General features: G+C 38.2%; 2 protein-coding genes, 1 long non-coding RNA gene and 1 pseudogene across 41 annotated transcripts, besides 12 other annotated features; 3 read left to right on the top strand and 1 right to left on the bottom strand.

Moving 5' to 3' along the window:
- On the top strand, positions 4530-4625 carry RNU6-98P (RNA, U6 small nuclear 98, pseudogene; annotated as a pseudogene).
- Positions 91722-92921: an enhancer, noted in NCBI's record as "CDK7 strongly-dependent group 2 enhancer chrX:131625860-131627059 (GRCh37/hg19 assembly coordinates)". NCBI's record gives its function as "activates an origin of replication core promoter dependent on BRD2, BRD4, P300/CBP, MED14 and CDK7 cofactors, with strong dependence on CDK7, by STARR-seq in HCT116 cells {active_cell/tissue: HCT116}" and the evidence as "EXISTENCE:reporter gene assay evidence [ECO:0000049][PMID:35650434]".
- MBNL3 (muscleblind like splicing regulator 3) lies at positions 94718-215433 on the top strand. Of its 31 annotated transcripts, none has more exons than NM_001386892.1 (10): positions 94718-94939; positions 144439-145318; positions 178361-178525; positions 192419-192610; positions 193670-193906; positions 197942-198092; positions 200055-200090; positions 202481-202575; positions 203321-203394; positions 205076-215433. In NM_001386892.1, the coding sequence occupies exons 2-9, from the start codon at positions 145142-145144 to the stop codon at positions 203375-203377; spliced, it is 1110 nt and encodes a 369-aa protein (NP_001373821.1). In that variant the 5' UTR covers positions 94718-94939; positions 144439-145141; the 3' UTR covers positions 203378-203394; positions 205076-215433. The 31 variants fall into 31 exon arrangements, with proteins under 31 accessions (NP_001373821.1, NP_001373830.1, NP_001164175.1 ...); NM_001386891.1 differs by lacking the exon at positions 94718-94939 and adding an exon at positions 95715-95902; NM_001386896.1 differs by lacking the exons at positions 94718-94939; positions 203321-203394 and adding exons at positions 95715-95902; positions 143211-143350.
- Positions 94867-95436: a silencer, noted in NCBI's record as "silent region_21007". NCBI's record gives its function as "represses an Ori minimal core promoter by ATAC-STARR-seq in GM12878 lymphoblastoid cells {active_cell/tissue: GM12878}" and the evidence as "EXISTENCE:reporter gene assay evidence [ECO:0000049][PMID:35858748]".
- RAP2C-AS1 (RAP2C antisense RNA 1) lies at positions 151942-366246 on the bottom strand. The gene is made up of 3 exons (NR_110410.1): positions 365916-366246; positions 345042-345133; positions 151942-154940 (listed from the first exon to the last, which is right to left on the bottom strand). It is a non-coding gene; the product is annotated as an RAP2C antisense RNA 1 (long non-coding RNA).
- Positions 172241-172949: an enhancer, noted in NCBI's record as "OCT4-NANOG-H3K27ac hESC enhancer chrX:131545832-131546540 (GRCh37/hg19 assembly coordinates)". NCBI's record gives its function as "activates a minimal SCP1, AML or CMV promoter by ChIP-STARR-seq in primed H9 embryonic stem cells {active_cell/tissue: H9 hESC(primed)}" and the evidence as "EXISTENCE:reporter gene assay evidence [ECO:0000049][PMID:30033119]".
- Positions 293841-295040: an enhancer, noted in NCBI's record as "BRD4-independent group 4 enhancer chrX:131423741-131424940 (GRCh37/hg19 assembly coordinates)". NCBI's record gives its function as "activates an origin of replication core promoter dependent on BRD2, P300/CBP, MED14 and CDK7 cofactors, and independent of BRD4, by STARR-seq in HCT116 cells {active_cell/tissue: HCT116}" and the evidence as "EXISTENCE:reporter gene assay evidence [ECO:0000049][PMID:35650434]".
- Positions 347258-347552: a silencer, noted in NCBI's record as "tiled region #7036; HepG2 Repressive non-DNase unmatched - State 24:Quies". NCBI's record gives its function as "represses a minimal TATA promoter and a strong SV40 promoter by Sharpr-MPRA in HepG2 cells {active_cell/tissue: HepG2}" and the evidence as "EXISTENCE:reporter gene assay evidence [ECO:0000049][PMID:27701403]".
- Positions 360471-361000: an enhancer, noted in NCBI's record as "NANOG hESC enhancer chrX:131357781-131358310 (GRCh37/hg19 assembly coordinates)". NCBI's record gives its function as "activates a minimal SCP1, AML or CMV promoter by ChIP-STARR-seq in naive H9 embryonic stem cells {active_cell/tissue: H9 hESC(naive)}" and the evidence as "EXISTENCE:reporter gene assay evidence [ECO:0000049][PMID:30033119]".
- Positions 364935-364984: an enhancer, noted in NCBI's record as "active region_29972". NCBI's record gives its function as "activates an Ori minimal core promoter by ATAC-STARR-seq in GM12878 lymphoblastoid cells {active_cell/tissue: GM12878}" and the evidence as "EXISTENCE:reporter gene assay evidence [ECO:0000049][PMID:35858748]".
- On the top strand, positions 365306-381728 carry RAP2C (RAP2C, member of RAS oncogene family). 9 transcript variants are annotated; one of them, NR_073150.2, is made up of 7 exons: positions 365306-365383; positions 366420-366521; positions 367386-367475; positions 367597-367757; positions 370178-370218; positions 370307-370619; positions 379166-381728. NR_073150.2 is itself a non-coding variant. In XM_006724775.3 (7 exons), the coding sequence occupies exons 5-6, from the start codon at positions 367683-367685 to the stop codon at positions 370583-370585; spliced, it is 354 nt and encodes a 117-aa protein (XP_006724838.1). In that variant the 5' UTR covers positions 365306-365383; positions 366412-366606; positions 366741-366837; positions 366947-367475; positions 367597-367682; the 3' UTR covers positions 370586-370619; positions 379166-381728. The 9 variants fall into 9 exon arrangements, 7 of the variants coding, with proteins under 7 accessions (XP_006724838.1, NP_001258116.1, XP_011529678.1 ...); XM_006724775.3 differs by lacking the exon at positions 370178-370218 and adding an exon at positions 366741-366837 and having other exon boundaries at positions 366412-366606; positions 366947-367475; NM_001271187.2 differs by lacking the exon at positions 370178-370218.
- Positions 365315-365384: an enhancer, noted in NCBI's record as "active region_29971". NCBI's record gives its function as "activates an Ori minimal core promoter by ATAC-STARR-seq in GM12878 lymphoblastoid cells {active_cell/tissue: GM12878}" and the evidence as "EXISTENCE:reporter gene assay evidence [ECO:0000049][PMID:35858748]".
- Positions 366817-366866: a silencer, noted in NCBI's record as "silent region_21006". NCBI's record gives its function as "represses an Ori minimal core promoter by ATAC-STARR-seq in GM12878 lymphoblastoid cells {active_cell/tissue: GM12878}" and the evidence as "EXISTENCE:reporter gene assay evidence [ECO:0000049][PMID:35858748]".
- Positions 366877-367316: a silencer, noted in NCBI's record as "silent region_21005". NCBI's record gives its function as "represses an Ori minimal core promoter by ATAC-STARR-seq in GM12878 lymphoblastoid cells {active_cell/tissue: GM12878}" and the evidence as "EXISTENCE:reporter gene assay evidence [ECO:0000049][PMID:35858748]".
- Positions 422320-422876: an enhancer, noted in NCBI's record as "NANOG-H3K27ac-H3K4me1 hESC enhancer chrX:131295905-131296461 (GRCh37/hg19 assembly coordinates)". NCBI's record gives its function as "activates a minimal SCP1, AML or CMV promoter by ChIP-STARR-seq in naive H9 embryonic stem cells {active_cell/tissue: H9 hESC(naive)}" and the evidence as "EXISTENCE:reporter gene assay evidence [ECO:0000049][PMID:30033119]".
- Positions 422877-423435: an enhancer, noted in NCBI's record as "NANOG-H3K27ac-H3K4me1 hESC enhancer chrX:131295346-131295904 (GRCh37/hg19 assembly coordinates)". NCBI's record gives its function as "activates a minimal SCP1, AML or CMV promoter by ChIP-STARR-seq in naive H9 embryonic stem cells {active_cell/tissue: H9 hESC(naive)}" and the evidence as "EXISTENCE:reporter gene assay evidence [ECO:0000049][PMID:30033119]".

Genomic DNA, 452341 nt, shown 5'->3' with positions numbered 1-452341 from the left:
ACACATAAACTAATAATTATGGTGCACTTATTACAGGGCAGGCCCTTTATAAATATCAAATTATTTAGTCCCAAAAACAAACCTTGGAGTTAGGTAGCAATATGTCCATGTGGATAGATGAAGGAATTAAAGCACAGATAACTCAGCTAGTATGTAGGAGTGCTAGAATTCAAACCCAAGCTTCAGTGGCTCCAATGTCTGGCTCTGTCCACATGCCCTTACTCTCTGCTACCATAGAAAACTGACTCTGGATTTTAAACCCCTGTTATCTGTGTCTATATATCATGGGAATGGCCCCCAAGTTCAAACATTTCCATGTACAAGTTGCATCCCTCACTTGTCACACTCAGAAGCAGCACACAAGACCTCTGTCATACAGCTTACCTGATTTTTATTTGATATTTTGGTGAATGTGGTCACAGAAGCTTGGGTAGAAGTCAAGTTCTGGTTCTTTTTAAAATTTAAATTAAATTAAAAAAATTTTTGAGACAGGGTCGCACTCTGTCACCCAGGCTGGAGTGCAGTGGTGAAATTTAGCTCATTGTAACCTTGAACTTCTGGGCTCAAGGGATCCTCCTGCCTCAGCCTCCGGAGTATATTTGGGACTACAGGCATGCATCACCATGCCAGGCTAATTTTTTTTCAGCTTGTTTTAGAGTCTTGCTATGTTGTCCAGCTGGTCTTGAGCTCCTGGGCTCAAGTGATCCTCCTGTCTAAGCCTCCCAAAGCACTGAGATTACAGGCATAAACTATCATGCTCGGCCAAGACCTGATTCTTTATGAAGCTCTTTTATTGTATGCTTATTATTCTGCTTGCCTTTGAATAGTGGTCACCTCACTATGCACATAGTGGTTACCTCACTATGCATGTCAAAGGCAAGCAGAAATGACTCTCTACAACCTAACAGTGTGGAAAACAAGGTTTAAGGACCTTAGCAAAACATAGCAAGAGGGAGTCAAGGGTGATAAAACATTTACTGTCAACATTTTGAGAGGAGTAGTTTTAAAGAATTTTATTTTTTTTAATTCACACAGATTTTAATTGCATCACCCAGTGAGAGCTGCTGGAAAGGCCCAGAGGCTTTTAGAAGTCCTTGTGAATGCATAGATATAAAATCTCTTACACTCCCTTTCTGATGCCACTGAACATCTTTGATTCTATCAAGCAGTAATGGAACTGGTTTGTGATCTCTGAAGTAGTACTGGATACCACCAAATTGGTTCTAAATAGTTTGCTTTGACGTAGGTCGTTGCGCTCACTCAGCACAAACCTCATTCTTTTCCTATCTAAACAAGAAATCATCTCAGGCCACCTCCATTATTATAGGCCATGAAACTGTGCTCCTGTAAGTCACTAAGAGGCACCTTTTTTTGTTCTTCCTCAGAATGTGCTCAAGGTAAAAGCCTAAATGGCAAAGCCAGAATTAAATGCCTCGTCCAGCCCTGACACTCATGTTCTTTCTAGTCCATTAAGCTGCCTTCCAAGTTCAAATCTGCAGCTCTCACAAGGCCATGGAAATGTCTCCTAAATTTTAACATTTCAGTGTCTAAACCATTTCTTCCTTCTTGCTTCTTGGTTCCCAGAAGCAAAAGGAAATATCTTACATGCTTTTCTTTACCAGAAAGATTTTGTTATATTATTCAGAAAAAGGTTTATTCTGCTAACCATGGCTGTAGATATTTACATTAATCATCTAAAGTTTTCTTGAAGACTCTTCTAAAAAACTTACACAGCATACTTCATCTAGCTTGTGATAAAGTACATAGAAGACTTCCTGAGCAACTATCCATTTACCTTTATCTCAGGAAAGGAATGCTAGCACCTTATTCCATTCTTCAAACATTTGCCACTGCATTGTGTCATCATTCCTGATATTCTGGTTTTATCTATCATTGGCTGTATTTTCTAACACTGGAGCAGAGTTCATTTTCTTTTGATTTTTAATCTATATGTAATCTTCTGTTCACTACGTGGAATCAGACATGTCTGTTTTTGCATAAAGAGCTTTAAGTTACAGGTGTAGCACGAGGGTGGTTGTTGAGGAAAAAGGAGGGGGAATTTCCACATTCTGATCTCCCAAATGATGAGGAAAATGATGTGATGCTTGGAAACATCACAGAAGTGTCAAAAGTACACGAAACCAGTGACATAATATGTAGTACATTAATTTGCTCAATAAATATTTATTAAATGTCTATTATATGGCAAGCATATAGATGATGCAAAGAAAAGACAATAGAGGCAGAGACCACTTCCTTTCACCACATGAACTTTTACACCAACCTACATTTAGGCCTTGTGAAACTACCACTCCATAATGGAACTGTTGCTAACCAGTCAATCTAGGAGTTTGTCAGTGAACTGAAGGAAATGTAATACTGTACTGAGAGGGCAGGATTGATATCCTTTAGATATAAGGAAAGGCCTTAGAAGATGGGCATAGGTATTGAGGGGATAGGTTAAAAAACTCATGTTGCATTGCTGCTATCTTCTTAGGAACAGAGAAGGACAAGTAAGTGAATGAGAGAGCTTAGTGGGCGGAACATGTGAGACATGAGTTGCATGGAAAAGATTAGAAATAGCAATTAAAGAGTGTGTGGACAAGAGTCAACAAGAGAAAGAATAAGAAGGAACAGGGAAGGAAGTCACATTCATAGTGTCTCAAATATGTGTCAGGCACCATACTAGTGACTTGTTAGACAGGTAACAGTCGTTATTCTTCGGAAGGAATAATTGGTCCAAATTAGAATGCATTCATGCTTTCTTACAACCAATCATAATGTGCCTCCAGGAAACAGGAGTAGTAGACAGAGAGCAATGGGGTTAATTTGGGAAAAGAGTCAAGCACAGCAGAATAGTAAGGAATAGCAAAGAACTAAAATGGTAATTAATGGAGTCCAGGCTACATAGAATTAATTATAAGCAGAAGAATGTTATGGGACTTTGTGAACAGAAAAAAAGACAAAGTAAGTAGAAGGTGAAAGGCCAGTCTAGTGTGGTTGGGAAATGGGGGTTAGAGGCAGGAATGGAAGTTGTGCTTAATGGAGGAAAACTAAGTGCAACATCTTACCAGAGGAGCATTTCTTCATGGAGTTGGGATTCAGAGAGGGAGCAGTGTGGTGGGTGGTTAAGGTAGCATGGATTTGGGGCTTAGTGGAGCTGAGGATAGGATACCAGTGCCAAAGTCATCAAATATATACTGGAGGAAGAGAGGAAAGAGGAGAAAAACATAAGCCAGTTACCAAAATAATTGAGGAAGATAACCCTCAGAGCCCTTGTGGTGAAAATTTTGCTAATATAATTTAAAGAAACAAAATTATCTACTTTCAGAAATTGGAAGAAGACAAGAAAACTAAACCCCAATCAAGAGGAAAGAAGAAAAAAATAAAGATGAGTATAAATAAATGAAAACAGAAAATAGAAAAACAATAGATAAAAATCAACAAAATCAAAAGTTGGTTCTTTGAACAGATAAACAAAATTGGAAAATGTTTAGCTAGACTGACACGGTGAAAAAAAGACTCACATTATTAAAGCCAGAAATGAAAGATGGGTCATTCTTACCTATTATTACAGAAATAAAAGGGATAAAATGGGATACTATGAAAAATTGCATGTCAACAAGTTAGATAATCTAGATGAAAAAGACAAATTCCTAGGGAGACACAAATAAGCACAATTGACTCATAAGGAAATAGAAAATCTGAAGAGGGCTATAATAAGTAAAAAGGTTGGATTCATAATAAAATAGAAGCCCGGACCCAGATGGCTTCACTGGTCAATCCTACATAATGTTAAAAAAAAAAAAACACTAAATGTTTACAAATGCTTCCAAACAATAAAAGTGGAGGGAACACTTACCAATCATTCAATGAGGCCATTACAACCCTGACACCACAATCATACAAAAACATCACAAGAAAAGAAACTAAAAATCACTATCTTATATCAATATAAATACAAAAATCCCCAACAAAATATTGGTAAAATGAATCTAGCAGCATATACCAAGGATTATATACCATGGCTAAAAGGGATTTATCCAAGGAATGCAGTTACTTCTACATACAGAAATCAGTGTAACACACCATATTAAGAGAACAAAAGATAAAAATCACATGATCAACTCAATATATACAGAAAAAGTTTAGACAAAACTGTATTTTCTCATGATAAAAATACTTAACAAACTAGGAATAGAAAGAAAGCAGAAGGGGGATGATTTTCTTTTAAGAAACGAGGGACTAACCAGTGGCTCTTTACTGCCAGTTTGGAGGGCTTAGTTAATATTGAGAGTTGTATATTGGGTGCTTTGTGGAATCTTTTGAGTTCTGTATGAATATCGTATATTAATGCTTTCTTGTTGAATTGGCAGAATTTAGTAGTGAAAATCTCCCCTGTCCTTCTTCTCTCCAACTAAAGTTTTTCAAGCTTCTTCTGAAAAATGTCAGATATGCCAAAAAAGCAAGAAATCATTTTTTTAAAAAAGAAAAGAATTAGTGAACAAATCTACATGAGAAATGTAGGAGTGCTCGCTTCGGCAGCACATATACTAAAATTGGAATGATACAGAGAAGATTAGCATGGCCCCTGCGCAAGGATGACACGCAAATTCGAGAAATGTAGGAATTTTCCATTCCTCAACTTCAAAAAACAATTAATATATAGTTACATAACTCAAGTTGTAGAAAATGGAAACTTTCCTCCAGGGATGTATTATGACCACGCCAATGAAATCTCATGGTTGGGATATGCCAACATGAGGAAACCACAAGTGACAAATTATATCATTTCCAGAGATGGAGGCTGCTTTTGCCTGTTACTAAACAGAAAGCTTCAAGGTAGAATGTGTGTGGGTGTATTTTCATACGCAAACTAAATGAAAATTAAATCAATTATCAGAATGATTCAAGCCCCAATTCCCCAAGGTTTCCTTCAATTAGATAATTGATGCAATTAGGTGAAAGGTTCTGGGGTAGACTTTTCTGGTCTGAATTATCTCAAATTACTCTAATTCTCCACTTCACTTTGATTATGTAGACCCAGCTCATGCTCGAGTGTAAGTGAATTTAAGTAAGAGCTATGCTGCTAGTTCAGATAATTCCTTGCTACATGGGTATATTTTTTTCTTCCCATAAAATGTGATCTGCAGACTATGTTTATAAGCCAGTTTCAAGTACAAAACTACAGCTTTACATAATAAACCTGTAGGACTTGCTATTTAATATATAATAGGAAACAATTACTGGAAAGGAATAGTTTAATAAAAGTCTGTTCTGGAGCGAGAACTGCTGCTTCCAATATTTCCCTCTTTTTGTTGGAGAGGCTAGGCTTGGGGACAAAACTGACTCAAGAAAAATAATACAAATTTTATGTAGATTTGGCCTTAACTGAAATTAGTTTACATAAATAAGAATCTATCGCATTGTGGTGGAAACACCTGATTATCTTCAGATCAGATTCTTAGCAATCTCAACCAGGTATCAAGTAAAAAGTCAGTGTAGAAGGACTCTGAGAAGTGATGTGCAACACTGAAGAAAAAGTGGCCTCAGGTCAGATTCTATTGACTTAGAATTGGATATAAATCATGACTTAGTAAGTTTGGATATCTTGTTTTTTTTCCTTGGTTCTTGCAATATGATATTAGATTTTCCAAGTGTGGCAGGGGAAAAAAGAAAAGAGAGGGATGTTGCATTCCATACACTAGAAAGGATAGTGCCAGGAATGGAATACAGAATCTGGGGACACTGAGTGTGGGAACAAATAGCCTAGAAAAACTTATCACAATACTTGAATCTTCATCCAGAAAAGCAATAATTATTAAGTGATATTAAGTATCATCTGTTTAAGAAGTCAGAGGAATATGTGGTACATTTTACAGATGTGTTTTAGCCTAAGTAGCTAAAAAGTATTTGGTATCAAGGTATGCTTTAGGTATCTGGAAATTTTATTTACAAAGAACTACTAATTATCTGATGATAGCATTTAAATGTTGTCATCACATCTCAGATGTAGACATTTAGAGCTGTCTGCCTATTTAATCTTGTCTGAAAAGTAGACTTAGCAAAATAGAAAATGTGCATGTCATTCGACTCTTCAATCCCAGTCTAGAAATTTACCCAGGGATATTACCACCTGAAGGGAAAAAGATGCATTTATGTTCATTGATCTCAATTTTTCATCATAATGGGAAATTGGAATCACCACCAATGTTTAACCATAGGGGATTGGTTATGAAAATATTACGCGGCCATTAAACATGATGTTGTGGAGGAATATTTAGTGTTGCTTTTATAATATATTTTAAGTAAACATTTAAAAAATATTCAGAACAACAGAATATGTAAAGTGTGACCTCATTACCTCATTCCTTTTTTTTTTTTTTTTTTTTTGAGACAGGATCTTGCTCTGTCACCCAGGCTGGAGTACTGTGGTGATCTGATCATAGCTCACTGCAGCCTTGAACTCCAGGGCTCCAGAAATCCTTCTGCTTCAGCCTCCCAAGTGGCTGGGACTACAGGCACATGCCACCACACCTGGCTAATTTTTTAAATTTTTGTAGAAACGAAGTCTTGCTATGTTGCTCAGGCTGGTCTTGAACTCCTGGCCTCAAGCAATCCACCTGCCTTGGCCTCCCAAAGTGCTGGGATTACAGGTGTGAGCCACTGCACTGACCCTCATTTCTTTTTTATTGTATATATTTAAGGTGTACAATTTGATGACTTGGTGTATATATATATATATATATATATATATATATATATATATATATATCCTACATAAATATGTATACACACATTATGAAATAATTACTACCATCAAGCTGGTTAATATATCTACCTCCTCACATAGTTACCTTTTATATTTTGGGGATGAGAACACTTAGTATCTACCCTCTTAGCAAATTTCAACAGTGCGGTACGATATTATTACCTATAGCCACCATGCTATACCTTAGATCTTCAGAACTTATTGATCTTGCATAACTGAAACTTTGTACCCCTAGAACAACATCTCTCCATTTCCCCCATCCTCCATCCCTGGTAACCAGCATTCTACTTTCTGCTTCTATGTGTTTTACAGAATTATAGATTCCACATACAAGTGAGGACATGCAATATTTGTCCTGTGTCTGGCTTATTTCACTTAGCCTAACATCCTCTAGGTCCATCTAAATTGTCACAAATGGCAAGATTACCTTCTTTAAGTGTGAATGATATTCCATTATGCATATATATGTTATCTCATTCCTGTGAGAGCTAAACAAATTTGTATGTGTTTAGCTCTAGAAGGATGTTTAGGAAGAAGCCTCCACTGCATTTAAAATATCGTGGTTTTAATTATTGAATTGGAATGGTGAATGTACGAGTGTTCATGGTACTATTCTTTCAACCTTTCTGTATGTTTGAAAAATCTTATAATAAAAAAGTTGAACAAAAAAAATCATAGACTAAGGTCACTAAGATGTTTCAAATTACAGGGTTTGCTGATTTCTGAGGAAACTGATTACCTTCAAACTGTGTTTAAGTGTCAGGTATTATTGTGGAATGATTAATGTCAGCCTGTCCAAATATAACACCAGCGGGAGTAGTTTCACAATTTCATGCCAGCTCTTCATTCCCTAATGTACACATCACTCCATGGGCATGCACAGTGCACATTAGCTGAAGGCCCAGACTTTGAAAATATCTCCTACTCAGCTATACACAACATCACAGAACTCAGAGGGAATAGAGAATTTGCCTGGCAAAAATAAACACAGCTTTTGATTTGCTTAACACTCAACAGTGGGCTTCCGTGAATCTGGTAACTCGTTGTTTTTGGAAAATAAAATGACAGTGATGACATCTATGGGAATAGGATCCAAATAATATACTCACTTTCCAAACACAGGCATTTCAAAATAAAAACCAAACTATCATTGCTATCTGATAGGCCCCCCCAAAGCCCATTTTTCACCCTAAGTCTTTAATTATTAGTAAATTTGACTGGCTTTTTGTGTACTGGACTGAAAATTTTGGTATCTTTGGTAAATTGTTATTTATGTTGTTTCCCTACTTCAGATATTCACTTGTCACTGATATGTTAGTGCTCTTTGTGTGTTATACATAATAACCCTTTTTAATGTGTGACAATGTTTTCTCCAGTTTGAAATTTACCTTTACCATGGTGTTTTCACTATCTATAAGTGTTTTTCGTACTTATATATTCACACCTATCAATAGCGTCTGCCTTTTATGTTGTCTTTGGAAAAGCATCCTCCACTCCAAGATTTTAAAAACAAAATACTCACCGTTAAGTTCTTATAGTACTTTTAGTTTTTTTCTTTTCTTTTTTTATATTTAAATCTTTAAATAATCTGGAGTTTATTTTGCTTTAAGTCATCAAATAGAATCTAACTCAATTTTCCCTCCAAATGACTTGCCATTTGTTCAGTATCATTTATTGAATAATTCTTCCTCTACCTCCCTCCCAATACTTTCTCTGCATGCCAGTGAAAAGAAAAAGGTTACTTATTTTAATTTAAAGAAGTGGCTGGGTGTGGTGGCTCACGCCTGTAATCCCAGCACTTTGGGAGGCCGAGGTGGGAGGATCACCTGAGGTCAGGAGTTTGAGACCAGCTTGGCCAACATGGTGAAACCCCATCTCTACTAAAAACACAAAAAATTAGCCAGACGCGGTGGCACGCACCTGTAATCCCAGCTACTCAGGAGGCTAAGGCATGAGAATCACTTGAACCTGGGAGGCAGATGTTGCAGTGAGCCGAGATCGCGCCACTGGACTCCAGCCTGGGCAACAGAAGGAGACGCCATCTCAAAAAAAAAAAAAAGTGCTCTATGATTTACAAAACTCTCCTGATCCTGAGAATCATAACCAAACTGGTAGTTCCCCCACAAAAATGATCAGAGACATTTCTAATCTATCTTCAAGTCCTTTATTGACACTTTTGAGGTTGTTTCTTGGCAAATGTACCTTAACAATGCTACTTTTTATTCATGTGGAATGAGATATATCCGTGGAATCATAATATTTCTGTGAAATGTTGCTGGATATAAAGATCTTTTGTCTTTTATTGGCTTTCAATATTGTGCCATGACTTGGCCAATTTACAAAGCCTACGTTTAAGAATGAGCACCGGCCTGGGAGGATGCTTGGGTCCTAGTTTGAGTCTACTTCTTTCTGGCTTGTTCTGTGTCCATAGGCAAGTCAGTCCCATATTTGAGTCTTATTCTCTTCATTCTCAACAAAATGAAGCGATTGTTTCTCTGGAATCTGAACATTTCAGATTTCTTTCCATTTTAGCAGTCTACATTTTAAGTTCTTTGACACAGTTGCAAAAGTTTATGTCTTTGTACAAACTGCCTACAGAGAGAATCTGGCAGGTTTTGTCATTCAGGAGCAAATGGAGCAAGCACACACAGATATAGACCTTGTACTTTCATGTCCAAACGTGACTTTATGGGTGGTACACAATTTTCCCTATCAATTAAGGTATAATTGATTGATTGCTACAGAGTGCGACAACCCCACACAAAGCAAACCAAGGATGTTCCCAAAGGCTTGACTCTCCTTTTACTTTAAAAGTGCACAAAGTACAGGCTGCACCCTATGCCACCGGGCACATGTCCGATTGACTTTTGAAAAGCCATAACATGATTTTTAGATAGAATCTAGGCGGTAATATTAAATCAGATAAACCCGATCTTTAAATAAAATGCTTAACTTTTTTCATGCTTAATTTCAACATGCTGAAATATATTTTACAGATGAAGAGCTATACATTAGTATAAGAATCTGAGAATCTCTGGTTCCTATTAAAATGAACAAAAATAGGATGAGAGTATTGACTCACTTGGTTATTTACTTCATATGGAAAGGACTGTGGATGGTAGGCTTGAGGAATGACCAAGGACCAAACAGGGCTGCAAAAGTGAAATTGCCTGGCTCTGTCTCCACCACTTTTCCAATTCTTTCATATTGTATTTACTGCTTCACACAATACCTCAAGATGAAATGTCCGTAATTAATTTACAAAGCAAAGAGCAATTCTAGGATATTACAAATAATATTAGATCATTAGCATTATAAATAGCAGACTTACACATTAAACTTTAATTAGATTCTTTCTTATAAATCCAAGTAGCAATTTCGTGACTCCCAAATACGTGGCTTTTTATTTATTTATTTATTTTTGAGAGAGAGTCTTGCTCTGTCACCCAGGCTGGAGTACACTGGCGCAGTCTCAGCTCACTGCAACTTCTGCTTCCTGGGTTCAAACGATCCTCCCACCTCAGCCACCTCAGTAGCTGGGATTATGGGCACCCTCCACTATGCCCGGCTAATTTGTTTATTTTTAGTAGAGACGGGGTTTCACCATGTTGGCCAGTCTGGTCTCGAACTTCTGACCGCAGATGATCCGCCCGCCTTGGCCTCCCGAAGTGCTGGGATAACAGGAGTGAGCCACCATGCCCAGCCCCAAATATGTTACTTTCCACAGAATAATCTCACTAAACAACTCTGGGCTACAGAATTTGAGTCAGATGTCATTTTCTCATCTGCTGTTGTCCAGTACATTGAGAACATTGCCTTTTTTTGTAGGGTCAAACATAGGGCAGTGAGGCTGTCTCTAGCAAAGCCTGCATCTCTCTCTATCTTCAGGAGAGAGAATGAGAACTCTAGCCATTTGCCAGCTAAATCAGGCCAACATGTACCTGTCCCTGACTATGCAGAAATGAAAAAACAAAATGAATTTGGATTTGATGTTTCAGAATCTCAGGAAACAGCCTTGCTTCTTAATTTGTTAGTACTCACTTAGACAGCTGGTAACAGGATGGACCTATACAATTAGCATTTTTCTCTGTCATATCTAGAGCAAAGACCATACTTTTCCTGTTTAGTCTCCATAATACCTCTACTTGGTATGTATTATTATTCCTATTTTACAGATGCAAAAGCTGAAATCCAGTCAGGTTACATGGCTTGCTCAGAATTATCAATTAGGGACGTAAGACAGCCAGAATTTGTAACCCAGACCTGTCAAACTCCTGCCCTGCACTGGAGGACTGGATATTTAGTTATGGTGAAAACATTAAAAATATTCCTTTAAAGAGACCTGCAGAATCTCTCCTCAATGGGAAGAAAATGTATGTATCAATGTAATTGCAATAGCTCACTGTAATACTCAGAAATATGGGTCAACTGAGGAGCAGGAGAGGCAACTCAGATACATGGGAACCTTCATCTTAAACAAAGTTTGTGAAACAACAAAACTTTGTCACTTTGATTTAGGCATTTGAATGTGACTCTTCACCTAGTACATTCATATTAATATTTCAACGATAAATAAAATGCACTTACTACAAAAAGTTGTTTTAGTCCAGTAAAACCTAAACTTTCAACCAGGGCTGATGATAATGGCTGACATTAATTGAGCACTTGCTACAAGCCAGGCGCTATTCTAAGGATGTTTTCCTGCATTACCTCATTATCTTACTATGTATAGTCGGCACTATTATTATAATCATGTCACAGATGAGACAACTGAGATTCAAACATTTGGAGTGGCTTGTCAAAGGTCTGACAGCTGCAAAGTTGCAGAGCTGAGATTCCAATCTAGGTCTTACCTTAAAAATGTACTGTCAGTATAACTACTTTTTAGGAAAGCTAGAACAATCCAAATCCATCCACAATGTTCTTTTCAAAGAATATAAGGCAGTAGGCATTTGCAGGATTCATTCATTTAACAAAGAAGCTAGTTGTTAAATAACTATTGCTACCTTTCTTAATTAACAGATGTGTCTAGATAACACTGGTTATCTTTGCTCTCACTTTGACTTTCCTCATAGTCACAAAACCACTCCACATGGGCAACTCTTTCACTGTGTGCTTCCCTGGTAATGAAGCACGCTGGCCAAGTCCTGAGATACTTGGCATGGTACAAAAATCACATGTCTTGCAGTCTATGAAACGAAACACCCAAAATTTGATGGGTCTCTTTGCCAGCCAAAGGAAATGCTAATGCCTTAGCACAGAGTTCAAGAGTCTCCACGGTCTTTTCTGGATATGTCTGTGAAGGTGTTTCTGGAAGAGATTAACATTGGGATTGGTAGACTAAGTAAAGCAGATTGCCCTCCCCAGTGTGAATGAGCCTCATCCAGTTTGATGTTGTTGAAGGCCTGAATATAACAAAAAGGCGGAGAAAAGGTGAAGTAACTCTGCCTGACTGCTTGAGCTGAAAAATCTATCTTCTCCTACCCTTGGTTGCTCCTGATTCACAGGGCTTCAGTCCTGGGCTGAAATCAACATCATCAGATCTCCATATCTCAGGCTTTCAAGGTACTTGTAGATGGCTGTGATGGTTAATATTGAGTGCCAACTTGATTAGAATGAAGGATGCAAAGTATTGTTCTTGGGTGTGTCTGTGAGGGTGTTGCCAAAGGCAATTAACATTTGAGTCACTGGACTGGGAGGGGCAGACCCACCCTCAATCCGGGTGGGCACCATCTAATCAGCTGCTAGCGAGGCTAGGATAAAAGCAGGCAGAGGAACGTGGAATGGTTAGACTGGCTTAGTCTTCTGGCCTTCATCTTTCTCTCATGCTCTATGCTTCCTGCCCGCGAGCATTGGACTCCAAGTTCTTCAGCTTTGGAATTCTTGGACCTTCGACCCCAGACTGAAGCTTTTGGCTTCCCTACTTCCAAGGTTTTGGGACTTGGAATGGCTTCCTTGCTCCTCACCTTGCAGATGGCCTCTTATGGAACTTCACCTTGTGATCATATGACCCAATACTCCTTAATAAACTCCCCTATATATAAATATAGGGTTCTCTAGAGGGACAGAACTAATAGGATAGATGAATATATATATTATATATATATATATATAATATATATATATATACACATCTCCTATATATATGTGTGTGTGTGTATATATGTATATATATATATATATATACACATACATACTCTGTCTTTAATAAGCTCCCATATAGTATTTATTAAGTTTATTAAGAACTTATTAAGGACAGAGGATGCATATATATATATGCATTTTTTTCTTTTTTTTGTGTATATATATACATATATACACACACATACACACACACACATACTGGAGGAGAGATGTATATATACATCTACCCTATTAGTTCTGTCCCTCTAGAGAACCCTAACACACACGATGGCAGATTGTGGGACTTTTAAGCCTTCATAATTGTAAGAGCCAATAACTTATAATCCCTCTCTCCCTCTCTCTCTCTCTCTTCAATTACATGTGTGTGTGTATATATATATATATATATATATATATATATATATATATATATATATAAACACACACGTATATATACACATACATATATATACAAGAGTATATATATATATACACACACATACATATATATACAAGAGTATATATATATATATGTACATATATGTATGCATATAATTGGTTCTGTTTCTCTGAAGAACCCTGACCAATACACTCTCCCACCTCCTTGCGTTATAATGCATCCTTTGCTTAGAATATCCCAACACTCATTTCTCTACTAGTTTCCACGCTATCCTATTTTCAAGGCTCATCTCAATGGGCACCTACTTGATGACACCTGTTTTGATAATCCTAGATATTAATCTCTCCTTCCTCGGAACACCCAAATTACTCTGTATCTTTCTTAGAATTTACCTTTCTTTACCTTGCATTATGGTTATTTTTGTATGTCTTAAACTCTTATTACATTTCAGGTTTCCTATTTGCATATTTTTTTCCAAACAAATATAAAGGAGGTATTTGGTAAATGCACCTTAAATTGAAATTGAGGGTCTGAGCATCTGATGCCATTGTACTGCTTGTGGTGTATATGCTATTACTATACAATCTTTGGTGCTTAGTTCAACTTTGGCAACTCTTGACTGTAATCAATTCTGGTCGTGTCTCTGCCTTGCTTAAAATCCATCATAGACAGTGTTCTTTTTTTGTAAACAGAAATTCTCAAAGTGTATCTGGTGGACAGACCCCTAGACATCCCCAAGACCCTTACAGGGTGTCAACAAGTTCAAATCTATATTCATAATAATACTAAGACATTATAGCCTTTTTCTTTACTGACGGTGCAAAAATAACAGAGAGTAAAACTGCTGGTGCCTTGGCACAAATCAAGGCAGTAGCACCAAACTGTACTAGGTAGTAATTGTATTCTTCAACATCACACACTCAGAGTTTAAAAAAATACACAAAGCCATTTGCACATAATACTGTCCTTGATAAATCAGTAAATATTATTATTTTTATTAGATCTTAACCTGTGGGTACATCTTTTTAATATTCTATGTTATAAAGATGGAAACTATGCATAATCCATTTCTATCATATACTGAAGAAAGATGGTTGCCTTGAGGAGACACATCTGCATAATTGAGTTGTAAGCTGTACTAGCCACTTTTTTACATGAAACACCATTTTCACATGAAAGAGCTACTGGCAAAAATATATGGTTATGCAGCCTTGTGTATTTTGCAGACATTTTCTTGAAAACGAAATAAGTGAGCTTGTCAATTATAGGAAAACAACTGATGATATTTTACCAATGATACAATTTTTGCCTTCAAGTGAAAATCAGAATTCTGAAACACTTCCATCTGCAACTGTGAACCTGATAAATTTCCAGTACAAAAGACTTTTCTGATGAGATTGGAAATGATATTGATGAATGTGATTTATGATATTGTATAACGTAATGTGTCAACATTTGGAAGATCTGTATAACTCACTGTATCAGTATTTTTCAGACAACCAAGGCATGATGTTACAAAATCATGCTTGGGTAAAAGATTCACTCAAAATGCAAGATAGATCAATGGATTTTAAAGTATGAGTGTAAAATTTTGTTGATATGGTTGCAGATTGTATATTGCAGCTAATTCTTTAGAAATGATCACTCATTGAAGTTTGCTGTAGCATTAAAGAAGAATATCCACAATTGTCTGAGATGGCTACTAAATTACCTCATCCCTTTCCAACGATATATCTTTGCGAAGCTGGATTTTTTTCCATATCCCTATACCAAAACAACACATCACAACACACTGAATGCAGAAGGGGAGATGAGAACCCAGCTTTCTTCTATTTAGCCAGACATTAAAGAGATGTGCAAAATGTAAAACGATGTCACTTTTCTTACTATTTTTGCTTTGTTTTGGAAAACACGGCTAGTTTAATAAAAATGTTAACGTGTAATGGGTTTATTATTGTTTATAAATTATTTAACAAGAAAATATTCTTAAAATCTTAGCCTTAAATTCCAATAAAGCAAATATTGATAGGTATCATTCATATAAATAAAATCTTTGGAGGGCTGTCAATAATTTTTAAGAGCATAAAGGGATTTTGAGGCCAAAAATTTGCGACTCGCCACTGTTTTCATAAAAAATGTTTTACCATGACTCCAAAGGTCCTCATGACCTGGCTTCTGCCTCTCTCTCTCCAAGATCATATTGTGCTAATGTCTCTGTCTCTCATCACGATCCAGTCCTCACACTTCTATGTTTTCTCCTGCCCAGGACCTGTGCATGTGCTAACCCATTTGCCTATAACTGTCTTTTCCACCCCTCTACCTTCCAGATTCAGCCTTCAGATTTCAAATCTGTATAACTTTTCTATTGCAGTGTACAATTTACCACCAACTCAGTAGCTTAAAACAACACGTATTGGCCGGGCACAGCGGCTTACACTTGTAACCCCAGGACTTTGGGAGGCCAAGGCGGCCGGATCACTTAAGCTCAGGAGTTCAAAACCAGCCTCGGCAACATGGCAAAACCCGCCTCGGCAACATGGCAAAACCCCATCTCTACTAAAAATACAAAAATTAGCCAGACATGGTGGCACACGCCTGTAGTCCCAGCTATTTGGGAGACTGAGGCATGAGAATCGCTTGTACTTGGGAGGTGGAGGTTGCACTAAGCTGAGATTGGGCCACTGCACTCCAGCCTAGGCACCAAAGCGAGACGTGTCTCAAAAAAAGAAAAAAAACTCCACATGTTTATTGTCTCACATATATATAAATTAGAAATCCATGTGTGCTCAATTGGTTTCACTGCTTCAGGTTTCACAAGGCCCAAATTAAGGTGGCATCAGGGCTGTGCACCTTTCTGGAGGTTCTAGGGAGAATCCATTTCCAGGCTCATTCACGTTGCTGGCAGAATTCATTTCCTAGTGGTTGTAGCACTAAGGGTCGTGTTTCCTTGCTGGCAGCTAGCCAGACAGAGGCCACTCACATTTCTTGCCATGTGGCCTGCTCCATCTCCAAACCAGCAATGGTGTGTCAAGTCCCTCTCATGTTTCAAATCTCTCTGCCTTCTCCTTCTATCACATCTCTTCTCCCTCCAGTCAGAGAAAGTTCTCTACTTTTAATAAGGTGCATATGATTAGATTGGGCCTGCCTGCATAATCCAGGATAATCTGCTCATGTTTAGATCAGTCACGTTAAATATGTCTACAAAGGCTCTTTTGCCATATGTGACTCATTTACAAATTCTGGTTATTAGAGCAGGGATGTCTTTGATGGACACCTTTGTTACCAAAACTCTAAAGCTTTCCAGATCTCCCTACTATCTGAGGTTTCCGTCAGCTCCTATAATTTTCCATCATGACATGTGTGGCACTAAGCTAGTGGCATCTCCAAATATTTTCTTCTCTTTTTTCTGGGCACATAGTTGCCTTGTCAGAGACCACCTTTCCCAATTTCCCTCACAGCCAGGTGTGGTCATGTGACTAAATTCTGTCCAGTTGAGTGTGAGCAGAAATGATATGTGCAACTTCTGCCTCACTTGCTTAAACAGAAGTTGCTTATGTAAATAAATGACTTCCTCTCTTCTCCTCTTCCTGGGAGCCAGAATGCAAATGTCAGTGACCTAGCTTCAACCATGCTGATAAGAGTAATGTCTTGGGAGATGGTAGAATAACAATATGGAAGAAATGTGTTTCTCTAAATGATGTCCCTCATAAGCAGAGCTATCCTACAAAACTGAACTTCTCCCTGTAAGATTTTTAGATGAGAATGAAGTAAGTGTATGTTATAGAAGCTACACTATTTTAAGGTGTTTTCGTTAGGGCAGCATCATCTTTGCAAAACTAAAAAAGCACATACTACCATCTGGAATTACATATTTATGCATTTGTTTAATTGAAATTATCTCCTCAACTAGAGTAGAAACTCCTTAAGAACAAGGCATTTGTCTTACTTATTTACTGCTGTATCTTCAGCATCTAGCACAATGCCAGTCACACAGTAGTTGCTCAGTAAGTATTTGTTTGAAGGAATAAAAGTAATATGTACGTTGACCTAGTGATTCACTTTTAGACACTACAACGTTGGTAGCTGCCAGAAAATGAATGAAATTATCTACTGTGGGTGGACACCACTCAATCATAGGTAAGTGCCAGAATCTGCTTTTAACCACTATTTTCTCATTGCCTATCCCCAACCCACCTGCCTCTGCAGCTACTTCTTCATTTGGACTAGTTCATCCTCAAAGTCTGTTGGTTAGAAGGCTACATACTCTGTCTAAAACCAATTTTCAATCTAGTTATGAGGTAGTTTCTTTATTAACACTAATTTTGAAAAATAGTTATACTGCTTTCCTTGTTCATATGATATGTTTAATCAACTTTTGCTCTCTCTATCTCCCTCTCTTTCTCTTATAAAAACATTAAGACCACAGGTTCTTGGTTTTCCATTTCAATTCCACTATTTCTTATTGTTTTTTCCTTTTCCAAAACTAAGAATGTCAGTATGTACTTTGAATATCTTTCTATCGAACTCATTCTTCTCTTTGCACCAGGTATTCATTTTTTATTTTTTAAACTTTTAAAATTCTTATTTTTTGTGAGTACAGATAGTCTTCCTAATGTGAAGAATTCTGATATTGAGTCACAGGCATGACTTTTTCTTCTTTTCCCTTAATGTGCCTGATCCAATGATTTAATTAAATTACTGAATATTCAAAAAATTGCTGTGATTTTAACATATATATTTTTATTGTAAAAGGAATAACATTCAAAAATGTTTACAAACTTTTTTTTTTTCAAATATAGTGCCCCGGAAACCAATACAGCCCTCACAAAGTCCTGGGAGATCTGTTCATTTAAAAGAAAAAACTAAAAAAGAAAGAAAGGAAAAAAGAAAGAAAACTTGAAGAACACATAACTCATATTACTGTAAATCTCAAACCTCCTACTTCAGCTACCAGAGCAAATGGGAACTACTGTTAGACCGGATTCATAGTTGTCCATTTATTTCAACTAGTTTAGGACAATAATCTAAATTTACTGGGTGCTAGGATAGGTTTAATTCTTTCATTCCTTCATTAATTCTCCAACTATTTACTGATTGATTTCTCTACACACAATACCATGCAAGATGCTATGGTGAATACAAGGACATTTAATGCAAGTTTAATTTCTGGTAATGTTCTAAGATATAATTAAGTATCCTTGTGGAAACAAGAGACATGTGAATTTAATTAAAGTTTGTTAGGCTTAGGGTGATTTATGTTTCAGAGGATCTTGTTCTCTGAAGTCCAGATTATATGATACTCTTATGAAACATGAGTTGTTGAAACACACACACACACGCTACACAAGTGTCAGACGAGTGCAAAATGGAAATGGCACTTGTAGAATTCACTGTATCCTCACTCCAAAAAACCCACTACTTTGGATTGGAAGGTTATGCTTTGGCCACTCATCAAATATTTGATTTATTTTTGTTGAATGTCACTTAAATTTCCAAACAGTTCACTATATTCATTTATCCACTCATCAAACAAATTTTTATTGAGTGCTTTCCACGTGCCAGACATTGTCCTTGGTGTTGGAGGTACAGCAGTGAACAAAAGCAGAAAAAAATTCCTGTTATCCTGGAGCTTACCTTCTAGCAGGGGGAGAGAAACAACAAATCAAATAAATAAATCAACAAGGAAAATATCAGATAGGGATGTGCTATGCAGTTACAAGCAAAATTGTCATGTTCCTTCACAGGCTAGGGGAGGAAATAGGTAATATATCGACCTCACAAATTCACTATTTTTGTCCCACCACTGTAGAGAAACGGGGAGTAGAACTAACAATTGGTTCCTTTTTCTCACTTTGCTCTACATCTTTACCATTAACAGATGCCATCCCCAATACCCAATCCCTTCATTTGAGGGATGTTTTTATGGATTTGAAGGTTCATATAAACGTAGGCTGTTTTCCCCAGATTCCACTAACCAGATTGTACTGAGATTGCATCATCAGTATCCAAAGCTTGCTGTCTCTGCCAGACCCCACCTATTTCTTTTCTATACAACCAATAAAGGAAACTTACAGCTGGTATAGCCAATATAGCCAATACAAGATTTGAGATACCTTGAATTTTTCTGAGAATTCCAATGGGTGCTGACAGTTGCTGAAAAATTCGTCCTGTTTATCAGTGACCACTTCAATTAGCAGAGCTTAGAATCCACAGATGCAGGCCCCAAAGAAATCCACCAAGGTCTCTGAAACTGAAACTGTGTTTCAATCACAATTGTCACTATGGCCCTCTAGATATTGGTGGGGTTGAAAATCTACTATGCTTGCTCTTGATGATGCTGAAATACAATGTGACATCCTGATGCTGGAGATCCATATCACTGTTCTTGCAGAAAGGGAGAGTAGAACTAACAATTGGTTCCTTTTTCTCACTTTGCTCTACATCTAGTCTAGCCTGGGTAATGTAGTGAGATTCCTGCCTCTACAAAAAAAAAAAAATTAAACAATTAGCTGGCTGTGGTGGCACATGCTTGTAGTCACAGCTACTCAGGAGGCTGAAATGAGAGGATTGCTTGAGCCCAGAAATTCAAGGTTACAGTGAGCTATGATCATGCCACTGCATTCCAACTTTGGCGACAGAGTGAGACTGTCTTTAAGCAAGGAGAAACAGTCAACACATCTCTCATCCCATGGCTATTTGAAATAAGACATTGGCTGCCCTATGGTTGTTCAGAGACCTTTTATAAACATTGTACCACAACCAAACTAAGGTCTTATCTAACCTGAAGATGCTCTGATGACTGAACTCCTCGATTTCCATTGATAACAATACTTTTTATTTTGTTCACAGCATATGATGAGGACTTAATATGTTAAAAGAGCAGTTTTGGGCATTGCTTATGATTCGAAGTTTAGGAAGTATAAGATAAATTTAAGAACACTCATTTAAGTTAAAATAGTGAGTCAGCCTCTAGACTTTCTTATAAGAGAAAGGAAGCTGGGGTGTAGAGAAAAATCCATTAAATATAGAATATTGTTTGTGAACATGTTCAGTTTCAACCGGCATCTTCTGATTACAAAGCCCCATGTGACATTTCCTTCACAGCCTAAACAAGCATATGGAAGACGGTGTTTCAGTAAATGTTAGTGTCCCAGGGCCTCTGGAATTGTTGGCAACACAGCAACAGGATGTGGGAGAGCCAGAGGATTAGGTATGAAGGAGACCAGGAAAGCAAGGAGAGGGTTAGCAACTCTCCCAGATGTTGCTGCATAGGAAGTCCCATGACCAAACCCACCAGAACTCTTTTTTTTTTTTTTCTGACAAGGAAACCCTTAGTCTTCCTACAGCTCCAAAGCATTATGTGGTCAGGAGGCGCCAAATCCCTCCCTGCAAAGAGAAGTAATGACTGTATTCCATGGCAGGGGAGGCAAGGACATTTTTCTGCCATTGCTCAGGAAGTGGGGTGAAGGCAGGAGTTTAATAAAGAAACAAGCTTCCCAACAGGGAATGCAGCAGAATTTGTCCTGGATTCCTGCTGGTTCCTCATCCTGCCATCCTTGTCAGTGCCCAGCCCTGACTACAGACATTAAGGGTAGGGAACTTTTTCTTATGGCTGTTGACCCACAGGGGAAAAAAATCCAAGATCATCTAAGTAAAAAAGGATCTCTTTCTCTCTCAAGAGGAACAAATATAGGATTTTCTAGTCCTCTTGTTTTTAAATTAAAAGGCTACATTACACTTGCATATTGTCTTTTTAAAAACCTTGTTCTATGTTGTAACCAATTAATGGAGGGTGGACAAAGAAAGATGGAGGAAACAGAGAAGATGATATTGGAATATAGATTGGCTGAAAAGGAAAAAGAGGCAGATATTCTCATGGTAACAAAGGCATAAGGAAAAAAGACAGAGATGGAGACTGCTGGGGAAGACGTTGAAGGGACTCCTCTGAATGGTTTGGTGTGGTCACCGGCCTTTGAAAAGTTGATGAGCATTTTAGTGGTTTCAAAAAATCTGGCAAATGTAAACTCTCTTTTTTGCATTATAAGATCACATTTCTCCCTTCATTTTCAAATTTTAAAATAGGTTTTGAAAAGAAGCTTATATTTTCTCAAGGATCAGAAAAGTTTTGCATGTGTGAAAAAGAATAAGTTGCCTGTTTCCTTTGGAATCTTAGAAGTGGTTTACATTTACTAACTAGGCCTCCAAAATCTTGTTCTTGTGAAAATAAATTACTTGGTTACCTTAATAACCTTTTTTCCTGTTTTTATTTACTTACTTGCTTCTTAGGTCTTGTTTTCTCCCCAGTTGGATTCTCATGAAGATATAGTGAGACACCTAGATGAACTAAAACTTGGTGTAATTACATTTAAGACTGCATAAGCATTTCTCATGACTGGATTCCATGAATTGAAAATCTCGTTCTGATCAGACCCAGCTGGATTGGGTGACATTTATGGAACACTCAACAGTCTAGAGAGTGGTTAGTGTCTTCTTGGTACCACATCTATCATTAAGGTCACTGCCTCATTAGTGGCACCTGTCAGTGTAGCATATATCTCTGTAATTTGGCATTCCTCAGGGTTACAGAATTGAGAAGCAGATTAGAAAGTTGCAATCTAATCAAAGATTGCTCCTTTTCTTTGTCTTTTTAAACCATCTACAAACACAATTGGCTATCATATTTAGAAGATGATTACATATAAAAACATAATAAAAAACATGAATTTTAAGAAACAAAATAGGCCAGGGGCGGTGGCTCATGCCTGTGATCCCAGCACTTTGGGAGGCTGAGGCGGGCAGATCACCTGAGGTCAGGAGTTCGAGGCCAGCCTGGTCAACATGGTGAAATCCCGTCTCTATTAAAAACACAAAAAGTTAGCCGGGTGTGGTGGCAGGCGCCTGTAGTCCCAGCTACTTGGGAGGCTGAGGCAGGAGAATCACTTGAACACCAGGAGGCAGAGGCTGCAGTGAGCCGAGATTGCAGCACTGCACTCCAACCTGGGCGGCAAGGTGATACTCCATCTCAAAATAATAATAATAATAATAATAATAATAATAATAATAATAATAATAAATAGGTAAAAATGGATGCCTTTTCTTAAGTCTCAGATGTTGAATGAATTCTACCCTGGATTCCCTTCCCTGGCTTAGCAACAGCCTCCTTAAAACTTACCTTGATCTTGAACTCAGTATAACTTCAGAGTGCTGCCACTGCTAATCTAATCTCTAGTGTTCCTATTTACACAGAGAAGCCAGCTTCCTTGTTTTTTCCTCCTCATAGAACATCAAAGCCTTGTAAATATCCACTTCATCTCACTTAGGATGTCATCCCTTCAATTGCGAGCTAGCTCTATTCTTTCTGTTGATCTACCATGTACCCATTTAGGGCTCTTTGCTTTTATGCTGCCATCATATTTCCTCTTAACTCTTCTTAGTCTCCAAAGAGTCACAGGAATTTTTAGAGAAAGGCCTAGTTTACTGTTCTGCACTACATAAAAATTCAAAAGTTATCTCTGTTACCAAAAAAATGAGAATCTTTAAGAAGCTTACCCTTTTTATTTTGTTTATAAAGCTTTTAAATTATTCGCACACACCAAAATACTTTAAAACATTGTTTCTGCTTAATATCTTTACAAGGACATATTCTGCTTATTAGGACTTGCCCCACTTAAAACATGGATTTAATGTTTATCATGTAATTTTTGCTAATTCGTTCTTCCCTTCAATCCTTTATCTTTATTCTGCTGCTGCTTAACAACACACATTGCGCAACTTCGATGACCTCTCTAAGGAGTCAGAATAAACATTAACAATAATCTATCTTTTGATCCTCTGCACTGATGAATATGTGCAGACAGGAACTCTTTCCCAATATTAATATCAGTTTCTACTCAGAAGAGAGTCAATGTTTGCAGAGATCATATATTTTATTCCACCTAAAACTTAATGTAAGCATCATAAATGCCTTTGCTTCAAATAAAACTTCTAAGTCTGGGGGTAAGGACATTTTCACTTCAATTGCATACATGAAGGGGAATCCCCTGTCTGGTCTTCTATCTCAAACCCATCCTTCCCAACCCCATCTCATTTACTTAACAAGGTGTACATCCCCGCAAAATTTGCTACCCTCCAAATCTTCATCTTTGTTAAGAAGAAATAAGGACCAATTAGTCCCTTTTTAAGTTGCTGTTGTTGTTATTAAATAGACATGTAACTGCCTATATTGCATACATTTTTGAGTTGCAATTACTTTGAAACAGAATATACATTTTTTATTGCTTTTTAATTGGACTTGGAAAGCCATATCTCAAGGTGCTGATGGTTTTCTTTTCATGAAATCTTTTCAAAACTTAGTTGTCAAAAAAAGAATGATGAGAAGGAGAAGTAGTCGGAAGAAGAAAAAGATAAGGAACAGAATGAGGTGGAAGGAGCAGGAGAAGATATCTATCTATCTATCTATCATCTATCTATCTATCAATTATCTATCCATTTATCCATCGACATCCAGGAAAATGGTTGTCACTTTTTTTGATGCTCAGTTTTGGTGTGTGTGTGGTTTTTGTAAATCATTTTTTAATTTTTGTCTTCAAATTTCTGAAAAAATGACTCTAACAAAAAACAGTGTTATTTGCACTACTAACTGTGTAGTAAAGAGTGAGGAGTGGGACTTAGGACAGGAAAAGCATGGAGCCTTCATGTATTGAGATATAATTGATATACAATAAACTGCACATAATCAAAGTGTATAATCTGATAAGTTTTGGCATATGCATATGCCCATCACGATAATCAAGATAATATTTATTATCTTTCACCCCCAAAAGTTTCTTCATGAGCCTTTGTAATCCCTCCTCCTGCTCTGCCTCAGGCAATCATTCTGCTTGCTGTCACTTTTGATTAGCTTGCATTTTCAGGAATTTTATATGAATGAAACCATGCAGTGGTTCATTAAACAAATTTACAAGAAAAAAACAAACATTTGCATTAAAACGTGGGCAAATGACATGAGCAGACACTTTTCAAAAGAAGACATACATGCCAGCAAGCATATGAAAAAAAGCTCAATATCACTAATCATTAGAGAAATGAAAATCAAAATCACAATGAGATACTATCTCTCACCAGTCAGAATGGCTATTATTAAAAAGTAAAAATATAGCAGATGCTGACAAGATTGCAGAGAAAAGAGAATGCTTATACACTGTTGGTGGGAAGGTAAATTAGCTCCATCATTTTGGAAAGCAGTGTGGCAATTCCTCAAAGATCTAAAAACAGAACTACCATTTGACCCAGAAATCCCACTACTGGGTATATGCCCAGAGGAATATAAATCATTTTACCAAAAAGACACATGCATGTGTATGTTCATTGCAGCACTATTCACAATAGCAAAGACATGGAATCAACCTAAATGCCCATCAAAGACAGATTAGATAAAGAAAATGTGGTACGTAGACACCATGAAATATTATGCAACCATCAAAAAAGAATGAGATCACGTCTTTTGCAGGAACATGGATGGAGCTGGAGGTCATTATCCTTAGCAAACTAATGCAAGAACAGAAAACCAAATACTGCATGTTCTCACTTATAAGTGGGAGCTAAGTGATGAGAACTCATGGACACAAAGAAGGGAAGAACAGACACTGTGGCCTACTTGAGGGTGGCGGGTGGGAGGATGGAGAAGAGCATAAAAAATTACTGGGTACTAGGCTTAGTACCTGGGTGACAAAATAATCTGTACAACAAACACTCATGACACAAATTTACCTATATAGCAAACTGCACATGTACCCTTGAACCTAAAATAAAAGTAAAAAAAGAATTTTATATAAATTGAACCATGCAGTGTGTACGTTCATTTGTCTACTTCTTTCACTTGGCATACATTTTTATTTGAGATTATCTAAATTGCAGCATGTATCAATAGCTACTTCTTTTTGTTGCTGAGTAATCTTCCACTAAACTTGTTTATCCATTTACTCACGGTGGAGGTTTGGGTTGTTTCTTGATTTTGGATATAAAAATAAAGCTGCTATGAACATTCTTTTTTTTTTTTTGAGATAAGGTCTTGCTTTGTCGCACAGGCTGGAGTACAGTGGCATGATCATGACTCACAGCAGCCTTGAACTCCTGGGCTCAAAGGATCCTCCCACCTTGACCTCTTGAGTAGCTAGGACTGCAGGCACATGCCACCATGCTTGGCTGATTTTATTTTTCAAATTAAAAAAAAATTGTAGAGATGGAGTCTAGCCATATTGCCCAGAGTGGTGAACATTCTTGTAGAAGGGTTTGTGTGGAAATGTGCTTTGACTTCTCTTGGGTAAATACCTAGAAGTGTAATGATTAAGTCATATGATAAGTGCAGATTTGACTTTAAAAGTAACTGTCAAAACATTTTCCAAAATAGTGGTACCTTTTTAAATCCCAACTGACAGTACATAAGAGTTCCAGTTCTCCCACATTCTCATCAACAATTGATATGGTCAGTCTTTTAATTTGAACCGTCCCAGTAGGTTTGAATTGATATCTTATTGTGGTTTTAATTTGCATTGTCCTAATGACCAATGAGATTGGTCATTTTTCATGTGCTTATTTTCCGAGTATATACCTTTTTTGGTGACATAGCTCGTTCAAATACTTTCGCCATTTTTATTGTTTCTTTTTGTTTTATTATTTAGTTTTATGAGTTCTTTATATATTCTGGATATAAGTCTTTTATTTGGATGCAAGTGTTTTAGATGACTTGCAAATGTTTTTCCCCTAGCCTAGCGCTTGTCTTTTCATTCTCTTCACAGTGTCTTTCAAAAGCAGTTTTTATGTTCGATGAAGTCCAATTTATCAATATGTTATGGATTGTGCTTTTGGCATTGTAGCAAAGAAATATCTTACTCCTTAAAGTTTTTTACCTTTTTATTTGGAAACCATTAAAAATGTGCAGAAATGTTGCAAAAATAAGAATAGTGTAAGGTACACCTGTATAACCTTTACCTAGCCTCACTTCTTGCTATCATTTAATTCATTTGCTTCATCAGTTACTTCTCTCCCATCCATCTCTCTTTCATCTCCTCTTTTTCTGAACTACTTGAGAACTGTTTTTCTGAATTATTTTATTTATTTTTAGAAACAAGGTCTCCCTCTGTCATCCAGGGTGAAGTGCAGTTGCACGATCATGGCTCACTGCAGCCTGGAACTCCTGGGCTCGAGGGATCCTCCTGCCTCAGTGTCCAGAGTAGCTAGGACTAGAGCATTTTTCTGAACCCTTTTTCTGAACTATTTGAGGTAAATTGCATATATCATGTGTCTTTACCTGTAAATACTTCAGGTGTACACTTTGTAAGAATAACTTCTTTGTGGAAGTTATCAACTTCATAAGTTTACATTGATATACTAGTTTTTTCTAATCTACTGTCTGTATATTCATATCATACCTTTTATAGTTGGCCTAATAATGTCCTTTGTGGCATTTTTCCCTCCAGTACAGAATTTAGCCTGGGGTCAAGTATTACATTTAGTTGTCATGTTTTTTTAACCTCTTTTATTCTGAAACATTCCATAAAGTTTCTTCTTTTTCATGATGTTGATATTTTCAATGTCCCTTTTGGGGGGTTTATCTGATATTTCTTCGTGATTAGATACAAGCTGTGCTTTCTCAGGGTAGGTTATACGGTATTGATCTTCTCAAGGAATCACATCTGAAGACACATGCGGTGTATGTGCTCCTCATTCGTGATGCTAATTTTGATCGCCTGGTCAAATAATTGTCCAAATTCTCCATTGCATAAGTACTGTCTTTCCACTTGCAACTAATAAGCAGCCTGTGAGATTGCTTTAATTCCATCTAAACATCCTCTTCATCAACATTTCTACTTAGATTTAATATCTACTGATTTTTATTTTATCCAATCTTTATTTTGATGCTTACAAAATACTGACTTTTTAACTATAGCACTTCCTCCACACTTACTAGTCAGCATTCAGCATTTTACTATAAGCAAGCACTTCTCCACGGTTATTTATTTTTTATTGATATGAGCTTATGATTTTCTACATTTTTCTAAATGTATTTATAATTATTACTTTATTATTTTAATACTGAAATTGTCTGAGATTTGGCCAATGGGAGCTCCTCCAAACTGGTTCTTCTGTCCTTGTGACATGCCCCCACTATTTTTTTTGAGCAGTTCATGGCTTTCTGATATAATAAGATACTCTAGGCTTATCTTGTACCTTCCCTGGCCTTGCCCTGAAATCAGCCAGTTATCTGTGTTGCCCTAGTTTCTTTAGGTGGAGAATGGTGTAGGCTACCAAGGTCTAGGCACAGCCTTTTAAAATTTTCCAGTATTCATTATTTTGAAAATCATTTGATTATAGATGCTAAGTCTAACATACCTACTTGTAGAGTTACTAGTCTAATGTTATTATATAGTTTTTAATCACATATTATATGTTATACTGTTCATAGGTTTTCTAAAGTAATGCTATCAGTAAAAACAGACACATAGACCAATGGAATGAAAGAGAGCCCAGAAATAAACCCACACATTTACAACCAACTGATTTTCAACAAAAGCACTAAGAACACGTAATAGGGAAAGGGAAACTCTTCAATAAATGGTTCTAGGAAAACTGGATATCCATATGCAAAAGAATGAATCTAGACCGCTATCTCTCACCATATACAAAAATCAATAATTGATTAAATACTTAAATGTAAGACCCCAAACTATGAAATTACTAGAAGAAAACATAGGGAATATGCTCCATGAAATTAGATTGGGCAAGGATTTTTTTAATTTGACTTCAAAAGTGCAGGTAACCAAGGCAAAAACGGACAATTGGGATTACATCAAATAAAAAACCTCCGCACAGCAAAGGAAACAATCAATAAAGTGAAGAGACAACCTACAGAATGGGAGAAAATATTTACAAACTACACATCTGACAAGGGATTAAAAAGGGATTAATAACCAGAATATATAAGGAGCTCAAACCACTCAATAGGAAAACCCCAAATAATCTGATATAAAAATGGGCCAAAGACCTGAGTAGGCATTTATCAAAAGAAGATATACAAATGGCCAACAGATATATTTAAAAATGTTCAACATCACTCTGATGATCATCAGTCATCATAGAAATGCAAATCAAAACCATAATGAGATAACACCTCGCCGCAATTAGAATGGGTAGTATAAAAATGATTAAAAATCACATTCTGGTGAAAATGGGAAATTTTATACACTGCTGATGGGAATGTAAACTAGTACAGCTACTGGGGAAAACAGACGGAAGTTCCTCAAAAAAGTAAAAATAGGACTACCATAGGATTCAGCAATCCCACTGCTGGGTATATATCTGAAAGAAATGAAACGAGTATGTTGAAGAGACATCTGCACACCCATGTTTGTGGCAGCACTATTCACAATAGCCAAGATATGGAATCAACATAAATGCCAGTCTACAGATGAATAAAGAAAATGTGATGTGTATATATATATAAAATGGAATAGTCTCTCTCTCTCTTTCTTTCTCTCTCTCTGTATATATGTGTATATATATATGGAACACTATTATATATTATATATACTATTATATATGGAATAAATATATAATAATGTGTGTATATATATATATAGAATACTATTCAGCCATAAAACAGTATGAAATCCTATCATTGCAACAACATGGATCAGCCTGAAGGACATTACGTTAAGTAAAATAAACCAAGCACAGAACAACAAACACTGCATGATCTCACTCATATGTGGAATCTAAAAAAGTTAATCTCATAAAAGTAGACAGTAGGATAGTGGTTATCAGTGGTTGGGAAGAATAAGGGGTTGGGGGTGGGGCACCGGGAAGGTTAGTCAATGGGTACAAAGTTACCTTTAGACAGGAGGAATAAGTTTTGATGTTCTATTACAGAACAGGGTGACTATAACAATGCAGGTAAATTTCAAGATAGCTAGAAGAGAAGATTTTGAATGTTGTCAACACAAAGAAATAAAGTTTAAAGTGATGGATATGGTAATTACTCTGATTTGGTCATTATACCATGGGCATATGCATCGAAACATCACATTGCATGCAATAAATATACACAATTATTATGTGATAATCATAAATAAAATAAAAATAATTCCATCAGCCTCAATTGACTGCAACGTGATCTGCACACAATCTTGGAAAGAGAGCTGGAAGAACCCTTTATGATTAGCCACTCAATCACCTCACTTTACACATGACAAGACTGAAGCCCAGACAAGGTGAGATTGTTATTTAAGATAATAAAATCAGCCAATGACAGATGTCATTTGATTTCTGTCTAGTACTCTACAGGAAAATGCTACCTGCTACATTTTCCTCCATGAACAAAGTCATAACAATACAGTATTTTTATTTTATTTTTATTATTTTTTTTTGAGATGGAGTCTCGCTCTGTCTCCCAGGCTGGAGTGCAGTAGTACAAACTTGGCTCACTGTAACATCCACCTCCTGGGTTCAAGCAATTCTCCTGTGTCAGCATCCCCAGTAGTTGGGATTACAGGTGCCAGTCACCATGCCCGGCTAATTTTTGTATTTTTAGTAGAGATGGGGCTTCACCATATTGATCAGGCTGGTCTCGAACTCCTGACCTCAGATGATCGCCAGCCTTGGCCTCCCTAAGTGCTGGGATTACAAGCGTGAGCCACCTCATCCGGCCTAATACAGTATTTTTTAAATCAGAATACTTGAATAAAGAAAAATCCCTATGAATTCTAAAGCACCTCAAGGGCCATGAGAGTAATTAATAGCTACACACTTTATTTCTCATCTGGGTATAGCTGTCCACCAAGGGGTCAGTATTGAGCACAATTTCTTTAATAGCTTTATTAATGATCCTGAAGAGAAGGAGGGCAGCAATTTGTCAGCTTTGCAGCCTTTAGAAAACATAAGTCCAGAGCCGGAAGTTTAATTAGCTAAGCCCCACAGTGGTCTGTCAACTACTTTTGCCTCCATTTACCAAACAAGGTTACAGAACGGAGTGTAAGCAACTTGTTCGAGATCAACATGTGAAATAACAATAAATAGCATTTGATGTGAGCCTTGGTGTCTCTAAATCCTCATCCCTTGAACTGGCTCCCTGCTGTTCACCTCTGCAACATGAGGCTGGGTGGCATAGGCCATCTTTGAAAGGACTGTACATATTGGCTTGAGGAGGAGGAGCAGTAGAATGAAAAACGGAGTCACTGCCTTTGACTGACACAGATGTTTCAGGCTGGCAGGGAGCCTGAAATGAAGGAGTTAGTTATTAAGTGCTGCAACATTAGCTTGTGGAATGGGAAGCACAAGCCTGTGGAATCTCCTTTGCTGGAGCTGTTTAGGATAGGTTAAAAAACCCTCTCTCTGGAGTGACTTAAGTGAAATTTACTTGGAATCAAGGGTTGGTTCTCCTAAACAGCGGATTGTAGAGCTCTTTGAGGGTGGGAGGGTGGCTGGAGGTTAGAGAAGTTGCCTAGAATTATATGCCTAATAAATATTGTCTGTTGATTGAATAAATAATGCATCCCTCACACATGTGTACTCTTACTTTTTAAGTGTGTCTAGATGTTGTGATTGATACAACAATTGTTACTGAATTCACGGTAATTTTGTGTCATTTGTGCATTTTCTCATTCAATGCATAGCAAAAGTCTAAAATGTTGTTATGGAGTGTCCAAGCATTTCTTATACTTATACTCTATAAGGCCAGTGTTGTCTGGACGATATAATCACCAAAGTTTTCTTAGGCAAAAGAAGATTCTCTAACTCAGAAATTATGTTATTTGGGGGCTCTTCAAGACCAGAAAGACAAAACAAATTAGAGAGAGTTCTGAAAAGTGTAATGGCATGATTAAATAAGAGATGGATTACAAAGACTTCTTCTAAAGAAAATGGAAATAGACATGAGTTTGTATAAGCACTAGCGGGGAAATAAACAGAGAGCACATGACAGAAAGCATCATGATTACCTGGGAGATGTAAATGCCATGAATACAAAAATATTACTTTGCTGTATATGAACTTTGAGTAGGCTATCTCGGGTTAAAGTAAGGAAGAATAGGAAGTTTGCATTTCCCACAAGTGCTTCCTATCTCATGGTGATCATGACACAATGAAATCCAGAATAGAAAAGCAAAGAAATAAATCTATTGTGCACTCAATATTTGGAAAGGAGGGCCATGGAAAAACTGTGGACATAGAAAAGCTAAAAAGTTTATATTTTCAATAATTTACAGGATTTCTGAAAACTGTTTTAAAACAACTTATTGGAAGCCCAGTACAAATGTATGCAACCGCTCAAAATTATCACATGCTTGAAAAAGAAAGTCCTATATGGCTTGATGGTTTGTAAGAGACTGCCAAGTTTTTTTTGATTATAATAAAATATACGTAACATAAAATTTACCATCTCAACTATTTTTAGGTGTATTCAGTAGTTTTAAACATATTCCCATTGTTGTGAAACAAACCTCCAGAAATTTTTCATCTTGCAAATCTGAAACTGTACTTATTAAAACAACAATTCCCCTTTTTCTCCTTCCCCCACCTCCTGATAACCACCATTTAACTTTCTGTTTCTATGAATTTGACTACTTTAAATAGTCGTATAAGTGGAATCATACAGCATTTGGCTTTTTGTAATTGGCTTATTTCACCTAGCATAATGTCCTCAAGGTTCATCCACGTAGTAGCATGTGACAGGATTTCCTCCCTTTTAAAGTCTGAATAATATTCCACTGTATATAAATACCACATTTTGTTTTTCCATTCACCCCTCGATAGACATTTGGGTTACTTCCTCCTCTTGGCTATTGTGAATCGTGCCTCCTAGTGGTTTTTTTAACTATATTTTTAATCTGAGACATAATTCATTTATATAAACTCATATATTGTTTGCTGTTCCTTCCAAATTCAAGGTGTAGAGGATCGACTGTTTAAACCTGGTCTTTTCCCCTCTCAAGCAAACAAGCCAGAAAAAGTGTCTCACCACCAACAGATAAACCAAACATATGCAGAAAGAACCTTGAATACTTGAGCATTTTATCACCAAACAGCAGTAGATCCACTGGTCATTTGTTAAGCTATATGGTTTTATGGTAATATTAAAACCCCTTGCCTTATAAAGAGAGAGGGGCTGATGCTCAAATATGACACATTTAAAAATGCATATTTTCTTCAAATTCTTTATTATACAACTTTTTTTTCTCTAAACAATAGGATAATATAGCCTAGATGGAATTCGGGTCATTTGGCAATTGCTTTCTCGTAAAACAGTGGTTGCCAAGCTTGGTCAAGAATCAGAATCTGCTAAACACCCTAAGAATCTGTATTCTTGATTCCTATTCATGGCTACTAAAATCAGAAACTTCAGGGTTTGTGTGCTAGTCCGTTTTGCATTGCTATAAAGAAATACCTGAGATTGGGTAATTTAATTCTTTTCATTAAAAGAAGTTTATTTTGGCTCACAGATCTGCAAGCTGTACAAACATGGCACCAGTATCTGCTTGGCTTCTAGTGAGACCTCAGGAAGCTTACAATGGTGGTGGAAGGCAAAGGCAGAGCTGGCATGTCACATGGCAAGAGGGAGCAAGAGAAGGAGGAGGAGATGCTGGCTCCTTTCAACAACCAGCTCTCGTGTGAGTGAGAACTCACTCATTACTATGAGGAGGGCACCAAGCCATTAACAAGGCATAAGTCCTCATGACCCAGTCACCTCCTACTGAGCCCCACCTTCAACATTGAGGATCACATTCCCACACGAGATGTGGAGGGGACAAATATCCAGACCCGTAACAATTGGGAACCACTGCTTCAATTTCATCAACGAGCTCTGACTAGAATGTAGAATGTATCATGCAATTCATCAACCTATCTGCTTCTGTTATCTAGGACTCTAAAGCCTTTCCTCGAAGCCTCTAACTTCTTCTTTATTAGCCATGGATATAGCTATTCTATTTCACCATGGCTTGAATGTGTTTCTGTCAGCACTCCACTCCACTCATAAAAGCCTTCTAAACCCGCTGCCCATTGCTCTCCATAGCCATCAGTGACTTATGTTACTATCTCCAATGAGATATCCTCTGTTTCCTTCTCTGAATCAGAGCCTGTGGGATTCTCAAAGTGACAATTAATCAAACTGTTAAATTACTCATTGAGATGTACTAACATGTCACCCCTCAGCTCCTAAGAGGCATGTTCTTTTTGTCAGAGGCTTCCAATGACCATGTCATTGCCTTTAGAATTCCTTCCCTTTGCTCTCAAAACCTGTACCATTTTTGTTGCCTCATCTGGGAAATATATGCTAGCATCGATTAAAAAGAGGCAGGAAGAAAAAGATTTAATATTGTTCTCATTATGCTTTAAATAAGCAAATCCCTGACCTATACTCATCCATACCCAGCTACAGATGTTCTCTAAATTGTCACATGTTTTTCCTTTCTCCGCCCCATTCCCTAAATGTTCCCAAACTAACAGGACATTAAATGAGAAAATGCTTCTCCATAGAATTTGCTTAATTTACTATTTGTCTCCCTCCACATAGCATCCTTCTCATCATCTGTAATGTGCAATCAATCGCATACCCCTGGGAATGTTGTTCATTGGTCATTTACATGATTAAAGAATGGAGAAAATGAGACACTTAAAAGAATAGAGGTGTTTTAATAACTTCCAATTTGAATCTCTTCTCACTACCTACCCTCTACTGACATAATATAGCAAATGTCACCACTTTCACCCTCTCTCTAAAAGGAGGTTTCAGATTTACCCTTATGCAATGCAGTATTTTATTTATTAAGGATGCCAAAAATATGCCAGGCTTTTAAGCCCTATGGGAAACCTTATTCTGGCTGCAACAGGAAGATTACTATGGATACATCTCTGCTCCACTGGATGATCAGCAACAGCTGTGGAGCCAAGCTTGAGAGCCCTCTCAGTCTGCTTATCACACAAATTATATCAGGTGAAACCATAAACGCCACATCGCTTAGTGACATTAGAATCGGATATCTTCCGGTAGTTTTACCTGAAAGCAAAAAGTAGTCAACAGTTTCCAGGATCTCTCATCCTTATTTGAAATTTCCTGATCTTTAGTGACTACTTTTACTATCAAGTAGATGAACGGAATTCCTCTGTAATTGACCTCCACCCACAAATTTACCCCAAACCCTGAGTTTAGCAGGTGGGGGAGAACAAGAAGTTGGGAGGAACCATTTTCAGAGGGCAGCTTGGAGTTCTTGCTTCCTTGATATTATGTGATGCAAATATAGTGGTCCTCCTTATCCATGAGAAGTACATTCCAAGACCCCCAGAGGATGGTGGAAACTCTGGATGATACCAAATCATATATATATATATCTCAAGACTTTCACCTTTTTAGATAAAAGAAGCACTTCATGGCTGCTTTGGCACATTCAAATTCTCAGCTTAACTGCTTTTACGCTTTGGGGCCATTCCTAAGTAAAATAAGGTTCTTTGAACCCAAGCATTGCAATACCATGACTGTCAATCTGATAACTGAGAGGGCTACTAAGTGACTACCAGGCAGGTAGTGTAGACAGCATGCATATACTAGACAAAGGGATGATTCCTGTCCCAGGTGTGACAGGGCAGAACGGGCAAGATTTCATCATGCTACTCAGAACAGTGAGCAATTTAAAACTTATGAATTGTTTATTTCTGGAATTTTCCACTTAATATTTTCAGACCATGGTGGACCACAGGTAACTTAAACTGCAGAAAGCAGAACTTCGGATAAGGTGGGTGGGGACTATTGTATACATTGAGCTTTGCGAGAGTGCCTGACTTGGTCTACAATTGTTGTGACCCACTTGCTTTCTAAAAGAATAGTGGGCCTTACAGAGGCTGAAGTGAGCTGACAGCCAGAAAAGAAGCAAGAGATCTTGCATGCCCTATAAGAGTTTAGTAGGCAATCAATTATGGCTACATAACATGCACAGAGAGTGCCAACCTCACCATTTCTGCTGTGCTTTGAGCAGCCTGAGCTCTACTCCAAGCGAAAGTTTCTTCCCTTGATAAGGAGAAAAGTGGCACTGGGAAGCAAAAAGTAATGGAGTTCATTTCAGAAATGCCAAATGAGTAAGACCCTACCGCAGAGTCAAAATGAACTCTTACTGCCTACAGAGTCTGGTCTCAGGCTTGATGCAAAAGCGGAGTCTGGATACTTTGCTATGAAGTCAAAAAAGGGAAAAAAATTACCGTTTTCTTGTAGTAGTGTCTCCATGGAAGGTGTTCCTTCATAACATCATTGGATAATTTCAGTTGCCTTAAAACAAGTCTTCCAGATAACGCTTTACATGTGTAGCTTTGTACCATGCACTTCTTTAAATAAGACCAATGTTTTTTAAAGTTTCAGTGATATTGAGATACATGATTGAGCAGTGTTTGTGTAGATAGCCCAAAGAATAGAAAAGTAATGCATAAAATGAAATTCTAAACAAACAAATCTGTAAAGGTTAATGAAGAAAAACATTAGTAGTAAAATCAAGAACACTCAAATTTTTTTTCTACAATTCAATCAAAGTCTTCTCCACGTAAATATACCAATGCTGACAAACCTGTGAATATCAAGAGCTCCTAATGAGAGAATTAACACAATCTGAAAAAGGGCAATCTGTTATATGAAAAATTTAGCAGATCCTCAATCCAATTACTGGATAATTGCTGAAAATCAGCTCAAAGCTTTGGACTGTAACAACCAGAGTAAATAAAGCTACGAATGAAGATAAGATTGGCTTGAAAAGAAGTTCCTAGGTTAAGAGTTTGAGAAGTAGCTCTAAAACTTGAGTTTTAAAAACCACAATCATAAATGAAATAAAGGTCCCATATATTTCTTGATTAGGAGAACAAACAGAAAAAAAAATATGCATTCTAATATCAAAGTGGGTAGCACAAATCTAGCAATTAGGAGGAAGAGAAGCCCCAATGAGAGTAAACACCTACTGCACGGTGGCTTTGTCATCAAAGCTCAATGCACACCCAAGGGATATTTTGACAAGATTTCCCAATACAATGATCAAAGACAAAATCTGAAAGGAAGCACAGCCTTAGAAGATTCTTACAATATCAAAATATTCCTCTATTTCAAGATATAGCATAAGAGACATTAAAAAAAGGACAGGAGATAAAAGAGATAAAAGTCTTGATCACTGGAAAATACTGAACACCATCAGACTGTGGACTCAACAGAAAGCTGTTATATTATCTATGAAGTTTTCGATATTGGGATTCTATAAAGCTAGAATCAGGGCTGGTTTTACGGGCGTGTGACCTGTGCAGTTACTCAGGGCCCCATACATAGAAGGATCCTGCACTTAGTTTAAAGTTCTGCTGTTGCCATCTTGAAATTTTTAATAATTTTAGAACAAAAACCCCACATTTTCATTTTTCACTGAGCTCCCCAAATTATGTAGCCAGTCCTGGCTAAAAGGCTCATACTCAAGGAAGTTTTGAGAATAGAGAAAAAGGAGCAAATGAGAAAAACATGGTCTGATTAAAACAGAGGCAAACTAGAAGTTGCCGTTATTTCTATGTTCTAATTTTGTAATACTTCTTGCAGCTACTAGCCCATGCATTAGAAAAATCAACCCACATTAAGGATGTTACTTGGAGATTTCCCCATTCCTTCACCATTAGGAGATTATTTTTCCTAAGGTGAATTTTCTTTTTTTTTTTAATGATTCACATTTCAAAATCCAGTTTCTAATATTTTTGGTATTGAAAATATATTTACAACCAAAGGCCTGTGAAATCTTTTATTAACTGATATTTGAGGATCTAAAATCCACACCAGGAATGGACATGATGGAAGCTATTCTATGACAATTGAAGAATATCTAAAGGAAGAACCTAATGTGGTTGTGTTACAAGAAATACATAGAAATTTGTCCTTTCAGCCACTACTGAATTAAAAATAGTTTAAGCATCAACTTATTGCTTCGGGGATCTCAAAAGCAAGAGAGATCCCACTCTTGCTTTTGAGTGGCAAGAGTGCTGCCACTCTAATTGCTTAAAAATTCCCATTTGATGTCCAAGGGCTTGAAACAGAGCCTGACGGGTAATTTTATCTTAGCTAAAGGCAATCAGCTAAACAAATCATTAACAAAATATTAACTTTAAGTGCTGTGTGCCCACAAAGGGCATTTTATAGCTCAATTCTTTGAAAAATTACATAAAAATAGGTGCAGAGAGATGGATAACTAGCAGACTCTTTAATGCTCTATTGAAAGCAAAGATGGATCCAACTTCCTTCTCTGTGTCTACTATGGAAGCAAGCCACCAGGGATTCAGATGTTGCAGTCTCAGCTGCAGAGTGTACAGGAGAGTATACGTTTTAAATTTGACCAGCAAAATAAAATTACTCAAGATTGTATTATAACTTTCTCAGTGTTAGCATGTTTGTGTTAAGTGAGGTAGGAACAATAATTCTGGTCAATATTGACTGGGTCTCTTACAAGCTTTCTGGAAACAAAAACATGGAAGGGCTTAGAATGCAAGTATCACAACTTCCTTTTGTGAAGTGACACAGTAGTAGTCAAGCTATCAGCAACTATTACTTCCTATCTTCACCCTAATTCTTCACATGAATTACCATGTGGTATTAAGATGTATTTAATGTAACAGCTGAAATGATCTGCACTATTGTTACCTCCAAGCTTGTAGAGCTCTGAGAAAAGAAAATCTTTTTTTTCTTTTTTTTTTTTTCTGGCTGAGGAGCAGGTACTACCTGAAGAGAGAGAATCCCAGCAGGACTTCCCTTTAATTCTCAATAATAGCAGTAATGTTGGCTGACATGTATTAGTGATTAACCTATATCAAATACTTTGTATTTACTATCTATTTTAATCTTTGAGACCTGACTTTACAGATGAGGAAACTAAGACTCACTGAAGACACACCAAGAATAAGTGGCAGAGCCAGATTTGAGAGCAAGTCTCTTTGACTCCTGAGCCAGTCTTTTCCATTACCAGACTGTTTAAACACTCTGTTCCATTGTCTCTCAGCAAATGACTAGAGATACTGTGAGCAGAAAGATAGAGGTATATTTCATATTTTGCAGCTAGGATCCAACATAATTAAGTTTGGAATGTTCACTTAAAATGTCTATGGATTTTGTCACTTCTCTGCTCAAAACTTTTAATTGTCCAGCATAACAAATTTCTTACCTGGAATTCAAAGCCTGATACGATCTAGCCCCACTCACACTTCTACACTTAACTTCTTCCTACCTATTTCACACATTTACTGATTCAAACATTCATTGAACAAAAGAAAAGCAATAGGATCTTGTATCAGTCAGCTCAGGGTGCCATAACAAAATACCATAGACTGGGTGGTTTAAACAGGAATTTATTTCTCACAGTTCTGTAGGCTGGTAATTCCAAGACCAAGGTGCCAGCCAATTCTGTTCCCTGGTGAGGGCCCTCTTTCTGGTTTACAGACAGCTACCTTGTTGCTGTGTCCTCACATGGTGAAGAGGGGGAGACAGAATGAGGAAGTAAGCTCTCTGGTGTCTCTTCTTACAAGGGCACTAATCCCATCAGTCCAGAACCTCACACTCATGACCTCATCTGATCCTAATTACCTCCCAAAGGCCACACTTCCAAATACCAACACATTAAGAATTACGGCTTTAACATAAGAATTTTGCTGGGCGCGGTGGCTCACGCCTGCAATCCTAACACTTTGAGAGGCCGAGGCAGGAGGATTGCTTCAGTCCAGGATTTCAAGACCAGTCTAGGTAACATAGTGAGACCCCTGTATCTACAAAAATATTTAGAAATTAGCCAGATATGGTGGTGTGCGCCTGCAGTCCCAGCTACTTGGGAGGCTGAGGTGGAAGGACTGCTTGAGCTCAGGAGGTTGAGGCTGCAGTGATTTGAGATCACACCACTGCACTCCAGCCTTGGTGACAGAGTGAGGCCCTGTCTCAAAAAAACACTACATATATATATAATTTCTAGTTTATATATACATTTATATATGTATATATATAAATTTATATATTTATATGTGTGTGTATATATACACAATCTATATATAAGTATATGTATTTATAAATTTTGCAGGGACATATTCAGTTCGTGGCGGGGCCCCACTAGTTAGTCCCTCAGCCGTAGAAAGTGACACACCTCCTTTTTCTTTCTTTCTTTCTTGCCCAATTACTAGTGCGTTTAAGCAGTTTAGGATCATCACCCATTTGCCTCCTCAGACTTTACCACTAAGGATCTTTGAGAACTATTCTAATTAAGTTGGTATCACAGAAAGAAACACATAAATACACACAACTGGAGGAATTATTTCATTCAACAAATATTTAGTGGGACTGGGCTGGGTCTTGATAATACAAGACACACACAACCCCTGCCCTCCTGGAGTCTTCTGTCTAGAATATCACGATCCCCTCTAGCTGCTGCCCTGATGTCATCACCTTTGTAGTTGCACTTCTTGAAAACTTTATATTCATTTTGTACACTGCCTTATGTTCAATCCACTCCATAAGCCACCGTAATATACCATTTCCCTCAGAGCAAAATGCTTCTTACCAAATCACCAACTATCTCCTCCACCCTTCAATTTTATTATAAATCCAGTACACTTATTTAGTCTTATTTAACTTGACATTTGTGGAATATTTGGCATTATTGACCTCACTTGACCACTTGAAATTCCCTCTTCCCTTCTTTTCTGTGGAATAGTGCTCTCCTGGTTTTCCCCTCTACCCTTTCCTACCTGATCGTCCATATGAGTTCCTCTTAAATAACGATGTGACGCAAGGTTTTGCTCTTAGCTCTCTTCTAGTCTTAGTCTAGACCATTATTTTTCAGTGTGGTCCTTGGAACACTTGTGTCACCATGACTTAAGGTGCTTGGTAAAAAATACAAATTTCCTTGCCCCTTAGTCAATTTCATAACCTCACAGCACTCTAGAATCTATTTTAATCCAGCATCGTAGGTGATCCATATAGACTCTAAATAAATCACTGTTCTATACACACAGTACGTCCTGGACAATGTTAATCTTCCCTATGGCTTCAGTTACTGGCTATATACTGGATGTGGAGGCTGGTAAGTTTGTAGTTGACATACAAGGAAGTTAAGAAATGGCTTAACTTGAGATGGCTACTATTTTCTCCATGAATCAGGAGTTGAGATCATACAGTGAGAATGAGAGCATAGGGTTGGAGTGGAAAAGAGAAAAGCAGAAGATAAGGGAAATACAGATGGTTTGCTGAATAATGTGGAAGCCCTAGTTGACATTGAACACCAGGTGGGTATTTAGTCATTCATTTTTGTGGTGAGGAGATTTCTTTCCCCCAGCAACCTTGGTATAGATATAAAGAAGGCAAAAAATTATAGTTCAAATATCTGAGGATACTAATAAGAATATAGAATTATGGAGAATAGGATTTAGGCTTCATAGAAAAGGAAGTAATGAGAGGGGACTAATAAAGGTCTTGATGCTGTCCATGTACAGGTGTAATAAAAACAATGGAATGAAAGAACTGGAAAAATGGACGGCTATTGATAAAGTGGAAAAATTTAAGATTTCAAAGATGAAGCAGCTTTTGGTAATGACAAAGTCCAGAGTGTTGCTCTGGAAGTGGGTAGTTGAAGTGGAGAGTTGATGATCATTAAGAAATAGAGAGGCCAGAGTATTTGAAAGATTGTCCATTTTGGACATTGGAGTCACCAAAGATGATGGTGGCAGGGCTTGGAATGGAGAGGAAGATTGTCAGCCAAGGTCTCCAGTGAATGACAGAGAGTGGTCAAGAGGTTGATAGATTACACCAGAAGGGATCAAGTATCTTGTCTATTAAAAAACATTTAATTTCTGGAAATATCAAATTTCCTATTGTTATGTCCAAGATTTTTCAAATTCTGGTCTCAACCTAAATTGTTAGCCTGACTGCAATCTATTTACCTTCATACAATTTCCATCACAACCTCAATGGGCTATTGCCATTCCCTGAACAGATGCCATATGCTCCATTATGCATTTCCTAATCCTTCCTCTGAAGTTCCATAGTATTTTACTAGAGCCACACCTGGAGCTTAGGGCTTTTATTACAGTTATTTATACACATATCTTCTCCCCTACCAGTGTGTTTGACCCTGGGATTGATGTCATATACATTTTTGTAACACCCATAGTGCCTTTCAAGTAGCAAGCAATTGATGGATATTTAAATATTTGTTGAATATTTATAAGGCTTTAAAATCACAACTAGAATATGTTTGAACCAATTGTAGAACCCATGTAAGTTAAACAAAGATACGTGTTTATTCATTCATCTTCAGGAAGGAATTTATTTTTTTAATGGCTGCAAAATTCTGCAAATTATACAATGACGTAGGAACCTATTCACAAAGTCTGGTTTATTAAGATATAGGAGTTTTTCAGTGAGAGCATATGGACACAGGGAGGGGAACATCACACACCGGGGCCTTTCGGGGAGTAGGGGGTAAGGGGAGGGATAGCATTAGGAGAAATACCTAATGTAGATGACAGGTTGATGGGTGCAGCAAACCACCATGGCACATGTATACCTATGTAACAAGCTGCACGTTCTGCACATGTATCCCAGAACTTAAAGTATAATAAAAAAAGAAAAAAAGATACAGGAGTTTTTGTATATGAAGCAAACAGTCATAACATATTAAAACATTCTTACAACTCCAGATACAATGGTGATTTCCTAGAATGTTGGCTTTTCCTTTACAAAATGCCATTGACAAGAGTATTTGAAAGGAATCTATATCTTATGAGAACACCAAAGAATAATGTAAACAAGATGTGATGACATAAAATAAAATGAGACATAAATATCCTCTGTATTATGTTTACTGCACATCATGATGCCTAATACTACTGGAATTGTGAAGGCATATTAAGGAGCCTGGAATTTGGTATTTTTATGTTGTAAATCATACATACATGTATATGTGTATGTATATGTATATATATACTTTTTAATAAAAATATCAGGGTCTTTGGTTACTTTAGCATAAAAATACTTTTACTGGAAATCTAAATTTGTGAAAGAAAACAGTTATATTGCCCGTTAGGATTTTTCCTTTCATCCTAGAGAAATCTAGTAATTTATTCAGGAACACTCTTCTTTCTCTCAGAGCAGTCCTAAAATATACAAATCAAAATCAAATATAGTGAAATCAGAGGGCCTAGCTTTTTTATTGTCCACTGTTGCTTGGAATAAGTAAGCTATAAGCTAGAACTTTCAAAACTCTTTGTTATACTTGTGGCAATTTCCTAACCTATGATGGTACCTTCCACACATGCAGTCAGAGTCCATCTATTAATGTTTTATTGAAAATACACTTAGAGTACTGTCTTGGGAATGTTCTATTTAAAGGAGTCCTAAAATCATCCCACAACTAACTCCTTTGCACAGCTAAGGAAACAATCAACAAAGTGAAGAGACAATCCACAGAACGGGATTGTCTTCATTACTACAATGAGATATAATCTCACCGCAGTAAAAATGAATTATATCCAAAAGACAGGCAACAACAAATGCTGGTGAAGATGTGGAGAAAAGAGAACCCTCGTACACTGTTGGTGGGAAGGTAAATTAGTACAGCCACTGAGGTAAACAGTTTGGAGCTTCCAAAAAACTAAAAATAGCATTACCATCTGATCCAGCAATCCTACTTCTAGGTATATACCCTGAATAAAGGTAATTAGTATATCAAAGAGATATCTGCACTCCCATTTATTGCAAAACTATTCACAATAGCCAAGATTTGGAAGCAATCTAAGTGTCCATCAACGTACAAATGAATAAAGAAAACAGGTCACTTATACACAATGGAATACTATTCAGTCATAAAAAATAATGAGATTATGTCATTTGCAAGAACATGGATGGAACTGGAGATCATTATGTTAAGTGAAACAAGCCAGGTATGGAAAGACAAACTTCACGTGTTCTCACTTATTTGTGGGAGCTAAAAGTTTGAACAATTGAACTCATGGATAGTAGAAGGATAGTTATCAGAGGCCAGGAAGGGTGGTGGGGTGGGGAGGATGTTAGGATGGTTAATGGGTACAAAAATAGAAAGAATGAATAAAACCTACTATTTGATAGCCAAACAGGGTGTCTATAGTCAATAATAATTTAATTGTATATTTTAAAATAACTGGAAGAATATAATTTGATTTTTTGTAACACAAAGGATAAATGCTTGAGGTGACGGATACCCCATTTATGCTGAAGTGATTATTATCCATTGCATGCCTGTATGAAAATATCTCACATACCCCATAAACATATATACCTACTGTATACTCACAAAAATTATTTTAAAAAATTTTAAATATATATTATGTTGTACCTGCGAAATTCAGGATAATTAACTGAAATGCTGTCAGAAACAATAAAATGGGGAGCAAAACCCAAAACCAAAATAATCTGCTTTATAATTAAGACCAAAACACATTTCAGTTCCTGCCTTGCCTAAATAAACACCATAGGTCTTACTCATTAGTTCTTTGGCCACCCAGCTATCTCTCCAATAAGTTAAGAGTGAATGTTATATGTAACTCAGAGCTTTTGTAGAGGATCATTATATTTCATTCCTTCAGCTAGCATCGTATGATTATTTACTACATACCAGTCCTAGGCCTTTTTTGTAATACAATGATGAATAAGCTGCACTTTCTCTTCTCCAGGGTCTTACAGTCTAGAAAAGGAGTTAAGACATACATGCAAACAGGTGAAATGCAAGATAGAAAATAAGTTTCAAACAGAGTTTTGTGGTAGGCAGAAAGGCCCCTCCAATGATCCTGTGAATATGTTGTCTTACATAGCAAAAAAGTACCTTGCAGATATAAATAAGATCCTGGACATTAAAATAGGAGAAAATCTTGAAATATCTGGGTGGAACCAATTAAATCACATAAGCCCTTAAAAGCAGAGAACTTTGGCTGGCAGAAGAGAGATACAGTAGAATGGAAAGTCAGAGAGATCTCATGCATGATAAGGATTCGATATGTCATTTGTTTGCTCTGTGATATAGTGGCCCATGCGCAAGAAATGAAGAGGCTTTGATGAGCTAAGGAGACCCTCAGATGACAGCCAGAAAGAAATGGGAACCTTAGTCGTAAAACCATAAGGAACTGAATGCCACCAATAACTTGAATTATCTTGGAAGAGAATTCTCCAATTAAGAGTCTAGCTGGCAAACATCTTCATTTCAACCTTGTGAATCTTGGAGCAGCAAAACCATCCTAGCCTACTTGGACTTCTGACCTACAGAACTGTAAGGGAATAAGTTTGTATTGTTTAAAGCTACTAAATTTGTGGTAATTTGTTATGGAACCAACAGAAAACTAACAAAGGTGCTACAGAAATTCAGAGGAAGAAAAGATGGCCTCAGACAAATATAATTTGGGAACACTTCCTGGGAAAAGTGACATTTGAGGTGGGCATTATGATTGGGTAGTAGTGATGATGAGTTAGTTCATTTAGAGAGAAAAATATGAACAAAGCAACATGGAAAATCACAGGGCACATGAGGGGACTATTTAGCTAATACAGTTTAGTCAAGTGAGCATGACTTGTGGGAAGTAAGGCTGGAAAGCTGAGCTGGTGCCAGATCTCAAGAGCCTCAAATTCTTGAAGCAAAATTAATTCAAGCTTTATTTCAGAGGCACTGGGATATCACAGAAGTTTTCTGAGCAAAGAAATGATGGGATTAGATCGAACTTTAGACCCCTGACCTAGAACCATTATGAAACTTCTATTTGTATATTTTGAAGACATTGCCCATTTTGTTATCTTATGTTTCTCTTACAGGTGAACTACTATACACTGAATGTTTGTGTCTTCCCAGAATTCATGTGCCGCAACCTAACCCACAACGTGAGGGTATTTGAAAGTGGTGCTTTTGGGAGGTGATTAGGTCATGAGGGCAGAGCTCTCATAATAGAATTTGTGCTCTGATAAAAGGGACGAGCTCCCTTGATCCCTTCCACCATGTTAGGACACAGCAAGAAGACCCATCTGTAAGCCAGGAAGCAGGCCCTCACCAGACACTAATTCTGTGGGTAACTTGACCCCAGCTTCCAGAACTATAGGAAATAATTTTCTATCGTTTTTAAGATACCAAGTCTATGGTCTTTTTGCTGTAGCAGCCCAAATGGACTACAATGAGGACTTTGGTATAAATTATTCTTTGAATTCAAAACAGAAATTTGGAACTATTTTGAACTGAAAGAAAATAAAAACACTACATATCAAAATTTGTGGGATGCCACTAAAACGTACATAAGGGGATGTTTATTCCACATTAGAAAAGAGGGAAGGTGTCAAGTCAATGCCCTTAGGTTCCAGCTTAAGAAACTAGAAAAAAGAACAAATTAAAACAAAGTAGATAGAAAAAAGGAAATAATAAAGACACAAGTTTCAACCAATAAAATATAAAACGGAAAAACAGTGGGGAAAATAGTGGATGCAACCTAAACCTGGTTCTGTGAGAATATAAAATTGACAAATCTCTAGCCAGACTGATTAGGAAAAAAAGAAACAAGGCAAAAATTATTAATATAGAGAATGAGATGATATCACCACATATAATAGTAGCATAAGAAGAAAATATTATGAACAATTTTATTTCAATAAATTTGACAGGTAAGATGAAGTAAACAAGTCCCTTGAAATCCACAAAGTACCAAAAGCTCATTCAAGGATAAATGGATACTCTCAATAGCCCTATAGCTATAAAATAAATTGAACTTTTAGTTAAAAAATCTTCCCACAAATAAAACCCTCCGGAACCCCCCAGAAAAAGACCTTGTGAATTTTACCAAACATTTAAAGAGGAAATAATACCAATTATACATAAACTCCCCATAAAATTGAAGAAAGGAAACACTTCTTAAGTAATTATAAGAGACCATTGTTGCCCTAATATCAAAATCAGACAAAGGCATTACAAAAAAATGTACAGGTCGGTATCTCTCATGAACATAAATATAAACATATAAAATATTAGCAAATTAAATCCAATAATATGTTTACTTTTAAAAGGACATTACATCATGACCAAGTGGAATTTATCCCAGAAATGCAAGGTTAGTTTAAAATTTAAAAATTAAGGCTGGGGGCAGTGGCTCACACTTGTAATCCCAGCACTTTGGGAGGCTGATACAGGCTGATCGCCTTAGGTCAGGAGTTCAAGACCAGCAGGGCCAACATGGTGAAACACTGTCTCTATAAAAATACAAAAATTAGCTGGGCATTATGGCGGGTGCCTGTAATCCCAGCTACTCAGGAGGCTGAGGTGGGAGAATCGCTTGAACCCAGCAGGTGGAGGTTGCACAGTGAGCCAAGATCGCACCATTGCACTCCAGCCTGGGTGACAGAGTGAGACTCCCTCTCAAAATAATAATAATAATAATAATAATAATAATTGATGTAATTCACCCTATTAAAAATGAAATATCATATGATCATTTCAAAATATTCAGTAAAAGCTTTTGCCAAAATCCAACATCCATTCTTCATTGAAACAATGAGCAAACTAAGAATAGAAAGGAACTTCCTCAACCTGAAAAAGAGCATACATCAAAAACCTACAGCTAACATCATAATTGATGGTGAGAGACTGAATATTTATTCTTATGACCAGGAAGAATGCAAAATATGTACACTTATCACTTCTATTCAATATTGCACTGGAAGTTCTCTTCAGTGCAATAAGCAAGAAAAGGACATAAAATGTGTACATATTAGAAAGAAGGAAGGAAACTGTCTTTATTTTCAGATGACATAATCATTTATGTAGAAAATGTGATGGAATCTACAAAAGCTACTGGAGCTGATAAGTGAGATTGTTAAGGATTCAGAATACAAAATCAATATACAAAATAAGTGGCTTTCTATATATTAGTAGCAAATAATATGAGATTAAAATTTTAAAATGCCACATATGTCAGCATCAAAAATACAAAATATTTAGGGGTAATATAACACTGAACCCAATAACCCTCCTTTCTTCCCCCACCAACTCCATAGTTAGAAAGAATGAATAAGACCTAGTATTTGGTAACACAACAGGGTGACTACAGTAAAAAAAATTAATTGTACATTGTCAAATCACAAAGAGTATAATTGGACTGTTTATAACACAAAGGATAAATGCTTGAGGGGATGGATACCCCATTCTCCATGATGTAATTATTATGCATTGCATGCCTGTATCAAAACATCTCATGTAACCCACAAATACATACACCTACTACATACCCACAAATTTTTTTTAAAATCTCACACTGAAACTGAAAATATTGCTGAGCAAAATTAAAGAAGATCTAGATACGTGGGGAGATATATTCATGAATTAGAAGACTCTATTTTGTTAAGATGTCAAATATCTCAAAATTTGTCTGTGGATTTAGTGTGATCCCAGTCAAAATCCCAGCAGACTTTGTGTAGTGTTTGACAAGCTGCTTTACAATACACATGACATTGCACAGGACCTAGAATATTCAAAATAACTTTTAAAAAGAAGAACGAAGTTGGAGTGTTAACACTACCTATTTTAAAGTTTTAATGTAAACCTACCATGAGCTAAAAAGTGTGGTACTGCCATAAAGACAGACAAATAAACCAATAGAACATAACAGAATGTCCAGAAATAGACTTACACATATGCTCAACTGATTATTGACAGAGTTGCAAAGGCAATTCACTGGAGAAATAATAGACTTTTCCATAAATGGAGCTGGAACAATTGGATATCTATATGCAAAAAATGAACTTTTATCATACCTTGCACCATATACAAAAAATAACTCGAAATAGCTCATTGACATGATTGTGAAACCTAAAACTATAAAACTTTCATCAGGAAATATAGGAGAAATTCATTGAGACCTTGGTTAGGCAAAGATTTCCAGGTACAACACCAAAAAGCATAAGTCATAAAATAACAAGTTACATAAATCAGACTTCGCAAAAATCTAAAACTTCTGCTTTTCTTTTCTTTTTTTCTTTCCTTTTCTTTTTTTTCTTTTTTTTTTTTTTTTTTTGAAACGGGGTCTTGCTCTGTCACCCAGGCTGGAGTGCAGTGGCATGATCTCGGCTCACTGCAAGCTCTGCCTCCCAGGTTCACACCATTCTCCTGCCTCAGCCTCCCGAGTAGCTGGGACTACAGGCACCCACCACCACGCCCGGCTAATTTTTTTGTATTTTTAGTAGAGATGGGGTTTCACCGTGTTAGCCAGGACAGTCTTGATCTCCTGACCTCGTGATCCACCCGCCTCAGCCTCCCAAAGTGCTGGGATTACAGGCGTGAGCCACCGCCCGGCCTACTTCTGCTTTTAAAAATAAACTTTTTATTTTATTTTATTTTATTTTATTTTATTTTATTTTATTTTATTTTATTTTATTTTATTTTATTTTATTTTATTTTTGAGGCAGAGTCTCACTCTGTCACCCAGGCTGGAGTGCAGTGGCACGATCTCGGATCACTACAACCTCCACCTGCTGGGTTCAAGCGATTCTTGTGACTCAGCCTCCCGAGTAGCTGGGATTATAGGCGTGTGCTACCATGCTGGGCTAATTTTTGTATTTTTAGTAGAGACGGGGTTTTACCATGTAGGCCAGGCTTATCTTGAATTCCTGGCCTCAAGTGATCCGTCCGCCTTGGCCACCCAAAGTGTTGGGATTACTGGAGTGAGCCACTATGCCCCACCCTAAAATAAGCTGTTAAGAGAATGAAAATGAAATCCACAGATGATAAGGAAATAATTGTAAATGAAATAATTTGCCAAGGGACTTATATCCATAATATCTATCTATCTATATATCTCAAGCTCCATCAAAAGAAAACAAACAACCCAATCAAAAGATGGGCAAACAGGATAAAAGGATGGCAAATAAGCCATGAAAATATGTTCAGCATTGTTACCCACTAGAAAAACGCAAATTCAATTTTGTCATGACAATAAGGGAAAACTCAAAATGAAAAGTCAAGGGAAAAGAAGAAAATCAAGAGGACAAAACAGGACAGTAGAGAAAAGGGGAAGAAAGGAAAGAGAAGAGGAGAAGGAGGCATAGGGACATAAAGAATAGGATGCAGGCAGTGGAAGCAAGAGAACAGAAACAAGGTCATTTTTGGTCCTGGCAACACAGAGCTGAGTGAAAGTGGGCTCTTTCTCCTCCTTTGTAGGGCAGGAGTTGCAACAGCTCCTTTACTCCTTTTTTACACCCGTTGGGATTCCACTGCAGGCCGATGAGCCAAAATCTTTTTTGAGATTCTCAACAGCTATGATCTTAAGAGTTAGCAGACTCTAGGGTATGGTATCAATCAATCCATTTTAAGCAGTCATTTGCACCTGTTAGTTTGTAAGAGGAAATCAATTTGAATATAGACAAGGTATCAAATGCCTTCATTCGACTAGAGAAAAAGCTGGATAAGTCCCCTGATTGAATTAACAACTGAGAATAACATCTTAGATATGTGTAACTCTAGCTTATTACACATTTTTTTCTCCCTTTCTCTTAAATGCATAAGATATCGTATCCTCTTAGGAAAGATGCTCCCCATTGCAGAGACAAAAGAACAAAGGTCTCCTATGAGGCTGAGGATAGAGGTAGAAAATACCTCTTCTTAAATTGTTTTAGTACAATTACTGATTATTGAATTTAGGATAGATTTTCTGAGTATCTTTTGTTCTCCAGCCCTCCTGCAGTAGGGAAAATGTCAGACAACATCTCTCATTGAGAGATGATGCAAAGCATCATAATGTGCCTATGTTGATGCTGAGTTCTGTGGTTAATCATTTGTTTAGTTATTCATTTCAGGGGCCTACATTACATCAAAGAAATACTTTGAGAAGTAACAAATGAGCGACTAGCCTTGGGAATAGATTCAACACAAAGAGAATGCATCCTATGCTTACAGACCCATTCATATAGGTGCTATGGTTTGACTGTGTCCCCCAAAAGCTCATATATTGGAATCTTAATTGCCATTGTAACACTACTAAGAGGCAGGGCCTTTAAAAAGTGATTAGGCATGAAGGCTTTGCCCTCACCAGTGGATTAATGCTGTTATTGTGGGAGTGGTCTCCTGAAAAAAAATAAGTTCGACCACTATTTTTTCTCTGTCTCCTACATTTGCTTTCACCTTCTGATCTTCTGCCATGGGGTGACCCTTGCCAGATGCCAGCATCACACTCTTGGACTTCTCACCCTCCAAGCCCAAGAGCCAATTAAACTTTTGTTCTTTATAAGTTACCCTGTCTGTGGTATTCTGTTATAGCAGAGAAAATAGACTAAGATAATAGACAACACCTAATGCTGTTAGCAGCCATATTTTGTGTTTGAAGCCACCTGGCATATGAATTCTCCCTAAGGTACAGTTCAGATGGAAATGTTGTTGAAGCATCTCACTTTCATGGTTACATTTTTCCAGATTCTAGTAAGAGAGCCAGCTGCTCTCACACTTACGGCCTTAGAACAGTCCCGCTGGGCCCTGGTGATATTCTTTCTCTGCTCCCTTCCTCATGGATGTCACTGCAGTGTTGCACTGGGAAGCTTCTAAGATAGCAGCCTCTGCTCCTTGCCTTGAAATATCCATGTGCAATCTCCCAGAGATCTCTCAAGAATCAAATGCAACTTCTCTATCAACAACCCTTCACAATGGCGTCTCTGCTGATCTCTGGAGCTGATGAGAGGCCCTAGAGCCAGACCTACATATTCTCCTGCTGAGGTGGAGAGCAGAACCCTCCCAGCACTGACTGGGAGACATTCTGTTGAGCCAGACTGCCACCATCAGTGACAAGGCTTGAGAAGAGCAGTACACTCTGCTGTTTCCTCACAGGGAAGCCTCTGCTGAGGCTACTTAGCTGAAAAATATGGCTTTAAGGGTAATGAAAGCCGTTTGAATGCTTCTTACCCCACATCATTATGTAAGAGGCAGCATAGTAATTGGCAGTATCAAATTTGAAGCTGGCCCATTTTAGTTTGTATGCCAACCCTGTTTGATCATGGGCAAGTCATTTAACTTTCCTATGCCTCAGTATCCTCATCTGTAAAATGTGAATAATAATCATAACTACCTTACAGAGATGTTGTCAGCATTCAGTGAATTAATTAATATATGAAGCACTTAGAATAGGCCCTCAACATTATAAGCACAACATAATGTTTTACCATTATGATCTTTGGTGACTCATCATGACCTTTCTACGAACTTCCAAGGCCACATTTAGTCCCCTCCTCCCAAAGCAAACATACACACATGCACATATCCTTTATTCACTCTAAGCAGACTCTAAGGCACATACCAATTTCATGAACAAATTCTGAGGTTGGAAAGCAAAATGTCAGCTTACAACCAAACAACCACTTTGTCAATCCATATGGACATTAACCAGTGCACCTTGGCTGCAACATAGAGTTCTGCATTTCTCTTTTAGTGGAATGAGGTTAATCCATCCCAATCATAACACACTTACACTGGATAGATTTACTGGATTGCTTACGTTTCGGAGGATAAGCTTTTAAAACACTTACATAAAACAATTGCCCTTTGAACTCCAGACTACTAATTTAGTGAATTCTTCACTATTTCTAGATGCTCTGATAACAGAGGTTAAGGGGACAGTCACAAAAACAGGCAAGAAACTGGATGAAAGTAGAAACCCTAAATTCACAAACTAGGACAAAAATGACCTGATATCTAGACTCTATCTACCTCCAAGGCAGTTCTGCTCTTTTAATATTATGTAAAGTACTAAATTTAACATTAGGTAAAGCACTATATTATGTAAAGTATGAAGGATGTGCATCAATTGAACAACATTACATCTAAGAGATATCATCAGGGAACAAGAAAGTAAGCAACAATCTGCAAAAAAAAAAAAAAAAAAAAAAAAAAGCAATAAGTGAAACCTAGTAACCAACTTCTCTCTAACAGCAATGGCACAGAGATGAGAAGAAGCTGCTAACAAACTGAATCCCTGTTCCGTGCCAGATTCTATACCCACCTAACTACACTGACTCCTTACAACACCCTGCCAAGTTTTATTATGCCCATTTTGCAGATTCAGAAATTGAGACTAATACAGATTGTCTAACATGCCCTGAGAACACCAAACTAGGAAGTGGTCAAGTTATAATCTGAAACTAAGTTTGATGTCAAAGTCTGGATTCTATTTCCTGCACCAGCCCACCTGTTCAAAGTGTGATAAGCCAATATTCACCAAACAGCCTCAAAGTTATGTGTGCTTTCTCAGTAAAATAATTGTTCTGGAAATTTCACCACTCCCCAAGGACCCCCTATAGTATATGTAAGGGTTGGGAGAGAGATAAACTGGGGAAAATGAGGATCAGTGAAGCACAAAAGTAAAAGCATCAAGGACACAGTAAGGTCAGTTGACAACACATTGATTTAGTGAATCAATTTTGAACTTGAATTATTGGATCTATCCATAATTTTAACCCTTCACTTGGCTCGCATCTACTCAGCTACGACACAAGCAGAAATGTAAACCAGTGACCATTTTACTTGAAGCACCTGGAATAATGGAAAAGAATATTGGATTTGGGTTTTGGTCACAGCCTCTTTAATGATATAGGCAATTCATAATTTCTCTGGGCTTCAGTTTCTCCCCCTAATAAAAAAATGAAGGTAGAGAGAACTTCTGAAATGATGGGATAAGCAGCTCAACAGATGCTCTTTCTAGCAAAACAATCATTGAGCTGCTGAAAATTATATAAAACAATCATTTAACATGAATATTGTCCTAAGGGCATACAGCAAATGGAGAAATATTCATTCAAGTAAATTTACTAAATTTTGGTGAGAACAATGAAAGTCTTATCTACCCCTCCCAGCTTCATGTTATGGAAGCTCCCTGTCTGGGGCTATGATTTCACACCAAGAGGTGTCAGGATGCTGATGTTTCTTATTACCCCAGCACCACGTTGCAGAAGGTCTATTCTAGGCAGGGATGGCCAAGATAACTGGGTCTCCGACCGAGCCCCCTTGCCTTGCAGGATGGAAGATCTACCCCAGGTGTGGCAAACCAAGAATCCTGACCTGAATTATCTCTGCCCCAGGTTGCTCTTAGGGCGGACAGTCCACACCAGGAGGGGAAAGCTAAGAAGACCAGGGGTTTCCACCCTCCCTCCTGTACCAATCTCATAGAGTGTGTTTGTCACTCCAAAAAACCTTGGTCCCTGGCCCTAGTTCTAGGCCAGTGTCATAGGGATTCGTCCCAGGGAGAAAGTCAGGCCATAAGGGTGAAGAGCTCCACAGACTAAATATGAAACAGAGTATGAAGAACTCCATGCCTAAGAGTGTTATAGAAAACAGTGGCAATCTTGGTGGAGACCAGTTAAGAAGAAGTTGGTACCTCTATGACATGAGCAAAATAGCAGAGCATCTGGAAGTTTAATAGAGAGAATCAGAGAAAGAGATAGTTAAGAAGAGCCCTCCTAGCATCACAGTCAAATCTGTTGGGCTGGGAAAGCTGTGAGCATGTGATAGGTTTTACTCACTCAGGAGCAATCAGAACAGAACATGATGAAGACCTGAAAGCATTCCCCAAGCCACACACAGATCTCTCAACATAGAGTGGAACCCTCACTTGGCATAAGGTGCTTAAACACACCTCTGACCAAATGCTAAACAATAAGCTGCTCTGACCCAAGAGCAACTCCCAAGAAACCAGGCCTAAAAATAATATCACAGTCATCCCTAGAAATCTATAAGACTAGGGGCATACCCAAGGCTGTGCTGTCTTAGGAATTGAGTGGAAACTTCTAAACTACTAGTTCCTGGCTGAATGTGCAGCCAAAAAATATAAACTTCCTGACAGATCACCAAGACAGAAAGTCAACAAAGAAACAACGGACTTAAACTACACTCTAGAACAAAAGGACCTAAAAGATATTTATAGAACATTCTACCCAAGAAATGCAGAATATACATTCTATTCATCAGTACATGGAATACTTTCCAAGATTGACCATATGATAGGCCGCAAAACAAGTCTCAATAAATTTAAGAAAATCAAAATATTATCAAGTATCTTCTCAGACCACAATGGAATAAAACTAGAAATTACTCCAAAATGAACCCCCAAAACTATATAAATACAAGGAAATTAAACAATCTACTCCTGAATGATTTTTGGGTTATCAATGATACCAAGATGGAAATTAAATATTTCTTTAAAATGAATGACAATAGTGACACAAGTTATTAAAACCGCTGAGATACAGCAAAAGCAGTGCTAAGATGAAAGTTTATAGTGCTAAATGCCTACATCAAAAGATCTGAAAGATTACAAATCTACAATCTAATGTCACACCTCAAGGAACTAGAGAAACAAGAACAAACTAAACCTGAATTTTAGCAGAACAAAAGAAATAACAAATATCAGAGCAGAACTAAATGAAATTGAAACAAGCAAACAAAAAATACAAAAGATCAATGAAACAAAAAGCTTGTTCTTTGAAAACATAAACAAAATTGGTATACCATTAGGTAGATTTACCAAGATAAGAAAAGAGAAGATTCGAATAGGCTCAATTAGAAATGAAACTGGAGACATTACAACCTACACAACAGGGCTTGTTTGAGACTGCTATGAACACCTCTATGTACATAAACTAGAAAACCTAGAGGAAATGGATAAATTCCTGGAAATACACAACCCTCCTATATGAAATCAGGAAGAAACAGAAATTCTGAACACACCAATAACAAGCAGTGAGATTGAATGGGTAATAATAATTTTTTAAAAAAGCCAAGGGCCAGATGGTTTCACAGCTGAAGTCTACCAGACGTTCAAAGAAGAGTTGAAACCAATTCTACTGAAATTATTCCAAAACGTTGAGAAAAAGGGATTGCTCCCTAAATCATTCTATGAAGTCAGTATCACCCTGATACCAAAACCAGGAAAGGACATAACAAAAAAGAAAGCTACAGATCAATATCCTTGATGAACATAGATGCAAAAATTCTCAACAAAATGCTAGCTAGCTGGATCCAATAGCATATGAAAAAGATAATATGCCATTTTCAATTTTTTTTCATCCCAGGGATGCAGGGATGGTTTAACATACACAAGTCAAAAAATGTGATGCATCATATAAACAGAATTAAAAACAAAAACCATACAATCATCTCAATACATGCAGAAAAAGCATTTACTAAAATCCAGCATCCCTTTATGACAAAACAAACTAGGCATAGAAAGGACTTACCTCAAGTTAAGAAAAGCCATATATGACAAACCCACAGCCAACATCAAACTGAATGGGGACAAGTTGAAAGCATTCCCCTTGAGAAACGGAACAATACAAGAATGCCCACTTTCATCATTTCTATTCAACATAATACTGGAAGTTCTAGCCAGAGCAATCATGCAAGAGAAAGAAATAAAGGGGCATCCAAATCGGAAAAAAAGGAAGTCAAACTATCACTGTTCACTGATGATATGATCGTATACCTAGAAAACCATAAAGACTCTTCCAAAAGACTCCCGGATTTGATAAATAAATTCAATAAACTCTCGGGTTACAAAATCAAGGTAAACAAATCGATAGCACCGTTATACAGCACCAATGATCAAGCTGAGAATCAAATAAAGAACTCAATCTCTTTTACAACTGCAAAACAAATAAAATATCTAGGAATATACTTAACCAAGGAGATGAAAGTTCTATAGAAGAGGAACTACAAAACACTGCTGAAAAAAAACATACATGATACAAACAAATGGAAACACATCCTATGCTGATGGATTGCAATAATCAATATTGTGAAAATGACCATACTCCCCAAAGCAATCTACAGATTCAATGCAATTCTGTTCAAAATACCAACATTGTTTTTCACAGAATTAGAAAAAAAAATCCTAAAATTCATATGGAACCAAAAAAGAGCCCAAATTGCCAAATCAATCTTAAGCACAAAGAATAAATCTAGACGCAGCACTTTATTGGACATCAAGTTATACTACAAGGTTATAGTTACCAAAACAGCATGGTTCTGGTGGGGAAAAAAAGTAGGCACATAGATCAATAGAACAGAATAGAGAACCCCAAAATAAAGCCAAATACTTACAACTAACTGATCTTTGACAAAGCATACAGAAGCGTAAATTGAGGAAAATACACTCTATTTAATAAATGGTACTGGGAAAACTGGCTAGCCACAAGTAGAAGAATGAAACTCGATATCTATCTCTCACCTTATAGAAAAGTTAACTCAAGGTGGATCAAAGACTTAAATCTAAGACATGAAACCATAAAAACACTAGAAGATAACATTGTAAAAACTCTTCTGGACGTTGGCTTAAGCAAAGAATTCATGACTGACACCCGCAAAGCACATGCAACAGAAACAAAAATAAATAAATGGGACCGGATTAAATTAAATAGTTTCTGCACAGCAAGAGAAATAATCATCAGAGTAAACAGACAATCCACAGAATGGGAGAAAATATTTTCAAACTATGCATCTGAAAAAGGACTAGTATCCAGAATCTACAAGGAACTGAAACAAATCAGCAAGGAAAAAACAAAAAAACAAAAAAACTAATAATCCCATCAAAAGTGGGCAAAGGACATGAACAGACTTTTCTCAAAAGGAGATATTCAAGTGGACAGCAAACATATGAAAAATGCTTAACATCACTAATCATCAGGAAAATGCAAATTAAACCACAATGATATACCACCTTATTCCTGCAAAAAATCCCATTATTAAAAAGTCAGAACACAATAGATGTTGGCATGGATATGGTGAAAGAGGAATACTTATACACTGCTGGTGGGAATGTAAGTTACTACAACCTCTATGGAAAACAGTATGGAAATTTCTTAAAGAACTAAAAGTAGATCTACCATTCAATTCAGCAATCTCACTACTGGTTGTCTACCCAAAGGAAAATAAGTCATTATATCAAAGAGACACATGCACATGTATGTTTCTTGCAGCACAATTCACAATTGCAAAGATATAGAACCAACCATTAAGTGCCCATTAACCAAAATGGATGAAGAAAATGTGGTATATATACATCATGTAATAGTACTCAGTCATAAAAAGGACTGTAATAATGTCTTTTGCAGCAACTGGGATGAAACTCGAGGCCATTATTCAGAGTGAAGTAACTCAGGAATGGAAAACCAAATACTGTATGCTTCCATTTATAAGTGGAAGCTAAGCTGTGAGTATGCAAGGCATATATACAGAGTGATATAATGGACTTTGGAGACTCATAATGGGGAGGTTGGGAAGGGGTATGTGGGATTAAAAAAAAATACATATTGGGTACAACGTACACTACTCAGGTGATAGGTGCACTAAAATCTCAGAATTTGCCCCTATATAATTCACCCTTGCAACCAAAAGCCACTTGTACACCAAAAGCTATTGAAATAACAAAATACTAAAAACAGAAGTTAAAAAAGAAAAGTATAATTCAAATTTTAAAAAATCACCAGAGGAATTCAACAGTAGGTTTGAGGTGGAGAAAAAAGAATCATTAAACTTGAACATAGATCAATAGTGCTTATGCAACTGAAGAACAGAGGAAAAAAATGATGAAAAACAGATACTCAGAGAAATGTGAGACATCATTTCAGCCCACCAAACTGCTGTTATGTGTTTGTGTTTGTCTGTGTTTTAACCATTTTCTTGCTGCTTTTGTCTTATTCTGGTTATTCCTTTAAAACTTATGATGAAAATATAGTTACATTTCCTAATTTTCTAAAAGAGAAATGGTTAAAACACTAGTGCTTTTTAACAGGCTTAGAAGAGAAAGTATCGATACCTTTGTTACTTATAGCCATGATTGCCTCATATATTTGCCAATTTGTCAACTAAAGGAGGAATCCACTGTGAGAAGACCTAAACTGTAGATTTCTGAAGCTAGCATTTGACGGAAAATTTGCCAAAATTTAGTTCATATTTTAAAATTTTAGGTAAGTCAGAAACTTAATTTTCACAGTATTTCTTATAAATTGCAATAGTTATTATGTATCTATTGGCACCTTTCCAGAAGTTATTTATCAATTATTTACCACTGAGAAAATAATAATAATCTAGACTTAACTGAAGAAAACAAAAAGAAAAGCATAACAGAAGCAAATTATTTCTAGACTCCCCCTAAATCACTGCAGAGTCCTATTTTAATAGTGTGTGAGAGTACCAGTTGTGTTAAAGGCAGGCTGCCTAACAGCTCAGCCTCTCAAATTACTGACCAATGGATGGTCATTTTCAGAAATGGGACTGGAAACAAAATGGAAAACATTATGCTCCATTTCTTGTGTATAATCATTATCCAGTGTTACACGTGGACCGCTATGTCCAGGTCTGGGGACGATTCAGAAAAAGAAGAAATATCAGAGGGCGTCTTCATAATTTTACGTAAGGGAAGTAGCAGAATGATATACGAAAGAGAAAAGTCTCCTTCAATGTGAGAAGAAAAGAGAAGGTATAAACATTTATATAAACCCAAGAAAGGCACTATGTTAAGTTGTATAGAGAGGGCTACCATTAAATTGTCACCAAATCCTGGAATATTCTAGGATCCTGGTCTAATGACTCCTCTTGAATCCTGGAGAAGGTGTTAGAATACATAAATTAAGATGTAGTAGCCAAAGAAATGACAATCTGCATAGCATAGTGGTTAAGAATACAAACTCTAGAGTCAGATTGTCTGAGCTAAAAGCCTGGATTTACCACAAACTAGTTATACGATGTTGGGCAAGTTACCCTTCCTGAACTTCAGATGCCTTGTCTATAAAATGGGGACAGTAATAGTACCTACCTCAATAGGGTTGCTACAAAGATTAAATGAGTTAATATTGCTGCACAATAAGAACTATAAAAGTGCTCGTAGAATTTTTAAAAATTTATATGAATGGTGATTTCACTTTTTCAGAGAACTTTAGGGCTCACATGTCACTTTTATAAGCATTAGCTCATTCAATCCTCCCACACACCCAGTGTGTGTGCATAATTAACCCAATTTTAGAGATGAATAAACTGATTTCTAAGTGTTAATAATGATAACAATAGCTAAGGTGTATTAGGCATCTATATTGTATCAAACATTGTGCTAAGACCTTACACAATTTTCTTTTTTTTTTTGTTAAGTTTCATATTTTAGTTAATAGTGCTCATCAAACTGAATATTGATAAGCAGAGTGATGAGATATATAAGGCAGATGGGAAGAAAACATGGAATTAGAGTTTTTAAATCCACAGGATATCATGATAAAGGGTTTTAAGCAGATACTTCATAACTAGTGCCATACTAATTTAGTTAGAAATTAAATCATGTTTTGGAATTGAAAGCCAAAGGCAAAAAGAGCTCTCCTGTGCTGAATGGCACTGCCCGAGTACAGGAATGGAAGGAGCATTCACTGCAGGAGGCCTCAGCACATCACTCGGTGGTGATGAAGCCACTCAGCCAGTCAGGTATGGAGGAGGGCCCCCCCACTCTGCCAGCATCAGGACCAGACCTCTGGGCGTGGCTGATCCCAGCTCTGGAATCTGAAGGGATGACAGGGACATTCACCTCTGCTGGTTTGAAGTCTCTAACAATTTTCTTTTTAATATGATATATAATATCTCTGTGAAGTAAGGACTTTCTTGCATACGTATATGTAACATATAATACAGATATATTATTACATATATACATATTAACATAAATGCTATTCATTTGCATATTATTATACAGATCGAACATCTGGAATTTGGAAATCTGAAATCCAACATACTCTGAAATCCAAAACTTTTTGAGAACCAACACGATATTCAAAGGAAATGCTCATTGGAGCATGCTGGATTTTGGTTATTTTTATTTAAGACTCCGAACCTGTATAACTCAAATATTACAAAATCAAATTATAAATCTGAAGCACTTCTGGTCTCAAGCTTTTCAGATAAGGGATACTTAATCTGTATCTATCTTGGGGGACTACTTGAGAATAAATCATAGACATGATGCCCTTTTATCCCTAAATACTTTTGTGTGTATTTTCTGTAAACAAAGAAATTATCTGACATAACCACAGTCCAATGATCAAAACTGATAAATTACCATTGGTGCAATATTATTTATCTACTCTACAGACTTCATTCAGATTTTTCTAATTGTCCCAGTAATGTCTTATACAGCAAATGAAATACAGAAACATGTGGTACATTCAATTGTCATATTTAGTTAGTCTCCCTTAACCTAAAATACAGTCTTTGTGTTTCAAGACACTGAAATTTCTGACGGTATCAACTAGTTGTAGCATATCCCTCAGTTTTAGTTTGTCTGAGGCTTACTCATGATTATATTCAGGTTATACATTTTTTGTCAAGAATAACCCTCAAGTGACATTGGGTTCTTTGAGCATCGTATCAGGAGGCACATGATGTCCATCGGTGCCACTACTGGTGATGTTAATTTTGATCCTTGTTTAAAGTGATATCTATCAGGGTTTTCTCATTGTGAAGTAGCTATTTTTCCCCTTTGTAATTAATAAGCTTCTTATGGGGGGGATATTTTGAAACTATATAAATATTCTGCTATTCCTCAAAATTCTACACACTAGATTTAGTAGATTCTTGCCAGAAACAATTATTACTATAATAGTTGCCAAATGATAAATTTCTAATTTCATAATTTCTTCTACATTTATTAGCTGGCTTTCTATTCCAAGAAGGACCTTCCCCTTCTCCTTTTATTCCTTATTCATTACATCAGTGTGGACTCATGGATTTTTATTTTATTTTATGAGATAAAGTCCTTTACTATCATTTATTTAGAAGCTTAATTTGTTGCTGGGCATGGTGGCTCATGTCTGCAATCCCAGCGACTTGGGAGGCTAAAGTAGGAGGATTCTTGAGGCCAGGAGTTTGAGACAAGCCTCAGCAACATAGCAAGACCATGCCTCTAAAAATATAAAAATAAAAAATTAGCCTGGCATAATGGTATTCACCTGTAGTCCCAGTGCTATTCAGGAGGTTGATTTGAGAGGATGGCTTGGGCCCAGGAATTCAAGGTTGCAGTGAGCTATGATTGTGCTACTGCACTCCAGCCAGTTTAAAAAAAAAGAAAAAGAAAAAGAAAAAAAGAAAAGAAAAGAACAAAAAGAAGCTCAAATTGTCCCTGATTTGGCCAAGTGTGTGCCCCTTAAAGCTGCCTCCTGCTTCATTTTGACATGCCCCCATCAAGCTTTGAACAGTTTCTTACTTTCTGGCATAGCAGGATATTCCAGATTCATCTCGTTCTTTTCCTGCCGCAGCCTTGCATTCATCCATTTCTCCAAGGAGCCTTGATTCCTTTGAGTTTTTAGAAACCAAGATCTGAGTGCTAGGTGTGCCCATTGTTTCTTGAGAGTCATTGCTTTTAGACCCTCTCAGCTAGCAAAGAAAAAATAATATATATATATAATATCCATATACGCCAATATTTATTTACATATCTATCTCTAGGCTATATTTAAATCCATGATTTCACACTAATACCTCCAAGTTCAGTCCAACACTACAGGATTTATTCTATTTTTTTTCATCTTCCATATTTATAACTCCCTTCTCTGACAATAAGAAACCTAGCTTCCTTTATCCACAGTATATTTACTTATTTGGTCAATCCTAGGATACACAAAAAGTAATTTCAGTATCGCTCACCCACCCCTCTGAGAAATAAAAGCCTACAAAGTAGAGGTCAATATTGTTTTAGAGTTCTTTTTGTCTTTAGCCCCAACGTCGTATTGTCCAAATGCTATGTTCAAAGGTTATTTGAGGGCGAGAAGAGTGACAGCCCAGCAGCCCAGCTTTGCAAAGTCTCTAGACGCAAAGGAAGAGCCCAAGAGGAGATGTGAGGTTCTCAGTTAAGCCTGCCCCTGCAAAAGTTGAAACAAAGCCCAAAAATAAATAAATAAATAAATAAAAAGCAGCAGGAAAGGATAAATCCTCAGAAAAAAAGTGCAAACAAAAGGGAAAAGGGGAACAAAGGGCAAACAGGCTGCATAGGCTAACCGAGAAACTAAAGATTTACCTGCAGAAAACCGAGAGCTAAAATGGAGGAGCATCTAGCCTCTGATGACGTAGGAAAGAAAGACACCAAGTCTGATTAATGTGGAATAATTTTTATCAACTATTTTGAAGATGCAAGCTTTTTAGTAGCTCTAGACACATTTTTAAGAAGACAGGAATGCTACTTCATTCATTTGCTAAGAGTAAATGGTTTTAAGAGGTGAAACCATTTGCTGGTAATTATTATTATTGTTATTATTATTAGGTACAATGAGAAAATAGTGAGACATTGAATTGTAGGAGGCATTCACTGCCTTGGGTACCAATTTCATATCCCATAGACTGGAGGGAGGCAGTTTTTGTATCCTGTAATACAAAGCATACTAAATGGCAACTTGGAGTCACAGTCATACATTTAATATGTCTTAAACACTTAAAATTACTTCTATTCTCATGTTGTTTTTCAGTAGGATTGTTTCTTAAAGAAAACCTCTCCCTGACCTTGGCTCTCCCTGTCAGAATTGTGCGCACTCGGTAATATATTTGGTTGTGGTAGTTTAGATTTCCTAATTACTTTCTTATGTGCTGTGAAAGGTTGAAAATCTGTTTATGCTGGGCGCGGTGGCTCACGCCTGTAATCCCAGCACTTTGGGAGGCCGAGACGGCGGATCACGAGGTCAGGAGATCGAGACCATTCTGGCTAACACGGTGAAACCCAGTCTCTACTAAAAATACAAAAAAATTAGCCGGGCATGGTGGCAGGCACCTGTAGTCCCAGCTACTCGGGAGGCTGAGGCAGGAGAATGGCATGAACCTGGGAGGCGGAGCTTGCAGTGAGCTGAGATCACGCCACTGCACTCCAGCCTGGGCGACAGAGCGAGACTCCATCTTAAAAAAAAAAAAAAAAAAGAAAGAAAGAAAGAAAGAAAAAAAGGAAAATCTGTCTATATAGTAGGTATTATATTGAATTGTGAATTAGTGGGACTTACAATGTAATACGTTTTTAAGCATTTGAAGTTATTGATAGTTGATAACCTCTTAGGAAAAATTGGCCTCTAAATGTTGAACTTGGAAATCATTGAAAAAACTATTTAGCCTCTAAATTTTAAACTGGAAAGTCACTGAAATAACTATTTAGGACAGAATTACAACTACCTAGCTTTTTAGATTTCAGTACATACATTGAAATTTGAAAAAAATTGTTCATAATGTCTGTATACTAATCTTGAAAACAACCAATAAAATCTCAAGTATGAAAGAAAAAGTTATTTAAATTAGTTCTCTTTTTTCACTTTTCACTGTATTTATGTTATCCATTTTAAGGTAAAGTTTAGTTCATTTGTTCTGTTTGTGTTCCATTTTAGTGTTTTCCCAACCTTTGTTGATTTTATTGATTTTCTTTTTTTGAGTATGTGAAACATTACCACAGTTCCAAAAGTTAGAAACGTTTAAAAAGTAATACTCAGAGAAATTTCAGATCCTCTACATTCTTGTCTATCTTTTCCACCCTGTTCCAGCTCACATCTATAGGAAACAGATCTCATTAGTATCTAGTTTATACTTCTTGCATGTTTTATTTTTGCACAAATAAATAGATGCATGAAATTTTCTCATTTGCCCTTCTTAAACAAAATGTAGCACACTGCCTATGCAGTTTTGCACTTTGCTTTTGTTTCACCCAACATTATAACCTGGAAATCACTCCACATCAGTTCATAGAGATCTTCCACATTCTTTTTTTAACAATTATTTTTCATAACTGTATGCACATACTGTAGTTTATTAAACCAGTACAATATTTTGCAATTACAAAGAATACTGCAATGAATAACCTTGTGCATATCTATTTTTGTCTTGGTGGAGGTGAATCTTCAGGGTAAAGTGGGATTACTACATCAAAAAGTAAATGCATGTGTAAGGTTTGTTTAGTATTGCCAAATTTCCCTTCATACAAGTTGTACAAATTTGTGTTCCAACCAGCAATGCATGAAAGTGACTGTTTACCTATAGCTTCACCAACCGATTTGTTTATTGTACTTTTTAGTCTTTACCAGTCTGGTACACGAGAAATGGGCTCTCAGTGTACTTTTACTTTTATCCTGATCATGAGGAAAATTAAATGTCCCTTAATATATTTGAGGGCCATTTAAATTTTCGTGAATTGTTTATTAGTGTCATTTACCTGTTTTGTATCAGGTTTTGGTCTTTTCTCTCAATTCTTAAGAGTTCTTTATATGTTAGCGATATCAGCCCTTTATTTATGATATATGTTGCAACTATTTTCTCCTAATTGTTTTTAATCTTGTTATGGTGTTACTTTTTTACATACATAATTTTTTTTAATGTAGTCAAATGTATCAGTCTTTTCTTTTATTGCCTTTGCATTTTGGACCATAGTTAGAAATCTTCTCCCTATGCCCCAGTTAAGGATGAATTCATGTTTTTTTTCTAGGACTTGTTTGCCTGCTTTTTTTACATTGAGATTCCTTATACACATATAATTTATCCTTATGCACAGTATAAAAATTGATCTCATTTTATCTTTTTCCAAATGGTTAACTAATTTTCTCAGAATCATTTATTAAAATTTTCATTTTTGTTGATAAGAAGTCTCTTGAACTTCATTACATTGATGAAGATACTGAGGCTTAGAAAAGTTAAGAAATTTACCCAATGCCACATGGCTGATGGAGTAAGAGATGGCCCTCTCTGAGGAAGTGACATTCAAACTAGAACCTGAAAGGTGGGAAGGCTACTGCTATGTGAATATTTGAGGGAAAGAACAGCCCAAGCAGGGGTGACAGCAAGTGCCAAGACTCTAAGGCAAGAACAAAATTGGCCAATACAGAAGAATAGTGTAGCTGAAAAGTGGTGAGTATGGGGAGAGGGTAGGAAATGATGAAGAGGTAGGGGAGATATACGCCATAAAAAGCCTTGGTGAGGATTTTGGTTTTACTGTAAGTGCCATGAGGAATTTCTAGAAGTAGTGAGCTCTAATTTATGTGTTTAAATTATTAGTGTTGGCAGCCATTTGAAGAATGGATTAAGAGTATATGACTTCTTGGCTCCTTAATGACAATTTAGAGCTAATAGCATGGTGAAAGCCTTAGAATTTCTAAGATTGGCTGGGTGCAGTGGCTCATGCATGTAATCCCAGCACTTTGGGAAGCCAAGGTGGGTGGATTGCCTGAGCTCAGGAGTTCGAGACCAGCCTGGCCAACACAGTGAAACCCCGTCTCTACTAAAAATACAAAAATTAGCCGGGCATGGTGGCACATGCCTGTAATCCCAGCTACTCAGGAGGCTGAGGCAGGAGAGTCGCTTGAACCTGAGAGTCGGATGTTGCAGTGAACCGAGATCGTGCCATTGCACTCCAGCCTGGGCGACAGAACAAGACTCCATCTCAAAAAACAAAAAAAAAGTACATGACTGATAACGGAGATCAATTATGAGCCTGCTGCAGAAGTCTAGGAGAGAGTTGGTGTCGTTTGCACTAGTATGGTGGCAGTAGAGGCAGAGAGAAATGGACAGATTTAGTAATCATCTAATGTAGTAAAATTGGGGCAATAGAGAGCTTTGCCTTGGCAAATAGTGCATTATGCCCCACCATTTCTTCTAGCTGCAGTGGAACTGAATCCTAGAGTTATAGGAAGACAATTAAACTGAAGACACTAGAACTATAAGAAACTTATTTTAGCTTCAAGTAGAAAATGGTAAATCCATACAATCATGTTCATCTTTGACACTTCATAATTTATGAAAATAAAATATGCTGAGCTTTCATTTAAGCAACATGAATATTGATTCACAGAATATAAGAAATATGAGGCTGGGGAAGCACTAGGATTCAACCAATAGCAAGTATCTCCAATAGTGATGTCAAGAGACAATTTTAAGGAGAAAGCAGCAGTATCTTTTCATGATACTGTATCAGAAGATTACGACTTGCCCCCAGACATTCCAGATTTCTCCATTTGCTGTTCTGGATGGAATGCTCATGAATATATCACTCCAGCCTGGATTTCTCTGAGCTCCAAACTCATATGTCTAACTGACTTCTTGGTGTCTTCACTTATATATCAAGGAGGCACCTTAAAACTACTATGATCACAATTGACATTATCTCTCCTTTCACACTTTGACCCTCTCAATCTTTTTTTCTCCCTCATTTGTACCTCCACCCATCCACCCATCAAGTAAAGCCAGAAACGTGGATATCATCTTTGATTCCTCTCTTTCCTTCAGCACCACCCCATCCAATCCTTCAGTAAATCCTCTAGTCTCTACCTTTAAAGTACAACTTGAACCTTTCACTTTTCTCTGCTACTACTGCCATGATCCTAGGCAATTCCATAATCATCTTTGGCCTGGACTTCTACAAAAGTCTCTTAATCTGCCTATATCCAGCCGTCTCTCTCCACCATCAATTCTATGCATTGACATAAGACATAAAATATATAAGACATAAATCTGAAAATATATTTAAGATTGGACCACTCACCTACTTAAAATCCTTCAAAAGTTTCCTATTACAGTTAGAACAGGGTTTCTCACCTCAGCAATACTGGTATTTCTTTGTTGTGGGTAGGAGGGGCTATCCTGTGCCCTATAAGATGCTTAGCAGCATCTCTGGCCTTTACCCACTACAGTAGCAGCCCACCCCGAGTTGTGACTATCAGAAACGTTTCTAGGCATTGCCAAATGTCCCTTTGGGGAGGGGGGAAGAAAAATTACTACTGATTCATAACCACTAAATTAGAATCAACCCCAATATCTTACCATGGGCTATACAACCTTTCAAGAGCTGAACTCTGCTCACCTCTCTGATTTTAGTGTATATCGTACCTCACTACGCTCACTATATTCCAGCCACAGTAACCATCTTTTTGTTCTGGGAATGTGCTCTAGCCTCAGGGTTTTTTCCTTTGCTTGGGCTAATCCCTCTTTTTGGAATGCTCTCCACAAACATGTCCCTGCCTCATACCACATTTGCTTATTTGACATTTGTTCACTATTCAGATTTTAACTCAGTGAAATATTACTTGATTTCCTAGACCACTGAAGTTCCCTATATGTACAATCTCAGGTACTGGTACACTTCCTACCCAGGGCCATGTCAATGATGGATCACAATTGTATTTCCAGCACACAATCTAGGGTTGGGTTCCTAGGTTCTAAATCCAGCCCCACTACATATTAGCTATGTGACTTTGGAAAAGTCACTTGATTTATTGAAGACTTATTTTCCTCTTCTATGAAAAAGGGGCCTTACTTCATTGGAAGGGGCCTTACTTCATTATTACTCAAAATATTGAGGAATAAATGAATTACCTAATGGAAATTTTTTTACCAGCATACATACCTACCACATAATAACTCAATAAATGCTAGTTACTACTACTGCTGCTGTTGCTGCTGCTACTACTACTACTACTACCACTACTGCTACTAGTACTACTACTACTACTACTATTACCAATTATTGTTATATTTGCATCAAGACAATGTGACCTTAGGTGGAAATTCAGCCATAGCTTTCCAATTATTTCCTTTTTGGCCCAAGAGGAGCAGCACTTTTCCCTTTAAAATATATGAACAGATTGTTCTTTTTGCTGATTTGATTTTTTTTCACCTTTAAGTGGTTATTTGAATATTCTACTGTGAAGAGCAAAATAATAATATTCAGCCAATTCTGCATGGTCCTTTCTTGGTAAATAAATTGGTTTCTGCATTTGTCCATTTTCATGCTGCTGACAGATATACCTGAGACTGGGCAATTAACAAAAGAAAGAAGTTTAATGGAGTTACAGTTCCATGTGGCTGGGAAGGCCTCACAATCATGGCAGAAGGTGAAAGGCACATCTCACGTGGCAGAAGACAAGAGAAGAGAGCTTGTGCAGGGAAATTCCAGTTTTTAAAACAATCAGATCTTGTGAGACTCATTCACTATCACCAGAACAGTGCAGATAAGACCCAACCCCATAATTCAATCACCTCCTACCAGGTTCCTCCCATGACATGTGGGAATTGTGGGAGTTACAATTCAAGATGAGATTCGTGTGCGGCCAAACCATATCAATTTCTTAGGTGTAACTTCTGATACTTGATGACTTTTCTCAGTGCTTGCCTACCTGCTGAACAGAATAAAACAATTATATAATGCTCACATAATCTCCTATTGCTTTTTAAACTCTCATTTTAAGTCATTTTAAACTGTCATTTTAATTATTATTATTTTAATCTTATAAAGAAGACGGTCTGTAGTAGACAGAATAAACACCCCCCTCCTCAAATATCTCCATGTCCTAATCCTGAGAACCTATGAGTATGTTGCCTTCCATGGCCAAAAAAAAAAAAAAAAAAAAAAGACTTTGAAGATATGATTCAGTTGAGGATCTTGAGATGGGGAAATTATCCTGAATTATCCAGGTAGGTGCAACCACAGGGGTCCTTTTAAAGAGGGAAGGCAGTGTGAATACAGAAGGGGAGAGAGAGATTTGAAGCTACTCCACTGATTTTGAAGATGAATAAGGGGACCAGGAGGCAAGGAATTTAGGTGGTCTCTAGAAGCTGGAAAAGGCAGGAAACAGATTTCTTCCCTAGAGCTCCCACAAGGAACCAGTCCCAAGATGAAAGCCAAGAATGAGGGGGAAAAAACAAGATTTCCTTGTTAACTCACTATTTTTACTTCCTTGTATGTATTGATATATAATTCACATACAATAAAATTCACCATTTTGAAGTGTACAGTTCAGTGGTTTTTACTATCTTAAGATTCCACAATCATTACTGTTATGTAATTCTAGAACATTTTCATCACCCCAAAAAGAAACCCCATATTCACTAGCAGTCACAAACCATTTTCCCTCCTCCTACCCCTGGCAACCACTAATTTTTCTGTTTCCTAGGATTTGCTTATCATTCACATTTCATATTATTAGACTTATACAAAATGTGGTCTTTTGTGTCTGATTCTTTCACTTATAATTTCATAAGTTTAATCCATGTAACATGTATCAGTACTTCATTCATTTTATGGCTGAATAATATTCCATTGTATGGATAGTCCACATTTTTTTTCTCCATCACCAGTTAAAGAGTGTTTGGGTTATTTCCACTTTGGGATATTTTTATGAATAATGCTGCTGTGAATATTGTGTGGGTAGAAGTTTTCCTTTCTCTTGAGTATATGCTATATACCTAGGAGTGGAATTAAGTCATGTGGTAACTCTGTGTTTAACTTTTTCAGGAACTACTAGATTGTATTCCAAAGTAGCTGCACCATTTTATTCCCACTAGCTGTATATGAGGGTTTCAGTTTCTCCACATTCTAATGAACACTTGCTATTGTCTGTCTTTTTTATTGTACCCATCCTAATGAGTATGAAGTGATATTTTAATTGTGGCTTACATTTTCCTTATGGCCAATGATGCTGAACAACTTTTCATGACTATTTGTATATGTTCTTCGGAGAAATGTCTCCAAATGTCTGTAGCCAATTTTTAACTGAATTATTTGCCTTTTTGTTGTTAAGAGGTTTTAATTCTTTATATAGTCTAGATATTAGACCCTTATTAGCTGTATGATTTCCATATTATTAGATATTTGCATATTATTAGATATATGATTTGCTATATGATTATGATTAGATATATGAATTGCATCACATAGATATATGATATCTCTCATATATGCATATATGATATCTCTCATCTATGCATATATGATATCTCTCATATATGCATATGTGATTTGCATATTATTAGATATATGATTTGCAAACATTTTCTTCCATTCTGTAGGTTGTCTTTTTACTTTCATGACAGTGTCTTAAGAAGCGCAAAAGCTTCTAATTTTGATAAGGTAAAATTTTGCTATTTTTTCCTTGGGTGCTCGTGCTTTAGGTGTCATATCTAAGAAACCATCGCTCAACCAAATTTCACCAAGATTTACACTTATGTTTTCTTCTAAGAGTTTTGTAACTTTAGCCATTAAATACAGACCTTCGATCCATTTTGTGTTTTTAGTTAATTCTTGTATATGGTGAGAGGTAAGGGCTCAACTTCATTTATGTGTGGATTTCTAGCTGTCTCATAAAGGTTACTTAAAAAGATTATTAATTCTCCCATTGAATTGAGTTAGCATCCTCATCAAAAGACAATTTACCATTAATGTATAAGTTTACTTCTGAATACTCAATTCTATTCCATTGATCTATTTTTATGCCAGTACAAGATAGCCTTGATTACTGTAGCTATCCATGTACTAATTTCTGAAATAGGAAGGTGTGAGACCTTCAACTTTAATCTTATGTTTCAGGATTGATCTGTCTTTTCTGTCACTCTTGTATTTCCATAGGACTTTTAGGATAAACTTGTCAATTTCTGCAATAAAAGGAAGCTGGGATTTTGTTAAACATCACATTGAATCTATAGATCTATTTGGGGAGTGTTGCCATTTAACAATATTAAGTCGTTCTGTCTGTGAAAATGGCAGGGTCTTTCCATTTTTTTATTTAGGTTTTCTTCCATTCCTTTCAATGATTTTTTTTCTTTAATTTTCAAGGTATACATTTTGCTTTTGTTAAATGTATTATTAGTGTAATTTCTTTTGAATCTATTTTCAATTGAATTGCTTTCTTAATATCACTTTCAGATTGTACATTGACAATATATATAAATACAAGTGGTTATTTTTCCAATACAATACTATGTATTTAAGTGATACCAAGGGAGCTATCTTTCCTCACACTATATATGTTCTATTACAGACTTCAAGGTAAGCCCTACTTCATGAGTATCTTTGGCCTTGGATAACATCTATGACATATTACCAAGTTATATTGTTCATAAATGTATTAATTGAATGACAAATAAGTGCCATGTACTGAGACTGGATACATATATAGAAAAACTCATGGTGTCTACCCTCCAGGAGTAACATAAAGAGACTAGAAACACACAATGTGATACATTTTATGAGAAATTTGTCAAGACAATATAAAATATTGATTCATTACATATTACAATTAACTTTTGCATATTAATCTTGTATCTTACAAACGTGGTGAGCTCATTTACAAGTTCTAATAGTTTTCTTCTGAATTCCACAGTATTTTCTTATATAAGATCATACCATCTGCAAATATGGTTTTACTTCTTCCTTTCCAGTCTGGATGCATTTTACATCATTTTCTTACCTAATTGCTCTTGCTGGCACCTCCAGTACAATGTTGAATAGAAGCAGTGAGAAGCATCCTTATCTTGTGCCTGATATTAGGGGGAAAGCTTTAAGTATTTCACCATTCAATATGATACTAACTGTGAGTTTCTCATAGCTGCCCTTTATCAGCATGAGCAGATTCCTTTCTATTCCTAGTTTATTGAGTATGTTTACATGAAAGAACATTGAATTTCATCAAATGCTTTTTCTGAATATATTGAGAGGATCATGTAATTTTTCCCTTTATTCTATTAATATGGTATCTTACATTAATTGATTCTTGCATGTTGAAGCAACCTTGCATTACTGGAATAAGTCTTACTTAGTCATAGAATATAACATTTTTACGTGCTGCTGTATTCTGTTTGCTAGTATTTCATTGAGGACATTTACATCTATATTGAGAAGAGATATTACTCTATAGTTTGTTTCTTGTGATGCCTTTGTCCGACTTTGTTATTCGGGTAATACTGGCTTCATAGAATGAACTGATAAGTACATTCTCCCCTTTGAGGTTTTGGAAGTTTGTGAAGTATTGGTGTTAATTCTTTTTTTTTTCAGATGACTTGCATTTTACTGCTACACAATAATTATACATATTTATGGGGTACATGTGATATTTTGATAGATGCATGCAATTTGTAATAATCAAATCAGGGCAATTGAGACATTAATCACCTCAAACATTTTTTTTGTGTGTGTGAGTCCATTCCAAGTATTCTTTTCCAGGTACTTTAAAATATACAATAAATTATTGATAACTATAGTCTTTCTACTATGCTACTGAAAACTAGAACTTATTCTTTCTATCTAATTGCATTTTGTACCCATCAATGAACCTCTCTTCATCTTTCTCCCAACTCTAACTTCTGGTGAATACCATTCTGTTCTCCATGTCTATGAGATCAACGTTTTTAGCTTCCACATATGAGGGAGAACATGTGATATTTGTCTGTCTGCATCTGGCTTATTTCAGTTACATACCCTCCAGGCTCATCCGTGTCTTGCAAATGAAGGATTTTATTATTTTTATGGCTGAATATTATTTCATTTTGTATATATACCACATTTTAAAAATCCATTTATCCATTGATGGACACTTAGGTTGATTTCATATCTTGGTTATTGTGTATAGTGCTGTGATAAACATGGGAGTGCAGATATATTCAATATACTGATTGCCTTTCTTTTGGATATATACCCAGCAGTGCAATTGCTGAATTATACGGTAGCTCTACCTTTAGTTTTTCTTAGGAACCTCCATACTATTTTTCATAATGACCATGCTAATTTACATTTCCACCAACAGTGTATGAGAGTTTCTCTTTCTCAACATCCTCGCCAGCATCTGCTATTTTTTGTCTTTTTGATAATGGCCATTTTAACTGAAGTGAAATGCTATCTCATTGTGGTATTGATTAGCATTTCACTGATGATTAGTGGTGTTGAGCATTTTTCATATACCTGTTGACCTTTTCTATTTCTTCTTTTGAGAAATGTCTGTTCACATCATTTGCCCATTTTAAAATTGGATTATTTTTTCTTTTTGCTGTTGAATTGCTTGAGTTCCTTATATATTGTGGTTATTAATCCCTTGTTAGGTAGCCTGAAAATATTTTTTCCCATTCTGTGGGTTGTCTCTTCAATTTGTTGTTTCCATGGCTGTGCAAAAGTGTTTTAGCTTGATGTGTTCCCATTTGTCCATTTCTGTTTCTGTTGCCTCTGCTTTTAAAGTCTTACACCCAAAATCTTTGCCTACACCAATGTCCTGAAAAATTTTCCAATGTTTTCTTTTAGTTTCATAGTTTCAGGTCTTACATTGGTCTTTAATCCACTTTGATTTGATTTTTATATATGGTAAGAGATAGGAATCTAGTTTCATTCTTCTATGTATGGATATCCAGTTTTTCCAGCACCATTTATTGAAGACAGTCCTTTCCCCAATGTATGTTCTTGGTGCCCTTGTCAAAAATGAGTTGGCTGTAAATGAGTGGATTTATTTCTGGGTTCTCTATCATGTTCCATTGGTATGTGTGTCTTGTTTTTATGTATCATGCTGTTTTTGTTATTATGGCTTTTTCTTTTTAGGCACTCAATGAAGATTCTTTTTATTAATATCAACAATAACGTGGATGCTTTATTCATTAAGTATCTATTATTTATGTGCCAGGGGCTGTGTTGGCTTCTACATAAATTGCTGGGATTCCACACATATCTTTTCGAGTCTAGAAGTCATGGAAAACTCCTTTACAAATAACTGCTTAATTAGGGTTTTGTGAATGAATGTGGATTACTGCTCTCATTTAATAGAGAGCAGAGACTTGCTCTGTGTCTGGGACAGGTCTTGTACATGTGAGGGTGCCAGGGAAGAGTCAACCAGTGGCCCTAATTTGGTGATAGTTTCTATTTCCTTCTTCCCTCAATAAAACTCAGTTTCTTGAGTTTTCTCTGCTTTTTTGATACTTCATCTGTTGGCACTGTCAGGGAACATCTGGTATCTCGGAACTATAAGCATCGTATGTACCCCTCACGTATATAAAACTCTTATGTTTTAATTGTTTTGAGTAAAACAATTAAAATGTAAAAAATCCTTAGCATTCTCCCTCTCTCTGAATCATACTAACTTTGAGACTAATAGTAGGTTTTTTTTTTTAATTTTTTTTTACTTTTAATTTTGTGGGTACATAGTAGATGTATGTATTTATGGGATACATGAAATGTTTTGATACAGTCATGCAATGTGACATAATCACATCATGGAGAATGGGGTATCCATCCCCTCAAGCATTTATCCCTTGTTTTACAAACAATCCAATTACACTGTTTAGTTATTTTGAAATGTAAAATTAAGTTATTATTGACTGCAGTCACCCTGTTGTGCTATCAAAATATAGCTTCAATGTATATTTTAAAACAAGATAGTATGGTGCATCCAACTTTGTTTTTTTATTCAGAGTTGCTTTGGCTATTTGGGGTCTTTTGTGATTTCTAGGTATTTTGTTGTAGCTATTGTAAGTGGGATTGCTTTCTCGACTTCTTCTTTAAGATTGTTCACTCTTGGCATATAGAAATGCTACTGATTTTTGTATGTTTATTTTGTGTGAGATTGATATTAATTATTCCTTAAACATGGGAGATTTCACCAGTGAGCCATTTGGGGCTGGGCTTCTCTTTGTGGTATTTTTTTATTACTAATTTGATTTATTTACTTGATAAAATAATGTGTATTCATATTCTCTATTTTATCTTGAGTCAGTTTCTGTAGTTTGTGTCTTTTATGTATTTTTCTATTTCATCTATATTACGTAAATTGTTTGCATACAATTTTTCATTGTATCCCCTTATAATCCTTTTTATTTCTTTAAAGTTAGTAGTAATATCCAGCTTTTAATGCTGATTTCAGTAATATGAGTCTTCGGTTTTTCTTCTTGGACAGTCTAGCTAAAGGTCTGTAAATTTTCTTTGTAATTCCAAAGAACCAATTTTGGGTTTTGTTGGTTTTTTATATTATTTTCCTATTATCCATTGTATTAATTTCTGCTCTAATTTTTAATATATTATTCCATCCGTGTGCTTTGGGTTTAGTTTGCTCTTCCTTTTTAGTTTCTTAAGTCGAAAGGTTAGGTTACTTACTTTAGGTCTCTCTTTTTAAAAATAAAGATGTTTATGCTACAAATTTCCCTTTAAGCTCAGCTTTTGCTGCGTTCCATAACTTTTTGTTTGTTGTACTTTCATTTACATTCATCTCAGGATACTTTTTCTTATGATTTCTTCATTCACTCATTATTCATTTAGTAATATGCTGTTAATTTTTCATATATGTAGTTTTCCCAAATTTCCTTCTGTTATTGATTTCTATGTTCATTCCATTCCATTGTGGTCAGAGAACATACTTGCATCATTTCAACCATTTTTAATTTATCGAGTATTGTTTTATATTTTAGTATATGGTTTGTCCTGGAGAATGTTCCATGTGTGCTCGAGAAGATGTTCCATGTATTAGGCTGGTGCAAATCACTTTTGCACCAACCTATATTTTGCTGTTGTTGAGTGGCATGTTCTGTAGATGTCTTTCAAGTCTAGTTTGTTTACAGTGCTGTTAAAGTCTTCTATTTCATTGTTGACTATCCATTATTATTCTGTTGCTCTAACATAGTTATTCTATCCATTATGCCAGTGGGGTATTGAAAGCTCCTGCTGTTACTACTGAACTACCCATTTCTCACTTTAATTCCCTCAGTTTTGTTTTATGCATTTTTGGCTTTATTGCTAGGTGCACATATGTTTATAATTGTCATATCTTCTTGAGGAATTGATCCATTTATCATTATGAAATGTCCCTTTTTTTCTTAGAAACAATTTTTTTTCTTAAAGGCTATTTTGTCTGATTTTAGTGTAGTCATTTCAGCTCTTGTTTTGTTATCATTTGTGTGGTATATCTTTTTCCAGAACTCTGGAAATTATCCAAAGTTTTGTAGCAGTCCGGAGCTTTAAAAAAGTTAATCCTGAGAAATATTGTCAGTTTTTAAAATTGATTTTAAGAATAAAATTTCAGAGGTCTACTCTGCAATTTTTACTGATTTCATTGTTTGACTCATTCTTTTAGGACATTTAAGAGTTTTCCTAAGTATCTGGTTTTGAGAGACTTTTGTTACTGAGTTTTGATATGATTGCATTGTGATGAGAACATACTCAATCTGAATAAATTTATTTTGTTAATTGATGGAAGTTTTTATTTTAACTTGGAATTTTAGAATTAGAATAAACTATAATTAACTGAAGTTTAAATAAATGGCCTTTTAAATTTCATTCCTTGCTGAAAATATTTCATATATATATGAAATATATAAATATATATAAATATTTCATATATATATATAAATCAATTTTCATGGGCCACTCAGGACATAGACACTAATGGATGCAAGAGAACATTTCTGTACTTGCTGAGGATTTTTGCAGTGTTTAAGGGCCATCATTCAAATACAGGCTTTGGTGTCAAACTGGTCTGGATCCAAATACCAGTCCCATTACCACCATGTGACCTTGGACAAGTGACTTAACTTCATGTCCTTGGACAATTTAACATCACTAATCTTCCATTTTGTCATCTATAGAATTAAAATATATTACAACTTTTACATGATTGTTGTCAGGATTAAACAAAATGACAGATATCTAGAATGGCTGGAATGGAAGACATATGAAGGAATAGGGTGTAAAACATTAGCTGGGGCCCGATCAAAAAGAGATGGACATGTGGAAAGTGCCTCATAAATCTTTATTCTTTTCCCTATTTCTTTATATAGCTATCACAGGAAAATTGCAGAAAACTGGGCTTATTGGGAAACTAAGACACACCAAATTGGCTGACTTTCACGCATTTTGTTTTTGGTTTTGTTTGTTTGTTTGTTTTTAGTAGAGACGGGGTTTTGGCCAGGCTGGTCTCAAACTCCTGACCTCAAATGATCCGCCCACCTTGCCTCCCAAAGTGCTGCGATTACAGGCGTGAGCTACCGTGCCCCGCCACTTTATTGTTATTTTCTTCTCTCTGAAGGGTAATGACAACAACATTCCAGTAAGATGAGACTTCTAGTTGGTTGAGTTCCAATTAATTGAGGTTTTTATCTATTATCAATAACTGGGAGTTGACTTTAAATGAGAAAAAACCTTGTGACTCTCTAAGTATGTAATTTTGAATGGAAAAGTGTTAAGACTAATCACTTACTCAGGGTCTGTGAGAAATTCTGTATTTAGCTTTTTATTTTGAGGGTCTTGAGTGGCATCAAGTATTACATTTCTAAAAAGAAATCCATCCAGTAAAATTTTGTTCAAGTGAACTCAAATTAAGCTTCCCAATTAATTCACTTAGCTTTCCTTTGATAAGTGTGTTTTGTGTTGAAATACCGGTATAAAAAGAATAACAAATATTAAGTTAATTTAGAGTAATTAGAAAAATGGTTCTTCCTTTGTTGGGTTTAAATGTGGTCCAATCTTTGAGGGTTTAACCTTTTCTAGTAGGATCATTTGGTATTAAGATAGGGAAAAGTGAAACATTAGTAAAATTCAAGCCACTACATTCTGCTTTTAAATCTGTGTTCACCTTTCTACTCTTGTAATCTAAGCTCAACTGTTCATTCCTTTTATCTCCATCCTCTTCAAATCTTCTTCATGTTTTCCTTATAGATTAAAAGATGGGAATTTAAAGCACTAGTTTTATGTAGTGTGTAGATGTGTACAAATTCCTATATTTGTTTACGTACATACACATACACCTTATTCTTGAATGTGCACCTCGGGGTCTACAAAAGATATCCACATATCTCGACTGTTTATCACAACAGCCTTTCGAAGTCAGAGTTTGTAATCCCCATTGTTAGAAATGGGGAAGCCTAGATTTTTTAATCCACTTTAAACTAAATTTTCTCCCCCCATACACACAATATTTAAATAACATTTCATAATTTAAATATAAATTAGTGCTGTCCCTTTTAGGGCTATACACTTACTTCAGTTTGGTTAACGACCCTCCTCTTTGGAAACTATCTTCTGAGCCCATTCTTATGACTCTCAGTGGTGCAAAAGTTCAGTCTCCTGAGAGTGGGTTTAATTTTTGGAAAGGACACCTTCCCTGGAAGCGAAGTCTAATGCAGTAGGGGGGCGACATTGGATCAAACTGAACAATGCTGTTTGTGTTCACTGACTAGGTGTGGATCTGAAGAAATGACTGTGCTTTTCTTTTACGACTCAGATACTGGCTCTAAAGACATTTCCCCAAGAGGAGTTCCAAAATGTGAAGTACTGGCAGTGAAAAGTCTACTTTTGAAAGACAAAGGTCACTTGGATGTTTCAAGTGTTGAGAGTTTCCTTCAAAGTAGTCTCATTGCATTTTAGGCAGGCAGTGGTCATTACACAGTAGATCAGCTTGTTCCCTAATGATTTAAGTATAACTTCACTTTCACTGACCTCACCTTCTGTAAAACAAAGCCTTGAAGCACTTAGCAGGAGTCACTTATTTTAAAAAACCCTAGGCCTCGCTTAAATCACACTTGTTCCCTTCAGGCCCTCAGTAGGCATCACCCTAGAATCAAAGTGAAGAATGATTTGGGTGTCCTGCTGATGTAGGAACCATCTTAGTGAAGAGAATTGCCTCTGTTGATTGGATTGAGGAATCCTAAAATCTAGATAACTTATTCCAAATCTTTCAAATGTAAAGAGCTTGGATGCATGTGGGTTTTACTGCTCTGAAAGGAACTGTGACTCAGGTTAGGATTGAGAAACAAATGTAATCAGTGGCATTCAACATCCTTTTAATTCTGGGAGGTCACAATGTTAAAGGGACTTAAGACAAGGATCCCATAACTGAAGCATGCTGAAAAATACATAATAGGATTCAGGAGAAATCATCCTCAGGAGTGTTAAGAAATAATCACAGTTCTGTGGTGCCTTTCTTCTTTGCCACTGAAATGCAGCCAACTCTTGGTGGCAGAGCATGCAGCCCACTTCCACACAGCACACTGCATAGCACAAGTGGAAAGAAGAGTAGGAAAACTTTCATTGCCTTCCCAATGTTTAGCCAAATTTTTATACTCCTGTGAAAAGACCCTGATGCTTCTCATTGTAATGCTTTGTCTGGAAAGAGCAAGTATCTGGTAATTGACCTTGGTTAGGATTCTTGGAAGCTACAAACACAGGGCTGCCAGCTTTGAATTTTTCCATTGCATTGTGCAATGGCACAGCCAGGGGGTTCTGTCCTTGGACCATTATGCAGTAGAGGAGCACACAAGTAATTCTTTAAGAATGTTCACTTGTGAATAGAGTTTGCTGCTGTGGCATATGCTTCCTTTAGAGACAGGGAGCACCGGCAGAGGAATGGTGCTGGCTACAGAGGGCGACACTTAATGCATATTTTGACTTTTGATTTTTACAGCCAAGGCTGGACTGTTCCTTTTGGACTTTGATCTAAGCCTTATCATTCATTACACATTGTTATGAACCATCGGTTTTAATTACACTGCCTTTCTTTATACTCTCCTCCTTGGTCTGCCTTCCTAGGTCCATTAGAAACATTGTTTCATAGAAGCACTATTGAGAGAAAACAACAGTGCTTCCATATTTCCATATTTCCCTTCTTATGTGCCCCTTATCTCTCTCTCTCTTTCTCTCTCTCACTCTCCCTCCCCTTTCCTATTTAGTGAAGCACCTGCATTATTCATATGTGAATGTTGGCCCTTTTATATTTCACAGAATAGCAGAAAGAAAAAACAATGACAATTTTGAAAAATGTACTACTTAAGTACACTCCATTTTTTAAAGTTGCTTTTTTCTCTGACCTATGTAAAATGTAAGGGTCTAAGCAGTATTATAGTCACACTCCCATTTAACTGTCACTCAGGCAATCAGAACCTTCAAGCAACTGGCAGAAGTTGCAACTGCATGTGCAATCTGGGGAATCCTACACTGACAAGAAGGCCTGCACTCCAAAGCTGCCTGCCTAAGTCTTCAGACACATGGGGAAAGATGCTGAAGTTGCCTAGCAGTACTTCACATATGCTAATTGCAGCCATCAATGATTGTGGAAAGAGGGGACTCTGTGGCTAAGACTGGCTGGTCATGGCATACAATCAATTTGAGTGCATCTGAGGGAAAGGATGCAGGTTTGTATAAAAAGGGTTGTATTTACCAAGGAAATACCGTATCATATATGAGCTGTTTTTAATGAGCTGAAAAGAATTATTTTTATAATAAACAGTGACACAGGCTGGTGGAGAAATGCAAATGTCAATTTTTTTTTTTTTTTTTTTGCCTTAGAAAAGAGGAAAATAGGTCTCATCATAGGATGAAGAAGACAAAGATGAGTAAAAATTGGGGGAGGGAGTGTACAAAATACAAGACATTTAAACCACTCGTCTATAATTTCTCCAGTTCTTCTGAATCATTCTGTTATCTGTGCCTGAACCTATACAAACTGTGATTTGAATTGGGATGGAAAAGTACTGCTCCAGCCTGTAGTTTAGAAGTCTCAGAAGATATCTAGTCCAACTCATTTCACTCGTGTATTCATTTATGCCTTCCTTCCTTCATTTATTCATCAAACATGTTTGAGTGCTCACTGCATTCGAGGTGATAGTAATACAAATATAAGTAAGATATAGTCCATGCTCTGAAAGAGTTCAAGGCCTATTGGAATAGTGCATTAGCAGACAGACTGGAAAGTGGAGAGGCTGAATTGTGTTCAACACATAGCGGGAGCACAAAGGGGAGGATGATCACTTTTGCCAAAGTAAGTTAAAAAAAAATCATAATAGGGCTGGGTGCGGTGACTCACGCCTGTAATCCCAGCACTTTGGGAGGCTGGGGCAGGTGGATCACCTGAGGTTAGGAGTTCGAGACCAGCCTGGCCAACATGGTGAAACCCCCATCTCTACTAAAAATACAAAAATCAGCCGGGTGTGGTGGCGCACACCTGTAGTCCCAGCTACTCAGAAGGCTGACGTAGGAGAATCACTTGAACCCAGAGGCAGAGGTTGCAGTGAGCCGAGATCATGCCACTGCATTCCAACCTGGGCAACAAAGTGAGACCCTGTCTCAAAAAAAAATCATAATAATTCACAGACCAGGTATCATTACTGATGAAGACAATGAGGCCTGCAGAGGGAAAGTGAGCTGCCTAAAGTCTGTGTGGGAGGCAGAATTGCATACCACCTTGCCATTGCTATAAAGGCCTTAGTATCACACCTCAGTACAGCAATAACAGGCCAGTCTTGCCCCCATAAATGGCAAAGGAAGCCTGAACCATTTACTTAAAGAATTCCACAGAAACAAAATTACATTCTCCTATGGGACAAGGGAGGTTAGAGAGAATGATTAGAAAGATTTAGTGTTCCCTTCCTTTCCCTCCTCCTCTGGCTTATTCTGCTCAGCCAGAACCACCCAAAACAGCCTGGACTTTGGGTCCTCATGAGACTTTTTCCTAGTGGGTTGTTACCAGGACTGATGCTTTGTCTACAAGAGTGACGTCTTGGGGTTGGTAAAAGGCTGTATTTCTAATCATCCGTAACTAAGAGGTTAGATCAGTTAGCACATGTGTTATCCTCATTCAGGAGTGAAGGGAAGTCCACACTGCTGGGGCAGCCTCGCCAGTGAGCAGTTTTATTGCATAAAGAAAGAAGAATCTCCCCTTCTCCCCCATTAATCTGAATCTCATTTTCTAATGAGTCCACCTTCTGGAAATGTTACTGCAGTTACTTACATGACCACCTTCAAGGGACTTCTTTATTAAGTCGTAATCAGAGGGTTTTATTTGATAAGATTTGAACATGAAGAGAAACAGTAACAACAGACCAAATCTGGCAATCTGTCTTTATTATTATTTGTTAACAGTAAAGACAAGGGTAAGGAATTATGATCTCACCTCTTTCCTTGATCATTTTAAGTATATTTGTGATAGAGGCCTATAACCCTTTTTGAGTTAAGATATGTATATCAGAGGGAGTAAGATGATGGATGAGTTATCTAAGAATATGCAATAAATTGGTAATGCTAGAGGCAATGATACTGACTCTCAAGCTAGGATTTAACTTCTTTTGGGTCCCATTACAATCAGAAAGTAAATGTGTGCTATGTGTAAAATATGCAAAGGAATATTGTACTACAAAATTTTTACATGCTGTCATTTAAATGGGAATGTTAGCTACACAAAATGAAAGATTATAATAATGTTAATAGACTTTTTTCTTCTTAGGCTTTATTCATTTATTTGGAAAACATATAGTGTTACACTGTTCTAAAACTTATAAAAGTTCTAAATTCATTCATCTTCATAACTACCTTTTGAGGTAGATACCATTATTTTCCCCAATGTACATACAGATGTTAAACTGGTTTATTTTAAATTTGAATTTGTTAATAAAGGGAAGAAGCGGTTTACACATTTACTTCCCATTATTATACAAATTGAGTAGACCCATTTTTTTTTTCTTCAAAAGAAAATGATTAAGGCAAATTGTCAATTTCCATTTTTTCAGAGAAATCAATGTTTACGGTATGCCCGTTATCCTGCCTTATCCTCAACCTCACCCTTCTCTTCATCAATGAAAATGTACTATTACTGGCTTTTGGAAGAACATAGTAACTAAGGTATAATTACACGCTATCTCTCAGGAGCAAAGCAGACTTGGGGTCTGAATGTTATTTACAGCCCCATGTTTTCCTTCCCAAGACTTCTGCTGTCTTCTAGCTAATTTTAGCTGTGTGAAGGAGGAAGACTGATGGATCCAATTGCCAAAGCAGACAGAGTGTGGACATGCAGTGCCAGGTTCATGCCGTAACTGGTGATGACACCTCAGTAGAACCTTGCAACAGTTCTTGTAATCCCAGCTGGACCTCCCCTGAGCAGAGACAGCAATTATGTGTAGTGGCTTTCAGATGTAAACAAATGTTCATGGGGAACTGACTTATAATCAGCCAAGTCATTTCATTTATGGCTTACATCAAATTGGAATGAAAGGCTCTGATCAGGGAAATTGAGCACATTCATTTACTATCTCAGCAAGTGTTTTTAGAACTTATGTACAATTCTTTCCCTTTAAAGATATGACTGTTCAGTGTATTTAAGGCTTGAAAGCATTTTAGAAATAGAGTGTATCTTAAAAATAACTCTATATCTCCTTTTGTACTTAGCTCCAGTATACCAATGTATATTTGGCCATTTTCCATTACTGTTATTTATTATGACTCAGTGCCATATGCCTGGGAAGGGATAACATAGAAAATTATGTTTTTATGGGAACGTTGGTGGTGCCATGTTATTTCTCTGTTTCTCAGTCTCTGTCTTTGTTTCTCTTTCTTTTATTAACTGTGCTTCAGCAAATGCTTTAAAACGATGGTAGCTGACACCATCACTGGCCATCAGAGAAATGCAAATCAAAACCACAATGAGATACCATCTCACACCAGTTAGAATGGTGATCATTAAAAAGCCAGGAAACAACAGGTGCCGGAGAGGATGTGGAGAAATAGGAACACTTTTACACTGTTGGTGGGACTGTAAACTAGTTCAACCATTGTGGAAGTCAGTGTGGCGATTCCTCAGGGATCTAGAACTAGAAATACCATTTGACCCAGCCATCCCATTACTGGGTATATACCCAAAGGACTATAACTCATGCTGCTATAAAGACACATGCACACGTATGTTTATTGTGGCACTATTCACAATAGCAAAGACTCGGAATCAACCCAAATGTCCAACAATGATAGACTGGATTAAGAAAATGTGGCACATATACACCATGGAATACTATGCAGCCATAAAAAATGATGAGTTCATGTCCTTTGTAGGGACATGGATGAAATTGGAAATCATCATTCTCAGTAAACTATTGCAAGAACAAAAAACCAAACACCGCATGTTCTCACTCATAGGTGGGAATTGAACAATGAGAACACATGGACACAGGAAGGGGAACATCACACTCTGGTGACTGTTGTGGGGTGGGGGGAGGGGGGAGGGATAGCTTTAGGAGATATACCTAATGCTAAATGACGAGTTAATGGGTGCAGCGCACCAGCATGGCACATGTATACATATGTAACTAACCTGCACATTGTGCACATGTACCCTAAAACTTAAAGTATAATAATAATAAAATAAAAAAAAGATGGTAGCTGAGAGAATTGTTTAAAAAATACAAAAACCATACTAAAACTTTATATAGAATGAGTTAAAAACCAGAATGTCTATTTCTTTCAGCCATTGGTTAGGTATGAAACAAAAAACTGTTAAAATGCATGGGCAGATGTGGAAAATGTGAGTACATAAGACCAAATGATTCCAGAACTCTATGCCCTGCCATATACATTTCTTTCTTGAATACTATATGCTGCCTCTCTGCTCAGATCTACCCTTGCTTCTGCAGTGCCCATGACTATGCTCCAGCCATTTAGCAAGTACTCAAAACTTTAAGACCACTCAGTGTTTGAACTCAATACACAGAAGAAATGCTAGGTACTTTGGAAGGTGAAAATAAGCAAGTGAACTCCTCAAGAATAGGTGTATGAACTAGTTTGAAAAACAAGATAATGTGCAGGAAGAATTCAAATCATTAGGCAGGCAATCTGAAACTGGATATGAAGCAGGGAATCAAAGTAGGCGTGGACTGGGTAAGTTTCCTGGGGGATACAGGACTTCAACGAGTCCTTGAAGAGAAGTCAAACTTGAGGTTTATGGAGGAGGTAGGAATTGTGCTAGGACTGAAGCATTTGGACCTGGGCTCAAGTCCTGCCTCCTTCTCATAATGGCTGTATAACCTTGGGAAGATTATTTTATTTACCACACACTTATACAACACTCCATATGTGGCAGGCACTGTTCTAAGTGCTTTGTAAATAGTAACTCACTTAAGCTTTATAATAATTCTATAAAGCAGGTACTATTATTATCCTCATTTTCCTCTAAGAGGAAACTAAGGAACAGAGAGGTTAACTAACTTGCCCAGGATCACACAGCTAGTAAGTGACAGAGCAGGAGCCAAACCCAGGCAGCTAAGTCTACACTTAGCTACTATACTATGCTGCAAATTTCACAGCTTTTCTATTAGTTTTCCATTTATTGAACAAATAGAGGCAATAATTCATTTGGGTCCTGTTGTGAAGAGTACATGTGATAAGGTCAGTGAAAGTGCCTGGTACAACGAAGGCACTGGATAAAAAAGCTGTTTTTCCTCTTTCTTTTTTTTTTCCTTTCTCTTGAAAACTCAGCTTTCTCCTGGTTCTTGGAATCGGTCCTGTCTTGCTATTTTCTTGAATACTATATGCTGCCTCTCTGCTCAGATCTCCTATCCTTGCTTCTGTAGTGCCTATGACTATGCTCCAGCCATTTTGTGAGTACTTTGTTTTTTTTTCTTTTCTTTTATTTGTTAATTGACTTATAACAATTTTAACTATTTCTGGGGTACATAGTGATGTTTCAATACACATATTGTACAGGATCGGATCAGGGTAATTAGCATATTCATCATCTTGAACATTTATCATTTACTTGTGTTGGGGACATTCAATATCCTCCTTCTAGGTATTTGTGAGTGCTTTCTTAATACATGTTAAGTTCCCAGCCACAGGTGCCTACCTCACCCTATGGAGCGGGCCAACCTCTAAATTATAGCCCCTTCTAGTCAGTAGTTACTGAGCCAGACCTAGCTGTGTTCCACACAGGACATCCCTGTCCTGTCTTGGGGAGGGATGTGGAGGCATCTGTCTCTGTAGGCACTTATTCACTCAGTAGGTACTTAATACATATCTGTTGATTGTGTTTCTGGCCCTGTGTTAGGTGGTGTATGATACACATGAAAATAGGGAAATGAAAAACAATACAGGACAAAGGGAGTAGGGAAGACAGTAGGGCTGAGGAAGCTCTATGCTCCATCCAGAAGACCGTGCAGCCCCTGGCTTTGCCCAGCTTTAGTACCCAGTAGCCCTTAGGCTGCTTCCCAATGCTCTTTCCCTCTTATTTCCCTCCCAGCATCATTTAGCCATCCTTCATCTGCTGGTTTCAGGGTCCAACTTCCAGAAGCTAAGTAATCTGATAAAAGTAATCTCTGCTAAAGTGTTCATCCAGCTAACAGGTTGATGTGTTATTCTTCCCAGGTAATTTGTTCATTTTGAGAGGGGTTTTTTGAGGACATTAAGGCATGATGGCAGGAAATTTTAGGTCTCATTGCAACCTAGAGAGGAAGAGAGTGCCCCCGCATGACCCAGGCTTTCAGGATTAGCCTCGGTCTGGTTTCTATGGCCGTTTGCAAAATCTTTCTGGTGCCAAAGGCACTTCACTGTCTTATGGCTTTTACTATGCCTCAACCAAGTTTGGATCAAAGAGAAAACACATGATCCTCCTGTTTTTTTGTATTTGGAATGCGTTTTCTTGGACTCATGAAGAAAATTCTCCTGATCGCAAGAGAAGCTGAGGAATGGGCTATTTGTACCTGGATAAAAATAGGCAGTACTCATGATCTGGTAGCCAGCATTCTAAGTGCTTGACATATGTGATCTCATTTAATTCCCACTGCAAACGCCATGAAGCAAATACTATCATTATCTCACTTTTTGAACAAAGAACTGAGGCATAGAGAGCGTAAGTAAGTTGTTCAAGGTCACACTGCTACCAAGTGAACTCATGAAGTGTAGCTCCAGGATCTATGCCCTTAATCACTACCCTATCTCTATCAGTGTCTCAGGCTCAAGTCTCCTTTTCCTTCATAGAATCAGCAGATAGATCAGACACAATTGGCTCATAGAGACTCATCATTAAGGCACACACTGTAATCCCACAGTGGGGGTATTGCAGCCATGCCCCATGTTTGGCCGAGCAGAAACAGGCCACTGACCTGGCACTCTGACCTTGCTCATAGGAGCTTAAGCTACTCTGAGGTTGATATCACCCTCTTCCCTTCTATGCTGCACAAGGTTGACAAAGGACTGCCTCTCAAGCCCTCCTTCTCCCACTCCATTCTATCCCAAAAAAGGAAGGAATGCTCAGCCCTGGGGGTTGCTCTGTAACTTTGACAAAGAACAGCTGAAGTGTGACTAATCCTATTTTCTAAAAGTAAAAGGATGATTCTCCAAACTAACCTTCCAGTATGACTAGAGGTAAGCCAATCTCTTCTCAAGCTAACGTGCACACTATGCCTCCAAAGCTGCAATACCTTCCACATTCTCTCACTAATGGATCACTTACTGTGTGTTAGGTACTGTGTTAAATGCTTTCAAAACCTTGCCATATATTAATCCTACAATATATACTTCAAAAAGGTACTAGTATTATCTTCATTTTATTTGTGAGGAAGCTGAGAGAGAATAACTTGCCCAAGGTCACTGTACCACCAATAGCTATTTTTTAGCTTCTTGCCCGTTCTCTGCATTTGTGCATTGCCATTCAGTTTCATCTCAGGTTCCATGATTAAAGGCACCCATTCATACTGATACTACATTCACAATATCTTGAATGCAAAATACGAGATGATAATTATTGCATCAACATATCTCATGAGAGTTAAAAGCATGTTTTAGCATAATTAAGAGGTAGATAGTTGAAAACTCAAAAATTGGCATAGCAGAGTTTCCCGTACATACAAATATAAATCTTTCATGTTTGTGTTCATTGTTCTTCCTGTGATGATAAATCTAATGGAATTTTGATATGTAGTACTTTCCACTTGACATAGTTTAGGGCCTTGAAGAAGCTTTTGATTTGGCCTTGCCCATGCATAAATAATTAAAAGAGAATTCAATTTGAGTGCCCTTTATAACAGAATTTAAAAATAATGAATTCAGCTCATTCACTTTAAAAATGAACAAAAGCAATGTTTTATTCAACAGATAAAACAAATAAAATACATTCCTGTTCCACATTTTAACCATTCCAAGAACAGAGGCAGAAAAAAAAGCTAAGAAGGATAAAAGGGGGAAAAAAGGTGTAGAAAAAGAGGTGATAAAAGAAAAAAAGAAATACAGTTTGAATAGGGAGAAATGAAGAAAGAGACAAAGTGCCAGAAAAAATATTCATAGAGGGTAAAATAACAGATGTTGATAGATGCAGAGGAAGAGAAAAAGAAATGGCACGAGGTGAAATAAATAGAAATAGTTCATTTGAAATAGAGGTCTGATTCTCCCATTGAATTATTTATTTCTCCAATTCAGTAATGTTTTGTTAGACAGAATGCCAAAATAATAAAATAAATAAAATAATATCCCCTTTTAACTTTTTAAAAAAGCAAATGAATATGCCTGGATGCAATCAAAGTGAAAAATATAATTTTGCATTTTAATCTTTTACTAATATTATTTTATGCAATTTTCTGGGTTTTTTATTACAGAATTCAAATAATTTTATTGAATTAGTATATAGTAAATAGCTTAAGCATTCTATTATTTTTTAATATTTAGGTTATTTTAAGGATTATTTTTGTGTTCAAACTAAGGTTGCTTTTTTTCTTCATTTGAATTATTGGTTTAGGATAATTTGCAGGATTAGACTCCCTGGGTCCAAGACTGTGAACATTTTTATAATTCTTGACTCTTTTTGCAATGCTATTAGCAACTTGAATAAGTCTTTTCTTCCAGAGCCTGTATAGTATTGGGTTTTGTAAACTGTTAGTTTGGGCAATTGAATTAGTATCAAATGGTGCTTCCTACTTTGAACTATATATATTTCTTTTAGCGTGATGATGTTCTTTGACCATTTGTCCCTTGGGATCTTGGGGATCTTCTAGATTTGTAGTACTTCTGAATACACTTTAGATGATATTAATTTATCTCTGACCGTCCTAAGCATTTCCACCATTTAATCTCAGTTTTGATCCTGATTTTACATTGTTGTATTATGTTGTACTCTCTGACCAGTCTTCGTAATGTTTTCTATTATTTCAAAACTTAAAAAAATCCCCATAGTTGATTTAAACAGTCTAGTCTCATGGTTAGTCTGTTCCTTCTAGTTTTTAAATTTTTCTTTAAATATTTAAGTTTTTAGCTTATGTAGAAAGAATTGTTATATATGGTAAGAGATAAAAGCTTATGTTAATTCCTCACCATATCCATGACCAGTTACCTCACGTGAATTTATTAAATAATGAGTGTTTTCCCCATTGTTTAGTTATGCTTTGTACATCAAACATTCAATTCTTACATTTACTAGGGCTTTTCCCTGGTCTCAAGGTCCCATTTACTGATTTTTTTATTTGCATCAGAATTCTGCTATTTTAACTAGTGTTAGCTTATAATACATTCTAGCATTTGGTAATTGTTTTAGACTTTTGCTTTTCTAGGACTGTCATATACAATTGCTATTGTATCATTTTTGAGATAATGGATATCTTCATGTGAATTGTCTGCATTTATAAATCGACCTGTGAAGAAATGTCATGTTCATACTGTTGGTCATTACATTCAGAAACACAGTATGACTTTACATTTATTCAAATTTTTCTTTATTTCTGCCATTAAGGTTTTATATTATTTCTTTTTCTCACAACTCTTCTGTATATTGACTTATTTCCAAATATTTTAATGATTTTGCTTTTTATTTTTGTTTTGAGACAAGGTCTTGCTCTGTTACCCAGGCTGAAGTGCAGCGTTGCGATCATGGCTCACTGCAGCCTCGAGAACTCTAGTAATGTCTAATCTCTTTCAGTTAATTCTGTGGATTTTCTAGGTATACAGCAATATTGTCTAAACATTTTCTATCTTTGATTTTTAGAGTATTGAAAATAGTCTGTATGATATTATAATGGTAGATAATGTCATTATACGTTTGTCCAAACTCTTAGAATTTTTAACACCAACAGTGAATTCTAATGTAAACTGTTGGATGAATGATAATTTTGTGTCAATGTAGGGTCATCAATTGGATGTTAATAACTGGAGACGTTGTGCATGTTTTGGGGCCAGGCTATATGAGAAATCTCTTCACCTTTCAATTGGACTGTGGACCTAAAACTGATTTAAAAAAATAGTCTTGATTTAAAAATTTCCCATAGTTTCTTCCTTTCCAATATTTATTTCTAATCTATTTTTATATCTTATTGCCAAATCAAAGATTCCTCAGAAACACTAGACTTATAAATGATTAAAACACTTATTTTAGTCCAGCTTTTTGGAAAATAATGTTTTATCAATAGGTAGGTGGTTAGTTCTTTGTTTTTTGAGTACACATTTTTTATTATGTCAGAGACATAGTTCACTATTCCTGATGTTAACCATAAACAGGAGTTAGATTTTATTAAATGCCTTTGTTGGCATTTACTAGGATAATCATATATTTTTCAATATATTGATAGTTGTTGAAATTATCTTTACATTTCTTGGATAAACAATACTTGATCAAGACAAAGCTATTTTAATATATGTCTGTATTGTATTCGTAGAATTTTTGTTAAAACGCCCACATCAATGAGAGGCAGTGTGGCATACTAGATGGAGCAAGTGTTTGAGTTTAAATCCAACTGGACCTCATAGTAGCTTTACTCAGTACTGTGCAGTAGTTAAAACATGAGCCCTGTCATCAGAGAAAAATAGTGTAGAATCCTAGTTCTGCTACCTAATAACTTTTTTACTTTTAGCAAGCCTCAGTTTTCCTGTTTTTATGGGGACATAAAAATAATTACAAGGATTGTTATGAGAATTAAATGAGTTAATTTGTGAAAAATACTTAGTACAGTGCCTAGAGTAGTTCTACATTAAATGGTTACTGTTACAATTATCGTATTTCTAAGTGAGAATAGGGCTTACTTTTCTTTTTTATATCATGCTTCCATTTTTAAATTGTTCTTACCTTTTTGTATCATTTTATCTGTATCATTCTTAGCACATTTCCCTCTGAGGGCAATTTTAAGAAATATACTATACTTTTCAATAATCAAGGATAATTTGTATAATATGTTCTTAAAAGGCTTGGAAGAGAATTCACCTTGTAAATCCATCAGGCCCAGGTGTGCTTTGAAGGATTTTTTAAAAAAAATTTGTCCTGTTTTCTTCTGTATTTATTAGAATATGTCCAAATAATTCTGACAATTTTGTCCATGTGAAAAAAAAACACTGAGTTCCAGAAATTTTCTTTGCAACCTGAGAGTTATTGATCAATTTATTATCTATGCTTGCAATTTGTTTCTGCATTCAACTAGTTACTAAATTGCCTTATAGTTTCTTCTGTAAGAATACAGTCTGTAACATTTTACAGAGGGGTTACCTTGGAAGCCAACATTTACTTGATTGTTTAAACCCTTTTAACAACCAGATTCTGCTTTCTTCCTGTTTATTTAGTAGGAACCTCTGTGTTGAACCCCAAAGTCCAAATTCCCAACTCTGAATGAAAAAGACTCTTCAGGAATGAATGAATAATCAGTGTCTTTAGCTCTTGAACCACCCTTAAATGGCCAGAGGCTTCTGTATGGAATGACCACAAATACTGCTGTGGGGCTGGAGCCTGTGGAGCCATCGCTAGAACACAGCAGTAGCAAATAATACTCTTGTTGATAGGCTAGTGAGAATAATTCCACAAGTTCAAAACAGAAAAACATGTTTCACCTTTTGTCCATAGCACGGCCTTGCCTGAATGTCCAATAGCACACGTTGACTGTCTGTTTCAAAGAATAATAAATGAGTTATGTGGCTTAGCAGAGGAGTGAAAGGATAATTCTGATCGAATATGTTGAAAGTTCAAAAACTTCTCAAGACCCTGGTTCACTCATATATGCGTGAGTTTAACTTTTCACCTATGCGACATCTTTAAAAATACAGCAACATTTGTTTGGTGGTGGAGTACAATAATCGTTTCGTTATTAAACCATCACATAACTTTTAGAATTCTTTCCTACATCAAAGTTAATTATATTTATTGGAAGAACATGCTACTTGAGAGGTTACTACATCCTTACCCAGAATCCTAGCCTTACATTTGTGTAAGTGTCCATCTCAAGCGTTAAGACATAGAGCAGAAAAAGCATATCCCCTAGGTTTGTTGAAATGTTTGCTTACACACCTGCATTTGACTGAGTAGGAGAGAAGGACGGGACTTTCTTCTTCTTCTTCTCCTTCTCCTTCTTCCCTTCTTCTTCTTCTTCTTCTTCTTATTATTATTATTACTATTATTATTATTATTATTTGAGACAGAGTCTCACTCTGTTGCCCAAGCTGGAGTGCAGTGGCACGATCTCAGGCTCAAGTGATCCTCCTGCCTCAGCCTCCTGAGTAGCTGGGACTACAGGTGCGTGCCACCATGCCCAGCTAATTTTTGTATTTTTAGTAGAGACGGGGTTTCACCATGTTGGCGAGGCTGGTCTGGAACTCCTGACCTCAAGTGATCCACCTACCTTGGTCTCCCAAAGTGCTGGGATTACAGGTGTGAGCCACTCCACCCAGCCAGGGACTTAATTTTTCAATCCGAGTTGCAAGACACTGACTTTTGAAGATCCATCAGGATAGTGGTTGTCAGGTGATCTCAAAACGCAATGGGGGAACAGGCATATGTATTCTGAGACTATAATGTACATACATTATTGTAAGAATTCATCTTGCATATCAGTCAGTACACGACCCTATTTTTCCTGGGTCATGCCACCAATTATGCCTAAAGAGAAGAACAGAAGAGAAAATGTTGGCTAGCTCTAACTACTCTACTAAAATGGAAAGAAAGTAATTCCAAGGTAAGTCCACCCCAGAGAGCAAATGGGCCTTTTTAAAATGCTGAGGGGAGGGAATAGCAATTTCTTAGTGCCTTTGACAACATTCCCCAGTGGCCTGGTGGCATGGAAATTTGCCTAGCTTCATTTGTGGAGGTCATGCCACCCTGGATAAAAGGAAGGCAGTTTACCAGGCTAAACTTTGTTTATAAGGTTTCTTTCCCCTCCAGTGTGGGAAAGAGAGAATAATAAAGTCTCATTTGCAATTTTCACTGGCCAGAAATTAAAAGCAGGAGACAATGTTGAAGCTATAGTATCCCAAAAAATAGCAAATTGACCTATTTATGCCTTAAATTTAAGACAAAACAATTATTTCAGCAGTTCAATAAGATTGAGCCAGTTTTTGTGTTATTAGCAAAACCCCGAATGTCCCACAGATGTGGCTCGCAATGGTGGACAGAGGTAAGAGAGCTGGTGTTGACCCAAGCTATGTTTAATATAAAGACTCCTTTGTTGACTCACTGTGATAACAGTTCCTCATTTGTTAGAGCATTGGGTATAAAGTTATGTAACTCACCCATGCCCTTCTCTCTAGCTGACTGTGATAGCCAACACTGCCTACTTTTTGCTGTGGTAGATCTTGGGACTGCCAAAGCCACTTCCTGTATGTCAGACACATTTGACTTTTACAGCAGTTCAGGCAATTCGGCAAATTTGAAGGAAGGTGGGAAGAGGTGGTTAGGAATTAGAGTCTTTTCCCCCTTTTCTCAAATAACTAGCAACTCCTACTCTCTTGACTTATGCTATGTTTCTACCCAGTATAACAAAGTATCGGACACCATCCCTGCGCATTGTCCCAATGACTTTCACGATACTTGCCAAAACCATCGGGGGTTTTCTCAATTATTTGAAGGGCAGTTTGTACCCAGTCTTGTCCTCCCAGCCATTACCATCCTACTCTATTATCTTGCACTTAACAAACAGATTGATTTCTTGCCTAAAATTAGCTGGAGAATTCTATTTGGATCAGTCCATCAGAATTAAAAAGTATAATTAGCCTGAGAATTCACTCCACTTTTCAACCTAACTGCTGCTTAAATATCTCCTGCAATGTTTTGCACTTTGTGCAGAGCATGTAGAACTCTGTCTCTGGGTGAAGTAGCTGATTACAGGAAAGCAGCCATGAATTGCTATGAGCTTGTCACTGACGATCCTGCATATGTGTGCGTTATCAACTACAATTGTCTTCGTAAAATTAAATAAAAGCACGCATTTATTATTGTGGGGCTCCAATTAAGGGACAGCTGGTGCTCCTATTACACTTGCATTAAATCGAAACTTGTAATTTCCCTGTGCAGATGCACACTTTTTAATCAAGATATAAAATTGCATTTGCTTTGTCCATTTTCCAAAGTATCTGGAACCTTACCTCAGGGTTCCTCTTATCCTGCAAACTCCGTGGAAGAAGGGGAACAGATTGCACTGATCAGCATTTCCCTGTCTGAAATTCTTAGAGGGAAATAAACGATTGGGGCATTTATGAAAGATAAAACCCCCAAGAAGGCAGCTGGTGAGTATGAATGTATTTATTTAGCCTGTAGCGAGTGGACTTATTCATCGACTAAGATCAATTTTGAAAGGACCCATTTCGCCTCACCTGTCTGGGAAGTGTCTATGAGCGTCCCGCTGTGAACCACACTGCCTTTCTCACTGGCACTTCAGTTCCTGAAGAGCCAGAAACTTTGCACCCCTACCCCAACCCCGCCTCTGGGGATGTGTGCCTGCTTCGTTTGTTTTCGCTTTTGTAAAATCTGAGCGTTATGATTTGTCCCCCTTTCCCTTCCTAATGAAATGACAAAGGGTCTGTGCAGCGGGGGCTGGGCTGCTGGGTTTGGGGGCGAGGCGCCACACCCCCTGAGAATAAAGCCCGCGCTGCGCTCTCGGAGAACCAGGCACGAGTGAGCGAACCACACAAAGAATATATTTCGCGACGAAACAGCGCCCTACAGGAAGAAAGTGCCCGCACTCCGAGCGTGAGCCGCAGCGCGACTTTTTGGCGCTCTTTGGGAGCAGTGAGAGAGAGGCGGAGGCCAGAGAGTCCGGGGTGGGCGCGGGAGCCGGGGCGGCCCTTGGCCGCATTCCCGCCCGTCCCGCAGCGGCGCGCGGAGCCAGGTGAGGTTGGCGGCGGCGCCGCGCTACCTGGCCGGGCGGGGCGGGGCCGGGCGGCCGCGTGCGCCGCTTCCGAGTCCGGCGCTCCGGATGCCCGCCCGCGCTCCGCTGGCCCGCGGAGTTTCGCGGGAGTTTCCGTTTTGGCGCCTAAAGCCCCTCGCTGGCGCCGTTTCCCTCCGCGTGCCGCGTCTGTCCGGCGCGGGACGCACGGAGGCGCGGCCCCAGCCCGGGCTGCCTGGGGTCGGCGGGGCTGCGCGAGGGGACGTCTGGCGTCCGGCGGAGGGCACTGGCCCGGGAGGAGGGCACGCCTTTGGCAAAGGCCGGGCGGGGTTGGGACCGGGGTTGCTATGGTAGCTGCGAGCCCGGGCGGGAGCCCCACGCCCGGCCTCCGCGAGGGAGCTGGGGCGCTCCGAGGTGTGCTCCGAGTGGACTGAACCAAGAGCCTGGGAGGAGCGGGTAGGGCCGGCCCGTGGCCTTGTCCCCTCCTCCCACAGCCCGCCGGCCGGCCCCGGGAAGGGGCCTCGAGGAGCCCAGAAAAGAAAGTATTCTGGCCCCTGGAACCGAAAGGAGTCTTGCAAAAAGCACGAAGGGGTCAAGGGGGCCGAAGGGAGAGGGGGAACCGTCGCCTCCGTCCGAGAGTCAGCGTGCGCGTGTCTGTAGACTTGACATTTTATACCCCAGAGCGGCCGACTTGGAGCCGGGTTGCAAGTCCCAGCCCTGAAGTTCTGGAGGTGGGGCGGGCTTTAATTTGCTTATATCTAATGATTTCAGGAACCTCGCTTTAAAATGGCGGCATTCAGTATGCACCCCTGCTAAAGGCTCTCCCGGCACCGGGGCCACCTCGCGCAGCGCTGCTTTTGCTTCTGCCGCTAACAGATGGCATGTGCCGCTGTCGCTGCCGCTGCCCCTGCTGCTGCCGCTGAGAGCAGGGCCCCTTAGCCTCTGGGTTTGCGCTAGCAGCGTAAGGTAAGGCTGGAGATGAATTGGGATTTGTAAGAGAGGCTGCCTTCCTCGGACGCCGAGGAAATAATGCCTTTTAAACTTCATTTTACAAAATAGCAAATAGGAGGAAAAGTCATCCTGCAACTTTGTTGCGATTTTAGAGCTTTGATCATTTTCCTCCTCCTTTCCTCCTCCTCCTTTTTCTTCTTCCTTCTCTTCCTCCTCTTCTCTTCCTCCTCCCCTTCCTTCCTTCTTTCTTTTTTTCTACTTTCTTCTTTTTAATTTAAAGGAACTTCTTGCATGGCATATAATCAGCAAATGCTTTTTAACAACGAATTTCCCCATTTTCACGCGATATCGTGAGCAGTGCCACAGCTTCCTTGCAGAACCTTGTCTCTTCCTGCCCTGAGTCAACACGTTTGGGCAGCTCGCTTTTACTACTGGGGTTTGAAGGGCATGAGAGTAGATTTTAGGAGACTATTAAAAAGGGAACTTTAGTTTTTAACACTCACACAATAAGCTTTTATGGTAAGAAAACGAAATTAAACCCAGACGAGTAATGAAAGTTGACATTTAAGTGATTCTTTGTTGTGGTTTCATAATTAGGGTAATAGACCTACTGTGTGTTTTTCTGAGCACTCTTAGATAGCTAGCTAGCTAGCTAGCTAGCTAGATGATAGATAAAACAGATAAATTAATTGTGGCTCTAATTAAAGTAATATGTTTTAAAGGAGTTATTTTCTCCTAGATGTTCTTACATCGTTTGTAAATTGAGCTGGGATCCCCACAGCCTCTCCGTATTTGTGGGTAGACTTCATGGGAAAGAATCAATTAAAACAAAACTTGCAAGATTTAATTTTGAAGTGATTGGTACTTTTTTTATTAAGCGGACTCCCTGCTTTAGTGAATAAACGTTTGGGTGATTACTGATATAATGTTTGGAAAACAGATTGTTGGTATGTGGGAATGACTAAACATCCATGCTTGATACAATTTATCTGAATTTTGTTTTGTTTTGTTTCCCCCTCCAGTGAAAGGTAAATAGACAATGAGGCTTATCAGACACCTTGGATTTTTCCTGATTATATTTCCATCTTCTCCTTGGCCCATGAAAATCTAATCCTGAATGTTTAACTACTTTTTAAAATAATTTTTAACTTTTTTCTAATGTGCGATACTTTTGGGGGATGCTTTCATATTTACCAACACTTCTTCAAATATAGACTAAAATGGGCTTCTGCCCACAGCTCAGCTGATAATATTCTATCGCTGTTCACTCCTTCTCCCAAAGCAGTAGAAACTACTTGGTTGGCAGACGCTCTGCTACTAAATTTAGCAAGTGTGTGGAAAGGGAGAAAAATATTGTTTTGCCCTTATTAAAGCATGGTGCAGTTTTCTGCCCAGGTGCTGTAGTCTACCTAGAAACAAACAACCAAACTGTTTACAATGGAATTACTATACAACAAATTTTCAGCAGTTTTTCATATTATTCTTGAAAGAAGTATGTGGGGCAATTCATTGCTTCATGTCTAAAATGAGAGTTCCTGCAGGTAGAGCAATAAACACTTGCATTTTGGTAAAGGGAGGATGAGAAAAAGCAACTTCTCCCATTTTTAGTGATTATGGACTTAGATCCCAGTTCAGTACTGTTTGCTTCCGGATGTGCTACCTTGCTGCTAAAAGACTTCGGACCAAATGCATCCTTAAAAAAAAAGAAAAAAAGAAAGAAAGAAAAGTGAAAATACTAAACCTTGAGGCCAGAATAGACAAGCTAAACTGGTGTCAGAGAAATTAGGAAATTTTGCCAGTTAACATTCTGCTGCCTCATACAGTGATGAGATTGGAGACCTTATATGAAAACATAAGTGAAGGAGTTTGTAAAAAAAAAATGTTTTGAGAGATAATTGATATAGTGCTGGGCTAGAGGTGGTGACTGCATGTTTTGCTCTACTTCTAAGAGCTACTTCATTTCTCTAATTTCCTTTGCTACTTTAAGCAATCGTAATGACTCCCAGGACTATTATAAAGTACCTTTTTTTTCCTCAACTGTCCACTTCAGGCATTTCACAACAGCTGCTTTTTATGATTATGAGCTGGTAGCAAAGGACCTTTGGTATTCTCTTGCACCACCCTCTACCTAGATAATGCTTTGCACAAACTAGGTGCTTAATAAATGTTACATTAAAAAGAAGAATAGCTTATAAACTCACAGTGGAATAGATTTTGGGTACAGCTTTTAATTTAAACGGAAGGCATTTTTATGCACTCACAAGAACCTAAACATTCAAAGAAGAGTAGAATGTACATTCCCCTAGTTGTCTGCATTGTATTTGCTTCTAAAGGGTTCTCTTGCCTCTCATTGTACTTCCAGGCACTTGTATACTTCATGCTTTTGACCAGTAGGTGTATTATTATCTCTCCAGCTTCACTGTGATACTTCCCAGTATCACAGCAGCTTGGGAATAAAAAAGGTTTTGTCTTTTGAGTGATTGTATAGTACCACACATGCTGGAACAGTGACAGTCTCTTGACTGTTGTGCAGATGTTGACAGTATAGTTTAGTACAGTTTTGTTCTCCACCCAGCTGCCTTTATGTGTGAGGGACGAGGGGAGGGAATGGAGTGAGAAGCTCTAAAATGATGAAGATTTCTATTGATAACATTTTACTTTTATTCTGCTTATAGTACAATAAATTCAGGAAGGTGGCAGAATTTTTCTGTTTTCAAATAAATAATGTTGCCTGATAGGCTTACAAACAGGGATTGGGGCATAGCTGACAGTACATAAGTTATAGTACATTTTTGACAAGTAATTTCATCCTGTAATTAAAGTTAGATAATGGTCACTGCCATGTTAACATTATCAAGTGTCTGTAAGAGCATGAAGGCTACACTCACCTTTACTTCATCAAGGTTCTTCCATGCTGGTGAGTTTTCTTATGACATTGTCTACTAGGCAAAACAGATGGATTTTTCCTCATTCAAATGTATGTGATATCAAGAAAATAGAAATCAGAAGTTGTGTTTGTGGGATTTTTCTGCCTTTCTCTAGGTGTGATATAGCTCTCACTTCAAATATAGAAAGAAACCCGAGCCTCAGCTAAAATGAGATGGACACTTTTCCTGAAAGAGAAGAAACTGTGTCTGGGAGCAAGTTGTTTAATTGTCAATTAACCAACCAGCAAACAAACATAAATTATAACTGAAAGAAAGCAATTAGATCTTTCATAATGTGGGCTTTTAGGTCTTAAGGATACCAGATGGTTCCATGACATTCTGTTCTTCCTAAATGGTTATCTATTGCCTCAAGATAGCCAAATGACAGTGTTGGAAAGGCAACTTTGAGAATTAGGATAAATAAGGTATCAGTTGTCTTAATGGATGTTAATAACATCCACATGACCTGAAAGGGATAAGAAAATATTTTTTCAGATCATTGTAGTAAAAATGCATTATTAACTCATCATTTAGATCTGCTTGGTATTAGATTGAGTGACATTGTTTTTAAAAGATTGATGGAGAAAACAATACAATCTGGGAAGTAGGACCTTATCATTTTTATTTGAGAAATAATGGGACTTCCAAATTGCCTGGGCACACAAACACACACGTACATGAGTGTACAAATTAGTGGTCAATTCAAAACAATGTATACAGATGTGCATTGCTTTCTCACTGGAAGATTATAGGAAAATATTTTTACAGTATTCCTCCAATTCTAAGAATGAAATAAAAAAGTTCACTGTAAACTATTATAAATATTTGATATAGTGATGTCACTCTGAGGCTCAGGAAAAGAACCAGGGCTTTGAATGTTCAACTCCAGGCAGTTAACTTTCAGAAAAAAATAAAAAATAAAAAGATGCTTTGCTCAGAACTCAAGAGGAAGCAAGAATAAAAGGAGGCTTGATTTAAATGTGTGTGTGTGTGTGTGTGTGTGTGCGCGTGTGTATTCTCCCTTTGTATGTGTATGGTGATTTTCAGGAAGCCCAAGCATAGGACTCAGTTTGACATGCTTCCTAAAATATTATGTCAACTCTCAAGTTTTACTTGCATCAGTATTAAGTTGGCTCATGAGGAAAAGGAATTATTTGTTTTCTGATTTGAGGCAGGAGTTTGTTTTTTGCCCAGACAGTGAGTGAACTTGAAGGGCTTAGAAATAAAGGGCCTCCCATAGAGAAAAGGCAACCTGGACAGAAATGCAGGGGGTTGGCAGTAGAGACTAGAGGTCATTTGATCTCTTTAAGCCATGGGAGCATCCTGGAGTCTGATAGTTGGCTGGATTTTGTTTTCCATTTAGGATCACAAATTAGCTTAAAATTGTCCACATTGGATTCTTGAATCCTGAGCTTCTTGGCATTGCCTTCAACTGGTGTGGAAAATTGAGAAAGGTTTCCTCAGGCTTACTCAGGTTTCCTTGAATGTACCAGTAACTATTCATTAAGCAGAGGTTATTGGGTCTCTTTACCTCATATCCCTAATGCCTGGTAGATAGTAGGTTCTCAGTAAAAGTTTGTTAAATAAATGAAAGACTAGATTAATCTTTCTAACTTGTTTTTGCATGTTACGAACATTCTTCCTTGTAGCATTATTTCTGTTTTTTATTGACAAAAGAAAAATCAACACCAATAAGCAGACTGAACGCTAGATTGAATGACTGTTCTGCTAGAGGCCACAGTAGCAACTCAAGTCCAGGGAGATGCAAGCAGTGCCAGCTTTGGGGCTGAGACCTTGAGGACTGGCCTGAAAGCCAGCTGCTACTTTTCTTTCACCTGTAGTTGCATTTAGAATACCTCCCCCACATCCCAGGGATATCAGTCTTCATTACAAAGAAATGTTTACATAGAAACAGTTCTTTAACTGTTTCACCAGATTAAAAATTTAAAAAAAAAATCAGAAATACTGTGACTCTGATGCCTCCTGTCATGTATAGTTTAGGAAGTGATGAAGTTACAGACAAAATCCAAAAAGGACACTGGGAGCTGTCTCATTTTCAGTCAGATGTTGATTGCCCATTTAGAGGCTGGATTTGCATAGGTTTTTACTTACCAAGATACAGGTATGAATAGTGCCTCTTTTTATTGTGTACAGAAAGCAAAGTCCACACAGTAGAAGAGACAAGAGCTGTCATTTCAGATCCACCACAATCATCTTTTGTGCCCAGAGGATAATCAGTCTTTAGGTTTAGCGCTTGCAATTTCTCCTTATGTGGCAGTACAAAGTAACCAAACAAGAGGTTATGTTGGAGAGTGGCATGGGAGGGGTAGTCTATTAGCAAAATGAAAGAGTGAAAGAACCAGAGAGCTTACATTTCACCTTTTGTTTTGTAGTACTCAGCTTCTACGCAGGAAAGCAAAACAACACAAAACAAAAGCACCCTGTAGAATATTAACTGGACATGTATCTCGTGAAATAATTCCTTACTTAATTTACCAATGGGGAAAATGGGATTGTCACAATATATAATATTAAGGTGGTTGCTTTAAGGTTGGATTCATATACTATACACTGGTTTTTCTGAGTTCCATTTAAAATATGTAATGACAAATTCAACAAGACCCATGGCACAGAGGTGGGGATCACATTTAACCTCAGTACCCAAGTGAAGAGTTTGTATTCGTCCTCTGAAAAGTAGGCACTTGATAATGGCCCAGTTGGGGGTGCTGTTTTGTTAAAGGGTACATTGATATTTTAAAAATTGTTTGCTGTCTGTGATCCATGAGGATCCTGAAGAAAGGATGGGGGCATTTCTTTCAGAAGTGATTTTGAGAAAAAATTAAACTCCCAACTCCTTTATGTCAGCATTTTCCCCTAAGTAATTGGACAACATGAAGAGAAACCTTATTAGCTCACCCAGATATATGAAGTGAAACATAGTACATGTTATAGAGTTACATTTTATATTTAAGGACTTCCCAATAAAATCATTAGGGAGGGACTGGGGTACCATGCCTGTGTAATCTGATATGTTTCATGAATGCCTATAGCAGCGGCCTCAGCTGCAGACAGAGGCTGAGGCTGTGTCAATATGCACTCTGCTCGCTTTCTGAAGCCAGGGTCAAGGCCAGACTCAGATTGACAGGCTCGTCAAGGGAGGGCCTTTTTTGAGAAAGACCTTGGATTTTGGCGGGACTTTTTTGTGGTGTACTTTATATGTTTACATTTATTAAATTAACATTGTAATGCAAATGAAAATGTAGGGTCAAAATACATAACCTGATCTGGAGATAGTGTTAAACATCTGCATGTGAGGCAGTTTGTGAATTTGAGGCCTTAGGTAAATGGTCATCACGACATTTAGACATGACATCAGAACCAGGGAGGAGACCAGTATGAGCAGTGAAGGGCTCCATGTCTGCCTCTAAACTTAAGTTCAGGGTAGGTCCCGCTCGCCATAGAAGATGAGTTGAAAATCAGTGTTACCCATCTAAATGAGGAGGAAGGGCTAAAGCCTGTGGATTGACTAGAGGGAGGGTCTGGGAGTTCTTTTTATAAACTTATATGTATATTTTTAATTGACAATAATTGTAATATTTACGGGGTAGAATGTGATATTTCAATACATGCATACAATGTGTAATGATCAAATCAGGGTATTTAGCATATCCATCACCTCAAACATTTGTCATTTCTTTGTGTTGGGAACTTTCAAAATCCTCTCTTCTAGCTATTTGAAAACATAAACTAAATTGTTATTATCATCACCCAACGGTGCTGTAAAGCACTACAGTTTATTCCCACTATGTGGCTATAGTTTTGTGTCCATTAACCAGCCTTTGGCTATTCCCCAACCCCCACCCTTCCCAGGCTCTAGTTACCACTGTTTTACTCACTGCTTCTATGAGATCAACTCTTTCAGCTTCCACATATGAGTGAGAACATGCAGTATTTGTATTTCTGTGCCTGGTTTATTTCATGTAACACAATGTCCTCCAGGTTTATCCATGTTTTGGTGGGACTTTTGACTGACTCGCAAGTTGCCCCTCTACCCCATGTTTAATAACCTGGTTTTGCTGGGGAATTCATATAGATGCGCTGAGATTCAGTGCAGCAACAATACCAGGGCAGAATGCTTTTGCTTTCTAACTGAAACTCCCCCTCCAAAGCTCTTTTGTGATTGAAAAGTGGATAGGCTAGAAAGATGTGTCCTAGGGCTTGGCATTTCACAGTGCTGAAAAAAAGACAAGACTACCTCCATATTTTGTGAAGAGTGTGATCATCATCATCATCACATCATAAAAGGATCTAAAATGTGATTTGATTTAGAGAACTCTCATGCACATACTTTGAACTTGCACAAGTCATTTTGTGGGATGACAATGATGATGATGATGAGAGAAACTCTAAGAAGCTAGATTTCTGGGATATTGTAGTCTCCAGCTCTGTCATTTACTAATCAGGCACATGAAAATTGTGGTTCTGAATATATATTCTAAATTAACAGGAAACAGCTAGGCAACCTAAGATCTGATTTTAAATTCTTTTACAAATGTGGGCTTTTATTCCAATATTCATTAAAATGCAGTGGTTCAAGTGACTGAATCTGTAACCTGTGTTAAGTGAATGTTTTTTGGATAAAAGTTACATTTTTCACTTTCAAGCCTAGATCATATAATAGGCCTCCTTGTTGCCTTGTGTCTATCCCCAAAGAAATCTCTGTAATATTTTTAGCCATCTAAGAAAACAGTTCAGACAGAGGCACTCAGAAACGGTGACAAGCAATGACAGGAAATGCTGGTTGCACTGGGCTCCCTCATAACTTAGTGAGGCCACAGCTGGCTGATTTGCTTTTAACTTCCTGTTTGGCGGCTATTTGAGTCAAAAGTAGCTGTGTTTTCCATATAGAGTTTTTTTTTTCTTTATTCTGTAAGGCCACAATAAATCTGTCACTGGGCTGCATGTTTTGTATATTTTATGAACTGTATCATGTGGTTTGAGTTTAATTTGGAAGGCAGTGCTTTTACAATCAAGGTCCCTCCCCCACCACACGTGCAGCTTTGTGGTCTGGGATTGCATGGGCCTTCGAAAGTTTATGGCTTTATTTACACAATAGTGATTGCTGAGGAGGGCATTTCCTGCCAGCTAATGACTGGTTGGAAGGACCAACAGTCCAAATCCACGGAGAGAGGACCATTCATTAAATGCCAGGAAGCGACCAGGCTGCTTTTCTCATGAAGCAGTGGGGAGAAAGTGAAACCACATTCTGCCCTTTGAAGAGCCCAGAGCACCATGGGCAGAGCTGGGTATGGATGTGGTGCCTCCTCATCCATATGGACAATGGAGCTACTTTTCCTAACAGGGACAAACTACTTCTTTCTCATAGGTTGCCAAATCGGGCCTTTGATGGGAGGGCATTTCCTATAGGTCGATGGTCCAATAGAGACTGGCCAAATAAAGTTGAGGGCCCTGAATTTGCCATTAACGTCTGCCAGATAATTCTTAACTCAGAGGTGTTACAGCTACTTGAAAACCTTTAATATCACATGATTGAGTTTCCTAATTGGTTGAATAACTCATCATTAGTAAAGTGGACAAAAACTTGGAAAGGAATGGAAAGAATGGTTTGTTTTCAGGGTCAGTTTAGCAGGTTACAGATATTTTACTTTGATCTCGTAATATAATGAAGGTAAATAATATACATGAAGAGTGCTTTGCCTTTAGTGGAAGTACCATTGAGAGCTGTAATAGTAATCATTTAACCCATGACATTTCCAGGAAACAGTTTTGTCCTCAGTATAATTCTTGCCTGCTATAAAGCAGCTGAGGTGTGAACAGTTTGGCATTGATTTAGAGCAAAAACAGAATAAGATCGAGGCTGGGTTCACATCCAGGAATCCCTGACTTCCTGGCCTGCCCTTCACTCCCTTAGCTTCCTAAGCCTTCAATTTGCTAAAAAGTTAAATGTTTATAAAAGACAAACATCTGTTCTGAGTTCTTTGGTAGGTACCTCCATATAAAGGAGGCTATGTGACAGCGCCCCCCACCCCCAACTCCCCTGACTCCATGACTTGGCTTGGTCCTTTATCTTGAAATTTAAATTTCTTTCATATCTTCCAAATTTGGTGGGGGGATGGCAGGGGTGGGCTGAATCTCTGAAATAGAGGCAATCACTGATGGCCAGACACCTGCATTTCTTCATGGGATTGAGTAATCTGTTACATGCAGAACAAACCAAATATTAAGTTTCATTTTTGAGTCTGGCAAATGTCATTACATGCTTTTTAAATATTCAGTAATCCAGGGATTGCTGGTCATTACCAGTTCACAAAAGTGAAAGGGTTTTCTGAAGTTTAAAATGTTCCACAAATAAACCGTATACTCATTACTGTTGTTATTATTAGATGATGCCCAGAGCAGATTTATAAACAAAAAAGCGGCTGATGAACAAAAAAATATATATTTCAAAATATGATTTTAATTTTTGAACATTTTTGAGTTTGAATGTTAAGATACACTAAAATTTTGAAAGCTCAGATGAAAGACCGTATTCGATTTAGAAACTGGTTTGGACTAAGAACAAACAACGTTTTTTGTAAGTAGATTGGCCTGAATATTTACAAACATTTATAATTAGCAACACAGCTGTATGTATGTATGTATGGGTTTATTTATTTATTTTTATTTTTGGAGTTGAAGTCTCACTCTTTCGCCCAGGCTAGAGTGCAGTGGTACAATCTCAGCTCACTGCAACCTCTGCCTCCTAGGTTCAAGCGATTCTCCTGCCTCAGCCTCCCAAGTAGCTGGGATTATGGGCACCCACCACCATACCATGCTAATTTTTGTATTTTTAGTAGAGATGGGGTTTCACCATGTTGGCCAGGCTGGTCTTGAACTCCTGCCTCAGGTGATCTGCCTGCCTTGGCCTCCCAAAGTGCTGGGATTACAGGCGTGAGCCACCGTGCCGGGCCCGGACATTATTATTTTGTTTAGCAAAACCTTTCTTTATAGGTAATCTAAAATACATATTTCAAGCTGATTCAGGTTCAGTTATCACAATCTAAACTAGTGGTGTCAAAATTAATATAGGTTTACTCTACTGTATTTGGAGCCAACAGCATTACCTTGTGGTATTAGAAAAGCCTATTTATTCTATCATTGTAATTTTCAAGTGGTAGGCAACAACTCATTAGTGCATAATGAAATCCATTTAGTAGGTTGTGACTAGCATTTCTATTAAACAGAATTGCATTAAATAGACAGTAAGAAAATATCAACATGTGTCATGTAGTAAGATTAGATATATTGGGTGAGACTGTTATTTCAAATCCATGCACCTGTTACTGAGTTAGGATGTAAAGTGTGTTTCTTACTATTTGTTGCCGTCAGAAAGGTTTAAAAGTCAGTGTTTTAGTGGATGTTATTTCTGTGTCAGAAATATTTTTCCTCTCTTTTTTGAAGGGAAGATGGTCAAGGGATGCTGAAGGCTTTCATGATAACATACCTAGTGCTGTTGGTTCAGTACCCTGATAGTTATGTGTCTGCTTTTCAAACTGAACAGTAAGATATTGCTATAGATGTGCTATAAGATTTAATGTCCAAGGTATTTTGCAATCCTGAAGGCAGAAACTTTATATATTATGTATTTACTAAGTGCTATTGCTAGAACATTGGGACACTGAAAATAAAACTATCTGGGAACAAAAGCCAAAAACGGATGTTTAACAACGACAACAACAACAAAATGACAACTAAAAACCTTGGGACAATTGGGTGTGAGGTGCTTCGAATGGCAAAAGAATTATCCAAAAATTTTAAATGTTGGAAGAAAATCAAGCTCATTTTAATAAGTTAAATATAAGTTAAAGGGCTCAAAAATTGTTTTTGATTTTCATAAATCAAAAATGGTCATAGCAAGAGAATGTGTTTGCAAGAAGAAAACAAGCTGATTCATAAATATAAATGTTTATGCTGGGAAAAAAACCTGTGGGTGTCTATTTTTTCTGCGGTGAACAAAGGCACACTTTAAAATGAATTTTAAAATTGTAGATGAGGCATAAGCTGAAAGTCTGTTAAATATACCTAAAATATTAATGGGAAAGATTACAGAAATAAAGAAGAAAATAGCCACATAGTCTTTCCAATCACTTTTTTTGTGCTAATGAGTATTGAGCCTAGTAGTAGGAAAACATAAGATTCACTCACATGAACAGATAAGAGATTAACTACTGAATGCAACCCATTAGGAGAAGTCTGGCCTTAGAAGTCTGGCCAATTTGTGCATATTCCTTAGAATTAAATAATTGTCAGGGGGAGGAAAATATTGCCTTCCGGGGGTACTATTGCATCTCCAGTAGGATCATGAGGAGTTTGTCTTCACCCTCACCTCTCCTGCAGTTCCCTCCCATTGTCATTAAATCTCTTTCTGCCTGGGACATATTGAATTCTTTCCCAAAAGTCTCTTCCTGTGGACATCCTTCAGAGCCTTAAAGCACTGTTGCTTCCTCAACTTTGAGACTTGACATACAATAAGGCTTTATAGATATTTAAATGTTAAACTGAAGTTACTGCTCTGAAAATGTAATGTCAGCTTCTTATGAGTTAGTGACTAAACTCTGTCATTGTGAGTTTGTATCTCCCTCCTCAGATATAATACATTTAAAGATTAAGAATAGAAAAAGACTTACAGATCTACTGATTGTGTAATTAGCAATCAATTTATGAAATGAGATGTAAAACAAATTAAGGACCATAATAAAGGGTTACATCATCACCAACAAAACCCGTTATTCTGTTTATGACGATAAAAACTAAAAAATGTTGAAGGGTGAAATTGCATACATGCTCTGATCCTGAGAGCTAAAGGTTTTAATTCTTTCTTATTCTGATGTTAAAGCTTTTTAGAAAGCAGTAATACATATTTTGGGGGGTTATAGGATACCTTTGCCCATAAGCATCTGTTTCACTGTAAACATGTACAGAGTAGTATAGAGTCAGTTGAATAAGGTGTGGGGGGTTTGAGTGTGAGTTATTCAGGATTTTCAGCTGTAACAAGCATGTAGTTGACTGTTCTAGGCAAACAAAATTAGTCATTGTTTTGGGTGTCAGCTACCTTTTTCACGTTAGCCTTCTGGGATTTTTTTGTTATGGGATGCTTGACAAATTAATAGTGATAAGCAAAAGCTCTGTGAGAGGGAGTGCTCAAGCCAACTAAACACCAACTTATCATTCATTTCATGCAGCACTCTAACTTTCATCAGGCTGTCTGGGAAATATTGTGACGTTTTATATAATATTACATTTGAAACTTTAAGGTATACATGGAACTCAAGACCTTTGACAGGTGAGTTTGTTTTGTTTATTGTAAGTGGAAATTTCCTTCAGTAGGCAATGAGACTGTCAAGGCAAACTTTCTTGTAGAATGGAGGAGGAGAAAGGAAGGAGAGAAAGAGCTGCATGGTTTCCTAACATTTTGTTTGGAGAACTCCTTATACCGCATTCCTCATTTTCATGAAATCCAAAAGAAGGTTGAAATGCTGTATTGCTGTTAGCAGAGTTTTCCCTAAACTAGTAAGTGAGGGAAACCCCTTCTTCCCAAGAATTGCAACCATTAGCACTCTCAGGAAGCCTGCAATGATTTGGACATAAGGAAAACAAAATATATACACCTTCTATGTACTCACAACATTTTTTAAAAAATAAAAATAAATATAATCATGTTGAAAAAAAAACACTTGATCATCTCAGATCCAGGAGAGGAGCTCTGGCTCATATTATTCCTCATGTTGGATAATCATTAAAACAGAAGAAAATAAAACCCTCTTGAAATGGCAGGTTTTTTAAGTGAAAATAAGTAAGGTTTCCTTGGACCCCTATAAGGAGACTCTTGTGAAGCATGCATCCAGACTTCTGAGACTTTATACTTTTTGCTTTCTAGAGCAGGAAAGACTTAAGAAATAGGAAGTCAGAAAGTACAGTAAAAATCTATGGGTTCTGTGCTGTTAAGGGTCCCTTTCTGATTGGCTTGGTGTGAATAATGGTATAGAATTTAACCATGTAAGATGTTAGAGGCCTGAGACTTCCCTTGACATTTCCTTATGCTGGCAGGCCCAGGCAGTTTGACTTTGGCTCTTGTGGCACTTGGGTGGCAGGAGAAACAGTGTTTACAACCACCTTCACCTCCAGGAATGTATTATACTTTTAAATCAATCTTAGTATCTGTAGGCAGGAGTTTATATATAGGAATAAAATTTGAACCCCCATTTTCACACCCAATAAAAACGTCCTGTAATAGGTGTTTATTCAGAGTCAACTGACATTTATTGAACAATTACTGTGTGCCAGATGCTCTGCTAGGTACTTTCATTTTGTTATGACAGTTTTTTTAAGTTATGAAATACAGTTGGTTCTAGCTGGGCAAATACTCTCTTTGGCATCTAATAGATATCAGGCTAAAAATTGCATCCTCAAGTCCCTGCTCACTTTTTGTATAAAACACACCCCCCAACACACAATCATTTCTTCTCTGTCTTGCTTCATCATTTGGGAACCATCTAATGGCCCATGGCCTGCCTCTTCCATCCATGAAGATATTTATTTCATTATAAATCAAGCCAACACTAATCTGTTACCCATCTTGATGTAACAAAAGGCTGCTTTCACTGTTTGATGGATGGTGCTACAGTAGGATAGGAGAAACAGGAAGAGGCTTGAGAGGTGGATGAAGAGTGAGGGGTCAGGAGTGTGAAATGATGTGGAGTTAAGTGCTAGTGAAAGCCATGTAGAAAAATCTAGAACAAAATTGGATTAAACTTGTCCAGAATGCAGAGAAAATAACAAGGCAAGATGTTGGAAGTTAATCCCTCACCCCTAGGAGTGGCCAGGACAGCCCAAGTTGAGCAACACAGGAGGATTTTTTTTTGTTATAGAAGCAAAGGGCAAAGAAAGTCTCTAAAAGGAGGGAGCAATCAACAAATACCACAGGAATTATGTAAGTTGAGGCCACTGGTTTTGGCACTGAAAAGGTTGTTGGTGATTTTTGAGAGCCAAGAAGCTGGTTTCCAGTGGGTTGAGGAGTAAGTGAAAAGTTGGAAAGTGAAAGTGGTAATGATGACTTTTTTTCAGATATATGATGATGAAGGATGAGATATGTTGGAACTTAAAAAGGAAATTGCATCAAGGGAAGGAAGGGTTTTCTTATTAGGATAGAGATGACTTAGATGTGCTTACTGGCTGATGAGAAGGAAGCAGAAGAGAATATTGAAAATGTCTGTCAAGCATGGAATATGTTCTGAGTGGCTGCCCTACTTGCGCAACATCTCTGTTAATATGCACAGTATTAATTGTGCAGTCTGATCAAGTAATTCATACAGAACTCTGGTGAGCCTGAATTTTGGGTCCTCTTTATTCTTTTTGCCTTTAAGGTGGAGGATTAGGATTGTCATAAAAGAACTGGGATAGGTACAACCAAAAACAAAAAAGGAGGAGGGGGAAAGACAGTGGAATTCAGCTAAAATAACAGATAGGATTATTTTTAAATGGCTTCAGAGGCAAGACAGTGCTACTGAAATAGCGAAAATGTGACTGACATCTTTTTACAGCACATACTCAATGAAAATGAAAGAGAGGGTTGGGGAAAGCTATAAAAATGAGAATTCAAATGTAACTATAGAGGATATAGGTTTACTCTGATTTGCCTTTACACTAGGATTCAGTGTCTTTCATAAATTTGGAAATTTACCATAGACATTACTTCCCTTATGTTGCGTCTGACAACTTCAGTTTTTCATGGATTTTATATTTCAACTTGTAAAAATAAAAAAAATAACAAACCTCAGGTCTGGTTCAATTCCCCTCATTTTAATCACCATCCCCTTTCTCCCATCTAGAAGAATATATTTCCTCTTTTCTTAGAAGCTTATGATTATTGATAGAAAATATCTCTACCTTCTCTACCTTAAGCTTTGAATTTAATGTCTAGGTTGATTCTAGTCAAACAAAAGGTGATGCTGCTCTGAGGTTCTGCAAATTTCTTTTTACTCTGAAGCGGAAAACGATGCGAATTTTCAATGCAAATACATTGAAAAACTTAAATCTTTGAAGTTATATTGTAGAGATACTAATGATCTAAACCAGCGTTTTCAAAACTGTGTTTATTTTGCCACATGGTCTAGGATAAAAAAGATATACTAGGTGGAATGCCTGAGAATTGAGGTTGAAACAAATACCACATTCTGAGAATTAAATTGCATTAAGGCTACATTCCTAAAAATATATATAAACATATGTATACATATGGGTTTTTTTTGTGTGCGTGTGTGTGTGTGCGTGTGTTTATTCTTCTAAATTTCAGCTTTTAGCTTTTTATGCTGCATTTCAAGTTACTGTGCAAATATTACTTGTTGATAAGAATTTAAGAATACTCTATCAATAGGAATCAAAGTAGATTAACGGCATCTTCATGCCAAGAGAACAGATTGCACAAAATCAACAGGACTTTAGATTAAAATATTTCCCCAATGCTAGAGAAAAATGTTTCTTAAATGCATTTCTAAAATGAATACAGGAATTTTGCTTTTAATTTTTTGTTTATGGTTTCTAGTATAAATTCTTTATCATTTTATACTGGGGAAAATAGATTTTTATAGTATCCTATATAGAGAAGCAAATCAAATGGCTTTACATTTAGATTATGGAGGATATAGTTTTACTTTGTTGAAGTAAAAATATTCAGCAGGTTTAAATTCTGAAATAATAGCATGAATGAGCTTATTAAGCCCATGATCAACGATTTGCAACTGTTTGCTTGATAATTGGAAGGATTGCAAAGGAAGGCAAGTTTATATGGTTGGTTTAAATTAAGGCTATTGTTTTGAGGGAATCAGCCAGCCCTGTAATCAAGTTGTGAACTCAGTGCATCTCTGAACTAATTAATTTAGTGTGATATCCCCTCAAAGTCCGTGTTCTGTGTTACCAATTAGCTACACCTCATAGGAATCTTAGTCCCTCTTTCAGGATCTGCACTCTGGTTTAATATTATGATGATTATTTACTGGATTCAGTTAAGAAATTCAATTTGCAAACAGATCCTTTTTGGGTTTGGATAGTATCAATAATCAACATTCTCAGAATCCTTTTCCTCTGTAAAATAGTATTTTTAACAAGTTTTACACAATGAAATTAAGAGAATTAAAATGGGAAACCTATAGAAAAGATGTATTTTCCCCAAAAGTCTTTACTGCATTATCTTTTGGGGGGTATGTGTCTGTATGATTAATATTACAATAAATACCAAAGAAATGACGAGTTGTTTGTTGAGCTTAAAGTGGAAAAATTCCAGCAAGGAAGACACAAGTGAGTGATGAGAGAGTATTTCCAAACATATCCCTCTTAAAATGTCTTAAGATGGCTTTTCAGTAAAAAGCTTTTGCCTCCATCTCTGCCCAGCTGCATTTTAGTTGAGAGAGAGAAACATTTACTTTAGGATGCTAAGTACCTTGCCTTATTCAAAGATAGAGAAGCCTAGTGTGAAGGACTTGTGATCTTCGAGAGGTATTCACTTCTTCCAATTCAAATTCCAATCAATTTCTCTTGTGTCTGTACATCATCAGACCTCCCTTTTGTCTGAAAGTGCAAGCTCACATTTAGCCCTTTAGCCCCAGTTCCTGGTGCAGCATCAATGTTCCTAAATATCCACGTTGACATCCAAACTTTTGTATCCTCTTTTCTTGGCAGGAATTTGATTCTTCCAATACTCAAATTGAAAATTGTGCCCTTAACATGTGTAGAGCAGTTGGCACAAAGGGGAAGGGCGCTAATTTATCTGACTCTAGTCAATAAGCCTACACAATTTCACATGAAAAAAAGCAAATCTACAAAATACATGGAGAAAAGTTCAGTATACCAGTTGTGTGTGATGTCTGCAGTTAACCTTCTATAGCATATCAATGCTGGCATCCTCCCAAGGCAATCTTAGCCCAGGAAATCACTATACTTATAATCTTGGAAAATTGCTTCAGCAACAAAATATATTAGATAGCAAGTCTTCTTTTTGTTTGCAAAGTGTATTTACAGACTACGTATGTATTATGACTTTGTAACAGGGCATCCTAAGTGCTAAATATCTTCCCTTCCCCCCTGCAGCATGTACACACACAAATAAACATCGGAACATCTTTAACTTATATTTAAACCACAGTTATGTAGTATCTTGCAGTTACATTGTATTTTTATTTATTTTTATTTTATGAAAAGGGGGTCTCACTCTGTGGCCCAGGCTGCAGTGCCAGTGGCACGATCATAGCTCACTGTAGCCTCAAACTCCTGGGCTGAAGCAATCCTCCCACCTCAGCCTCCTGAGTAGCTAGCTGGCACCAGAGGCATGTGCCACCACGCTTGGCTAGTTAAAAAGAATTTTTTTTATAGACAGGGTCTGCTATGTTGCGCAGGCTGGTCTTGAACTCCTGGGCTCAAGCGATCCTTCTGCCTCAGCCTCCCAAAGTGTTGGGATTACAGGCGTGAGCCACTGCACCTGGCCCAGTTATATTATAGATGTGTAGCAGTTGTGAAAATTTTTCATTTGTGTTTTCCCTTGTAATAACTGACCTAAAATAAATCATTTAATCATATCTTTTTATTTTAATGTAATATTAATTGATAGCCAGTTTTTAGTTTCAGAGCGGGTCTAACTGTAGAACTATCCACTAGGGAGAAAAAAGGGAAAATAATTGATATCATATTAAGAAGTGGCGGGAAGAAGTGATGTAATTTTGTACTTTTTTCTAATAGTAACAGCTACTTACTCTGTGCTAGTCTCTGTGGTAAGCACTTTGCACATGTTATCTCATCTAATCCTCACAGCAACCCTGTGAATTTAGCGTTCTTATTTATCTCCTTTTTACAGATGGGGAACATGGGGCTCAGAGAGAGGAAGCAGCATGCCAAAAGACATTCTGCTAGTAAACAGTAGCATCAAAACTTGAACTTGATGCTCTAACATTGGTCTATGCCTATAATCCCCATGGTTATATTATGGAAATATAAAAAAAGGTTTGATTGGGAACTTGAGTTTGCTGCTTGTCACTTCCACAGTGTATTAGCCATCTAGGATTGGGCACTGGATAAAGATAGTGCTGCTTGAATGAAGTAAACATCTGGAACCACCAGACGCGACAGACATTACAATTCACTTCCAAATTATAGAATTATAAACTGTTAGAAGTGGAGGGGGGAAAGCATCATTTGATTAATAATACATTTGTACAGAATAAGACTGTTTGGCACAATATTGTCAGTAATAGCAACCCTAAATGTTTCAGACTTTTAAAAGTTGTATTATGGTGGGATTTACTATTATTTAGCAGAGCTAGTTCCTGATATTTTTCTAGGAATGTCTCATTTAGGAGACTTTAATGTAAACTGTTAAATGTCTAGAGGAACTATAGCATTTTTGAAATTACAGCTTGATTTTTCCCTGATATTTGGCTCCCTAGGACTTTCCTATTTCACTCTCCTTTTCATCCCCCTTTCAGTTTTTTTGTTTTGTGTTTTTTTTTGTTTTTGCATTTGTTATTCATTCAACGTACTTTATTGAGCACATACTATGAGTCAGCCATGTTTCTAGGTGCTGAGGATATAACTCTGATCATGTAAGTAATTAATTTTAGTGTTAATGTAAGTGAATTAGACATTTTTCTATAAATTGAGCCTCACAAAACACCATTACCTTTATTGCCTTAGATGTCCTTCTTTAGCCTAATCATGTTGTTTTAAAATTGTACTGATTTAGTCACAATAGCCAAAAAGTGGAAATAGCCCAAATGTCTGTCAACTAATGAACAGGTAAGCAAAATGTGGCATACCCATACAATGGAATAATATTCAGGAATAGAAAGGAATGGAATACATGCTACAACATGGACGAACCTTAAAAACATTGTATTAAATGAAAAAAGGCAGACACAAAAGGCTACCTACGATATGATTCAATTTATATGAAATGTCCAGAAAAGGCAAATTCAGGGACAAGAAAGCAGATTAGTGTTAGTGGCTGCTTAGGGAAGAAGGGGTGGGAGCACAGCCTAAGAGGAATGGGGTTTCTTTGGTGGGGGAGTAAAAGTGTTATAAAATTGACTGTAGTGATGGTTGCAGATATTATTAAATAATACTAAAAATCACTGAATTAATACTTTTTCAAAGGGTGAATTTTATGGTATGTGAATTATATTGCAATAAAGCTGTTATTAAGAATTGTACTGACTTAGATATGATATATGTTATATTATTCCCATTTTAGAATTACAAACTTAATCAATAGCTAAATTGAGGGGATTGTTGATCTATTTTTAAACAGAGGCAATGGATTGGAATAACTTTGGATTCCACTTATTCTTTGTTCTTTATGGGAACAGTTGATTTCTTACCTGAAGACCCACATCAACTATCTCTGTTCTTACAGATGCCTTCCTTTTTGGTCCCACTATTTACTGGGCACTTGGCCGTGCTGCCTTACATGTGGACCAAATCATTGCCTTCCCAACATCTAGCACAATGTCTTCCATATGACAGATGTGCACAACTTCCATTGGTTTAGCATGTACTTGTTGACAACTTATTTGTATGTAGTATTGAGCCAGACACTAGAGATGAAGATGTGTCCTCAAGGAGCTCACAGTCAGCCAGACAGCTAAGCAGGAGTTACACTACACTGTGACAAATGTTGAGGTGGAGATGGGCAGACATGTTTGATGGGGATGCTGAAACCCTGCGTATAGTTCTGTGTCTGGATCTAGTTCATTCACTTATCTGATATGGATACCCCATCCACGGTATTCTTCTCTATATTTGAACACATCCAGTAACAAGATGCTCACTTTTTACTAACACAGTGAAATTAAACTGCATTTTTCTAATCTACCAAATGCCCATGTATTTTGACATCAAATCCATATAGTACAATTACATAGTTTGTAAATAAAACTTAAATAGAGCTGTTAACATTCCTTGGCACCTCCAGAAATGATACTATATTGTAATAGAACTTTGAGTAATCTTTATTATTTTATAGAAAGTACTTGGATTTTTAATGTGCCAAAATCTCTGGTAACAAACATGTATAAATTTTAGATTATGTTTGTATACTTTTGTGCCCATTAGAGGCAGTACAGAGTGGTGATTGACAGTAAGCATTTTGGAACATGCCTGAATTTGATCCTAGCTCTTCCACTCATCTGCTGCATAATCTCGAACCAAGTTACTTAGCCTCTCTGTGTCTCAGTTTCCTCATCTGTGAAATGGGTACAGTAATGGAACCTGCCTTACAGGGTAGTTATGAGCAGTAAATGAATTAATATATACGAGTGTGCTAAAAACAGTGCCTTGCACATGGAAAACACATGCATATTTTCTGTTGTTATATTTTCAATTCAACTGAAATGCCATGTTTTATTAGTCTGTTCTTCATAAATCATACACACTCACCGTTAAATGACATTCAAGTCATTGGAAATTGAATGTTCCTTTTACAGGGACCTATAGTTTTTGAGTGTTCTCACACCAAAAGCCAGCTAGATTTTCTGGTATCTGTACTTGAAAATAAGAGGTCACGGTTGACATTCCTTTCTGCTCCTTTTGCGTGGTCACAGAGTTTTATAATGTCACATGCCTATCTCCTATCAGTTAGCTTGATAAAATCTCTATAGCTCACACATGATTTCATGCCAAAGGATCAGTGCTTTTAAAATGTTTGATGCATAGTTACAAATCCACAGGAAATAAAGCATAAACAGTGTTGGATTTACACTTTTTGACTGCATTGATGCCATTCTGTTTGCGAGTCTTGTGATTTACAAGGGCATTTTATTTTAGTCAGCCAGTAGCATCATTGGCCAGTATGCTGTCTAGGGACCACAATTCAGTGGTGACTTGCAGTCTGTCTTGCTGATAAATGTTTTTGGCAGTGTTTGGGAGTTCTGCTTGGTCAAAAATTGACACATACAAAGTAATTTAGAATAATAACAAATTAACATTGAGATTATTGCTTTTGCCTTAGTGCAGATGCAGGTTACTAATAACCTTTCATCTTTCAATATTGCTTCATATTTATTATTTCCAGTACAGTGATGATATATAGTCATTTTCAAGATTAAGCAGAAGTATAAACATTGAAAATGGCCTAAAAGAGCGATGGAGCTAGTTTGGCACAGAAAAACAGAAGCCTGTTGGGACAAGATGCTATACTATGTGCGACTTAGTCTGGGGTTTACAGGAGATTCACTTTTCACTTTTAACCTTTTGGGACCAAGTTGTTAACAATGTCTCATTGTACTTAGATCACAATTTTATCTTTGCCATTAAATGTAAATATATTGCTGTTAAATGTAAACATATGACTGTTGTATCCACAAGAAAGTTTCCTCAGCACCAATAAGAAAATGAGTTAATGATAGTTCTTATGTGTATTATCATTATTAATTTTTAATCAGAACTTCCCTTAAATAAAATGCACAAGCAGTTAAGTTGGGTTTACAAACTTACCAACAAATAGTCTTTATAACCTGCTGTAATTATCTCTAGAAATTTTAATGTGTTCAGTGACTAATTCTCCAGAGCTTTTACTAAGATAAATAAACAGAAACAGCAATAACCAGTTTCCTTGTATTTCTTAATTATTGGCGTGCCTTTTAGTCGTGTTTTAGACTTAAGGAGGGCTGTGTCTCTCTCTAGGCATGCAAACTATGCTTTCTCCTAGTTGGCTTCCTGGAAAATCTAATCCTCCCTCTTGCTCATTGACTCAAGTCCAACTAAGCTCTTGTATATCGCTTCATTTTGTGCATATAATGTCAAGGGATTTGAATGTGTGGTAGTAGTCTGATAGTATGCATGTGTATGGCCATATAGTATTGAATAGTATTGAATATTTATTGAAATACTTCCTTACTGGTTAGTAAATAGATACTGCCTATAGTACCCTTTCCAATGCTCACTCCCTGACAACCCCCCATGATTCAGCAACAAATATGGCAACACTTGGCAGAACACCATCAGTATTGATTTGCCTGTGACCATGCTATAAGAATTGTTTAACATTTTGAGTGTCATTCCTGGCTCATGGTTTACTATGAGGTCAGCCCCCTGCCTCACCGACCAGGCCATTGGTGCTCTGTGACATTCACAGCCTTTTGCTGAACAGTTTTTCCCAGATTGCTTCCTAAACATCAGCTAGACTTCTGAGAGAAGAGCTGTATCCCATAAAGAAATGGCATACTACTTCCAGACCTCAGCTTCTAACAGACACTGTAGATCTCATGAAGGCCAGGCCCTTAAGCATTTAAAACATACTCATAGGGAACCTCCCAAGGCCCTCTCTAAGATCACTCAAGAGCCCATGTCATTTATATTTTAAGACCCAAATCTTAAAGACTCTTGATTCAATACCTTACACAAAGCAATTGTTTGCTACACTTTATTTGATTGAATGTGACTTTGCAAACCACAGAAATTTAATCAGTGTGTTTGTGGGGGAATTAATAGAGGCAGAGGCATAGTGAAGTCATGGCCAATAAATAGCTGCCAGTGAGGAAGAAGATAGACAAACTGTAAAAAGTGGAAATGAAGACACCAAAAACACAGGCATTTGGGGCCGTTTAACAAAGTGCCCAATATATCCTTCAAGGCATTACTGAAGTTTCTTTCTAATGATAACCTAGAATTATCAGAAAAAGCATTACTTTTTTCACTGTCTTATGTCTAAGGGGGAACAACGTTTTACAAATCACTTCAGAAATATTTCCAAAGATTGATTAAAAGAGACAAATATCAATTTATAAGGGTTTTGTTTTTTGAAATTTTATTCTTATGGATCTCCTTGCCTGACATTTTTCCAATAAATGAAATGCTGTAATAAGAACTGTATGTGAACTTAGGGACTTTTGTAGTATATGATGGGCTTGCAATATTAATCAAAATTATTTGTCATAGAAATTATCACAGTGAGAAAATTATTTTGGGACCAGAGTCAGCATCATAAATAAGTATCTGCTCTCAGTGAAAATACTTCCAAACTCATAGAGTTTGTTTGTGAGGTAAAAGAACACATAATATTAATCTTCTTAGTCTCTTTTTTCAAAGAAATATGATTGAAGAATTATTAGATATCTCACTGATAACAGTCTAAGGGAGCCTGTTCAGGAAATGTCTAAAATGAACTGGTGTCACCATTGAATGTTTACATGTACACCTTTTACTTTTTTATAAATATGCATTTGTATTTGGAGGGAAAATTATTTTTCTGTCATCAATATCATATATGCTTCAAAATACTTGTGCATTATTTAAAAATAGAAATGTGGACTAAAAGAAGAACGAAGATGAAGAACACTAACTTTTTAAGGTTCGATTTACCAGTGTAACTTTTAAAAAATATCAATAATACTTTGCTTATCATATGAGGATTTTCAAGTGCTGTGTGAATGTGAATGCTCACAATACCCTGTGCTATAATACAGAGAAGATAATATTATACAGATATAAATGTTACTTGTGTGTGCCAACAACCACATGTATTGTTTCCAGAATCATAGCTTTTAAAGTTAAGTTTAGCTTTGTACCATTCATAGTGTAATGAGCAACAAATATTCCAATTTATTTAAAAGTATTACCACTACCATAACAAAATAAATACATAGTAGCTTACAGCTTACAAGATGTGCCCTAGAGTTTTCTATGTTCAAATATGCACACACACAGTAATTTACCAGAGGTAAGCTTTTTGATAGCCTGTATATTAGAATCCTATATATGCTAATATATTTTTGAAAACCTACTATGTGCTTAGCACCAAAAAGTCTGTTTTACTTCCCTTTTTAAAAAGTTTTTATTATTTATTTATTTACTTTGAGATGGAGTCCTGCTCTGTCACCCAAGCTGTAGTGCAATGGAGCAATCTCAGCTCACTGCAACCTCTGCCTCCCGGGTTCAAGCGATTCTCCTGCCTCAGCCTCCCAAGTAGCTGGGATAACACATGCATGCCACCACGCCCAGCTAATTTTTTATTTGTATTTTTAGTAGAGATGAGGGTTTAACCATGTTGGCCAGGCTGGTCTCGAACTCCTGATCTCAAGTGATCCGTGTGCCTTGGCCTCCCAAAGTGCAGGATTACAGGTGTGAGCCACCGCACCGGCCAGATGGTTTTTAAAACAAGCTCTTCTTACCTCTCCTTAGCATATAAAATGTATTTGGATAGTCAATACAATAAGACTTTTGTGTGGTTACATCTTTAGTTGATACAGCACCATTCCACTTACCACTAATGGTCTTGCTGATTTTTCTATTGGCCCGAATAAGCTCGTAAAGAAATGGCATATGGAATTAATGTTTTTTTGGTGTTTTAAGTTTCACTTCTGAGTTCCCACCTAGATGTGAAAACCAAGAGCCCCTTCATTCTTTACTGTTATTTTATCAACCTTTGCAATTGTGAGGAGAAGATATTCTTGATTTTAACTTAGCATCATATTTATTTACATTGTATGATCATATTATTTCTTTTCACTGAGGGCTACTGATACATTTTCTCAGGTGCATTGAAATATTAATTAAGTAGAACCCAACTGTCTGAAACCCACAGTCGACAGAAGTTTTATTTGTATTTGATTATTAGGAAAAATTTGAATTTACCAAGGATTCAGTGTTAAGAAAAGTATAACCACGTTCTTTAGTAATGAGAGAAAGTTTTAATTCCGTTTACGATATGCTGTTTACCAAGACAAAAACAAGGACTTGTATTTTGAAATGGTTTCTATCAAAAGTGGTTTTTAGTAACCATGATTAAAAAATTAATTCCGTATTTTCATTAAATGAATCTATTTCACATTTCTACTGATTTCCAACAATATTGTGCTTTATCTTTTCATAAAACAGAGGAAGAAAATCTATTTTTCTCATACATCCATTTTTTATGTTCATAATCTCATGCCACATTATTCTCCCCTAACCCCTTAAAAATTGCAGACAAATTTTTTAGGGACAGTGATGGCTTAACCTTTTTTAACTTTGGCACATATACAGATCATGTTTGTTTGATAGATTATAAATGAGAAATTTATTTATTTCTAAATCTTACACAGTGATAGGAATTGCTATGCAATTGATTGAGTTCTAATAATCTGTATATCTTAAATACCACAGAATGAGAAAAAGCAGTCATTGAAAAGGCGTGGTTTTAGTAATTTCTTAACATTTTATGGGATACTTTTTTTTAAAATTGTGTGCGAAACTCCTTATTTTTAACTAGCCACTATGCTTGCAATTCTGTTATCTGCCACTAGGTGGTGCGTGGTTATAAGTTGTAACCATCTGGGCTTGCCGTGTGTGGATAACAATGAGAATAGGTTTATAGTACACAACTGAATTCGATTTTTTAATGAAAATTAATGATTAAAATGGTCAATGTAAATATTCCTTTTGTTTGTTTGTTTTTTGAGACGGAGTTTCGCTCTGTCACCCAGGCTGGAGTGCAGTGGTGTGATCTCGGCTCACTGCAAGCTCTGCCCCGCCCGGGTTCAAGCGATTCTCCTGCCTCAGCCTCCGGAGTAGCTGGGACTACAGGCGTGAGCCACCATGCCCAACTAATTTTTGTATTTTTAGTAGAGACGGGGTTTCACCATGTTGGTCAGGCTGGTCTTGAACTCCTGACCTCAGGTGATCCACCCACCTCAGCCTCCCAAAGTGCTGAGATTACAGGCATGAGCCACGGCGCCCCGCCTCAATATAAATATTCAATCAGCTTCCAAGTATAGTCAGATTGGTATGCATTTTTAAATAAATGAGAGTGCGTAATTATGAGTACTTTTCTTTCACCAAACTTTAAATGTTTTAAATCACCTCATGTGCTTTCTTTAGTTTTTCTTTAAAGGAGAACTTGATTCTTTACGTTATTCAAAATTTTTTTGTTTATTAAAAAGCTCTGGGCCCTATGCTTATGGACAACTTCCCGTGGCTCTTTGCTTATAGCTTTCTCTTCTATTGCCCTAGTTAATTGTTTTGCTACTAGTTCTAAGTGCCCTAAATAACTAAAGTCTGGTTTAGTTGGGTTTCAGGTGAAGTGTTAAGCTCTAGCAATTTTATATAGGAAAGAACTGTGTCACGTATTGAATACAGTGTGTGAGTAGTTTTAGCTCCTTTTTGACCATTAGACATAAGATTCCACACCTATGTCCAAAAATAACAACACACACACACACACACATGCATGCACACACACACACATAGTGCAGGTGTACTCACCCCTCCACACACACTGGTTTCTAACAGTATAGTATACATATGTGGACATGTGGCTGTGTCTTTCTTTGGTCTCTGAAAATGTCCTGCAGTGGTCTCTCTTCCACCAACTAGCTTCCAGCTTGTCACTCATTCTAACTTATGCTTTCTTGTGGACTTTGATGCTTGGATTGGTATAAAAACTAATTTGCATCAAATAGTGAAATTACCTGTGAACTTCTCTAGCAGATTCCCAGCAGTTTTACAGTCTGCTTTGCAAAAGGAGGCCAATAGTCTATTTCTACTGAATTTTTGAAAACATTTATTTCAACTTCCCATTCAAAAAAATAGAATGGTTTTTAAGTAGAGACATAGTTGCTTTAGTTCTTTGACCACATGTATTATCATGCCATGAAAATTGGGAGTTTAACTGTAAAGAGAAACAGGAGAGAGAGGGAGGTAGAGGGAGAGAGAGATTGAGATTGGGAAAGAGATTGAGATTTAAACTTTCTCCAAAATGTAGAACAAAATATTCAACTCCAGTTATCAGAACTGAGCTCTTGTGTTGGCTCTGTCACCCTTTGTGACTGTGTCATTTATCCTCTATAGTCCTATTGTCTTCTCTGAAAAATGAGGGAGTTGGCCTGTAGATCATCACTGCCCACATTGTGAGTCTGTAACTCAGGCTTTCATATTAAAGCAAAAATGTGGGGGAATGCATAGTTTCAGGTCTGCTTGCATTCATGATTGAACTACTCAACTTCCTATAAAAAGCACAGATTCTTATGTATAATAGAAATATGTAGGTTCATTATTTTTATTTTTATTTCTTGCATTTTCTGAATCATCTGCTATCAATGTAGTGCTTTGCACTTGGGATATCTTGTTAGATATACCATATTCCCATTCATGCTAAAGGAAAATAGGAACCTTGCAATGATTATTTTTTTGTTTACATAGATACAGTCATTGTGATCTACAAGAAATACTGCCATTGGATAAGAGAGTGCATTCTAAGAGGGCAAAGCTTGTCATTTTATATTCTTTTTAAATAAAAAAGCAAGTGAAATTCAGAACTTAATCATATGCTGCCTCTGATACTTTTGGGGTGTGAGATTATCTCCCCAACTAGATTATAAGCTCATTGAGAGAAGAAACTATCTTGTATGCATTTTGTGTCACCCAAAAGCCAAATGCAGTGCTATGTACCTAGAATACAGGTTAGAAATGCACTTCCTCTCTGATACTATAATAATAAGTTATTGACTCATGGTATCTTAGCCTTGTGTGGTCGTTTGGGGGTTTCTAGCCCAACTTCCCAGCCAGTGTGACAGAAATCCAGTGAAGAGGAGTGTACCACCCAGAAAAGCATTTCAAAACACTTTCGGAAAGCTCAAGCTGTGAGAAGGCTCTTCACTGTGTTGAGCTAAAGTGTATCTCTCTGTACCTTTTACCTGTAGATCTTTCTGGAAAAACAGAAAGCAAATGAACCACTTGTCTTTATTTTTTTCTTGTTCATCCGTGTTCATCTCCAGAATTTATCATTTTGTAAGTATTTATATAAGGACCTTGATGGCTTCAGAGCAAATACATAACAAATCATTTTTTAAAAATTGAGTCATTGCAGCCATAAAAAGGAACAAAATAATGTCTTTTGAAGCAACTTGGATGGAGCTGGAGGCCATGATTCTAAGTGAAGTAACTCAAGAATGCAAAACCAAATACCGTATGTTCTTACTTGTAAGTGGGAGCTAAGCTATGAGGACGCAAAGACATACAGAGTGATATAATGGATTTTGGGGACTCATGGTGGGAGATTGAGAGGCGAGAGTGAGGGATAAAAGACTACATATTGGGCACATGGTACACTTCTCGGGTAATGGGTGCACCAAAATCTCAGAATTCACCACTATAGAATTCATCCATGTAACCAAAAACCACTTGTACCTCAAAGGTTGTTGAAATAAAAAGTAATAATAATTTAAAAAATTGAGCCACTATAAAGTAATGGAATAAGGTTTGTCAGATTTCTATTTCTACACTGAATGAGATAAGTTCAGGTGATTTATTTCAGAAGCACTTAATTAGTATTTACTCTGTGCCAGACAGTATTCTAAGTCCTTTACAAATATTAACTAATTTCAATCTACAAAACAACCCTAGGAGATAGATACTATTACTGCCACCATTTTATAGATGAGGAAACTGAAGTACAGATTATTTAGGTAACTTGCCCAGGGTTTTCAATTAGTCAGTAAGAAGTAGAATGATGATCAAGGCCTTCTGGCTCCAGAATCCTATTCTTAACCACTCTGCTATGCTGGGATAACTGTTACACGTTTCAAAAAATTCTAGGACATTTAATTTTGTTTCTCTTGTTCTCTTAAGTAAGAACCTAGTTGTTTAAAGTTTCCAATTTTTCATGAGAACTTATTTAAAAATTAATCTTAAAAGATCTGGAAAAGATATTGCTTTCATTTGTTCTGTTTGTGCCATCTTGAAGCACTCTACCTTTATTTATTTTGATTATATAAAACTTTTGCCTGTTTAATTAATTGACATTGCTACTGTCTGGGTAAGTTTTACTATAGTCTCTAAGGATGCTGTTACATCAGCTCTGTTTTCTATCCCTTGGGCAACTGTTAACTTTTTTCCGTCTAGGTCCCTTGCACTCTCCCACACTTTATTTAAAGCTTCACCTTGGCTGAAGTCAAACCTAAAACACCAAATAAATACTATAATTGGCTCATTTTTAACATTTTCTTTGAATTCCTAACAGCCCATTTACCATATCTGTCATTAACTGGGATCTTGGCTTTATTGAGTGCCTACCTCACACCAAGCATTTGCACATCTGTCATATGACTTATTCCTGCTAGGAAACTGAGATACTGAGTTTAAATATCTGGACAGAGGTTCAAATTCAGGTCTTTGTGATTCTAAACCTTATTCTGTAGTGTATACAACAACACACTTTCTTCACTTCTCTGGGTCTGGTCTTAGTTTCCTCACCTGCAAAAGGGAAAAAAATATATAAAAAGTAGACTGAGAGCCTATTAAGTGTTAGGCACCAGGCTAGGTTCTGCTCTGAAGGGGTTCACAGAAATAGACAACTTTAATTTAATGGGTTCATGGTGGTGATGTCTGTTTGAACAGTGTTTTGAGTACCCATTGATCCCTTTTACTTGGTGTAAATCAAAAGCTGGCTCTCGCAGAATAAGTAGGATTTCTCCCATTCTAAGGAAGCACATTCCATAATCCTATAAGACCTTTAAATATATTTTTAAAAATCAAATTTATGTTGTACTCTTCTTTCTATACACAGGTTTATTAAGTATGTGGCATGGAAATTATAGTTTGTTAGACTATTAAAGTTCATGAGAACAGGAACCATGTCCACTGCCTTGTACTAATACTTAATACATATTTGGAAAACAAATGAAAGAAAAAATAGTTTTAAATATGGAGACTCTTACACAACTGACAATTTGAAGTTTTAATGAGTAACTACTATATAGTGCACACTACCTTTATTATTTATACAAATTTCAACTCAACTAGTATTTATTGAGAATCTAGTATGCCAAGTACTGTACTAGGAGAGGTAATATTCAATTCAAATTAATGTTCTACTTGAATGCAGTCATTGACTCTAGGGGAGTTTTAATAGAATGATTGATAGAAGCCATATTGTAGTACATGCTGGAGTGATTAAGGGTGAAGAAGAGGAGGTATCAGGTAGAAGAAGATATTTCAACCATGAAGGCTTTGGAAGCCTTCCTCTAGAGGGAGGCTGAGTTGAAGTTTAGGAAAGTCACATGGATGTTTGTTGGGGAGACAAAATTACAGCTCAAGTGATAGTGGGAAGAGGCCTGAGAAACATGGTCAAGGGATAGATGGGTTCTGCTGTGGTTTGGATGTGGTTTGTCCCTGCCAAGACTCATCTTCAAATTTAATTGCCAATGTAATGGTATTGAGAGGCAGTGGGGCCTTTAAGAAGTGTTTATGTCATGGGAATTCCACCCTCACAAATAGATTAATGCAGTTCTAGTAAGACTGGGTTTGTTCTCATGAGAGAGTGTTGTTATAAAGTGGGCCAACCACTTTGTCCCCCTTTCTTTCGCATGTGTCTACTTGTTCTTCCACTTCCCACTATGAGTTGAAGCAGCACAAAGCCCACGCCAGAAGGACTGCCTAATCTTGGACTTTCCTACCTTCAGAACCATGAGCCAAAATAAATTTATTTTCTTTATAAATTACCCAGTCTCAGATATTCCTTTATAGCAACAGAAGATGGACCAGTTCCTAGTGATGATATGGTTTGGCCTATTCTTCAGTAACCTTGTGGGCCTACACATAAGTTTTTTTTTTTTTTAATGAAGGGTATATAACATCAGGATTCCTAAAATCATATCACTTATCCACTAAGACATTTTTTGAAATTTGTTTGAAATTTTGAAAATAAAATGTAAACATGAGGGACTGTGGCTTATCCATGTTTGTACCTTCAACATTTAGTTATGTGGCCCTGAGTTAGTTCTTACTGTGTGTTTAGTGAATAAATTTATAGAAGGTTAATTATGGATAACTGCTATTGATATACACTGAATAAATGGATATAAGCCATCTACCCTAAAAAAAGATTTAGAGGCCTACATTTACCTGCCTGAAGGTAATGAGCTAGACTTGATCTTTCAGAGTTATTTCCAGTTCTAGAATTCTCAAAATTCTTACCCTTTACTGAATGAATCTTATTTGACTTTTGACAAACCTGAAAACATGAGTTGTGTTGTTTCCGTAATTACTAATATGAAAGCTGCTTTGTTGTTTGAGGCTTGAGTATCTTCAGTGGAACAATTGTTTAGTAGTACATGTAATAGATAATACCATCCATATTAGACCCTGGGAATTTCAGCCTAGTTTTATGTCAGTGTGAGTTGAAGAAGTTTGTATTTGCTGAGAACCTTTATGATCTTTTGTAGGATTATACTGTTATTTTAAATAGAATGAAGGCATTTTGGTTCCCTTTCTGTATATGGAATTATATGGCTGTCAGATTTAATAGTTTAAGCCATTCAGTACCTAGTGACATAGATGATACCTACATCACATGATTCCTACCTACAGTATAGGAATCCATCAACTTTGATGGACTTTCTCTTCACTTCAGTATAAATGTAAATGCCCTCTTTAAATTACTATTTAAGCCATGACTCCTCCTCCTCCATCTCCTCCTTTTTCACCTCCTTCTTTTTTGCCTAGCCATTTAAGCTGAGTTGATTTTTGAGATGATTCTTAATCTATAGATATCTTCTTACTTTCCATATATGTTGGTACTTAACAACATATATGTACAGACTTGCTTGCTTGTTTGACTTCAGTATTTCCCTTGAGTTTTATTTTCAAATCCCTGTTTTATTTGTAGGCTCTTACTCAGATCTTGTCCTGAAAACCTCTTGTGGTGAAATCTTTTTTTAAAAAATTTTGCCTTCTTTTTATGACTTGCACACTCCAGATTTTGATATAGTAAATTTACAAGTTAGCAACAGAGTTGAATTTGTGAAGGTACTGACAATCTTGTTGTAGTATTATAGCTTCCTAGTTTTTTCATAATTTCCAAATCTTGGTTCAGAGATTTCACTTTGATTTGGATAGCCATTTTTTTGGTAGAAAAATTTTATTTTTAGAGCAAGGACCTACCGTGCCCAAGGGCTTTTATGCTTCCCTTCTGCCAGCTGGTTGCCAGATTTCTGGACCACATGTTCTTTTGAATGATGATTTTAAACCCACTATGTCAAGCAGTTTCTAACTTATTTGCCAGATATGTATGAAAACATATACCTTCCAAATTATAAGCAATTCAGGATGCTCTGGCTTCCATGGGTAGGGAGTAGTAAGCTTTCTTATTGTCATTTCAGGAATCTGGGGTGGGGGAAATGAGAACTTGGAGATTTTTTATTGGTGTTTATGACTCTTATGATTTCTGAGAAATTTAAATATTGAAAAACTCAATACAATGATTTGGTAACAAGTCTAGAATTAAAATTTGTGAAAGACTGATTTGGTTTTTAAATGAAATTTTAATGTTGCCCTTTAAAAGTATGTACCTCATAGGATATTGGGGATGATTAAATGAGAAAATGAATATAAAATGCCTAGCACAGTGTCTGGCACAGAATAAGAGCTCCATACATGTTAACTATTATTAATATCTATTACTTAATAATCAATAGATTGACCTTGGAAGATACAAATACCTATTAGTTAATAACAAAGATTGGCTTTAGAATGCGTCATATGATATGCTCAGCAAGGCAAATTTATCTTCCTCATTGTGTTCTAGTGGTTATTTGTGAATCCTAAACTCACTCTTAGAATTCTTACTTAATACAATTCCCAGTATCCCAGTTGATTAGAAATTAATATAGAAAATATTTTGTGTAGACACAGTTTATCCAGACCAGAGGATAACAGGAGAAATGGGCTCACAGAGGTAAACACAGGAAAAAGAGAGGACAAACCAAATTATTTGTTTAACAGAAGAAATGTGCCAGATCTCACGAGTTTTGGCTTGCAACAGACTGTGGCCAGGAGGGTCAGATGGTTACAAACAGGTAAACTAAATCTGATTCTAACAGGTTTTAGAAAGTAGAGAGGATCAGGTAGAGTATGATAGAAAAGCTGAATCCAAAGTTTGGACAACTTGTAGTAGAGAGGCAATTGAAACAAAACCATGTGTGCAAAGAAGATGTTGTTCTCTGAAACTGAACAAGGGTGTCACGGCAGTTGTGTTGAAATTAATGGAAGACACAGGCCCACAGAGGTCAATGAATCTTTATAACTCAGAAGCAAGCGATTGCCTTTCTCCAGGGATTTAAAGCTACAGAAGATGTCCTTCTGGTTTTCAGTAGTGTGAAAATGCCTCCATAGCCAGGAATTAAGTTCCAACATGAATATGAGCTGTCAATAAAACAAACTAAATGAACCGGGACAATTGGGTTAAACTTTTGGGACTCTGCCTACCCATTCTGATCACAGATTGCCAAGATATCAGATAAGATGAAATTACAGCGTGAGCTCTTCATGTGTACACTAAAAATTTTAGGTATTTTGTCCAAGTAAATGAATCCTTCTGGGCCTCTGTTCAAGGTTGAAGTAATCAGTAGGTTACTTTGTCCCTCACTGGCTTTGATAACTCTATTATGAGCCCATTTTATTTGGAATATTTTCATATTTGATGTATACTTGATTGTCCGTATCGCTTTTTGATATCCAAAACGTGGATTTAAATCGCATGCCTTGCAAAAGTCGACACAGAAGTTGCTTCCCCATTTATTGACGCAAATCAGAGTTGAAAATGATAGATTTCATAGCATTGTTTTTATTGAAGATGAGTATTAGATTATGTGGGTAAGGTGTTGCTTTCCAACCTCATGGTATAATTAAACCAATCTCCTTTCCAGCTCCCCTCTACTTTGGGGGTTCTATAATCTTTCTTTTGAGATTTGTTGAGATTGATCTTGGAAGATGGAAGAGAACTATTCTATCTGGGCCAAGAAGATGACTTTATAATGACTGTATTATATTTACACAACTTTCTTTAGTGTTAACAAGGACATTGACTACTTGGCCAACATTCAATTAAAAGATGTTTAAAAGCAAGCCTATGTTGCAGTTCCTCTAAATTTTTCCATAAAGAAAGGCCCACAATTTCCAGTGAAGCATAAATCACTTTGGAATATCAAGAGAAAAATGAAAATTTTTATTTTAGAAACTTTTAAAGAAGGATACCCTCAGGCCTGTGTAAAGATTGGGAAATGTAGAGCTTAAGACTGTATCCTGTCTGTGCTCCCAGCATTTCACTCATAACTTTTTACTAAAGCAGCCAACTTTCCAATGAACTCTAGGCAGTTGGTTTGTAGATATGTATTTCAGTCGTGTGTGATATGAATGTGAAATAATGCTTCTAGAAACAGTAAGTTGAGACACAAAGGGTTAGAGCTCTTGTGTATACTTTCCTAGAAAATTCACTTTCCCAGAAAACTCCCTTCAAGGCTACTGGAGGGTTTGGCATTGGTCTTTGAAATCAGGGTACATTTGGGACTCTCCCAACATTTTCAGCCACAGAGATTTTTTCTCTTATAAGTGCTCCTGATAAGGAGAAGGTACTTAGTATGGAGATTGAGAATCTGAATTTATTGGCTATAATGCCAGTGATGAACTCAGGTAAGGAAGCCCTCACAGGATGCCTATTAGGTATAGTAGTGAATCCCTTTACGACATTATATCACATGGATGCTACCTTAGTTTACCTCTCTGCCAAATAATTATCCTTACGTGACCCTCATGTTTGACTAGAGAATTACTTGAGCTGTTTATAATTAAAGGATGAATAAACATTTAGTGATAGCTTTTGATATGTGTGTGTGTGTGTATGTGTGTGTGTGTGTGTGTGTTGGTATGGGGAGGTGAACAGTGAATGTTCAACCAAATCTTATCAATGAATATCTTGGCCACCAAAATTTAATTTGATTCAATTCAATATGTACTTTGGGAGAACCATGAACACTTTCTTTTTTCTTTTTCTTTTTGAGACAGAATTTCCCTCTGTTGCCCAGGCTAGAGTGTAATGGCATGATCTCCATTCACTGCAACCTCTGCCTCCCAGGCTCAAGCGATTCTCGTGCTTCAGCCTCCTGAGTAGCTGGGATTACAGGCATGTGCCATCATGCCCAGATAATTTTTATATTTTTAGTGAAGACGGGGTTTCATCATGTTGGCCAGGCTGGTCTCGAACTCCTGGCCTCAAGTGATCCGCCCGCCTCAGTCTCCCAAAGTGCTAGGATGACAGGTGTGAGCCACCATGCCCGTCCACATGAACACTTTCAGACCACTGGTTTGAAAGGGGTGCTGCTTAAAGCCCTATAGCAGGAATTTACAGGATGCCATTATACCCAAAAATTTATTGTTCAAATTTAGTTCCTGGTATGAGCTTATTATTTAGCAAAATGTAACAAAAAAACCATCCTAGTTGAAAGTTCAACTACATTTTTAAAGGAATTTCTATTATAGAGATAAAGATTGAAAAGTATTTGAGTCAGTTCAGAAAATAGGAATGCTGCTATGTGTCCTTAATGACTGGGGTCATTGATAAATGATGGGTAGGTAGCAAAATGCAAAGAAGAAGCTATAATTTTCTGTTTCCCAACCTTTTTATGTTGGCCGGTCTTGAAATACTCTCTATCTTGTCCTCACGGAGCCTGTGAAGTAGAGAAAAACACTCTGACCTTTATCTACTTTCGCTTCACCTTTTGTTCTTCCACAGTACGTTGAGTGCATGAACTTTACTCTGACTCTGTGCTGTGGGCTCCTTAAGTAAACCAATTTTCCAGGAGCAGATCATTGTTAACATTCTACATTTATGGCCTGTAAGATTCTGCTCTGCTTCAAGTCTATGAGAGAGGCTCCTTCTTCTATAACAAATATATACTCCTTAGGTCACTTTCCAGGTTCTTCAGAAACCACCCACACATTATTTCTCTTCCCCAGTATAAACCTACCATCCTAACCAGCCCATGTATGCTCACCATCCTACACACGCCAGGTGCCCAGTCTGATCTTCCAGCCCTTATTCATGCTGCTTCCCTTTTCAGAAATACTATCTGCCTCTCTTGCCTTCATCTAGATCCTTCTCATTCTTTAAGGCCCAGCTCCCCTTTCTTCTTGAAAACTCCTTTAACTACTCCAGACTTTAGTGATGTTCTGTTCTCTGAACTGTCATCAGATTTGTTGTTAATGTTACCAAATTTTGTTCTTAATTGTCTGCATTGTTTGCAGACATATCATATATGTTGTTCTTACCTCCCCAACTAAATTAGGGGCTTCTTGAGTGCAGAGGCAGTTCCTTAAGGTTATACTAATTCCCAAGAAGCACGTGATACAGATCTGTGCAGGTAGTTGGTATACAAAACATGTTTGTTGATTGATTGGTATTTTCCTATATTAATATTTTTAAAGGTTTTACTTGCATTGATATTAAATATTTGTTGATTGGATAAAATGAATGATGGAATATATTTCTTTGTTTATTTTCTGCCCCTCTGGCCAGTCCTCACCTGCTACCACTCACTTGAATGTACAAGTCAAAGGACAGGGCTTTTGTGTTGTTCACCTTTGTTTCCCCAGGACCTAGATAAGGGCCTGGGCCATAGTGGATGCCTGATAAATGTCTGCTGAGTGAATTGTCAGCAAAATCACCCCACGTATATTAAATGGAATCAGTCTTGGAACCCATTTAGTATTTCATTCATCTCAAATGCTTGAGTATTATAGGATTGGAAGTGCCAAATGTGTCAAGCTTCCTGTTGTCTTCAAGTTGAAATCCAGTTTTTGGTGAAAGAAGACCTTTTAATGGCACTGGGATTTCTGTCACATGCACATACGCAAGCACTTAATGAGTGTGATTTAATAACAACTATGTTTAGGATCCAGGTTTTCAGCTGTTTTATATTAAATTGGGCTAGTTTAACATATTTAAGTGGTGGATTCTGGGTGTAGAGCAAGATGGTAGAATAGGAACAGCTTTGGACTGCAGCTCCCAGCGAGATCAACTTAGAAGACAGGTGATTTCTGCATTTCCAACTGAGGTACCCAGCTCATCTCACTGGGACTGGTTAGACAGTGCGTGCAGCCCATGGAGGGCAAGCTGAAGCAGGGTGGGGCGTTGTCTCACTCGGGAAGCACAAAGGGTCAGGGAACTCCCTCCCCTAGCCAAGGGAAGCTGTGAGGGACTGTGCTGTGAGGCACAGTGCATTCAGGCCCAGATACTATGCTTTTTCCACGGTCTTTGCAACCCACAGACCAGGAGATTCCCCTGGGTGCCTACCCCACCAGGGCCCTGGGTTTCAAGCACAAAACTGGGCAGCCGTTTGGGGAGACACTGAGCTAGCTGCAGGAGTTTTTTTCATACCCCAGTGGCACCTGGAATACCAGTGAGACAGAACTGTTCACTTCTCTGGAAAGGGGGCTGAAGCCAGGGAGCCAAGTGGTCTAGCTCAGCGGACCCCCACCCCCACAGAGCCCAGCAAGGTAATATACACTGGCCTGAAATTCTCGCTGCAGGCACAGCAGTCTGAAGTCGACCTGGGATGCTCCAGCTTTGTGAGGGGAGGGGTGTCCACCATTACTGAGGCTTGAGTAGGCAGTTTTTCCCCACAGCGTAAACAAAGCCACCTCAAAGTTCGAACTGTGTGGAGCCCACCATGGCTTAGCAAAGCCACTGTACCCAGGCTGCCTCTCTAGATTCCTCCTCTCTGGGCAGGGCATCTCTGAAAGAAAGGCAGCAGCCCCAGTCAGGGGCTTATAGATGAAACTCCCATCTCCCTGGGACAGAGCACCTGGCAGAAGGGGAGGCTATAGGCACAGCTTCAACAGACTTAAACGTTCCTGCCTGCTGGCTCTGAAGAGAGCGGCAGATCTCCCAGCACAGTGCTTGAGCTCTGCTAAGGGACAGACTGCCTCCTCAAGTGGGGCCCTGACCCCCATGCCTCCTGACTGGGAGAAACCTCCCAGCAGGGGTTGACAGACACCTCATACAAGAGAGCTCTGGCTGGCATCTGGTGGGTGTCACTCCGGGACAAAGCTTCCAGAGGAAGGAGTAGGCAGCAATCTTTGGTGTTCTGCAGTCTCTGCTGGTGATACCCAGGCAAACAGGGACTGAACTGGACCTCCAGTAAACTCCAACAGACATGCAGCAGAGAGGCCTGACTGTTAGAAGGAAAACTAACAAACAGAAAAAAATAGCATCAACATCAACAAAAAGGACATCCACACAAAAACTCCATCCAAAGGTCACCAGCATCAAACACCAAAGGTAGATAAATCCATGAAGATGAAGAAAAACCAGCACACAAAGGCTGAAAATTCCAAAAACTAGAATGCCTCTTCTCCTCCAAAGGATCACAACTCCTCGCCAGCAAGGAAACAAAACTGGACGAAGAATGAGTTTGATGAATTGACAGAAGTAGGCTTCAGAAGGTGGGTAATAACAAACTCCTCCAAGCTAACGGAGCATGTTCTAACCCAATGCAAGGAAGCTAAGAACCTTGAAAAAAGGTTAGAGGTATTGCTAACTAGAATAACCAGTTTAGAGAAGAACATAAATGATCTGATGGAGCTGAAAAACACAGCACGAGAACTTTGTGAAGCATACAAAAGTATCAATAGCTGAATTGATCAGGCAGAAGAAAGGATATCAGAGATTGAAGATCAACTTAATGAAATAAAGCGTGAAGACAAGATTAGAGAAAAAAGAATAAAAAGGAACGAACAAAGCCCCCAAAGAAATATGGGACTATGTGAAAAGACCAAACCTAAGTTTGATTTGTGTAACTGAAAGTGATGGGGAGAATGGAACCAAGCTGGAAAACACTGTTCAGGATATTATCCAGGAGAACTTCCTCAACCTAGCAAGACAGGCCAACATTCAAATTCAGGAAATACAGAGAACACCACAAAGATACTCCTTGAGAAGACTAACCCCAACACAAATAACCGTCAGATTCTCCAAGGTTGAAATGAAGGAAAAAATGTTAAGGGCAGCCAAAGAGAAAGGTCGGGTTACCCGCAAAGGGAAGCCCATCAGACTAACAGCAGATCTCTCTGCAGAAACCCTACAAGCCAGAAGTGGCGGGGGGGGGGGGGGGGCAATATTCAGCATTCTTAAAGAAAATAATTTACAACCAAGAATTTCATATCCAGCCAAACTAAGCTTCATAAATGAAGGAGAAATAAAATCCTTTACAGACAAGCAAATGCTGAGAGATTTTGTCACCACCTGGCCTCCCTTACAAGAGCTCCTGAAGGAAGCACTAAAATATGGAAAGGAAAAACCGGTACCAGCCACTGCAACAACATACCAAATTGTAAAGACCATCGACACTATGAAGAAACTACATCAACTAACGGGCAAAATAACCAGCTAGCATCATAATGATAGTATAAAATTCATACATAACAATATTAACCTTAAATGTAAATGGGCTAAATGCCCTAAACAAAAGACACAGACTGGCAAATTGGATAAAGAGTCAGGACCCATCAGTGTGCTGTATTCAGGAGACCCATCTCATGTGCAGAGACACACATAGGATCAAAATAAAGGAATGGAGGAATATTTACCAAGCAAATGGAAAGCAAAAAAAAAAAAAAAAAAAAAAAGCAGGGGTTGCAATCCTAGTCTCTGATAAAACAGATTTTAAACCAACAAAGATCAAAAGAGACAAAGAAGGGCATTACATACTGGTAAAGGGATCAATGCAACAAGAAGAGCTAACTATCCTAAATATATATAAACCCAATAAAGGAGCACCCAGATTCATAAAGCAAGTTCTTAGAGACCTACAAAGAGACTTAGACTCTGACACAATAATAGTGGGAGACTTTAACACCCCACTGTCAATATTAGACAGATCAATGAGACAGAAAATTAACAAGGATATTCAGGACTTGAACTCAGCTCTGGACCAAATGGACCTAATAAACATCTACAGAACTCTCCGTCCCAAACCAACAGAATATACATTCTTCTCAGAAACACATCGCACTTATTCTAAAATTGACCACATAATTGGAAGTAAAACACTCCTCAGCAAATGCAAAAGAAAGGAAATCATAACAGTCTCTCAGACCACAATGCAATCAAATGAGAACTCAGGATTAAGAAACTCACTCAAAACTGCACAACTACATGGAAACTGAGCAACCTCCTCCAGAATGACTACAGGATAAATAATGAAATTAAAGCAGACATAAATAAGTTCTTTGAAACCAATGAGAACAAAGACACAATGTGCCAGAATCTCTGGGACACAGCTAAAGCAGTGTTTAGAGGGAAATTTATAGCACTAAATGCCCACAGGAGAAAGCGGGAAAGATCTAAAATTGACACCCTAACATCACAATTACAAGAACGCGAGATGCAAGAGCAAACAAACTCAAAAGCTAGCAGAAGACAAGTAATAACTAAGATCAGAGCAGAACTAAAGGAGCTAGAGACACGAAAAACCCTTCAAAAAAATCAATGAATCTAGGAGCTGGATTTTGAAAAGATTAACAAAAGAGACCACTAGCCGGACTAATAAAGAAGAAAAGGGAGAAGAATCAAATACACACAATAAAAAATGATAAGGGGGATATCACCACTGATCCCACAGAAATGCAAACTACCATCAGAGAATACTATAAACACCGCTATGCAAATCAACTAGAAAATCTAGAAGAAATGGATAAATTCCTGGACACATGCACCCTCCCAAGACTAAACCAGGAAGAAGTCGAATCCCTGAATAGACCAATAACAAATTCTGAAAATGAGGCAGTAATTAATAGCCTGCCCACCCCGAAAAGCCCAGGACCAGATGAATTCACAGCCAATATTCTACCAGGGGTACAAAGAGGAGCTGGTCCCATTCCTTCTGAAACTATTCCAAACAAAAGAAAAAGAGGGACTAATATTCTCAGTAAAATACTGGCAAACCTAATCCAGCAGCACATCAAAAAGCTTATCCACCATGATCAAGTCGGCTTCATCCCTGGGATGCAAGGCTATTTCAACATACATAAATCAATAAACATAATCCATAACATAAACAGAACCAATGACAAAAACCACATGATTATCTCAATAGATGCAGAAAAGGCCTTTGATAAAATTCAACAGCACTTCATGCTAAAAACTCTCAATAACCTAGGTATTCATGGAACATATCTCAAAATAATAAGAGTTATTTATGAGAAACCCACAGCCAATATCATACTGAATGGTCAAAAACTGGAAGCATTCCTTTTGAAAACCAGCACAAGACAAGGATGCCCTCTCTCATCACTCCTATTCAACATAGTATTGGAAGTTCTGGCCAGGGCAATCAGGCAAGAGAAAGAAATAAATTGTATTCAGATAGGAAGAGAGGAAGTTAAATTGTCTCTTTGCAGATGACATGATTGTATATTTAGAAAATCCCATCGTCTCAGCCCAAAATCTCCTTAAGCTGATAAGCAACTTCAGCAGAGTCTCAGGATACAAAATCAATGTGCAAAAATCACAAGCATTCCTATCCATCAATAACAGACAAACAGAGGCAAATCATGAGTGAACTCCCATTCACAATTGCTACAAAGAGAATAAAATACCTAGGAATCGAACTCACAAGGGATGTGAAGGACCTCTTCAAGGAGAAGTACAAACCAATGCTCAAGGAAATAAGAGAGGACACAAACAAATGGAAAAACATTCCATGCCCATGGATGGGATGAATCAATATCGTGAAAATGGCCATACTGCCCAAAGTAATTTATAGATTCAATGCTATCCCCATCAAGCTACCACTGACTTTCTTCACAGAATTGGAAAAAACTACTTTAAATTTCATATGGAACCAAAAAAGAACCCGCATAGCCAAGACAATCCTCAACAAAAAGAACAAGGCTGGAGGCATCACGCTACCTGACTTCAAACTATACTACAAGGTTACAGTAACCAAAACAGCATGGTACTGGTACCAAAACAAATATATAGACCAATGGAACAGAACAGAACAGAGGCCTCAGAAATAACACCATACATCTACAAACATCTGATCTTTGACAAACCTGACAAAAACAAGCAATGGGGAAAGGATTCCCTATTTAATAAATGGTATTGAGAAAACTGGCTAGCCATATGCAGAAAACTGAAACTGGACCCCTTCCTTACACCTTATACAAAAAATAACTCAAGATGGATTAAAGACTTAAACATAAGACCTATAAAACCCCTAGAAGAAAACCTAGGCAATACCATTCAGGACATAGGCATGGGCAAAGACTTCATGACTAAAACACCAAAAGCAATGGTGACGAAAGCCAAAAATTGACAAATGGGATCTAATTAAACTAAAGAGCTTCTGCACAGCAAAAGAAACTCTCATCAGAGTGAACAGGCGACCTTCAGAATGGGAGAAAATTTTTGCAATTTATCCATCTGACAAAGGGCTAATATCCAGAATCTACAAGGAACTTAAACAAATTTACAAGAAAAAACAAACAACCCCATCAAAAGTGGGTGAAGGATATGAACAGACACTTCTCAAAAGAAGACATTTCTGTGATCAACAAACATATGAAAAAAAGCTCATCTTCACTGGTCATTAGACAAATGCAAATCGAAACCACAATGAGATACCATCTCCAGACACTGGAGAGGATGTGGAGAAATAGGAATGCTTTTTCACTGTTGGTGGATGTGTAAATTAGTTCAACCATTGTGGGAGACAGTGTGACGATTCCTCAAGGATCTAGAACCAGAAATACCATTTGACCCAGCAATCCCATTACTAGGTATATACCCAAAGTATTATAAATCTTTCTGCTATAAAGACACATGCACATGTATGTTTATTGTAGCACGATTCACAATAGCAAAGACTTGGAACCAACCCAAATGCTCATCAATGATAGATTGGATAAAGAAAATGTGGCACATATACACCATGGAATACTATGCAGCCATAAAAAAGGATGAGTTCACGTCCTTTGCAGGGACATGGATGAAGATGGAAACCATCATTCTCAGCAAACTAACACAGGAACAGAAAACTAAACACTGCATATTTTCACTCATAAGTGGGAGTTGAACAATGAGAACATATGGACACAGGGAGGGGAACATTACACACCACGGCCTGTTGGAGGGTGGGGAGCTAAGGGAGGGATAGCATTAGGAGAAATACCTAATGTAGATGATGGGTTGATGGGTGCAGCAAACCACCATGGCACGTGTATACCTATGTAACAAACCTGCACGTTCCGCACATGTATCCCAGAACTTAAAGTACAATTAAAAAATAATAATGATAATAAAACTTTAAATGGCATTTATTAGCAAGTTCTTGTACTATTTAAAAATGGACACATCTTTTTAAAAAAGATGTGCCAGTAACATTATTTTATCCATTGCTAAAGTGATTTTCAAAAGAGACACTGTTGCACCTATTTTTTCCTTTTATGATTATATGTATGAACTGAGTTGGGGTGTTTAATTGTTTTGCAAAATAGAATAAGTTGACTTACCTGCTTTTTGAAAAAAGACATATGGAATTTACTATCCCAGGAGTATTATGAAAAAATGCAGCAAAGCTTTAAAAAAAAGTTAATGAAAAAGTTCTGTAGGCAAAATATCCTTATTTTTTACGACAATTTTTTTTTTCTGGACAGAAGACTTGGTTTTCCATAGGATGCCTATGAAATCATGGTTTCCATCTGCTGTGCTGAGCACCTCTTATATTCCTTACAGAACGTGTGGTGGTGGACCACTAACGAAAACACGTGAGGGAAATAGAACTTGAAGCAAATTTGAAAACTTGAAGGCTTTTAAATCTTGTCAGCCATCCAATTCAAGCAGTGTATGGCAGGTGTGTCATATATTTGTAGAGCCAAAATAAATGACCACAAGAAATTCAGAAGTAATACAGATGTAAGGAAAGCTTAAAATGGAAACAAAGAAAACATTGTTTTCATTGTTTATTCAGGGGTTGATAAATGCATTTAAAGGAAGACCTCTTTAGTGATTGGTTTAGGTGCCAAATATCTTTGTGATCTTCTGGACCAGGCACTGGCAGTGTTCTTGTTATGTGCTGGTTTGTGGAGGGGAGGCAAAAGAAAGTAGGAGACAAGGAAAGTATAGGAAAACTGGGGCAAAAGTAGCTGATGGCAGTGGCCTTGCAAACAGCTCTAGGACAAGTTACTGTTTCCATTAGATTAGAAGAAAACATGTCTTTCTTCTCTTGTTTTACTTTCAAGATAACTTCCATGAGAATGTGAATTCTTAAAAATAATAAAATCTGCAGTTCTTTTTTTTCAAAGGTTGCACTTAATAGAGAATCTATTATGTATGTAATTTTAAAATATAAGTTTCTACATTTTCCTTATATTGTGTCTTGTCTAGGACTCTTATAGATGAGCATCAATTCAAAGTCAAAATTAACTATTTTATTTTCATGGAAGAATACTTATGAAAGGTTTCTTCCTGTGGATCAGAGAGAAATCTCCCCCACCCTTACTCCCACCACCAGTTCAGTTTCATCATACCTATTATTGAGCAAAAACATTCCAAAGATGAACATACTATCCAAAGACACAAACAGAAATCATCTGGGAATTTCATATTTTTATACGATCTTGTTGCTATCAAATGGACAGGAATAGGTCATTCTTTGTGGAGAATGAATGCACTGTATATGAAGAATCCTAGATATTGTCATCCCAATTTGAAGGCTAGGATTGTGAGAAAATATTCAACTTCACAGGTCCAATCGATTCAAAACTAACAGAGGTGGCCAAAGCTCAGCTAGCCTAGAGGATGCCCAACTGACAAAACTCTTTTCTAGTGTGATACAACAGAAGGGTTAATGTTAAATTACTATTTAATCTTTATAGTTTTCAAAACAAAAAACCTGGGGAATGCTACTGTAACCCCCAGTGACAAGATAGAGCCAGCAATGCTGAGCAAGACATGATCTCTATGCTCAAGCAGTTTAAATCTAATAAGGGAGAAAAGGTTAAGGGGCCCAGTCAGCAAGCATGAGGAAGAATATGATAGATGCCATAAGAGTAACACAGTATTGTGGTATGGTTAAGTAGGTGGGGGGGGGGGGGGGGGGCGGACTCTGGAGTCAGGCTGCTTGAGTTTGAACCATGGCTTGATGACCTGCTAGCTTCATGAAGTTGTGCAAGTTAAATTACTCAACCTTTCTCCACCCTCATTTCCCCATCTGTAAAATGAGAACAGTAGTTTCCCTCTCCAAGAGAAATATGGGGAGCAATAAGTCTCAATGTAATTCCAAGGTATTCCTCTTGATGACTTAACTTCTATGCAGTAGTGTTTGAGTGTGCGTTTAAGAGTATTCTTAAATCATAGTGCTTGGTGTATCATTCATGGTGAGTTAGAAGTTTGTACTGAAGTCAGAATTCCTAGTGTTTACTTCCAGCTCTTCATAAATTCTAATACTCATTTCATTTCCTTGTACATCAAGTTACTTCTCTATTTAAATGAGCATAGCATGTTCCACGGGAGCAAGGACCTTATCAAGTCTTGTTCAGTAACTAGAACAATGCCTGGCACATAGTAGATGCTAGATAAATGTTGGTTGAGCACAACTTACGGAGATTATGAAAATGTTGATACATCAGGCATGAATGTAATTCTGAGAATGAACCATAAGTACTCTACAAAAATGACAGGTTTCTCTTGTTTAAGATTCCCAGGAGAGATAAGCAATGCTATCTATGACATTTCTCAGCTAGAATCTGTGCATGAGATTTGGAGTCAGAAGATCTTGCCTGGAGTCATGGCTCTACCACCAGGCTTTGTAACTTCGAATAAGTAATTTAACCTCTATGAGCTTCATTTCAGTCATCAGTGTTTTGGGTTATCACTTATGCTTTAGAATATTTTTGAGAGATCGAAACATCAATGAAATACAAGCACTTGTAAACCTGCAAGTACAATAAAGTACAAATGCACTAAGAAATGGTAACTTTTCATGTTCTGCTTTAGAGGACTATAAATCTTAAGAAGCAGAACTGTATTCCTATTACTTAAGTCTAAGGAAGTGAAGATAAAGCTGTATTATCCCCAAAACAAAACTGATCTTAAGAATACAGAGACAACTGACACTTCTCCCTGTCTTTTATACATAGACAAACAGAGCTGCATGAGAGAACTTCTCCCCATCTTTGCGCCAGCTCCCTTGAGTGTTGCACTTAGTTTCTTCTGAGTCAGCCGCTAAAATAGTTCCAGTCTGAAGGAAGACATGTGGTGGCTAGAAATGCTTTGAAGAATTGGCCAGGGCTTCATCATAGGTTACAGGCCAAAATTTTTAAAAAGAAAAAGAAAAAAGAAAATTCCTTCTTCCCCTATCTCTGAATAAAATGCATGGCCAGAAGCCAATTCTTTTTTGCAGTTTTCATTTGTAAAAGTTCAGAATTCACATGTATCATTTATTATGTTTCTATACTTGATGGACCTCTGTAGAAAAAGTCTCCAGACCCTCACTGTTTATGTTTTGAGCAGATCTTGTATAGATAGATAGATCTTTTTTGTCATTTTCCTTCCAAATGTGTTCAGGCAGACTATATAATTGGGTTGTGGGATTAGGTTGGAATATCATACTCTTTCAGAGTACTTTTCATAATACATTAAGTCAGTTACAGTGTGGAAATGAATTTACTCTTGAAATTCAACTTAGTAACACTACTGAGAAAAATCTCTGGCTAAGGAGAAACTCAGAAAGCTTGGGATAGCTAATCCCATCACTAGTCAGGCTGTTTTTGATTGTCATGTCTCTTTAGACTTTTTAAAAAATACATAACAGCTTTATTGGGATGTAATTCACATATTACCCAATTCATCTATTTAAAGTGTACAATTCAGTGACTGGGTTATGGTATTTCAAAAATCATGCAATCATCACCACTATCTAATTCCAAAACATTTTCATCACCCCCTAAAGGAGACTCTGTACCCATTAAGCAGTCATTCGCCCTTATCCCCTCTTCCCATCCCCTGGCAACCACTAATCTACCTTCTGTCTCTGTAGATTTGGCTACTCTGAACGTTTCATATAAATGGAATCATACAATATGTGGCCTTTTGTGACAGAGTTCTTTCACTTAACATAATGTTTTCAAGGTTCAACCTTCTGGTAGCATGCATCAGTCCTTCATTCCTATTTGTGGCCAAATAACATTCCATTGTGTGGATATACCACATTTTGTTTATCCATTCATCTGGTAATGGACACTTAGGTTATTTCCACTTTTGGCTATTATGAATAGTGTTGCTATGAACATTCATGTAGGAGGATTTCTTTATCACTTGTTTTCAGATACTTTGGGTATATACTGAGTTGCGGAAGTGAGGAACTGTCAGACAGTTTGCCATAGCAACTGCAACATTTCATATTCCCAGCCACGATGTATGAGGGTTCAAATTTCTCCAATTTTTCTGTTTTTAAAATTATAGTTAGACTAATGAGAGTGGTCATCACATTGTGATTTTGTTTTGCATTTCTATCATCAGGTTATTTTTAAAATACTTTTCCTAGAAGTCATTTGCCTGCAACTTCAACGCTCTAGAACATGGTCCTGCATGTAACTTGATGCAGAAGGGCCTGCATAGAAGTAAGAGCAGTCATAGAACTTCTGCAAGAAAGCTCTGCATCTTGTTCCACAGGCCCCTCATTCAGTGGGTAACTAATTGTTATTCAACATTCATGACTGGCTATTAGGTTTTTTGGAAGAGAGCTGGAAAATTCACTGTGGTAGATATTGTGACAGAGAAGTGACAGTGGATATGACAACAGTCTGCCACTTAAAGAGGAGAACTATTATACTTCCTAATACATTAATGGTCCCAAGTCTTTAATTAGAGGCCAAATTATGTTTGATATTTTTTAAGAAGGCAAAGTTACACAGAATACATTTTAGAATGATTTCCATGAAGAATGACTCAGAGAAAAACATGTTTTGCTCTTGAGTAGATAAGCTTGCTTGAACTTTCTAGGTATTTAATTTCTCAATGATATTTGAAAAGTCAGGTGATACTTAATTGCATCTTGAATATGGAAAAGACAAAGAGAAGATTTAGATTTTGTAAAATTGTTGAAAATATTGTTGAAAAAATTAAATGAAATATTTTTAAGAACTTTAATCTCACTTTTTGATGAAGTTAACAGTTATTTGATTTTTCTAATACTCAGAGCTCACTTTTGCGTTAATGCTATTTCAGTATGTGTTTATGGCATATGCCAATAAATTAACCTTTCCTGTATCTTCTCAGCTGTTGCTAGAAATTGTAGCTGGTTCACACTGAGTTAAACTGCATACTTTAAAGCTGCATAATATTTAATCTATTTCATTAAACAGCACATTCTGTCTCACTTGTTTGTATATGCTGAAACCTTCTTCTGAGTTGCTCCAATTTCCCTTCATAGAGACTAAGGAGCCTACACAGAAAAAAAAAAATCTTTTCAGATGACTTTTTTCTTTATCTGAAGCACATTTTACGTTTCCATCCTCCACCCCACCTCATGTGAGGTTGTTGCCTAGTCTTGTACTACAACAGTAAATCTAAGCAGTTGCTTGCTTTTACTATACAGTTTTATACTGGGAAATGCCCTTTTTATTGACAATGGCTGACTGTACTATGTTGCACTGTCAGTATCTAGATGCTTCCTGTTTTAAATAGGATATAGTTACTTCTTTTCCAAATCTAGAGTTTGAAACGGAAGCATTGTATTATTTTAGCTAATTTTATTTATTTTTTTCTTGCAGGTTCTGAAAAGTGCCTTTTCTGAAAACTCTGCTGCTTGGATTCTACTCTAGAGCTGTCTCTTTATAAACCCCTCTCCCTACCATACCGTTCCCTGCCCTCTCCACCTCCCCGCCGAACCTGGTGTGCTTGTAGTTTACTGTCAGCAGCTGGTCCATTTCTTTTTTCTGTGATTCTCAATTTTCTTAGTCATTTTCCCTCCACTTGATTTTGCAACGAAACTTTTTTTGGGTTCTAACATCCTTCCCAATCTTGTTATTTAAAGCTAATAAATAGGGAGAAAAACTTTTCTCCCCCTGATCTGAGACCATTCCACAAATCGAAGGGCAGCCAGCAGCATATGTTTTTTGCAAGAATAATTGAAAACATCAACTGCAGAGCCCAGAATTCTTTTGAAAGTCTGCCGGTTATTTAACATAAATTCGGCAAAGGAACAAAATAAAGCATTCATTATCTTAACAGTTGGCTTCTTAAGAGTTGGTCTCTAATTTCATTTTTAGTTATTCTGATAGTTTTTATGATTGGCTTTTTGTTTGACTAGACCAGATTTGACTTTAATGAAAACCTAAGTGTTAACAAATAGACATTTCACCAAAGCAACCTGTTATCTCTTCGCACTTAGTTTGAATTCATTTTTAATCCTTTAATAGTCCACAGTAATATTGTCCTAAAGAGGGTACATTGGATTTTAATTTTGCTTTCAATATGACGGCTGTCAATGTTGCCCTGATTCGTGATACCAAGTGGCTGACTTTAGAAGTCTGTAGAGAATTTCAGAGAGGAACTTGCTCTCGAGCTGATGCAGATTGCAAGTTTGCCCATCCACCAAGAGTTTGCCATGTGGAAAATGGTCGTGTGGTGGCCTGTTTTGATTCTCTAAAGGTGAGTCCCATCTGAATGCACATAATTTAAATTTGTTGATTTCTATGTTTTTTGAAATATGATGTGCTTTGAAATGAGTAAAATTAATAATAGCATGAAAGTGATAAATTTTGTTTTTTTAACAAAAAAACAGAATGTCAAGATAGAAGGTCTTAAAGTCAGAATGTCTTAACGACAAAATGTCTTAAGTCTTTGTGTTTGTAGAGCTAAGCCAAGTCTAAAGCTCATTCCACCAAAGACCACTTACCACTTATCAAAACAGATATACTTAAAGAATAAAAATTGAAGAATTTTTGTAGGAGTGAGGGATTGTAGCCTTGCTATCGTTTACTTTTTTGTATATGATTTAGATGTTACAGTGATCATAATCCCCATGTAACCTAGAGAAGCCCTTCACTGAATTATAGCATATTATCCATAGTACCAAAATGCACTTAGGAGGGACTTGTCAGCTTTCAGAGGATAACTAAAGTCAGACTGAGGGAGTATAAGGGTTCCAGAAGGAAAATTATGGCATTTTGAAGCGTCTCAAAGTATATTTTGAACCTTTAACTTAAACGTATTGCTACAAAACTAGGTTCACTTAATTTTCCTCCTGGACAGATGATTGACCAATTTCAGATTTGTGAGTATATTTTGTAAGGAAAGTCCTATTACTAAGGTCATCAAGCCTGAGTATTACATACTAGATTATAAACAAAATATGAGGCCAGATGAGGTATTATATAGGACAGGATGTATATGATTGCAGAAAAAGAAAATGCACTGATTTTCATGTGTTATTCATAGTTATCCTTAAATTAAGGATAAAAAGTATAAATTAAAACATAGAAGCAATAAATTATAATGGATTTCTGGTTTAATTAAGATTTGCTACAATGCATCTGAGACTTTTTTCAAAATATGTCAAAATGAATTAAGCTTAACAAGAACTTTTTCAGTTTCTTGATATTGTTTTACCTTCATCATGACCAATTTTACCTCATTAACATTTTTATTTATGGCTGCATTGGCTAACAGAGATGTATCCCTTCGTGTGATGGTTTCCTCAGGAAACATTTTCTTAAGCGATATACAGGTTAAGTATCTCTTATCTGAAATGCTTGAGACTGAAAGTGTTTTCGATTTTTTGGATTTTAGAATATTTGCATATCCATAAAGAGATATCTTGGGGATGGGACTCCAGTCTAACCATGAAATTCATTTACATTTTATATACACTTTTTACACATAGCCTGAAGGTAATGTTATACAATATTTTAAATAATTTTGTGCATGAAACAAAGTTGTGTACATTCAGCTATCAGAAAACAAAAGCGTCATTATCTCAGCCACCCATGTGACATCATGTTGACACTTAAAAAGTTGAGGCTTTTGGAGCATTTTATACTTCAGGTTTTTGGATTAAAGATGCTTAACCTGTAGTACTTAAAGGGTTACTTTTACTTATTTCGTGATTACTAGTTTTTTGTTTTTTGTTTTTTTTTGCAGACCATTCCATTTTAAGAATAGAAACTTGTTATTGTAAAGATAAAGGTAATTCCTACCATTGAAAATCTCTGAATTGCTTTTATTTGTGGTAGACATTATGACTAAAGAACTTATTTTGTTTTCTTCATTTTGGTTTCATTTAAGTTTCATCTACAATTATTTTGTGTATTATTTAAATCTGCAGCTACAGGATTGGGCAGTGCCTTGAAGTGGAAAAGCATACTGAGTTAGTTGGGGGAAAAATGAGGTATCTTTCATCTGGTCCATATAGAGGGTCAGGAACTGCAGTAGAAACTTTGCATTGTTGTTTCAGGAGATCTGGGGTACAGTCCCAGCCTCACTACTGTATCTGACCTCGGGCAACTTAACCTCACAATCCTTGAGTAACTTCATCTGTAACAGATAGATAGTATCTTCTGTACCTAACTTCTGTGATTATTGTGGAGATTGCAGTAAGCTAGTACAAATGGAAAACCATATATCAATATAAAAGTGAATTAAATAAAAGGTTTTCTTCCTATCAACTAAATGTTTGTTGTAGGCATTCTTTAACAAAGTTCTATTTAGTTAGGGCTTATTATTTAAAATTACAAACTCATGTTCCAAATGTACATGACCAAATCTAGTTGCTGTGTGTTATTAGTTGTTCAAGCTAAGTATAACTGTTTTTATGGTTACTCTGATATAGAGTTCCTTGCAGGCTTTGTAAATTCTATCTTTCCAAACATCATAGAATGTGAAAGGAGACATGTGATCTTCCTAATCATTAATAAACTCAGGTCAGTAATTCCATTTAAAGGCAAAAGAGTGCCATAAACTAAACATTTTGAAGAAAAGTACTAGGGAAGGTGACTGTTTACAAAATGCGTGCTGCACTACAACTTTAGAGCTTGGAAGGTGTTTAATTCAGAGACAAAATAGATAATAGCCAATGAATATTAATAAGCCACTTAATTATTTAAATAAGTTGTCTACTCACTGTATCTAGTGTTTTTAAAGTAATGTTTGCATCATGTTAATATCCTGATGACCAGTCACACAGGGTAAAGATGATTTACATAATCCTTACATTCTCATATTTTAGTGAAAACCTTAATATTTCAAATATGTAAAGCCGTTCAAACAATTACTTAATTTGCCATTTAGATAGCACATTAAACAAAGTTCCATGTCTGCACAAGAGCTTTGTAGTTCTTATCCATGACATGCATGAAGGTTAAATTAAGTTGAGGGTAATTGACCTATGTGCATTGTGCTAGTATCATATCTATAATATACAAATAACATACCTCAGTGGTTACTGCAGCATTTCCTACTTCTCCTGAGTTTTTATAATTGAAACACTGTTGAACTTCATCTGTGTACTATTTCTTCTCTCATGAGTGATTAAATAACTGAAACAATCATTTGATGAGTTTTGGGCTGCTGCTTTTGTTTTTGTTTTGTTTTGTTGTTGTTGTGTAAGAATTCTATTAGTACTAGCTACTCTACCAGATGATGGTTATTGCCTTAATAACAGGTACAACAGATACAATGTTCTAACTCACCTCATAATGAGGGAATGTTATGAAAATAAGAAGGGCAAATTGGATGGCTGATTGTGTATTGTGCTGAAGTGCTGTGCCTATCAATCCATGAATGTTGAGTGCTCAGTGATGAAGGCAGCACCATCTTCAAATGGAAATCTAGTGTAGTCCATGGATTAATTTCCAGCTACATAGAATGGTCTCATATCATGTTGGTATGCAGCTGTTTTTGACTCTGTTGCCTTGTGGACTTGGCATAATCTGTCTCCAAAGTTTTCTTCAAAGTATCGCTTAATCCATTCTATGCCAATTTCTTGATATTACAGTTTGCCATTGATCTAGGTTGGTATTTTTAGTGAATGTTCCTTGGATTTAACGAAGGGTCATCATTTTTAAAACGAAATCAATCTTTGTGATTGTTTTCATAGCCAAGTTATTCTGCTTCAGCAATATCATGATGTCTTGAACCTTTCCCTTTATACTTGAAGCAATGTGTTATCAGTCACTTTTTATCCAGGAAGGATATAAATGTTGTCATTATTTCATTATGACAGATCAACACCCATCACAACTGTCCACCCCTCTTACCACTTTGGGTAGTTTTGTGCCAAGAATTTCCTGGTAAAGGCCATAGCAGCAGACATAGTTAGAGGATACTCAAGCTAACCTATATACATTCCTTAAAAAATGGGAACTGGGTAAGGAATGCACATAAAACAGTCACATGCCATGTCTTCAAAATCACATATGATCACGAGAAAAATAATATTTTGACAAGTGAAACCTTGTCAAATATTATAAGCATATCGATATGAATCTATCCTTGTAGGTCAAACTGGCCCAAGTTACCAGTATATTCTGCAATAGCAACACTAGTCACAGCAGTTTTCATTAGTTTAAAATTTGACTATTTTTGACTGAATACTTACTCATCCCTATTTGCCAAGGGAAAGTTTACCAGAAACTAGATGCCTAGCAACACAATCCCAAGGGTCACTGGATTATGCAAGACTTAGCACCATTTATCAGCTCCATCAGAGAGGTCTGTCTACACTATAAAGACACATAAGCAGCAGCTGTCATCTTGAGAGTCAAGGAAAATAACATTTTATTTAAGGATCTCTATTTTCTATGATGCTAACCTTTAAAGGGAAGTATCTTTGACTGGTAAAAGTCAATGCTATTTTGGACATTTCAAAAACCTCTTTTGAAAGGAAAATAGAATTACAATTATAGGTTGGTGCGGAAGTAATTGTGTTTTTTGCCATGAAAGCAATGGCAAAAACTGCAATTACTTCTGCACCGACCTAATGGTACCCAAACAAATACATATTGATAGTTCAGCCTCGCCTTTTAAACATTTTATTTTGAAATATTAATAATTTTAGGCTTACAGAAAAGTTACAAAAGTGATACAGGAAACTCCTGTATACTTTTTATCCAGATTCCCCTAATGTCAACAACTTACATGCCATGCATTGCACAGTTATCAAAACCAGGGAATTATCACTGGTACAAGATTCTTAAGTAAACTCAAGACCTTATTTGAATGTCACCAATTTTCTTCCTAATGTTATTTTTCTGTTCCAGGATCCAATCTGGGATCCCACATGGCATTTATTCCTTATATCTCCTTAGTCTCCTCCAACCTGTGACACTTTCCCAGTCTTTCCTTGTCTTTCATGACCATGACACTTAGGATGAATACTGGTCAGTTATTCTGTAAAATACATCTCACCTTGTGCTTGTTGAATGTTTTCTCATGATTAGACTGAGATCATGTGGTTTTGACAAATAAAAAAGAAACCCACACGCAGAAATGATGTGCATGACATCTGAGGGTATGGGATATTGATATATCTTATTCATTATGTTAACTTTAATTAGCTGGTTCAAGTGGCATCTACTGGATTTCTCCACTGTAACATGACCAGTTTTTCTTTTGTAAAAACTGATAACTATGTCCCCCATTTATTCATCATCCCCTACAATATGCCATTGATCGTAATGGGCATCCCAATGTCCTAGATGTTAAAAAGTGAACAAGTGTTCATCTTAGAAGTGATTGGTAATGTACTTCTATAATTATAGTCAATTAAGAAAGAGAGCAAGGGAAAATGGACCAAGAGCATGACAGAGAAAATAGCAGCAACAAGCCACTGGAAAGACAGAACACTGGAGAGTGAGCAGTCCTAGAAGTGATGTGATATGTGTGTGCCTATCATATACTACTGCAGAGTGTGACAGCTGTCCCCTTCTTGTTCATGGCCTTGGGACTTAGCCGTGAACCAGAAACAGTCCCTGCCTCCATGGTGCAGACATTCTCATTGGGAGTTGGAGGAGGAGCAGGTAAAAAATAATTAAATATTCAGGATAACAATACATTGTCAGGTGTGAGGAAAGGGTGCAGAGAATGGCAGGGGCTACTGTTTTAGATACAGTGGCCAGGAGGCCTCCAGTGAGGTGACCTTTGAGGAGAGGCATGCAGGAGATGAGGGGACAGTGAAGAGGATTTCTAAGAACATTCCAGGCAAAGAGAATGGCGACAGCTAAGGCCCTGAAGCTGGCGGCAGCCTGGTGTGTGTGAGGAAACTCAAGATCCCCAGCGTGGCTGGAGCAGAGCCATGAAGGGGGAGGGCAGTGGGAGATGAGGGCAGGGAGGTCCCGGGGGTGGGGAGATCAGGTGGGGCTCTGTGTATCATGCTGAGGACTTTGGATCCTGTTCCAGGAGCTGGAAAGGTTGACATAATCGGGGGAAAGCAAGCCCACACAAAGCAGAGGTGTCTAGTCTTTATATTTTTTAAGTGGAAAAGAGAATAATTTCCACGAAGACAAATAACTCCTGTTTATAGGTGAAGTAGAAGTCAAATGGTGCCCAATCCCTATTCTTCACTCCCTTATTTCTGTGACTTGTACCTCAACTCCAGTTCATACCCCAGTGATGGGGAATTAGCAATAAAGAAATCTCATGTGAGGAAAGAGTTAATATAGCAGGTTTGGTGGCTTACTCTTTGCATGTCTCCCAGGGAAACCTTAACTATCCCCTGGGAATGTGGCCACCATTCATTTTGTCACTGATTGGTTATTGTGTTGTATACACCTGGAACAATGGACCATGCCATAACAGCTTGTCAGGGTTGCTTTGCTCAAGATCAAGATTGATGACTGATTCATTGTTAGGGTCCTGCATTACAGTTGCCATGGCCAGTTGGTAGCAGGCTGTGCATATGTGACCAGGACCCATCTGCACCTCAGACCTTGAGACTAGAACTGGGCTTCCCAGGGTGGAGACATTCCATACATGCCTCTGTAGTTTGCTGCTAGAGAGAGAGAGTCCTTGTGCATGTGGCTTCGAACTAGGAAGAACATTGGAAGCTTGTGCTGGGCTTCTCTTGATTCTACTGATACGTATATTTTTCCTGTTACTTTTCCTCTGTATTCCAAGCTGTAATAAATTTTAGTTGCGAGTGTAAGTTGCTATTGAGTCTGTGAGTCCTGGCAAATGTCAAAGAAGCTTTTCTGTATGTTGTTATTTTTCATACATTATTTGCTTGATTTTTTTTTTTTACATTTTTCTGTTTTTTATGAGAAGGGCTTTTTCATTTTGTTTCTATTTTTTAAAGTTTAATTTTTGAATGGATATTTTCATAATTCAAAAATTTAGAAAAACAGTCAACTAATGAGTACATCAACAAAATATGGTATATACATACAATGTAATATTACTCAGCTACAAAAAGGAACAAAGTACTGATCCATGCTACAACATGGATGAACCTTAAAAACATGATGTTAAGTGAAAGAAGCCAGACATAAAAGGTCACATATTGTGTGATTCCATTTATATGAAACATCAAGAGTTGGCAAATCCATAGAGACAGAAAGCAGATTAGTGGTTGCCAGGGTCTTGTGAAGGGCAGTAGATGGGTGAGTGAGGGGTGAGGGGTATGGGAATTAACTACTAATGGGTACATGGCTTTTTTTTTAAGGGTGATGAAAATGTCCTGGAATTAGTGATGATAGTTACACAACTTTGTATATAAATGTGTTAAAAACTACTGATGTGTAGACTTTAAAAGGGTGAGTTTTATGATTTGTGAATTATACTCAATGAAAAAGTTTAAGAAATTTCAACGATAGTAGAGTATGCAGCGAAGTTTTCCCCTCATCTCTTTTCCCCAGTTAATCAGTTGACCTCCAAACTGATATTTTGGTTTTCCCTCTCCCATAGATATTATATATATACATATGAGCAAATATATCCATACTTATTTTCCATTTTCACACAGATAGTAGCATACTGTTTTCCTCCTTGCTTTTTTTGAGTTTAAAATATTAACAGTAAAAAGATGGGAAAAGCTATGTCATGCTGACACTAATAAAAAGAAGCCTGGAGGTGCTATATTTATAATAAAGATAAAAAGAATTGCACACAAATACAGGATTCTAGTTAGTAAATCTGTTCCTCACAGGCATATGTAAGTATGTAGATACTGAGGTTGAACAAATAAATGTATATAGAGTAGATAATGAGAGCCTATTTTCTCACTATCAGAGGAAAAAAGTTAAAAATAAAAAGGGAAGGTTAGGATGAATACCGTGGTGTGGATTAGAAAGGACACATGAGTATGTATACAGATAGATACAGGAATAGATATTGATCTGTGTGTATGCATGGGTTATTATGTATGCTTTCATTTCCTAGCTCTGTCTTGGGAAGCCCTAGAAGCAATTAACACCCCAACAGCAACGAGTATACTTAGTACCCACATCTTTGTGTCTAATATCATTCTCCAATAAAGGAACTCGGGATCTTTGGAATAATGGCTAATTCTGGACAGAAGCAGGGAAAATACAAGATGAGGCTGTAATGTCTTTTGGTGTAAGAATGTAAGAAAGTGCTAGAGAAAGGGTGGGGGCATGACAAGACAGCATAGTAGCCAGTCTGAAGGAGCTCCCAATGGCTGAAGTTAGAATAACTTGAGCAAGAAACTAAATGATGACAGTATTGAATTATAGCTCATAGAATAAAATAGATGCCCATGAGTCCATAGTTTACAAAAAAAATTGAATAAATGGATAAGTTGGGGAGAAGGGACAACTCCTCCTTACAGAAGAATTCCAATTAATAAATGGAGAACAAATGAAGGAAACACAAAATCACTAGTAGGCAAATGCCATGGTAATAATGGTTGCAGGCAAGATCCACTGATATATGCTGAAATCAGTGGGTAAAAGTTGGAGGAGAAACAGGATATTTGCATTGTCCCAAAGTATTTCTCCCAGGATATTTATCAATTAAAAATAGAACAGGCATGGTCTATTTCATTTATCAATAAAAAATAGACCAGGCATGGTGGCTGGCTCATGCCTTTAATCCCAGCACTTTGGGAGGCCGAGGTGGGAGGATCTTTTGAGGCCAGGAGTTTGAGACCAGCCTGGGCAATATAGCGAGACCCTGTCTATACAAAACATTTTTAAAAAAATTAACTGGGCATAATGGTGCATGCCTGTAGTCCCAGCTACTCAGGAGGCAGAGGATCGCTTGAGCCTGGGAGATTGAGGCTGCAGTGAGCAGTGATTGTGCCACTGCACTCCAGCCTGGGCAACACAGCAAGACCCTGTTTCTAAAATAAATAAATAAAGGGAAAATAGTCACTTTACAGTGGAGAAACCCAGCAGATGCCACTTTAACCAGGTGTTTAAGGTTAACATAATGAGTGATAAGATATATCAATATCACATACCCTCAGATAGGATACACACCATTTCTGTGATGTTCCTGCCAAAAAGACATGGTCTCGGTCTAATCATGAGAAAACATTCAACAAACACAAAGTGAGAGGCATTTTACAGAATAAATGACCAGTACTCATCCAAAGTGTCATGGTCATGAAAGACAAGGAAAGACTTAGAAAGTGTCACAGATTGGAGGAGACTAAGGAGAAGTGAGGAATAAATGCCATGTGGGAACCTGGATTGGATCCTAGAACAGAAGAACATTAGGAAGAAAATTGGTGACATTCAAATAAGATCTCTTGTTAAGAGTCTCGTACCAGTGTTAATTTCCTGGTTTTGGTAATTGTGTTATGGTTATGTAAGTATTTAACAGTAGGGGAATCTGGGTGAAGGGTATACAGGGACTCCAGGTATTATTTTTGCGATTTTTTTGTAAGTTCAAAATTATTTCAAAATGAAGTATTTTAAAAGTTAGCTTTTTTAGTCTGTCCTTTGAGGCTCAGAAATATTGTGGGGTATTGTTTCTTTTCATTTTTATTCTTAAAAAAAAAACTTTGAGTATGGGGATGAGAAAACTCTAAAATCTAGTCATGACTGATCATGAGATTGCCCCCACCAAAAGTTCGATGACTCAGATATCTTCATAGTTAAGAAAGCGCTCATACATATAAAAGCACTTCACAAACCTAGCAAACGAAGAATTTTGGCTGTAGAAGGAAGAACGTTCAGTTCAAAATTGTTGCCATTTACAGTTGGGTAAACTGGTGATCCGTTGAGGGAGAGTGACTTGACCTAGTTCACATATGCAGTTATCAAAAGAGCTTGATGACTCCGGCGTTCTTCCAATCATTATTCAGTCTTCTTTCCTGTGGAGAAGAAGGAAATGGAGAGAACATCAATTAGGCTATTGCTTTAGTAAACCAAAAGCATCCAGCTCTTATCACAGTCATGCTGCTCCACATGACATTGGGACTGTCTGTGAAGTTTTCTGGTTCTCCTTTACTTTTTGCACTATAAAGTAAGGCGTGGATAAGCCAACTTTTCCTTTGCTAATCCCTCCCTCTTTTATTGTTTCTGATTCATGATAATTTAGATTAAGACTTTATTAACCTTCATATTTAGTTCATGGACAATTATTTGGATAACTTGTTTTGAAAATAAGGCAGAAGAGAAGAATTTTTAGACAAAGTTACCTAACTTTGTGATACTAAACTTTGCTTAATTGCTGAGTGTCAGAACACTGAGCTGTCTCTGCTCCCTTGTCCATCCTTCTCCCCAAACACCGCATTGTTGAGTTTGCTGACCAGAACTGGGGATTGTAACTGTGGCTGTGTATCACATCTTCACTGCATGAAACTCATTGATGTCTGATTCTGTTATATACTCATTAGTACAATGCCCTGGCCAGCTAGGAAGAAACCTGTCATAGATCAGCTGAAATATTGCAGTAGCAATTCAGCCTTATTATGGGTCAAGTATTTTATACAATAATTTGGAATCTAATCCAACTTATTTAAAGTGTTGTTTTATGGGATCATAGCTCAAAATCATCTCTTCCTGGCCAAGTTGTAATTGGGCATCTGGTGAGAAAAGACTTGGGCTAGGGCCAGGCATGTATTCCCCAACTACTGTTTGATGTTACCATTAATACTGACCCTTTGCTACAGGAACTCCATTAAGTAGGAGAGATTTGGAAATTGGAAATTTGAAAACTATTATATTTCAACTCTTTTGTCTAGAAGAAACTCTTAGATGTTAGGGTAATATACATCTGATCCTACTTGGTTAGTAAATAATCTCTTCATGTAGCATAGCTGAAATGAAGTCTTTTTCTCTATATCAGATTTTTTCGAAATGTGGATACAAGGTACTTCTGTGCATCCGGAAATAGCAATTAGTTCTTCTAGGAACATGACATTATTCATAGAACATTGTTTACTTACTGTTCTGTTTGCCCTTGCAGATGACCTTTCTGCATGTACCATCCTTGAGGTGACCCTTGTTTTCCTCTCAGTGTGTCACTTGGTCCCTGACTTATGGGGTTATATATTCCAGAGGAATCTTAGCTGTCTGCTATTTTCTGTAAATACTCTTTTTTTTCTTCAGTGTTTATTCTGCTACATAATCGGTCTTCAGTTTCTTAAATTTATGGTTTTTTTTTTTTAATTTTTGATGTCTAATCCAGATTTGCAGTCCTGCTTGGGTTTTCAATGTTTTTGTTTCTGTGCCTTCAATTCTCACCCCAGGGTCAAGTTTTATTGCTAGATGTCATTACAAGTTTATCTCACATTTTTTGCCATCTTTCTTGATATTGTTTTCTTTAAAGTCAGTAAACAATTCCATTTGTTTTTCATCCTTTTATTTTCTAAATGATCTCCAGTATTTGGATTGAACCATGTTGTATCTAGAGATAGAGTAAATCATTTTTCGGTATCTTGTTTATGATGAGATTATGTAAAATTGCTTAATGTCATGTCTAATATGTTATTTAGTTAAGTAGATATGGCTATAGAATCTATCTGTTAGAAACAGTTTTGCAGCTATAACTCGGTCATAGGCATTTAAATGTATGCCTTAAATTGGATTTTTGTATATCATAAATAAGCTTTTTTTCTGTTGAAGCTCAAATTTTTTTTAACCCACTGGAAATTGGTAGAAAATAAATTAGGCTTTGCTTCTACCTATATTCTTATGAGTAGATAGTGGACAATGAAGGCAGTTTCCACGTTGAAAACTGTACAAAAATTTGAAAATGTAAAGTCCACAGTAATATAAATGTATTACATATGACAAATTCCCTTTAATTCCATTAAATATGACAAAAAACAAGACATGTCCTATGTATCAGCCATGATTTGTTAGCTAACGGAACGGTAGTAATGTTCTAATTTCTGTCTTAGCGTGCAAAAATGCAAACAGAAAACCTTTTTCTGTGACTTTAAACTCTTTAACCATCTTTTATATGCATCTAAATACAGTGAGTAGATTACATTGTAGTATCAATAATCTCTTAGCTCCAAATACTTTTTAGAGATCTCATTTTTAAAAACCACATTGTTTTAAGACCACATTGTCACATTGTCTTAATATCTTTGTTCATCTTCCCATTTGTGAAAGATAGTAAAACCGAAGTAACAATTTGAGGATTTTTAATAGCTTCATGTACTCTGTGTTCTTGTTTTAAATATTTCACAAATACCTATCCTAGGAGTTGTTCCACTTAACAAACTTAATTTTTTCCAGCTTTTATAAAAATGTAATCTCTAGTGTTTCTGCAATTTCCTGGTTATTTTACTTTTTTTACTAACCAAAAAAAGTGTTCTATATAGAACCAAATTCAGTCTTAACTTCAGTATTACTAACAAATTTTAAAACCATAGCCATCTTTAATCTCCCAGTACCCCACTGTAGGAAGAATTTGACTTTGGAATATTGTCTCATTTTTCAAAGGAGCCTGAGAAGTAGTTTTGGAAAATACCTTTTTCTTGGGTGAACTCTAGATGTAACCACTGAAAATATCTGAAATGAAACATTCTATCAGCAAGTGGCATAAACATCGAAAATGCTGCCTTGTCACACATAACAGTTCTAACAAGGGCTCCTTATGTCATGGGAATCCTACTACCTCTGTTTCTCTTCATATGAGAGCAAGCAGCAGCACTGAATTTGTAAGACTATTTGGTTGTGGTTTCCTAGAAGGATTTGTATAAATGTCAGGGGTTATTTAATGCTGAAAGTCCTGTTAAATCCATTAAGAATTGTATGTACATTCAATTCCCCAAAGAAATGATTCATTCAACAAACATTTATTGCAACCTCTTACTTGTTAGGCACTGGGCTCAGTAATGTGGAGAATACAAAGTTAGGAAAGATGTGGTTCTTGCCTGACCTTTTAGTAAGAGGTTACTTGTGTTATATGCCATAAGCCAGATACAAACTAACAGCTACAACAGTCCAAGGGCACAGGTAGGGACTGGGATTATATTCAGCAGTGGTGGTTGAAGATGGAGTCATGGCAGAGACACTGTTTGAGGTGTTCTTTGAAGAAGGAATAGGAAGGTATTCCAGGCAGAGGGGATAACCTGAGCAAAGATAGAGGGGGAAAACTGTGATATGTTTGGGGAGTTGAATGTTAAGTCAGAATGGCTGAAGCATGAGAAATGACACCATCAGCTTGTGCAAAAAAAATGACAGAAAAAAAGAGACTGGCAAGAGGAAGTACCTCTTAGAAAGTTGTTGAAGTATTGAAGGTATGAAATATTAAGGTTTTGATTTAGATGGTGGTGGTGGGAAGGGAAAACTAGCGATGGAATTGAGATGCAGATGAAGCCAACATGGTTAAGTAGAAAGCAGTGGATATTTCCCTCCAGCCTACTGACCTTGTGCTCATCTTAACATCAGATTTCTTTGAAGTTGCAGTGAAAGTCTGCCATACTTTTTGTTTTGTTTTGCATTAGATGCTATCTTGTCCACCAACATATCTTTTGTGCCTAGTACACGTTAGGGCTTGGAAAAATATTTGTTGAATGAAACATGAGATTGTTGAAACACTTTGAAAGAGGGAGAATAAATATGGGCTCAACTGAGAGGTACACAGAGATCTCTTCATCTGCAGCTGTACTTTCACTCCCAGTTCAGTTTTTACTCAAATATAGATGAAAATTGTATACACCCATGTGCCAACTTTCCTCACTCAACCACATTTTAACCTAGATTTGATGGCCTGCAAATTGCTGATATTTGCAAATTTAATTCCATCCCTTAGCATTATAGAAATGATATTTGGCTAAATGCTGTTGGATATTCTCCAACTGTTACATTTTCAGTGCTTTTACGTTATATACGGATTTTTTTAAAAAATTACTTAGTGGCCATTGTTAAGTGTTATTTTTAAGATAATTAGTGTGATTATGTAGTAATGGTCTAGCATTTTTTGTCTTAAAATGTTTGAAGTTGAATTTTACAGCAGATGGGTAGCTTGCAAATCAAGGTATTCTTGGAAGCATAATGAGTGCTAATAAGGTGATTCTAATCAAGTACAAGCTCATAATCTTCAAAAAGGGATTTTGTGGAAAAAGGTGACTGCCTAGTTCAAAAATATATATATTTAAAGTTTAATAAAGAACTCTTGTTCTAAATACACAATGACATTTTGAAAGTCCAAAAAGTTTGAACATAGAAAGACAAAGAAATATAATAATAGAGAGGGTCCATGAATTGACACTTTTTAAAAAACCCACAATAACTGTAATTTAGTCCAAGCAATATGCTTTTAAAAGAAATAGGAAAAATAATAGGAAAGTAATTTCAATATCGAAGTTTAAGAAAGGATCTCTAGGCTTATGTACTATATCTTGGAGTTTGTACAGTCAGCCCAGTCTCTTAGACTTTCTCCATGTTCATCTCCATTCCTGGATAATGATTGCTGGTTTTCTGTACAGGCGATCCTGAGGTCTTGGTGCAATCCTCAATAACCAAGATATGATTCAGGTTTGGACAATTGACTCTGCTTTCAAAAACAGGGAAGGTGTCTGGAACATTTGAGAAAAGTGTTTCAACAACAACAACAACAAAACCTTAAAATGATTTTTAAATATTTAGCAGCATTCAGCTGGTGTCAACATTTGGCAATGATTTCCATAATTGTGACTAGCATATTTTAATAGGCAACTGACAGATAAAACAGAACCAAGACTGTCTCCCCCTTTTTCCCAATTCTTGAGGCCTCACTTTAGTGGCATGTGACATTTACTTCATCTTTGAAATGATAAAACATTTAAATATGTTTCACTTATTTCTCCCCAAATTTTCCTATTGTCCCACTAAAGAAATACCTTTAAAAAGTGACATTGCTTCCAAGTCAGAGATTTAAAAAAAAAAAAACAGAAGGAAAGAAGGAAGGAGGAAAGGAGGGAGAGAGGGAGTGGGTGAAGAAAGAAAGAAGTTAAGAGACACCCATTGAGAAAGGCTTTTCATTCTGAAATACTTCAGCTCCAATAATAATGTATTTGTAACAAAAACATAAGGAAAGTGTAATGAATAGAGTAACATACTCATGAAAAGAGGGTAATATAGAAGAGTGGGATTCCTCCACCCCCAAGAGAGAATTGTTTGTGCCATTTTTATCGCATATTTTTCATTATAAACTCCTCTGCTTTCGTTGAAGCAAAAATGAATAGCTGTGATTAATTATGGCCCAGAGAAGTCTCATTCTCCCCATGGAACTTGCTCTTCCTCATTTTCAACAGCACCACTAAACATGCACCACTAGTTACCTTTGATCTCCCCACTGTTCACAACCTCCAAGCAGGCGTCAAGTCCTAGGTCCCCCACCAGCACAACTACTCATGCCTCTAGTTATGGGAGAGAGAAGATTTGTAAACTCCTTGTGGGCAGTTTCCATGGCATAATCTTCATTTCTTCCATAGTATCTAGCACAGTTTTTACTTTTATGCAGGAGAGGTATTAAACAGTATGCCTTCTTTTATCAGGCTACAGGAGCAAATGCAATTCAGTACATTTTCCTATTTAGTGTTGCCAGAAAACTCACAGCTACCTTTTGGGCCCAGCTGCAGCAATTAACCTTAGTCTAGAATTTTGAAGTTTTTGATACAATTATCTCCATTGTTCCACCTTTCCCATTATATCAGTCTTTACAGTTACTGTAATAATCTTACTTCAAAAATATCTTTCTTGAAGGTCATTTTGAAGCCTTTTGGGAAGAATGTAATTGTCTAAGTAGTAAGAGAGCAAGTCAACAAGAGAAGGGGCTAATTCCATTTCTGCATTTATTATTTGCAGCTTATAAGGCTATCTGAGTGATTTTCATTTGGACATGTTAATGTATTCCAGGCATTCCAGTATGGTTAACTGGGGGCCTCAGTTTAAAATGGGCTTCCAGTGATACTCAGAAGTAAACCAGATGCAGCTGGGGCTACTCGTAAAACAGAAAGGAATAAATAACAAATACTTGAAACTCCTTAGACGTTTACTTTTTTTCATTAGGAAAAAAGGAGAAAGGGTTGTATGAGATGTGTTTTTTCCTTACTTCCTCGCTGCAGGGTGCAACTGATGAACTTGTATTCAGTGCTTATTTTGAGGTTTAGTAATCTATTGATACTTCGGCTTTTGATCATCTGTGCTGAAATGCTGTGGTCAGCATTAAATTGTTTGCCTAATCGATCTGGAAAGTATTTTCCTCCTTTTAGCTTGTCTTTTTCTAGGTATGTTTTTTTTAGGGGTGAGGAGAAGGGGTAATGTTCTCAAATGATTGGGATTTCTGTAGTGAGTAAAGGTGTGAGTTTATTGGAGAGCTGAGGGGCAGTTTTTAAAGAATCCTTTATTCGTTCAAATTTGGGTACACAGAAAACATTTAGAAAACACTCTGGAAATGTTTATACAGCAAATGTAAGCAACATACAATACAGAGCTCTCATATACATACTTACCATCATAACTAATAGCCCTACTTTGTAAACAGAAAATGAATGTGTTTCCTAGGAGTAGTAGAATAGATTTTGAGAAGGCCAATCCTTCTTCATGACCTAGACCGGCCTTCTTTTACGTGGCTGCTAACATCATTACTGATGTCAGAGATGTAGAATTAAGGTGTCCAAATTTCTTTAGTATGACCTTTTGGAAACTGAATTATCAGTACCATAATAAAATGCATAGCAAATAACTAAATCCATTGTCGGATAGGACAATATTCCCTTAGAGCAGGGGTTCTCAAAAATGTGGCAGACTAGCAACATCAACTTCACCTGGACACATTTAGAAATGTAAATTATCACCTCACCCACACCTACTGAATCAGAAACTCTGTGGGGAGGCCTGGCACTTTGTGTTTCAAGAAACTCTCCCGGTAATTCTGGCAAACACTGAAGTTTGGGAACCATTAGTTTAGAGAAAACCATAATTGGTTTAGCAGGGTGTCAATTAAGGATGATGTTTCAAAGCTTCATAATTCTCAGGATTCTGTGTTGTTCCTCTAATGCCTCCTCCTTCCTCACCACTTGTTCAAACGGCCCTTTCTTGATATATATTCAGATCTGTTGGAAGGGAAATGATGTCTATTCTGGAAGACTTAATGTTTCTTTGGGAGACCTATTATATTTTCCCTCCAAGGAGCATCACAATGCTTTTTAGCTGAGAAAAGGCTCTGAGAGGTATTGCATGAAAGACAGTTTAGTTCTGTTAACTGCGTGTTAGTGTAGTTTAGTTCTGTTGAACCCAAGAATTTCTGTAAATCCTTTGATCACAGAACCCTATCTTTGTGGAGCATAGAGAAACTTATGGAATGCTACATAACAGGTGACTGGGCAAGAATCATGCTGGTGTCTAAATGTGTGGAACCCAAAAGAAATGAAGTTATTTTAATTATTTGACTATTATAACCCTTTGAAAGGATTAGTGACTTTTTTGTACCCTGAAAGGCGTATTGTAGGTGTTGCTAGCTGCCACACATGGACCTTCAAATTTTCATATGTAGCAACTGTGAGAACAAAAGGGTGTGTATATGTACACACACACACACACACACACACACACATAGTATATTCAGACATTTCACATTTATATGAGTCAATCTTCACTTCCATAAGGTTAGCCTATTAAAATGAAAAATAAGAAAAATGAAAAATTAGCTCAAACATTTATAAACAGTTTTCTAATGAGATTCAATTTTATTATTTTACCAATTTATTTAAATGATATTTAAAATCACTTCGCTACAATTTTTTTTTAATATTTTAAGCACCATTAACATCTTTTATAGTCTCTTATTTGGCTTTGTCTTTCTAACTTACCAGGAAAAAATGACTTGCCTGCTTTCTTGTTATCATTTTAATATATGTTATAAGTAAAATATAACAGTACCCATGGCAAAATTAGAATAAAAATAGTACCAACTAGAGTGTGATGCTCCATGCTTTTTTATATAATACAAATGACTTTGAATGTTTCATTCATTATGATTTTAAAGTGGATGTTCGTTATGCTAAATCTTAAAGAAGCTTGTGATGGTAAAAGAGTGTCTCTTGACTAGGTAAACTAGTCTCCTAAGTGGGCACTGGCTTATTACCACTTGAAAAGAAGCAATAATTATTTTCTCCTTTTAGTTATTTACGAGGATGAGATTAAAGCTTGGATATGCTTCCTTTATCCTCTGCCTTTTCGCCTAGAATACTACTAAGTTGTGGGAACAGCGACTGTTTGACAATAATATCCAGTTCTAATAAGAGAAGTGTCCTCAGTTTCCTAACATTATACGTATATAAATTCTCTCCCTAGGCACATAGTAATTTATATTACTCATATAATTGGTAATTACTCTATGATAATATATTACCTCTTTTAGGGAAGTAGAATGATTTAAAGTAGTTATAATCTGTCAAAGTTATTATACTTAATTCTCGGGAAATATTTTAGTTCTGTTGTAAAGAACTAATAAAGAAAAATATATTTTTTACATTTTGTACTGATTTTACTTGCAAAACAGACTAAATTTTACTTTGTTCCTTTTTTCTTTCAAAGCACCTAGAAAGTATGTAGGGGCAGGAATTATTTCTAGAGAAGTTAACACGATTGGAGAATAATTTACCGATGATCTAAAACTAAATAGAATTAAGGGCACTTGAATCTCAGCTTAGCACTCTTTCTAATAAAATACTGTGTTCCTATTGAAACTTAAATTCATTTCTTCTTGGGAACAAATACATTAGAGGACAGAGTATGAACAGCCTGTGACCTGCTTCCGAAACAGTTGATTCATATAACAGTGTTGTTGTTATTATTTTCCCTATTATATTGTCTTTAGAACTATTAGTATACTTTTGGATTCTGCATCTTCAGTTGTCTAGTCACTTTTTATTTTTTCTGAGACAGGGTCTCACTCTGTTGTCCAGGCTGGAGTGCACTGGCAAGATCATGGTGAGAGACAGGACTAGCTGGATTTCCTAGGCCGACGAGTAATCCCTAAGCCTAGCTGGGAAAGTGACCGCATCCACCTTTAAACACGGGGCTTGCAACTTAGCTCACACCCGATCAATCAGGTAGTAAAGAGAGCTCACTAAAATGCTAATTAGGCAAAAACAGGAGGTTAAAAAAAATAGCCAATCATCTATCGCCTGAGAGCACAGAGGGAGGGACAATGATGGGGATATAAACCCAGGCATTCCAGCTGGCAATGGCAACCCCCTTTGGGTCCCCTCCCATTTTATGGGAGCTCTGTTTTCACTCTATTAAATCTTGCTACTGCACACTCTTCTGGTCCATGTTTGTTACGGCCTGAGCTGAGCTTTCACTCGCCATCCACCACTGCTGTTTGCCGCCGTCGCAGACCCGCCGCTGACTTCCACCCCTCCAGATCCGGCAGGGTGTCTGCTGCGCTCCTGATCCAGCGAGGCACCCATTGCCGCTCCCGATCGGGCTAAAGGCTTGCCATTGTTCCTGCATGGCTAGTGCCCGGATTCGTCCTAATCGAGCTGAACACTAGTTGCTGGGTTCCACGGTTCTCTTCTGTGACCCATGGCTTCTGTTAGAACTGTAAGACTCACTGCATGGCCCAAGATTCCATTCCTTGGAATCCATGAGGCCAAGAACCCCAGGTCAGAGAACAAGAGGCTTGCCACCATCTTGGAAGTGGCCGGCCACCATCTTAGGAGCTCTAAGAACAAGGACCCCCAGTAACAATGGCTCACTGCAGCCTCAGCCTCCCGGGCTCAGGTGATCTTCTCATTTTAAAAAGCTGGGGAGAAACCTAATGATAAATCACAGAATAGAATTGTTGTGTTTATTTTATTGGCATGTTTACATGATGCAGCCACATATTAATTTGTATTTGAAACCCTTTAGTTTTATTTTGTGAATAATGTTTGCTTAACCAAAAATAAATTGCCAATAAAGAAAAGAAAAGAAAGAAACATGACTTGTACATTTGAAGCACTGAAAAAGTCAAACCCTAGTGCCTAGGGCCGCAGATCTTCACCTCCACTTTGCAGTATCTCAAAATATATCTACTTTACGGTCATTTAACTAAAACCTCCTCTGAAACTGAGCTTTCGGTGGGGTAGTCTTTTGTGAAATGGTGTGTGCAGTTCATGTGCGTTCTCATTTGCCTTTGTCCTTAGGGGAATGAAATGCTTCAGAAGAACACTTTGTACCATTTTGTGTTAAGGTTGATCTTTTCTCATCATTTGGAGACTTTCTCTGCTTTGTGATAGTGTCGAACCTACAGCACTCAACTTGTCATCTGAGTAAACTTGCTTCTGAATGGCACTATGGTGTTTTTAAAAGATTCTTCTCTTAGGGAGGTGATGATAGTCATGAAGTTCACAGACCACCTCTTTTGTTGAGTCCTACTTCTATCGGTTCTCAATCTCCATGGGATACTGCTGGACTGTTACTTTTGTCAAGTCATGGCCGTTTATGCTTAAGCCCTCATGACCCAACTCCTGATAATTGGACATTGCTTCTCCCAAACCAACTAGCGAAATGCTACTGTGCAAACATTTACTAAAAAGCTGTGTTAACAGATAACATGTTTATGCTAATTGTTCTGCTTCAGGAATTATGGAAGGCTATTTCTAACATTTGGTTACCTAGGGCCAGGTACAGTGGCCCTCACCTATAATCCCTAGCACTTTGGGAGGCTGAGGCAGGTGGATCGCTTGAGCCCAGGAGTTCTAGACCATCCTGTGCAACACGGGGAAACCCCATCGTTACAAAAAATACAAAAATTAGCTGGGCATGGTGGTGTGCACCTGTAGTCCCAGCTACTCGGGACGCTGAGGTGGGAGGATTACCTCAGCCTGGGGAAGTTGAGGTTACAATGAGCTGTGATGGTGCCACTGCACTCCAGCCTGGGCAACAGAGTGAGACTCTATCTTAAAAAACAAAACAAAACCAAACAAACAAACAAAAACAAACACATTCAATTGCCTTGACACATTCAATTGCCTTGTCTTATTCATTCTCAAGCCATCCAAAATCCCTGGGTTTTGAACAAAATAAATTTGCCATAAAATTGTGCTAGTAACTAGTGTCTGGACATACCTAACAGCCAGTTGATATGCAGTCTTTGTTATAATCTTAGAGGGAAAGTGTGGCCCAGACAGTATAAATATTTGAACCAGCTCATTCCTCTATTTAGAACTATCACAGTATTATGAAGCACAGTATCTTGATTGAGTATGAGCTCTGGACACAGAGCACGTAGGTTCAAATCCCAGCTCTGCTACTTATTAGTTATGTCAGCTTGGGCATGCGTCTTCACTTCTCAGTGCCCCCGTTTCCTCAATTGTGAAGATTAAATGAGTTAATGCATATAAAGCACTTTGAACAATGCCTGGCACGTGGTAAATCCACAACAAAGTTAGCCATTAATATTAAGGTGGACATGGTGTGAAAAAATGGAAACCAGTTTACAGTATTCTAAAAAATCTCTCAAATTAGTTTTGTTTCTATGACTAGTTTTGTTTTTAAAATTAGTTTATGTTTTATGACTACTTTCATGATATTAATAGAAAATATAATTTTACAGGGGCCTCAACCTGGTGTCTAAATGTGTATCAACAATTGTCTCATGCCAAGTAACATGAGCTAAAGCTGTATATACAATATCTGCAGCTTATTCATAAGTGATCTGAATTAGTTAACATGAAAAGGATCATTTGACCTTATATGCAAGAGTCTAGTATACCAAGTCAATGCAATACATGAAACAATGTAAAACCAAATTAATAGTCTAGTTATCTTTAGTAGAAAAATGAGTGTAAAAGATTAGCACACTGATGTTTTACACTACCTAGTTTCTTTCGCTCTATCCACTTTGTCAAAATCTTTGAGAATGGAATTTGATTTACCTTATATAACAGACATAAACTGACTTATTTTTTTTTCAGAAAGATGTTTTCTGAAGTTTTCTAATTTTATCTTGATTTTGAGGGAAAGCACAATGGAGCTAGAGTAGATTTATTTTATTTATTTTTCTTCACCAAAATAAGGATTCCGCTAATTAAAAGGCACTGACTAGAATATCACCATGGCCTGAATGACCCCAGAAATCTTTTCGTGCTTAATAGAAAGGATGCACATTTTTAATGAACACTACATCCTTAGACATGTACTGCTCTTCTAATAAGTCTTGTTCCAGCTGTTTAAATTGACTAAGGGAGTACAGTTCATAGATTTTGAAGCTAACTAATTAACTCTCTGTTCTTTGCTTTATTTTTTTCTTGTTTTGGGTGTGGAGATATGCATCCTTTGGCAGTGGTCATATTTCAACTTCTTCTCTGTAAGGCCATGAGACATTTATGGTTGAGGCATTGATTTATTTTAAAGCAAAAAGCCTCCCTTTATCACTATTTTCTTTAACCCCATTTCTAGTTACATTGTTTGTGGAGGGCCTTGTTTAGTTCTTTAAATATTGGGAACAGTTTCATCATCATTAAATATTAACTGCTCACTGGAAGCAGAAGCTGAGCTTAATTAAGGTTGCAGTATTTACTAAATTAGACTGGGAGAGGAACATTTTAAGACACACACATATATGAAAGAGAGAGAGAGAGAAAGAAAAATAAATATTTTACAGTAATCTCAGCAGTTTCATTAGAGCTTTGTCAATTGTGTTCGCATATCTGAAACATTTCATCCCAAAATGAAAGTTACATTTTGGATGAAACTTAACATACTTGGTAGATATTCAGGCCAGGCAGAATAGATCTTTATTTTTAGAAGAGAAAGCATTTGTATCAATACCTTGTTTTCATGTCTGTAGAACAAAAACAAACAGTAAGTTGGCCTAATTTTCAGATGCTTTTTAAAAGAATCACTTGGCTAAAAATGCCACTTAAATACACGATACATTTAGAGTTTGGAATTTTCCCTGGGCATATGCCTGATACTCTAAATTACATACAATTATATTTTATTTGTAATTGATAATTATTATGGGAACATAACAGTTGTGCATATTTGTGGGATACATGTGATATTTTGATACAGGCATACAATGTGTAATGATCAAATCAGGGTAATTGGGATATCTATCACCTCAAACCTTTATCATTTCTTCGTGTTAGGAACATTCCAATCCTACTCTTTTAGTTATTTTAAAATATACAATAAATTGTTATTAACTATAGTCACCCTATTGTGCTACTGAATACTAGACCTTATTCCTTCTACGTAATTGTATTTTGTACCCATTAACCATCCCCTCTTTATAAACCCCTTCTCACTACCCTTTCTAGCCTCTGGCAATGATCATTCCACTCTCTATCTCCATGAGTTGAGTGGGTTTTTTGTTTTGTTTTGTTTTGTTTTGTTTTGTTTTAGCTCTCGCATATTAGTGAGAAACGTGCAGTATTGATCTTTCTGTGCCTGGCGTATTTCACTTAACATAATGTTCTCCACTTCCAATCATGCTGTTGCAAATGACAGAATTTTGTTCTTCTTTATGGTTGAATAATATTCAATTGTGTATATGTACCACATGTTCTTTATCCATTCTTCCATTGATGGAAACTTAAATTGATTCCATATCTCGGCCATTGTGAATAATGCTGTAATAAACACAGGGGTGCATCTCTTTGAAATACTGTTTTCCTTTAGGATAGATACCCAGCAGTGGGATTGCTGGATCATATCATAGTTCTATTTTTAGTTTTTTGGAGAACCTCCATACTGTTTTTTTTTTATATATATAGTGGCTGTGCTAATTTACATTCTTACCAACAGTTGCCTACTTTCCTACAATTTTAATAACAAGTTAGCACAAAGGTTTCAATAGAACTTTTGGTGATGAAATGTATATTTTCCCTAACAAAATATAAACTTAGTCCATGCCTCAAAAGTATTTTAATGGCAGTCCATGTCACCAAGTAAAAACTTTCTGCATGGAAATTCCATTTTTGGTGTTAGGTTGGTAGTAGGGTAGGAGTGTGAGGAAAATGCTTATTCTGAAGTGGAGACATTTGACCTCATTGGGGGATTGAAACATAATTTCACACTGATTAATTCACCCTGTAAACAATCATTTTGGTACAATGTTTTACATTTCTTTATCTGAAAGAAGATTCATGTTTAACAAAAGAGGAACTGATTTTCATCTTTGTACCGCTAATTTCAAAATGCAGAGGTAAATCAATAGCCATATCTACCCTTTATATAAAGTTTGAGTGGAGAGATATGTGGCTGGTTATAAAGACATAATTATTTAATTTATTCTGAGCAGCACACTGAGCCCTGCAAAGATAAATTGTTTAAATCTGAACAATAATCAGTGCCTTTCTCACCTTATACTCTTCATATACATTTGTAAGATATTTTTGCAAATTAAATTCTTCTTTGAAACTTTTCATTTTACTTAGAGACAGGAAATTTAATTTTACCAAGTGGAAACCCCAAGGTTTAAGGTTAGTGCAAAACTAAAACCATTTGGAATTGAGGAGATTGCCCAATACCTTCTGACTTCCCAGGTTTCAGTACAGCGAAAACTCACTTGAGACCCTTAAGTCATGGAAAGCCTAAAATAATTAGCATGGTTTCAAGGGGCAGAAGTCACAATGTAGGAAAGCCAGTTAGGCAGAGAAGGCTTGACGTTCTTATTTCAGAAGTTCCTTGACTAAAGCCTTCAAATGAAAGAAGAAAGCCACGGCAACCATTTGGAAAGATCTGACGAAACTTACAGCTTTGAAAAGGGGTGTTGGGAAGGTGATTGTGGGATGTTACTTTGCAATCATAGGAAAATATCCATCTTGTTAGCTTTTGGGAGATCAGGGATGGGCAAAAATGGCATTTCAACAGAAGAGCCATTTTTGGGGAGTTCACTCTATTTTTCTATTTAAGAGAAATCAAAATGAAAATACTAAGGAAAACTTGACCTGTAAAACACCATACAACTTGGTTGAAGCTTTAGTTTCTTTACCTATAGAATGAGGAAGTTGGATTAGATCAGTATTTTCCTAAGGGTGTACTAAAGAGAGATGTTAACGGGAATATGATGAAAAAAGGGGGGATGGTTTGTGAGTTAAACAATGTTGGGAAATGCTGGGTTAACAAAGGTAACCAGGTTTCTTTACTTTAGGACATGTGAGAGCCTTTATCATACTCTTGTGTATTGTCAGCCTACAAGAGAGGAATATAAAGTGACATTTCTTATACCCGATTGACCAGTGAACCCAGCTTTTGAGGTTCCTCTCTTGGGATTAGTTGTCTGTGGTACACACTCTGGCAAATGCTGGACTAAATGATCTCTAAGAGCCTTTCCAGCTTTACTATTTGATCTTTCTATGATATGCCCATAAACATATAAACTTCCCCAGAGCAGTACAATTTTACTATTTCTGACCTTACTAATTCTTAATCTTTGATCATTCCAATGAAAGAGTCTGCATTCTTAATGAAAAAATAAATTTAGGACTGTGTCTAGCAATTGCTTAAATGTTCACAATTGTAATGTGAGGCTATTGTGGATTGCCATTTTTCTCGAATATATTATTTGGTTCATTAGAATTAGCCATACCTCTCTACTTTGTGCTCTCTTTTAATGTGAGTAATCAGGGATTGACTGAAAAAGATATCTATGCAAATAATGGCTATTCATCTGCATGCTGTGAATCTGTACCTTTATAGCGCTTATGTGTGCATATAGAAACATGTGCTAAGTAGTTATTTCCCTGCACTTTAATGATTGACTTTTACTCGAATTTGAGTATTCCAAAGACAGGGCTGAAGGAAAAAAAGAAAAGATTAACCACCCCTCACCTCTGCACACATAAATAAAAACCTTAAAAAACTTAAAAGCCTCATCTTTATGTAACACCTCATATACTCAAAAATCTGTTCTGTAAATTCGGAGTTACGGGTTTAGGCAGGTATTGGTCACACACCATCCCCCTCTTCATCCTAGCCTAAAGGGGGAGCTCCAGCAGACATCGAGGGTATTTAAATATACTGTTGCGCCACCGGTGGGTGGGAAGGTGGAGTGGCTGCCAGGGTAGCGAGCCGTGTGAAGCTTTTGGTGGGAGGAGCTATGGATCAAAAATTGCTGTCTCCAACAGTCAACTTCCTTAAATTTCCTTGCAGCTGATCAGGTAAGCTGGGGCTGAGAGTGTCTTCTACTTTACTCTGGGCAAATGAAGGCCTGGGAGAGCCTGGGCTGATTCCATGGAGAGGGCTTCTAAGAATCTTAAGGTAAAGAGGTAAAATGGGTTTTCAAGGATTTGCCTTTATTGAGCTCAACTTATCAAGGCAGAAGAACAGAGCGGGAGAGGGCTGCCAGATAACATATTGTATGGGGCATACTTATACTAAAAAATTTTTTTTCACTGTTTATCTGAAATTCAAATTTACCTGGGAGTCCTGCATATTTATTTGATAAACCTGGCATCTCTAGAGAGGATCCTAAGCAGAAGCCCTAGCTGGGGAATAAAGGGGGCAAGCAGCTGGTACCCTCTTTGTCCTGGCTTCTAAATCGTTGTGGCAAGTGAGTGGATGGGGTGTCCAGAAAAAGGAGGTAAAGAAGCCTAGGAGCAGGAGATTTGACTAATGGGTCAGAGAGAAACACCTCCTTATGTTCTTTCTTAATGAAGTCCATGTAGAAGGAGCTTTTTGAAGTTATATGATTTTCTGTGTGTTTTATTTCTTAGAGTAACAAATTCAGTACCATTACTTTTTCTCTCCCTTTTTTTCCATTCTTGATGACATTTTATGTTGGCAGCTATCAGCTGCTCTAAAGACAGCGTCTAGTAATACTTTGCATGAGGAATGCCTTCTGACTTTTGATAACTTGGTACCAATGTGCTTCGTTGTGTTTGGGTTTTAATTTTATTCTGGTTGGCTGGTTTGTAAATAGATGATGCATTTTTGAAGAGCTTATAATTGACCAGTCATTCAGTTAATATTTTTCTACAGTGATGTACGGTATTCGATGAGAACCGAGGTAAAAAGTGTGTAAGTGGGGTGGAATAGGGCAGGAAGTAGATTTGGGTTATTAGTGAGGCAGGCTTGCTTTCACTGTGAACAACTTCTGGGATTTTTAGTGTTATTTGCTGTTCAAAAAATTTCTAAGAAAAAGATCAAGCTCATGATCATTTGAAAATAAATGTTTAACGTAAACAAAGCTAAGCGTGGGTCATGAAGGAAAGCCGCAAACATTTTTCTTGTAAGAAGGCATATGCATTAGAGAGCCACAAGAAGGCCCCACCTGCTGTGATTTTCCTAAAGCCACCTTTGTCTTAGTAGCTTCAGGGAATTTGACTTGCGGCTTGTTCAGAGAAATTCAGGATGGGGGGTGGGGCAGTTGGAGAACGCAGTTTTTTTCTAAACTGACCCTGGAAATGCAGGGCCCTCCTGGGCAGGCCCAGGTGCTGATTAGATATGGATCTGCTGCTGGCTCCTTTATTCGTCCGGTGGGGCCCTATATCCTGAGGGCCTTTGTGGCCAGAGACCCCTTGGAATCAGACCAGAGTTTCTGTCTCTGGGTCTCATGGATTCATGTCACTTCTGGTTAAGTTATACTAAATTACCAGGATGTTTCAGCCGTAATGGTCACATATTCCTCAGGGTCTATATTCATAGGAAAAAAAAAAGTTAGGAACTAGCTATTTTCTGGACCTGAATAGAATAACGGTTCATTTGGAACAGACAACCAGGGGCAGCCTCAGTCATGTGTTGACTATTGTTCTCTTCTTGGAGGGAGAAGAAAGAACTTATGAAAGAAAATAGCAAGAGAAGCACTTAGGTTTCTAAGGTAGACTTAGTGTTATGCCCTATAAAATTATTCTCACAAACTTCAACAAACGTGTATGGCAGGGCGGCTATTCATCAGGCACACACACATCCCTGGAGATTGAAAGTGGAGGAAGATGTAGTTCTGCCGTTATACAGGCTCAAAGTCTAATAGAGGAGACAAGCATGCAAACAATTTATCGATGTACACAGCGATAAGAGCTACGATAAAACTGAGTACAAGGTGCAGTTGGAAGCACAAAGGAGGGAGAGATAAATGGGGACAGGAATGGGGAGACGGTTCCAGGAAAATCTTTACAGAGGAAAAGTGATTTGAACTGAGAATCCATATTGGGTAGTGAAAGTCTGGAAACTTGGCTTGTGTGCTTACTGAGCTGCTTATGAATTAGGACAAGTCACCCCACCCCTTTGGCCTTCACATTCTCTGTAAGATAAAGGTGCACAAGATGTTCCCTACAATCCGATTCAGCCCTAAACTGTTTCCATCCTGGGAATCAAGTTATCTTAGTGGGCTATTTCAGAACAAAAGTGTGATTGTTGAGCCCAGTACTCCCTTTGTCATTGGGAGATCAAAATGTAAAAGTTCTCTGGAGACAGATAGGCAAGAAAATTCTTCTGCTCTCACCCCAGCTTCTCGCCTATTCAAACTTGTTATCTGGTTTGCGCCAAAGTCATTGCCCTGTGTATGTGTGTATGGGATGTGTCAAGAAAACAGAGTTGGGACAGCATGAAGAAGGTGGGTACAGTGCTGGCTGCAATGGTGGGGGGTACTTGGCTGGCCCTCTCCATGGGGGTCAACGTTCAGCCTCATTAATTTTGCCTTCATTATATTTAAGAAATGGTTTATTAAAGACTTTTCCCTCTAAATTTCTTGCCTGCATCTCACATTTAACTTAAAAGTTGTATGCAGAATTTTAAGGCTGCTCTTTGTGCATCTATATCAATATTTATAGATGATACAATATTTGGAGGAGAAAATGATGCAGATTATCCATTTTTGTAAAGACAGAATTCTAAGAGGAAGAAAGTGGGAAATTTGCCAGTAGAATGCCGATATCTGGCTAATAACTCGTTGTATGTTGATCTTGACTCAGGTTTTTCCTAGCTTTAATAAATCTGTGATGCTTGCAGGAACTAGCCAAACTGGTACATATGATTTGTAATTCTGAAATCACTGTTACTTCCTCTGAGAAGCCATGTCTGTGCATGTAAGTATGTTACAGTGGGGCACTATCATCAGAATTATTTCATTTAATCCATTATGATTAAAATGGAATAACAACATTTTTCTTCATAGAACAAATCATCTCTTGGGTGCCTTGATTTAACATTTAACTTTTAACTGTTGGCAGTCTAGCAGATCAGTGAGATTATGTATTTGAAAAGTAATCCAGTTATAATTGTATTTGAGAGAACATATTTAGGATTTTTTTTTTCTCTCTAACTCTGTATGTATTTGAAGAAGCAAGTCATTCTGCAAACAGCTGTTTCTCTTAAGATACTGTGGCTGACAAAGGGTAATTTGCAGCCTCCCAGGTTCCTTTTCTTATTCTGATGTATGGTAGGGCTTTTTCTCATGAACATGAAGTACATTTCACAGGGTTTTTCTACCACCCAGTGCATGGGAAGTCTTGTGACAGACTCTGACTCTCATAACTCTCTAGACATAGGTGGGATTTGAATCTCTACAATGAGACTTTTCTCTCTTAGTTAAAGGCTTTGTATTCATTTGGGAGAAGCCTGAAGGTAGGAAGAAGGCAATAGATTGAATTTGGGAGGCTTTATAAATGTTCTGCAATGTATCCCTTTGTCTGTCATCAACTTCTTGATGCAGATGTACTTCAGAAATGTCATCGGCTATTTTCTCCCCCTGCTTGCTGCTTTTTGAGTGCATTTTTCAAAGACAGTCGATGGGAAAGGGGAGCTGGAAGATTCATATGATTCATAGGTGTAGTAGCACTTATTTCAGCAGAGAATCGCTTTCCTATTGAATCACTTTGCTATTTTCTTAACTCAGTAACACAGTGAAAGACCAGATGAGAATGACATGTTTTTTAAGTCCAAAAGGAAATGGAAAAGGAGGGAAATTGAGGCAAGCATAAATGAGCTTGCACTCTAATCGCTTCAACGTTTCTTTAATTTTGAGTGTATATGGGAGGGGGAGAGAGAGAGAGTTGATTTTCATGTCTTGACTCCCCTTAGCTGCTGATTTTAGTACGTAGCCTGCTCTGCCAGAGGATGGCGACTGTTGTAGGTACGTTTACAGAGTCGTTTAAGGCATGCTCTGATACTTTGCACTAGTGTGAGCCAACTCTGAACCTGTGGGTCTAGATTGGAAGAAGGAGGGCTTGGGACACCATTGACTTGGCTAGGGAAACATGAAGGGTGATTTTTCAGAGCCAAGATGGCTGCTGGGCTATCACACCAAACTGTTATAGACCCAATGTGATAGGGTACCTTGTGGCCCACTCAGAGTGCTTAGGTGGCCTACAGAAATCATTGGAACCTTCCTAGTACAGAGTCATTGATTTTCCAAAGGACAAAAACAATAGATGATTACCTACTCCACTGGGACAGTCCCTCCCTAATCCCCACTCTATCCCAACCTTACATGCTTTACCAAAGCCTTAATTCTATACAAGGATTAAAAAACAAGTGTTAACAGATGTAAAAAAAACAAGTTTGTTCTCTCCCAAACACCAATTAAAGTATTTTGGCCTATAATTACGTTTGGGCCTCTTGAAGAATGAACGCTATGTAGAGGAGATTTATTATCACCAAGTGTTGTGTGTACAAATATATTATCCTGAGTTCTAAAGTCGTTTTGAAAAAACAGGGGCATAGTTTTCTTTTGAAATGTTGTATTGCACGGATAATATAGATGTTAAATTACTTGGTCTCCTCATCTATTGTTTGGATAGAGAATACAGATTTTTATTTTATTTTATAAGCTTTCTGGAACATAAGCAGCAGTCTCTGGTAAGATGGTGTTGCTATGCATTTGCATTGTTATAGAATTAAATTATGGATTCGGTCATTCAAAATAGAAGCTTTATAAATCAAGTAAAATCTCATAACTAAGATGAATAAGTTTCTTTAAGTCTCATGCTGCCTCATATTCCATACTTTAGTTTTATAGCCCAACTTGATATAATTTTTTAAAGTGTAATTCTCTTTTTTTCTATTTCTGTGTACTGTTTTTGCTCTGCTAAACTGTCATTATTTCCCAAGAAAAAGCTTAAGATAAGTTACTTTATGTAAAGGATAGTGATATAAAAGCACAAAGGCATGTTCACTTCTTTATCTGTATATTGGCAGGAAATGTGCCAAATACAGTGTGTTCTCTCCCTCCCTTTCTTCTTCTCTCTCTGATTACATTCAATGTAGATGATATTAAAACTCAATTGTAACAAATGGTGAAATTCCAATTATTCTTTTTTCTTTTTTTAACTTATCTAATGTCTGGAATTCCTGAATATGAAAGACAGTCTTCATTATATAGTTGTTTTGGAGTTAAAAATTGTGTTCCACGCTTGTGTATGCTAATTGTCTAAACAAGCTATCTAGGTGGCTCTGCAATCCTTAAGCAATGCTGCTGAGCTGCATAATTTATTTTCCCCACTACTGCTGTCTAACTACCCCAAAGCATAGGAATTAGAGTGGTGGCCCTAACTGGGAGTATGCAGTAAGATGAAAAATAGTCAAATGAGAAGGAAGGTCAGTAATAAGTTATTTAGACCTGGTTAGGCAGCAGGGTCTCCAAATGCAGCTGCAATTGGTAAAAAAAAAAAAAAAAAAAAAAAAAAAAAAAAAAAAAAAAAAAAAAAAAAAAAGACTGAAATTCAGAAGAGAGGTCAGGGGTAGAGATAGAGATTTAAGATCCGAGCAATTGTACAAATAGATGGAACTTTGAAACAACTTAGTCTCTCCAGGGAAAAGAGATTAGAGAGGAGAGCAAGAGGATTTAGAACAGGGCCTTGGGGAAATCTTTAATGTTAGGGTGTGGGAGGAGGAAGAGAAACCCTGAAGTAGAAGTATAAACTAGCATGCTTGGCTGTGGAAGTCACCAAGTGCCACTCCCTCCATCAGCTGTTAATTCTGAGCCAGATCACCTCAGTTATGTAGATGGAGAGTGGAGAATCTAGGAACTGAAGATCCTTGTGACTTTCTGCCTTGCTTCACATTGGTGGGTGTAAAAAGAAGCTTATGGTCTCTCTTAGGGGTACATTTATGGGGAAAAGACCCCAATTATTGTGATTTAGCACACACAGGGGTCTGCTTACACTCATTATATATGTTGAAATTGCGTAGCTATTCCTAGGCTACTTTTAAGAATTTAGGAGGATTAGGTTAACGTGATTCTTAACTCATACTACCAATAAATTATTCTTTCTCCAAGGTTTGCATAGAAATATAAAAGTACATAAAACTAAGATAGTATTTGATTTTGTAAATCACTTTAATTTAATTAAATGTAAATTGAGCAATGGGAAAAACAAAAAGACAAACTCGACAGAAAACAATGATGTGTCTTTTAATTTCTCACACTGACTTTAAAGTTATACTCAGCTTCTTGCCAGAGGAGGTAAAACAATAGAGCCACCTTGCCCTAGTGATCTAATATTTAAAAAGAGCCGTTGCAATGCATCTGGGTTTGCATTATATGTAGCTCTAGAAAAGTTTTGAAGGACACATCTTGATTCTCAGTGAAATTATAGGAATATTTTAATAACAACATAACTAAACAATGGAGAAGCCATTGCATAAACTGTGTAGGCATCATAAATAAGGAAAATGCAGATAGCATGTGTTGAATGAAAACACTTGGTGAACAAACTCATTTTTCTCTCGGGAATTCAGGTGGCCTAGCAGCTTGCACTCTTTGGTCCAAAAACAAAGTTGCCCTTTTGCTCCCCACCTTCCCCTTCCCCAATAACCTCACCTACTGTAAAGAATCTTAGCATCTGTGGAAAATAGAATTGTTTGCAGTTGTGCTTTCTTAAAAGGTTTATGGTGGACCTAGTAATCCAAATAAGAGAGAATCGTTAGCTTCTTTATATACTGCTCATGAGTTCAACACAGTAATAGGTCACATTGTGACAATGTGACCAACAACTAGTCCAGTGACATCCTTTGCTGCTACATAGTAAACCATAATCAGCAGCCATGCCAACATTTAGGTGACACCAAAAGCATGTTTGATTCCACGGAACTGACATACTGTCCTGTCTTGAAAGTGCTTAACATCAATAAAAAACATTCAATTAGCTGAGGATCCAAAATACACTTTGGTTTCCATCATGCAAGTGATCTAGGGCCATTGTCTCCGGAACCTAAAGAACAAAATGGCTGCCGGGCATAGGGATTTATTATTTCATTAACAGACTGTCAGTGAATTTCAGGGTGTTTCTCGCCTTATATGGATTCAAGATGAAGAGTTTTGGAGCTTAGATTGTCCCCAGATAATGGAGTCCAAAATTTATCTATTTGTGTATAGTTTTAATTTAATATTTTCCCTATTCTTCATTGTCAGGGTCGGTGTACCCGAGAGAACTGCAAGTACCTTCACCCTCCTCCACACTTAAAAACGCAGCTGGAGATTAATGGGCGGAACAATCTGATTCAACAGAAGACTGCCGCAGCCATGTTCGCCCAGCAGATGCAGCTTATGCTCCAAAACGCTCAAATGTCATCACTTGTAAGTCGCAGCTATATTTTGAAAATTGCCGATAAAGATCAACAGTGGAATAACCTGGCAGGGACTTGGGGAAATTAGTTGCAACAGGATTTAGGACACAAACTAATATGTTCATTGACACTACAGAGCTGTGCACTTGAAGAGAGCAGTCAGGTGTGTTGCACTGAAAACCTGGCTGCATGAGTTCACTTTATAAAAGAATATGGATAAAGGAGCAGGGGCATTTTAAGATAAGGAGAGTTGATTATTATTACATGGAAACCTTTGAATTCTAGGACATTAATTCAAACAAATTTTCTTGTTCTTTGATGGGGGTTTTGTTGCTTTTTTTTTTTTTTTTTTTTTTTGGTGAGACAGAGTTTCACTCTTGTTGCCCAGGCTGGAGTGCAATGGTGCGATCTAGGCTCATTGCAACTTCTGCCTCCCGAGTTCAAGCAATTCTCCTGCCTCAGCCTCCCAAGTAGCTGGTATTACAGGTGCCCGCCATCACGCCCAGCTAATTTTTTTGTGTATTTTTAGTAGACATGGAGTTTCACCATGTCCAGGCTGGTCTCAAACGCCTGACTTCAGGTGATCCACCTGTCTCGGCCTCCCAAAGTGCTGGAATTACAGGCGTGAGCCCGGCCTGTTGTTGCTTTTAAATAAACGTTTTATTTTGAAATAATTTTAGATTTACAGAAAAGTTACAAAGGTATTAATAGTACAAAGAGTTCCTGTATTACCTTTCACCCAGTTCTCCCCACTGTTAACATCTTATATTACCCTGGTAGATTTGTCAAAAGCAAGAAACTGGAATCACACATCATTATTATTAACTAAACTCCAGACTTTATTCAGATTTCCCCAGGTTTTCTATTAATGTAATCTTTCTATTCCAGTGTCTGATTCAGGGTACCACAGTGCATTCATTTGAATTTTGCCTCCCCTCTCTTCTCTGCTCTGTGACCATTTCTCAGTTTTTCCCAATTTCCCATGATCTTGATAGTGGCTTTCCCTTAACTTAGCTACAGGGTTTCCCTATGCAGAAATTAGTAAGATTATGTCATTCTAGACTAATATCTACTATTTTCTGGACTTGCAAGTTTAAATGGATCCTTTATAAAGTAATTAAGCTATATCTGTTCATATTGTTCTATTGAAAATTCATCTTGCCCTATGCCTTAAAATATAAACTTTCATTTTGCTTTTACACCTCTTAGGGAGAATTGAAAACTGTCCCTTTTCTGCTGTAGTTCTTCAGGCCTCACATTTAGCTCAGTGGTGCCTCATTCTAATTCCAGCTGGCCTACTTCCTTTAAACTATTAACAGGATAAATTTGAAAATCCTGTTTTACCTTTATTTGTTACCCATTTAATCAGTGATACAATGAACATATTGAAAGTTGAAATATGTATATAGTATTTAGATGCAATGAAAATGGGGGAGGACAATCAGCTGTCAGTAAAGCCTATCTCATTATAAAGTTAATTCTCAGAATTCAAGGATATCTGTGTTGATATGGAACCCTTTAATGAGTACATCTTTATGGATAAATGCAAAAACAGATGGGAGAGGCAATGATGAATCACTAAAGGTTTGCACCATACTCTTTTTCCAGAATGTCTAGACAGATTTAAGTAAAATAAATAGATGTCATGTTCTGTACTATTAGTTTACCAAAAAGTTTTGCCTTGGAACTCAGATTAATTATGTTGGTAAATTAGTTCCTAGAAGGTGAACTCCTCAAAGCTCCTCTTTGACCCTCAGTAATTCTTTACATCGTTGAACTCCTTGCGCAAACGCTTTTTCTGGGCTTTCACATACTGACGTATCTCAGTCCCTCCCTACTTCTAAGGGCAGAGGGAAGATAAAGTCTTTTGGATACTGAAAATTGTTATGAACAAAACCACAGAGAAGTGATCGTGCTTGGTAAGTCCAGAAAATGTGAGTGGGTGGGGAATAAAGCAAGGCAGCTTCTATTTTTTCCCCCAGCTTTATTGAGGTATAATTAATAAATAAAATTGTGTATATTTTAAAGTGTACAGCGTGTGATGATTTGTTAGACGTATACATTGTGAAATGAGATGACATGGATGAACCTGGCAGGCATTATGTCAAGTGAAATAAGCCAGACAGAGAAAAAACAAATACTATATGATCTCACTCATATGTGGAACCTTGAAAAAACTGAATGCATAGAAACAGAGAGTAGAAGGGTAGTTGCCAGGGGATGTGGGTGGGAGGGGATGGGGGAAGATGTTGGTCAAAGGTATAGCAAGGGAGATTTTAACTCACAATTATTACTCTCAGCTTCTCATGGGATGTCTCAATTTCAAACTGAGCAAAGAATAGGAAGCAGATTTCATTATCAGACACCTGAGCCCAGTGGTTCCTACAGAGCTGGAGCATTTATCTTTTCAAAGGTCGAGGGATAGCTTCAGGGTACTAGTGAAATGCCTTGTTTCAGGGAATCAGAGAGCAAGAAGTGGGGTAAAGTAGGGGTACAGAGGGAAGCCGTTCTATTCAGCCTCTGCTAGAGTCTCTCCATTCCAAGTCTCAACCCTTCAAGTGTTATTGATCGTGCTGGCTCACACTGGAGAATAGGGAGTAGCTTTTTTGAGAATCCAGTAAGAAATCCATTGTGCTTTCCAGCCTCTTCACTTGTGCTTTCTAATTTGATTCTCTATGCTTTCTATGTTAGAATATGTTTCCCTATCTTTTCTTCAATGAGGGTAATTTCAGATTTCAGATGACGGAAGATGACTGCTATGATTCACAGGAGTACAATTTATTTTATAGAATGTTACAAGATACAAGGCATTACTTAGAAGACCCAAGGGAACAATTGGAAATTGCTTCTCTACCTTGTAGATTATTTAATGATAGCTGTTATGATGCGATGAGCCGATAAATGATTAATTCCTGCAGTTATTATGTGTACAAAAATCTAACTCCGAGATGGTTGATATGTTCCTCTTCTATGGTCTAAGGAAGCCACTTTGTAGACATGGTGTAATTGAGCTAGTGTGAGCAATTTTAAGTAACATTTACCAGTCTGATTTGGAAAAAAAATTTCTTTATTGTGGATCCTGATATTATTACAGAAGTAATATATGATTTTACTTAATTTCTCTGGTACCTACTCTCCCTCAAACAACTCTCTATCCCTTTTAATCACCCCTACCCAATAATCTGATTCTTGTCTCTAAGATAGTCATACTTTTGTTTAAGAAATTTCCAGTCCTGATATTTGTAAGGTTGCATATTAAGACCCATTTGTATGACTGGCTTGAACTTCATGTCTTTCCACAAAGAATACTTTGATCTGTTTCTAGGATACCAGAAGAGCACATCTGCCTTTGCAGAATTGAATATGGTTTGCTTATTATAAGCCCCTAGATAAAGGGAATGTCAACCTAAATGCGATGGTACCTAGAGAACAGATTCTGTTGAGTGTGACTGAACAATGAATAAAAGCCACACCTAGTCAATTTGGGTGGAATGCTTGCTGGAGCAGGCAAGTTTGTTCACTCTATTAAACAGGTCTGAATTGACATTTGCCAGTATAAAAGTCCATCTCTGAAAGCTTTTTTTTGGCTTTATTAAGGAAGTTCAGCAGGTGAAACAAAAGGTGTGACTCCCTAGTATTTTTCAATGCAGTTTAAGAGAGATTGTTCCTGATGTTCCCAGCAAAAAAGTATAAGTTGAAGTATCCCCTTGCCATAATCATGAGGCAAATACAACCACTGTAGAAGAATATTAGAAAGAGTAGGCACAGTGGATTACCCTGAAGCAAAGCTAATGTTTTAAAATTTTGGTTTTACAATTAGAAATTTTAGTTATGAGGAAAGATTCTCCCTACTGAATGTGGTGTATGTATTTATAAAGTGAATATGATATTACAGGCTGTTAAAATGTTTTATTTGGACATTTTGCATATCTACACCTGTCCATATCCAAACTAAAGGAAAACCTGGGAAATTCCCCTAGTTTCTCTCTTTGAATGTGGTGATTCACATGGAAACAGATCCTGACACACAGGTGAACTTGACTCAGTAGAGTGTATTCATTTGATTATTTATATAGAGATTGTTGATTCAGCACATTTGAGGTTGCATTGGGATGTGCCAAGTCCTCAGGTTCTGTTGTATGCTATTCATGGCTGGCATTCCTGTGGCTAAGTTACCGAGTTCCAAACCATGAAGGCCATAAACAAGTCTTCCTCTCTAGGTTTTCCTTTATCTCAAATTGAATCATCTGATAGCTGCCTGGATCCCTCTCCACCTTTTTACATCATTTTCATAATTCTGTTTACCAAATATATTTCTCATAAACAGGCTTATATGTTTATCTAACATTAATATAGTAAGGAACGAAGGTGATGTAATGCTTCAGAACCAAGAGAAAAAAAATAATAGAAAGTTCAAATAGGTACGAGGAAGGGAGATATACTAATTAATGAATATTATTTTTAGACTCATGTTTTTAATGTTGTTTTTTTCTCTTTTACTAAAGGGCTACAATGTATTATATTACTTGGGTTTATATTACTTATAAACTTAGGACTAGAACAATTTTAAGTGACTGGAGATAAAATTGGAAAATATTTATTTACTTTTTAATTTTTTTTTTTTTTTGAGACACGGTATCACTCTGTGGACCAGGCTGGAGTGCAGTGGCATGATCATAGCTCAATGTAGCTGCAGACTTGTGGGGTCAAGTCATCATCCTGCCCCATCCTCCTGAGTAGCTGGGACTACAGGTGCACATCACCATGCACAGTAATGTTTTTTAAAAATTTTTTGAATAGAAATAGAAATGTGATCTCACTATGTTGCCCAGTCTGGTACTGATTTCCCAGCCTCAAGCAATCCTCCTGCCTTGACCTCCCAAAGTGCTGGCATGCCTGGCCTACTTTTTAATTTTTGTAAGTCAGTCATTAAATGATATAGTACTTGAAAACAAGAGGACAAATATTCATATTAGACTTACAGTTTTTTAGTTCACATAAATTTAGTTTATTGACTGAAATATTTATGCTATAAAAAAGAGTAGTTTTGTCATGGCTCTTTTATTAACAATTATTATTTTAAAAGGTGACCCAGACATTATGTAGGTTTAATAGAAAAGAAAATTATGTCCATATTCTAAATTACCAGTCTCATGGTCAGTACAGAAATTATAACATTTTAATGAAGGTTCTGCAGCAGGTTTTTCAGTTCACCTACTCATGTAATGATGAATGATGGCATTTAGTTCTTTCATCTTGATGTGGTGACATTACATGTTTTGTAAATGATTTTTGCAAAATTTTCAAGTTAGGAAAGACAAGCATTATGTAATTATAAGGTTAATATGCTCTTAATATAATTACAACAGTCATGATCATGTGAACTTCCGCATTGAGGTTGACCAAATCATATCACAGAAGTGCCTGGAGTGCTACCATGCCATGATCATCTGGATTTTACTACATTTTCTGAAAGATTAGACAAAATTTTACTTTTAGGTATATCAACTGAAGCCTACTGTAATCTGTTTGTTCAACTAACATTGTTTTTAAGGTGTACTTACCCTGAGACTAACATGAGGGGTTTAGGGATGCTCATTTGCATGGTTTCCTTCCAAAACCCTGAGAGGGGTCCTAGCAACGTGTTTAAAATGTGTTTGTAAAATTTGCAAAATATATTCGTGTGTTTCATTCTTAAGGCTCCACTTCCCCACCCAGTGGTCTAAGCTTCAGACCCCACATATCCTAGATTTGCTCCTCATTGCAATTACTGGTCCAAAGTAGAGTAGTTATTCGGGCCTTTTGCTAATAAGACTGTGTATGTCACATAGCTTAAAGCTTCTTTTACGTTAAAACAAAATAAATCCCCTAGCAGTCCCTTTGCTGCTTTGCCCCATCTCTGTTAATAGACACTGTGAAATCTGCTTTTTTCAAAAGTTGAATGAAAATGCTACACTTTTGCAGCCAAACAGAGGACACTTGTACATGATATCTTCTTTATTTTATTTTATTATTATTATACTTTAAGTTTTAGGGTACATGTGCACAATGTGCAGGTTAGTTACATATGTATACATGTGCCATGCTGGTGTGCTGCACCCATTAACTCATCATTTAGCATTAGGTATATCTTCTATAGTGTCCAGTTTCTTTGATAGTCACAAATCTCAACATTCTCCCTTTATCATCCTTTATATATTCCCGTGAGATAAATTACATGTAACCTCCTCTATTTTGTGTCCTTCTCCTCTGGGGCTGGTTAGCTCAGTTAGTTGGAGCCTGGTGCTAATGAGACCATGGTGGCCTGTGAGCTTCACTGTTCGTGGTCACAGTGTAAGCTACAGCCAGCTACCTTGAGATTGCTTGCTGTTGATCACAAATGAGGTGAAGGCTGGGAGTTTGGTGGGCTCTGTGAATTTTTTTTTTTTTTTTTACCTGCAGGTTGGTATGGCTCAGTAATTTGTCAATGAGAGGAGACCTTATATAAAAACCTGTGGCTGCCCTACCACCTGATAATTAAAGTGGTACCCCCAAGCATTTCTAATTTGCCTTAATATCCTGTAATCATCTGTTAAATATTCATTTACACCCTTCTTTCCGTGGTCTTCTCTCTTGAACCACTCTGGATACCAGTCACATTAGCAATTCATTAATCACCTGGATTATACACATTGTGAATTACTTTGTGTATAAAAAGGTGTGAATTACTTTGTGTATTACAAAGTGTATAAAAAATTACTTTTTATACACTTTGTAATAAAGTTACATATTTTTATCTATAGTATCACTAAATCACTTTTTTTTAGAACTCTTAATTAGGTACCTTCTAGTATGGATTTAGCCACTCCAATTTTAAAAATACATACACATATGGGATTCATGTATGTACATATGTACATATGTATGTATAAAATACCCTGTGCTTTTCATACTGTTTGATCTAGCAATTCATATCTTTATCAAAAGACAGCTTAGGACTAGCCATCTGCCTAAAGTCTTCCTCAGTGGAGAACAAGACTGAAGGATTTATTCAATTTCTTTGCCACCATTTTTGAAACTACTTTTACTTCTTTTTGCACTCTGATTTTTAAATTGGGTTGATCTATTTAGTAAATCAAAAATTAATTAATGGTTTAGGAATCCCTTTTTATTGAATTCAGTAAGTATTGAGCATATACTCTGTGACAGGTATTTAAATGAGTAAAGGGTGGATAAAAAGATGATCAAGAAACAAACTCTACCCTCTAGGAATTCGTTATGTAACAAAAGTAAGATGTTGGATGAATATTTTCTGGTCCCCTTAATTTCTGATTTGTACCTGATTCTTCATATTTTTGTAGCTTTGGGCCTTTCTTTTTTCAACATAGAATTATCTTTCTATTAGCCATGCAAGGTTCTGTTTTGGTTTGTGTTGTTTTGATGGTGGTGGTGGTGGTGGTTGTGGTTGGTCAAACCCTTGATAATTTTAAACTCTTAGCCTACCTATTTATCTAACTTTCACTGACATGTTCATAAATAGTCTCCAGGTTTCCTGTGGGTTCCTTGCTTTGCTCAGTTCTTCCTATTTATCTCCCAAAAACCCACATTTTGTTTATACCCTTTGTTAAAACTAGATAACCACTTAATTCTTTGAACTACTTCAATGAGGTATGATTGACACACAAAAGCTGCACATGTTCAATGTATACAAATTGATGACTTTGGAGACAAACAGATGCTCATGATACTATTACTACAATCCATGCCACAAACTTGATTTTTTAAAAAATAATCTTTGTTTCCTACTAGAATACTAAAGTTAATTGAATTGCCATTATTATTACACGGTGGTCACCAACAAATTTTTAGGTCAATTCCTGTTCACCTCCTCAGGAACAATGTCAAAGTTACCCTGCTTATAAGTGTCAATCATTTGCTCTCTTCCTAGGTGATGTGCTGATCTGTGTTTAGGTACTCCTTTATGATTCCTGGCCTGCTGTTGTATTTCTCCTCCCAGCAAATATGGGTAGCTCTGAACCATGACTTGTGTTCTCATTTGTGTTATTCTTTATACCTCTTATACTCACAATCACCTATTGATCTTTCAACTAACCTGCCTGCCTTCAATGGTTCCTCTTACTTGGAGAATTCTCTGATTAATAAGATCAGAAAATCCAGGTCTAGGTGAGGACAATGGTTCACTTTTGACCCATGAACTTTTTTTTTCTTAGCTCTCTCTAGAGCCATGGGGACTTATTCATTAACAAGTACGATTAGTACTTAAACACCACTATCAGCTTGCATCTGTTTTTAAAGTTAACTCTCAATTATTGAGAAACTAATTAACTAGTCTGGAGGTTATGTGGGTCTCCTGCAGCCTGCATTTTGGCCACTTCAGTCCCCACGGAACATTACTCAAGGAGTGTGGAAATGACCAAGCAAATACTGTGAAAGAGAGATTATTCAATTGTACTCTGTGTGAAAGTGAAGTCTGATGGAAACTAAAATTATGGATTTCAGTGCATTTTGGGATTATCTAAAGATAGAAATATGCATGATGACCGTAAAAAGAGCCTTCCTTTTATATTATATAAATGCTTGCAAATGAGCAATAAAATGAAGATATTATGACGCTAGTAAAATTTATGAGTGCTATTTTTCTTGTATTAAAATTGGGTCAACAAATTGTTACCAAATGTTTACCCTTCTGTAAAAGAAAATATCTAGTCATTCAACTCTAGACAGGAACTCAGAGATGGAAGGCCCCGATTATTCTGTTGACCTTAGGCCAGGATTTTGAAATATTTTACATTCATCCAACAATAATTGTAATTGATCTTGGATATTTTTGAGGTAACTACAAATAGATCTAGGCTATTGAGGAGACACAAAGATTGATTTGGCATAACATTTAATTTTCATTTATTTATACTAGCTTGAGAAATAACCTGTTAAGTCACTGTTCCTAAAGTGTGTGTAAACTAGACATTTATTTGAGGCATAGTTTTGCATTGAATTGCATTGCCTCAGAATCCTTTAAGAGCAATCTGTGGTGGCTTTTAAAATTTTTACCTTTACAGGATTCCAACTACTATTTCCCCATTCTTAGTCACGGAGTAGTGATTGTTCTATAAACAAATAGTTAAAAATCCTAATCCTAATATTAGTAACTATGTAAAAGAACATTTTAGTGAATACCTTAGTATTGGTTTACAAAGCCAAACATTTTCAATTTGTGGAATCTTGCTACAAATACTAAATTCATATACATATATATTCATATATATTCATATATATATGAATATATATGAATATATATATGAATGTATATATGAATATATATGTATATATGTATATATGAATATATATATGAATATATATGTATATATGAATATATATATGAATATATATGTATATATGAATATATATATGAATATATATATGTATATATGAATATATATGAATATATATATGAATATATATATGTATATATGAATATATATATGAATATATATATATATGAATATATATATGAATATATATGAATATATATATGAATATATATATGAATATATATATATGAATATATATATGTGAATATATATGTGAATATATATATGTGAATATATATGAATATATATATGAATATATATAGGAATATATATAGGAATATATATAGGAATATATATAGGAATATATATAGGAATATATAGGAATATATATATGAATATATATATGAATATATATGAATATATATAGGAATATATATAGGAATATATATGAATATATATAGGAATATATATATAGGAATATATATGAATATATATAGGAATATATATATAGGAATATATATGAATATATATAGGAATATATATATGAATATATATGAATATATATAGGAATATATATATATGAATATATATGAATATATATGAATATATATTTGGTGCTTTACTCCTGAAAGCGTTGGAGAATTTCATTTTTTGAAATCATTTAGAACCAAGGTCGGTGAACTTTCTTGTGAATGGCTAAATATAAATATTTTAGGCTGTGAGGTTCAAGATGCAAAGTTGAGGGTATTATATAGGTACTTATATAACAAGAGAGGAAACAAATATCTACAATTTTTTGTAATACAGCTCTACTAATGAGCACAATGAAATTTGTGGATGGACACTGGAATAAGAGTTTCCTATAATTTTCATGTTTCACTAAATATTATTCTCTTATTTTTTTCAATCATTTAAAACTGTAAAAAACATTCTTAGATTGCTGGCCATACAAAAACACAGGCAGGCTGAATTTGGCTTATGGGCCCTAGTTTGCAGAGCCTTACTCTAGAACAGAGATTCTTAACCAGTAAGTAGTTCATAACCCCACACCAGGGGTGAGTGTCGTGGGGTCCTTGAACTTGCTGAGATCACAAGCAACATTTTTTGCATACATGAATTTTTCTGTGGACAGAGTCTGCAGCCTTTATCTGACTCTTGGAGAAGTCCTGGACTCAAAAAAGATTAGGAGCCAGTGTTGTCTAGATATTTCGTTAATTTTTAGGACACATTTCCTGAGTGTCTGATAGTTCCTAAGCAATCTGCAAGTCACTGGGAACTCATGGGAATTTCTACTGTAGGAGCTAATACTGCTAGAGACATGGGGATAAATAGTTGTCAGGTGATCTTATTCATAAAGTCTGTTGCCACCACCATTCTTGCTGGTTGACAACACTCAGAAAGATGAAAATTTACACCTGGTTATGGGAGGGACAGCCGTCTCTTTTCAAGTATTTAGTAAATAATTTAGGTTGGAATTTAAATATCTGAAACATTTAAGTGTTCAGACCATTTCAGGCTGTAAAGATAAATCAGAGTCAGTATAGTTAAAACCTTTTCCTTTACAATAAAAATTAACCCACAGATAGGTTCATGTTAGCTCAACTGACATCAAGGGCTGAGATATATATAGAGACAGGATTAAAGTTGCTTATTAAAGCTGAGCTTCTGAGCTTGCAGGCTGCTTGACTTAACCCATGGCTGTTAGTCAACGCTAAGCCCTTGAATGTTCAAATTCATGAAATGGAGTAGTTACCCTGGGGCAGAGGTGGTGGTGAGAAAACAGAAATGTCCAACTGAAAATAAATAAGCCACTCAGGAGTTCCTGCCTCTGCCCCAGTATTGAGAATGGGATAGCTTGCTTCTTCTCAATAAACAGTGTTATAGAATGCATTTCATACTCAAGGAGGAAATAGTTATAAGAGCTAGGATACTAATTTTAAGATCTAAAGATAGCATAGTTTGTGGTGAAACCTTAGAAAAATCTAAATACTTTCAGTAAGCCCTTTACATTTTATATGTAGACCAATCATTAATTTATAGCCTTTTTTTCCATACACTTGGAGCATATAACAAACCTAAGAAAGTTTAAAAGTATTCCAAAGAAAGCAGAACTTAGCTAGGAGAATTTCCCTGGTGAGTCACCTCAAAAAAGAAAAGAAAAAAATTACAGAAGTAAAAAGCTACCATAAACAGAAAGCATTGCTTTCAAATACATTAGGCTTCAATATTGTTGATTGATCAGCATTTATTAGTGATTAATAACTTTTTAATCTGGAAAATTCACCCACCTCCAGGTCTTTCTTTCAGTTCAAAAATTAATAGATACAATAATGGTCCTGCTCATTTTTGTAAAAGGCAAGAGCAAAAAGTATGCAGGAGAATGGGCTGGTGGCTTCAGTGAGAAATTTACCAGGAAAGTCAGAGACAACGAAAAGTCAAGTGAAGAGCACTATCGTGTGCTTCAAAAATGGACTCTTTCTCATCAGAGATTCTTGGTGATCTTGAGACAACTATGAATCATTACATTGATAAAGTCTGCCTTATTGCGGAAGCATGCCTGGGTGGCTGTTTCCAGAAGATTTCCTTCTCATTATATAAAATCATGTCACATCAGCTAGTTCCTGAGCTTCACATCTCATTCCATGACAAGTATCCCGTATTCCTGTAGTCTATTACATCATAAGAGCTAGTTAGACTGGGTCAGCCCTTGGCTATTTGCCCCCAGACTTTAGAGTCCTTCTCCTGACTACACCATCATCTTTCCTGGCACCTGGCGTTCCCTTTCCACTTAAGGCTCTTGGCAACCATGTCTTTCCTACTCACCCTCGTGAGTCTTGCCAGTTTTTTGGTGCCAGATTCTTTCTGCCCTTCCTAATGTCCCAATCAGCTAATTTGATAAACTCATCTAAGGTAGAATGCTAATGGGGGAGTGCTTCCTTCTAAGCTGAATATGGTTTATAACAGAGTCTTCTTGGAATGCTGTGTGGGTGACAATTTCAAGTCTGTGTGGGGGTGAGGCAATGAGTATACATTGCCCTTCACTTTATATTCCACAATTTGTATTTAGACTTGTTTCTATTAATGTGACTTAGCAGGTATGGGCACAGTTTGGCAAATGCAACAGATTCGGGGGTTTTTTCAAGTGAAAAAATTTTATAAAGCAAGAAGGAACACATGCAATTAGTAATACACAATGAGACACCACCAGTTTCACAATAACTAACTTGTAGAGTCATTATTAGAAATATACTACATTTAGTCATGATTTATTATTCATTCATTAAGCTTTTAAAATGTATCATTGAGTATATCTGTCAACCAGTCATTCACTAAGTGTTGGGTACTATAGGGGAGATGAGAACTATCAAAGGAATAAAACCACATTGACAAGAAAAGATACCCACATGTGGAACAAACTGGAAAACAGCAAAGTGATAAATAATATGGCAACAGATAATAAAGGAAATACACATATTAAACTTTTTGAATCCAGGATCTTTGAAAATAGAAAAAGCAGTAATAGCTTTTTGCATTTCTGAGGTTTTTTTTTTTTTTACAAGTTACTCTAGTTTGTGTACCATATAATCCTGTTATCTTATCTCTTCCTGCCTAACAGGGATTCTTGTAGCATTTCTAGTGCCTTCTTTTGAACTATGAATATCATCTGGCCCCCTGGATAAAGACAAGGCTAGGCAAGTCAGATTAGCTTGTGAAACAGGACCTCTAGGATGACTACAGTAAACAATAATTTCTTGTACACTTAAAAATAACTAAAAGAGTATAATTAGAGTGTTTGTGACACCAAGGAATGATAAATGCTTGAGGTGATAGATACTCCATTTACCCTGATGTGATTATTACACACAGTATGCCTGTATCAAAATATCTCATGTACCCTATAAATATAGATACCTACTATGTACACATAAAAATTTAAAAAACAGGACCTCTGATTTAAAAAAATAACAAAATATAATGGACCATACTAAACTCATTTTAGGTAGATATTAAAGCACTCACTTTTTCTAATTTATCACTTTCTTCCTCAACTCCTTGCTGTGTTCCATAATTGTCAGTGGGCCAGGAAGACAGAAGCACAGCCAGTATTTGGTAGTACAGGTGGGGCCTGTGGTAGGACAGGCAGCCTTACAGCCAAGCAGTATTGATGGTGAAGAGGAAAGAGGAAGGAAAGGGACTGAATGCAAAGGCCATGCCTGTGTAAGGAAACAAAGAAGATTGTCCATATGTGTAATGTCATTGGTGACATGGTTTTTAGGGAATAAAGAAAGAGTTGGAGGAAACACATTTGGAACAGACTAGCAGTGAGATTTAATTTGGATAATTCATGACTGTTAAAATCATGTGGCTTATTTTATGAGCTTACCAATAAAGTTAGTACGTAAAGAGATTTGTTGGTTTAAAAGCAACTCCTCTATGGGAATTAGTATGAGGCTAAAAATAAATCAGAAGAAAACAATAGTAAATTTTGATGTGGCATAAGTAATTTTGATGTTTCTGAAAGAATACCTCTTTGTGTAATGACAGGAAGAATCTTTACCTCTAACATCTTTTTTTCTCTTTTAAACATACAGGGTTCTTTTCCTATGACTCCATCAATTCCAGCTAATCCTCCCATGGCTTTCAATCCTTACATACCACATCCTGGGATGGGCCTCGTTCCTGCAGAACTTGTACCAAATACACCTGTTCTGATTCCTGGAAACCCACCTCTTGCAATGCCAGGAGCTGTTGGCCCAAAACTGATGCGTTCAGATAAACTGGAGGTATTTGTGAACATATATATAAATACCTGTAGAATAGATATTAACCTTACACATAAAGCAGTATTCTCAGAGCCCAGTGTGTTGTTTTAAATAAGAGAACCCAAATTTCTTAGCTTATAGGGTTGTTAAACATTTTAGTACTGCAATCATACCTTGTTATAAAGTGCATTGATTCACCTGTATGGTAGGTCAAACAATATGTTAAGTGTACCCAGCCATAGACTGTGCGATGGCACAGGAAGCCTCTGTGGGAATGTTCCTTTTACCTAGGCTCCAGCTTTCAGAAACAGATTACTATATTTGTTAATGAGTCTCTACTTGCTAGAATAATCAAAGTGGGAAAAAAGTAGACAATATAACTCTCTACGATTGCAGAATGTAAAGCTATATGAACACAGAAGGTAAATTAGTCTCATAGTGCCTCAACTTTTTTCTCCATTTTGAGAGTGATGTGCTAGGCAGTAAATAACCCCGATGCCTAAGAAAAGAAAATCTGAAAGAAATTTCAAACAGCTTTTTGATTTATTGAAGTCCTTCATTCTTCTATTGTTATTCTTTGTACATTGAAATAACTAGTCTTTCCTTACAAAGTCAGCTCCATTTGCAGCCGCTTAAATGCCTAGTAATGTATTGTAATATAATCTGATTGTACATATAACTCAGTTATGGTTCACAAGTTGACTTTGGAAAACCAGTGCATTATGGTGTGATAAAGACTCATCTTGGACTTAAAAAAACACTAATTATGCTTAAGGCTGTGTATTAACTGGAGAATTAAAACTGGTTTTCAGTAATACTTTTTTAAACATTTTTATTTCAATGTAAGGACAACCTCCTTTTGGGGAGAATAGAATTTTTTTCTGGGAATAGAAATTCTGTCTGTTTATATCTCATAGTGAATATGGCTTTACATTATTCTTTATCTTTTTAGATTTGTTCACACATAATATATTCAATGTATATATAATTACTGTTACATTCACTAGCAAAATAAATAAAAGCCAGTCAGCTTCCAGTCATCAGTGTGATGCGTGTGTATGTGCATGTGTGTGTTCTAAGGTTTGCCGAGAATTTCAGCGTGGAAATTGTACCCGTGGGGAGAATGATTGCCGCTATGCTCACCCTACTGATGCTTCCATGATTGAAGCGAGTGATAATACTGTGACAATCTGCATGGATTACATCAAAGGTCGATGCTCGCGGGAGAAATGCAAGTACTTTCATCCTCCTGCACACTTGCAAGCCAGACTCAAGGCAGCTCATCATCAGATGAACCATTCAGCTGCCTCTGCCATGGTAAGAAAAGGCCTGCACTTGTGGCCTGTTTCAGAGTAAATGCTTTGTATATTCCTCAATTTGTCTAATATCCTGTAACCATACTCATGGATGGTCATGAGAGGACCTTAATATGAACAGTCAAGGTTATAAGCTGGAAAAGAAAGAACCTATTTATTCTACTTTATTTACTAAGATTTTCTAAAGATAATTATTTAAAAGCCTTACTAATGCTTTTAACCTACTGTGCTCTTTCTCCCATTTTCAGAGTAAGGGTAAATTATATAATTTAAACAGTAAGTTATTTTTGAGTGCTTTTATAGTTTCACTACCCTCAATATCCTAGAGAGGCAGAAAGTTGCCTCTGCTCTGTGAGCCACTTTCATGGGCCCTTTGCTACTAACATCCTTAATGCCTTTCAAAAACACAGCACTTAAAAGATAGGGTATTAAGTAGGTTGTAATTTCCTAAAGGTTAAGGCCACTTTTCCTCTCTAGAGGCATAGTATCAAGGACAGCAGCCTGCTTAGTCTGGGGGGAAATTTCTACGTGGTTGGGAGCAGAGGCCTGACTTTGGTTTTTTTTTTTTTTTTTTTTTTTTTTGTTGTTGTTGTTGTTTTGTTTTGTTTTGTTTTGTGGGGGTGGTTGTGTGTTTTTTGTTGTTGTTGTTTGTTTTGAGATGGAGTCTCACTCTGTTGCCCAGGCTAGGGTGCAGTGGCGTGATCTCAGCTCACTGTAACCTCCGCCTCCCAGGTTCAAGCAATTCTCTAGCCTTAGCCTCCTGAGTAGCTGGGACTAGAGGCGTGCACCACTGCTTCTGGCTAATTTTTGTAGTTTTTATAGAGGCCGGGTTTCACCATGTTGGCCAGGCTGGTCTTGAACTTCTGATCTCAGGTGATCCTCCTGCCTCAACCTCCCAAAGTGCTGGGATTACAGGCATGAGCTACCGTGCGCAGCCCAGAGTCCTGACTTTTAAGTTGCTGTAGAAAGCCAGTTTTGGGGGAACAGTTAGTGCTGCTTAGTAATACTGAAAGGTAGGAAGCAGGAAAAATATTTGTGTAACACTGCAGTGTGATCACTGAGAACCAGGAATTCTCGTGACTTAAGTTTGCCACAGCTGTCCGTTGTTTTGATGTGCTGCTTGCTATGTCTTTCTTTTTCTCCCTGGACCTTTCCTTGTGTAATAAGGCATAACAGCCCCAGTAAAGGACAAAACCCACAGGAAACCTCATGTTCCCTGGGTGTGGAAAAAGCACTGACATGACCCTGAAGCCCAGGAGATGCACTGTGAGCTAAATCTCCTCACAAACATTCATAGTTTGGACTCCCATGACAGAGACTTTGCCTATTCACAACAGAGAGACACTTATTTTCAAACATCCCTATTAAGAAGGTTTTCCTCATACCGAGTTGAAATTTATCTTGCTGCAACTGGAACTTCACAAAAGAAGTCAGTCCCTATTCCAAGTGAGAGTGACTCTCATGTCTCCTGTCTAAGCCAAATACTGCAAATTGCTCCCTTTTCCTGGTAGTTTATGGTTTCAAGGACACAGTACCATTTTTGGACTGGCTCCACTTTTTGTCAGAACTGAACTCATTACATCGTGAAGGATCTGAGCACCAAAGTAGAACAAACTTACTTTCTCCCTTGATCTGAACAACATAATCTGTTAATGAATGTTAAAAAAGACTTTACCAAATTCTTTTTGTCTTAAATGCTTTTGAAGGGGTAATTATAAGCTATGAAAATAGCTTCATATGCATCTGTCCATTTCTGATTATTTGAGTGTGTTTGATAGAATGCATAGGTTACAAGTCAGCCTCAAATTTCCACGTAGAGAGCTAAATATTATATCATAGGCCTTCAATTGTTACTTGTGAATATCAATATAAAATTCCCTTTTAAGTAACTGATCACAGCAGGGTCTTAGCAGTGAGATCAAGTTGGCTCATAAGAATTTGATAGAGGTAAGATTAAATAAAGGAGGGCTTCATGAAGAAATTCAAGCTTTTTATATTTTTAAGGATTCATAGTGGACATGCTTTATAAAAGAGACATTTTTACCTTGTTCATGTATATAGCTCAGGTTGAGTTCACAGAAAGCAGCTTGTATTTAAAAAAAAAAAGAGAGAGACATAAAGGGTTGATACTTAGTTCATCCACAGTCTCACACCTCTTCGGCAGGTTTATGAGTTTAATAGTACAATCACCACCCAATTGGAACTGGGCACTGACCCATCAGGATAAACCCCAGCCATAAATAAACAAGCAGTACTACCTTACCAGCGTCTACCTGTTGAATGTTCATCTAGGTTTCACCCCAATTTGTAGTTTACTAGGGAACATAACTGGTTCTGATGATCATACCATGCTGCCAACTTTCAAGAGAGAGAAGGGGACACTCCCCGTTTATACCAAAGGGAAATCTTTTTAACAACCAGATAAGTAGGTCTTCTGTCTTAGTTAAAATGTTCAGCAAAACCATTTTCTCCCAATGGTAATAAAAGGCATTCGAAATGATAGATTTTGTTTTATGGTTTATGATTTTAGTACTGACCTTTGCCATCTGGTCTGCTGGGATAAATTTGGAAATTTTATATCTCTAAAGCTACTCAGTTTATTTTATCTCACTCTTCTAGCATGCTTTTCTTTATTTAGGTGAAATGAAAAGCAGATCTGTCACAGTGTGTGCACTGACAGTAGAGTTCCCAAAAGAAAATAGAGATACCTTGAGACCTTTGTTATCCACAGGAACGAGGTCATGGCATTACCCTTTTGGACACATGGTAGGATAGTTACTCAACACAAGCATTCCTGTTTCCTTAAGAATTTGGAGCATACCTAATTGTTGTTGCTGGGACATGTTTTTTAAGTAACGTGCAATTTGCTGAGAAAAAAAAAATGTAAAGTAATGTTAAACTTCTCCAAAGAATCTGATCCAGGGGCAAGTTTCACGGAGTATTATAAGCACAGTGGGATTTTGAAAGAACTGTAGACATGAAAGGATGGTTTAAAAATGCTAATAGGTTTTAGAATTAAACCTTACAAGAACTTAACAAAGCAAATGGTACATACCGAAATGGACAGCAAGCCTCTATAAATAAGAACTGCATATATTTTGCTAACTATCTACATAGTACCTGCGTGAGGTAGGTCGTGGGGGAGGAAATATTCATTTGCTTTTTCCTTACATGTTAGTTAGGAAATATATAATTATAGGACTTGAACCTGAAGTCTTTGTATAAACTGGATTTTATTTTATGGGGTGACAGTGTCAGACTCTGATCTACCAACATCTGTTTTATCACCTATATGCCATTTATGTCCTAGATCTGTATTGGAGTTTTAACAGGCAGAAATCTCTTTCCTGCTATATCTGTTGCTTCTGCTAATCTCATTTTTATAGATTCATAGATGAGTATCCCTGAGATATTAATTATAAATGATTGTTTACTGTAGTAGCTTTCTGTCATATCCTGCCCAAATGAGGTCTAAATTAGTGAAGTTGAAAACCTTTTTTTTTTTTTGCATTTTTTTTTGTTTTGCACTACTGCTCATGTAGTTGGACTACCTCTTTTTTTTTTTTTTTTTTTCTTGAGACAGGCTCTTGCTCTGTCACTCAGGCTGGAGTGCAGTGGTGTGGTCTCAGCTCACTGCAGTCTTGACGTCCTGGGCTCAAGCAATCCTCCTGTCTCAGCCTCCCAAGTAGCTGGGACCACAGGCATGCACCACCATGCCTGGCTACTTTTTCTATTTTTTCAGAGATGGGGTTTTGCCATATTGCCCGGGCTGGTCTCAAACTCCTAAGCTCAAACAATCTGCTGGTCTCAGCCTCCCAAAGTGCTGGGATTACAGGCGTGAGCCACTGTACACGGCTGTGAACCCCCTTATCTCTACATTTGGTTACCTTGCTGTGGGGCCACTGCTTATCCAGTGTCTTGCCCAATGCATACCCTTACGGAGGATTCCCAGGAAATACCTTATATGACTGGTGCTTGCTTGGTTTGAGTACATTTGTTACTTTCTCTAGTACTAGTACCATCTCTCCCCCCACAGGCCCTGCAGCCTGGTACACTGCAACTGATACCAAAGAGATCAGCACTGGAAAAGCCCAATGGTGCCACCCCGGTCTTTAATCCCACTGTTTTCCACTGCCAACAGGCTCTGACTAACCTGCAGCTCCCACAGCCGGCATTTATCCCTGCAGGTGAGAACACAGCTCTAGGCACTGCAGCGAGTTTGGTGATGTTGTGAATGTATACAATGCAAAACAGCTTTCAAAGAGCTTGTATAGGAGGACTGTCGACATGTATTTTGATTAAAAATAAAACAAGGAAGTTATGCTTATCTGCTAGTATCTAGAACTACTTGTTTTTCTATAATTCATGAAAATTCATGGTTTGAAATCAAACTAGGAAAAAGTATCAACATTTTTCTTTTTAGCATTTGTTGGTTTTTGCTTATGATTAATTCACTTGGTTCAGTCTCAAACTAATTCCTTGACTCTTAGGTATCACTGTCACAGACAGTAGAGTGCTGTCAAATAAAAAGGCAAAAACTCCCAGCTTCGATATTATGGAAATGCGTTGTCAATATGTCTTTGATATGCCAAAGGTAGTTAAAATAAAACTACCCTAAGTGCATAATATAGTATAATATAGATTAAACAGATAGTTTTAGCCTGTAACTCCTGAATCAGTTAATATAAAATACATAGCAGTTTATATTTTCTGACATTTTGCAGCATATTTTGTTATCTCCTACATTCAGCTATATTTAATAGCCTGTTTTACATGAAATTGAACAGAAAATGTTAAGCCAGAAATTTGTTCAATTAGATATCATATATTGGGGGGAAACTAATTTTCTTCCAGTGGTTTAGTAGTTTAAGAATGAGCATATAGTCTCTTAGGAATAAATTGAAAATTCTAACCATTGAGAGTACAGCAGTTTTTTTTTTCCATTTTTTTTTTTTTTTGACACAATGGTAAATGCCCAAGATTGGAAACTATTTTTAAATGAAAATAACATATGTTTTAAAAAATAATTTAGAAATCCTTGTTAATACCCAGACTTGAGAAAACTTATTGGTTAACTAGTAAATTAATCAGTTAATTAATTTTGAAAGGTACCATAAAACACCAGTCTTTAGTTACTAGCCACAGCAGTCCTTCATGCCATCATTTAAATTATACAATTTGTATACATTTATATGATAGTTTCTGAGAGGAAATATGGAATTCTTCAGCACTTTCTTACATCCCTTATAATAAGTAACTACTGATATCTAATAATTTAGATATTTTCTCCCAACCTAAGAAAAACACACATAATGTCTACAGAGTAAAAGAGAAAACCAGTATGAGTTGACATGACTTTATTCCTAGCATTTTTTTTCTTCAAAAATTGTGGTAATTTACCTACACATTAGATCACTCTACCTTGGCTACTTCCAATTTGTATTATAGCTGTGGAATGAATTCAGTAGCCCTGGAAGTCTAGTCAAGGTGGTTGAATATAATAAAATGTATGCTGTTCATCATAGTTTTTCTTAATACTACAGTTACTTTGTTTCCAAGTTTGAATTTTTTGCCAGATTTGGCCAACATAAAATCTAGTTTCATAAGCAAAAATGTCAGAAAAATTCCCTTTCCCTTAATTAGTAGCAACATAAAAGCCTGTCCAGCTAAGAGGTCTCTCTTAATGGAACCTCTTTGCCATATATTCATAGTCAAGTCCTATTGACTATGAGACAGTGGAGGAGACAGTGTTAACAGATTAATACTCTAAATAGAAACACGGACACCAGATACGAGATTCTGGAGCATATTTAGAAAATGATATGTGTAATAAATTAAAATTCTCTTATTATAAAAATTATTTAGGATGTATTTGTCCACAATAAATATGTAATTTAAGTGAGTTAATTCTTTTAAAGAAAAATTATAGCTGATTTTGTACCTAAGAATCCAAGAATTATTTTGATTACCTGGGTTTGTGACCTTAAAACTAATCTGTAATTGTAAACATGGGAGATTGTTGGACTTGCATGTGCTGAGTAATTGATATTGCAAAGAAATAATCTTTCTGTTAAAATGTATTTCTATCAGTAAATCCTTAATAATCAAATATCTCTTTTACTTTCCACGCTTTTCTGCGTGGTGTACAGGGCCAATACTGTGCATGGCACCCGCTTCAAATATTGGTAGGTTTTCTACAAAAATTATCAACATTTTCTAATCTGAAAAAATGTGTTTTTCTGTTGTGACTATGAAAGATGAATGACTGAAAGATGTGGCTGGAAATTTTCTGAGTATGTTAAGGTTTAACATGGTGCTTTCTGTTTTATGTCTTTGTAGCATCAAAATAGTCCTACTTTCTCAAGTCCTAGTTGGTTGCCACTGTGGCCAAATACTGGCCCTGTCATTTCTCTATTTCTACCCTAACAACAGCAACTGAAATATTAAAAAATCGTTTCTTTTACAATATTTGAAACTAGCCAGACTGGGCAGTTTTGTTCTTTGCTTAACATGTATTATTTAAAAATTGTAAAATACTTAAAATGTATAACTTGTAAAGTACAATGAAACAATTCCCACCTGAAAAAGTTATCTATAGGACTTAAAGCATTCAATGTTCCTATGTTGCGAGAGGATGAGTTCAGCAAAGCCAGAGGATTCTGCAGTGTTCTGTAATGAATCCTGTAGTGTTCTAGCCTGAAGCACCATTGGCACAGAAGCTAGGCACAACAGAATCATTTCAAAATGACTCTTTGAGTGTTACGTGATTTTTAACAAGCAGTTGCACACAGATCCTTTTGTTAGCCACTAACACAATATGATAGCCATCTCTAAACCATTTTATACAGCACTAATACTGAAGAGCATGAGAAAGGAATGGGGAGTTCACAGCTCCTACAGTCCTCATGGGCACAAGGAACAGACCAGGAGAAAATAGCTCTGTTCTATGCAAGGAGAAATGATCCCAACCCGTCCCACTCTACCGTCTCACATCAATCCAGGCCATCCCCTCCCTTTTGAGAGTTTGCAACAAATTGACCTTTGTCACCTTGGTGGACCAGAATAGATGCAGAGCCCCAAAAGCACTACTAACAGGCTTCTTGAGAATAAAGTTCAAAATGACAACCACATAGTAGCAGCACTCACTAACATAGCGAGATCTGAACCCTGGGAATGGAAGTGAGGCCCCTGTTACTGAGGGTTTGACTGTCTTCTGTAGGAATTAATAAACATTTCCATTAATACCAACAGGAGCACAATATGTATACCTTTGAATCATAATGTGTACAATTAGAACAGACTTCTGCAAGTTTGAGAAATGTGTCTTTGCCTTCATGTTTTGTGACAGTTTTCTTGAAGATGCTCTCTTGTCCTTTCACCTTCAGAGCTTTGCTTAGGAATGCAAACTGCATTCTTTAGTGGATCTGCTTCCTGTACAATTGCTGCACTCCCAAAGGGAAAACAAGAGTGTTTTTAGAATTGGCATATGAGACAACAGGGATGGCTCTGGGTAATGGGTAACTAGAGATAAATGGAAGGGATAACTATGGAGTTTCTGTTAATCACCATTTGGGGTACATTTTCAGTTTCTATGACATTGCACATGTTAATTTTTCTCTGGCCATTCATTTTCTCTTTAGACTTTCAGAAAATCTGAATTTAATTGATGTAGACATGATAAATTATTACATATGCATGCTTGCCATTCACACATTGCCATTCACACATTAATTCCCTGGTTTGCTTTCTGAAATGAGCTAGACATCAGAAAGCACCCAAAACGCTTTCTAAATGAGATAGAAACTAGAAAAGGCAAAGATAAAACATCCTGCAAGAGATTTCACAGCTGCTAACCATTGTAGCTATAATAGTTGCTGTGAAGACAAGATTTACTGTGAAGTACTCCATGTATTTGTTTGATAAATGGCCAAAGTTTCCCAGGAGTTTGCCAGAGGTGTACTTAAAAACCTGCATGCATAGTCCACTGTATTCTTCATATCTGCCCCCCTACCACATACCAACCAGTCTACCTACCATGTCTTTGCATGCAGATCAGGTAAGTATACATATAACTGCCTGTTTGCACCTGCAAATCTAGTGACGGCATTCATGTCCATAAGTCAGTGAACCTAAATTCCAATTTATGATTCCTTAATTCCATTTTGAATGTGCAGTCCAGTTACTTGTCTGCTTAACTAGCTTCAGATAGATAGCCCTTGTAACATTGGATTTTTGTTTTCATATGCATTCATTATAGCCCCTTCTGAAAATTTAGCCTTTTGAGTAAACTACAATGGGATTCTGCTCAAAAACTTACTAAATGTTGAGAATGGTTCCATTTTCCATATTGGTAACTATAATTGGCTTTCCCCTTTTCTCTTTTTAATTTTCCCCCCTTCCATGCTGTGTTGCTTTGCACTGACTGTGATTGCATGAACACCCTGATGTATTCATCGTTATGATGTCACATGGCTTGTTGCTGTGATACCTACCACACCTCATTCCATCGTAAATGTTATGGTTGCATAAATCCTCTACCCTCCCGTGTGTTGCTTCTATGGTTTTCAACTGAAAGTGCCCATGATGCACGGTGCTACACCTACCACTGTGTCTGCAGCAACAACACCTGCCACCAGCGTTCCGTTCGCTGCACCAACTACAGGCAATCAGGTTTGGCCATTTATTTAAGCTGTTCAGATCAAGATAACTACAATGTTTTGGTAATGCACAGTATATGCTTTTTGGATTGGTGAGATTCTTATGTGTTTCTTAAGCCATTGTCACATTTAGAATTTTTATTTTTGTGTATATTCTAGAATGCTATATGTGCTTTGCTATTCATCCCAAGATGAATCAGAGGAGTTTTGCTCATTTTTAATTGGTTACCAGATGTTGCTCTTGATATTCTATATTTAATTACTGGTAACACACCAATCCTCAAATGTATATACTTAATGTTACTTAAATGCTTCCTCATTGGTCAAGAGAATTTATTTCACTGCCATTTTTGATTATTGTGTTTAAACTTTGGCTTAGTACAGTCATCACCTTTACCTTCAGATCCACTGGAGAGAAAACAAAATATCACATTTCTTTCCAAGACATGGATATCCTTATCATTTCGCAGTGATTACATCAGAAGTTCCTTCTCATATGGACATTAGATGTGCTTGTTGTTTTGATTTTTATTTGCTTTAGGTATTTCTAGGCAGAGTTCACAAGGCAGATTATAAGTTTGGGGGGAGTCTTGAAATTATAAGGAGATACATACAATAATTATTGTATAGTATTAGGGCCATTTTGCCTTATTAAAGTGGGAACCATGCTTATAGACTAAAAGATCCACATATATAACAACATAAACAGAATTCTCCCAAGAAACTATTTTAATCTAAAATCTTTTTTACTACTATAGATACCCCAATTATCAATAGATGAACTGAATAGCAGCATGTTTGTTTCACAGATGTAGAAGTTCTCAGTAGAACAGTAAGTTTCTTTCAGTATTAATATAAATAATATTTATAGGCTACATATTTTATTTACACAATTGCACTTCTAAAAGGCTTTCGTAAATATTTTCATTCATAGACATTGCTTGTGATGTAGAGCTTGATTTACACATTATAAATTTTCCAAATTGAAATGTGAGTGCAAATATGCAATATTTTTTATATGGCAATGACAGCTGGTACTGTATTTTCTCAATGAGCTAACACATTCTTAAATGTTTTCCTATTATTAAAGGAATATATAATTTGTTAGCCAGAGGCACAGATTACTTTTGAGTTGTAATTCTTTAACCATTTTATAGCTTCATTTTTTTTTTGAAGATCAAACAAGAATTTTCAGGATTTGACTGATATGATTATGTTAAACACAGTAAGCACTATGCCTGTCATGTGACATTGTATTGAATTTTGAGTGACATAATTTAGTAACTGAGTCATTATTTTCATTCCAATCATGTCTCTTTTTTAAAATTTTTGTTGTTGTGGGATTTTTTTTTTCTCCTTCACCCTCAATCTCCTCTTTGCCTGGTGCCCATCATGGCACACACTTTTTTAAGCAATCATTCACTTAAGAACATGTGATTTCTGAAGCCACTTAAGACTCCTAGGTATTTTAATTAATTCTAGGGACTTACTAAAATAGTGTACCAACTCTGAATTGCATACCTTCATCATCGAAAGTTTGAAGTTCTCACACCTGGAGTGTGTCATTTGGTTGAAGGAGGCAGCAGTTCTGTTCCCTCGTGAACTAGTTCCCCAGACCCCAGCTAGCCCTTCTTTCCTGCTGAGGACACACGGGCTTAGAACACTAAGTGTTCTGGACAGAGCAGATAGCCGACTGGACATTAAATAAATAGGTCTCCTCAATCATAAGGAAGGATTTTAAAAGGCACCTTTGAGCACATGGGATAACTGAAGGAGCTATAAATTGTCATTGTTTCCAGAGGTGTCATTTGGGATAGTGGCAACTTGGAAATAGCACTAAACATGATAATGTAGGTTTTGCCAACACTTGCCCAACTTTCATGGGCTGCTTTACGTCAAGGTAACCACAAGTTGTCAAATTAACTTTCCAACAGAGCATGTTAGGGAAGAGTGATTCCTTCTTGCTTGATTTTGTTAGAAATGTAGAGATATTTGGCAGAACATAATCACTTCAATATGTAATAGGTGCTAAAAATTCCTCTAAAGTTCAAAAATGTAATTTTGTACAATACAATACCCAGATTTCACAGGTAGGCTACTTCTGCATGGCTCTAAAACATTCAGAGAAAAAGTTGAAAGTGTATTTAATATTTGCATATTTCAAAATGTTCGGTATCAAACATGTTTTCTCAGTACATGCCTGTTGAAAGGTGGACACATGGGTGTATGTTCAACAAAAAGTAGATAGATAATGCCTTAAACATTGGATTGCATCTCTGTTAGGACAGTTCTCCACATTAGCACTCAAAGGGTATCATAGACTATCATAGATATATGGTTCTTTCATGATCATTCTCAAAAGCCCCATTTCAATCTGAAATTCAGATTGGGGATATTTTGGCACTGTTAACAGACAGAACTGGAACAAGACCCACCACACTCTCCTGACTCTTCCTTCAATAACCTTTCAATATTTCTCACTCTTTCTTTCTTTCTTTTTTTTTCCATTTCAGCTGAAATTCTGAACAGCAGAGTTATGGAGTATCAGAATCTTTCCATGGAAACCTCCATATGGCCTTTCTATATATATTCTCGTATGTCTTATTCTACCAACACAACAATAAGCGTGTTGCAGTCAATGTATTAAGCAAAGCAAACCTGCCAGCCAGCAAATTCAAATAAAAAATAAAGCATTAAAAATCAATGGAGATGTTAAAACAACACAAATAGAAAACTAGTAACTACCATCCATCCTATTTGAATTATCAAGCAGAACATGACCATAAAATTTGGTAACTTGTTACATTACTCTTTGTGATTTTCTAATAACCATGCTAAGTGTATTTCCACAGTGAGCTTTTGGCTTACTATATACATTCTTGGTGGATAAATTGTTCATCTGTTTTTGAAGTGTTACCTTACTATTTTGTTTACAAGATAGTCTATTGGGTTGATTCAGGATGTAACAAATATATTCAGTACCATTTCTTGTGTTGTATTGTGTTGTGCTGTGTTAGGTTTTTACATACTGTAGTGTTTTGCTGTATATGTGTGGTGTTTGATTTCAACTAAAGTGTTATTAGTGGGGAACAGAAGTATATGTGCTTAAGAACATGACAGGTTCATGCAAATATGCTCTCTTTCTTTAGAATATTTCTGTAGGTTTCTTGGGACTGACATTTAAAACGCCTCACTTTTGAATGTGCACAAAACCTGCTCATTAACATGCATGTGTATAATTTGTACCTGCAGATCTGATGTTGCATAATACAATCAAATTACTAGATTTTTTAAAGAGAGAAATAATTACCTGCACAAAGCAGAGAACTTCATAAAACATTAACCCCTAATTCACTCTTCTTAAATAGCTTGGCAAATAAGACTTTACCTTTAAATGAATTTCTCAGCATTTATACTAAAAATTATGTAAAGTGCTCATTAGATTTTTTGTGTGTGTGGCTTGAGAATCCCATCTCCTAAATTGAGTGTCTAAAACTGAGCCATTTGTCATCTTCAGCTGAGAAACTGGTACTTGGGAGCTTAAAAATATGCTAATTACAAGTTATAAATCAAACGGAGAGATGGGGGCATGGAGATAGTTTTTACGTACTGGAGGAAAGTGTGTAAAACCATGGCAATGTCACCTTTTACACAAATGCCATTTTCCAAATGCAAATGGCTCATGCTCTTTAGACTACTCTTTGAATAACAAGTAAGATGCAATCTAGCAAAAGTCAGTCAGGGTGAAAGAGAATTGGTTGCAAATGAGGACTTCCCTCCCCAAATGGACAGTCTTCTCTGTTGATCACAGAGGGAGCCTGAGTACAGGCTTGGAGAAATGGCTAGGACAGGGAACAGGGAAGCACTTACAATTATTCCTTGATTTATTCAAAAGAACTGGGAAAGATGGTTGTAGTTGTCTTTAGCTTCGGTTCAACTGAGTTTCGTTTTGTTAAACAGTTCAGTGAAGGAGAAAGCACCTGTGATATATGGCAAGTGTCCCCCTGCCCAAACTTTAACATCAGACCCTCTCACATCATAACCAAGCCTCTTTTATGCTTGTTTGGATTCGTTTGCCTTTATATATGTTTGAAAATGACAATAGAAAGGGTTTTATCACCCTTTGAATGAGACAGAGTGGCTATACTCCACAGAGCTCAGCTGAGTTCACATTACTAATATTTATGAAAGAATTTTACAACCAAATAATTCCTGTGGTGTGTGACATATCTCATCCACTCTACTCATTTATTAATGTTATTATACAGTGGTGGAAACACATGACATTTTACATCAAGTAATAGATTTAATATTTTCTAGTAAATAGGCGCTCTTCCACCAGAAAGTATAAAACCATCATATACATATATATATATATATATAATGGTTTTTCTCCTTCATGAAAATGACAAGTAAAAAGCAAATCTGATTGAGGATACCTTAAGCTGGCTAGAAGTGTTTGAATCACAGAACAATGGAATTAGCAAAATCCTTTTTATAGTTGATGGAACTGAATCCAGGGGCATATGACTTGCCCAAGGCTACCTTAGCCATTGTGGGACCCAGAAATATCTCCTGCTTCCCATTGTTCCTCCTTTTCACATTGTTTTTGCTTCAGAACATTTGATGCTCTCTTCCAAAGCAGACCCATTTGGCTCAGAATATAAGAGAGCAAAATTAGCTTTCTGGGAATTGATACTCTGTTGATCTTAATTATCCATCCAAATCCTGATCAACAGTGCTTTCTAAACAGCCTTGCTTGTATTGAGTCATTGTCAGCTGTTGACAATGTTGCGTGGAATTAGAGATCAAGAGTTGTCCTGACCTTTACCTATGGACTCTTTGAACCAGTTAATTTCTATTTCTGAAATCTTAACATTGCTATAGAAGAAAGTAGTGTATGCCTTTTTGAAATTCATCATGTATGGAACTGAGTTTTGTATGATCCGTGCCAGTGCCTCTCCAGAAGGGCAGATCTGATTACATGAATCCAGGAGGGATGCACCTGAGCTAGTCTGGATATATTCCTTAAAGGAGACAAGAACTTTTTTGTGCAAAATGAACTTTTGTGTAGTTTGACATCTGCATGCAGTGAACTGTCTCACTTAACTTTTTCAACTTTGGGCAAAGATATACATAAACCATAGATAATAGACCTACAGTACAGCTGTTTTCATGTTGCGTTAAGCACTGGAAGACATTAACAATGACTTACCTTAAAGTAAAAGGTTCCGTGAGGGGTATTTAGGGCCACTGTATTTTTGGTGCCACAATTTTCTACATTGTTGGCATTTTAAAAGTTGTTTTCTAAATGAACTTAAAGAAAGAAAGCTCAAAGCCCTAAAGTTTTGATCAAATTCAATAGAGTTTTCAGAAAAAAATACAATTTTAAGATAGCACTCTTTAAACTAGATGTGCAATGACTTATTCAAATTATCTTTATTCAAGAAAAGAGAAAAGAAGAAAGATAAGTCATTAGACTATAAATTTCCATTTAAAAAGACAAGTCACAAAACTAATCAGTGACTCTAAACAAAAATTTACTGGATGAATTGTATATATAAAATTCTAATCACTTATGATTCTTAGTTAACATTTTATAAGCTTTGTATTTTACAGGGGCCTCTATTTATCCAAATTTATTGTTTTTGTCCATTTTTCTCAGCCTTTTGCAAAAAATATGCAAGAGTGCTGAAACTTGGATAAAACGGGTCATGTATACAGAGAAAATAATCTAAAAGTTATCTTTAAGAGGGTTTTAGTAGTGTCAACTTTTTAAAAAAGTACTATGTGACCATAACATACGTATATTTTAAAGAGGGATTAAGATTAAATTAAAATAAATGGATTCATAAAATTGCTATTTAAATACAGTATTTACTTTTGTAATTGAAGCATGATTCCACAACCAGCTGTGGCATTTTATTTCACTTTTCTAGATCAGAGGCTTTAATTTGTAGTTAATCATGATGTGGAAAGTCATCTTCTCTCTACTCCATCAATTTTTTTCATCCGTTTTTGAACATGCTGAAGCACTTTGATCTTGCCATAAGTGTTGTCCTATACCACTAGGTGGTGTTCACTAATGGGAGGGCCTCAGCTCACCGGCTCTCCAATTTGGGAAAAAGCAAGTACCTCCTCCCTACCATCAGCAGAAACTGAATGAAATTAATCTTTGCAACTTGAATCTGTTTTAAGTAGCATTACCAATAAGCATAGTGGTATCTGAATAAGGAATGACATTTACATTACATTTTATTAAATAAGAGAGAAAGTTAATGTGCTACTTGAAATGTTATTTGGTTCTTTGTCCCCCTCATTGCAGAGTATAGATAAGGATGCTCTTAGGTAAAATGCAGCCACAAGTTTTCCGAGTTCCTTTAGTCTGTAGGGTAGGCTATGAGGTACAGAATGATTAGAAACTGAAATCCTCATTATTTTTCTCTCAAATACATTTCACATACATTGAAACAGAAATAGGCAAAATTTATGAGGGAAATCTGATTTCCCAATTCTGATGAATAGATATACTAAGACAGTAGCCTTGTTTAACCAGTGCCTGTAGAAGGCACTAGAATAAATAGCATGTCCAAGAGTATAACAACTTTTTTTGTAAATTTAGTTACTAGCCTAATCAAACTGTAAATATAACTCACTAATTGGTACCATATTTTCATTTTTCTTATTGTTCATCTTTAAGGTTTCATTTTATTGCTTTTTTGTAGCTCTAAGTAACTAATCAATTTAATTTCAAAGGAAAGTTAAAGAAAGTTTAAGCTTTTACTGCATGGATTCTGCCCGCCTAGCTAGGTTCTGAACTGACACTGAAGTATGACAAGATACAGATTATAGTCCAAAACTATCCTTTACAGTTCACAATTTAAGAACAAATTTAACTTTATATACAAATAATAATTGTTATCTAATTATATTTAGTTGTTGCTTTGGCAACAAAATTACAACATGGCTACCTTTAGACATTTGTGTATGTGAACATTTTACTTGTAAACTATAGGTGATTTGTGACAGTATGAGCCTGTAGAAAATACAGCTCAAAACTATGAAAACAGACATGGTTGAGTTCTTTTTTAATCCCAAAGGCCCATATATAAAAGCTGAATTTGTGTCCTTGTGTGACTTTTTGTGAAAAAGTTTATAACACATGGATTCTAGAATCAGGCTTTATAGTTTATAGAATTTGTTGTGTGGATAGGGTTATTCCACAGTATTTAGACTTCAAAACGCAATCATTGCATTTTTAATACATTACCTAACTTTTTTTATAACTTAATTCAAAATTACCCCATTCAAGTGGCATAGCTGTAGCTGCAAAAATTCTGTTTTCTGGAATTACATGAGCAAATATAGCTATATGAGGATTAATGTATGACTAAAGCCTCTTTTGAAATTAATTCATATTTTTAAAACTATACATAAAGATACTGTGGAATGACCCCTTAACAGTGTTTAAGAAACATATGCTGCAGTTAATTGACTGTCTCAGTTAGGGTGCGGATGTGTGAGACACACCTTTTTTGCACTTATGTACATAGTCCATGAAAGCAATCCTTGGAGCTTTTTTTAAATGTAAGAAGTCTGTGATAATAGTGGAAAAGTTAGTAAGAGAGAGTTATTTCTAAGGCTTTGAAAAGGAGGGTGTTTTTGCTCTAAGACTTAACTAAAGCATAATGTTGCTTTGCTGTTACGGAGGCTTTCTAGTTTGCTACAGGTCACCAAAAGAGAAGGCTAGTAACAGGTAACAGGTCAGCCTCAGCTAACAGCACTGAACAAGAGTAGAATAACTTCATCTTTTAACAAGATCATTAGCAAAGATTGTTTGCTTTTTAAATTAATCCCCCCTATAAACACACACACACGTGTGCACACACACACACACACACACACACCGGGCAGTTTCTAGAACAAGTTTTCCTTTTTCAGTGGTTGTAAGCAGTGAAATACCTCATGTATTACAAGATAGATATTACCGTTATGATAGAATAAGATTTCATCTTTCACAGAAAGTGATCAGCTGATATATGTGTCAGTTAAAATGTTTATCAATTAATAGGTATTTAAGTGACAAATTGTTAATGTTGACCATTGTTCCTCCTTTAAGATCCAGTAACCAAAACCAAATCGGTAACCATTGAAAGATGATATTTAACAGTTAAGGATGGCCAGCATAGGGCCGTTCATTCCCTTCAACAAAGGGAAAAAAAATGCTCCTGGCACAACTTTATAACTGGCTTCATTTACATTATACCTGTTCAGTGGAAGCTGTTTTTTGACCTACCTTTACCAGATTACAAAGTAGTTAACTGTGCCACTTCAGCCTCCCACTGTTTTGTTTTAACTAAACAGAAGAGAACCAGCCAAAATCTTACGTAACACAGGAGCTGGAAGACAATGTTTCAATCTGACCATCTCTGCCAATTTTAGCTCCCACGCCACCTATAGATAGCCAGTTAACTTTCTTTTTGCCCCCAGGCAATGAGGCCTAGAAGAGGTCAAGGTTAGAAAGGTTAAGCATTTGATCACTACAGGTACTTGTAGTACCTAGAGAAGGAACCCATCCTGGGGTTGGTGGAGTTGGTATTGCTACTCGTTTTGATAGTTCTCATTTACAGAGAAAGAAAAATAAGCCAAAGCCAGAAAGCAATCCAAGCCTTACAGTTGTCCAATACCTCAGGGCCAGTTGGCTAGAATTTTCTTTTCCCTCAGCCCATAATCACTTAGAGTTAGCCATACAACAAACAGCCTGACAATCTGACCAGCATTTCCATTGATATAAAATGTAAGCATTCCTTCATTCTGTAGTTAGGAACTCCAACTTCAGCCTTATCTCCAACATAATTTCCCAATTTAACCTATGTACTGATATGGACATTTCTTTGTGAATATGCCAGATTCAAGAATGTATTTTTCTAAGGTCAATAGAGATACGACATTTTAAGTCAGGAAAAATCACCTATAAATTAGTAGGAATAACTGTAGAAGCATCACAAAAGATACCCCATGAATAGATGGCATGGTGTGCATGCTGACAGCCACGGGGTCATACTCTGGAGTTTCAACATAGAGGCTGTGTTTCAATAAATAAGACAAATTGGGGAATTAAGTAAAACAAATGGATGTAACTGAGGCCCCCCCCCAAAAAAAGCCCTCTATTACTAACCTCAAGAAAATATTTAGTTTGACTAATTTGTGCAGTTTCCAGCTCTTCTACTTGTTCTTGCCTGTAAGAGAATCACTAATACTCAAAAGCTGGATTATTGAAGAGAAATTTTATCTTTAAATAGAATCCATCCACAATTATGGTATATGTAAAAAAAATGTATGACTATGAAATAAGTCGCAGCTCTTTGCAGATATTGCAAAATCCTTGCTAGGCATCTACATCATATTAGTTTTTTAAAAAATACCTCTGTAACAAGACCTAAAAGTAACCTAACTATTAAGCAGTGCTTTTTTCTCTGAAAACACACAACCTAAAGATTTATCTGTCATAAAACTGCATGGTTCCAGAGCTTTATTTCTGTGTAGAGATGCTATTTGTTAGTGATGGAAACAAATTACTTTGTTGCTATGTCTTTTGTGTCTAGCAGTTGAGAGAATGATATGACCATCATATCACTGGATTATGGGAATGAATGCCCTTTTCAAAATAAACTTATTTATTAATATTTTAATATTATTTTAATATTATAATATTAATAATATTTTAATATTATTGTTGCTGCTTTAACAGAAAATGAGCCATTTGTCCCCATGCTCCCAAATTACAATGATTTAAATTAAAAAACTTTTGAAGGATTTTCCTAAATATATTCTTTTTTAAAGGACTAACTTTGTGCATTCATATAACAACAATTTGGAATAATGTGAAAAATGGAGGCACATAATTTGGGTGGAAAATGGCGATTAAAAATATATATAAGAAAATTATTAGCCATGTGTAACATATTTAAATAATGACCAGAATATTTCATGAGTACCAACTCTTCCCATAGTAATTTTCCTCCAAAATGCAATAGCTCATTCCCTCAACTGCAGACGCTTTGATTTTTTTTCAAGTTATAGTGCTGTAGTGCTTGTTTATGTTTAAAAGTGCACATTATGCAGCTCATTTTAGTATGCTACTTCTATGTTTATTTTTTGTTCTTCTAATAAAATGCATAAACTTCTTGGTTATGTCTTTTTTTATGAATCCATATTCACACATTAGGAGTTCACTTGAAGGCTATTCATGCTCTAGTATATTAATCCTAATATTTAGTAATTCTAAAATGAAATTTAAATTTCTGATTTGGCTCAATGTTATATTTCATACATAGAGTAAATTTATTTCCAAATATACCATCAGTATTTTGAATTATGTAGATAATATATCCGTTGTGTTAGACCTATTACTCTTATAAGATTGAAGTTACTGACACAAGAAAAACACTTCTATTTTAATAAAAGAATACTTAAAATTTTGAGAGAATGCTTACTAGTTTCTCTTGTGCCTCAGAAATCCTGAGGCATATTCTAAGATGCATTATTAGAAGTTTCTCTTTCCCAGTTATTCATGTCTATCCTGCATCCCTAGTGTAACATATGAAACCAGTGTTGTTTATTTCATACTTTCCAGATGGGCATCAATCATTTCATAACAATGAGATGCATGAATTTTTCCATTAAAATGTTTTCTCTCACTTAAAATTGGTTATCTTCAACAAATGGCACAGTAATAAAAGGATGATCATTTTTGTTCTTTAAGAAAGTAAATGTAATTTAGTAATACTTTATTCTGCCTTATTTCAAAATGCTTCAAAAATGCGAATCTGGAACTTCTCTGCATTGACCACTGTTCTGGAGTTGGGCTGATAGAAAACTGCGGTGAAGAGAGTTTAGATCAGAGGCTATGGCAGAGCAAAGTATTACTGATGTGTCTCTTAACAGTGAAGAGGGTCGGGGAGGAGGTTGGGTCCTTGTCAAGTGTCAGCTGCCCTATACATAGTTCTCTTGCCCCTTGTGCCCTGTTTTACTATTTCTAAGGTGGTTCCCATGATGGCATTTCTTGATAAGCCCACTTTGAGCCGTTTAATGTTTTGTAGGTGTTTCTGTGAGTCTGATAATACCAGCACTAAAAACAGTTCAGTATATAGACATTTACAAGAGGTCTTAGGCCTCTTCAGAATTCAGTTAATGTCTTTCTCTTTGAGGCTGCTGAATGTTAGGTAAGAATTCAGGGCAAGCATTCCCGACCATCATCAAATTGGAGACTTGGAGTTTCTATTGGCTGGAAGAAAGTTGACCCACAGGCAAAACCAGATGTAAACCAAGTTTGTCTTGGGTACTTTTCAAATTCTTTTCACAGCATCCTTTTCTCATCCCTCATGGTGGCCTCTGGCCCTGGAAAATCCTCATGATAGCAACTTATCAGGCCTGTTTCCTCTGATAGATCTGGACTTTTCCCCTTAAGTGCTTTCCTGTTGGGCTTCTCAGACTATGGAGAACTGCTCATAGTTGAGATCTAAGAGACAAATTACCCTATGGTGTTCAAGAATGGCCGTATTTAGTATACTGCCTGTCCTGGAAGTGTTCACATTTAAAAAGGCATGACTTTCCAATGGGCAAATATCAGACACCTACATGCATAGATAAGGGAAATATGTTTTACTTAAGCAAACTTCTAGGCATTGAATCTCAGTGTTTAGGTGCAGAGATGGAATTCCTATAAGCAATGCAGTCATTCACCACATCAGGAAGGCCAAAAAATGAACACTCTCGTAATTTTGTTATTATCTGGAAAGTTCTGATATGATAATGAACCTAAAATACTGAATAGATAGTGAACATCCTAAAATTCCACTGACCAGAATCCATTCCCATGGTCATCATCTGTAGAGGGCATGATACAATGACAGGCCTGAGGTATGATTATAATTCTGGAGTAATTTAAAGCCTATATTTGTTAAACTTTAACAGATGGACACACATTCTCTGATTTTCTACTTGGCTCTTTCCTGTACTAGAAATGCGCATTTAACTAAACCTTCCCAGCTTTTCTGTTCAGTGCCTGACTTACACTACTCCCTTAGGCAGGAGGACAGTGGGTGTCTGGGGAATAAAAGCCAAGAGCTCCAAACAGAGGATTTTGGATACAAAGGGCAGCCACCAGGAAATAGCTTTGTGAGAGGGACAGACTATCTGATTCCCATTTGTACAAACATGTCCAAAGCAAAAGCACAGCATTCTAAAGTGGATGCAGAAATTAGTATACAATGGCAGTTCTGGCCAGTGCAGCCCAGCATTTTTCTGTTGTGCATGGAAAGAACACAGTGAAAAGGCAGGCAGGGCATCCGGTGCAAAGTGCAACAGACATAGACACACAAATCCAGTTTTCCTGATGAGAGAGGGAGCTATCTCTTCATAAGTGATGCAATGCAATGCAGGCATGTACAAGTACAAGGAAAGATTTATTTTTAAAAAATCATAGTGTAACTGGATGAATACCAGCAACAGCACCTGCTAAAGCAAACAGCCTGTTCATTAAAAACTGGACTTGAGGGAATGGAGAAAGAATCTGAGGAGCCTGCAGTCAGCATGCTTGCAGAGACCTTATGGCTACAGAAGACGATGATTAACCCATAGAGGTTCAATGTAGTTTTCAAGAAGAGGGTGGGAAAGCATAAGATGGGGACTAAGACTTTGCCTTTAACCTTCATGACATGAAGAATTGAATGACTCTTTGTTGGAAAAAATGGCAGTTATGAGATAATTGGATCCATGTTAATTATATATATTTCTGTATATATAGTAAGTGGTTATTGATGTGCCTTTGTTAACCATTTCACTATTTAATAAATGTGTGTGTAGTTTATTCAAAGTGTTTCAGTCCTTCTCAATTTCTATGAAAAAAGTCCCAAGTTAAATCCACTTACGGGTAGTTATACTAGGAAAACTTGCACCCATAAGAATCCCTGCAAACAGTGGTCATAATTTGGGGCTCACAGAAAGGGCTGCCAATGAAAGTCAAGCGGTATTTGTTCTAACAATCACACCCCATTTTCACAATTCATATACAAAACCTCAGTGATAAGCAAGTGTTTACCATAAACTGAACTACAAGCCAGCGGTAGAGAACACTCTAATAAGCAACTCCTTTCTTCTGATGGACACCATCAGAAATACTAAAGAAGCCTGGAATCTCAGTGTCATTGGGATGAAATTCTGGATCCAGAGGAACACCCAAACCACTCAGGAACAATATCCAAGGAGTGTCAGGCATCCCAACATGTTGTCCTCTACTCTCCACATTCTGGAGAAATGTTCCTATGGGGGAAAAAAATACAGCTCTAGATATTGTTAGGGTGGCTTAGGGAAAAGTCAGTCCAAGAATAACTTTTTTAGTAATAACAGACTAAAAAATAATTGGAAAATTATGATTATGAATGTATTCAGTGCTGCGCCATTTGACCCTTCTCCTTTCTGCTCCATCCTCCACATTACTGCCAGAGTCATTTTCCTAAAGTCAGATGGTGGATTATTTCGATTCCTGATTAAAATCTTTACAGCTCCTCAATATCTATGGAATAGTCTACACTCTGACATAGCACTCTTTCGTGCTCTGCCCTTGGGCGTGCCCTTCACCTTTCCCCTCTGCCTTCTGTAATGTGTTATAAAAGCAAGCCAAAGGTGAACAGTGGTTCAAACAGTAAAAACAGATTTTATTCAGGACTATTGCCATATGGGAAAAGAGATTTCAGTATTGAACAGGGTTCAATTCTAAATACAACAAGGAAAACTGGGAATTTATAGCCAAGGAGCAGGGTAGGGGACAGTGGATGGAAGATTACTAAGAGGAAACATCAGAGATAAGGGGCAGGGTGGGGTGGGGGGTGGATTCTGGCTAACCTGACCTAACAGGATTCTTGCTGAAGACAGGTCAGGGTGAAAAGACATCAACTGGGAGTTGGTAGAGGATGAGAAACCTGATCAGATATCAAGGGTGGGCTTCTGGCTAAACCAACTTGGCAAGATTCTTGCTAAAATTGAGCAATGCAAAGACAAACATGGAAGTGTAAACATTGAGGCCAAGTTGGGAAGAGGACTCAGAGGAATCTGACTAAAGTTTAATCAAGGAAAAACTTCATCACTGTACATTCCAGGCAAGTTAAAGCACTGTTGGGGAAATGTAATAAAACAAGAGATCTTCTCCCAATCCAGAAATCTTCTCCAGAAAGATAGTAAAGAAAGAAAACACTCTTATTATTGAACAAACATTAAACCAGAATGTGATGTACATCACAGGTAACTTGCTAAGAGAATGCAAAGACAGAAAGGAATCTCACCCCCTAATATAGCCAAGCAGATACAACCCATTACATGTATGTTCCCAATATAAGTAATGACTAGTCCTTGAGCAAGAGGATTTGAGAGCACCTTTTGTCACACAAAATTTTGTCCTAACTTTATGGTGATAATTGGAGAAGTCACTTGTGTTGGCTTTATCTGAAGAAGAAACAAATTTTCTCATCTATTTTAAGCAGGAGGTAGTTTTGCAAACTGGAGCAAGGCCCATGAAAGTTAGGCTCTTACCCTCCTATGGGAACTAGGGGACAGGGTTGCTACCTCCCTTGATGTTTGCATTTCAAAAAGATAGCTCCTAGGAGTTGTAAGACTGGAAGAAAGGCTTACTTATTTAGCTATTAAAAATATTTGCATAAAAAAGACTTGCAAAGGACAGAGAAAGAAATTTTAAAAGAAAACGGAAGGGGGTAGTGTAGAAAGAAGACTCTTCCCTTATGTTCAACAGGGAAAATTAAGCTTCTTATTTTTAACTTGTATCTGCCTTACACCACTCTCTGTTTCCCAGATACACACCATAGGTTCCCATGTCTGCCTTTTCGTCTCAACTTGGAACATCTTTTCTTCTTCTTCTTCCTCTTCTCTGCAAACCCATCCTATGTTGACATGGTTTGGCTGCGTCCCTATCCAAATCTCATCTTGAATTGTAGCTCCCATAATCCCCACATGTCCTGGGAGGGACCCAGTGGGAAGTAATTGAATCACTGGGGGTGGGTTTTTCCTGTGCTGTTCTTGTGACAGTGAATAAATCTCACGCGATCTGATGGTTTTATAAAGAGCACTTCCCCTGCACATGTCTCTTGCTTGCTGCCATGTAAGATGTACTTTGCTCCTTCTCCACCATCTGTCATGATTGTGAGACCTCCCCAGCCATGGGGAACTGTGAGTCCTTTAAACCTCTTTCTTTTATAAATTACCCTGTCTCAGGTATGTCTTTATTAGCAGCATGAGGATGGACTAGTACATATGTATGTATCAACTAGCACTCCCTTGAGGTCTTCTCTGGCCTCACCTGCTACACTGAGATGCAGCTAATATTTTTTTAGTGCTTACCAGGTGATCTCAAAGCTCAATTCCCACATCCTCTATAGCGCTTCTAACGTTGTCTCTGTGCCTCCTTCATTAAATCTGGCTTCTCAAGAGCAAGAACCATGTCTCTTTGATTTTAGTATCCTTTATGATACTTGGAACAGTAGCCATACAGTACAAATGCAATAAAAACTTGGGGGAGAAGGCCGGGCGCAGTGGCTCATGCCTGTGGTCCCAGCACTTTGGGAGGCCAAGGCAGGCGGATCACGAGGTCAGGAGATCGAGACCTTCCTGGCTAACACGGTAAAACCCCATCTCTACTAAAAATACACAAAATTAGCCGGGCGTGGTGGCGGGCACCTGTGGTCCCAGCTACTCAGGAGGCTGAGGCAGGAGAATAGTGTGACCCTGGGAGGCAGAGCTTGCAGTGAGCCGGGACTGCGCCACTGCACTCCAGCGGGGGCGACAGAGCGAGACTCTGTCTCAAAAAAAAAAAAAAAAAAACTTGGGGGAGAAATAACTAACAAGTCAGGGCACTTTTATTATAATGAAGAAAGAAAATCCATTCAAATAAAAGGGATTCATGTAATGATATAGAAAAATTTCAGTTTCCAGTTGCAGGAAGAACAACTGGGCCTCATGAAATTGAAAAGTTATCAGATGGCTTGTTTCTCCCCTGTCTTTCTCCCTGCCTTGATCTCTCTGTGTCTGTCTGTCTGTGTCTCTCTGCTCCATTCTCCTGCTTCTGTGTGCAAACCAGCTTTCTCTGCTTACTTATAAGCACTGATAATAACTTATCAGTGATTGATCAGGACTACTCCCAGAATGGCAGCCTTGTACCAAGAGTCTTCATGAGTGATAGCCAACCTGAGAAGCACCTGCAAGGCTTATGAAACAAAGATTGCTGGGGACCCACCCCACAATTTCTGATTCAGCAGCTATGATATGAGGTATGAGAATTTGCATTTCTAACATGTTCTCAGATGGTTGATTCTAATGCTCTGTGGACTACACTTTGAAAACCATTGATTGATATGAACTTCAAGCTTGACTCCCCACAGAGAATTGACTCAGTCACTGGGTTCCAATGCCTGAGTCTCATGAGAGAGAATCTGATTGGCCCAATTTGAGTCAGATGCTATCTCTGTTGCACTTAGTTGTGGCCAAGAGGTTGGAGTCACATGGTACATATGACATGTTGTCTCTTTGAGGCTGTGGGTTGGGAAACTTTCCCAAGAAGGTAGATCTCTAGTACAGTCACTGCCATGGCTGTTTTTAAAGACATTAGATTTTCTACACTGAATTAGTTCCTTGGTTCATGTGGCTCAATTCTCCATAGCCAATAGAGCTGATAGGAAAATAATAACCATCTATTGGGCATCACCAGCCAGTCATCTAAAATTGAATCAAAACTTTATGCTCAGCCCTAAAATCATAATCTTCCTGGGCCGGGCGCAGTGGCTCACGCCTGTAATCTCAGCGCCTTGGGAGGCCGAGGCAGGCGGATCATGCGGTCAGGAGATCGAGACCATCCTGGCTAACACGTTGAAACCCTGTCTCTACTAAAAATACAAAAAATTAGCCGGGCGTGGTGGCAGGCGCGTGTAGTCCCAGCTACTCGGGAGGCTGAAGCAGGAGAATGGCGTGAACCTGGGAGGCAGAGCTTGTGGTGAGCTGAAATCGTGCCACTGCACTCCAGCCTGGGTGATAGAGCAAGACTCTGTCTCAAAAAAAAAAAAAAAATCATAATCTTCCCTCTCAAATATGCTGCTCTCCAGTCAGTAGTGCAAGTCAGAAACTTATTTGACTCTTCCTCCTTTACTCCAATCTATAAACTTTTGTCAATTCTATTTCCTAATTATTTTCTCTATCCCTACTATGCCTGGTTAGTTTAACTTTACACCCTACCTCCAGTGATTTTTTTTCTAAATCTGTTCTTCACATGACTTTCAGAGTGATCTAGCTAAAGCAGCTTCTCAACCTTAGCTCTCAGGACAGTTGTGTTGGGCACGGGACAGCTGGAGCCTGCGCCTGTTGTCTTCAGCAGCATGCAGCTGCAAGTCTACCTCACCCAGAGTGCCACACAAAAATTATCATGCTGCATATACTAAGATGTGATATGAAAAGAGATTGGGAAGCTTGGATCTAAAGCACAACTTTGACTACGCACCTCCTCTGCTTAAAAACTTTCAAAGACACCCCATGGGTCTTGGGATAAAGCCTAAATACACCTTACAATAGCCTATAACATCTGGCATGATCCAGTCCCTGTCTAACTCTCCAGCCTCATCTCTTGCCATTACTTGCCTTGGACTTGCTTCAACAAGCACACACTTCAACAGCACACACTCTGCTGTTTCATGCCTACAAGTCTTTGCCAGTGATTTTCTTTCTGCGTGGAATGTCCACGCTCCCCCTTTTTGCCTGGCTACCATCATTTGAGGATCTGTTTAAGTACCATATCCCCCAAGAAAACTTCCACTTCTGCTCCACACCTCCATTAATGTACTCCTTTTTGAAACTCCCATTATACCTTGAGCACGTGTCACTGGATTTACCACACTGTATTAAAATATTTTTTCTGCTTCTCCCACTATCTTGTGAATTTTTTTGAGTAGAAGTTATGTGTCTTATCTGTTGCTCTGTTTCCAGCAACTAGTGTAGCGATTAGAAAGTAGTATCATACAACTCAATAGCAACAACAAAACCCAGCTTGAAGATGAGCAAAGACTTGAACAGATATTTCTTCAAAGGTATGCAAATGGCCAATAAGCACATGAAAAGACATTCAACAGCATTAGGTAAAGGCAAATCAAATCACAATGAGATACCACTTGATAACCACTAGGATCACTATAATTTTTGAAAACCCAGAATGTAACAGGTGGTGAGAATGTAAAAATTGGAACACTTAGTGCTTTGCTGGTAAGTGTGTAAGATGATACGCCACTGTGGAAAACAGTTTGGTTGTTCCTCAAAAAGTTAAACATAGAATTACCATATGAATCAACAATTTCAGTCCTAGGAATATACCCAAAAGAACTGAAAGCAAGATCTTAAACAGACATTTGTACACCCATGTTCACAGCAGCATAATCCACAAGGGCCAAAATGTGGAAGCAACCGAAGTGTCCAAAAACAGATACATGAATAAGAAAAATATAATATATGCATAGAATATTATTCAGCCGTAAAAAGGAAGGACATTCTGACATATGTTATAATATGGATGAACTTTGAGGACATTATGTGAAATAAGCCATTTCCAGAAAGACAAATACTGTATAATTACACTTAAATGAGGTATCCAGAATTCATAGAAACAGAAAGGAGAATAGAGGTTGTCAGGGACTAGAGGGAGGAGGAATAGGTAGTGTTTAATGGGGTAAGATATGGTTTGGCTCTGTGTCCCAACACAAATCTCATATTGAATTGTAATCCCCACGTGTTGGGGGAGGGGGCTGGTAGGAGGGGATTGCATCATGGGGGTGGTTTCTAATGGTTTAGCACTATCCTTCTAGTGCTATCTCGTGATGGAATTCTCATGAGATATGGTTGTTTAAAAGTGCATAGCACTTCACCCTTCACTCTCTCTCTCCTGCCCTGCCATGGTAAGACGTGCTTGCTTCCCCTTCAGCTTCCGCCATGATGGTAAGCTTCCTGAGGCCTCCCAATCATGCTTCCTGTACAGCCTGTGGAACTGTGCATCAATTAAACCTCTTTTCTTCATAAATTACCCAGTCACAGGCAGTCCTTTGTAGTAGTGTGAGAACGGAGTAATACAGGGTATTATAGAGTTTTAGCCTTACAAGATGAAAAGAGTTCTGGAGGTGAATGGTAATGATGGTTGCACAATGAGAATGTACTTAATACCACTTAACTGTACACTTAAAAATAGTTAAGATGGTAAATTTTATGTTATGTATATTTCACCACAATTACAAAAATAAAAGCAGATGACTCCACTGCCTCTATGCTAAGCTTGGACACAAGAATTCCACTTCCAAGACAGGGAGACACAGTCCTGGGGATCAGTCTCACTCATTGTGCTACCCAGACATTTCCTTCTCAGGTTCTGCCATATCCCCCAGAGCACTGAGAAGGTACAGGATACACAACAAAATAGAAATAGGTTCCTAACTGAACTCCCTTCCTTTTATCTGGTCTTTTACATCGCTCAGGAAGTTTTCCAAATCTCTTTCCCATTTTGCCTTTTCTGTCGTTTCCATCCCCATGCCTTCATCTCTATCCCTGCCCCCACTTCCAGGACTATCCAGAATAATTCCCTAAATAAGGCAATGCTTTAAAAACCAGCCAGCCAACCAACAAACAGCAACAACAAACAGGATGAGAGTTGGGTTCTCATATCTGATTCAAAAGCACATAAACAATGGAAAATAAAGTCTTGGTTACCCACATGATATGGAAGGGGAAAATACCTACAGCACTGAGGAAAAAATATACCCTACTGTCACTAAATGATTCTTAGCATGAGCAGAATGGGAGGTGGCACATTGTAAGACTATGAGGGTCTACTTGTCAGGGTACTTCTGGTTGTAAGTGAAACACTTCAAAATAATGTTGGTTTAAGAAAAGAAGACATATATTAGGTCAAAGAGTTGACAGATCCTGAGTGGTTTGATTTCAGGCATAGCTGTATGCTGGCACTCAAGCTGTGAGGATAGAAATCTGCCTCTTTTTATCAGCTGTAATTTCTGTGTTTATCACTGAAAGGTCCACCCTTGCATCCATGTAGAAATAATCCAGAAAATAGATACTTGTTCCCAGTTGTTCCAGTGTAAGTCCTAGGGCTGATTCATACAGTTCTAGCCAGATGCTAATATCAGTTTGGGTCACATGCCCATTCCTGAAGCCAGAAAATAGAACATTCTCCTTGGCCAGGCTTGAGTTTATGTGCCTACTCTTTGAACCAGGCAGTGGGAAATCACCGCTCAAATCTTGTGGATTGAAAATGAGAGGGAGAGGGGGAAGGAGAAGAGGGAGAATGCAAGAGCTGGTTCCTTGAAGGAAAACCATAGTGTTTTCCCCGAACAATCGGAATGTATGTTGGATAGACAAAAACAACACATGAACACTATATTCCACTATTTGATAGCCTGCCGATTTACAAAAGCTCTTCGACTAATATAATTATATCATATACAGATGAAAGTGTACTTGTGCCCTCTATACAGAGACAACCCAAGTACATATACCCTAAGGGTATCCTTTTTTGTTTTTTTTTTTGTTTTTTTGTTTTTTTGACAGAGTCTTGCTCTGTCACCCAGGGTAGAGTGCAGTGGCACAATCTCGGCTCACCGCAGCCTCTGCCTTCCAGGTTCCAGCGATTCTCCTGCCTCAGCCTCCTGGGTAGCTGGGAATACAGGCGGATGCCACAATGCCCAACTAATTTTTGTAGTTTTAGTAGAGACAGGGTTTCACCATGTTGGCCAGGCTAGTGTCAAACTCCTGACCTCAGGTGATCTGCCCGTCTCAGCCCCCCAAAGTGCTGGGATTATAGGCATGAGCCACTGCGCCTGGCCAGGGTATCCAATTTTAAGTGCAAGATCTTTTAGTGATTTACAGTCATCTTGGACACGTCTTGATGTAGCTCCCCATGGTCTCACATTTATGGGTACATGATATTCGACTCCATCTAAAATATCCAATGTCCAATATTAGAGGGAAAACAGGATGAACTAAATAAAACCTCCAATTTGGAAGTATGATTCCATTTATACATCATTCTGGAAAAACGAAAACCATGCAGCGGAAGTCAGATCAGTGGTTGTCATGGGTAGGTGCAGGGGTCGACTAAAATGGGGCAACACGAGGGAATTTTGGAGGATGATAAATCTGTTTTATTTCTTAAATCTGGTGTTTGTGGTTTTATGACTATGCATTTGCCAAAACACATAGAACAATACACCACAAAGAATAAAATGTATTATACATAAACCCAAATAAGTCAATAAAAACTTCTTCCTTCGGCTTTTGTGACATTTCTCATTTTCCTCCTTACTTTTATCACTTATCCTCCTCTACTCAGAGAATATATGAAGATCTTCAGGGTTTAGCCCAAGGCCACCATACATATATATATGATAGAAAGTCTACACTATACTCAAAGACAATCTCATCCATTTCCACGATACACATCTCTAGCCAAGACACTTCTGACCTTCAGACCTTCTGATACACTTCAATGTCTTATAAGCATGTCAAACCCCACATGTCTAAAACAGAACTTAGTGCTATGTCTTCACCTTTAGCCATGCTTCTATCCCAATCTTCTCTATCTTAATAAATGATACCATTATCCACTTATTTGCTTAAGGCAGAAAAGTGGGAGTCATACTTGGTGTTCCCCTTTTCTTCACTTCCCACATCCAATCCTACCTCTTAAATTTATGTTAATCCTTACTCTAGTCCAAGCAGTTATTATACAATCCAGTTTCAACACCTTCCCTTTTTCTGTATTCTAACATCATTCTAAGCACTCTGGATTTCCTTCAATTCATCGAAAGCACTATGCCTTTGGGTCTTTGCCCATACAGTTCTTTCTTTCTGTAATACTTTTCTCTACCTCATCCCCCTCAGACTTAGCTAGATCTTAGCCTTCAAGTCTCAATGTAAGTTTCACTCTCTTAGGAGGCCTTCTTTGATTTCCTAAACTAGGTTAGGTACACTTGCTATCTACTTCCACATTGCTTTTATCATAACAGTGAATCCACAATTACTTCTTTCATATTTTATTCCTCTGCTACAATCTAAGCTTCATGAGGGCAGGACTATGTCTGTGTCATTTTCTCTCATCCTCAGTACCCAACACTTGACAAGCAATGCTTGCTAAAGATAGAGACAGGTAAGTGAAGTTAGAAGTTTATACTACAGATCCAGAGGCATGTGTGGACACCAAATGCATACTCGGACCTCTTTTGGAGGTATGTGATTCCACTCCTCTGCACTTTCTTCAGTTTGTTTTCCACCATCCTTAGGATGCTCATCTAACACTGACTCTCCCCACTCTGAGTTAGTGAGGGAGAAGCTTTCAAAAGTGATGGAAGGCTGCCACCCTGGGTTAGAGGGAAATGTATAGAGGTGTGGTAGGTTCTCTTGTCTTTTTTGGGCTTGTACACACTCCAACCACCTAGATGATCAACTGTTACTGATGCCTGGGAGCGATCAACAGGATCCAAAATTTTCCTCAAAATTACTTAGAAAAATATAATGCATGGGACATGGTTTTGAGAGTAGCTGACTAGTCCTGGCCTTCAGTCCCCTTTTCTCATCTTGTGACAGAAGTGCAACATTAGGAAGAGAGTTTTGCCTGAAAACATGAAGAAGCATAACCAACACATTCATAGCTTTTCCAGTGCATCGATGTGGTCCCAGTCAGTCTGTAAATACTTTGATGCCAGAGATAATGTTTTACCCTTTGTTAATCCTCACATTGCTAGTAACTCAACAAATTGATTGAATCAGCCTAAGAGCTATGTACAGATCTGATTTGCAACAGACATCTGAAATTTTAACATTACCCAGTATAGAATACACTAATCTGGTAGACCTTAATAATTATTCATAATTATAATGAAATGTTTATGGATCTATATGCTCATTTTATTGTAAACACAATTATTAGTCTTAATTTTTTGGTAGATGCAACATTTACTGAGTACAATGACATCTTGAGAGGAAAACATATTTTTGTGAGTAAATACAATTAATTTTTATCTTTGTACCTACTGATGTAAATGCTGTTGCTGAACTGTACTCCTGTATATATTCTTTATTTTTCTTTTTGTTTTTCATGTATCCTGTATTCTTGGAGTAGATATTAGACATCTTTCCATAGGGACATCATTTAGTGTGTATGTGTGTGTATGCATTATATTTAACTTTTGTCCCCAATACCTTGTATTTTATGGCTCACAGTTGAACATATATTGTCCACATTATGCCCTTATGAGTTGATTATTGCTTATTGATTGTTCATACTTAATGCCTCTATTTTATTGTCTTATTTTTCAAATTCTTAGTCTCATATCTAAGTCTTCCTTTTCTTTTACCTTTTCTTCATTCATTTTCATCATCATTGCTTCATTTTCATTTTGTAGTTTATTTCCCCTCACATCAGGTTTTTGTTGTTGTTGTTGTTGTTGTTGTTGTTGTTGTTTTCGAGACAGAATCATGCTCTGTCGCCCAGGCTGGAGTGCGGTGGCATGACCTCGGCTAACTACAACCTCTGCCTTCTGGGTTCCAGCGATTCTCCTGCCTCAGCCTCCCGAGTAGCTGGCTAATTTTTTGTGTTTTTAGTAGAGATGGGGTTTTGCCATATTGGCCAGGCTGGTCTCAAACTCCTGGCCTCAAGCAATCCACCCACCTCGGTCTCCCAAAGTGCTGGGATTACAGGTGTGAGCCACTGTGCCTGGCTTCACATCAGTATTTTTTATATGGTCACAGTTCTATCACACAAATCAGTCATGTTGAAGTTCTAAAAACACTGAACTCATTTTTAAGTTGTAAACATAATAGAACACACAAACATAAAATTTACCATCATGGCCATTTTAAATGTAGAGTTCACTAAGTATATTAACATATTTTGTGCAACCAATCTCCAGCAGTTTTTCATCTTGTAAAACTAAAACCATCCCCATTAAACAACTCCCGATTTACCAACTCCCCCCAGTCCCTGGTAACCACCATTCTGTTTTCTTTTTCTGCGAATTTGGCTACTCTTAATAATGCATATAAATAAAATCATACAATATTTGTCTTTTTGTGATTGCCTTATTTAACTTTAATGTCCTCAGGGTTCATTCACATTGCAGCATGTGCCAGAATTTCCTTCTTTTTAAGGCTGAATAATATTCTACTGCATGTATATCCACATTTTGTTTATCCATTCACCCACTGATGGACATGTGGGTTGCCTCTACCTTTTGGCTTTTATGAATAATGCTGCTATGAAAACGGAAATACAAACATTAAACCTTTTATTAAATACTTAGGTAGGTAAATACTCATTAATGGATAAAATTTCTTAGAAACCATGTTATATAATGTATTTGATTTGAAATTAAAGTACTTAAGATTACGTATTGTAGAAATTCTAAGCTTTAATTGCAGAAAATGATTGGGAAAATAAATGCTCAGGAATGCCTATAATTATCACCTGTGTGTATCAAAATTTACAAATTAATAGACATAATTTTTCACATATCACCAGATACCCATATGTTCATTAGCTGCCTTGATTACATGAAAATTATGCCCATTTGAACCCTGACGAAATATGCCTAGGCTTTATGAACACACACACACATACACACACACACAGACACACACACACAAACACACACACAAGCTTGCACGGAATCAAGTGGAAAAGGGGAGGGACTAATCCCAGTTTGGGAGCTCTGAATTATTAGAACAGGCAGGCTTCAGTAACTGAAGGAGCTTTCCTTAGAAAACTTATGAAGGAGAGCTTGAAACTAATGGTCAGGTTCCTGGAAAACTAAGATTAGAATCATAAAAAAAGGCTAGGCCTTTATTCCCAAACAGAGGAATAAAGGAATCAATGGATCTGGTAAATGAAAATGAGACTCCCAGACCAAAAGTAGAGGGGAATGAAGTTTGGGGCACCAATAATATAATTGAATGAGTAAAATGATGAAGTATTTCAACAAATAATTATTTAAACATTAAATGGTTATTTTACAACTGCAAGATGCAATATCTGAAATTAAGAATTCATTGGATAGTTTTTTTTTTTTGAGATGGAGTCTTGCTCTGTTGCCCAGGCTGGAGTGCAGTGGCATGATCTTGGCTCACTGTAACCTCTGCCTCCCGGGTTCAAGTGATTCTCCTGCCTCAGCCTCCCTAGTAGCTGGGATTACAGACATATGCCACCATGCCTGGTTAATTTTTGTGTTTTATGTAGAGATTGGGGTTTCACCAGGCTGGTCTCAAACTCCTGACATTAGTTGATCTGCCCGCCTCGGCCTTCCAAAGTGCTGGGATTACAGGCATGAGCCACCGCACCCAGCCCATTGGATAGATTTAATAGCAGAAGATAGTATCAGTCAACTGGAAGATAGGCCTATTGACAGGTCAATAGAAAATTTAAACTGAACCTCATGAGAAAAATGAATGTAAAAATCAAAACAGCACATAAGAGAAATGTGGGATACAGACAAAGGTCTAGCATATATGTAATTAGAGTCCCAGAAGAAGAGAAAAAGGAGAATGGAATGGAAGAAATAATGAATGGAAATTTTCTAAATGTGATGAAAAGCATCAACTCACAGATTCAAAAAGCTCAGTGAACGTCAAGCAGAATAAATATGAAGAAAAACAATTTATGTACATCATAGTCAAGCTGCTCAAATCAAAGTTAAAGTGAAAATCCCAAAAGTGCCCAAAGGAATAAAACACATTGTCCTGAGAAGAACAATATAAGAAGATAGCTGACTTATCCACAGAAACTATGGAAAGCAGACGACCATAAAATGACATCTTTAAAGTGCCAAAAAGAGCAAAAGAAAAACAAAAACATGTCCAACCTAGAATTCTACACCCAACATTTCAAAAATCACTGAAAAAAACTCAGACAAAAGCAGAAATAAATTTTTGCTAGTATTAGAAAAAAATACTAAAGGAAGTTCTTGAAAGCTGAAAGAAAATTACTCCTTGGAACTTCAAGAAAGAATGAATAGCACAGGAAAGGCTAAATAATTTGGTCATTATCAAAAATTATTGACTATTTAAAACAAAAGCAATAATAAAGTTTTGTGGGGTTAAATGTAAAATATATCTTGTGATAACTGAAAGGGTGTGAAGGGTGACTAGGGTTAAATTCCTGTAAGGTTCTTGCATGGTTCCGAATGGAGAAAAAGTATTACTTTAAGGTGAACTTCATTAAGCTACACATGTATTTTGAAATTTTTAGGATGACTTCTAAAAGAACAATAAAAAAGTATAACATAAAGACTAATAGAGGAGATAAATGGAATAATAAATGCCTTATTAAAACAAAGAAAGTAGAAAAAGAGAAATAAAGAAATGAAGAATAGATGGGACAAATAGAAAATAAATAGCAAAATTGTAGACTTAAGACAAACTATACTGATAATTGCATTAAATATAAATAGACTAAACACCAAAAATAATGAAACAATGAAAATAACTGAATTGACAGACTCGATTTTAAAAAAGACCCCAATTATGTCTACAAGGAGCAAGAAACACACTTTAAATGTTAAAACAGAAATAGGTTGAAAGTAAAAATATAGAAAAAGATACACCATGTATACACTAACCAAAAGAAAGCTTGTGTGACTGTATTAATATTAGACAAACCATACTTTAAGGAAAGATACAGGAAATATTTCATAATTCTAAAAGGCTCAATTCAGCAAGAAGATATAGTTCTATGTATGTACCTAATAACATAGCATTTATGTATGCATGTACATGTGTATGTATCTATTTAGACAGCTGCTGGAGAATGTGTAATTTGTATCAACTGGCCAGAGACTGCTCAGTCATGGTTCTTTAATTTAGACCCTCATTTAAGAATTTCTGTCTCTTTTGAAGAGTCTCCATCTGTGACAAATGAGCTTGGGTAATGATACAGGGGTAATTTACTCCTTGTTCCTGGCCTGTATTCTAATGGACAGCCCTTTGTAATAGCGAATAAAGAATTTAATAAGCTAATAATTATTAAATTTATTAAGGAAAGGAATATAGGTCAGTAAGAAGTGTTTGGGATGGAGCTAAGGAATCACATCCCCCAATTCGCACCTCCCCTGGTCCCAGTCTGATTTACCAGTGTTTCCTACTTTCTCTAACTTTAACAGGAGAAATAGACATTGAATATTTACAGTAACTCTCAGCCATCTTAAATTCTTAAGTGCAGCAAGATATAGCCTTGTTTAAGAAAGTTTTGTGCCCTTTCCTTTCTGCTTACACATGGGCCAGCTTTGACCAAAGTTTGTATCCATGCAGATACTAACTAGAGGCTACAAAAAGTAGCAATCACATCATAATCTTGAACATTTTCTAGCTCCAGACCAAAAGGTACATAATATTAATCTAACCAATAGGTACAAGTTTCAGTAGAAACAGTTTAACCAGATGGTATGCAAGTTTATAATAAGGAGTGCCAGCTTCCTGGTTGGAGATGAGGGGATCCTCTTGCCTTGTAGCCGATTTCAGTGAAGCAAATTTTGTATTTAGGTCTGCCACCTTTTTTTTCTTTTTGAAATGGAGTCTCGCTCTGTCGCCCAGGCTCTAGTGCAGTGGCGTAATCTTGGCTCACTGCAACCTCCACCTCCCAGGTTCAAGCAATTCTCCTGCCCCAGCCTCCCAAGTAACTGGGACTACAGACGTGCACCACCACGCCCAGCTAACTTCTGTATTTCTAGTAGGGAGAGGGTTTCACCATGTTGGCCAGGCTGGTCTCAAACTCCTGGCCTCAGGTGATCCGCCCACCTTGGCCTTCCAAAGTGTTGGGATTACAGGCGTGAGCCACTGCACCCGGCCTAGGTCTGCCACTTTCTAGACACCAGTTTTGTTTCTAATTTTGCTTTAGCCAGGACTCTTTCAGATGCAGGCAACAACAACCCATGTTGAAATAGCTTTGGCGGCAAAGGGATACATTGGCCCACACAACTGGAAAGTCCAAGGGCAGATCTGGCAGAGTTGGACCCAGGGGCTCAACAATGTCATCTGAGTTCTCTTTTCATTTCTTAGCTCTGTTCATCTCTATGTGCTGTTTATTTCTTAGGTTCTCCACATTGGCAGGAAAGATGGTTGCTGGTAGTTCCCAGTCTATATTTGTGTAACTAAAAATTCAAAAGGTAGATGGATATTTTTTCCCCCAGAATCCTTATAGAAAATCTCAGGAAAGAACTCTGATTGGCTCTGCTTGGTTCATGAGCTATTCTCTGTACAAATCACTGTGACTACGGGGGATGCAGAACAAAGATCAGTCTAGTCCGGGTAAGATGCCCATCCCTATGTCCATGAGAGAAATGTATCATTTGTTAGAGAAAAAAAAAAAAACCTATATAAGGTAATGACAGAGGGATAGTTCCTAAAACAAGGTGCTATTGGGCAATCAAAGAGGTATCATGTTTACTATAGACTTTGACCCTTATATGTTTTTCTGCTTGCAAAATAATACACGTTCACTGTAAAAAATTCAAAATTTGCAGGAATGCAGTCTAGCATTTTGGTGAAAAGCATGTCTCGGAAATCAGATAAATCTGGGCTTGAAAGACATTTTAATTTTGTAATTGCGGGTAAGATACTTCACTTTTCTCATCCTTACTTTTGTCATTTGTAAATAGGGCAAAACAGTAATACTGACTTCATATGCTATTTATAAGAATGAATTGTGGTAATGCATGAAAGTGCTAAGAGCACCATCTTCTTATAATAAAGGCATATACCAAATATGCATGTAAAAATAAAAGCATGTAATAAACATTAAATAAAATGATTCACAATATAGAATGTCCAAGTCATCACTATTTTCATCTGATCCGACTTCAGCCCACCAAACTGTTATCATACTGACATATATTTCTCCATATTTTTTGCCTTGTACTTATGCATGCTCCTTTTGTTCCTTAAGTAATTACAGGATAGTACCATACATACTATTTTGAAGCCTACTTTTTAATCTGCAATTCTCCCCTCTTTTTACAACAGTAGAGATTATGTCACTGCTCCCATGTGAGGCAATCACTATTTCTACCTTTACATTCTCCACCTTCCTGCCTTCTAGGGAACCTTATACTATCAACCATCCATTCCATCTCTGGTACCATCAACCTCTTTCTTTCACCGTGAACTTTCTCAACAATACTTGTGCCTCATTAAGTCCCTTCTTTATTTAAAAACCCTTCCCTAGACCCCACCACCCTTTCCAGTTACCCTCTTGTCTCTCTTCTCCCATTTATAGATATACTTCTTTAAAAATTTGTCTTTTTTCTATCCATTTTGTTATTCCTCAACCAACTCCAATCTGTCCTCTACTCCTCCAACAAAATAGCTTTATGAAAGTCATCAATGACCTCCTTGTTACCAACTCAAGGGGACCTCCTTGTTACCAACTGAAGGGGACACTTTATGATCCTTATCCTATTTGACCTCTCAGCAGCACTTGACCCTGTTAATCTTTCCTCCATCTAGAAAACTTCTCCCTTGACTTTTGTAAAACCACATTCTACTGTTTTTCCTTCTATCTCTCTGGTCCATGCTTCAAAGTTTTTGCAGATCCATTCTCTTCTTTCTGGGCTTCAATCTTGGAGTTCTTCAAGGTTCTGCCCTAGTATAACTCCTCCTATACTTCCCATACTCACTCCCTAGGTGATCTAATTCACATTCATAGCTTCCATTACATCTAAATGTCAATGACTTCCCAATGAAATCTCTAGCCTACACGTCACCTGTAAGATCTGCTTGATATATCAAATTTGATATCTTCCTTATTATTATTATTATTATTATTATTAGTAGTAGTAGTAGTAGTAAGAGATGAGGTCTCGCTATATTGCCCAGCCAGGGCTTGAACTCCTAGCCTCAAGCAATCCTCCCACCTCAGCTTCCCAAAGTGCTGGGATTACAGGCATGAGCCACTGTGCCTGCCCCAATTTGATATCTTGAAGACCCTTTAACTTCTCATCTCCACACATCTAAACCTCTTTCAGTGTCCAATGTTATTGAATGGTACCCCATCTACTCAATTCCTCAAGCCAAAAATCTTAAGTATCATCCTTGACTCTTCCTTGTCTTTCAACTCCCCTATATTGAATATATTACAAATTTCAGTTAATTTCACTATTTAAATATCACTAAAATCTATCAAATTGTCTTCATGTCTTCTGCTATCACCCTAGACTGATCTTACTTAAAGTACTAGACAAATCCCCCTATCTGTTGCCCTGAATCTTCTCTGATTCCCCTGTAATACAGGCTCTGAACTGCAGCCAGAGTCTTTTTTTCAAAAACAAATCTGATCGTATTGCCCATTTCTTTAAAAAAGAAAAATACTTCAGTGACTTTACATTGCTCCTAACATAAAGACCAAAGTCTATAATGTGGTTTCCAAACTTTTATGGTTTGGCTTTTACCATACACTCCAGGCTCATGTCTTACTATTCCTCATCTTATTATCAGAGTTTATTCACAAAGTTGTGCTCCATCCTACAATAGGGCTTGTGATGATCCTTAATGATACCTGCTACTCTTTTGTCTAACTCCTTCCCAACTTTCACACATCAGAGTAAGTGCCAGTTACCTGTCCCATTCTACTACTTCCTGTTCTACTTAATATTTCTTTGTTATATGTTCTTATGGGACTTTTATTCCATTTTCATTTGGACTGATATTTCATTAAGGACTCTGTAATTTAGTCTTTATTATTGTAGGATTATTATTTTTTCATCATTTTTCCTGAGCTGAACTCATTTCATTTCTTGCTAGGTTTTTTTGGTCCATTTATGTTCTTTGGTTTTGTATTTCTCAATGATGTCGTTTTTTCATATCTCTGAAAGCTTTTTTGAAGAGAAAGAAACATAGACATATAATTTACTTCAAAGTATTTTCAATTTTATTTCACTTCATGTTTTTGGGGGAATAATTTTTACCATCAGAAATCCTTGGATTATTATATTCTTGTTTCTTACAGTAGTTTTTTATGGACATGGTCAGTCTTTTTTCTATTTCTATTAAATTTATGGACAGGATTCCTAGTTAAAGAATGCTCTTCTGTCAGTTCTTCCCTCTACTATGAAGTTTCTTTTATCAATGGTGGTGTTGGTGCAAGGGAGTGAGTCTTTTTTCCCTTATTTTCTTCTTATTTCCATCTTTTGCTACACAGCCTCATCTCTAAAGGGTACTGACACTTCTCTATATATCTAGTTCTCCCACAGGAGCATGTGAGGCTGCCCCTTCTGGTCCCACACACATTCAAGCCCTTTTCTTGCAATCGGTGCTTTGAACTGCCAAATCCCAACCTGTGTTCAATATTTTGTCAATGTTGAATGCTCACATTCTAGGGGTGACTTTTATTTGTGCCTCATCTAAGTCCTCTGATCACATCAACACTTTTTGAAGGTGCCTCTTAAACCTCCCCAGTCCCATTTTCTGCATCCACAAGCTTGCAACAGTAAGTGGACAGCAAGAGGTGTGTTGGAATTAGTTCTCTTTTTATCCTTGAGGGTCACTTTAAGGTTGGAGTGTTTGCTGTTTCTTAGAAATGCTGAATGCATGCATCATGTATGCTTATATATATATTTCTTGGTGATTTTAAGAGTTTTTGAAAGGTGGGTATGGGAGAGATTCAAAATAAGGCAGCCATCCTTATTTTTTAAACCTGCCTTCCTTTCAAAAAATAGTTTTGTCACATATGTTTGTTTCCCTAAAGATTATATTGCCTGGAATTGCTTATATTGAACTTTATTAAAATGCTATCATTCTACATATATTCTTAGAATTGTATTTTCACTCATGATTTCTAATATTTATCCATGTTATTGTATAACCTTAGTCCATGTGTTTTTACTGCTGCATAGTATCCTATTGCATTTATTATTTATACCACTATTGATGGACATATAGATTATTTCTTATTTTGGTTACTACAATCAGTGCTACCATAAACAATTTTGCACATGTTTCTTGATGCACATGAACAAGAATTTTTCTGGGGCTCACTGTCCAATATGGTAGGCAGTAGCTACATGTCACTATTGAGCATTTGAAATGGGCAGGTAAGAACTGAGATGTGCTATAAATGTAAAATACACACTGGATTTTAAAGACTTACCATGAAAAGGTAATGTAAAATATCTCATGGATAATTTTGATATTGATTACATGTTGAAATCATAATGTACTGGATATATTGGTTAAATTAAATATAAAAATGAATATCACCTTTTTTCTTTGTACTTTATATTACTTCAAGAATGTTCAAAATTACATATTAGGCCTGCATTTAGGAATCATATCACATTCCTATTGGAATTTGCTGCTCTAGGGTATAAACCTAGGAATAGAATTTCTGGGTAGATTATGCGAATCTTCACTCTAACGATAAAGCCAAATTCATCTTCAAAGAAATTGTGCTGTGCTGATTGATATGATCAACATTACTGTACAAGAATTCCTATTGATCCACATTCTCTCCAATACTTAGTATTGTCAGACAATTTAATCACTGTCAATCAAATGAGTATAAAGTGGTACCTCATTGTGTTCTCAATTTTCATCTTCTGGATTATTAATGAGATTGAGAAAATTTTTGTATTTTTAAATTGGCATTCATGTTTCTGCATGAAATGCCTGTTTTGTCTTTCTTCTCTCTCTCCTTCCCACTAGCTCATTTTGATTTTCACATTGATTTGTAGAAATACATATGATATTTAGGACACTAAAACTTTGTCTGCTCTATGTATTTCAAATATCCTTTCTCTGTTTATGGTTTGCATTGTCACTTTCTTTTTGCTACATTTTTATAAACCACAGTTCTTAATTTTAAATGTAGTCAAATTTATCAAACTTTGTTTTTTATGATTTATGCTTTTTTTGTCTTGAGTCTAAGCTAGCCCAAGGTCACAAAGACATTCTCTTATAGCTCCTTCTAAAAGTGTTAGAAGATGAATATGAAATTCATAGACATGTAATATCTTTTCATTTATTTAGGCCTTCTTTAATGTCTTTAATGAAGGTTCATAAATTTCTCCACGGATGTCTTGCACATGTTTTATTATATTCATTCTCAAGTACCTTAATAGTTTTCTAGCTATAAGAAATGTTATCTTTTAACAAAAAGCTATGCTTTTTGTGTGTTGCTAGAATATATAAATGCAATTACATTTTTCTGTGGATCATATTGTGAGCCATATTGATAAACCATATTATAATTTGTAATAATTTTACATAGATTCTTTTTTGTTTTCTGTGTAAGAAATAATATGACTTGCAAATAAAGACCATTTAATTTTATCCTTTTTAAAAATTTCAACTTTTACTTTAAGGTCGGTGGTACACGTGCAAGCTTGTTACATGAATAAATTGTGTGATGCTCAGGTTTGGGGTATGAATAATCCCTTCAGCCAGATAGTAAGCACAGTACCAACTAGTTTTTCAACGGTCATCCCATCCTTCCTTTCTCCCTCTAGTAGTCTTCAGTGTCTGTTGTTGCCATCTTTATATCCTTGTGTACTCAATGTTTAAGCTCCCACTTATAAGTCAGAAAATGCTGTATTTGGTTTTCTGCTCCTGCATTAATTTGTTAGGAAAATCACCTCCAGCTGCATCCATGTTACTGCAAAGGACATGATTTCATTCTTTTATATGGCTGTATAGTATCCCATGGTGTATAGATACCACATTTTCTTTATCCAGTCCACCACTGATGGGCATCTAGGTTGATTCTGTGTCTTTGCTATTGTGAATAGTGCTGTGATGAACATACAAATGCGTAAGTCTTTTGGGTAGAAGAATTTGTTTTCCTTTGTTATGTATCCAGTAATGGGATTGTTGGGTTGGATGGTAGTTCTGTTTTAAGTTCTTTGAGAAATCTCCAAACGGCTTTCCACAGTGGCTGAACTAATTTATATTTCCACCAACAGTGTATAAGTGTTCCGTTTTCTCCACAACTTCACCAATATCTTTTGTTTCTTGACTTATTAATTATAGTCATTCTGACTAGTGACAGATAGTATCCCATTATGGTTTTGATTTGCAGTTCTCTAATGATTAGTGATGTTGAGCATTTTTTTTCATATGTATGTTACCTGCACATATACCTTTCTTTGAGTTTTCATGTCCTTTGCCTTCTTTTTAATGGAGTTGTTTTTTGCTTGCTGATTTGTTTAAATTCCTTATAGATTCTGCATATTAGACCTTTGTCAGGTGTATAGTTTGTGAATATTTTCTCCCATTCTGTAGGTTGTCTGTTTACTCTGTTAATAGTTTCTTTTGCTGTGCGGAAACTCTTCAGTTTAATTAGGTCCCACTTATCAATATTTGGTTTTGTTGCAATTGTTTTTGAGGACTTAGTCACAAATTCTTTGCCAATGCCAATGGACAGAATGGTGTTTCTTATGTTTTCTTCTAGAATATTTCTAGTTCTAGGTCTTCCATTTAAGCCTTTAATCCATCTGAGTTAATTTTTGTATATGGTGAAAGTTAGCGGCCTAGTTACGTTCTTCTGCATATGGCTAGCCAGTTATCCCAGCACCATGTATTGAACAGAGAGTCTTTCCTGATTGTTTGTGTTTTTTGACCTTTGAAAATCAGATGGTTGTAGGTGTTCAGCATTATTTCTGGGTTCGCCATCTTGTTCCATTGGTCTACTGTGTCTATTTTTGTACCAGTACCATGTTGTTCTGGTTATTGTAGCCTTGTAACATAGTTTGAAGTCAGGTAGTGTGATGCCTTTGGCTTTGTTCTTTTTGCTTAGGATTGCTTTGGCTGTTTGGGCACTTTTTTGGTTCCCTATAAATGTTAGAATAGTTTTTTCTATTTCTGGGAAAAATTTGTAGTCTGATAGGAATAGCGTTCAGTCTGTATATCGCTTTGGGCAGTATGGCCATTTTAACTATATTGATTCTTCCAGTCCATGAGCATGGAATGTTTTTCCATTTGTTTTTGTCCTCTATGATTTTTTTCATCAGTGTTTTGTGGTTCTCCTTGTAGAGATCTTTCACCTCTTGGTTAGATGTATTCCTAGGTTTTTTTTTTTTGGGGGGGGTGGCTATTATAAATGAGATTGTGTTCTTGATTCAATTTGGGTAGCTTCACACTTTAGTCCTTAATCCATTTGGTTTTATTTAGCTGTAGGGTGTGAAACGATGGTTTTATTTCACTTTCCATATACATAACCAATTGTTCCAGTTCCATTTATTGAACAACTAAACTTTCCTTACACAGAGATTTCAATGCTTCTGTTACATACTAAGATTCTATATGCACATTTCTGTTTCTGGGTTCTCTATTACTTTACATTGGTTATTTTATTTGTCCCTTCATTTAATAAAAGACACTGGCTTAATTGGTCTAGATTTAAAATAAATTTCGAAGCAAGTAGGGCAGATTCCTTTGACCTTTTTTTTCACAAGTGTCTTGTCTGTTTTTGGCCTATTGCTCTTACATATAAATTTTGAATTGGCTTATTAGAATATGGTTTTGGGAGTTTTTATCAGAATTGCATAGAATCTATAGACATTTTTGGAGATAATTGACATATGTAAAATGTTAAGCCTTCATATACATGAAGAGAAAATATCTCTCCATTAATTCTCCATTATTTCTTTAATGTCTTCAGAAAAACATTTACAATTTTCTCCATAGGTGTTTTGCACATTTTTTATATATTTACACCTAGGTACTTGATATTCTTGATATGGTAAGTGGTATATTTTGTTCAACTTATATTTTCAAAATGTTTATTGCTGGTAGATACAAATGAAATTAGGTTATGTACATTGCTCATATAGTTAGCCATATTGCAAACACTATTTATATATGTAATAATTTGTGCATTCCTTTAGGTTTTCTGTGTAGAAAATTATATCAATTGCTAACAAGAGTGCTTTTGTTTCCATTTTCTTCATTCATCTGTCTTTAATTATAATTTCTTATCTTACTGCATGGGCTAGAAACTGGAATACAAAGGTGACCAGGGGTGGTGATAATAGTCAGCCTTACCTTGTTTCTTATTTTAATCTGAATTTTTCTAACTTTCTCTCCCATAAAAAAAGAAATGTTTGCTGTAGATTTTTGCTAGGGATCTCAAATAACTTTTGGAAGTTCCCTTCTATTCCTAGATTGCTGAAATTCTGTGTCACAAAAGGGTGCTTAATTAAAAAAAAAAATTTATGGAAAGCTTATTCAAATCCTTTTTAACATAACTCCTTTTGAGATATAAATCAGAAAATATATAATTCCCTCTATTAATTCAATGGTTTATAGAATATTTACTGAGTTGTGCAACTATTGCCACTACCTAATTTTAGAACATTCTTGTTATTCCAAAAAGCAACTCTGTGCCCATTAGCAGTCATTGCCCATTGGATCCATTTCCCAGTCCCTAGCAAATGCTAATTTAGTTTCATTCTGTATGAATTTGGTTATTCTCAACATCACGTATAAATGGCATGATACAATATGTAGTCTTTCATGACTGGCTTCTTTAACTTGTTATAATTTTTTTTCAAGTTTATCCATGTTGCAGCATGTATCAGTTCAGTTCTCCATTCCTTTTGATGCCTATATAATATTCCACTGGGTGGATATACAACATTATGTTTATCAACTCATCAATTCATGGATATTTTGGTTGTTTCCATTTTATGGCTATTATGAATAATGCTGCTATGAAACATTTGTGTAAAAATATTTGTGTGAGCAGATGATTTCATTTCTCTTGTGTATATAATTAGAAGTGAGATTGCTGGATCATACGCTAACTCTACATTTAGCCATTTGAGGAGTTTCCAGAGTGTTTTCCAAAGCAGCTGCATCATTTTACATTCTCCCCAGCAATTTAAGAGGATTCCAATTTCTCCACATCCTTGCTAACACTTGTTATTGTCTTTTGTTATTATTATTAACATTGCCATCTATTGGGTATTAGGTTGGCTCTCATTGTGGTTTTGACTTGTATTTCTCTAATTATTAGAGATGTTGAGAATCCTTTCACGTACTTATTGGTTGTTTGAATATTTTCTTTGAAGAAATGTCTGTTCAGTTCCTTGGTCCATTTTTAAGCTGATTTATTTCCTTTTAATGTTTAGTTATAAGAAATGTTTACATATTCTGAACACACGTCTTATCAGATATATGATTTGTAAATATTTTCTCTCATTCTGCGTTTGCCTTTACTTTATTGATGGTATTATTTGAAGCAATAAGTTTTTAATTTTGATGAAGTCCAATTTAACTATTTCTTTCTTTTGACATTGTGCTTTTGGTGCTGCATCTAAGAAACTATTGCCTAACCCAGGTCACAATGATTTACTTCTGTGTTTTCATCAATGAGTTTTATAATTTTAGCTCTTATATTTAAGTCATCAATCTACGCTTCTACTTTTGACATATTTGTGTCTTTGAATTTAAAGTATTTCTTGTAGATAGCATATTGTCAGATCATGTTTTATTTATCCAATCTGTGAATTTCTATATGTTGTTTGGAGTAGTCTTTTTGCACTTAACATAATTACTAATAAGGTAGGATTTGTGTCTGCCATTTTGCTACTTGTTTTCTATACGACTTATGACATTTTGTTTCTCTTTTTCTATTACTGCCTTTTTGAGGCTATGTATATATGCAAATAAGTTTAGAATTGCTACATATTTCTAGCAATTTTAGCCTTTTATTCTGTGGTGACCCTGTTTATCTCTAATAATTCATTGTAAAATTTTCCTAGTAATATTGCGATCATAGCTTCCGTTTTGTCTACTATTTTGTCTGATACATATTTTTTTCCTAGTATATCTTTTGACAGCTTATTATTTCAATTCTTCTGGGAAGGGTTTACTTTATCAGATTTGTTATATGTTTATAATTGTCTCTATCATCTCACTGCTTTATTTCTATTTGAAATTTTTAATACTTCTCTCTCATTGTCTCTCTCCCCTGATTAAATTATAGTACAATTATTGCTTTTTTCACATTCCATCCTTTTTTCCTGTAACAGTTTGGAATTTTACACCAAATAATATTTTTAGGTGGTTATCATTAAAATGTTGTTTCATAACACAACCTAAAGTTAAAAACAGTACCTTAATCTCCCTCCCAAACAGTACACGGATCTTAATACATTTTAATTCTTATCAACCATATTTCCATTTTTGCCAACAACAATGACAACTTACATGCCATTTTGGTCCAATATTTTATTTTTGTCAATTTTTTTAAGCTGCTAGATTAGACATAATTAAGATTTTGTACATAAAATGTGTACCGAGACTGTTATACATGCTTACTATCTAATCTGTTTAACATTCTTTTGCAAAATCAGCTTTAAAAAATATAATTTAGAAACAATAGATCAGCTGAGGTCAGGAGTTTGAGACCAGCCTGGCCAACATGGTGAAACCCCATCTCTACTAAGAATACAAAATTTAGCAGGGCATGATGGTGGATGTCTCTAATCCCAGCTACTCTGGAGGCTGAGGCAGGAGAATCGCTTGAGCCCAGGTGGCGGAGGTTGCAGTGAGCCAAGATAGTGCCACTGCATTCCAGCCTGGGTGACAGAGTGAGACTCCGTCTCAAAAAAACAAAAGAAAACAAAACATAAGAAACAAAAAAATGCACACATATTAAGCACAGAGTTTAATTATTTTTGATAAATATATACACACATTGCTGAAAACACAGCCATGTGCACATCCCCCCACCAACACATCAATCCCCACCACCAACTGTGGGGAATGCAGTCAGCAGATTACATCCACTGTCAGCTTCTTCAGGTTCTTTCTCAAATACAGAGAAGCAACATGTTCCAGGTCACAAACTTCCTAAGGCAGGCCATACCCAGTGACCTAGCAAAGCCAGAATATAAAGGCTCAGGTATTTCTGCCTGATGTGGGACACTCTTATTGGCAATACTTCAGATTGACAGAGGTTTTACTGTTCCTGTGTCATAGTTCAACAACTTCCACTCCCTAATATGGCTTTCTCTCTCTTCCTTCACAGGTTTTGATCCCTAATAAACAACTTATGCCCCCAATTCAGCATCTTCTTCTGAAAAACTTAACATGTAACAGTTATGTAATGAGTACCATAACCAACAAATAGATAATTTCCAACACAACAGAAAACTCTTTCATTCCCCTTCCCAGTTAGTACCCTTCCCTTCTACCCATACCAGCTCTAGATAATTGCTATCACTATAGATTAAATTTGCATTTCCTGGAGCTACATATAAATGGATTCATAAAATATGTATAATTTTGTGTCTGGCTATCTTGATCACCATAAACTTCCAAAGATTCACCCATGTCACTATGTGTGTTGTAAGTTAATTTCTTTTTTAGTGCTAAACAATATTCCATTGTATGTATATACTATAACTTGTTTTATTTACTCACCCTTTGATGGACACTTAGTTTGCTGATAGTTCAATAAAACTGCTATAAATGTTTAAGTTCAAATTTTTAATGGACATATGCTTTCCTTTCTCTTGAGTAAATCACTTAATAGTGATTCTTTTCTTTTCTTTTCTTTTCTATTCTTTTCTTTTCTCTTCTTTGAGACAGAGTCTTGCTTTGTCACCCAGGCTGGAGTGCAGTGGTGCACTGCAACCTCTGCGTCCCAGATTCATGTGATTCTCCTGCCTCAGCCTCCCAAGTAGCTGGGATTACAGGCGTGCACCACCATGCCTGGCTAATTTTTGTATTTTTAGTGGAGAAGGGGTTTTGCCATGTTGGCCAGGCTGGTCTCAAACTCCTGACCCATGTGATCTGCCCTCCTTGGCCTCCCAAAGTTCTGGGATTACAGGCATGAGCCACTGCTCCTGGTCTTAGTGACTATTTTCAAAGTGGTTGTTGTACCCTTCTCCAATGTGACAAGCAATGTATTTGCATTCTAGTTGCTCCACATCTTCACCAACACCAAGTACTGTCAGTATTTTTCAGTTTTACCTATCTTAATGAGTGTGTAGTGCTATGACTCTGCTGTTTTAATTTGCATTTACTTGATGCCCAGTGATTTTGAATATCTTTCATTTGCTTATTGACCATTTATACAACTTTTTTTGCAAAATGTTTGAATATTTTTATCCATTTTAAGTAGATTGTTTATCTTTTTGTAATCAAATTTTAAGTCTTTATATATTCTGGATATAATTCCTTCATTAGATATATGCAGTGTGAATATTTTCATCTTTAACTTTCCTTGACATTTTTTAACAGTGTATTTTTAAAGAGCATAAAGTTTAGTTTTGAGGCAATTCATTGTACGTTTTTACATGGTTCACATTTTTTGTGTCCTAATAATTTTTTTTACAAGAGTGTATTGTGATTCAGATTCAATCACAATACATATATTGAAGAAAGAGTTACCAAATTGTAATTCAACTTCATTTGTCAAATAATGGCTGAATTGCAATTAGAGGTTGCATATGGATACAACAGTTCAGCAAAAATCAAAGCATTCTGTACAATTCAATTGGCTATATGGAACTTATGATAAAGAATACTGTATATTATTTATTTTTGGTAAATTGTGTATCTTTTATATCAGTAAAATTTATAATAAACTATGTACATATATATACACACATGCTCTGTGTGTGTGTGTGTGTGTATGTAGAGCCAGTTACATTTTTTAATTGAATTCTAAGTTTTTTAAGTTTTATATATATTTAGAGGGTACAAGTACAGATTTTTTACATGCATGTATTATGTAGTGGTGAAGTCTGGATTTCAGTGTACCCATCACCTGAATAATGAACACTGTGTCCAATAGGTAATTTTTCAACTCTCACCCCGGTCCCATCCTCCCACCTCTTGTAGGCTCCAGTGTTCTATTATTCCACTCTGCATGTCCATGTGTACCCATTGTTTAGCTCCCACTTATAAGCGAGGACATGCAGTATTTGACTTTCTGAATTATTTCAGTTAGGATAATGGCCACCAGTTTCATCCATGTTGCTGCAAAAGACATGACTTCATTCTTTTTATGGCTGAGTAGTATTCCATAGTGTGTGTGTGTGTGTGTGTGTGTGTGTGTATACATAATATTTATCTAATATTTATCTAATCATCCATTGATGGACTTAGGTTGATTCAATGTCTTTGCTATTGTGAATAGTGCTGTGAAAAACATACTAGTGCAGGTATCTTTCTGATATAATGATTTCTTTCCCTTTGGATAGGTACCCAGTAGTGGGATTGCTGAATTGAATGATGACTCTGTTTTTAGTTCTTTGAGAAATTTCTATACTCTTTTCCATAAAGGTTGCACTAATTTACATTCCCACCAACAGTGTATAAGCATTCCTCCTTATCCACATCCTCACAAACATCTGTCGTTTTTTGACTTTTTAATAATAGACATTCTGACTGCCATCAGATTTCTCATTGTGATTTTAATTTGCATTTCTCTGATGATTAGTGATGTTGAGCATTTTTTTCATATGTTCATTGGCCACTTGAATGTCTTCTTTTGAAAAATATCTGTTCATATCCTTTGTCCCCTTTTTAATGGGGCTATTTGTTTTGGTCAGATGGGATTTCTCCCAGAGATGCAAGGATAGTGCAGCATATGCAAATCAATAAATGTGATAATCACACAAAAAGACTTAAAGACAAAAACCATATAATCATCTTAATAGATGCAGAAAAAGCATTCAATAAAATTCAGCACCACTTTGTGATAAAAATCCTCAACAAACTGGTATAAAAGAAACATACCTCAAAATAACATAGGTAATATTTGACAAACCCAAAGCCAACATCATACTTAACCAGAAACAGTTGAAAGCATTCCCTCTAAGAACTGGAGCAAGATAACAATGCTCATTTTCACCACTGTTATTCAACATAGTACTAGAAGTCCTTGCCAGAGCAATCAACAAGAGGAAAAAAAAAAGACATCTAAATTGGAAAAGATGAAGTCAAATTATCCTTGTTCACCAATGATAGGATCTGATATCTTGAAAACACTAGAGACTCCACCAAAAAACTCTTCATTTTGGTAAATGAATTCAGTAAAGTTTCAGGATACAAAATTAACTACAGAGATCAGTAACATTTCTGTACACCAATAATGATCCAGCCAAGGACCAAATCATAAAATACATAAAAAACATAAAATACCTAGGAATATATTTAACCAAGAAGGTGAAATATCTCTCTAAGCAGAGCTATAAAACTGATGAAAGAAATCGTAGATGATACAAATGGAAAAACAGCCCATGCTTATGGATGGAAATAATTAATATTGTTAAAATGGCCATTCTGCCCAAAGCAATCTGCAGATTTAGTGCAATCCTTATCAAATTACTGATGTCATTTCTCATGGAATTAGAAAAAGCAATTCCAAAATTCATATGGAACGAAAAACAGCCCAAATAGCCAAAGCAATGTTAAGCAAAAAAGAAAAAAATCTGGAGGCATCACATATCCTCACTTCAAATTATACTACAAGGCTATAGCATGATATTGATATCAAAATAGACACATACTTCAATGGGACAGAATAAACAACTCAGAATACCTATAACCAACTAATCTTTGACAAAGTCAACAAAATATACACTGGGAAAAGGATACCCTATTCAATAAATGGTGCTAGGAAAATAGGCTAGTCATATGCAGAAGAATGAAACTGGACCCCTACCTCTTACCATATACAAAACTAATTCAAGATGAATTAAAGACCTAAATGTGAGACCCGAAACTATAGTGGGCGAAGGATATGAACAGACACTTCTCAAAAGAAGACATTTATGCAGCCAACAGACACATGAAAAAATGCTCATCATCACTGGCCATCAGAGAAATGCAAATCAAAACCACAATGAGATACCATCTCACACCAATTAGAATGGTGATCATTAAAAAGTCAGGAAACAACAGGTGCTGGAGAGGATGTGGAGAAATAGGAACACTTTTACACTGTTGGTGGGACTGTAAACTAGTTCAACCATTGTGGAAGTCAGTGTGGCGATTCCTCAGGGATCTAGAACTAGAAATACCATTTGACCCAGCCATCCCATTACTGGGTATATACCCAAAGGATTATAAATCATGCTGCTATAAAGGCACATGCACATGTATGTTTATTGCGGCACTATTCACAATAGCAATGACTTGGAACCAACCCAAATGTCTATCAATGATAGACTGGATTAAGAAAATGTGGCACATATACACCATGGAATATTATGCAGCCATAAAAAGGATGAGTTCATGTTGTTTGCAGGGACATGGATGAAGCTGGAAACCATCATTCTCAGTAAACTATCGCAAGGACAAAAACCCAAATACCGCATGTTCTCACTCACAGGTGGGAATTGAACAATGAGAACACTTGGACACAGGAAGGGGAACATCACACACTGGGGCCTGTTGTGGGGTGGGGGAGGGGGAGGGAAAGCATTAGGAGATATACCTAATGTAAATGACGAGTTAATGGGTGCAGCACACCAACATGGCACATGTATACACATGTAACAAACCTGCACGTTGTGCACATGTACCCTAGAACTTAAAGTATAATAAAAAAAATCCTAGAAAACACTCTCTGGACATTGGCCTAGGCAAATAATTTATGATCAAGTCCTCAAAAGCAAACTCAACAAAAACAAAAATAGAGAAATGGGACTTAGTTAACCTAAAAAGCTTGTGCACAGCAAGGAAACAATCAACAGAGTAAACTGACCACCTACAGAATGGGAAAAAATATTTGCAAACTACTCATTCGATGGAGGGCTAATATTCAGCATCTACAAGCAACTCAAATGAATAAGCTAAGACATTTTTGCCTACCCCAAGGTCACAAAGATTCCAAAGTTTTCCTCTAAAAATTTCTTTTAGCTTTTATGTGTTTGTCCATCATCCATTTCAAGTAAGTATTTGCATGTAGTGAGAGGTAAAGATTGAGTTTCAACTTTTTCCTCAGCTCTTAAAAAGATCATCCTTTCCCCACTACTCTTCTTAGACCAGAAATTAACTAAAAAGTTGTTCTGAAACAATAGGGTCGCTGAGAGCCTCTAGATGCCATATTACTGGATTACTGTTATTTACTTACTGAGTTCCCTATTACTGGACATTTTCATTGCTCCCAATGTATGGCTAGAAAAAAATTCTTCATACATACATACATACACACGTGTGTGTGTGCATGTGTGTGTATTATACTTATGAAAGTATTTTTTTAAGGAAAGTTTCTTAGCTGAGGCAATGCTGAATCAAAGGATGTCCACATTTAAAATTTTAGTAAGTTTTCCCAGATCGCCTCCCAAAGAGTTTGTATCCATTTACAGCAATAGAAACATTGAAGCTACAAATTACTGTGATTTATCCTAGAGAAGAAACAGAAATTAAATCAGTTATGGCATAGATATGAAACGTTCTCCAATTCCAAGTGCTCTAAAGAAGTAGATTTAGAGAAGAGCTACTGGAACTAATAATTCTTATAATAATTATACCTGCCAACCTTCCAAACTGAGGTTATTATTAAGTAGTGCTTACTCATTTGTAGGGAAAGATGCTTTTGAGGAAGACACCAAAATTATGTCTCAAGAATGGCAGGTGTCAGATGTAGAAAAGAAGAATCTAATTGCCTTTGGGTCCCATGCTCGAGGTAACATCCTGTTACAAATACATTTCCAGTGCATTTGTAACAGATGAATTTCTTGGGGACACTGGCTAAGATGTTTAGGAGTATGGAGAGATGCAGTTGCAGGCTGGTCATATTTTCCTTGACAGTTATTAGAGGAGGCAGAGGTTTCTGCCTAGGGGTTTGAAATAGAAAAAGTATTACTAATTATCCTTCAAAGAATCCATAAATAAGTTATTGAAAACTCAAACACCTATAGGGCAAGACAGGTATTAAAAAGAAATGAAGTGTATCACTTGCAAGAAGGCTGAAAACTGTGGCAATCTGGAGCGTGCCTGCTCCCTTCTAAATGAAGAATTTGCTACTTTAGTCAATTATTGTCATGAGCTAATGAGGGCCCAGTGTTGTTAGAGATGCTGAAAATCTAGAGTTTATGAAAAATATTATTATTTTTAAATGCTGACAATGGATTCAAATCTTTTAAAACACTGAGAAGGCTATATCTTCCCCCTTTGAACCACCATTTTTTTTTTACTTTTGCCATAGATAATGGGAGTCTGTATATGAGGGCATTCTTCAAAGTTCATGGACAGTAGAAGTAAATGATAGAAAAAATTATTAATTGTATTTCTTAACATAAACTTTATCAAGTTCAAGCAGTTTTGTAAGGGAAGATCTGAGTCATTTAGTCCATCCCTAAAGAACTGAAGATCCTGGGAATTTAATCATGTCAATGTGGTCTTGTTTACATTATTACATGAAGAAAAATGGGTGCCCTTTAAAGACTTTTTAAGATTAGGAAACAAAAAGAACTCAGAAGGAGCCAAATCAGGACTGTAAGGTGGATGCCTAATGATTTCCCACTGAAATTTTCCCAAAATTGTCCTTGTTTGATGAGAGGTATGAACAGGAGCATTGTCATGGTGGAGAAGGACTCTCTAGTGAACCTTTCCTGGTCATTTTTTTGCTAAAGCTTTGGCTAACTTTCTCAAAACACATTTATAATAAGCAGATATTATTGTTCTTTGGTCCTCCAGAAAGTCAGCAAGCAAAAGCAAAATGCCTTGAGCATCCCACAAAATTGTTGCCATGACCTTTGCTCTTGATCGATCTGCTTTTGTTTCAACTGGACCACTTCCACCTCTTGGTAACCATTACTTTGATTGTGCTTTGTTTTCAAGATCACAAGACATGGTAAAGCCATGTTTCATCTCCTGTTACAGTTGGTTTGGAGAAATGCTTTAGGATCCTGAACCCACTTTTTAAAATTTATACCGAAAGTTCTGCTCTTGTTTGCAGCTGATATAGGTGCAGTGGTTTTGGCACCCGCCAAGTAGAAAGTTTGCTCAACTTTAATTTTTCAGTCAGAATTGTGTAAGCTGAACCATTTGAGATGTCTATGATGTTGGCTATTGTTTCTGGTATTAATCATTGGTCCTTTTCAATTAAGGCAAGAACAAATACATTTTTTTCCACACAAATTGATGGAATGGTTTGCCACTGTGGGCTTCATCTTCAACATTGTCTTCTCCCTTCTTAAAATGAGTGATCCATTTGCAAATTGCCAGTTTTTTTGAGGTGGGGCTTGTCCCCATAAATTTTTGTAAAGCATTAGTGATTTCTCCATTCTTCCACCCAAGCTTCACCATAAATTTGATGTTTGTTCTTGCTTTACTTTTAGCAGGATTCATGTTGCTCTGAGAGGGGCTCTTTTCAAACTGATTACTTATACTTCTTAGCACCTCAAACTAGATCCTGTTCAGACATGTTGTAACTGTTAATATGAGCTTATTTTGGCACAAAAAGAAATTGAAATCCTTGCACAGTTTTTTTCATAACATGCATTATTATGAACTTTCTGAAGACCCCTCATATTAGGTTGAGACTGGGTTTCACCCAAACTCAGCGTAAGCTCCATATACCTGCAAAATGAAAGTGTCTGCCTCCCAATCTCTTCCAACTAAAAGCAAAACTACTTAAGGAAGAAGAGAAATGAAAAGAGGGACAACCAAAGTAGCAGAGACAGCCATAGAAAGTCTCGAAAGGGCCTTTGTGGTGAAAGAAGAGCAGAAACTTGCATGAAAGAGGTATACCCTGGCAGGGGCTTCTCCTTCTCCTCTTACAACAAGTTTGGAGGTGGGCAGCTCAGAGTTGGTTTAATTACTCAAGGTCAGTCCTCACTCCAGTCTTCCTTTTCTGCCTTTCTTACTATTTGGCTTTTTTTCCTATGGGTTTGAGAGTAATCATAGCTCCGGGAACTGCATCCATGTTCAAGGCAGGGAAAAGGGGTGAAGAGCAAAGGCAAAATCCATATGATATGTGAGTCTCCACCTTCTTAGAAACAGTTTTCCCTATAGTCTTATCTATTAGACTTCTACTTACATTTAACTAGCCAGAACCCTGAAACATGGTCACCCCTAAGCCACAGGGTAGACTGTCCTGAATAAAGAATTCTGTTAAGAACAAAGGGGGAAATGGATATAGAGAAGTCATGAGCCAAGTATACAGGGCAAGTAATTCTGGGGCAAGCCCGCTGTTATATTGTTCTTACGATAATGTTTGTTCTCTATAGGCTGGATGCATCTGAAACCAGAATTTACCCCTGGAGTTTCGGAAGCTATGATGTATCTGGGGGAGGTCAAAACAACAGAAAAGCATGAGGTCCGCATCTCCCTGGGCCTCAAAAAAGTAGGCTGAGACCATAAATATCCCTTTGTTTCTCTTCAGCTTGGACTTGACGGCCTTTATGAAGAGATGGCAAAATAATCAGTATGAGATCAACTCATACAGTGAAATGGACTTTGCCGATATTGTCTTTTGCCATATTTTAGCCCAGGATGTTGGTCCCTTAGGCTCAGCACTATAAAGCAGGAGTAGATCATGGGAACCACAGTCTGTGGCTATCATGAATTCAGGGAACGACTGTGAGTCAAAATTCAAGACTGAGGGAGTTGCTAATGAATTGGACCAGGAAAAAAATTAGTGTATGAAAAACACTGTCCATTTTGATCCAGCTCCTGCCATTTGAGCAGGGTAGAGCATACCTCTAAACTAGGAGTCCTATCAGGGCTACCTCTACCATGGTTTAAAATACAAACAAACAAAAACAGAAATATAGGGATGGATGAGCCCCAAGTGAAACTTTGTCTTGGTTGACTTCTACTCCCTATTCAGTCTGGCACTTTAGAAATCTGATTCAATCATTCCTTCTATCGTGTTTTTCATTAATTGGTTCATTCAGCAAATATTTGAGTAGTTACTCTATACCATGAAGCTGGATGCAGGGTAGCTACTGAAGTTAATAACTATTGAAGGAATGCTCTCAAAGTCATCATTTAAAAGGGGGAGATCTTGGGTAAAAGTGAGAACTTTACAGGAATGATAAAAATGTTATGGGGAGAGACTACAGCAAGGTCTTTGTAGGGGCCTGAATTAAAAACCTACATTAGAAACTAGAGGATAGCAGGGACAGCCAAAGTTACTCCTATTTTTGTAAGGGGCCATCTGGCAGAAATATGGAAGGGGATTTAGAGATCAAAGAGCAATTCACAGAAAAAAATATTCAAGAAGACCTCTGGAAAGAGGAAGGAATGGCGGATTGTGGAGTCAAAAAGTCAAAACATCCTGTACTGTGGTTCCAGGGAAGAAAGGTTGGAAATAGTATTCCCAGAATAGCATGAAGATGTGCCACTAAAATGTCCCTTCAAACAATTCATGATGAAATTGTCCTACATTACTCAAAATCGAAGATTCTCTTGGGGATGGGGGTGGAGAGCAAGAGTTTAAGAACTGTGGTCTCTTGAATGCTAGATAATCTGTATTTGGCCAGGAAATCTGAAATCACTTCAGTATGGTAATTGTTCTCCAACTTTGAAAGTGATAAAGTAGAACACTGAAAATGAAACCAAAGCATGAGGGCAAGAGCAAAAGCTACAGAGAACGACGATTCATGACAGAAAGAGCCTCTTGGGGTATAAGGGCAAATGAGATGCCTAGGTTGAGAGAAGAGGTTGTAGTTTTAGTAAGCAAAATGTGTGAGGCTCAGAGCCAAACATCACTGAGTTTGTCTTAAAGTCTTTGACTATTCCTGAATCTAGACAGGCAGTCTGTATTTGTCGATTATTTACCTTTATAAACAAAAGGATACATCACACATCATCCACACAAAAACATCTATGCATACAACATTTGAACATTTTTTATCACTTTAATCCATTTTCTCATTTGGGTTTCAGTATTTGTGTGCCAGGCTTAATGAAAACTTTTTCTGGAGTCAATTCTATGGAAGCCCTGTGGCAAATCTTCCAAAATCTATTTCTCAAGGGCCTCCAACAAGATAGAAGGAAAATGGGGTTTTCATTCTTCCTTACTTTATGACTACTTAGCTCTTTTGGATCCACTTTTGCTCTGAGAAGAATATGAAATAGAAATTGTTAAGCCATTAAGAGTTTCAATGTAATAAATCCTCTCAAAACAAAAGGCTATTCCACAAATAAGTTGTTTTTTTTTTCTTTTGAGATGGGTCTTGCTCTGCCGCCCAGGCTGGAGTGTGGTGGCATGATCACAACTCACTGTAGCCTCGACCTCTTGAGCTCAAACGATCCTCTCACCTCAGCTTCCCAAGTAACTGGGACTACAGGCATGCGCCACCACACCTGGCTAAGTTAAAAAAAAATTTGGTAGAGATAGGGTCTTGCTATGCTGCCCAGGTTGGTCTTGAATTCCTGGCCTCAAGCAATCCTCCCACCTTATCCTCCCAAAGCAGTGGGATTACAGGCATTAGCCACTTGCGCCAAGCCCACAAAACGTTACTGCTTTAAGATGTTGAAGCTAAAACGAGGTTGAGGAGAAGGGGAGGATCAGGACATTTCAGAACCAATATATTGTTTTGTAGGCTTCACTCTTGGAAGAAAACAATGAAAGGAACTCAATTTACAATGACCTTCTTTGTTTCCTTCTTGAAGGAATATTATTGTTAAGTTTGGCGAGTAGATACTTGCTACGTAGTACATATACAGAATTGAAGCAATAAAGCATTTAGGTTCTCAGGGACTGCAGCCATCCCAATCTATACACACACCATGGATGTACTACCTGCAAGGCTATGAGCAAAGACCCAACAGGACACACTGACTTATTTTTTACTGGCTGTCACTCTAATCCCATCTCACACTGATACAAACTCACAACCCTCATGTTGCTACTGGCCTTTTAGATTTTTCCATCAGTATTGACTTTATCTTATTATTTGATGCTCCCCATATTGCTTCAGATAGGATACCCCCATTCTAACTTGGGTCCCCCAGAAACCAACTCCCAACAGTATCTACCTCCACAGAGCTGAGCCTCCTTACTGTACACCTACAGGAGAGCCTCCACCAACTCTCCTTTTCTGTAGGTGTACAGTAAGGAGAAAGGGGTGGGGTTCAGACAGCCAGCTGCTCAGGAGCCACAGGAACTGAGGCTAGCAAGTAAATGTAGCAGGCATGAAAACTGTTGGGGCTATACAGTATCCCATTAAACTTCCTGCCCAGAGGATCACTTTGTAGGGTGGAAAAATAATTAGGAGTGGGCAAGATTTCATCATCTACTTGCTCCTGCTAGAGCCCAGGGCTGCCCCATCTATCAGTAGCAAATTGTAGTATGGGTCACTTGATCTTGGGAAACTAAGAGGAGTCAGGCCAGTGTTCATCCTAATGTGTCCACAGGGTGCTGGTGTAGAGTGCAGAAAGGTAGGCCTTATCACCTTTTCTTATCTTCTCTCTCATCAGTCATCCTATCAAAGGACCCAGATTTCACCATGATGGATACAAAAAGCCCATTTTTTTCTGAGAAGGGCTTTTATGTGTTTACAGGCAATCCGTTGTTATATCTATCACTGGTGGTGAGCGTTAAGGGTAGAAAAAATTGCAGTAGTGTTGACAGCAATAATTCTATTTACGTTTTTCCTTTGTTGGTTTTAAAACATGAATCAAATATACCTTGTAAATAGGAGAAAATTGTAATAATGCTGTTGAGTACAAATTTTACTGCTATGGTAACTGTAAACACACACTGATGATAGTTTTTTTTAATGTAGTGATATATTGGTATTGAAGTTTAGTGCTATGACTAAAACCCAGGAAAATAAATTTAATAAAAATATAGCTGTCAGCAGTTTTATGTGTTAAAATGTAGGGTCTAGTAAACAGGATGGATCAAAGGCTTCTGACCTTAACTGATGGTGAAACACAAAGATTAAGCAATGATACCTCCAAATGTCTGGGGGCTTAGAGAAGAGGCAAAAGCACAATGGATAATCTCTTACAGGTACAGTCAGCAGGAAGGTTCACATCAAAGAAACACCAAGGTAAACAAGGGAAATGGGATTACAAGAAGAGAGGCCCTGAGCCCCCATGGTTACTCTGAAAGTAGCAAAAGGTCACAGACTGATAACCCTCTCTAGATATAGTTGGCAGGTGGAGATGGAGATTAAAGAAAGGAGGATTCTTAATGTAATAGGTGGGTGATGTCAAATAGAACTACCAAAAAAAAAAAAAAAAGGCAAAATAGTATATCTGACTAAGCCTCCACCAATTATATTTCAGAAATATTCAACTTAACAATAGTCATCCTTTATAGAATCAGCACATGTGCCAGGCCTAGTTTCAGGTGTTCTATTTACTTTCATTATTATCTATTATCTCTCATTCTCATACAACTTTGTCGGGTATTTTCCCCCCATTTTAATATGTGTTCTAAAATGTCACTTGGAGAGATGCACCCTCCTCCAAAAGAGGTTGTGATTATAAATAACAAAATAAAAATCAAATTTGTGTAGATACAGTTGAGGAAACTGAGATTCAGGGAGGTAGTGCCACTTCACCAGGACTCAACAACTAGAAAGTGACAGAGTATTATAGAAACAAGTCTGTCTGAAACTAAAGCCTGGTTCTTTGTACTCAACAATGGAAATCTCTCCTCCTCCTGGCTTACAGGGTGAGTAGAAGCCCAGACTGCCTTACTCACTACTTTCTCCTCCACTTTGCATTCAGCTATTGAATCTCGGATTGTTCTTAACATATCTAGGTGAGAGGTGCTAAAACAGGTGCTGCAAGGAATCCATGGTTCACCCTGATGGCCTGAGATTCAATCTACCCTTAGTGTTCTGTCATTCCCTAGAGCACTGCTTCTCAATCAGGAATTTTGCCTCCAAGGGGATATGTGGTCATGTCTGAACACATTTTCGGTTGTCACAACTAGGGGAATTCTATTGGCATCTAGTGGATAGAGGTCAGGTTTGCACTCAGCATTCTACAATGCACAGGACAGCTCCCCACAACAAGGAATGATTCAGCTCCAAACATTAACAGTACCAAGGTTGAGAAACTCTGTTTTTTAAGGAGTCTACCCATTGCTGTGCAATGTTTATGGACTGTTATATTTTCCATTGCTACTGCTAATGCAAACTGCCACTGAGCCTTCCAATGATGCTACCACCATCAAAATTCCAAATGGCCATTCCCTCTGAGAAGTATTTCCAGGGATGCTGTCATATGGACTGACTCTAGCTGACCCTCTTCATGTTCCTCAAAATGATGGCACTAGGTTATTAATGTATGTGTGGGAAAGCCTCCAGCAATAATTTGCCCATTATTTTTGTGATGCCCTAATGTAAAGCTTATGTTTATATGGGGCAATGCTGGACATAAGTATCCCTGCCCTCCATCTTGGATATTGTGCCCTACTTTCCCAGAGAAATGAAATTCAGCTTCCAAACGAAATTTTCAGAATCACACTCCTTTCTTCTCCATAGACATTCCTGTCTTAACATTCTCAGCTGGATCTTTGGGTTGTAGGTCAATAGATTTAGTTCTATGCATATCAGCCTCCCATTTCCCCTCCTTCTTTTTGGAGTCTTTGTTATCATCTAAAGGCTAAAATGTTGATCTCAACATCTAAATGTTGGACCTGGACCTTTAAAAATATTGGACTTCAACTAAGGCACTTGAAAATCTCCTAGGACTTGCCTGTTTGTGTCCCTTCAAAATTCCTGTTGAAACTTACTCTCCAATGCAACAGTATTAAAATGTGGGGCCTTTAGGAGGTAATTAGGCCATGAGGGCTCCACCTTTCATAGATGGGATTAGTGCCCTTATGAAAAGGCTTGAAAGAGTGAGTTTATCCCTTTTGCTTCTCTGTCTCTTCCACCATATGAGCACACAGCATTCATCTCTTCCATCTCTTCTGCCATGTGAAGACACAGTTTATCTCTTCTACCTTTCCATCAAGTGAGAATACAATGAGAAGGCATCAACTTGGGTTCTCAAGTCTCACTGCCCAGGGGAGTGTCAAGTTTCTGCTCCATGTATTCCAATGCAGCACTCTTCAGTCTCTTCAGATGTGGCTCAAGTGAGCCCAGCTGCAGCTTGGGCTACCTCTCCAGGAGGCACATGGGGTAAACTTTCATAGCATCCACGTGGTGCTAACTCTGCAGGCACACAGAGTCCAAGAGCTGTGGGGGCATGGCTACGTTCACCTAGATTTCAAAGGATTCCCTGGAAAGCTTAAGGGCCAAGGCAGAGAAATGCCACAGGGGCAGAGGCACCAGAGAGTTTCCACTAAAGCAATGCTCAGTGGTGCCTAGTGGGCCACTACAGAGAGTCCCCACTAGGGTAATGTCCATTGGATCCATGGGAGCAGGGGTGACCCCAAGAACCCAGAACTCTAGAGCTAGGGCCACCAGCATGTAACTGTACACTGGGAGAGCCACAGGCACAAGACTCTACTTGGGAGAGCTTCAGTATGGCTGTGCCAAGCAAAGCCATGGCAGCAAGGTTGCCTGGAGCCTTGGCAACCCAACTTCTACCCCAGGGTGTCCAGAGGGCAGGACATGGAATAAAGGAAGATTACTCTCCAGCCTTAAGATTGAATATTGTTTGCTCTGTTGGGGGTTGGACTTACTCAGGACCTATTATCCCTTTCTTCTTTCTTCTTTTTGGAATGAAAATGTTTAACCTGCACCTGTCCCACCATTCTATTTTGGAAGCATGTGACTTGTTTGATTTCACAGGCTTACAGCTAGAAGGGGAATTTGCTTCGGGATGAATCATACTTTGGGTCTCTCACCCATATCTGATTTAGACAATATTTGGATGAGATTTTGGACTTAGACTTTAAAGTTGATGCTGTAATAAGTTAAAATTTCTAGGCCTATTGGGAAGGAATATTTGTATATTTTAACATAAATTTTTTGGGGGGAAGGGCAGGAGTGGAATGCTGTGGATTGAATATTTATGTTCCTACATAATTCATGTTGAAACTTAATTCCCAGTGCAATTCTATAAAGAGGTAGGTGCATTTAGAAGGCGATTAGGCTATAAGGGCTCCACACTCATGGGTGGCAATAATGCTCTTATAATAAGAGCTCAATGGAACGTATTTATCACTTTTGCTTTTCTGCCCCTTCTAGCACATGAGGACATAGTGTTTGTCCCTTCTCACTTCCTTCATGTGCGGATGCAGTGGGAAGGGGTCACCTTGAAAGCAGAGAGCAAACCCTTACCAGATATTGAACTGGCCAGCGCCAGTTGGTCTTGGACTTCCCAGCCTTCAGAACTGTGAGAAATAAATTTCTATTGTTTATAAACTACTCAGTCTCAGGTATTTTGTTATAGCAGCACAAACAGATTAAGATGGCATCCTAATAGCACTATGTATTTCAAAGGATGAAAAGAATTTCAGTTAAGATACCCAGAATGATATCTCAAAAAGGAGAGATGAAGAAACTAAGGCTACAAAGAGGAAAATGACTTGCTCAAGGACAAAAGCTAATTTATACAGAGACATACCTGAAGGCCACTAATTTTACTACCATACCACTGTGACTCTACTAATGCCAAAATACATATACAAAATAAAGTCATGTTTTGTGTCATGAACTTTTCGACAATGATGGAGCACTTATATGATGGTGGTCCCATAAGATTATAGTAAGGTACTTTTTAAAAAAAATTATACTATAAGTTCTGGTGTACATGTGCAGAATGTGCAGTTTTGTTACACAGGTATACACGTGCCATGGTGGTTTGCTGCACCCATCAACCCGTCACCTACATTAGGTATTTCTCCTAATGTTATCCCTCCCCTAGCACCCCACCCCCTGATAGGGCCTGGTGTGTGATGATCCCCTCCCTATGTCCATGTATTCTCATTGTTCGACTCCCACTTATGAGTGAGAACATGTGGTGTTTGGTTTTCTGCTCTTTTGATAGTTTGCTGAGAATGATGGTTTCCAGCTTCATTCATGTCCCTGCAAAGGACATGAACTCATCCTTTTTTATGGCTGCATAGTATTCCACGGTGTATATGTGCCACATTTTCTTTATACAGTCTATTACTGATGGATATTTGGATTGGTTCCAAGTCTTTGCCATTGTGAATAGTGACACAATAAACATATGTGTGCATGGGTCTATATAGTAGAATGATTAATAATCCTTTGCTTATATGTCCAGTAATGGGATTGCTGGGTCAAATGGTATTTCTAGTTCTAGATCCTTGAGGAATCGCCACACTGTCTTCCACAATGGTTGAACTAATTTATACTCCTACCAACAGTGTAAAAGCATTCCTAGTTCTCCACATCCTCTCCAGCATCTGTTGTTTCCTGACTTTTTAATGATCACCATTCTAACTGGCGTGACATGGTATCTCATTGTGGTTTTGATTTTCATTTATCTAATGACCAGTGACGATGAGCATTTTTTCATATGTCTGTTGGCTGCATAAATGTCTTCTTTTCAGAAGTGTTTGTTCATATCCTTTGCCCACTTTTTGATGGGATTGTTTGTTTTTTTCTTGTACATTTGTTTAAGTTCTTTGTAGATTCTAGATATTAGCCCTTTGTCAGATGGATAGATTGCAAAAATTTTCCCCCATTCTGTAGGTTGCCTGTTCAGTCTGATGATAGTTTCTTTTGCTGTGCAGAAGCTCTTTACTTTAATTAGATCCCATTTGTCAATTTTGGCTCCTGTTGCCATTGCTTTTGGTGTTTCAGACATGAAGTCCTTGCCCATGCCTATGTCCTGAATGGTATTGCCCAGGTTTTCTTCTAGGATTTTTATGGTCCTAGGTCTTACGTTTAAGTCTCTGATCCACCATGAGTTGATTTTTGTATAAGGTGTAAGGAAGGGGTCCAGTTTCAGTTTTCTGCACATGGCTAGCCAGCTTACCCAACACCATTTATTAAATAGGGAATCCTTTCCCCATTGCTTGTTTTTGTCAGGTTTGTCAAAGATCAGATGGCTGTAGATGTGTAGTGTTATTCCTGAGGCCTCTGTTCTGTTCTATTGGTCTATATATGTGTTCTGGTACCAGTACCATGCTGTTTTGCTTACTGTAGCCTTGTAGTATAGTTTGAAGTCAGGTAGTGTGATGCCTCCAGTTTTGTTCCTTTGGCTTAGGATTGACTTGGCAATGCAGGCTCTTTTTTGGTTCCATATGAACTTTAAAGTAGTTTTTTCCAATTCTGTGAATAAAGTCATTGGTAGCTTGATGGGGATGGCATTGAATCTATAAATTACCTTGGGCAGTATGGCCATTTTCACGATATTGATTCTTCCTACCCATGAGCATGGAATGTTCTTCCATTTGTCTGTATCCTCTTTTATTTCGCTGAGCAGTGGTTTGTAGTTCTCCTTGAGGAGGTCCTTCACATCCCTTGTAAGTTGGATCCCTAGATATTTTATTCTCTTTGTAGCAATTGTGAATGGGAGTTCACTCATGATTTGGCTCTCTGTTTGTCTGTTATTGGTGTATAGGAATGTGTGTGATTTTTGCAAATTGATTTTGTATCCTGAGACTTTGCTGAAGTTGCTTATCAGCTTAAGGAGATTTTGGGCTGAGATGATGGGGTTTTCTAAATATACAATCATGTCATCTGCAAACAGAGACAATTTGACTTCCTCTCTTCCTATTTTCTTCCTTTCTCTTGCCAGATTGCCCTGGCCAGAACTTCCAATACTATGTTGAATAGGAGTGGTGAGAGAGGGTATCCTTGTCTTGTGCTGGTTTTCAAAGGGAATGCTTCCAGTTTTTGCCCATTCAGTATGATACTGGCTGTGGGTTTGTCATAAATAACTCTTATTATTTTGAGATACATTCCACTGATACCTAGTTTATTGTGAGTTTTTAGCATGAAGGGGTGTCAAATTTTGTCAAAGGCCTTTTGTACGTCTATTGAGATAATCATGTGGTTTTTGTCATTGGTTCTGTTTATACGATGGATTGCATTTATTGATTTGTGTATGTTGAACCAGCCTTGCATCCCAGGAATGAAGCCAACTTGATCATGGTGGATACGCTTTTTGATGTGCTGCTGGATTCGGTTTGCCAGTATTTTATTGAGAATTTTTGCAACGATGTTCATCAGGGATATTGGCCTGAAAATTTCTTTTTCTGTTGTGTCTCTCCAGGTTTTGGTATCAGGATAATGCTGGCCTCATAAAATGAGTTAGGGAGGATTCCCTCTTTTTGTATTGTTTGGAATAGTTTCAGAAGGAATGGTACCAGCTCCTCTTTGTACCTCTGGTAGAATTCGGCTATGAATCCGTCTGGTCCTGGGCTTTTCTTGGTTGGTAGGCTATTAATTAATGACTCAATTTCAGAACTTGTCATTGGTTTATTTAGGGATTTGATTTCTTCCTGGTTTAGACTTGGGAGGGTGTATGTGTCCAGGAATTTATCCATTTCTTCTAGATTTTCTAGTTTATTTGCATAGAGGAGTTTATAGTATTCTCTGATGGTAGTTTGTATTTCTGTGGGATCAGTGGTGATATCCCCTATATCATTTTTTATTGCATCTATTTGATTCATCTCTCTTTTCTTCTTTATTAGTGTGGATAGTTGTCTATCTATTTTGTTGATCTTTTCAAAAAATGAGCTCCTGGATTCATTAATTTTTTGAAGGGTTTTTTATGTCTCTAGCTCCTTCAGTTCTGCTCTGATCTTAGTTATTTCTTGTCTTCTGCTAGATTTTGAATGTGTTTGTTGTTGCTTCTCTAGTTCTTTTAATTTTGATGTTAGGGTGTCAATTTTAGATCTTTCCTGCTTTCTCTTGTGGGTATTTAGTGCTATAAATTTCCCTCTACATACTGGTTTAAATGTGTCCCAGCAATTCTGGTACATTGTGTCTTCATTCTCATTGGTTTCAAATAACTTATTTATGTCTGCCTTAATTTCGTTATTTACCCAATAGTCATTCAAGAGCAGGTTGTTCAGTTTCCATGTAGTTGTGAGGTTTTGAGTGAGTTTCTTAATCCTGAGTTTTCATTTGATGGCACTGTGGTCTGAGAGACTGTTTGTTATGATTTCCATTCATCTTCATTTGCTGAGGAGTGTTTTACTTCCAATTATGTGGTCAATTTTAGAATAAGTGTGATGAGGTGCTGAGAAGAATGTATATTCTGTTGATTTGGTGTGGAGAGTTCTATAGATGTCTATTAGGTCTGCTTGGTCCAGACTTGAGTTCAAGTCCTGAATATCCTTGTTAATTTTCTGTCTCGTTGATCTAATATTGACAGCGGGGTGTTAAAGTCTCCCACTATTATTGTGTGGGAGTCTAAGTCTCTTTGTAGTTCTTTAAGAACTTGCTTTATTAATCTGGGTGCTCCTGTATTGGGTGCATATGTATTTAGGATAGTTAGCTCTTCTTGCTGCATTGATCCCTTTATCATTATGTAATGCCCTTCCTTGTCTAGTAAGGTACTTTTGCTGTACCTTTTATATGTTTAGATACAGAAATACCTACCATTGTGTTGCAGTTACCTACAGTATTCAGTGCAGTATCATGCTGTACAGGTTTGTAGCCTAGGAGCAAGAGACTCTACCATACAGCCTAGGTTTGTAGTAGGCTATACCATCTAGGTTTGTATAAGCACAGTCTATGTTTTTTGCACAGTGAGAAAACTGTCTGACAAAGTTAATTAAGTGATACATGAATGCATGTGTAGAATAATTCTTCAGACATCTTTAAGCACTTTATATGATTTAAAAATACTTTCACTTCAAATATGAGGCATGAAAATACTAATGATATTCTAAGTATTATTATCATCTCTATGAGAGAGTCTCAGAGACATGATGAGACTTGCAGAGCTGAAAACAGAATCCAGGTATACAGACCCCTTTCTAGTGCAACACAGAAATCAGAATGTTGGTTTTCAGTGTGAGGCTGACAGACATGAATAATACACATGCAATTAAGTCATGTCAAAACCCAATCAAAGGATTCAGGCAGTTATCTAGGTAATAAAGACAGAAACACAAGATTTGAGCTGAATTAGCCAGATTATCAGTCAAACTGATTCATTTTGACCTAAGATAATATACCAGCATGAGAACTTCTCTACAGACATTATTTATGATGTCTACATGGAAGCCCTGAAGCTATTGCAAAAATCTGCAGTAGCCACGTATAGATATCATTTCCTAGCTATATATAGGAGACTCTTCCTTCTATAATGCTCAAAAAGGGGATGTCGCTATGTCTCAGAGATCAATGAAACTCGGGGGAACACTTCTCAGTCTAGCGAGTGTACCCAGTTTGAGAGGATTAGGCATTTCCAAGTAATTTTCTGATCATAACTCTATTGTAGAAAAATAAGCTATTATAATTTTGTACTCCCAAATACTTACTAAATACTTACTATGTGTTGCAGTGTGTTATAAATGGTGCTTATATTGGAAATCTGCAGTGGGCGGGGGCGGGGGTGGCGTGGGGATGATGATAAACAAAACACAATCTCTATACTCCAGGAGCTTACAAAGCAGTGGGGGGACTGAGAGTAATAGTGTGACTTGGATTTACACAGACATTAAGAGTACATGTTAGTCCTTTCATCTGGAACACTCTTCCCTCCCGTCTCTCCTAGCAATTATCACTTCTACTAATAAACCTTCTGTATCTGGATTTCTCCAGCAGACTTCTTGTCCTTCCACTGTGTGTGCTTACATGGTCCAGTCGGCATCCTTCTGCCACAATAGTATTAATATCACAATGTATAGTCTCCACCCTCAACAAAATATGAGCTTTAAAGAAAAGGGAGTTTGTATTTCTGTATCCTCAGGGCCTAGCACAGTGCCTGGAACATGGAAAGTGCTCATTATATGATTGTTTAATTCCTAAATGAGTGAATGAAGGAATTCATAAACGTGCCCTGGAGAGCAAAGGAAAGAGAGATTGTTTCTGGCAGAGGTATATTAAACGTTGCATCAAGGAGATAGCATACTCTGGGTCTTGAAGAGTGAATATGATTTGGACATGAGCAAAGGCACAGAGACCAGAAAGAGCCAGGTCAGAAATGTGCTTTAAAAATTTTTTTAAAGTAATACTTTGAGAGGCTTTGGATTCTATCATGGTGGAGTACTTAGTACCAAACTTGTTGCCCTATTATACACATTTAGAAAACTGGACAAAATACGTGAAACAACTATTTTCAGGCACAGAATGTGATCCATCATGGAATATAACAGTTGAGGTGAGCCCTACTTCCTTGTCCATACTGCATGAAGAGGAAACTTGAGCAGAGCTCAGCAGACACTGAATTCAGGAAACAGAGACTAGAGTTTACGGAAGCTGAGGTGAGTGGAATTTCTTGACAAGAGCACAGGAGAGGAAGACGATATGCAGGAAAAGACCTTCAGAAATCTGTATAGGCATAATCCTGAGTTCTGCTTATGAATCATCCACATAAATACATATGGTGAAATGCCATGTTTCAAGACAAAGGCAACTACCAGGATGCTGTGAGCTGAAAAATTTAGAGTTCACGCAAGTATAGGAGACATTTAAGTTCCAGCCAGATAAAGGAGCGAGAACTTGTTGAATACCCAGGGAATCAGGTAGAGGCTTATGAAGGAACATAGTTTTTTATTAGGGATAAGCAAGCAGTGGGTAAAGTATGCAATAGATCTGCTATAACAAAACTTCCAAATGAGACTCAAAAATATCATAATGAACTGGCTAGAGTAACAGAACTGCCTACTAGGCAAAGCCCAACATTTTCTTAAGGAAGACAACCAAGTGCAGACACTCAGCAACATACTATTCTAAATTAAAAATTATTAGACATACAAGAAAAAGGAAAATGTTACCCACGACTAGGAGAGAAGTCAGTCAATAGAAATAAAATAAAAAAATGAGAGAGCTGATGAAATTAGTAGACAATAACATTAAAATGGCTATTTTAAGAATGCTCAAAAAATAAAGGAAAACTTATAAACATAATGAGGGAAGATATAAAAAAGAAACAAATGCAACTTCTAAATCTGAAAAATACAATATGTAATATGAAAAGTAATCATAAATTGAAGTGTGCTGTTGAAAGGTTTGTACTTTAATTGCAAATTAGACACTTCAGAAGAAAATACCAGTGCCTTGATGACATAGCAAGAGAATCTAACTACAATGAAAGATAGAAAGAAAAAAAGTGCCAAACAGTAACAACAAAGAATAGAGATTTGTGGCACAATATTAAGCAATCTAATCTACGTGTAACTGAGGTCCCAAAGAGAAGCAACAGGAGAAGGTGGAAAATGTATTTGATGAAATAACAGCACATTTTTTCGAAATTTCATGAAAAGCATAAACCCACAGATCCAAGAATCCCAGTGAACTCATGAAGGATAAACACCAAGCAAACAACACAAAGACACATCATAATAAAATTGCCAAAAAGTCATGATTAAGGAAAATATTTCAGTAGTAGCCAGAGGAAAAAAAGACACATAAGATACCAGAGAAAAATGATAAGAATGACTGCAGACTTCTCAGCACAAACAATGCAAGCCAGATAGGAACTAATCTTTAAGTTTCAAATATACTTCAAGAATATGTTCTTCAAGAATAAAAGCAAAACGAATACTATTTCTTTTTTTAATTATACTTTAAGTTTTAGGGTACATGTGCACAACACGCAGGTTTGTTACATATATATACACGTGCCATGTTGGTGTGCTGCACCCATTAACTCATCATTTAACATTAGGTATATCTCCTAATGCTACCCCTCCCCCCTCCCCCAACCCCACAACAGGCCCCAGTGTGTGATGTTCCCCTTCCTATGTCCATGTGTTCTCATTGTTCAGTTCCCACCTATGAGTGAGAACATGCGGTGTTTGGTTTTTTGTCCTTGCAATAGTTTGCTGAGAATGATAGTTTCCACTTCATCCATGTCCCTACAAAGGACATGAGCTCATCATTTTTATGGCTGCATAGTATTCCATGGTGTATATGTGCCACATTTTCTTAATCCAGTCTATCATTGTTGGACATTTGGGTTGGTTACAAGTCTTTGCTATTGTGAATAGTGCCACAATAAACATACATGTGCATGTGTCTTTATAACAGCATGGTTTATAATCCTTTGGGTATATACCCAGTAATGGGATTACTGGGTCAAATGGTATTTCTAGTTCCAGATCCCTGAGGAATCGCCACACTGTCTTCCACAATGGTTGAACTAGTTTACAGTCCCACCAGCAGTATAAAAGTGTTCCTATTTCTCCACATCCTCTCCAGCACCTGTTGTGTCCTGACTTTTTAATGATCGCCATTCTAATTGGTGTGAGATGGTATCTCATTGTGGTTTTGATTTGCATTTCTCTGATGGCCAGTGATGATGAGTATTTTTTCATGTATAATTCGGCTGCATAAATGTCTTCTTTTGAGAAGTGTCTGTTCATATCCTTCACCCACTTTTTGATGGGGTTGTTTGTTTTTTTCTTGTAAATTTGTTTGAGTTCATTGTAGATTCTGGATATTAGCCCTTTGTCAGATGAGTAGATTGCAAAAATTTTCTCCCATTCTGTAGGCTGCCTGTTCACTCTGATGGTAGTTTCTTTTGCTGTGCAGAAGCTCTTTACTTTAATTAGATCCCATTTGTCAATTTTGGCTTTTGTTGCCATTGCTTTTGGTGTTTTAGACATGAAGTCCTTGCCCATGCCTGTGTCCTGAATGGTATTGCCTAGGTTTTCTTTTAGGGTTTTTATGGTTTTAGGTCTAACATTTAAATTTTTAATCCATCTTGAATTAATTTTAGTATAAGGTGTAAGGAAGGGATCCAGTTTCAGCTTTCTACATATGGCTAGCCAGTTTTCCCAGCACCGTTTACTAAATAGGGAATGCTTTCCCCACTTCTTGTTTTTGTCAGGTTTGTCAAAGATCAGATAGTTGTAGATATGTGGAATTATTTCTGAGGGCTCTGTTCTGTTCCATTGGTCTATATCTCTGTTTTGGTACCAGTACCATGCTGTTTTGGTTACTGTAGCCTTGCAGTGTAGTTTGAAGTCAGGTAGCATGATGCCTCCAGCTTTGTTCTTTTGGCTTAGGATTGGCTTGGCAATGCAGGCTCTTTTTCAGTTCCATATGAACTTTAAAGTACTTTTTTCCATTTCTGTGAAGAAAGTCATTGGTAGCTTGATGGGGATGGCATTGAATCTATAAATTACCTTGGGCAGTATGGCCATTTTCACAATATTGATTCTTCCTACCCAGGAGCATGGAATGTTCTTCCATTTGTTTATATCCTCTTTTATTTCATTGAGCAGTGGTTTGTAGTTCTCCTTGAAGAGGTCCTTCACATCCTTTGTAAGTTGGATTCCTAGGTATTTTATTCCCTTTGTAGCAATTGTGAATGGGAGTTCACCCATGATTTGGCTCTCTGTTTGTCTGTTATTGGTGTATAGGAATGCTTGTGATTTTTGCACATTGATTTTGTATCCTGAGACTTTGCTGAAGTTGCTGATCAGCTTAAGGAGATTTTGAGCTGAGACGATGGGGTTTTCTAGATATACAATCATGTCATCTGCAAACAGGGACAATTTGACTTTCTCTTTTCCTAATTGAATACCCTTTATTTCCTTCTCCTGCCTGATTGCCCTGGCCAGAACTTCTAACACTATGTTGAATAGGAGTGGTGAGAGAGGGCATCCCTGTCTTGTGCCAGTTTTCAAAGGGAATGCTTCCAGTTTTTGCCCATTCAGTATGATATCGGCTGTGGGTTTCTCATAAATAGCTCTTATTATTTTGAGATATGCCCCATCAATGCCTAATTTATTGAGAGTTTTTAGCATGAAAGGCTGTTGAATTTTGTCAAATGCCTTTTCTGCATCTATTGAGATAATCATGTGGTTTTTGTCGTTGGTTCTGTTTATATGCTGGATTACATTTATTGCTTTGTGTATGTTGAACCAGCCTTGCATCCCAGGGATGAAGCCCACTTGATCATGGTGGATAAGCTTTTTGATGTGCTGCTGGATTTGGTTTGCCAGTATTTTATTGAGGATTTTTGCATCGACGTTCATCTAAGCTTCATAAGTGAAGGAGAAATAAAATACTTTACAGACAAGCAAATGCTGAGAGATTTTGTGACTACGAGGCCTGCCCTAAAAGAGCTCCTGAAGGAAGCACTAAACATGGAAAGGAACAACCGGTACCAGCCACTGCAAAAACATGCAAAAGTGTAAAGACCATCAAGGCTAGGAAGAAACTGCATCAACTAACGAGCAAAATAACCAGCTAACATCATAATGACAGGATCAAATTCACACATAATAATATTAACCTTAAATGTAAATGGGCTAAATGCTCCAATTAAAAGACACAGACTGGCAAATTGGATAAAGAGTCAAGACCCATCAGTGTGCTGTATCCAGGAAACCCATCTCATGTGCAGAGACACACATATGCTCAAAAGAAAGGGATGGAGGAAGATCTACCAAGCAAATGGAAAACAAAAAAAGGCAGGGGTTGCAATCCTAGTCTCTGATAAAACAGACTTTCAACCAACAAAGATCAAGAGAGACAAAAAAGGCCATTACATAATGGTAAAGGGATCAATTCAACAAGAAGAACTAACTATCCTAAATTTATATGCACCCAATCAGGAGCACCTAGATTCATAAAGCAAGTCCTTAGAGACCTACAAAGAGACTTAGACTCCCACACAATAATAACGGGAGACTTTAACACCCCACTGTCAACATTAGACAGATCAATGAGACAGAAAGTGAACAAGGATATCCAGGAATTGAACTCTGCTCTGCACCAAGTGGACCTAACAGACATCTACAGAATTCTCCACCCCAAATCAACAGAATATACATTCTTTTCAGCACCACACCACACCTATTCCAAAATTGACCACATAGTTGGAAGTAAAGCACTCCTCAGCAAATGTAAAAGAAGAGAAATTATAACAAACTGTCTCTCAGACTACAGTGCAATCAAACTAGAACTCAGGATTAAGAAACTCACTCAAAACCGCTCAACTACATGGAAACTGAACAACCTGCTCCTCAATGACTACTGGGTACATAGTGAAATGAAGGCAGAAATAAAGATGTTCTTTGAAACCAACCAGAACAAAGACACAACATACCAGAATCTCTGGGACACATTCAAAGCAGTGTGTAGAGGGAAATTTATAGCACTAAATGCCCACAAGAGAAAGCAGGAAAGTGAAAATTGACACCCTAACATCACAATTAAAAGAACTAGAGAAGCAAGAGCAAATACATTCAAAAGCTAGCAGAAGGCAAGAAATAACTAAGATCAGAGCAGAACTGAAGGAAATAGAGACACAAAAAACCCTTCAAAAAATCAATGAATCCAGGAGCTGGTTTTTTGAAAAGATCAGCAAAATTGATAGACTGCTAGCAAGACTAATAAAGAAGAAAAGAGAGAAGAATCAAATAGACACAATAAAAAATGATGAAGGGGATATCACCATCGATCCCACAGAAATACAAACTACCATCAGAGAATACTATAAACACCTCTATGCAAATAAACTAGAATACTGGAAGAAATGGATAAATTCCTCGACACATACACCCTCCCAAGACTAAACCAGGAAGAAGTTGAATCTCTGAATAGACCAATAACAGGCTCTGAAATTGAGGCAATAATTAATAGCTTACCAACCAAAAAAAGTCCAGGACCAGATGGATTCACAGCAGAATTCTACCAGAGGTACGAGGAGGAGCTGGTACCATTCTTTCTGAAACTATTCCAATCAATAGAAAAAGAGGGAATCCTCTCTAACTCATTTTATGAGGCCACCATCATCCTGATACCAAAGCCTGGCAGAGACACAACAAAAAAAGAGAATTTTAGACCAATATCCCTGATGAATACTATTTCTTTACAAGCAAAAGCTAACAGACTTCATGCCAATAGACCTGTAATACAGGGATATTAAAGGAAGTTCTTCAGCCTAAAGGTAAGTTATGCCAGATAGAAATTGGGACCTAAACAAAGGAATAAAGAGCTCCAGAATGGAAAATATGTGGGCAGATTTTTTTTAACTAAGTTCAGGGGTACAAGTGTAGGTTTGTTACATAGGTAAACTTGTGCCATGGGTTTCTGTTGTACAGATGATTTCATCACCCAGATACGAAGCTTAGTACTTATTAGTTATTTTTCCTGATCCTCTCCCTCTTCCCACCCTCTATCCTCCGAAAGACTCTAGTGTGTGTTGTTCCCGTCTATGTGGCCATGTGTTCTCATCATTTAGCACACACTTATAAGCAAGAACATGTAGTATTTTCTGTTCCTGTGTTAGTGTGCTAAGGATAATGGATTAAACTAAAGAGCTTCTGTGGGCAGATATTTTTAAACTATGTTCTCATATTAAATTTCTCTAAAAGATAATTAACTTCAGTGGCTCATGCCTATAATCCCAGCACTTTGGGAGGCCAAGGCAGGCAGATCACAAGGTCAGGAGTTCGAGACCAGCCTGGCCAACATGGTGAAACCCTGTGTCTACTAAAAATACAAAAATCAGCCGGGCGTGGTGGCGGGCACTTGTAATCCCACCTACTCTGGAGGCTGAGGCAGGAGAATGGCTTGAAACCGGAAGGCAGAGGGTGCAGTGAGCTGAGATCATGCCACTGTACTCCAGCCTGGGGGAAAGAGTGAAACTCCAACTCAAAAAAAAAAAAAAAAAACTTTAAAGCAAAAATAATAATAATCTGTATCGTGTAGTTCAGAAACATGTAGATGTAAAATTTATGTCAACGATATTGCAAAGGGCAGAGAAGTGGAAAATATATTGCTCTAAGATTCTTTTATGTGAACTGATACGGCATTATTTGAAAAGAAAATCTAATAAGTTAAAGATGCAGATGGTAAATCTTACAGCAATCCCTAAAATAAAAACAAAGAGGTATGTGTAACAGACTCATAATGGAACTTATGAATAGAATCCTAGGAAACAATTAGTAAATGTCAGGGCTGAGAAATCATCATTCTTGTAGAGTTATGGTAGATCCTTCCATTCAATGGCTTTTTAGAGGCCTCCTTGATGTCTTTTGGAGCCTTCAGCATGAATTACTCTTAAGACCTTTCTTCTTGCCAATACTGAGTTCTTAATAGCAAGCTATTGGCACATCATTACACTAAAAGCTCCATCTTCACTAGGAATGAGGGAGAAGAAATAGAGTTTAAAGAGATGAAAAACACCCTCCTATATTTATTTCCTCAGCCTGGATCTCCCCACTGAATTCTTAGACTCATGTATACAATGACCTACCCAATATTTAAGGACCTACTTGTTCCTCAAACTTAACACGTCCCAAACCCAGTTCTTTATTTTAACAATTTTATTGTTAAATAAAATATACTATATACACAGTTTATTTCTGAGGTGATGAAAGTGTTCTAAAATTGATTGTGGTGATGGTTACCAAACTCTGTGAATATACTAAAAACCACTGAATTACATATTTTAAATGTGCGAATTGTATAGTATGTGCCTGGCTTCTTTCACTTAGTATGTTTTCAAGATTTATTCATGTTGTAGCATCTATCAGTACTTTGTTCCTTTTTATAGCTGCATAATATTCCATTGTGTGCATATACCACATTTTATCCATTCAATTGTTGATGGACATTTCAGTCATTTTCACCATTTGGCTATTATTAATAATGCTGATATGAATAGTACTTAAAATAAAATACAAACTTTATGCCCTGGACTTCAGGCCCAATCCTGGTTACTGCTTAATTATCCTACCTCTTCTCCTATGATCACAGTTGCTCACTGCCCTTCAGTCACACTGACTTTCTTTTCGTTCTCACCTCAGGACCTTTATATTTGTTGTTTACTCTGTCTGGAATGTTCTTCTCCAGACCTGCATATAGCTGGATCCTTTTTATGATTCAGACCTCTGCTCAAATGTTTCCTCATTGGGAAGGTCTTCAGTAAGCACCCTAGCTATAACAACCTCCCTTTTCAGTCACTCTCCTTTATAGTAGCAGGTCTCATTCTCTTCATATAATTTATTATGATTACTATTATTGGTTGTACCATGTACTTATTTATTATCTGTCTTTCCCAACTAGAATATAAAATCCACAAGAGTAGCGACTTTATGTGTGTTATTTTTGCTGCACCCACAGGGATTTGAACAGTGTCTGGACTCATAGTAAGTCCTCAGTAAATAACTGGTAAATGAAGACTTCCAGTGGGCAGTTAGTTACATAACTTCAGGAGAAGGGTCAGAGGTGCAGACAAAAGTTCAGGAATATTAGCAGAAAGATGGTAGCATACTTCCTTGATATTAAGCAATTTCTAAAATAAAATGCAGTGAACTTTTGTAAAGCTATTATTAAATCAATGTCTTAAAATACGTGATTTCTTAAAATCATGGAAAGATGGTACTTGAAGTACAAAGCGGGAGAAGAAATGGTGGCCAGAGGTACAATCTTGGTGAACATATATTCAAGGATTAAGGTGGAAGGTTACCTGGGGAATTGAGGCATGCTTCTTAATACCCCAAACTTTTCTTTTTTAATTGAAATGAACCTAATGAGGATTTCTTAGATGAATTATGCAGTTGTCTGTCTTCTCTAAACATCACTGAACTTTTTCTGGATGAGTGAAGGAACTAAAAATGAAAATTTGGAGAGAAGGTAGCAGGGCTAGAAGGCAGAAGTGGCTACTGACCACTGGACACTAAATTTCTTGACTTTCAGGCATAGCTGTAGGCCTCCTCTGCTGGGGAATAGTATTGCTTTTCTTATCCTTCTTGAAGAAAAAGATAACAAAATGTCAGTAAAATGGGGTGGGGGGAGGTTGCCCAGATGGTCGTGAAGGTTGAGGTTTGGATGGTGACAGGATTTTGTTTTGCTCTCAGAACTCCTCTGCCATTAACAACTTCCCTACAACAAGCCCCAGCCTCACTTTCATGTGTCTGTTCCCTCTGGACCTCCATTTTCAGAGCAGAAGGTGAGCCCACAATGTTACTTGGGAAGCAAGACAAGCCTGAATAACTTACTGTTTATCTCCTATTAAGTCTCTTCAGGCTGACTTAGAGGGAAGTTTGAGGCTGAGAGCTGGAAAAACAAGTCAGCAGTTAAATACTTGGTGAACTCAAGGAAAACATTTTGCACATAACCTGAAAGAGTTCTCCTCACTCCAGGGAAAACTTTACCTTACTCCAGGGAAAGCTTTACCTTTGGGTCTGAAAGCCATTCCCAGAGGCTTTTTTCAAGCCCTGGAAAACTAAAGAGAATTTTAAATAATATAAAACGTAAAACTATTATTCAGTGTTCTGTTTTATGGGGGGAGGGATGGAGTCTCGCTCTGTCACCCAGGCTAAAGTGCAGTGGCGCAATCTTGGCTCACTGCAGCCTCTGCCTCCCAGGCTAAAGTGATTCTCATGCCTCAGCCTCCTGAGTAGCTGGGATTACAGGTGTGTGCTACCATGCCCGACTAGTTTTTGTATTTTTGGTAGAGATGGGGTCTCACCATGTTGGCCAGGCTGGTCTCGAACTCCTGACCTCAAGTGATCTGTCTGCCTCGGCATCCCAAAGTGCTGGGATTACAAGGCCACCATGCCTGGCCGCAGTGTTCTTTTTCATCTTCTTCTCTCTCAAGCTAAAGTCCAGTTGTAGGAAGTGCTTCTGTGACCAGGGTCCATTGTTAGCTGTTGTTCTCATCCCCAGCAATGACTAGGTTTGGGAGAAACTGTTTGAGCCTCTGTGCCAGAGCTAGCAGTCACCCACACTGGGGAACTCCACATTTGGACCCCAGAGGGTACAGATTAGAACCCTCTGGATGGGTAAGGTAACCAGGTTATCTCAGGATTTAAAATCCTCGTTGGAATTCAGGCAGGTATTGGAACACATCAAATCTCTTTAAACCATTAAGCTACCACCTAGTGCCCACTTCCGAGGCTGGAAGAAGATCAGCTTCCAGAGTATCTAACTTCCAACAGAGGAGGAGCTACAAAGTAGGGAGCCAAAACCTGACTCCACATAAATCACTGGCATTCAAGTATCCTGGGGCACAATAAAAAAGGAAGCTATAATACAAAAAGGAATAGTGATGTCTATGGCTCACAGGAGACACTGCTCTGTCTAAAAGTATTCAAATCCAAATCTTTAAAACTGTGCTGCCCAAGTAAGCTCTGTGGACAGGCACTGGTTGGCCCCTGGGCCACTAGTTTGCAACCTCTGACTGAAATCTGCAATATTGCAATGAATGTCTTTTAAATGGGAAAATTAAAGGCATAATGGTGAGCACTGGAAGAAGCATGCTTTACAGTGATGGTCTCCCTATTATTCCTCAATGCACACCATGTAGGTCATCACCTCCTCACAATGCTGATCCTCGCATTAGGCACTCACCAGCTCTTGGTAGGCATCCTCTGGGACCTAGCTCCCAATGCAAATGTATTTCCTCCTTTGGAGAGAACTAGAATCTCTAACTCTTGAGAACTGAAGGGTGCTCTCCTCAGCTGCTTTAATTATATTCACAGAATGGATTGCACACTTGTCTTGACAAGAAATCAAGCAAACAAAAATGCAACTATTGGCAAATTGGACCCATCCCATGAGTTATGCCAGACCCTCGAGCACATGCACCAGGAAGCAAGAGACAACTTTCTTCTCCCAAAATGCTTCATGACTTTCTTTGTCATAGGTAGTCAGCACCTGGTCTGGTTTCAGGAAATGCTGCATAGCATGTCAGGATTGGCAGGGCTATTAGTAACAATGTAGTTCAGCCTCCCATATTCTAGATAGAGAAACTTAGATACATATAGGGCAAGTGATTTGTCTAAGGTCGGATACAAACACAGAGCCAAGGTGTATGCTCTCTTTTTACTTTTTGAATATCAGAACTTTCAAGATCCTTAGCAATGCAGCCTACCTTTCCCCTCATTTACTGAGGCCCAGGAATCAAAAGAGATTTGTCCAAGGTCACACAACTAAATAATGGCTCAACTAGGCCTCCTAAACCCCAGGAACTTATTCTTTCCTCTATATTTTGTTAAATTGTTTTGGAGACAAAGCCTTGTTCTGTCACCCAGGTTGGAGTGCAGTGGCATGATCATAGCTCACTGCAGCCTTGACCTCCTGGGCCCAAGTGATCCTCCTACCTCAGCCTCATAACTAGTTGGGTCTACAGGCCAGCACCACCATGCCTGGCTAATTTTAAAAAAAATATTGTAGATACAGGGTCTTATTCTGTAGGCCAGGCTGGTCTTGAACTCCTGGCCTCAAATATCCTCCTGCTTCAGCCTCCCAAAGTGCTGGGATTACAGGCATGAGCCACTGTGCCTGGCCAATGATGGTCTGTTTTAATGATGTAACTCAACTCTGTGTCCCTTATATTGACAAGCGTACATCAGGAGATTGAGAATGGAAGGAGGAAGAGGCTTGGGGTATGTAGGGGGTGAGGGGAAGGTACCCGAGAGTCACTTGCTGCTCTCTGATTCTTTGGGTGATAGGCCCTACTTTTTCAAGTGGTGCAAGATTTTCATTTTGTGTTCTTAAAGGAACAGATCTCAGAATAAAACTAGCTACCCAGGAACAGTGTGGCCACAACATGCACAAAATGAGCACATGGCCATTTTATTACAACTTTTGAGCTGCTCCCTACACTTCCTGCTATATTTCCTCTGCCCATAGATAGCACAGAGAGGCATTCAGGCATTGAACATATCAGGGAAGCCGCCAGGAAGAGAAGGAGGAAAAGAGAACCGCATATGTGGGACTAGATAAACATTAACGTTCTAGGGAAGACTGATGGGGATATCTGAATAGAGCTTATTCTGGAAGCACCAAAAGCAGCCCCCACTGATAGCATCTAGCCCACTATTCTTGGCTGATATTGAACACTACTCCTGGCCATGTATCCATTTTGTGCATGTCACAGCCACATTGTTTCTGAGTAGCTGGTTTTATTTTGAGATCTGTTTCTTTAGGTACACAAAATGAAAATCTTGCACCACTTAAAAGGGCAGGGCCTATCACCCAAAGAATAAGATTTACTTCCAACAGAGCCAAAGCCTGAGCAGCAAGCTCTCCCTTGTCTAGAATCTAGCACAGAGCAATTCAGTTGCACTCCATTCTCATGTGCATTCTGCTTCATATTCAGGGAGTTCTGAGAAACAACGACCAGATTAGCAGTATTAGTGAGATCCCTAAAAATGATTAAAAACAGAGCCTTTGCAAATGAGAATGAAGAGGTACATCTTCCATCTTACAGCCAGTCCCACCCCTCATCCCACCAACTCTTTAAGACTAAGGTGGCTTGCTCGCTGAAATAAACAATGTAGAAAGAAAGTAATGTTTAAGACAAATGTGTTAGGCATCAATGATAACATTTCAGGTTCTAAGCTCTTTATGGAGAGATATTTAGGGGGTTGGAAATCATGCTTGATACTTCTCTGATCATACTAATGTGGAACCCCCATGTCACTTCGTCACTCTTATAACACGGTACATTTTGATTTAGGTAACACCACGATTATTTTGCAAAACACCTTGAAATGATATGCAAGAATAGCCCATTTCTAACTAGTAGTCCATCATAAACACACTCAGATTTCAGAGGGTAGCACAAAAGGGTTATTCACTTTACCTATTGGCTTTCCTTTCAGTCCAATCAAAACTCATGTCTGATGACAGCCCCTGGTCTCCCTCCTCTCCCTTCTACCATGTTCCAGCCCCTTCCTGTAGGTTTTCCAAATGGGCTGGAATATTGATTGTGATAAAGGCCAGAGATTCTTCATTCTGGCAGACGGGAGGTGATGATGATGGATCTTTCCATCCAATGGCTTCTTACAGTCTCTTTTAGCATAGAGAAACCATATGACCTTTCTTCTTGCTTATATTACACATCATTAATAGTAAAACTTTGATATCATTATGTGAAAAATTTGCTCCCAGCCTGGGCAACAAAGTGAGACCCCATCTCTACAAAAAAATTTTAAAAATTTGCTGGATGTGGTGGCACATGACGCTGGTCCCAGCTACATGGGAGGCTGGGGTGGGAAGATCGCTTGAGCCCAGGAGATCGAGGCTGCAGTGAACCATCATCATGCCACTGCCCTCCAGCCTGGAAAACAAAGAAGACCCTGCCTCAAAAAAACAAACAAAAAACAAACAAACAAAATTCTTGATCCCCCCCACCCCCCTGCCCCAGAAATAAGGAGAAGAAATGAAAAGAGTTAAAGGAATGAAGAATCCTGTCCTGCTATACTTATATTAAAGTTATTTGTCTTTCCTGCTGTATTAGGCCATTCATGCATTGCTATAAAGAAATATATGAGACTGGGCAATTTATAAAGAAAAAAGGTTTAATTGGCTTATGATTCTGCAGGCTTTATAGGAAGCATGGTCCTGGTATCTGCTCAGCTTTTGATGAGGCCTAAGGGAGTGTTCAATCATGGCAAAAGGTATAACAGGAGCAGGCATTTCACATGGTGAAAGCAGGAGTAAGAGAGAAAGAGAAAGCAGTAGAGTCGGGGGAGTAGGTGCCACACACTTTTAAATGAACCCATCTCATGTGAACTCAGAGCAAGAGCTCACTTATCACCAAGGAGAAGGCCCAAGCCATTCATGAGGGATCCACCCCCATAATCCAAACACCTCCCACAAGGTCCCACCTCCAACATTGGAGATTACATTTCAACATGAGATTTGGATAGGAAAAAATATCCAAACTATATTACCTACATACATAGGTTCCTAGAGGGCAAGGATCATGTATACAGTAGTGAGAGCATTAGTAGCTCAACAATATTTGGGCAGAGAACAAATAAGTAAATGAATGAATATTCCATGAGCCCCCTTCTTTGTTAAGGCTGCCTATAAGGAAATTCATTTGTGCAAATGGGTCGAGAAGACTTCCCTCAAAAATAGAATGGAGTTAAGGTTTGCCCTCCATGAAATCTTTGGATATGGAAATGGCGGTTTTTCAGGGCCTGCATTTTAAGTCCATCCAAGCCCATATCTGACTTCTGCATGACTTTTTTTTTTTTTTTTTTTTTTTTTTTTTGAGACGGAGTCTCGCTCTGTCGCCCAGGCTGGAGTGCAGTGGCGCGATCTCGGCTCACTGCAAGCTCCGCCTCCCGGGTTCACGCCATTCTCCTGGCTCAGCCTCCCGAAAAACTGGGACTCAACAGACGCAGAAAAGGCCTTTGACAAAATTCAACAACCCTTCATGCTAAAAAATCTCAATAAATTAGGTATTGATGGGACGTAACTCAAAATAATAAGAGCTATCTATGACAAACCCACAGCCAATATCATACTGAATGGGCAAAAACTGGAAGCATTCCCTTTGAAAACTGGCACAAGACAGGGATGCCCTCTCTCACCATTCTTATTCAATATAGTGTTGGAAGTTCTGGCCAGGGCAATCAGGCAGGAGAAGGAAATAAAGGGTATTCAATTAGAAAAAGAGGAAGTCAAATTGTCCCTATTTGCAGATGACATGATTGTATATCTAGAAAACCTCATCGTCTCAGCCCAAAATCTCCTTAAGCTGATAGGCAACTTCAGCAAAGTCTCAGGATACAAAATCAATGTGCAAAAATCACAAGCATTTGTATACACCAATAACTGACAACAAAGAGCCAAATCATGAGTGAACTCCCATTTACAATTGTTTCAAAGAGAATAAAATACCTAGGAATCCAACTTACAAGGGATGTGAAGGACCTCTTCAAGGAGAACTACAAACCACTGCTCAATGAAATAAAAGAGGATACAAACAAATGGAAGAACATTCCATGCTCATGGGTAGGAAGAATCAATATTGTGAAAATGGCCATACTGCTCAAGGTAATTTATAGATTCAATGCCATCCCCATCAAGCTACCAATGACTTTCTTCACAGAATTGGAAAAAACTACAGTTCATATGGAACCAAAAAAGAGCCTGCATTGCCAAGTCAATCCTAAGCCAAAAGAATAAAGCTGGAGGCATCACGCTACCTGATTTCAAACTATACTACAAGGCTACAGTAACCAATACAGCATGGTACTGGTACCAAAACAGAGATATAGACCAATGGAACAGAACAGAGTCCTCAGAAATAATGCCACATTACCTGCAACCATCTGATCTTTGACAAACCTGACAAAAACAAGAAATGGGGAAAGGATTCCCTATTTAATAAACGGTGCTGGGAAAACTGGCTAGCTATATGTAGAAAGCTGAAACTGGATCCCTTCCTTACATCTTATACAAAAACTAATTCAAGATGGATTAAAGACTTAAATGTTAGACCTAAAACCATAAAAACCCTAAAAGAAAACCTAGGCAATACCATTCAGGACACAGGCATGGGCAAGGACTTCATGTCTAAAACACCAAAAGCAATGGCAACAAAAGCCAAAATTGACAAATGGGATCTAATTAAAGTAAAGAGCTTCTGCACAGCAAAAGAAACTACCATCAGAGTGAACAGGCAGCCTACAGAATGGGAGAAAATTTTTGCAATCTACTCATCTGACAAAGGGCTAATATCCAGAATCTACAATGAACTCAAACAAATTTACAAGAAAAAAACAAACAACCCCATCAAAAAGTGGGTGAAGGATATGAAGAGACACTTCTCAAAAGAAGATATTTATGCAGCCAACAGACACATGAAAAAATACTCATCATCACTGGCCATCAGAGAAATGCAAATCAAAACCACAATGAGATACCATCTCACACCAGTTAGAATGGTGATCATTAAAAAGTCAGGACACAACAGGTGCTGGAGAGGATGTGGAGAAATAGGAACACTTTTACACTGTTGGTGGGACTGTAAACTAGTTCAACCATTGTGGAAGACAGTGTGGCGATTCCTCAGGGATCTGGAACTAGAAATACCATTTGACCTAGCCCTCCCATTAGTGGGTATATACCCAAAGGATTGTAAACCATGCTGTTATAAAGACACATGCACACGTATGTTTATTGCGGCACTATTCACAATAGCAAAGATATGGAACCAACCCAAATGTCCAACAATGATAGACTGGATTAAGAAAATGTGGCACATATACACCATGGAATACTATGCAACCATAAAAAACGATGAATTCATGTCCTTTGTAGGGACATGGATGAAGCTGGAAACCATCATTCTCAGCAAACGATCGCAAGGACGAAAAACCAAACACCGCATGTTCTCACTCATAGGTGGGAATTGAACAATGAGAACACGTGGACACAGGAAGGGGAACATCACACACCGGGGCCTGTTGTGGGGTGGGGGAGGGGGGAGGGATAGCATTAGGAGATATATCTAATGTTAAATGACGAGTTACTGGGTGCAGCACACCAACATGGCACATGTATACGTATGTAACTAACCTGCACGCTGTGCACTTGTACCATAAAACTTAAAGTATAATAAACAAAAAAAAGAAATACCATTAAAGAACTCTTGTGATTATATTGTGGACCCCCTGACAATCCAAATTATCTCCCCATCTTAAGGTCATTAACTTAATCACACTTGCAAAGTCCCTTTTGCCTGTAAGGTAACATGTTTACTGATTCTAGGCATTAGGACATGGACATTTTGGGGGCGGGCATTATTCTGCCTATCACACCAAATCAATATCACTGCCTTTCCTGATTGTCCCAAAGCTCCATAATCTCTTTATTTGAAAAAAAAATTATTGCATAAGAGTGGGTACCACTCCCTTTAACACCTGTTATTCTTTAATTAGCTCCTATCTGTATACTTACTCATCCATTCCTTCATTTTACTAGTATTTATTGCCTTGGATATCTTCTCTGTGCTAGTGATTGTGCTGGATACTGGGAAAAAAGTCATGACATTTGTCTTACAGAAGCTCACTGTTTAGTGAGGAAGAGTAATATATAAACAGAGAAACACAAGAAGATGTTTAGTGAGCACTGACAGAAATATGTGCAGGATATTGTTATGTTCAAAGGAGAGCATAGTTAGTTCCATCCAAATTATGGCCTCATACACAAAGTAGTCTGAGCTAGATGAGCAATTTTTGGCTAAGCAGAAAGGCAAACTGGAGAGAATATTCCAATTAAAGGGAACAGTGAGTTAGTACCTATTTATCTTTTCCCATTAGCTGTTTGTATGCCCCTTAGGGTCAGAGATTCTGTGTTATTTCTCTTCCGTATATCGTCTGAGATTGAGTACACACTGGGAATATAGAAGACATTGAATAAAAATTTATGAGTCAATGAATTCTGAAGGTGACAGCAGTCCTTCTGACCATGATAGAGTAAATGGCAGCCAATTTGACCTTCTGCATAAATAACTATAAAAGTACACAAAATATAGAAAACAACTCTTGTCAAACATTGGGCAACAAAAAGTGGAGAAATTTGATCCCTTAGAGATGGAAAATAAATAAGGTAGGTCTTGTGATTACCTCAGCCTTCTGACTGAATGTACTTCCCACACCATTTGCACAGGGAGGGTAAACACAAGCAGAACATGGTACTCTTGATGAGTTAAGAAGGCAAAAATTAGGGTTCATTGAGGATGACAAAGCTGGAATTTGTGAGACAGAGTACCAGAGGAAAGGGTGCTATGCAGAGACAAAGCCCAAGAAAACTTCTTGGAGTCCCCTTGAGTCTTTTGCTGAATATTAAGCTGCATATGCATATGGTGAAACTCCACAAGGCCAGGCAAGGAACAACTACTAGGGAACTGTAATTGGAATAATTTCCAAACTGACATTTACCAGGAGGCATTTGAATTCTGACGTGCCAAAGTGAAGAAGCCACAGTGAACACTGGAACATTCAGTAAATAATGAAAGGGTCATGCATTCATAGTGGGTTAAATCAGCGCTTATCTAGAGGTTATACTAGACCCACCTGAATGAAACTTAAAAATAAGACTTGAAAGAATCAAAGTGATCCACAAGTAACTTAGCTTCCTGTCAGAACAAACTTCAACCTTCTTTGCAGAAACATAGCAAAATCTAGACTCTGAACAATGTAATATTCATGATGTCTAGCACTCAATTACTAACATGAAGAAGGCAGGAAAATGTGATCCAGAGCCAGGAGAAAATTCAATCCATATAAACACACTCATAAATGACAGGAATGATAGAATTAGCAGACAAGTACTTTTAGAAAGCTATTATAACTATTGAAATATTGGAAGGAAAACATGAGCATAAAGAGAAGAGAAATGGAAGATATGAGGAAAAACATATAAAACAAAGAGTGATAACAGCAAAATGTCAGAATAGGAATCCCTGGACCCTTCTTCCCCTTACAGACACATTGATTCAGCAATAATTCACAGAAAATTGCCTTTAGGAAAAATCCAGAAATTAAATGACAGTATCTTGCAACCTGGGCAAATGTGAAACCAGACTCACGGAAGCCAGTAGAGAGATTCAGGACACCCTCTCATTGAAATCCCTACCTCTGGCACAGCAACACATGAGAGGGAAGAGACCTTCAAACTCCCAGCTTCTCCAAAGGGAGGTTAAAGAGTTGGTTTGCATGTCAAGCACCACAACTTTTCTGAGGGGGCTCACTAGAGGACTGTTTTGCTACTTGCCAGTCTTAGAGCTCTGACAGGCCCAGCATAATCTGTCACCTGTGGGAGAACAGAGATGGTGGCTTGGGCTGGTAGATGCCATAGCTCCTTTCCCCCTATCAGCACAGAGCAAGGGAATTTTAATAAAACAGGTCTCAGCTTTCCCCTGAGAAGAAAAAGAGTTGAATGGACTGGAAAACAGAATTGAATGGAGCATCCAACAATCCAGCTTTCTGGGAGTTTCTAAGGAACCAATTGCATTTACACTTGTTGCACTACACTGATAGGATTCAACATACCCTATATGCTTGGGGACTACAAAGCACAAAAAGCAGGTTGGACTAGCACGAAGGTTTGAGAGACCCCCAGAATCTCTGGCAATACTGATTGGTGGAGGTCTTCTTTTGTATAAGGCTAGTCTGTGAAGACTAAGAGAGGTGGCTGCTTTGCATAATGTGCAGACACAACACAGAGAGTCAAGGAAAATAAAGAATTAGGCAAAGAAGTTCCAAACAAAGGAACAAGATAACTTTTCAGAAACTGTAGAGTTATATAATTTACCTGACCAAGAATTCAAAACATTGTCATAAAGATGCTCTTGAGGCCAAAAGAACAATATATGAACAAAGTGAGAATTTCAACAAACAGATAGAAAATATTAGAACTACCAAACCAAAATCATAGAGCTAAAGAACACAATAACTGAACTGAAAAATTCACTCATGAAGTTCAACAGCAGACTAGATCAAAGGAAAAGATCAGGGCCAGGCTGGGTGGCTCACGCCTGTATTCCCAGCAGTATGGGAGGCCGAGACAGGCAGATCACTTGAGGTCAGGAGTTCGAGACCAGCCTGGTCAACATGGTGAAACCTTGTCTCTACTACAAATACAAAAATTAGCTGGGTGTGGTGGCAAGTGCCTGTAATCCCAGCTACTCAGGAGGCTGAAGCAGGAGAATTTGGGGGAAACTGGATATCCACATGCAAAATGATGAAATTAGACCCTTAACTTATACCATGCAAAATAATAAATTCAAAATGGTTAAATACTTAAATGTAAGACCAAAAACTGTAAAACTCTTAGAAAAAAAAACAGGAGAAGATCTTCATGACATAGATCTTTGCAGTGATTTCATGGATATGACACTAAAAGCACAGGTAACCAAAGCAAAAATAGACAAATAGTACTATAGCTAACCAAAAAGTTTCCAAACAGCAAGGGAAACAATCATCAGAGTAAAAAGCAACCTATGGAATGGGAGAAAATACTTGCAAACCATCCATCTGATAAGGGGTTAATCTCCAAAATATCCAAGAAACTCCTACAACTCAATAGCAAAAAAGAGAAAACAAACAAACAAAAAACTAATAACTTGATTTAAAAATGGGCAAAGCACCTGAATAGACATTTATCCAAAGGAGGCATACAAATGACCAACAGGTATGTGAAAAAAAATGGTCATCATCACTAATCATCAGGGAAATGTAAATCAAAACCATATTACCTCACACCTGTTAGGATGGCTATTACCCAAAAAATACACCACTGATGGGAATGAAAATGGTGCATCCACTATAGAAAGTGGTATGGAAGTTCCTTAAAAAATTAAAAATAAAACTACCATATGACCCAGCAGTCCCACTTCTGGGTATTTATCTATTGAAATCGGGATCTCAGCACTCCTATGTTCATTGCAGCATTATTCACAATAACCAAGATGTGGAAACAATCTAAATGTCCATTAATAAATGAATGAATAGAGAAAATGTGGTAAATATATGCATGCATACACACACACACACACACACACACACACACACACACACATGAATATTATTTGGCCTTTAAAAAGAAGGAAATTATGATATGGGACAGAGTTGATGAAACTTGATGGCATTATGGTAAGTGAAATAAGTCAGTCACAGAAAGACAAATATTGCATGATTCCACATATATGTGCTATCTAAAATAGTTTAATAGAATCAAAGAACAGAATAATGGTTGTGAGGGGATGGGGGAGTGAAAAACTGGGAGTTACTAATCAATTGGCATAAAGCTTCAGTTAAGCAAGATGAATACGCTCTAGAGATCTGCTGTACCTTTAATGTTGTGCCTATAAGTCAACGAAAATGTTTCTACACTTCAAAATTTAAGAAAGTAGATCTCATGTTAAGTGTTATTGCCACAATAAAATAAAAATAAATTAAAAAAATAAATCTAAAGGAGAAAAGAAACTCTAAACAAATATCTTTGGATTATGTACATTTTACTTAATCTCAAGTAGAATGACATATCCAACTTCTGATCAGTTTGGAAGTCTAATACTGACTACATAAACTATTACAGGAGTATTTTGCTTGCTTTGCTGATTTTAAAGTAAATGGTAAAATACTGCAGATCTACGGTATAAAATATTGATTAAAAAAAGCATGTTGTATCTACTATGCTCAATAAGTAACTGATTTAAGGTTTGAAAACCAATAAGTTAACAACTCCTATCACATAATAAATAATCAACACCTTCTGAAAGATAAAAAAAGTCATTTTAAACTAAAAATAATTGAGTGTTTAGAGTTGCAAAGTACAATGTCTAAAGTGAAAATGTACTGAATAGGCTTAACATCAGACTAGATGCTATAAAAGAAAAGACCCGTGTACTTCAAGGTGACAGCAGCTAAGAATGGTATGGTCTCCATTACCTTTTGGCCACCTGAGCTATGGTGGGAAGGCACACCTGGAATTCTGATTCTGGTCATTCCATTCTCCCTCCTATAATTTAAATCAGTTCTAGCTCTGTCCTTTTCAAGATGTGGAAGGAATCTTCTTAGATTCTTGGGTAAGTGTTAAACATTGCCACCAGTGTCACATTGACGTGATTCACAAAGCAATGCGTCACACTTCCAAGGTTTTCCATTCATCTGGAAACCACTTATCAATAATGCACAAAGTCCCAGACATAGTGCTAGACACTGAGGGTAGGAAAATAAATAAGAATTGTCACTTTTTCATGGCAGAGATAGGGGTACACAGATTGGTAAAATACAGAGTAGCAAATTTGTTCAACATATGTTCACTGAACTCTTACTCTGTGCCAGTCATTGCTAGTTGGAGATGAAACAACAGTTTCTGTCTTCAATTTGCTTTGAGTTCAGGTTTTCTATAGATGTGGTTAAAAGCTTGAGTCAAATAATAATAATGTTTACCTTTTATAGAGAGAGGCAGATTTGGCATATGTGGGGGTCTGTTTACATGAATGGACTAATTCTTGAATTAACGTACTTATTAACTTGATGAGGGCGCCACACATCTATTGGTCCACGAAAATGAACTGTGGACATCCACCGATGTCCAAGAAAATTTGCTTGTTCCTGGTATGCTTCTACTGAGACCCAGTTTCATCCTATTCTATGAATCTTGATTGTATCCTTCGTTTATCACCCTTCTCCTACTATTCCAACTAGTCTATCCTGTTCTTTAATTTTGTATTCACTCCAAGACTTTTAGTTAGAATTTATCCTACCAGTCCCTAAAGATCCAAGCTCTATAGTTGTCCATCACATCCACTGTGAGGACTGGTGGGTAGAAACAAAAATTTTCATAGACATATATCATTGTCTGTCTGGAAATTGTCTAGGTCATCTCACATTTGTACATATTGTTTCTCAAAACTTTATAAAAGGCAGGTGACTTTATATCTCCTAGTAAGTTTGATGACATGTGTCACTATAATCTATACCCATTCAATTTTGTCTCTTACTAAATGGCTTGTCTAGATACATTTGAGAAGTTGGTCAGAGTTTAGCCCGTGTGGAAGCATGAAGGTTGAGCATGAACTGGTGCTAGTGTTTACACTAGCATACTATGTGAAGAATGAGCCAGGATGAGATAATTGAGATAATGGGAAAGTTATGTATTTTGGAAAGCAGGTCGTTGAGTGACCAAAACCAATTATTAAGACAAAGTTCAAAAGTAGAGATTGGTTGCTCAGCTGGGAGTTATGAAAGAGACAGAGATGGACTCAAAAAGGAAGATTCTAGCATATGGAGTAAGGTAGAACATCAAAATGGTACATGCACCAGGGTAGATTTACCACATAGCTAATTAACCTTAAAGCTTCTGGGCCCTTTTCAAGCAACCTTTCCAAGGCCCTGGGAATTATTATAGCACTAGTCATGTTTTTGTAAAATTTGCAGAAATAAAATAGTTTAACTTGAATTAGTTAAGACTACAGTTTTCCATTTCAACTTCCCCTTCCATCATACTTCCACTAGTGTTGGGTGGTGATGGAATAGCCATGGGAAATCTTAGGATCCTTATGACCTACTTAGATCCAGTGAAACCCCCTGGTAATTTTCTAAGTATGTCCTGTTAAAAGGAAGGAAATTAGGGAAATCTAGGGGAAAATGTCAAACTCTGAACTACCATGATGAAGTTCTTTGGGGAGGAGACACCAAACTATACTCTGGGGAAGGTGTCAAGGGCCTCCAGTCAAGTGAGACATGAGTTTGCCAATATGAAGGGACAAAGACAGTGGCCATTAGGGAGAAGACTAAGAGGGAAAACAGATCCTGGATAGAGACAGAGAATATCCCTGTTCTGTATGTGTCCTTGGTGGAGCCCATGGATGCAGAGGGTTTGCAGCTAAATGAACTATATGGGACAAGCTCCAGAGGAAGCATAATGAAGAAGCTGAGATGTTGTTAGAAGAGCTTTCCTGAAGATGGACCTCTGCTTCTGATTAAGATGAGTATCAGGGACCAGATTTCATCTCCCACTTGAAATAACCAAAAAGTTAGAAAAAATATATGATACAACACTTTTCATGAGTGTATATCAGGCAATGAAGAGAACTAATCCCCGGGGTATGAAAAACGAATGCAGTAAACCTAGGAAGGGGAAACCCAGGTAGAGTCTGACAGACTTCTTGAGCTGAAGAGATGGAGCTGATAATCTGGGGTGACTAAGAAGGCTGGAGTTCAGAACAGAATACCAGGAGAGGGCTGCATAGAGAGGGAACTTGAGAAATCTATAGAGGGTTCCTCACAAGCATTCAGCTGAGTACTAAACTGCACATGTGAGAAAACTACCTGATATTGAGGGAAGAACCACCCAAAAGGATCAGAAGTAACTGCACTTAGCATTCATACAAGGCTAGGAGTAGTGCCTGTTCCCAACCAGCCAGATTGGAAAACCTCATAATTCTAGGGCATTGGATAGAGTACTCAGGAAGGCCTTGCCTCAGTTATAAAGACTATTTAGCCATAGACTGAACATTCTTTCAGACCTGCCTAATAGATTATAAAAGCTAGCCTTGAAAGGATCAAAATATTTTTGAGTAACTTAACTGCATCCCAGAACGAAGGTCTATAATATTTATTAGAAATACAAAAACATCTAGCATACAATGAGGTAAAAGTCACAATGTCTGGCATCCGATAAAAGATTATCAGTATGCAAAGAAGAAGGAAAGAATGATCCATAATGAGGAGAATAACTATATTAGAATTAGCAGAGAAAAGGACATTGCAATAGTTTCTGTAATTGTATTTCATATATTCAAAAAGTTCAGTGAAGATATGAGTGGTATAAAAAAGACCAAATTGATTATAAACCAGGGGTTCTGTGTTTTTACAATTTTAAAAAATAAAATGGGCCAGGTGCAGTGGTTCACACCTGTAATCCCAGCACTTTAGGAGGCCGAGGCAGGCAGATCACTTGAGATCAGGAGTTTGAGACCAGCCTGGCCAACACGGTGAAACGCTGTCTCTACTAAAAATACAAAAATAAGCCAGGTGTGGTGGTGCACGCCTGTAATCCCAGCTACTCAGGAGGCTGAGGCAAGGGAATAGCTTGAACCCCGGAGGCAGAAGTTGCAGTGAGCCAAGATCGTGCCACTGCACTCTAGCCTGGGTGACAGAGTAAGACTCTGTCTCTAAACAAATAAATAAATAAATTTTTAAAAGACCAAATTGAACTTCTAGAGATGAAAAATACAATGTCTAATATGAAAAATACACTGGATAGAATGGCAGAGTACACATTGCAGAAGAGATTCGTGAACATGAAGATATATTAATAGAAACTATCTCAAGTGAAACAGAAAAAAACTAAATAAATAGAACATCAATGAGCTTAGGAAAACAACAAGTGGCTTAATACACATGTAATCAGATCCCCTGAGGTGGGGGGAGCAGGGGCAGAAAAAATATATTAAGGAATAATAGCTGAGAATTTTCCAAATTTGATGAAAACTATAAACCCACAGATCCAAGCAGCTCAATTAACCCCAAGCCCAGGAAATATGAAGAATAGTAGAATCGGGCACATCATAGTCAAGTTGTCCAAAACCAGTGACAAAGAAAAACTCTTTAAAGTAGCCAGATAAAAGAGATATGTTATGTTCAGAAGAACATATATATAGGTGACAGCAGATTGGAAATTATGCAAATGGCAAGACAGTGGAGCAACACCTTGCAGAGGTTTGGAAATAAATCTATCAAAAATTCAGGGGGCTTCTACCTCAGTGAAATGTTTAGGGGCTAAGTGGAGTAGGGCATGTGGAGGAATCCCTGCGAAGGTAAAAAACAGATTGTTGCATCTTTCTCCTCCAAAAAGGAGGCACATCGCCTGGTGGGCCTCTTTGGATTTCAACGTATTCCTTATTTGAGTGTATTACTCCAGCCCATTTACTGAGTGACCCAAAAAGCTGCTAGTTTTGAGTAGGGCCCAGAACAAGGTCCAGGCTGGTATGCAAGTTGCTCTGCCAATTGGGCTACATGATCCAGCAGATCCAATGGTGCCTGAAGGATCAGTGGCAGATAGGAATGTAGTTTGGAAACCGTGTCAGGCCCCATAGGTGAATTGCTACACAAGGCTCTTAGGATTTTGGAGTAAAATCTTACCACCCTCAGCAAATAACTACTCTTTGGAGAAAGAGCTGTTTGTCTGCTACTGGGCCTTAGTAGAGACTGAATGCTTAACCACAGGCCACCACATTACCATGTGACCTGAACTGACCATTATCTGACCCACCAAGCCATAAAATTGGGCATGCACCAAAATACTTCATCATTAAATGAAAGTGATATTATTCTTGATTGGTCTGAACAGGACCTGAGAGCACAAATAAGTTACACGAAGAAGTGGCCTAAATGCCCATGAGCCTCATTCCTGCTACACTATCTTCTGTCTGTAAGCTTGCAGCTATGGCCTCATGGGGGAGTTTCCTATGATCAGGTCATGGAGGAAGAGAGGACCCAGACCTGCTTTATAGATGATTCTGCATGATATACAGGCACTATCCAAAAGTGGACAGCTGCAGGACTACAGCCCCTCTCTGAAACATCCCTAAAGGACATTGATGAAGGGAAATATTCCCAGTAGGCAGAACTTGAAAAAGTGCACTTGTCATTCACTTTGTTTGGAAGAAAAAATGGCTAGACATTATTATACACTAATTCATGGTCTGTGGCCAATAGTTTAGCTGGATGGTCAGAGACTTGAAGGGAACGTAATTGGAACATTGATGAGAAAGAAATTTGGGGAAGAGGTATGGGATAGATCTCTATGAATGGGTAAAAAAATGAAGATATTTGTGAATGCTCATCAAAAGGTGACTTCAGCAGAGGATTTTAATAATCAAGTGGATAGAATCACCCATTTATGGATACTAGTCTCTTTCCCAGCCACCTCTGTCATTGCTCAATGGGCTCATAAACAAAGTGACCATGGTGGCAGGAATGGAGGTTATGCATGGAATCAGCAACATGAACTTCTATTCAACAAGGCCAACTTGGCTATGGCCATGGCGGGGTGTCCAATCTGCCAGCAGCAGAGACCAACACTGAATCCCTGATACAGTGGCAGGCTGATTACATTGGGCCACTTCCATCGTGGAAGTTTTGTCCATACTGGAATAGACACTTACTATGGATAAGGATTTGCCTTCCCTGAACACAATTATTCTTTCAAAACTACCCTCTGTAGACTTACAGAATGCCCTATTTACCATCATAGTATTCCACCCAGCATTGCTTCTGATAAAGGAACTCACTTCACTGCAAACTGGCTTTTTAAAAACTCTGTTACAGCACCAGCCAGCTGGCAATACCTTGTAGGGCAAGGGGAAAGTTCTCCAGAAGGCTGTATATGCTCTGAATCAGCATCTTCAGATGGGGCTGTTTCTCCCATAGCCAGGATTCATGGGTCCAGCAATTAAGGGGTGGCAAAGGGAGTGGTACCACTCACCATCACCCCTAGTGATCTACTAGCAAAATTTCTACTGCCTCTTTTCATGAATTTATGGTCTGCTGGCCAAGAAGTCTTAGTTCCAAAGGGAGGAATGCTTCCGCCAGAAGACACAACAATGATTCCATTGAATTGAAAGTTAAGGCTGCTGCCTGGCCACTTTGGGCTCCTCATGCCTCTGAATCAACAGGAGGCAAGGAAGGGAGTTATTGTGCTGGCTGAGTTGATTGATTCTGAATACCAAGGAGAAATTGAACTATAACTCCACAATGTAGGTAAGGAAGAATATGTCTGGAATACAGAGGATCCCTTAAGATGCATCTTAGTATTTCCACGCCCTGTGATTAAGGTAAATGGAAAAGACAACAAACCAATCCAGGCAAGACTACTAATGGCCCAGACCCTTCAGGAATGAGGGTTTGGGTCATGCCTCCAGGTAAAGAACCACAACCAGCTGAGGTGTTTGCTGAAGACAAAGAAGATGCAGAATGGGTAGTAGAAGAAGGTAGTTATAAATTCCAACTACAACCATGTGACCAGTTACAGAAATGAAGACTGTAATTGTCAGAGTATTTCCTTATTTCCCAATGATCCCTACCCCCAGTGGTCCATTAGGTGGCTCCATAATATTCAGGCCTAGATAATCTCTAAGGTCCTTGTGAAGGAAAAGAACACCGTGTATTGAGTACCTACTGTGTCAGGTTGTATACTAAGCAGAGGCTAAGAGGAAAGATATAGCATTCTGTGGGGACGAGAAGACAGCAAATGGCGGGAAGAAAGCCAGATGGAAGGTGCTGAGGCAGAGGTATCCACTGTATCCTGGTAGAAAGACCTCAAGCCATTTGGGAGTATAAAGGGAGAGTTGAGAAGGGGAGAGGGTGGCATTGCTTGGCTTTGAAATGTGGCTGGCCAAGATGCTTGGGCACTGATGTGCTCTTGACAATTTGAAAGGGCTCTTGGATTGTTCCTACGTTCAGACTGCTTTTAAAGAGCTGTTTTGTATGGAGGCCTCTTTCATTTGCATGAAGTCATGCTCACCTTCTATAGGTGTTTCTCAGCTGTCAAGAGCTCTCCAAACCTTCTGGAAAGCCCTTGTGACAAAGGAAGTTGTGGGATGCAGAGGCCAGGTGCTCAGACTCCCATGAGTGGGTGGAGAATGGAAATAAAATGAATGAAATGGGTTTAGGATTGGAGAATGTCCAGGTCACTCTTGATTGAATCACTAGGGAAAAGCTGTAGTGGAAATAAGCCCCAGACTGATTTTTCAGCTCTACTTCATCTCCCTTCTGCTGGGCCGGCAACATGAGACTAATGGGGAAAAGCACGGCAGAGCAAAGAGGCTACTTCTTGGGGAATCAAACATAGCAGAAAGTTACCACCGTAAATAGAAAATAGATTGAAAGCATTTGAAAGTTTCTGTTCAGCATTACCAGGAATTAGCCTGGCATTTAAGAGCCTGTACAGTACAGTCCCAGCCTATCACTGAGTCTTATCTTTTACTTCTTATTGACCCCTACCCTCTACTTGTCAGGCCTACTTATTAGGCCTTGATCCCTGAATAATAATAATCTTTGAATTTCTCATCTCCCAGCTTCACCTTCACCCCCACCCATTGCCTTGTTTTCTCTTAGAGCTGTTGTTCCTCTGAATCCCTGTACCACTTGCCTACATTAGCATTTTTTCTTAGATTACCTTATCACACAATGCATTTATTCTTTTTCATTGTGTAAAAGTCTATATTCCCACCTAGATTCTAAGTGCCTTGAGAACAGGCACCATGTCCTATACCTCCTGTCTCCCTCCCCTTCCTCTATTGTGCTAGATCCACAATTAATGGATCAAAAATAATCTTCTGGTTGTTTTGTTGATTATTACAAGTATGTCATGAGATTGTCCCATAGGATTCTGCCTTGAATTTTTATATGGCCTTGAACAAGTTTCTGCTCCTGTCTTTGCCTCAGTTTCTCTATCTGTAAATGATTGGATTGGACTCGACGACATCTAAGAGTTCTTCAAGCTTTGATAGCAGATGATTCTACAAGTCCATCCTCAAAAAGAGGAAAGAGAATTGATCCAACTTACTAACAAAGCTGGGGAAGGAGGAAATATATTTGCATAAAAAATGAAACCAAACAACAAACAACAGCTGAAGGGGGAACAAAAGGGAATCTAAGGAATCTAAGGGCTAGGAACTTGTGTGAGAATTGAGGTAGAGGAAAACGCTAACCCTCTTAAAGAACAGGCTTTTCCAGCCCTGGGTGCTTTACAAACATGAATTTTCTTCTATCATGGAGAAAGAGATCCAGCTAAGTCTAGCACTTGTGTTAGCAACTGGTTGCAACGGCCTAAAAGCAGAATAATCAAATGAAACTCCCTACCACTCAGCAGTCAGGCACTCATGAATGCCTAGACCGAGTTAACAAAGTTCCCAGACACTGCCATCTAGTGGCAGTTCAGAAATATATTTGTGGCAATTCATCCTTGCATTCTCTGATGGAGCTGTCAGCATTTTGGAGAAACATGAACCAACCCAAGGATGAAATATTGGGCTAGTGAAGAATGAAAAAGTCCCCCGAGGGAAAGCTCGATAAGGAAACTAGGAGAGACAAAGACAGAGAAGGACAAAGACAAGGCCAAAGCAAGTGAGACAGAGCAAGACACAGTTATTCATGAAGCTAGGTGAAACTTTCACTGAAAATGGGGTAGGGAGGGGGAATTAACACAATCACTCAACCTGGCCCAGCATCTCAATCATAGCTTTAGAGAGATGGTGGTGGGAGCAGCTTCTGATATGCTTTATGTGCTTTTCTCCTCTCTTGTTCTCAATTTCTCCCCAATCCCACACTCTTTTACCTTGTCCGTATGTTCCTTCCCACATGATCACTCCATACCCAACTCCCTAAAAACAAAAACAAAAATAAAACAACAATAACGAAAGACCTTCTTGGGGTTGTAGATAAGTATTAGAGACTATGGATGATCACATGTTTGTTTTTAAAAAAAGTAATACCAAAGACGTCTACAGGTCTCTGGATACATCTCTACCTAAATATAAATGTGAAAGATCTTTTGTCCCATTACGTTTGCAGTGTTTTCTTGCTCCTGAGCTCCAGACCTACATTTCCAATTGCTTATGGGGCATGTTCATTTGGATATCCTCTGACTTTTCATCATTAAAATTTTCCCAAAACTGTCCCCCTCCTCACTTCTCCCCACACCCTGTCTCCATCCTTTGCTCCTCATTTCTTTGTCTGGTCCTTCAATCTCCCTAATGATTGAGACCACAAATCAGTCTCCCGCACCCTCAATATGCTCTAATTCTCCCTGGCATTAAGTCTTTGAGACTTCCTTCAAAGTTATATCTCTAAGATATCTCTTATTTTCTGTTTCTACATACACTGTGCTGGATCTGACCTCATAACCTCTCAACTGGAAAACTGAAATGGTTGTGGTTTCAGCATTTGTTATAGATGCCCAATTCATCCACTTTTCTTCATCTGCATTAGCAACAACCCAGTCACAGCCTCCATCATCTCTCTCACCTGTGCTACGACAATCATCTTTTGATTGGTCTCTCCACCTTCAAACTTATCCAACAAAGGATGTCCTGCATAAATAAGCATACCTTGAAGATATTGTGGATTTGCTTTCAGACCACTGCCATAAAGCAAATATTGCAATAAAGTGAGCAACATAATGTTTTTGGTTGCTGAGTGCATATAAAAGTTACATTTCGAAGTTCTAGCCACAGCAATCAGGCAAGAGAAAGAAATAAAGGGCATCCCAATTGGAAAAGAGGAAATCGAACTATCTTTGTTTTCTGATTATATGATCTTATATCTAGAATACCCTAAAGACTCCTCCAAAACACTTTTAAATCTGATAAATGAACTTGGTAAAGTCCCAGGCTACAACATCAATATAGACAAGTGAGCAGTACTGCTATGCACCAACAATGACCAAACTGAATGACAAATCAAGACTCAATTCCTTTTACAGTAGCTGCAAAAAATAAAATACCCAGGAATATACCTAACCAAGGAGGTGAAACATCTCTGTAAGGAGTATTACAAAACACAGCTGCAAGAAATTGTAGATGACACAAACAAATGGAAATACATCCCATGCTCATGCACTGGAAGAATCAATACGATGAAAATGACCACACTGCTCAAAGCAACCTACAGATTCAATGCAATTCCTATCAAAATACCAACATCATTTTTTCACAGAATTAGAAAAATCCCCTAAATTCATATAGAACCAGAAAAAAGTCCAAATAGCCAAAGCAATCCTAAGCAGAAAAACAAATCTTGAGGCATCACATTACCTGACTTCAAATTATACTACAAGGCTATAGTAACCAAAAGAGCATGGTACTGGTAAAAACGTAGACATGTAACTGATGGAACAGAATAGAGGTCTCAGGAATAAAGCCACATCTTACAACCAACTGATCTTTGACAAAGCATACAAAAGCATAAATTAGGGAAAAGATATCCTGTTCAATAAATGGTGCTGGGAAAATTGGATAGCTACATGTAGAAGAACAAAACCAGATCCCTATATCTTACCATGTACAAAATTTAACTCAAGATGGATCTAAGAACTGATACCATTAAAAATCTAGAAGAAAACCTAGGAAAAACTCTTCTGAACATTGGCCTAGGCAAATAATTTATGACTAAGACCCCAAAAGCAAATGCAACAAAAACAAAACTGAATAAATGGGACCTAATTAAACTAAAAAGCTTCTGCACAGCAAAAGAAATAATTATCAGATAGAAGCGGTTCCAAGATGGCTGAATAGGAACAGATCCAGTTTATAGCTCCCAGCGTGAGCGACGCAGAAGATGGATGATTTCTGCATTTCCAACTGAGGTACCGGGTTCATCTCACTGGGGACTTTCAGACGGTGGGTGCAGGACAGTGGGTGCAGTGCACCAAGCATGAGCCAAAGCAGGGCGAGGCATCGCCTCACCCAGGAAGGGCAAGGGGTCAGGGAATTCCCTTTCCTAGCCAAGGAAAGGGGTGACAGACGGCACCTGGAAAATCGGGTCATTCCCACCCTAATACTGTGCTTTTCTGACGGTCTTAGTAAACGGCACACCAGGAGATTATATCCCACGCATGGCTCAGAGGGTCCTACACCCACAGAGCCTGACTCATTGCTAGCACAGCAGTTTGAGATCAAACTGCAAGGCGGCAGCAAGGCTGGGGGAGGGGTGACCGCCATTGCCGAGGCTTGAGTAGGTAAACAAAGCGGCCAGGAAGCTCAAACTGGGTGGAGCCCACCACAGCTCAAGGAGGTCTGCCTGCCTGCCTCTGTAGCCTCCACCTCTGGGGGCAGGGCATAGCCAAACAAAACGCAGCAGAAACCTCTGCAGACTTAAATGTCCCTGTCTGACAGATTGGAAGACAGCAGTGGTTCTCCCAGCACGCAGCTTGAGATCTGAGAATGGACAGACTGCCTCCTCAAGTGGGTCCCTGATCCCCGAGTAGCCTAACTGGGAGGCACCCCCTAGTAGGGGCGGACTGACACCTCACATAGCCGGGTACTCCTCTGAGACAAAACTTGCAGAGGAACGATCAGGCAGCAACATTTGCTGTTCACCAATATTCTCTGTTCTGCAGCCTCTGCTGCTGATACCCAGGCAAACAGGGTCTGGAGTGGACCTCCAGCAAACTCCAACAAACCTGCACCTGAGGCTCCTGACTGCTAGAAGGAAAACTAACAAACAGGAAGGACATACACACCAAAACCCCATCTGCACATCACCATCATCAAAGACCAAAGGTAGATAAAACCAAAAAGATGGGGAAAAAACAGAGCAGAAAAACTGAAAATTCTAAAAATCAGAGCACCTCTACTCCTCCAAAGAAATGCAGCTCCTCACCAGCAACGGAACAAAGCTGGATGGAGAATGACTTTGACGAGTTGAGAGAAGAAGGCTTCAGACGATGAAACTTCACCGAGCTAAAGGAGGAAGTTCGAACCCATGGCAAAGAAGTTAAAAACCTTGAAAAAAGACTAGACGAATGGCTAACTAGAATAACCAATGCAGAGAAGTCCCTAAAGGAACTGACGGAGCTGAAAACCATGGCACAAGAACTACGTGAAGAATGCACAAACCTCAGTAGCCAATTCGATCAACTGGAAGAAAGGGTATCAGTGATGGAAGATCAAATGAATGAAATGAAGTGAGAAGAGAAGTTTAGAGAAAAAAGAATAAAAAGAAATGAACAAAGCCTCCAAGAAATATGGGACTATGTGAAAAGACCAAATCTACGTCCGAATGGTGTACCTGAAAGTGACGGGGAGAATGCAACCAAGTTGGAAAACACTCTGCAGGATATTATCCAGGAGAACTTCCCCAATCTAGCAAGGCAAGCCAACATTCAAATTCAGGAAATACAGAGAATGCCACAAAGATGCTCCTCGAGAAGAGCAACTCCAAGGCACATAAAGATCAGATTCACCAAAGTAGAAGTGAAGGAAAAAATGTCAAGGGCAGCCAGAGAGAAAGGTCAGGTTACCCACAAAGGGAAGCCCATCAGACTAACAGCTGATCTCTCGGCAGAAACTCTACAAGCCAGAAGAGAGCGGGGGCCGATATTCAACATTCTTAAAGAAAAGAATTTTCAACCAGAATTTCATATCCAGCCAAACTAAGCTTCATAAGTGAAGGAGAAATAAAATACTTTACAGACAAGCAAATGCTGAGAGATTTTGTCACCACCAGGCCTGCCCTAAAAGAGCTCCTGAAGGAAGCACTAAACATGGAAAGGAACAACCGGTACCAGCCCCTGCAAAAACATGCCAAATTGTAAAGACCATCAAGGCTAGGAAGAAACTGCATCAACTAACGAGCAAAATAACCAGATAACATCATAATGACAGGATCAAATTCACACATAATAATATTAACCTTAAATGTAAATGGGCTAAAGGCTCCAATTAAAAGACACACAGTGGCAAATTGGATAAAGAGTCAAAACCCATCAGTGTGCTGTATTCAGGAAACCCATCTCACATGCAGAGACATACATAGGCTCAAAATAAAGGGATGGAAGAAGATCTACCAAGCAAATGGAAAACAAAAAAAGGCAGGGGTTGCAATCCTAGTCTCTGATAAAACAGACTTTCAACCAACAAAGAACAAAAGAGACAAAGAAGGCCATTACATAATGGTAAAGGGGTCAATTCAACAAGAAGAGCTAACTATCCTAAATATATATGCACCCAATACAGGAGCACCCAGATTCATAAAGCAAGTCCTTAGAGACCTACAAAGAGACATAGACTCCCACACAATAATAATGGGAGACTTTAACACCCCACTATCAACATTAGACAGATCAACGAGACAGAAAGTTAATGAGGATATCCAGGAATTGAACTCAGCTCTGCACCAAGTAGACCTAATAGACATCTACAGAGCTCTCCACCCTAAACCAACAGAATAGACATTCTTCTCAGCACCACACCACACTTATTCCAAAACTGACCACATAGTTGGAAGTAAAGCACTCCTCAGCAAATGTAAAAGAAGAGAAATTATAACAAACTGTCTCTCAGACCAAAGTGCCATCAAACTAGAACTCAGGATTAAGAAACTCACTCAAAACCGCTCAACTACATGGAAACTGAACAACCTGCTCCTCAATGACTACTGGGTACATAACGAAATGAAGGCAGAAATAAAGATGTTCTTTGAAACCAACCAGAACAAAGACATAACATACCAGGATCTCTGGGACACATTCAAAGCAGTGTGTAGAGGGAAATTAATAGCACTGAATGCCCACAAGAGAAAGCAGGAAAGATCTAAAATTGACACCCTAACATCACAATTAAAAGAACTAGAGAAGCAAGAGCAAATACATTCAAAAGCTAGCAGAAGGCAGGAAATAACTAAGATCAGAGCAGAACTGAGGGAGATAAGAGACACAAAAAAACCTTCAAAAAATCAATGAATCCAGGAGCTGGTTTTTTGAAAAGATCAACAAAATTGATAGACCACTAGCAAGACTAATAAAGAAGAAAAGAAAGAAGAATCAAATAGACACAATAAAAAATGATAAAGGGGATATCACCAACGATCCCACAGAAATACAAACTACCATCAGAGAATACTATAAACACCTCTACACAAATAAACTAGAAAATCTAGAAGAAATGGATAAATTCCTCAACACATACACCCTCCCAAGACTAAACTAGGAAGAAGTTGAATCTCTGAATAGACCAATAACAAGTTCTGAAATTGAGGCAATAATTAATAGCTTACCAACCAAAAAAAGTCCAGGACCAGATGGATTCACAGCTGAATTCTGCCAGAGGTACAAGGAGGAGCTGGTACCATTCCTTCTGAAACTATTCCAATCAATAGAAAAAGAGGGAATCCTCCCTAACTAATTTTATGAGACCAGCATCATCCTGATAACAAAGACTGGCAGAGACATAACAAAAAAAGAGAATTTTAGCCCAATAGCCCTGATGAACATCGATGCAAAAATCCTCAATAAAATACTGGCAAACCGAATCCAGCAACACATCAAAAAGCTTATCTACCATGATCAAGTGGGCTTCATCCTTGGGATGCAAGGCTGGGTCAACATATGAAAATCAATAAATGTAATCCAGCATATAAACAGAACCAATGACAAAAACCACATGATTATCTCAATAGATGCAGAAAAGGCCTTTGACAATATTCAACAACCCTTCATGCTAAAAACTCTCAATAAATTAGGTATTGATGGGACGTATCTCAAAATAATAAGAGCTATCTATGACAAACCCACAGCCAATATCATACTGAGTGGGCAAAAACTGGAAGCATTCCCTTTGAAAACTGGCACAACACAGGGATGCCCTCTCTCACCTTTCCTATTCAACATAGTGTTGGAAGTTCTGGCCAGGGCAATCAGGCAGGAGAAGGAAACAAAGGGTATTCAATTAGGAAAAGAGGAAGTCAAATTGTCCCTGTTTGCAGATGACATGATTGTATATCTAGAAAACCCCATTGTCTCAGCCCAAAATTTCCTTAAGCTGATAGGCAACTTCAGCAAAGTCTCAGGATAAAAAATCAATGTGCAAAAATCACAAGCATTCTTATACACCAATAACAGACAAACAGAGAGCCAAATCATGAGTGAACTCCCATTCACAATTGCTCCAAAGAGAATAAAATACCTAGGAACCCAACTTACAAGGGATGTGAAGGACCTCTTCAAGGAGAACTACAAACCACTGCTCAATGAAATAAAAGAGGATACAAACAAATGGAAGAACATTCCATGCTCATGGGTAGGAAGAATCATTATCATGAAAATGGCCATACTGCCCAAGGTAATTTATAGATTCAATGCCATCCCCATCAAGCTACCAATGACTTTCTTCACAGAATTGGAAAAAACTACTTTAAAGTTCATATGGAACCAAAAAAGAGCCCGCATTGCCAAGTCAATCCTAAGCCAAAAGAACAAAGCTGGAGGCATCATGCTACCTGACTTCAAACTATACTACAAGGCTACAGTAACCAATACAGCATGGTACTGGTACCAAAACAGACTTATAGACCAATGGAACAGAACAGAGCCCTCAGAAATAATACCACACATCTACAACTATCTGATCTTTGACAAACCTGACAAAAACAAGAAATGGGGAAAGGATTCCCTATTTAATAAATGGTGTTGGGAAAACTGGCTAGCCATATGTAGAAAGCTGAAACTGGATCCCTTCCTTACATCTTATACAAAAATTAATTCAAGATGGATTAAAGACTTATAGGTAAGACCTAAAACCATATAAACCCTAGAAGAAAACCTAGGCAATACCATTCAGGACATAGGCATGGGCAAGGACTTCATGTCTAAAACCCCAAAAGCAATGGCAACAAAATCCAAAATTGACAAATGGGATTTAATTAAACTAAACAGCTTCAGCTCGGCCAAAGAAACTACCATCAGAGTGAACAGGCAACCTACAGAATGGGAGAAAATTTTTGCAATCTACTCATCTGACAAAGGGCTAATGTCCAGAATCTACAAAGAACTTAAACAAATTTACAAGAAAAAAAAGAAACAACCCCATTAAAAAAATGGGAAAAGGATATGAACAGACACTTCTCAAAAGAAGACATCTGTGCAGCCAACAGACACATGAAAAAATGCTCATCATCACTCGTCATCAGAGAAATGCAAATCAAAACCACAATGAGATACCATCTCACGCCAGTTAGAATGGCAATCATTGCAAAGTCAGGAAACAACAGATGCTGGAAAGGATGTGGAGAAATAGGAACACTTTTACACTGTTGGTGGGAGTGTAAATTAGTTCAACCATTGTGGAAGACAGTGTGGCGATTCCTCAATGATCTAGAACTAGAAATACCATTTGACCCAGCAGTCCCATTATTGGGTATATACCCAAAAGATTATAAATCATGCTACTATAAAGACACATGCACACGTATGTTTATTGCGGCACTATTCGCAATAGCAAAGACTTGGAACCAACCCAGATGCCCAACAATGATAGACTGGATTAAGAAAATGTGGCACATATACACCATGGAATACTATGCAGCCATAAAAAATGATGAGTTCATGTCCTTCGCAGGGATATGGATGAAGCTGGAAACCATCATTCTCAGCAAACGATCGCAAGGACAAATAACCAAACACCGCATGTTCTCACTCATAGGTGGGAACTGAACATTGAGAACACTTGGACACAGGAAGGGGAACATCACACACTGGGGCCTGTTGTGGGGTGGGGTGAGTGGGGAGGGAACGCATTAGGAGATATACCTAATGTAAATGATGAGTTAATGGGTGCAGCACACCAACATGGCACATGTATACATATGTAACAAACCTGCACGTTGTGCACATGTACCCTAAAACTTAAAGTATAATAAAAATAAATAAATAAACCTGCACGTTGTGCACATGTACCCTAAAACTTAAAGTATAATAATAATAAAATTTTTAAAAATTATCAGATAACCCAGAGATTGGGAGAAAATATTTGCAAACTATGCATCCAACAAAGAATTAATATCCAGAATTTACAAAAAAGAAAACCTCAAAAAAACAAAAAAAGTCCCATTAAAAAGTCAGCAAAGGACATGAATAGACATTTCTCCAAAGAAAAATATACAAATGGCCAAAAAACATATGAAAACAATGCTGAACACCACTAATCTTCAGGGAAATGCAAATTAAAACCACAATGAGAGACCACCTTACTCCAGCCAGAATGGCCATTATTAAAAAGTACAAAAAAAAAAGTTTGGTGTGGATGTGGTAAAAAAGGATCACTTATACACTGCTAATCAGAATGTAAGTTAATACAACCTCTATGGATAACAGTATGGAGATTTCTCAAAGAACTAAAAGTAGATCTACCATTCAATCCAGCAATCCCACTACTGGGTATTTACCCAAAGGAAAAGAAGTCACTATATCAAAAAGACACCAGCACACATGTGTTTATTGTAGCACAATTCACAATTGCAAAGATATGGAATCAACCTAAGTCCCCATCAACCAATGAGTTGATAAAGAAAATGCTGTATATATACACCATGGAATACTACTCAGCCATTTGAAAAGCACAAAATAATGCCCTTTGCAGCAACTTGAATGGAACTGGAGGCCATTATTCTAACTCAGGAATCTAAAATCGAATACCACATGTTCTCATTTAAAAATGGGAGCTAAGCTATGCATAAGCAAAGGCATACAAAGTGGTATACTGGCATTGGCGTCTCAGAAGGGGGAAGGGTGAGAGTGGAGTGAGGGAGAAAAAACTACCTATTGAGTACAATGTATACCATTTGAATACTCAGATGACAGGTACACTAAAATTCTAGACTTCACCACTATATAATTCATCCATGTAACCAAAACTCATGTGTATTCCTAAAGCTATTGAAATAAAAAAATTAAAAACAAAATCTTCAAAATTCAGCTGGACCTTCCAAATTGGTCCTTACTATACTTGCCAAGTACCATCTACTAATTTCCTTCCTTAACTGTCCTTCCTTTGAATGCTTTCCTTTTGCTAAGTACAGGAAGTACATGCAAGTACAGTTCTCTGGGCTCAAGATGGATTATCAGGAAAATCAAACAAAATAGAAGCAGAGGAATCATACACAATGTATTTATCTTTACAATTACATACAAATACTGAAATAGTGCAAGTATTTAATAATTTATTGAGTTGTCTCCTGTCCGTGTGGCACTCTTGAAATAAATGGCAATTGGATCCTAGGTTATCCTTAAAAATAAAAGTTATGTTAACACCATACTGTAGTCTATTAAGTATTCAATAGCATTATGTCTACAAAACAATGTACATACCTTGATTTAAAAATACTTTATTGCCCAAAATGGTAGGGATCATCTGAGCCTTCAGCAAGTAGTCATCTTTTTGCTGGAGGAAGATCTGGCCTCAATGTTGATGGCTGCTGACTGATTAGGGAGGTGGTTGTTGAAGGCTGGGTGGCTGTGGCAATTTCTTCAGAGAAGACAACAATGGAAGTTTGCAGCATTGATGGACGCTTCCTTTCATGAAAGATTTCTCTGTAGCATGCAAAGCTATTTGATAGCATTTTACTCACAGTGGAACTTCTTTCAAAATTGGAGTCCATCTTTTCAAACCCTGCTACTGCTTTATCAACTAAGTTTATGGAATATTCTAAAATCTTTGTTGTCATTTCAACAATGTTTACAGCATCTTCACCAGGAATAGGTACCATCTCAAGAAACAACTTTCTTTGCTCATTCATAAGAAGCAACTCCTATTTGCTGCATTTTTATCATGAGATTGCAGCGATGCAGTCACATGTTCAGGCTCCACTTCTAATTCTAGTTCTCTTGCTATTTCTACCACATCTATAGTTACTTCCTCTACTGAAATCTTGAGCTCCTTAAAATCATCCCTGAAGGTTGGACTCAACTTCTTCCAAAATCTTGTTAATGTTAATAATTTTGACCTCCTCACATGAATCATATTCTTAATGGCATCTAGAATGGTGAATCCTTTCCAGAGGTTTTTGATTTACTTTGCCCAGATCCGTCAGATGAATAAGTATCTATGGCGGCAATAGGTTTATGAAATGTATTTTTTAAATAATAAGACTTGAAAGTTGCTATTACTCTTTGATCCATGTGCTGCCGAGTGGATGTTATAATAGCAGTCATGAAAACATTAACCTCCTTGTATATCTCCACCAGAGCTCTTAGGTGAAAAGGTACATTGTGAATGAGTAGCAATATTTTGAAGTAATCTTTTTTCTGAGCAACAAGTCTCAAACAGTGGGCTTAAAATAGTCAGTAATCCATGCTGTAAACAGACATGCTTTCATCCAAGCTTTGTTGTTTCATTTATAGAGCACAGGTAGATTTAGGTGATTTTTGAGGGCCATGGGATTTTTGGAATGTTAAATGAGTACTGGCTTCAAATTTAAGTCATCAGCTGCATTAGCCCCTAATAAGAGAGTCAGCCTGTCCTTTGAAGCTTTGAAGCCATGCATTGACTTCTCCACTCTAGTTATGAAACTCCTATATGGCATCTTCTTCCAATAGAAAGCTGTTTCATCTACACTGATATTCTGTTGTTTAGTATAGCCACCCTCATCAATTATCTTAGGTAGATCTTCTGGATAACTTGCTGCAACTTCCATCAGAACTTGCTGCTTCACCTTGCACTTTTATGTTATGGAAATGACTTCTCTCCTTAAACCTCATGAATCAGCCTCTGCTAGCTTCCAACTTTTCTTGTTCAGCTTCCTTACCTCTCACAGCCTTCATGGAATTGAATTTAGTTAGGGCCTTACCCTGGATTGGGTTTTGGCTGAAGATAATGTTGTGGCTATATTGATCTATCCAGATCACTAAAACTTTCTCCATATCAGCAATAAGACTGTTTCTTATTTTTCATGTATTCACTGGAATAGCACTTCTAATGTCCTTCAGGAACATTTAATTGGAAGTTCTTGCCAGTGTAGTAAGTACGTAAATAAATAAAATGCATCCAGATTGAAAAGAAAAAAGTAAAAATGTATTTATTTGCAGATTACATGACCCTGTATGTAGAAAATTCCAAGGAATCCATAAAAAAAGAACTAATAAGTAGTTTAGAAAAGTCAAAGGATGCTGCATAGTATTCCATGGTGTATATGTGCCACATTTTCTTAATCCAGTCTATCATTGTTGGACATTTGGCTTGGTCCCAAGTCTTTGCTATTGTGAATAGCGCTGCAGTAAACCTGCACATTGTGCACATGTACCCTAAAACTTAAAGTATAATAAAAAAAAAAGAAAAGTCAAAGGATGCAAGACCAGTATACAAAATTCAATTGTGTCTATATACTAGCAACAAACACTCAGAAATTAAAGTTTTGAAATGCCATTTACAATACCATCAAAAATGTGAAATACTTACAGGTAAATCTAACAAAAGATATGTGCACTGAAAATTATAATCATTACTGAGAGAAAATAAAGATCTAAATAAAGGAGACAGAATCCATGATCATGGATTGGAAGTCTCAATATTGTCAGGACGGCAATTATCCAAAATTGATGTATAATGTCAATTCAAGTCCTGTCAAAGCCACAGTAAGCTTTTGTGTAGAAATTGACAAGCTGATCCCAAAATTTACGTAGAAATACAAAGGATATAGAATAGCCAAAACAACTTTGAAAAGGCAAAACTTCTTGTTTTAAAACTTAGAAATCAGGACAGTTTAGTACTGTCACAAAGACAAAGAGATCAATGGGATAGAATTGAGAGTCCATTTATGGTCAATTGATTTTTGACAAACATGGTAACACAAGCCAGTGCAGAAAGAATAGTCTTTTCAACAAATGGTCTAGGAGAATTGGATATCCACATGCAAAAAGAGGAGTTTAGATTATTAATGCACACCGTATTAAAAAATTAACTCAAAATGGATTATAGACCTAAATGTATGGGCTAAAGCTATAAAACTTTTAGAAGATAATATAGGAAAAAAAATCCTGTGACTTCAGATTGGGCAGAGCTCTTGGATGCAATGCCCAAAGCACTATCCATAAAATTAAAAATTGATAAATTATACTTCATCCAAATAAAAACTTTTGTGCTTCAAAGGATGCCATCAAGAAACTGAAAAGACAAATCACAGAGTGGGAGAAAAATTTGCAAATCATATATCTCATAAGAGCTTGCATCAAGAATATATAAAGAACTCATAACTCAATAAGTAAAAGACAAATAATCCAATGAAATGTTGGACAAAGTATCTGGATAGACATTTCTCCAAAAAGATATATAAATGGCTAATAAGTACATGAAAAGATGCTCAACATCAAATTCATCAGGAAAATGCAAATCAAAGGGACAACATGCCACATCACACCCACTAGAATAGGATGGCTTTAATCAAGAAGAAAGATAATAAGTATTGGCAAGGATATGGAGAAATTGGAACTCTCCTACACTGCTGGTGGGAATGTAAAAGGGTATAGCCACTTTGCAAAATAGTTTGGTACTTATTCAAAGACATAGACTTAGCATATCACCCAGAAAAACCACCCCTAGGTATGTATGCAAAAGAAATGAAAACATGTCAACTCAAAAGTTTGTAAAAATGGGCAAAGGGCAGAGCAAGGTGGCAGAATAGAAAACTCCACCAATTGTCTCCCTTGCAAAGACACCAAGTTAACAACTATCTACACAGAAAAAAAAAACACCTTCCTAAGGACCAAAAATCTGGCGAAATCTGGCGAGCACTCATAGTACCTGGTTTTAACCTCATATCGCTGAAAGAGGCACTGAAGAGATAGAAAAAACAATCCTGAATAGCCGATGCCACCCCTCCCCCACCCCAGCAGCAGCAGCGTGGTGCGGAGAACAACTCTGGGCACTGGGGAAGAGAGAGCATAGCAATTGTGAATCATTGAATTCAGTGCTGTCCTGTTAGAACAGAAAGGAAAACCAAACCAAACTCAGCTGGTGCCCACCCATGGAAGGAGTACTTAAACCAGCCCTAGCCAGAGAGGAATCATTGATCCCAGGTGGGTCTGAACTTGAGTGCCTACAAACTTCACCACCCAGGGCTACAGCACTGTGTCTCCAAGTACACTTGAAAGACAGTCTAGGCCATAAGGGACTGCAACTCCTAGGCAAGTCCTCGTGCTGAATTAGGCCCAGAGACAGTGGACTGGGGGGCACATGACCTACTGAGACACCAGCTGGAGCAGCCAAGGGACTGATGGCATCACCCCTCCCCTAACCCCAAGCTGCACAGGTCATTGATCCAAAAGAGACCCCTTCCTTCTGCTTGAGAAGGGAGGAAAGAGTGGGGAGGACTTTGTCTTACATCTAAGATACCAGCTCAGCCACAGCAGGATTGGGCACTGGCCAGTGTCAAGAAGGGCACCCCCCCTCACCCCGTTCCAGGCCCTAGTCCCCAGGCAACATTTGTAGACACACCCTGGGCCAGGAGGGAACCCGCTGCCTTGAAGGAAAGGACCCAGTCCCAGCAGCATTCATCACTGGCTAACTGAAGAGCCCTTGGGCCCTGAACAACCAGGAGCAACACCCAGGTACTACATCAAGGGCCTTGGCTGAGCCTCTGAGACTTGCTGTCTTCAGGTGAGACTGTGCACCTAATGAGCTGTGGTGGTTATGGCACAAAACTCCTTCTGCTTGAGAAAAGCAGAGGGAAAAGTAATGGGGACTTTGTCTTACACCTTAGGTACCAGCATGGCCACAAGGGGGTGGATCACCAACTGGGCTCCTGGGGTCCCCAATTCCAGGACTTGACTTTTGAACAGCATTTCTGGACTTGCCCTTGGCCAGAGGGGAACCCATTGCCCTGAAGGGTGAGTCCCAGGCCAGGCAGCATTTACTACAAGTTGACTTTAGAGACCTGGGGCCTTAAAGGAACATCAGCACTACTCTGGCAGTACTCCTCATGGCCTGGGGTGATGCTGGCTACAGGGTGGGGCTCCTCTGCCTTTGGAAAGGAAAGGAAAGAGTGGGAAGGACTGGGTCTTTTGGTTTGAGGGTCAACTCAGCTGCAATACAATAGAACACCAGGTAGACATCTAAGGTTTTTGACTCTAGTCCATAACTCCTGGATGGCACTTCTGGACTCACCTGGGGCTCGGGGGACTGTGTTGCCCTGAAGGGAAGGACACAGGCTTGGCTGACTTTGCCACCTGCTGATTGTAGAGCCCCAGGGCCTTGAGCAAACATAGGCAGTAGCCAGGGAGTGGTTACAGCAGGCCTTGGGTGAGATCCAGTGCTGCGTTGGCTTCAGGTCTGACCCAGTGCAGTCACAGTGTTGGTAACCACAGGGGTGCTTGTGTGACTCCAGCCCCAGCTTTAGATGGCTAGAACAGAGAGACAGAGAGAGTCTGTATGTTTTGGAGAAAGTAAGGGAAAAGAACAAGAGTCTCTGCCTGGTAATCCAGAGAATTCTCCCAGATCTCGTCCAAGACCATCAAGGCAGTACTTCCATGAGTCTGCAAGAACCACAGCATTACTGGGCTTGGGGTGTCCCCTAAAGCAGATACAGCTTAGATCACAACACCCACGTCTTTCAACTATATGGAAAGCCTTCCCAAGAAGGATGCTACAAATAAGTCCAGACAGCGAAGATTACAATAAATACCTAACCCTCAAAGCCCAGACACTGATGAACATCTACTAGCATCAACACCATCCAGGAAAACATGACCTCACCTAAGAGCTGTAGAATATGCATTTTTTTTCCTCAGCATAGGAATCATTTTCAAGGATAGACCATACGTTAGATCACACAAAACAAGTCTTGAAACATTAAAAAAATGAAATAATATCAAGCATCCTTTCTGACCACAATGGAATAAAACTAGAAATTAAAAATGAGGATTTTGGAAACTATACAAATACATGCAAATTAAACAATATGCTTCTGAATGACCAGTGGGTCAATGAAGAAATTAAGAAGGAAATTGAAATATTTCTTGAAACAAATGATAATGAAAACACAGCATACCGAAACCTATGGGATACAGCAAAAGCAATACTCGGAAATGTATAGCTGTAAATGCCTACATTAAAAAAGAGAAAAAACTTCAAATAAACAATTTAACGATGCATCTTAAAGAACTAGAAAAGCAAGAGCAAACCAAACCCAAAACTAGTAGAAGAAAATAAATAATAAAAATCAGAGCAAAAATAAATAAAATTGAAATAAAAAAATACAAAAGGTCAATGAAACAAAAAGTTGGTTTTTTGAAAAGTTAAACAAAATAGACAAACCTTCAGCCAGACTAAGAAAAATAAGAGAGAAAATCCAAATAAACAAAATCAGAAATGAAAAGGGAGACATTACAACTGATACTGCAGAAATTCAAAAGATTGTTAGTGGCTAACTATGAGCAACTATATGCCAGTACATTGGAAAATCTAGAAGAAATTGACAAATTCCTAGATACATACAACCTACCAAGATTGAACCAGGAGGATCTCCAAAAAGTGAATAGACCAATAACAAGTAATGATATCAAAGTGCTAGTAAAAAGTCTCCCAGTAAAGAAAAGCCTGAGACCCAATGGCTTCATTGCTGAATTCTGCCAAATATTTAAAGAAGAACGAACACCAATTCTACTGAAACTATTCCAAAGAATAGAGGAGAAGGGAATATTTCCACACTCATTCGACAACGCCAGTATTACCCTGATACTAAAACCAAAGACACATCAAAAATAGAAAACTAAAGGCCAACATCTCTGATGAATATCGATGCAAAAATCCTCAACAAAACAGTAGCAAACTGAACTCAGCAATACATTATAAAGATCATTCATCATGATCAAGTAGGATTTATCCCTGGGATGCAAGGATGTTTCAACATACACAAATCAATCAATGTGATACATCATATCAACAGAATGAAGGATAAAAACCATATGATAATTTCAATTGATGCTGAAAAAACATATGATATAATTCAACATCCCTTCATGATAAAAACCCTAAAAAAACTGGGGATAGAAGGAACATACCTCAACATAATAAAAGCCATATATGACAGACCCACAGCTAGTATTACACTGAACGGGGAAAAACTGAAAGCTTTTCTACTCAGATCTGGAATATAAGGATGCCCACTTTCACCACTGTTATTAAGCATAGTACTGGGATTCCTAGCTAGAGCAATCAGACAAGAGAAAGATATAAAGAGCACCCAAATTGGAAAGGAAGAAGTCAAATTATCCTTGTTTGCTGGTAATATGATTTTACATTTGCAAAAACCTAAAGACTTTAAAGAGAACTGTTAGAGCTGTTAAAATCAATAAAGTTGCAGGATAGAAAATCAACACACAAAAATCAGTAGCCTTTCTATATGACAACAGTGAACAATGTGACAATGACATTTTTAAAAAAGTAATCTCGTTTACAATAGTCACACATAAAATTAAATACCCAGGACTTAACCAAAGAAGTAAAAGATCTCTATAATGTAAACTATAAAACACTGGTGAAGGACCTTGAAGAGGACACCAAAAATGGAAAAATATTCCATGTTCATGGATTGGAAAAATCAATATTGTTAAAATGTCCATACTACCAATCTACAGATTCAATGCAAACTGTATCAAAATACCAATAATACTCTCCATAGACATAGAAAAAACAATTGTAAAATGTATATAGAACCACAAAAGATCCAGAATAGCCAAAGGTAGCCTAAGCAAAAAGGACAAAATTGGAGGACTCACATTACCTGACTTCAAATTATGCTATGGAGCTATAGTAACCAAAACAACATGGTACTGGCACATAGACCAATGTAACAGAATAGAGAACGCAGAAACAAATCCACACACATACAGTGAATTCATTTTTGACAAAGGTGTCAAGAACATACACTGGGGAGAAGACAATCTCTTCAATAAATGGTGCTGGGAAAACTGGATATCCATATGTAAAAGAATGAAACTAGACCCCTATCTTTCACCATATACAAAAATCAAATAAAAATGGATTAAAGACTTATCTCTAAGACCTCAAACTATGAAATTACTACAAGAAAACATTGGGGAAAAATCTCCAGGACATTGGTCTGGGCAAAGACTTCTTGAGTAAGCCCACACGCACAGACAAGTAAACATGGACAAATGTGATCACATCAAGTTAAAAACCTTCTGCACAGCAAAGGATACAGTCAACAAAGTGAACAGACAACCTACAGAATGGGAGAAAATATTTGCAAACTACCCATCTGACAAGGGATTAATAACCGGAATATATAAGGGACTCAACTCTCCAGGAAAAAAAATCTAATAATCTGGTCAAAAAATAGGCAAAATATTTTAATAGAAATTTCTCCAAAGAAGATATACAAATGGGAAACAGGCATATGAAAAGGTACTCTATTGCTCAACATCACTGATCATCAGAGAAATGCAAATCAAAACTATACTGAGATATCATTTCACCAGAGTTAAAATGGCTTTTATCCAAAAGACAGGCAATAACAAATGCTGACAAGGATGTGGAGAAAAGGGAACCCTTGTACACTGTTGGTGGGAATGCAAATTAGTAAAACCAGTATGGAGAACAGTTTAGAGGTTCTTCATAAAACTAAAAATTGAGCGACCATACGATCTGGCAATCTCACTGCTTTTGGGTATATACCCAAAAGAAAGGAAATCAGTATATCAAAGAGATATCTGCACTCCTCTGTTGCTGCACTCTTTACGATAGCTAAGATTTGGAAGCAACCTAAGTGTCCTTCAACAGATGAATGGATAAAGAAAATGTGGTACATATGCACAATAAAGTACTATTTAGCCATAAAAAAAGAATGAGATCCAATAGTTTGCAACAACATGGATGAAACTGAAGATCATTAAGTGAAGTGAAATTATCCAGGCACAGGAAGACAAACATTGCATGTTCTCATTTATTTGTGGGATCTAAAAATCAAAACAATGGAACTCATGTACATAAAGAGCAGGATGGTTACCAGAGGCTGGGAAGGGTAGTGGGAGACTGGGGGCAAGGTGGGGATAGTTAATGCATACAAAATAAATAGAAAGAATGGATAAGACTTAATATTGATAGCACGATAGGATGATTATAGTCAATAATAACTTAATTGTATCTTTTAAAGTAACTTAAAGAATGTAATTGGATTGTTTGTAACTCAAAGGATAAATGCTTGAGGGGATGGATTAAAAAATTGTAAAAATGTTTATAACAGCATTATTCATAAGAGCCAAAAAGTATAAACAACCAAATTTCCATCAGCTGATAAAATGGATAAATGAAATGTTGTACATCCATACAATGGAATATCATTTGGGCATGAAAAGGGATAGAGTACTGATACATACTACAACATGGATGAACCTTGAAAACATGCTAAATGAAAGAAGCCAGTCACAAAAGATCACACATTGTTTGATGCCATTCATATGAAATGTCCATAATTGGCAAATATATAAATGTATAAATAGATTAGTAGTTGCCAGTGGCTGGAAGGTAATGGGTATGGGGGGTGGATGGTAATTAGTACAGATAGTTTCCAACTTATGATGGTTTGACTTATTATTTTTCAACTTCACAACAGTGCAATAGAGATTCACATTCAATAGACACCATTCTTTGAGCACCAATACGACCACTCTGTTTTTTACTTTCAGTATCGTGTTCAATAAATTACATGCAATATTCAATACTTTATTATAAAATAGGCATGGTATTAGATAATTTTGCCCAGCTGTAGGCTAATGTGAGTATTCTGAACATGTTTAAGGTTGGCTAGGCTAAGCTATGATGTTCAGTAGGTTAGGTATATTAAACGCATTTTCAACTTATGAAATTTTCAACTTATAGTGGGTTGAGGATGTAACCCTATCGTAAGTTGAGGAGTGACTGTATAAGGCTTATTTTTGGAGTGATGACAATGTTCTGGAATTAGACAGTGGTGATAATGGCAGAACTTTGTGAGTATACTTAAAACCATGAATTGTATACTTTATGTGAATTGTATGGAATGTGGATTATACTTCAGTAAAGCTGTTAGTACAAAAGAAGAAGAAAAGAAAAAACTTCCATAGCTTTCTGTTGCCCTTAGCATTAAGTACAAGGTTAGTTGCCCGGAACACCAGAGCTTTACTCCTACATAAATGTCCAATCCCTGGCATGCACCATGTCATATGTAGCCATACTAGATTGACTTGTCTCCATTATTCCAATAAGCTGTGTATGAGTACACAACTGTGCCTCTGCTCCTGCTGTTACCTCACTCTGGCATGTTTCATTTGCCTTGTTTACTTGGTGAACTACTACTTACTTCTCAGGAAGCAGCTGAAATCCTCTCCACTCTCCCAGGCCATGAAGCGTTACTCACTTTTTCTCTCTGCTACAACTGTTCTCAAAACATACCTCTACCATTATTCTTCTTACACTGTATGGCAATTGTTTGTGTTCAACTGCTTGTCTGTCTCCTTAACTAGATGATGAGTACATTGTGGGCAAGAACTATGTCAGATTTACTTATTTCTTCCCAGCCTCTAGCACAAGGCCTGATACACTAAAGTACCTATTTGTTGATTGAATAAATAAATATAAGTAGATTATCAGTTATTCATACCATGTTGCCTCTCCACTTTGTCAAAGAGATATCCAGTGCTCCATGAGCTGGCAACAAGGTTTGAACACATGGAAGGGTAGAACAAGCTTATTTGGGAGCAGGGAGAGGGTAAGCCTGTCCAGGACACTGCAATGCAGAATGCTGGATGACCAGAAGGCCAACAAAGGCATGTGGCTGGGAGAGAGGATGTGGGGTCACTGTGCTTCAGACAAGCGGCAGGCATTGAAGAAAAGACCAGTAAGTACTCTTCTAATTCAGAGGGGATGGCCAGTCAGTCAGGATAGGGCAGTACAGAACAGGGAGGGCCAAACTGTCTTGGCTTAAAAGGCAAAGTAAGGCCTTAGAGTAGTTCTTGAGTCACTGCCTATCATGGACGTCTCCTGAAGGATGTGATATCTGAGAGTTTGGCTCTCTTGACATGGCCACAGAGACTCCTTCTGTGCAAGTTAGAGTGGTCAGACAAATACCCCTGTCTTTTAAACCTTCCTGGCTTTCTAATTTCACAGGGAGCCCTACCATGTTTCCTTATGGTCCAGACCAACAATTTTGAACCTGCATAGCCTTCAGTCAGTAAGACCAGTTGACCCTAGCCCAGTCTAGTAGTTTGACCGGTTGCATGAAACTTTGAATAAAATGTGGCCCATACGAAATGAAGTTGAAATGCCAGAATTGTCTTGGTATACTGTAGAAGAAATTCTGCCTCAAGTCTGTAACATAGAAATCTTGCCTGAGTTTCTAGCCTGCTGGCCTGCCCTAGAATTTCTAACTCAAAATCGTGATTTCAACTCTTGCCTGAGTTTGCAGCTCCTGGTCTGCCCTACAAATTTTGAATTTGCCAATTCCCAAAATCATATGAGCCAACTCTAAATCAATCTCTCTCCTTCTCTTTCTCCCTTCCCTCCCCCACTTTATATATATCCTATTGATTCTGTTTCTCTAGAGAACCCTAACTGATACACCCAGCAAATGGAGAGACAGTTTAAGAGAAAATGTGAAATGCGTCTATTTCACAATCTCGTCTAGGGACAACTTTCTCAGGGGAAGAATAGCTTCCATCAGTGGCCTGTTCATCATCTTTCAGTTTCTAATTCAAAACAGTTATTTCTTTGGCCAGCAAAGCTCAATTCAACAATAGACATTTCTGATTAAATGCAGTCAGAGGCCTGTGACACGGAGGTTGCCAGCAAGCCCTTATTTTTCTGTTACTTCAGTGGCAGAAAGACAGTTTTATTTTTCTTTCCCAGTGTCAGACAGAAGCTAGTCTGAAACCACTCCTGTCTCACTCTGGGTGTGGTTCTGATTAGAAGCCAAGGAGCTCAAATGAGAGGAGTTTTTAGGAGCAGTGATTTAGCAGCAAATATATGCCTGAGGCAAAAGCAGCAGGTTCTGCCACTTCTAGTTTTAGCTGCTTTGCCTGAACTTGAGGGTTTTTCCAATTATCAAGTTTCTCTGCAGTGTACTGTAAAGAAGCGAGATAATATGTTTTACAGGACCTATCAGCATCTACAGACAAGGTGGGCGCTGAACACCATGCACAGCTGTGTTAATAATTAAGGGAGCCCTAGGGAAGAAGAGAAGGTTATTCTTGTTCGAATGATGTGAGGAAAGAGAAAGTGCAGAGGGAAAAAAGTCATTTCAATGGGATCTTTACCTCTCTTCTAAAACCTAGGAAAGCATTGCTTAGTTGTTTGCCTATTTAGATCAAAACATAAAAACATTTTGTACAAGACACTTAAAACTGTGATTAATTCAAATTGCTCAAGTGTTCCCTTCCTCTGTATTCATAGTCATGATCCTCTGCCAGCGCCAGATGTTTCTAGGAGTGGTTAGCTCAAAAGCTCACTTGACATCATTCCGTGGCATTCTTGCACTGATGTTTAACAGAGGACACGAGGCTTGACTCACACCTTGGCCAGAGACTACATAAATTATGGCAAGCTGTAAGGAATCATAACCTCCCTTTCTGATTGGGGCCAGCTTTGTGCATCCACAGCTTTCTCATAGGAGAAAGGGTTCCCTTGACCAAGACAGGGATCCTTCCATGTTTTTGAAGAAGGGGAAGGTTCCAAACTAAGAGCAGGAAGGAAATTGGGCTGGTGATTCAAAAGCAGAGAAACACACACTGTGCGGCTGATATGAAAGTTGATACCATGTCTGAGAGCACAGAATTACAAGATGTGGTGTTTATCCTCTTTTACGGATGCTCTTACCTTGTGTAATAAAACAGTGCACTGCTTCTTAAATTTTAATGTGCATGTGGATCACCTGGGGATCTTGTTAAAATGCAGATTCTGATTTGCTAAATCTGGTAGGCTCAAGATTGTAAATTACTACCAAGCCCCCAGGTGATATCTAAGCAGCTGGTCCTTAGAAAACACTTTGTGTACAAAGTTATAAAACTTATGGTAGGCCTCCAAACAGGTCCCTAACCTCTAGTGTTGCCCAAGTCCTGTCAGTCATACAGAAATGACCAAGCTCTTCTCCCTTGTGGTTTGCAGTCTAGTAGAGAATGAGCCTTGCGTGCACATAATAGGATCGATGCCACAGGGAGGTAGAAAGGGCTGGGATGTTCAGAGGGAGCAGGGGTCATTTTCAGCTGCCAGGGGGAATTGCAAAAGCTTCAGAGAGGACATTACTTTTAAGGAGGATCATGAAGGAGAGATGGGACTTAGGCAGAAATGCAGTGAGGGCTTGCCAGGAGGATGGATCACCAGAAGTAAAGGCACAAAGGCTAGAAAACGTGAAGCACTGGCAGGAAATAGCATGCAATTCTATTTGACTAGAATCTGGAGTTTCTTCTAAGCAGAAAACAAGATGGACAAATAAGGTTGGTCAGGTAGTTTAGGACCAGATTACAGAACACCTTAATGTCATGTCATACAAAAGCCTTCAGACTTCATTTGGTAGGTGAGGGCAAGAACTGACTTTTCTTTAAGCTCCAAAGTGATTTGATTGGGGCTGTACCTTAGATTCTAGGCCTAGAGATCGCTCTGCTGAGAGTGGATAAAATAGGTCAGGAGGGAAGACCCTGAAGGAAGGCAGACCAATTAGGAGGTCATTGTTTAGTCGGCCATTTAGAAAATATTTATTTATTTATTTTTGAGAAAGAGTCTCACTCTGTGGCCCAGGCTGGAGTGCAGTGGTGTGATCTTGGCTCACTGCAACCTCTCCCTTCTGGGTTCAAGTGATTCTCCAGCCTCGGCCTCCCCAGTAGCTGGGATTACAGGGGCCCACCACCACGCCCAGCTAAATTTTGTATTTTTAGTAGAGATGGGGTTTCACTGTGTTGGCCAGGCTAGTCTTGAACTCCTGACCTCAGGTGATCCACTCACCTCAGCCTCCCAAAGTGCTGGGATTACAGGCATGAGCCACTGTGCCTGGCCTAGAAAATATTTATTGATCTCCTATTCCGTTTCCACCACAGTGCTAACAACTTGAGCAGGGAATTAATACATGCCTGTCCTGACCCCTTGTGGTACTTACAGTCTGAGGAGTGCTACAAAGAAGTCCGGGGTACTAGGAGAGCATGAAACAGAGACCTAAAAGTCTGGGGGGTGGTCAGAGAAAATTGTTCTGAGCTGGTGACACTTTTATCCAGATCTGAAGAATGAGGAGGATTTAGCCAGATGAAGAGGAAAGTGAAAGGAAACTGTAGAGGGAAAGCTCCCCACAAAGGCCCAGAGACTAGAGAGCCTGGCATGTGCTAAGACAGAAAAAACTAGAGCATGGTTGAGGTGGGGAGAAGCAAGGGAGGAAAGTGGGGAGACCCAAGGGAAAAGAGACATAACTGTTGGCAGGGGTCATATTTGAGCAGGACTTTTGTAGGCTAGGTAACAGTTTTGCACTTTACCTTAAGGGCAATGAGAAGACATTCGGGATTTTAAGCACAGGAGTGACTTGAGATATAGGTATCAGAACAACCCTTCTGTGTCTTTGCTCTGTGGAGGATAGATGGGGGCAGGGAGCAAGATTTGATGCAAGAAAGCAAGTTATGAAGTGTCTGAGTGAGGCCGGGCGCAGTGGCTCACGCCCGTAATCCCAGCAATTTGGGAGTCCGAGGTGGGCAGATAGCTTGAGGCCAGGAGTTCGAGACCAGCCTGGCTAACATGGTGAAACCCCCCTCTTTACTAAAAATACAAAAATTATCTGGGCATGGTGATGTACACCTGTAGCCCTAGCTACTCTGGAGACTGAGGCACGAGAATTGCTTGAACCTAGGAGGCAGAGATTGCAGTGAGCTGAGATCGTGCCACTGCACTCCAGCCTGGGCTACAAAAAAAAAAAAAATGTTTTAGTGGAACAGACGAGGTGATAGGTGTTTGGTCTGAGTGGAAGTGAGGATGGAAACAGGTAAGCAGACACAAGCGAAAATAAGGGAGTAAAATCAGCAAGAACTGAAGAATGTGAGGAAGAATGGAGACGGAGAAGGCAAGAATGATTCCTGAATTCATAGTTTGAGGACTGGATGGATAATGGTACCAGCCACTGATGTAATGAACATAGGAGGAGGTGGAGATTCTGAAAGGAGTAAGGAAGAGGAGTTCAGCTGAAGGTCCTGTGGAACATTCTGGGGGAGATAAATAGGAAGATGTATACACCACTTGAGTTCAGGAGGGAGGTCTGGGCTAGGGATATGAATTTGGGAGTCAAAGATACAGATGGTGGCTGAAGCCCTGCAGTCTCATTCTGATCCCAGTGCATTCCTCCCAGCCCCCAAAGTCCTTCAGGGACAGACGTTGCAATGAACAGGCTGATACAGAAGCCCAGATTCTCCCATGACTGAGGAAAAGGAGGTAAATCACAAATAGAAATTTTGAGAATGTCAGAAAAATTATGGCGTCTTTAGAGTTGGTATGCAGCCCATCAAGGTGAGGAACAGTTCTCATTTAATGTGTGAAATCTGACAGGTAAGTTACCAAAAAAAAAAAAATTAAGACTTTGCAGGCAAATTGTACATCAAACAGCTTGAGTCTTGGGTCGGTTCTCCCTGCTCAGTTACCCAACATGTTTTTTATATATCATATTCTATATATATATATACACACACACTCAGAGTGTGTCAGCTAATTCCAGTATTAGCCTAAAGAAAACCATAATTAGGAACACCTGCTGCTGCTGGAAAAATAAACTATAATACATTCGCAAAACAAATACAAATGACCTTCGCCCCAGCGTTTTAGATTATTTGCACCACTTTGCCCTTTCGGTAACCTAGATAATTGAGTTGGCTGTATTTATAAAAATAAAGATGTGCATTCTAAATAAAACAATGCAAGGAAGGTCACTATATAAAAGTGGTCTTCTTGGATAATATGCCTACCAGCTATCTCCAGAATATTATTCGAAATTATTATAGCCATAAATTAATGTTTTCACAGGACCTGTTGAAGCAGAACTCTTGTCAAGGAAACAAAAATAAGTAAATAAAGCCAGCAGCAATACATCTTCTAACTTTGCAGCAGAATGATGCTTGTGGAAAAATATGCAATCTGAACTCAGTCTGATGCAAACCTCAGGATGACATCATGTATTCATATGTGAGAATTTTTGAGTGAAACCAAGACTTCTAAGGGTTTATGATGGTGGTGGGTGGATATGGTTCCCTAGAAAGGCAATACCATTGAGCAGTTATCTGCTTCTGGACAGGCAGGCACGTAGAGGGAGGAGGCCACCCATTTGGATGATTGATTATGAGTCATCCAAAGAGTTTTCACACCTGCTTTTTGATACCAGAAATGTCAAGGTCTGGGACTGAAGCTTTTCATGCACAACTCAAGAGACTTGGAATACTATCTTTTAGGAAGATGTACTGAGGCTTGCTTCACACAGAAGTGTGGATGATTCAGGAGCTATGTCTTTTCCATGGAGAGATGAACAGGTTTCTGACAAGTAAAGCTGGCCTGTGGGTTCAGGAAAGTTTGGAAATCAGATTTCTGTTACCCTATCTCATAGTGTAGGGTATGAGGCAGTCATGAAAAAGAGTGTTTCTATGATCTATTGTCACCTAGCAAACTACTCCAAAATTTAATGGCTAAACATAAATCTGTTTTGTTTCACTATTCTGTGGATTGACTGGGCTCAGCCAGAAATTTCTTCTGCTGATCTCACTCAGGCAGTGTAGTTAGATGGCAGTTGGAGTCATCCAGAGGCTCAACTGGGAATCTGAGATGGCTGGCCCTCTCTTTATTTACATATAGTCTCAGGAGCTCTCCTCTTGACATGGTCTCTCCAGCAGGGGAACCAGAATTCTTTCAGGGCTTCCCAAAGCAAGTGTTCTAAAACAGGGGTCCCCAACCCCCGAGCTGCTGACCCATACCAGTCCATGGCCTCTTAGAAACCAGGCAGCACAGCAGGACATGAGCAGCAGGCCAGTGAGCATTAAAGCCTGAGCTCTGCCTCCTGTCAGATCAGTAGCAGCATTAGATTCTCACAGGAGCACCAGTCCTATTGTGAACTATTGTGAACCGCACATGTGAGGGATCTAGGTTGCTCGCTGCTTATGACAATCTAATACCTGATGATCTGAGGTGGAACAGTTTTATCCTGAAACCATCCCCACCCTCACTCCATCCTGTCCATTGAAAAATTGTCTAAGTGTCTTCCACAAAACCGGGGTCCCTGGTGCCAAGAAAGGAACAGTAGTCCCCAACCTTTTTGGCACCAGGGACCCGTTTTGTGGAAGACAATTTTTCCATGGCATGGGGTAGGGGGAGGGGGGGTTGGGGGGATGGTTTTGGGATGAAACTGTTTCACCTGAGATCATCAGGCATTAGTTAGATTCTCATAAAGAGCATACAACCAGCTGGGCCTGGTGGCTCATGCCTGTAATCCCAGCACTTTGGGAGGCCGAGGCAGATGCATCATGAGGTCAGGAGTTCGAGACTAGCCTGGCCAATATGGTGAAACCCCATCTCTACTAAAAATACAAAAATTAGCCAGGTGTGGTGGCGCATGCCTGTAGTCCCAGCTCCTCGGGAGGGTGAGGCAGAAGAATCACTTGAACCCAGGAGGCAGAGGTTTCAATGAGCTGAGATTATGCCACTGCACTCCAGCCTGGGTGACAGAGCAAGACTCCATCTCAAAAAAAAAAAAAAAAAAAAAAGGAAAAGCACACAACCTACTAGATCCCTCACATGTGCAGTTCACAATAGGGTTCAAGCTCGTATGAGAATCTAATGCTGCCCACTGATCTGACAGAACGCAAAGCTCAGGTGGCAATGCTTGCCTGCCCATGGCTCACCCTGAGTCTATGGCCTGGGGTTGGGGACCCCTGTCATAAAAGACAGGGAGTGAAAACTGTCAGTCCTCTTAAATAATAGGATTAGAACTCTCACAACTTCATTTCTGTTGCATTATATTTGTTATTGACAGTCGCAGGCCACCCTAGAGTCAATGTGGAGAGAGACAACACTAGGTTGCAAAGAGCAGGAAGAGTGGCTTATTGAGGGCCATCTGTGGAGACTAGGTATTGAAAAGAGCAACCTGATATTCTACTTGCTCTAACATTCTACTGCCTGTGGCACTTCCTCAAGGAACCACATTATCTTTCCTACTGTAGTTTTGGCTGAAGAAACTCAGGTTTGGAGTACCAGCAAAGGTTTATTTAACTTTTTCCCGATCCTGTATTTTATAATCACTTCTTATGTCTTTGTATCTCTGACACATATATGAGCTTTGGAAGCTGACCCCAACCAACTGTCCAAATTTAGCGGGAAAACTATGGTCACAATATTTGGAGTTTGCAGTCACGTATGTACAACTGGAAGGGAGAGTAATGAGTCTGCATGGTATTGGGCACCAAGTGATAATTCAACCCAAGAGTTCTTCATAACTTAGGATTTAAAAAAAATTAAATTTAAATTCTCTGTGCGCCTGTAACAGGACCAGGATGGGAGCATGTTCTACCTAACCACCTGAAGAAACTAGAGCAAGCTCCATGGAGGCTTGTGACACAAGGGGAAAGTAATAAGGTAAAATCACCACCTATCCCAGACATACCTCATGCTGTTCCAAATATCCCTCCAACTACAAATTTACCCTTATTCTAATTATCAGACAAATGTGGCTTAAAACTCAGTGCTTTCCACCACCACAATTCTGAAAAGCCATGTATCACTCATTCAGCAATTACTGAGTGCCCACTCTGTACCAAGTATCATTCTGGGCATGACCCCTGGCCTCAAGGAGCTTCCAGTCTAATAAGGAAGATTGGCATTGTGATAAAGATGAAAATAGGAGATTGTGGGAGGACAGAGAGACATCTAACTAAATCTTGAAGCATAGAGAAAGGCGTTCTGAGTGAAAGTTCTCATTTAAGCTGAATTCCAAGAACAAGTTGGAGTTAGCCAAGTGATGGTGTGTGGAAGTAGGGTATGGAAAGAAAATTCCAAGCAGAGAGCAAAGACACCAGGAATCCCAGGGAGTTCAGCAATGATAGGCTACAGAGTCTGAAAGAAGATGTGGTGAGAGATAAGACAGAAGAGGCAGGAAGGAACCAAACCCAGAAGGATTATATACCATGCCAAGGAGTATGAAAAGCTATATACGATGGTGAGTACGTTTAAAAAAAAATAGTATTTTGAATAAGACGGGCCTGACCTTGAATCCCGTCTCCGCCATGTGATCCTTGGATAAGTCACTTGAGTCTCCGAGCCTCAGTTTTCTAAACTTAATGCGGAAATGGTGGAGGATTCATTTCATAGGATGGTTGTGAGGATTCTATTCTTTATCTTCCAAAATTGCTGTTAAATCAAATGTCATTCTTGTCATTATTGTATTAGTTTCCTGTGGTTGCTGTACCAAATTACTACAACTTGGGGGCCTAAAACAACAGAAATGTATTCTCTCACAGTTTTGTATGCCAGAAGTCTGTATAAATGATGTTGGCAACTTTATTCTCCCTCTGGAAACTCTAAAGGAGAATCCGTTCTTTGTCTCTTCTATCTTCCGCTGACTGCCAGAATGCCTTGGAGTTCTTTTGCTTGCAGCTGCATCACTCCATTCACTGCCTCTGTCATCACATCACCTTCTCGTGTGTGTGTGTGTGTGTTGTTGTTGTTGTTGTTTTGTTGTGTGTATGAGAAATCTCCTTCTGCCTCCCTTTTATAAGGACACTTGTGATTGGATTTGGGACCCACCTAGATAATTCAGAACAATTTCTCCATTTTTCAGATCCTTAACATAATCATATCTGCAAAAACTCTTACCTTATAAGGTAACACTCACATGTTCCAGGATTAGGATCTGATATTATTGGGTGGCCATTATTCAGCCAACTACAATGTTTCTTTTCTCCTGGATGCCTTTATGATTTTTCTCCTTTTCTTTGTTTACAAAAGTCTTATTATGATGGGCCTAGGTGTATTTTCTTTGCACTTATCCTTCTTGGGGTTGACAGACCTTCTTGAATCTGTGAGTTGATGCCTTTCATCAGATTTGGAAAATTCACGGTGTCTTCATATATCGTCACTGCTCATTTTCCCTTCCTCCCTTTTTATTCTGGAACTCCAATTAAAACTATGTTAAACCTTTTATTTATATCTCACCTGTCTATTATACTCTTACTTTTCTATTAGTTAATTCTCTATGTGCTTCAGTTTAAATACTTTACTCTAACGTGTCTTCTAGTTTACTAATCCTCTATTCTGTTGTGTACAATCATCCATTAAACACATCTATTGAGATTTTAGGGTTTTTTTCTAACTTTAGAATTTCTATTTGATTACTTATAGATTCCAATTATTGGATTAAATTTTCCTTTTTTATATTTCTTTTCACCATCTTTCCTCTATTATCTGAATATATAGTTGTTAGAAATGCATTGTCTGCTAACTTATATATTCGGATCACCCATGGGTTTTTTCCTATTGTCTGTTTTTTTCCTTCTAGGTTTTCAGTCATATGGCCTCATCTCTTATATTTCCTAGAAAGTTTTCAATGAATGCCATCCAATTGTGTATAAATAATTTAAAAGGCTCCAGATGATGCTATCTTCCCTCAGAGAGAATTTACTGTTTTCTCTGTTAGGCAGATCAAGTAGGGGCAGATCACCTTTACCAAATCAGTGACTAAGCTGAATCAAGGTCAGGTTCAATGTTGGTAAAGCCCCTGGTCCCTGCTCCTAAGGCATTACCTTTCAGAGCTATCATCTGATAATCTTGTGTGTTCAATGGGGCTCTTATTCCTGGCAGATATTAAAATCAAATCCTTACATTACTCAGCATAGTGAGACTGCCCAAAATGCTACTGTTTCTCGAGGCTTCCTGCTTAGCTTCTTAGTCTCATCAAAAAACACTCGACATGTGTCATATTCTTTTTTTTTTCCTTTCCCTTTCACTGGGGTCTTGGCCTCTCAACCCAGCCCTCAATAACCATCAAAAGTTCTGTTTTTCCCGTATTCCCCAGCAGTGGCCCTCTGTCTGGCCAAAGCCCAGATTCTCAATCTCTAACTATACACCCCAAACTTGCCAAAGCCCACGGGGAAAATGTAGCTCTCCTTTCAGTGGTTCAACCTTCTTTGAAATCTTGGCCCCTCCAATGCTGATTGCTTCAGCAGCTTTCTATGCCTTTACAGAGACTTTTAAAAATTTTAAACAACCATTTTCTAGTTATTCTTAGTAGGACTGAAAGCAGAAGCCCATTGAGGGAGCTTTAGGGGGAGCTTTCTTATAGCTTTAAGTTTCTTTTTTCAGCTTTATTGAGTTTCTTTTTTCTTTTATTTTTAAGGGATAGGGTCTCACTATGTTGACCAGGTTGGTCTCAAACTCCTGGCCTCAAGTGATCCTCCCATCTCAGACTCCTAAAGTGCTGGGATTACAGGCAAGAGCCACTGTACCAGGCTGATTGAGTTATTTTTGGTATATGTATATCTTGTGAAATGATTACCACAATGAAGCTAATTAACATATTCATCACCTCATAGAGTTAATTATTTTATTGTATGTCTTTTTTTTTTTTTTTTTTTTTTTGAGGCAGGGTCTTGCTTGCTCTGTCACCCAGGCTGGAGTGCAGTGGTGCTATTACAGCTCACTGCAGCCTCGACCTCCTGGGCTCAAGCAATCCTCCTGCCTCATTTTTTATTTTTTATGGAGACGGGGTTTCACCATGTTGCCTAGGCTGGTCTCGAACTCCTGGGCTTCAGTGATCCTCCTGCCTCAGCCTCCCAAATGGCTGGGATTACAGGCATGAGCCACAGCATGTATGTTTTTTTTTTTTTTTTGCAGTAAGAACATTTACAATATACTCACTTAGCATATTCAAGTATATAATACAGTATTATTAACTGTACTCACTATGACATAATTAGATCTGCAGAACTTATTCAGTCTGCATAACTGACACTTTGTATTGTTTGACCAATATCTCTAACCCCCAGCCCCCGACAACCATCATTCTACTCTCTGCTTCTATGAGTTTGACTTTTTTCAATTTCCCATGTAAGCAAGATCATGTAGTTTGTTTTTCTCTGCCTAGCTAATTTAATTTAACACAATGACTTCCAGGCTCATCTATGTTGTTGCAAATTCCCTGCTTTAAATACTGAATAGTATTCCATTGTGTGTGTGTGTGTGTACACCACATTTTCTTTATCCATTCATTCTTCGATCAGCACTTAGGTTCATTCTATATCTTGACCATTATGAATACTGTTGCAATGAACATGGGAGTGTAGGTATCTCTTCAACATACTGATTTTATTTCCTTTGGATATATATCCAGTAGTGGGATTGCTGGATCACATTGTAGTTCTACTTTTAATTTTTTGAAGACCTTCTATACTGTTTTACATAATGGGTGTACCAATTGGCATCTCCACCAACAGTGCACAACAATTCTCTTTTCTCTACATCCTCTCCAACACTTATTCTATATCTTTTCAATAATAGCCATTCTAAAAGGTATGAGGTAATATTTTATTTGTGGTTTTGATTAGCATTTCCTTGATGGTTAGCAATGTTGACATATTTTTTCATATGCCTATTAGCCATTTGTATGTCTTCTTTTGAGAAATGTTTGTTCAGGTCTGTTGCCCATTTTTATTGGGTTATTTGTTTTCTTGCTGTTGAGTTGTTTGAGCTCCTTATTTATTTTGGATATTAACCTCTTATCAGGTGTATAGTTTGCAAATATTTTCTCCCATTGTGTGGGTTGTCGTTTGACTCTGTTGATTGTTTCCTTTGCTGTGCAGGAGCTTTTTAGTTTGATGGAATCCCATTTGTCCCATTTGTCTCAGTTTTAACCAGAGGAGTGACATGATCAACTTTGTAATTAATGAGTCATTTTGTAGGCAGTGTAAAGGATGATGTGTTAATTTTCTTGAGCTTCCATAACAAAGTACCCCAAAATCAAGTGAGTGGTTTAAATAATAGAAATTTATTTTCTCACAATTATGGAGCCTGGAAGTTTGACACCAAGGTATTGGTGCTCTTTTCTTCTGAGGCCTCCCTTCTTGGCTTGTAGGTGGCCATCTTCAACCAGTGCCTTCACACGGTCTTCCCTATGTATCTGCCTGTATCTAAATTTTCTCTTGTAAGGACACCATCATATTGGATTTGGGCCCATCCTAATGACATTATTTTAACTTAGTTACCTCTCTAAAGACTCTATCTTTAAATACAGTCACATTCTGAGCTATCATGAGTTAGGACTTCAACACATGGATTTTGGGGAAGGTGGCACAATTTAGCACATGACAGATGGGTTGGAGGGCAGCAAGAGTGGAGTCAGGCAGGCCAGTGAGAAAGCTGTTGCAGTAATCCAGGAGAGGAGGGCTTTGGAAAATTGGACAAAGTAATGGTAGAAGGGCTGGAGGTAACTGAATTGTTTCAAGAGAAAATTAGAAGATAGAATAGATAGCATTTGGTACTTATAAATAGGATATGTTAAGATGATGAGGAACAAGTCTAGGATGATACTCAATTTTCTAATTTGAGCACAGAGTAGAGGACAATGGAAGTAACATGGTTTGGGAAAAGTTGTCTTCTGAGATAGAAGCATACCCTCTTTCTTTCCTGCATTCTGAGATAAAGCTTAAGCCCTGGGATTACTGCTCCTTGAGTCACCTTCCCTTCTTCCTTACCTGAATATCATAGCTCATAATCCTCTGCACCTGCTCTGGTCCCCACCCTGACTCCTTGTTCCCTGTAGTCCAGGAGGTCTCAGACCTCTTCCAGTGCTTGGGGGCTTGGATACAGGCAGATACATAGGGAAGACCATGTGAAAGCACTGGTTGAAGATGGCCACCTACAAGCCAAGAAGTGCTGATCACTTGCTTGAAGCTATGCCTGCCCCTGCTTTATACCTCATCTCAGTGGACTGATCCTGTTCAAGCCTCTGCTTCTATCTGGTTGTGAGTGTACAGCAATGTCTTTGTACTGATGCTGAGGACTTGGCATGCCAACCTCAGAGAATGACAGCAATGATCTGGACCGGTTCAGAAATATTTAGATAGCCCTGTCAGACTTCTCTATCTGGTGAAGATGTTCTTCCTAAAGAACAGGCAGAGAGACTAGCCTGACATCTTCAAGTCAGGCAAAGTAGAATTGAGTAGAGGCCTGAGCAACACAGCTTAAAGACAGCAGTAACTCTATCTGGGACACTCCTATCAAGGATTGTATCTTTTTGTCCTGGCCTGCTAAGTTTTTGGGGGGGTCGCCAATTCAGAACGCTTGGACATACTCTTAGCTTGTCCATTACCCAAACCAGCAACCTTGAGACACTGCAACTCTTTAACTGTCCATGGCTAAGACCCTCTGCAGTCTATCATTTAACTATTTCCTCTCTAAAACTGCCTTTCCCTGTACATGGGGAAACAAATTAGCATGTGTTAGATACTGTTACTTCCCCCCACCACCCACTGTCCATTCCTTCTATTTATTTCTTTTAGTAACATAAATCCCTAAGACTTAGTAAGGAACCTGGCTAGAATAGAGACTACTTTTCCCAACCTCCCTTGCAGCTATGTGTGGTCATGTCACTGTGTTCATATGTGAAAGTGATGCCTGCAACCTCTGAGTTGCTTCCTTAAAAGGAAATGTTTTGTCCTGCACTTCTTTTTTTCCCCTTTCCCCCTAGAGGCTAAAACACTAACATAGTGGTAATGAACTAGTTTTGACTGTGCAGACTAGGACAATATTCTAGGTGATGATGGCACTACAAAAGGTAGTAAAAGATCTCTGGAAGATCGTTTGGAGCAAAGCAGCCTACCTGTTCTCCCTCTATTTGTTGCATGAGACAAAGAGAAATTTCTATCCTGTTTGAATCTCTATTAACAGAAATTTAGTCTGAACCCTAATACACAGTATGTTGTCCTTCACTCATAACACAGGGGATAGTTTTCTGTATACTCGGGCCCATAGTCTGTCTTCAGCCTTCTATCAAGCCACCTTGGTCAGTGCTAATGAAGACCAAACTCAGGCGTCATCACCATTGTAAAGGTGACCCGGCCACCCCATTCCCTGCCCCTATGTCCAATAGTAATTCCTTTTCTGTGTTCCCAAAGATCCCTGAGTTTACCTTTCTGCCAGCCCTTAGCACAGAGGGTTTTTATTTATCTATCCTCCTAACTGGAGAGTGAGTTTCTTTACAGTTATACCCTATCTGAATTGTTCATTATTCTTGTCCCATCACTTTTAGGACTTGATTTGGACACCAGCTACTCTGAAAAACCTTCTATGACGTCTTCTTCAGATAGGATGAGGTGCCCCTCCTCCATGCACTTACAGAATCTCAACAACTCTGATTTATCACCTTATCCAACAATAATCACACTGCATTTTAATCATCCTTTCTACATTTTCTCCTCCATTAGATTATGAACTCCTCCAAGGTCTCTGAATTCCCCGTATCTTTTTTTAAATTTATTTTTATTTTTTTGAGACAGAGTCTTGCTCTGTAGCCCAGGCTGGAGTGCAGTGACACAATCTCAGCTCACTGCAACTTCTGCCTCCCGGGTTCAAGCAATTCTTGTGCCTCAGCCTCCCAAGAAGCTGGGATTACAGGCGTCTGCCACCAAGCCCAGCTAATTTTTGTATTTTTAGTAGAGACAGGGTTTTGCCATGTTGGCCAGGCTGGTCTCACACCCCTAGCCTCAAGTGATCCACCCAAACTTGGCCTCCTAAAGTGCTCGGATTACAGGCATGAGCCACCAGGCCCGGCCAATTCCCCATATCTGATACTACACATTCACTTACTACTTTACTTAATGAATGAACTTCCTGATAGTTTACATAGAAGACAGAAAAATATACAGTGCTATCAAGCTCTGCCTTATGAATGAACTGGTCTCCAAGAGTTCGTTTCTACATAGAAGACAGAAAAGTGTACATTGCTACCAAACCCTGTCTTATGAATGAACTGTTCTCCAACAGTTTGTTTCTAAGGAATTTGTTTTGAACTATGAGTTAAAGATGGTGTGGTTAACTGCAAAGAATCTTGGCCTGCTGGCAAGGGAATTTGGTTCTCTGCCACTAACTCCTTAAGGATGATGAGCAAATCCCTTCAGCTATGTGGACCTCAGTTTCGCCTTCTGTAAAATGAGGATGCAGACAGGTGATTTCCAGTGGTTCTGCTAGCTCTCAATTTCTATAGGTTTGAGGGCAGCCATAGGCTGTCATTGTCCTGAGTTCTGGGTAAAGATTTGCTCTCTCATGCCTCTGTTAAAATGCAAGGCTTCTGAGATTCTTCTTAACGCTTCAATGTATTTGTTTCCATTGATCCCTTTGTTTTCTCAAGATGGAGGGAAGGAGTAATCTGGGATCCATGGCCTCCTCCATTGGTCACAAAGTGGAACACGGGGAGGGATAAGCTATTGGGGAAAAGAAGAAATGCAGCAGGGACATCCCTACTGTTCAGGCTTCAGGCACCATCAGTCTCTGCCCTAGCTTGACAGGGAGGCCTGCTTGTGAAAATGCAGCCACTAGTGGGGCAAAGATTAACACATTAGATTCCCAAGGCTGACCAAAACAGTGGGTCTCTGGGCATTCCCAGGGGCCACCCCTTAAAGAACTTTGGAGCAAAGTTCTCATCACTCATTTCTTTTCACCTCTCAAGCTCAGTTTCTCCCAATATTCCCATAGTGGGGAAACTTCCCAGGCTCCAGGCTAGGATTGGCAGGTTTTCTTGAGATGCTGATTGGGACATTGTTCAGGATGACCTCCAACTTGCCAGGTGTGTGGTTGAAGGCAATCAGAGAATCCCTGATGGGGCAGACCCTGCATGGAATTTTTAGTTTCTTGCTGGGAAGGCTGATACACTCTGTGAGAAGACTACTACATTTGCACTTTGGTTGGTTTGCTATCAAGGGGCAATGATTATGCCCTTCCTTGTGTGTTTCTGTCAGTACACGTGATCCTTAATGCCTATCTTCTTCTGCCTTGAGTGTTAGCAGTGAAAAGGATTCAGGTCTGTGAATCTGATGAGATGAGCGTTGAGTGTACACAGGTGCCATGTTTGTGATTCCAGTCACCAAGCAGAAAGGGACCTGGGGATTACTTTACCTTCTCTGCTTCTCCACCTAACCTCATCTGTTTGCCTTCCTTTTTCTGATGTCCCTGCCTTTCCTTTGCTTACTTTTGTTTAGGGCTTAGAAAGAAAAGAGGCAGTGAGCAGGGCAAGTTGGTGGAGGGATACTGGGAGGAGCTGGGGCATGTGCATCACTAGTTTGCTGGCTGAGTGATTCTTCTAAGGACAGTGAGGGCACTTCAATGAAGTGGTACAGAGGCTGGGATCCCTGGCAGCCGGTCTGGGATCCTAGTGCTGCTCCATCTTTGTTCATGCATTAGCTGGATGACCTTGGCCTTATGGGACTCAGATAAGATGACCTAGGTGAAAGTACTTTATAAATGCAATACAAATGTTTGGTTTTATTACATTGCTCTATTTGAGAACAAAGTGAAAGCTTCCCCACTAGAAAGTATGTCACCTGTGGCCAGACGCAGTGGCTCATGCCTGTAATCCCAGCACTTTGGGAGGCCGAGACAGGCGGATCACGAGGTCAGGAGATGGAGATCATCCTGGCTAACACGGTGAAACCCTGTCTCCACTAAAAATACAAAAAAAAAAAAAATTAGCCGGTGTGATGGTGGGCACCTGTAGTCCCAGCTACTTGGGAGGCTGAGGCAGGATAATGGCGTGAACCTGGGAGGAGGAGCTTGCAGTGAGCCGAGATTGCGCCACTGCACTCCAGCCTGGGTGACAGAACAAGACTCTGTCTCAAAAAAAAAAAAAAAAAAGAAAGAAAGAAAGTATGTCACCTGCCCACCCATTAAAACCAAACCACCAAACCCCATTTTGGTCAGAACATGTACAAATGCCTGTATATCCATATTTAGAAATTATTTCTTGCTTAGCATTGACCTGCTCCAAACTCCTTTTAAAAAAATTGTAGATTTTACCTCCAGTACCCTCTTCTTGAAGGGATAGACCCTTAAGTGCCTAGGGTCATGGGTTCAAATAAACTATGCAAAGGAAAAAATGAATCTGGTAAATCATTTACTTTTATTTTATTTTATTTTATTTTATTTCATAAATATTTTTTTACTTTTAGAAACATAGTCTCACTCTGTTGCCCAGGCTGGATTGTAGTAGACTAAGATCTCAGTGTGAAAGAGCTTTTCAGGCTCTTTCCTCTCCAATTATGGCCAGGAGGAAACCACAGGATGTATGGGAGCAGACAGTTCAGAAAATGGGGGTGAATATAACCTCTACCTTATGTTTAACCACCATTGACTCTTTTTCAAACTGATCATGATTTTTAACTAAATAATATATACTGAATTACAATGTTATATTACCCTAGTATAAAAGGTTTATGCTATAACAAAAAGCAAGACTCCTGTCTCCTTGTTCTCCCTCTGCCCTCACACTTGCCCCATCTTACTTTCAATTTTTTAAATGTTTCTTCTGACATTTACTTTCATATTGTTAAATAACAAGCAGGCATTGTTGTCTTTTGATCCATTATAATTAATCTATTGCCATCTTGTAATGGTAGATGAGGAGTCAATTTGCTTACAAATCCCCTCCCCTTCTCTGTTCTACCAATAGAGTTATATATCACATTTTAAAATTTGCATCATTATGACTATGCTAATATTGTTCACTACTGAACCAAGAAGTATACTGTGATAACATTTTTTGTACCATTTCTGTTTTTAAAAAAGATAATGACTGGCTGGGCACCGTGGCTCATGCCCATAATCCCAGCACTTTGGAAGGCAGAAGCAGAAGGATCACTTGAGACCAGGAGTTTGAGACCAGCCTGGGCAGCATAGCGGGACCCTGTCTCCACATACACAACATTTTTTTTTTTAATTAGCCAGTGTGGTGGGGCATGCCTGTACTCCCAGCTACTAGGGAAGCTGAGGTGGAAGGATCACTTGAACCCAGGAATACAAGGTTACAGTGAGCTATAATCGCACCACTACACTCCAGCCTGAGTGATAGAGTGAGACTCTGTTTCTAAAAGTAAAATAAAATAAAAGTAAATAATTTACACGATTCACTTTTTCCTTTGCATAGTTTATTTGAACCTGTAACCAAATCTTCCTATACTTGCCAACAGTCTTGTCAAATGCCTCAGCAAAATGTTCACATGGTCACATAAGCAAAGCTTTTAGATTCTCTGTTTGGCTATTGTTTTGTTTGTTTGGGTTTAGGGGGATTTCCCCTAGAAATGTCCCCCTTTGGGCCCTCTGGTCTGCTCCAGTCTGAACTGTTTGCTTTCTGAGCTTGCTGCACAGCTGTCGTCTTGCACATTCCTGTCCCAAGTCTCCTGGATAGCACCCTGTTTTGTGAATCTCTCCCATGGTTTCCATCGTTGTTTTGGTTGAGCACCACCTCCTGAATAAGGATGCATGGTAGGTAACATTTTTGAGACTTTGCATATCTGAAAATGTTTTTATTCTACCCTCTGATTTGATTGATAGCTTAGCTGAGGATAAAATTCATGGGTGAAAATAATCACTTTCTCAGAACTTTTTCCTTTTATTTTTAGAGATGAGGTCTCACTCTGTTGTCCAAGTTGGAGGGCAGTGGCACTATCATGTATCACTGCAGTCTCGACTGGCAGGATTCAGGCAATCCTCCCACCTCAGCCTCCTGGGACTACAGGCATGCACCACCATGCCTGGCTAAGTTTTAATTTTTTGTATAGATGGGGTCTCCCTATGTTGCCCAGACTGGTCTCAAACTCCTGAGCTCAGGTGATCCTCCTGCCTCAGCCTCCCAAAGTGCTGGGATTACAGGCTTTTTTCTCCTTTTGCTTTAGGTTCTGGAGGGTACATTTATTTGCCTATTTGTTAAATGGGTAAATTGCATGTTACTGAGGCTTGGTGTACAAATGATCTCATCACCCAGGTACTGAGCATAGTACCCAATAGGTGGCTTTGCATCTCATACTCCCCTCCTCCTCTCCCCCACCAAACAGTCCCCAGTGTCTATTGTTCCCATCTTTGTGTCCATGTGTATTCAGTGTTTAGTTCCCACTTATAAGTGAGAACTCATGGTATTTGGTTTTCTATTCCTGCGTTAATTCGCTTAGGATAATGGCCTCCATCTGCAACCATGTTGCTGCAAAAGACATGATTTCATTCTTTTCATGGCTGCATAGTATTCCGTGGTGTATATGTACCATATTTTCTTCTTTTTTTCTTTTAACTTTTATTTTAGGTTGAGGGTTACATGTGCAGGTTTGTTATATAGATGAACTTGTGTGTTACAGGAGTTTGGTGTACAGTTTATTTCATCACTCAGGTTCTAAGCCACGTATTCAACAGGTATTTTTTCTGATCCTCTCCCTCCTCCCACCCTCCGTCCTCAAGTAGGCTGCAGTGTCTTTTGTTCCCCTCTTCATGTTCATATGTTCTCATTATTGGGCTCCCCTTTACAAGTGAGAACATGTAGTATTTGGTTTTCTGTTCTTCCATTAGTTTGCTAAGGATAATGGTCTCCAGCTCCATCTATGTTGCTGTAAAGGCATGATCTCATTCCTTTTTATGGCTCTGTAGTATTCCATGGTGTATATGTACCACATTTTCTCTATCCAATCTACCATTTATTGGTATTTAAGTTGATTCCATGTCATTGTTATTGTGAATAGTATTGCAATGAACATACATGTGCATGTGTCTTTATGGTAGATTTATATTCCTTTGGGTATATGCCAATAAAGGGATTGCTGGGTTGAATGGCAGTTCTGTCTTTAGCTCTTTGAGGAATCACCACATTGCTTTCCACAATGGCTGAATTAATTTACACTCCTGCCAAGAGTGTATAAGTGTTTCCTTTTCTCTGCAACTCGCCAGCATGTTATTTATTTTTTAATAATAACCATTTGACTGATGTGAGATGGTATCTTACTGTGGTTTTGATTTGCATTTCTCTAATGATTAATGATGTTGAGCATTTTGTCATATGCTTGTTGGCCATATGTATGTCTTCTTTTGAAAAGTGTCTGTTCATGTCCTTTGCCTACTTTTTAGTGGGGTCGTTTGTTTTTTGCTTACAAATTTGTTTAAATTCCTTTCAGATTCTGGATATTATACCTTTGTCAGATGGACAGTTTGCAAATATTTTCTCCTACTCTGTAGATTGTCTGTTTATTCTGTTGATAGTTTCTTTTGCTGTGCAGAAGCTGTTTAGTTTAATTAGATTCCACTTGTCAATTTTTGCTTTTATTGCAATTGTTCTTGGCATTTTCGTCATGAAATCTTTGCCAGTTCCTATGTCCAGAATGGTACTTTCTAGATGGTCTTCCAGGATTTTTATATTTTTAGGTTTTACATTTAAGTCTTTAATCCATTTCAAGTTGATTTTTGTGTATGGTGTAAGGAAGGGGGTCCAGTTTCAATTATCTGCATATAGCTAGTCAGTTACCCCAGCACCATTTATTGAATAGGGAGTTCTTTCCCCATTGCTTGTTTTTGTCAGCTTTGCCAAATATCAGATTGTTGTAGGTGTGTGGCATATTTTCTGGGCTCTCCATCCTGTTCCATTGTTCTATGTGTCTATTATTTATGTGGCACATTTTCTTTATCCAATCCACTGTTGATGGACACCTAGGATGATTCCATGTCTTTGCTATGGTGAGTAGTATTGCAGTGAACATACATGTACATGTGTCTTTTTGGTAGAATGATTTATTTTCCTTTGGCTATACACACAGTAATGGGATTTCTGGGTTGAATGACAGTTTTGTTTTAAACAGAAATCTCCACACTGCTTTGAGAAATCTCCATGCTGCTTTCCACAGTGGCTGAACTAATTTACATTCACACTACCAGTGTATAAGTTTTCCTATTCTCTGCAACTTTGCCAGCATCTGTTGTTTTTTGACACTTTAATAGCCATTCTGACTGATATAAGATGCTGTCTCATTGGGGTTCTGATTCGCATTTATGTAATGATTAGAGATGATGAGCTTTTCTTCACGTATTTGTCGGCCACACCTAACATTGTTTATATTTGTTTTCTTTCTTCATCTTTGTTTTGGTCTCTCTTTTTCAAATTGGAGTTTTCCTTCAAATAACTGGTGATCTTTGGCTATCCATTCCTGCTTAAGAGTGAACTAGACAGTGCATTGGAAGTTATATTCCATTAGTGGGGCAGAACTTAATGCCTGCAATTTCTGACCTTCTCCAAAGTCCTCTAGGATGAATCAGCTTGTCTATTATTGATATTTCCTTCTAACCCTTCAGTCTCCTTTTAGTATTTATTTGCATCTCCAGTGGCTATGGCCACCACACTGCTCCTAAGCCCTACTGAACAATAATTATTGGCTGCTGTGATTAAGAAAGCCTTCCCAGAAGCATGACTTTGGAGCTGAGTGTTAAAGGATGATGCATTCATTTTCAATGGCTGCCATAACAATTTCCACAAAATTTGTGCCTTAAAATAACATCCATTTATTATCTCACAGTTCTTTATGTTAAAAGTCTGCCTACAGTATGGTTTGGATGGTTCCTATGCTATGAGCCTCACAAGATCAAAATCAAGTTGTCCAGCAGCTGCATTCCTTTCTAGAGTTCTGGGAAGAATCTACTTCCAAGCTCATTTTAGGTTGTTCACCAAATCTAGTCCCTTGAAGTTTTAGTACTGAAGTCCCTCATTCCCTCGCTGTCAGTCAGAGGCCAGTCTTTGCTCCTAGAGGCTACTTTTGTTCCTTCTCATGATTTCCATGTGCCTCTCAATTTCAGAAACAGATTTGAGTTTCTCTCACACTTCAAATCTGATTTCTCCAGCCACATCTCTCTGACTCCAACCAGAGAAAGCTCTATGCCTTTAAGGCTTCATGTGATTAAATTGGGCCCATATGGAAAATCCAGGATAATCTCCCTTACTTTGAAGACTTTAACCTTAATTACATCTGCAAAGTCCCTTTTGCTGTGTAATGCAGCATATCCACAGATTCCAGAGATTAGAGCCTGGATATCTTTGGAGGGCCATTCTGCTTACAACAAATGCAAGGAAAAAAATTAGAGAAAGGGTGTTCTGGGAAAAAGCCTCGAAAGATGAGAAAACATTGATTTCAAGGAACCACAGGCAGTTCCCTATGAATGGAGCATACATGAAAATTAAGTTGGGGGAGCCAAGATGGCTGAATAGGAACAGCTCCAGCCTACAGCTCCCAGCATGAGCGACGAGAAGATGGGTGATTTCTGCATTTCCAACTGAGGTACCGGGTTCATCTCACTGGGGAGTGCCGGACAGTGGGGGCAGGAGAGTGGGTGCAGCTCACCGTGCGTGAGCCGAAGCAGGACGAGGCATCCCCTCACCCGGGAAGCGCAAGGGGTCAGGGAATTCCCTTTTCTAGTCAAAGAAAGGGGTGACAGACGGCACCTGGAAAATCAGGTCACTCCCACCCTAATACTGCGCTTTTCCAACGGGCTCAACAAACGGCACACCAGGAGATTATATCCCGCACCTGGCTTGGAGGGTCCTATGCCCACGGAGCCTCACTCATTGCTAGCACAGCAGTTTGAGATCACGCTGCAAGGCAGCAATGAGGCTGGGGGAGGGGCGGCCGCCATTGCCCAAGCTTGAGTAGGTAAACAAAGCAGCTGGGAAGTTCTAACTGGGTGGAGCCCACCACAGCTCAAGGAGGACTGCCTGCCTCTGTAGGCTCCACCGCTGGGGGCAGGGCACAGACAAACAAAAGACAGCAGTAACCTCTGCAGACTTAAATATCCCTGTCTGACAGCTTTGAAGAGAGTAGTGGTTCTCCCAGCATGCAGCTAGAGATCTGAGAATGGGCAGACTGCCTCCTCAAGTGGGTCCCTGACCCCTGAGTAGCCTAATTCGGAGGCACCCCCCAGTAGGGGCAGACTGACACCTCATACAGCCGGGTACTCCTCTGAGACAAAACTTCCAGAGGAACGATCAGGCAGCAACATTTGCAGTTCACCAATATCCGCTGTTCTGGAACCACCACTGCTGATACCCAGGCAAACAGGGTCTGGAGTGGACCTCCAGCAAACTCCAACAGACCTGCAGCTGAGGGTCCTGACTTTTAGAAGGAAAACTAACAAACAGAAAGGACATCCACACCAAAAACCCATCTGTACGTCACCATCATCAAAGGCCAAAGGTAGATAAAACCACAAAGATGGGGAAAAAACAGAGTAGAAAAACCAGAAACTCTAAAAATCAGAGCGCCTCTCCTCCTCCAAAGGAACACAGCTCCTCACCAGCAATGGAACAAAGCTGGACGGAGAATGACTTTGACAAGTTGAGAGAAGAAGGCTTCAGAAGATCAAACTAATACAAGGTAAAGGAGGAAGTTCGAAACAATGGCAAAGAAGTTAAAAACTTTGAAAAAAAATTAGACGAATGGATAACTAGAATAACCAATGCAGAGAAGTCCTTAAAGGACCTGATGGAGCTGAAAACCACGGCACGAGAACTACGTGACAAATGCACAAGCCTCAGTAACCGATGCGATCAACTAGAAGAAAGGGCATCAGCGATGGAAGACGAAATGAATGAAATGAAGCGTGAAGAGAAGTTTAGAGAAAAAAGAATAAAAAGAAACAAACAAAGCCTCCAAGAAATATGGGACTATGTGAAAAGACCAAATCTACATCTGATTGCTGTACCTGAAAGTGACGGGGAGAATGGAACCAAGTTGGAAAACACTCTGCAGGATATTATCCAGGAGAACTTCCCCAATCTAGCAAGGCAGGCCAACATTCAAATTCAGGAAACACAGAGAACACCACAAAAATATTCCTAGAGAACAGCAACTCCAAGACACATAATTGTCAGATTCACCAAAGTTGAAATGAAGGAAAAAATGTTAAGGGCAGCCAGAGAGAAAGGTTGGGTTACCCACAAAGGGAAGCCAATCAGACTAACAGCTGATCTCTCAGCAGAAACTCTACAAGCCAGAAGAGAGTGGGGGCCAAGATTCAACATTCTTAAAGAAAAGAATTTTCAACCCAGAATTTCATATCCAGCCAAACTAAGCTTCATAAGTGAAGGAGAAATAAAATACTTTACAGACAAGCAAATGCTGAGAGATTTTGTCACCACCAGGCCTGCCCTACAAGAGCTCCTGAAGGAAGCACTAAACATGGAAAGGAACAACCGGTACCAGCCCCTGCAAAAACATGCCAAATTGTAAAGACCATCAAGGCTAGGAAGAAACTGCATCAACTAACGAGCAAAATAACCAGCTAACATCATAATGACAGGATCAAATTCACACTTAACAAAATTAACCTTAAAAGTAAATGGGCTAAATGCTCTAATTAAAAGACACAGACTGGCAAATTGGATAAACCTTCAAGACCCATCAGTGTGCTGTATTCAGGAAACCCATCTCACATGCAGAGACACACATAGGCTCAAAATAAAGGGATGGAGGAAGATCTACCAAGCAAATGGAAAACAAAAAAAGGCAGGGGTTGCAATCCTAGTCTCTGACAAAACAGACTTTCAACCAAAAAGATCAAAAGAGACAAAGAAGGCCATTACATAATGGTAAAGGGATCAATTCAACAAGAACTAACTATCCTAAATTTATATGCACCCAATACAGTAGCACCCAGATTCATAAATCAAGTCGTTAGTGACCTACAGACTTAGACTTCCACACAATAATAATGGGAGACTTTAGCACCCCACTGTCAACATTAGACAGATCAATAAGACAGAAAGTTAACAAGGATATCCAGGAAGTGAACTCAGCTCTGCACCAAGTGGACCTAATAGACATCTACAGAACTCTCCACACCAAATCAACAGAATATACATTCTTTTCAGCACCACACCACACCTATTCCAAAATTGACCACATAGTTGGAAGTAAAGCACTCCTCAGCAAATGTAAAAGAACAGAAATTACAACAAACTGTCTCTCAGACGAAAGTGCCATCAAACTAGAACTCAGGATTAAGAAACTCACTCAAAACCGCTCAACTACATGGAAACTGAACAACCTGCTCCTCAATGACTACTGGGTACATAACGAAATGAAGGCAGAAATAAAGATGCTCTTTGAAACCAACCAGAACAAAGACACAACATACCAGAATCTCTGGGACACATTCAAAGCAGTGTGTAGAGGGAAATTTAAAGCACTAAATGCCCACAAGAGAAAGCAAGAAAGATCCAAAATTGACACCCTAACATCACAATTAAAAGAACTAGGGAAGCAAGAGCAAACACATTCAAAAGCTAGCAGAAGGCAAGAAATAACTAAGATCAGAGCAGAACTGAAGGAAATAGAGACACAAAAAACCCTTCAAAAAATCAATGAATCCAGGAGCTGGTTTTCTGAAAAGATCAACAAAATTGATAGACCGCTAGCAAGACTAATAAAGAAGAAAAGAGAGAAGAATCAAATAGACGCAATAAAAAATGACAAAAGGGATATCACCACCGATCCCACAGAAATACAAACTACCATCAGAGAACACTATAAACACCTCTACACAAATAAACTAGAAAACCTAGAAGAAATGGATAAATTCCTCGACACATACACTCTCCCAAGACTAAACCAGGAAGAAGTTGAATCTCTGAATAGACCAATAACAGGCTCTGAAATTGAGGCAATAATTAATGGCTTACCAACCAAAAAAAGTCCAGGACCAGATGGATTCACAGCTGAATTCTACCAGAGGTACAAGGAGGAGCTGGTACCATTCCTTCTGAAACTATTCCAATCAATAGAAAAAGAGGGAATCCTCCCTAACTCATTTTATGAGGCCAGCATCATCCTGATACCAAAGCCTGGCAAAGACACAACAAAAAAGGAGAATTTTAGACAAATATCCTTGATGAACATTGATGTAAAAATCCTCAATAAAATGCTGGCAAACCGAATCCAGCAACACATCAAAAAGCTTACCCACAATGATCAAGTGGACTTCATCCCTGGGATGCAAGGCTGGTTCAACATATGAAAATCAATAAGTGTAATCCAGCATATAAACAGAGCCAAAGACAAAAAACATATGATTATCTCAATAGATGCAGAAAAAGCCTTTGATAAAATTCAACAACCCTTCATGCTAAAAACTCTCAATAAATTAGGTATTGATGGGACGTATCTCAAAATAATAAGAGCTATCTATGACAAACCCACAGCCAATATCATACTGAATGGGCAAAAACTGGAAGCATTCCCTTTGAAAAGTGGCACAAGACAGGGATGCCTTCTCTCACCACTCCTATTCAACATAGTGTTGGAAGTTCTGGCCAGGGCAATTAGGCAGGAGAAGGAAATAAAGGGTATTCAATTAGGAAAAGAGGAAGTCAAATTGTCCCTGTTTGCAGATGACATGATTGTATATCTAGAAAACCCCATTGTCTCAGCCTAAAATCTCCTTAAGCTGATAAGCAACTTCAGCAAAGTCTCAGGATACAAAATCAATTTGCAAAAATCACAAGCATTCCTATACACCAATAACAGACAAACAGAGAGCCAAATCATGAGTGAACTCCCATTCACAATTGCTTCAAAGAGAATAAAATACCTAGGAATCCAACTTACAAAGGATGTGAAGGACCTCTTCAAGGAGAACTACAAACCACTGCTCAATGAAATAAAAGAGGATACAAACAAATGGAAGAACATTCCATGCTCATGGGTAGGAAGAATCATTATCGTGAAAATGGCCATACTGCCCAAGGTAATTTATAGATTCAATGCCATCCCCATCAAGCTACCAATGACTTTCTTCACAGAATTGGAAAAAACTACTTTAAAGTTCATATGGAACCAAAAAAGAGCCTGCATCGCCAAGTCAATCCTAAGCCAAAAGAACAAAGCTGGAGGCATTATGCTACCTGACTTCAAACTATACTACAAGGCTACAGTAACCAAAACAGCATGGTACTAGTACCAAAACAGAGATATAGACCAATGGAACAGAACAGAGTCCTCAGAAATAATGCCGCTTATCTACAATTATCTGATCTTTGAGAAACCTGACAAAAACAAGAAATGGGGAAAGGATTCCCTATTTAATAAATGGTGTTGGGAAAACTGGCTAGCCATATGTAGAAAGCTGAAACTGGATCCCTTCCTTACACCTTATACAAAAATTAATTCAAGATGGATTAAAGCCTTACATGTTAGACCTAAAACCATAAAAACCCTAGAAGAAAACCTAGGCAATACCATTCAGGACATAGGCATGGGCAAGGACTTCATGTCTAAAACACCAAAAGCAATGGCAACAAAAGCCAAAATTGACAAATGGGATCTAATTAAACTAAAGAGCCTCTGTACAGCAAAACAAACCACCATCAGAATGAAAAGGCAACCTACAGAATGGGAGAAAATTTTTGCAACCTACGTATCTGACAAAGGACTAATATCCAGAATCTACAATGAACTCAAATTTACAAGAAAAAACAAACAACCCCATCAAAAAGTGGGCAAAGGATATGAACAGACACTTCTCAAAAGAAGACATTTATGCAGCCAAAAGACACATGAAAAAATGCTCATCATCACTGGCCATCAGAGAAATGCAAATCAAAACCACAATGAGATACCATCTCACACCAGTTAGAATGGTGATCATTAAAAAGTCAGGAAACAACAGGTGCTGGAGAGGATGTGGGGAAATAGGAACACCTTTACACTGTTGGTGGGACTGTAAACTAGTTCAACCATTGTGGAAGTCAGTGCGGTGATTCCTCAGGGATCTAGAACTAGAAATACCATTTGACCCAGCCATCCCATTACTGGGTATATACCCAAAGGATTACAAATCATGCTGCTATAAAGACACACACACACGTATGTTTATTGCGGCAGTATTCACAATAGCAATGACTTGCAACCAACCCAAATGTCGAACAATAATAGACTGAATTAAGACAATGTGGCACATATACACCACGGAATACTATGCAGCCATAAAAAATTATGAGCTCATGTCCTTTGTAGGGACATGGATGAAGCTGGAAACCATCATTCTCAGCAAACTATCGCAAGAACAAAAAACCAAACACTGCATGTTCTCACTCATAGGAAGGCATTGAACAATGAGAACACATGGACACAGGAAGGGGAACATCACACACCGGGGACTGTTGTGAGGTAGGGGGAGGGGGAGGGATAACATTAGGAGATATACCTCATGCTAAATGACGAGTTAATGGGTGCAGCACACCAACATGGCACATGTATACATATGTAACAAACCTGCACATTGTACACATGTACCCTAAACCTTAAAGTATAATAATAATAAAATTAAAAAAAAGAAAATTAAGTTGGAGTCAGAGGCAGGGGCTAGATAATAATGGACCTTCACTATTCCAGCTCTCTAATTCTCCTTAGTTTCTTTTACCCTCTTAGTTTCTTTTGGGTACTCTATATCAGAATATTTCATCTCACCTCTCTCATATGCCAGTGGAAACTATCTGTACCCTCCATCTGAATTCATTCTGGTTGATCTGAGCCTCCATCATAGCCTGATTTCATGCCAGCCTTCAGCCTCTTTCCCTTCACATTCATTGTACCGGCAAGTAAGAATCTTTGCAACTGGTGTGTTTGCCATCTGGATGGCCATAGGTAATCCCATAAATCCTGGTCTAATTTTCCCATAACACTGCATTCATCATGTCACTATGCTGCTCAATGGATCCTGATGGCTCTTTGCCTCTGGAACTCAAACTAACTTCTAAAGCCTGCATTGCCAAGTCTGAGTCTACCCAGCCATGCCAGCCTTGTCACATACTCTACCCTAGGTAGTCTGACCTTTTCTTTGCCTTCTGCCCACCAATTTCATTCCATCTCTCATGCTTTTGCTCTTTTTCTTCCCCCTTTTCAATCAGAATATCTCATTCTCTCTCCCTTCTGTGCAGCCAAACTGTGCCTAGCCTCTGAGTCTACATAAATCACACATACCTCATGAAGCTTTTCCTAAGACTTGAGCTCCTCATTAATCCTTTGATTCTTTTCCTGAATTTCCATAGCTTTTGATGCGTGTCTGTATCATGCAGGTTTACACTAAGTTATATGCATTTCACTCATCATTGCAAGCTTTAATGATGCCAAGTGTGGAAGTCTTATCTTTTCAACTATGTTATAAGCTACTTGAGAACAGGTTTCATGTCCCATTAGATTTTTGATAGATTTTTTTCAGCTTTTATCCAAGTGTCAAACATTTTGTAAACAAATTCCCAACCAAATCCATATGTATTTCTTTTCCACCTTCAAATAGTGAACTAAACTGAAACTCAAGGGGAGTTTTCCCATAATATCAATTTTTGGACAGGATTAAGAATGCCTTATCTCTGGCATCTGAAATTTTTACCCTGTTTCTCTTTATACTGATTTATTTTTATGCCAATTATTGTGTGTACTTATCCTAGCTTTCACTAGCTTTCCCCATAGTCCAGTATTTTGTTATTTGGCCAAACACCTGGATGATTTATTGGCAGTGGTGTTGTTTAATCTAATTTCTGCATAGTCTTCACCAGGCAATTATGGGAGGAATGAACTACTCTTTGAAGAAGCTGCCAAACTTTACCCCAAGACATTTTCCAAATAAGATACTAGATTTATTGCAAAACTCATTCCAGTGGGCAAAAATGTATAGTAAATTCAGTTCCAAATCATGAGGTCCACAAGGTTCTAACTAGAGGGCTTTGGGAACTCAAAAACCCAAATCTTTCTTTGATTCTAAGCAGAAAACTATTACTGGAAGTGCTGACAGTTGATAAGTTTAAGACATATGGTCCTATTCTCATTCTCCAAAATGAGAATGGCGGTTTTAGCAGTAAATTGATAGTGTAAGTAAATCTAGCACTTGAAAGAATTTAATTAAATTTCCCCCATCTTCAGTGTAAACACCAGACAGAATCCATCCTCCTGGTAAGGAAAGGTAATGGAATTCCCCTATGGCAAATGACTATTGCGCTAGACTAGCTCCTGTTCAAAAGGCAGGAATGATACTCATGCAAGATAGCCTGTAGTCAACAGCAGATACAGGCAGGCCTCCAATTTTGATTGGGGAGTATATCACAAAAGAGCATGAACATGGCTTCTTAGGGGCACCAAGCATTTATTCCGGTGAGCTCTAACACAGAATAGCTGGCCCACAGTAAAAGGGAAAGGATCCATTCTCGCCAAACTTGAAAGCAATATAGCAAGTGAAGCCACAGAGTGAGGGAAAAAAGGAATGGAAACACAGAAAATGCAGACTTTAGTTGAAAAACATTTTAGAATAATACTAATATTTAGTGAGCTAACAACTGTTTCAGAGCTCTAGAAACCTGAATGGTTAATTAAAAATTTTCAGACTCCTTTTTTCCTAGAAGAAAAGAAGTTCACACAGAAAGCCTTTAACCAGCTTGGATGAATATGCAGTAGAGAGTAATGCACTACCCCAAGTCCAGTTGTGCCATTCCGCACCATGTTCACATGGAAAATACTTGTAATACATTTTGGAAACAAAACTTTTTTTGCTTTTTTTGTTGTTGTTTGTTTGTTTGTTTTTCAAATGCAGGTGTTTTCAACTGTGTGTGGGTGAGTGTATAAGTCTGTTCTCACACTGCTGTAAAGAAATACCCAAGACTGGGTAATTTATAAAGGAAAGAAGTTTAATTGACTCACAGTTCTGCATGGCTGAGGAGGCCTCAGGAAACTTACAATCATAGCGGAAGGGGAAGCAGGCACATCTTACATGTTGGCAGAGAGAGAGCGTGAGTGAGTACAGGAAAACTACCATTTATAAAACCATCAGACCTCATGAGAACTCACTCACTAGCACGAGAACAGCAGGGGGGAAATTGCCCCATAATCCAATCACTTCCCTCCCTCAACACGTGGGGATAACAATTCAATATGAGATTTGGGTTGGGACACAGAACCAAACCATATCATTCAGACTTGAAGCTATTACATAAAACAAAAGGAATTCAGATTGAAGGATGGTTATAGGCCTGAATCTGGGCAAAGTTGTAAAGAAATCAACAAGTGCCTCATATTTTCCGTTGCACTTCTCTTCCCTCAGCCTACTTCAATAGTGCCAACGGAAACCACTTACAGTTGCCCTCACTCCCAGGCTCTTTGCACCTTTGTGTTTGTATTCATGCCCTTCGCTCTGCCAGAGATATCCATGGCTCCTTGCCTCTTGCCTGCTTCAGGGAGTCCTCCCTCTCCTTCAAGACTGAACACAACCTTCTCCATGAAGTTTCCCAGATCCTTGCTCACTCCACCATCAGCTAGAACTAACCACTGCTTATCTTATGCTATCCCCCACTGCACCTGTAAATTTTTATCATTATTGTGCATGTTTGTTTCTCCTTACTAAACCATAAGTTCATTGAGAGCAAGGACATGCATTTTTAACTTTATCTCCAGCTCCTAGGACAGGGACCAGCTCATAGTAGTTGCTCAATAAATGTTTGTCAAGTGAAAATGATTTAATTAAGTACTGGGAATAAAGCAAATGGGATGCTAAAGCTGCATGCCTAAAAAGATCATTTTTATAGTTGTAATCATTTTATTGATCAATTCCAGTAACCACCTACTTATTTTCAGAAATGTAGTAACTGTAATATTTTCAGAGATGTTACCTCTATTTTGGCACTTAGGATTTTCTACCTCACATTTCTCATTTTTATACATTTTATTCTTGCTGTAGCAGGCTACTAGTTTCTTGAAGGCAGATGAATATTTCCCTTTGTGCATTATACACGGTAGGCACTCAATAAACATTTGTTGAGTTAATTAAGTCTTTACCTGTGTGTAGATCTCTACAACTGGCAAAGCTCTTCACAGTACCCCAAGGGAGTAAGTAAAGCAAGTATCATTCTCTCTGTCCCTCGTCATGTTTTAGTCAAAGAAACTGATTATCATAATGTGACAGAGCCTGGCTCACCTTCAAACTCTGGGCAAGAATCAGGGCTGAAAGCCTGATTCATTTTATAAAAATAAATTTTCATTGATTTAATAAATAGATGAACAATAACACTTTCACATTTGTCAGTTATCTACAAAGGGTTCCCCTCTTTTGTTATGTGGTTGGTTTGTTTTATTGAGCTTCAAGTGTGTTTTACCTATATTGTATATTCGTCTTAGCTCCTGAAAAAAAAATATTTTAACTAGTCTCTAGGCTTCTAAATCTTTTTTACAACCAAGAAAAGAATAACTATCTAATATCTATATAATAATAAAATAATAACTATCTAACCCTAGGTAATTTATGTAATCATTCCGAACCTGTGTTCTTGTCTTTCACATGGGGATAGAAATGTCTACCTTACTGCCCTTCAGATAATTGGTAGATGGTCTGAATGCAATACCATATTTGAATGAACACAGAAGAAGTAAAATGTGTGGTACAAAAATGCACAGTATCATTTTTTTCACATTGATTATGTGATTGACTAACCAGTAAGTCAATGTCTATGTATTCTGATGTAATTTGATCTACATTCTGGGATGGCTCCAGAGAAAGATTACTTTCTCCTGGTAGCTATAGAAAACAGAAAGAAGCCATATATTACAAAAGTCCAGGCTCTGAAAAATTTCCTTTTGACAAGCAAGCACAGCAGCTGTTACTACTTACCGTCTAAGACATTCAATGAAGTGGTTCATATCAATGGACCGAATGGGGACATTGCTCCAAAAAGGCACCCTTGCACAGAGAAGCTCATCAGTCTAAACAAAGATAACAAGGGGAAGGAGTAAAATATTGCACTCCAGCCTGGGCAACAAGAGCGAAACTACGTCAAAAACAAAACAAAACAAAAACAAACAAAAAACTCCAGAGCCAATTATGAGGACCTCAAGAAAACCAATCTCATTTCTTAATAATCATACTTCATTTTTAACTCAAAATTTATGGACCAGGTCTATCACTCTTTTTTTTTTTTTTTTCCTGAGGCAGAGTCTCACTTTGTCACCCAGGCTGGAATGCAGTAGCACAGTCTCGGCTCACTGCAACCTCTACCTCCCAGGTTCAAATGATTCTCCTGCCTCAGCCTCCCAATTAGCTGGGACTACAGGTGCATACTATCACGCCTGGCTAATTTTTGTATTTTTTGTGGAGATGGGGTTTTGCCACTTTGGCCAGGCTGGTCTCAAACTCCTGGCCTCAAGCAATCCACCTGCCTCAGCCTCCCAAAGTGCTGGGATTACAGGTGTGAGCCACTGCACCCAGTCTATCACTCATCATATTCACTTCATTTGGCTCTAAGTGATGTTTGGTTTACTTGGTTGGCTATTCCCAACCAAGTAAATTTGAATATGCGCCACAGGTTATGTAGGCAGTTTCCAAGTGTCTTTGAATAATTGTTCAATTACTTCAAAGAGATGATACACATGCTTAAGTTCTGGTATATTGGTTTTAAACCAATGTGCTATGGTTTGAATGTTTTTGTTCCCTCCAATATGCATGTTGAAACTTAATCCCTAATGCAACACTGCTGGGAGGTGTGGCCTAATGGGAGGTGTTTAGTGCTGCTATAAAAAGGGTTCGTGTAGTGGGTTTGCTCTTTTTTTGCTCTTCTGCTATGTGAGGAAGCATGATAGGCCCTCACCAGACACGAGATGTTAGCACCTGATCTTGAACTTCCCAGCCTCCAGAAGTGTGAGAAATACATTTCTGTTTGTTATAAATTACCCAGTCTGTGGCATTTTGTTATAGCAGCACAAAACAGATAAGAGACAATGTTATCACTAATTTTCAGCTGTGTATAGATAGATCGTTGGAGCAAAATAAATGGAATTGAAGCTAAGACAAATATTGTAGCCTTGCTTCATTGTTAGAATTGTGTAACTGTCCACTTATGTGCTCTGTCTCTGCCTCAGTTCTTGGGGCCTTCTTGAGTCCTGGGAGCAAATATTTGCAGAATATCTATGGAATATTCAACTCCTTACTTTGATTTTTAAGAACTCGAGGCCAGGGCCAGGCACAGTGGCTCACGCCTGTAATCCCAGCACTTTGGGAGGCCGAGCCAGGTGGATCATTTGAGGTCAGGAGTTCGAGACCAGCCTGGCTAACATGGTGAAAACCCACCTCTACGAAAAATACAAAAATTAGCTGAGCAAGGTGGTACACACCTGTAATCCCAGCTACTCGGGAGGCTGAGGCAGAATTACTTGAACCCGGGAAGCAGAGGTTGCAGTGAGCCAAGATCTGGCCACTGCACTCCAGCCTGGCAACAGAGTGAGACTCTGTCTCAAAAAAAAAAAAAAAAAGAGAGAGAGAACTTGAGGCTAGGCACAGTGGCTCACACCTGTAATCTCAACACTTTGGGAGGCAAAGGTGGGAAGATCACTTGAGCCCAGGAGCTCAAGACCAGCCTGGACAACATGGCAAAACCCTGTCTCTACAAAAAATACAAAGATTAGCCATGTCTGCTGGTGTGCACCTGTAGTTCCAGCTACTCAGGAGGCTGAGGCAGGAGGATTGCTTGAGCCCAGGAGGTTGAGGCTGCAGTGAGCCATGATTGTGCTACTGCACTCCAGCCTGGGTGACACAGTGACAGAGTGTGACACAATGACAGATAAATTTTTAATATTTCTATTAAAAATATACAGCCTCCAAAAAAAGAACTTTAAGAGTGTCTTATACAATTTTGGCTCTCACAAAGCACCTAATGCCTCACACCTAGTAGAATCATAGGATTCATAGGCTGCTAGATCTAGAAAGAGCCTTGGGAGGGGAAAACTCAGAAAGAGGAAGTGATGAGTCTTGATTACACAGGGAGTTGGTGTTGTAGGAGGCTTCCAAACTCAGAACTTCATACTTCTCAGTCCACTGCTGTTGTCAGCATACCACATTTGAATAAATAAACTAAGATCTCTCAATTGCTTATTTGCATAGACATTCGGTGTGAGTTGGCAGTCTTGTTTTTGTAACTCCCCTGGCCTCTGGTTTACTGCTGCAAATACATTACAATTGGTATAATGTTCCCAGTCCAAGCCTCTGCCACTCATTTCCTGGCATGATACTGCATACATACTTTTCTTGATATGTAGGCAAAAGCCAGCAGAATCTCCTATTGTAATCCCCAGGAGTCAGTGTCAAATACTTAAAATAAATAAATAAATACATTCACCGTATTAGTCATAATAACACACCCTTAATTTCACTTCATTCAAACAATAATGTTAGCAGAAATTAATGACATCTTTTGGATCAACATAAGCAGAGATAAGCCCAAACAAATAATCTAGTTAGTTTACCTCTAACCCATAGGGGGTAGTAAGTAAACATTGTCCAATTGGCAGTAACACTCAAAATATGACGTTGGGTTCAACCACAGTGTTGGTTTAAATTATAATATATTGTAATTATCTTAGGTAAAATTCCACCCAGAAGAACCAAATTTTAATATTTAATAAAATGCTACCACAAAGTACAAATTAGCTAGTTATTTGGGGTCACTTTTCAATTCATAAAAAATACCATGAGTTCTAGTTGACATTTTTTTTCTTTTTTTTTTTTTTTTTTTTTTTGAGAAGGAGTCTTGCTCTGTCGCCCAGGCTGGAGTGCAGTGGCGCGATCTCGGCTCACTGCAAGCTCCGCCTCCTGGGTTCACGCCATTCTCCTGCCTTAGTCTCTCTAGTAGCTGGGACTACAGGCACCCGCCACCACGCCCGGCTACTTTGTTTGTATTTTTTTTTTTTTTTTTTTTTTAGTAGAGACGGGGTTTCACCTTGTTAGCCAGGATGGTCTTGATCTCCTGACCTCGTGATCCGCCCGCCTCGGCCTCCCAAAGTGCTGGGATTACAGGCATGAGCCACTGCGCCCGGCCCCCTAGTTGACATTTCTAAATGACGCAAATATCTATTGCCACAAATCTTTACCATCCCTTGTGTCCTAATTCGTGGAAATATGCTGTGGTTTAGCAAAACATAGCCTTTGGAGACTGTCAGTTCCCATAGTATCTCAGGTAGTGACTCTGAATTGGATTATCTCCCTTTAGATAATAAATCCAAAAGTCTCTTGTTTTTCTGAATTCTCTACATAGCGTATCCTCTGTATTTATCTCTCTTACCTCCTCACTTATCACTGATCCTGAAAGGAATTCAAAATATTCAAAATAGCTCACAAAACCCAACCCAACCTACAGCCTCAAAGAGAAATGTCGGAGTCTAGGATGCAAACTCTACAATCAGACCCACTTCTATAATGTAAACAAATGACACTGTCTTGCACATGATAGGAAGTAGACCCAGAGAATCCATCATTTGAGGAAAGACATGGAGACATAAATCTCCTCTGGAATCATTAACATTTTAAAATGAACTTGTAGATATTAATATGTTGCTGTTAATGACATGAAAGGGTTTCGTGCCAGGTATTTAAGTGAAAGCAGAGTACAAAATAGTATGTACATTGTAATTATATGTAATTATATATACATACACATATAATTACAACGTACATGTACGCACATATATGTAATGTACACACCCTTGATATGGTGTGATGGGAATGGCATTTTACTGATGAGAATTGGACTTTACTTCTATAGTCTTTCTCCTCAAACTCCATAACTTCTGTCAAATTACAAAAAACATCAGACAAATCCAAATGAGAAACATTCTACAAATATCTAACCAATACTGTCAACGTCATCAAAAACAAGGAAAATCAAAGAAAGTGTCACAGCCAAGAACAACCTAAGGAGGTATGACGACTGTGGTATCCTGGATGGGATCTCTGAACAGAGAAAAAGCATTAGGTAAAAACTAAGGAAATTCAAACACAGTATGGGCTTCAGTTAATAATAATGAATCAATATTGGTTCACTAATTAAAACGAATGTACCATGCTAACATAAGATGTTAATAATAGGAGAAACTAGGTGTGTGTTATATTGGAACTCTATACTATCTTCACAATTTTTCTGTAAATCTAAATCATTTCTATCAAAAAATATACAACTATGGTTACTTCTGGGTGGTAGAATTTTAGGTGAACTTTATGTTCTTCCTCTTGCCAGTCCATAGTTTTTGACAATTAGCATGTACTGCTTTTGCAAAATGAAAAAATTAAAATTTGTTTGTAAACATATGTGAATTTATATTTTATTCTTCACAATAACATCAATATGAATTTAAAGCATTGCACATATATACCAGATCTATTTATTGTGTACAGACAATTCAATGTAGGGATTTACAAGCCTCTAAGAGATCCACAGCCCCACTTTTAGAAATTTCGACCTTAACTTTAGATGAATCTGGAATCCTGTTCATAGTTCAGTCTTTCCTGATCACACTGAAAGGAGGCTGAACTTTCTAGGTTGTCTGAAAACTTACTGAAATCCCCTTTTGTACTCTCTACTATCGTTTCCTAAATTGCATGCATTCTCATTTGATGTCATTAACTAATGAGGATTAGGAGGAGCACAGGGCAAGAGACAGGGAAAAAGATTTATAATCTATCTGTAAATTATGTATAGTTGAACCTAATTCACACTCTTTCCTTATCTTAATATGAAACACTTATCTTTTCTGATACACAAATATGTGTCCAGAAATAACTTACTTTTCAAGCAAAATGTATTTTATTTGTACATACTTCATTTTAGCTGGCAAATTCACGTAAAAGATGGAGAGGGAGGAAATCAATAGCTTACTTCCTGTAATGTGCCTGGTCCACTGTAGTTGCTTGATGGTTACAAGTTTCTTTCCTTCTCTTCCTCTTTGCTACTTGTATTATCAAACATTTTGTCTTTTGCCAATCTGATAGGTGAAAAACAGTATTTCAGTGTGGCTTTAATTTACACCTTTCTTATTACGGAGTGAGACTGAGTACCTTTTCATGAGTTTAGGGCTCTTTATGTTTTTTTTTCAGCCAGAGATTTTACAATGAACCATGGATGATTTAGAAGGGTGGAATATGGAAAACTGAGATTTAGCTTTTTAAGGAAGTTCTTGGCAACTTGTGGATGAGGGAGAGAGGTCATCATATTATACAAGTGTGGAGAAAGGCAAAGGGAGAGATCAGTAATAAGAATAAGAGGGGACACTGATGAGAAAATAGGAATATTTACTCTGAGTAGCAAATGTAGTTCAATAGTGGATATAGATGCATCAGGCTAAGGGAGCTTGATAACAGTCACTAATTTCAGTTAATTTCCAAAAACATTCATTAAGCATCTTGTGTCATTAAGACCAAAGTTTCTTTCCTCAAGTTTCTCACAGTCTAGGAGGAAAATAGACATAATAAAGAGGAAATAATACAGTCTGTAAAATGATATGATGAGGGAATGAAGAGGGGTATTGAATATTATTTCAGAAAGATTTTTGGGGTGGGGGTGGGGGTAGGAGGAGTGTAAAAGAAAGCTTTGTGAAATAGATGGTGTGTGAATTGGATCTCAGAGGAAGAATATATATTAGCCAGGCAAAAAAGGGAACATTACTACAGACCTTGCAGGAATAAGAAGGATTATAAAGGTGTACTATGAACAGTTGTCTACCAATAAAATAAATAACCTAGATTAAATGGACAAATTTCTAGAAAGACAAAAACTACCAAAATTTACTCAAGAAAAATTAGGCAATCTGAAGAGACCTATAACAAGTAAGAGATTGATGTAGTTAAAAAAAAAATAAAAAGGCAAAACTACCCACAAAGAAAAACCTAGGCCCAGATAGCCTCACTGGTGAATTCTACCAAACATGTGATGATCAATTAATAATAGTTCATCACATACTCTTCCAAATTAAAAAGGAGGAAGGAACATCTCCCAACTGATTCTATGGGACCAATATTATCCTGAGAGAAAAAACAGACAAAAACATCACAACTAAAAAAAAAACCACTGCAGACCAATATCTCTTATGAATATGGATACAAAAATTCACCACAAACACTAGCAAACTGAATCCAGCAAAATCCAAAAAAGAATTATGTATCATGACCAAGTGAGATTTATCACAGGAATGCAAGTTTGGTTCAACATTTGAAAATCAATTAGTATAACACATTATATCAACAAAACAAGAAAATTACATGATCATCTCAGTAGACACAGAAAAACCATTTGACAAATATCCTAACACTATTTCATGATTTTAAAAAACACTCCACAGACTAGAATTAGAAAGAACATCCTCAAATTGATAAAGGGTATCTACAAGAAACCCACAGCTAACAGCGTACTTAGTAGTGAAAGGCTACATGCTTTCCAGGAGATGGAAAATCAGACGAAGATATCGATCTGTTCTCACAATTTTTATTCAACATTGTACTGGAAGTTTTAGGCAGGGCAATTAGGCAAGAAGATGAAATAAAAGACATCCTGATTGGAAAGGAAGATATAAAATGATGTCTATTCACAGATGACATGATCTTGTATGTAGATAATGCTAAGGAATCTGAAAAGAACTATTAGAACTAATAAGCAAATTCAGCAAGTTTTTAGGGTACAAAATCAATATACAAAATTCAATTTTATTTCTATACACTTACAATGAACAGTCCAAAATGAAATTAAGAAACAATTCCATTCATAGTAGCATTGAAAAAGTATAAAATGTTTAGGAAGAAATTTAACAAAAGAGGTGCAAATCTTACACTCTGAAAACTAACAAATATTGTTCAATAAATTTTAGAATATCTAAATAAATTGAAAAATATCCCATGCTTGTGGATGAGAAGACTTAATAGACTTAATATTGTTAAGGTGGCAATACTCTTTGAATTGATCTATAGATTCAATGCAATTCCTACCATAATCTCAGGTGGATTCCTTTTAGAAATTGACTAGCTGATTCTAATATTCACTTGGAATTGCAAATGACCCAGAATAGCCAAAATAATCATGAAAAAGAAGAACAAACCTGGAAGATTCACACTTCTGATTTCAAAATGTACTAAAAAGCAGTAGTAATCAAGACAATGTGTTACTGCCATAAGGATAGACATAAAACAATAGAATAGAATTGAGAGTACAGAAATAAACCCATACACCTATGGTCAATTGATTTTTGCCAAGACCATTCAACAGGGAAGAATAGTTGTTTTAACAAACTGCTGGAACAACTAGTTAGCCACATGTGAAAGAGTTAAATTGTACCCTTACTCACCCCATATACAAAAATTAACTCAAAATTAATCAAAGATGTAAATGTAAGAGCTAAACTTGTAAAACTCTTAGAAGAAATTATAAGGTAAATATTCATGACCTCAAAATTGGCAAAGTATCCTTAGATACGACACCAAAAACACAAGCAACCAAAGAAAAAAATAGATAAATTAAACTTCATCATACTTAAAAAATGTTGTGCTCCAAAAGATACTATCAACCCAAAGACAACCTAGAGAATGAGAGATCATATTTGCAAATCATCTATGTCTAATAAGGGACTTGAATATGGTTTGGATTTGTGTCCTTACACAAATCTCATGTTTAATCAGAGGAGGGACTTGGTGGGAGGTGATTGGATCATGGGGAGGATTTCTCCCTTGCTCTTCTCCTGATAGTGAGTCAGTTCTCATGAGATCTGATGGTTTAAAAGTATGTGGCACTTCCCTTTTTGCTCTCTCTCTCTCCTGCCACCATATGAAGAAGGTGCTTGCTTCCCCTTCACCTTCTGCCATTATCGTAAGTTTCCTGAGGCCTCCCAGTCATGCTTTCTGTTAAATCTGTGGAACCGTGAGCCAATTAAACCTCTTTTCTTCATAAATTAACCAGTACCAGGTAGTTCTTTATAGCAGTGTGAGAACAGATTAATACAGACTTATATCTAGGATATATAAAGAACTCTTACAACTCAATGATAAAAAGAAAAAGAACCCAATTTGAAAATAGGTAAAGGATCTAGACATTTCTCCAAAAGAGATATACAAATAACCAATAAGCACATGAAAAGATGCTCAATATCATTAGTCAGTGGGGAAATGCAAATCAAAACTACAATGTGTTACCATGTCACACCCATGAGGATGATTACAATCAAAGAGTGAGATAATGACAAATGTTGGAGAGGATGAGGAGAAATTTCAACCCTCATACACTACTGGTGGGAATGTGAAATGGTGCATTCACTTTGGAAAATGGTCTGGCAGTTTTTCAAACGGTTAAACCTAGAGTTGTCATATGACTCAGCAATTCTCAACTCAAAAGAAATGAGGCCAGGCATGATGACCTGTAATCCCAGCACTTTGGGAGGCCAAGGCAGGCAGATTACTTGAGGTCAGGAGTTTGTGACCAGCTTGGCCAACATGATGAAACCCTGTCTCTACTAAAAATTCAAAAATTAGCCACGCATGGGTGGGGGGAGGGAGAACATCAGGAAGAATAGCTAATGGATGCTGGGCTTAATACCTAGGGGATGGGATGATTTGTGCACGCCTGTAATCTCAGCTACTCTGGAGGTTAAGGCAGGAGAATTGCTTGAACCCGGGAGGCGGAGGTTGCAGTGAGCTGAGATCATGCCACTGCACTCCAGCCTGGGCAGCAGAGTGAGACTCCGTCTCAAAAGAACAAAAAGAAAAAAAGAGAGAGAGAGAAATGAAAACACATTTTAAATTTGTCCACATTTTAAAATTGTACACAAGTGTTTACAGGAGTCTTATTCATAATAGTCAAAAGGTGGAAGCAACCCAATTGCACATCAACTGACAAATGGATAAACAAAATGTGGTATATCAATATAATATAATATAATATAATATTATTTGGCCATGAAAAGGAATGAAGTACTGATATATGCTATCACATGGATGAAGCTTAGAAACATTATGCTAAGTGAAACAAGCTAGTCACAAAAAACCACATATTATATGATTCCATTTATATGAAATGTCCAGAAGAGGCAAATCTAGAGAGACAGAAAGTAGATTAGTGGTTGGTTAGGGCTGCAGGAATGGAGATAGAGAGACAATAGCTAGAGTACCTGGCTTCTTTTTGAAGTGATAAAAATGTTCTAAAATTGTGGTGACGCACACACTGGGGCCTCTCAGAGGGGAAGGTGGGGGTAGGGAGAGCATCAGGAAGAATAGCTAATGGATGCGGGGCTTAATACCTAGGTGGTGGGATGATCTGTGCAGCAAACCACCATGGCACATGTTTACCTATGTAACAAACCTGCACATGCTGCACATGTACCCCAGAACTTAAAATAGAATTTGAAGAAAAAAAATGTGGTGATGGTTGCGTAACTCTGTAACATAATACTATCATTGAATTGTACCCCTTAAGTGGATGAATTATGTGGTGTGTAAATTATATTTCAATAAAGCTGATTTTTTTAAGAAAAAAGAATGCTGCCAATCCATAGCGGGGAAAAATGAAGATAGGGGAAAGCCCTCTGGGCAGAGGTAATATATAAGGCATATGCAAATAAAATATGTACAGAACTGTGTAAACAGTTTAATAACATCATCACTATTTAACACCTACCACGTTGCAGGCACTTTTCTAGACCATGGGATATTCAGTGAACAAAATTTACAAAAGTACCCATCCTTGTGGAGTTTACATTGTAATAGGGGAAACATATTAAAATCCCTAAAGAACATAGTACATTAGAAAAGTGTAAGTGCTAATGAGAAAAAAATAAATAAGACTTGAAGGTATTGCATGAGGAGGGGGTGCAATGTTACACAGAGTAGGAGCTCTTGAGTAAAACAGCTGAAGAAAGGAAGGAAACTGAGAATCTGGGGGAAGAACGTTCTAGATGGCACAGCAAGTACAGAGGCTAGTGTAAGAGTATATCTATCATTTATGAAGAGCCAGATTATGTAGTGCTTTTTAGATTATTGTAAGGACTTTGACTTTGCTCTGAGTGAGATGAGAAATTACTGTAGGATTTTGTGGCTATAATGGGATCAGTTTGGCTACTGCGTTGAGAATAGATTGAAGGAGGCTAAGTTCACAAACAGCAAGAGCAATTAGAAGAATACAATAATCATCCAGAAAAGTGAAAATGGTGGTTTGGGCCAGATTCTTAGCAGTGGGTGTGGTAAGAAATAGTCACATTTTGGACATATTATGAAGATAAGAACTTCAGTATCTCCAGATGGGTTGGATTGTATGGCATAAGGGGAAAAGAAGACTCTAGGATGACTGGAAGAGTGTAGTCTGTGCAACTGGAAGCTGGAGTTGCCATTTACTGAGATTTTTAAGACTGCAGAAGGGAGGCTGGGAATGGTGGCTCATGCCTGTAATCCCAACACTTCAGAAGGTGCAAGCAGGAGGACTGCTTGAGCCCAGGAGTACGAGACCAGTCTGGGCAACAAAATGAGACCTCATCTCTACAAAACATACACAAATTAGCCGGGTATGGTGACGCTTGCCTGTAGTCCCAGCTATTCAGGAGGCAGAGGTGGGAGGATTGCTTGAGCCCAGGAGGTTAAGGCTACAGTAAGCCATGATTGCACCATTGTACTCCTTCCTGGGCAACAGAGCAAGATCTTGTCTGAGAGACAGAGAGAGTGAGAGAGAGAGAGAGGAAGGAAGGAAGGAAGGAAGGAGGGAGGGAGGGAGGGAGGGAGGGAGGGAGGGAGGGAGGGAGGGAAGAGAGAGAGAAAGAAAGAAAGAGAGAGAAAGAAAGAAAAAGAAAGAGAAAGAAAGGAAGACTGACTGCAGGAGAGGCATGTGTTCATTTCTGAGGAGAGGTGGTTATCAAGATTCAGCATTGGACATGTTAAATCTGAGATGTCTGAGTAATACAAATGGAACTATAGTATAAGTATGAATCTAGAGTAGCGGTCCCCAACCTTTTTGGCACCAGGGACTGGTTTTGTGGAAGACAATTTTTTCCATAGAGGGTGGGGAGGTGGGGGGCGACAGCAGGGGATGGTTTCAGCATGAAACTGTTCCATGTCAAATCATCAGGCAGTTAGATTCTCATAAGGGGCATACAACCTAGATCCTTCGCATGCGCTGTTCACAATAGGGTTCATGCTCCTATGAGAATCTAATGCCGCTGCTGATCTGATAGGAGGCAGAGCTCAGGCGGTAATGCTTCCTCACCCACAAGTCACCTCCTGCTGTGTGACCCAGTTCCTAACAGGCCACAGACCGGTACCGGCCCATGGCCCAGAGGTCGTGGACCCCTGATCTAGAACTATGGGAGCAGTCTGAACTGGAGATGTAAATTTGGGAGTCTGCAGTATGTAAGATGGTATTTAAAGCCATAAGACTGGGTGCAAATTCACTGAAACCATGATGATTTTATTTGTACTAGAACATAAAGGATGTGAAGGTGGGAGATGTGCTTGGAAGGTAGGCAGGAATAAGAATATAGAAGACCTTATATTTCATGCGTATAAACTTGGGCTTTTTCTGATAGAGAGTTGTTGAAATCAGCAGAAATATGTAGTTAGACTTGTTTCAAACAGACTTGTTTCATAACACTGGTAAAAGTATGCAGAAAACACCAGAGACATACAAACGATTTAGGAGGCTATTACAGCATTCAGGAAAGAGTTGTCACACAAATGTTTCTCCAGTCCCTCTACACACTAGAGCAGACATAGGATATGACGGATGTAAGAAAGACTAAGGAGGTAGACTTGGCAGGACTTAATGGGTTGTTTGGTTATAGGAAATGAGGATAAAGGAAGAGTTAAGAGTGATATTTTATATGGTTTGGATCTGTGTCCCCATCAAATCTCATGTGGAAACGTAATCCCCAGTGTTGGAGGTGGGGCCTGGTGGAATGTGATTGGATCATGGGGGCAGATCTTTCATGGCTTGGTGCTGTCCTTGCTATAGTGAGTCAGTTGTTGCAAGATCTGGTTGTGTAAGAGTGTGTGGCACCTCCTGCTCTTTTCCTCTTGCTCCTGCTTTCCCCGTGTGACCTGCCTGCTCCTGCTTGACCTTCCACCATAAGTAAAAGCTCCCCAAGGCCTCCCTAGAAGCCAGCAGATGCACATGCCATGTATCCTGTACAGCCTGCAGAACCTTGACCCAGTTAAACCTCTTCTTTATAAATTACCCAGCCTTAGGTATTTCTTTCTAGCAACACAAGAATGACCTAAAACAATACCCTAAGTTCTACTTTCAATGACTGCTGGATGGTAACACCATTTACTGTGACAGGAATCACAAGAAGGGGGGAAAGCTCTGGATATTAAAAGGAAAAAAAAACCCTATGATATGCTAAAATTAACATAGTAAGTTTGAGAAACCCTTAGGATCAGCCTGGGTTCTCAAAGCTAGCCTCTAAGTTAATTTTGTTAATCTTGTCATGTGGGAAAAGCATCCACTGAATTTGTCTGCACAAGCACTGTGGTTGGCTTGAACACTACATTTCTATGTAAAATAATTTAATATTTAGACTTTTAAGATCTGGTTTACAGGAGTGTACCTCACCACCCCATCCAACCCTCCAAACTTCTCATTCCCCAGCTTTCTAGCTGACACAAAATTGAGTCCCCAGCCATTCAATGCTAAAGGTCAAACGGTCTTACATTGAATTCCTTGAGCCATGAGGATCTCTGTAAGGTGCCTACTTGAGCAGCAGCAACCCAGCCTCTCTCATGCTGACGTTGTCATGGCAACAAGGAAGTGTGTTGTCTCTTCTTTTTAAAATCCAGACTATGTATTTTATTTTTATTTTTATAAAGTTTGAAATATATGGAAGATTAGGCCGGGCATGGTGGCTCATGACTGTAATCCCAGCACTTCGGGAGGCCAAGGCAGGAGGATTGCTTAAGCCAAGGAGTTTGAGACCAGCCCAGGCAACATAGCAATACCCCATTTCTACAAAAAAAAAAAAAAATACAAAAAATTAGCTGGGCATGGTGGCACATGGCTGTAGTCCCAGCTACTCCGGAGGCTGAGTTGGGAGGATCACCTGAGCCCAGGGAGTTCGAGGCTGCAGTGAGCTATGATCATGCCACCGCACTAAAGCCTGGGTGACAGAGTGAGACCCTGTCTCAAATATATATGTGTAGAAAGAAAAAAGAAAAGAAAAAAACCCAAAGTGGGTGTTTTTAGTTTAATCTTTTGCTGACACCTAGTGCCAGAACTCTGCATATTCAGCTACCTGCTCCAAATAAGAAAAAAATAAATAGAATTAACAGGATTTTAAAATTGCCATGAATTTGACAAAAAAAAACCCGATGATTTATTTTAGCAAACAATATTTATCTTATCTTTACATTATACTTTTCACATCATTTCCCACATTTAAATAACAGCCTTTTAAAGTATTCAGACTCCAGGCCTTCTAAATGTCTAAGAATTCAATGTTGAGGCAATTTCTTTCTATTCTCATTTTTGGTTCCCTGCTGGGGGAATTGCTAAGAGTGCATAGAGGCCCAAGTAGTTCAGAATTCAACTCTTTGTAAGTTTTAAAGTACTTAGAATAAATTCCCCTTGGAAATTGTATGGGATGAGTCTGGAGTCCACGATGTTTTCATAACCGTGCTTTTCAACCATTCTCAATTTCACATTATGGGTTTACACTAAACAGTAAAAATTTGGCCTTGCATGTAATTATTATAAGTGCTCATTTCTAAAGAGGAATGAATTTGTAAATAAAGGGAGGGAAGAGTGACTTTTTATGGCATGAAATAATTTTGAGGAGAAACACGATTTGTATATACATCATTAAAAATAGGGCTTAAACTATGTGGTAAATAAAACTTGTGGGCAGTAAAAGAATTCAGGAGGATTACATCTGTGTTTGAAGGTGTTATAGGTACAGAGGCAAAGGAAGAAATGAAAATGCAAGGTTTGTAAAAATGAATGAACGAGTTTTCTGCTTGAATCTGCATCTACCGGCTGTGTGAACTTAGTTGTGTGAGCCTCAGTTTCCTCATCTCTAAACTAGAGATGATGATGACAATGTGCTTGCCTTATAGGGTTGCTGTAAGGATTGAAGTACAGAATTTCTGACATGTGGCAAGTGCTCAATAAACAATAGTAGTAATAGCAGCATTAAAAATAACTAGGCTTACCCCAATGCCTCCTCTTACAGAGTCTAATATTGTCCTAGTGTCAAAACAAGGGGGCTCCTTGTTGTAAATGTTCCAGAGCACTTTGGAAAGTAACTATGACCACCTCAGGTTCAGTACCAGGTGCCACAGATCCAAGGTCAAGGGGCCCCTGGGAGGTTATAGAGGCATGTTTCCAGAGGGCACTTGAAATCAGTATGAACAGTCAGTCTTACTCGAGGGCAGAGAAACAGGGTAATAAAGTCTAGATTCTTTAACCTTGCCTCACTGCCCATTCGCTGCCCTGTCCTTCAAAGAAACAAAACTGCTTTCTGTGGAACAAGGTGGCTAATATAAGATAGGCTCAGACTAACTTAGGTTTGAATTCAAACTCTACCACTACCCAACTGTTCGACTATGTACAAACTAACTTCTTTGAGCCTTAATTCCTTTGTTTGTAAAATTGGGAATAATAATACCTAACTCTTAAGGTTATTGCTAGGATTAAATGAAATGATGTGCATAAATCACTTTGCACAGTGCCTCGCAAATAATCTGTAATCAAGAAATTATCATCAGGCTGGGTGTGGTGGCTCAAGCCTGTAATCCTAGCACTTTGGGAGGCTGAGGCAAGTAGATTGCCTGAGCGCAGAAGTTCGAGGCCAGCCTGGGCAATATGGTGAAACCCCATCTCTACTAAAAAATACAACAACAACAACAAATTACCAGGGATTCTGGCATGCACCTGTAGCCCCAGCTACTGGGGAAGCTGAGGCAGGAGAATCGCTTGAACCCAGGAGGCGGAGGTTGCAGTGAGCTGAGATCGCACCACTGCACTCCAGCCTGGATGACAGAGCAACTCTGTCTCCAAAACAAAACAAAACAAAAGACAAGATAAACTATTATCATTACATGATTAAATCATCCGACTTGCCACCACATCAAATATGGCCTTGATATTGAGACTAGCTTGGCAATTTCAAATGGATTTTAATAATCTGAGAAGCCTGTCTTACACGTCATTTCTTTCTATGGTTTAAACCTGATCATAAACACCATTTGTTAAACACCTACCGTATGGTGGGTACTTAGGCACTTTTTCTTACTTAATCTTCACATCAAATATGGCCTTGATATTGAGACTAGCTTGGCAATTTCAAATGGATTTTAATAACCTGAGAAGCATGTCTTACATGTCATTTCTTTCTATGGCTTAAACCTGATCATAATCACCATTTGTTAAACACCTACCATATGATGGGTACTTAGGCACTTTTTCTTACTTAATCTTCACAATACCCAAATAAGGTAGATCTATTAATATTTTCCCTTCACACATGATGAAAGAGAAGCTCAGAGAAGGTAAGAAGTAACTTGCCTCAGGCTACATATGCAGCACAGCCAATGGTTGAACCTGGCATGGATGTCGCTAGCCCCTGATTTTGTATACCGCAATTAAGACCTTTGTAAAAACACATTCCATGGCTTCCTACAGCCTCCAGGGGAAAAGTCAAACCCCTTAGCTTACTACTCAAGGCTTTCCCCTATGGTTCTAGCCCCTACCGATTCTTCTGGCCTCCTTGCCTACTGCCCAATCACCTTCTCTAGGAAATCTTCCCTGATACCCTTCCTAAGTCTCCCATAACACCCTGGCCGATATCTGTATCACAGGATGTGCCACGCTATACTGTAATGTTGATTGTATTGTCTATATTCCTCAAAAATGCTAGTAAAGTGCTTGGCACAGAGTAGGAATTCAATAACTGTGTGATAAATGAATGAGTGGATACATTAATGAGTATCAAGCAAGAAAGCCCCAAATAATGTCCTACCGCTTTACAGAACAGTGGTGCTTAAAATGTGGTCCCTGGGCCAGCAGCAACAGTGTCATCTGGGAACTTAGATATGCAAATTATAGATCCTGACCCAGACCTACTGAATAAAAAACTCTGGGGTTGAGACCTGGCCGTCTGTGGTTCACATCACCTCCAGGTGATTCTGATGTACATATATTAGGAGTATGGGAGTATAGTTATTATTAGTACTAATTCTTTAAATTTATTTGGTACTTGATAGATTACAAAATAATTTTCTAACTACTATCTTTCAAATCAAGGATGAAGTGGAGAGGGAAAAATTGTTAAGGAATTCAGATCTATTTTAAACACATCCCTATTTAGTACGCCTCTCAGTTCTGAGAAACTAACTTTGTCAGCAGTCGCACAAATTTGTGACTTTGTAGGAGTGTCTGCCTGGCCAGGTTGGGGTAGTGTCCTCTGTGGTCAGCAGCACCTCTAGTGAAATCTCATTGATTGGATGAAGGATTCCAGGTGAGCAAAATTGAATGTGATTAAATTCTCATTGATGCTGTAGGAAAGCTAAAGCTATAGGAAAAAAGGCTTACTCATGTAGGGGATGAGGGATACATGAGTATTTTTTAGTGCTTTATGCAGACATGATGTTTCAGTAAGTGAAAGAAGCCATTCACAAATTTATATGAACCCATTATTAGTTTACAAAAAAAAAATGTTCTTTAACTCTCTCCAGAAAAAAAATTGTGAAAGACACTAAAATGTTAATAGCAATTTTCTCCAGGTAGTGGGATTATACTTTTATAATTTTTTGCAAATAACATTATTTTCATGAGAAAAAAGATAATAATAAAGGTATAAAATTGGTTTTGTGTACTGGGGGAGCCTGACATGCAGAACTAATGATTAACTAATGATTGGTGTAGCTGGAGGCAGGATTTGAAAGAGAAGATTGGAATCTTAGAGGGTAGGAGCTAGAAAGAATCCAGGACAATTTAGCTGATATCAATGGGGTCCCTAAAGCATTGAAATAAGATTTCTGTAGGCAAAGACTGAGGACATTACTGGCTCAAGCTTTCTGGTAATTCAAGAGCAACTTCTAGCAAAAGAGAAGGGAAGAGCCTGGATGGAAAATAGATAGCCATGTATAGAAAGTAGATGGATAGCCATGGGTTTTTTCCCAGGACCTAGAAGGCAAGACGGCTCATTTGGAGAGTGGAAGTTAGGGTAAAATATCCCAGGCAGTTGGTGGCTCCAAGGATTGCAACTGAAGGAGGTAACAACTCGAAAAGAAGAAAGGGATAAGTAAGCAACTGGTGCCTGTAGCAAACATCCAGCACTTTAAACTTGTGCCAAACTAATTTCAAAAAATGAGATTATGGCCCTATTACTTATATTATCTGCATATAGTGCATACACTGTGGTTTCTTCACACTATGGTAAAAATGGGTTGTGTTCTTTAAAATAATGCCTGAGCAATACTTTGGAAAGGAGGTTGATGCAGAATTAAAGCAAAAGTTGTGAATCTCAAGGGCATGATCTCTAGAGAAGTCCTCCCATTCCCCTCTTCCCATATTCAAGCCTTTGGAGTAGAAAATTATTACTTGAGCAGTTTCTATTTATTGAGCAATTAATATTTGGAAGGCTAAATGCTTTGAATGGATTTCTCATTTATTATTCTATGAGTTAGATACTGCTATTATGCCCAACTTTACAAATGAAGGAATGGAGGTGTAGCTTGCAAAAGGGCAGTGTTAGGACTGTCTGGCTCTGAAGTCCAAATTCCTTCTAAAACGCTGCCCTGCATTTGTTAGTCCTGAAAATACCCTAAAGCAAGTAACAATCACTATAAAATGCTAAAATTAGTAATACCTACTGTGAGGTTATAAAATGATACGGTCATACTGCATTGGTGGGAATGTGAATTGGTGTGACCTTTCTGAAGGACAATTTGGCAATACTTACCAGAAGAATTTTAAGTGCAAGTGCCTTTTGTTTCAATTATTGAATTACTAGAAATTCACCCTAAACATTAACTGACAATGATATATGTCCAAGGCGTTTAGTGCAAAAACCTAGAAGCAATCAGTGTCCTTCAAAGGGGAGCTGGCTAATTAGCTTATGATACAGCCATGAAATAAAAATTAAGAAGGCCAGACATGGTGGCTCATGCCTTTAATCCCAGCACTTTGGGAGGCCAAGTCGGGAGGATCCCTTGAGCTCAGGAGTTGGAGACCACCATGGGCAACATAGTAAGACTCCATCTCTACCAAAAAAATTAAATTAAATTAAATTAGCTGTGTGTGGTGGCATGTACCTGTAGTCCTAGCTACTCGGGAGGCTGAGGTGGGAGGATCCCTTGAGTCCAGGAGGTTGAGGCTGCAGTGAGCTATGATCATGCTACTGCCCTCCAGCTTGGGTAACAGAGGGAGACACTGTCTTAAAAAAATTAATTAATTAAAGTTTAAAAAGCAAGGTAAAAAATAGTGTGTACAGTTGATTACTTTTGTAGTACAGTAATTTTTAAAAATATATATAGAAGGTAGATTGATACACTGACATATGAATAATGTTCCCCCCTGAAAAACATAAGAAGCTTTTAACAATAAATATCTTTGTGAAGAGTAACTGAATTATTATTTTCGTGCCACTTGCAGATATTTGAGCTTTTAAAATTTTGTTACCCCCATGTTTGCTATTTTTTAAAAATTAACAATTCATTAAATCTTTTAAATAAAAACCAAATAGCATTTATTGAGGCTTTATAATGTGCAAGGGACTGTGCTAAGCACTTTACCTGTAATACCTCATTACATTTTCACGTTAACTTCTTATCTCCTTTTTACAAGTGAGGAGTTAGAGGCTCAGACAAGTGAAATCACTTGCTTGGGGACACAGAGCTAGAATGTGGCGGAGCTGCAATTTTAATGCACCTCTGTCTCATTTCAGAGCCTTAGCTCTCAACTGCCAGGCCGCACTCTTCTGCTTGCTCTTTATACCCTCATTGCTTAATGAGAGTACACTAGCAAACAACAGGAGTCTAATGAGATAATGTATGTGAAAATACTTTTCTAAGTATAGAGATGTTTGGGGAGGGCAAGCAAGGGTAGGGAATTTGTTTAAATTGGGCGGACCTGTCCACTGACCCCTAGACAGTCAGGATTTTTTTTTTTTTTTTTTACAAAACCAAGATCAACAACTTTCTTTTGTTCCTCCTTTAAAAATATTATAAAGTTATATTTACTTCCTTTTTCCCAATTATTGTTTATAAATTAAAATATGGAGAAATAAAAGCCATTTCATAATAGTCCTCACCCATAATTACTTTGTTTCAGATTTGAATGGCTATGTAACTATTACACACCTGCGTTTTACATAAACAGTAGCAACTAGACATTTGTTCAGTATCTTGCTTTTTCAGCCCTACAATATATCTTGGCCATCTTTTTATATAAACACTTACAAATCTGCTTTTCTCTTTTAAAGTAGCTGCATAATATCCTATTCTGTGAATACAGATAGGTAGGTAGGTAGGTTGGTAGATAGATAGATAGATGATAGATAATAGATATAGAGAGCTATGAAACTTTTAAAAATCACCTACTGAAGGACATTTAAGCTTCTTCCAATTGTTTGATTTCCTAATCAATGCTGTAATGAATACCCTTCCTAAGAAAGTTTAGAAGGATCTTTAGACTGAGTGTAATATTTGTCCACTGTAGTTGACGAGAGTGACCCCACAGGACGCTGTACTGAGGGGAGGAGTATGTTTCACTGCGTGGAGAAACAAAGAACTCTCTCCTAAGCATGACCAACACATTCAGAGATATTAGAATTGCCAACAGGTGGGATGACCTGAAAAAGAACTCCTTGCTTTGACAGTTTAGTAATAGAGCAAAGACTTGCCACGATTGCTCAACACTGGCTGGATCAGAAGAGGAATTTCCAGACTCAGTTACAAGCACGGCTGGTGGAGGGCTGTGAATCCCACCAGACAGTCTGGAGACAGCTAGGCAGGGAGATGAGCAGCAGAGCTCCAAATCAGGCAACAGCACGTGTGAAAGGAGCAGTGACCTGTGGGGAAACTCATAACTCACAGACCAAACCCCTTCCAGCAGAGGGCAGTGCCTCTGATACGACACAGGGCCCAGGCCAGCTGGAGCCAGAGCTGGGGACTTCGCTGGAGAGATGGCACCGGCCTGAGGTCAAGGAGAAATTGAACTAAACTCTCCTTTGAAGACTGTAAGTGACATTGGGGAATACTCAGGGAGGGACAGTGGGACCTCACACTACTATGATTCGCCTGTGTTCTAATGTCCAACAATTTAGGCTGAGTAATAAATCTCTTTATAGAGTTTGGCCATTTAGGGCTTGTAAGTAAGGGAATTTGGAGTCATTTTTGCTAGGCTGGCCACTGAGTCTCGCAGGTTTCTGGGTACATGCTTGAATTGAAAAGAAAGTGACACACCTAAAATACAGCCTAGACTCCTGGCCCTGGGGCTCTGTGGATCCGACACAAAGTTTACAAATAGAAAGCTAGCAAAGGGAAAGATAGTCGGAAGTAACAATTTTATCTAAAAATAGAAACTTAGAATCTAACACCAGAGTTACTACTTGCTTTTGAATTTCAAAGACTACATAGGATGGCCTTTAAAACAAAACTTCAGCATGTAAGAGCCAGCCAAGCAAATTGTTATACATAATCAACGATTAAAATAAATTAGTCTTTAGGCCTAAACCGTTTCCAATCAAATCTTTCTTGAATATTGGTTACCTTTTCTGCCGTGTAGTGGTTGGAATCAAATGAGAACATAGCTGAGCAGAGTACCATAAAGTCTACTTCTAATGCTGCTGTTTTCGAGCCTTGTGATTTTTTTTTAAGTGACTTTAGTATTCGCTGGTAAAGTCAAGGCGGATCTACCAGACGGTAAAAGTTCTGTGTGTTTGTCAGGCACGGCTAAGTAAAACGCACTGCATCTGAAAGTCTAAGGGTAGTTTGCATGCATCTCTCAGCAAAATAGCAAGTGGAAGAAATACCAGCAAGGAGAATAAACTTTCTGGGCTGTTTGATTTCCCCTGCAACTTCTAGTCCAGGGATGTTTGGCGTTCTCCCGGTCGCTAGATTATTAGCCCGCAGGTTCCGCACCGGCCAGGGAGCCGCTCAAGTCCTAGGGCCGGGCGGCTGGAGGTTGCAGGTCGGAGGGGCTTCTACGGGTTTGGGGGTGGGACGGTCCGCGGCAGCCGCGGGCGGGTAAGGACTGACGTCGCAGGTTTCCAGAGGCCCGTTCCCGAAGCCGGAGTCCCGACCCGAAACCGTCCCCGGCCGGCTCGCTCGCTCAGCAGGGCGCGGCTCCAGCGCCACCCGGCTCGCCCCGAAGAGGTGGGACTTTCCCCACCGGAAGTGATCCCGTCCAGTCTCGGGGAACTGGGGCACCTCAGCCAGTGTGTCAGGGAAACCCTTCCGGGTGTGTGCTTGGTGGGGGTGGGGGTGGGGGTGGGGGTGGGGGTGGGGGGTGGGTGAGAAAAAAAAGAGGTGGGTTCGCCTGGAGTCCCTGCGGCCGCCGCGGAAGGCCCCCGCTTCTTTCCCCGCGGCGAGCAGCAGCGCTGGGGCAGCGGAGAGACAGAGGAGCCAGCGGGTGGCCATGGCCTTGGCGTGACAGAGCCTCCCCGGCGGCCGGGCGGGTGCGGACGGCGGGGTAAGCGGCAGTAGCTTGATCCGGGTGGGAGTTGGGGGAGGCGGCGGCCGGCGCCGCAGGTTCGGGGCGGGGGTCAGCCGGGTAATGTGCGTCCTTCTCCCCTTCACAGGCCGGACGACCCCCGCGGGAGCCGGGGCCCAGAAACCCGCCCGGGCAGCGGTAACTGGAACGGAGCCCTCAGGCCTGAGCCGGCTGGGCTGCGCGAGCAGGAAGCGGGGTCCCTGGGCCCCTTTGTGTGAAGGGCGGGGGAGGAGTGCCGGGCAGCCCCGGGCTGCGGGCTCCTCCGACGTCCGCCTCGCCGCAGGGTCCCCTCGCCGCAGCCCCCACCCTTTCCCTCCCGGGGGCACGCGCCTCCTCGCCACCCTCGCCGGGCTTTTCCCAGGCTCGCCCTCCTCCCCACGCCCCCTGCTCGGGCTGCAGTTCCTATAGGAAGGGCATTACCATCCCTTCCCCACCCTCCCCGACTCTACGCTCTTTCCCCTCCCCCTCCTGTAACTTCCTCTTCTTCCCCGGTTGGGCCCTCTGCTCCTCTGCACTCTCCTCCCCAGTTCGCAGATTTCCGCCCACCTTCCGCCTCGTCTAGCCGCGCCACAGCTAGCGGGGTGATCTTTCCCCCCCTCTGGTAGGAGTTGGTGAAGGTGAGACTCATGAGGGAATACAAGGTAGTGGTGTTAGGGAGTGGAGGGGTTGGCAAATCTGCCCTTACTGTGCAGTTTGTCACTGGGACTTTCATTGAGAAATATGACCCCACCATTGAAGATTTCTACCGCAAAGAGATCGAAGTGGACTCTTCCCCCTCCGTGCTGGAAATTCTGGACACCGCAGGAACTGAGCAGTTTGCCTCCATGAGAGATCTCTACATCAAAAACGGCCAAGGTTTCATCCTGGTTTATAGCCTGGTTAATCAACAGTCTTTTCAGGTAACCAAACCAAGTCTTGTAATTTGTTAGAAGGGGGTGTGGTAATCCGACATCGACTTCTGGGTTGCTTGAACCGTGCATTAATGACTGTGCTTTGCTTTTGAAAGTTAGACATGACGCATTTTTGAGGTTACTCCTGCCATGGAAGACTATCGGGTTGTTTCTATAGAGCGTAGTAAAAAGTAACAAGCGTCAACAAATATTTTAAAGCTATTTTTAAGTGAAAGAAAAGTGAAAAAGAAATGTCAGTCTGTGTATATTTCGCCTGGAATATAACCTTCTGAAGTTGCTTGCTCAATTCAACAAGTATTGATTAACTTACACGACAAAACATCTAACAAATAATCTCGGGTAAATAGAGCACTTTGAAAAAATTATTTGGAGCCGATTATCTGTTGCACAGATAAGTCCTCTGTGTCTGTCCCACCCACACCTTCCCCTCCCACCCCCCAACACCCCCTCCCGCCGCCCTCCCCTTCTCTCTCAAGTTTCTCAACTAGATTCATAAATCTTAGTGTTGCAAGACGAAGAACTCAAGACCTGCCTTCTAGGCATTTTACTTAATTACTTGGGGCGTGTAGTAGGAAGAAAAGTTACTAATAGAAAAGACTAGTACCTAGAATTAATAACCAACAAAAATCAGGAATGACTCTTTTTCTGCAGTTGATCCAAATTGTTTCTGGTAACATTGCCTGTATTTACAGAAAATACGTGGGTCTGGGAACACTGAACAAGTGCAGATTTCTTACTCCGGCTGGGTGGCCAAACTGGATGTGGTCCAATCTCTTAGAAAATCTGTCCTGTCCTTCACTGGGAAACAGACTGAAGGTTTAACGTTATTTTAGGATATGCAATGTATGTTTCTATTTATCCCTTGAAAATGAATAACCTCATATTGACCCATTATATTGACCTCCATTGATTTAGGAAATGGATATATTTTTTCTGCATTTAAAGGTATGCACTTAATGTAGCTTACTTAAGAGACCTTAAGTGCTTTAGCCAATACAATGTGCTAATTCCACTTTCTTTAGTATTTTAAATTAAAGTACTATAGTGAACTTTCCCAGTAACCTGATAGAACAACTTCAGGGATTTTTTTTTTTTAAGATGATAAATTCTGGGGAAATAAATCAAAGCTATTGAGACCAAACTAAATTCATTTTATGTAGGCATAAATTCCCAAACAATAGTATCATAAAAGCATTTTCCCCCAGAAAGTACCAAAGTACTGAAGGTGCTGTTTGACAGGCATTTTTTCCCTAAAGGATCCTCAGGAGATTTGTTATTCTATCAGCTTACTCTCTGGAGGCTGAGAGTCTTTTGAAGGGTGTTTCATAAGATTTCTGTTATATCCATTTGTGTTATAGACATGAATTGGGAGTGAAAAACTGTGCCGTTATTTCAGTGGAGGTGTAAACTCTTTTGAGCCCAAATGCCCTAAGTTTGGATTTTCAGCTGAACTTATGTTTCCATAAAGACAATGGGAAATAAGCGTAACCTAGAAATCTGAGTTGATATATTATCAAACCAAATTGATGCAAATATCAAATAACTATATTTTTATAGATTTTCATAGTCCCTTGCTTTTCCGTAGGCCCACATGTGAATATTCTGTACTTACTATGACTTCCAATTAAGCATACATTTTCTATTTAAGGCAAACTTTTAAAATTATGAAATATTACCGAAAATGGTGATTTTTATAATTAAGTCTATAATATTGTATTAAATCAATACTTGCCCCCACCTCCCAAAACTGATGCTACTGGAGAATTGCTAACGCTCTTATCTTTTGTAATTCGTTGTAACTACTTGGAAAAAGTAATACGCATGGGGAAACAAGTAGTAAAAACAAACACAGGCAAAAAAAAAAAAAATGACTTCTTCCCACCCAGACTCCCCTTGCACTGTCCTTCCCAGGAGTTGCTCACTGTTACAGTAGTTTCTAGTGAATTTAAGTGTATTGTAAGGTGTTTGATTTTACTGGAATAAATGCATACCATTCAATTTAAAATAAAACATTTAAGTGTATCCATCTGGTTGTAACTCTTTTATTCTAGGCATTACAAAGTGGTTTTTTTTCCCACTTAAAACACTTTCACTCAAGCCCTCTTGCTACATGGCTAGGAATGCATAGATGCTGCAATCCTGTGCTAGGATAACAGGTGTTACAAGGAGTGATGACAAGCAGGCAGGTTTAGGGAGATGGCCAAACATCCTTATGTACGAATGGATTAATCATTTGGAAACTTGCTTTTTTAATCAGTATAGACTGGGGGTGGGTAAAAGTGATTATATGAGTCAAGGTTAGTGTGCAACCCATGTTTTATATTCTTGACAAACCCAGCAGGTAGGGTCTCTGGAAATTATCTAGTTCTTACTTCAGTGGACAAAATGATGACGATTTCTCTGTTTAGGTGTGATTTCATTTTGGATTCAGCTTTGTATACTCACTGAGGTATGACTTTTTGTAATACTGTAATATTTCTGTTATGGTTATACAAACAGCATAATGTTTTTCTTTCTCTTTGTGATTGCTTGAATAGGATATCAAGCCAATGAGAGATCAAATTGTCAGAGTGAAGAGATATGAAAAAGTCCCACTAATCCTAGTAGGAAATAAAGTGGATCTGGAACCAGAAAGAGAGGTTATGTCTTCAGAAGGCAGAGCTCTGGCTCAAGAATGGGGCTGTCCTTTCATGGAGACATCGGCAAAAAGTAAATCAATGGTGGATGAACTTTTTGCTGAGATCGTCAGGCAAATGAACTATTCATCCCTGCCGGAGAAGCAAGATCAGTGTTGTACAACTTGTGTCGTCCAGTAAAGAAGATAACCTCAATCATGGCCATACCGAGCAGGTTAGTTTTTGATGGAACTGTATGAATCAGGTAGTGTTTTGTTTTTTGATCAAGTAAAACAAAAAGCTGGTTAGTGTTAATACATATGGCACTGCCTTAAATTTCTTTATTTTTAAAATAACATTTTCCATCACACAAAATAGTCAACATTCAATGAAGAAAATTTTTTTAAATGCAGATAAGCAAAGCGGAGATAAGAAATTGCTTATATTCCCATCACCAGGATTTTAAGTGAGTTATTGTTCTTCCTTCTCTGCTTTATTGGTAATATTTCTTTGGGTTGAGTTAAACCATAATACACTTTTTCCCTGTTCTTCTGATTTAGCATCCAGAATGCACAGGAGAGCACTGAGTAATAATTTCAGAAGTTTTGTGGTATTTTCTGTACTTTTATGTTTTTATGTCCTGAGCAAGCAAATTGCTGCAATTAAAATCACCAATTTACTAATCACCAAGTGCTTGATTAACAGTACAATTATTTAAGCAAATTCATCTGTACCTAACACTTGAGGGACTTAAGTGACCTCTGATAATAACAAATTATAGTGCCACAGTGTACCCTGACTTCATTATAAATATACGGTCCAAAAGATAATCTAGTTGAATTATCTGTGATGTGTTAGAAGGAACAGTTTCATGCATAAAAAAATTTATTCAATTTAATAAATTATGAGATTAATAGGAACAGTAACAAACCTTCAGGCCTTTCACTGAGTTAAATGATAACTTACAAGTTTTTTTTAATGAATGAGTTTTTTTTTAAAACTCATACTTTTTTAAAAGTAAGATTATGTAAAACTTACGAAGCATTTAAAACAAGATTATTTATGCCATGATCTTTTAGTCTAGATTGTAATTGAGCAAATAGTCTCACTTAGACAGTAACACTTAGATAATAAGATAAAACAACCAATATTGTGAATGACTGAGAAACCGCAGCAAATGCCAGACTAGCCTGACAGTATCAGGAATGAAATTGATCTTCCTGAGCCAAGGCTGACCTCGAGTCTAGGAGGCAGTGTTGCAAATGGCAACAGGCATTTCAGATTGGAGCAATGATTCCTAATCAAGGGTCTGGCTTTGTGTATGCTCCCCGGAGAAAAGACTAACGGTCCCTAATTTATCTTTTCAGACAAGGTCTCCTGTCAGATAGTGTCATCTTTGAAAATGAAGGATGACAACAATGCTTTATTTAAAATGCTTTCACTCATCAGCCTTTAGCATACCAGAATATGATGAAAACTCATTTATTTTCTTATGTCTAGCTACATCTATTATTTTATAAAGTCACTTTTCAGACCATAGTCCAGCTTGTGTTTGGTTGATAGCATTGTACTTGCAGTATAGTCTTTTGAGGAGGGGAGAGGCTTATGGATCAAGTCCCATATTCTTGCTGCTGTAATCTCTCTCCTTAAATTGTAAGCCAGCTTCACAATTGAACAAGTTCTGTGTGGTGATTGTGTCTTTACTGTTTTGCTCTATTTTTCTACCTGACACTTACTGGGCAGATAACGTAAGTGTCTATACACATTTTGTGTTAGTTTTATCATCTTTTTAAAAATTAACCAACTCCCACGAAATGTTCCCAGTTTTCCTTCCATCATTAGTGTAGACAGCTATAGGAGGTTAACTGAATAAAATTGGTCTCATACATGTAGAGAGCCAGCTCTCTCAGCCAAATTGGCAGGTGAATAATTTCTAAAGCTATTTTTGAACCTCTTCTTCTGAATCATTTCTGAGTTTATTTCATTTGGTAACTTTTTGTGATCTGAATTATTTTTAACCTATTTAGTTACCTACAGGAATGAGTACATAGATTTTTTTTAGTATCTCAAGCCAACTATATTTGTATTTTTTGTTAATTAACATACTAAAAATGGAAATTATTAATACCTATATTCATTTTTATAGTAGTGGGTCAAGTTCTCTGTGTAGGTTTTTGTTTGTTTTTGTAAGCAGAATATATAAATGAAGATATTAGCCTTGAAATAAAATATCCAATAAACTGAATTTCTAAAAATATTAAGGGGAACTCCCTGACCAAGATCTTTTAGAACAAAGTGCACTATATGCAGGTTTTTTTTTTTTCTGACATCAAATAAAATTGAACTGATTCCCATATATGGGAATCTCTAATCTGAGGCTAGTAAAATTTGTGGTTGTCCTTGCTCACCATTTACCTAAGAAGAGAAGAAAATAGATGGTGGATTTTGAATCCTATAGCTTGAGTCATGGAGCTTTGAAATCTGTCAGACCCAGATCTAAATTGAATATCAAACTTTGACAGGTAAAGTTGATTTGAGAAATGTTTGTCGCTAATATTTAGAAGAGTACCTTGTCCAAGTTAGAAATAATAGGATGTAAATCAGAAACACTGTTATTGTTGTTAATTGGTTGTTTTTAACTGAGAGGGAAAATTTATTAATGCTCTAAGAATTGCTTCTGATAATTCCTCACATTTATGTCTTAACATCTTTCAATTTGGGTCACAGGCCTCGTGCCTAACACCTGTTTATCTGCGTGGCTCCCAGGATTGTTTCCTCACCTTTTACCCTCCCATTGGCAGTAACTTTAGTGTAAGTTTGGAAGCATAACCAGATTCCTTATACGCTGCCATCATCCTGATTTCTTTACTGATCTGAGGAGCGTATGATCAAGTGCTTTGAAGGGACTTCTTTTGCTGTATGGCAGCAGTATAATGGAAACCCGGGTCAGCATTGTCACCCTGTTCTGGTTTCATTCACTATATCATAGCTCTTCTGTGCTGGTATAAATTATTGGCAGTTCACTGTTTGGGTATATTTTTGTTGAGAAGGATTGATGTTTTGTTAATAATCTCATAGTACTATAAAAGAAGTAAATCACTGTCCTGTGGGAGTTCAGGGAAAGGAGAGACCACAACCAACTGGAACAGAGTTTCTTAACATTCTGGGATCTTTGCTGTTTGGGGCTGTCCTGTGCATTGTCAGATGTTTAACAGCATCCCTAGCTTTTACCCACTAGATGACAGTAGCATCTTCCTCATCCCCCATTATGACAAGAATATCTCCAGAAATTGCCAAATGCCCCCTGGGGACAAAAATTGCCCTTGGTTAAGCGCCACCGAGTTAGAGATATTGGGAGCAATAGCATTTGAATCAGGCTTTGAAGATGGATAGGACTTGAGGGGACTGGTGGTAGGGGTGGGGGGTGTCAGTGTTGACCTTCAAACAGAAAGAATGCCAAGAAGGAGCATAATCATATCCTAAAATATTCTGTTGATTCCCTAATAGTAAGGGGGAAGTGCAGTAAAGGTGTCTCTTAAATGTGACAGTTTGATATATCCTTTTGGCAAATAGAATATTTTAAAGATGATTTTTCAAGGATTCCTTTATGTCAGTCCAGTATTGATGAAAGTGATAAAGAAAGAAAATGGGGGAAAAGGTGTTATTCACTGTGGTTTGAAGGTCTCCTGTAAGATTTTATACCATTTTTCTCAGTGTACTGTGGAACAGGTTCTCCCAACTAGAGTAAATGGTGCATAAGAGTACCAAACACAGGGAAGCAAACTGAAAGGACAAAGATCATTATTTATGTCAGCCCCAGTTCATTATATATTTCAGCCTGAAGAAAAAGGGAGATTCTTGGTTCAAGACTAGCACGTCATTTTACATGGCAGCAGAATGCCTGGGATGCTAACAAAGGCTACTGAAAGACTAAACTCTATTTGAACATCATTTTAGTCTAGCTAGACTTACTATTCCTAAATACAGTGGAATTGATAAACATTTTCAGGGTTTTTTAAAATAAAATATAGAATCAGAATGGTTTTTAATTTTTTTAACTTTTAATTTTAGTTTTTAATTTTTATGGTATGCTGGGGGTTTAGCAAATGTGAGGAGAAAAATCCTCAAATCACATCACATACTTAAAATTTCCTATACAAGGTAAATATTAATAATATCAGTAAAATGCTGGGGTGGAATTCTGTTGTAGAAGTTATAGTTTTGTTAGATAGTTCTTTTTTTCCCACTGCTCTATTTGCATATCACTTTGAATGGGGAAAATGGCTTATTTAAAATGCTCATCTGTCATCCAGTTCACATGGTGAGTCAAAGTGGAGCAGAGGAGTTGAATGGAAGAAGAAGCATGCTTTGGGGGTGGTATGTACCATAAAGGCCCTCAGCGAACCTTGGGTAAAAGGGAAAAACAAAACCACCTTGCCCTTTCTACTACTCCTAATTCTCCCAGACCTTCACTGAATTCATAGGGTTGGTTCATGGTTTGAGACTTGAGAGTGGACAGGTGCCTAGTTAGACCTGCTCTGGATGTGGAGGTGTCTGGTGATTAGAATGACTCTTTGTATATCTGTTCCCTCTTTAATTGCTTCCTTTTAACCTCAAGATTAGGCTTTTATTGCATAATAAAATGCATATGAGCCATTCAGTTTTACTCCATTACCTCTCTGGCTTAGAATGAACTATCAGTAGAATTAACAAAAATTGCATCATAGAGTTGGAGAATTGCCACCAAGGAAGTGTTCTAGCCATACTACAGAAAAGATTCTCCCCATGGGATTACTTCTCAGTAGAATTCTACAATTCAGAAGATAATATCAGTAAGAAAAACTTAAGTCCTGTCAGCTGTTAGAAAAACATATCCAATCAAAAACATACTCCCAAGTAGTTTTAATTAGCCAATCTTAGAAACATCAAATTCAGAAAAAGCAATTTAGAGTTGAGGGGAGTACTAACTTATCTGGTCTAATTCAAAGCTAGCAGCTGGAATTGTATCATTGGGCTCACACTGTTGTTTATTATCACTGGACTTGGTTATAATATGTGAGATCTCAGAATTGAACTAATCATATTAATTTAAACATTCAGAGATTTTAGGTCTAGTACATAAGAAATATAGCTAATCCCATCCCTTCTACCCTGGGTTCACTATAAACATTTAGTGAGCTTGCTTTCCTTCATGTGTGATTCCACCTCCATTCAAGGATTCTATGCCATAGGTTCCGCTTTTGCTCTCTGTGTTTAATGGGTGACAGTGAACACGTTTAAAGATCTAGTCCTCCCACTCCAACCCTAGTAAGCTTCATGAGTATTATGCACATTAGGATAGAGAAACAAAACAAAAGATATTTAACAAAAACATAACCTGTATCAGAGGAATTCCAGCCTGAGGCCAGATGCAGTGGCTCATACCTGTCATCCCAGCACTTTGGGAAGCCGAGGTGGAAGGATCACTTGAGGCCAGGAGTTCGAGACCAGCCTGGGCTATGTAATGAGACCCCGACTCTACAAAAAATAAAAATAAAAAACTTAGCTGGGTATGGTGGTGTGTGCCTGTAGTACTAGCGGTTCAAGAGGCTGGGGTAGGAGGATCCCCTGAGCCCAGGAATTCCAGGTTGCAGTAAGCCACAATTGCACTACTGCACTCCAGCCTGGATGACAGAGCAAGATCCTGTCTCTGAAATTAAAATTATTATTAAAATAATAATTTTAATGTTTTATTAAAATTATTAAAATAATTTAATGTTTTATTAAAATTATTACTAAAATAATTTAATGTTTTATTAAAATAGCACTTTTGATGATTTATTAACATCATTATTAAAATAACAATTTATTAAAATTATAATTGCAGCCTGATGTTTTGCTAATACAACTAACTTTTAACTTGTAAATAAAATGCTAATTAAATATGAAAGGAAATTCATTTTCAAAAAAAGTATTTTGGTTAAATCCCAAGAATATCATATCCCTAAAACTAGAAAAAAATTAAAAGTGATTATGATTACACACTAGTATTTGTGAGAGAGAGAGAGAGACAATGCTAGTAAATACCATTGTATTTAGATAAGGTAAGTCCAGTTAAGCTAAAAAGACATTCATAAACTGCTAAGCCTTTCAGGAGCCTTTGTTAACATACCAGGCATTCTGCTGCCATGTGAAATGATGTGCTAGTCTTGAATCAAGAATCCCCTTTTTTTCTTCAGGCTGACATAAATAATGATCTTTGTTCCTTTTGTTCTGTGTTTGGTACTCTCGTATACCAATTTACCCGACTTGGGAGACCCTATTTATTTCATAATTTCCTGAGCAAAAGCTTTGGATTAGTGTGTGTGTGTGTGGTTTTTTTTTTGTACTTTCCTATAATATTGCATTAGTAAAAAGCTAAAAAGTAAAACCAAACAATTAAGTAAGAGTTTGAATAGAAGCTTCCAGAGATAAGATTTGTTGAGTGTCTTGCTGGAAACTTGAGAGTGAGGTCGAGGATAACTTGTGTTCTATCTTGAAAGCTGCAAGTTATACATTTGCAACGTGCTTGAATGTGATATCCTGCAAGTTAAAAAGTACTGATTTGACCAGCTGCTTTTAAACCTTCAGCGATTTATTTTTACGTAAATGAAAGTGTTAGTATATTGAAAATTTTGCTGTCACTGGGGAGCAAGAACATTTACACTTGAAATTCTAACCTGAAAGAGACTGTTGTTTTTGTTTAATGCAAGCATTTTACTTCAGGATTTATTACTGCAGATAATTATAATTTATTACTCTCTTGAAAAGTAGCTAGTATTAATACTTTGTTTGCTTAAAGGTATGCCTAATGTTAATATTGTAGAGCCTAACTCAGGATTTATCTATATCTCTTGATTTCACAGGAGTATTGTCATCCTGTGGATGTGGATAGACCAAATGTTACCCAGGTTTTTAGAGGGTAGGAGGTGATTAATATATCATGTTTTATTCCATATAGATTATGGTTAGTAAAATGATTTGATTATTAATATTTATTTTGGCTAGAAATAAATAATAACTACTTTCTCAATTTGATTTTAGAGAATGCTTGAAGAGGTCTTTAATATTTAAGAGAAATAATTATTTTTGAAAATCCCAACCTCTTTATAATTGTTTGATTTAAAAAAGGAAATGAAAATTTATAGCAAATTCATTAATTCAAACTAATTGAAGGAAGTCTTTCTAAATTACTAAAAAGTATTCATAATGAATAATTTTTATTCATAATACTGCATATATAATGAAATACTGTTGTGTTCAAGTAGGTATAGAAATTCCAGCTAGGCTAAAAAATATAAAGCTCCTTAGTCTGGATATCAAAATTACAATCCTGGTAGTCTAGAAATTTATAACATAGTTGGAAATGGAAAACAAATTTACAACAACCCTGTGAAGAAAGTATTTTTATCCCTTTTTCGATGATGAGGAAACCGGACTTGCCAAAGCTTAAATAACTGGTGTCCTAATTAACAATTTAATGCAAAATGTCTTTTAATTGGAAGAATGTTTCTATAATAATTTCTAAAGAGGCAGACTTTTGTTCTATTTTTTCCTAATGTGTTTAGGTAGCAGAATTTCAATAATGAGCAGAGTGATGTTCTTTAATAGTAATCATTTTTATGATATAGCTGCTAATAAAGCATTATCTCAGGCTCTTTGAGCACTAATAGAAGTGTAGCTGTCAAATGAAATTAAAATTATGCATTTATAAACATTGGTAGAGCCCTTAAATGATTATAAACTGGTTTCCCTTGGCATTCTTTCATAGTTGCTGTTCTACTTTTGTTTCTGGCTTTATGATAACATTTTTTATCTCATGCGTTCAAAAACAAACATAACTCTATTCCCCTAGAAGCTATTTGGTGATTCAGCACAGTTGAAGGACGCTCTATCTGTCTGAACGATAGATTTTTTTTCCCTAGTATTAGCTGGAAGGGCAGAAATCTGTACGCTATAAGAGCAGGGAATGAGGAATCCCAGTCATAAAAGAAGATCCCGTGGTTGGGAGGACATCCCCAAAAAAGGGCAGACCCAAGTGGAAAATGTGAACTGCTGCTATCACCTAGCATCTGACCTTACCTAGGCACCTAGTAGGTGCTCAATATCTAGACCTTGATTGAATTTCCTTCCTTCCTTCCTCCCTCCCTCCCTCTTTCTTCTCTTTTCTTTTTTCTTTTCCTTTCTTTTCTTTTTTCTTTCTGCAGTCCTCCCACCTTGGCCTCCTAGAGTGCTGGGATTACAGACATGAACCACTGTGCCCGGCCTGAATGACGTTTTCTTATTTTAATCTCTCAAAAAACTAAATTTAGGAAAAGTCTAACATACTGCCAATTAACTCATAATTAACATGCATTTGATAACAATACCATTTCCAGTTAAAATGTGAAGAGATCAAGTTCAAAGTAGAAGCAGCATTTGCAACAACTTTTATACTGTAAGATCATTTAAACCAGTAAGGACATTTTTAATATTGCATAAGTATAATACAAGTACAAGGCATAATAATATTATAGAAATAAGCTAGAATAGCTACACACACGCACACACACGCACACACAAAGTACATTATATCCAATGCATCACTTCTGTGTTTCTATTTTTTTTTAATGACTTATCAGGACGAGGGAAAATTAACTTTCTACTTTAACTGAAGTTTGTTATTCTTGTTACCACTTCTCTGTGTATATAGATCTGTTGTCAGTGTTCTCTTTTTAAACTATGTATTTCTACATTTTTATGACATGTTTATCTTAATTGCAGATAAAACTCAGAGGAAATTTGCACAGATGCTGCTTTGGAGAACTTTACAACCTGGGTTGCAGAACTGAGCCTTGGTAAACCTGTCTCTATTACAGCATGTTGCCATACATCTATTTAAGTGCATAAGGTCTTTGGCCTTCAAGATCCATCGACCTTAAACAGGAATGCTTAGCACGTTTACCATACGTTTAAAATCCATTCTTTATCAATCAGTCCTTTTATAGCTTTCTAAGTTCTTATTGATGGCTAATATACAAGGGTTAATTTTTAATATTTTAATTGATTTCTTTAATCAGTTTCTCGACTTGTATTTATTAAATACTCAAACTCAGTATTACCTACTCAATGCCTTTTAAAAGAAAGTTATAATGGAGAAAAAATTGAGCCTTAAACAAATGGTTACTTCTGTATATTACCTCGTACCAGTGCTTCATCCTATTTGTAAAATCTTTCTCCTTTAAAATTATTGGTTAATACTTTGAGACTTTGTTTACGTGTGGCAGTGTTGTAAAAAGAAACTAAAGATCACATTTTACCTGTATGGATGGAATATCCCTTTTCTTCAAGTGCAGTTTGTGATGTGTTTTGTTTTTTTTTTTTTTTTTTTGTAATTAACATGTTCTGAAGGTTACAATTGATATTTGAAATTGACTGTAGAGCATTTAGTTGAAGAGTTAAGCATTCAGTTCCATTAGGTTTTCACATGTGTTAATCTCATTTACAGCATTGAATTGCGGCAGTAACATTTTCCTTTCTGTGAAGTTCTAAATTTAGTTATGACCTATTTAGCAATGCCTTTGAAAAGGGATATTGTATCCATGGTAAATTAATTGTATACCTAAACAGAGATAGCTCATCTTTGCCTATCAGGCTTGTAATTGACATCTAGTAGACTTCTGCACATGTAAAATTGAATTCAAATAAAATCATACACACTTTCTAGTTCTTAATATTTGTCTTTCTGAATAATAGTTTAAAGCAATATTTGTTAAAGTTTTCTTGCACTATCACAATTGCTTTTTAGTTATTTCTCAAGAAGCATGTTCGTATTAGAGACAAAATCTGTGTAACAGGAGGGAGAATAGCGCCAAGTCTCTGGGCTATTTTTTATTTTTGCAAATGTGCTTTCTAATAGCCATTGCCTTCCATGTTGTTTACCTAATCAGCATATTTTTGTCTGAATACTTGAACATTTTAACAGTAACGCAGGTGTAGAATCAGAAAGGAAACTTATGCAGAGTAATATTTTGGTTCAGTTTTAACATCGTGACAATGAGGGCTTTTTCTAGCAATGATTTTTAAATTGTGTAAGTTTGACAGTATTTTATTGTTGGGTTTTTATTTGATTTTAGTTGTGTGCTTTTCATTTGCAGAAGTTAGTAACTGCAGCTCACCTACTGCACCAAAGTTCTCGATTTTAGGAGCCCAGCTTTAGTCATTTGAACATGCTTCTAAATAAAATAAAACAAAACCAAAACTATACTTTTGATCTATAATAAGAGCTCAATAACTTTGTCAAGGAAAGCTCTAATATATGCAGTGATGGTTTATGAAAGGGTGTGGCAATTTTAAATTTATATTGTGTGTGATGTTCAAATAAAGTGGTATCTACATTCATGTGATTTATGGGTCAGCATGACCATTAATTACTGAGTAGAAATTGACTAAACTTTGATTTCCTTTTTTTAAATCGTGTTGCATTTGATTCCTGAGCAAATTCCCTCAAAGTGAACTCTTGTTCTTAAATTTTGAATTTTATGGTGAGATTGTAAAGATAGAGGCAATTGAAACATTGTTCCTTATTTATGAACTGCTTGAAGTGAATACTTAATTTAAGTTTGCACTTTAATACCAAACTTAAAACCAAACACTCATTTAAAAGTAGGTTAAGTGATCATGGATCATTGTTATTAGCTTTGTGGCTTTGTGAAATTCTAAAGGAATCAAATAATTCATCATGATTTAAATTTTCTAGAGATTTTGATTTTTTTATAATGTTTCTTTCCTGTAGATTGTGTTCTTGTTTCTCTCTCTCTCTCTCTCTCTCTCTCTCTCTCTCTCTCTCTCTCTCTCTCTCTCTCAAAATTACAGTGTTCATTGTCATTGACCTCAGCAGCAAATTTGACTTGAATTCACTTAGGATCGCAGGAATCAGGGGAAAGTGATTTTAAAGGTGGTTTCTCCAGCACATTTTAAGAAAAGGGACCAAAAGTTATTTTAGCTTCCTCAATAGATTGCATGTTGCTTATTAGGATAATAAATTAATATTAAATGCAATATATGTCTTGTCTTTATTATGGCATCTATTTAGGAGTTGTTCAAATCACTGCAGTAGGGCTCTGCAAATAAAATAATGTAACCTATTATCATGGATCTAATGTACTGTAACTTTATCAGTGAAAGGTAAAATCTCAAATAACAAGTACAAACATTGAACAATTACCTATAAAGATTTGTAAAAGTAAAATTTTTCCAATAGATTTCATTCTTGTCATTTTGTAAGACGACCCTGCAGTCCACCTGTTTGTAACTTTTTTAATAAAATAGACATCTGTATTACTGAGGTTGGTTTCTTTAATTATTTGGTGTATTGCTTCATGTTCTGGATTTGCTAACTTATAAATCTTTCTCAAAACTGAAAATCATTACTTTTTATCAAAATGATCATGTGTATTGCAGTACATGTTTAAACAAAGTTAAACATTCATTCGCCTGTTTCCTTAGTTACCATTCTGGCATATTTTGGGGGAAAACTGAGAATGATATAGAAATTATATATTATATATTATAGAAATTATAGACAATGGCTGAAAATGAATGATATGTATAACCTGATCTACATGCAGAAAGTGGCCAAATGACAAATTTGTTCACTGGGAATTGTCCATGTATAAAATATTTCAGACAATATATTTTTTTGGAGGCAATCTTGCTCTGTCACTCAGGCTGGAGTGCAGTGGCACAATCATAGCTCACTTCAACCTCGAACTTCTAGGATCAAGTGATCCTCCTGCCCCAGCCTCTTGAGAAACTGGGACTACAGAGGCTTGCCACCACGCCCAGCTAATTTTTCCATTTTTTTGTAGAGATTGGGGGGGTCTCACTATGTTGCCCAGGCTGGCCTCAAACTCCTGGGGTTAAACAACCCTCCTGCCTTGGCCTCCCAAAGTGCTTGGATTACAGGGGTGAGCCACCATGCCCAGCCCAGATTTCAGACAATATTAAGCAATACAATTAAATTTTGAAATATTAAATTAAATATGACACAATTATTTTGTTTTATCCAGTGAAACATTTTGACAATCACTTTAATTTGCTGCCCAATTCAATATTTTTTTAAATTGTTGAATAGATTTTTTAACCTCAATTTTTAAAAATCATTATCAATCTTTTATTTGAAGTTGGACAGTTCTGTCTATCCAAATGTACATGGACTGCATTTTAAAAATATTTGTAAATGAATGGGTAGTTTTATATACCTGTATCATATAGAAAATATCTTATTGTTTATTACCATCAATTATTGGCCTTCAGATGGGCTCCAGACACTCCATATATGCTGCCTTAGATGCTGTCCTTGCAGTCAATACATAACTTTTTTCTACAATGAAGGCACTCAGGATTTCAGGGCCTTCCACCTTTTTTCCACTAAAGGAGTGGTATCCCTTCATCCAGCAAGGTCAACGTGTTTAACCAAGTGAGTAACGATGAGAGGACAGAGGAAGGTAAGAGCTAAGGGAAACTAGCCTGACGAGCCAAATCAGCATTGAGTATCAGTAAGGGACTCTGTCACAGCCAGACTACCTTTATCTCCTCCACATTGTCCTCTTCATGCCATTCTTATCCTGGGAAAAGATTCACCTAGTCTTAACACTTTTCCAGGTTATAGCCTCTTGGGGTCAAGCTTCAAGGCTATAAGATTTCTCATTTAGATTTAAAGCAGAGACAATTTTTTGGTTAAACTTCAGCTTGTACACATATTAATCTCATTTGAACTTTACTGCTAGCTGGTGTTTTGGAGTTTATCGTTCCCATTTTATAGTTGATGAAACCAAGGCTCAGGAAAGTTGTGCCTTAAGTTCGTAAAGGTAAGGTCAAATGATTAAAATGTTGAGAAAGTTTCTTTTGGAGAAGTTTTCAAATAAATATATCATTGGGTAGAGTCAGATGGGTACTATTAAAATTATAAAGCTTATGGAAACAAGATAAAAGCAAGAAATAACTATTTTAAGTCAGTGTGATGGTCCATATGTAACAAAATACTAGCGTCCTTTTCAAAGGTAATGTGTGTGTTATATTACTAAAGTTTATGTAAGTCATAAGCTATTTTCATTATAGCTATTTTTCTTTGGAAAGGCAATGTCTTAAATCTAGGATTTGGCAGCCTTTGACCACCAGGCAGAATCCAGCCCGGTTAGCAGTGCCAAAAGAACTGTAGTTAGATTTAGCAGCTGTATTCTGAATCAATCGAATCAATCGCAAAGGAGAACCAGAAGTGCAGCTGATCTTCAACTCGTCTTTTGTCAGCACAGAGCCATATCCCTGTGCTTAAAGGCATTGTTCTCAGTGGGTAAGGTCATCCCACTCCCAAGCTCAATGGTCCTGGTATGGTGTTATAATTTATGAGTGTTCTCCCATAGACTGTGAATTCCTTGAAGGTAAGGACTTTGCCTAAGTCACCTCTTCATCCTTAGTGCTTACCTGTGGTACTTTATAGTGTTCAATAAATATTTGATGAAGTTATAGTAACAGAATGAGTAAAGCAGTTGGGTGTTTGCTGTTTAGAAAATCCTAACCTTGCCATTTTCTGCTGGTCTTTTTAAATTTATAACATTTAGGTAGTGTGGGAAGTGCATTTTCTCTCCCTCATCCTCTGCAGTGCTAAATTGTTAGCTGCTTGTTTGTTTTGCTTCCTGTTTTTGTTTATAATAGTTGTTTCTAAACTCACTTCCAGGGAAAATGTATACTATAGAGAGATGGTCCATACAGGCACACTGTGAATGTGGACTAGAGGGCCTTGAGTCTAAAACTAAATCCTCTAAGACTCTAGGGACAAGAATACAATCAAGAAAGGGTATTTGCTATCCATGCCTGAGTTTCCTCTCCAGTAGATCCTGAAGCTTACCTGGACCTGTTCCTACTTCATTCTTAGGCAAATCAGAGAAATGTTTATAGAGGATTCCTAAAACATCTTAAGTATTTCCCCTTAATGAGGCATTAATTCCTGTTCTTCAAACTTCCCCCTTCCAAAATTTCAGGTGATCCCCCACCTATCTCCCTGCAGTCAATTCCTCTGCTTTTCCTTTGTCTCTGCCCCATTCCCTCATTGTACCTACAAACTAATGTGTACCCTCATGTAACTAAACTCCTACCCTGTCCCTTCCATTTTTTCTACATGAATCATGAATAGTTTTATGAGCACTAAAGCTATTGGAAGTAAAAGTTTCTTACTCTGCTTCCCACAAGCTCCAAGACTCAGTCTCCGACTTCTTTTTTTTAAGACAGAATCTTGCTCTGTCATCCAGGCTGGAAGTTCAGTGGCGCCATCTCGGCTCACTGGAACCTCTGCCTCACGGATTCAAGCGGTTCCCCTGCCTCAGCCTCCCAAGTAGCTGGGATTACAGTCACTTGCCACCACGCTTGGCTAATTTTTGTATTTTTAGTAGGGACAGGGTTTCGCTGTTGGCCAGGCTGGTCTCAAACTCCTGACCACAGGTGATCACCTGCCTCGGCCTCCCAAAGTCGGTCTTCAACACTTTTGACAACAATAATTAGAGACATTTTCAGGCTGCCCTTAAAGCAACCTAAGGTTATCCCCCAAAATGTTAGCCCTACATGTGTGCTTCAATATGAGTGGCCTGTGCAGTCTGCCAAGTAACCAGAGACTCCTGGGTGCCCCAGAAAGCCCCTCCAGGAATTGGCTCCTGAGGCACTAGATACTTTCTTACTCGTGCTGTAAGCTCCAGGGAGTGCCCTGGGCTTAGTAGCTTGAAGTTCCTACCAGCTGCTGTAAGCATTAAGAGTTGAGGAAATGGCGGGGGCAGGGGGGCGGTTGTTAGAGCCCATGCTGAACTTTTCTTGGAGTTTGAAAGTGGATGGATGTTAAATCCACAATTGAGAAATAGAAGGATTTCTGAGGGCTCTGACCCTTCAACTAACCCCAGTGTGGGGGTTTGTTGTTCTTCCATTTAAGAGGGAGCCATAGGAAGCCTGGATACTAGCAGACATAGTTTTCCCTGTTTTTTTGTAGTCCCTCTTTGGGACATATGTGTGGCTATCCTTAGAAAAATCTCAGCTGAAGTGTAGACATTATGCCATGCCCCAAGATAGCTCTGAGAATGTTCTTGGTCCTTTGCTTAGGCCCCAAAATATACAGAGGTGAATGGAAGGGGTGGACATTTAAAAGACAGACACGGGCTTTATCATGTTGCTTGGTTGCAAACTGAGACTGTGTTGGGTGCTTGAGTCCCTCTGGAAGCTATGGCATGGAGAATGAAGCCCGTGCTAACTCAAAAAATGTCTCAGCTACAGACCTTTTGCTGTCCGACTGGTTAAAGAGAATAATTGCAGTGACCTAGCAATGGAAACCTAGCCCAAAAAAGAGTGACTTCTCTTGGACAGTAAGTAGTTGCTTAGTGAGAAAGATTCTAGATTCCAGACAAAAATGGGACAAAAAGATCAGTGTCTTTATTTAACATTTGCCAAGCTTCTAAGTATGTGTCAGGCACGGTGCTATGAGCTGAGTTTATAGGAGGAATGTGATATGGCCTTATCCTCTGGTGGAACTTATGTTCTCGCCTAAGAGACAGACTTTTAAGCAATAATTATTAAGCAATGTGATGTATGCACTAATATCAGCATGTGCCATATGCCAGGGAGCTCAGAGAAGGAAAGGGATTTATTTTTCCTGTAGGAGTCAAGGCAGGGTCAGAGGAACTTGCCTTGTGGGCTGATTCTTGAAGATTAAGGAGCAATTTGCAGTTAAGAACATCTCCAGATAGACTTTGAGAGAGGAGACTCAGGAAAGGCATAGAGTCCTGAGTGTGCCTGGCAGGCTTGGGAGACCTGGAGTTAGCAGGGATGTCAAGAGGGGCTGGCTAGAATAAGAGCGAGAAAGAGTGATGGGAGATGAGGGTAGAAAGCAGCACAGGCTGGAATGTGAGGGTCTTGCATGCCATACTGAGCCTTTGAGGATTTCTCCTGGCAATGATGGGGAGTCACTGGCCTGCTGCAGCAGAGTGGTAGGAGCAGATTGGGGTTTTAGAAAGACACAAAAGTGAAGGATAGTTTGGAGGGGTTTACCTGGGGCAGGGAGATCTGTAAGGAGACCACTGCAATCATATAAATAAGAAAGAGCAAGAGCTTTAATAGGGCACAATTAGGGAGAATGAAGAGATGGTGATAAATTACGGTGGCCTAAGATATGGATTCAAGTCCCAAATCTGATCAATCACATTCTTCAGCTTAAAAATCTCTCATGACTCTCCAGGATTCACCTCATCGGACAAGGGCTTTCACATTCCAACTTGGCCTATCTCTCCAACCTCACCTTTTATGCTAACTCTCATAATCTAAGCTCCAGTTTCAGTGACTCCAAACTTCTTGCTGCTTCCTAAACCAAGCCCTACTCAATCATGTTTCCATGCCTCTGCATGAGCTATTCCCATCACATGCAATACCCTCTTCCAAACTTCCTCCTCTTAGGGAATTCTTACTCATCCTTATAACTCTTACCTCATTTCCATGGATCCCTTATTTCTCTCTCATTCTCTGCACAGAGAATCTCTCTCTCTCCCCCCTCCCCTCCCCGCCCCCTCAATCTTTCTCTACACTTCCAGCTTGGAGAGCACCCAGTAAATACATACTACATTATTTCAAAATTACCTGTTTACGTGTTTTCCACTCCCACAAGGCAATCAGCCTCTCTTAGGAGAAAAATGAATTATTTTTCACCTATCATGGCATTGGATGCATAGAAGAGTTCAATAAACACTGAGTGATTAAATGAATTTTGGCAGTAGAATTGGGAGAACTTGATGTGATTATTGGTTACGATGAAAAGGGGGAAATATAAAGTAAGTAATTTCTAGCTTGGGTAACTGGACAGGCCTAAATAATCTAGATTCTAAATAAGTATTTTCGCTCTCACTCTTTTTTTTTTTTTATTATACTTTAAGTTTTAGGGTACATGTGCACATTGTGCAGGTTAGTTACATATGTATACATGTGCCATGCTGGTGCGCTGCACCCACTAACGCGTCATCTAGCATTAGGTATATCTCCCAATGCTATCCCTCCCCCCTCCCCCCACCCCACCACAGTCCCCAGAGTGTGATATTCCCCTTCCTGTGTCCATGTGATCTCATTGTTCAATTCCCACCTATGAGTGAGAATATGCGGTGTTTGGTTTTTTGTTCTTGCGATAGTTTACTGAGAATGATGGTTTCCAATTTCATCCATGTCCCTACAAAGGACATGAACTCATCATTTTTTTATGGCTGCATAGTATTCCATGGTGTATATGTGCCACATTTTCTTAATCCAGACTATCATTGTTGGACATTTGGGTTGGTTCCGCTCTCACTCTTGATCCAGTCTAGTTTTTTCTTTACAAAACAGCCACAGTGATCTTTTACAAATGTCGATATAATCCTGACTCTCCCCAGTCAAAAGCTCCCCAGTGTCTCATTATCACTATCAGGCTTGGTCCAGACTTCTTAGAATGACCTGGCCCCTGACTACTTGTTCATCTTTGTTTTCCACTGCTTCTATCCTCACACTTTCCCTTTGATTATCACATGAGTTCATAGCTTCTTGCATACAGTCTCAAGATTTTGCTTAGTGTTTTTCCTCCATATGAAACTTCCTTCCTCTTCCTTGCCTAGCTCCTATCCTACTCATACACTGAAATTGCTTGTCTGTCTGCTTTTCTATATGGTAATCTCTAAAAGAGAAAGGTTTATGTGTAATTTACTAGTTATCTCAGTATCCAGCACAAAATAGATGATCAATAAAGATTTTTGAACTGAACTCAGCTGGGTAGATGATACTACTATCAGTAGACCTTTCGTACTGCAAGAGGAAGTTAATGGGGTAGTTGGGAGTGAAGGGGGTGTGTAATTTCAGCTTGGGGCATGGCGAACTGCATGTGACAGGTGGGGAGGTGCGGTGGGTAGTTTCCCTAATTATCTCAAGGACAAGCCTCTGTCTTCTGCCCATTCATGGAGAGGCACTCTTAAAGCAGACCCAAACACCGTTTCTATTTAAGCAGCGTGGACTTCAGCCACCCAACTTACATCAACACGAAATCCACACCCAGTGCAGAAAAGTCAGCCACACCAAATTTCTAGTCCTCTCTGCCTCTGGCTCTGTGACTGAAGATGGGGGTTGGAATAGGATGATAAAGACTTGTTTTCTTCCATCAGCCTCAAGTGGGGCTGTAGCCAAAGTCAAGTGAAGCTAATATCAGGCTCTCTTATTTCTGCAAACCTTGCAAATTTATGGGTAAATTCCAGTCCCGCTTTCCCTTTCCCTTCCTTCCAGCAAATCAAGATGCTTCTTAGTCTGTTACTGAGTATTTTTCCATATTTTATTTGGATGTGCTGAAGTACCTTTCATTGATGTAAACAAAGTTAAGAGATTCAGCCTCCTATTAAGGTTTCCATGGGGGCATTAGAAACTAATATATGCATTGCCTTTGGCAAATAATTCCGGCTCCGATATGTTTATTTATTTACTGTTAGAAAATAATATATAGCAGTGTTATAAAATTGAGTGTAGAGATCATCCACCTTGTAGACGATAGTCATTCTATAGTATGCATCTACATTGTCTAGCATAGGATTTCATCCTATTCTGCATTGTTCTCTAAATGTGTCTCATTAGGAAACCCCGTGATGGACATTCTAGAAATATACCATAAAGAAGACAAGGCTACTCCTAAAAGACCTTCTTTGACTCCAGAAACAGGACCTCTCTACATGGGCAGTTCTGTACTTAGCTACCTCAGGGCCTTCCTCCACCTAAGATCAGGATCATGTACACTGTACTAGCTTCACAACAGCACATTTGTTTCTTTTAGAGTTTATTATGATCCTAAAAGTTAGCATGAGGAAGGAAAGGCCATTTCTGTCTGCCCCATGTTTCATGTTCTTCTGGGTATTCGAAGACTGGTAAATTAGATATAATGTTTTATTCTGGTTCTGTCACTCTGTGAAGGCATATTAATTACCTTGTATTATATCTCCTTGATGATCTATTAACATTGAATTACATGGCCTCAAGGTCATATTGTGTCCGGAATTGGTGGGTTCTTGATCTCACTGACTTCAAGAATGAAGCCGCGGACACCTCGCGGTGAGTGTTACAGTTCTTAAAGGCCACGTGTCCGGAGTTTGCTCCTTCTGATGTTCTGATGTATTCGGAGTTTCTTCCTGCTGGTGGGTTTGTGGTCTCGCTGGCTCAGGAGTGAAGCTGCAGATCTTTGCCGTGAGTGTTAACAGCTCATAAATGCAGTGCAGACACAAAGAGTGAGCAGCAGCACGATTTATTGCAAAGAGCAAAAGAACAAAGCTTCCACACTGGGGAAGACAACCAGGCGGGTTGCGACTGGGGGCTCAGGCAGCCTGCTTTCAGTCCCTTATCTGGCCCCACCCACATCCTGCTGATTGGTCCATTTTACAGAGAGCTGATTGGTCCGTTTTGACAGGGTGCTGATTGGTGTGTTTACAATCCCTGAGCTAGACACAAAAGTTCTCCAAGTCCCCACAGAGCACTGACTGGTGCATTTACAAACCTTGAGCTAGACACAGGGTGCTGATTGGTGTGTTTACAAACCTTGAGCTAGACACAGAGTGCTGATTGGTGTAGTTACAATCCCTTAGCTAGACATAAAGGTTCCCCAAGTCCCCACCAGATTAGCTAGATACAGAGTGCTGATTGGTACATTTACAAACCTTGAGCTAGATACAGAGTGCTGATTGGTGTATTTACAATCCCTTAGCTAGACATAAAGGTTCTCCAAGTCCCCACTACACTCAGGAGCCCAGCTGGCTTCACCTAGTGGATCCCCCACAGGGGCCGCAGGTGGAGCTGCCTGCCAGTTCTGCACCTTGTGCCCACACTCCTCAGACCTTGGGCAGTCGATGGGACTGGGCGCCGCAGAGCAGGTGGCGGTGCTCGTCGGGGAGGCTTCGGCCAGCGCAGGAGCCCACGGCATGGGGGAGGCTCAGGCACAGTGGGCTGCAGGTCCCGAGCCCTGCCCCACGGGGAGGCAGCTGAGGCCTGGTGAGAATTCCAGCTCAGCACCGGTGGGCCAGCACTGCTGGGGTACCTGGTGCACCCTTCACAGCTGCTGGCCCAGGTACTAAGCCCCTCACTGCCTGGGGCCGGCAGTGCTGGCCAGCCACTCCGAGTGTGGGGCCTGCCGAGCCCACACCCACCCGGATCTCGCGCTGGCCCGTGAGCAGCCCCGGTTCCCACCTGCGCCTCTCCCTCCACACCTCCCTGCAAGCAGAGGGAGCCAGCTCCCACCTCAGCCAGCCCAGAGAGGGGCTCCCATAGTGCAGCGGCGGGCTGAAGGGCTCCTCAAGCACGGCCAGAGTGGGCACTGAGGCCGAGGAGGCACCGAGAGCCAGCGAGGGCTGCCAGCACGCTGTCACCTCTCAATATCAATCAATGTACTTCTGAAAACCAATTTACTGTTCATCTTGATTTTCGAATTATTTGAAAAACTAAGAGTAATGGTAAGCACAAGACTTAGCCTTAGCATTCATGAAAATATAGTACAAAGCTATAGTAATTAAAACAGGTTGACACAACTGTAAGAATGAACAGACAGATCAGTGAAACACAAGGATCACCCCCCCAAAGATTTCTTGTTCATATAATGTAACACATTATAAGAAGGTATTAACATATGTGGGGAAGTATGAAATTATACTACAAATAGTGCTTGGATAATTAGATAACTATTGTTGACTAAAGAAAAAAATGAAGCTTTTAAATGAAGTTAGTCTTATTTAGCCTTATGGAGGACTATAGACCAAGGCCTAAATACTGTGCTCCTGCACAGTATTTCAGCCTATTGCTTATATATAGGTGGTAGGGGTTTGGTACATGCAAAATCACATTAAACTTGCTCAGAAGTTACATTCCAATCATATAACTGTTTGGGTATAAGAGTACATCTGGGGCCGGGCACAGTGGCTCACGCCTGTAATCCCAGCACTTTGGGAGGCTGAGGCAGGCAGATCATTTGAAGTCAGGAGTTCGAGACCAGCCTGGCCAACATGGTGAAACCCCATCTCTACTAAAAATACAAATAATTAGCCAGGTGTGGTGGTGTGCACATGTAGTCCCAGCTACTTGGGAGGCTGAGGCAGAAGAATGGTTTGAACCCAGGAGGCAGAGGTTGCAGTGAGCCGAGATCGCACCACTGCACTCCAGCCTGGGTGACAGAGCTAGACTCCATCTCAAAAAAAAAAAAATAAAGTACATATGGTTATCAATACAAAGGCATAATCACTAACCCAGTCAGATGTTATCTTCTGTGCTGAAAAGGCAAGGACTAGGATCATTCATCTTTTAAGGAATATACATCTCAGGCAAGAGAAGTGGGGGACCATGTGCTCTATCCTGTTTTGTCTTCAAAGCATCTTTCCAGAGAGGTGCACATTATCACAGAGTCAGGGTCTTTGTGAAATCATGCAAGCAAGCAAAAACAAGCAAACATGGCTTCTTTAGAGCTTCATCTCACAGCATGTATTAATACAGAATCCAGAAGGATCTAAAAAAGGGAATGTGAAAAACTAAACAAAAACAATAGAAAAAACCCAAAAAGACTGTTCGTCAGATCTGCTAATAATGAAAACCTTTTTAAGTTTAAAAGCAATGGATGGCATAACAAAAGATTTTTAGATTGTACTAGATTTTTAAAACTTGGAAGAATATTGTAACAAATATGATAAATGAGGGATTGATAGCTTTAATCTATCTTTTAAAACTCATACAAATTGAAAAGAAAAACTTAAAAATTCAAGAGAAAATTAGACAAAGAAAATATTTCATAGAAAAGATATATATGGCTACATACAAAAATTGTTCAAGCTTACTGGTAACAAAAATATGCAAATAATACAACAGTGAAATATTATTTCATTGTTGTGTACTTAACTTCTCTTATTTTGAAGAAACTCCACAAGATACTATTGTTTTATGTAGTTAGTTTCCTTATCCCTGCATATTTGTCATTTTCTTTGCTTATCAACCTTTCTTGGTATTCAAATGTTCTATCAAAAATCATATTCCTTCTGCCTGTAGTATACATCCTTTATCATTTCTTATATTGTATGTCTGCTGGTGGCAAAGTCCCTGACTGTTTGAAAATTGTATTTTATCCTCAAGATTCAAAGATATTTTCATAGATGTGGTACATATATGGAATACTATGCAGCCATAAAAAAGGAAGTCAAGTCCTTTGCAACAACATGAATGCAGCTGGAGGCCATTATCATAAGTGAATTGATACAGGAACAGAAAGCCAAATACCACATGTTCTCACTTGTAATGTAAATGTGGGGCAATAAACCCACACAAGAGCTAAATTGTGGTTATAATTTACCAGGAATGGTTATTCGCCTTCTCCCATCAACTAGCTGTGATAGGCAACAAAGAAACTTTCCTTACATTTTCCTGAGGATATGTATTTATTTCTGGTTCACCTTTACACTGAGAACATAACCCCTTAGGATACTGGATTTATGGTGGTAGGGACTCTTAATTAGTTTCCCCATCTTGGTAGAGCCCTGAGCTTTATGTTCTGTCCCCATATCTGGATAAATCACATAGACACAAAAGAGCAAAGTTCAAATTAGGCTGTTTTGGCAAATGTCCTTAGGGAAAAATTTCAGGGCTTGGCTTATTTCTTTGGGTTGCTGCCTTCATTTAGATCCATGCCTGGTAATTTCCATCTCATTAGCTTTTTGACACTTTTAACAAGATTCTCTTTCTCCACACATATCATATATACACTATATATGTATATATATATACACTGTACATAGCATAATATGCATATGCTTTATCCAGCAGTTTTAGCTGTTTTCTGCCTGCAGAAATCTGTCCAAATACCTAGACAGCCATACTATCTGAAACTAAAACATACATTTTATTATGAATAAATTAATAAAGATATTTATAAAAAGATAATCCTCATTATTTAACAGACATGGGGTAAAAAGAGCACTTATACACTACTGCTAAGACTGTACATTGAGTGTAAATCAGCTTAACCTTAAATAGAGAACACTTTAGTGGTATGTATCTGGAATCTTTTAAATGTTCATCAACTCGACTGAATAATTCCACTTCCAATAATATATAATAGTAACTAAGCAAAGATGCTCATAAACATGTATATTTGAGGATGTTTATTGAAATGTTATTTATAATAGGAAAAGAAAATCTTTATGGCCTATTGATAAAATGAAATACTATGCAGCCATTTATTAAATATATTTTATAGAATATACAATATGACATGGGGAAATGTTCTCAATAAAAGGTTAAGTGAAAATCAGAACACAAAATTGTATACAGCAGCAGAATCCTAATGTGTGTTTGTGTGTGTGTATGCATGGAAAAACATCACAATATTAATGGACACACACACACACACACACACACACACATCTCCCAGTATCTGTAGGGGATTGCTTTCAGTACCCCCGTGGATACCAAAATCTGTGATGGTCAAATCCCTGATATAAAATGGTATAGTATTTGCATATAACCTATACGTATCCTCCCATATAGTTTAAGTTGCCTCTAGATTACTTATCATACCTAACACAATGCAAACGCTATGTAAATAGTTGTTATACTATAGTTTTTATTTGTATTATTTTCTTGTTTTTTTATGGGAACAGTTTTGATTAGTGGTTGGTTGATTCTGCAGATGCAGGACCCATGGATATGGAACCCATGGATATGGAGGGCTGATTGTATATATATATGCATATATATACGTATATACATATATACGTATATATACATACATGTATGTGTATATATATATGGTTAAGTGAAAATGAGAACACAAAATTATATATAGCAGCATAATCCGTGGATATGGATTGCATATGTGTATATACAATCAGCCCTCTATAACCATGTATTCCATATTCATGGGTTCTGCATCTGTGGAATCAACCAACTGCTGATCAAAACTATTCATATATATATTCAGATATATATTCATATATATATCAATAAAATAATGAAAATAAAAAATATAGTATAACAACTATTTACATAGCATTTGTGTGTGTGTGTGTGTGTGTGTGTGTGTGTGTGTGTGTGTGTAGATGGTGGGGCTATGGCTAATTTTTATTTCCTTTGTAAATTTTACATACTCTTCAGGCTAGCATATATTGCTTTTAAAATCAGAAAACAGTCTGTTAATAAAAAGCAGCACATTAGGAAAAACTGTGAATATTTAACAGCAGTTCTTTAAATGGTTGATATTCTTAATATACAAATAACTCACATAAATCTAAACAAAGCCTTAAGATTCTAGATATAAATATCCTAATATTGCTATCAATAGTACTTTGAGTACTGTGGATCTAAATTCAATCGCTCAACCAATATTGAAGAAAACTCTTTCTGCATAGCTGAACAAATGGATTTTATTTTACGCAAGGGAAAACTACCCCTCTTCTTGGAGAGGCTGGAAAGCTATAGCTACACATTTTGACTCTATCCTTTATGTGAAATGCAAAGAGAAGCCCCTGGGCTGCCTGTGCATACACATATTTGCACACATGCATGCGCTCTCTCGCGCTCTCTCTCTCTCACACACACACACACACGCACACACACACACACACATTTTCTAGTTCTTGCCTTCTCCTTTATCCCCCGAAGGGTTTGTACCACAATAAATTTTTTCTGGGTGTTTTTAGGGGGGTTCTCACACATGGTCATGAATGAGTAGTGTCAGAATAAGTACATGGATTTTGTGTTTTCTTTCTCCCATTATTGTGCTCCAGCTTATATCCTCTAAGTGCTCTCATGTGATCTAAGCATTGCTATATTTTCTAGGCAGAGCTGACACTTGCGCTGTGTAATGCTGCATTTGGAAGGCATGGTACCACATCAACTGGATATCAGCTGCCTCTGCTGGCTTCTGTAATTCACAGTAGAAACTGCTGTTACTTCTATGGAGTAATAATAGTTTCCCTTAGTAGTAGCTTTTCTAAAATACCACCAAAATTAGTGCTGGGCATCACTATCTTGTGCCCAGAGCAACTGTTGACACCTTGGAGACTTGCAGCCATGGTCACCATGGACTGTTGTACAGATTGCACACTGCACAAGAGATGTCTCTCTGAGAGGACAAGGAGTTGTCAAATTCATCCCGTGTTCCCCTGTCATGCAGTATGCCTGTGGAGTTGAATCTGTCCTAGAGGAGAAGATGCATACCTATTTCTAATTCACCTGCTCAGAGAGTGCATTGTTCCCTCACCAAGATTTGGGGCTGCCTAGAGCAGGTGCCATTTTCTAATTTGTACAGATACAGTATAGACTAGCTGCAACTCTGCCTATAGATGTCCAAGTATATGATATTTGGGAGGATGTGGCAGAAAATGCCTCTCTTTTGGGGGCTACACTCAAATGTAAGCTCTGTCACTTTGTTTGCTGCTTCATCCCCAGCGTTTTTAGCACAGTATCTGGTACAGAGCAGGTGTTAGATAAATATATTTGTTGACTGAAAAAAATGAATGAATTAGTACAGTCCCAAAGCAGTCATGCATGTGCATAATGACAAAATATTTTTGTAAAACAGCTGTTTTTGTTTTTATTGACTACAACTTCTTACATACCCATAAGGCTCAGACATTGAATCTGTGGTGCTAAGTCTGGAGACAAACTCGAGTGACAGCCACTGTGCTCTACTCAGAAATGTCCCTCCCCTCTAGTTACTAAAGCTTTCTTACTGGGCCAAGTTTGTATACCTCTTTCTTTTTCCAGGATAAATTATCTCCCAGGAGGATCCTTAGTCCTTCAATACAAATATATTTCTGACGGGCCTGCCCCACCAGTTTCTCAGCCATGCCCAGGCATGTGTGAATGTCAACAATTGACAGAGCTGAGGCTCAAGCTAAGACCCTCCCTACTCTGCAACTATACACACATATAAAACCACATTTGAAATATTCATAAGCATACCCAGATACATACATGTCTGTGCAGAGCCATGCATTCACACACTTAAACTCATGCATATATGTAATCACTCATATCTATAAAAAAGTATGCATGTGCACATTTATGTATACATATGCACATTCAGAGGTATACGCTGAGCACATCTTTCTAACACGTTTCTAGTTAGATCTAGTTCCTTGCCAAGGATCTTGATTTTATTTTTCAACTCTACGACAACTTCTCTCATTTTGATTTAACTCCCCCGATCTAAATTCACACATTGGACCACCTAGCAGGGATGATTCTAATCTATTTTAGTAATCCAAGGAGTTTATATATTTAAGCTTGTTACCCCTCACACTTGCATAGCCACATCCCCCCAATCAATACCTTCAGGTATTGCCCAGATCCTCTGGTTTTTTTTTTTTCTGTTTAAGACTCAGTTATTTGTGGCTCAAACAAAATTTGTGGTTAAACCTCAACAATCTTAGATTTGAGGCAGAGAGATCCATACTAGACATGATGAGAAACTAAATGAGAAAGTGATGAGACAAAAATAATGCAAAATGAGACGTCTGAAAGCCAGGAAGAACTGTTCCTCGGGGGAGTTCGGGGAGAGTTCCTGAATACAGTATTATTTGAACTAGGCCTTGAAGGATGTAGTAGACTTGGACGTGCAAGGCCAGAGGCAGGAAATTCCAGAAAGCAAGAATGTTTGCAAAGGTCCATGGATAGGAAGAAGCAGTGTGTATGGAAAACTGAGTAAGTAAGCATGAAGGGGGATAAGTCAGCAGGGTCAAATCATGGAAGGTCTTATAGCCCTGATAAGAAGCTTGATCTTTGTTTTTAGGCAAATTGGGAGGCATAAAAAGGGTTTAAGCAAAGGAGTCACCCTGGCTGCTATGTGGAAGGTGGATTCAAAGGGGGCATGGCTGAAGCTAGGAAAAACTGTTTGCAAGCTGTTCAAGAGTACTGATTGAGTATGGTGGCAGATTGGACTCACGGTGTAGAGCAACAAAGAAATGGCCAATTTCAAAAGATGTTTAGGAGACAGAGAGTAGTAAGAGATAAGCCTGGAGGGTTAGACAGAAGTTGGACTTTTAGAGCTATAGGGGATCATTGAAAGATTTTAAGCCATTTGAAGGTCTTTAAATTAGAGATTTGATCAAATTGGCATTTTACAAAAATCACTCTGGCTGCAGTGCGGAGAAGGATTTGGAGGGGAAAAAGGGTAGAGGCAGTTAAAGAGGATCAGAATTATTAGGTAAGAGATGCTAGAAGCCTGGTCTAGGGTAGTGGCAGTGGAAATGGATACAAGTGGCTGGATTTGAGAGGCATATTATAGCAGTAGATTTGATAGAATTTGATGACAAATATGTTATGAAAGGCAAGGGTATACCAGTAAGATCCCACTGTGGACCCGTGTTTGGTCTTCATAAGTTTTAATGGCAAAAAAACAAAACAAAACAAAAAAAACAATTACATTTCCTTAGTGAACAATGATGCTGCAGTCTTACTCATGGGAATATTGTGGGCTTTGTGATGGGGCCAAAAAAATTGTTATGAGCACAGAGGACATTTATTGAGTCTGCATTCAGGTAATGCATTTGGCCTGGTCCGCTCCACTCCAGATCACCTTCTCCCCGGTCAGTGCAGTGAGGACGAATATTTCTAATGCTGGCCCTGTGAGCCTTCAGGCAGAAAAGAAAAACAATAATGGCAATGGCTTCCTTTAATAGAGTGCCGGCTTGCTAAATGTCAGACTCTACACATACTTTCATTTGTTTTCCACACCAAATCCTCTTTCTAAAGCCTATGAGACAGTAATTATTATCCTCATTCTCCAGATGAGGAAAATGAGGCTCAGAAAGCCACAGCTGGGTCACCTAATGACACAGTCATTTTGTTCCAATCTGTCTAACTTCAAGTGCATGTTCTTTCAACTACATCAGTGGTTCTCAAACTCAGCTGCACATTAAAATCATCTGGGGAGTATTTTTTTCTCTCTTTAAATCAACTCTATTGGGATATAATCCACACCGTACAATTTGGGAGTACAATTCAATGGCTTTAATATATTCACAGTTAGGTGCATTCTTCACTGCAGTTAATTTTAGAATGTTTCATCACCTCAAAAAGGAATATCATACCCACTAGCTATCACGCTGATATCCGCCATCCTCCACAGCCAGCCCTAAGCAAACACTAATCTCCTGGCTGTCCCTGTGGATTTCCCTATTCTGGGCTTTCATATTAATGGAATCATATAATATCCAGACTTTTTGTGAGTGGCTTCTTTCATTTAGCATAATGTCTTCAAGGTTCATCCAAGTTGCAGTATGTATCAGTATTTCATTCCTTTTTATTGCCAAATAATACTCCTTTGTATATATGTACATATTTTGCTTATCCATTCAGCCATTAATAGATTTTGGGCTGCTTTTGTCTTTTGGTTGCTTTGAATAACATTGCTATAAACCACTTGTGTACAATATTGTGTGTGAACATATGTTTTCACTTCTCTTGGGCATATACCTAGGACTGGCATTGCCAGGTCATATGATAACTCTATATTTAATAGTTTGAGGAACTGCTAGACTGTTTTACCTGGGCAGTTTTTAAAATCTACTAATGCACTGCCCACCTCACTTATCCCCCAACCCTGACCAAATGAATCATACTTGCTGGGGTTGGGTGTCACTTGATTCCAATAATTTACCCTCCAAGTAGACTCCATTGTGCACCCTGCATTGAGCACCACTGCAATACACCATAATCTCAATGACATTTAATACATGGCATTATCTAATATTAGCTATTTTTGAATAATTATCAACTGCAAGGACTCAATAAGAAGCCAGTGGTGCTTCAGTATTTATTCATTAGCTAAGCCAACTAACTTGGTGACATAGTTCTGGGAAGAGAATGTTTGGCTAGGACTTTCCAGACTTGTAGCTCTCTTTTCTGTCACCAAGACTCATCGTTGAAGCAGGAAAGAAAGACAGCAAATATCAGGCTGAATTTTCAATGTGCTGAGAAAGCCCGGCTTCCACATACTGCTTGTCACATTACCTAGAATAACACCATGAAAAATTCCTTCATTTGGGCCTAGAAAGATTACGCGTCTTCAAAAGTTCCTTAAGAAACTGCAAAGCTCCCTGGCAGAAAGGAAGTTGACAGACAGAGAGAGAACCGGGTAAAAACATGACTTCTTTGGGGCAAGAGGTAAAGAGAGGGGAAATTGGCAGGAGTGATTGCTTGCCTTCTCTCTGCCTCTTTCTGCCCTCAGGCCATTCCACATTCCCACATTTCTGGAGGGTGAGATATATTCTGATTCTGTCAGTAGGGGACACTGAGGGCAGGGATGGAGTGTGGGGGTGGGGAGGGCATGAGAGGGTCAAAAAGACACATCCTGGGTTTCATCATTCTACCCAAGGAGAACCCCTCCCTGTTTGGCCCAGCTTAGTGCCTAGAGATTTACAGCTAAAGATCGAAAATACTTCCAGGAGTGTGTTTACACCAAAACACATTGAATCAATTGCTAGTTATGAATTTTCAGTCCACTTTCTATTGCTTCCAGGCCTTCACTCTGGTGACCCTTCTTAACCTGTTGTAAAAGGGGAAATTTTGATTTTGATGAGTGAGGTGGGCAGTGCATTAGGAGATTCTAAAAACTGCCCAGGTAACACAGTCTAGCAGTTCCTCAAACCACACCATCGAAAATTAAGACGTTTCTCATTTTCAGCATGTGGTTTGAAGTTTAGATATGCACAAAATGCTTTCATAAATATTGGTTACAATTTTGACCTTTAAGTAACTTGTGAGGTATTATTATCTCTATTTGCAGATGAGGAAAGTGAGGCTTAGAGGTAGTTAGATGACTTGCCCAAACAAACACCCTGAGTTTTAGGCAGATATGGAACCAGAATTTGGGTCAGTTGATTCCATGCTTTTTCTGCTCTACCCTCTCTAGCTGAATATTCAGCATACCTTGAGAAACATCTATAAGTCAAAGAATCAATCTCAATATAACTGTGTGGGTGGCACAGTGGTTCATGCCTCTAACTCTAGCCCTTTGGGAGGCCAAGGTGGGAGGATTGCTTGTGCCCAAGAGGCAGAGGTTGCACTGTGACATGATTGTGCTACTGCACTCCAGCTTGGGTGACAGAGTGAGACACTGTTTCAAAAAAACCTATATTTTTATCCTCAAATATCTCCAACACCTGAACTTTTAACAGGAGTAAATAGTTAAAAAAAAAATCACTAAATAACATTAAGAAACCAGCCAAGCTTGAATAACATGAATTTACAATGAGACTAATTATTGTTCTGGCTTGTTTTTAATATTTGTCAGTGCCGTTGAATGCAATTGTTCTCAAACTCTTTTTTACATCCTGGATTTTTTGCAAATGTGATAACTATGATGAATTGTCTATCCATATAATTGTACACACATGCATATATGGAAAATTCTTACACAAATTCAGAGGGTTCTTACACAAAATTCTTACACAAATTCAGAGGATTCATGAACCCTGTAAAGGGAACAGATTTTAAAAAAGAGACATACCTGTTGTTTGTCCAGGATTGAGGATTAGCAAGGCAGGTATGACATAAATTTTAAAATGGAGTAAATTTCAAAGATCTATATCCAGTTGCCTACTTAACATTCTCAATTTGGATATCTGATTGATAGAACTCAAAATTCATCCTCGCTAAAATAGAATTCTAGATTTCCCCCTTCCACCCCAACCTGTCTCTCTCCCAATCTTCCCTGTCTCAGTTACCGGCACCACCCAGTTGCTAAAGCCAAGACCTGTCATTCTTGATTCTTCTCTTTCCCTCTCACACACAATCCATCAACTGGTCCTGTCAGTTTTACCTCCATCGTGTATTCTATATCCATCAGTTTCTCTTCATCTTTCTTGCCTCCAGTGTAGTCCATGCCATGTGGATGGATTGAGAAGAAAATGCTTCATAAAGAGATGACATTTTAAAAGACCCCTTTAAAAGGTGGAGCTTTTTGAAGTAACTCAGGTAATCCTGGTGAGAGGTATGGTGGCCTCAGATACTAAAGGCAGCAGAGTGGTTGGAGCCTGTTAAATGGGTAGAATTTTACTTGTTCCTCTTCCTTTCCTTTTCCTTCTCTTCCTGAACAATTCAGTCCCCAGGCCATCATGAGGTCTGGAGCAAGGTATATGGAAAGGCAGTTTGGAGGAAGGAGTCAGAGATTGAGCACAGTGAGAATGGTGTCCCTGCAGAGCCCCAGCATGGTGTGCAGAGTCAGATGCTCATATGTTTTGGTTGTGTCCCCACCCAAATCTCATCTTGAATTGTAGTTCCCATAATCCCCATGTGTCATGGGAGGGACCCGGTGGGAGGTAATTGAATCATGGGGGTGGTTACCCTCATGCTATTCTCATGATAGTGAGTGCTTACAAGATCTGATGATTTTATAAGGGGCTTCCCCCTTTGCTTGACTCTCATTCTTCTCTCTCCTGCTGCCATGTGAAGAACGATGTGTTTGCTTCCCCTTCCAGCATGATTGTAAGTTTCCTGAGGCCTCTCCAGCCAACCTGAACTGTGAGTCAATTAAACCTCTTTCCTTTATAAATTGCCCAGTCTCGGGTATGTCTTTATTAGAAGTGTGAGAATGAACTAATACAGATGCCAAGCAGGTACGGGGGGTCAGAGTCTGAGCAGGGTGGTCAGACTGTCCACACATGGGAGTAGCTCAGCATGGTGTGGGGCCAGAGCATGAACAGGGTAAAGAGTTTGTCCATTCCTGAGTGAGAATGATGTCCATGGAGGGGCAGCCTGGTGTGGGGTGTTGGAGTCTAAGCAGGGTGAGGGAGTCCTTAAAATACTTAATAAAATAAAGGGAAAAAGAATAACTTCATGCCTGTAATCCCAGCACTTTGGGAGGCCGAGGCAGGTGGAACACTTGAGGTCAGGAGTTCGAGACCAGCCAGGCCAACATGGTGAAACACAGTCTTTGCTAAAAATACAAAAAATTAGCTGGGCATGGTGGCAGGTGCCTTTAATCTCAGCTACTCGGGAGGCTGAAGCAGGAGAATCACTTGAACCCGGGAGGTGGAGTTTGCAGTGAGCTGAGATTGCGCCATTGAACTCCAGCCTGGGCAACAAGAGTAAAACTCCATCTCAAAAAAAATAGCTTTAATATGTTAAAAAAATCTTACAAATAGAGGAGAAAAACTTAAAAGGTCAAGAAAAACCATTACTTTGTGCTCATTTGAGGAATGTAATTTCTTCCACAAATCAGGCTGTAAAGACCCAGTTCTTTCATAGAACCCCTGCTTTTTTCCTTTATTGCACTTTTTCCTTCTTAACTGTCATTAATTAAATATTTGTAGGTCTTTCTATTTAATGTCTGTCTCCCATACTGGACTGTAGGCTAAAAGAAGGCAGTGTTTTTTTGCTTGTTTTGTACATTGCTATGTCCTCAGTATTTAGTAGAATGCCTACTGTATAGGTGTTAGTCAATAAATACTGGTTGATTGAATAAATGCTGAGAGAGAGGGAGAGAGAGAAGTTATCCTATAAGTTATTTAGAGAAACAACAGCACTTTTGCAGGTGGAGTACTGTGCCTAGGAGCCAGTAGGGATGAGAATGGTCCTATCCACCCATCGGTTTTGAATCAGGCCCTAAGATAAGGGAAGGTCTAGCTGTCTGTGGAACTATGGGGAACTGCAACCCCGCAGCAGAAGCCTTCACAACGCTGGCACCCAGGGCATGGAGAAACTGTCAGCCTGCCAGCAGGAGATCCAGCCTGAGAATTTGGCAGCCTTGCAGCCTCACCCGGAACTGACACACATCCAGAAGAGTTCACCACAGAAGTTGTCTTTGCCCTGCAGCTCCTGGAAGGGATCCAGGGTCACCACGCCATAGGGCTCCAGAGCCCAGATGTAAAAGGTGCAATTTACCAACAGCGTGTCTGCTGGAACTTCCCCCAAGAGTAAGTAAGCTCTCGCATAGGTGCATAGGTTTGCCTCTCTTACCTCATCTTCAAACAGAAGATCTGGCCCTTAGCCTTTTCCTAAGTAATTGTGAGTTGAGAAGGAGGATATTCCAGGCAGAGAGAAAAGTTTAAGTAAAGGCATGCAACCATTATGCATATTGGGGTCCTATAAGTAGTCTGATATGACTGAAGCTCTGGGGAAGTGGTGGAACAAACCAAAAGATGAGGTTCAAAGTCCAAAAGGCCATCTCTTGAATGCTTTGCTAAGGAAACTGAACTTTACCCTGTAGGCAGTGGAGAGCCGGTGAAACAGCCAGTTTCGTGCTATGACATTTTCACTCTGGGTGCCGGGTGGAGAATGGTTTGGTGTGGGAGGCAAATCACACAGGAGGCTATTAAAATGTTCCAGACAAAGTATAATGAAGACTCAGACAAGGGTAAAGGTGGTGAGTACAAAGAGAAATGGTCAGTTAAGAGAGGCAGAACTTGTAGACTAGATGTGAGCAGAAACAAAGGAAGACAAATCTAGACTGATGGGATTTTCATTGACATAAGCAATAGAGGCAATCAGTGAGATTTGTTTGGACATCTTGAGTTTGAGGAGCCCATAGATTACCCCAGCAGGATTGCCCAGTTAGTAACTGGATAGACAGGTCTGGAGCTCAGAAAAGAAGCCGAGGCTGGAGATGCAGATCTGGAAATCAGTAACATATAACTGAAGCCATGGTAGTAAGTGGAATCATCCACAGAGACTGTGTAGCATGAGGACCAAAAGCCAAGGAGAGAGCCTGAGAAATTCCTAATGCTTAAAGGATGGCCAGAAGAAGAGAGATCAGAGGAGACTGTGAAGAAGTGGTTTATTGAAGTTGGAGAAGGTAGCAGACGTTATTTCTCAAAGTCAAGAGAGGGCAGATTTTTGAGAAATGAAGAGTGGTCAATAGTGTTGAACGGCATTGAGAAGTCAAGTAGGATGAGGCCTGAAAAACAAAACTTATTTAACGCAGTGATTAGGAGGCTATTGGGGATCTTTCCTAGGGTTGTTCCAGGGAAGCTGTGAGGGCAGAAGCTTGACACTGCTAAGATCCTACAACCGAAGATATTCCTTCATAAATATGTGAAACCTTCAGAATTCCATGGGCAAATAAACCATTCTTTCTTTTTTAAATTAATTTTAATTTTTAAGTTCTCGGGTACATGTGCAGGATGTGCAGGTTTGTTACATAGGTAAATGTGTGCCATGGTGGTTTGCTGCACCTAAGAGCCTATCACCTAGGTATTAAGCCTAGCATCCATTAGCTATTTTTCCTAATGCTCTCCCTCCCCCCACCCCACCCTCTGACAGGCCCCAGTGTGTGTTGTTCCCCTCCCTGTGTCCATGTGTTCTCATTGTTCAGCTCCCACTTATAAATGAGAACATGCAGTGTTTGGTTTTCCATTCCTGCATTAGTTTGCTGAGAATAATGGCTTCCAGCTCCATCCATGTCCCTGCAAAGGATATGATCTTGTTCCTTTTTTTGGCTGCGTAGTATTCCATGGTGTATATGTACCACATTTTTTTTTATCCAGTCTATCATTAATGGGCATTTGGGTTGATTTCATGTCTTTGCTATTGTGAATAGTGCTGCAATGAACATATGTGTGCATGTGTCTTTATGATAGAATAATTTATATTCATTTGGGTATATACCCAATAATGGGATTGCTGGGTCACATGATAAACCTTTAAAAAAATACACTTTAAGGTTTGAAAATAAATGCAGAAGTACATTCCCAGTGCAAAAGGTCAAAATTTTCCTGGTACCTTTAGGGATGGCCTAGAATCTTAGAAATCATGACTTGATATTTGGCTCTCGTTCACGAGAGTGGTATGACCTGCTGGGAGTGCTTTCTGCGGATGGCTGTGCTTGCATACAAATGAACATGTGAGTATTTACCCACGATGTATGACTACAAAAAGGTCTTCAGCAGAGTTCAATTTGGAGCCCAGGAAGAAACACATTGGTGAAGGCTGGAGAAACGGTGCTGAACATCTGGTCCAAGGGACAGGTAAAACCACCATCAGTAAAAGGAATAATGAGATCAGAAGCAGAAAGAGTCAGAAGTAAGTGGGCAAGAACAGTTAGAGTAAGAACTTCAGAACCAAAGCTGTGAAACATTTAGGGGGTTAGAGACCTATTTTTGGTTGGTGCTAGGAATGTGGTATGGGCTGGCAGGCTCAAGGACTTCAAGGAACTGCACACTCCTGCCCAGTGAGGCTGGTAATGGCAACCTCTTCAGAGCTCCTGGCCTAGGTAGAGAACACTGTAATAATTGTTCAGCCTGCTAACTGAGGAAACATGATTAGGCATGGTAGAAAGAGTGGGACTTTTGGTCTTTCTGGAGTCCCACAGCTATCCTAAGTAAAAGCTGTCATTTTTTGAGAAGCCCTTACTTCAGAACCAAGGTCAAAACATGCTTACAATGGGACCTCATTATTCTGTTAGTGTGATTAGTTAAATTGTGTCCCCCTAAAAAATATATTGAAGCCCTAACCGCCAGTACCTCAGAATGTGACCTTATTTGGAAATATGTTTGTTGTAGATATAATCATATTAAAATGAGGTCATAACAGGGTAAAGCAGGCCCATAATCCAACATGACTGATTTCCTTATAAGAGGAGAAGAGACAAAGTGAGACACACAGGGAAAATGCCATGGCAGAGGCTGAGATTTAGGTGATGTAGCTCAAGCCAAGAAATGCCAAGAATTGATGGCCACAACCAGAAGCTTCAAAGAAACAAGGAAATATTCTACCCAGAGTCACAAAGGGAGCGTGGTCCTGCTGATGATACCTTGCTTTTAGATATCTAGTGTCCAGAATTGTGAGAGAATACATTTCTGTTGTTTTAAGTCAATCAGTTTGTGGTAATCTGTTTTGGCACCCCTAAACCTCTATTTGTATTGGAAACGAATAGAGTTAGCAAGTATAAAAGAGTGTCATTGCTCTAGGGACAAGCTTCCAGTTAATAGAATAAATCCCCAAAAAGAAGGGTTATTGCAAAGATTCCATTCAAACGGAAACATCTGGCTACCTGATAGAAGAATTGACAAGCTAAGTGATACAAGGCTTAGTGACATTCCAAGGATTTGAGATGATCTTTGTTCTTGGAGAGATTTAAGCTACCTGGGTTCATAATTTTTAAAGTTTGAACTGGAAATAAAAATTTATGTCTTTGTTTTGAGTGTGTTTTTCTTATTACAAATCAAATCCAGATTTTTAGTCTAGGTTGTATCCTTATAGGGATAATAAATAGCAACAACCACAAGATAATTAAAGGGGAAATAAATTTTTAGGGAGTACATGGCCTTTTTATTGCCTTTTTATCTGCCCTTCTCTTTTAATTAATAGACTTTATTTTTAGAGTAGTTAGGTTTACAGAAAAAATGAGCAGAAAGTACAAAGAGTTCCCTTATATTCCCTTTCCCTACCCCTCCACCTTCTGACCAGGCGCACAGTTTCCCCTTTTATTAACATCTTGTATTAGTGTGGTAAATTTGTTACAATTTATGAACCAATATTAATACATTATTATTAACCTGAGTCCATAGTTCACTTTATGGTTCACTCTTTGTGTTGTGCAGTTCTACCGGTTATGACATATGCATAATGGCATGTACAGTATCATAAGGAATAGCTTCACTGCCCTAAATGTCATGACATATGCATAATGCATAATGTCATGTACAGTATCACAAATATGACATATGCATAATGCTAATATATGCATATCATACATATGACATATGCATAATGCATAATGTCATGTACAGTATTATACATATGACATATGCATAATGTCAGGTACAGTATCATATGGAATAGCTTCACTGCCCTAAATTTCCCCTGTACTTCACCTGCTCACTCTTCCTTCCCTCTCCCAGGACCCCTGGCAACCACTGACCTTTTACTGTCTCCACAGTTTTGCCTTTTCCAGAATGTAACGAAGTTGGAATCATACAGTATATAGCCTTTTCAGACTGGCTTCTTTCGCTTAGCACTATGCATTTAAGGTTCCTCCATGTCTTTTGTGGCTTGATAATTCATTTCTTTCTATCATTTAATAATATTTCATTGTATCAATGCACCACAGTTTGTTTATCCATTTACCTATTGAAGGATATTTTGGTTGCTTCCAAGTTTTGGCAATTATGAATAAAGCTTCTGTAAATATTCATGTGTAGGTTTTTGTGTGGATATAGTTTTTCAACTAATTGGGATAAATACCAAAAAGTGTGATTGCTGGATTGTGTGGTAATAATGTGTTTAGCTTTGTAAAAAAATGCCAAACTGTCTTCTGAAGTGGCTGTACCATTTTTCATTCCCACCGGCAACGAAAGAGGGTCCCTGTTGCTCCACATTCCAATCAGCATTTGGTGTTATCAATGTTTTGGGTTTTAGCCATTCTAACAGATGTGCGGTGATGTCTCATTGTTGTTTTAGGAAATAAACTTTTCAGTAATAAACAGCTTAAACTTAAAGCTAAAAGGCTGACACCCTGAAGATTCTAAAGGATATCTCTACAAACCAAGACATTCCTTCATAAATGTGTAAAGCCTTCAGGATTTCATGGGTAAATAAACTTTTACTTCAAAAATAATCTTTCAGTTTGAAAATAAATACACAACTATGTTCCAGTGGGAAAATTGTGGTTCCTGGATTGTTGCAGAGCAAGTGAGCATTTCAGAGGCAAAGTGATTACTGTGATACATCTTTGCTAAGTCTGGGACCGGCACTTTATCTTTGTCCACCCTCTCCATAGACCTAAACCCTCTCACAACTCTAAGATGGAATTTCCTTGTCTCCTCTTTCCCTGTCCCTGCTCATAATTTAAAATCTCTGTCTTCATCAATCTGTTTCCATCTTCCCTAGGGTCTGGCTAATCCTTTTCCTCACTCTGTGATCACCAACCCCCATGCCCCATTTCACCTTCTTCCCCTTAGATGAACCTTGAAAATATTATGCTAAGAGAAAGAAGCCAGATACAAAATGCCATAGATTATATAATGCCATGTGTGTGAAATATCTAGTATAGGTCAATTCATAGAAATAGAAAGTAGATTAGAGGTTACCAGGAGGTGAGATGAGAGGAAAATGAGGAGTTATTGCTTATTGGTTACTGAGTTTCTGTTTGAGATGACCTAAGGTATTTTTGTGTTTGTTGAATTTATTGAATAGTAGTGGTTTTATGTTTCCACTTCTAACTTTTAAAAAATCAAGTAGGTGGAACATTTTTTAATTTTTTAAAAATTACATTGCTTTTTTCTTATGTGTGGTCTTTATTTCCTCCTATAATATGTGGCCTTCTACCATGATCTGCAGAGCCTTGGAGCCTGATTTTTTCCTTTGGAGGTGGTCAGAAAGGAACATGTATAAAGAACAAAGCTTGTGCCTGGTCTTTATGTCCTCTGCCAAGAACTAACTGAAAGTGCTTTCTGGAAATCCACAGAGGTCTCCATCCTTGACTACATCCCTGATATCTGAGGACTGATCTGAGGGAGCCTCCTGGTAAGCTAAAGAAGCCAGTGGATTAGGCCCACTTTCCAGTTTGCAAGGCCTAGTAGACACCAACAATCCTGTCTGTCTTGGGATTCTGGATGCTGTTTTCTGTAACTGGAACATCTCTCTCTGTAAGTGTCCCCAGAGGGGATATTGTATCTCCTCAGCGAAGACTGATAATTTGTTCCCTGGTGTCAAACTTTGAATCTTTGGAAACACTCCCTGTATTGGTACATGAGATTGAAGAGTGTTTTGAAAGTCCTGTTCACATGAGTTCCTATGGGGCCAAAGAAAGGCTTGTCCTTGGTTAGTAACAGCTGAGGGCCAAAGTGTTTAGGTTTCTCTTTGTGGATATAGATTTTGTTCTTAATACTGTTCAGTTGAAAATTAGATGCAATTTCTAAGGACCCTTCCAGTACTGACATCCTATGCTGTCTTGAATGTGAGCATATCTGTTGCCCACCCCTACTCACGCACCAAAAACTCAAAGTGTGGTCTACAACCAGCACCTCAACTTCCCTATCATTCACCAGCACTTCATACCTTGCAATCTGGGTCTTTCTGCTTTTTGCCTGGCTTTGCTAGCCACCCACACCTCCCCAACACTTCCTACAATGCCTTACCACCCAAGATAGTTCAGTTCAGTTTCACTAGTTACCTCTGATGTTCTTTCTCAGTCTTCATCTTTCTTGAGTTCCCTATTGCAGTTGATGTTATTGACCATTCTTCCCCTCCTACTTGAAACTCTCTTCCTTTGAAAACCTCATGACATTGGTCTATTTTTTTCTCTCTTTATACTTTCAAATTCTGAAATCTCATCTGTCCAAGGGCTTCTGTTATTGCTTCTATGCTCAATGTATCTGTAGTCCAACTCTCTGCTGTATGTTCCGGATTCTCATATCTTGCTTTCTGATATGTATCTCCATTTAGATATCCTAAAGGTGCTTTGAACTCAGACTTCAAACAGAACTCTCCATCTCCCTTCTATGCCCACTCCTAACTTTTCTTTTCTTGTGTTCCCTGTTGTGATGAACAGTCCATTTTCCTTCCAGCCACTTAGATTAAAAATCTCAGGATCATCTGACTCATTCTCCACTCCACAATCAATAGTGAATTTCAGTAGATTCCGTCTCTCCAATGCGTCTTGTATTTGTCTCTTTCTCTTCACCCTCACTGTCACTGCTTGATTCAGGCCTGTGTTATCATTTGGCTGTTACAACAGCCTCACTGTGTCTCTCTGCTCCCTCTACTGTAAACTACATATTTTTGCTGTATAATAGTTTTCAGATCTCATTCCTCGTCTGCTCAAAAGTTGTAACACTGTTGCTACAGTAGATTTCAAAGTACATAACTACTTTGAACAAAACCCTTTAGTTATTCCTCCTTGCCCAGAAAATTAAACAAAAACTTTTTGCTCTGACATTCAAACCCTTCCCCAAGTGACTCCATCCTTCCATTACAGCCTTGCCTCCCACTGCTCCTCAATTTGAATCTTAAGCTCTCCAGTCAAACAAGACAATTCGTTCTGTTTACTTCAATCTCTATACCTTTGTTCTTGCTCTTATGTCTATCTAAAATGCCCTTCTTACAACTCATCTGCCCCAGCAAAATTCTTTACATGCTTCAAAGCCCATTTTCATCATATACTCCTCTATGGAGTTTCTCCTTGATTCCTTAACCAGATATGTCTTTTGCCCCTTTGTATTCCTTGGAGCTTTCCTTGTATTGCGTAGAAACTATTATATTTATGGCTGAGATCACTAGTTGTTGCACAGTATCAGATCTCCCCTTATTCCTTAATAATAAAACTTTAATTTTAAGCAAGGGATGTGGCCACCTTGAATAAAGACTACATTTCACAGCTTTCCTTGCAGGTATATTTGGCCCTGTGATTAAGTTCTGACAAATGGGCTATAAGTAAAACTGGTGTACACAACTTTTGGGAAGTGTACTTAAAGATAGAAGAGCATGCCATTCTTCTTTCCTTCCTCATTCCTGCTGACCAGAATAGAAGAAAAAATTGCTGGAGCTCTACATGTCATCTTGGACCACAAGATGACGTTGAGAATGAAAGCTATATGTGGCAGAGCAACAAGAGAGAAGGGACTTGGTCTCCAGCTCCCAGGGTTTTGTTTACTATCTCTTTGTTGCTGACTTTTCATTCTGTAGAACTAGTTCAGATCTCTGACTGAGCTCCAGTCTTTTTTTCCCTGCTCCCTGGCCTGTGTCTTTATCCACAGCCCCTGTCACTGTGAAACACCATGTCCCAGTCCTGGACTGATGGCCTTGGAAATTATTGAACATGAAAGAGATGAAAACTTGTTATTTGTGGATTTTCTGTTGCTCATAACTGAGCTTAATCCCAAATAATGCAGTATAGTTCAGCCTTTTCTGTCTTGTCTTATAGATCAGAACTTGCCTTAATCCTTGTTTGACTTTTAAGGATGTGGTTTTCAATGTGTGATATAAAGAAAGATGAGCCCAAGGTGTTCTCTCACTAGCCTGTCAGAAAGCAGTTCTACTTGGTGGACCCTTCTGAACTGAGATTGCCAGTCAATATGTACTTCCTTGGTATGACTTCCAGCTTCCAAACCAAAGGCCATTCTGAGGTCAAAGAAGAGCAGTACTTCTGATCATAGCTGGGGAACATGTTAGAGGTGGTCATTTTATTTCCCTCATTCACATTCATGTATTAATCCCAGGGAGAAACACTAGAGTATAGTGACTAAAGATATGGATTTGAAGACCTATTACTTTAGTACAAATCCCAGTTCAATCATCTCCTAGTTATGTGACCTTAGGCAAGCTATTTAACCTCTCTCTCTTTTAATTTCCTTGCCTTTCAAGAAGTGATAGTAATACTGGACACCTCATAGGATTTAACCTCATAGGAAGGTTAAATAAATTAATACACATAAACACATAGAACAATGCCTGGCACAGGCAAGTGTTTGTTATTAGTAAATATTGTAATTATTAATTTGATTACCTACTGGAGATACAATGGCGAATAAAATAGACATTTCCCCTATCCTCATGGATCTTAAAGTCCTGTACAGAGGACATGAAACCATATTTAAACAATTTTAAGTTTAGAATTGTGATTAGTGCTACAAGGGGGATTAGGAGACTGGATAAAAGGGAAATCTAGTTCAGCGAATCAGGCAAGACATTTACGCAGCAGTGACATTTAAGCAGTGGCATGGAGATTGAGTAAATTAGCCTAGGGAAGAGTGCTAAAACAACAAGGAGGAGGGTGAGAGAACCCAGGTGCTTCAGTGGTCTCTGCTAGGGCTGAGGTGTTCAGCTTGCTGCACAACATTCCTAGCGGGAATTGAGGCTGCCTACAGGGAAGGACTGGATGTGCCCTACAATTGATAGACAAGGGACTTGGGGGCCATGGAAAAGAGAATACCAGGGGCTTGGCCTTTGAAAATAAATCCTCTAATCCCTGGGAAATTGCAGGGCAGTGTGGCATAAGCCAGGGGGAAGGTGAATGCTGGGGGCTACATTTCGTCAAGGCAGGTGAAGGCATCCATGAGGATATTCTGCAAGAAAAAGTCAAGGCAGGGATCACACAAAATTGGCCAGATCGCCTTTGCAGTTGAATTTTAAAAGAAAGTCCTTGAATACTTAAGAAATCATATTTCCTGTACATATGTGAAGGGTTGAGTTGAGAGACCTCAAATGCTCAAATTATTCCTGGCATGCACAACCTTAAATTAGAGGGGCTAAATAAAGCTGTGGCCTGCCTTTTCTGAAAGTTTGCCAACCACTGATATAGATCATGCGGGACATGGGGCCTCATCTGGGCTGATCTTAGGATAGATGTTGGAACTTGCTTTCTTGCTGCAATCTCTGACATCAGCCCTAGTTTTTAGTCATGTATCTCTTTCTCCAAGACATAAAGTACTGGGGGCCCTCAGGGAGTGTGGGTTTAGTCCTTGACCAGCTAAAGAGTTCCTTGTCTAGAGAACGAATGATTGATTTCTGCTGTTAAACAGCCTGTACCAGACTGTTCTTTTCATCTGCTTAGACCCATCATCTACATGGGTTTTAGAGATGCCCTTTGACTGTTGAACCAACATCTGAAACGTTCTTTTAGTTTGGCATCAGTAAACACTTCGGACCTCCCAGACGGTTCAAAGTCATGCTCCACATCACCTTGTTTGGAAATGTCACCATCTGGTGGATTCCAATGTATCTGCTCTCAAAGACCTAACTATGTTTTGCCAATTGAGGGCATCCATGACTTGCAGAATATTGTAGCTGCATACTGACTTTGGGATTGGGGTTTGAGGAAGCCAGGGTTGGAGGGCAAATAAGAGACAATGTACTATGCTTCATGATTCAAAGTAGAAATCTTGGTACACAGTCAGTTGGATATATACTGTTTGGTTGGCTTTTCTCGGCAGTGCAATGTGCCCACCAACACCCCTTCTCCTACAAAGTTTCATTGTACCTCTGTGAACCTGGATTGCCTCTATAGGGACCACAGACAATTTTCAAGCTGTGAAAAGGAACTAATAAATTGCTATCACTTCCTTCACAGCTTTTTGAAATTCAATCCCTGGAATCTGACAGGAGGCAAGACTGACTTCCTTCAAATATAGGCCCTCCCTGGCATGGTCAATCCCAGGAGCCACAAGTCAAATGATTCCATGGGCAGCCCAGCCCAGACACATGCAGTGAATCCACACTGCTCTTGCTCTTTAGCTAAAGTATCAGTGAAGTATCTTAAATATTGCCATTAATTAGTAGCAGTGTTGGGAGCAAAAACACAGACATGTTCAGACTTAAAAGAGAGTATCTGCTCAAGTAAAAAAAAATGCCAGGGCTTTAGAATTAAACAGATAAAGATTTGAATCCCAGTTTTTCCAAATACTGGCTGCATGAATGAGATACAGACACACACCACTCAAGCCCTGCTACTTCTGCTCCTGACTTTTAGTTTCCTTATCTGCAGGATCAGATAATCATAGTACCTACTTTATGCAGTTGCAATAAAAATTAAATGAGAAAGTAATCTTGCTGTAAATAACTCTCACTTGGTAATTTTAAAGTAGAACATTTTTATTTATTTGGGGCTTTATTGCAGTCCTGACAATAAAAGAGTTCAAGTCTCTTGCTGTCTGAGCCCAAAGTCTTTACTCAGATGTAATTAATATTTAGAACGATGGTCTCCCCTCAAAAAAGCATTTATTTAGTATGCAACAAAAGAGGTATTTAAAGATCCAAACGATTATGTTTGAATTATGGATCTAGTTTAGATCTATTTATCTCATTTGTTTAGAGTGGTCTTTCTCAATTTTCATTATTTTCTTGGGAGCAGGATTGTTTTTTTCAAATAAAGTCTCACTTGGAACCCCAATATAGTAAATAAATAACAGATGCAGAGGTTGAAGCTGGGACTGGAGCTGGAGGAAGAGGAGCAGGATTCTATTTGGTTCCCACTAGAATGTAAGCTCTCAGACAGTAGGTATATTTTCTGTTTTGTTCACTGCTGCATCCCCAGTGTCTATAACAATGCCCTGATTAACAGGATTCAACAGATAATTTTGATCAAATGATGGATAAGCAGCATATAAGAAAGGCTGTCTGCTGAGCTTAATACCTAGGTGGTGGGTTTATCTGTGTGGCAAACCACCATGGTACACGTTTGCCTATGTAACAAACCTGCACATCTTGCACATGTACGCTGGAACTTAAAATAAAATAAAATAAAATAAAGGCTGGCACATAATAAGCACCTAAGAAAATCTTAGTGCCTCTTACCTATCTAAAAACCCCACAGAAAGTTGAGTGACACATGGTGTTGCTGTGAGAATAAAAACTTCAGCCTGGGAAAAGAGTTATGCCTTCTCTGATCACCCACCTACCTTGTCATTTATCTTACATCCTAAAATCCTTCCTAAGAAGGTCAGGTATGTAATGAGGGATTGGCTGTGCAGGGAGCAGAGACACCAGGCAGAGTGACTGGTTTCATAGCTCCTTTCCCACCTTCTCAAACAGCTCCGGGCAAATTAGACAACTTGCAAAAATCAGACTGAGCACCTGGTACAAAACAAATATGTGCCACGATTGAGCAAACACTCTCTTCAATAATAGTGTGTCAGCAAGAACAGAAGCAACATATTTAGCTCTGTGGCCAGAAAGTCAAATTTGAGACTTGGATAATTAAAGCTAACAGGCAGCTTGATGGAAAAGAACAAATACAAACTTTGGAGTCTACAGGACCCAAATTCCAGGTTTGCTAGCTATTGATTGAGTGACCTGTTGGGTAAGACCTCGCTAAGCTTCAGTTTTTCCACCTGCAAAAAAATCATTATTCATTATCTGATAAAAATAGTACCCCTATCATTGGTTTGTGTGGAAATTAAATGAACTGATTAATTAACTGATTAGTAAAATGCCTAGCACATAGAGAACACTCTACAAAAGCTCATCTTCTCTCTCTTCTTTCTCTGGAAGTCCCAGACAATCATTTAAAGATAAACTGTACTATATAGAAGTCCCAAAGCAAAGATCAAAGATAACTACACAGAAATTAAGAGACTTCAGTTCAGGGGCAAATGTTGGGATCTAATAGAGACGTATTTCAAGTGATGAAATTCTGGTGCACACACAGGAGAAGATGGGGGGAAACCGGGATCCCTCAGTTCCCTGAGAGATGCTAAAAAGTGAGAGTCAATATAATTTAGTGGTCAACAGCTGGGCTCTTGAGTCATGCATATGTGACCCAAGTTAGAATCCCAGCACTGCCATTTGCCAATACTTAATTTTTTCTGGACCTCCATTTCCTCATTTGTAATATAGGGATGATAATATGAATTCCTACATCAGGAAGCTGTTGTGAAGACTAAGTGTAATAACATATTCAAAACTTCTGATACGGTAGGAGTTCAATATGTAGTAGTTATGAGTATTGGCATTCCTGGGGTGCTCATGAATGGAAAGAAATAGTGGATTAAAAAGAGTGGCAGGCTGGGCATGGTGGCTCACGCCTGTAATCCTAGCACTTTGGGAGGCTGAGGCGGGCAGGTCACTCGAGGTCAGGAGTTCCAAATCAGCCTGGCCAACGTGGTGAAACCCCGTCTCTACTAAAAATACAAAAAAAAAAAAAATTTAGCCAGCCATGGTGGCAGGCACCTATAATCCCAGCTACTCAGGAGGCTGAGGCAGGAGAATCACTTGAACCCGGGAGGCGGAGGCTGAAGTGAGCCAAGATTGTGCCATTGCTCTCCAGCCTGGGCGACAGAGTGAGACTCTGTCTCAAAAAAAAAAAAAATAAAAAAATAAATAAGTTGCAGTTTCTCCAACTCTGAACAGGGGCAGAGATTCACCTCTAGCCAGGTGGTTCCATATGGACCTTGAAAGTCAGTCCTATGTGGAATTCATCCTCGAAGAGGGAAACAGAAAGGATGATCATGGGAGGACTCATGACCTAGCAACATGCCACTTTCATTTTCTTCAGTTATATTGATAACTACCTGTGAGGTAAGCAACCAGGGTATTTTAGGGTGAATTCCCTACTAGCAGACCCTGAGACGAAGAGCCACATGCACATGGTTTATTAAGCAATTGCTCCTGGAAGAACTGAATAAGGGAGTAGGGAAAGCAGAATACAAAAAGGAAGAAGCAAAGAAAGGGTGTAAATTCAGACTAAGTCCTAGACTTAACCTTATCTTTCAGGGGAGTTCTGGCATGTAAAATTACACATCACAGCTGGACTTTTATACTCCTGCACCTCTCAGTAATTGGCTGAAGGCTGCCCTGCAAGGATGTAAACTCCAGGGTTCTTCTGGTTTCCTGGGCTTTTGAGAAAACTGGCTCCAAACACTCAAGGGCAGTCCTTTTAAAATATTTGCAAGTGTTGGCCATTAAAAACGAAACACATAAGAAGACAGTTTGGCAGTTTCTTACAAAACTAAATATATTCTCACCATGTGATCCAGCAATTATGCTCTTTGGTTTTTTTGTTTGTTTTATTTTTTATTTTTTTGAGACAAGGACTCACTCTGTCACTCAGGATGGAGGGCAGTGGCACAGTCAGGGCTCATTGCATCCTCAAACTCCTGAGCTCAAGTGATCCCCCCACCTCAGCCTCCCAAGTAGCTAGGACCACAGGCATGCACTACCATGACCAGCTAATTTTTAATTTTCACAGAGATGGAGTCTCACTATGTTGTCCACTTTGATCTCAAACTCCTAGGCTCAAGTAATCCTCTTGTGTCAGCCTCCCAAAGTGTTGGGATTACAGGTATGAACCACATGCCCAGCCACTCTGGTATTTACCCACCCAAAGAAGTTAAAAATGTATGTCCACACAAAACCCTACACAGGAATGTTTGCAGCAGCTTTATGCATAATTGTCAAAACCTGGAAGCAAGGAAAATGTCCTTCAATAGATAAATGGATAAATAAATGGTGTTAGATTTAGATAATGGAATATTATGCAGTGCTAAAAAGAAATGAGCTATCAAGCCATGAAAATACATGAAAGAACTTTAAATGCACATTACTAAGTGAAATAGCCAATCTGAAATTTCTACATACTGTATGCTTCCAATTTTATGACATTCTGGAAAAGGCAAAACTATGGAGACAGTAAAAACATCATTGGTTGCCAGGTGTTGGTGAGGGATGAATAGGTGAAGCACAGAGGATTTTGAATGATACTATAAAAATGGATATGTATCATTATCCATTTGTCCAAACCCATAAAACCGTGAACCCTGGTGTAAACTAGGGACTTGGGGTAATTATAATGCAGGTTTATTACTTACAATAAATGTACCACTCAGATGTGCATTTGAGATGTTGATAATGGGGGATGTTGATAATGAGGGAAGCTATGTGTGTGGAGGGTAGAGCAGCAGTTCCCAACCTTTTTGGCATCAGGGACTGGTTTCATGGAAGACAATTTTTCCATGGATGGGGAGCAGGTTGAGGATGGTTTCAGGATGAAACTCTTCCGTCTCAGATCATCAGGCGTTAGATTCTCATAAGGAGCATACAACCTAGATCCCTCACATGTGCAGTTCACAATAAGGTTTGCACTCCTATGAGAGTCTAATGCTGCCGCTGAACTGAGAGGAGGCAGATCAGGTGGTAATGCTCGCTCACCCTGCTGCTCACCTCCTGCTGTGTGGCCTGGTTCCCAACAGGCCACAGACCTGTACCAGTCCACAGCCTGAGGAGTTGGGGACCACTGAGGTAGAGTATGTGTGGGAAATCTCTGTACCTTCCCCTCAATTTTGCTGTGAGACTAAAACTGCTCTAAAAAAAAAGTTGTTTTGTTTTTTTTTTTTAAAAAAGCAAAACAAACAGAAGCTGGGAAGGTGGGTGCATAAAGCAGTAATTGGTATCTGAGGAGATCTAGGTAGAGCACTGACAATGTTTTCTACTCAGAACTCATTGTCCCTATTTTACAGGTGAGAGAACAGGCTTAGAGAGCAATCCATCAAAAGCCACCTAGTTGGTAAGCAACATTATCAGGACTAGAACTCAGTGACTGTGGATATTCATTTGTTGCCTTCCTAGCATCTATTACTCCCTACCCTCTACCAAATGGGACCTACCTATATATTTGGGGTCGCCATGGATAGGTTCAAATTAATCAGTATATTCCATCCCTGTAACTTCAGTAATTGATTCAGAGATGAACACATGACCCAATTCAGAACAATAAGGGATAAAGACACAAAACTTTTGTTTAAAATATTAGAGGAAAAGAACTCTTCCCTTTTGTGTGTGAATGACAAAGGCTGTATCCCCAGGGGCTGCTGACAGCCACCTTGGAAATATAATAGGAGAGTCTGCTAGAAGTGACACCAACACCATGAATAAAGACAAGATAAGATATATTAAGAGAGAAACTAGATCTTTGCTGCCCAAAACACTTGGTCAAATATTGTTTGATGTCTATATACCTCTGGACTTTTCCTGATAAAGGAGCTAATAATTTCCCCTTGTTGCCTAAGGCAGTTTCTGTTGGGCTTTCTGTTGCTTGCAACCTAAGACATCTTAACTGACTCATCACATTTCTTGATTCCTGGGCTAGTACATAACCACAATGAATTTGGCTGGAAAATAGTTCTCTACTTTTTCATATGTTTTCCATAGGCCTCTGACTTGATGTAATTTTAACTAAAATTCAAAATCTCTTGACTACTGCTTTCAAGTAGAGGGAAATAAGAGAAATGAAAGTAGAATGGTAAAAAGAGTGCTGAACAAATCAAACATTTGGCTTCTTTTATTCCAGCAATTTTTTAAAAATCAGCCTTTTTGAGGTAAAATATACATGTGGAAAAATAGACCAATTCTAAGCGTGCAGTTTGATGTCTTTTGACAAATATATAGGCACCAACACAATCAATATATAGAATATTTTCATCACCTCAAAAAGTTCCCTCGTGCCTCCCTCTTTGTGTTCAGTACTCCCCAATGCTGGCCCCAGACAATGAATATTTTATTTTCTGTTACTAGAGATTAAAATAATGTTGTAGAATTTTGTTGTAAATGAAATCATACAGTATGTTCTCTTTTTTGTTAGCTTTTTAAAATCAGAATGACATTTTTAAGAATCATCCATACTATTGCTTATATCAGCAGTTGATTCCTTTACCCTGCTGAGTAGTATTCTCTTGTATGGACATACCACAGTTTTTTATCCATTCATCTGTTAATGAACATTCAGGGGTTTTTTCCCCCAGTTTGGAGCTATTTTCACTAAAGCTACTATATACCTCCATGTACTATCTCTGTGTGGAAATTATTTACCTTGTGTAAATACCTATAATTAGAATTTCTGGATTGCATATATGTTTAACCTTATAAAAGCTGCTGAATTTTTTGAAAGTGGTTGTTTCACTTAATATTCCAATGTATGAATTGTATGAGAAATGTGTGAGACTTCCAGCTGCTCTACATCTTTGATGGCACTTAGTAAGGCCAATGTTTAGTTTTACACATGCTAGTGGATCTAAAATACCATATTGTAGTGGTTTTCATTTGCATTTTCCTGATAATTAGATGACGTTCAACATCTTTTAATGTGGTTATGGTCATTTCTATATTTATTTTAAATTCCATGTTCAAATATTTTACCTGTATTTTATTGAATTGTCTTCTTGTCATTCCATTGTAAGAGTTTTTTATATATTCTGGATACAAGCCCTTTGTGAGATATCTGTTGCAAATATTTTCTCCCAGTCTGATGCTTGTCTTTTCCTTTTTGAATGGTATTTTTTGAAAAAGTTTTGCAGTTGTCTTACATTTTTCATAGTTTTCCTTTAATAATTCATGCTTTTGTGACCTTGTATTAGTCTGTTTTCATGCTGCTGATAAAGACATACCCGAGACTGGGCAATTTACAAAAGAAAGAGGTTTAATTGGACTTATAGTTCCACATGGCTGTGGAGGCCTCACAATCATGAGGGCAAGGAGGAGCAAGTCACGTCATACATGGATGGCAGCAGGCAAAGAGAGAATGAGGAAGACACAAAAGTGGAAACCCCTAATAAAGCCCTCAGACCTCATGAAACTTATTCACTACCATGAGAACAGTATGGGGGAAACCGCCCCCATGATTCAATTATCTCCCACCAGGTCCCTCCCACAGCACGTGGGAATTATGGGAGTACAGTTGAAGATGAGGTTTAGATGGGAACACAGAGCCAAACCATATCATTTTGCCCCTGGCCCCTGCCAAATGTCATGTCCTCACATTCCAAAACTAATCATGCCTTCCCAACAGTCCCCCAAAGTCTCAACTCATTTCAGCATTAATTCAAAAGTCTACAGTCCAAAGTCTCATCTGAGACAAGGCAAGTCCCTTCCACCTATGAGCCCATAAAACCAAAGCAAGCTAGTTATTTCCTAGATACAATGGAGGTATGGACATTTGGTAAATATAACCGTTCCAAATGGGAGAAATTGGCCAAAAAAGGAGGGTTACAGGGCCCATGCAAGTCCCAAATCCAGTGGGGCAGTCAAATCTTAAAGCTCCAAAATGATCTCCTTTGACTCCATGTCTCATGTCTGGGTCACGCTGATGCAAGAGGTGGGTTCCTGTGGTCTTGGGCAGCTCTGCCCCTGTGGCTTTGCAGGGTACAGTCTCCCTCCTGGCTGCTTTCATGGGCTGGCGTTGAGTGTCTGCAGCTTTTCCAGACACATGGTGCAAGCTGTCAGTGGATATAACATTCTGGGATCTGGAGGACAGTGGCCTTGTTCTCACAGCTCCACTAGGTGATGCCCCAGGAGGGACTCTGTGTGGGGGCTCTGACCCCACATATCCCTTCTGCACTGCCTTAGCAGAGGTTCTCCATGAGAGCCCTGCCCCTACAGCAAACTTCTGCCTGGGCATCCAGGCACTTCCATACATCTTCTGAAATCTAGGTGGAGGTTCCCAAACTTCAATTCTTGACTTCCGCGCATCAGCAGGCTCAACACAATGTGGAAGCTGCCAAGGCTTGGGGCTTGCACCATCTGAAGCCAGGGCCTGAGGTCTACATTGGCCCCTTTCAGCCATGGCTGGAGCAGCTGGATGCAGGGCATCAAGTCCCTAGGCCACACACAGCTGAGGGACTCTGGGCCTCGCCCAGCAAACCACTTTTTCCTCCTAGGTCTCTGGGCCTGTGATGGGAGGGGCTGCCATGAAGACCTTTGACATGCCTTAAAGACATTTTCCCCATTGTCTTGGGGAATTAACATTTGGCTCCTCATTACTTATGCAAATTTTTGCAGCTGGCTTGAATTTCTCCTCAGAAAACGGGATTTTCTTTTCTATCACATTGTCAGGCTGCAAATTTTTCAAATTTTGTGCTCTGTTTTTCAAACTTTTGTGCTCCCTTTTAAAACTGAATGCTTTTAACACCACCCAAGTCATTTATTGAATGCTTTGCTGCTTAGAAATTTCTTCTCCTAGATGCCCTAAGTAATCTCCCTCATGTTCAAGCTTCCACAAATCTCTAGGGCAGGGGCAAAAATGCCACCAAATTTTTGCTAAAACAAAACAAGCATCACCTTTGTTCCAGTTCCCAACAAGTCCCTCATTTCCATCTAAGACCACCTCAGCCTGGACTTTATTGTCCATATCGCTATCATCATTTTGGGCAAAGCCATTCAACAAATCTCTAGGAAGTTCCAAACTTTCCCACATTTTCCTGTCTTCTTCTGAGCTCTCCAAACTGTTCCAACCTCTGCCTGTTACCCAGTTCCAAAGCTGCTTCCACATTTTCGGGTATCTTTTCAGCAATGCCCTACTGTACTAGCACCAATTTACTGTATTAGTCCATTTTCATGCTGCTGGTAAAGACATACCCAAGAGTGGGCAATTTACAAAAGAAAGCAGTAGTTGGACTTACAGTTTCACATGGCTGGGGAAGCCTCACAATCACGGTGGAAGGCAAGGAGGAGAAAGTCACGTCTTATGTGGATGGCAGCAGGCAAAGAGAGGATGAGGAACATGCAAAAGCAGAAACCCCTGATAAAACCCTCAGATCTCGTAAGACTTATTCACTACCACAAGAACAGTACAAGGGAACCACCCCCATGATTCAATTATCTCCCACCAAGTCACTCCCACAACACGTGGGAATTATGGGAGTACAATTCAAGATGAGATTTGGGTGGGAACACAGAGCCAAACCATATCAGACTTACCTATGAATTTTTGACTGTAGAAAATTCAGGGCAGAAAGGAGGAGCCAAGTTGGCCAAATAGGAACACCTCCGGTCTACAGCTCCCAGCGTGAGCGACGCAGAAGACGGGTGATTTCTGCATTTCCATCTGAGGTACCGGGTTCATCTCACTAGGGAGTGCCAGACAGTGGGCGCAGGTCAGTGGGTGCGCGCACCGTGCACGAGCCGAAGCAGGGCAAGGCATTGCCTCACTTGGGAAGTGCAAGGGGTCAGGGAGTTCCCTTTCTGAGTCAAAGAAAGGGGTGACGGGCAGCACCTGGAAAATCGGGTCACTCCCACCCGAATACTGCGCTTTTCCCACGGGCTTAAAAAACGGCGCACCACGAGATTATAACCCGCACCTGGCTCGGAGGGTCCTACACCCACGGAATCTCGTTGATTACTAGCACAGCAGTCTGAGATCAAACTGCAAGGCGGCAGCGAGGCTGGGGGAGGGGCGCCCGCCATTGCCCAGGCTTGATTAGGTAAACAAAGCAGCCGGGAAGCTCCAACTGGGTGGAGCCCACCACAGCTCAAGGAGGCCTGCCTGCCTCTGTAGGCTCCACCTCTGGGGGCAGGGCACAGGCAAACAAAAAGACAGCAGTAACCTCTGCAGACTTAAATGCCCCTGTCTGACAGCTTTGAAGAGAGCAGTGGTTCTCCCAGCACGCAGCTGGAGATCTCAGAACGGGCAGACTGCCTCCTCAAGTGGGTCCCTGACCCCAGACCCCTGAGCAGCCTAACTGGGAGGCACCCCCCAGCAGGGGCACACTGACACCTCACGCGGCAGGGTATTCCAACAGACCTGCAGCTGAGGGTCCTGTCGTTTAGAAGGAAAACTAACAAACAGAAAGGACATCCACACCAAAAACCCATCTGTACATCACCATCATCAAAGACCAAAAGTAGATAAAACCACAAAGATGGGGAAAAAACAGAACAGAAAAACTGGAAACTCTAAAAAGCAGAGCGCCTCTCCTCCTCCAAAGGAACGCAGTTCCTCACCAGCAACGGAACAAAGCTGGATGGAGAATGACTTTGACGAGCTGAGAGAAGAAGACTTCAGACTATCAAATTACTCTGAGCTACGGGAGGACATTCAAACCAAAGGCAAAGAAGTTGAAAACTTTGAAAAAAATTTAGAAGAATGTATAACTAGAATAACCAATAGAGAGAAGTGCTTAAAGGAGCTGATGGAGCTGAAAACCAAGGCTCGAGAACTACGTGAAGAATGCAGAAGCCTCAGGAGCTGATGCGATCAACTGGAAGAAAGGGTATCAGCGATGGAAGATGAAATGAATGAAATGAAGCGAGAAGGGAAGTTTAGAGAAAAAAGAATAAAAAGAAATGAGCAAAGCCTCCAAGAAATATGGGACTATGTGACAAGACCAAATCTACGTCTGATTGGTGTACCTGAAAGTGATGGGGAGAATGGAACCAAGTTGGAAAACACTCTGCAGGATATTATCCAGGAGAACTTCCCCAATCTAGCAAGGCAGGCCAACGTTCAGATTCAGGAAATACAGAGAACACGACAAAGATACTCCTCGAGAAGAGCAACTCCAAGACACATAATTGTCAGATTCACCAAAGTTGAAATGGAGGAAAAAATGTTAAGGGCAGCCAGAGAGAAAGGTCGGGTTACGCTCAAAGGGAAGCCCATCAGACTAACAGCGGATCTCTTGACAGAAACCCTACAAGCCAGAAGAGAGTGGGGGCCAATATTCAACATACTTAAAGAAAAGAATTTTCAACCCAGAACTTCATATCCAGCCAAACTAAGCTTCATAAGTGAAGGAGAAATAAAATACTTTACAGAAAAGCAAATGCTGAGAGATTTTGTCACCACCAGGCCCGCCCTAAAAGAGCTCCTGAAGGAAGCACTAAACATGGAAAGGAACAACCGGTAACAGCAGCTGCAAAATCATGCCAAAATGTAAAGGAAGAAACTGCATCAACTAACAAGCAAAATAACCAGTAACATCATAATGACAGGATCAAATTCACACATAACAATATTAACTTTAAATGTAAATGGACTAAATGCTCCAATTAAAAGACACAGACTGGCAAATTGGATAAAGAATCAAGACCCATCAGTCTGCTGTATTCAGGAAACCCATCTCACGTGCGGAGACACACATAGGCTCAGAATAAAAGGATGGAGGAAGATCTACCAAGCCAATGGAAAACAAAAAAAGGCAGGGGTTGCAATCCTAGTCTCTGATAAAACAGACTTTAAACCAACAAAGATCAAAAGAGACAAAGAAGGCCATTACATAATGGTAAAGGGATGAATTCAACAAGAAGAGCTAACTATCCTAAATATATATGCACCCAATACAGGAGCACCAAGATTCATAAAGCAAGTCCTGAGTGACCTACAAAGAGACTTAGACTCCCACAAATTAATAATGGGAGACTTTAACATCCCACTGTCAACATTAGACAGATCAACGAGACAGAAAGTCAACAAGGATACCCAGGAATTGAACTTAGCTCTGCACCAAGCGGACCTAATAGACATCTACAGAACTCTCCACCCCAAATCTACAGAATGTACATTTTTTTCAGCACCACACCACACCTATTCCAAAATTGACCAGATACTTGGAAGTAAAGCTCTCCTCAGCAAATGTAAAAGAACAGAAATTATAACAAACTATCTCTCAGACCACAGTGCAATCAAACTAGAACTCAGGATTAAGAATCTCACTCAAAACCACTCAACTACATGGAAACTGAACAACCTGCTCCTGAATGACTACTGGCTACATAACGAAATGAAGGCAGAAATAAAGATGTTCTTTGAAACCAACGAGAACAAAGACACAACATACCAGAATCTCTGGGACGCATTCAAAGCAGTGTGTAGAGGGAAATTTATAGCACTAAATGCCCACAAGAGAAAGCAGGAAAGATCCAAAATTGACACCCTAACATCACAATTAAAAGAACTAGAGAAGCAAGAGCAAACACATTCAAAAGCTAGCAGAAGGCAAGAAATAACTAAAATCAGAGCAGAACTGAAGGAAATAGAGACACAAAAAACCCTTCAAAAAATTAATGAATCCAGGAGCTGGTTTTTTGAAAGGATCAACAAAATTGATAGACCGCTAGCAAGACTAATAAAGAAAAAAAGAGAGATGAATCAAATAGACACAATAAAAAGTGACAAAGGGGATATCACCACCGATCCCACAGAAATACAAACTACCATCAGAGAATACTACAAACACCTCTACGCAAATAAACTAGAAAATCTAGAAGAAATGGATAAATTCCTCGACACATACACTCTCCCAAGACTAAACCAGGAAGAAGTTGAATCTCTGAATAGACCAATAACAGGAGCTGAAATTGTGGCAATAATCGATAGCTTACCAACCAAAAAGAGTCCAGGACCAGATGGATTCACAGCTGAATTCTACCAGAGGTACAAGGAGGAACTGGTACCATTCCTTCTGAAACTATTCCAATCAATAGAAAAAGAGGGAATCCTCCCTAACTCATTTTATGAGGCCAGCCTCATTCTGATAACAAAGCCAGGCAGAGACACAACAAAAAAAGAGAATTTTAGACCAATATCCTTGATGAACATTGATGCAAAAATCCTCAATAAAATACTGGCAAACCGAATCCAGCAGCACATCAAAAAGCTTATCCACCATGATCAGGTGGGCTTCATCCCTGGGATGCAAGGCTGGTTCAATATACGCAAATCAATAAATGTAATCCAGCATATAAACAGAGCCAAAGACAAAAACCACATGATTATCTCAATAGATGCAGAAAAGGCCTTTGACAAAATTCAACAACCCTTCATGCTAAAAACTCTCAATAAATTAGGTATTGATGGGACCTATCTCAAAATAATAAGAGCTATCTATGACAAACCCACAGCCAATATCATACTGAATGGGCAAAAACTGGAAGCATTCCCTTTGAAAACTGGCAAAAGACAGGGATGCCCTCTCTCACCACTCCTATTCAACATAGTGTTGGAAGTTCTGGCCAGGGCAATTAGGCAGGAGAAGGAAATAAAGGGTATTCAATTAGGAAAAGAGGAAGTCAAATTGTCCCTGTTTGCAGATGACATGATTGTATATCTAGAAAACCCCATCGTCTCAGCTCAAAATCTCCTTAAGCTGATCAGCAACTTCAGCAAAGTCTCAGGATACAAAATCAATTTGCAAAAATCACAAGCATTCCTATACACCAATAACAGACAAACAGAGAGCCAAATCATGAGTGAACTCCCATTCACAATTGCTTCGAAGAGAATAAAATACCTAGGAATCCAACTTACAAAGGATGTGAAGGACCTCTTCAAGGAGAACTACAAACCACTGCTCAAGGAAATAAAAGAGGATACAAACAAATGGAAGAACATTCCATGCTCATGGGTAGGAAGAATCAATATCGTGAAAATGGCCATACTGCCCAAGGTAATTTACAGATTCAATGCCATCCCCATCAAGCTACCAATGACTTTCTTCACAGAATTGGAAAAAACTACCTTAAAGTTCATATGGAACCAAAAAAGAGCCCGCATCACCAAGTCAATCCTAAGCCAAAAGAACAAAGCTGGAGGCATCACACTACCTGACTTCAAACTATACTACAAGGCTACAGTAACCAAAACAGCATGGTACTGGTATCAAAACAGAGATATAGATCAATGGAACAGAACAGAGCCCTCAGAAATAATGCCGCATATCTACAACTATCTGATCTTTGACAAACCTGAGAAAAACAAGCAATGGGGAAAGGATTCCCTATTTAATAAATGGTGCTGGGAAAACTGGCTAGCCATATGTAGAAAGCTGAAACTGGATCCCTTCCTTACACCTTATACAAAAATCAATTCAAGATGGATTAAAGACTTAAACATTAGACCTAAAACCATAAAAACCCTAGAAGAAAACCTAGGCATTACCGTTCAGGGCATAGGCATGGGCAAGGACTTCATGTCTAAAACACCAAAAGCAATGGCAGCAAAAGACAAAATTGACAAATGGGATCTAATTAAAGTAAAGAGCTTCTGCACAGCAAAAGAAACTATCATCAGAGTGAACAGGCAACCTACAAAATGGGAGAAAATTTTCCCAACCTACTCATCTGACAAAGGGCTAATATCCAGAATCTACAATGAACTCAAACAAATTTACAAGAAAAAAACAAACAACCCCATCAAAAAGTGGGTGAAGGACATGAACAGACACTTCTCAAAAGAAGACATTTATGCAGCCAAAAAACACAAGAAAAAATACTCACCATCACTGGCCATCAGAGAAATGCAAATCAAAACCACAATGAGATACCATCTCACACCAGTTAGAATGGCAATCATTAAAAAGTCAGGAAACAACAGGTGCTGGAGAGGATGTGGAGAAACAGGAACACTTTTACACTGTTGGTGGGACTGTAAACTAGTTCAACCATTGTGGAAGTCAGTGTGGCGATTCCTCAGGGATCTAGAACTGGAAATACCATTTGACCCAGCCATCCCATTACTGGGTATATACCCAAAGGACTATAAATCATGCTGCTATAAAGACACATGCACATGTGTTTATTGCGGCATTATTCACAATAGCAAAGACTTGGAACCAACCCAAATGTCCAACAATGATAGACTGGATTAAGAAAATGTGGCACATATACACCATGGAATACTATGCAGCCATAAAAAATGATGAGTTCGTGTCCTTTGTAGGGACATGGATGAAATTGGAAATCATCATTCTCAGTAAACTATCGCAAGAACAAAAAACCAAACACCGCATATTCTCACTCATAGGTGGGAATTGAACAATGAGATCACATGGACACAGGAAGGGGAATATCACACTCTGGGGACTGTGGTGGGGTGGGGGGAGGGGGGAGGGATAGCATCGGGAGATATACCTAATGCTAGATGACGAGTTAGTGGGTGCAGCGCACCAGCATGGCACATGTATACATATGTAACTAACCTGCACAATGTACACATGTACCCTAAAACTTAAAGTATAATAAAAAAAAAAAAAGAAAAAAGAAAATTCAGGAAGATTCTCCTCATGATATTAGTTTTTATTAATTTTTGCATGACATAAGTTTTATGGTATTAGTGTTTATTACATTTTACATACAGTGTGAGGTAAGGTTCAAAGTTAATTTGTTTTCTATATGGATAGTCAGTTATTTCAGCACTATTTATTGAAAAGATTATCCTTTCCCCAGTGAATTCTTTTGGTACCTTGTCAAAAAAATCAATTGACCACATTTGTAAGAGTTTATTTTGGAATTATCCATTCTGTTCCCTTAATCTATGTCTACCCATAGATGAATACTGTACTATACTGTCTTGATTACTGTATCTTTATAGTAAATTTTGAAATCAGGTAATGTAAGTCCTGCAAATTTGTTCTTCTTTTTCAAAATTATTTTGCCTATTCTAGATCCTTTGTATTTCCATAAAAATGTAAGGATCAGCTTGTCAATTTTTAGGAAAGGTCTGCTGGGATTTCATTGATCCCATGGATCCATAGATCCATTTGTGGAGAATTGCCATCTGGCAATGCTGAGTCTTCCAAGCCATGAACATAGAATGTCTATCCATTTATTGAGATCTGATTTCAATTTATTTTGTACTATCCTGTAGTTTTAACTTTAGAAATAATGTACTTCATTTGTCAAATTTATTCCTAAATTGGCCAGGCATGGTGGCTCACACCTGTAATCCCAACACTTTGGGAGGCCGAGGCAGGCAGATCACTTGAGGTCAGGAGTTCGAGACCAGCCTGGCCAACATGGCAAAACCCTGTCTCTACTGAAAATACAAAAATTAGCTGGGCATGGTGGTGCATACCTGTAATCCCAGCTGCTCTGGAGGCTGAGGTAGGAGAATTGCTTGAACCCATGAGGCAGAGGTTGCAGTGAGCCGAGATCATGCCACTGCCCTCCAACCTGGGCAATAGACTTAAAAATATATATATATTTCTAAGTTTTGATGCATTTTTTTTTCTTGAGACAGGGTCTTTCTCTGTCACCCAGGCTGGAGTGCAATGATGCTGTCATAGCTACTGCAACGTCAACCTCCTGAGCTCAAGTGATCCTCCCACCTTAACCTCCCAAATAGCTAGGACTACAGGTGTGCACCACCATGCCCAGCTAATTTTTTATTTTTTGTAGAGACACAGTCTTGCTACGTTTCCCAGGCAGGTCTGGATCTTGAACTCCTGGCCTCAAGCAATCCTTTTGCCTCAGCTTCCCAAAGCTCTGGGGTTACAAGCATGAGACTCCATGCTCCAATGCTATTTTTAATGAAATTGTTTTTTTAATTTCATTTTCAGATTTTTCACTGTTAGTATATAGAAACCAAATTTATTTTTGTATAATGTTCTTATATCCTATAAACTTGATAAATTTATTAGCTCTAGTACTTTTATTGTTAATTCCTAAGGATTTTCTAATGAATAATTATGTCATCTATGCACAAAGACAATTGTATTTCTTTCTTTCCTATCTAGATTCCTTTAATTCCTTTCATTTATTATTTATATTTTCTTTTTGCCTTATAGTGCTGGCTAGAACCTGAAGTACAATGTGGAATAGAAATGGTGAGAATAGACGTTCTTTCCTTCTTCTTGACTTTAGGGAGGAAAGAATTCACTATTTCACAATTAACACTGTTACTAGTTGTATGTATTTCATAAATGCCTCTTATCAGGTTGAGAAACCACCTTTCCTTTATATTCCTAGGATTTTTAAGTTTTAATCATGAATGAGCATTGGATTTTTCTGCATCTATTAGGATAATCATGTGGTTTACTAGTCTTTTATCCTATTTTTATGGCATATAAATTTTATATTGCTGCTGTAACAACTATTACAAACGTGTAGCTTGAAACAGCACAAATTTGTTGTTTTACAGTTCTGTATATTAGAAGCCCAACATAGGTTTCAATGGACTAAAATTATGATGTTAGCAAAACTGGATTCCTTTCTCAAGGCTCTATGGGAGAATCTATTTCCTTGCCTTTTATGCCTTCCAGAGGCTTCCTGCATTTCCTGGTCCATGTCCTTCACCCTCCATCTTTCAAAGCCAGCAAAGGTAGGTCCAATCCATCTCACATGGCATCATTCTGACTCCTTTCTCTTTTGTCTCCCTCTTCCACTTTTAAGGATGCTTGTGATTACATTGGGCCTTCCTAGATAGTCCAGCAAAATCCCTTGATTTTATGGTCATCTGAGTAGCAATCTTAATTACATCTGCAACCTCAATTTCCCTTTGACATGTGATGTAAAAAATTCACAGGTTTTGGAAATAAAAATATGGATTTTTGGGGGGAACCATTATTCTGCCTACCACAGCATGCCATCTGACCCCCTGAAAGGTAAATGTTTATCTTATATGTAAAATACATTCACCCCATCCCAAAGTCTTCAAATGTCTCATCCCATTGCACTATTAACTCAGAGTTAAAGAACATCTAAATCTTATCAGCTCAAAAGTCCCAAATCTCATCACCTTAACAATCTACATCAAGTATAGATGAGGTTCTGGGTATAATCCATCCTAGGACACAATTCCTCTTCAATCTATGGACCTGTGAAACGCTGGCTCCCAAAATATTATGATGGTATGGAATAACTGTCATATACATTCCTGTTCAAAAAGGGAAAAAGTTTAGTTAAAAAAGGAGTCACTGGTCTCAAGCATTTTCAAAATCAATAAAGGCACACGTGATTTGCTTTAAAGACCTGCAAATAACCCTCTGTAGCCAGTGGCTTCACCCAGTGGACAAGCAGTTCTGGGTTCATGCATCCACGCTCTGAGTCATCTTTTCTTTTTCATGAAGTGCAGCACGTTTGCAGGTGGTTACTTTCATTAGCCTGTTTCTTGCATGTAGAATTTTGGGGCTCTGACAGCCCTTTTTTTAATTTCATACTCTGTCCTTTTCAGTACAAGCTGGCAGCGTTTATCCTTGTATAAAATTCTCAAAAACCTTGTGCATCTCCTATGTTTGTCATGGGGATTTACTCCACTAAGCAAGAGGCTCCTTCACAGATCTTTTCTAATTTATCTTATCTCTATTTTTGGCTTTTGCAGAAATGGCTGAGGGTATCTATAAGTCACACTCTAATTTCCTCAAAGAGCCTTCAGTGTGGTGGAACACACTGATCTGTTGATCTTTTTGCAGTGTGAGCAAAAATTTGTCCAGCCACAGCCTCAGCTTTTGTTCTAGAACACACTTTCCTATACGTAAATCTCTTAATTGTATTATCTTTTGCAATCTGGATAGGCTGGGAATTTCCCAAATCACCAAGTCCTGGTTCTATTGTAACAATTTCCCCCTCAGTTTATCTTTTTCCTCTCATATTTTGTTATAACCAGCAAGAAGACAGGCTGTACCTTCGACACTGGGTTTGGAAACCTCAGCGCAATGTCCAAATTCGCAGAATTCTGCTGAGTTTTCTTCCACTGTATAACAGGACCCTGTTTCTCCCAGTTTCCAGGAACATTTTCCTCATTTCATTTTGAGTCCTCACTAGTGTCACCTTAAACATCCATATTTATTTTCTTTTTCATTTTTTAAACTTTTATTTGAAGTTCACAGGTACACGTATAGGTTTGTTATATAGGTAAACTTGTGTCATGGGGCGTGTTTCATTACCCAGGTAGTAAGCCTAGTACCCATTAGTTATTTTTCCTGACCCTCTCCCTCCTCCCACCCTCCACCCTCCAATAGCCCCCAGTGTGTATTAGTCCCCTCTATGTGTCCATGAAACATCTATATTTCTAATAAAAGTGTATTTACAATGATTTATGTAGTCACTAAGATGATATATGTTTTCTTTACCACAATCCTCACTTTTTTCTGAACCTTCATCAGCAGAATCTTTGATGTCATATTTCTATTAACAGTATGGTCAAGGCAATCTAAGTTTTTAAAATCAAGCTTTTCAAATTCTTTCAGCCTCTGCCCACTGTTCAATTCCAAAGCCACTTCCACATTTTAAGGTATTTGTTATGACAGCATCCCACTTCTAAGTATCAAAATCTATATTAGTTTTCTACTGCTGATGTAACAACTAACAACAAACTTAGTGGCTTGAAACAGCACAAATTTATTATCTTACAGTGTGGTACATTAGAAGTTTAATAAGGATCTCACTAGGCTAAAATCAAGATGTTAGCAGAGCTGTGTTCCTTTCTGTAGGCTTTATGGAATAATCCATTTCATCGCCTTTTACACCTTCCAGAGGCCATCCATGTTTCTTGGTTCATGACCCTCTTCCTCTATTTTCAATGTCAGCAGTGACAGGTCCAGTTCTTCTCATGTGGCCATCATTCTACTTCCTCTCTGCCCTCCTTCTCCCACTTCTAAGGATTCTTATGATTACATTGGGCCTACCTGGATAATCTAGCATAATTTCCTATTTTATGATCAGCAGATTAACAACATTAATTCCATCTGCAACCTAATTTCCCTTTGGCATGTAGTATAACATATTCACAAGTTCTGGGGATTAAGACATGGATAGCTTTGGGGAACCATTATTCTGCCTACCACCTGTGTTACATTAATCTATTTTCTAGTTGTTAAACCAGCTTTTCATTATTAGGATAAATATCACTTGGTCATGTCGTATAATTCATTTTTTATATTGTTGAATGGAGTTTGATGTTCTTCAGAAGGATACTGCTCTAGGGTTTCTTTTCTTGTGGTGTCTTTGCTTTTTGTATCAGGGTTATACTGGCTTCTTAGAAAGAATTAGAATATATTCTCATCTCAATTTTCTGAAGGCATTTATGAAGGATTGATTTTTTATCTTGAGTTAATTTGCCTAGCCTGGGCTTTTCTTCATGGAAAAATATTTAGTTTCTAATTCAATTTTCGAGTAGTTATGGGTCTATTCAAATTTTAAATTTCTTCTTAAGTCAGTGTTGGTAATTTACGTCTCTTTTCAGAATTTTCTCATTTCATCTAAATTGTCCAATTCATTGATATAAACTGGCTTACAATACTACCTATAATCTTTTTAATTTCTGTAAAATCTGTAGTGATAGCCCCTTTTATTCCTGATCTTCTCTTTTTTTTCTTCATCAGTTTAGCAAGGATTTGCCGATTTTGCCAATCTTGTCAAAGAACCAACTTTTAGTTTCCTAGATTTTCCCTGTTGTTTTTCTGTTTTCTTTTTCTATTTCATTTATTCCTGCTATAATCTTTATTATTTGTGTCCTCTTGATTGCTTTGGTTTTTAGTTTGCTCGGCATTTTCCAGTTTCTTAAGGTTGAAGCTTAGGCTATCGATTTGAGATCTTTCTTCTTTTCTGATACAAATGTTTAAAGCCATAAATTTCCTTCGAAGCACTGCTTTAACTGCATCTCATATATTAAATATTTGAATATATTAAATAATTTTTATTCAAATCAAAATATATTTTTTAGAATCCTAGTTATTTTTATTAATCAATTATCCAACACATGCTAATTGTATTCAAGGCACTGTGCAAGATGTTGAGAATCCAGAGATGAGCTTTTAGTTCATCCATCTCGCCTCTCCTTCTGTCTACATATGTCCATAGGGTGATGAACCTGGAAAATCATGCTTATAAAGTTTGTGGAAACCTCAGTATTCTGAAGAGAGACATAGAGGCTGTTAAAATGCAGGAGTATTGAGTGACATTTCAGGAGCTCTAGTCGCCAAACCTTCTCTTCCTCTTATGGGCACCTATATCCATAATGAAGAGCAATTATACATGACACACGACTTTTTATTCTATGTCTGACCCTGGGACTGTGATGGAAAGAAGAAAAGTTGATGAAGTCATTGCCCTCCAGCTCTCTGATCACCAAGGAGGGATGGACACCTCCCTCTTCTTTGTTTCTCAATGATTCAGTATGTCTGGCTGGGGTTTTCACTGACTCTTTCACACCATTCCTCTTCCCTGGGCATGCAGCCTTGGATTAGCAATCAGTGGTCAGGTCCTCTGACTCCTCCTCTCAGTGGTCCCCTTTTCTAGTCCTGCCTTGTCAGTCTTTTAACTTCAATCAACTCCTGCTGTTGTCTCCAAAATCAAAATATTTTAATTGCTCTTCTGATTTTTCCCTTTGGTCCATAGAAGTGTTTTATTAATTTTCAAATATTTGGGCTTTTCCCAGGGTACTTTCTGATGTAGATCACTAAATTAATTATGTTGTGCTCATAGAACTTATTTAAATAATTACATCTTTCCAATTTTATTGAGACTTCTTTTATTGAGACTTAATTTTTCCCTTTGATCCATAGAAGTGTTTTATTTAATTTTCAAACATATGGGCTTTTCCCAGGTTCCTTTCTGATGTGGATCTCTAAATTAATTATTTTGCACTCAAAGAACATATTTAAATAACTGCAATCTTTTCCATTTTATTGAGACTTGTTTTCTGGCCCAGTGCATGGTATATCCTAGAATATGTTCTATATGCATTTAAAAGAATGTGTATTCCATAGTCAATGGGTGGAGCATTCTAAAAATGGTAATTAGGGCAAGTTGGTTAATAGTGATGTACAAGTCTGTGTATCTTTGCTTATTTTCTATAAGTTATGGGCAGTGGGATATTGAAATATCTAACTATTATTGCTGTTTACCTATTCCTCCTTTTAATTCTGTCAGGTTTTGCCTCATGTATTTTGAGGTCCTGTTGCTAAGTGCATATATGTTCATATTCCTTACATCTTCCTGATGGATCTACCTTTTAATCATATAAATGGTCTCTCTTTGTTTCCAGTAACATTTCTTGTCTTAAAGTCTCTTATGATATTAATAAAACCAATATCATTTTTATGGTTTTTATGTGGGATAATTTTTTCCATCATTTTATAAACATTCAACCTATGTATTTATTTGACTCTAAGTGGTATCTGTTCTAGACAGGATATAGTTGGAGCTTGCTTTTGTTTGTCTTGGCTGATAATCTCTGACTTCTGAAAGGGATGTTTATTTCATGCACATTTAATACACATTGATATGGTTAGATTTATGTCTGCAATTTTGTCACGTTTTTCATCTGTTTCATTTTGTTTATGCATATGTTGCTCTTCACTTGCTTTTCTAGGTGAAATAAATATTTTTAGTGTATAATTTTAATTTATCTATTGCTTTGTTATTTACTATATTATTTTCTTTTTTATTTAAATGAGTAACATAGGCATTTATTATCATTATCAAGTATTATGTATGATACATCATTGTATGTGCTATACTTTTTTTTTACTATACTTTAAGTTTTAGGGTACATGTGCACATTGTGCAGGTTAGTTACATATGTATACATGTGCCATGCTGGTGCGCTGCACCCAATAACTCGTCATCTAGCATTAGGTATATCTCCCAATGCTATCCCTCCCCCCTCCCCCCACCCCACAACAGTCCCCAGAGTGTGATGTTCCCCTTCCTGTGTCCATGTGTTAATGCTCTTGAATTTACAATATGCATCTTAGCTTATTACAGTTGACTGAGAATAATGCTAATTTAATTTTAGTATAAAATTTTACTCAAGTATGTCCCTTTTTCTTCCTCCTGCCTTTTGCTACTACCATCATATAGTATATCGATATATGTTGTAAACCCAATGATATAGTGTTATATTTATTAGTTTATACAATTGCATGTCTTTTTTAAAAATTGAGAGGAAATTAGAAGTAATATATTTATAGAAACTTTTGTATTTACCAACAGGTATACCATTTCCATAACTCTTTATTTCTTCCTGGAAATTCAAGTTATCATCCGCTGTCATTTTCTTTCAGCCTGAAGATTTCCTTTAGAATTTCCTTTCAGGCAGGCTAGTGACCAACAAATTCTCCCGGTCTTTGTTTATTTGAGAATGCCTTTGTTCTACCTTCATTTCCTAAGGATAGTTTTCTTAGACACAGAATAGGTGGTTGAGAGTCTCTCTCTCTCTCTCTCTCTCCTCTATTCACCTGTTTTGAATATGTCATCTCATTACTGCCTGGTCTGTATCATTTCTGATATGAAGTCAACCATTAATCATATTGTTGTTCTTATGTACCTGATGTTTTTCTTGCTGCTTTCATTTCAATATTTTATATGTTTCTGTTTTTTTATAGTTGGCTCAGGATATTTTTAGGTGTGGATCTCTTTGTGTTTATCCTGCTGGGGGTTGGAGGGGTCAATGAGTTTCTTGGATGTATAGATTAATTTTTAAATCAAATTTGGGAAAATTGCAGCCATTATTTCTTAAAATGTTTTCTGTTCCTTTCTCCTCTCCTCTAGGACTTCCATTATACATATGTTAGTAGATTTTATGGTTTTCACAAGTCTCTAAGGCTCCGTTCATTTTTCTTTATTCCTTTTTCTTTCTGTTCTTCAGATTGCATCTTCTCTATTGTTCTATCTTCAGGTTCACTGATTCTTTCTTCTGCCAGCTCAAACCTACAATGAGCCCCTAAAGTGAACTTTTCATTACAGTTATTTTACTTTTCATTTCCCAAATTTGCATGTGGTACTTTTGTATAAATTATATGTCCTTATTGAGATTCTCTATTTTCTGCGTCATTGCCATCATACTTTCCTTTAATTTTTTAAACATAAGTTATTTGCTTCAGTTCTTTAAACATATTCATGATGGCTGCTTTTAAGTATTCTCTGCTAAATTTAATATCTGGGAATATTCATAAACAGTTTCTATTAACTGATTCCTCCCCTGTCAAGTATAGGTCACACTTTCTTCTTTTTATGCATGTCTTATAGTTTTATTGTTTAATATTGGATATTTTGGATAATATAATATAGCACTTCTGAATTCTGACCACCCCAAGGGTATTGTTGTTCTGTTTTGTTTTGTTTGTTTTGTTTCTTTGTTGACTGGGCTTAATCTTTACAATCTGTTACCCCAATGATGTACAGCCACTGGTGTCTTTATTTCGTTTTTTCCCTTTGTTTTTATTTTAAAATCTGGATTTTTAAGGGTGATCACTGGGCCTTCATAGCTTCTGATAGACCAAATATTGGTTAGTAGTTGCGTTCAAACATCTTATGCCAGAAAGATTTTCTCTCTCTGCTGATGTATCTCTGTGTGTACTGGGAAAACATTTAAACTTCAGACTGTTTTGAAGTCTTCCAAAATTTTTGCTTTTTGCCAGGCTTTTTCATGATTTCTCTGGGGGTGTTTACTGTCTCCATCAACCAGGTATGTGTGGGTGGCTTAAGTCTACTCCAATCTCTGCTGCACATGTGCACATCTTCTTATTAAGCCAGGATATGTGAAAAACATATCAGCATCCTATGACTGTCACCTCCCCAAAAACCTTGTTACATTCCCAGCTAGTCCACTGGTATCTTGCTTGCCCAAAATAGGCACACAACCTCAGGCTAATGGAGCCATTAGCTATTCCTATTCACTTGTTACCTAGTTTGCCACTGTAACTATGTATGCTGCCAATCAAGTGAGCCCCTCCCACTGAGGCATCACAACCGCTGGTTTGCACAGCCTTCCTCACCCTGGTTTCATTATACCACATACAAAGCTGGGAGGTGGTGTCTAGAACTATCCCCAGGCAAAACTACCAGAAACATGCTGCTCTTGTACAAAGTTCAGTAGTTTTCACAAATAAATACTTCTCAGTTTGCTTTGTACCTTTGTTTGAATTCCAGAATGTTGAAATGGTTGTTTTTCACTATCTTGTTTAGCTTTATAGTTGCTTTTTGAGGAGAGAATTTCTCTACCTCCTGTCGTGCCAGAACTCCTGTACTATAATAGATATTTTAGAATGACTTTTATCTTTTGGCTTTGCTAAACTCAATTATTACTTTTCATAGCTTTTTGTATATTCCTTAGCATTTTTATGCATACAATCATACCATTGGCAAATTGGTTAATTTTACTTCCTCCTTTCCATTCTGTATGCTTTTATTTTTTTTCTTGCCTTACTGCATGAGCTGAGACCTACTGTATTAAATTGCATAGGAGAGGTGAGATCAGACAACCTGTCTTTTTATCTGATCTTATAGAGAAAGAATCAGTCTTTTACCATTAATTATTATGTTATCTTTACATTTTTTATAGACCAGCAATGTTTTGAAAAACACACATAATCCTTGGATAAACAAGAAAAGATGATGAATTGTAAGAAGATAGTAAACTGTGGCCAAAGGCAAAATCTTCTATTATCTAGCTAAATGACCTCGAGCAAGTCTCTCCACCTCAGTTTCTTCGTCTCTAAAATGTGGAAGGTTGAACTGACCACAGGTGATCAGTGGTTTTCAAACTTTAAAAAAAAATCCTTTCTTAAAAGTGTTTTCCATGAAGTCTAATATTTAAAAAGAATAAAATAAAATCTGATCTGGTCCAGTAGAAGTAGGAGTGGTAGTACTGAATCCCAAGTTACTCATGCTCTCTGCCTGTCCTTTTACAATGGGAGGTACTGCCACAGAGGCAGTAGGGTTCTGTGAATGGAATGGAGTTTGAAAGGAGACACATAACATTATTAATATGACTTGGAGAGGTATAAGGGGAATAGCAGATAGGCATTTATAATAAAACAGCATATAATACATAATATATGTATATATAATGGTTACCATTATATAAATATAATATTACATACATGCATATATATGATGGTTACCAATAGTTATATATATATACAATGGCATACATGTAATACATATACATATACCGTCATGTGTCAGTTAATGATGGGGATACACTCTGAGAAATACAAAGTTAGGCAATTTTGTCATTGTGCAAATATCATAGAGTATACTTACACAAACCTAGATCATATAACCTACTACACACCCAGGCTATATGGTATAGCTTATTGTCCCTAGGCTACAAGCCTTTACAGCATGTTACTGTACTGAATACTGTAGGTAACTGTAACACAATGGTAAGTTTTTGTGCATCTAAACATATCAAAACATAGAAAGGCACAGTAAAAATACCATATTATAATTTTATGGGATCACTGTTGTATATGTGGTCTGTCATCAACCAAAACATCATTATGTGGTGCATGACTGTGTATAATGGGATATATATATATATATATATATATGACCAAGATGTCAGGTTGGTGTCATTAATTTCAGGTGACCTTAATTCTTTATGTTTTGGGGTTATGAAACTTTTTGAAAATGGACTTTATTTTTATTTTTTGAGACAGGGTCTTGCTATGTCACCCAGGCTGGGGTGCAGTGGTGCAATCACAGCTCACTGCAGCCTCGACCTCCCAGGCTCAAGGGATCCTTATCACCACAGCCTACTATGTAGCTGGGATCACATGCACGTGCCACTGAACCCAGCTAAGTTTTTTTATTTTTTGTGGAGATGGGGTCTCACTGTGTTTCCCAGACTGGCCTCAAACTCCTGGGCTTAAGCAATCATCCTGCTTCAGCCTTCCAAAGTGCTGGGATTATAGGTATGAGCCACTGCATTTGTCCTATTTTGTACATAATTAGTAAAAAAGCAATTTTCATAGGGGTACAGGAAATTAAAAAAAATACACATAAGAAAGGCCCTTTAAGCTCTGACATTATATTAATAAGGTTGACTAACATCCAAGACTATTGGCAGTTTAATAAAGGACCCTATAAGTGAACAGACTAACCCCAAAAGGAATAAGGCACTAATGAAGAGATGCCAGGAACTGGGGCCATAATTTTTATCAGTATTTTTAACTTATGACTTCCAAGTTACACCACAGTGGTCAAAGACTACTCTTTGAAACTTAGGTAAAACCACTTGTGTGGTGCTTTTTAGTTTTTATTTAGGTTTGTTTTATTTATTTTTAAAGGATAATGGTAAAATCTATGTAGACTCACTCTTCTATTTCTATCCGGCTCACAAACCCTGGAATCCATTTCCCAGTCTCCTTGTGCCGCTATTCTGGCCTCTTGCCCATCTCTCCTGCTCCACTTCCCTATGTGTGGAGAGACTAATTGAAGACAGACTGGCCAGGCTAATTTTTCCAAGGGTGAGCTCAACTTTGGATTTTTACTTTAAAGTAGAATATGAAAATTCCCTTTAGGACAGTTTCCTGTTTTGGATCACAGTCTATTTAGTAAAACTTTTGCCAGTAAATCTGAAGGAATAAAGTATAGGTGGAAAAAGAGAGAGGAAAGGGATAATCCATTCTTCATTTACTCATTTACTATTTTAAACTTTCGCAAAAAAGTGATTTATACATATGTATTTTCTTAATATTCACCTATTCAGCAAACATTTGTTGAGTGTGTACTGTGTGCCAGGCACTGAAATATATGATTTCACCAATGTACATCTTTTCTTTCTCACAACAACCCTATTAAGTAGAATTGTCAGCCAGATGTGGTGGCTCGTGCCTGTACTCCAAGCACTTTGGGGAGTCACAGCAGAAGGATCACTTGTGCCTAGGAGTTCAAGGTTGCTGTTAGCTATGATTTTGCCACTGAGCTCCAGCATGGGTGACAGAGGCAACAGAGCAACCTCAAAAAAAAATTGCCACCTTACTTTATAGGTCAAGAACTGAGGTGCAAGGAGCGGAAGTGACCTGCTCCAAGTCACAATGTTGGTTAGATTCCAAATAAACTCTGGTCACCAGAGCTACTGCTTTTTCTACCAGCCTTGCAGTTGCCTGTCCAGTTGAAGTTGTGGAGATTGTGCTGTAAGCAGTCAAAACATTAGCAAAGGTATGCACCCTTGTCCATCAGATGACAACATTTAATTAGTCTAATTTTACCAGCCTATTTATTTAGTGACATAGAATAAGTTGGTTCAATATAGACAAATGGTGGTATTTGGGCTTTTTGCCTAATCAAGTTTAAATGTGCTTTTTAAAAAGTTTCATTCAAAAGCCACTGTTTTACTCAATGTGGAAGTACTAGGAGCCTTCCCACTAAAATCAAGAGGGAAAAAAGGATGCTCACTCTTGCCACTATTATGTAACAATGCATTGAAGGTATTAGCTACCCTAACTAGACAATAGAATAAAATAATTATTATAAGTATTGGAAAGAAAGCAATAAAAACATTTCTACTCACATATAATAGAATCGTCTTCTACTTGAAAACCAAAAAATCAAGTAAACAACTACTACAAACATTTAACAAAACTTAGTACATTAGTAAAATATAAAATTAATGTATAAAAATAAATTCCCTTCACATATGCAAACAACCGTCAATTAGAAGATATAATGGCAGGGAAGATCACATTTTAAAAAGCAACCAAGAATATTACATACATAGGAGTGAATATATAAGAAATATACAAACTTTTATGAGGAATACTTTCAAACACTTTGATATTCATCACCTAAACACATTGATCAATCTTAGAATCACTAAAAATGAAACAACCAGACATATGCCTTCTGATCCAGTATGAAGTACCCAGCATCAACCATGAAATATCTTCAACAAATAAGTGAATCTCTTCGAGAAATATGAGGAATAGAAGAGCAAATTAAATGACACAATGAAGCAAGCAGACAAATCTAGAACATGAAACATCCCAAAGGACAATTGACCCAGGTTCTTCAATTGATTTATTGAAGGGATAAAAAGGGGGAAAGGACATTGCTTTAGATTCAAAAAGAATCAATGGATATAACAACCAAATGTAATGTGTGGACCTTGTTTGGATCCTGATGCAAACTAATTAACAGTAAAAAAAAAAAAAAAAAAAAAGATTTTTTGAGACAATTGGGAAACTTTTAGTATGTATTACAGTTGACTCCTGAATAATGCAAGGGTTAGTGGTGCCGACCCTCGCACAGTTGAAAACTAGCATACAACACTGACTCCTCCAAAACGTAACTACTAATAGCCTACTGTTGACTGGAAGCTTTATCAATAACATAACAGTTGATTAACACATATTTTGTATGCTATATGTATTATATTCTTACAATTAAGTAAGCTAGAGAAAAATGTTATAAGAAAATCATAAGAAAGAGAAAATATATTTGCTATTGATTAAGTGGAAGTGGATCATCATAAAAGTCTTAATCCTCATTGTTTTCATGTTGAGTAGGCTGAGGGGGAGGGAGAGGAGTTACTCTTGCTGTCTCAGGGGTGGCAGAGACAGAAGAAAATGATGTATAAGTGGACTCATGCAGTTCACACCCATGTTTAAGGGTCAACTGTATATGATAATAAGAGAGTGTTTAATAATTTTCTTAGATAGGATAATGGCTTTGGGGTTATAGAAGAAAATTTCCACATTTTAATGAAACACATACTAAAGATGTTTAGGGAGTGAAAAGAAATAATGCTTGGAATTTGCTTTAAAGTCATTTGTGGGAGGTAGAGAGAGAGGAAAAGATAGAGAATGAAATAGAAAAATCTTAATATTATTTGTATTAGCTTTCTAGGGGTGTGTCTTAGTTTATTTTGTGTTGCTATAAAGGAATACCTCAGACTGGGCAATTTATAAAGAAAAGAAATTTACTTAGTTCATGTTCTGCAGGCTGAGAAGTTCAGGGCATGACTCTGATCTCTGGCAAGGGCTTTTATGTATGTTACAAGGTGGCAGAGAAGGTCAAAGGGGGAAGTGGGCACATACAAAGAGAGGGGAAAACCGAAGGGCATCCTAGCTTTATAACAACCCACTCTCTCAGGAATGAATCCATTCCCACAAAAACTAATCCAGTATCATTACAGCAAGCACTCATTACCCCAAATATAGCACCAAGCCATTCATGAGGAATCTGCCCCCATAACACAAACACACCCCACTAGGCCCCACCTCTCAATACTGCCATATTGGGGATCAAATTTCAACATGAGTTTTCATAGGGACAAACAAACCATATCTAAACTATAGCCAGATGCTGTAACAAAATACCACAGACTGCGTGGCTTAAAAACAAGTCTATTTCTCACAGTCCTGGAGACTGGAAGTGTGAGATCAAGATGTCAGCAAGTTTGGTTTCTCCTGAAGCCTCTCTCTTTGGTTTATGGAAGGCCACCTTCTTGCTGAGTCCTCAGTGGTCTTTCCTCTGTGCACATGTTTCTCTGTCCTAATAGCCTCTTCTTACAAGAAGACCAGTCAGATTAGATTAAGGCCCACCCTAAGGGCCTCATCTTAACATAATTGCCTTTTTAAAAAGCCTATCTCCAAATACGGCCATGTTTTGAGGTAGTGGGTGTTAGGGCTTTGACATAAAAATTTTGAACAATGAGTGTATGTGAGTTTATTGTACTATCTATACCCTTTGTTTTTGTGTATGTATAAAAATGTGTATTAAATACAACAACATTCCAGAGGAGGACATAAAGGTACACCCGAGGCTGGGCGTGGTGGCTCATGCCTGTAATCCCAGCACTGTGGGAGGCCAAGGCAGGAGGATCATGAGGTCAGGAGTTCGAGACCAGCCTGGTCAATATGATGAAATCCCATTTCAACTAAAAATACAAAAATTAACCAGGTGTGGTGGCACATGCCTGTAGCCTCAGCTACTTGGGAGGCTGAGGCAGAAGAATCGCTTGAACCCAGGAGGCAGAGGTTGCAGTGAGCCGAGATCATGCCACTGGACTCCAACCTAGGTGACAGAGCAAGACTCCGTCTCAACAGCAACAACAACAACAACAACAAAGTACACCTGAACAGATAAACATACATAGCATGTCCCGTAAATAGGCACCGTCAGGAAGATATCAGTTATCCCTGAGCAAATTCATAATTTTAACATATCTCAATAAATACACCAACATTTGTTTCCTGGAACTGAATAAGTGTATGCAGAAAAATAAGTAAACAAGAATAGTCAGGAAAATTCTGGAAAACGAAAGAGTAATGGGGTGTGGAGCAGCCTTACTGGATACTAAAACATACTCTAGCGCCTCAAAAATTAAAACAGTGTGGTATTTGTGCATGACTGGAAGAGAATAAAAATCCCAAAATAGACCCAAGTGCATAAGATGATTTAATATATGATAAAAGCAACTTCTCAAATCAATGGAGGTAGAAATAAGCTTTCTGATCAACATTAGGACAAGAGGGAAGCCATTTAAAAAAGATTAAATTGAATCTCTACCTCATGCCATACGTCAGGATAAAACCCAAATAGATAAAAGATTTAAATTTAAAAAAAAAAAAAACCATAAAAGCACTAAAAAAAGCCTTAAAGTGAATGTCTTCCTAACTACGACTCAAAATCCAGAGGCCATTTTTAAAAATGATAGACAAATTGTGCTACACAAAAAAAGAAAAACTCATGGCAAACACATGTGAGCGCACACAAACACACACATCCCATGAGACCATAAGCAATGTCAAAAGACAAAGGAGAAATAGGGAAAATATTTGTAACTTATATATCACAGACAAAGGACTAGACTAATTTCCCTAATTTTTAAAAAGTTTCTAGAAATCTGTGAGAAAAGACAATAAACCATTTTTTAAGGGAGACCAAAAAGAAATAATCGACAGCACGAACAGACAACCTACAGAATGGGAGAAAATATTTGCAAACTATGCAGCCAACATGGGACTAATATTTAGAATTTACAAGGAACTCAGACAATTTCACAAAAAAAAAACCACATTAAAAAGTGGGGAAAGGATGTGAATAGACATTTTTCAAAAGAAAACATATAAATGGCCAACAAGCATATGAAAAAAAAGCTCAGCATCACTAATCATCATAGAAATGCAAGTTAAAACCACAAAGAAATATCATCTTATACTAATGAGAATAGCTATCATTAAAAAGTCAAAAAAATAACAGTTGTCAGTGAGGATGCAGAGAAAAGGGAGTGCTCGTCCATTGTTGGTGGGAATGTAAATTAGTACAACCACTATGGAAAACAGTATGAAAATTTTTCAAAGAACTAAAAATAGAACTACCCTTCAATCCAGCAATCCCACTACTGAGTACCCCCAAGGAAAAGAAATCATTATATTAAAAAAGATATCTGCACTCATATGTTTATGGCAGCACTATTCACAATAGCAAAGATATGGAATCAACCTAAATGTTCATCAACAGATGACTGGATAAAGAAAATGTGGTATGTGTACACAGTGGAGTACTATTCGGCCACAAAATAGAATGAAATGTGTCTCTTACAGCAACATGGATGGAACTGGAAACCATTATCTTAAGTGAAACAACCCAGAAACAGAAAGTCAAATACCACATGTTCTCACTTATAAGCTAAATAATGTATACATGCAGACATAAAGGGTGGAATGGTAGATACTGGAGACTCAGAAAGGTGAGAGGATGGGAAGGGGGTAGATGGTGACAGATTACTTAACCAGTACAATTAATTTCTTAATGGGTACATTATTTGGGTGATGGACATAATAAAAGCATAGACTTCACCAGTACTCAATATATATCCAGATAACAAAATTGCACTTGTACTCTTTAAACTTTATACAAAATCTTTTTTTATGGACAATTGATTTTATTTATTTATTTATTTATTTATTTATTATTATTATAGTTTAAGTTTTAGGGTACATGTGCACATTGTGCAGGTTAGTTACCTATGTATACATGTGCCATGCTGGTGTGCTGCACTCACCAACTCGTCATCTAGCATTAGGTATATCTCCCAATGCTATCCCTCCCCTCTCCCCCCACCCCACAACTGTCCCCAGAGTGTGACGTTCCCCTTCCTATGTCCATGTGTTCTCATTGTTCAATTCCCACCTATGAGTGAGAATATGCGGTGTTTGGTTTTTTCTTCTTGTGAGAGTTTACTGAGAATGATGATTTCCAATTTCATCCATGTCCCTACAAAGGACATGAACTCATCATTTTTTATGGCTGCATAGTATTCCATGGTGTCTATGTGCCACATTTTCTTAATCCAGTCTATCATTGTTGGACATTTGGGTTGGTTCCAAGTCTTTGCTATTGTGAATAATGCTGCAATAAACATACGTGTGCATGTGTCTTTATAGCAGCATGATTTATAGTCCTTTGGGTATATACCCAGTAATGAGATGGCTGGGTCAAATGGTATTTCTAGTTCTAGATCCCTGAGGAATTGCCATACTGACTTCCACAATGGTTGAACTAGTTAACAGTCCCACCAACAGTGTAAAAGTGTTCCTGTTTCTCCACATCCTCTCCAGCACCTGTTGTTTCCTGACTTTTTAATGATTGCCATTCTAACTGGTGTGAAATGGTATCTCATAGTGGTTTTGATTTGCATTTCTCTGATGGCCAGTGATGATGAGCATTTTTTCATGTGTTTTTTGGCTGCATAAATGTCTTCTTTTGAGAAGTGTCTGTTCATGTCCTTTGCCCACTTTTTGATGGGGTTGTTTGTTTTTTTCTTGTAAATTTGTTTGAGTTCATTGTAGATTCTGGATATTAGCCCTTTGTCAGATGAGTAGGTTGCGAAAATTTTCTCCCATTTTGTAGGTTGCCTGTTCACTCTGATGGTAGTTTCTTTTGCTGTGCAGAAGCTCTTTAGTTTAATTAGATCCCATTTGTCAATTTTGGCTTTTGTTGCCATTGCTTTTGGTGTTTTGGACATGAAGTCCTTGCCCATGCCTATGTCCTGAATGGTAATGCCTAGGTTTTCTTCTAGGGTTTTTATGGTTTTAGGTCTAACATTTAAATCTTTAATCCATCTTGAATTGATTTTTGTATAAGGTGTAAGGAAGGGATCCAGTTTCAGCTTTCTACATATGGCTAGCCAGTTTTCCCAGCACCATTTATTAAATAGGGAATCCTTTCCCCATTTCTTGTTTTTCTCAGGTTTGTCAAAGATCAGACAGTTGTAGGTATGTGGCATTATTTCTGAGGGCTCTGTTCTGTTCCATTGATCTATATCTCTGTTTTGGTACCAGTACCATGCTGTTTTGGTTACTGTAGCCTTGTAGTATAGTTTGAAGTCAGGTAGTGTGATGCCTCCAGCTTTGTTCTTTTGGCTTAGGATTGACTTGGCGATGCAGGCTCTTTTTTGGTTCCATATGAACTTTAAAGTAGTTTTTTCCAATTCTGTGAAGAAAGTCATTGGTAGCTTGATGGGGATGGCATTGAATCTGTAAATTACCTTGGGCAGTATGGCCATTTTCACGATATTGATTCTTCCTACCCATGAGCATGGAATGTTCTTCCGTTTGTTTGTATCCTCTTTTATTTCCTTGAGCAGTGGTTTGTAGTTCTCCTTGAAGAGGTCCTTCACATCCCTTGTAAGTTGGATTCCTAGGTATTTTATTCTCTTTGAAGCAATTGTGAATGGGAGTTCACTCATGATTTGGCTCTCTGTTTGTCTGTTGTTGGTGTATAAGAATGCTTGTGATTTTTGTACATTGATTTTGTATCCTGAGACTTTGCTGAAGTTGCTTATCAGCTTAAGGAGATTTTGGGCTGAGACAATGGGGTTTTCTAGATATACAATCATGTCGTCTGCAAACAGGGACAATTTGACTTCCTCTTTTCCTAATTGAATACCCTTTATTTCCTTCTCCTGCCTAATTGCCCTGGCCAGAACTTCCAACATTATGTTGAATAGGAGTGGTGAGAGAGGGCATCCCTGTCTTGTGCCAGTTTTCAAAGGGAATGCTTCCAGTTTTTGCCCATTCAGTATGATATTGGCTGTGGGTTTGTCATAGATAGCTCTTATTATTTTGAAATACGTCCCATCAATACCTAATTTATTGAGAGTTTTTAGCATGAAGGGTTGTTGAATTTTGTCAAAGGCTTTTTCTGCATCTATTGAGATAATCATGTGGTTTTTGTCTTTGGATCTGTTTATATGCTGGATTACATTTATTGATTTGCGTATATTGAACCAGCCTTGCATCCCAGGGATGAGGCCCACTTGATCATGGTGGATAAGCTTTTTGATGTGCTGCTGGATTCGTTTTGCCAGTATTTTATTGAGGATTTTTGCATCAATGTTCATCAAGGATATTGGTCTAAAATTCTCTTTTTTTGTTGTGTCTCTGCCCGGCTTTGGTATCAGAATGAGGCTGGCCTCATAAAATGAGTTAGGGAGGATTCCCTCTTTTTCTTTTGATTGGAATAGTTTCAGAAGGAATGGTACCAGTTCCTCCTTGTACCTCTGGTAGAATTCGGCTGTGAATCCATCTGGTCCTGGACTCTTTTTGTTGGTAAACTATTGATTATTGCAACAATTTCAGCTCCTGTTATTGGTCTATTAAGAGATTCAACTTCTTCCTGGTTTAGTCTTGGGAGAGTGTATGTGTCGAGGAATTTATCCATTTCTTCTAGATTTTCTAGTTTATTTGCGTAGAGGTGTTTGTAGTATTCTCTGATGGTAGTTTGTATTTCTGTGGGATCGGTGGTGATATCCCCTTTATCATTTCTTATTGTGTCTATTTGATTCTTCTCTCTTTTTTTCTTTATTAGTCTTGCTAGCGGTCTATCAATTTTGTTGATCCTTTCAAAAAACCAGCTCCTGGATTCATTGATTTTTTTGAAGGGTTTTTTGTGTCTCTATTTCCTTCAGTTCTGCTCTGATTTTAGTTATTTCTTGCCTTCTGCTAGCTTTTGAATGTGTTTGCTCTTGCTTTTCTAGTTCTTTTAATTGTGATGTTAGGGTGTCAATTTTGGATCTTTCCTGCTTTCTCTTGTGGGCATTTAGTGCTATAAATTTCCCTCTACACACTGCTTTGAATGCATCCCAGAGATTCTGGTATGTTGTGTCTTTGTTCTCGTTGGTTTCAAAGAACGTCTTTATTTCTGCCTTCATTTCATTATGTACCCAGTAGTCATTCAGGAGCAGGTTGTTCAGTTTCCATGTAGTTGAGCGGCTTTGAGTGAGATTCTTAATCCTGAGTTCTAGTTTGATTGCACTGTGGTCTGAGAGATAGTTTGTTATAATTTCTGTTCTTTTACATTTGCTGAGGAGAGCTTTACTTCCAAGTATCTGGTCAATTTTGGAATAGGTGTGGTGTGGTGCTGAAAAAAATGTATATTCTGTTGATTTAGGGTGGAGAGTTCTGTAGATGTCTATTAGGTCCGCTTGGTGCAGAGCTGAGTTCAATTCCTGGGTATCCTTGTTGACATTCTGTCTCATTGATCTGTCTAATGTTGACAGTGGGGTGTTAAAGTCTCCCATTATTAATGTGTGGGAGTCTAAGTCTCTTTGTAGGTCACTCAGGACTTGTTTTATGAATCTGGGTGCTCCTGTATTGGGTGCATATATATTTAGGATAGTTAGCTCTTCTTGTTGAATTGATCCCTTTACCATTATGTAATGGCCTTCTTTGTCTCTTTTGATCTTTGTTGGTTTAAAGTCTGTTTTATCAGAGACTAGGATTGCAACCCCTGCCTTTTGTTGTTTTCCATTTGCTTGGTAGATCTTCCTCCATCCTTTTATTCTGAGCCTATGTGTGTCTCTGCACGTGAGATGGGTTTCCTGAATACAGCACACTGATGGGTCTTGACTCTTTATCCAATTTGCCAGTCTGTGTCTTTTAATTGGAGCATTTAGTCCATTTACATTTAAAGTTAATATTGTTATGTGTGAATTTGATCCTGTCATTATGATGTTAGCTGGTGATTTTGCTCGTTAGTTGATGCAGTTTCTTCCTAGTCTAGATGGTCTTTACATTTTGGCATGATTTTGCAGCGGCTGGTACTGGTTGTTCCAGTACCAGGAGCTTTTTTAGGGCAGGCCTGGTGGTGACAAAATCTCTCAGCATTTGCTTGTCTGTAAAGTGTTTTATTTCTCCTTCACTTATGAAGCTTAGTTTGGCTGGATATGAAATTCTGGGTTGAAAACTCTTTTCTTTAAGTATGTTGAATATTGGCCCCCACTCTCTTCTGGCTTGCAGAGTTTCTGCCGACAGATCTGCTGTTAGTCTGATGGGCTTCCCTTTGAGGGTAACCCGACCTTTCTCTCTGGCTGCCTTTAACCTTTTTTCCTTCATTTCAACTTTGGTGAATCTGACAATTATGTGTCTTGGTGTTGCTCTTCTCAAGGAGTATCTTTGTGGTGTTCTCTGTATTTCCTGAATCTGAATGTTGTCCTGCCTTGCTAAATTGGGGAAGTTCTCCTGGATAATATCCTGCAGAGTGTTTTCCATTCTCCCCGTCGCTTTCAGCTACACCAATCAGGCGTAGATTTGGTCTTTTCACATAGTCCCATATTTCTTGGAGGCTTTGCTCGTTTCTTTTTATTCTTTTTTCTCTAAACTTCCCTTCTCGCTTCATTTCATTCATTTCATCTTTCATCGCTGATACCCTTTCTTCCAGTTCATTGCATCGGCTCCTGAGGCTTCTGCATTCTTCACGTAGTTCTCGAGCCTTGGTTTTCAGCTCCATCAGCTCCTTTAAGCACTTCTCTGTATTGGTTATTCTAGTTATACATTCTTCTAAATTTTTTTCAAAGTTTTCAACTTCTTTGCCTTTGGTTTGAATGTCCTCCTGTAGCTTGGAGTAATGTGATCATCTGAAGCCTTCTTCTCTCAGCTCGTCAAAGTCATTCTCCATCCAGCTTTGTTCCGTTGCTAGTGAGGAACTGTGTTCCTTTGGAGGAGGAGAGGCGCTCTGCTTTTTAGAGTTTCCAGTTTTTCTGCTCTGTTTTTTCTCCATCTTTGTGGTTTTATCTACTTTTGGTCTTTGATGATGGTGATGTACAGATGGGTTTTTGGTGTGGATGTCCTTTCTGTTTGTTAGTTTTCCTTCTAACAGACAGGACCCTCAGCTGCAGGTCTGTTGGAGTACCCTGCTGTGTGAGGTGTCAGTGTGCCCCTGGTGGGGGGTGCCTCCCAGTTAGGCTGCTCGGGGGTCAAGGACCCACTTGAGGAGGCAGTCTGCCCGATCTCAGATCTGCAGCTGTGTGCTGGGAGAACCACTGCTCTCTTCAAAGCTGTCATACAGGGACATTTAAGTCTGCAGAGGTTACTGCTGTCTTTTTGTTTGTCTGTGCCCTGCCCCCAGAGGTGGAGCCTACAGAGGCAGGCAGGCCTCCTTGAGCTGTGGTGGGCTCCACCCAGTTGGAGCTTCCCGGCTGCTTTGTTTACCTAATCAAGCCTGGGCAATGGCGGGCGCCCCTCCCCCAGCCTCGCTGCCGCCTTGCAGTTTGATCTCAGACTGCTGTGCTAGCAATCAGCGAGACTCCGTGGGCGTAGGACCCTCTGAGCCAGGTGCAGGATATAATCTCCTGGTGTGCAGTTTTTTAAGCCAGTCAGAAAAGCGCAGTATTCGGGTGGGAGTGACCTGATTTTCCAGGTGCCGTCTGTCACCACTTTCTTTGACTAGGAAAGGGAACTCCCTGATCCCTTGTGCTTCCCGAGTGAGGCAATGCCTCGCCCTGCTTCGGCTCGCACACGGTGCACACACCCACTGACCTGCGCCCACTGTCTGGCACTCCCTAGTGAGATGAACCCGGTACCTCAGATGGAAATGCAGAAATCATCCGTCTTCTGCGTCGCTCATGCTGGGCTATACAAAATCTTTTAAATAAGAAAAATAAAATGGAATGTCGAAGTAAATGAACACATCTTTCACAATAAAAGAAATCCACACAAAAAAGAAATTAATATAAATGTAATGGCACTGGGGCCAGGCACGGTGGCTCACACCTGTAATCCCAGAACTTTGAGAGGCTGAGGCGGGCAGATCACGTGAGGTCAGGAGTTCCAGACCAGCCTGGCCAAAATGGTGGAACCCCCATCTCTGCTAAAAATACAAAAAAAAAAAAAAAAAAAAAAAACTAGTGGAGTGCGGTGGCACATGGCTGTATTCCCAGCTACTTGGGAGGCTGAGGCAGGAGAGTCACTTGAACCCGGGAGGTGGAGGCTGCAGGGAACCAAGATCGCACCACTGCACTCCAGCCTGGGA

The sequence above is a fragment of the Homo sapiens genome, chromosome X, assembly GCF_000001405.40.
Source record: "Homo sapiens chromosome X, GRCh38.p14 Primary Assembly".
Classification (NCBI taxonomy): domain Eukaryota; kingdom Metazoa; phylum Chordata; class Mammalia; order Primates; family Hominidae; genus Homo; species Homo sapiens.
The sequence above is the reverse complement of the archived record's forward strand: the minus strand, read 5'-3'. Positions and strand labels throughout refer to the sequence as shown.

Bases quoted from the DNA above. Each gene is read 5' to 3' on its own strand.
- MBNL3 (NM_001386892.1), top strand. From the start codon at position 145,142: ATGACGGCTGTCAATGTTGCCCTGATTCGTGATACCAAGTGGCTGACT. The intron at 145,319-178,360 runs GTGAGTCCCATC...CTTCATTGTCAG, and splicing joins CCTGTTTTGATTCTCTAAAG to GGTCGGTGTACCCGAGAGAA. The intron at 198,093-200,054 runs GTGAGAACACAG...CGTGGTGTACAG, and splicing joins GCCGGCATTTATCCCTGCAG to GGCCAATACTGTGCATGGCA.
- RAP2C (XM_047442289.1), top strand. From the start codon at position 367,485: ATGAGGGAATACAAGGTAGTGGTGTTAGGGAGTGGAGGGGTTGGCAAA. The intron at 367,758-370,306 runs GTAACCAAACCA...TTGCTTGAATAG, and splicing joins TTAATCAACAGTCTTTTCAG to GATATCAAGCCAATGAGAGA.